Source organism: Lipophrys pholis, assembly GCF_963383615.2.
Source record: "Lipophrys pholis genome assembly, chromosome: 15".
Taxonomy (NCBI): domain Eukaryota; kingdom Metazoa; phylum Chordata; class Actinopteri; order Blenniiformes; family Blenniidae; genus Lipophrys; species Lipophrys pholis.
In genome coordinates this window covers 13,930,223-14,470,976 of record NC_137642.1, presented here as the reverse complement: position 1 = coordinate 14,470,976, position 540,754 = coordinate 13,930,223, and the positions used below count along the sequence as shown (strand labels likewise).

General features: G+C 39.8%; 4 protein-coding genes across 10 annotated transcripts; 3 read left to right on the top strand and 1 right to left on the bottom strand.

Moving 5' to 3' along the window:
* The first annotated feature begins 1,469 nt into the window (after nucleotides 1–1,469).
* Nucleotides 1,470–24,901, top strand: psme4a (proteasome activator subunit 4a). The gene is made up of 47 exons (XM_080481181.1): nucleotides 1,470–2,132; nucleotides 3,265–3,405; nucleotides 3,624–3,740; nucleotides 6,794–6,838; nucleotides 8,087–8,236; nucleotides 9,125–9,188; nucleotides 9,279–9,353; nucleotides 9,887–10,009; nucleotides 10,099–10,191; nucleotides 11,499–11,764; nucleotides 11,922–12,108; nucleotides 12,229–12,318; nucleotides 12,417–12,481; nucleotides 12,718–12,868; nucleotides 13,088–13,186; nucleotides 13,295–13,364; nucleotides 13,476–13,543; nucleotides 13,637–13,852; nucleotides 15,027–15,184; nucleotides 15,342–15,437; nucleotides 15,575–15,630; nucleotides 15,738–15,794; nucleotides 15,880–15,935; nucleotides 16,148–16,246; nucleotides 16,395–16,457; nucleotides 16,539–16,634; nucleotides 16,810–16,941; nucleotides 17,054–17,263; nucleotides 17,512–17,648; nucleotides 17,814–17,867; nucleotides 17,959–18,088; nucleotides 18,203–18,284; nucleotides 18,404–18,557; nucleotides 18,682–18,751; nucleotides 18,837–18,962; nucleotides 19,049–19,201; nucleotides 19,418–19,522; nucleotides 19,617–19,708; nucleotides 19,801–19,932; nucleotides 20,034–20,242; nucleotides 20,365–20,450; nucleotides 20,576–20,704; nucleotides 21,213–21,368; nucleotides 22,931–23,093; nucleotides 23,206–23,339; nucleotides 23,422–23,562; nucleotides 23,759–24,901. Exons 1-46 carry the CDS (start codon nucleotides 1,936–1,938, stop codon nucleotides 23,554–23,556), a joined length of 5,487 nt encoding a protein of 1,828 aa, XP_080337307.1. The 5' UTR covers nucleotides 1,470–1,935; the 3' UTR covers nucleotides 23,557–23,562; nucleotides 23,759–24,901.
* A 1,616-nt stretch (nucleotides 24,902–26,517) lies between these two features.
* Nucleotides 26,518–29,362, top strand: gpr75 (G protein-coupled receptor 75). The gene is made up of 2 exons (XM_080482435.1): nucleotides 26,518–26,795; nucleotides 27,118–29,362. The coding sequence occupies exon 2, from the start codon at nucleotides 27,237–27,239 to the stop codon at nucleotides 28,878–28,880; it is 1,644 nt and encodes a 547-aa protein (XP_080338561.1). The 5' UTR covers nucleotides 26,518–26,795; nucleotides 27,118–27,236; the 3' UTR covers nucleotides 28,881–29,362.
* Nucleotides 29,361–36,738, bottom strand: erlec1 (endoplasmic reticulum lectin 1). Of its 2 annotated transcripts, XR_013936089.1 has the most exons (15): nucleotides 36,428–36,722; nucleotides 36,228–36,332; nucleotides 35,298–35,378; nucleotides 35,079–35,156; nucleotides 34,920–34,983; nucleotides 34,745–34,791; nucleotides 34,437–34,660; nucleotides 34,159–34,300; nucleotides 33,430–33,591; nucleotides 32,880–32,939; nucleotides 32,031–32,155; nucleotides 31,864–31,941; nucleotides 31,673–31,748; nucleotides 30,714–31,223; nucleotides 29,361–30,656 (listed from the first exon to the last, which is right to left on the bottom strand). XR_013936089.1 is itself a non-coding variant. In XM_080482436.1 (14 exons), exons 1-14 carry the CDS (start codon nucleotides 36,566–36,568, stop codon nucleotides 31,152–31,154), a joined length of 1,455 nt encoding a protein of 484 aa, XP_080338562.1. In that variant the 5' UTR covers nucleotides 36,569–36,738; the 3' UTR covers nucleotides 29,361–31,151. The 2 variants fall into 2 exon arrangements, 1 of the variants encoding a protein (XP_080338562.1); XM_080482436.1 differs by having other exon boundaries at nucleotides 29,361–31,223; nucleotides 36,428–36,738.
* A 167,501-nt stretch (nucleotides 36,739–204,239) lies between these two features.
* On the top strand, nucleotides 204,240–446,655 carry LOC308121044 (neurexin-1a-like). Of its 6 annotated transcripts, XM_080482073.1 has the most exons (23): nucleotides 204,240–204,421; nucleotides 205,831–207,191; nucleotides 222,761–222,778; nucleotides 224,046–224,075; nucleotides 225,322–225,369; nucleotides 289,992–290,293; nucleotides 293,187–293,210; nucleotides 294,270–294,431; nucleotides 298,737–299,178; nucleotides 304,407–304,790; nucleotides 311,775–311,978; nucleotides 314,168–314,194; nucleotides 320,304–320,426; nucleotides 321,184–321,565; nucleotides 322,685–322,875; nucleotides 323,615–323,788; nucleotides 327,505–327,624; nucleotides 362,901–363,082; nucleotides 403,033–403,204; nucleotides 409,860–409,949; nucleotides 411,240–411,559; nucleotides 432,420–432,507; nucleotides 444,602–446,655. In XM_080482073.1, exons 2-23 carry the CDS (start codon nucleotides 206,480–206,482, stop codon nucleotides 444,904–444,906), a joined length of 4,500 nt encoding a protein of 1,499 aa, XP_080338199.1. In that variant the 5' UTR covers nucleotides 204,240–204,421; nucleotides 205,831–206,479; the 3' UTR covers nucleotides 444,907–446,655. The 6 variants fall into 6 exon arrangements, with proteins under 6 accessions (XP_080338199.1, XP_080338198.1, XP_080338194.1 ...); XM_080482072.1 differs by lacking the exons at nucleotides 204,240–204,421; nucleotides 205,831–207,191; nucleotides 222,761–222,778; ... (10 more) ...; nucleotides 321,184–321,565; nucleotides 322,685–322,875 and adding an exon at nucleotides 325,004–325,030 and having other exon boundaries at nucleotides 323,748–323,788; nucleotides 432,420–432,498; XM_080482068.1 differs by lacking the exons at nucleotides 204,240–204,421; nucleotides 205,831–207,191; nucleotides 222,761–222,778; ... (12 more) ...; nucleotides 323,615–323,788; nucleotides 327,505–327,624 and adding an exon at nucleotides 344,352–345,428.
* The last annotated feature ends 94,099 nt before the right edge of the window (nucleotides 446,656–540,754 follow it).

Below are 540,754 nucleotides of genomic sequence, written 5' to 3'. Positions count from 1 at the left end.
TAGTGCTGTTGTTGTTGTTGTTGTTGTTGTTGTTGTTGTTGTTGTTGTTGTTGTTGTTGTTGTTGTTGTTGTTGTTGTTGTTGTTGTTCTTCTTCTTCTTCTTCTTCTTCTTCTTCTTCTTCTTCTTCTTCTTCTTCTTCTTCTTCTTCTTCTTCTTGTCTCATCAATTGCTGTGTAATAGGAATAAATGTCCTTTAAAAAATAAATTTTTCCATCTCCACCAAAGGTCATAAAGTCATAGTTATGAAAACGCTGGAGTGCTGTGTCATCGTTACCGGACTTATTAGACAACAGAGTCTGTGTTTATGTATTCGATTCTTTGTCATGGTTTGATAACTCTAAGAGCCCAATGTGGTCTAAGTCATTTGACTGATAATTGTGATTTAGTTTGGGTTTCACAGCATTCATGAAATATTGCATCAAGTGTGGTCAGACTGACTATGACATGTACTTCATCAAACTTGCATTTGCATTTTTATCTCGACTACCAAACTTCCTTCCTTCCTTCCTTCCTTCCTTCCTTCCTTCCTTCATTCATTCATTCATTCATTCATTCATTCATTCATCCATTCATCCATCCATCCATCTATTCATTTGTTTACTCTCTTACTTAAGTACCTACAGAGCCCCAGACGTAACTTCTAAAATAAAACTTTAAATTGTACCCACAAATTAATATTTAGTGTCCATGAAAGACAAATTTGTGGACACAAATTGGTATTTCTTCCTCTCAAATTCATGTGATAAACAAAAACATCACACACTCTGTCAGTCACACCTAAGAGCAAATTCAAATCAATGCACCAACAAGAAGAAATGCTAGAAAAATGCTTTAGGTTGAGATTTAGGTCTAGAAACTGCAACACTGAAATGCCTGAAGCTAATTTTCAATTTGAATACAGACTGTGAAAGTGGGGCCTCACGATCCTTCTGACTTTTTGGGTTTGACACAGGAGGCTTCAGAAAAGTTACCACAGGGACCGGTTAGTTTTACCCTACTGATGGTGTGTTGTTGCAATAGTAATGCTGCTCTGTTTATTAGTATTGCAACAACACATCATCATTTGGGTAAAACTAACCTGTCTCACCACGGTCTAAACCCAGCTCACGGGCTCCGGACCTACCTGTACATTTCTACATGTATTTATTATGCCACTTTACTGTTTCATAAGTGCTTATTGTGTAATATTCTGTGTTGTGGTGTATTTATTTTTAAAAAATTTTATCAAACCTAAACTCTTGTAAACATTTCTGTGAAGCCTCCACAACATACGAAATTGTTTTCTAATGTTTTGGACGTGTAGAAGAAGCCACCGGAGGACCTGGCTCCTAAGTGGATTTCCACTTATCCTGTTTGAATGGTTATAAAAAGCAGGCCGGCCGCCGTGCATGCTGGGACACGTAGTTCCTCCCGCGGCCAGCGGAAGTGACGTCCCGCGTTGTGTCGCTGGTAGCTGGGTGTCGTCCGCAGTCTCCTCCGCTGTAGTTGGATGAATCGGTCGACGTTGACAGTCCTTTGGGTTATGACAGTGCTTTTGTAGTACAGAGCTAACTTTAGCTAGACCGTTAGCAGTATTTTAGGACTGCGTTAGCCCGAAAGACAGGACTACAGTGCCGAGGCGGTTTGAGGGGATAAAGTCGTGTTTGTTTTTTTCCCCCCGTTCGTCTTAATGTGTTTGAAAGATGACGCCGGCCGCGTTTTTGTTACTGTCTGCTAAAGGAAGCTAATTTAACTTTAGCTGGATGGCTAGCTCGCGTGTCATCAACTTGTGTATCTGATAAGTTGGTGTCTTTGTGGGCCAGAAAGGGGCCGGCGGTTCGTCGGAGGCGGCAGTTTAGCCCGGAGCTTTAGCCGAAGCGCGGAGCAACGTGCACCCGGGAAGCGGAGGCGGAGTAGCGCTAGCTCATTGAGGCTAGCCGGCTGGAATCTGGGACATGAAGAGGACACCGTGTGGCACTCTGGATTTTGTTCCTCAGAAAGACATCGTTTACAACAAACTTCTGCCGTACGCGGACAAGCTAGACGACGAGTCCAATGATATTTTGAGTAAAATAAAAGGAAACTTGGGCCGAGCTGTCCAGCTTAGGGAGCTATGGCCCGGCGTCCTGTTTTGGACGAGGAAACTTTCCACGTAAGTCACCACTAATCTTTAGTTTCTCAGCGCAACATTCACAGTGGTTGTTTTACTTCATGACCTCTTTATTTCCCAGTCTCAATGTGCTTCTTCTGCAACATTTACTTTGTGTATTTCAAATCTTTGTTGTTTTATTTAAAGACATATTGATTTTTATAACATTGTCTGATTTTAGTTTATTTTTTTAATGATGTTCTATGACTTCTAAAACACTACAAAGCCATGTATGCCTGTAATCGGAGTAGAAACAAGCCCCCCTGTGTCCCATTAGGCATGGCTTTCATAATCGGAGAGTTTAATACACAACCTGACCCAGCCAGGGCCGAGCAGCTCTGTGGCAGGTCACTGTCATTACTGTTATGTTTGTGTTCCGCTTTTCTATTTGAAGAGCAAGTCAGATGGCAACTCGACGCTTTTGTAACACATTTTCATTTCACAAACCCAAAAGTTAAACACTCAGTTTATGTTCTGTGTTTTTTCTTGTCACTAATTGCTTAACTCATACTCGATGTTGCTTTATAAATGTAGCAACTTAATACTTTTGTGTCTATTTATATTAATATTTGAGATGTCACATTGAAGATACAAAGATCTCTGGTCATATTGACAGTGGATTATTTCTCACGGTGCTGCTTGATTTTGTCGTTTTTTAGCTCTTGTCAGTCTTTGAGGCCGGAGTATTGCTCTCTACAATAGTGCAGGATCAGAGATGGAAGTTCACGTTGGCTTGACCCAGATTCAGTTTATTAGTAGTCTGGCATTCTTGCCAACAATGTGTAGATTTTTTTTTTTATTATTTTTTTAATCTGAGAGTGTAAACATGTCTCAACAGATTTAGTTGTGTCATTTTAACAGTTTTTGACCAAAGTTGTGTTTGGTTAAGTTTGTTATTCTTGTAAAACATACTGAGACTCTTTTTACTTATATAACACATTTTACTACATCATTCATCTCAACGTGCTTTACTCTGTTAGTCACCTTCACTTTTTCACTCGCACACCAACAACAACAGATATTATTTCTCGCCCCACTTCAACACATGTACAGGAATGAGATAGGGAATCAAACAATCTGATCCACCAACTGAAACGAAGGGGAATTATCCATAAATCTTTTTCCTCCTGTCAAGGTACATGAGGCTGTATGGACGGAAATTCAGCAAAGAAGACCATGTGCTCTTCATCAAGTTGCTGTACGAGCTAGTGACGATCCCCAAGCTGGAGATCAGCATGATGCAGGGCCTCGCTCGGCTTCTTATCAACCTCCTCAAGTAAGAATGGGCCTTATCTCCTTCACTTCACAACACATAAGAATGTGCAACAAAGAGATATTTCAGGTCTGCTTTGTTTGTTTGTTTGTTCTCGCTCCAAAAGTTGTTTACTCAGTATAAATGACATGTGTGTTTAAGTTTTTGTTATGCTGGGGTGATTTATCACATGCTAGTATTTGTTTTTGCTGATATGTGTGGATATCTTGTTTTTCCAACAGGAAGCGGGAACTACTTTCAAGGGAGGACCTTGAGTTGCCGTGGAGACCGCTGTATGAGCTACATGACAGGATTCTGTTCTCCAAGACGGAGCATCTGGGTTTGAACTGGTTTCCCAAGTAGGCTTCTTCTCTCTACTCATGCTTCTGATGTATTTAAAGCGTGATCATTATTATTATTTTCACAAAATAACTGATTTAACTACAGATAGTTCTAAAGTATGCCAGTCCTTATTATAGCATTCATATGTGGCTAAACTCCATGCCAGATGGTTGAATCTCATCTAAGAGCGTCTCCTACCACACACGTCGACTATCTGATAGCTGGGTCTGTGTCGACCTTTATCTACAACTTTTCAACCTCCATGTGTCCACTACACACCGCAATTGACCAGCTGTGTGCAGTGAAAAGAATTGGCTTGTCTTTAACTCCTTTTATTCATCACTAAAATATATGTGGCATTCATCATTTGAATATAACTGTTGTTTTCTCTTATAATGTGCTTCATACCCATTTACAATACTATAGCAACTTCGCACTCTGTCCATGTTCTTCACCTAAATGCTGTGTTTCTCGACTATTGAGAAGCCAAATTTGGATGCATTTGAATTTTCTCCAGTTGGACGCATATAATTTTCTTTTAGTGTTTCTTTTCAAGATTCAACAGCTTTGCCTATCTCCAATTCTGTTACAACCATCAGTCATTGTAAGGAAATGGAAACTAAATACAAAAACAATTTTCATTTTCATTCAAATTATGAGACCTTGTCCTGGTTTTCAAAAAATGCTTTAAATATCTATACTTTTGACATTGTGCTTTGACAGCTTCATTTGCAGCCAGTTAAGCCATAATGTTAGTTTTTAGGGGATAAAAACATTGCTTTAGGGGGCTAGAAAGTGAAATGTCACATGTTCTTTTCAGGTTATAAAATTTAGTAGTAAGATTAAATAACATGGTTTTTCAGAATTTGCCCTATCAGGAAGAATGTCTGAACTTTTATAGCAGTTTTCTTTTGGGTCCAAATGATGCCTGCATGGTTTTTGCAGAGAAGATTAAATGTTTGTGTATCTTATGCAACACCCCATACAATCCTCAGTGAAGTTCTTAGCGAGCAGTGCGAGGTGCTCTTTTATGGTGCTATGGGAACATTGTACGTTTATCACGGACTGCCTTGCGAGCGCATCACTTTTTCATCCCAGCTGATGAAAACAAGCTGCTTTGATTGCCAGCTCGCATCTCTCAAAACGACCAAACCATACTCATGCACAAATCAGGAATTCTCTGATTACATTATTGATTGTATAAGTTGCTGCATAGTATGTTCATAATTGGAATGATTGGCACTTTGTCGTGTGCTGAATGTGTTCTTTATGCCTTTGTCTCCTTTTACATTCAGTTCTCCACGGCCTCGTTCATCCTCTAAACTCATAATGCTAAAATTGGTTCAGAGGTGGTAAGGACAATACTTCTTTTTGTGTTTTTTTTCCTTTGAATTCATCTTTTGAGGCACTTGTTTTTTTATTTCCCCCCCTTTTTTAAATATAAATAAACATACATTGCATGTGCAAACCAAGCTGGACACCCCACATGCAGCTTGTGACAGAAAAATAGTCGAGTCTTGATCAATGTTAACATTTCACTCATATTGGAGACTGTCGCACTGCAGCTAACAATTATTTTATTTTTTTGATATTTCTCTTGTCCCTCATATCAACCAAAAGAGGTTTAGAGCAGACTTTTTTGTGGTTTCTTTTTTTATGTCATGTCTTGTGTTTTTCCATCGATATTACATTGCACAGTGGCAGTACAGGAGAACGTATCAGATGCATAAATGTCAGAGTTCCAATATACTGTTTGAATTTCATATTTTTAGCCATAAACCCACTATTGTTGGTATTTACATAAATATTTGCTCCACAGCAGGATTCCCAAATCCCGGGCCTCGAGGGGCCGGTGTCCTGCACGTTTTAGCTCTTCCCAGCCTCAGCACACCTCAATCTGATGTCGACGTCATCGCCAAAGCTCGTAAAAAAAGAAACCAACTGGGAGAAACCTAAAACATGCAGGACGCCGGCCCTCGAGGCCCGGAATTTGGGAACCCTGCTCTACGGTTATCTTGGTTCTTGCCGTTGCTTATGACCCCCTAATTTTGCTTTGAACTTGGCCTCCCCTGCATCTTTAAACAGCATATTTAGGAGTCATCTAAGAGCCTCGGTGCTCGCCACGCCCCCCCCTTTCCCGGAATGTAATGGGATGAACGTGACAGTTCATCTTGACACGGATACAAAGGTCATCTAGTTTTGCCTGGGGTCCCCCCCCCCCGCCCCCCAAGCGGCTGCTCTGCTCATGAAGGGACCCTCGATTTGGCTGGTTCTTATTGCCTTTGGGATTGCATGTGCGTGACCCCGGTCTGTGGCCTGTGTTTTGTGGGCTTACAGTATTATACACTGGGCTTGACCGTTGCAGTCAAATGGAGACAGTTTGGCCGGCAGAGTGTTACCCAATACTCAAGCTATTGTTTTGAGTCACAAATTCATAGTGTGTCAGCTATGTGAGGACTTGAAGGATGTGGAGTAATAAAAAACAGTTGCCGAGTGCGATTGGCAGGTTAGATCCAACCAGGCATGGCTTGAGCTTGCATGCGAACAGACCAGAGGGGGATTTTGAGCAGGGAGGTCCAAAGCTGTGGTTATATTTGTCTCAAGCTTTCAACGCTCTTATGTGACCAAAGTCTTTCACATTTACAGTCTATATGTGAAGATAATCATGTCACTGAGTTTGTGATGTATAAGAAGTCTTATTATTAGGAGGAAAGCCAACACTGCCTCTGACATTTTCAAGCTGTGATATTTTATGTAAGGGTTACGTCATGAATTTGCAAAACAATTTATATTCAAGTGTGTGTGGCACAATAAAATCAGCGACACAAAAATACTGTTATTGATTTCTCCAGGTTATCAGTACAGTTTTATGGCAACTTGGTCTTCTTTAAATCAGTCTGTAAACACTCTTCTTTCACAGTGCTCCACACAGGTGTGTAACTATGTTTCAGGATGCATGCGATCAAAGATGTGTAGGTGAAGGGCTGTTTAACTGTTACTAACGTCAACATTCTAGTGACAGATGATTAACCAAATTATGTTTTTTCTTTTGATTTTTTTGTTTTTTCAGTTCTGTGGAAAGTGTGTTGAAGACACTTGTGAAAAGCTGCAGACCGTAAGTACATGTTATCACATTTGTCTGTATCCATTATAAGCCTGAGAAATCACTTTTATAGTCCATAATAGATTGTTCAACGTGGAAGTCATGATTGTGGATCCATGAGGAAGGCCGTTTGTGTAATCCAGAGGTCATGGTTAAACTGACCCTCTGTTTGAGTGTTCGTCATTAAAAGAAGCCACTATTGGGTCTCAGTGAAGTCATTCATCACCACTGTTTGTGGTCATGAAAATATATTAGGCAGACTCGTCCGCCAGTTTGCACTTAGGCAGATAATCCTATTATCTCATCTAATTCTGTCTTGTGCGGGAGTTCCCTGTTGCTGCGAGTAGGGAGAGTGATTTGTGGTCAGCTGCTGAGACACTTTGGATCAGCACTGAAGCAGAAGGGAAGTCGCCTTGGTTGAACGTATAGGTTTTACACTCACCAAGTGCTCCAGTGGACCTGGAATCCCAGAGGAGGTAGAGTGAACTAAAATAACCTGTAGGGTTTACACAAGCATCTAATGGACTGTGAAAATCCCCCTGTGAGCCTCCGACCCTATTGCAACCATGGCATTTACCCCAACTGCTAAAAGTGTGCCAGGTGTAATCTTCCATTTATGTTGGGACATTAGATGTCCATTCGTCTTTGCTTTTGTGGACATATCTCAATCTATTTTGTCTGTGTGGCCAGTTTTTGTAATCTTTATTGTATAGATGTGATCAGGGATCCAATTTCATATCTGACATAAAAAACTGGCCAAATCTGTGGCTCACACTGCAGTGATTTGCTCTGGTGACCCCTTTAATAAGTACTAGTAGCAGTCACTAAGTAGACACTTAATATTATTCTTTATTTATAGATATTTCTATCAAGCTAAAAATGAAAGGAAAATATTAAACATATTGGCCACACAAACATTGTGAATTAAAACTAGATGAGTTGCAGTTTGCATTATGATTTGTTGTTTACACTGAAGCTTTACCATAAGGTGTGTATTTGTTTGAATGGAGCTGTAATTAGTCCCGTCTGACTGCTTCACTTCGGCATCCGATGGGCATGTACAGGTGTGTGACAAGGTGATCTGTAAATGACCAAAGAGGCTTGTCCATCTTTGCAGCACCCTCTAAGCTGTGCTCTTGGTTGAGATGACTGTAGTATCCATACATATACTCATTTGACCTTAATATTGGTGTAAGCATCTGTTGCTGGCTGGATTTCTAGCATAAAAATCTCACTGCAGCTCTGTTTCTCTAAATGCAGGTACTTCTCAGAGTCGGCTACTCAGGAGATGTTGGATGAGTGGAGGCCGCTGCTTTGTCCCTTCGATGTCACCATGCAGCGAGCCATCAGCTACTTTGAACTCTTTCTGCCAACAACTCTGCCTCCAGAGCTGCATCACAAAGGGTTTAAGTAAGCCACTTTTCATCCTCTCCCAGACAGCAAGGCCTCAGTAACAAAACGGACTGACCTTGTGTCAGTCCAGTACAAAGGTAGAGGGCAACGATACAGACGTCATGAATACCAGTCAAAGTTGGCACGCATGATGGAATAAGTGCTGACATGAATATCCAAGAGGGTGTGACCCGGAGAGAGATTTTGAAACAAGTGGTCGAAAACAGACTGAAGGTCCAGCTCAAGTTTTCTGTTCTCCAGACCTGCTGGATTAAAGAATAAAAAATCTTTCCACTTTTTTGTCTTTATGACCCTACTTTCACTTTTTAATCATAACCCTGAGGTAGAGGTGTGGGGAGTGATTTGTTGGTGATTTGGTCACTCTTTAAAAGTCATTAAGCAATGCAATAGTAGAGCAAAGCTCAAATGCGTCCCTGCCTGGTCACTGTCTATACTTCTAAATAAATATAAATCATATTATCTTCACCATTCATCAGATTTTGGAAATTTATTTTACACGTACAGAACAGTAACTAAATATCACGTTTCAAATGAAATGAGCCTCATTTAAATGTTACACTTTCTTCTGTAAACATAAAACTGATCAAAATTTTGGATACCAGTGTCAGAATTGTCCTCTGATGGTATCCTAAATTCTCATTAAGCATGGTTTATATCTGGAATGTGGCTAAACCAAACCATGAAAAAGCCTTTTGATAGCTGCATGTTTTCCTGGACAGATGTGGAACTCTCACACTCACTAAATACCAAGAATTATGTACAAGCAACCCAAATCTTAATCTTGTACTTTAACACAAAAAAATCCTCTGTGCCTCTCAGTTAAATGTTACGTACTATATGCTGTCTTCTCCTTTCTTTGTAAATATTATAATATTTCTCTCTCAGGTTGTGGTTTGACGAGTTCATCAGTCTATGGATGTCTGTACAAAACCTTCCCAGCTGGGAACTAGTGAGTGCAATTCTGTTATGAATGTTTTGGATATATGGTTGTCAGTATTCCTGCTATCCCTCTCGAACTTGTTTTTTTATGTCTCTGCAGCATCTGGTCAACCTCTTTGCTCGCTTGGCCAATGACAACATTGGTTACATTGACTGGGACCCCTATATTCCTAAGGTTTGTTGCCCTCTTCTTTCAACTTTCCCAAGCTATCATATGGTTCCAAAACCTCTTTCCTTAATGCCTCCCAAATTGCCTTTATTAAAGACTGTGCACCCCACATTTCTGTTTTGCTACAACATTACAGGGACGCCAAATATGTGTGCAGACACCCACACAACCTCAGAGCTGGCAAAGCATTGGGCAGCCAAAGGGGTCATCAGCCCCAGGCCGAGAGCCACTGCATTACACAATCGCTTGTTTGTTTTGAACGTGGTAGCTCGTGCTCCCACATGTTTACATGGCTTATATTTCATGCTATTTACTTCTTGTGTGAGAAACAAGCTATCGTATGTCTTTGTTGAATTGGTTCTCTGCTGCTGAGAGAAAGTGACCTGAACCATATCTGTATTTCCATTGATTGACCCCCTGACATGACTTTATTAAACATACATTAATTTCCCTGTTGACACCAATTATATATCACAGGCTTTTATAACAAACATGTCCCCATCAGAATATTCAAACTTCTGATTTGTTTGTGTTTCAAGATCTTCACAAGGATTTTGAGGAGTCTGAATCTCCCAGTGGGGACCAGTCAGATGATGGTACCACGGTACATCACCAATGCCTACGACATCAGCCACGTGGTGCTTTGGGTGTCATCCCTTCTGGTTAGTTTATTGATCACATTATCTTTTATGTTCATTATTTGAAACCAGGAAAAAAAAATCCATGGTTATGTCTATCTTTATATTTCAAGGGAGGACCCAGCAAGCAAGCTCAAGCTCAGCTCAGCGGCCTTTTCAACAGTATTACATCCTTCTTTCACCCGTCAAACCATGGTCGCTGGTTGGTGAGTCACTGCTTTCTTTTTGAGGACCACTGTACTTCATACACTCAACAATTCAAGATTAAAATGGGGGGGGGGGGATCGTTCATAATAATAGAGACAAATATAAATGTTTTAACGCTTCAATGGTCTAATTTTAAAGCTCAGCAATTTCTCTAGTGTTGAATAATTCTGCCTACATAGATTGAAGTTAAAGGTACGAATACAATTCATCAGAACTGAGTGGGAGTAGTTTGACTCACTCTGATTAACATTCTTGGCAACATAGAGAATTTCCCCTCCCAGCTGTCATCACACATTATTTCGAATGTAACTGAACTTTGCCCGACAAAGTTATCGCTGTGTCATTAAGTCTTTATAGCTGATGGCTGTTTTAAACTCATTGACACACAGACAAAGCAAGTTTTAGGGTCTGTAAAATATTGTCAGCACGGTGTCTTCATTATTACTGGCTGATGATATTTATCTCCTCAAGACATAACTGTAAAGACTTTTTTCCACACGTGTCAACGGTACACAGAGTTTCAAGCTTTTCCAAAATAGGACTCCATGAGTCATGTTATTTGACTGCTTCCAGTGATTATAACTCATTCATCCAGCTTGTTCCCACTGATTCCAGCATCATGTTAACACCGCTAACTGGCGCCGGGAGTCAGCATTTACAACGTCAAGTTCACTGGTCATCATTTTCTAGGTAGCTTTGAGGACCGTGTTAGCCGGCTACGTTTACATCAGTATCAGGTTCTGAAAAAACGGCAGGCCATGTGAGTGAGGTGGTGGCAAGGCTATTAAAAGTCCCTGGCATGCAGGCCACATGCCTTTCTGTTTTGAGGATCCACCTCTGGTAGATATGCAGCATCACCGTGTCCTCATACACAAAGCTTTATTTTTGGTAGCAAGATGAGTTTGTGTGTATCTGAAGCTGTTGCATGGTTACAGGTGAAATGCTCACTTGGTCAGATGCAGTACTCTTACTTGGAAACAGTTTTGCAATCGGTTGAGTAATAAGTGAAGAGGGGTGATGATGAGTGAACATGAACAAGCATCTACAAAGTAAATATGTTGTTTTTCTTATGATCATGCGTCATTCAAATAGTTCAATAAAGTTTACTAAAGTGGATCCAATACAAATAGATACAACTGTGTTTACAGTGTATTGGCTTCTGTTTATGTTTCCATCATGTTATCTGTGTCTGTTGAGGCTCCAACCATCACCCTATAGTTCTCTATTTGTCCAGAGGACGCGTTCCAGCTGTCTGTCACCTCTTCGTCATGTATCGGTCTTTCTGTCCCTTTGTCCTCGTTTCCAGATGAAGCTCATGAAGCTGGTCCAGCGTCTCCCAGCCAGCGTTGTTCGGCGGCTGCACCGGGAGCGCTACAGGAAGCCCACATGGCTGACACCAATACCAGACAGTCACAAGCTCACAGAAGAGGATATCACAGCCTTTGTCGAGAGCATGATGCAGCCAGTACTGCTGGCCATGTTCAGCAAAACGGGGAGCCTGGATGCAGCCCAGGCCCTGCAAAACCTTGCTCTGATGAGGCCCGAGCTGGTCATTCCTCCTGTGCTGGAGAAGTAAGTTTGAGCTGAATCATTCGATTGCCGGATTCAAGCTTAATCTCCAGTTTTCAGTAATCTGAATGCCGGTTGTGAATGATCTGGTTCAGATTAGAGACAAGGTCATGCTTTGAAATAAAGACAATGGCGTGATTGTTCTCTCTGTCTACCACAGAACATACCCTGCTCTGGAGACTCTAACAGAGCCCCACCAGCTCACAGCCACTCTGAGCTGCATGATTGGTGTGGCACGGAGCCTTGTGTCAGGTGGGCAGCGCTTTCCTGAGGGGCCAACTCACATGCTGCCCCTGCTGATGAGGGCACTGCCTGGCGTAGACCCTAATGACTTCAGCAAGTGCATGGTTGGTTTAATTGTTTTCCCATCTTTATATCCTTGCTGGATTCTTAATTGTATTTATGGTGACCCTTTTTGGGGGGGGGACTTGTTGAATCTGGTGTAAACATCCCTTGTTTTCCAACAGATCACATTCCAGTTTATCGCTACGTTTGTGACTCTTGTGCCTTTGGTGGACTGCTCGTCTGCCCTACACGACAGAACTGATTTGACAGAGGTGAAAAGCTATCACTTTTATCAGCAATTCAGATTTCCAATAAACCGGTCAGTTGATTATTCCCAGTCGCGTTTTCAAAATTATTGTTTCACTTTTAGGTGGAAAGAGAAATGTGCTCTGCTTCAGCTGAGTTTGAAGACTTTGTACTGCAGTTCATGGACAGGTGTGTGCAGTTCATTGCAATCATCAGACTAACCAACAATCTGCAGCGTTCAGTCATCTTACTAATAAATGCCTACTTCAAATGAAATGACTGAAAGAAAATGTGTAAATGTTGGTGACAAACTAAATTTTCTATAGCTTATTTTATTTCCTTAGGTTTCTCACTTTTACTGTTTGGTTGAGCTGGGGAACAAATTCTCCTTTTTAACTTTTTATTTTATTTTTTTCCCTCCACAGATGCTTCGCGCTGATCGACAGCAGCACACTGGAGCAAACTCGAGAGGAAACCGAAACCGAGAAAATGACTCATCTGGAGAGTCTTGTTGAACTTGGACTGTCTTCAACCTTCAGCACCATCCTTACACAGTGTTCCTTGGACATTTTCAAGGTGAAGACTTTTCACAAGACTGATAGGGCTTGTGTACTTCCAAGACAGTGAAACTGTTTTCAAAAACATTAGAAACATGTTATGTGAAATCAAACAGTTGGACAATACAATCTAAACAGTATGTAAACCAATGTATTCCCGTGTGTGCGCACATGTATACTGTATATTCTTGATGTAAATGATTGTCTGCATTGATTACATAGTTTGAATGTTTCAAAGGTGGCTCTGCAAAAGGTGTTCAACTTCGCTACGACCAACATCTTCGAGACGCGGGTGTCTGGGAGAATGGTGGCAGACATGTGCAGAGCTTCTGCGAAGGTAAATCTCATCCACACAGGCTGTGTGTGTCCAGGTCAAAGTATATATCAATGTCTTGTAGCATATTTTAGTTCACCGTCGTCACCCTCGCTGTGTTTTTGCTCTCAGTGTCACCCCGCAGAGTCACTCAAGATGTTTGTGCCGCACTGCTGCAATGCCATCAACCAAATTGCTGTCCGTAAGTAATCACACCGGAATAGACACAAAAGACGAGGTTCCCACATGCATGACTCACATTTTTCCCCATGTTCATTCATCATTTGTCTGACGCACTCTTTCTCTAAAACAGATGAAGAAGTGTTGAATGAGGAGGAGCTTGACAAGGAGCTGTTGTGGAATCTCCAGCTGCTTTCTGAGGTCGATCAACTCTCCCAACCCCTGTGACCTTTCGTGTTCCGGATCTTTTATCAATAATTTAATGCCGTAACCCTCTGGCCATGTCTGCTTCAGGTGTCTCGAGTTGATGGTGACAAGATCCTGCCCTATCGCTCCGACCTGGTGCAGATTTTGCAGTTGACTCTCCACCTGAAGTGTAAACAGGGATACACACTGGCGTGCAACTTGCTGCACCATGTCCTTCGCTCCACTGCACTCATCTACCCCACCGAGTACTGCAGTGTGCCCGGAGGCTTCCACCAAGACATCAGTGACTACCTACCCATCAAGGTGGTGACATCGATTGATAGCACATGTCATATTGTCCTCCTTTTTTTTTTTTTTTTTTTGTTCCACTCTGTCGTAATTTGGACTATTGACATTTATACTTTTTTATTGTTGCCAAGCACTTTGGAACAATGTTTAGACAAAGTGTTATATAGATGAAGTTGCTATAAAAGAAATTCTCTTTCAGGTCGATGATACGAAAGACATAAATTCTTGCAGCAAGACATTAACCCTCTAACCACAGAAATCAGGCAGCTACTGATGTTTATTTGGTTCGCCAAAGTCCTTTTGGGAAACAAACCTTTCTTTGCACACCAGTCCCCTTCATTACCCCCTCCCCCCCCTGTTTGCAACAACTTATAAAGAGGGAGACAATGCGATAAGTTCCTTAACTGCTTTTTGCAAACGTATCAAAGTTCTCTGGAACTGGATAAACAAGTGTGGTTGAGCTCAGGATTATTTCACAATAACCCCAGCAAATCCTTATTCCTTTAAAAGAAATAAGTTAAGAACATGAAAAGAACATTGGGTGTTTTCTGATGACTGATTTGAAGGAGAAGAGATGTGAGATCTGGCTTCTGTTGAACAGCTAATTAATCAGAAACAACTCTGTTGCATCCACTGTGATCAAGTTTTTTTTCTAAATGTCTTAATAGTAGAATAAACTATTAATCAGTGAAGGATGTTTGTTTCCCATTAGGACTCCTTGACAAAGGGACGGGTAGTAGACATATTGGTTGGGGGATACTGTGTCCAGCACCACAGATAAAAAGGGATGAATTGCTTTTGATTTCTAAGTTGCCATTAGTTGGGTTGTGCAGAACTCAAACTGTGTGAGAGTCACATTTTAGGTGTCATCTATTGCAAGGATTTATCTCTTAGACAATTCAGTGCCCCAAAAAATGTGTACGTTTGCAATGATTTAGTCTTTATCAAATTATTTGATCAATTGACAATTAAAGTTGAATAACATTTGAATATGCAATCCCATGGTTCGCCTGCAGAAAATCTTTTTTTACTTTTCTAATTTTCAAAATCCATTATAACTTCTGATTCGTGGTAAGATTCCAGGTAACTGGGCCAATATATAATTCACATTTTATCTGTATTTCCACAAGTGAGAGCTAACTAAACCAGGTTGTATAATATCATATTGTTTTCATGTTGTTTGGAACAGGATTGGGGCCGGCCTGGAGACTTGTGGAATTTGGACATCCGTTGGCACGTTCCCAGCGTTGAGGAGATCTCATTTGCTTTTTATTTGCTGGATCTGATCCTCCAGCCCGAGCTGCAGCGCCTTCAGAGATTTGCACAAGGAGATCAGGACATGAGCAGGTGAACAAATTTGAAATGCTCTTCTACTCCGGAGAGAAGTTACAGTCGGACATCTGCCAAAGGCCAATGGCAGGCTGGGCCGATCCTGTTCGTTTTGTTTGAGTCTGTAACATTTGCATGCATGCAATGAATATGTGATTGTTTTTTGTTTTTCCAGAGATGATGTCTTACAGAGCCTCACCATCATTCAGCATTGCCTCCTTGGTGCTGGGAACCTCATGCCTCCCCTGAAAGGAGAGCCCATCCCAAAACTGTGAGCAGCTGCATTCTTATTAGAAAACAAAGAAAAAGAGAGAAAACGTTAATATTCTCTTACACTACATGGCTTATAAACAGGTTGATACGCGAGTTTCTTAGAACTAAAGTTTGACTTGTCTGCTTTTCCTCCAGTGTTCACAGCATGGTGAATCTTGAAGAGACCACCCTCTACACAGGAATGGAATACAGTAAGCTCGCTAAATTGGTTGGATAAAGATAATCAAGCTTCCTATGGTGCTTCTTCAAAGTAAAATGTAGAAACTGTTCATTTACACTAATTTGTCTCCGCCTGTAGATGAGTCCAGAGAAAACTACAGAGATGCTATCTGCCATGTGATGAGAAAGCTGCTGCGTACGTACTCATTCATTTACACCCTGTCACTGTACAGCCGTGCAAGTTCAGTGTGTATTTATCTTATCTCCTTCTCCTTGTGCAGATTATATCCTGGAGAACTCTGAAGATGACACCAAGTCTCTTTTCTCCATCATCAAGGTGTGCAAGCAGTAAAATTCTCAATAAAATCTTTTCCAAAGTTGCTGTGGGGATGTTTACGTTGCAAAATGCTGTGTGGGAAAATGTGTAGGCGCAGGTTATCACGATCTGAAATACAATCACATTTTCCACCTTGAGTCACTCGTACAGTGTTGCCAAGTCGATCTTATCGTCTAACTTTAATCAATATGTTTGTCTGTGGTACTCTTCAGATTATCAGTGATCTTCTGCACTTCAAAGGCTCTCACAAGCATGAGTTTGACTCCCGCTGGAAAAGCTTCAACCTTGTGAAGAAATCAATGGAGAACAGAGTGAGTTTTCATTTTCTTTAGTGCTGATGTTGCCGGAGAGGAGGGTTAAGATAATTCCTCGTCTCCATCAGAGGGTATATTAATCGCATCGGTGACAGTTATTTACCAGCCAGGAGTTTAATGTGTGTTGTGCTTTGTTGTTTCCCAGCTCCATGGCAGGAAGCAGCATATCAGGGCTCTGTTGATAGACCGAGTCATGCTCCAGCATGAGGTAAGACTTGAGTAGAGAAACTACATTTTTCAGGTCCTAATGCGTGTGAATGTTCATTAATTTGTTAAAATATTTTAACAGTTGCGCAAGTTGACAGTGGAAGGATGTCAGTACCGGAGCATTCACCAGGAGCTCATGAGAGATTTGTTGAGGCTTTCTACAAGCACCTACAGTCAGGTGAGTTCTGGAGTGTTATTCGCATTGTTACTGGAACAGCACTAAACATTTGTTTGTTTTGGGATTTTATTTACCATATGGCCTATGATTATCATTCATACTGAGCAAATGAAGAAGACTTTAACACTTAAGATGAAAATAGCATCTAAACTGAGACGGTTCTTTCATCTTCCAGGTACGCAGCAAAGCTCAGAATGTGTTGTTCAGTGCATTGGGAACCTACAATTTCTGCTGCAGAGATCTCATCCCCCACGTCCTGGAGTTTCTCAACCCGGACAACAGCAGCGTCACTCAGCAGCAGTTCAAAGTATGAGGACCGATTTGAACTGAAGAAACTGCTTAACAATTACCACAGTATTATATGTGGATATTCTTTATTATGTAGAGGATCTTCATGAACCATGTCTTTGTGTCTCCAGGGTGCCTTGTACTGTCTCCTGGGGAATCACAATGGAGTGTGCCTGGCAAATCTGCATGACTGGGATTGCATCGCTCTGACGTGGCCTGCCATTGTGCGCTCTGGCCTTAGTTCAGCTATGTCTCTGGAGAAGCCCTCCATTGTGCGGCTCTTCGATGACCTTGCAGACAAAATTCATCGACAGTATGAGACCATCGGCATCGACTTCTCAGTAAGTTTACCACAAATGGCACTTTCCCAAAATGCTTTACAGAACCAAAGCCACTCAAAGCTCAATAACTGACATTTCTTAAAAGGGTTTTGACAAGGGTTTTGAGCTGTATAAATATCAGAAACTAGTATAGAACGGTTAGTTTTCATTAGATAAAACCTTCTGTTGTCAGTACAGGACAGTTCAATCCCAATATGCATGACTGGATAAATTGTCTCTGATACCATGTTTTGTCTTCACATCTTTAGATCCCAGATGAGTGCTGTGCTGTTGCCAAACAACTAATGATTGCTGAAAAGCCTGTTCCAGCGGAGCCGGTTCCATCAGGGGAAGAAGAGGAGGACGGTTCCAAAAGGAAGGAACTGAAGAACTCTGATTCCGTTGAGTAAGTTTGACAGCAAAACAAAGAAATGTCCCCATAGCAGATCCCAGCTTTTCTTTCTTTGAAGACATTACCATAATCATTCTGTTAAGATATGTTGTTTGCTCCACATGCATAATGTAGATTTCTTTCCATGACAGAAGCTGATATTGTTTCACATTTTTGCAGGAAATACAAGCAACTCATTGGTGATCTTCTGGACTTCCTTGGCAACAGGAACTTGTAGGTTGAATTATTTTTCTCCTAATGTGGCACATTCCACAAACTCGTGTTGACATTTATACATGGATGCTTATTTTGTTTGGTATCGCAGGCCTTGGAAGTTTGAACACATTGCCATCGGCTTCATGTCTTTGCTGCTGAGAGATGATCACCAGCTCCCACCTCCTGCTGTGACGTTCTTTGTGAAAAGTCTCAACCATGATTCACTCTATGTCCGAAAGGTGCAGTATACACCCTCACCCACACAAAGCCGTGATTCTCCAGCAGCACGTGCATGTATTCCAGCTTCATCTTTGGACTTTTTTTTTGAAATATATCTTTTTTTTCTCCACTAGGTGGCAATATCTGCCGTGGCAGGGATCATGAAACAAATCAAGAGACAGCATAAGAAAGTCCCTGTCAGCCCATCTGAGCTTTGTAAGCAGCATATGGCTATTGCCTACCGTTTTTAATTTCTATGGGTATTGAAGATTTACAACATGGTCTGTACAGCAATCCTTGAAGTCCCCACAAAAGTCTGTATCCATGTTCGATAGATAAAGAGAAGCAGCCAAGTGGGATTGTAGCAGGGGACCGTCCAGACAACCAGTGGCTCCAGTACAGCAGCAGCAACCTGCCACGCACAAAGCAGGACTGGGACCACTGTGTGTTTGTGGAGAAGACTCACTGGGGCTACTACTGCTGGCCAAGGTTCACACTATACATTTGTATTCAGTTCATCCAGCCACCTTCAGTTTCCATACGCTTGTCTTTCCTGGTACTGCTTGAAAAGTATCTCCACATTGTTCTTCAATCTTTTCCTCTTTGTTTCCAGAAAGTTATTGATGTACGCACCACTGGAAGAGCAACCTAAACAGAACCTGAGCAGAGAGGAGATGACTGAGGTCAATGCTCAACTAAACCAATATAACAGGTGCAGTCATGAAGTTCATGGCTTCTACTAAAATTATTTTAATGCTCTCCAAACAGCGGGAACAGATTATCTTCGACCATTTTTCGGACCCGGTGTTCATCAACCAGTTCATCGAGTTTCTGTCTCTGGAAGACCGCAAGGGGAAGGACAAGTTCAGCCCTCGCAGATTCTGTTTGTTCAAGGTGAGAGTTCCTGACACAAACAAGTGGCTAGAAACCCATTGAAGTAGATAAATTGCGCAACTGGTTTACATTTTCCTGCTGTTTAGGGATTGTTCCGGAACTTCAGTGATGCCTTTCTTCCTCTCATGCGGCCACATATGGAGCGCCTGGTGGCAGACTCTCATGAGAGTAAGCAGCGCTGTGTGGCAGAGATCATCTCTGGGCTGATCAGAGGCTGCAAGCACTGGAGTTACTTGAAGGTACGCCCAGAGTTTGTGTGAATAAAGTTCATTTTGACCCTCTTTTTATTGATTTACTGTTAGGAACCCATAGTCTAACTCACATACACATGTGATATTATCAATCTGAATGCCTGCTTGATCCTGCTGTATGTATTCTGTCATATGAGACATAATAGCGGATTGGTTTTGTTGTGAAATGTTTATCTTCAACTGTGAACGCTTTTGGTTTGGCAGGTGGAAAACCTTTGGCAGCTGTTGTGTCCTATGCTCCGTACGGCCCTGTCAAACATCACAATAGAAACCTATGCCGACTGGGGCACCTGCATCGCTACAGCCTGTGTAAGCCCTTTGTGAATGAATGTTAATCATTGTATTTTACACTTGCGTCACTCATCCTACCCTTCTCATGAGTTTTTGTTTTTGGCTTCCACAGGAAAGCAGAGACCCACGCAAGCTTCACTGGTTGTTTGAGATGTTGATGGAGTCTCCGGTGAATGGAGAGGGGGGCTCTTTTGTCGACGCATGGTGAGTACCAACATAGTGGCCTTAAGTGGATGTTGTTGTCAAAACTAAGGATTTGTTATCATTGTATGTTTTTGTTTCTTTCCCCATCCCAGTCGTCTGTATGTGCTGCAGGGAGGCCTTGCTCAGCAGGAGTGGCGAGTACCAGAGCTCCTCCACAGGCTGCTGCAATACCTGGAGCCCAAACTCACACAGGTCTACAAGAATGTACGAGAACGTATTGGCAGGTACGACCCTTCACAGTGAACCCGAATAAGCCAGTGATGAAACTTTTATTATCCTGCGATTGTCTTATCACCATGTCCTCTCCGATGTGGCGTCTTTTCAGCGTGCTCACGTACATCTTCATGATCGACGTCAGCTTGCCATACACTCAGCCAACCACCTCCCCGCGCATCTCCGACTTCATCGAGCGAATCCTGGTCCAGCTGAAGCCGTTAACAGAGGGCGATGAGGAGATCCAGAACCACGTTGTTGAGGAGAACGAGGTGGGAGAGCAGGACGAGAGGACACAAGCCATCAAGTTACTCAAAACAGGTGAGTGAAGTTTGTGACCATTTGTGATGTTCTATGATGCAAAATAGAGGGAAAAGTTTTGTAAATATCATAAACTTCCAAAATGAAAGTTAACAATGTTTTTATTCTGCCTTCAAACGCAGTGCTGAAGTGGCTCATTGCAAGTGCTGGTCGCTCCTTCTCCACTGCTGTCCCAGAACAGCTCCGTTTGCTTCCCCTGCTCTTCAAGGTGACACAATCCCTTATTTGTTTTATAGCCTTGATCATTTTGGGTTTTTTATTTGTTTTTTCTTCTATCGTTACGATGTCTGCAATAAAATGACCTCCCTGCCCTTTGCCTTGTCTCTGTTCCAGATTGCACCGGTGGAGAATGACGACAGCTACGATGAGCTGAAGAGAGACGCCAAGACCTGCCTCTCTCTGATGTCTCAAGAACTCCTTTATAGTGAACAGATTCCCATGGTCCTCATTGCCCTGCAGGAGGTGAGTCATACAGTGCTGTTGCTGCCGCCGCTGTTTCACTTCTCACCTGCAGCACTCATGACTTTGCCTTTTTACAGATCAGTTTGTAACAGTGGAGAAGTTGTTCACAATCCTTAGATTATTCTTTGACATTGTGTAATCATTCAAGCCATTCAGAAGCTCCTTAGTAGATGAATAAACTACTGTATTTGGGAGAATTCACTAGGCTAGTGATTAAAGAAGTTTTTTTTCCTGTACATGAATATATTTAATGGTACATGGAAAAAAATGCTGATAATATGAAGTGATACCCTGAACTGCTTCCAGCTGTGGACTTCGATAGAGATCCCTAAAGTAGAAGCTATTACAATAAACCTGAATACATTTGAATCCAGAGAACACACTCTTCTTCTCCATCTCCTTCTTCATCTCCTTTTTCTGTCTTCGTCTTCTTCTTCTCCTTTTTCAACACATACTAATGATTTATTGATGTGGGCCAAACTTTTTTTTTTTTGATTGTTTGCTCCAGATTGCTGAAAGCAGCTCCTGGCATGCCCGCTACACGGTGCTAACTTACCTCCAGACGATGGTGTTTTACAACCTGTTCACATTCATGAGTAACCAGGAGTTGGTGACTGATGTTCGGGAGCTGGTCATAAGATTGCTGGAGGACGAGCAGCTCGAGGTACTAAGGACTGTTCAGGCCCAGCTGTTTAACATTGTAATCATTCAGGATGTGAAGATAAGAACATGAGTTAAACTAAAGTACGTCTAGAATCTCTTTGCTCCTGTCGCGCACTAGTTATATAATCATGCCTGAGCTAACTGGTTAGTACATGCTTATTTTTTGCTAGCAGGGGACTCTCGGTGTCTTACAGCTTCACTGTAGTGATTCAGCACTCTCCTCCTGGTCCCCCCCCCCCTCTCCCTCCATTCCTCGAGCTGTTGCTATGGAAACCACAGACTGCAGTAATCTGTTGCTATGGAGATAACGTTCAGATTGAAGGAGGACGAGAGGGAGAGGGATGGAGTAGAGACAAAGAAGTGGGGGATGGAAGTAGCCATTCTTTGTATGGCATCTTAAAGTAACCTCGACCTGATTTCCAGGCCTTTACCTGTATGACACTTCTGTCCTCGTTGGCTTAAAACGCCTGTCCTCCGAGGAGCACTCACACATCTGCTCCGTGAGCATCTTTTCCTCACAATTTCAGTAAGCGAAGCACATAAATATGTGCTACAAAGACCATTTAAGTCACATTACTGTGAAGCCACACACACATTTGCAGCCCACTGCTCACTACTGTTTCCATCCAGGTGGAAAACCCTGCGTGCACACATTACCCAGATACAACAAGAGCTCTTATTAAGGCAGAACAACCTGTCCAGTACTTGTTTGGATTGGGTTTTTTTTTAACTGTGACCGTATTTGTTGTAGCATAGTTTCAGTGTCTTTTACCAATAACTCAATCGAAATCAAGATAATAGTATAAACAATCGGTCTGGTAAATTTTGGTCACTGAAGGTGTACAGCATAAATTTATACATTTTTCCTTCCGTGTTGTGATGGCTCAGCTCAAGCTCAATAAATGTTTACATTTGTCTCAACATGCTGTGAAGGTGGATTCTGCCATTCTTGTTCAAGTTCACCAGTAACTTAAAAAAACTCTCGGATATTTCTTAATTACTGTAAACATAGACTTCTATGTTTTCGCTCTCGTTGTTTGCAGTGTATTATGACTTAAATGTCCTATTTAGATTATCACCTTTTCAGTAATTTATAGGCAGCCAATGCTGTAGATGAGGTTACTTGACTACGTCAGACTACAGAGTGGAGGTAGAAGCTTTTGTCTTGCTCAACTATAATTAATTAATTGTCAGCATATAAATAGGTTTCAATTAGCTGTGCGATGGGGTTTGTTCTCCCTGCCCACCCACTTTTGAACTCCACTCATTCCTTAGGGTTTTTCTTTTTTTTTTGTAAAAGAAAGCTTAATTGCTGATAAATATCAATGGATCTCAATAGCTTTAATTTATCAAAAAATATTCCAGCAGCCCTTCATAATGATCAATGACTAGTGAAAAGAATCTGATTATTTTTTAGTGTGCGTGAGCTTTGCTCTAACTTTTGAGTTGTATCTGTAGACACCCTGCAGTAGTTTCTCACTCAGAACTATCATGTTTTTGGAGATTGATGTGTGGAAATAAAACTCTGCACGGTGTGACCTGACATCATCATTTCGTTTGCAGGTACGAGAAATGGCTGCCACCACGCTGAGTGGCTTCCTCCAGTGCAATTTTTTGTCCATGGACGCTCCCATGCAGGCACACTTTGAGGCACTCTGCAAGACGCGCCTGCCGAAGAAGAAGAAGCGGGAGCTTGGCTCCACAGTGGACACCATACCGTCTGCTGGTAAGGAACCGAGTAGATTAGATGTCAGTGTGGAACCGCTCACAAATATGTAATTACACACGACGTTCAATCACATTTTATTGTGTTCCCATGTGTGTGTGTGTGTGTGTAGACCTGGTGCGTCGCCATGCCGGTGTTCTCGGATTGAGTGCTTGCATTCTCTCCAGCCCCTACGATGTGCCCACCTGGATGCCCCAGCTATTGATGGACCTGAGTGCTCACCTCAATGACACGCAGCCCATAGAGGTTTGTGTAATCACCTCTTTATCACGTCAGAGTGCCGCGCGTTCCACCAAATGGCTACAATTCCCGTCACGTTTCCTTTCAGATGACTGTAAAGAAAACTCTGTCAAACTTCCGCCGGACTCACCATGACAACTGGCAGCAGCATAAGCAGCAGTTCACCGACGACCAACTGCTGGTCCTCACTGACCTGCTGGTCTCTCCCTGTTACTATGCCTAAAACCTGGTAAAGCATTTTTATTTTCTTTACTTTTCATACATGCCGCTGAATTTGATGAAACAGTCAGCTTGACGATCCCTCCCATTATTTTACATCAAACGATACAACCTACAAGGATTTAGAGGTTCAATTAATTCTTGAGCCAAATATTTGAATTGTGTTGAATGGAATCAAATGTTCATTTGTGATTTACAATCTCCAGACTGTACAGACACCAGCCTGCACTGGGACGGGAGACCCTAATGAAAGACGCAGCATCCCCACAGCCCAGCGTGGAAGAGTGACACGCAAAGGAACTACATTGTGACACACAAAAGGATTGTGTAATTTATGTATTTAGTTCATTTGCATTTCTACTATACTTAATATTTAAGGTTCAATCATTGCAGGGATGAATGACCTGCAGTTTGTAACATTATTGTACAGATTTCTTTTTTTTCTCCCTCTTTTGTGGTGTGTGTGTGTGCGCATGTACACAGGTGTGTGTGTGTGTGTCTGTGTGTATGCGTGTGCGTTTATGGGATGCTTGAAGACATCTGCCGGTGTCGCGCACATTTCTCAGGATTATATCCCAAGCATCAGCTCTGAGCCAACCTGATGTCCAGCGAAGGACACACTCTTCACTATCCTCCATAGTGAAGTGTGTGTTTCACGCCACAGTGAAGTGACTGTTGAACATGGTCTCTTTAAGTTTAGGCTCAATCTTGCAACACACAATGTTTGTGTGGCTGTTTGATCTATATATGATTTTGCGTCATTGTATGCATGTATCATAGTATAGCAAATATGCACAAACATATTTATTTATTTACTTTTTTTGAAGCGCTACGTTGATTAATTTTCTTTCTTTTTGTTGTTGTTGTTGTTGTTGTTTACTTAGAAAGAAATGCTGAGATTAAGCGGTGAGCCATTCTTAGCAATGGTTCCTGGTCTCACGAACTTTTTGCAAAGAAAGGGAGAGTGCACGCTCCCCTCTGTTGTGCTGTGTGGTGGGTTTGCTGTGAAAACCTGACCAAAGTTAGATCATCTGTTAGGTGCAAGGAACCTAAAGAAAACAAACGGCCCGTTTAGAATGCTGATATCTTTCCCTGAACATTTCACCCGTTGTCAAAATCCATAAAGATAAAATAGAATCATTTTTGGTTTGCGTTTATGTTTTGCCCTGATAACTTGAAACTGATTTAATCTTTGAAGCATCTAGTACCTCACATGCATATAGTATAGTGCCAAAACTGCAGTGATTTTTTTTTGTTGTTTTTGGTTTCGGTTTTTTTTTTTTTTTTTTTTTTTTTTTTTAGATTTACTGTTTGCTTATTCACAGAAACAATAATAAACTCTTTGTAACAAAAGGTATTTGTGTTTTTTTTTCTGTAATTCATTTCAGAACACGAAGATTTTAAAACAGTATCATATATGGTGGTCATCACTACAGAAAAAAAAACCAGGCAGTGGTGGGATATTTCATGAAATTCAGATTTTCTGGAGGCTCGAACACTCAATCATGCCATGGTGTTTAGAAGTGGGACGCTTGGATCACGGTGAAAACTGCCTGGAACTTCTTATAGTTTTAAAGGTTGAAGAAGCATAACTTTAGAAATGGAACATTTTGTAAATACAAATAATGCCACATTTAAAAAAAAAAAAAAAAAAATTATAATACAGCTTCCTCAAATTATATATTGGAAGGCATTTATCAAATTTTTGGGCCAATGCACCTGCTGAAACTGTATGTATGGTTACTTTGCCTTCTTCAAACATTAATGAGCTCACAGAGACTCATCACTCGTCTTGTTGCCAGGCAACCACGTTGTTGAGCAGCTTCTCCCAAGGACAGCAAAAGAACAGGAATGAAATAAATGTACATCATATGACAATTCACCCCTTCATTCTACTTCGAATTACCGCTTAACCTCAATTGCATGTTTCTTGAACCGCGGATGGAAACCTAAAGTATGCATGCGCAAGGAGATCATGCAAACTCCACTCACTTAAAAGCGAACACCAATATGATGCTTGTGTATTCCACTCTCCTCTGTTGATGTCTAACTATTCCATAAGATTTGTTCATGAAAGAGTTCATCCTCAACAATTATTATGTTTTATCTCAATGTCAAAAATACTGTTGTGTTTTGCTTCTCCAAAATTCCCAATTTTCGTGATGGGGAAGTTCCCAGTTTGACATCAGGGGCCCCATCCGAGTATGCTAATGGGAATGTTTTCACAAAATCCCCACCAACAATTACTACAATCTCAACAAAAAGCCAATTTCAATGAAATTCTGGTGCAAAATACAACTGAAATGCATGAATAACTTCTCCTACAGCTGTTGCGTTGTGCATGTTTTTGGCACATGGGCCAGGACCTTTGACACCCATGACATTTCTTTTTTTTTTTTTTACTTTTTTTTTTTTAATTGCTATTGGCTGTTGGGATTTTCCCATTTCCCAGTTACTTAACTGCAGAATATTCCAGTTCATATTTGGGGTTAATATTCATGTTTCGATTTGGGATTGATCGGGTAACGCTCATTTCTACCTCGACACAGAACGAGATGGACAAATACGCCGCGTTGCCATGGCGACGAGAAAAAGAAGCTGCGGTAATATTTCTGACGTGTCAAAATGGTGCAACGTCCACAATGTCTTTGGGTGAGTTGTATTTTAGAGAAAATCTATAATATCTATATTTTTTTAGGCAGTCTTCCTGGTGTTTTAATATAAATCAGGAGAACCGAGGATGTGGGGTTTTTTTTGTTTGTTTTTTTATTTAAACCGATGGACTATTTGAATGCAGTGGTTAAGCTCATGCCGCGATACGTCGACAGTGACTTCATACTCATTTTTCAGTGCACGTCCACGTCGCTCTTCGGTTAGAGTGGATTTTAACGCCAAGACAGAGAGAGAGAGAGCGAGCGAGAGAGAGAGAGAGTGAGAGAGAGAGAGAGAGAGAGAGAGAGAGAGAGAGAGAGAGAGAGAGAGAGAGAGAGAGAGAGAGAGAGAGAGAGAGAGCGAGAGAAAAAAAAAACTGGAATACGCTTGCACGGATGTGCAGAAACGCTGATATTGTCTGCTGGTGATCGCCAATGGACGGCTCTGATGTGAATGAGCCGCCGTTGAAACACGGATTTTCTTCCCCCTTGGAAGCAGCGCTGCGGTCGCTTACTATCAAAAAATGGGCTGTATCAAATGATGAAGATGATGGTGGTGGTGATGATGATCGGGCACGGTCGATTACTGATGGTATGTTATATTTTGTCACCATTTAATGACTGAAATGGGATATACATGAAGATTTAGAGCGTGCCTGTGCCTGTGCCTGTGTGTGTGTGTGTGTGTGTGTGTGTGTGTGTGTGTGTGTGTGTGTGTGTGTGTGTGTGTGTGTGTGTGTGTATACAATTGGCCAAATGCAGTGGTGCATAGACTATTTCAGCTTGTGTTCAGCATGCAGCAGCTTCTTATCGCCATAGGTTTTATAATTTAAGTTTAATCTTTGTCATCATCAGCCATGAATGCATGAAATGCTCCACAACACGTCTGATAGCTGACTGTGTGTCCTCCGTAGCACTCTACCCAGGTGGAAGCAATGGCGGAGGCAGCGGGTCCAGTGAGCATCGTGTACTTCACCGACGAACAATGCTTAAATTGAAGGCTGTGGGATCCTTATAAAAAGCCAAGAATACAATGAACACCACTGTTACGCCATCAGACCTGGTGGATGTGCCAAGACAGCAGACCCTCAATGGCACCGTAGTCACACAAACTGCTTCAGCGTGGGACGTGATCCACACCGCTACCTTGACCTTTTGCTCTCTCCTTTTGATCTTCATCTTCTGTTTGGGCTCCTATGGCAACCTTGTGGTGTTCCTGTCATTTTTTGAACCGGCATTTCGCAAGTTCCGCACCAACTTTGACTTCATGATCCTCAACCTGTCCTTCTGCGACTTGTTCATCTGCTGCGTGACTGCCCCCATGTTTGCCTTGGTGCTCTTCCTGGATGCAGGAGGAGGTGATGGCGTGTCCAAGAGCTTCTGCTTTGCCTTCCACTTGACCAGCTCGGGCTTCATCATCATGTCCTTGGAGACGGTAGCCGTCATCGCTTTGCACAGGCTGCGCATGGTGTTGGGGCAGCAGCCCAACCGCACGGCCTCCTTCCCCTGCACACTGGCCCTCACCGCCCTGCTGTGGACGTCCAGCTTCACCATGGCTGCTCTCCTCACGATGAGAGCGTATCCACGTAGAGACGGACCCTGTTTGCCCCATTTTGGCCTGGGAAGCGGACAGGCCAGGGTTGTGTTGTACGTCTACCTGGCAGACTTTGCCTTTTGTGTTGCTGTGGTGTTTGTGTCCTACCTGATGATTGCTCAGACACTGAGGAAGAATGCACAAGTGAGAAAGTGTCCCATCATCACTGTAGACGCCACATGCCCTGCGCCCCCACCGCCTCTCATTGTAGCAGGGTTTGAGAACATGCAGTGTGCGGTTCAAGGTCCCTCACTGTACCGCAACCAGACTTACAACAAACTACAGAATGTACAGACACACTCTTATGCCAACAGATCCGGCCAGCCTGTAGCTCCAGGAGCCGCTCAAGGAGCCACTTGCTGTCAGCTGGTCTCCACCGTCAACTTGGCCACAGCCAAAGACTCAAAGGCAGTTGTCACCTGTGTAGTTATAGTGTTTTCTGTGCTACTTTGCTGCTTGCCAATGGGAGTTTCACTGGCACAGGACGTTTTGTCGCCAGAAAGTAGTTTCACACATTACCAGTTTGAACTGTGTGGCTTTGTCCTCATTTTCCTCAAATCTGGGATCAACCCGTTTGTGTATTCGCGGAACAGCGCCGGTCTTCGCCGCCGCGTCCTGTGCTGTATTCAGTGGGCCGCTCTGGGCTTTGTCTGTTGCAAGCAAAAGACTCGCCTCCACGCAATGGGCAAGGGTAGCCTGGAAGTCAATCGGAATAAATCCTCCCATCATGAGACCAACTCAGCCTATGTACTGTCACCCAAGCCCCAGAGGAGGCTGGTAGACCAGGCTTGTGGGCCCAGTCATTCCAGGGATTGTGCGGGAAGTCCGAGAGCCACAGGCGCACGCAAACCTCGCCTTCCAAGTACCTCTACTCCCATTAACACCCGCATTGAGCCCTACTACAGTATATACAACAGCAGCCCCTCTGCAGGTCCCAGCTCCCCCACCAGCCTGCACCCTGTCAGCTCTCAGACTTTTGCCTTCGCCAAATCCTACGTAGCCATGCACTACCACACTCACCAAGACGCACTGCAGGACTTTGAAAGCACCTCAGTGCACCAGATCCCCATTCCCTCGGTGTAACTGAACAGGCGCAGGAATGTTTGGAAAATCTTGCCATGGCTTTGTATCAAATCCAAATTGAAAAAGGACAATTTTACTTGTTTGGAATCCGTATTTAACATTTTGTTCTGTTCTGCAGCTCAAAGACATGTTCAGCGGGAGATTCAAAGAATCAAAATGATAAGCTTTGTACACATTTTCACCTTAATGTGCCCCCCCCATCTTTTGCACGCATGTTCCATTATAAACCAACAGTGTGTCGGTCTTCACTAAAGCCAAAGACCGAGGTTTTAGGTGTCTTTGATTCCTTCTCCTGCCCGGTTGAAGTTGCAAAGCTCTGAAACAGCTTCTGGTCTCAACAGGCTTCTGTGAAACTCAGCCCGAGCCCACACACAAACTATTGTTGATGGCATGTGGCTGCATTTTGATGGACTTTTGCTTCAAGAAAAATGTGTTTGTGAGCCTCATACTCTTTTTAAACACAATAAATGTTTGGCAAGTGCAGGGGATCTCTGCTTTTTAATGTTTTCACCACAACTGTCCCAATTAATGGATCATCAGAAAACTGATTAGCAACATGATACAATCACATTGGATTTAGATGTCACCTTGGTAAATACACTGGCATTTTGATTTTTTAGTGATTCCTCACAAAGGTAGGTTTAGCCGTAACGTAAGGTGCAATGAAGTTTGACAGCGTGAGATGATGGTTCCTTAAACATACTGTAGCCTTCTGGAGGAAATGGGTGGTACACACTATTGCTGTGCTGATGTTAAGAATGTTCAAAAAAAAAAAAAAAATACTAAGAAAGGGTTTCATAAGTGAAGAATATTACATTACACAGAGCATCAGCACCCTCTGGTGGCTGGAAATTGACCAGGCTGAACATTAAGGACTAATTTGTCATGAGCTTCTTGGGGTCAATCAGATTGTCAGGTCACATCTAAAATAACTATACAAAGCTACTTTCAAAAGTAAGCACACCCCAGAGAAATTGCTGTCTTTTCGACGTATTTGGACAATCAGACATCTGAGAGCAGTAGTTAGTATTCATGCTTCAAAGTGAGATTGTCATGTGTTCATAGCCGAGCCAGTCTCCATGCAGGCACGTGACACCACAGTCCAAACATTCATCTAAGATGAATTGGGAACCCTAAATGCCTTGTACGTATGTGTGGATGTTTGTCTTACCCCTCCCTTTTCCCGTGGGATCATCTCCAGTGCTCTGCGTCCCCATCTTGAATAAAGCAGCACAGGAGATGAATGGTGGGAATTTAAGGGCCTACTAATCTGATCATAATTTAATATTTCTTCTGAATCAGGAAAAAAAAAAGTCACCACTTTATTCATATTAAATGGCATAAGCATAAAAAACAGAGCACATATACTTTTATAAACTACAGGGACTCCTCCGTCTCACATTTGTCCAGTGTGACAAGACAACAAACAAGGTTTCATGTGGGGTTTTTTTTCTCTCCATTTATTGCTGTAAATACTTGGTTGTTTTTTTTAAATCCAAGTGATAACAGCAGTGATCTGGATCTCAGTCTGCATCTTCATAACTTAACAGAACATCTAGGTCTGTGGGCTCCTTGGAAAAAGAAGCGCACAGACCTTCTTTGCATCTAATGTACTCAAATGAACTTTTAGCAATCACTTCTGTAGCGATGGCAGAGCACCTGCTAATGCATAAGTTACACTCCCTCATCTGACGCATTACCACAGCACACAATCTTTTCATATCGACAAGTTCAAAGTGGTACAATCACCCCCAACCAACCAAACACACTCACTCACTCACTCACTCACTCACTCACTCACTCACTCACTCACTCACTCACTCACTCACTCACTCACTCACTCACTCAGGCAAACGACAACCCAACTATTGTAGATATTGATGATGGTCAAGATGATTAGAAATCCCCTGATTCAGTACTTATTTCCTTTGCAGTTACTCTACACAGAGAAGCATAGATATGAAGTTCAGGAGATAAATCCCCCAGCCCGTGGTGTGAGGCACCGACTTCACGGTTTGCACTCGAGCCTGTGCCCGCCTGCTGGATCTGGCTGGTGTGGTTTCGCCCGCTGCACAGATCGGTATGCGAGTTTTGGCTGCACTCCGAGGCCAAACAAAGTCCAACCTCAAGATCCAGTGTCCCCCTCAGTTTTGGCGTTTTAGTGCAGCGTTGCGGGGACATCTCCGCTCCTGCATCTGGTCCATGGGCGTCCTTTTTCCTGTCCTTCATGCGTGCTTGCTGTCATATGCTTTCTGGTTTTGTTTTGTTTTTTTAACTGGAGACTGAGAGAAGTCCCTCTTCATCAGCAGTATCAAGTATCCTGCATATGACTGGAGATTCAACCTAGAGGGGGGGAGACACAATCACCCAATCAATACATTTCAATGTAGTGCCAGTCATTGACACAGCAAGTTCAATTAAACACTAGAACTTTTTTGCTTGACTGCACAATAGGGTAGTGCTTCACGGCAAGAATATCCTTGGCTGGGGTCTCTGTCCAGAGTTTGCATGCTCTCCCTTGGGGAGTCGCTTGCTCCCACTGTCCACTAATCCAAGTATTTTTTTAAAAATATCTTCCACACGTGGTTTGAAACCAAAATGTAAGTTTATCACCCGATGTGCCCATCGCATCATTTTCTCTCCAATCAACTGTCCCATCATTGTTTGCGACAGAGCACAGAGGTGTTCACCAGCTTTCTTATATAAAGTAATGAGCTTGTTACAGATGTACCTAAACAGATATCCGTCCTCAGCAAAAGTGGGAGTTAAACATGGCACACCATTAAACTTACCCCAAGCACATACTGACAGGTTTGAGGCTCCAGCATATAGATGGTGACAGCGTGGGGAGACTCTGACTCCTTGCATCTGAATTAGAGAAGAGAGATGATCTGAGTGAATCGGGTAGGGAATGGAGTGGTTTTATCTATCACATGTTGACCCAGGGCAGTCAAAGCGAACCAGAGCGCAATGGTTGACTCACTTGAGCTTGACAATGACCTGTCTGGGCTTCCCTGTCAGGTCACACACATCCCCGTGGCCGTAAAAGTGCGAAACCAACCTTAAAGGTAAATTTAAAAAAAAATAAATAAATCTTTTGTCACATGTTAACTGCAGGCTGGTTAAGGTTCGGAAATCTGGAAGACCTACTTGACTTTCTGCACTCCGTCATCTTTGAGCTGGTAGGATCGAGCCACGTTCTTCTTGGCCCAGTCGATGTGCTCCTCTGCGTTCCAGTTCCCCACCACCACAATGTTCTTTCCTTGTTCTTTGTCCTGGGACACCAAGGAATATTTTCACTACTACAACAGTAAAAAGCATCTAACATTCTTATCTCATTAAAAAAACAAACAACCACCACCACCACCATAAAGCATCAGCGTCCTCGGACCAATGTGTTTATAAATAGTTGTAAGTGCAGATGGAAGAATCAATCGTGTGAAATACGTTCCTAAAAACTGTGTAGATGATCAGTCGTTTGTGATCACATGAACGTTTGGGACAAATAAGGGCCATAATCCTGAGCTGCTTTTATCATCAGAGCCGTCATAATGAAGTGCAGAATAGAGTATAAAAGAGACCGGAGGAGCAGTAAATGCAGAGGAATTCATGAATTTGCTTAAAAAAAAAAAAAAAAAAAAAGCAAAGAAAAAGTGTCTTTCTCCTGTCCTCATTCTTCATGTCTCCTTCGTAAAGCATATCGACACCCGATAAAGTGATTTGTTCGGGAATGTGGAGGACTCCTGGACTCGTCAGAAGCGACTGACATGAGAGACGTTCTGCTGGACTTTGTTGCCATTTGCTCTTCGACACAGGTCATAAAGACTAAAGGCTCCAGCCAAGGTTAGAGTTTAAGTTTTGGTTATATTTTCTGATTTTCATGCTGTTAAACTGCAGTCAATAGCCATTTTTGGATTTATCAATCCTTTTTATATAATGATGAATGATGCTGCCAAATTCTGAAAATCAGCACATTGAGATCTAAATGTTACTTCCTACCTCATGGTACTGATGGACATGTCTTCCATAACAAAATTCATATTTCCACCAGCCGACGCCCTGAAACGCAAAGACGATCGACTTCAATCAATCAACATCTTTTCATGCCGGTTCTTACAACTCGTATAGTTTCACAGAACAACTGATGAACTAATCTAAGGAAACAAAATAAGGAAGGACAAAGAAAGAAAAAAAAAACAAGACAAGAACAGGTTAACCAAAAGTGATTCTAAACATTGAGAGAAAGAGACTGTCTAAAACAAATACACCTTTAAGGGATGATTCATCAAAGTAAAATATTAAAAAGACATGGCAAAGATTTCATTCAAAGCACAATATATTCAGATGAAATATGCCAATATTAAAAACTACACAAAATTTGAATTAATATATAAAAAATAAAAAGCATTCCTAAAAGTAGCTAGTAGGAAACATAAAAGCAATGAGGTAAAAGGAAACAAAAAAGGAAACAAGTTAATTAAAAAATGATCATACGTCACTGAAACGTTTATGAAGCAATGCTTTAGGTCCACAGACAGACATGCCTTACCCCGTGCAGACAATAGGAGCCACTGAGGAACTCCTTTATGAGCTGATCGTCTGTTAACCGAGAGATGTGAGTGGTGCCGACTGTGGCCTGAGCCTGCCCCGCCACGGTCATGGGCTTGTGAGTGGATGTGAAGGCTTCCTCTCGGACGGGTGCCGCTTCCTCCTGTGACGAGTCAAACGAGTAAATGAGCCATTTGTGTCACTGCGACCGTTATCCTTCATCTGGTATTGCTCAGTTCGGGGTTCCTCCAGCCGATGGTCTCTTATCTGTCCTGCCTCACTGCCCCTGTGAAGCTCCTCACTGGCCTTGCTCTTCTCCTCTGGTCTGGCAGCTCCATCCTCACCATCCTTTCCCCTGCATAGCTTTCACTAAACCATGTCCTCCTCCTCTCACTCACTCACTTTCCCTCCAGACTGTCTCTTGAACAAACTATGCTGGTCCATACTGCTCACTCCCTATTAAAACACCCTCAGATAGGTGATCTCCAGGTATTTCAGATCCCTCTGGACGCTCATCTCCATTCAGTCTACTCTGCCTGGTAAAGTCCTCACCCCCTCTCTAACACACCTTCCATGGCTTTGGATGGTTGACCTCAACCACTTAAGATACTTGTTCCTTTGCCATCTCCACTCCATGCATGTTTACTATTTGACCATCCTCCTTCCCATTCCTACTCTTACTGTGTTTTTAGCTCAAGGCTTTTTTTTCTCTCCTCAGCTCACGGCTCACCTCTCGCGTCTCGGTAGATGCACTGAAGGGTGGCTTGAGCTGTTCCTCTTGTTCTTTTTCCAGTTGGGCGAGTCGCTGGGGCCGCAGAGGAGAGCCCGACAGAGCCTGGCAAAAGATGGCGTTCACCGGGGAGGACTTGAACCTGCGGGGGCGACGTAGGAAGCAGTGAGATGCCTCAGTACTTCTGCAGACAGGGAAAAGCCTAAGCTGACAATACACGATGGATATGAACCCTTTCTGAGTTTAAAAGTAGTGTGGCTTCACTTGGACAGATGTACCTGTACTTTGGGTGAGCACAGAGCAAAGGCGTCAACACCACCACTTCGTATTCACAGGTGGTGACCTCGGCGACGGACAAGATCTCGTGCTTGGCCTCAGGGTGGCAGACGTACAGCACGGACGTGGAGCGAGGCTCGTCCTGTTTCAGCACGCAGGGAGTCCCGTTTCCCATCTCCAAGGAGTAGTAAGGAGTCAGCTGACCTTCAATATTCTTAGAGGGCACCTAGACAAGATGGAAAATGTCCCATCAGGCAACTAATGTGAAGACCGTCCACTTAAACTGGCAAAGTTTCATCGTTAAACTCACTTCTGTTTCTGCGGATGGCTTGTCACTTTCTGTTTCTTCCACTTGATCTGAAATGAATTAATTGCTTGCTTCAAAACAACAAATAACTTCATAAAAAAAAAAAAAAAAAAAAAAAAAGATAAATTATTGATTAATATTACTTAATTGTTGTGATTGTGTTCACAAAGCACCTCACCTGTTTCTGCTGAATTACTCTGCTGAGCCAGATTCCCCAGAAAGTATTCTTGGACATTAATTTTCTGAGAAACCAAATATTTTTATTTTTATTTTCAATAAATAGAACCAGTCATTTTTTCAATTTCTGTCATCTGTCTTCTAATCATTCAAAACTAACCTGGCCCGTCTCCTTCTCCTCATGGTACTGTCGTATATGCTTCCCATGGCAGACTTCATAAGTCCAGTATGATTCAATCTGCAATGTGAGCAAAATAAAAGCCGCTTTGGAGTCACTACTCAGTATTTACATGAGCCAAAACTGAAAAATTAAGAAGGTTATTATGGTCCACCGACAGAGCATGAAGTTAAACGGTATGCAGTTTCAGTGAAGTCTCACCCTGTAGGAGCAGCTGCTTCGTTTGAATAGTGGCTCAAGTAGCTCAGAGGGAGTGGGCCCGCTGTAATCCCTCTCATTATCCTGAGATATCAGGAGGGAACAAATAAAAGACAGGGGAGTGAGAAAGTTGAGAAAATACAGGGATATCACATAAAAATATTTTTTATGCCATACTGTGGACAAATATATACAGTTTTGTTGATACACGAGTTTCATTGAGCATATTCTTTTCCCTCAAATTATGGTTTGGCCAACTTGCAATGTCTAAACTTTTAAAATGATACAACAACATACATCTGAAATATGATAGAGATTGAGGGTGGAATCAGTAGTAGTATATGAAGCCATCTTAAAAGTCAATGATGCCATGATCTGGATCGTCAATTCGAACTTTACCTGACAAACACTTCTGTTGTTGTATTTGCCACAAAGGAATGTCTGAAATGATTTACCAGGCAAGGAGCAGGGGTCTAACGTGTCACAAGAGTCACGAAGAAACACAACGTGACCACGGAGACATGCAGACACTGAAAATAACTAGAAACACAACGCAACTAAAAGGATCAGAACAGAGTGACAATGATCGCTGATACAAAAGAGCCACGAAGAGATACAACAGCGCCATCGAGATAAATACAAACAAACAACCAGAGTGACAATACAGAGACAAAATGACTCACAAGAAAAAACAAAAGGACGACTGAGAAAATCTTATCTCAGTGAGACACAAAACAACTACAAAATTTAAATCAAATTGAACCCAAACTGACAGAAAAGATGACAAGGAAAATAGGAAGCACTCAAACAACATGCCAAGTGAAAGTACCAGCCAGATCCTTCTGATACATTTGGAATGGCCAGGGTCACATTTTCTATTAACAATGTAATCGCATGTGCAGTGTGTCAACAGTGACGCCTGCAGCAGCTCACCTCGTCTCCTCCAGTCAGTGAAGGCAGCAGACATTTGTAGTTCTCCTTCTCTGCTGTGGTCATGATCACAAAGTCCTCTTCCCTGTACAGAGCGCCTGTCACTGGCTGCAAACCACAAACACCCGTTACTCTCAATGGAAATGCAACGAAGCAGCGACACACAGGCGACAGGATTAGAATGCAAAGAGAGGTAGAAGCACCATCGTGAATTCAGGTCCAGGCCAGGAGATCTTAAAGGGGATTTCGTCTGTAAAGGAGGGATATCCTCCTCGGTTTGCAGAGACGCCGCCGCAGACGTCCAGCAGCTCCCCGACGAGCAGCAGCAGCAGCCCGGCTGTCATCGCTCCAGCAGCCCGCTCCTCATGGAAGACAAGAGCCTGCTCTCCGCCTCACACCAGCAAGCTGCCGGGGGAGTCCGACGTGCGGGGAAAAGTCCGGCTCCACAGACCTGAAGACGGATGTCAATACAGCACCAGGCGCAGCAGGAAGTGAACTGTTTACATGCCACGTCGTGTTCCGGCTGCGCGCTGAGCTGAAATGACCGCGACCGCCCCCTGGTGGCAAAACGAGGTACTGACACAGCAAACTGCAGGAACTTTCTTCTTTTGGGTTCAAACAAGGACACAAAGTAGAGCAACACTATTTCTTTCTATGCTATGGATTCTTTTTTCAGGTGAATCCAGGAAAAGTTTTATTTATTTATTTTTTTAACCTTGCTGACATGTTTCTGCTGCATCTGCAGCCTTCATCAGAGCATGGACGCTCTCTCGGATTACAATGGCGTCCTCTACCTCATCGGAGCAACCTGCTGCCGCGCAGGTAAGAAATGCTCATTTTAGAAAAGGTACAGTGGAGATTAACCTAAATGTCTGGATAATATCCACTGTTCCCTGTTTATAAGGCAGCTTAATCAGGAAAGGCCCTGAGCTTTCTTTGCTATGCTGTCACACTTACGATCTAGAGGTGAATCAAAATTATATTTAAATTGATTAAATCCTTTCATACACCTATTTTTATTTTGAATGCAGTGTTTCTATTTTTTTTCAGTTCAAGATCAAACTTGAACTTTTATTTTCAAATTTAATTTATTTTCATTCACTTTATTATTTATTTTTTTCAAATTAACAAACCTTTTAGCCTGGATTAAGCTCCATAATTACCAAGCTCCACAAATAATCTACAGACATGCAAATGGGAAGCCAGCTTGGGTACTTACATATTGTCCAAATGTGTAACTATTCTGCCTGTAATTTGATATATATGCATCATATTTGTAAAATTATTCAAACTTTCTTCTAAATCATCAAAATCTCCGCAGAAAGTTTATGGTGAATTATTTCGTGTCAGTCTTTGACTGATGCTCCCCCCCAAAAGTTTTGTCACGTTTGAGCCAAGCGGATTGAAAATTTAGCTGTCCCCCCCCACACACACACTTTTTTCCACGACAACCAAACTTGGAAATGTCTCTGTTTGTTTGTTTAGATGGAGGTTGATGCGTACTGCTGTCCTGTGCATTGTGTTTCAGATTATGATGGCAGCACAAGTTAAAGGATTACTGGTCCTACACACACAGAGAGACATATGTGAGGTATATATACAGAGGTATGTGTTCTTACTCATTAGAGCAGACCCATATTGTTGCTGTGCTGCTTGTTCAGATCGACACTCTTGACTCTTGTTTCTAATCTGCTTATTGTACCTGTATGTGGGGTAAAGATGGGGCCCAAAACCCTCCATTATCCCCACATTTTACATCTGTGACATCCATAGAGATAAATTGAAAATCCAAACAACCCAGGATAAACGGAGGAGGCAATTTGTCAGAAAAATACTGTTCATGCCTCATGCCTGTTCATCATTTCCTCATCTTGCTATTTGCCAAGTGAATACTCACTAAAGTGAATAAACCTACTGAAGACAGAGTATGTGACTTCATTTTCATGTATCGACAATAGTCTTTGGTCACCTTTCAGGCCACATGGAGGAGCAGTACTTAGCACTAAGTTAGATAAAGTGGTCCAGAAGATGGATTGGCGACACTGTTCTCTGCTCCAACTGTTTCTTTAATAAACTGTTAAACAGTGACTGATGGCAACCTGTCATAATGACTGACATCACTTAGAAAGGGATATAATTGGGAAATATTATGGGGTGTATTGAAGAAGCTCCAAAAGCAAATTTTGATACATTTTTTAGTAACAGAAAACTATTTTGACAGTATTTATTTATTTATTTATTTATTTAATGTGATGGTTTGGCAGAAGTCTCAACATCACACAAGATGATCTCTCACTGCCTCCCAGTGGATGCATTTGGGAATGTAAATTCAAGCTGAATGCACAGAGATCATGTCGTAGGATATCTCACCATCATGTTTTATTAGCGCTGAGAGGAGTAAAGTCATAGATCCTGTCAAGAACGTGATTCACTGAGCATCCACGGGTGTCACTTTGGCTGACTTATCTCGAAGCAAACAGCAGATGCGTTTCAGTGGCCTTACCCCCATGACTCTGTTGATTCAGCACTGCTGTGTGCTGAAAGACTATAAATAATTTGAGCCATCAAATGAAGGAAACGGCTCACAGTTAGCGGAGGATTTAAAACGCAGGCCCTGAAAATATGTGGTGTAACATTTCACTGTTGGCCAGGAAATGTGGACAGAGCCTTGGGGCTGGTGATGGGAACATGCAGCGCAGAAGCCGGGGGAGGGCGGGGGGGGGACTGGCATATTTCCACCTGTTGGTGGAGCTGTTGAAGTGGGAATGTCCTGAGAACGAGAGCAGGTTGAAACGGAGATTTTGAAACAAAGAGAGAAAGAGGATTAGGATGGGGAAAGTGTTTTGGAGGAACATGGAATGATACAAGCAAAAGAACACGTCATTGCATCAACCACCTTCTCATACCGCCTCCTTTGCATACATACAGCTCACACCTGTCTCTTATGAGCAGATAGATAGATAGATAGATAGATAGATCAAATGTATCCATAATGAGTATCTTCAAACCAAACAGGAATCGGCATCAGAGAAATGCTTCTCCATGGTGAGTCAAAGGTTCTTTGACATGTCCTCCTCTGTGGATGTTAACAGACTTTTTTCTGGAGCCTGTCTGGTGGGAACTTCTCAGAGGTCGCCACTTTGAAATGAGCATTTTCATTTATTTCACTGTCATCTGAGGGGTGAACTTGATTTGCATAGATCTCTTCCATACACCCTCACCTTATGCATAATTGATACAACTGTCATCTCCCCAACCGTAATAACATCATTCCAAAGGGAGCAGGAAGAAATGAATCCTGGCATTTGAAGGTCTCAAACAAGATTAAGATATCTCCCGAGCTGTCAAATGAAAATGTGTGTCGAAGGTGTCAGGCGTCAGGCGTCAGGCGTCAAACTAATATGGTCCCTTTCGTTAGAGCTTAGTAACGACGCTTAGCAGTAATTTGTGTAAGATATTACAAACTGTTGGGGGGGCTTTTTGTAAATTATGTAGATTTTTTGGGGGGTAAACACGTCTTTATTACGTTTTCTTTTCTTATAATAACCCTAAGTGTTACTGCTCAGCACTCTATAAGACACATGAATGGTTTAATCTGTGTTGAGATCAGCTACAGCCATGAGGGATTTTTCTTACGGTAAAAATCCACTTGTCACATTCCTAAATGCTGACTTTGGGTTCAGCCAAGGTGCTGTAATTGGTTACATTTGGCAAAAGACACAAGTTTGGTTTAACAAAAAATAAAAAATCTTTTCCTCTTGAAAATAATCAATTGGTGATCAGAAAAATCTGCAGACAGTAAAAGCATAAGATGAGTTCACCATTTCATAAAGCTTCAATAAACAGGCAGATGTGTCTGCCAGCGAAATCACCGAATTACCAGGCCACGAGAAATACTTCAGGAAATGTGCTTGGAAAGCCTACACGAGCAGACTCTCCTAATTCTGTTTGTTCGGCGTGGACACAGTTGTCACTCATGCACCTGTTGTCTCTTTGTCAAACTAAAAGCCGTGAGGGAATACTCTTTGAAAAGATGTTGCAAAGAAGCCAAAACAACAATCCAGTGACTCATGAAAGAAATAGATTTATGCGTGCCAGTGGATCGGAGCGCAGCTCTGCACATCCCTGCAGAGAAAGTAATGAGAGAGTATTTTCGTTTGAATGGGTCTGGATGGGATCCAGATACTCACCGAGCCGGTCCTCGCTATATTTGTTTGTAACTGCAGCTCGGCTCCCGCATTCAAATATTAGGAGGAGGTCACTGGAGAGGCGTGATCCCCGAGTCCCTGAACGTACCATGGAGCAATGACCCCACAATTTAAAGCTTTTTATTAGCCAACTGTTGAGGTTATGGCACTTCTGAGATGCCTATATGTGTGTTGATGAGTTGATTTTAATCCTTTGGCGTATAGACTTTGTCTTAATTATTTCTTTGGCTGTTTTATTTTGTGTTTACCACACGGTTTTCCCGCTCTGGGAAAAGCTCCATATGCAGCCTCTCTCAAACTAAAGCGGCACATCCCACCATGACGATTCTCAAAGGTGACTATGGGTGTTTATGTAAATAACAGTTTTCATTGTCTGAGACGTTAAGCTCTTTGCGAGAGTCTTGAGACACCATGCTTGAACACAAAAGTAAGCGAAGCCCCAGAAGTGTCTTTTTTTTTTTTTTTTTTTTGTCAATAAGCAAGCACAGAAAAGTGGGTTAACTACTTGAAAATGCACCCTAAGCAGCATGTGTATAAGCTAGAAGAGCTTAGCGAAGCTGGGGAGACTTTTGAGAGTGGAAGTCATTTAGCGTCTCTTCACAGTCTGACAGCGAACGGCACACATGCTGCAAGGTGAGGAACAGAGCTCTTGACTGACTGGACAAAGAACAGACACCGAGCTACCGTGGTTATTTGATCAATATCGGCACTTCGGCAGATAGAAACGTAGGAAACCGAGTGCGGGATTAGTAAGGAGGCGAGATAACTGTGTGAAAAATCACACGAGATTCCACTGCTGTTCACCCTGCTCTTAGAAACAGAATATACTGTAAGCGCTCAGTTAGTCCGTAATTGCGTTTGGATATATCGTAAAGTGTTCAAATCGTTTGAATAAATCCCGTTGTAGCTTCACTACAATGAATATTTATTTTATTGATTCTTACAAATTGAACACTATTTCCTTCCACATAAGATATATATATATATATATATATATAGGGCATAGAAGCATATTCCTTTTCCCTTCTCCGTTCTTTATTTTGCTTATGAGGACTACAGTATTTATTGCATTGACTAAGTCATTTGTATTCGACTCTGCTCTTGGGCAATTGATGCGAAGATACCCTACACAATCCATCATCATTTGAATGCAGTTGCAAGATTTCATTGGCACCAATTTGGTCTGCAGATGGGTTTAATTGGCTGGGATACGCGAGGAATGATGACTTCTTCCATTTTATGTACGGAGCCACTGTCCACTACTCAGCAAAGGCGTAACGCATTCGCCACACTCGCGCTACTTAATAAAAACAAGTGAGGGTGACGGTTTAATGCGTCAAATTTGCACTTCAGCCCTGCACCAAAAAAATCTAAAAGATCGTGGAAACCAGCTGCAGCATGAAGATATTCCTCAATAATGTAAAACAACAAATTTGCAAAAAGCATTGGCGCATATATTTATTATTGACGTGTCCAAACGTAGTAAAATAAATCCGAAACAGGAGTCCGCTTCTGGGTTTATATCAAGTACGTGAGGCCGCTGTCGTGTGACGATGTTTCTTTCTAATCACTTCTCATCGAGGGAGCGCCAAGTGCACCTGATGGACGCTGCTGTGTTTAACAAACTGCACAGACGTGTATGCGTTCCACACGTAGTTAAAGCATTAGGTGATGATTGCGCATACTTTGGAGAGAATCCTCCTCGATTACACTTAATGTCTACTGCCTCTGCAAATGACCCCCTGCCAAAGTATGTGCATTTCATTTCACATGCAGTCAAGTTATATAGATCACGCCTAAATAAGAAATGAAGGTAAAAGCAGCGCTACCGATATAGAGTTCATAGAGTTGACACTCCTTTTAGCATGGTGCTCATTTTGATAGAAAGTACTCCGATGGAAGAAAAAAAAAAAAAAAAAGGAGTTGGAATGGTGAAGTTCGAAGTTCGTGGCCATCGGCATTGTTTAGGGTTAGAAGACCTCCCTCTGATGGGTTACATCGATTTTAGTTTTTTTGCAGTTTTACCCAGTAGAAGCTGTTTAGTCAGGTGAAACATGCATCTGAGATTTCATTATACATGCATGGGGAAGCTGTTTCAAGGGCTCACAATTGGTATCTGGCCCAGCCAGGGGGGGGGGGCGCTGGAGCACCCACAGTTTTTGCTTTCTAAAAAAACCCAAAAAACAACCCCAGCTATGAACTGCAGCCATGTTTGCAAGTTACTCAGGATTTTCCCTAAGGGGGACCGATTCTCTACAAATCTACCTCGGCAGTTCCACCCTTGAACATTAAAATACAGAAGCTATTGCTCGTCATTTTTGGAGAGAGAGGGGAGGGGGGGGGGGGGGGGGGGGGGGGCAGTGACGCAGCTGCACTTTGATTTTCATTTCATTTGCATCACTTTCATTCAACAACACACCTTCTCCTTTCCAGCCAGTGAAGTTTTTTTTCTCCCCCAAACTTTATTCTCCCGGCCTCGGTTCGCCGACACGGCAAACTACTCGGTAAACAATCTATGGTGTTAACACTTGGATGAAAAAGACATGCTGAAATTATATTGGCAGGTCGGTATCACGCCGCCTCTTTTTCAAATGGCACCAGAAGTCTGACCTTTTCATGATCTCACTGCTGTCAACAGATGACCTTTGTGCACGGCATCACATCGAAAGCAACGTAAGAGTCTTTAGACGAGGCAGGCTTTGGCTTTTAAAAATCTCTCATCAGTGGCAGCATTGTGAGCAGAACACGGTAAAAAAATATAAAATATTTTGCATTACATTAAAACTTCCTTATTTTCCTGCCACCGGATGTTTTTTCAATTCCTGTGAGGTCAAGATTTTAGAGCTTATTTGATGTTTTGAGACGTTTCAGTTTGAATCACAGGAACAGAAAAAAAAAAATAAGGAAGAGACACTTTTACTCACAGTCCAGTCACAGACTGAATCTTTAGAGAATAAAGGAAAATTCAATTTCAACACCCACATAAAATCTGTTAATGTTTTCTTTCAGGACATTCTCACACCTCTTTTTTTTGGGGGGGGGGGGTTGTGAAACTTAGTGAATCAATAAACTTGTGTCCTACTTCTCAGGTTGTGGGTGTAACCTGAGGGAATCGCAGGAGGAGGAGGAGGTGGAGGTGGAGAACAGGCAGCTTGGCTTCCCTGGTGGGTCAAGGTGAGTCTGTTAGCCTGATGGCTTGTTCACTCTGCAGATGTCACCTGGTCATTATCCCGAGGCAGCCATCTGCCAGTTGGTCCAGCCGGGCCTGGCCACTCAGTCTTCTGGGTCCTTTGTGACTGGCAGGATCCATGCTGTTTTCTCTTCCACTCTGACCCGCTACTCCACCTGCCTCCGGTGTCCACAAAGCCCAGGCTGGTCGGAGCCAAAGGGAAGACGGAAGACACACAGAGAGAAACAAAAAAGCAAGCTTTGAACTCCCTGCCAGAACGTAAACTGGGAGAAATTAATGATGCAGCCGCAGTTTTTACCTGGGCTCCCCTCACAGCTGACTGCCTGGCCTCTCAACCCCAGGGCTGCTGGGATGCAGCATGATGCTGCCAAAATAAACTCCAGACTCCTTGATTAGATCACCAACTTCTCTTGCTTGTTTTCTTTCTTTCTTTCTTTTTTTTATTATTATTTATTATTCTTTTATTCTCTGCCTCTTGAAATCATCCATTGAGAGAATCTTCTGACACAACAGCCACTGGAGAGTGTCATTATATTGCAAAGTTAATATAGTCAGGCTTTAAATCTTCTTCAAGTCATTTTGTTAGAAAATTAGAGCTTTACTTTTGGACACACTTAATCATGCCCTCCTTTCAGGTGCTGGGGTTTTCTGTGACTCCTGCTTTAGCGGAGTCATTTTGACTTGATGAGGTTTGAAGTCAGGTGGCTCATTACAGTTGGGTTTAATTTCTGAAGCGAGGGAACAAATCACTTCTGAAAATCACAAAGGAATAAAAGCGACGGTTCGGCATGTGCATATTCACCATGTCATGTTCTCTGTTTCCCAAAGGCCTGGTGACACAGATGAGTGTTCCCATATAAACTTCTTCATTAGGCTGTTTTGACCTGTGACATGTGAGGACAATACTTTATTTTGTTTGGGTTTTTTTTGCACCACTGAACATAATTTAACTTAAGTTAGACCTGTTTTTGTGGACACTTTTCCTCTCTGCTGGTGGTCACAGAAGCAAACAATTAAAATCGACCACTCTTAATTGTACTTTAAAAAAAAATTACTTCTGGTTGAAATGCAAGTTTATCACACTCGGATAAATCATAAGAGACTGAAACGGCACCCATCATCTTAAGCTGAAAGAACAAATTCAGCATCATTCCAAGTGAAAATATCACCGAAGCCACATATTGTCTCCAGCTAGTTGGGAGTTGTCTCAGCCAGTGAGATCCGTGTTTCCTGATATTTATATTTTCTGTTTAGTTGTTTTTAGCTGTATTATGAAATGTGTCTTTTCATCCCATTCGGTAAGAAAAAAAAAAAGGCTTGAAAATGATTTGACCAAATTCAATTTCAGTTAATATGTTCACTCATGTTTCATGTTGATTCTCAGCTCTCAGAACAACTTACAGATGCTGCTAAAAAGTCACAGTGGTGGAGTGTAAGTGGGCTACATCATCATCCTGCGGGGGAAGTTTTTCCTCTTTCAGCGAGTGTCTTTTTGTAGCAACAAACTTTGTTTAGGACGGAAGAAAGTCATGCACTTTTTTTTCTTCTTCTCCTTTCCTGCTGTGTCACACATGCTGATAGTCAGGACTATTTGAGGACACATCCACAGATAACCAATCAGGCAAATGCCATAAACACACTCATTTCTCGCCTGCAAGTAATGTCCAGAATGCTTTCAATCTGTTATCACCGCCACAACTTTCATCATTTTCACTGACCATGAAATGCCATTACATTGTAATACACACACACACACACACACACACACACACACACACACACACACACACACACACACACACACACACACACACACACACACACAGGGCCTATTCATTGATGAAATGCATTTCTCACTCCTTTATCTTTTAACTAAATGCCTCAGTTTGAAGAAAAAAATAAGTGTGACCCGAGCCCTAAAACCATTTCTTAAACCGCTGCGTGCTCTCAAGCTTTTGGACCTCACGCACGGACACCTTCGCTCTTGCATCCTCCCTGATTCCGAATATTTCATCCTTGACCCAGTTTGAACTCGGGACCTGCAATAATGTGCTGGACATGAATGGCTGCGTGGGCAATCTGCTCCTCCTTTCCTTCTGTTGTTGTTTTGGATGCGTTATGCTGTTGTTCTGGTGCAAGGCACACCACAACTTGAGGCTTGGCTCAGTTTCCTGCCCCTGATACAGAAAGGAGAACTATGATAGTGGGAGGCCCAGCCTCTAACCTGCCGGTGCCCCTGGCAGCCCGAACGGGCCAGCTGGTACTGTCAGCAACCCTGACAGATGACCTGCTGCGCAGATACTTTTAGCTCATGATTCACCCATCATTATACAAATGTATAATGTACGACGGAAACAAAGCCTACTCTTCTTGCAAAAGCATTCACAAATTGTATTCTAGCCTGACCAGAGTATGATGAAGCCCCAAGGGAAACTTCAAGGTAGCTTTTAGTATTTTTTATAAAAAATGTTTGTAAGGTAAGAGCGATGCCCACAACAAATTTTAAACTGTGCTGTTTGTGCACAATGGAGCTGAATATAAATAAAGCTGAATGATACTGAGGAACCATTTTAAAAACAATCCGCTCTAATGTTCGGCTACCATCTAATCAGAAATCCACTGCAGGCGAGGGCGAGATACTAAATTCAGAGAATGGCCACAAACAATAGACCGCAATGCAACGCAACCGCATGTCATGCTGGTTCTTTTTTTTATTTTTTATTTTTATTTGCCTGCACTCTTACAGTACGGTCTCAGTTACAATCACCACCCACACAGATAACCTATGGCTGGATGCCATGTCGTCTGTGAACCATTCTGGAGGCTGTGAAAGGGCAAAATGTGAAAAGTAAGAACAATGCAGGTTAGAAGTGAGTGTTTGAACAGAAAGTAGAGAAAAATAGAAAAAAAACAAAAAAAACACTGAGTGTCCGTAAATGCACTAAAATAAGAAGACTAAATTATTTTTGCTTGTTTGTTTGTTTTTGTTTTTGCTTTTTTTTACTTCAGTATTCAAGTTTTCAGGACAAACTAAGCACTTCCTTTGTTTCAAAGGAAAAATATAGGAGGTATTTCATTTGCTTTCTATGGTAATTTTGACATTTTGCCACAACTTTTAAACCCATCAATATTCTGGTTAGATTAAACTTTTGTTCATTTCTTCTGCACCATCGGCCCTAAGCAGTTTTATTCATAATGAATGTGAAATTGCAGTCTATCTTTATAATAAAAAAAATAAATAAAAAAAGAAAACTCACATTTGACACAAAAATGCATCAAGAATGGATAGAAATAATATCAGCTGAAGTAAGATAAAAGTTTCAGTTAAATTCAACTGTATTTATATAGCATCAATGTAATTTCAAGGCACCTTCACAGAGAAAATACAAACAGTTTCAATGGAGCAAACATAAAAAAATATAAACTCCCTTGTTAAGGAAGAAACCTTTGCATAAGCAGGCTTTGCGAGCACGTTCTGCTGTTCCTTTGCTTAGAGGATAGAAGGAGAGAACATGAATTTCTCCCTGTGATTAATAGGACAGGACGGAGACAAAACTTAGCAAGCAAACAAAGAATAAATTCTTTTTATCAGAAGTCAGCTAATTCACTAACTGCAGGAGGCTCGGGATCATTAACTTTTAGTTCCGGAGATCCGAATCTTGTGATCCAGGGAGAGAAGAAAGTGGAGGAAGCCACACTCTTCACACATACAGTACATACTGGCATTAATCACACTGAGGGTGAAATGTGTGAGCGTCATGTAACGCAAGAACTAAAGTATAAGACCTCATGGAAAGTCCTAAGCACACTTTTGTGTCTTGTCATTGTGTGCAGTTGCCTTAAAATGCATTAACATCTGTTGATATGAATGATGTGTTGCCTGTTGAAATGATATGGCATGATCTGACATTTTATTAACAACAAACAGAGACCGACATGTGCACAGATTAAAACCTGCGCTGCATGATTATGAATTTATCAAACTCACACAGAGCAGCTGAATTACACTTTTTGAATACAGCAATTTGAAATTGAAAGCAAATACTTGAAACTGAATGTGACAATTATTGAAATTAGCCAACTTACCCCTCATTTTCTCTATTCACATTCAAATTTATTTAATTCAAGCTGAGCCCTCAGCGCACGAACATCTGGAAGGAACTTTTGTTCCTTGAGTGACTGGAGAACAGCTGCCTCCTCCAACGCCGCCAACAGTGGTCTGACACTCTTCACTTGCAATCCATGTGGCACTGTGCCGCTCTCATTTCCTCGGCTAGTGAACAAGTCTTCTTTACACTTGGTGAAAGGAAGGTAAATTGCATCTTACAGCTGAAACTGTTATGGGTTGGTTATCTTGCATACAAAAAATGTATTGTGCTCCTTGTGTATGTAAGCAATTTGTTCCCACCCCCCCCTTCTTTGGACAGTAAACAGTGCAGAATATAGGCCGACTACACACCACTGCAATGTAATCAGATACATATATATGAAATTAGTAGAATTATGTGATATAGGGTTGACTCATCCTTTTTTTTTTTTTCTTATTCCACTGTATCTTTTTGTCTGTTGTGAGATGCTGAAGCACATGACATGACGATTATACACTCTCACTGTCAGACACAGTCTGACGTCTTGATATCTTGGCCAGATAATGTGAAAGTACAAGTTTTTGTTACGGTGACTAACATCAAGGTAAAACCAAAAAAAGAGGATGAATGGAACCGCTCTCTCCGCAGTGACTGAGGAGTTGATTATTATAATAGACTGCTGACGTCATGCAAAGTGCCTCAAAGGAGACATAATAAGAGACCGAAATATCCGGTTTACGTCTTAATCTGTGTGATTACCTTGGCCCTTGACGTTACTTACCAGAACATCTAAAAACAACCACAAGCAGACAGCGAAGGACAAAGAAATTCATTGGAGGCTAAAGCAGACGACCTCAGGACGAACGCAGCTTGTCAGAGATGAATCACTGAATACTCAACATTGTGAATGATTCTCCAGAGACACTGTATTGTTCAGAATATTGTCTGAAGTCGTATACCCTCATAGGCAGGATGATGAAAGTTCATTCCGATATCCAATACATGCAGCTCCACAACTTCAAGTTATGTTATTATTGAATGACGCCTTTTAGGTTTGACCATTGTACCGTTACACAGTTTCTTTTAGTTAAGACATTGTGTTTGTGCACGATTGGTGAAATATGAAAAAAAAAAAAAAAAGAAGCTCATTTACACGAGGACCTTCACGAGTGCATAGTTAATGATCCATCCATCTTTTACACCGCTTATCTTGTTCAGGGTCGCGGGGGCGCTGGAGCCAATCCCAGCTTGCTATGGGTGGGGGCAGGAAACACCCCCAACAGGTTGCCAGTCCATCACAGGGCAAACACAGAGAGAAAAAACAACTTCACACACTCACATTCACACGGCCTTAAATGCATCCGTTTTGGACTAGAGTACTCAGTAAAAGCCCAATTACAAACAGGGAGAACATGCAAACTCCACAAAGAAAAGGTCCATCCAGTCCAGACCTGAGCCATGGCTACACTCTCTGTAAAGCAAGGGAGCCAACCACGACATTGCACAGCCCAGTGCACAGTGAAACAAGTAAAAAAAAAAAACAGAGCCTAATTAAATCAAGAGCTCTCCATCGTGTCTGGCTTCTGATGTTTTTCAAAGAATAGCATGTAGTAATTATCACATTTCAGATGTCAGTGCGTTGCTAACACTTGCACGTAGTATTCATTTCATGTATTTCGCTCCAATTCCAGCGATCTGGCGCTCTCCCGTTTCTTATTTTAAACGTACATAAAAATGCACATAAACGTCGTATATAAAAAAACATTACTGGTGAATACTTCGCATTGCTGCATTTTTACTTTCAATGGACTGCAGTACCTGTGTTCTTGTGTGACTGTCGTGAAGATCTTAATTTATTGTGTCGTTATCATTGCTGCAACAGCAACAATATGTTTCTGTTTTCTTCTACTTTTCTGTTTTAAGTTCCAACAGAAGCTTTTCCTGAGACCGACACTGAGAAACGTTTTTTTTCAGTCGTGCAGATAACATCCGTAAAGATGTGACTGCAAAACGGTAAATAATAAGTGCGTGCTTCATAACAGTGAAATCACACGACGCTTATTTATTTGGGACTCGGCGATAACATACTGATTCAGGAGTGTAGGAGTAGTTATCTCTGCAGCTCTCTATCCACATGTGAAAATAAAATTCCCTTGAAAACTCAATAAAAGCAAGGATCAATTACAGAATTGTTAAATACACCCAGGAAAAAAAAATATTGAGCTTTCCCCGAGACCTCAAGGAAAGTTTAAGAAATGCTAATTCTACCACGGTTGTACGAAGCTGTGTGTCAATAGCATGACGGCAACTGACAAGAAAATCCTGCACGTGGAAGCTTACGGTAACTTCAAAATTAACTTGTCTCTTGCATATAATTGAGGATATGTGAAGTGAACGCGGTAAATAAAAAAAAATGTATGTCTGCACTAACTTTTCTACTTTTTAAAGCTATAACTATGATCCAAAGTAATCTTTTGTATTATAAGGCTTTGCAGAGGCCTGATAATGACCAGTTCCTTTGAGTCTGAAGTGTTTAATCAGACATTTATGCAATGGACACTCATTACCAAGAGTTGAAGAAAGCCAGACGATATTTCAGTTCGTTTCTCGAACTGCGTATGACTAATTTCTATCAATTATTTTGAGCAAGTTGACCTGGCTGTTTGAAAAGAAACAAAAAAAAAAAAAGTGAAATTCGGCTTAAAATTGTTCAGTTAAAGCAAATTTTCTTTTCATCCTCTTTGAACCAGTCACAAAAGCATTCGGTCCATAGGGGAGGTAGAACAGGCGGAGGTCAACAACAGTGCAGGCAATCACACATGCAACAGTTCCGAGGGGGCAGACAAGAGCAAAACCAGAAACACTTAACTAGATCTGAACCGCAGAGAATAAAGTAGACAAAAGGCTGAAGCACTTGACTCAGGGCAGCAGACGAAGCGACGCAGAGCGCAGTGCTTAAATACAGCAGGGAGTGAGAACTTGACAAGATGCAGGTGGACACGATTAAGGGACGGGAGTGTAAATCAAAATAGATGAGGCTGCTTTCAGCACGCAGGACGGCAGGAGGACATCTGAAACGAGCAAACCAAAACCAGCATGAGAGAAGCACTGAAGACGTGTGCATGAGAGACCCAAAACCTCCCTGAAACATAACAACTCGTCTTCAAAGATTACTTACTTTTGCTCGTATTGTCTTTTGTTTTGGTAATTTGTATGCGACGTGGCTCTCCAGCTCATTTAACTTGAGCTCTCACCATGTCCTCTCTAAGTAATGGTCATTTAATATATTTTTCCTACATGGAGTTCACTTTCGCTTTTGGTATTGCAAGAAGAGAAACCGGTGAGAAAATATTATATTCATGAACTGTCAAATACAACCGGCTCCATTCTGCATGTGTAGGAGCACACACCGTGCCGAGCTTTCAGTAATGGGCACGACATAAAGAGCACATATTGCAATTCCCTTAAGCACGGTGCTTTACAAAGGGCTTTATGAATGAAACCCCCCCACCCCCAACTGACCCACCAGCAAATATAAAGCTCTCTTCTCAATGAAGAATACAAAGCAACAGAAGGGGGACCTTAAAAAAAAAGAAGAGATGCCAGTGAAATTACACCACCCAGAAATGTGGACTTTCTTTATATTGAATTGGGCTTTGACATTAAAGGAACAATAAATAATAAATCTTATTTGAACAGTAGAGTCGATTCTACCAGTCTGGTGCTGCTTGCCCCCGATGCGCCATCTCACTGGAAAATTCCTTTCTTTTATCTGAGCTCTGAGAAATGTTCTCTCCTTGTACCATGTCACATTAATGAATACATTAATACCAGAAGCTTGGAAGTGCTTGCTGGCAGCATTACAGTATTTTACACCGCAAGACTGGTTCTCATAACAAGTGCTGGACATCTGTCACTGCTACTAAAATGTGTTTTTCTTTTCTTTCCTATTAGTGTTTTTTCAGCTGCCACTTTTGTCATTGGCTCTGTATCCTCGCCAAGAGGTTGTCAAACAGTTTGACACACGTGTTCCTGCTTCAACACGCCTAATTCAAAGAAATAGTGATCAAACAGTACTGAATTCAAATGAGGTGTATTGGAGCAGGAAGACAACGACAAGGTCTCCTGCTGGCTCCGGCTTGCAGCACAGATTTTGATATTAGTTGTCGTCGCTGTGAGGGTTGCAGGACTGCAATATCGCTTTACACCACTTGGGGCAGTGATGGATCGTTCAGTTGTTGAACTTGCTCCAATTTATCAGAATTTCTCTTGTGTTTTTTGAGCATTTAATAAAAAGAAATCTAGGGATTTCAGTTTTGTTTTTGTTTTTTTGTTAATATCAACTTGAGCCTTTGTATTTGTTCTTTTAACAACTTCAGTTGTTATATTTGCTCTCCTGTTAAGTGTTGTATGTACAGGTTTACATACACGATATAAAGAAATGTTTTTGAGATCATCACAGTATTGGAGCATTTAATTTCCAAGGTTTTACATTGTTAATCCTCGTGGACTTCACTCAGTTATTGAATACAAATTCGGATCAGTTGAAATAACAGTGTCAATATTTAACTGGGCTTTCGGGCCACTTTGTACTTGGAAAATTGGGCCCCAAGGTCAAAAAGGTTGAGAACCCCTGATCTACATTATCTTAAAGTCAGGAGCACAAAAGCGCAAAATTACAGTCACAAACTCACTTCTGAAATGCTGCTGTATCCAAAAAAGAAAAGCAAAGTCACCACGCAATGAAACACCCAATTGTTTAACTCATATAATGGCGCCCCAGTTTGTGTGGTAGTTTTTTTAATAAAATTTCTCTCACAACATGGCCTACTATTATGCAAGGTCGGCTCACTGAAAACAAAATCAAAGGTGCTAATTAGTGACATATTGAGCTCCCCGGGGTGTGTGACAGTCAAACATGATTTCATAAAACTTGCGGATAAATCGTGACAAACAATTAAGAGTTCAACACGCAGGATATCATAATGTGTACGGAGGTAATGCAGCTTCAAGCAAGGTTCCGATGCAAAGTAAATGCAATATTTGTTTACTTTTCATGATCTAGATAGAGTGATTTGTATATAAGAGAGAAGTCCACCAGCCTACTAAAACCTGCAGAACCCCTTTGGTCAGCTGTGCCTAAAGATTAATGAGGGAACTGGTTGTTGAACTGCACTACCATCCTTACATTTGACAGTCTGAAGGAACAAAACCTCACAATGGCTGACAGCTTACAGAAGAAACTAGACATTCAGAGTTGGTGTGATCAATTTAAAAGTGGTATTCCTCTACCTTGGTCCTTACAGGGTGCACCATAGACAGTCCATCACAGCAGGAAACACAAAGAAACGGACGGTCACAAAAACTCACCATCACACCTCTGAAAATTGATCTCAAATGCTTTTTTTTTGTTTTTCTTCCTGGAGTAAACTTACGTATAAATGCTCACATACACAGAAGTGTGTAAAAACCACCAAATGCTTGTCCGATAATGGGAGGCAGTTGATGGTTCATCGTCTTGTGAAGTGACACGTTAGCACATGGACGGGTGGAGCAGTTTGTAGATGAGACAGAGATCAGACCCCAAGCAGAAGTGACGTGTGCTATTTTATAGTAACATTTTTTTTTTTTAATTAAAGGCTCATACAATCTGTGATCTGTTTTATAACTTTATTATGCGCAACAGGGCAACTAGAATTTTCCAAACTTGTAGGTTTGATTGCACAATGTTGCTGATGACTGAACCAGAGATGAAAACCACAACAATGTGGTCATCCATCCATCCATTTTCTTCCGCTTATCCGGGGCCGGGTCGCGGGGGCAGCAGTCTAAGCAAGGAAGCCCAGACTTCCCTCGCCCCAGACACTTCCTCCAGCTCCTCCGGTGGGACCCCAAGGCGTTCCCAGGCCAGCCGAAAGACATAGTCTCTCCAGCGTGTCCTAGGTCTGCCTCTCCTACCGGAGGGACATGCCCGGAACACCTCCCGAGGGAGGCGTCCATGGGGCATCCGACTTGGACTTGGACAATGTGGTCATTCTCCCTCTTTTTTACCTCCTTGGGAATCTGCTTACAATCTTTTTTTGTTGTTGAAATAATTGCATAATTCTCTGCTGCATTTCTGCTGGTTGGTAGCAGCTGTTGCTCGTGTTGTGTAGTGAGGTAGTGAGTGAAGTTTGACATCTCTGACACTTGTCCTAAAATAATCTCAGGCTGTCTGTGAACCTTTCTCAACATTCAACCTCAGATTTTAATCTGCAATCAAAGATATCATCAGGATTGCTCATCTTTGGTCTAAGTTGGCCACAACAGATTTAAGAAGTTCAGATACACATAATAGATCATTTAAAACAGTACAAAACAGACACGTGCTATGTTTTTATTTTGGTCATGGTCTACATTAGTTTTTTAGTGAATGAGTCCATTCATAGAACTCACATTTTCAAATCAAAATTCAAATCATATTGTTTGTACTAATTATTTTCAGAATAAACTTCGTACAAATCCCCCTATTGGGTACCACTGATTTCATGTAAATGAGCTTCTATGCCTATTGTTGTTTATTTAAATACCCATAGATAAATATTGAAGTATCATTTGTACTCTACAGAGGAGAAAACATGTTATTCTGTGTTCTTCCTACAGAGGAACTGATTCGACGCGTATAATAAGTTGGCTCCTGCTTCACACAAAGACTTCACGATGAAGCTATAACTTTCCCCCCACAAGTTCATTTCAGGACTAAACCTCACTTTGAAAAGTTCTACTTATGTCAAAAACCAATTTTCACATGTAACTGCTTTTCATATCCTCCGAGATACAGCTCGCCTTCAGGAAAACAGAGTGGGATTGAGGAGCGGGGGAAAATATAAATCAGTGTTTCACGGGGAAAAAGGAAAAAACCCACAAGGTCCACAGAGCTGTCTGTTGTGATTGGCCTCTTTAAACAGGCATTATTTGTGTGGTATTTAGACAACGATTCATACATTATTCATCGTTGTTTTTCCTCTATTCATGTCAATTTCAAAGACCATTTGCAGCTTTGTGTTGGCATACACAAAGCTTGATTGCTCCATCTGCTTTAAACTTAGCCTCAGATATAAATAACACAGAGTGAAAAGGGAGGATGTGGTCATGTTAGATAAAACAATCTCTCTTAGTACACAATTTGTGCTGTATGAAAACCTTGCAGATTTCTTTGCCTCTGTCTTTGAGAACATATCTATCCATTTGATGTGCAGTGAACCACGTGGGATGAGAGGCTGCCTTTTCCTGTCAAACTAAATCATTCCTCCATTTAATCTTTATCAAAGAACGCAAAAAAAAAAAAAAGAAGCAGATCGCTGACCAAAATCAGGGGAGCATCTTGTGGGTCTGTATGGTTCAAAGCAGCCTTATCTCCAGAAACTGTATGACTTTCAGTGCTATTAGAGTGTCGTATCGCATAACAGTGTTATAATTCAGATCAGCAGACTAATATTAGGGTTGACAGAAAATAGAAAAAAGAATCCTGGCAGAGGCAGCCTCTCTATTGTTTATCAGCTTTAAGAGAATTATTTACCGATTAAGAGAAACTTTGAGGTCACGTCTTTGAAAACTTTTGTTGCTTAGAGTTTCAAAGATATATTTTATTCACATCTCACTCGAGCGTGATGGTTAACTTTATGGATTCATGATATTAAAAAGAACAAATCCAGCCAATCTCTGCAGCCCAAAAAACTCACATGTTGTATGATTCCTGTTTTGTCAAAGAAAATGGGCAGTATGAAGTTTGGTTCTCAGCACGAAAGCAAGTGAATAACCCACACGATTCTACTTCTGGATGAATAATTGCTTTCACACCTTTCATATGGCAACATTTCTTCTAAATGCTGTGTGCATAATAAAGCGGGCAAGCAGGAACTCAGAATTTCAGTCAAAAAAAAAAAAAAATGTTGACTTCTTGTTGCTGCCGGGCTGCCAATGTGCAAAAAAGCTGCAGAATGACAATTTAAGTGTCTCAAGACAGACTTCATCAGTCAACCTGCTTGAAGAAGCCGTGCGACGACACTGCGGGCAGCGTGACAATGTTTATACTTAACAGAGTCGGTGGCAGCAAAAGTTGTCTGTTTCTCCTAAAAATGTGAAGTGGAAGACTCACCGAGCTGCTGCTGCTTGGGAAAAACCTCTGGTGTTGTGCTTAAAACCTGTCAGGCTCAAAGCCCCAAACACCAACAGCCATTGTCACTCACCGGCATCAGCATGTTGCTGGGTAGAAAATGCGCGCTTGAATGACGGTTTCATAAAGCCGCGAGTCGACAATCCGCTCGCACATCAACAACATGGTCAGAGAGGTCAAAGAATCATGTGAACTTTTGCAATAAATATAATATTTAGACAGTGAAATCACTACCATTGAGTCATATTTCCAAACTAGCCTAAAAACAAAACCACAGATAGTGTTTTTATATCTAAGGTACAATAATTATTAACAAATTACAATATGAACTTGGCAATTGCTAAAAAACAGATGCCTTTCTGTGCGAACATCATAAGTATCATAAATTCCTCATCACTTCTCGAAATAATGTCAGTGAAATTAAGGTGTTAATTCATTTTTTAGTATGTGAAATTACTAGTCGAAGGGAGTGAAGTCACAACTGAATGAAACTGACACATTGCTTGCTTTCAAATGAATACAAACAACAATATTTGCTGCAAAAACAAGTAATCAGACGCAGTCGGTCAGATTGCTGCAAGCATTGCAAAGCCTATTCCTCTTGCCATGTCACAATTTTGTTATCTGAATGTCTATATAGAATATATTTAGACATATGATTCTATTAATTAGAGTTAAGAAACCTTTTTTTTTTTTTTGTTTCATTGTTTCAATTATTTGTGGGCCAGGTTTGAAATGATGAGTAACAATAACCACACTTTGCCTGAGTCACCCGTCATGTTCTCACAGTATTTGCTGGCTGGTGAGTGTTGATGACTCTCATGGTCATAGCCAGTAATGCTTGCCAGCCACATGTTACACTTACGACATCCTGGAGTTTACTTGCGAGCCATCCAAAACTCCCACACATGAATTTTCTCTGGATGCCAGGACCTGCATAAAAGCTCATCTCTAAAAAGGCACAGTGGCTATGTGGACTCGTAACCCCTAATATGCTGTTTGTCCTCGCAAACAGCATATTTTTTTTAAAACACATGACGATTAAAGATTTTCAACCTCTGGGTGGCATCATCATCATTATTTGGGAAGAAAATACAAATATATCCTAGGAAAAACTTGCCGCTGTGTCCTCACCATACCCATCATCCTCTTCAGATCCAAAGCCGGTGTTGTCTTCGGGGCTAACTCGCTTCGTTTACTCAGCAGTCAGGCACAAGTACACAGGAGTCAGCTCGCGATTTAAAGCACTGCAGCATTTATTTGCTTGTAACTACTGCTGACACTGTACATTTAGTGCCACTTTAAGACTCTTTACTCTGCTAGTGGCTACTTTTAACAGTGGTGCAACAACACATTGGCTTTTATTTGCACACAGGTTGAGCAAATGCGCACAGTCATTTCTCGCAGGTCCCAAGCTCCTCTTACCAGACTCTGTTTCTCCCACTTGTATCTCTAGAAAAGTTGTGAACTCTTTAGTTTGCGCGTTCAGTAGGACGGCAGCCGCCCGAGGTCTAAAACCAGCATATAATGCGTGACAATTCTGCAATAATCACACCACTGAGGTTTAAAAAAAACAAAAAACAGCCTGTCACATTTACAAACTGATGTTATTGTACTTTCAGTAAGAGAGGACATCTATTATAACAACTATCAAAAATCTACATAGCCTCATGGAACTCTCATGAATATTTGACAGCAGTTAGTTTCACTCAAATTTGATTGGAGACGTATTCCTACATAAACTTGTCGCTAACAATATTTATAAAGGTGTGTTTTCTAAGGTTCCGCGGGATCATTCGGTTGATATTTGTAGAATGCTAGGATTTGTACAAGTCTTTCGTCCTATATTAGTAAATATCAGCAGCTGCAAACATTTCTGAAAATTTCCGAAGCAGACATCAGATTTGGCACAACAGCACTAACATCATTGTTATTAATGACATTATCTTTGATAAAAGCGAGGATTCATTATGTATCTAACAACAGGGGAAATTGAGCACGTTTCACTGTAGATAAATTACATTTATCTCTAATAGAGTGGCTGTCCTCAGCCCTGGGCTCTATCCCTGTCACTTTCATTCCACAGAATAAGAGGACCGGCTCCTGTGGCTTCATTCACAAACCAATATGAAGAAATAAGTGGAACCTCTCTTCACATTGAGCTGTACTTCGTGTGTAGATATAATAATTCGCTGCTTTCATTGCTAAAGCGCACAAGCAATCTGCACAAGCTCATCTCAGGTTAACAAAAGCATGCAGTTTGTTTAGTTTCTTCTAGGTTGATTTGCTGCTGCTCGGCATGTTTTGCAGCCGTGTGACAGTAGCTCTGAACGCACCCATGTTTTGGCGCCAGCATGTGTTGATTGGTTGTGTTTGACATGAGAGCACCGACAAGAAGTCAAAGAAGACCCGTGTCTGATACAGGAAGGTTTCCGAATTCGTATGTGAACATTTAGAATCCGCTCAGAAGTGCTGTGGCAGCATTCACTGCAGAACTGCAGAAGAACGACAGGAGAAGAAGGAGGATCTGTTCCGCTGGGCTCTGGGAGCAGCAGACCCGATCGATGGCTCTTTGATTGCCTCACACTATAGCTCCTTTTTCTCCTGCCTCAGCCCACTGGGGGGAGGAGAACATGCTTCTTCAAGTGCATCGCAACCATCAGAAATGGCTTTGGTGAGATGTTGGTAGGCTGTTGGTTTAGCCTACTGTTTGCTTTTTTTTTTTTTTTTTGCCACATAACCATTTTCCTCGCTCAGGGAATGACTGGGATCACTCTGCACACGCGAGCACCTAAAACGTAGCTATGGTCTGCCGCTGCCAGGGGAATTCATGTGTCATCTACAGTTGCCACGATTCAGAATGACATTTCTTCCAAAAGATTGCCCCTGAGCAAACATGCCATGTTTGTTTACACATGAATAACCCATCACTCCTCATGTCTGTTCACTGCCTCACCAGAGAGAGTCCAAACTATTGAACATATAGAGTCATGAAGGACAAAATAGACGGGTTATTATTATGGTGTTATTATTTAAAGAAGTAGAAAAAAAGAGCCAAGGCATGGCTGGTCTGAAGAGTATATTTTCCATTCATTCCTTTGAATCATACTCCCACTGGCAGGTATTTCCATGCATCCTTTTAAGGGCCAGCCATGCATAAATGAAAGGATCGCACAGGCACTTTATCACACACAGAAATGGTTGCAAGAATTTCCTGGCATTTACATTTGCACTTGACTCCATCATAACATTTTCCCTCTCATCTCCTCAGACAATATACAATGTTTTTCATTTAATTGTTTTGGCCTCTCAGACTTGCGTTCTTTCACATATTATGAGTTACTGGCTGAAATGCAAATTCCCGGGAGAATGGTGCTTCAGGCGGGGTATTTTACCTTCAGTCTTATTCCTCTCACTCATACCTGTAACCATATTTTTTTTTCTTTCATCTCCGAACAGTGGAGCACCCTCGATTCTCAGTCGCTTTAGCTTCTGCAGTGAGAATGACTCCATCATGCACATGCAGCTCACAAACGAGCGCCACGTGTTACTAACTAACAAATTCTTAGTCATTTAATTATTCCTAATGAATGAGACCAGTGTTGAATTGTGTTTTTGACACCCTGAGCAATTGTGATTCAAATACCAACTGCGTTAGTTGGTTTCTCAAATGTTACCGCTTCCCGTCTGCCTGTGGCACTCTGCCTCAAAAACATGAAGGCAGTGTTTTCTTTGCAAATACACACAACACAAAATGAATTAAAAAAAAAGCATTTTCAAGGGCCAGTTTCAATCATAGATTAATTCAAATAAGTTGTACGGATATATGCATTTTCGTATATGTAACATTTGCCATATTCATGATAATGAAATGGGTTATATGGGAAAACAGTGTGGCTCCTCTGTTTGCTTGGAATGATACAATGGTGTTGTTTTGCTTCTCAACATTTTATTTGTTGACGGCAAGCACATTTTATAAATGATCATCATCCTTATTTGATAACAAATCTTAAGAGCAAAACTTTTAAAGCTCGCAAATTTGAAACTAAATAAGTTGATTACAGTCGGGGTGAATAATCATTACATCTCCAACTTCCTTTTTATACGCTGACTGATTGATAACCTAATGATCACTTTTCATTAGTGGCACCACACAGTCTTACTGAGTAAGTCATTTGATGTGTCCCTGCGGCAAACATTAATAATGATGTGATCATCACTAATGTACAAAAACTGCGTTTGCAAATGAGAACGGAACTGCAAAATACACGCAGGCCAATTAGTTGCGGGAAGGTATCAAAGTATTGCATTCTAGATCAGTACATATCAACACAGGCAACACAAACCAAACATGCCAGTTATATTAGTGGGTCTGTTCTTGCCGACTTACACATGTGTTACCAAACAATACAAAAGCAAGCAGATATAAAAAGAACCAACCTAATGTGTACATTCTCTTTGATCTCACACGAGGTAGTCTTTGAGCTGAGTACTGACTTGTGCCTCCAGGCAGAACAGTTCATCTAAAGAAAGAAAACAAACAAACATGTCAACATTAAATAAAAAAGAAACCAATTCATTCTGTTTGTGGGCATGAAAAGAGCTGCTTTGGATTCGCAGCTTTTGATATACACTACTTTTGCGAGCTAAAAATGCAGTCACTCTTCCCGCCGTTGGTTAGTATGTGCTTATAGGCAATGATGTGTCTCTCTACATTCATGTGAAGCCGCCCGTGGCTGGTTTGTCTCTCAGGTACGAGTGACCCTCGTGCTTTCCTGAAGACCTGCTGTGCCGGGTTCACTGGAGTTGAAAGCCTATCAGATTTAATTGATGGAGACCCTCCAGAATCAATGAGGCTAGGAAAGCAGGACAACCCCTTCTCTTTGGCAAGCCAGGAGGCCATCAGAAAGGGGAGGCGAGACGAGGACTGTGTGTGATGTTCATGCGTGAACCTGGGGCTTTGGAGTAATGGTGTGTGTCTACCCTGGTGCCACGCCACATAAACTTAGGACCTCCTTGTCAGATCCAGACACAGAGCCTACAGCGATGCACAGGAGGAGTCTGCAAAAAATAGACGCAGCAACCGGAATGCTGATCCATTATCACGTGGGTGTCACAATTAGGACACATACAATGTCCGGAAAACTTTAAGATCCAAACACTTTATACCTGACAACATTTTTACCCTAATAATAGTCAATATTATTTATATTAGGATTACAGTTAGTTTTTTTCTTAGATTCAATCTAGTATGGATCATATTGTAAACACACACTTGCAAACTTTGACACAATGTAGTTGACTGTTTTGTAGTGGCATTTATCTTGCAGCAGTCCTAGAAGCACTGGTGAGCAGAGGACCCTCTGACAGTCTCTAAATCGAGCAAATTACAGAGCAAGCACAGTCATCTGCTGGAGGGCCAGCGAGCAGCGCCTGGCAGTATCCTCAGAGCTCCTCGCTTGCTGCAGCGTCAGCACTGTCAATGGACTGAGCCCAGTCCCAACAAGGAGCATCTGGACACCCAGTCACGCCACATCAGAATGATCAACAGCCTGTCTCTTTGACATGTCAGTACTCTAAAATGTTTCAAATCAGGAGTCAATTATTTATCTATTCTTCTAAAACCTTATTTATCTATAATTTAGACACAAATACATCATTTCTTGAATCGCAGTGTTTAGATTGATGCAACTTCCGGCTACTAATCATCAACAACTCGTGGGTTGTGGGTCAGGACAGAAACAGAATCTCTTAAGACAAAGATATGGTTACAAAAATGTGCAGACAGGGCTGGATTTAATCATTTGCCTATTTAATGTAGACGCTCTACAAAGATCAGCACAAAATTAATAGTGATGTTGTGAAAAGATCATCAAAATGACCTGAAACTGGAAATACTGAGAGCTAAAGATAACAATCAGCCAGGATCAAACCTGACTTTCACGTTACAGCGAGCCTTTAAAGTCAAGTGAGCGTTCCTGTAATAAGGAGACAGATGGTGAGACATTGCAGTCCGTTACATTGCATGTTCACAGCTACTTTATAAACATAGCAAATGTTTGTCAGGTTTAACGCAGGGGTAAGAAAATGAATGATAAAAGCACGATGGTGTTAAGGTTGTTATTTTCAGTGAAGACAAGGGAATGTAGTTTATAAATAATACTGTAAAAATAAGTAAAAAATTGCACTGCTGTCAAATATACTATACTATATATATATATATACATTGCAGGAATTGTATGCATTCTGACTGAGTAAGATTGCAGTTTCAAACATGCCTGATTCGATGGTCTGTTTGGATTATGTCGATTAAAAAAATATGTGTTGGTTACTTTTGCAAAACATTTTCCACTCTATGCTGTTATTTATTATTTGCCACAACCGGAAAAAGCCACTTATAGAAAGCTTTATTCAGTGTTATGACTGCTGTTAGATATGAAGTAGCCTGAACATCCGTAGTATATAAGTAAATAAATAATCATTTTAGTGCTCTCAAACAATTACGAGTTTTAATCAGATTAATCACAGGGTTGCTGTGGATTCATTTCAATTAATCATGATGAAATAGCATAAATTTTTTATATATTAATTGCGTTTCATTATGCAGGTGCGAACAGACCAAAGAAAGAAGAGAGTATATATGCACTATATAACAGTTCATGGCAACAAAAAAAAACCAACTCTTTTCTCAAAACAAACGTTCATCCACATCAATGTGGCCCTGTTGCTTGTTTTTCATCCAGCTCCTAAGACAAACTTGTTGACATTGTCCAAGAGGAGAGCGGACAATTTCTTATTTACAATGTTCCTGCAAGTGAGAAGAGTAAGCAGAATCCACGACTAACCTATGCTTCATGTTTATGTGGTTTATTAAAACCGAAGTGCTTTGGTGAAAAGAAAACTCCTTTCTGCAGAGTGTGCATAATACTTTATGTTTGTCGACTGTTCCATCGCGGGGATTTTTTTGTACTCAAATTTCCAATTGAGAGGGCCATCGTGCTGTTTAGTGTCTTCCATACCCAGTCGGTTTCAGGGATCTCTGCCCTGCAGATGGGTTAATTGTGTTAAAACTTTTAATCAGATTGATCATGATGATGGATTAATCCGTGTCAATGCGATCATTTTCACAGCCCGGGTTCCTTCATCACGTATTGTGAGAGGATGCCTAAGATACTAACACACTTTTAAATTCGGGTGCCATCTGTTGCTTGCTGAGCACAACAAGTAAACTCTATGCGTGACAGCTACAATTACCATACCACGAGCCGGGGGCTGAGGTTGAGTGTGTATAATCACCTGTCGGTTGCATCGCCGGTACAACAGCCACGAGGAGCTCTGGGATATTTTAAGCCACCTGACTGCTAGCATATAGCATCTTTTAGCTCAGTCAAAGGCAACGCAAGAAATAAAGCTGAAACTCACATAGCAATCAGGAATAAATCAGCCGTATTTCTTCAGCCTCTCCACGAGGCCTTTCAGTTTCTGTATCCGATCAGCACCAATCATGCATCCGGTGGCAAAGCATGATTCCACCGAGCTATTTGTGGCACATCAATTCCAAGGCAGCTTAAGCTGTGCCATGAATGTACTTTTAATTTTTAGTGCGTCTCCATAATCAGATTTATGTGTTGCTCAAACAGTATCAGCTGTTATTCTAAGACAATCTCAAATGAATGTTTCTGCATGTCATGAATCCCATTTACATAAAACTGAAATGTCTGAAAACCTTCCCCCGACCTCGCTGTCGCCTCTCTGAGTGGGTAGACAAATATACCCAACCTCTGCATTGCCAGCGGTGCTCCTGAGGTTGAGCTTAATGTATAAAGATGGGGGATGTAGAGAGCATGTAGGATGAGACTTTCCTGAGCTGCACTGGGCACATAAATAAGGGAGCAGCACAAAGCCATCCCCCAGGACTGCTGTCAGTTGGCATCTTAACACGCTGGATACTAATGAGAAACAATGCTGCATCACGCACCTTATGCAACATGCAAAATCCAGATGGGTCTGCTCTTACGGTCTTACAGTATGCTGTGGCATTTCACCAACGTGCAATTTATTAACTGAACACATTTAAGAGTGTTTTGAGAGGTGTGTCATTTCCACTCACTGGATACACAAACAAAGAGTCACATGGGAACGTTATCACAGGCAACTTTAAATCAGCCGCGCCGTGTCTCAAGGCCAGAAGTCAATTGCCCAAACAAACTTTACGAGATAAATTCAAAATTAAATGATATAAATAAGAAGTTATGTTATCAAGACAGAAATGAGTAGAGTTCAATAATTGCTCCAGAGCATTTTTCATTCTGCCGCTGTCTTGTCACAAATCATTATACTCCGAGGCAGCCGAGTCCTCAGTAACAGATAATTTTACTTTAGGAGAAACTTTACATCCAATTAAATGCACAATTAAGACTCCAGCTTTGTAGTTATAAAGTGCTGAAGGGATATTAAATATAGATAAGCAATCAAAAAACTCCATTTGTGATTCACAAACTGAGTTGAATTAAGTGGCCATATAATGAAAATAAAGCTTAGTGACGCATTCACAGATTGTAGATTGATGCCAAAAAAAAGACAGCTCTGCACATGAAAGGTTTTATTGTTGGTTTTTAAGTTAATAAAGAGCGGAGGCTCTGAACATTATTGACTGAAATTTATAACAATATAAGCCATTTTATGTGACATCCCATGAATGAATAAATATACATGATTTATTATAACACAATGTTAGTACTATGAAATATGATAGAGACACACAATGGATTTTCAATTGTCAATTCAAGCATTTTGTTTGGTCAGATTTATAGTATCTTGTCTATTCTAATAAAAAAAATAGGGTGTTTTCCCACCAAAATGTTAGTACTGACTAGAAGTCAACAATGGAGACAGGGGGAATCCGGCTTTAAGTGGCTCTGTTCTGCATTGTTTTGGCAAAATGGGCTTTTGCAGGAACAGGACAAAATGCTGTCTGCAAGCTCAGTCTAGGTCTGTCTAATGCAATGATTTTAGCGTGGCCTATCTTTTTGGATCAAGGCTTCAGGAGCAGGCGAGAACGCTCAGCAAACATGACTGTGTTGGTTCAGTCACCAGCAGCCAGGCTCACAATAAGAAATACGGCGGACGCTTAAATACAGCAGTTTTACCACAATCAGCATTTCATGTTATTTCATTTCGTCTGTACATGTGCTGCACATTAGACACAAGCACATTCACTTTTTCTCCCTCAGGGCACAAATGAAAGTGACCAAACGGTAATGATGTGATGGTCCTGAATGCAAAGAGCAACTGTAAACAACAGCAAATCAAGATGAATTCAATCTGAATGGAAGGGCTTGGCTTAATGCAATTAGCATAACCTTAATGTGTGCTGTGGAAGAACTCTCAAGGGGCCTGAATGTGTTATTGTATTTTGTTATTTGAGTCTTGGAAATTCCCCTGTGACGCACAGGCGATGGAAGAGCAATAACTGTCTTTCACAGCTTTAGATCAGTGGAGCTCTTACGTGCGAGGTGGCTGTGGCAGAGGGGGTTTAATGATGAGAGGGAGGGAGGAATTCTTAAAGGTCTGTCCAGACGGCGATGAAATAAAGCTCAGACTTTAAAGAGGAATATGCGGTTCACTTTGGGTTAGTGGTGGCCGAGACCTCAGCCAAACAGTCACAAATTATTCAAGAAAGTTATTTAATCGAAGACCAACTGGATATCAACTTGATTGTTATATAAAGCAGATGCTATTTGCTGACATGAACAATATGTGTTCTGTACTCTTGTATTTATTTCATGTGGATGCTCATGATTGTAGTTTAATATAGAGTGTATTCCATCACTGTATTTTGTTAGGGTAAACTCTTCTGATTATTGACGTTCCTGCCAATTAAACCCTTCAGACATTTAACACTCAAAGCAAAGAGAATTTCACTTTGTTTATATTTAAGTAGATTAAGAACAGTTGGATCTTCAACAACCAGATAACAACTAACCCCTGCTGAAGCATGAGACACTTCGCTCCGTGCAGCATTCTGCCAGTTATCGCTCTGCATGCCCGATGGTATTTTCATATTTGATTCCTTCCTGAACCCTTGACCTTCGCATACCTTGTGAAATCATTGTCGTGATGAGCTGTGTTATCTTTTCAGACCTGGTGGGATCACAGCTTGAGTGTGGCTGGCATCGCGAGCAGCGTCACTCTATACAGGTTCATTTAAATAGGACCGAGTGATTACATGAGACTTTTTTTTTTTTTTCATGTCACTTCCTACATGCAAGCTTTCTTAACTTATTCGTATAGGAAGTGGTTTGAATTCTGAGCAAAGATTTTCACTGTGTTGACTTTGTTTCACTGACGTTTTAAAACGTGATTGCTGAGCACACTAAGTGGAAAAAAAAGCAAAGGCTGGCTTTCTGGAGTTGTGTGCATTGCTTGAAATTAAAACGATTATCGCTCGCAGCTATTTCCCACCACCTTTATGGAAAGTTGCAAAGTGGAGCTGGATCAGTTTGCTGACTTGCGTTGCTCAAAAGCGATTGTGTTAGTGCGAGCACTCAGGAGAGTGGCTGTGGAGCTCTAAAATTGTCTTTTTTTTGGGATACAAACTTGTGCACCACTCACCTTTATGTCTTCAAAGTGTGGTGACACGGGGAGATGGAGCCCGTGGCAAAGACCAGCTTTAGCAAGGAGAGTTGCTTCAGTGTGGGCTGCAGAGAGCAACCATCGAGGCAACGTGTGTGGTGATGCGTAATAAAGACATGTCAGAAAAAATAAGCAGCGCATGCGATCGCCAGATTCTGACACTGACGCTCGTTTGCTAATGAAATATAAAAGAGTATTTGTTTTTGCAGATCATAGATGCAGCCGAGGCAATTCAATGAGGAATTTAGCATTAAATAATACAACCTATTAAAAATGGAGAGGTTGTATTTCTTTATAATGATTTCTTGCCACTAGGACAGCACAGTAAGCCAGTGGTTGGAGTTGTTGCTTCACAGGAATAATCCTGTTGAAAATAGGGCCAATATGTGTGGCGTTTGCATGTTCTTCCTCTGCCTGCTTTCCCTTTTCTCGTCAAAATGTGGGCATGTCTCGTCGGCCTGTGATTGACTGGCGTTCTTGCCAGCTTCTAAACTCAGTCTACATGAAAGATGTGTAGAGAATAGATCAATGGATATTCGTTGGGACTGATTTTGCTGACTCACAACTTCTCTTTTCTTTGTAGGATATGTTCAAAGGACTGTGTTGAAGGAGACGCAAGGGAGACGTGAGTACGCATTCTCTTTTGAAAGGAATTGTACTTTTCATGCCTAAAACTGGTTAAAACCTTTCTAATATGTACTACTGGTTAGTATCGCTTCAGCCGGCATTAAAACATTGTAATATAGCTTGAAGAATGTGAGAAAAAATCGGACATTAATGTGCTGTTTCAATACCTGCTTGTATGTTTGACTCAGATCAAATAATTCACTTAAATGTATTTGGTTGTTTTATACTGTTTACTAGTTTTGTACCACTGCCAATATATATTTTTCTTATTTTCCAAACTTTTTCAGTGGATTTTAATATGAAAATGATTATTTTATAACTGCAGTGTCCCACTCCTTTGGCTTCAGATGGAATTTCAAGCCCACTGGAAATCGAGTTCATGTAGCACATTACGGCACAGACAATCTTTGAATGTATTTAAAAACTGTGTTAAACTACAGGAGTGTGAATGATTTTAATTACTCAGTTTCAGTTCATTACACATTCATTTATTCATGTTGTCAATGTCTTTACCTGGTAATTACTTTACTTGTTAATAAGGGTCATGCAGAAATGTTCCTGGGGAACCTGCCAGTCTCTGCAACACTCTTACTGGCATAAACTTTGAGGCGTTCAACGATGTACATAGTATCCTACCATATGGTGAGACATATCTTTAGATCAAAATAAAATCAAAAATAAATCAAGGGAATTTAGTCACTCTTGAACTGTTGCAAGTCTGTAGATGGTCAATAAAAAATGTATATCATTACGACAGCCTACCAGGAATTCAACCCTTTTGTCAGACATCAAGGACATTTCAAACCACTAACGATGACGGGACTCTTCCTGATCAGAAGGCAGAATGCACCACCCAGGACGGTGAGATGTGACACCCGTCACCGCCAATGCAAGAGCACTGCCAGTCGCTGACTGGTTGTAAGTTGCGGTCTTTGAGAAGCGGAGAGCTGAGCCACCATGTTCTGGAGGGCTTTGATCAGCCTGCATCCCCGGACAGTCAGATGAACAGGCACTGAGGCAGAACAGGGCCTTTGAAGATCTCAATCATCTGTTACTGATAAGGTTATTATGTTGTTGCTCTTTGCCTTCAAGGCCGTAATCAAATGTGACAGAGACTGCCCTGCTGCTGCTCCCACGGGGAGGCAATGAGGTGTACAGCAGCGAGATTTTGACAGGGGAGGCTGAAGGGTGGTGACGCCCAATGAATTATTAGATGTTTTCATTTTGGTCGCAAAAAAAAAACCTGGCAACCCACTGCAGCGCTGGCAACCAAATTGTGCTCATGTCTGCAGGCAGAATCTAGCTGGGCGTCAAATGGATACAATGCAGTCTCAGTGATACATGACATACATGGCAGCAGAGTATCTCATTCCCAGCGGTTGTGTGAAGGAAATTAACATATTTCTGTGTGTAATATGAAATATTGTACCTCTGCTGTGCTCCAGGCTGTTTTGAAGGTTTATACTAGCTGATACACACGTCTTGACACTAAATGCCGAGCAAACACAATCTTCTGAATTCACCTGTGGCATTCCTCATCAAACCATCAAAACCTGGACCGCTAAACCCAAATGAATACCTTTCCTTCAGGAAAATCAAAGCTTTTCAAAGAGGGCTTTTATTTTGAAACGACAGCCTGAATAAACCATGAAGTGCTCTTAATGAATACGCTGCATATGAGGAGGGTGAGTTTCTCTTCGCTGCCTTTTAATGTGTTATTAGTTGTCTCTCAAATAAGGTCTTATGCATAATTCTCTCTGCTGCCTCTGTATGTAAACATGAATCAGAATCAAACAAAATCAGTCAGATTCCTACAAATTGCAGTTCGTATCGCTCTGATTCCACACTGCTGTGAGTTGAATGTTTAGCAATTACATAAACATGGAAAAAAAAAAAAAAAAGAAATCCCTTGATGAAAATATGAAAAATGTGTCTGAAAGTTTTGCATTGTTTCAGTTGGATGTTGAGGCAGCTTGCATAATGCCAGGCTCATTTCCCGTTCAGCACAACAGTTTTATACAAAAAAGCAAATCAGCCTGTCTTACATCACAATGAGCTGCAGAGAAATCAAGAGGAGAATAACAAGCAAGAGGGAAACTTCAGGAAAAAAAAAAAAAAAAAAAGCACCAGTTTTCTCTCTAATCTTCTCCATCACACAACTAAAATCCAATGGATTAGGCCCTGCACCCCTGAGCTCACTATCACAGTGGAGGACTATTGGTGCATGAAACATCTCTTATCACCTTCATTTCGTTTCTGCTATTCATGCCAAGCATTCTTGCCAGGCTCTTTAAAATGGATGCTTTACAGCTCAGTGTTTTATGAGCAAGGTAGCAATATTTGCTTTTGCAATTAGTACCAGGAAAAAAAAAAAGAAAAACGTGAAGCAAAAGAATGGCCTTCGGTTCTTCATTGTGAAAAGAATAAAGAATAGTAGTCAGTAAACAATACTCTTAGTCTAAAGACAGACAAACACAAGTTTGGGAAATGGGTGTGAAGCCAAACGGGGCAGAGCTGAAGGTCACCAATCCATCATGCGCTTGTTAAATTACTAAAATGGAAATCAAAGAACAATAAAACAGGCAATCAATAGCGACTGAAGCTCGGGGATCAGACCCACTCCTTTGACGGGGATTATCAGCCAAGCTTGCTGGCTTTTAAATGGCAAGCAAGGCAGAGAGCTTTGCCAGCAAGGCAACTAGCCACAGCTATTTCACGCACATTTCTCTCCCCTCTTGTCTCACTGTTCCTTCAGGCAATGACCTTTGCAGTAATATTTCAATAGACATGCTGTTAATGGACAGGGCTGACATATAAGTATGCGTTACGGAGTTTGACATAAGGGATTATATAACAACACGGTCATTGGCGGTGTGTTCGGGGAGAAAAGTGGCCGTGTCTGTGTCAGATTCTGGTCTCAAGGCAGTTGTTTGCTCCTTTGATTAGATGATTAGCGGTATTTAAATAATGACATCCCAATCAAGCCACCAGTGTGTTAAAATAGTGAACAAAGCAGAGCTCAGTCCAGTAATAAAGGATTTGTTAAAAAGTACTTTCTGATTGTTTTCCATTTATGACCTCATTGAATGAAATTGCAGCATCCAGCTGGAAACCGTATTTCCATTATTTTCTGAGCTGTACTGCACAGTTATATGAGCATACAATCCCTAAAATGAATAAAAACTATATTGTACATGGAGCACATTGGTTTTATGAGTCGTTCATATATGAAAACAATTTCAACAAACTTGCCAAATTAGCTGTCATCACGATGAAAGAGTGACTGCCCACACTTTTTATTTAATCATTAAATTGTGTTTTTTCATTTGCATTCTTCAGCTAAATGTGGCTGATTCAGGTTAATCCTTCATTTCAATGCATCATATTAGAAAGCGTTACCCTTCAGAGCTTTACATGAGTTATCCAATTCATCAACACCTGAGCTCTGCACCTATACGTAATGGTACATCAATAGCAATAATAATAGTTAATTGTTTGCAGGAGTTATAATCTCATGTTGCTTTGGCTGAACAAGCAGCTTAGATAAGCATTTGAATACCGAGGAAGGTCCAAACATCCCTCCTGATTACTGCAAATGCACAGTTCATTCCTCTGCGATTAGATTTACATTGCAAATATCAGTAATAAAAACAATTATCATACGCTCATGAATTTTTATATTTTAATTTGGATTTATGGAGCAATCTAGCTATTAATAAAAATAGCAGCATGTGCAAGGCAGTAATCAGGAATGTTGTAGTCACATTGGCACATTTAAAATATTATAAGAATAATCTGAACCTCTTTGAAACGGCACACTTCCACAGTTATCACACCTTCAAATTAATAATCTGTCCTCTGTGCTTTGGCAGCAATCATTAGAACCTCCTCAGCTCGTGACAGATATAACCTTTAAACCTGCGACATTTCATCCTGGCTTCATTCACAGGCCTTCAAACAGTCATTTTCTCTAAACTGCTCTTGAAAGGGTGCTTGGTGAGAAAAGTTGGGGGTGGTTTGATGAATCGGACACAAGCTTAAGTAAAGTTATCTTTTTACTCCATCTGTGATTCTTTTTTTCTAATTCAAACCTTGTGATTTTGATGTCTTAACATACATGACTTCCAATTGCACAAAACAGCGTCTTGTATCTCTGTACGACAGCATCAGACACATTGGAACAGAGTCTGAGAAGAGGTTGGTCATTCAGAATGTGCTGTATGTACTCTAATGAATAGTTGCTTGTCTGAATAACTGCCCAAATCCCCCAAATTCCTGGAATTAATAAAAAAACAAAACAGAACAAAACAAGACCGAGTTGGAACCCACCGAACCATCATTGTAACATGATTTCTACAAAGAGAATTGAAAAAATAAAAATCAGCGTAAAATTACTTTCAAGTAAATCTGAGTGGTCTATTTTATTAATTACCCTCGACTAACTCATTTCTGATGCTTCCGTCAAAAGTGTCTGGTCAACAGGTCCTCAACATTCAAGTGAGGCTGCAACATTTTGGGTTTGCATTCAGTTTGATTACCGAAAACATGGAGCCTTAATTGCACTCATTGTTATGCGCTGTCACTTCACTAGCCAACGTGCTGCTGAATATCAATGAACTGCTGATAAATCATGTCTTTGCTCAACAAGAGAAGCGGAGAGAAAGGCAATTTCCCAATGTTGCTCCAAGGACGCACAAATCTGAAGTCTAACGTGTGCTAAATGGTTGTTACGTTGAGAAGAGGTAAAAAAAACAAAAAAACAAAAAAAACAAATCAATGTTACAAATGGATTTGTAACAATTCTGTCTGTAGAGAAATGTCACATTTCGCCGCAGATTACTACTATGAGACAGATGCATCCAATTTATTACATTTTTGTGGCACAGCAAGTTCATGCAACAGAATAGGAACATACTATTTTCTTTGAGAAAGATTCAGAAGATTGGAATAAAGTAGTCTGTATACAGTATGTACAGAGGTGGAATAGGCTTTAAGTGGGTTCACAATAAGAAAGTTCATGAGACAACAATGTCCAGGCAGTGCAGAGATAGGCAATTTACTCATGAAAGGTAATGTTGTTAGGGATTATAGGATATACTGTTTGGCTATTGCGGTTAGAAGTGTATATATTAAGAGTGTTGACCCTTTACCTGCGATTCAAAAAGGAACAAAACTTTATGATTTTGAGATTAGTCTTTAACAGGATATACTCCAACAAACTAAACCTGAAGTACTTGTAGTGACAGAATAATACTGCATAAATTACATCCTTTATGCATCAACCGTTTTGCTCTTTTACTACTTTATAAGGTGCTATGTTATAGTGTTGCACATTCAACCTCCTTCTGGATTTCAACTATTTTCATGGTTGAAATTATGCAAAAGTACAATTTCTTTCTATGGTCTTGGACAGTTTCTGTGGATGTTCCTTGAGGTTGCTTGCAGCACTGATAACCTCCAACAATTAGGGCAACCAGTGGGCAGAGAAGTGAACCGGGGGCTAAAAGTCCAGTGGATACACGCTGCCTCTCCAAAAGCTTTCTGAAGGCAAATCAGATTAGCATATCAACATCCCTCCTTGAGGCCTTGAACATAATCCTGTTAAGTTCTAGTGGGCTGACTGTGAAAATACATTTGTTCACCAAGATGTTACCAAGCAAAATAAACGAACACAGTCAAACATACATTTGCTGTGATCAACACTTTTATTAACTATGCATACTTGGTGGGGGGATACTTGTTCTTAATAGTTAAGCTTCAACTTTGCTTGTGCATTCATAGCTTTACCTCGGCGGTATATAAACACCTGAAAACAAAATATTGTCAGTCATTTCCTTTGAAATGAGGAAGCAGCGTGGCGTTGACTCTGTCGGAATATATCAGGGATAATGCAGAGCGTCAGAGAAGCAGCCAGGTCTTTGGGCCAATGGTCCATGAGCTGTTTAATGAGGACAAGGGGATTCTTCCTCCATAGCTCAAAGGGCCATATGGCTTACAGCAGCTGCTCGCTATGACTGCTGATCACATGTGGCGCTCACAGCTCGGGGCAATCATAACTATAGCACTTTATGGAAGCTATACAATTAAGTGTTTAGAAAATATGCAAACCACTCACATTTAAAAGTCTGAAACTTTGCAATGGAGCAGCTTGTTGTCTCTTTGCTGCAGCATGCTTTTGCACCATCGCATTTTTGAATCTCGTCTAATGCTCTATTAAGTTTTTTTTTTTTTATTTATTTTTTTAGTAATGGACACACTAAAGCTGACATTACAGGATGTAACGTGGAACAGCGTCCTCTATTATTGCAGTCACATAAAATCTTACTGACAATCTTACTGGCTGTCTTTGTGCTTCTTCATGATGGGCTTGCAGCAAATAAAGGGTCGTTATTGACATGAAAAGTGAGGTCTAATAAGACAGTGGTAATTAACACATTGTGTTTAGCCACATCAACACAGCTGGAGAGCTGCTTCTGCTTTATACACAGTGCATTAATTAAATCAGTGTTCTTAAAATAAGTGGATTAAAAAGGATTCTCTGAAGTGCTTTCAAGCAACTCTGACAACATTTCAATTAAGGGACTTCTCAAAAAGTAACACCTTAGGGTTTCAATTAAATCCTCTGCAATTAAACACTGTTATTCCCACAGATTTACAACCTGTAAATAAGTGATGAAATGTGATGGTTCAGTTTTCTCATGCAGTTCAGGGATTTCCACAGAGTCTTCACCTACTTGTTTTGTCACAGCACAGTTTAGAGTGCCTGTCATTTCCACCAAATTTCATTTGATCTTTCTTTGTGTGACAGGGGAGCAGTTGTTAACAGTTGTAACTGCGCTGTAGTACTATTGAGATTGATGTATTCATTTTTAATTTTTTTTTTTTTTCTGAAGACGTCTTTTTTGGGAGGGGGGGGGGGGGGGGGGGGGGGGGTTGGCTCCACCAGGGCCTGAAATCAAAAGGCACATGCTGTACCGAATCAAGAAGGCTATCATATATCTTCACATTACTTGGCGAGATCCAGCCTTTGCAACACATACACAAAGCGGGGCCGTCTGCTCTACAGAATGAGAATGTCATGGCTCACAAAGACCAAAGTGCCCCCATTTTCATCAGCCAGCTGTGGAATTGTAAGATATGAAATGAGCGCCCCCTTCCCTCTTGCATCAATATAGTGCAATTACGGACTACAGAGAAATTGCTCATGCAACTAGGCAATCCATACTTCTGTCACTTGCCACATCAGTGACACAATAGGCAAAGCCAGACACCAGGTAACGCATTGTGTCTTTGTTGAGGCGGAGTGTAAAGATTTGCTCTGTAAACAGCATGACCGACCGGCGGTCTTTGACTATATATTAACAACCAGGAACGCGAGACTCGCCACTATGAAACACATATCAGTTCTATGTTGGAATCAAATCGTAAAAGGATAAAAAAGGAAACTAATGAACACAGCAACGGACGCGTCACTTTTCGTGGCTCCTCAGAAATCATACACCAGAGTGTAATGAAGTCAACGCCTGATCAAAAACTTGGAGCGATGTGAAATGGAGCAGAACTAAGCATCTGGAAACAGCAACGAATAGTTCCCTCAAGGTGCACCGTGGAACCACCGGAGAGAGGGACACGTTTGAATGATATCTCCCCGGAAAAGTAACTGTGATTAATGTCTGCTATTTAAGTATCTGTTTGTTTTTTCAAGAGGACACCAAAGCGATTATGCAATGATTTACCAGAGACGACTATTTTCATTTGTTTCTCTTCTCCAGTTTTGAAGACGAGTTTATGAAGGGTTTCTTTATTGTCTTTAATTCTCCGGCTTCCACGAAGCCAGTGGATAATTCATAAATTCTAATTTGCTGCGCTATTTCGTACGCAGGGTTCATTGAGTGTGCTATCTGAACAAATTAGCATTGACGTGGGAAACCCGTTGCCTTCGACGTGAATCGTGATGGTTGAAAGTTGTAGATGGTTTTTGATTTATCTTGACCTGGACAAGGGGTCACTCTAGTCTCCAATCTAGTCAATCTTCTCTTCCAGGATCTGTCAAAGAAAAGTATTTTCCTCACATGGCATCTTTAAAGCGTTAACTTTTCAAGTGAATACATTGAAATAACTTTTATCAGCATTTTCTGTCAAAAATCTAAAATAATGTATGTTACTTGAGCAAAGTTTAATTTATCATATGGCTTTCATTATTGATGAAAGATGATAAAAAAACACAAACGTCTTATTTGTCCGTGACATTCAACAGAGGTGTTTGCATGCCCTATTTATTTCCGTCCCCTATGATATCCCCATGGTGGGTTTTGTTTGCAGGAACTCCACCTCCAACAGCACATGACTGTTTGTTGTACTCCCTTCAGTGTCCCGTATTATTTTCTCTTGTCCTTGGTACTTTCACTGAATGTGCTCTGAGAGCCCCTCTGCATAGATTTAAATAAATGATGATGCTTAAAAAGGAACAGGAGTTGAAACTGTTAAACAAAACTAAAGTTATACCGATATATCCGGATGTGAAGATTATAAAAATGTCGGAAATTTGCGACACAAATCAAGAGTATGAATGTTTTTCTTTGCATTGAATAAAGCCTAATATTTACCTGTTTGTAACCCACTGAAACAAATTGCTGTATAGTAAGTAAATATTTCTAACTTTGCAATGGTTACCAAGTAAAAATGCTGATGAACAAGTTTACATTTACATTTTAATGTAGCTGACACGTGAAACATATTGGGTTTATTATATTTCTGCATCGTCTGGACAAGCCCGCTAAAGTCAAGCAGAACCTCCAAAAGGCTGAGAGTAATTTGGAAAACACCGTCATATTGTTTAAACAGCATCTGTGGATAGAGTGAGAGTGAGAGGGTGAGAGAAACTGTAAGAGGTATAAGAAATGTCATTTCCTATCAGGGAGTAATCTTTCTCTATAGATTTATGTGAAAGTAGCTCGGCTGCACTGTCGGCCCAGGGCAGTCTCCCCGACCTGAAGGATACACTCTTTAGAGAAATCCACGTAAGTCGAGTCCAAATGCAGTAATTTAAAAAAAAAATGAAATAGAAAAAAGTAAGAAAACATCAACAACCCAGAAAAAGTAAAGTGTAGCACATATTTTGTGAACAGTATTCGACATTCATGCCTCATGAGCTTAATCCTCAAATAGTGAATGATCATTTGTGATCTGTTAACTGTATCAGCAGTCCGCACTTCAATACCCTCCCTGTTTTGATCGTTACGGAGGTAGAGGTCATGAATGTGATCGATAGAAGTGATGACAGATTTCTGGCAAAAGCTCTTTTCTTTCTTGGACTCAACATAAAATTGCTATTTATCTTTCCTGATGCAATACTTCAGGGATGGGCAGTGTTCATTTTTGGTGTTGTTGCTTGCAAACATCAGTAACATACATATGCAGTTAGTACCTGATTGTACTTATTCAAACCATCTCAACACATCATGTGATATTTACTGGCGTGGACATGATGAGATTTTGATCCAAGTGAAAGGTAGACAGCGTCCACTTAATCTGAATAGTTGAGCTTGGCGATATAATTTCATTTTAAATTTAAGACTTGGAGCAAAACCTTAAAACTGCCATCAAATCTGCTTCTGTGAGAGTGAAGCCACTTCACTCAGAAGAAGAAACCTCAATGCGTGCCTCTGCTCTCTGCTCTTGACCAAGTGTAGATTTGCTCAAATAAGAAATACGTCTTCTTACCAAAAACAGTGAAAATGACATATTTCAAGCCCACGCTCAGTTGACTGGACGCGAGCTGACGTCTTTTACTTGTGAAACTGCAACTGATTGTCTTGTTTGAATTTGTTGTAAACCGGTTTTCATCTTTGTCCCTGTGGTTAGTTTCTCCACTTTTCAATTGGAGGCCATTTAGGGCAGAGAAAAGGAGCCACAGCAGCAGTGGATGTTCGTCCTTTCTGCGGTGACCACTGCATTTTTACTCTGTCAAGCCTACAGAGAGACTTATGGAGGGAAAGTGAAGGTGATGGATGTTGCTCTCCAAAGTATTATCTTGCAAAGTTTTAGGCTGCTGCTGCATTTTTCACATGGTAATTTTCCTCTCTGATAAGTGAGAGTGCAGAGGAAGGAAAGTGACTTTGCCCACTCAGTCCTGATTTCTCCTCAGAACCCAGATTTTTTTTCTTTCTCTTAAGCAACTAAAAGCAAAAGGCGGTGACAGAATCTCTGTGTAATGAAAATTTTGTCGATACCGGAGAAAACACTTTGTGAACTAGATTGCATTGACAGCTCAACTGTGACCCATTCACCACCACCACATTCTCCCCTATTCACAGAATATTCACCAGTGGATGAAATGTTGTTTTTGTCTTTTGGCTATTTATTTTTACAGAATCTATGTAGTTTTCACATTTGTGAATAGATCAGTCAAAACTTTTCAATGACCTGGTTTGTCATCTAACTGAAGGCCACTCAAATCAGTTTTCTATAGAAAACAGAAGTGTTTGATTTTTGCCCTGTAAAGTTAATTAAACAAATATTTTGGGAGTTCACGTCCTATATTTCATCCCTCCCAAGCATCCCCTCTCTCTGTGCTATCATTTGTGGATCTGCTGTGTGGCGTTGCCATGAAGCCAGCAGGTGCCAGGTCTGATCTTCAGGGAAAAGGGAAGATCTTAGTTTGTGGCGGAGGCAGTCACTCAGTGGCTGCTCTCTCGAAGCCCTTGAACATTCCCTCTTTGTACGGTTCATCTCCTGCCTCTGGAGGATCCTTTGAGGACTGTCCTTACCCACATTTTGATATGCTACCAGTGGGACGCTGAATCACACACTCTCCCCGTAGCTTTCTTTGTGCTTCATCTCTGCATGTTTCAGACTAAGCGTGTACACCGCCACGTGACGTGCACTTGAAATTACAGTGTTAATTTTTTTTGTTAAGCCAATAAATTGCAGCACAGTTATGTGGAGTCGACACGATAGCAATAAAACTCTTTTTTTTTTTTCCTCATAATTGCAACCATTAAAATCGCAGTATTTCCACATGGATGGGAATATTCCAGTTGGGATTGAGTTCTTCTAATACCTCGGTTTGTGTTTGTGTCGTTTAAATCTGATCCTTGTTTTGAGAGATCCGATTTTGCCAGTGTACTCAGAAAGAAGCCTGAATACTGTTGTATGGACACACTTCATGCCAGGTTCTTACAGGGTCTACTTACCGGTACATGCACAGGCCTCCTATCTTCAATGCAAATGTTGAAGAACTGGCATTCATAGCTTTTATTCCCAGAGTTATTGATGCATATGAAAGGAAGAAATACATCCAGAATATATTAGTTACTTAAACTATGTAGATTATATCACTATAATTTCAGCGGGTGTCTTGGGACGTCTTTATTTACTTAATATCCTCTTTTGAGTCTCTTCTTAAAACTCATGTCATTGCAAAAAAGTGCTATAGTCATAAAACTTATGGCTGTTTAAGATTGTGTGTTTCAAAACCTGCACACAATCAACTTCCCCTCCAAAAAAAGAACCACTTTTCATTTACACTAACATTAATTAACTAATTATCTTTAAGCAGCCTCAAGCATTCAGACAAGCCAGTGTGGTTTAGGCAGCTACCCGCCGACAAATTCATGTGGTTACATGAAGAAAAATTGGGTGAACGGGTCAGCAAGTACCAATATTGTGCCGCTCCTGTATCATAGAATAGCAGCAGACTCATCTCCTCCGTGTCAACATTAGTAGAGGGATTCTCTCCTCCTTCACTGATACATTGTAAGATATTAATTAGAAAGTCTGGCCTAATTTGGAAGAGGTCAGCATTGAAACAACCCCTTCATTAGTGGAGAAAACTAAGCACAGAACGAGACAGCTCCTTCCTTTTCTCTCCTCCCCTGTCTGTCTTCCATCTTTTAATTACGATGCTGATGGACATAAGGGAATTTCAGTTTGCCTGAAGCGCACTGTTTTTTTTCTCAGGCAAACCGCGATTTGACTTGTTTTGAATTGCTGATTTGAAGATAGCTTAAGTGTCACATCAACAGCGTTCAACACATCGCTGATCTCATCTCTGATCGCCGATCATCGCAGAGCTGGTTTAATGCTGTCCCTTCTGGCAAACATGTTACCATTCAGTGGTCACGGCGCCGTGTTTGCAACTACAAATGACTGACAAGCTTAACTAAGCCGAGCACGACTCCTATAGCTGGGAGCCGCTCACATATCTGTGCGTGTCAGAGCCGTATAAATGGGGAGGTGATATGGGAAGCCTCTGCTGCCTGTCTCGTCGGAGGAGGCTGTGAAAGACACCAACTGGCACTGCATAACTGTGTTGGTGCACTGGCTTGGCTGCAAAAGCTAGTGTTTCCTTTTTGTTGCTCTTCTCAAGTCTTGCTCATCAGTCGAGCAGCCGCACTTTCTGTGTGCCCCCATGGCTGTCAGGCAGTGATTGGACATTATGTTTGACCCAGGATTTGTTTATTTTATTCTGAAATGGTGCATGAGGCAGAGCTTTTGATGGAGAAGATGAAAAGGCAAACTGAGGTTTATATGTAGCTTTGTCTAGGGATTCCTTTGAAAATGAGCGTCATAATTTTGGAAAATGTACTTTTGTGTTTTTACATCCCGGAATGAAAAAAAAATTTAAATAAATAAATCACATATTCATTGTAGTCTGATGTTTGGGCTTTGAGTATAAAGGTGGTGCAAATATCTTGGATTAACATAGCTTCCAAGTAATGCTGGGAGAACTTTCCCTGAGACAAACTCTCTTTTACATTTTCCTTAGTTTGAAAGTTAAACAAATGAGATATGATGTGTTCACTAATGAGCTTGAGTGGTGCCTGTGGGCAAAAGTTTCTGCAAAACCATGCTGATTTTACTTAGCTAAGCCAATTGCCTCCAAGCTTTTTTTTACTCTGTACTTACAGAAATGGGGCGGTTTGCACTGCATGCAAAGATGAGACTTATGTGTCCATCTTTACAAAAGGTCAGAGAGACATCAGAGCTCATATTGACACAGAATAATATAAATATTATATTGAAATCGTTTTTACTGGACTGACCACTTTTTATTTTTACATTGCTTCTCATCTCAAAATGTGGAGGAAAAAAAAGGAAGAACTGTTCAATGTCTGTTTCCAGTTGTCCTGCTAAATTATACTAAGTGACGTAGCTTTTAGGTTGGGGACAGGAGAGTAAAAATCATTTTCCTGATCAGTCCTTCAAGAGCAATATTCATTTCCAAGAAAGATACAAATTTCTTTTTTCCTCCAGATCTTCTCATTATCATCTGAATAGGAGCAGGCGATGCGAGGCAGAGAGAGTGAACTGCTTAGAATAGTTTAAATTTGACTTGAAGAAGGTCTGCTGTGACATCAGTGTCTGGCAGCTGCAAAAAACAGAAATGCCTCCATAAATCTGGGCAAATGCCAGAAGAGGAGCAGAATATGAGGCCATAACACAAGCCCGTCAGTGCATTTAAGTGTTAATTATTCATTTTTCTTCCCTCATAAATTTTAACTGCAAGCTTTTGTGATTAAAACAAAATATCTCCTCGAGAATATCCTTTGGGAACTGGCATCCTTTAAGCCCTTTAAAGAATTGTGAATAATGATGGTGCTCTCATAAAAACGATCCCTGGAGGATCCCGTCTATTTTTTACTCTCCGCTACCCATCTCTGATGAGCTGTTGTGTTTAAGTGAAATCCATTTGTGCCCAGAAAGAGCGAACAAACAATCGCTGGGTGTGTGAAATACACAGCTGAACTGCATGTGGCCATAAAATATCCTATAGCCGCTGGGAGCTTTAATTGCCTAATGATCAAGTTAGTGTACATTATCAGGGCTCTATCAGGTGGAGGTGTATAGACAGCAATTTCCCTCTAATTCGTTTATAGGATGGTTAATTTGATGGCTATTCAAAGACAGCAATAATCCACTTATCCTTCACACTGCTAATCTCCAACAAATAACCCTCCTCCCGTTTCTTTCCACTATGCACGTATGCACACACACACACACACACACGCAGGCAGGCAGGCACACACACACACACACACACACACACACACACACACACACACACACACACACACACACACACACAGACTCAAATCACATTTTCTTTTACAAGATTCATTGACTGTATAAATCTCAATAAAATATATTTATTTATTTATTACAATTTTTTTTCCTTCACAGACAAACACCTAAATGCTTGTTCACAAATGGGAAAAGTGTCTCTCTCTGTCCGTCGGCAGCTGCCACTAGATGTCACAATATTAACACCCGGCAATGCCAACTCACTCAGCACCAAAATACCCCAGTCCTGAATCCTCACTGTTGTAATTTAAATGCTGCTTAAGGTTAAAACACCGCCGATCTTTGGCTCGCTTTTCTGGGGATATACCTCCCACTGTTTCCTTTGTCTGCCTTCCTCTTGAGCCAGCAAGACTGAGCTTTACATGCTTGACACAACCTGTGCAGAGCTGAACAAAAACATGCAGAGTCCAGAAAAGAAAAAAGGACATATCTTCGAGCTATTGTTAAAATGTATTGATGATATTTGCAGGAGAACTAAAACGATGTTTGGACACGCAGATATTTATACATTCAAGCCTTGTCCCAGCTTTATTTTCAGAATGAAGATTTTCTGTCAGTTGTCCGGGTTTGGCTTTGATGAACAATACCTGTCAGTGAAACATGTTGCTGTCATTCTGATTCGGACAAAAAGCTGCTGATTCCTGACTGAAGCAGGCCGCCATTAATTAAAACTATTCCATGGAAGATCATCTGTGGACTGAGTCTGCTTGTGATGTATGAACCCGAGTATATAGAGAGAAGGATTCCTCTCCTGTCCATATGGATTTGAGTGGCGCCTATCCTACACTGAATCCCGTGTGGACATTATGACTTCTTAGAACTTGGCCACATTTCCATAACTTTTATTTCCTGCGCTTGTGCCTGGGTTTGTTCTGACCCCGCGCTTCCTATGGGATCTTTTGATTATTCGTACACTGAGACCTGAATGCAAAAGCAGTTTCTTTTGATTGAGAGGCTACATGGAGCGATATAGGAGCCAACATGGACAGTTCCAAGGTCCTTTTTCCAGGAAGATGTTAATGCAACCTCCTTTGCCTTTTCAGGAAATAAACCAAAGGTGACAGCTCTGATGGAAGGACTGCTGCATGAGGGGAATCTCAAATAATTCAGATGGTTCCATGTATACAGTAAAACCTGGAGTTTGAGGGCTGCACAGAACCGAGAGCCGTTCACATAGGTGAATGTATGTGTGAGGACACATGCATACATTTGTGAGTTGAGCAGAATGCATGATGTGCCGCTTGTGTTACGGTGAGCGTTCAGTCTTTCGCAGCCAAATGTCTGTAATCTAATTCCACGTTTTGATTTCCACCGTTGACGCGTCAGTCGGGGAAAAAGCGACCACGCTGTTGCTGCAAGCCCGAGGGACAATACAAGATTTCTTCACATCAAACTTTAATGTAATGTAGATAGCTGTAATTTGATTTATCAAAATGTTGAACTTGGTTTCATGTTTCGTCTTTGTTTTTATTGGTGTTTTGTCTCTGTCTATTCAGACAGTGATGAAGGAAATATTTTCATTATTTTGCACACACAACCCCACCCCCCCACCCCCCAAAAATAACTCAACAAAAACAAAAAACCAACAATAAACAACAACCGAGCTTGCAACTCCCAAGTTTCTGAATGAAATGAAATAAAACGTAAGTGGAAATCAAAGAACAATCCTGGCTCAGGAGTAAAACAAACAAAAAAAAAAAGAAACAAACACATGCTTTGGCTCCCTTGTGCATCTTTTGTTGTGACATGTATATTTATCTCACATTTAAATGCAGTACTCTTGCACGAGATTCATACAATGTGCACAATTTGTCTGCATTAAAGCGTTTGCTGGGGTCTGTAGAAGCCCGCAGTTACAACCCAGACATACAGTTGGATTTTTGTTTTTTATAACATAACATAAAACATAGCAATATACTCGCCTTTACTTTAACACATTTTAGAGTTCACTTAGCAACTCCCTCTAATTTTAATGTCTGTATTAGTAATGGAAAAGTATTCTCCATGATATAGCATTTTAAATGGACCTGACCGAATAGTAAATGAACCACATCCATCTTCGTGACACTGCGTTGCAGGGTACTTTCCTCCAACATCATCTCCAGATGACCTTGCTATTTAAAGTTTTTGGTTGATGCACTGTCTCATACCTGGAGGAAGGGTTCATTTAAACACCGCTAATCCTCCAAGAGGCCCAATTAGGAACAATAAAAAAAGGCTCATGCGTCTGTATTATGTTGATACAAAAACAGAATGGAGTGAAAGCATTAAAAAGCCATTTATAGACCCCTTTTCTCTCTCTCGTGGATTCACAGCTGCATCCTTCCTGGGCTTATTGGACGTTCAAAGATAAAGGGTATAGTGAACAAAGATTGATTAGTTTAAGGAAATTTGAACGAGTTTTTCAGCGGTTACCTTATTAAATTCCTTCACGTTATTCACTTTTCACCCTTTTTCTCTTCTGGTGCATGTATCTTTTTCAAGCAACCACTTCTCTTTCTATAGCCCTTTCATCCCATTGCACCTGAACATAACAGAACACTCCCTTTTGCTGTGGGATTCTGTGAAACGCAGATTATTTTCGTCATCTTTGTGACCACACCTCCGGTGTTAAAAAAAAAAAAAAAGGTCTCAGCATGCTCACTTAATCAGATTTTGAAGAGTCATGTGCACAAGGTTTTTCTATTCTGCCCCCCCCCCCCCCCAGAAGATGTTCACAATAGTCAACAATGGCCTGATCTCATTTACTCATCATCTGCAGAAGAGCAAATATTAAACATATGATTATTTTTAAGTATAGCGCATTTATTTTCAGTCACTTGTATCTTTTAAGTGATTACAATGGTATGGACATTTAAATACTGTTTATGTTCTTTTTTTCTTGAAAGGCTACAAAGGTAGGTCTTTGAAATATTTATACAATGTACCAACAATTTGCGCCAATTTCTCTCTCTCGCTCTCTCTCTGTTTTTCTCTCTCACTCTCTCTCTCTCTCTCTCTCTCTCTCTCTGTCCTATCTTTCCCCCTTTGACAAAATTAAGGTGTTCTATCAGTTTGGCGCTGCTATCTTAAAAGGACACAGACTGCAGTGTATGTCAAGAACAGAGGGAGTTGCTGAGGTTCATTACTGAATCCAATTATTTTCCAGAAGCCCAAAACAACCTGAATGTTGTTGATAGATACATATATATATAAATATATATATACCACATAAATATTCATGTCCTTAATAAGCAATATCCCCCTTCAGGAAATAGCAAATTATGAGATATCCAGTCAAATTCTTAAAAGGCCTCAAAATGTTTTTCTATCGCTTACCAACAAAGTAACAGGTTTCCACAAGAGACTCTTGTCCTGAAGGGACATAAACTGATATATTTCCCCAGCTGCTATACTTTGAAAGACCTTGTTTTGGTTTGGTTTGGTATCAAATTGAAAGAAGCCTCAAAGACACAGCTGTAAATAGTAGACGTTGAACGGCAATTCTTTCTTACAGATAGTTTGGTGCACACAGACTTATATAAGTAGTGCCTTCACAGATGCGTTGAATTTAAAATATACACGTTTCAGTCCTTGCGGTATCCCAAAACTTTTGCAGCAGTCCATACAAATGACCTAAAAAGTTCCGAAATTTGAATCTACAATACATTCTGCGTGTGTTGCCGATCTACTAAAAGATTTCATGCGCAGAACTGGGTGCAAACGGTCTAAGCTGATCTCCTGATGCAACACATTCAGTATCGCATATGACTGATGTACAAAACAACACACGCCATTTAGTGCATTTCCCTTCATGTATAAAAGAATATTGGGTGTGTCACCAGAATCATGCATACGACTGTGAGGAGTTTATGCTTTGTTCATGAGTTCTTCATTTGTCTGTCAGCTTTTGAAAAGGTGATGAGAAGAGAAGCTATTGTTTTATTTCTATTCTATTTTATTGCGATGACAGTCAATCCCTCAGCTGTCTCGCCACAATTTTAGTTTGCTGACTTTATTATGAGATACTTTCTGTGTTGTACCTCATATTTTGAGGCCCAATCATCTCCCATTGTGCGTTTCTATTTTTTCTTTGTTCTTTTTGCCAACAACACTTCCAGCTCCACATTATTTGTGGTGGATTGGGTGCAGCGCTTCATCCAATCACCCTTTGGCCAAAGAAAGCAAGTGAACACTGACACTATACCTCCCACAGCACATTCACATGTGAAAAAAGTCTAAAGCACAAAAAAACCCTCTGATTTGATACTCCTGTTTGCACGTGATGTTGCTCTAGTTAAAGTGGTATCGAAGATGGACGCGTTTGTGAATAGAAGATATTAATGTTAATGCTTGTTCAAATATATAGGCAATGCAAACTGTTCTTGTACGAGGAAGAAGCATTTAATTTGAAATATCTGGTCGAGTCTATGTCTGGCTCATGTCATATAGTTTTTAAGCTATTAATTATCCAAAATATAAAGGAAAAAAAATGATGTTGGGAAAAGGCATGACTGAATATCAGGGTTTTTTTCCTACCCCTTAAAGCTCACTTTATTGTTTTCTTGACAAAAAAATGCCAATTTTTCCACATGCTCTGATTCAGAGGAGAGAGTGCACGGGGAATATGAACAATATCTTGAATACCGGAGAATTGTTCTCAGTTTAAGAAGGAATGTATTTTACAGAATATGGAAATACAGGTCAGGACACTGAGTGAGATATGCTTCAGTAGGACACAGATACCCACAACAGGGCCTGAACCCTCACTGTTTATGATTCCACATAAAGCTCCAACTGTCAATGTTTACATTCAAGTTTCGAATTAATTACCAGAAAGACAGCTTCACATTGAAAATGTGAACTTAGAGCTTGACGTAGATTAAGGTTTTAAGGACATTTTAGTTTAGTTCTGAAGAGTGGAAACCAATTACGTTAGAATAAGTGATTGTCCCCAGTAAATCACACACTCAAATCACTTCAATGTGGTAGTAAAACTCTAAAATACCAACGGAAAGCGAATCATTTTGCTCTGAAAATTACAAAAATGGAAATATCTTTAAAGAGGATCAGTCTGTGGACCAAGAAACTTCCCAGTTATCTAATATTTCTTATGAGGCAGTTGAATCTAACCCTGCATTGGAAACTCAGATAATATAAACAAAGGCATATTACATTCTCTTGATGGTACAGGTTTGGTATTGTCCACTGTCAATTCTGTTTGATGGTATCGGACACTACATCTCCATATTCACTGCAGTCCCGTGTTCATGCACACTTGTTTGAGTGACCCTGTCCTGAACTCAGAAGGAAGCATATGGTCTGACCCTCAATTATGCATGACTAGAACTTTCTTTTTTTAAAGCGGTTGAGCACAGTGTGTTATTTCCGTATAAAGTGACCTCTTTGGCAGTGGAAGCATTTGATAAAGATCAGGATGACTTTGGCCTCCACATGCGAGAAACCTCGATTCAACCCTCCCGCACTCTGATGTTTCACTTTGACCCCGTCATGTAAATTACTTTTGCTACGGAATGTTTTTCAAGCTAAGTGTCACTATTTTTTTTGAAATATTTAATACATGAAAAGCTGGTTTAAATTTGTCTTTTTGAAGATTTGCAGATGAAGAGTATCCTGGCGTCTTTTGAAATTCTGCTGTAATGTCAAGGGAATCCGTGGCAGACTCGCGCAACTCAGGATTTGAAAAGAATACATTGGAAAGCATGAGCAATCCACAGGGCAAATGCTTTAAGATATACCAGAGTGCAGGAGGAAGATGCAGCGGAGAGCTCTATAATTAGCGTGCTGAGCAATACCTGGCTGGATGTCAAGCATGTAGAAGATGAAGAAGTCAAGATCCAAGTCAGGTATATTCATATAAAACAACAACAAATGCGGTTCAATATCACTGTTGGCTTTTCAGCCCTGCATCAGCAAGAGTTTCCATTCTAAGGAAAGAAGTCAAAGAGGAGAAAAAAAACACACAAAAAAAAAACCTGCCAACAAACATAATTATACAAGGAAATGTGAGAAGTTAGGAGCGAGGCAAATCGTAGACAGATGCTCCCTCAGTGGACAGCTGGTTTGCCGAAGGAGTAGGTGGATAAATAGCTGTCACAAAACATAAAGTGAAGCAAAATACCAAAGACTCGTTTGGAACCACAGGACATTAGTAACGTCTGAATATCGACTTCCACTTCCACTCATCATAAGTTTGTAAATATCACCAGACTCCACGATGCTTCGTAGTTTCACACGTGGCACTTCCTCTCAGCTTCGCAACAGCTCTTCTTTGAAGCGAAGTTAACTCACGAAACTCGAGCTGCACCGTTTCATCAAACAGAAATGATCGTGAAATGACTTCAGGCACATTCCCACAAAATGTAGACAGATAAATTCCCCTACAAAAAAAGAGAGAAAGAACCAAAAAAAAACAAACACTCAAACTAGTGAAGTGGTGTTAAGTCTCGATATGAATTGAAGCAGCAATACAAATTCCGAGGTTAGTTCTGGTCCATCACAGCTTTGCTAAAATGAAAAACATTGTTTTCAGGTTGTTTTCACATCCAGCATTATCTTTTCCTGTAGCCAAAAAACACTTGAAATCAAATAAATCTCGGCAGCACAAATGCTTTATTTTCAGAAGTCTGCTGGATCTTCAATTTTAATTCCCAGTACATCTAAACACGTCTGGTTGCCAGCTGTTTACATATTCAACAATGCACAATGATTCGAACTCAACCACTCTGCAAAACATCAGCCAGCCATGAATTAATTAAGCTTTTCTGCTCTGATAAGTACCAGCCAAGAAGAGAGGGTGCTGCACTGGGTCTAACAAGAGAGTGTGATCGTTAACTCTTTGCTGAAGGCATCTTCACTCATTGTGTCGGCCCTCTCAGGAGTGCTTGAACTGGCAAAAATATGTCTGATCACGGAGCATTTAGTTGTAACTTTCAGGTTAATGTTGGTGAACTGAAAATATAAAGGACGTCGATAAGAAAAAACTGGATTTAATTCTAAGAATTCATCCTTGTAATTGTTTTCTTTTCTTTTTTCGTCAATGTCTGTTGTTTGGAGGACAACCTCAATGTCATATCAAGTTTTCTTATGCATGGATTAATTCCTGACAAAAGTTCATTTTATGTCAAATGACTCTTGGAACCGCAAACATATTATTCATAGAATAGCTTGAATGAAATTCATGAACAAGTTGAGATTTGTAGATCTAACCGTTAACGAAATCACAATCTGCAGGCATGAAAACATTATTCTTTCATATCGCAGATTTACACAGAATTTCTCTTTAAACCTATATTTTTTTATTTCCACATTGCTTTTGTTTACCCCAGCAGTTGCCACCGCCAGAGATGGTCAAATGAGGGCAAGCATGGAAACTTCTTAATTGATTCGTGACGCTTGACATTCAGCCCATGAGTAGAAACACTTGTTTTTTGTCAAAACAAAATTGTCTCCAGTAAGCCAACCTTACTGACCCAAAACAAAACAGAATTTGATTTAAGATCAAAATGGATCTCATAAGGTCCTGCAGATCCACGTGCACGAAACAAAATCAAAGCTATCGATAGACAGAAATCTGAAGAGTTTCTTTATCATGCGCGATTTGGGTTTGACATTCTCATATCAGACAAAGCGTTGTGCTTCTTTTCTGATCACTCGGCAGATTCCAGGGTGGGAACCCCTGCTTGAGCCACTTTGATACCCAGGGACAATCCATTATAAAGACATGTGACTATGGCTCAAGTAATTATCAGGTTGTATCGTTGAACCAAGCGTTTATTGTGCAAAAATGATGCGAAACTGAGCACTTTAATGCCATCAGCCTTTTTTTGCTGTTACACATAGTGATTCCTGAGGCTGTATGCTTTTGTTAGAATGCTGTGATCCCTGTGAACATAATGCATTCAAAAGGGTGTTGGTATCAATGCATACGCTTCGTATATGTGTGTGTGTGTGTGTGTGTGTGTGTGTGTGTGTGTGTGTGTGTGTGTGTGTGTGTGTGTGTGTGTGTGTGTGTGTGTGTGTGTGTGTGTGTGTGTTATGTGCCCGTGTGTGTGTGTGTGTGTGTGTTGGTGGGGTTACAACTCAAACAGAAGCCACTTTAATCTCTGTCCTTGAGAGTAATCTTGCCTGTGTGCAAAATGGCTCACTTTATCAACTCTGTGGCAGCTTGCCCCGCTCGGAGTCTGGAGGCAGCAGAGGCAGCAGCAGTGATGCTTTCCTCCTGACAGCTCAAGAAAGAGCAACCAGACGATCACCTTCTCAGGAGGCTCGCTGTGCGTTGGAGAAGGACAAGGAAAAAACTATTTACAATTTACTACTGCTAATCTAAGTCTTATCCATCACATGAATGACCCTTTATAGTAGAAATTTGTCTAAAGCCAGTCAAGGTTACTTGTTGTGTTTGTGCGATTGATGAGTTTTGGAGGGAAGTTAGAGCCTGAATCTCAGAGGTTTCATATTGATCTTTATTCTGCCTTCCTGCACTCTGCCTGCATCACACAGGAGGAGCTCTAAACATCAGAACAATAAAAACCGTTATATACCTGCCCTAACAGGGTGTATGTTGTATTATAAGTTGTGAAACGTTAAAACTCAGTGTGCTGGTGAGAGTTTGACGAGCTGAGTCATACCACAAGCATGTCGGTCTGCTTGATATCAAACCACAGCTGACAGATGGTGGGCATAGTTTAGTCGTCACGATGACGACAATGAAAGGACAAAGAAAGAAGAGAAAGACAAAGTCAGAATCCTTCTAAAGATCAAGATTTACTCGTTTAAACTGGAGGAATACAAAAACGGCTCCATGGTTTCCTGACAGGTGCAAACACATCCTGGTTGACATGTTGATCTTTTCATTTCCTCTCCACAAAGTACTGTGATGCTATACCGCCGACGTTCATTTCTGTCCGATATCAAATAAAACCAAAGCTGGTATCACTGATATGATATGATACGGATTCAGTTTGTTCCCAGATGTTTGCTGTTCGCAGGTTGTTTCAAATTCCATGATATGACACACGCCATGTTCTCTTCCACATATTTCAAAAATAACGTTTTCAGAGCCAAACGTGATTTTTATATGACTTATCGTCAGCATGCATTGCATCTCTTGCTTGATGGTCTTACTGCGACCTGACTTTGCGTTCAGAGTGGAAGAAGAGAGAGGAAGTATTTCCGACCAGTCTGTAAATAAGTGTGAACCCTGCAAATCACATAGTAACTTTCTTTTGGGAGGAAAATCGATCCATACAAGCACAGCTCCATAAACAAAGTATATGACTAACAAGCTGAAATTATATCAATAATCTTGAAATATTGCTGTTAATATGTACATCATCTAAAATATATGGATATTAAGGGAACTTTTGTTTACATTTCCATTGTATTTATGTATTTGGAGATTTGCCTGTTAAAGTGAAAATACTTATTGATACTCAAACAGCAATCAATCCTTAAATATTCAGATTTCTTTTTTGGGGTTTTGCGCCTCATGTTTCATAATGCCAAGGTGTTATTCTCCCTGCCTGTGTTCAGTCTCTTTTTGCTCCACCCTGACGCCCTCCTCTGTGCTCCTCCTCCTCCTCCTCCCCTGGTTATCCTTTATGTTGTCAGCTGTGTCTCGTTGTTGTGTGTATATAGATGCCCTCTCCAGGTTTGTGTTTTGCCACTTCTTCAGCCTTGTCCCTCATCTCATCTCATCTCATCTCATCTCATCTCATGATTTGATCTGGTTTGATTTTTGTTTCCTTTTGGGAAGAAGTTCTGTTTTTGGATTTCCTGTTCAATTGTTCACGTAGCGCTTTTTTTCCACACTCAAAGACACTTTACATTGCAAAAACAAATGTTACCACATGAAAGGGATAAGATCGGAATTTGATTCAATTCAACTGTGAGAATCCTGATTAATATACCGTCCCTTTCAACATTTATTGAAACGAGGTCGACTGCAAGGTCCAATCACATCTCCATTCAATTAGTGGAGCGAAAGATTTTTCATGTTGTTTGAGGCATGTCACCGTTTAATTGCTTCCTGTGAAAAATAGTTTTACATTTGCTTCAACAATTTGTGAAAAAAAAAGAAGAAAAATTTACTGCAGATCAACAAAATGCCACAGGACAAAAAATGTTTTTACTCATCCTGACCTCAGCCCGATGCCGTTTTAAATCTGTAATTGTTTCAGTATATTTGACAATTTTCCACACTTTCTGTCACAGCAGTTAATGTCTTTTTTCTAGTTCCATATTTCCCTGCATGTTTTCAGTGGTGGGAAATCAGTTTTGCTTTAGTTTATTGGTAGAGGTATTTATAAAATGACCCAATTCTTCCAGGTTCTCTAGTTTCTTTAAGACGCAGATATTTGAAATCTACATAATGGCATGGGTGGGCCTTTAAACGTAGAGACTGCATATGGTCCATTTTGTTTGCAGCTCAAGATAGTCATTAGCCTTCTCTGTGTCTTACACTGCAAGGCTAAATTGGGTTAAGGAAAACACACACACACACACACACACACACACACACACACACACACACACACACACACACACACACACACACACACACACACACACACACACACACACACACACACACACACACACGCACACGCACACACACGCAAGCCGGTTGAAAAAACAGTGGAGACCAGCTTTTAAATCAGGTCATTACCAAGGCCGAGTGTGTGTGAGATGTGCCTTTGGAGCAGATTGCACTATGCTGGCCTGTATCCCATAACGACCACCTTCCAAAGGCTGCGGTCAAGAGCTCAGCACGGACACCCCTGTGGTCACCTTTCATAACCCCCTTTTTGAGGTTAAAAGAGGGTTTGATCAAGGGATCCGCCACCTCCCCAACCTCCGGTCAAACACAGACCCTGTGCTTCTTCATGTCCTGCGTTCCCAGTGGGTACTTTTTGAAGACTGATCCCAATTACACGGCACTGAAGCTGCACGGATGGTACGTAGCTCTGTATAGGATCTGAAGACCTTTTGCATGTTCTGCACCCTGCTGTGATTACATCATTATTTAAATGAAAGAAGGCATTTAAATGTGAAGCAATATTATACCAACCCTATGATTTATCCATGAAGGAATGCTGGAGCTACAGGAAAAGAAAAAAAGTGAAAATGAATCGTATTCAAATGATCAATCTTGTGCAAGTTTGTTTTTTTTCTTCCTCAAATGTATTGGTGTAATATTGAGTGAGCGTTAATAACATGTTACAATAAATAAATGTCACGGTGAATCCTGATTCCATTTAAAGAACAAACAGGTTTCAGACACAATCAGGCTGACATTCATCTGGTGTTTATTTAGCTGAAGCTATTTGTGGGTTTCCAGTCGGTGTTTTGTAGCCGCTGGGAAATGGTGGAGGAACAATCAGGGGACCGTTCCAGGCTCGAACATCTGTTGTGAACAAATCAGTCACTATCACTGCTGCACACTATTTACAATAGCTGTGTTCCTCCTGCAGTGCAGAGTGGGTGTGTTAGCGCTCATCAACTGTTAGATTTATACGTGAACGGTGGTTTTAAAAAAAAAGATAGTAAAACATCTCTCTACTTTAACTGTTATAATTGTCTGCACCGTCTCTATATTTGTTGCTGATGCAGTAAATATAAACTTGATGTAGCTTTTATTTCTGACTGACTGTTGGTTACAAAAAAAATGAATAAAATAAAAAGTCGAAGAATATCAGGCAGAATCGCGAGGTGGGCTTTTGGTGGGCTTTCTGGGCATATTGCGCCTAAGCACCGAGTTTAAAAAGCATTACGAGCTTAATGACTGACTCATTTCCCAAGTCGTCGTCAAGCCAAGCAGCAAAGAGCTCCCACAATCTTCCCACTCCTCTTTATGTCGCGCGTGATTCGCACTCTACTGGTGGAGCTGATTGTCCCATTCAGCTACAAAAAAAAAATAAAAAATTCAGATCACAGCGGGTTATTGGAGATGCATTTCCAATTTCCAGCACATTGACTGTGGTGTGATAATAGCAGACGTCTTGTTTAGCCTCTTCATACTTAGAAAACCGGTGAACCAAAGATCTCGGCTATGCGGAAGCCGAATGCTCGCGGAAACGACGCTGATGTGATTTGTACCCTTTATGCCGTGGACTATCTAACACAAGCAGAAGTAATTGGAACGTTCAATTAACTGTGATTAAAGGTCAGGATAATGTACCAGCATCGCAGTAACATGCCGTGTCATCTAGTGGATAATTTAGCCTTTAAACTATACGTTTTTCTTGTTCGCAATTGATAGTGCGATGGTCAGTTAATTGATTCCCCGCAGAAGTGCTCATCTTTCCCGTGAATAAAGCGGAGCTGCCACTTTGAGTTTATGGCCATAACATCTCGCTATGAATTGGGGGAAAGAAAAAAAGAAAAAGGTTTACAGCCAAACCAACTCAGACAACCAGCACAGCCGCCAGCTCCGAGGCTTGCCTCTCACCTAGGCAGGACATCACACAGGAACCACGTGTGTCACATTGACTTACCACCGACGAGGCAAGATTCACAAAGGAAGAGCTAAAGAAGAGAGTCACTGAACAAGAATGAGAGACACACAAATCAATAGGATGACACGGTGCCAAACAAACGGTTTTCACTGTGCAGCTGTGCAGTGGAGCGTAGAGGAGGTTGATGTAGGCTGTAAAAAGGACATACAACAACCGGGGTATGTGTGAGAGGCACTCTCTTGAGTTTATAGTGTCTTTAGAAGGCATGCTTTCATGTTTACATCACACTTAATATTGTACTCCTGAATCCTGATGAACTTTTTTTTTATTTATTTATTTATTTATTTATTTTTAATGTCTTTAAAACCATTTCCCTTAGAGCTTTGTATAAAACCTCACGTACAATTTACTGAGTAGGGGAAAATTATGTCAGGATAAAAAAAAAATCCACCTCACCTCCACCTCCTTCTGTGGCGAGTTTGAGCCTCGGGGGAGACGATCATTAGGAAAATGGGAGAGTGGGTGCAGGACAGTGAGAGATGGATCACTCCGCGAGGCATGGCAGACAGAGCCACAGTGAAGGTAGTAAACTCATCTCTAACAGAGAGTGCTGCAGTTATTGGTCCACTCCCCCCTACTAACCATGATTAATAGAGAATTTGTTAAAACAGCGAAGTCCTGCAAAGAGTTTAAGGCAAGATTTATCATTGCATCACCTGCTTGTTTTTTTCTTCTATGGCGGTACGAAATTACTAATATTTTTGTTCTGATAGTTTAGATATTTTTGAAGCAACGTGTCTGCAAACAGTAAGTTCAATTTATATCAATAGTTTATTCACTAGAACGACCACAACTTCAAACAATCACGGTCATTACTGCATGTGCTGTCCCTTTATATTACAAGCATGGATACAGTTAATGGACTGTTATTTTTTTGGGGGGGGCATATAAGTCTTCACCAGAGCAAGGATTTCTTTGAGAAAATACAAAGGAAAATTGCATCCTTGGTACCCTCTCTGGAGGTGATATAATCGTTCATGCTGTGCGTACAAATCTATTACAAGTACTGACAAGAATTGTAATGCAAATCCAATGTGTGAGTTATGCACTATGTAAACATTTTTACATGCATTCACTGTGCATAATGTGATTATTCAGTGTCGTCGGATATCGGAGTGCAATATCAGAGTGATATGAAAGGTTGCTGAGAGGCATGTGAATGTTCATATGCATCTGATTCACAAGGGTTAAGGCTTGTCAGCCTGTCCTTGGCATAGAATATCAGTGCTGTATAAGAGTAGCTGATGGCCCCTACAGCTACAATATATCATAATCGAAATGCGAAAAAAAAGGCACAGCAGACATTATTGTGGCTTTGTGGAAAACAGGAAATTGAAGGTGGGATCCCTATAATGTTCTGTCTGCAAGCTACACGATAACTTTAACCGTTTAATATGTATAGTCAAAGAACATTATCTCATAACATGTTGTTTTTCAATGAGGCGCCTGTATGAGGTACGCTTTGTTATTTGAAATAATTTCCACTTTGCATTGACATATCTATATCGTAGCATCAGCAGGATAAATCATCTCACTCCTTGAACATTGAATCTATAAAAGTACACTATTACTACCGTTTTTCTCTGCGGTAGATTCCATTTAGATATATTTCCAAATTATACCTCTTTTTATCTATGAAATTACGAGTGTGAAGAATATGGGACTACCTGTTACTTCAATTTTTAACCGTCTGCCTTTTTTTTCCCATCACCACATCTGGACTCATGAAAGGGAGAAAGCTATCATTAACTTGAAATCCCTTCCTTCATATGGTTTAAGATAAATGCAGCTTGTGTGTGGGAGCGACTGAATGACACAACAGATGCTGAAAGAAATGCAGCAGAAAAAGCCTCGTAAAGGGAGTCGAGAATTCACCAAGCAAAACTCCCCAGCTTCTGATATTTGTATTTAATGTATTGGATATACGTAAACCTATATAACACCTTTTGGAGCTGCGAAGTTGAATTCTCCTCCAGCAGCTTGATTGTAAGGAACAAACCTTTTGCCAGGCTCTGTGCAGAACTTAAAGGTGAAACATTCATCTCATGCAGGAGTGTTGTCTCAAGAACACACACACACACACACACACACACACACACACACACACGATGCATGCAGGGCAGTGGCCCCTCTGGACCAGGATTTCACATTTCTGCAAACAGCTGGGAGGGACAAGGGTCTGGTTGGAGGCTGCATCGTGCTTTATTGCTTTGCACTTTTGCTTCACAGCGAGAGATCCCCATTTCGATTGGAGTCTTGGGGGTTTGTCCCCTGGAAGTTGTTTGTTTCTATGGGTACCTTGGTTCTTCCCTCACAGTTCAAAGACGTGCGTGTCGGTGGCTGAAATGAGAGGCTGTAGTTGTGTGCGTCTCCGTTTGCCTTGTGGTGTTGTGACGGCCTTCTGCAGGGTGCTCTCCTTTCACCCATCGTCAGCTGGGATCGGCTCCAGTCTCTGTGACCCTCATTGATCAAAAACTAAAAGATGGACAAAGATGGAGAAATGTCTGATTCTCTTGTCAACGCATCTGTAGGTCTACTGACAAGAGCGCCTTACAAACTTCCCACGAACGACTCAATGAAAAAGATTCTCACCTTTTGCATTGTAATAAAGGCTGATTCAGTTTTCATTGCGTGGCGCCGACACCACCATCTCCACCATCTCCACATCTGTGGCCTCAAGGTGCATAAGAGAGCATATCTAAGAGCAGACTTTTATTCGCGCTGCCTCACCCTGACAGCCCACACTGGCAAGCGCTAATGCTGAAGCCTTGACGTGAACCAGTACTGACTGAATTGACGGGTGTGCGAGCAGCAGGGTGTAGAAGAAACGTTCCTCCGTGTCAACAGCTAAATCCCTAAACTCACACGGCTTTCAGCCCCACGAGCTCCCTCCGTTGGGTCGTCGTTTTGGGGTGCAATGGCCAAAACCACAGTCCCTAAACTAAAACGTGAATGATAGTGAAACTCACTTCTTGCTGAAGAGCTTCTTTACTTCTTCAATAGACTTCTTCATTTACCAGCCTGAGTTAACGGTTCGCTTTTACAAGAGTTCTTTCCCAGGTAGCCTTGTTAGTCATATTTGGAAGCTTTAACCGTGCGTGGGCGAAGTGTTTGAATTTCCTCAAAAACAAACAAAAATAAAATGCACCTGACACACTGCCTGTGTATGAGCAGAAAACGTGTTTCTGTGTATTTCAGTTACACCCTTTTTAACTAACAACAACACGTTCAGTATTTAATACGGCACAGACCAGAATAGAGTTTAGAAAAACTCCGTTTCAAAGAACTTTTTATTTTTTTTTTTTTTTTGGGACGAGTGAAACTCAAGTGACTAACAAACACCTTACAATATTTTTTAGGAGATTTTAACAGCATTTAATTTTATCACATTATATTCAGTTTTACATATTTGATTGATTGATTGATGAGCAGTTGCTTTACATTCTATTATTATTTTCAGTCTACTTAAGAGATTAGCTATTACTTTACACTCTTTATTGTTCATCTGTTGTTAATTAAAATTTTCATCAACACCTCCTACTAGATGTTGTATTTCTGTCTTCTCTGGCTCCTACAAATTACACATTTTGGTGTAACTATAAATGAATTGTTTTGTGAGGAAGGGACGGCTGGAAGGTTTTTGGTGTTTTGTCTCTTTGTTGTAAAGCTCATGCAGTACAACTGAAAAGTGCTTTATAAATGAAAGCTTCAGTTTGAACCAGAATCATTGAGAATTACCAGTTGAGAAGATCAGCGATCAATTATTCAGGATGCACAGTTGCTTTTTTAAAAATTTTTTATCCTTGCTTGTTGACTTGAATACCAACGTCGGGCAGCAAGAGTTGAGTTCACTGACTCCTCAGTGTGTGAAAAAGTTGCCTTACATTCATACTGTGGAGTGGCACCTTACTTTCCTCACTTTGTTTGCTATTTTGTGCTTCTTATTACAAATATCGAGTTTATATCGTGGGTGGAAGAAATTCACGTTTATCATATATTACAGAGAAATTATACACAACACCCACAGACAGTCGCCCACATACTTCTTAACAAATACATTCTGAACTGGTTTTTACTTTCCTTTGAGAAAATAAGAACAAGCAAAATAGCTATCATTACACTACAATTTATGGAATTATTGAAATGATCACGTCTCTAAGCTTCTTGAATGTTATTATTAGCCCCAGCTTTTGGCAACCTTACTTTAGATTTTACCACAAGGATTTTTTTTTTTCTCAGGAGTCAGTATTCCAACGTCCAAACTCCACCCTCTGGCATGGATGTAGAAATCTCCAGTTGCAGTAAGTTTTCTTGCATGGATGCCATCTCCGCTTGCCTTTGAGGGCATGCCAAATTTTATTTTGAATTCAGGGGAGCTTTAGGAGCCTTTGGGAAACCTTGGCCTCTCACTCCTGAGAGAGTGAGGGAAAGATAGGAGGTAATCAGCGTGTCCCACTGCATTCCAAACTTTCACCTCGCTTCGTTTCCTCGTGCACTTTATTGTTTACCAACAGGAGTGATCCATCAAAGCCTGGGGAAGATGGCACACTGGAGAGAGCAATGCCAATCTCGTACATCCATGCAAAACGTGTCAGCTTGGTGTGGAATGTAATGGAAAATGGTGGCCTGCAGAATATAAAAGAAGGAAGAGAGAATCATCGATTTCACTTGCTTTCTAAAAAATAGGCATACGATCTGAAACACAAGATAGGCTGACATAAACACACATTTTAAGCGCATTACTTCTACGCTAAACAGTGATCGACAGTAATAGAGTCACCATTGATTGTTATGTATAAAATGCATATTTTACACACATGAAATCAAATGAACAACCAATAGTAGCTTATTCTAGTTTTTCATTTATTTATCCTTTTGGGACCTACCTGAGAAATATTTTTACATTCTTTTCTTTTTTAACTGATTAGATTAGCCCCTTTCGCACCTCAAACACAGATAGATCTAACAAAACACTGAACAACAACAAAACATTGAATTAGATTTTAGCTTCCTCTTCTTTTTTTTTCTTCTTTTTTTGCCATACCACAAGGTTGTCAGTGTTACACATTTCATAAATTAGCTGATTTCCTTATAAACTATACATTTCATTTATCGAGTGCTTATCCGTTGATTCAAGAGTTGGTTTACAGTGTTAATAACATTCACACACCAATAGCGGCGGCTGCCTTGCAAGTTGCTCAACTCGTCTATTGGGAGCCATTTGGAGTTCAGTATCTTGTTCAAGGGCACCTGAACACACGGCTGGGGTAAATTAGGAATTGAACTTGCAACCTTGCGATTGAAAGATGACCTGCTTTACCAACTCAGGTTGTACTGAATGAGTACATTGACCAGGGTCTTGACTTCAGAGCTTCCTCTTTCGCATGTCCTTGTTTAAAGAGCTTAATTAAGAATCACAATTTTAATATATATATATATATATATATATATATATATATATATATATATTTATATAATTTTTTTAATTATTATTATTTATTTATTTTTGGGGTAAAAATGGTCAGCCCTGCACTGCTGTGTGTTGACTTTTCCTTTTTGTGTCCACCTCCTCAATCTGAATGTTTTGTATTTTTGCTATCCTAGAAACTGCTCACCACACAACCAGTCTGTACTGATTTTGTCAAAATGTAATATTTATTGTCTGTGCAGAACGTGCACTACTCTAAACGTACTGGGGTGTTCTACCGATTTGAAAACAATCCCCACTGTGCACTTTTTGGCTGTATTTAACGGTGCAAAGTGGATAAATCATTGTCCAAGTAGGCTACACAAATACGTACGTATGTGTGTTGTTGGTGACTCATAAGTGATAGAGAGGACAGATGGATGGCTGAATAGATATAAGTGAGGGACCGCAGGTGTGTGTTTGAGTGTCCATCTGTCTCTCTGCATTGCTTCCATGAGTTCCTGGTTTTGGCTATAGTTACTTCTGCATTTGTTTTTTGTTTTGTGACTTTTGTAATTATATCATTTACTAAAGGTTGCCCTTGTTTACCTGTGTCTACATTGCTGATCCTCCTTCCCACCAGTATGACAGAAACAAGATCTGCCATTAGCTGCTGTGATTTCATGCAAGTGAGCCTTGTTACTTCAGATCTTCAAATGTGTATTACAATCCTTGAGGTAAGCATTCATCTTTTGAAAGTATGCGATTGCCCTTCATAGTATTTGCGTAACGTATCCGGCTGATCAATTTAATGTTCATTTACTTCTGGCTTTAAAAACCACAAATTGGTTCTTCTTGATATCACATATTGCAAATAATATGCACCCCTACTACAAAGTACAGTAAAAAGAAGCATAAGCATGTTCATGGTGGCCACTTCTTCTCTGTGTTGAAATGCTTGTTTTACCCTTCGCTGATGTTTCTTAGTGTGTGACCATCAGCTCCTTGTCCTTTGGGATTTGATTGCCTGGTAGCACTGATTTGTCTGTCAAACCCTTTAAGGAATAAGTTTGTATACCGCAACTGTTCCCTGCTGGGATAATTCCAACTCAGTGTCATGTGATTTACTATCGCTATTTATATGTACGTATTGTAATATAAACTTTTGTACATTTATAACCTTCAGAGATGCATTTAATTTACTAGATTACAATGCATTCTGAATTTGAAATATAAAAATAATACAAATTCATATCAAGTTTAATCAGATGAATTTATTAAGTTGGTAAACATTTGTATCATATCTACAAGATTTGAATGTTTAATTGTACCTTTTCTGTGTTGTAACGCTTCACTTCAAATAAAAATATTGATAATGATTTAAAAGAAAAACAACAGATCCCATGGAGGTTTCCCTTTATGGAATACAGTAATCCTCTTCTCATTGAGGCAACAGTGAAATAATTTTCTGTTTGTTCCAGGCTCAAGTAAGATCATAAAAGTGCAGTGCTCAATAAAGTTTGTTGTAATAGATGCTTTGGGTAGAACTTCCAACTTGACAGCTGGAGACCGTACGCGCTCTGTCAAAATTGACTCGAAGTCACTAGAAATGCATGTGCGTACCACTTGATTAAGGTGCAACAGTAAAAGAAACCGGGATTTTTCTGGTTGTTTATGAAAGACGTCCACACGTTTTGGTGTGCAACAACTTTAAAGTGCACGTATTGAAACAGCCGTTGCACTTATTTCTGAGAAAAAAACAAACCCTTGTAGAGCAAGTGTGAAAAAAAGACCTTGAGCCATGGAAGTCGAACTTATTGATTCAAGGAAAATAAACATGTATCTCAGTCCAATTATTCAATCGACTCCTCGTGCCTGTTTGTGTTCTTTCAACACACCTTGCACGCTGAACTCTCTGAGCAGAAGGAAACTGAAGCTCATTAGCACAGATGATCTGTAATTGATGTCTGGAACGATACCAAAACATTAGTTAATATTCCAAATCTTGCGCTCTGTAGCAGAACCAACAGACGCAGGGGCACAAACAAATATGTCTCCTCTGATGTTTCGGAAGTCTGGGGAATACAGTTCAGCAGCAGGCTGATCGGAGATTGACAGTAAGAACGAGAGAGGTGGTGTTTACTCGTACAGCCAAAGTCAGAAAATCACACTTCTACTTTTAAGTCGATGATCGGTAGTAGGTCGTGCCTTGTGGACGTGGGAGGAATCTTCTCTGGAGCTAAATCATGTCCCCCAAAATTTCCTGCTAATTATCTGTCTGTCCTAACTCACTCATGCACCTGTCACTGTCTCACCCCTCCCACAAAACACGCAGTGGGGCATCTGCTGTACCCTCGCCTCCCTCGGAATCTACGTCAAAATCATTCACACATTTTGTCTGACTGGCTCGTCACATTTGCTGTCTTATGTTGTCTCAACATATTTACTCGTGGCTGGGGTCAGTGATGCAGTGTAATCTTTGAGATGGTTAAAATTAACGAACATATGGCCGCTACATCATTTAGGAAGTGCGTGTGAAATGCAGGTTCAGTGAAAGGTTAGCAATCCAAACCTGTCCTCCACAAAATTTCGGAAAACTGAGATTTTTATTTATTTATTTATTGGCCAGATGGACTTCAGGCTTTAATTAGACACATTTGGCATAAAGTCCTTTGAGTTAATGCTGTAGTTCTCAGATCTGAAAGCAAAACAAAGACCCAGGTTACAATAAGTCAAAACGATGCTGTGAAGGATGAATTTCTCTTTAATGTCCTTTTTCTTTTTTTTTTTAAATCATTCCTCATTCCTCCCATCACCTCTGATAGTGAGCTTTGATCAAACACAGAGTAATACAACAGACGCACAATCTACACATGTACAGAGTACAAAGTTTCACAACAATCTCCTAATTGTTTCATAGTTTGACCTAAGATAAACACATACATGGACAACATAATGACAGGCTCGATGCTCTGAAGGCACATAAACACTGTGAGATTTTGACCTGTTGCAGACTAAAGGTGATCACTTGTGACAAAATGTTGTGGTCATGGTGTACAATGAGAGGGGTTCACAAATGGCTGAATTCATTGATTATCTTCTGACAGGATCAGAAATTGCAGCTTGGAGTTATGATGACTTCAAATCAATCAATAATCAACAGCATTAAATGACATGACAATCAGCACAACACTAAACTAAAGTTTGCAGAGTCACGTGAAAGTAAAATACTGGACCTTGATTACAAACAGGATATTAATTTAATGTACCTTGTAGCGTTTGTCACCACATGGTTGTTGACTATGTGCAAACTCACTGTTGTACCCAACCTCATGTTGCTCACTTATGATTGCTATAATAATATTGTCATTGAAGCCTTTAGTTTTGTCTTACATAATTTAACAAAGCTGCGGATTCATGATTTCATATTGATTGCTTTTGACAGTATCCTATGCATCTATCCAATAAAGTCGAAGAACTAAAACTTAGCAAGGCCTTCAAACTCACAATACACGAATTAAGGAAAAAGGTTTGGGGATAAAAAAAAAAGAAAGAAAATCATCCATTTTAATGGAATCCCACACCATGGTTTGAAACCAAAAGTTTGATTAATGACTAATGCAAGAAGAGAAAGCAGTGGATTTTGGAGATGTGTGTGTGATACTTGCAGGAGTCGGACAGAGCAGGGGGCCATCAGAACAGAGCTGGGGGCATTGCCCCAGGCTGACGAGGGGTATCTCTGACCGACTCCTCTGTCCTCTTTCATCTCTTTCCCTCTGCAACCAGGCCCACTGCTGTCCTCCCCTTTGCCATCTGGGTGAGGCTCTGATAAGAACATCTCTTTGGGGAGGTGCCCGTTGAATCTCTTGTAATGGCTTCATTAATGGCGTGAAAGAATCCAACTCTTTTGTAATGAAGTAATTTAGAAAAAAATAAATGTGTTTTGGGTTTTAGTCGTGAGCGCACACTCAGACTCATAAGAGTAATTCATGTTTTAATGGATACGCGGCAACAAAAGAGAGTGTCCTTTCCAATTAGAAATGCCCAGTCCCACACCAAGGAAGTAAGAGATGTAAAGACAATCTGTCTAATATCCTCACCACTTGTTTGCTGCAAGCTGATATTACAGCTGAAAGTTTATTTTAAACATCTAATTGACAACTATATATTGATATAGCAGTCAATCAAGCTGCTGAAATTTAAACAAAAAAACCCTGTTGGCTTAACCTTAGAAATCACAAAAAAGTAACTTAAAGCTCTAAAATTACTTCACAGGAGGGCAGGTACGGCCTCAGACTGTTCAGCTGACAGTTCAACTGTCAGGGAGAATCAGCCAGTGTCCAACTGTAAACCATTTACTCTGGTTCCTGTCATGGACGTGACAACCCTGCATTTGGCTCGCGTGGTGTTTGTGGAATTGGTGGAGGAGATGGAGATGCAAGAGCAATTTATTCTCTGAGCTGATGCATTTGTTTTCCTTTTCCGCACTTAGTGTGTGTGCACACTTTCGTGTGTGCGTGCACGCGCTTGCACATGCAGTGTGCAGTTGTGTCTGCGTCTGTATATCATGGCACGTGGACACTATCTACAGCTCTTGTTTGATTTTTCCTGGAACATACAGTAAGTAAAAGAAACACATTAACACACGCTGCACTCTTTATGAGCAGAGAGCTACATGTAAGCTGGAATGTAATGGGAAAATGTTCAATAATTGATTCAGAATTCATTTCCATGAAGTCTGTGTGTTTACCATGTTCGGGGGCCACTGTGTGCAAACTCAGGCCATTCAATGTTCTGTAATACTGACTTTACATTAATATTTTCATGACTGTCGCCCACCTCGTCGTATAGTGGTACACTTCACCCTGGTTTGATTCAGGTCCAGGTGAGATTAAATGTATATTTCATTATCCTAGTCAGTTATGCTATACAGTGATAGAGTTGCCAGCATCTTTGTTTTAAAGTGATGCAGTTCGAGGTTTGGACCTGCCAGTGTTCACATGTTCAAATTCACAATGTAAGTAGCATTGTTGTGGATAATATTAAAGATAAGTTACAAATAATACATTTAAAAAGAGTTACCAACATGCCATTTTTACATGCCAGCGTGAGTGCAAAAACAAAATCATTTTTAAACAACTAATGCTGCAGCTCGGGGTGTTTAAATGTGCATCTATATAAGCCCTTACATCTTTGCAGAGTGTGGCGTGCATCTCTTCCAATATCAGTCGGTAGAAGTTAAAACTCCGTGTGGGAAAGACTAAGCTAAAGCTAGTATGTATAATGGATGGATGGAAACCAATGATAGACGACAGATCTTCTCCAGCACATTTTATTTGAACAGTAAAATGTTACTTCAGTTTATTTGAAAGTTACAGGGTGATTAAGGGGCCACACGGTGGTGCAGTGATTAGTGCTCTCACCTCATCATAAGAATAGCTCAGTTCAGCTCAGTTGGAGCCTTTCTGTGTGGAGTTTTCAGGCTCTCCCATTGTGTTTACAGTTTTCCTCTAAATTCTTTTTTTTTTTTTTTCAAGAATTTGAGTTTTGCTGATGGATGGATGGATGGATGGATGGATAACAGGGTCAACTTCAGCATTCGATTGTCTACCAATGCATGTATGCCAGTCCAGTGATCTTACTCAGAGGTACAGGGTGTTCAGCTTGCTAAAGAACAGAACACAAGGCAGAAATCTTATAAAATGAATAAAAAGAAAAAGAAAGTGGCGGCTGAGTAGCCCCGGTTGAGCATTAACGCACAAGACAGAAACCCTCCCACCACTTATCTTGATTGGTGCGAGCCTGCTTCTAACAGCAGCCTGGATCTGTTAATAAATATGGTCTCTTTGTGAAAGTTAGTTTAGTTTCTATATTTCCTAAACAACTTTTAATTCACTTACACTGTACTTAAAGGTCTATAAAGCCCTCAGTGTTAATCTGAAGTGAATCTAACCACCTATAACTGAAAGCTATAATTTTGCTCATTGCCACTTCATTTGAAGTCCAATACTCTCAATTCCAGAGTCTAAACAACAGTGAGTCACTTTATTATTTCCCTCTGACTCTACTGTATATTGATCTAGTTGGCAAGAGTTGGGTTTTCATTGCCTGCGTCCATGCTATTTGTGAATGTACTGTTCATTGGAGACCTTTCCTCCCATATGTAAACAGGGTTTATTGTCTGTGGCATAAGAGAAATAACAGGTGAGTCTGTGTATGAAAGGGTATATGTTGACAGTAATGCATGCGTGAACCAAACAGCTGGTCTTAGGACCACACAACTTTAAAGCGTCAGACAGAAGAAAGATATCACACTCTGCATATCAAATAAAATAAAAATCAATCGTCTTTGCTTCGCGACACGTCACAGCAGAAGGAGGAATTACAATCTCTGATTGTATCCTGCCATACCTGCATAGTATTATAGTACTGGAGCTGTTTAGATAATGTACAGTAGCATTTAGGACACTTTCGTCTTATCTTTCCATTCACTGATTATTGATAAGGCCGCACACTTTCCATTGTGTGTGTCTATTGTGTACTGTGTGGAGCACAGCTTGTTCACGTGATATTACTGCACTGCTGTTCTTTCATGCTGTGAGATGAACAGACAGGCTGACCTTTCAGTCACTCTGCTGTTGGGAGCCTGCAGAGCTCTGCCATGGTGCACGGCAAACCTTTTGTGTAGGAGACAGCTGAATAGCAATGAAATAGCAGTATTCTACTCACTCCCCACAATCAGAGAAACCGAGGGTTTCTATGCCATTAAAATTGAATTAATGTCATATAAACATGACCTGCCTCACAAATGTCTTCACATTAAACAAGCTCAATGGGTAAAAAAAAACAAAACAAACAACTGAGCAATACACGTGGAAAGCAGGAAGCAGAAAATGAGTTCATTTGCATGTTCATAGAGGACGGACAATGTTGTGAAACCATCTTGTGACACCTGCTAAGAGAGTTCCTCTTCACACAGTTACATTGGAACACATAATGGAGCTTGCCACTGCTCACTGTAGAAGTATGAGAGTATTTAAAAAAAGAAAAGAAAAAAGAATGAACTGCAGCATACTGGCATTATATTCTGTGCTCTCCTTAAAGCATGTGCAACAATGTGAGTCGATTGTTGAAAGCATTAAGATGCGCGGGAGAAAGTCAAGTGATGGAGAATGTCAGTGTTGTTTGGACATGAGGGGTTGTTGCATAATCAAATCAAATAAAACATTTATTGAAGTAAACAATTCAAATTGAATTATTACCTGTAACAATTTAGTAATCTATGATTTTATATAATTTAGGTTGTTGTGTGTGTTGCACACGGTCACATCACGGTCACAAATAATTGCAGATAATATTAAATCGGAACAGCAACACAATTGCCTTAATCTTCTAACAATATACCAAAGTGCTGCTTTTCAGAGGAACTGACTGACCTGTGGATAGCTTTTGTATGTTAGACTATAAATATATATATATATATGAAGTGACAGATTTTACACTATTACATTGAAGAAATTTTCAATTTTCTTTCCAGAAAGAGGTTTTTTTTTGCGTTTCTGAACAGACGAGGCATTCATTTTCATAATTTCTTTGTTCCAGTGAATTGAAAGTTATTTATGTTTGACTGGTTGTTGAAGAAAAATTAATTCAGGGATAAGAAAGCATGTTGAATAAACTTTGAATGTGTCTCTTTGGTTATGGAGGGACATCAAGTTGTTATATATTATAATTTGTATTCATCATATACAGAAGAGGCATACTTTGAACTATCATACACGTTTGAATGTACTCTCAGTATCAACTAGGTTTTTGAAAATCAATATATGGTCACCCATGTGAATGTTTTTTTTTTTGTTTGTTTGTCTTATTAAACTTTGTCAGTATCTTGTTGCTGCTCAATCAATCTGAAATGATACTCTACAACAGCATGGTGTGTTATTTGTAAATCAAACACAGTATGTACTGTACTACACAGAACTCTAGCATTTCTTCTTATGGGATTTGCACACATAATTTCCTGCTCTTTATATATTTGTTATGCGCAAAAAATAATCATAGCTCAGTCTCGCTTTTGTGCAGTTTGGTAGGTAATGGCTTTGTTACAGCATGTCTGATATCTACACTATCATGTACGTGCACAGCATGTCTGACAAACAATGGCAGTGACAAAACAAGCATGGCCAATCTTTTGGAGTCTGAATTAATTCACTATTATCATGGTTTAATCATGTTTTATGCTACATCATTAGTAAATCGTGCCTTGTATTCATAACTCATTTCACGTCTTGGGCACCGCTGAGGTCCAAATATCTTTTTCTTTTTTTCCACTCTATAACAGCAGATCAGAGCTGCGGAGGCTTTAATAGGCGGTGGCCCATAAACAGAACGGTTTCTCTGGATCTCTCACCAGGTATAAGTCTGATTCTCATTGGTTTAAAGCCTCCTTGTTCAGCTGGCAGAATCATCCAACATCTAGTCAGCATCAGGTAGTGGACAACCTCTCTGATAGTGTAACATACTCGTACAAAACGTAGGTAATTATTTTCTGTCTTTGTAATGTCTTTTTTTCTTTCCCTGAAATGAACACACTACATTGTGCTTTTCAAGTCGTCTTTACCTTAAGAGGGAGTAACTTGGCAATAAATCATCATTATATGAAATCTAACTATTGACGTAGTAGGTGAGTTGGCTAAACTTCTTCTTAGTTAAATGCAAATATAAATTTAGTGATGATAGATTTTAAAGTATCTATTTTGATAAGTCCAAGATCAGTAGTTAGTCAAACTCAAAGTGATCCAAACCTCATCTGCAGTGTGTTTTTTTTATGAAAGGAATAAACTGTTTCATAAACCCAGGAAAGTGTCCCTCAGAACACACAAACAGAACGTGCAATCTATTTGCACTAATGTGCAATTTTGCAAACTTTATACAGGATCTTGACATACTGTCCTTTGTTTTGTATGTTGAAAGCATGTCATTGGGTCACTATTTGTTTTTTTACATTCTTACAGTAAATTCATCAAACATTTTTCCCGGTGCTTTACTGATGCAAAATGGCAAAACACAATAGTGTTTATATTATCAATCGCTTTTACTAATTCTAGAAGTCCTGCACTTATCTCGAGGTGGAGCACAACTCATCAACTCTTCTATGATTTTAACCAAATTGGAAGAAATTTGAAGTCATAGAAATATTTTACTCATCACGAAGGATTAATCAGCTCTCTCTCAGTTACTTATAAAAACAGATGTTTATCTTAGATTTTGTTTCAAGTGTAAATAATTCACTTTGGCTCAACACTTGTTTAAAACAACTACTTCTTATTGCCGAACGTTACCTGGATTTTACTCCTATTTTTGATTTGATTTGGCATGTGTGCCAAACCTTATAAAACCGCCTGCAACAAACATTTGCAGAAATTTGATCATAAAACATTAAGAGAATTTTGTGATACAAAAAAATTAAAAATAAAAAAATAAACCGGGAAACCGGACGAAACCAACACGCATAAGTAGAGAACATGCAATCTCCACACAAAAAGGCCCTCTATTTGAACCCACAGCCTTCTTGCTGTGAGGCCAGAGCGCTAACTTCTGCCCCACTGTGCGGTAGTTGTGCATGCAGTATTTTTGTGTGATTTGAATAAATGACTTTGCCTTGTGAAATTATATTGCTTATCCTTATGACCATGAAATGCTCAGTATAGTATACAATAAACGTCAGTGCGACAGCACCAATATTTAGCACAGTGAGACTTCAGTATGGTAAAAACTCAAATCAAAACAGTGATTTGTGCAGTTTTCACAGACATTTTGATTCTGGAACAGCAGCTACATGTTTACAATACATTTAGCTTTTTACTTCGGTACCTTTGCCCAGTAGCCTGACCCACACACTGCTTTTAACCATGAACTGCAGTTATTGTTTTGGGTTAATTACTACCTTTTGCAGACATGCCAGACTTGTGATGTATTTTGACAACAGTAGTGACGTTCGTACTTACAAAGAATGCCAAGACTGCTTCAGAAAATGTGCCAGAAAAAAACATAATTCACTCAAAGCATTTAAAAAAAAAATTTTTTAACTTCAGAGCCGCAATGTCAGAGCTAACAGCTAATGTGTGTGCCTGTCTCCTCCTGACAGATCCACCTCACACTATGCTTCTGGGAGGACAGGTAATGCACAATGATTCGTTCAAGGAAGATCCTGCACCTGCTAGTTGTCTGCATGTTATAGTTGGTTAATATTTCTAAATTAAATTCATGTGCAAATGGCAAAGAGAAAAAGAAGAGAGCAGAGACGAATTGCAAACATGCAGGTATACGCATCATCTACTTTTTAGACTTACATAAATTATATGAACTCACTTTCCAGCTACCAATGACAAGCTCCTTTGGTAATCAGCATGTCTCCAAGCCTCACATTAACACTGAACAGACGCACAGACACACTGTATGCTCTTATTTCTTTCTTTTGTCTGTTGTGTGCACTGACCCTTTAAAAGTAACCGACTCATGCTGAGATGAATTTCCAGATTACATGATGTACATCTGTAGTCTTATTACTTGACTGCTGGCTCTTGAGACTCCATATGGGAATTTCTGCAGACAGTAGCTTTGACACTAGAGTGGGGCCAAATGAGAAAAGGCTGCACTAATAGCAGCCCTTCATCCATTTCCATGTACAGTGCTCTTTCAAGGTCGTATAGAAAGGCATAAGAACAGCGATAGGCTGCTTATCTGCTCCTCGGGCTAGACTGGATATCGCCATTAATCAACCAGTATTAGTTACTGAGGCAATGCTCCCAGTGAACGGGGAAGTCAAGGTTTGTTTTTTCATGTAAACATATGCACATACATTTGAGCTTTTCATACATTTCAAGGTCTTGATATGGAGTCTGGGCGCTAAAGAAAAAATGTGGAAAGATGCACCACATCCAGGAAGGATGTTTCATTAAAGTAAACCTTCGTATACTAGATGACAGGACCTCTGGATCATCAGCGAGTGTGCTTGCGTGCATGTCTGCAGAAACGAATCAGAGAATGTGGTCTGCGCAGGGTAAGGGTATGAATACAGACGTAAGTGTCTAATGCTTTTTCCTGCACTGTGGTCTGTTATCAAAAGGAGAAGTAAGGTGTGTATACAGTATATACCTCATGTGGATGCATCTTCAGATACCTGCTGCAGGTTCCGAGTTCTTGTGCGCCATTTGGAACAAGATAAATGATGAACTGCGGAAGTTAGGTACATTCATCGACAACACAATTGCTACTCTACCCTATCTCCTCTGCTCTCTCTGTCACTGTCTCAAGGTGTAATGTACTGTAAAATGGAGCTTGCTTCACTAAGCCCCCTTTATTAGTTTTTCTTTTTATAGGGTGCAGTTTGTACAAATAATTTCCTGGTCTCCATATGTCTGCTATGGGCCAAAAACTCCTGGCCTAAATTAGCACTTGTGCAATAAGGCAGAGCTCTATTACAGCATGCCTGATATCTATCATGTACCTGCAGATGAATGAGCAAAATAAAATACAAATCTGAAAAAGGTTGCAGTGACCAAAAAAGTATGGTAACCCTTTGAGAGTTCCTAATTTTCTGAAATAATTATTATTATATTACTTTGCCCTGCAGCCCTGAACAGGATATAAGCTGTATAGTAGATGGATGGATATTATAATTATTATTATAGTCTAATCATTTTTTACAGATTATCAGTTGTATCACCAAACTCAATGTGCACATGGTATAGTAACACCATTACTTTGTGATCCATAACTGATTAGACCTATTTTTGCCTTTAAAGTTGTCAAAATATCTGTAGTTTTTCAAAAAATCTGCAAAACATTTAGTCGGAAGTTGACGTGAACACATGAACACGAGAAAAAAAAAAAAAAGCTTCTAGTCAGCTTCGGGCATTTGACAGCTGGAAAACATTTTTTCTTTTGCTCTTAGTGACAAGCTCTTTTTGTAATTCCTTGTTATTTTTATTTATTTATTTATTTAAACTTTTTTTTTTTTTATAAACATATGTTTATTGCTTTTTATGTTAACAATGTATAAAATGTAACAAAACCATATAACAACCCCATCTCTAATAGACCATATGGCCGTGCTTGAAATGCAAATAAGAGAAAAACAAAACCAACAAACAAAAAACTTAATAAATGAAATAAAACAATATATATAAGCATACATACATTTGCTGCTATAAGATATTCCAAGGTTGAGAAGATATAAACAATTAAACTGGTGACGCGCAGAATTTACAGTGTTCAACATGAAATAGACAAATAAAGAAATAAATAGATGACTAACATTTTCTCACACTGACAAATTTGTATGTGTCGGCTTCCTTTAATCAGCCTCATAATTCCAACACTTCCATAATATAACCATTGTTGAGAAAATCCCAAAATATCTCCCAATTAGTTTTATTTTTACCTTTAGAGAAAGTAACCTAAGCAATTAATCAAAATGAGTTGATAGAAGGTTTGTCTAACTCTTGGAGTGAGTTTGTTGAGTTTCTTTGCAATGCAAATTCACATGTTAAGTCGTGTGAGATCTTTTTTTATCAGAAAGAAATAGAAAGCATTGTCAGGCTGTATGGACCAATGACCCTAAGGCAAAACCAGTTGCAAACTTAAATATTTATTTAAGATGATGTCTACCAGAATAGGAATTCCTGAGAAAACTGAGGGGACATAAAAACAACATGGGAATACAGGAGAAGAAACACAGACAAACCAACAAGACACTGGGAGGCGGGGCTGACGGGACGCAGGTGGACACACTTGAGGATTTTTCAGGCAGGGAACACACGGGGGTGGAGTCAAACAACACAGGAAATAAGGGAAGTGGACATGCAGAAGAACCAACACACCAGACATACTGTATTAGTAAGGGATGGAACAACACAGAAACATAAATCCCGGGGCCACAACAATCACACTTTATCAAATTCCTTGGTGAAATGACTTCTCTCCATTTAAAACACCCGATTCACAGATAACCTTAACTGCCCATGGTAGGAGTAATGTGCTGCCATCAACCCTGGGGAGCCGAGTGGAGACCTCTCAGTTGTGGGATTCAAACTACAAACCCTCGAACATCAGCGTGCTTCCCTGACCTCCAGGCCACTACGTCCACAGGTACGTAAGTAAGGTTAAGCTCACCCCAGGAGATACTTTGTGTTCAAACTGAATCGAAAATCTTTTTGTGACTCTGACCTCCTCTGTCACTGAGAACGTACGTTTTCTTTCCTACACAGTAAATATGCATATGATGCCCGTATCAACAAGAAACTGAGAATTCTATGCCTCTGACGGCATAAAAAATATTGTCTGTTCATAATTGGAGGGATTTTTAAGCAACATCACCTGAGGTCTGTGGTATTGAATATCAACATATTAGCAAAATGGAGCCATGCTGATATACAAGCAGTGCTCTCTCGAGCGATATTGCTGACAAATGACAGCTACAATAATGCCATTGATTAGTTGACAGTAATGAAAATAAGAATTAGGATTAATCATCTTAATGACCTATGTTGTCTCTGTTGACACAGATAGTTTTGCCACTAAACCAATTCAGCTGGCCCCCTACAGCTTTTGTTTGCAGACTTCATTCCTGTGGTGTACCTCAGAATATGATTTTGTGAAACATTATCTCCCATGCTCACATTTATGGGCAGTAATACTCCACCATGTATGATAACTTCCTCCAGCAACATCGTACCACATTTCATTTTGATTTCCATTTGTGGTTGTGGGGGCTCAGTGCTCAATTCACTCCATAATGAATGCCTGCAACCATGAACATGGAAGCAATACCATTTCCAGCTGAGTGATGTCATGTAAACAGGCCTTAATGCATGGAAGACCCTCTTTTGAATACTCCTGTTTACATGTAATGTCCCTCATGGTGTCATTTTTAGTTGAAACCACAGTCTTAATTGCCTGATCATGCAATTCACCAAGTAAGTCAGGCCCAAAGTGATTAGTGCCAACACAAGAGTTTCTTTGTTTGTTTACTTTTACATTTTTAAAGGTCCCCTTCCTTTCATTGGCATTTCGATTCGATATGCAACTATAGAATAACACACCAATGCCATTAGTATTAAATTAGCAAATCAGTCTCTTATTGGTTATTAATGCCAATCAAAACAACACTGAGGCCGACTGATGCAGCTGACAAGTGTCTCAGTTCTGTTCTGTCTTATCCAATCAGAGTCTTCTGTGGCAACTAACTGTTGTATAATATACTGCATTTTAAGACAAATGTGTAATACAGGTTTTACCGAACGGTCCATTTGCCTTTCTGTGTCATTGTAACTGATCTCCCCTACTACCCAGAAGCTGGCCCTTAAAAGAACATCAGCAGCCAGCTGCTAGTTGTTGAGAGGCCATCCACTGTATTATGGATGAGGTGGATTTGGCATTCCCCTGCTGTACTGAGGTCCTTCACTGCGAAGTCATCCTGAAGATGTGCTTTCGGCATGGTGCATCTGGGCTTGCTCCAAGCCGCTTTGATCACATCTTCACAATGACAGTCTTGTGTGATCCTGCTTGAAGCTGACAGTGCAAAGCTTAGGCTTGTGTGTGGCTACAGGGAAAAAGGCCATGAGAGAAGATGAAGTTTGAATGAGGGCGGATTAGTGCAATGGATAGTACAACTGAGGGACATTCAAATGGAGAGTGGATGCGATCTTGAATTATGTATGTAAGATGTTTGCATGCGTCACAAGTGCTGGAGCTCCTCTGCACCATTACCAATGAGATGCAGAATGACATCAACACAGTATGCTCAACCAAGAAAATATTATTTTTTTTATAACGTTCAGAAAGCAATTGTGTTCATTTGTGCATGTGACATATGCTCAGACATATGATCCTGCAGAAAACACAGAAACACAGTGCAGAAGCTAAAAGAGCTGAGGATGCTACACTGTCCTTGGACGTCCTTCAGGGATGTCATGGTCATGCCTTAATGGAGTGGATGTGTCCCTGTAAAAGCTTTCACTCCATAGAGGCAGAGTGGGCTTCATAAACAGTCCGTGCAGTGCTGTCACTGTTCTGTCAATGGCACTGAAGAAAATGCTCACTTTCAATTTAGGTGGAAACTTTTTATAGGGAGGCTCTCAAATTCGGAAGATTTATAAGCCAACGGCTAGTCCTCTCCGACACTTTGTGTGTCAAAACAGAACTGAAGGCTGCGTCCTCCTCCTTTGCTGAAATATCACTGAAGCTGGCGGACGACTTCATTTAAAAGGTCTGCTGGGTAGTTTCCACTGCGAGCGTTTCCACAATTACCCCGTGTTTCACTTTGATTGGAAACGACCTTGTTCTCTTTAAAGCCTTTTGTCCTTGTCAAATGATGTGTTGCCTCTTAGCTCACTCTATGGAAAAACAAGAGGCTCTGCATCTGGGCCGATCTTCTGCAGCGAGGCAGGGGCCGCCTAATCTGGTCCAGCAGACACATGATGGGCTTAGTGCCCCTTTGTTTACTAAGCTCATTTACCATCCAGAGGAAAGAGAGTATATGAAGTAGGTTTAAAGCCTTTCATCTTTAACAAGACACTCGAGCAGTCAGGAATATTTATGGTATTTAGGATAACCCCAATCATCTGCAATTAATGCTTGGAGTCGGGAGGCTTTCAACAATATCAAGATTTCCATCCATCCGGTTAAACCATCCACTGCAACAAAGCAGCAGCTGAGGAAATAGTACAACTGTGGACTGTTTTGATCTCCTGCTTGCAACTGAGGGGTCTGAAGCAACTGTGAGAGTCTAAAATCCACAGCATCTAATGGTAGCAAAGCAGTTGGTGGTATTGGACGAGGGGTTCCTGTTGTCATGAGAACACAGAGCAGGGCGGGCTGGAGATGAAGAAGCTGCCTGGCTTCATTAGATGAAATAGCAGGAGGGTTTTATGTGGATATAACAAAGATTAATTGGATCCTAGTGATCGACACAGAATCTGACAATGTCATGCAGAGTTATGAGCCTGGCTCAGCAGCTAGAGCTGCAGTGACTGCTCACTTTAAACAAAACATGTTACTCCACTGACGGTCTCATGCAACCTACAGGTTTGTGCTGAAATAATAGTGCAGTACAAAAAAAAAGTTTTGAAATAATTAAGTTTTATGATACTTATTCAGTTCAGAGATTGGCAGTTTTGATCATTTTGTGGGTTGGAGAACTTTCATCCCCACCAAAATCCATCTACCAAAAGGACAGGACAATTATGGCAGCTTACTTAATGGGAAGGTCTATTCGGATTTCTTATGAATTGTAATGAACGAGCATGCCTTGAATATTTTGTTACCTAGAAAAATAAATCCAGTAATACAATAATTTAGAGTAAACCATCATCCTACCGAAACCTGTGAAAAAGTCTGTGTGTGTCTGTGTGTCTGTGTGTGTGTCACCAGTTGGCTGACGTTGGCCGCAGCAGCAGTAAAAATCTGGGGCTCGGGGAAATAACTTTACCCAGCATGAGTTTTCACTTTTGATTTTTGAGAGGAAATCATGGTGGGAACAAATAACTAGAAGGTAAATGACTATGAATGAAGTAAAACACACAGTTTTGGAACTGATTTTATTATCCGTTTAGTAAAGACAAATCAAAATTGTAATATTAGCTATAACTTTCCAGATATTTCAGATCAGAAGCATCTAATGAGCAAAATAATTTTTTTCTCTTTGAATCTCAACAGCTGTTAGACATTATTTCTTATGAGGTGAGAATCATTTACCAGTCCAGCATTGAACCAAAAATCACTATTTGGCAGGAGGTGTGATATGAGAGACGGGGGTGGGCTCACAGTTTGAAAACCAAAGTTTCAGACTGGGAAGCACACAAAGGTCATTTCCCTGACTCAGCTAAGCGATTCCTTCCTTATGATGGAACTGGTGAATATCTGAAAGCTTTTCAATATATTTTAATAATCCATGTTCATATATGCTGTTATAGCATATCCTGGCCACTGTTTCGGTTTAAGGCGAATATAAACCCACATGCTCGACAAACTGTCAACTGTCACTTTCATCACATCATATTGCCGAGCCTGTGGGTCCATACACAGTCAATCTCCTTTGCAAAAGAGTGAAAGAGTTACACTCTTGCCATGTCACATTTGCTAATGCCTCTGGTGTCTCTAAGTATTACTGCGCCTCCAATAGAAACCATCTCATTACATTTCAAGATATTGCAAGATGCCCCGCCTGTACAAAGCTGGGCTCTTAAACGCCCTGGCTGCTGAATTTTCAAACCCCCTTGATAACAATAATCTAAAGAGACTACGGCCACTGGAGCAAATAAACAATTAACCTCCGCAGTCAACCACAAGCCCATACACTCCCATCTGCTCTCAAATTGCTATCAAACACACTCACCTTTAGACCTGAGCCCCCCCCCCCCTTTTTTTTGTCTCTGTCAAGTCCAACCTCAGACAAATTCTGTGAATGAATAAATCGCTGCCTCTTTATTTGCTGCACTTGTAAACCTTTTCAGTTAAAAGTGTCTTTTCAAATAGTGAGACTCATCATTAATATCCCAGGTACAGTTGAAGTCTTGTCCATAGCAATGCAACATTTTTTCAAAGTTTCATTACCTATGAATAAAGCCTGAATGCGTTTAATGTTGGCCTTAGGGTCTGCTTGAGCTGCATGATATGTCTGTTTTCAACCATTGTGTGTGAGAATAATAACTATCATGACGGGGAACAATTTTAGTAAGTGCTATGAAATCCTACATGACACTTTTACTTGCATAGCTCCGCCACTCATCACACAAATGCATTGCCAAGACGTTTTCTAACAAAATAAAAGTCGAACCCAGATATCCGTAGTTTTCGTGTGGAGTTCATAGCATGCACAAATGGGTACAAACATTTTTGTTTTTCTCTGAGGCTGTATTCCAAAGGCTGGTAATTGTGTACTTTCTCTCAATAACATTAACGTTGGTTATGCCCTGAATGAAATATGCAAATGCTGAATGAGCTTGAAAGTACAAAGTGGATCAATTGGGCAACATTTGAGCTTTTAAGACGATGACGCTTGAACACTGTGGTGACGAGTTCTTGGACACAATGTATTTTTTTTGTTGTTGTATGCATTTCTTTTACATAATTGAAACGGATATGGAGGTTACCTTTATAGTCACATGTTGGCAATTGTTCTGTAGATGAAGCACATTTTTAGCCTCGGAGTCCTAAAGTGCTTTATTCTTCTTACTTTATGGGTGATCAAGCTGCAATGCACGGTGCTCACCCTCCATCGGGGCCACTTGGCCTTCATAGTTTTGTCTAAAGCTCTTTAGATGTGTAAAAAAAAAAAGAATCAAACATCCAATCAAAACACACAGACCAACAAACATTTCAGGACAAAATACAGATCAATTTTGCTCAAGCGCAAATGGTACATCGGTGCAATTTTTCATCCTTTTAAGACAATCAGCATATTTATATGCACAACTTAGTTGAGCTACAGTTCAAGCTCAAGTGAGAACTTATTGGTTATATGCACTCTTAACTGACGAGTCAATTTTGGTGGACCTACGACATCGAAGCTGGTGACAACAGTTAATATCGAGCTCACATTTTAGCAACCAAAAGGCACAATAATGAATAATTTTTACAGTCAGCAGACGGTGTCTTCTGTTTGGGTTACTGTTTTTTTTAACATGCTGTTTGAGATCTGTCTCTTGATTTACAGTCCCACTGCTCTGTATACATGAACAAATGGATCCACTTTCAATCTCATAGTCCGAGCGTCCAACTTTGAAAAGTTTGATCTCAGCTGAGTTAACATGTTCACATGTACTTTTGAATTGTTTCTTTGTACTTTGTGGTCAGAATTTCCCCGGAGTCTCCTTCATGCCCTGCAGCCTGACACTCCTGGGATGCAATGTTTAGAAATCCGAAATGAAAAATTCCTTGAGAAGAGGCTTCTTTGAGACTTCAACCTCAAACTGGAGTGTCAAAGTGTCATTACATTCAATTCACTCAAATCCGTATATTGAAATAGTGTGATCATATAATTCCTGAATAAATTCTCCGGAAGTGTGGAGAACATTTTGCTTCACTTTGATAGCCGCAAAAGTAAGTCGGAGAGTAAAGTGCACAGAAAATATTTGCCTGGGTGAAATATAACGCAGGCAAACTCAGACTTCCCTTTCACTTTTCATCAGTTCCATTTTCACATAATAAATTCTTATATGTCTGGAAAGGAAATAAGTTCTGTGACTTCTAATGACTTGTATGCTCTCCATTTGATTTCAGCTTACCAACTGACAGAGTTATTAATGCTGAAATTCACAGAGGGCACTGCTGCTGCACAATCTCTTTAGGGGGCCCTGATGAAGAATCCAGAGGCAATACTGTTTTGAAATATATGAACCGTAATTATATCAACATTTGAATAAGTTATCTATCACACTCAGATCAGCGGAAAACATTCACCCCCTCAGCATATCTCGGATGTGTTTTACCACTTTATACATTAACTTAATGGTGCATTAAGAATCAATATGTTACATATTCTCTTTGGAGACACATGGCCAATCCATAGATTTACTTAATTATTGGAGGTGAGATAGTCTGGCTTCATTATGAACAAGTCATTATATAACAATTAATGCAGCAGCAAAGCAGTAGGTTCCCATTTTCATTGCATCTAATATATTAGTTTAAAAAAAAAAAAGAGAAAGAAATGTGATTTTTCCTTTTTTTTTTTTCTTTCCCCTCAAATATTTTGCAATTGTTGTATATTGAATTAGATTTCTAATTTGAATTTTAAACACAAGTGATGTATTTCAACAGAAGTGTTTCTAAACATTGCCTGAAGCACGACTGATGAATATCCAAATGAGCGGTATTGGTTATAAAGACTGTGAACCTCGCAGTTAGAACTGCAGTGGCATTAGCTCCGGGGGTCTTCCGACGAGTTTTGTTGCAATGTGCAGAAATAGACCGACTTTATAATCTTCACTCTGTCTTAGATAGCGAGCACAATATTAATATACTTATTTAAACATACTGTGAGCAGTTCTTGTCATTGGAGTGCTTTGAAAATGCCAGTTGTATGTGCATCTTCCTCCCCAGCTTGGTCGCATAATTTCCCACAGTCACTCAGGGAAGAAGACAAGGTGTAATCACCGCTAAATGCATTGTTTGAGAGATCAGCATCATGGTGAATTTTTGAACTGATGGGAGCTTCAGCATGTTCTTCAAGTGGTAGCACAGCTGTTTGATCTACACAGCAATAGAAAACAGATGCAGTCCCAATTAAGCTTTTATGGGAATTTTGAAAACTGCTAAAAAAATTTTTTCGAAATCTTTAGCAGGTAAATTCCTAAGTTGGCCTTATATCCATACAGTTTACAATGCATGTTCTCTATAAGTACGGCACAATCAGGCTGGAAGATACTGACTGCTGATACACTCTGTCGGAGGAGACGGCATGAATATTTCATTCAGCTATGTCTTACATGTAGATGTCGTGCTTGTCAGTGTTCATCCAAATAATAGTGAAAGTGACTCCGTTTCACTTCAATTCAAACAGCGGATCGTTAACAGCGATGCGGTTTATTTTGCAGTGAGTGGTACCCGTGCCCGGCAGCAGGAAATTCTATGTTGACAAAGTGTGAGGAGCTGCTGCAACAGTAGGGCAGGGAGGAAATTTCTTTGTGCCAGCTGCCAGGGTAATTAGTTCCTCGTTGAATTATGCATCAGCAGAAGCGTCAAGCAGTGTTAGAATCAGGCAGGTATACAGAGAGACCAGATAGAGGAGAGGTGTCACACAATGCTCATAAAACGTTGCATACCGCCAGAAAATCCTTTTATATTAGAAGGCCTGCTTATAAGATCAGCAGTAAAGCGGCACAGCGATAGATTAGGTTATATGAGAGAAAAGACAAACTACATGGCAGTTTATAAATATGGGAACAGGCGAGATTAAGTGGGTTCTTGTGGTCAAAAGTGCCTTTAAAACTACTGTTTCTACCTCAATGTAAACAGTGGTGACAGCAGCCCGTATCGCTATTATTGCTCTCGTTAAGCTCTACATGGAAACTGATTTTTGTGTTTCAGTGGAAACATCACTGTCTTTATACTTCCATGAATTGGAACATCAAGCACCTGAAGAAGCCACTTGGAATTAATATACAGGTCAAATACCAAGTAGAAGAGTGCAGTGCTTTTTTTTTTTTAGGGAGAGGAAGCAGGAAATTAAGGATAATGGCATCGGCAGGAAGTAGAACTAATGTTGATATTAAAAAGGAGGCACTACTGGAGGCAGCATTGCAGGTGGTGGTAGTCTGTGAGGCTGTTCAACACCTGAAGGTCACACAGCTACTGTTGGATAACTTATTTTCCTATTCGCTTCTAATCTATACACTTGCCCTGCAGTTACTGCTCCATTGGTCCAAATCCATAAGCCTCCATTAGACAGAAAAATACAGTTGAAAGGAATGCAGAGCATGGGCAGATATATGTGTGTGTGTGTGTATACAGTATATATAAGCATTTTTAACATTGAACAAAATGTTCTCTAAATCTGATTCAATACAGCCCATGCCAAAGGTAATAAACCCAATAGAGTCCAGTATAAGGAATAACGCTATCCGAGGTATCATGTCACTGGAATTCAGCCATTTCTGGCAGAAACATGTCACTGACTTCTAATATCAAATTACACTAAGTTACAATGCCTTAAGGTTCTGGGGGCTTGTTTCTTTTCTTGTACATGAAACCGTCAGTTTGCCTGCTACCTTTACCTTTACTGCTATGGCAGTAATCTAAACTGGTAGCAGGTAAACATGTTGGTACATACAACATGTTTCTCCCAAGGATTCCATTGCATTCTGCATCACTACATAAACGTGCACACAGCACTTGTGTAACTTCAGCTTGACTTATTCAAGTAATAATTTGTAGTTATTTGCACATTGACCATAACAGCTACTTTATGTGCTATTCCAATCAAAACCAAGCCTGTTGTCACTAAAAACACATTGTCATACTGTCCTACACATGTACTTTGTTGGAATCTTGATGCATTCATAAATGTGAGCTGAAAAGCAATCTATCTCATATATAATCACTAGATTATTCATCCTAAGTGGAATAATGGAATATTCACATATGCACAAGGACATTACTTAAGGTAGACTAAAATAAGAATACTATACTACTACTATAGATAATTAATGCAATATAATATATATGTTATAGATAAGTGAAATGTTAAAAACACACTATGATAATGAATACAAATTCAATGAAACATTCAAAACTCAAATCTGTTTCACATGTGGCTGATCAATCACAACAATGAGAACCGAACAAGCAGCTTCCAACCTAAAAGCCACTTTTAATGAGATTGAACCCATCGCCAGGTGAGACGGTGTTACAACAGACCTTTGAAGCAGAAAAGGGTTGAAAAGGGTAAAACTGTCTTTTTTTTTTTACTATCAATATTTTGTGCATTCTTTGGTGTAATGTTTTATTGATTATTAAAAGTGACAGGTTCTGTTAATGAAAGTCTTTTTGTCATTGATAGCCGCTGGCAGGCAGCCAGAGTGGTGATGTTACACCATGGGGAAAGAAGAGACCAAGTAAACAACCCATCTCAGGGGTGTATAGTGTTGTTGTTTCTTTTTGTGGCGTTAGGACCACAGCAGCGTCTTACCAGAACCACAGCAGCATTTGCATGTGCTACGGATAATTAGTGATCCGGTTTTGCAAAGTGATGTTAGCAGGGCATTGTTTTTTTCCCCCCGAGTGAGTATGTGCTTGGTCAATCGTTCAACAAAATAAACACTTTGACGTGCATGTCACTTTGTTGAACGATTGACCAAAGTGACATGCACGTCAAAGTGTTTATTTTGGAGAACAAGGCATGATCAGACCTTAATATCAAAACTGAAAATCACAGTAAAGTAGAGGAGAAACAGAGAAACGGCTAATATGCAGTCTGTGGTGAGCGCACACTCTTAATTTGTATTCTTTGATTGAGGAAAAAAAACAAGTTTAAAAGAATAAATCGCCTCGTTGTGCTACTGGAGTTATATTCTCAGGGGGTCATGTCCTGTCAAAACCTCTCTGCTGACTGTCAGAAACTAAGCTATGGCTCTCTGAACATGCTGCTGTGTAAGTGTCAGTCACCTTGGGCTGGGCTGCCTTAGAAATCACAGAAGTGTGAATACGAGGAGTCTCCCCTTTGGCACAGAGCACAGATGGCACCACATTAGAGCCTGCTTTTTCACATTTTCAGTTTTCCTCTTTTTTTTTTTTTTCTTCCACCCCCTCTTTGTGAAATGACCAGTGAGTGTTTGAGGCTTCAAATTAACTTATTCATATCTCTTAAGGTTTCAAGTTAACCCAAACATAGGGCCAATTACTCAGTGTAAGATCCACTTAGTCTTATCAGATGCTCCTGCTTGCTATACTATAGTACCAGGATCTTTTTGCTGCCCAGAAACGTGTCTGCTGAAGTGGAGAGGAGTGATTGAACGGGATAACCTCAAAACTCAAGGACTGGGACTGCTATTAGCTACAATATTCTCTGAGGAGAGGCATTTCAGTCACTGTCTGCTGAGTTTTTTTTTTTCCTCAAAGCCAATAAACAGATGCTGAAACGTGCAGGGAAAGCATCCAATGAGTAATACATAACAAATAGTGAATCGGGTACTCTGCACAAAAAGAAATGAATATGTCTGTAAAGAAAAACTGGAGGAGCAGGAGGCACACCCCTCCTCTTTGTTTGCTCCCAGTGGGTCATGCTTGTTGATCTAAGACGAACCGGGTTTCAGTTTAGAATAAGTATATTCATGATTCCATTTCCATGCATGCCTCCAATTTGAGCACATTAAATATTTAAAGTATCCGTCCAGGGTTTGAAAATGTTGTGTGTCAGTAAGACTGAGCATTTGAACTCTAGCCCAGGCTTGCCCAAGAGTCAATACCGAGGCACTTTTCCTGCTGTTACACGGCAGCTCTGGAATAACACACAGGACGAGTATGTTCCCTCATACATTAGCTTGTGATTGCGCTGCACCCAGGAGCTGGTTTGTGAGGTGTGTGGTTTGTTTTCTGATTGGAACCTATCTCCATCCCTCTTTTATGCTCATGGACTCATCAGTTTCACAATCTCAATAGCTTTCTCCGGAAAGTCACCATTTCGGGAAATTAAACACGATTTACAATTTCATTATAGCATTTATTTCTCTCACGGTATTCAAACATCAGAGGTAGCAAGCAAGTATTTTTAATCTGTAACTACTTAAGTCGATGTTTCATTATCTGTTTTAATTTTGAACACTTTTGTACTTTGACTCCCTGCATTTGAATGCAAATACCTTGACTTTCTTCTCTATTTTTTATTTGTTTATTTTTAACTGCTGTGGTGCGTCTTTGAACGTTTACAGATTTAGAGTTACAATTAAAGGATTTGCTCGAATGAAAAAAAACAGACGCAAACTTGATGAACCTCATTAGATTACTGAGCGCACTGAGGATTGCGCCAGACATGTGCAAAATACCACAAACACTACCCATTTAGCGCGTTTACTTTCATGAATATGGAATATTTACTGTGTGTTCCAGATTGTGCAAAATACTGGGAGGATTTTATGCTAATGGGTTAATTAACGACTGTGAACAATTGCTTATGAATGCATCTGTTTTTAACCCATTTGAAAATTAGGTGCAAACCAGCTCCTCCTTCACCAGAGATGCGGCTGTTATTATTTTCTCTGCTGGTTCATCTCAACTTTTATTCACAAAGCTTGTCGGATAGTTTTGCTGTTGTACCGGGATGCAATGATATTTCCCACATGTTTTCACTCTTCAATTCTTTTTAGAGCTTGATTTATGTTTATATAACGCTCTTATATGCTGATTATTTCCTTTTCCACCAACACGCCCATCTGCATGGTATGTCATTTGATTTAAATTTAACATGCTTTGTACAGGATATTTGTAAATTGTGTGCTTTATATAAAGTCCAGTCTTTCTTTGGAAAAATGCTTTAAAAAATGATGAATCATGATCTGTATCATTATATCCACACTGACAAATATAGTATTACAATAATAGTTTTAATGTGTACATCACTGATCAAGATGGCTTAAAAAAATATATATTTTTTTCTCTTTTAGTTTTGAGTACAGCTCCAAATATTTCTTACTTACTTTTAGTTAAGAAGTTGAATCTCTGCATTGACCTGAGTCTTTTTTTTTTTTTTTAAAACACATATCTGAACTTTTCCGCCTCTGCAAACCAGAAACATGTAGTTAACCTTCAGTATTTTAACAGTCAAAACCTGCCAGTGCTACAACATGAGTCAATATCTGCAATATTATAGGAGATTCAAGCTTTTTTTTTTTTTTTTTTTTTTAATCTGTGATTAAATGTCAGTGAATGTGCATGGCAAATAACATTACAGTTTCAGACCTTCATATTGCAAGTCTATGTTGACTCATAAGGGATGAATCAATGATTGGTGTCACTATGAACAAGTGTTAGTCGGCAATATAAAGACCTAACCTAACTGCTGAGTCATAGAGCTTCTATTCAGTATGAATTATGTTTGTAAGTTCAATAATGATATATAATTTTCTGCGCTTCCTAACTCGATACATTACACGTTTAAAAGATGCTCACCATTTGATAATGTCCCTAAACGGCCGTAGAGTGTGTACAGCGAGTTCCTGCTTAAATACACTTGAAATTGGATCTTCTTCGAGTAGTGAACCATGTAAGACGGTGAATATGTAACTTTAAACTTTGTAAGGTGCCAGTGGGTGCAGAGTTTGCAGAATGTGGACTGACTGCCAGCAACTGCTGCCATCAGTTACAGCCGCACCATTACTTAGGTAATGTGTTTCAGGTCAGCTCTTCAGCCGGGGTTGCTGTGCTGCGTGGAGTGAGTTCAGTGAGGTGAGCGTAATGTAGTTGATACCACTACGGTTTGGTGGTGATAACTCACCTCGAGGTTGCGATACTGTCTTGACATTTGAAATGGATCATTTTTACGAGGCAGATCCAACACGGGGATCACAATGTGTGCTCAGTCTTTGTGGTCAGACGTGAGATGGAAAATGGATGATACACTTAACATATGGTAATGTAAGCAAGATCATCTGTCTCTCCTGTTTCGGCTTCTCGGTGTTACGCTTCACTGCGCTTTTCTGCCCGTCAGTACTGAAAAATATTCGTTTTTTTACCACTATTTTAACAAACGTCTTTCGCCATTGCTTTTCTTGTTTCCTGGAATATCTGCAGAATTTCAGAATGAGTGCTGCTGAAATAAATGTTATTTTCATCATTTAGGATTATAGCTGTATCTATCATTGCTATCGTCAATCCTTTGAGCATGTATGTTTATGTGTGAAAATTTCCATATTAAAGGTGCCCGGCCCTCTACATGTACTGTATCTATACAATTGTGCATCTGTGTGAATGGGAAAAAAAAATGATTCAACTGAAACAATCTGGAAAGTAGACTGTTAGTATGTAATTCATCAATACCATAAGACATTCTGTCCCCTCAATATTACATTTATATTCTGCCTTGTGCATTTGAGCTTAACTGATTCATTTTGTCTCCACAGTTCCATATTATAACAGGGCGCCGCAGGAGTAACCTTTGGCAGCTATCGACCGCAATGGAGGTCTTTGCAATTTAGCAGGCGTGTAAACCAGATTACCTGATCATTTAGTCTTCATTGGACAGGCGGTCTGGCTTCTACCGTGTGCTCCTGTAGAGATCTCATTCTGTAAGTGTTAGTGCTGGGACGAGGTCCCAGAAAGACCTGAACGCCAGTGTTAATCTCAGCCTGGGCCTACAGCCCATCACTGGGGTCTGTAATCTAGCTGGGGTGATGTTGTTATCTTTAGTGGAGAGTACTCAGCCGTGGCTCTTGGCCTCTGCCTGCCGAGCCACAGTAGGCTTCCTCACACAGCTTTCTCCTTAGTTTTTCTTTTTATTGTTTTCAAGTTACTGCATCTCCTTTATTTTCCTCTAATACAGTCTGCTATTTATTTTTTTTTTCTTAATTCATAGCCTTTACCTTCTCTCCATAGAGACATCCAATTTAATCCTGAACTTTCATTTAAAACAATTGAGCTCCCTGTTGGGGCAAGAAGATGAGCGGGATCTAAACTAAGAAATAATTTGGTAAAGACATTTTGGTTTTTTTAGGATAAAACTCTTGTTTCCATTGGCATAATTTGCTTCATTTCAAACTTTAGTCAGCGAGTTCAGAGATTTGGGGAAACTAATGATGCCAATCCTCACTCAGCCATCTCTGTGACTGAATATAGACCCAAAGGTCAAACGGATGTTACACTTTTAGTCTTTTTCACCTTTCTCATCAGACAAGGGATTCTCCATCATCAGCGAAGAGCCATTAAGGTGTCTCTTGCTTAATGGACTTGTCGGGAATCCATAGACAGGCTGAAGATAAATGGTAAATACTAAAAATGAAGATGGTTAGGTGTGGGAGGATGGTGCAGGAGGGTTGGGGGCTGTCCTGAGTCCACATTGATTCAGCTGTCAAATAGTGGAGTCTAATCTCCTTTCGAACAACAAATTACTTCCACATCATCACTTCCATCAAAACAATAGTGAGAGCATATGAGATTGGCATATGCTGCAGTCTTATTATAAAGTGTCTCAATGCACAGAGTGCCTGCTTAACCTGTTGTGGGGACTCAAGGCCAGTCAATTGATGTTTGGCCAGGTTCATGAATGAACAAGAGAGCAGAACAGTTGCTCGGTTGCTAGTTGCTCAGCATGAGTCGTTCCTCTCCCCTATCATATTGGATCAGATAAACCACTTCCCTGCAAATATGAGAATCTGTTTCTGTTTCTTGTGAAATGAATTAATGATTTATTTGCAGTATACCCTGCGGTGCTGTGAAAAATCTTTAATGCTCTCTTCTTTATTTATAGGGACACAGAAAAACAACTACAAGAATGTGTTTGATGTGCTGAGAGAGGGCAGCCGATACTTCTTAAGACATTGTTGGTCATCTGTGTAGTCTACTGAAGTAGAGAAATCAATGCTGCATACTATTGCAGTAAAATTCCAGATTTGCTCTATAAGATTAAGAAAAGTAATAATGGTTCAGGCGAAACATGGATCAGCACACTCGCTGAAAGCACCCAAAGAGAACAAACAAAACTCTTTCCGGGAACGAAAAGCCTGTGCTTTCAATCCCACCGCATAGTTTGGGGTGTGCACAAGAAAGCCTCAGGTTAAGAACCAATTTTTTCATCAAAAATTATTTTACAACTAAATTGATTGTAAATTGAATGGGAATTATTAACATTATCAAGTAGGTTTAGTGCAAAAGACGTGTAACTGGTCCAGCAGCTTTAGACTATATAAAAAGACTCCAAACTGTAAAGAGTCATCTTCTTCCACTAAAATGTATTGATTTTGATTAGATTTTTTTTTTATGAGGTAAATGAATACATAAGTAATACAATGCAATTTGACCAAAAGGCTTTAATGATAATTATAATATTAATAATACAATTTAATATTATTATTGTCAACAATGCACTGGAGTAAAGTAAGACCATGCTCATTGTTTTAAATGCCAGCTCCTCTGGACTCGCTCCAAGGGAAACGTTTTCTGCCCGAGGGTCCTTCTTCTCATTCAGCAAGTTACTATTTTGCAGGATCAAAAACATATTCGACTGAGCCACTCTATTATTATCCCATTTGAGGTATTATAAAACTTGCAGCGTGTTTTTCACCTCCTGGGCTTTTTGTTGTCGAGTCTCATTTTTATTGTCATGCTTCATTCTTTGTTATATACCTTCTGGTTAGCCTCTTTGTTAACGTTGTCTTTATTTTGTTGATGTAATGCGCCATTTTCTTTGATTCTCATAGGGCAGTTGTTCGGAAATGATTATGTATGTATGTATGTATGTATGTTATACTGTGTTGTCGATATACAGTGAACTCAAAGCAGTATGATGATCCAAGTAAAAGCAAATTTGTTCTTTCTGGCAATTTAGTCATAAATAGGGTGTATTCTTTCTCCTACTGTTTGTATCTGGGAACTCAGCAGCATTAGTATACATAGCGGCACAACTCCAGTCTGCTCCGTCTGCACACAGCACACTACGATGCATTTCAACAGGCTTTTCAATCTCATCTCTATTCAACTTTAACTGATCTCCATTGAGACATTGCCACTCTGTATTCACATTTGATCATCTCAAAATTCATTACACCCTTTTGCAACAGATCAAATATATAAGATATAAAAGCACAAGAAGCAAGCCTACACTGGAAGACAATTCACCACTGTCTACAAGTAACATGTCAGAACTGCTTTGCCACCACATGGTACAACAGACATCTAACTCGTCCTAATTAATATAATTGCACAACACAAAACAACCTGCTATATCTTACAAACCTGCCCTGACAAGGTAAAAAAGAAAAACTGTGGGTTGTTTAATATGATGTGAAATATCTGCAGTCTTGAAACCTGCTAGTGAGCACCTTTTTGGTATCATTTCGATAAACTGTCTTATCCTGTTTGTTTTATTGTCTGTTTTTATAAAAGCTCCCCCTTTGAGTAAGTATAGTGTAATTTCTTGATCACGTTTGCAACATAATTTGCGAGTTTGCCAAATTTGGTCTAGTAGTAATTAGCTTTTCTTCCAACACTGTAAATAAATGGTTTTCTTTCTGTACTTTATTCCATGTCACATGATTATTGCTGTAATTAAGTTTAAATCGAGCTTGCAGAGGCATAATATTGAGAGCTGTGTAACACAGTTCAGGTAGAAGAATAACAACCAGAAGAAAATAGCAGAACGTTCCACGATAGTTCAAAAGCTCGTCAGACTATTAGAATAGTAGGTTGTTTTTGTTTCTGCCTTTATCCAACCGTTTAATGTCGGGTCAACATCCGTGTGCCACATCCCCATTACCTGCAGCTCCAGATCCAGCTTCTCCAGTCACTGGAGGCACTGTGTCTTCACATTCATGCCAGCCACCAGTTTCCAGCCATATCCTGTCTGCCTGTGGTATTGTTGCCATGAACCACAGGCATATGGAGAGGTCATATCATATTTTGCGCGACGTTGCAAAGGGAATTTGTAGAGTTTTTGACGAGTTTCAAAGTTGACAGATGACTTAATGCTAAAAGACGTGCAGGTTTAACAATGGCACCTTATCCTATTTAAATACCCACAAAAGCAGCAGCAAAAAAAACCTTTGTGCTCTTTCGTAGGCAGCTATGCCCAAAGTTTTGTTAAATTCAGCAGAAAAACTTCATGAGGTGCAGAGATGTTATACAGAGACTTTTCCCCTCATATCTGACATCATGTAATAATTTCCAGCCTCATTGTAAATGCTTTTTTGGCCCTTTGGCACTTGGAAAAAATACAAGATGATCTTTTTTTTTGCTTTAGGTACATTTTCAGCTGTCCGGTTCAAATGGCCAAAAGCTAAGACCAATCGATTACACAGTTTCTGTATGCCTTGTGATAAAACTTCATGCACTGGAAACCTCTGCATCTCATATACTTACATACTGTGCGTGTGTACATGTACGTATCAGAATAGACTGTGACTTTTGATAGGAGTTGCTATACCCTCCCATTAAAATGTATCCCTGCATCCAGTTTTAAAGAGCCTTAACACACAAGTTGCTTATTGTACATTGTGTCAACCTGGGAGAGTAATGCTTTGACTAGACGAGATCTGCCAATGGATAAACAGAAGCTGGATGCTAATGTACTGACATAGATTTGCGTTTCTTCTACTTAAGTAAAGCGTTGTGCTTTAATCAACACAGTCCCTGCAGGTCCTAAAATGCAAACAAAAGTGGGGCCACACTCGTAGGTTTTCCTTTAGATTTGTTCTTGATCGTGACAAATGGAACTAGAGGATGCACATGCAAATTGTGTAGGTGGATGCAGCCTGCAATGTGCAACTTTTGAAATGGAATATCCTTGTAATTGAAAACATAAGTTATAGCCTCTCTTGCACTGCCTGGATCCCGAGAAGCAGTTCAATTCAAAGAATCGCTCTGTGGGCGATGGGGACATGGCTTTCGAATGTTCTGACTGTTCCAATCTAGCAGATTAATGAGTCATCCAGGCCTATGCCAACCCAGCCCCAGGGAAAAGAGGACACATGATGCTCCGTATCAATAAAACGGACCTTTCTCCATCATTCCACTGATGAAGTGAAATGGTCTGGGGACGGCTGTTTGGAAAAGAGCAAATTTATATCTGAGGTTAACTCGGGATCTTTAAGCATAGTTTGTAGTGGTTTCCCACAAGTCACTAACTGATACACGGTTTCCATTTAAGCAGGCAGTGCAGAGTATAACATAATAAATCTTAACCAAAGCTGTTTTAGATATTATTGAAAGGGAGAAATGACCAATGATGCACCATCAATTGAACTGCTACGAAACAAGAGTCAAAAGTATATCTAGTAATTGCTATTGTCAATGAAATAATGACTTTAACCACGAGTAAAATATATCACATAAAAACGTTCATTTTGCACTTATATTTAAGTTTCCTGCAGTTCTAATGAACCATTTTTCTGGAGGCCCACTGGAGACTGGATGATGATTGTTTTACAGCTTCAGTACCTTCCGTTTTTATTCATTGTTTAAAATCAGATCGTTTTCTCAAATAATATACATTCCAGGGGGAGATTTTCAGTTTTTCCGAGGAAGTGAGGTCAAGAACCTCTGTTGTGACTGCTGCCTGTTATGCTTATATTGTTTCTACAGGGAACAGTCAGGCCTCACTGCCATCTCTTTTTAGACCATATGCTGCACTTTATAATCTCATTTGGTTTTTAGTGACATATGGCAGTATCTGGATAGCTTCATGTGGCATAAAGAGAATGAAACATGTCATAACATTATTGATTTTGACTTGAAACTTGCTATCTCTCTGTATACATCACTGGGAGCAAATTTAATTGTGAAAAGTATCCGAATGAACTAACAGTGTTCTTATGAATGTAATGAATATAACTCATTTAAAATATTGACCGCACTGAAATCTGTATATTACATGAGTGTCACTACTGTTGGCAGGATTGGGATCGTTATTACAAACCTCCATATTTCAGACATTGTGCACATCTGTTTGGAATGTTATTAGTGCCAAACACACATGGGGAATTTGAAATGGCTCAAAGTCAAATTTTTAAAGTGTGTTTTTGCTCCACAGTTGTTTATTTTCAAAATAATGCATCATTTGTTGCCTCTAAGCACGGAGTTGTAGCAGCACTTTTTAATGACCTGAGTTTGAGCAGAGGGGTTTGAGAATGTCTTTTTAACTGTGACAGACTGAGCCGTAGGGACACAAAACACCCATTTCTCCAAAGAACTTCAGGTTTGAATTTACTTTTTTCTTTCCAAGTGTGCCACCATGCAACGTATGCAAACAGATAGTGAAGAACAACGTTGTATTCCCAGAACAGCTGAACCAAACACTAAACTTTGAAATAAACAGCTTTTTAAAGATTGTAACAGGCATGATGGCATCCATGCAAATCTTCCATTTTCCAAGCATGGACAGAGATGTGCATTCTACTGCAGTGTCGGGTAAACTGCCTGATTCAGTTGGGTTCAGTTGATCTATTCCAATATGTGCTTAATGCAAGAAGAGGTTTGGGAGGGCTCGGGACCCTCCGAGCGTACTATTGGCCAATCACAGGTGCAGTAACACAAAAGGACAGATATAAACCTACAGATAATTTGGAGTCAACAATCAGCTTAAAATACATGGAAGCCAAAGAGGAACATGAAAATTCAAGAAAAAGGATGCTCATTGGCAATTGTGCTCACCACTGTGGCTCAGATGGTAGAGCAGGTCATTTTCCAATCCCAAGGAGGGCTGTTTGATGACCATCTCAGCCTTTTCAGGTTTGTAGGTGTCCTTGTATGTGAATTGGTGATTGTGATCACTAAAATCAGTCTGTAAAAGAAAAAAAAAAACCTCATATACAATTAAAATTGTATTTGCTATTTACTGTAGAAGCACTGGCGAGTAATCCAGGGTGTAGGCTACCCTCTCTTTATGCAATGTGAGCTGGGATGGGCTCCAGAAGATTGGTTGTTTTCTGTTTTGTAATAGGAAAGAAGATGAATCCTTTCAAACTTAATAACGAGACTTACTGTGTCTTGTCTGCTTTGACCAGTTTGAAGTGGAAGTGAGGAGAGAAAAGAAAAACATAGACACACAAAGAATGACCACTGGGAATGTCAGCTCAACATTTGGTAGAAATGACGATGCAGGAGGGTAGGGTGGAGAGAATAAAGCATAGTTTAACAGAAAAGTGACACAAAGGTAAGTCATGTGCAACAGTGCCACGTAGCCGCATGGATGGTGAGAGAGAACAGACGTGCACAACATGGGAGGTGCCCTAGTAGAGTAGACTTATAGTGATGCACCTAAGGGAGGGCTCAGGGTCACCCGAGCAAGCCCGAACTGTAAGCTTTATCAAAAAAACCGAAAGCTCTGAGCCTAATCTTAAAAGTACAGAGGGTGTCTGCCTCTCAAACCCAAGCTGGGAGTTGGCACCACAGGAGAGGAGACACACAGCTAAAGGCTCTGCCTCTCATTTTTCTTTTGGAGACTCAACCAACCTCAACTAAATCTGCGCTCTGAGAGCAATGTGTTCAGTTGGGATGATATGCTACTAAAGGATTTGAAGAAGCATGCTTGTAAAGAGGTTTGTATGTAAGGTGAAAGCTCTTGGATTCTTTTTTTTTGGTTTTATAGTTAGCAGATAGAAAAAATGAGGCCAAATTTAGATAAACCTGATCTTCTAAACTAATTTCTGTCTCTACTTTGGACATGGTAAAAAAATCTATTAATTTCAACCATCATGTTCATGTCACTTAACACAGCGGAATTTTGCCAGCCCCAATTAACTCACTGTGAGCCTGATGAAAAATCTGCAGATGCACCAGTGTACATTTATCCAAATGTGCAGCTGGAGTTCTCATGTGGCAACAAAAGTTGGCGCTTTCTGTTTCTGCTCAAGAACGCTTCATCAATGGAGGCATCCTGTTTGCACAGCTCACCATGGTGCTGCTGGGAAATTTGCATCTCCTACAGAGAAGAGAGGGTTCAGACTCTGGCAATGCTGTGCCAGCAGCCTTTCATAATGTCACAAAGCTTAGTTCAAGGTCCGGAAACCACTCTCCATTCTGGAGGCTGTATCTGAAGTTGTGGGAATGTTTCGTCTCCAGCTGTTTCTCTGACTGACTTTTCATTTCATACAGCGTCAGCTTCAGATACTTGGGGTAATTGTAGGAAGAGAAACATTGAACCCTGATAGATCACAACTTCATGTATAGGAATGACATATAGAGTATGGTGTGGTTTAACAGTTGACGTATTTACATAACACAAAATGTCATACATCATCCAGTAAAACAAAAAGTCACATCAATTTTATTTTTCCTAAGTTTATATTACATTTGGTTAGGGATAGTTTCTGATTTCAATTTTTGTAGCGCTTGTCTGAGGCTTTTTAGAACAAGAAATAAAATACTAACCTTGAGTGAGCAATATGCTTTTTTTAGAGTAGGTGTGTCGATCCTCGGTCATCGAGGGCCCCTGTCCTGCATGTTTTAGCTCTCTCCCAGTTGCAACACACCTGATTGCAATGAGAGGCTTGTTATTGGGCTTTTTCACAACCTTGGTGATGACATCATCATAGAATTAAAACATGCAGGACAGGGGCTCTCGAGGACCAGGATTGGACACCCCTGTTTTAGCGGCATGAACTCTGTACAGTGACTAGCCTGTTTTTTCTACCATTCCTGAGATGTACATCCACATTGTAATAAATAAGAGAGCCTTCTTTCATATATATATATATATATATATATATATATATATATCTGTCATGGGAGCTCAGCCTTATACCCAAGGACACTAGTAAATGTGCTAATAGAGATGGGGATGGAAACATACGCCATGGGTTTGAAGGACAACCTGCTCAACTGCTGTGCACAAAGGTCACTGGGCTCATATGAGTCAACTCCAAGTATTTTTTTGTGCTACCAAATACACTATCCACAATGTACCACATCATTGTTGATAAATCCTGTACATTTCCACTGAATGCTAAAGTTCTCTATCTATCAACCATTTGACACTTTACTTTGTCTTCTTTCAAGAAGAGAAAGTAAACTGATTTAAAGGTGAAAATAGTCCAGGTGGAACATTTATAAATGTTTTGTCACATATGAAAATGTACATTAGAAATTAACATCCAATTAAAATGTTGAGTGCTATGAGATCCCTCAGTGATACTTAAGCTAAAATTAATAAAATATGTATATAAATTATTGATAAGGATACAAAGTGTTATTGCAGCTTGTATATACATTCAATAGATTCTTTTTTTCACAGTACATGATGTCTTATAGCTTGTGCATAAAAAAAAAGCTCACTGCATAATAAACACAGTTGCAGATAATATCTGGCACGCTCTATACAAGAGAGATGCTGTCACATGAATGCAGCGTTATTCAATGTACTCTTCATGCATTCCTACCCGAGTTGTAACCAGCAGCCAGGCTCTGGAGTGTCTTTAATAGAAATTCTGAAACAACTGTCGGTGTCATCTTTTATCAATGTGAAGGAACTCATTTTACTGAACAGGGGGGAAAAAAAAGCAATTATGATGCTTAATTGAAACTGGCAGTGAATTAGAATGGGAGTAGGTGGTGTCAAATGGTCTTCGCACTCTGATGAGGGGGAGAATACCTGACTGTGTTATCGAACTTAAATCAGAGTACCAGTGAACTCATGCTGATATCACAGTGTCGATGCTAGTTTTGCCTTTGCAATGAGTATTGCACTGAATTTTTTTTTTTTCATGCACTACAAAAATATGCAGATGTCAATTCTTCTCTATTGGCATTAATGAAGCCGACAAGAGCATAATGTTGTGCAAGTCGATATCGTTTGTTAATTCTCACTGAATAGTCAACGCAGTGAAAGTCTTGAGCTGTGTTTATGCTGGAATGAGTGAATACAATAGCAAGTGAATGCGGTCAAAACGGTTTTCTCACCGAGAACTCCTGTTAATAAGAAGCAGTGTGGAAGAACATAAATCAAGGACATGAGGTTGTTGGTGTGTGCGCAATAGGCATAGTCAGGGTGTACGAACGTGGATATTAAGCTGAGACTTTAACAATGGAAAACTTCATACATTCACTCTGTACTGTCGCTGCAACAACAGATTGATTTGTTGAATTAAACGCGCCACAGGCAGGAGAAATGGATTTAGACACCAATGACAGCTTTTCCTGTTCTGCTACTATACAGAGAAAGTATGAACCAAAAAAAAATAAAAACTGTGTAAACACTATACCAACCATCACCCACAGTGGTGACTGTTCTTGTGATCTTGTGCTGAATAATGGTATTTTAGGGAGTGTCTGGTTGTCAGTTGGTGGGGCGGTGAGATCTCTGATGTTTCACCAGTTCATGCTCCGGTGCTCCGTGTGACTGACAGCTCTGATGTGTCCACTGACAGACAACACTGCTCAAGGGTAAGCAAAGCAGGGACTCCCGTTCTCTGAAATCACCGCAGTCCTTCCAGTTTCACCAGGAAAAGATCTGACTGCAAATGTAACGAGCAAGGGAAATTTTAGCCCCAAAAAATAAATAAATAAAAATATTGATGTTATTTTGCACAAACATTTTATAAGCAACATGAAAAACTCAATGTTTGACTCTCGTGTATGTTTCAGTGTGGAATTTGAATGCTAGTTTATAGGTATTAAGCAATTATTTGATCTGTTTAGTTTCTCCTTTGATATCCTGTGATATCTTTGGATGTAAGCGGTGAGTACTCTGGAGTGGCGATGTGTAGCATTTTGTGTCGATCACTCGACGTCAGTGCTGTCATGCCACTTCATGGGACAGGACTGATAGCAGCTTGCGTATGCCAAAACAAATAAACATGGGCTGTCATGGCGAAGCTGCTGAGGGAACTTCCGATGGCCTTACTCATGTTTCACGGAGTTCATGTCATTCATTGTACATGCTGGAAACATCTCATCGGAGCCATTCCAAAATGAGCTTATTTTCATTCAAATCATTGTAAGACCCACACACGTGAAATATTTAAACCATATGTTTGTTTGTTTTTTAAGCCATTACTTAGCGGGTGCTAATACAGCTAAAAGGCAGATGACTAAATAAAATCAAGCATGGTTTAAGCCAGCGACCTTTGGAAAATGAAATATTCTCACTACTTAAAAGTGGAAACAAAAGTTCTCAACATTTCGGGAGAGTACATTTGAATGTGTTCTGAGTAAGAGATAAGAAGAAAGAAGACAAATGTAGGTAAGCTTTATTATTATTGACAATTAATTGTATCTCTGCATTATTGCATTGGATTGTCATGTCACTATTATCATCGTGGTCATGTGGCCGGCGCTCCCACCCCGTAGCTGTCTTGTCAGGCTGCCATTCTACCTACACCATGTCAATATTTGACATGGTTCATGGTAGTTTATTTTGATTCAAATTTTTCTTACAGAACCTACACTTCAAATGCTGGTGTAGTTTTTACATATGCATATCAGTATATCATACTGCGATCTCGAAGTATACAAGGTTGTTTTGCGTGTAGTATTTGTTACCAAACACAGTACCAGAAGAAAGATATCCACACCATCTTAAACTAATGACCTCTGTCATGTTTCGATCCAAATGACGTCCAGATCTTTACGATGAGTTGTTGTTTTATCACCGTAGTGTAACGGCTCATGTCAAGAATATGACCTAGGTTGTTTTCTGTTGCCAAAATCTCAAGACAGTTTTGTTCTATATTCATTAATTTATTTTTGTTCAGTTTGTGGAACACTTAGGCCATGAGGATGAGGATATTTACAGCTTTTGTGAATGTTTCTGTTAATCTACAAAATAATCACGCTAATAGCACTAAAATTGAGCTCAGCGTGTCCAAATAATCCTGGAAATCCTTGTTGCTCTTGGCCTGAAGTAGGATGTGTTACTTGAGTGTTGTGGTCCTCCAAAAGATTTAGTGCATCTTTTTGTGTGGTTTCTCAAGCGGCACGCTTTCTGTTTTGTCAGTTAAATTACCTATTACATTCAGGATACCCGACTAAACGCAACAGTTCCATGAAGTGAATTTAGTAGCATTAAATGAGATGGAAAACGGCTTCTCTTATCTCCCGGCTGACCTTAAAAGGCCTTGTTGTGTCAATGAACTTGGCTCCAAATCCATTTCTCAGGTAATTCCACAGCTGCTTAGGAAAAGACTCGTTTGTGAGCGGAAGTATTTTGGTAATCTTTTATGTTCAGTTGTGAAGCTATCAGAAATAAAAGAAGAAAAAACTTTCAAAGTTCATTTTAAACCCCTTTTATCTTTGAGATAAGAAAGGTCAGGGCTATGTGCCGGATCATATTACTTTGTAAATACGTGCTGCGGTGTTGAATCTGAGACTCGGATCTGTTTGCATGTCTGCATTAAGCTTTGGGAGAAAGGTTTGAGCTACAGGAGGTGAATTTTGAGCGGATCTGCCCAGCAATGCTTGTAAATACACTTCGGCTCTATTGCCCTGTCAACTTACTGATTTCTCATCGTAGATATTTTTTGAAAAGGAAAAGCCTGTTTTCAATACTGCCTTAAAGAATTGCATTACAATGTAATATGACATTCCCAGTACAGTATATGACGCCAGTAATACATGTAATGCCACTAAAGGGCCGGACAGGAGGGCTTATGGTCCATAACAGCACAATGAAGTGATTCAATTAGAACCTTAAAATAAATTGAATCTGGGCTTTATTGGCTCAAATAGTCAGGTAGACATCCCAGACAAAGCCTTTGATAGTCTTTGCTTGAAGTAGTGCTGAGTGGGTTTCTTTCGGCGGCAGTACACATCTTGCAGGATATTATCAAAGAATCCAATATAGCTTTATTTAGAGAAAAAAACAATTTTTGGCTTTTTTGCTTAAATGAAGCAAGATTTTGAGATTTGTTTCCAAAGGTGATGAATGATTGTTGATTATTGTGCATTGATCCTGCATTATTCATCCCAAAACGCATACGTAGGATTAGGTAAAACACTTGGTATTTGTCTATACTTGTGTCATCTCTGCAGAACTGATTGCAAGTCCTCAAAGTGCACTATATATTGAGTGACTAAAGTTAGATGTGTAAACTGAAAAGAAACAAAATGCAACTAACAATTGGGCAATAATGTCAATGTCAGTTAAATAGTATTTTCATTGTTAAATGTGATTGTGATATATTCTCTCACTTCCCTGTTTTCTGTCCTCAAGTTTGAACAAAACTAACTGATAGCAAAATTTATATTTTCTGGGATTGGAGCAACATTATCCTCTTAGTCATGGTATCTGTCATGTTTACCGATGATTATTATGTTATAATTTGCAAAAGAAATTCATCTTTTTGTATATAAATGTATGTGAATACCAGGTGGGTTTTATTTCAGACATTGTCACAAATATTACTACATTTTAACACAATACACTTATACTGGTTTCCAACAGTCTTCGGTGACCTGCTCACTTGAAGTGCTTGCTCACAAACTCTGTCTTCTATGATGATTCACGAAGCAAAGACCATGAAAAAAAGACAAGAGAAAGCAAGGACAATCGAATCATTAGATAAGAGTCACTGTATATGTCTGTGTGTGAAAACCAGGCAAAATCATGGCACTCAGCAGAAACAGCGAGGGACTTGCTGTGACAAAGTGTATGATGAATATATAAAGGGAAAGCAATGGCTGTGAGGTGGGCGTTAAGGTCGCCTGTTAAACTGCAGTGGATGAATTGGTCTTTAGTCTGGATTTCAGTTGATGGTGTTGAGAAGAGGAACTCTGTGTCCAGGGATTTTCTTTTCAATATTTGGACTGATGAGCAGTCCCACACTTTCTGAGACCAGGGTATGTTATAGCTGAGGAAAACTATGTTGGGAACAATGCCATGTAATGCCTTGGATGTGAGATGTATTATGTGCCATCAGTTGTGTATACAAGAGAGCCACTGGAGAGAGACTGAGACTGGGATAATGTATTGATGTTCGCATGAAAAGAACTTCATGTTGCTTTGTTTGTTGATTCTGGTGGAAACAAAGCTGCACATTCTTCAGGCTGGTAAAAGACAAATGTCTTATCCTGGAGTTATTTTTGTAGTGAGAACATGCCTGACAACAAAATAGGTCTGGTGTGGAATTAAAGAAACAACAAGTTTTGGATAATACATGAAAAGAAGTGAAGGAAAAACAACTCAGGTTTTTTTTTCCTCCATCGGTATGGCAGTTTTCTATTGCTGTAGATACATTTAGTAAAAGTTATTTATTTCAACTCTTAATTATTTTCAGTGATGTCACAACAAGACCCAAAGGCTATTATTTTTTGTTATTTATGTTAAGAAAAACATCAAACATGAGACTTCATCAAAACACACACACACACACACACACACACACACACACACACACACACACACACACACACACACACACACACACACACACACCCTTATTTATTTGAATTGGTTTAGTTTGAGCAGTATTATTACAACAACTCATCTTCTATAGGGTAAAACTAACATGTCTTGGTCTAGCGAAGCTATTCGAAATTAAACTCCAAAGAAGCTTTATTATTCCACCCCAAAAATGCAGGGGACAGACTCTGTTCTTGCTATTTGATAGAAGGTCAGAATATTTGTCACATTTGAGCAGATCCACTGATTATTGCCTTATAATTGTCTACTGGTAGTTGCTATTATTCTGCGTTGTACATGTAGTTATTGAAGCTGCACTTTCATAGTGACCATTTAAACTTATATGATTGATTTTACCTGCATGTATTTGTGTAATTTATAAATAAGAAAATAATGTATGTTTCCCGTGGGCTCACCACCTGCAGGAAGGTTCTTAAATGGTGCATTGTGATCTGGGTGACGGTGCTCAGACTGTCACCCCCGCGACCTGGAAACGGATAAGCGGAAGAAAATGAATGAATGAATGAATGAATGTATGTTTATTGCTGTTTTGACAAGTAGGATGTATTAACTGGACTCTGGTACATGTTGCTTTTCTGTGGTGTCAACACAGTCATTCATGTGAGGTGTGTAGGTCATTGTAATTAATATTGGTCATTGTAATTATTATGTTGCTCACATGCCTTCATGTGACAGCTTTAAATGAGATATCATTTACAACCAAGGACTCTCACTTTACTGCCTGACCATGAAGTAGGAAAAAAAACAAAAAAAACAGCAAGCGGCAGTGAGTTCTATATTGGAGACTTCCCCTCAGGGACCACAGTGTATTAAAAAATTAAATACAGATGATGGACAGGAGAGTCTCTTCATACTGGCAGAGAAGAAAAGCAGTCTGATGAAGGAAAAAAAAGCCTTAGCCTAGTTATCAGTGCAGTGCATTTTTCTTTGTTTACTGCTGGAATATGAAATACAAATAACCGTTGCCAAATAATCAGGGATTTTTTCCAGTTAATTTTAGAGAGCAAATAATGGTTTTAAATATAACTGACGGACCTTCAGGATGTATAGACTGTAAGAATGCTGACCCTGTATTCTGCCACTTGGAAGCATTTGCACCGACAACTTTAGGCTTGCCACCTTTTGTCAATAACATTTCAAAACATACATACATTGTAAAATATTCAGTTATACAGAGTCTTGTTCTTGAATTTCACATAAAATCTTGACCTTACTTGAAAAGCTTTAATAGCCACCAAAGATTCCCAAGTATTTTTAAACAACAAATTTTTGGATCAGTGAAGTGCTGTTCTGTTAGTCTTCTGAAAGCCCATTTTCATGCATTAAAAATCTAAAAAAAAATAAAAATAAAATAAATAGATGGAGAAGACAGCAACTCCCAGGAGCAAACTGCCTGACGATCTCTTTGTTGTTCGAAATTGACGTTCATTTGAATTTGCACCGTCTCTTCTCCAGTGTAGTGAATCAGAGTCAAGTGCGTCGTTTGCCTTCACATATAAATAATGCAAGCTGCTTCAGTGCGAGAAGTCAATAATATACAATCACTCCAGTCCATCTATTATAGGCACAATTAAATGCTTGTATATAACTTGTTTGCTCTGCGCTGGTGGATATTCATTGTACGATTTGAAGGATTTTTATTCCTCTGGGTGTGACATCAAAGATAGTGGATAGACCGATTCATATGCTCATTGTACAGGATAAATTATAACTTATTGATCTTTATAAGATCATAAATGGAGGTAAATGATACAGCTTTATGTCAATGGATTCGACAAAGTGTCATAGGATTTATTTTGCGTCATAGAAATGATCCGATATGCATTTCTCTTTCTTTTTTTTGTTTCCCTACCCGGGGTTGTGGGTTCATGCTGAGGATTTGTAACAACTGATATTTGACATGACTTTTAATACATTTAGCTCCACATCATTCAGCAAAATTGTGCAAAGACAGCCATTTCATTTATGAGAACTTGAATGGTGCCAAGTTTGAGTTCTTTTCCTATTTTATATCATAGCTGGTACTACAGAGCATGCATGTTTTTTCTCAGTGGAACGCAGTTGACTCATGTAATGCACAAAGACGCCATCAAAGCTTGTTTGGTTGGGATTCAAAGGGATAGACAGACCCCTCTGGGAAGCAAAGTCATGTGGGAGAAAAGTTAGGCAGCGCCTTTGAAGCCCGAGTAAATGAGGCGCTTTCGCTCACGAGGGGAGTGGAGGAGAGAGTGAGCGGGAAGATGCTTGTGAAGCAGACAGACATACCTGCAGATGGATCGTTTTACAGCAAGGACAAGTGCCACATTACTTCAACAGCCACTAGATCCAACAACTCGTGTAGACTCGGAGGTCCTGAAGTATATGAGATGAATTGTGTAACAACGGCAGGTTGACGGAGTAGTGACTGAATTTTTCTCATGTTCTTTTTTTTTCTTCCACTTGACACTGAATCAGCGGCAAATGAAACTGAAACTTAAACTTCAAATAAAGTAAAAGATAAGTCAGATCCTAAAGTCTGCCGTATGCAATCCCTGCAACGATATTAACAAGTGGGCTTCTTTCTCCAGCACCTTTGAATTGCGACTCGAAACAGGACCCAACAGTTGTAATGTATTACTTTGGTACTCTAGACGCAATATTTGTCTTCGGGGCTGTCTCAGACTTTTGTAAATTGGCACAGTTGAACACCATGGTGCCCAACGGACAACTCCAATTGCGACCAGGCAAGCTGCTTCTCCACAACAATAAGAATATCGTTGCGCTTGCAAACTCCAATTACAGACCGCGCTCCCATGAGGGGATTTATCTTTCTAATTGACTGACACTTATATTTTCTCTCGTCGCTCTGTTGAAATGTACCAACCTTTGTCATCTCATTACTCTTTCACACAATCTGGGAGTCGTTCGACACCCGATACAATATCCACTTGGCACTTGTATTGTATTGTCTGCCTGAGGAGCTCATGGAGAGAGTAAATCTCCAAAGCTTCTGCTCAAACTAAAAGGTTTGTCAAGGTAGAAGGATAAAACTTGCATAAAGATCACTTGTGATGCAGAATATTTATACAACGATTGCATATGTAATTTGTATAATACAGTCCATCTCTCTCACTCTCTCTTTTTTGAAGGTCTAGAAATTCTCCCTGGAGTCGGTTGGCTGGTCGAAGCAGGATGAGTCGTTTGCAGAGGTGAGCCTTGCCGCGATAGTGAGAGTCTCTTGGTTGTGTCTATGAGCGAGACAGTTTCAGCTCACTTGCTCCTCGAAGCAGCGAGTGTTGGCTTTGAGTATTCGCAATGCATGAACGACACACAACCCACTCAGCTGTCACTGAGTACCTGGCGTACAGACCGGGGAAGAAAACTGCAGTCCATGCTGTCATTGTGTAGTGAAGTGCGAGACCATTGATTTTTATTCCGATCACACGCTATATGAAAACAAAGCTCGAATCACAGACACTAATGCTTTGTTCAAAAGCTCGGTGTGCTCAGGAAATGGAGCGTACGGGTTATTTTGAATTATATCTATGAAACATAGATCAGCATTCTTGTCGCAGAGCTGAGACTTCATTTCAAAATGGTGGCTCGTTGGCTCTCAAAAATACACATTTTGGTACAACAGAGACAGGCTAGGTAGGCTGATGAACATATGTTGTTGCTGTTTAAATATTTGAGGCTTTTTCCTTGGAGACTATTTATGAGTATTGTGTGAATACAAGACAATTTAGGTGTTATTCTGTGATTCAATGAATTGCAACTTTTCTGGTATTGTAAATGTGCTCTGTTTGCCAGTATTTACTAGAATCTAGTTTGCTTTAACCTTCTATATGTCCACACATGAGTGTGTTTGTAATTTGCCCCCCCCAGGCCAGAACAGGGCCAAAAGTTTGAACCTGAAAAAAATACGATCTGAAAGTGGAGAAAAAATAAGATCCTAATCTGAAAACATTAAACCTGCAACTGACAAAATGACACCTACATTTAAAAGAATATATTTAAGAGTGAAAAATGAAAATAAAGGATTCTATCAAAAGAATTCCAGAGCTGAATCAGCGTTTTTAATTTTGCAAAATCGAAGATCAAACCACGAACGTTCAGTTTCAAAATATATTTTTTTTTTCAATCACATTTATTTTTTTCATACGAACAAACGTTTTGACCTGGATCTAGCTCTGTAGAATCCACACTTTTCTCCCTTCAAATGAGAAGGCACAGAACACCATGCTGGCCTAAATATCTGAGTCTATAAGTAATTAACATGATGATTTTGTATTAATTCAGGAGCTGTATCTGTTGAAGGACAGGGCCGAATCAGTCTGCTGGGTTCCCTGCTGGGCAAAGTAAACAAAGAGGGATGGTTTACGGGGCATTTCGGGCTTCACTGTTGCTTTATAAAGCGGAGCGCCGGTCTCCTGGCAACCTTGTTGTCAGTCTTGTTATACAGTGGAGAGCCGGAGGCACTTGTTGTGCTTTTCTTTTCGGTGACAGTTCCGCTCGAAGGGAATGACGTATTTCCTTCAACATATTACAGATGTTTAGGTTATTTACAATTTAGTTGGAATTTGATTGAGTTAAAAGCCAATAAAGCCAATTCCAGGAGTTTTCTTTTCCTGTGAATCATATCCATACAGGCGTGTTGTAGAATGTAAAACGAGACTCGTCGTCTGCATTAACCCTTGCCTAGAGAACCGTTGGGGTCAAGGGCCTTGCTCACATTGGTAACCTGTCAGTTGTGGGATTTAAACATGCAAACTTCTGATCCCAAGTCTGGTTCTTTTATCTTTGGGCCACCACAGAGCTGGAACCCTGCCCCTTGAATTAAAGTCTAATACCCTTTCGCACTAACTCACAAGTCCCAAACACCCAAATTAGCACCTTTTCACCCTCTTACTCACCCTAGACTTATTGCTGTATTCATTATATATTCTATTTGTCATTTATTTCTGTTTGATTGTAAAAGTGTCACCAAAATATCACTGTAGATATACAACAAATAAAACTTTTGTATCCCTATCTTATCACATGAGCCTTAAAATAATTTGAAATGGGACGTGGCTTAAGTTAGTAGAACGTCTCAAACTGGGTGAACTTTGTTTCTACACAAGCCTGAAAAGATCCAGACTTTTCATCTGAGAATGATATTTAATGACACTATCCTTTTTTTTCCCTGGAACATAATCCAAAATAATTAATCCAAAAACACCCTCTGGTATCACTTTCCTCGACATTTACAAATACCACCACTATTTACTCTCAAGCAGCCCTGTATCTATGTCGCAATAAATGTTCTGTATGTTCTTTACATACTTACTTTGATGGGTTTTTTTTTGTTTTTTTTCCTGTGGGACTAATTACTAGGTTATTTTCCCCTCATATTACCCTCCAAGATGAGTTGTCTTCTTCCTAATCTTCTGCCTTGTGACATTCACTGTAATTAATTCCAGTTGAGCCTTCTATTTCTGGCTGGGCTGTCTCTTAACGAAAGCGGGAGGGTGCTGCTTTATCACCTCTTGCTGCTAACACCTCAGGTTTCGGAGGCAGTGCAAGAAGAGAACACCAAAGTCTTTGAAGGAGGTGATTCCTGCTAAAAATCCACCAGTCCAAGGCCACATTTGCATCACTGCAGTCAGGAATGGGGTTTTTCACTCGGGCGAATAAGCTTCCACACTAAAAGAACTGAAAGAGACGCTGTCTGTGCTCCACAGCCAAAACATATTTGGTCTGCTCATGCCCATTGATGCTGATACTTGAACAGAGATTTGCACTGAGCTCTCCAATTCACAGCTGCACTCGGTGAAATACAGGAAAAACAGAAGCCAGAAATCTGTGCATACAAGTGGAGGAGAAAAAAAAAATAAAATAAAAATCCGACTTGTTTGAGAAGCCAAATTGCAAAATCCAATTGTAATAATTTATAAATAATTGCAACTGCTTTTCAATTTGCACATGCAATTATCACTTTTACATATAAGATGTGCAGCTGCAGCATTCATGAAACCAGGAATCTCTACGACAAGTGGAAACAAACAACCGAAAGGGAGTAATCAAATGGTTAACATCTGAATGTTTAGTGCTATAAACACGTATAGGTGCAATTAACTAAAAATATTACACTAAAAAATGAGGCAGGGGGAGAAATGAAGGACAAATGAGAAAAAGAGATGGAGGGCAGAGGAAGAACATCAAGCTATCTGCAACTCTGAGCAGTAATTTACTTGAGAGACGACAGGAAAGATACAAGCAGAAGTCCCAGACTGATAGCTTCTGGTTATGAGGGGAGTGGAACATCAGTTATCTGGTGGCTAAGTGACAGAGCGTGTTGATTGTACACAACACAGCCACAACTCTTCAAAGAGGAAAGCCGGGTCTTAAATCAAAGAAAATTCCTGTCGTTTTTCTTTTGCCCTCCTCGACAATCTATTTCTCCTTAATATTTCTTCACACACCCGCGCCCTTCCAGTGCATGTTGGCTTGTTCCACTCTTTATAAATGATCCGACTAAAACTTCAGCCAGCCCCAGTGCTCCATGCATTTTTGAGATCAACAAAAAAAAAAGCATGTTTATCAGGTGACATTCAGTTCTGGCCACTATCGAGCCACCGAATGATGGCAGAATAGCTCCAGTCGTCTACCACAAGGGCAAATCTAGTGCATCGGCTGCACACAATATTCACTTTTTGACTTGTGTACATAAACTTTCTGTCCTTTTGGATAAAACAGACTTTGCAAGACTTTTTTTTTTTTTTTTTTTCTGACAACACTTGACACAAGCAACTGAGCTGTGATATCAAACAAAAGCCAGTGTTACCCCAACAGCTACATCGCAGCAGGCAGCAGCTCCCACAGCTGAAAGCTTGAATTGGGCTGTCAGTGCAGACTTGAAGGAGTAGCGCTGGGCCTCAAGCAGCAATTATCAGACTGGCAGCTGCTGATAACTGCCACCAGACAAAACAGGACCGTGAAATATTACCCCTCACCGCTCAACTTTTTTCATTTTCACATCCTCCACTCCACAACACCTTCACAGCGGCTCCAGCTGAAGACCGACTGCATGTGCTCGCCCAGGTATCTCTTCTCAGTGATGTCACCGTGTTAAAACTGCTCTCAGCCGAGAATGTTGGAAATACTGCAATTTCATTCCAGATCAGTAACACTCGCTTAATATTAAAGAAAAATGAAACCTACCAAACACATTACAATTGTGTGTTCCTCATTACCAATATCTGTATTTTTGTAACGTCAAAGTGTGTGCATGGCCACATCACATCCAATTTCATGCAGTATGGTTGCCTAGTATACACAGATAGACCTACACAGAATACCTACACTATCACCAATACTGTGTAGGTCAGAGGTATCTTTTTTGATTTTAATTTGGGGAATCATAAAGCCTAATTTATATTGGCTGGGCCAGACCAGTACAATAATAGCCTAATAACCAGGGTGCAATTTGCTAGGAGGGATGTGTGGGACATGAACCCCTTTTGCTCCCACGTCCAAACTCTGAGTAGTTTATTTACTGCAGGATAGGATCATAATTGATCTGCATAGCAACTAAAACTACTTTGCCAGAAGATTGAAAGATAAACTTCCAAAAATACTTAACATTCCATTTATAACATACAATTTTACTAAAAGCTGAAGTAATAACGAAGTTGTAAATCTATGTGTTTTAATAACGCATGTATTATTTCTAGACTGTACTAATTGCTGTTTAATCTGTTGGCCTTTCATTTTTACCTCAAGCTTTAGTGGACAGATGAGTTTAGTGGAAAAAGGTCTACATTTAGTTATTTTCCTCCTGCTTTACCCGCCCAAAACTTTAGTTGGATTTTAAAGATCATTAAACGATCAGATCTCAAGACACTTAGTCTTCTCTCTGCAGCTTGTTTTTTTTCTTTTTGAATTTAGTGGCATCCAAAACGAATGACGTGGCTATGTGCTAGACTTGAATCTGTAAACCTGCTCCCAGACCGGAAATCCTCTCGTGTTGGCAATAGTCACGCACTTCTCAAGGCACACGGCTTCTGCAGTCTTCAGCATGTCTGTTTTTACAAACTCACCCCTCATACTATAGCTGCGACGCTAATGGCACTTCGATAACAATAGGGCAGCTGGCTTCAACTGCTGTTTCCCTGATCTCCGGGCAGGAATCTTATTGTTGTTATCTCTGTTACTCATGCTAAACAGTGCAAGCACCCAAAAAATTATCTCGAAATAAAAGTTACTTTGATAGAATATGACACAGGCTCGGAGCTTTATGAAAGTTGAGATATGTAGTGTGTATAGTTTAAATCCATTTCCTTTGCAAACAACCAAACTATGTAAATAAAATAAAAAAAGTTAATAGAAATTTGATTTACAGATACATAATCAAAGTTTTGTAAGTAAACGTTTGAGTTCAATCCTCCATCCAGAAACCTGTTAAAAGCGTCCCCTTAAAAATGCAAAACGCAAACTTGGCTCACAAACTACTTCAACGGAGAGCTCACATCTTCCCACTGACCTCTGACCAACTCTCTGCTCATTAAAACGTCTTGTTGAGTGCTTATGGTTTGGCTTCATTATACATAGCATGGATTGCAGGTAAATTGGTAGTTGGTCTTTGTTGGTGACATCACATTGTATTATTCCAGTTCATACAAAGATATCGTGCTGTGGAAGCTTTACATAAAAAAAAAAATCCAAAAATCAAAACAACATTTTAGCCATTGTTATTTGTAACAGGTATTCTATGTTTGAAAGTCTCATTGAAAGCTGAAGAACCCGCAAGAGAAAACTTGTCGATGTTAAAGCTAAACCAAGCTCTACAATGATACTTTGACTCTTTTATCCATTATCCATGGATTTGAAGTTAATTGAGCAACACTTTCCCTTATCTTTAATTTAAAATGAATTAAATTTGGAAAAGATGAACTAAAGGATCCGACAAGCTCTCAAGGTGACCCATTCCTCGTTCAGTTGGTGGAAGTGACCTCTCTTTTTCTACACTGTGTGACTTTTGAAGAGTACTACAAAAGAAAGTACTTGCAAGAGGATAGAGGAGGACCAAAGAATCTGTTAAGTATTGAGATTAGATGACATTTTCCTTATTGACATGCAATGTCAAAAATTTTAGATGATTTATAAAATGCGGTGAAAACCAAAATCGGAGCAACGTCTGATTCCTGAGAAGTTTGGGTATTTGGACATACTGTATTTTCTAAGCTGTAATGAATTATGCGTAGCAACATTTCCATTTGTGTTCAATAAATCAAATATATTCCAACTTTTTCCATGTAATCCTAATTGGACCAAACCACAAGTTCCATTTATATTCGATTTGTTCCCCTTCATTGTTGCCTCTACATGAATTCATACCTTTTCACCAGCTTCCTAACTTCATTAGTGTTCATTCCATGTTTGCCTTACACCCATACGTTCGTGTGCCTGCTTCTTTCTGAATCTGTATTCAAACCTGTATCTCGAAGCCTCTCTCGCCGTCGTAAGCCTCTGCCCTTATTCCAGCTATTGAAGTCACTGAACTGATGGTGCCTGTCCTGTGTGTTTACATTTGGCTCCTCTTTCTGTTCCCTGCACTGTAACATATCCCTCAATCCTCCCAGTGGCTCAAAAATAATTATAACGAGACAAAGGCACACAGATGTCGTCTTATTGAGAGATTAGGATCGCCATCACCTCTACGACTTATAACATCATCTTCCTCCCTGGCACCTTCAGCGCATGCTGGGAAAACTAATTACAGAAATACTGTGGATTCTATTTGTTTTTTAATTTGAATTTGATGCTTGCATGACGCTCTTATGATATTTGCAAGATGCTCTCGATGAAGCACCCGGATTGTCTTCTTATTTCTAAGTTGATTCAACAAACAATAGGATAGAGAAATCTATCGTGTTAACCTCAAAATGTGATCCCGTCAGTGAAAAGCAAATAATGTGGGTTATTTATTTATTTATTTTTGTTGCTGTGCTGACGGCTTTTATAGCCTTATGTTCCATTGTGTGTGTGTGTGTGTGTGTGTGTGTGTGTGTGTGTGTGTGTGTGTGTGTGTGTGTGTGTGTGTGTGTGTGTGTGTGTGTGTGTGTGTGTGTGTGTGTGTGTGTGTGTGTGTGTGTGTGTGTGTGTGTGTGTGTGTGTGTGTGTGTGTGTGTGTGTGTGTGTGTGTGTGTGTGTGTGTGTGTGTGTGTGTGTGTGTGTTATAGTTCTATAAACCAACAGGTATATATGGATGTGTATTGAATGCTAGGTTTATATTTATTGAATATTTTGAAGTGTGAACACATTAGCATAGATATAATGTGCGGAGGATGAAATAGAAATATAAAATAAGTTTATATATCTACTCTCTTCTTTTGGTTGTTTAAACTATATGTTTAGTTTCCATATCTTTTATTAGTTTATAGCTTGTTTGCACATTCAAAATAAAATAATTCCAGTTCAAATCATACAGTTTCATTCCTCAGGAATGGAAAGAGTTACGAAATCAGGATTCCAGTTTTATTCACAATAAATTGTTTTTACATCAGTACCAATGAGCGTGCAGAGGACAAATGTTTTTGGTTTATCTAAAAATGCTCCGTCACAGGATCCTGACCTCATTTTTCAGAATTAACATTGTGGGAAGAAGATTTCCCTGCTACTCGGAGTACCAGGGTTACATTAACAATCATTTCTGTGGTAATGATGCTGATGCCTAAAACTCAAAGTGGTTCAAAACATCTTGCCTGGAATAGAAATGTGATCACAATGGGCTGTGGATGTTCACGGGGGGGAAAAAAAAGAAAAGAAATTATGATGATTAAAATGTGTATCTTGAGAAAGGTATCAGATGTTCTGCATGGAGAGAGACAGACTACACAGAGGCACTTAAATAATAATTATTATCATCAGTACCCCTCCGGTGCAGCTGCCGAGGATGTGCAGCTCCTTCCCAGATGAGGTCAGGTCCTCATAATTACTTGTTTCACTTAAATGTACACAGTAGGAGTGCAGTAAAAAGGAATAACAATTACCATACGAGACATTATTAGAGGTGAAGTTTGAGATCTGCGGGGACCAAACTACGCTTTTATTAAATGTGTGAGCCAGTTAAACTAATAATAGAAATCAAAACAACACAGTGATGACGACTGAAAAATAAAAGTCCTCGGCAAACGCTCAGTCAGTATTTCTCTTGTGCAAACAAGTTAAATGGATACATTTCAAAACCTGTTCAAAATCACAGTTTTCGCTGAAAGAGCACAAGCACACTAAGTGAAGTCTGTTCACAATGTGATTTTTAATTTTTCCAAAGTTCTGACTCTTGTATTAACATATACAGCATTTTCTTTTTTTCTTCTCAAAAAAAAAATTGTTTTAAAATGCCCCCAAATGGAAACTTCTGCAACATCTGTTTCATTTAATAAAATAAAATATTCAGTCTGTTCCTCTCACATTAGTCATTTTTATTGCAGTAAAATGTGTTTCTCCAGCAGTCGCACTGACCAGCAATGACATAAAAACTTGTCATAAATGTCAAACAAGTCTGACAAATTCATCCATTTGTTTATATAACAAACCATTAATACACAACATCTGGGTGTCAATACATTATTGTTGGGACGTTTCTACATCATTATTTTCCACTTATCCCTACCAGCGGATCACCTGCTCCGCTACATTTGTCAGCCTCAGTCTGCTCTGCAGAGCTCGTTTGTTGTGCTTGGTCATAAAAACAAAAGTTCCTCTTTCTCATTTTGGAAAAAATTCTCCGATATCTTAACAAAGTAGCTTTGGACAGTCTATTTTTCTAGTCATTGCAGTGGTTGTCTAGTAGAAGAAATAACTTTCTGATTTATTCCGTTTTTGATATTTTAAGGGTTTAATGACATTTAAGTGTTTGCAAATGGATAAATCTTCTAGGTGCTCTTGCAATTAGTTTTTGATTTTTATCTGGTCAAACAGTGATTTTATTTGTATTTTTACGGGGGGATGCTATGGACATGTCTTCCAAATGTTTTTTTTTAACAATATGAATATGGCAGACAAAAGATGCGCAATCAACTAGATGTATATGGTTCAAATCAAATCAAATCAAATCTTACTGAATTGTACAGCGGTGTTCAGTTTCGGCCAAAGATCTCCGCCTGATCACTGTTTGACGACCCCACACGGTTCAGTGTGTCTGCCGCTACAACCGAAGAAATGGTAGATAACGATGAGGCAACAGTCACGTGATGATGAAACCAGTTCCAGGTTAACTGTTGAGCAATCTACTTCAGCTACAGCCTTTCTCTGCTTCTTTTCTTTGCTCCAAGGCACCAGTGGTGTACGCGGAGACGTGGCATGAAAACACTGTTACTCTTTCATGCTGAAGTGTGTTGTAGAGGCCATCAACCTGCAACTTAGTAGAGAATCACTGTTGTGCTGAATCGTGTAAAATCCACGTTGTACAGTGCGGCTGGTAGTGACTTACTGAATATTGTGTCATTTATATATAATTGAGTCATCTTTGGTCAATTAGTCATGATCAGTTACGATGCGTACAAAGGTATTTTTCTGTTTTGGTCTTTCTACCTCATCCATTGATCCATCTATCGATCCTTCCATCTTTTGTTCACTTTATTTGATACTGAGATGATCCATTAGCCAAGAACATTGCCTGTCATCGCTAAACTTTCTTTTTCAGTTCAAGTCAATATCGACTCTCCACATTTTGGCCCAAAAACAATACACAGTTGGTAAATAGTTCATTTACTTTTTCTTCATTAGTTTTGTTTACTGATTATGTCTGCATCAACTACTAAAAGAGTTGTTTTCTTTGCTGAAGCACACGCAGGCACATTAGAGCTTATCACTTTGACTAGTGTATAACGTTCAAACCAGAAATCTACCAGAAGTGACACAAAGCATATAAGATCCAATCAGTACATTCAGCTAAAAAGAAAAAAAAAAGTATCCTTACAAAAATCACATCTAATTACCTGCTCAACCTTCAGTATCCATCACCTAGCAATGTATACTTTGTTTCCTTGACTGTAATTTGGTCCAGAGGGGGAAGAATGTACGTCAAATTATAAGTACTTGCATTACGAAAGAGAAACCACTTTGTGCTGAACTTGGACACTGAAAAGATGAATTGTGCTTTGGTGGTTAATCTGTGCGTGTGCATCTGTATGAAACCATCAGTCTACAAACATATTGATGTTCGGTTTTAAGGAGAGCATCAGTACGTCTTTTTTCAGCGATTATACCAACACCGAGACATTCATTTATGGTGGTAGATTTACCCCTTTGTCTTGAAGTTTAGTGTACGATGCACAAGGAGAGTCCAATACTCTTCAAACCGAGTTTTACTCCTTTTTATCAGAAAACCTTTTGTTTCAGTCAGACAGGCATGACTTATTCTGATAAATTCAGGGAAGATGAAACTACTCAGAAAGACCATTTTCTGTTTTATGCTTATATTTTTCAAAAGTTGTTCAAACTAATGGTTAAGACTTGAGAGACCAATGGCACTGATGTTGACTGAACGAAGCTCTTCTCGCCATGGTTTTATACGGAATGTTTACATTTGCATATGCACCATACACACAATATAACTGTTTCTGTTACATTTAGTTTTACTCTGTTGATACACCAGAGTAACCATTTGCAAAGATTGACCATCATTGAACTTGTCTCAGTGTTTTGTCACAGATATTATATCTTTTTTAATTTTGAGGCAAAAGGAAAACAGAATCTTTTCAGTACTTGATATAATTCATGTTACATGAAAGCAGTAAAACGAATGCTGTAAAACTGTAATGACAACTGATAATAAATGTGTAATTATGGATACATAAAGTCCTCAACCACTCAAAAGTACTGAAGTACAACAATGAAATATTCATACTTGTTCATTTCCTTTCCTACGACACTGAGAAAGACGCTTAATTTAGTTTATGATTTTTGTATTTTCAGTGTAATCTAATGTGTTGCCGTGATTTTATAGGCTTCTGCTGTTTGAAGTGGAACATGCGAGTATGTGACTTTATTAAGCACAACGTCATGGCCCCCGGGCCTCGAAATGACCAATTGGCAAATAGATTCTCCCGACAGTTTTCGTAAACACTGAATGACGTTTGTTGTGATTGGACGGTTTTTGGACAAACACCTCCTCAACTGAGCTGTGATGTAAACAGCGATACAACAATGCGAAAGGTTTTTACTCCTGTGCAGTGTATTCAAATATTTTCAGGGATGTTTGAAATGAGTTTTAACATTTAACGCTTTAACACAAAATGTATTACCCTACTGTTTAAAGCTTCATCGTTTGCACGGGTGTTGATGAAGTGATAATGGAAGAAAAGAAATTAAAGGTGAACCTGCTTTTGTTTTGTTTTTTAAGTCTAGAAATGAAGACATGCATTGACAGAGCAAAAATGTGTTGTTGTTTTTTGTTTTTTTATTGTAATATATTGTAAGTAAACGAAAACTCAGTATGATCTTTGGAAGCAAAACCATTAAAACAGCATGGGTCCCATTTTTTCCCCTAATTCTCGCATAACTTTCTCAATTTAAAAGGCAGACAGAACAGTGCGAGACAATAAAAGCCGAGCCCACTCACTGAGAGTCATTGAAGACTTACCAATAAAACCACAGCATTTCTTAGAATTAGTAATACTTAAAGTGACAACACGACAGCAGCTCCTATGTTGAACCGTAATAAAACATAATCACTGAATGCTCTGTCAAGCTAAAATGGGTGCCATGAAAGTAACCAGAAAGCAGTTTGCAAGGTGTGCTACATCAGCGCACAGGTCTTTCACTAATTCTAACAAACAACGTTTCGACATGCTGAGAAGAGACCGAAAAAAAAGCAGCTGATTTTCTTTCTCCACTTGTCACACGAATGTAGATGAGTTCAATGTGAAACGGTGCTCACAAGACGCATCCTTTCATGTGCTGGAGCTTTTTGGTAGCGTTAGCCATTTGCATGTCATCCGATGCAGGTTGTGTTTGGTAAACAAACCTCAAAAACATCAGGTAAACAAACCAATTTAACAGCATGGTATAACTCGGTGAGCTTCAAACTGCGTGGTGGGCAACACGGGAGAGCTTGGAGGGAAATGCAGCAGCAAAAAAAGAAAAAAAAAAAGAAAAAAGGCAGGGAGATCAGGGTAATGCCTTTTCCCAGCATGATTTAGTTTTTCTTTCCTTTTCAGTGTTTTTGATTAAAAGTAATGTGTAGGGTACAACTACTGAAAACATTATTCAAATATGAAAACTCACATGTTTGAGCTGCTCTGTGAAGCAGTTTCTCATCTTCCTACGCTATGAAAAGAAAAAAAAAAAATCTAAACATTTTGGTATAAATCTTTAACAAGAGAATCTCAGTCCTTTATAAATTGAAAGACAGAAATAGGCTCCTACGGCAGCTCAAAGACTATAGACCTCCGATCATGGTATATTTTCCAACCTTAAAGTTAAGTAATAACCAGCTGTCAGATTTTTTTATTTTATTTTGCTGAGAATAAATGTCTCTGAGCCATGTCCATGTCTGGTGCAACATCAATCTTCTGCCACAGCAGTGATAATAGCAGCTTAAGAAAATATACTTGCTAAGTGTAAGAGTGAGGCGAGGCTGCTTGAAAACCTACACGGGCCCTCTTTAATTAATTCCACTGCAACCCTTAGTGCTCACAAGACCGAAATCAAAAATGAACTTTATTGTGCAGATTTTCCGTTTATGTTCCATTCCGAGTGTAGTTGTTATTCATACTGTGTAAAAAGGTTCTCATGCAGTTCATTAAATCTCTGCAGCCATGTGAAGGCAGCAGGACATACTTGTTTATAAATCAGCTGCTTCTTATTTGAAAAGTGTCACGCCACAAAGCAACGCCTTTACGAATGGCCAGCTGTGATGTTTAAGCAGAATGACTTTAACCCTAACCAATGGTGCGACACAATAACCACGGACACGTTCATGAATCAGTTTTATGCAAGCCTCTCGTTTCACATTTAGGTGTAACACAGGTCATGTTGACTCTTTTCAAACATCCTATTTCAGCCGTTGGTAATTAATTTTCCCCGATAGAGCCACAAGGAAAAAAACTATTAATTAAAACAAAGCATAAAGTGTTCTTTATGAATAAATATGTTGTTAAAAAGCAATAAGTTACATGTTTTATAGGATTTATTCATCAATTTCTTGTGTATTATGACTCGGCTTGCACAGCGAAGTCAGGTAAAGCATAAACCAGAGACCTTGCACAACACTAAGCAGTTTAATGCATCAAGTATACACATTTTCACTTGATCGATGTTTTTCATGGACTCCTTGTGTGCCGGTCAGGGGTAGACAAAGGGCCATAAGAGATCTGCCCTGCTCTTGTGTTTCTGTGTTACATTTTACTAAACACTGTAACCAGTTAAGATGTAAACAGCTTCAAGCAAATATGGGCATAGTCCGCGTCACTGGTGCATCTTTATTATACAGTTCATTCATACACTGAATGTTTCTTACCTACAGATAGTTCATAGTTCAGTACACTCAGAAAAATAACAGTCATAATGAAATAGTCACAATATTTCATTTGTATAAAAACACTGATTGAGTGTGCAGATGGTGGTTAAAAAAAAAAAATTTAAAATCAGTTTCATTATTTGATCAGTGAACAAGTAGCACTTCTCAAGTATTTAAACATCTGAGAATTAATCAATGACTTTATTTAATTTGCAGTGCTCATCAACCATTGATTTGTGTTTTAATAAGCATCAAGTCAGGTGAAATCAATTTGAGAATGTCATAATGATTGGGAATACCACGGAGGCGTGATGACTCACAAGTGAAAAGCAGCTAATCCTCTTTTTCTCTTTTCAGTGACGCTGAATGGAGCTCTTTTTTAATTCTATTTTCCGATGACTGACTTGTTTTTATGCTTGTCTCACACTACCTTATCTGTTTTCCTGTTTTTTTTCTTTCTTTTTCTTCTGACACCTCATGCATACACAACCTGAGTGTGTCTAAAGTCTCCTACAGACTGCTCTTTTTGCAGTCTTATAAGATTACTACTTTGTGGACGGTGCAAAATGAATTCATAAACTTGGGTGCAACACTAAGTTTCACTGCATAATGTCCCTTTCCTATGAATCAGCGCTGCCAACTTTGACGTACTGCAGCATGCAAGAAAATTGAAATTGTATGAGGAGAAAAAAGCTTTGTGAAATTCAGGATTTCACCTCCTTGGGAATCTCTCAACTATTGTTTTGGTGCAGCTCTGGTGTCACTTTGATTTATTTTTTCATTATTTCCAGATACATTTCTATTGGTAGTTAGTAGCTGTAAATGTTTGAAGCAGTAGTTTCTGGCTGTCCGTTGTCCCCTGACTGTAAAGCCCCTCTCACTCTATGATAAGAGACCACAGATCAACCCACAGTCAAAAATGAGACCTTCATGCTTGTCTTGTTTGAGACAGCCAAGACTGTCTGAGTGTGTGGTGATCTAAGGTAATCATGCAATACGACCACCTGGTTCTGGTAAAGGTCAAAGAGTTTATTGTATCTTTACATTCTCCATTTTAGAAAAAAAAACAAAAAGCAGATCTGAAGCATTTCACCTCAGCTTACACACTATCTATTAATTCCAACAAAACCTAACTGGGATAAAAAATAAAAAATAAAACACTAAATAAATCCAAGTTGCACATACAAGCAACACAAATTTACTAAAGTGGCAATTGCCTCAGACAAAATTGAAACCGCAAGCACAATTACAAACGCACGAATCACTTCAACTGGAGGCCCGGTGGTGAGCTGATTCCTCAAACTGACAGCCGTCCCCACTGACAGAAGCGTTGCAGTTAAATCGGGCAGCTGATGGATAGACAGTCAGGATTGGTCCAATCAGACGTTGGACAGGTTCAGTCAAGGCAGCGTGTTTCATGACAGCACAGAGACCGCCAGCCAATCCCTGCTTGGAGACAGCTCAGCCAGAGCTGCAAGAATAGAGAGACAGCCAACACAAACATGCACAAGACGTCTGTGTCACCCAGCGAAGCTGCGTACATTTTGTCTTCATTAGTTGATCCCATCAGAGCCTCGGAAGATACGGTGAACACGGTTATGAAATTAAAATCGCTGACATTATTTTCTGCAATGGTTAAAAGGTATTGAATGTTTTGTATGTGTTTTGACACAGTGTGTTTATGAAAAGGTGTTGCCAACGCCAACATGGCTACCCATTTACCATCACTGTGTGTATTAGAGTTGCTTGACACTGGCGCTTTCATAATCTGAGAGTGTATGAAAAGAAATATGCATTTTTACCTTTATTCAATCAAAGAATTTAGATATAATTCTTCTTTGGGTGGCTCTTTTGGTAGAGCGGGTCGTCTGACAATCTGAAGGTCGAAGGTTCAATTCCCTATCTGTCCACATGTTGAAGTGTCCTTGAGCAAGACGCTCAACATCAAACTGCTCCCAATGGATGGATTGAGTGCCGTGCATGGCAGCCACCTACCTCCATTGGTGTAAGAATGTGTGTGTGAAAAGCGCTTGGAAAGTGCTATATAAGCGAAATCCATTTTCACATTGATCTGTGTGAAAGCCACAAACTACCAAATTACCAAGTTTTCACCAGGCACTTCATCCACCAGGATTTAGTTAAGGTGTTACTTTAACACAGAAGACTCATTGTATGTGTCTAGTTTTGGTTCGACATGCCTCCATTTGATGATTTGATCAAGTTGGACAGTTATTTGGAATAAGTTCTGTGGACACCTACTTCAAATATCTTTTTAAATGACCCTTACTTAACCAATTAATAGCTGCTCTTCACTGGCAATAACAGCTTCAGATATTATTCTAAACATTTGGCTCAGTCTAACCAATATCAAACGCTCAATACTCAAAATAATAACATGGACAGTGCATGTAAAAAACCCAAAAACATTTTCTCGTAAAAACTAGAAAACCTTAAGTTACATTGCAGATAATCCCTCTCCTCGTCTTTTGAGAAGGACATTTCATCCACAAGAAGCATAGGAGAATTTCAGTGCTCTTTCCACTGTTGTTTTACTGTAGTTCTTCTCCTGTTTGTGTATACTTTCCTCAGGCAGGTTCCTTTTATTCTCATGTGGCATCATTAACTCAACAGATATCCCTTGTGTAAAGAACAGAGTGGAAGACTGAGTTCAGGCAGGAGAGACAAAGACCTTGCTGTCATTGTCCCTTGAATGCCGACGGGTGAAAGATTTTGAGCATTGTACAGGAGAGTCTTTACAAATGTGAACATTAATGTGCCAATGTAATAGACTGGCGATCTGTCCAAGGTGTACCTGGCTTTCGTCCAGAGTCAGCTGGGATCGGCTCCAGTGCCGATCTCCTAACAAGATTGAAGTATAAATGAGGTTGGCTGAAGATTAAAAAAAAACCTTGATTTGGAAAAGTCAGCAGACGTTAAAGTCAGCTCTGACAAAAAGATCCATTAAGCTTCAATCGTTTGGACCGGTTTGGGTTTTTGGAGAAGTGATTCAGAGCCGACAAAGCAGATCTTTCGGACCTCCTGGTTTCCATGCTGGTGCATGGAACAAAAACCCGAAGAGTATCCTGCTTGAATATATTAAACTATTCATGAACCAGGCAGATTTATGTTTGTGGTGTTATTCATTTAAGAAAACATCAATCCAAAATTGTCCAGCATCTTTTGATGTTAAGACATGTGAGATCAAATTTGGGCTTCAATAAATAGAAAGACAGCACAAAGCTTAAACATTACCTTTGGTCTACGCTGTAATTTCAACTCTTATTTGATTCACTACGATTGTATTGTGTTGCTCGGAGTGGACCAGGCTGCTCTGAATGAATGTGTGTATGAAGGCCTTATAGAAAGGTTGGAGTGATAAACTACTACTTTCTTCCGGCTGTTGTTAGTGTCAGTTTGGAGATCATACTATCGGCATGACAAAATCCATTTAAGAAATTTAGGTATTGTTTAACATGGAAACTTGTATATTGACAGCTCCCTTTGCCCTTCTGTCATAGACTTTTAGTCCCATCAAACCCTAGATGTGTTTGTATGTGCTCATTATCTTCCTGTTGTGTTTCTATTCTTTACCGACAGCCTTCTGTTACTTTATAAATATCCAGTGCGGATCAGCAAATAGAATTTTTCCCAGTGCTTCGTAGAGAGACTGATATGCCTTGGCCTTATTTTCCCTCCTGAGAAGTGGTTTAGGAACCACTTTTCTGAGATTACTTTCAGTCTTCCTTTTCTACAGTAGTTTTGCTGATTGGACTCTTGCGTGCTTCGCGTTCAATTCTATATCTCTTATGAAACAGCATTTCTATCTCTGAGTGAACGGTTTACTTAAAGTGCTTTAGAGTGGTATGTATCGTCGCCTTCAGTCCAGTCCGTGATTTGACGCTAAAAAAGCTCTTCTCTGCTCAGAATAACAATTTCACTTCTGACACTTCCACTTTGTTTCAGTGCCGTTCAGTTCGTATTAGTCACCAAGTGGAAGTTGGCCAGTTGATGCATCACTATAAATATAGCAGATGAACAATAAACTCAAGTATATTCACTTAACCAAAGCGTTATCTCAAGCCAAACTGTGGCATTGTAAGTTTTCAATAAATCACAAGATATTTTTGTTCACAGATTTTGAGATTCACCAGCAATAAAATGCATCGACTTTTCTAATGCTGGTTCGATGCATTTCCATCGGCAACTATTGTGTTGTAGTTTTGCATTCGCACCCAAGCTTATGTAACAACCAATAACATAATAATGGCCATTTTGGCTATTCTGAATGTAATAAAGCCAACAATAGTAATATTTACGACAGCCATGATCGAGGGTGCATTTTATTTATCCTCAATGAATCAATACGATAAGTATCCCTTCAACTATATCTATTTCTGAGAAGCAAGTTGCTCCAAACTTGCAAAATAAGCATTTATTTCCAAGTAAAGCATTCCTATGTATCGCGTAAAAATAATAATAAACAATAAATGAATTATACAACTTCAATCATTTAATAGCTTATTCTCTTATACTCAATATTATTATGATGATGCAAATATATATTATTTTATCATGAATTTGTCTCCATTTGTCTCCATTACCCTTCCAGTAAATGTTAGGAAAAATGAAATAACTCTAACTTTTACCCTCCACAGTTTGTTTCCCACCAGGATTTCTTCTAAAAACGTAAAAGGATTAAATCATACTGGGAAAAAGTGTCTCTCTGACCCTCTGATGCATTCTTACAAAAGCAGGGCTCTACCATCAACAATAAAGCCTTGAGCGCTTTTATACAAAGCACTATCAATGTGTGAATAAATGTTGAGTCATGGGGTGTGAGGACCGCTACGTGGACTTTGTGCTTCATGTCACAGCCATGTCTCCAATGAAAAACAGAGTGAACTGGCTAAAAAAGAAGTCCAAGACTAAAAGTTTCCACTTCAGATCAAAATTTAATGAATAGACAGTAAAATATTAATCCTGTCCCAGATCACAGCCAAATCGGCTTTGAAGTTTGTGTCAGCATAAATTCCTGAGGGGGAAAAGGTGAATGCGTTCAAACATTCTAAACAGTTTTATTTCCGTCAGCGGTGTCTTATTTTGCCATCAGGTAGACAAATATCTCTCTTGAGCTGTTGTATATGAATTATTTAGTCTTTTCATTTTTTTACCTAATTAGGTATGAGTTATTACCTTGCGTAAATGCGTTGATGTTATTACAGCACACACTGCAGTACAGTATGCAGAAATGTCCTGGGATTTTACCCAGTGCAGCTGTCTCGCGTTTTATTCTAGCATTTGGTTTCAACTCCAACTCTCAAGAGCACCTGTACCTCCTCTGTGTTTTGATTTTCTCTTAATTAGCCTTGATCAGTTTCCTCTCTGAAGCTCTGGTTGCATGTTAGCTCTTACAAGCTGTTTATCTTTAAATCTATTTTCAACATCTGTGTGTACCCCCACGTTCTCATGTTGTCTCATTGGATCAATGCAATTCAATGTTGTTTATTCTTTTTTTCTGGCAGTTATTGAGAGTCATCATTTTTGTGAGTCCTGAGGTGGCACTATAGTGAAGTGGTAGACATTTCTGCCTCCGCGCAGCAACAGGGTTTGATCGTGGGCCAATGCCTTTATTTATGGAGTTTGAATGTTCTTCCTGTGCCTTTATTGGTGTCCTGCTGGTACTTTAGCTTCCTGTTGAAATCCGGAGGGGTGATTGTTTGGCTGTTGGTTTGAATGTGAATGTATTGTGTATGTTTGAAAGTAAGTACATCGATACATTAGTACATTTTAAAGTGAATAAATGGATGATGGAGAATCACAAATGAGTCATTATGCCATTTTATTTCAAGGTCTTTTAAATGCATATGCCAATATATCATTAAAGAAATAAGAACTCAAACATGCATATGAAAACATTTATTTACGGAGATGTAGACTTCTTTGTAAAATGCATTAGAATGACATATCTCATCTTGGAAAGAACATACAGTACAGTCAAAAGAAATGGAGTTTACACAATGATGAAAAATATGTGCATTGAATTAATTTAAAAATAGAATAAAATAAAAAGATAAAATATCCAGCAATAAAATATGAATGTAATCATAATAAGAATAATACATTAGATTCCAGTATCAAGTGAGCAGCAATGCATTAATAAAGAGCAGCACTGCTAAAACACATTGGATGTTGTTCTGCTAATGAATTCTCTGAACATACTCAAGGACATCAGAGTTATGAGCTTTAGAAGCAGCTGTAAATTATTCCATGAGAATGGAGCAGCATATCTGACAGACTTTTCAAGCCCAGTATTAATTGATGGAACCTGTGTCTAAAATAAATTTGCAGAATATGCCTGATAATTCCTGAATGTCCAGGCAGAAGAGGATGATAAAATATAAAGGGTTGAGTGAGAAGGAATAGAGAAGAAATATAATTGTATTTATTTATTTTTTTTCTTTCGATTATCATTCTCACAAATGGTTCTCACTCAGTTTGTGGATTACCCCGAAATTGAGATCTTTAAAGGTAAAGTTTTGGAAATGTATTGTTTTGATGCTGTAAAACATGTTCTGTGTTTCAGTGGATTTGCATTTAACAAATGGTTTGCAAGGACTGTCTTGAACATGGTGTGAAGCCAGCTGTAAATGTTGTGTTGTCCTCCCTGCGCGTTTGAGTTTTTCTTTGTATCTTACAACACCAGACTTTTGTTTTCTTCTGAACCTCTCCTGTTTGCCTTTATGAATAGCTCCATAGTGTGATATCACAGAACGGAAGATGACTCCTCAATCCCTGTATGTTTGAGGTTTTGGTGAAACAGTTTTTTTTTCACCATTTGGGTAGCAGACATTTATTATGTATGTCTGTGTCCAAATCCTGAGAAAAGGAAAGACTAATATTTAGATTGCAGGCTGTTCATTGCTTCATCTAAGAAGTAAGTAAATATGCAAAAGTTGATGGTATACTATCTCCACATTTTCAGTTTTCGTGGTGAAAGTGAGCAAACTAGGAGAGTGTCTTATTGTGTTTTTCTTCAACATTTGCAAATCAAATTTTGAGTAGCCCGTAGCAGAGAAAGCCTTCCACTCTCCCTTTGATCTCTGGCCTACTCCTCCTAAGGGCAATACCCACGGTTCAGAACTGTGGATATTCAACACTGTGGTATCAGCATGAATGTAGGTATCACTATCAGATACATGTAAGAAGCTTGGCTTGAAATCACCCAGCCACGGGCTTAAACCTGTTATGGTCTTGGCATAATCATGCGTGTCAAATCCTTTAAACAGATCCTCAGAGAGCGCAGCACTGCTGGTCATGACGGGCTGATTTTAGCCAACCCAAGGTATTCTCATCCAATTTGTCCTTCCACTGTGTACTTCCCAATGATTGGTATCCTTATTAAAGCATTTTACTTCAGTGTTGTTCGGTAGCGTTTGCCAATTCTGCTGCTCAGGACCTATTGCCCTGCATAATTTAGTATTCTCACTGCTCTAACACAACTGACTGCGAGACGGGGTCACCATCAAGCTCTGTAGGGTGGGATAACAAGTTATTCATATGAATCAGGCGTGCAGGGCGGCAGGGCTCCAGGACTGGAGAAACACTAAGGGTATGCTGCTTGAATCTAAAAGGGCTGCTGCGATATTTTATGTATACAAAAGACTGCTTTTGTTACCTTACAGATAACGTTGCCCACACAAGAGAGTGGGCGTTTAATGCGACAGATGGTGAGTGAAATTATATTTCCATATACTGTAGCTTCATTATGGTATTGTAGCTTACATCTTCAGCAGTATTTAAGATGAACCATGAATGGCATGCTCATTTATTTTTTTTGTGACACACTAAATATTTGGCACATGTGGAATCCAAATAATTCTTATGAACAATTTAATGATATTTTTTCTGCAGTTGTCTATTATTCCTAATGTTCAGTTTATGATCTCATTTGTCTACCTCTGACTATAGTTTGTATGTAATTAATTGTTCACAACCATGATACAGCTATATTGATAAATGTAATTCACCATCTTGTTTTATTTGGATGCTTCCAATGGGCTTATTATTCTATGTAACTATGAAACTAGAGGATTCTTTTGTGTCCAGGTCAGTAGAAATAGTAACATCTTGTTTGGTGTAGGCTGAAAAACATTCAGAATATGACACCGTTAAAAAAAAAAAAATAAACAAATGTTACATGTATAAAATGATGGCAGTCTTGTAGTTGACTGATCTTCTGGAGTGTTGGTTTGGATTAAAAGAGTATGACCGACACGAAAAGGTGAAAAGGTGTTGATTTCATTTATGTCCACATCACTCGAAGATAATAATGGATGTCTTTTAATATCCCCACTCCACTTTAGATCTACCATACATCCATGCATGTGTTTTCCTGTTGTCTATTCTCTTTGCACATTTTCTGATCCATTTGCGAGTCGTAACAGTTTTAACCGCATAAACACTACAGGATCAATAAAGATCCTTAAATAAATGACTAAAGAAGCCAAGGCATGATGGAATGCCTTTGCTATATCTGCAACCACGCCTAGAGCTGAACACCAAAGTGGTGGTTAGCAAAGAGACAATTTTTTTCATGTTGGATTGTTTCATAATTACCTGCTACTGTAGAATAATGTGCATCAATATGGGAATATTCAGATAAATGGTGAATATAAAAAAAACTGAAACAGAAAACAAATATCGGGCAATTTTACCCTCGTTATTTGTGATAAAATATTCATTATTTTCATTTACCAATATTATACTTTGATAAAATTTTGCATATTTTACGAAAACACATCGCAGAGGAAGTGGCATTGACCTCAGTGCCAGAAGGAGCCACTGATCAGAAGTGTAATATTTGTGTATGTACTGTATATACAGTGAACGTGTGAATGGCTTTGCCTACTCGTCACAGCAAATTCTCTTCTGAATGACTTGATGGCCTTTCTTCATATCTGGCAAAGATATTCTCGGTCACTCGAAGATGAACTGAAAAGATCTTGCTGGTCAAAGATCGAGGCTGCTCTGCCCTTGGGGGTCATCCCATACTGGTATATTCAACACTGTAGCAAGCTCTCTCACTATGAACACTTATTCTAACTTGGACAGACAAAAATATATGTACAAAGGTCTGTTTTAGTGTTTCATTGCACAATCTAATGCATATGGTTTTTTTCATAAATGCAATTTTCTGTTAGTTATAGTATTGAGCTTATGAGAAGTACTAAGTTCAGTAAACTTACATGTAATAGAATAAACAAGCTAACAACGTGGACATCCATTACACTTTATTTTTAATTCCTTAATCTGCAATATTAACAGTGTGACTTGTGACTAATACTTCTGATTATCTCTTCAGGTGGATCTTCGCCTCTCTAAACTGCTAAGGCGATGTAAGGAAACGTGTCTGCTGACCTTTAGGAATTCACTAAGTGGTCTGGACAGAAGGGATGTATTTGCAGCAATTTCATGTAGCGGACCGCGTCGGGGGAAACGGCAAAGCTTTTTACACATAAAATGTTGCAGGCCATTGGGAATTTAAAGAGAAATGGAGAAACAGGCAGCCAAGAGTGGGGCTTGCTCTCCTCTTTCACCTGAAATGGAAAGAATGAAAGGTCACGCGACATAGGAACAGTTAAATAGCACAGACCACAGAGGACAGTCTTATGAAATGTTGCTCGTTTTCTTTTTCAACAACAGTGTTCAGACACATATAAGAAGTTTTCAGTTTATTTTTGCTCTTTGCTATTGCTCCCATCCTTTTGGTGGGGTTTGTACTCTTGCATGGGCCGGAGTCTGAGTGTACCCCAATCTGTCTGTCTGTCCTGGTCCTTTTCTCTCCTCTGTCCTCTCACTCCAACCGGCCAGCAGAATTACTTTTTCCTATCCACAGTTGCTCATGTGGATTTGTAGGGTTTTTCTCTGTTAAAAGCACCTAGAAATGACTGTGTTGTATTTGGTGCTATATAAATAAATTTGAATTGATTTTGAATTAAACCAGGACTAAACTAGATTTGGAGGATTGGTGGTGTAATATCTCTCCTGTATTGTCCATATTCTGCCCTTTTGCGGAATTATCATTGCAAGGGAAAAGAAGAGAGGCTTTTGACCCGTCTACAAGACTAAACTGAGGGTAGAACAAGAGCAATCAGGAGATTTCTGACATCCACCATAGGTTGACCTGTACTCAGAAAGTTGGTGAAAATCTGACATGTAGTTTTGACATAATCCTTAAAAACCTATAAAATAAAATCCTGCTCCAGAATCCAGATCCGTATCACCTCCAAAAATGTTATGGAATCTTCCATGGCCTAATATCTATCTGGTGAATGTAGCATACTTCCAAGTAAAAATGTATGTCGGATGGAAAAATAAGAAGTGTGATGTTGTTTTGGACATTTCTGTGAGCATCATGAGCATTATGGGATTATTGCCCCCTCCAAGGACAGAATAAAATCATCGGCATATATTTATCCGTTTGTATGTCTGTTAGCAAGATTACGTCAAAACTACTGAACTGTAAAATACGAATAAAAGGCTGGCGCAATGACGACACAACGCATTCAGCTAGTTTCTACATGGGTGCTGCTGATATTTAAAAAAAATAAAAAAATACATTTATATCAGTTATGAGTAACATATTACCAGGACTGTTATGTACCTCAACAGGGACAATATTAACTCTCACAATAAAAGATTATCACCTTATAACTAAACAAAAGCTTGAAAATCAAAATAACCCAAATGTATTCATTCACACGGCTTAGGATGCATCACACATTTATTTGACTTTCATCAATGAAAGTAGTCTCTGGTGCTTTTAATTTAATTTGGTTCCAAAGAAGTGAGTTGGTAGCATTAAAAACATTACACCCTGGACTAGAATAAGAACGCCAGTCACTGATGTACCAGTGTTTTAATTTGTCTTGAACAAATACACACACAAATGAGTACTTGTTTTTAGTCACAGTTGAGTGGTGAAACATCTTTAATCGAATCAATCGGAAACTCTCTTGAAATGTATTTCTTACAGATGAAAAAACTGCTTCAAAACATTCCAAATTATATAGAAAGTGACAAAACAGTGGTGAATGGGATGCTTTCACAAAATACACTCAGTTGTACTCATACATGCCGTGTACCAGTTTCCATTTGTTCAGCTTCATGCTAATCGATACGTATGTAAATACACAAGTAAACATATGGACTTTTTCCAATGCAAACCTTTTTACGCTGTGGAAACAGGGGCACAGATGGCGAGACTGACCAATCAATCAACATCTCTAAGAGACATTCTGTCTTTTCGACTCTCTTGCTGTTCTTTTCACCCATTTCATCCATTTATTCTTCCGTTGCTCTCACCCCACTTGGCTACAAATGGCCGAAAGGCTAAAGAATATTGAAGTGTGGTGACAGATCTGCCAGTATCTCATCTACCCTTGTTTTCCTTTCTGCCTTTATTGACACAACATACAAAAATGGCCTTTTCTCTGCCAGACTCGCCCTCCTCTTTTCTATTTCTCTCCCACTTGCTTTCACTGAGGCCTAATTACATAGTGGACAGAGTAATCGATGCAGGAGAGAGTGAAAGTCCCCAGCAGGCACCGTGAGGACCCTTTTAACTCCTTCCAGTCGACCCTTCTCGTACTTACACTTTCACACTAGTAAGTCAGCTGGACTTTTTGCAGGCATTAGCGCGAGCCCTGCCTATTCCCATAGTGGACTACAAACTGCATGAAGAGAGGAAGTGCATTACACTTAACCCCTGAGCATTGGAAATACACATCTCATGGAAAAAAACAGGTCAGCAGGTGGGGGAAAATTGTGTTTTCGCTGTGTGGTTGACTTCTTGTTGCAGTTTAACACAGAAATTATGATGAGCTGCATTTTATTACTATAGTTAGTTTGTGTGATGCACATTCACACACCCTGTTGTTTTCTCTATCATGATGTTGCTGATCGAGTCGTTCTCTTTTTGTGATTAGACCATGAGAGCCTGATTATATAGACAAGCTTGCCCTGTTATCTGGCAAGTGGCAATATAACTTAATTTTTGTCCCATTTGGTTCTAAACTAAGTATTGTAAATCAATGATTGATTGCATACTGTTGCTCTGCTTAACATTAAAATGGGTGGATGAGCAAGATGATGCTTTTCACTCCACACGACCTGCACTGCAAAGCATATCTTACTTTCACTCAGTGCATGTACTCTAATTGATGCTGTCAGTAGCAAAAATATATATTTTAAAAAGAATAAGAAAAATCATTATTACGATACTTGAACAATATAATAAAAAAAATAGTGTGACAGTTTGTCCATCTTCAAACATTCCAAATATGCCCAGTAAGTCATATTTAAGATATTGTGCAAATAACTCATCAAATTGTAAAGTGGTGATAGTACTTAAACAGTTAAGACAATGAAATGTTTTGGAACTGTGAAACTTTCCTTTAAAAAAAAATTAATTTGCCTTCGACTCCCTGAAGTGAAAATATGAAATTTTCTTGTATTTAGTATGTGTGAGGCATTATAGTCAAATTTACCTGGCACTTGGCGTATAGCAGCTCTAAAGTTATAAACTTGAATCATTCAAAAACTAATTTGCTACTTTGGTATGTCGAGGACATTACTATATCTATATATACTTGATTTGTAATTTGTGCCTGTGATCTTTACAAATGGTAAAGGATCATCCCTGCTGCAGTGCACACACTGCGTTGTGTAACGGCACACTCGTTTTTCATGAACTTGTTGGCTCTTTTGCGCCTTTGTCCTTGTGGTGATTGGATGTTTCTGGCGTCTCTTCAAAAGGCTGCCGCTACCACTGAGTGCATGGAGCTCTATAATCTTTGTTTTACCTTTCCTGTTTTGCAATGATTTTTAATGCATGTGGTGATGCTTTGGGAAACTGTGTGGCCAAAAAAAACAACTAACAAACAAAAAAGGTTGCGTAAAATGTAATGCAAATAACAGATATTTGAGCTCACATGAGGCAGTTTGATGTGTCCTTTTTGAATCTTGCAAGAAAATGTTTCGCAACTCCAAAAACGTATTAGTGACAATTTGATTGAAGATCACACAAAATAGAATAAGTATTTGTTTTTCTGACGGGACTGCACAGTATAATGGTTTCTGTCTGCTGTTACCAGAATGGAACAAAACAACAAGCCTGGCCAGACTAACTTCCAGTATCTCTCTGACACTCCACCCCCTCTCGGGCTCTAGACTCACCCTCCAACCCAGAGGATCGACACTTTTGGCCCAGCACAGAGGATGTCAACAACAATTACATTCTATATCAATAAAAGAGATAACGCTCAATCCATTAAACGCTATACGATTGCTCCCATACGACGGGCATGCTGAGAACTTAAAGGAACTTTCTCAGGTAAATTGGGAGTTGGATAGTGATGGTAAACTTACATTGGATGGACGGATGAATGGATAGATGGGTAGATGGACAAAGAGACATAATGAACAAGTATAAATCACATTTCAGATAAAATGCTAGACAATGGCCTAAGCATGTTATACACAACACATGCGTAGTTGAAACGACTGTGAAAGCAAGAAAGACAAACTATTTTGACTGACTTGCTGGTTAACTCCCAGTGGAAGTGTGAACCAGTTTACCTAAATTCACAGCATATAGCCCGCTGAAGAGAAAAGATGGGTATCCTCAGTCTCCAACAGTTACTCTTTCTTTCTTAGACTCACTTGAATTTGTATTTCAACTTTTTATATTTCCTGTTTAAAAAAAACAAAAAAAACAACAGTTTGGGTGCAACGTCTGGATTGACAAAGAGCACTCAGATTTATGAAACAATAAAGTGTATGTGAAGAGGTCTTTGATAGTACTATTCAGTTTTATGTCTCACAAACCAAGTAATATATCTGTTATTTGAAAGGCATGGCTGTTCTTTCAGAAGGCTCTTGAATCCATTGGCAGACTGGAGCTCCACGGCTCAACCTTGGTTCTACAAGTACACTTCTAATTAACTCAGATTGACCTTTTATTTCAAGACAGGTTTTCAATAACAGCGTTTCGAAGCACGCAACTTTACAAACTGAAATGCAATTTGTTGCGTTCAGGCGGCAAAGATCAGCACAAAAAGGAGAATTTTGTTTTGTCACCGCACAAAGAGCTTGCGGCCTTGAATGTCTCTGGTTGCAGTGAGATCACAATATTTTATATTTTGCTTGTATTTAGTTCTCTGTTTATTGTGGGTAGTAGTTTCCTTTAGTTTATGTGCCACCTCGAAGCAGACAAATATTTTCTGTATGTTTAAGTAAATCAATTAAACCATGCCATCACCATTCATGTTGTTTTACTAGAACATTTCAGTGTGAACAAGAGAGATGTGTGACATCACACAGCTTCGAGAAAGACCAAAGGAAAAATACATAATAAATTCCAAATGTTAAATATTCCTTTTAAGGTTTTTGTGCACTTTATGATTGACTGGAGGATACATAATTGTGGTTCACTGATGTGATGTATGTTACATAGTGTGTGTGTGTGTGTTTGGGGGGTCAGATTTCATTATTTCAGGTTTTGATTCATGCATTGTTTGCTTTAGTTCTAATTTTCTCTTTGGTGACTTTTTAAGGTCACCAAAATATTTATGCAATTTTGTTGGTGACTGTGAATAATGTTGACTCGGCCAAGGCTTTGTTGCTATAGCACTAGACAAAGCACAGCTGACGCTGAAGGTCATTAGCTTGGCAGGTGTTTGGTAATAAACCAAAGTACTGGATGAAGTGAAATGTATGAGTCTGCAGCAGAGGGTTAGTTAGACTGTCTTGTTTATTTAGGATTTTTAGGATTTTAGTCAAAGCACTTAGTTTGCGGTCAAAATATATGTCTTTGACAACCTTTTATAAGGCCTGGGTTGTAATATTGTATCCACATGCCCAATATTTCTCTTTTTGATTCCCATAGGCAATAAAGTGCGATGTACCCAACACCTTAAAAAAAAAAAATCACAAACAGCATTAACCAATTCGACCTACAGCAGCTCATCTATTGCCTGTCTTCAGTTCATTGCTGTGACTTTTCGGAACGCATACACCCTGATCCAGTCGTCTTGCCATCAGAATTTGGCCCTCGTCACACTCGCTTGCTCATTATATTCTTTTACCGCATCGACTTTGAGAACAAAATGTTCACTCACTGCAGAAAGTATCCCACTTAACAGGAGCCAGGATAAAGCGATGATCGGTTTCCTCACCTTTTCTGCCAGCGGTCATAATGTTACTGTCTGATTGGTGTATATGGAGGCATCTGACATGAGCTCCTGGCACTGGACTCTTCAAATCATCTCATCCTTTTTCTCTTCAAATCCCCACAGGTAGTGAACACAGAGGCTTTGAACATCATTTTTTAAAGCCTTACAAGAGCACAAAACTTGTGCTAGCTGTTGCGCCTCTCATGTAAAAGCAAATGATTTAGGTCATCTTAGCACGTTGTAACCGGCCCTAACATGTGGACCCAGCTCCCATGGCACTGGCACAAATATCCCAACCTTTCCTTGCTGACGTTTCTGACGGCCTCGGGAGAGTTATGAATGCTTGGTCAATGACATGTTCTCGTTGAGGCGTATGGCGATTCGGAGGATTCGAGAGAAACTTTAAAACTCTTTAAAGTTTTTGCAATAAAACAAATCCTCAATTCCTAAAACACACCAAAAAAAAAAAAAGACAATCACACACACACCACACAGTAAAATTATAATTCTGGCGATTGTCAGTGTTTAGTGGTGACACATTAATTACACAATGACTCCAAATAATCCCGTTTCTAACAGGTTGCCTCCTTCATTTTACCACCCCCATTTATCAGTGTCCCTTTTGTCTATTTTTAGCGAGAGTGATTCCAGCTCCTCATCGCAGTGAATCATTGCCGATAGTGAACCTCTCCCCTCTCATTTAGCTCCCTCTCTGCCCCATCTTTGTTCCAGCCACGTCTTGAAAGCTGCACACGGGTGTACTGACACTACAGGATGAGAAGGGAGCACAAAGCCGGAGCTAATTAAAGTAGGCAAACTTCAGCAGCCTTGTCTCACTCTCATTGACCTTTATCAAAACACTGGCATTCATGTCGGGCAAATGCTGGCACATTCCTCTGAATGCAGTGTAGGGGAGAGGTAAACAAACACAGCCTTATTAGACTGCACCTCAGACCATCCTATCACCCTGGTAATCTTGTGACACTTGGCACTCACGCACATACTCACACGCATACGCACGCCCACTGGAGATTTTGAGATCTGGATTGATTAATGAAAGCGTGGCAGTCATACCAATAAATTACACGTCACATTTCCTATCACTGGATGCAAACACCTTCAACTAATCTGTTTCGATTTCTTAATCACAGGATATTTATGGGTGGCCTCCTTTCTGTTTGATAAAACTATGTCCTGTATATGTTTATTTTCTGCGTCACATCTCTTCCCTGTCAGTGCACTGTTCACACGAAGAATGGTGCAGCGCTCGCTCACTAAACTGTTGACAGAATGCCGACGTGATGGGTGCATGTTAATTTGCCTCTTTTTGTATCATGCCCCCAAAACAGGAGCCTTCATTTTATAACATCTGCTCCAAGAATGCGATTCTTATTTTTAACTTTAATTTGGACTTGTGAAGTTGGGAAATTAACATTTAACAAATGCTAGTGTGGTTTTGTAGTGTTGTCCGGTATCTGTTTAAAAGCAGTTTAGTTTCTTCTGCATGTAGCATTTTTTGGGGTTGCACAGTAGAGTAGCGGTTAGCGCGCTCAGTTTGAGGTTAATTGCTGATCTAAAATTATCTGTGTGTGTGTGTGTGTGTGTGTGTGTGTGTGTGTGTGTGTGTGTGTGTGTGTGTGTGTGTGTGTGTGTGTGTGTGTGTGTGTGTGTGTGTGTGTGTGTGTGTGTGTGTGTGTGTGTGTGTGTGTGTGTGTGTGTGTGTGTGTGTGTGTGTGTGTGTGTGTGTGTTGAACTGGCAAGCACATACCCTGCTTTCTCCCACGGTGAGCTGGGCTTGGCTATGTGCCTCGCAATAGATGGATGTTACCTATGGCAAACCTATGACACAGGCACAATAATAATTTCCACACGCCAATACAAGTCCCACTCAGCTTTATGCACTTTTGACCTCAGTATAAACACCCAATAAAAATCACTCTGGTCCTTCTTAATGGTTTTGATATGTAGTTTAAGAAAATTGTTGTGAGGTCATTGGAGTCGAGCAAAACCTCCACTGGCAACTATACCAGAGTTGTCTTTTAACTCGACTGTGTTCTATGTTTCTACATAGAATTTGAAATTTGGTTAATTATTTGCCTTTATGAAAATAAATTAATGTTGTTTGGAAAAGTAGCTCAGATTTATCAATAATATTACAATTATTACTATATTTTCTGTTGCTTAAAATTTTATAATTGTAGCTTCTTCTGACTTAGCAGCTGCACAGATCTGTTTGTACAGACAAACCGACTCGTCTTGGCAGCGTAGTCAAACCTTTTTTTATTTTGGTTTGTTTTCGTTAAAATGTCTCTGTGGCATTAAGTGACCATAGATGGATGCGGAGTGTGCGCAGTACTGAAGCTGTGAAACTGCCTCCCCTTAATGGCATATAGTGATCAGGAGCGTTCTCAGCCTCACTTGTGCTTTCCCTACTTTGACAAATCAACATGTCTGCTGAAAAGAGCTGATTGCAGCATTTGGAGGAGTAAGAAAAATTTGATACATTTGAATTTCAGAGCAGTTGGGGAAGATAAATGAGCATAGAAATGCAACTGGAATGGCTTTCAAACAACAGAATTGCATCCAGCATTTCCATAAATGTCTGAACGATGATAGCTACAGCAATCTGTGGTTCGACTGAGGTTGTGCTTCGACTCCACTTCTGTTTGTGATTTTCATAGACGGGGTGTCTGGGCATAGCCGAGGTCAAAAAGGCAAAGTGGAGGGAATCTGGAAGGTGGCATCTCTGCTTTGTGAGGCTGATGTTGTCTCTTTGACTCGATCACACAAATGCCCCCAGCAAGCATGGGAAAGGTTTGCAGCTCAGTGTCGAGTCTGAGTCCATGTCTTTTTTTTTTTAATAAGAAAAGAAAGCATGCCGTTTTTAGCATGCCGGGTAGCGTCGGGTCCTGTGTATGAATAAATGGAGGAGGGATTATGAATTTGGTGCTTTGGACTAGTGGCAGGAGTTATACAGTCTTGTGGTGAAAGTGCGACCGAGCTAGGAAGATTATTTATAGTATTGGTTCATTATTATTTTCTGCTGCTATGATTAGAAATATCTGGTCAAAATGTGTTTAGTAAGACTGGATACATGAAACGCAAGTGACTTCCTTTGGCCAGGTACCAGGAGAAATTCTTCAGGACAGGCTGAGGAGTTTGGACATGGCAGAGGTACAAACATTACTTTTTCCCACTGTCTGCTGGCTTTTGGGAAAAGTAATGTACAGGTCTGAAAAGGATGAACCCAGGGTTTCTTTTTGTGAAGTATCACCACAGTATAGCGACGATATTTTGTTAAAATTTCATTTAAATCCTTAAAAACTTAGATCGGGAGCAGCACCATATCATGTATTGAAGGGTATGCAACATGTTGACGTAACACATACAGTGCTGCTATTATGTGTAGTTCTGGTAGAATAGAGAATTAATTACCCCAAGATGATCAATTAAATAAGGGGTTTTAAAAAAAGGTCTTTGTTTGGAACCCTTGTCAAAACATGTTAACTAAGAGCATATTCAACTGTTTTTTCCACACAAAACACACGTGAAGTATTGTAACATGGTGGACATGTTTAAAATTTGCACATCTGTGATGCTCTAAGTGGCGTAACGTTTTACAAACATATACCTTGAATTAGGCAGGTGGGAAGTGCAACATGCTGCATTCTCAGCTTCCCAGTAGTTCCCCTTTAAAAGCATACGGATAAAGTAAAGAGTGCCTTGTTTTGTTTTAATGACGGCATTTCAGGCCGCCGGTATACTTTGATGCACATTTTAAGCATTTTAGACGTTCACAGATGTACTTACCTACTGCAACCATAATGTATGCAAATTAGAATACCACATATATTTCTCTTGGAAAAATTTAACTCAGTGCAACAAAGTGTTGAATATTGCATGACCATGTTGTACTAATGCAATTATCCCTCCATTTTCTACACCCCAACTCCTTTGTGGTATCACAGGGGGAGGCTGGAGTATCCTGCAGTGCAGACCATAAATAAACACAGTCCTATGGGCAATTTAGAATCTCCGATTCACCTGACCTGCATGATTGAACTGCGGGAGGATCCGGGATCACCCAGAGGAAAGGCTGGTAAACACCAGGAACATGCAAATTTCACACAGGAAAGTAGCAGTCAACCCTAGTTGTGTTCAAACCACAGAGCATTCTCGCTGCGAGCCTCACCGCAGAGGAAACATGCCATCGAGATATGATTAATGCTGAAGAAATAGAATTTATGCTGAATTGCCCAGCCTGAATATTAAAATAAACAATAACAACAACAGCGACAGTTAGAGACCCATTACACTTATTTATTTTTCTTTTTTTTTTTTGCTATCATAATGTCATCATTCTAATCCTGATAATTGGACTCATTACCATAAGACTAAGAATTAATGAGCTTAACAGTTTGAAAGAACTGAAGAAGAATATCTAAAAAAAACCAACAAAAACATGAGATAAAGATCTCTGCAGTAGGTGGAGGTCCAGGGATCTTTTCTGTGTTGGTATGACAAACAAAACGCACATCAATATCATGACTCATTCATTGTTTGATTATTCAGTCAACTTACTTGATGGAGAAGTCCCTGGAGGACAGGGGCCCGACAGAAAGAGGCAGAATGCTCTCGTTGGTTCTCGTGGAGTCAAGGCTGCTGAGGGAATAAATTACAGCGTGGCCTTTCACCCGCACCGTCCCTGCAGCACTTTAGCCTCGACGTCACTGTGACCTCGGGCAGCCAGGACCGAAGATGAGCCGTGAGGAAGAGATAACTCACTCTGTCAAAACTCTGTGTCACCAAGTTTGACTCATTCTCTTCCAGTCAAAGCAGAAATACATCCAACTCATCGAGGCAGCCACACTTTTTCTGCCCCTTCGCCGCTGTCTAATCTTTAGCCAGTTTTGTTTGGCTAAAATCCTCGTCGACTACTTTTATTTTTCATCTTCTCCATCTCATCAGTTTCATGAGAATGTGTTGATGGACATGTTAGTTAGCACATCAGCACATTTACAGGCAGACACATTGGGGGCATTTGTATGTGCAGCAGCAATTATTCAGAGTTTGTGTAAAACTATTATGAGTCTGTGAATTTGTTTCACCACAGACGAATAACTGAGACAAATATTGAGGAAAAAGTTTAAAAAAAAAATATATATATATATATAAATCGACAGTATATGAAATTTGACATGAATTCACTCAAGGATTTGTAATCCTCCTTGCTCTTAAAATTTATCAAACCTATTTCAGTCCGGGGGGCCAAATAAATCCTTGTCTGACTTCTAGTGGGCCGGGCCAGTGAAATGACATTGGAATAACCTTTATGCAGTGTCTTTTTTTTTTTTTGTACAAGTAATATTGTTCCCTTTTATATTGAGAGCTCATTTGTTATTACTAACAACTTAATATTTCTGACAACAGTAAGTATATTTTCAACATATCTTTTTTTGATGCCTCCTGGTGGAAAACACACTAAACTTCCCCAAAACTAAGTCCTCCAATTGCAGCCATTTTGCAACCTCTGGCATTTCTGTGTAAATTCACTCACAGTGTGGCTTTGATGAGCAGAATTATTTGCCAAAGAAGTTGCAAGCACGAACTAGATCACAGCGCTATCAGCTCGGGTCTTGTTTCACTGAAACACTTTTCTGGAAAGAAGCCAGTCTTCCAAGGGAATTTAACCCTTTGTAAAGTCACCCTGCAGGCCAGATTGATCCTCTTGCAGGCCCGTTGTAGCTTCAGTAGTGGATTCAGTAGAAGTCCTTTTCGACAGTAGCTATAATCTTTGAGTAAAACTACTCGGATCACTGCGGAGGCAGCTCGAGGAAATTTGTATTTTAAATTTGAAGAAATTATTAGAAAGAGGTCACACTCCTCAGTAAATCCTGACATCTTTCTACGATGCAGAGCAAGCAACAAACAACCTATCAGCTGTTTACCGTGTGCATTTCTTATGCAATAGATCATCAATGTACATTTTCAAACATTATCAGACTGTTGTCTCAGGCTTCCCGTAAAATTTGAAACACTCAACCAATGAACAACTGTGTAATGATTTGAAGTTCAATACATCAGTTCAGTCATGCTTCACTATGTTTGCTATACTTAAAAAGAAACCTGTATGTCACCATATTTTACACCCATAAAATCTGTATAAAGTGTGTAAATTGTTCAGGACGCTGACCTGGGATCTAGACAGGCAGAAAGGCACTGTGGTTTCCAAGAAGAGTAATGTCATTTCTCTACTCTCTAATTGTTTAACAAGTTTATGAAACACTAATCCAGTGGCCTCCCAAAAAAATAATTAAAAAATAAAATAAATATTGTGAGTGCTTTATGTTTTTCATTTTGCACTGCTATATTGCTGTCATTTTCTGTGACTGCTATCCACAGGGTCCTTAGCCTGAGCTGAAGTCGATAACAACCTGAAGTCACAACTATGAATTATTATTCTTATATTCCTGTGGCCTGTCAACAGTATGTAACTGTCTCAAACATCATCGTTCTAATGCAAGTGAGACCTGCTAAGTGTAACTATTTTTATTTGAATCTGAAACCTTTTGTTGCACAAAATTACAGTGAAGTCAGTTGTGGATATCTTTATGGAGAGATCGAATGCTACTTTCTCACATCAATTCTATACTGTAAAGCCTGGAAACGGGGAAGCTTTTAGGCAGGCTTTTAGACAGAGACAGCATCTCTCTGTGTCTCACATCAAGTTGACAGGAACTCAATAACTCCATGGTCTCATTAAGTGTTGTTAATTTACCCGTTGTTACATGTCTGGAGCATATCTGCAGTGAAAAGCCTTTCAGCAAACCGAGTCTGCAGCACAATCTGCAGCAACACCAGCAGTTATTGTTCATGCAGCACCTCACTCTGGTGCCCAATGCTTCACAATTCTTATTCAGAGAGAGACCTTCTCGCTGCTACTGCGCCTCCCATTCCCTTTGCTTTGCCGCTCACCCAAAAAAAAAGAAAAAAAGAGAGGAAATCAATGAAACCAACGATCAATAGGACTCCTCCATTGCCAAGGCCATCTGCTCCTTCTTTAAAAAGATTATGTAAAGTTCAATAGAGAAAATAGCAACAGTCAGACATCAATCCTTCCATTACATGTCCACCAAGAGTGTACAAATGTAAAGCTGATACTAAATACCAAATATTTAGCTTGATGCCACAACCCATTCAACATTTACAGAAATGCCACTCTTTTCATAGTGAAGTTACTTTTAAAACATCTTCTGCTGAAGGATTCATTTAAACCCTTTGACAATTGTTGGCAGGGGCTTAAACTTTGGTAGCTTTACTGTTTTTGTGATAAGAAAGCCAAATGTACAAAACTACACAAATAGTTTCAACTTGTACTAAATGTAGGGGTGGGGGTGGGTGGGGTCGGGGGGCATCTGGAGCTCATCTTCCTTTATGATCTATTGTAATTTATGTGACGAAGCAGCTGTAGTTGAATGTAAGCTCTGATTGGAGAGACTCTGGACACAATGGTTGTTTTTGTTTTCCATTTGTTTTTTTTACGTAACTCGTGACGTAGATTATTTGGTCGGAGTTGAATATAATATTCCGGTTTGTGAAAGCCTTTTGTCTTCACAAGGACACAAACAGCAGTATTTTGATAAAACATAGTTTGTGAGATCACACCATTTTCAACCAACCTCCTCTATTCACACTGTGTCACACTTACGCACACCAGACTTCCCTCATTGTTCCCGTCACCATTCGTATGATCACCCGAGGTTGGAATCAATCTACTGTGTATACAGATATTTTTAACATCTTTTTAGAATCTGCCGCTCCGTCTCTCATCACGACGGCAGGCTGGTCTGATTGTACACCCTCAGAGAATATTTGTTTGACAACCATAGACTGCACAGTACATAAACATGACATGATTTTGCTTAAGGTTAATTAAGTATTTTCTTTCTCAGTGACCAATATATCACCATATAGTATCTTTAACACATCATCTCTGTGTTGTTGTTCAACCTTCATGGGTCAAAACCCTACCTTTTTTTTCTAGTATATCACATACTTTTTTTTTTTTTTTTTGTATCTCCATTGCAACCATTTGTAACTGTTATCTCGATTATATGATGAGAGATGTTCTGTCACAAGTGACTTTTTATTCAGAATGAGAGAGATGAAAGGAGAAAGATTTAATTGATAACATTTAAGAATAAATCACATCATTGGCCCAAGTAAGCACAAATCCCAAACAGGCTGTATGATATTGAAAGGCTATTGACTGACATGACAAACCAAAACGTATTATGCTGTAATCGCATCCATTCATCCATCAGTGACAACTCCACTGGGTGTAATGCTGGGATACCTTTAATTTATTAGTGCTTCATCCAGAAATAATCTTCTGGTACTACCACAGCAGACTGTTTGTATCCTCTCTCATTTCACCAATTATACACCCTTAATCTGTCCCCTTGTATGGAATTAAAAATTTGAACTATAGGCAACTCTTTACATGTGCGGTGCTCCCACTGTTTTAAAACGAAGTAGGACACTTACGTTAGAAGATGCTATCGTCATATCTTTTATTTATTTATTTTTTTTTAAGACCTATTTAGCAGCCATATGTTAGCTTAGCCTGCAGTTAGGGCCAGAAACAATGGGGAGAAACAACGAGCCTGATTCGGTCCAGAGCCACCTCCCAGCTCCTCTAAAGCTCATTGAGCTAAACTAGTTTTTGGCTCCAACTCCCCAACAGATGTGACAGTGGTGTCAATCTTGTCAACCGGGCAGGAATTCACATGGAAATGTTCCCAACACGCCAAACTAATTTCTTTCAGTTTACAGAATTTACCTCCATTGCTTGTCCATCTGTCAGCTCATTCGGAAATGGGCAATTCTCAAAACTGAGTCTGACATTTTTAAGTGGGAGTAACCCTTTTGTTTGCATTCAGGTCACACTGAAGATGAGCAGTGATTACTGATGCTCGGATACTAAGCAACGGGCTTCGTCTGTCATGTCCCTTCCATGTGATGTCAGTGCTTTCAGAAGTTATCGATCATGTATGACATTAAGTTTCTTTGTTTTTTCATCTAGTCTGAATAAAGTAGGGCTTATGTATATAATTAAGAGGTATTTTAACACAAATTATACATGAAGACATAGATTTGGGCTAACATTATCTGATTTACATGAAGCAGCACTTTAAAGTGCCCCTATCCTGAATCAGCAAATCGGCATGGACACAGTCAACCCCCCCCAATAATTACATTCTCTTACACAAAGCTCGTAGGGCAGCATTTGTGATCCGAAGAGACCCCGCGTAATTTTCTTCTGCTTTCATCCCGCAAGGGACTGACTACTTCCTGTGTCTCCTCAGACGAGCTGTATGAAGATATGGCTACAGGTGATTGATTGAATAATCCGCTCTCGCCCTTATCTCCACCTGCTTCATCGCTTCATCCAGCCTGCAGAGCAAATCTCCATGTCTCTTCATACTAAAAGATGGGTTACAGGTGAAAACATCACTTCCAAGTCTATCTCCAAACTTCTCTCTTGCTCACGCCGTGTTTTCTCAAGCGCTTCAGTGAATACACACACACACACACACACACACACACACACACAGGTTTGTCCGTGCTGAGAGTGGCCCGCCTTGGCTATTATATTGTTGGATAGTTCCTCTCTTTTATTATTAGCTTTTTGTGAAATGTCACTGTTTCCATTAAAATATTCCATTAGCATACTCTTCTAAATGTTCCAGTATGAAGCCCAGCAGGTTTTTTTATTGATAAATCAGGGTCACATTATAGGATTACATTTTTTTTTTCCAGCTGCTGGCCTTTTCTTTACCATTATGTGTCCTTATGCACAGGGCTGTTTTTTTTGTTTTTTTTATTCTCATTACAGATATCGAGGGCAGACAGTACAAATCAATGTTTGACTCTTCACTTTAACCTTGGCATGTCATTAGTGTCTGCACATTAAAGCCAAGCCTGACTTCAGCTAATTTGACTAAATGAGGATATTTCCCAGCTGAGATAGAAAGATGGAGAGCACAGACGCCATGACATTTGTACAAATGTCTACGGATTCATTGTAAAACACTTGTATCACACTATATATATAAGACACTGCTAAAAAGAAATCATGTCTGAACATCTCCTTACTTCAGGCGTCACAAGCAGATACAAGTTTATTCGTCAAGATGAGGTACATTAGAGACGGCCTAACTTTTGTTTGTCCATGTGTAGTTCCTACACAACACCTCCTCTAACACATGACAAAGCTTTGGATCGTTGACTAAACTTTGAAATTCCGTGGAACTACATGAACGCCACACAACTTTGTGTCTTTTTGATGCAATGCTGTCTCTTTTCCCAAGATATGTACATATTTCTTTGAATCGCTTGCAGACATTGCATAATTTGTGACCGTCTGTAGACACTGTACTTACTTCTGAGAGTTCCTGTCTCTTTAAAAGGCTGTTTTTATACGCAGCCATGTCACTGACCTGTTGCTGAAAAAAAAAAAGAAAGAAAGAAAGAAAATGCTACCGCAGCCGTCTTTTTATTGGGACCTCTAACTTCTTCCATCTTTTTACTGATCCAGTGTCAAATGTGAAATGAGAAAATATTTTTTCGTGAAACAATTTCCTTTTCAGCATCTGATAGGTTGTCTATATTTAATAGCGAATGAAATGCAGGTCAGTTACAAACTAACTGCCTCCAGTTTCATGGACTTTTAGAAAGCATACATCGCTTTTGCAATCAAGGCGGCTGTTGGGGTCGTCATGATGCAGCTAAAATCAAACCACAAGCCACCAATAGAAACAAGCATAGCAGCAGCAGCAGCAGCAGCAGCAGCTGCAGCTACCACCACCACCACCACCACCACCACCACCACCACCACCGAAAACGTCGCGCGATGGTGAGTCAGTGGGTTTTACAATCGCTTCAAAAAGACTTGTTTTGTATATTTTCAATTGAGAATCCGTTTTTATGTTTTCAAACATGGAGTTCCTCGTCTTTGACCACAGCTTCCTTCTTCCATTGCTCTTATCATTGCTTTGACTACAAGAGGTCAGTTTTTTTTAAGAAATGTATATAATCACTAAACGGTTTCTGTTGGCGATCTACCACCGATGACCATCAAAAAGCGGAAGCTGATTATACATCTTTCACACAGCCTGTTGGAATATTCCATCATTGGTTGATTTGGTCTGCATGTTTGCTTTGGATTGAAAACATTTCTCATATTTTTGCCCAATCCAGTGTGGTTACCTGCAAAACCTACTGCTACTGGAAAACACTAAAACCTTTAAGTGTTCGAAAGTACACATGATGCCATCGTACAACCACATCCGATATCATCACTTTGGTCCCGCAGGTGAAATGATGATAATGATTATATGATTATACAGTAAATAAATAAATAATTATGGTAGTACTAAATGCATTGGTGTCGTTTACATAATAAAGGTTTTTCTCTTCAATCAACAACTGGAAAATATAATCAGCAGGCTTGTATATTTTGCCAATTCGGGAACTTGTACTTTTCTAACTTAGTGTTTTAATCCACTGTAGAAAAATATATTCGATATAAGTAGCCTGACCGGGAGGGATTTTCACTCCCACACTTCAGCTCGCTCGCATATCTTATCACCAAACATAATTGGATACCATACTTCATTTCAATGTTTCTTATGTTTATTTGTAGTGGGGATTTTTTTGTTTTGTTTGTTTAAATACATACCCATCGCTGATCCGTCTCTATTCGATTTGTGCCTCGATTCTGAATCCAGTCGGGCTGCCAATTGTTCTTATTGTTATTCTGTGTGGAGATATTCTTTATGCCACCTCCGGATCTGTTCATCACATGGGTGAGCTCCTCCAGCCTGCTGCCTGGCAGACACTCATTACTGCCAGAGCAAGTCTTGATCAGAATAATGGGAAATTAAATATTTTAAGAGGAAGGATACCCACTCTTTAAAGTCCTAATCAATTTTATAGATATTGTCAGAGAATTAAATGAGAGATGTAAAATTAGCATTTTCCCTCTTTATCACCGAAAGCCCCTTTTCCTGCAGCCACATTCTAAATACTGGGTCACAAATAGAGAGGCAATGAGTATTTCAAATGTAAATGTCCCCATTAAAGTAATAGATTTTCCCCTGAAGTAGACTGTGGTGGATTTAAACTCGGCAAATTCAAGCAGAGGATATCCTCCATGCACTGAACTCTAAAGCAAAAAAAAATATGCAAGTCGAGTCAGAAATCATATCTACTATCAGGAAAATATCTGCCATCTGGACCGCTCACTGGCTGTGCGTCAAAGCTGAGCTGGTGTTGTTTCCAGGTGTCATTGTCTACAGCAGTATTAGGAGTGTCCATGTTCTCATATACTTGAGAATGACCTGTCAAGGAATGACAGAGTGTGTATGAACCCAGTTTCCATATAAAAATGAAAAATAAGAGACAAACCTCGGGCTTTTAGCCACTCTGAAAGGATTTGGTGAATTGCAGGGCAGCAAGCAAAGATAAACGTGTGTACTTGCCATGAACAGAGAGAGCTGTGATATGTGTAGCCTGATTGGCCTAAATGCTTATTTGTGCTATGGCTCTGACTGCAGAGCGTGTATGAGAGCATCTCACGGCTGTGCCTTTATGGCACTGAATCTAGACCAGAATTACCTGCGTCACACACATTTCAAAGACATTCGAACCATTAAATCTGCACTGAAAAAATAAATAAATCAACATTGTGTTGAATGCTCACATCAAACATTAATGTTAGAAGGTGGACTATATGAAGCAATGCTGCTCATATTGCATGAACATTTATGGTCAGATGTGTGTTTTAAGTTTGTTTTGTTTTTTTCTTCAGAAACTGTTAGGATCACACCAGCCTCTCCCTCACCTCCCCCACCACTGCCAGATAGGGTGGCAAAAACGAGGAGTGAAAGAAGAGAGTGCCAGTGAATAACTGAAAATAAATGAATGAATAATCATTTAATTGAGAATGCTGTGGAGGATTGTTGATATTACTGTGAATAATGACCAGGAAAATGAGACAGTGTGCCAAACTGGGGTACACGAGTTGGTGAACATGATACTGTTATCATTGAAATGCTCAGCTCCAGTCTTTTCAATCCACAATGGGGAACAAGGGAGCACTGGATGACTGAATATGGGACTCAACGGGCCGTGTGGAAGAATATTTTTGTTTTCTTATCTGAACCTCTTAATTTTTCTCTGTGAATTGTCTGATTCTCTTCTTCTTAAAGTGCCACACGTATACAGTGGGATATAGAACCGAAGTGAAGGCAGAACAGTCCAGCACTTACACTCTGGTGTGTGTGTGAATGTGTGTGTGTGTGTGTGTTGAGCGCCACTGTTTTGGCCAGAGCAGAATACAACCTGATATTATGTTTTCTGAAACAAACATGGAGAAGACAATGCATGCATGCTTGCCCTTGTCTCTGTAAAAATCCCAGTATACGCCTCTGCATCACTGACTCCCTCACACATATAAAATTCACCGTTGCTGTGGGCACTGATGCATCACCATACCATGACAGATGCTGGATTTGCATGTTTTGGTCGAGAGATGTTTCCTTCCTCTCTGGCTGAAATGAGGACACTTTTAACAACAACACACATGTGCACTCTTTTATTTTTCCACATATCATCTTTGTATAGGATTCGCCTCACAGGCTCGTAGTTATAAAACAGATCGCTGAAGTTTTAACGAGGTTCCATCGTGGAATTTTGTAACTAAGATTTACTTTGATTTGAGGTGATCCATCTTTCCATCATCCTGGCATTTATGGGTCTGTGTCAGAGTGACTGATTAATGGTGCTGCTTTCCCACCTTTTATTTGAACCCCTAATTCAGTCACGAGCATAATCAATTTACAAATACTGCAACAAACGGTCAGGTTCAACCAGACTCCTGCCTCACATAAAATATGAAATACTATCTTTCATTTGAAAGTTGGCTTTCTAGCAATTCACACCATAAACTCCAGAAAGACATAGTACCTCTTCCTGTCTGAGGATATTGTTGAACGCAACAAATTCTCTTTAGCATTTACGACCCACTTAGGAATTGTTCTGTTCATGCCTGTGGTTCCTGCTCAATGCTCTGCAATGAGCAACATATTTTACCCTTAACTGCTAGTATGCCTGGTGAATGTGTGTGAGTGTGGTTCCCAGGCTAAATATATTCTCTTACTCATCTACCTATCATGTTGTGTGTGTGACATGTGGAGCAGTGGGGATGAAACAACCCCGGTGGATAAACTGATAAATAATAGCCGGGGTTTCTCAGCTCATTTCCTTTGATTGACTCAAGCTCACACTTAAAAGGAAATGAACCTGGGCAGGAGTGACAAGCCTATTCAGTGTAATGCATTGTGGTCTTCCTAAAGCTTCAGATTTGTGCTTGCTGTCTGGAAAAGCCACCATCCTCTGCCATGGGAGTGGTTAATGAAGTGTGTTCCTGGGCCCTGGCTGGCAGTTTGACGAAACCACAGAATGGGGCAATCCTCTTTCCCTCCTCAGAAGAAAAGACAGGGGAGTGAGATGGCTGTGAATCGGCTGATTTTTCTTCCTGTCAGAGACTGACACATGGGAAGCAACCAGCCTTTACCTTGCAGCTGTTAAACATTTTTAATTGTGGATACTTCTTATGCTTGGAATGCAAGTAAGCTCTGAAATATGAAATTGCTTCCCACTGTAATCACTGAAGCAAATTACTGTGCCACTCCAATTTCAGAAGTATACATCTCATGTTTTAGCCACTTGACTCCTTCCCTAAAAAAAAAAGCTGTTCTGAAACATCTCGAGAGAATTCACAGTAGGAATACATTATCTAGCTTTGGTTGAGCCGTCATGTTAGGAACACAAAAGCATTTCCATGTTGTTTAGATATTTCCAAATGAGTGCTCAAGAAACCTCATCTCTCCCGTGGCATACTTAGGAGGCTATAAATGCCTACCATGGTGTCTATATGCTCTGCATTAGCTGATGTTTTATTGATGTATCTTGAACAGACCAAAAAAAAAAAAAATGAAGTCTTTTTGCTAATGCATGAGTGCATTGAGGCATGTAAAAGTAATTTCTGCATTCATCCAGGAGAGAAAAGAATTTAGGCTGATAAGAAACAATCCTACTGGCCCAAGGGTGACAAAGTCTGTTTACCTTCAAATAGCTTGTGACAAAACAGTTCAGCTGACCTTGTGTTAACAAAATTGGAGCACTTAGCTTTATCTTTATCCTTTGTTATGCTTCTGGTACTGGATGAGGCGGTCTGATGTTTCTTTTTTTTTTTTGCAATTAAAAGTGTGTGTGTGTGTGTGTGTGTGTGTGTGTGTGTGTGTGTGTGTGTGTGTGTGTGTGTGTGTGTGTGTGTGTGTGTGTGTGTGTGTGTGTGTGTGTGTGTGTGTGTGTGTGTGTGTGTGTGTGTGTGTGTGTGTGTGTGTGTGTGTGTGTGTGTGTGTGTGTGTGTGTGTGTGTGTGTGTGCATCAGGATGCTGCTCAACGGTAATGTCATTATGACCACATTCACACTGGCTAGAAAACACACAATAAGGCTTCCTGTAGTACATGCATAATTGAATCGGTACTGCTTAACAAGTCTCATAAATATAGCCTCAATCCAATTTAGAACTTGCAAGTACATCATCAACTTTATACTTAACAGGTAAACATTGTAAGGCGTTATTCAAGCAGCATAGTCCACTTTAAAAGAAAAAAAAAATACACATTAGTTCCAGTGGGGGCAGTTTTAAGATCGTACTGACAACCTGAGCACAACCTGAGAAGTGAATCTGCTCAGATCACCTGCATATGTAACCCTTTTCTGCACACTGAGCACGAACATTTCTCATATTCCATGTCTAGTATATCATGAAACAATCAAACCAGTCAATTAAGTAATTGCTGAACATGATCAGGGGGGAATTTAAAGAGGGTGTGAGTGTCATTTGCAAAAGGGACCATCTTTTCAAACAGATTTTCATTAATCTGAATTAAACTGATATAAACTGCAAATAAACCACATCTTAGTGTGCATAAAGGTGTAAATAATCACTACGTTTTTATTGCTTTTTTATTTTATGGTTTGTTCTGATAGTCTTTGTAATTTGTTGCCTTAAAGCAACGTTGTCTGATAGATATTTCTTATTAGGAGTGATTTTGTGAAATTCTCTTTGCAGGAATAATCACTTAGTTGCATGTATGATATTTGCATTTAAGTTTTGGAATATGTGTTTCTATTTCTGTGTTTATTAAAAAAAAAAACAACAACATACATTTGAAAAGCTACAGAATGGATTCAAGACTTTTTTAATGGAAGGGAATGGAAGGATTGCACCCCATTAGAACGTGTGAGCACATTGAGTTAAACAATAGTGGTAGAGTGGACTCCAGAACAACGTTTCTGATGTTATGTGCAACAGGGATATTCTTGCGATGAAGACGACTGCTTTCTCAGCAGGGTCTCATGTTCTCTGGATGGACTGTTTTCTTTTGAAGAAGGTAATTATGCAAGTGAAAAATGGTGGTTGTACAATCTGCCATCATGTGTAACCAATGTCCAATTTTGTTGCTCTCAGCTGGCCATATGGCTCATGCAGTTTGCATCTTGGTCACATGTGATGCTCCATTTTGCTGTAATAGACCATGAACTAACAGCATGAGACCTCAGCAGTCATGACCGTGACCCAAAGCATCAGAGAGAGTGTACATTTCGAAATATGAAAATAAAGGGATTTCACGATGATGCGCAAGTTAACGAAACAACAATATTCATTGGAGTTACTGCTTTTGAGACATGGTTTACATTATATGACTTCCTTTATGCAGTGTGTGAGTGAAACAAATACAACTGTTATAACAAAACTCAATGCAATGATCCTGGAAAAACTCAAACGGGGCATTCAAAGCGGTGAAATGTAGTCCTTCTTATATAAGCACTTGTAATGACCCACTCTACTGCAGTCGTTCCTCGTGTGCTTCCTGGTAGCCATCAACCTCTTTTCTTGGGTTTGACAGTAGCCCAAGCTGATACAAACACTCTGCTGCCCTGTAGTGTCAACCCTTATCATACACAGCCACGCTGCAGCGGGTAATTAACCTCTTAATGCAGAGAGGACAGTCAATTATCCCCTGAAGGAACTCTGGAACAAAAGCTTAAACACTTTTCAACAAGCTTTTCTCCCAGTTTGAAACACAACAGAAAATATAGACATTATTATCCTGTTGAGATGTAGAATTATTTAGGAATAGCAAACAATTTAATATAAGCAAAATTAATTAATACTACTTAATTCTTAACACATTTGCATTTTATACAGCAGAGATAGTCATTAAAGTCAGCATATAGCCTCCCATCTTGAGACATGAAAGCACTTTTAACCAGAATATGATGAATGTGACTTTTCCCAGCTCAACAACAAGAGGAGGAAGTGTCAGATAGTGACCTCTGTTTATCATTAACAAATACTGGCATTGAAGCAAGCCACAAAGATCTACTCCTCCATCTTCTCCTTGCAAAAGACTCAGGATATCAGATGTAAAAACCAAATCAAGTAATGTTTCCACACAAAAGAAAACAATTCCCAGAGCTCCCAGAGCTACTGATAGTGACTCTCCTGACTGGATATTGTTTATATAAATGTTTGTATAAGACACACACCTGTTACAACGATCTAGCCGCTTCAATTACTCAGTCAATTATTAGGCTACAGGCAAAGTCTATACACGGTAACACGCCACATAATAAGGAATATAAGATTGCAGTGTTTAGGAAATGTGTTTTTTATCCGACCAACATCACCATCCATTTGATCTCAATTTATAAACAGAACAAAATAACCAACGAGGAATTAAACTGTCATCTCTGAGAGCCAAACTGCAAAGTTATGGAGGCTCAACACTCACCTTCCATCGATGGGCCGAAGACTCAAAGTTACATACAATATTATTCATCACTTAGTTTAACTGAATGTTCTTCCGAGTAATACTGCTGTAAATGTCATGTCCTGCTGCTCCCAGTCGCCTGCATTTACAATTAACTCCTCATGTGCATATTATCTTGGACTTAGTTTTCTTATTCCCGCTCGTTGTTATGCTGTGGCCCTAAACTGTCTTTACTTGTCTGTTTGATCTTGATCATGTTAACGTCAAATGTGTTTTTTTTTTCTTCTTTCTTTTCTTTGCTGATGTTAATATATAGCCTTGAAGCAAACGTGGAATTACTTAAAAAAAACAGCCCCAAAAAAATTTTGCAACAAATAATGGACTTCATTGTGCATTGTCTTTTTTTGAATCATGCTTTGTCCTTATTTTTCAAAGCCCAGATTTTTCTTTTCTTGTTCCTTTCTTCAGATCAGGAAAATCATAGAATTGTTTGTGAACATTTGTACCATTGACTCATCTTTTGGTACATTTTGGTACTGCCACTGAGTGGAAAAAAAAAAAGAATCTCTAAACCATGGAGAGATCAGTCATCTCCCACATAGCTGATACAGGAAACACACAGGCTACTCACACACTACTAAGGATAGTTTGCTTTCAGGTGAAATTCATCAAAAGTGTAAAAGGTTCATGTTACAGTGACATTGGATAATGAAAGTAGGGCATTTAAGTAGAAGTATGCAATGGTGATTTCCTCACCTTATGGGAAGAAAAGCAAACAACAATACTGGGTATGCCACAACAAAAGAAACTGTTAATGTCTAAATAACTTGTCACGTGCCCTTTAGCATCAATTACCGCTTGACAATATCTCATGCTGTTTTTGCGTCGACTTATTGTCTGCTGAGGCAGGGCATCCCGCTCTTAATGAAGTGTGGCCCTCGGGTCATGGAGGTTCTGGGGTACAGTGTTACGAGCCTCTGCACGCTGACTCAGCTGATCCCAGCTGATCCCAGAAGATTTCTATACCATGTAGGTCTGAAGAAAGTGCAGGCGACTATGTATGAGATACCTCAGTCGTCAGTAGCTGTTGTCTAATGATGCCACCTCAATAAGCTGGAGCATTGTTGTCCATGAAGAAGAAATTAGACCTCATTAGGCCCCCAATGACTGGATTAGTAATGTCCTTCAGATAGTCTGGGCTTGTCACTGCACCTTCCACAAGGTGTAGTGCAGTTCTGTATTGACTAGACACCTGCCCACACTGTGACACCACCACCACCAACCAAATGCTCATCTGGGGACGACAGTGGCTGATGCATTGTGCTCTCCTTGACATCTCCAACATCATTGGCGGCCATCATCTGTGCTTGGCGTGAATGGACTTTCATCAGAGAACAACACTGAGGCCCTCTGGTTCCTTCTCCAGCTCATGCAAGACGATGGTGCCCGTGTCTGGCGTGGTCAGGTTATCTTACAGGTCATCTAGGACCAGACCACATTGACGTAAACAGTTTCTAATGGTCTGATGAGATACATGGGGCCTCTAACCTCGCTTAAATGGGCCTGGACTCGAGTGGCATTCATCATCTGGTTCCTCGGCACACTGTTCACAATGAAGCGGTGACCAAAGGGCACCTATGCCTTTCTGCGACTCTTCCAGTTTCTCTGTATCTCTATTCAACCTGCTGATGACACTCTGAGCTCAGGGACCACTTCCTTCTGAGAACATCCTGTCCTCAAACATTGGACAGCTGGACATGTGCGTTCAGTAATTTAGAGACGGGCACATTAATTTCACCTGTAAAGATCATAGTGCATTTTAGGCTCATCCTGACATTTCAACAGTTGCCCACATCAGGCTTTCACAGTTAATGATAAATGATTTCTTTATTGGAACAAAACATGTGGTTTACATCTAATTTTGCACATTTGCAGAATCAAAAATGTTTTACCAGTGCTTTTTAAAAAAAAAAAAAAAAAAAAAAAGAAACTCTAAGTGTGCGGGGTCCACCCAACAACCTTCCCAAACTGGGAACAACGATGGCGTAGTCGTCAGCTGTGTTTGTTGTTTTTTCAATTTATTTTTCAGGCCTCTCCAAAACAGTGAATCATAATATTTACAAAGTGCAAATAAAAAGAGAAATACCCAAATGTGAAAATAATCAAAGCAAAGAAAACTCTATATACAAATCTGTACAGGTTATATACGTAAGGGTTCTTCCTCAACTTCAGGATATACCAATAAAGCTCCACAGATCATTACCGGTCCCCACCTCTAACCAGAGTCCAACTCCCCCATCAGGCCCAGCGCGGCCTGTTTTATCCGTTTAGCCCCTCCCACTGGGCGTAACCTTTCGCGGACAAAGTTCATTAGTTTATTCTTAAACCCAAATTCTAACACATAAATAAACAAATTTTCCATAATTTATCTTTCCAGAATTAACTACAAATTTCCACGTACTGACAGGATTATGCCCTCCCACAATAACCCCTCAGTACACACGGCAAGAAGTTTGAAAGAAAATAAATAATAATCTTGTTCACGTGACTGTGAAACCTTCCGGGCCCAAACCATTTAACCCAACTGGTGGCATGGCCCGGGTTCGCCAGTCACCCTGCAGGCGCGTCACTGCCGGCTGCCCTCCGTTACTCTGGAAGGCGAGTGAAGGTGTGTGTGTGGGTGAATGTATGCGTGATGTGTAGGCAACGAGTGTGCACCCTCGTCTGCCTACAGCACGGAAGAATGTCCATGGACCCGGGAAAACAGCTTCTGGAGTTGATCTCCACCATAACATTGACAGCGCCGTGTGCGCGCGCGTCCCCAGCGCCGGCACTCTCCGGCCAGCGGAGAGAGGAAAGGCGCACCGCTCCGGGCATGACGGTGCATTCAAGAGTGCTCCGTCACAATAAGCATTGGGGTTTTTTTGAGGGTTTTTTTATTGTGTATTTTTTACAAACAGTACCCCCATTGTATTACTGCAGAAGTTCTTACTGCCTTTTATGATCCAATGAGATTCATTATTCAGCATTCCATTCGAAAGCTGACTTGAGTGGTTATGATTTTTGGATGCATCTGGAGTTTTCTTCTTACATTTTTTCATCCTGACTTAACATTAAGAGAGAATATATGAAGGATTTGAAGCATTGTCTGTTCTTATTCACCGTTTTTAGTCGCACGTATAAAAGCAAACAGACTCGCAAACCAGACAATCAAGATAATTGTGATGTGTTACAACTTTAGCAAAAGAAGAAGACATTGCATTATTGAAATTGCTTGAAATGTCATTTGCTGGAAGGCTGGCATTAGTACATTCCCTTATCAATTTTCTGTTTCATGCTCTCGGGTTCCCTGTTTGAGAATCTCGATATCTAGGGTCAACTCATAGTTCACTTGTGTGAATTTAAGGAATTCCCCTCCTGTATTAATAAAGTATTTCAATTCCATTCTACTATAGTCCATCATTAATGCAACCTACAACACAAAAAAACCCCCAAAAAACGATGTCTGTGTGAGATCTATAAGTCACTTCTGTTACATCTATACATTTGCTTCCAGGGAACAATGTGACATAAACTATGTTGAGGTTAAAAGGACCAAGTTTATTAAAATATTCTGTGTCCATGTGCTGGTGAAGCTGGACCTGCAGTAACCTGGAGAAATTCCAAGGATGTACTTCATCCTGTGTTGGGGGGAATGACTCCATATTTTTTCAGAACATAACAAATCACTTTTAGCACACCGAGGGAAGAAATCATCCCAGATTAGACTTGACTTTGGACAATCAATTGGGAGAAAATAGTACCCCGAATGGTAGTATACAGTTTGCATGCATTGCCACTGGAGCTTTTATTAGCTCAGAATTTGCCCAATGAATCACCCGCCGCCATTTATACATTCATTTAATTTCGCCAAAGATTTATTTCTTGTCCTAGAATGCAGTGCCATGTACACTCAGACGGCGTGTGCTGCTCTTGCACGATGCATTTCAACAACTCTCTGCTGAAAAACTACTTGATCCAACTGTTTAATGAAGTGAACGACAAGAAATCTTTCAGCACAAGAACAATAGAGCTCACTGACAATTAATCACTTATTCTGAGTGTGTCTTCCTGGTCGCCTCCTTATCACTGCACTCCAGTCAAACCACTGCCATGGAGCTATATTTGAATCAATTTGACAGCCAGCTCGCTTTCCAGTGCCATATGTTCTGATTCATTTCAATTCTATTCATATGCTGCCAATCATACCATAGCTATCCCACCCCACCCCCCACCCCACCCCAAAAATGGAGAGAGAACACACAGAATCCCACAAGAAGATCCAGAAGAAACCGGAAAAGAAAACTGCATATCCCCATCAACAGACCTTTAAATGTCAAAATCAATTTCCACAGAATAAGTAAGACACTATGTAAAGATATTTGTTTTATTATAACTATTCCCAATATCCAGTACCTCATGTAAAGATTTGCTTATATTTTCCATACAGTATTCTTCATTTGTTGAAACTGTCAAATATATATATATAACTGTGTTCCAACAAATGATGATATTCTGTAATGTTACAAAGTGGCTCAAGGTAAGTGACATCAAACAAGGTCATGGAACAATTGTGCTGAAATTGCAGAACATTTATTAGAAATGAACTTAAGAACATAGCAATGGTATGTATAAACCAGTAATGACATAGTGAACAGTATCGGATAGATGTGCGTCATGTAAGGTCCTATGATTTATGCCATGTGGATGAGATCGAAACACAAAAACAAGATTCACTTCTTGGCCAGTTTTCTCTTTCAGGGAGACCACAGCTGCCTTCAGTATAGTAAGAGAAGAAGAATTATTGCTCCGGCATTGGGATCATACCTGACAATTCCCTTGCAAATCCATATACACGATGACATTTGCAATATGCTTTCAACTTATTAAGGCCATTACAATTCAGTTCAATTATCTCTATTCAGCTCCAGCTCAGTGAGGCTTTGCTGGCATGAAAGTTGTAAAAACGTTAAAATACAGTTCCTTCCAAGCTTTGGCAAGTTCTCAGCAAGAGCAATATAATGCAAATACATTCACATCATACAGTTCATCACATATTAACTGTGTGTTTGGTCTATATTATTGATGTCATGTATAATTGTATTTATGAAGGCACAGATGTCTAAATGATCAATTCTTCGGCACTCCGTGAGATATTAATGCATCTTATGCAGTAAGAGCTGACATGTGTTCACCAAATCGTACACACACTAAAGAAATACACTATTTTATTTCAATCCACGACTTGTATGTTTTTTGACATGACCATGATGACAAAGCTGAAGATCGTATTGCATGATAAACTCATCGTCAGGTGTGAAAATATGACCAGACTTAGAACAAAAATGATGTAACTGAACTCTGCCTACTTGATCATTTTATTTCCTTCAACAAACACCCGGAGAGTTGGACAAAGTTTGGCCAGTACGTCCTTGTCTCCGATTTTTGCAATTTTTGGGGAAAGTTGAACCTGTATTCAGTGTAAGAAGTGTTTTTTATTGGAAAAAGCACTGACAATTCCTAAAGATAAGGCAAAGAAGCTGCCACAAAATGCTGGGATTACTATTTGTGATCAGTAGGTGTGTCAACATTCTCATCTTATCAGGCCATTTCACACCAGCTTGCACTCCAATGAATATTATTCCACATTATCATACGCTTTCCAGATACCGGCCAATGATACGGCTCCTCCTTTAAAACTTCTTTTGCTATGCACACGGCTCTCATGAACTAAGTTCAGCTGTTGTGTAAGACTCCCTGTTCAATAAAGTATGAAATACATTTAGAAAGCATGTCGACAGAGATGCTACACATGTGAGACTTTGATAAAGTCTTGTAAAGGTCAGAGCAACATCACCTAATGCTGAGTTAATGAAAAGCAAATAATGCATTTTGGATTTGGATTTTCAGACTGAATATTAAAACATAATTCCGTCTTGACTTCTGTGTAATTAATTTTTCAACGGCTGCACTTGATGGAACAAGATATTAAATTTAAAAAAAAAATAAGGATGTTGCATGCTTTGGTGAGAAGTAATGCCCAATTGCTGATACAACCAAGGTCAAGGTTTGCCTGAACACCGTTGAGGATTTTTATTGAGATCCATTATTCATCAGAAATGAGAAAAGGAATCATACACATGTGGTATGTAAACAGATTTGTGCATGTTTATGCACATATAGTTATGACAGTCCTCATGGCAACAAAGGCAGACGATCTCATGAATAGTGCAGATAAGAGTGGATGAAGACCTGGGAGAGGAAAACGGATCTTTCATTTTTCATGAGTGTGGGGGTATTGGGCTGCCTGAGATGATCTCTTGTGATCTACGGCCTAGATTTTTCAGAGGGGATTTCAGAAAATGTCCGGAGCCGCCAGACCCCGTGGCCTTGCCGATTGAGTAACAGGAATACAAGAGTAAGACTGTCTTCAGGATTCACAACAGATACATATCAGGGTTAAGGGAACAAACCACATGCGGCTCGGAACACGACTGATCTGAATCCCGGTATGCGGAGAAGCGTCTAGAGTGATCTAAACTCATTTCTTATGGTCTCATTCAATCCAAGGTTGGAGGAGAGATATTTGATACCAGTCTTGATGCATTCATGTAAGCTGTAAGCTTTACTAAGCTACTAAATTGCCTTTGCACCTTCCCAAAACAATTTAGGGGGCCTTTTTTTATTGTGTTGTATTTTGGATATTATGTTTTTCATTTTTTAATATTTCAGGAAAAAAAAAAAAATAATGTAATCTGGCATGGGTATGTCATGGTTAGCACTCTTGAACAAGGTAATATATGCGGTCATGTCAATGGAGATTTCAAATTTTTTTTTAAAGGTAGAGCGGGAAATGTCCATTTTTGTAAAAACCCAGGTACTTGTAAACGTGGCCTCAGTGCTGACAGTATAATTGATAGATATCCACTGACAAATAAATGATTTTGATGCAAATTTACAACAAATGCTAGGTAAGAAACAAACTTCTATTGTTGCTATAATATCTTCTTGTCAGCTATTTTTTTTTTTACTTGATTGGAAAATGTTTAGTCATTGTCCGCAACCTACAAAGAGCAACCTGCCTATGTATAAAAGTGCAGCTTTTTTCAGTGCATGCTTTTGATGATTCACAAGATAAACAACCAAAGGAAGGTGAGTAAAAAGGTCCATTTTTACTAATGACAGGGCATCAGTGTCATAGTGGTTACTGCTTTTACCTCACAGTCCAAATATCCCTTGCTGAAGATATTTGAGAGGCCTTTCTGTGTGATTGGGTTTTCTCTGGGTTCTCCTGGAATCCCCAAAACATGGTTTTGAGTTTTACTGGTCACCCTGAAGTGTCCACAGGTGTGAATGTGAGTGCATGTTGGCGCCGAATAGTTTAAAGTGCTATACACTGAGACATCAATACATCTTGCGATCATAATTTATGCTTTCAGTTGCATGGTTTTATTGGGTAGAGACAATCCATAAACAGATTATTAGAACAAACATGTTTGTTTAGACAATTTTATATTGTGGCAATGTTTTACTTTTCCACTGTAAACTGTATAAAAATTATATTTTATTATGAAAAAATATATAATAAGGTACAACAACAAGAAAACCCTGGAGATCGAAAATTAATTGATTTAGTAATCCCTGGATCTTGTGTCAATAAGAAGTGAGGCAATTTGTTCCAGGCTGTTTGGCCCCGGCTCTGAAAACTAGGTTTTAATCAGATTTTTAGCATGTTAATGCTTTTCTCATGCATCTTCAGCAGGGTCATTATGTAAGAGTCAATACAATCAGTAAGCCCATTCAAGCTGGACATGTGACCTGCTCTCTGCAGTCCACACTCCTACGTTTCATTAATTCCTCTGAAATTAAATTCAGAGTAGCAGTCTCCTTTTCTCTCTCTCCTAATCTAATAACTGTAATGATACAGATTTCTAAATTCAATCAGTTTTAATCTAGGGGATACAGATGCTCTCAATAGGAAGAGAAAAACGGTCCCAGCTGGTGAGTGGTGAAACGCTTGTGGGGGGAAAAAAAAGCCTACTTTATAGAGATGAAGCCTCATATGTGGTGGACATATTTACCGAAAAGCAATTTGTGCCTGTTTTGTAAATGCGTTCCTTTCCCATTGTATCTTCTCTGTTATGGGTCCAGATTGTTGACATGCCATGAGCAATGGCACATGTACTTGAGGTAAAAGACACAAAAGAGAAGCCATAGAGAGAATGTGCACAATCTAAAAAGTTGAAACACTTCAATATTTTCCTAATTATTTTTTGACTTATTAAATCAGACTGTAACAAATTGCACCTTGGGCACAAACTGATCTGACTCCTCATAGAAAGCTCAGATGTTCCTTGTGATTGTAAAGGTGTATCCATTCTCATCCTTTTATATAATGGGGAGCGAGCACACATGACTCCTACAGACAAGAGGTCTAATAGCCTGTGTAGGTGTCTCCATCAAAATGAGGAAAAATTACTGGTTTGATCACAGTAGGATTTTAAATGTAATATGATTGTCTGTTCTTCTAGAAATGAAGCTATAAGGCTACCAGTGGAGATAAACTGGCAGTGAAAGTAAATCAAATCAAATGCGAGTGGAAGGTACCATAGATTTCCAAACTGCTTAAGGAATTGATTTTACTGTAAGGATAGTGTTTTTAATCTTATCACGTTACACTTGACCACTGAGTCAAGTAATATACCCATGGATGTAATATGTAATATAAGCTTATTGTACCTACCCTAGAAAACCACAGAAACCCAAGTGCAATGAAATTGAGGCCTCAAAATAGATGCACGTCTAAAAAAAAAAGTATCTGACATCAATCATCTAGTGGTTTGAGTATTTTTGGTCAATTGAATGGTCTATGTCAGGGATGCACCGATACCGATACCAGTATCGGGTATCGGTTCGATACCAGACATGTGTACTCGTACTCATAAAACTGCCACCAATACCACTTTACGGCAGCGCATGGTTTATGGCACTTCACTGCAGAGTGCAGGCGGCCAGTGAGGAGCGCACAGCTTGCTCACAGCTCTGTTCCATGGAGCGTACCCCCCACCCCGGGCGGCCCGCCACTTTTAAATGAATGTAGAGGAAACCCTGCGGTTTCTGACAAAGTTTTATTGAAAGCACTTTTGTTAAATGTTAGCTCTTAGTTTATGACAAAGTGTTAACCCTTCCTGCTCTGGTCTCCAGTTAACTCCCTTGCCTCACAGCCGGTGGAAAGCAGGACATGGAACTCAGTTTCTGAGATGAACACTTGTTGCATTTATTGGCCACTTACTTTTATGTGCAGCTTCTTGCTAGATCGCTCAGCATATGCACACTTTGTGTGTGTGTGTGTGTGTGTGTGTGTGTGTCATATTGGGTTGTTGTATGTCTTTATTTTCACTTTCAGCAATAATTGAATGCGTTGTCATGGTTTCTGGTTTATCAGGCTGCAAATCAGCCTGATGACATGCTGCTGCGCCTCTGCCTGACTGACCCACCTGCAGCCAATTCTCCAACCACACCCCTCTGCCACGACCTCTTCTCCACAAGGAAATTAGCTTGTAATCTTTAGCTTCATGTGCTTTGGTGGAAAAGGAGAAGAAAACCAACTATCTTATGCACTGTAAAAAAAAATATCTGCACAAATTTTACTCTGAGAAAAAAACGTCCAACTGTCGTACATTTATAATCGTAGGGTTTAAAAAAAAAAATAAAAAATTTATTAATTCATTAATTAAGTTGAGTCCATTAGTGTGTGAGCGGCACCAGCCTCTTATTTTTCCTCACTTCGTCTTCATCTTCTGGAAAACTTTCATCCAGAAGAAAACTAATGTCATTTTAAGCATTGCCAAGAGTAAACATATAGTTCCTTAAATCAGAAAGGTGCGAGATGAATTACCTTTGGACAGAATTTGCTTAACATGAATCTGTGGTCTTATGGGGAGTCCATTCACATCTGGTTATGCTCAGAAAACTGCATTGACTCTCATTTCTATCTTGAGAGTCAGATAAATATCCTCCGCAACTCAGATCAATGAAGACAGTAATGTGCTGTACAGATAAATACACAGCTGATGATGTTTATACTCTTTGAATGTTAGAAGTAAGTGCTGCTGTATATAATAGGTTAAAGTGTCTTTTTAGTGGATTTTAATGTTGTCAGGCCAACGGAAAGAAAATAGTCAGTTGTCTTCACTCCAATAGGCATTATGTCCCATAAAACAGCCTGTAATCAATATTGGAGATAATATACACTGATCAGCCATAACAGGCCAACGAAATAACACCGATTTGCTTTTCATCCTAACGTGTGTGACTTGTTGGGATATATTTGGCTGCGATTAAAGATGCTGTCCTCAACATTGATGTTGAGGACATATGGTTTTACCAGGAAAAAAGGTAAAACCATATGCAAATGATGAATATCTGGTCCAACATGACAGTTGGATACATGTTTAGATGCTCTTGGGCACATCATAAGTGATAGTACCAGGGTTCATTGGGTGTTTCGGGCATTTCAACTTGAGACACCCCCGTCTGCGGCACTCCTCCACCAGCTCGGTATATTTCTCCCTCTTTCACTGGTGGGCTTCTTCGATTCTCTCTTCCAAGGGCACTGTCCAAACATCTCTAAAACTTCAAGTCCGTAAGAGTCCGTGTCTGTCAAAAGTTCTACAGAAGAATTCTGATTCATACCTAATTACTGTAGACCTTTCATGTTTCATGAAAACGGCATCCCCTTAAAAGAGTGGTCTGTTTTACCATGATCATAAAAAAGGTTGTTCAGGAATAATTTCAGAGCGATAAAGAGTGTGAGGCATTGTGTTGTCTTCTAAACTCCTAATCAATCCAATTAAGCATCATTCTGAGCATCAATTCATTGAGGCCTTGGTGCCAGATAGCACACTGGGGCATCGGAGGTCTGATGGAGTCAGACCTAATGGGTCAAGGCTGTTTTAACAATAAAAAGGTCCATTTACAGAAAATTGGACTGGTGGTCATAATATTATGGCTGATCTGTTTAATTGAGGAAATATTCGTGTCAGGAGGCAGGCTGAAGTGGATGAGACTGAATCCATAATTGTCCCCCACATGACTGAAGAGTCAGGGCATTGGTAGCACTTTTCAAAACCTATTTGAGTCACCTGGGTGCTGTAAGAAAAGCAACAGCAGGTTGAAAAGAATGAGAGATTGAATAGAATGACAAGAAATAGTCAACCTATGAGTAATTTCCTTGTTACACAGTTGTTCATGTAAAACATTTACCATTACACTAACCCCCCCCCCCCCCCCCCCCACCTTCTGTCTTAGAATGATAGATTACTAATGAATGAACAAAAAAAGCTTCCCTATCTTATCCTGGGTTGAACCCACCAAGCGGAGACCTCTATTAATCTTGAATGTACTATCTCCCTGTTCTCCTCAATCTGTCATCATGGTGACACAAGCAATGCAGTAACCTCAAAACTTTTTCTTTTTTTCTTTTTGTGAACACTTGGTCTGCAGTATGTAATCCTTTCAAAGGCTGTCCTGTTTGTTTTCTCTGTTGAAAGTGATGAATCGGACATTCACTGGCTGCAGTGGAATTAATCCCTTTTAATGGGATATGATATCATTTGCTTAAATATATGAATTGAACATGAATAATTTTCACTCCTTGGATGAATAGAATACAATAGAATAGAAATAATTTATTAATTGGGAAATTCGTTTAAAATACTGACCAAACAGGAAGAAAACAAATCCATGTCAATAGGGCTTGACTGAAACTACTGCAAGTGTAAGTCCACTCATGTCTGGACACTTTGCAGCCACCTTAATATTTATATAATACATGTTACAAGTAGAAATCAAAAGTGTCTCATCTAAATTCCTCTATCATACCGTAAAGCGACGGGGAAATATCCTTTAAATAAAAAAATATAGCTGTGATATTTTCAGATGAAATGTACCTCAACAACAATGCAATTTTCTCACCTTCCTTGCTTTTTCTCTTTGCTTTCTTTTGTGGAAGATTGCCGGTCCCATGAAACACACGAGGCAGCTTCTCATTGCTGAGTTGAAAGACTGATTGCTCCACAATTGCGCCAGACATGAGCCTTAAATTCTGATGCGGGGTTCTGACTTGTGTGAATGAAACACGCAGCTGGCATGCTTAGCTGCACACTTGCTTTAATGATGGGCGCTTGCAATCTTTGTCAACTGGCTTAATGTCCGCTGTCATCACATGGGTGTGCGAAACATATTCATTTAACTTTGTCTCCTCTGTTTTCTTGGCCGGTGTGCTATAGTACAAACCCTTGTACTTTCAATTGCTTACACATTTTAAACGTTCTCTTCCCTGGTCTCAAACTTTTAGGACAATGATTCATATTACAGTGAAAGGATGGAGGCGACTGGCAGGACTATCATCGATTCTGACTGCAGAAGTTGGTGTCCACGTATTTCCATGGTGGCAAACATTATTACGATAACAACAGTTATGTGTGATGGTGAAGCAGTGGTTGATTAACGCTCTTGCTCACAGCGAGAAGGTCATAGGTTGAAATACAGGCCTTTCTGTGTGGAGAGAAACACATGCGTGCGTGTGTGGGTTTCCTCTGGGTAACACAGGCTTCCTGGCACAGTCCAAAAGCGTATGATGATAATTGGTGGCTAAATTGCCTTTAGGTGTGAGATATATTGGTAAAGATGTTTTAGTTATTTTTTTTAACTTTTGTATTTTTATATTTCAGCGCATTTGCTTGATTTCACTTAATGTGGTGGTATACTCCCCGTGCTACAGGAGGGTGTCTGGAGTGAATGCATCTTCGGTCTGACTCCTCCCAAACTCTCCAATCAATTTAGTGCACCTGTAGGCTTTTGTTCTGCACTTCCTGCCTCATGCTTTGTCCCCGCGGTGGCTGCACCTGCTGGTTTGCAGCATGTATGTGCCAAAATTGTACTTTTTTTTCCCCCCCGTTTTACAATTCTAGCCGTCTTGTTTAGCTAAATGTGATCCATCAGCGACATGGCCATATTACAATCCGATGCCAATTCTAATCTACCATAATGCTGCAGCCAGTAAAAAGGTAAAGCAGTACATTTAGTCTACTTTTACTAGTATCTGTGTTTTTACTGAAGTGATCTGCCACACTTTTCCAAGCGATGACGAATGGGAATGTTAGAGTGAGTTTGAAAATGTGATCAACGTGCAGAATGTATTAGCATTAGTTAGCACTATTTAGGGTCACAGAAAGAGAAGCTGGGTCATAGAGTGACTGGTCAGCACAACCTTCATTGAATAGAAAGAAGCAAAAAAAAAAAAAAAAAACCTTGGACACCCTATCAACACATTCAGCATGGCACAAGAACTGCCGTGTGCTATATTTAATCCAAGCAAGGCTGTGTGTGAGTCTATACACGTTGCTGTGAAAGAAATTTAATGGAGCTGCAGAAGCTGGAAGTGTGTGAAAAAGCAAACGCTGCCTTTACAACATGATGTGACTATTAAAGTTACTGTCCACCCATTAACATAACAACTTTGGGAAGTTAATTGCTTTCAGAGATGTAATTTGAAGAAGCTGCTAATTTTGTTATTTTTTGTTCCCCATACTTGACAGTTAAACTTTAATCTGAAGACATATTTGTGGGAAAAGAATTATTGTTTATAGTTGGACATGGAACGTGGGGAAAATGCATGTTGAACTCCTGCAGCATGTAAAGTATATGGAGTGCTACATAATATGAGGTACTCATCTGCTCATTTTAGTTATGTCATAACTAGCAGTTGGAAGAGTACCTCAAATATATGATCGTGAACAACTACTATTGCATTGCTCCATACAGGTATTTTATGATGACATTCCATTGCATTGTTTGAGCAAACATTTGATTTAGTTCACTAATAAAATATGGAATCATCGTTCTCAAACAATGGAGTACATAACAATGATATCATGTAAACGTTCACTCTCACTCATTGGTTAGAAAAATGTAGATCAAAACTGGCTTGAATGGCGAGATAATGATATATCAGTTAGCACCCGTGAGTCACAGGGATGTAAATTGACTCCGGGCTCGGGGGCGTTCCTGTGCAGAGTTTGCATGTTTTTACCTGTGAATGTTTTCTTCAGACATGTTTAAGTTCGACTGGTGAATTTAGGTGGGAATGTGGATTTAAGTCGAAGGTTTAGCTCTGTGCAGAGTGAGCTGGGCTGTGCCTTTAAGTTGGATAGAATTATCCTTCCGGGACACCATAGTGTCAAATATCCTTCAATATTTATTTCAGGGGGCTGAAGACATAACACTTAGAATTGTACATGTATATGTTGGGACAAATTAGTCAGCAACTGGTCTCAAATATTTTGTTTTGGGAATATGAGAGGAAACTGGAGTAGCTGGGAATACTCTCTTTTGCTCAATTCAACTCAATCTCATAATAACAACCGTATTGGAAATCAACCAAAGATATATAACGACTTCACACACACACACACACACACACACACACACACACACACACACACACACACACACACACACACACACACACACACACACACACACACACACACACACACACACACACACCACAATAAAATCGATTTTTAAGTGGATGATTTACTCTGCTGCATGGAGAAGCTGTTAGTTTGTTTTAAAGATGTTTCTCCCCTCCACTGAGAACCATCTCTCGCCGCTTCCGAGCCTCCTCCGGTGCAATCAATGGATCAATCACGTTGTTTTACAAGCCTTATCTTCCAAAGTTGGCCGTGCCATAAATGTCGGTGGATGGATGCTTGTGCAGGCAGAGGCGCTGTCCAAGGTGCTGCATCAGCCCCTCCCCGCAGACATCACGGGGAGACACGTGACGCGCTCTGTCTGTGGCTCCTGACAGTCGCTGGATAAGCTCAACAGGGAAACCAGATTGCACCTTCTCCTCCACAAAGATAACTGGATTTCCAGCCCGTGCCGCGTACTGACTCCCATCTTATGCTTTAATTTTCTTTTTAGTTCCTTTTTCTTTTTTTTTTTCTTATTGCTGGAAACACATCGGCTGGACACAGAATTTAAGGTAATTAATTTAAACGCAGAGAGTGTGAGATTTTTTATTGGTGGAGTTAGAGTTAAAGTGGACCCATCTCTCTATCTCTCTGTGTGTGTGTGTGTGTGTCTCTTTCTGACTGATTCACTTGAAAGCAGATCTTGATGTGAAGGTTTTTACCAAAGAGGATTTGATGCAAACAGACTGAAAATACGCACAGTGGCGCTTCACGGGAGCTCAGCCTGCAACACTTTGCATTGGAATCGCTGTTTTCTCTCCTCTTGCGCCAACTATTTAGGGTCCCGTAGAAGTAAAAGGTGTTCGCGCAAAGGTTAAAGAAACAACAAACAAACAAAAAGCGTCTTGTCTTTCTAAGGTATTTAATGCATAAAATATCGCACTTTGACTGGTGTACGTGGTTTCTCGCTGTCATGCAGGATAAGATGTGAAGGTATGGGGCATGCATGCCATTGATAAGGCGATTGCGAAAAACACTTCGCAGCTTATTGGGAAAGATGCGCGAAACGGTCAATTCAGTGTAGGATTATCCACTCAGTAATTTGTAATGCCCATTTAAACGCATCCCAGTTGGCATGCCATCAGTTTATATGGAGCATTATTCTGTCTGCGTAAAGTGCAGCGCTAAAGTAAACCCGATCCGGTGTCCGCGCCGCGGCACGCTCTCTTTCTCTCTTTTTGTTAAAATAATTTCGGAGATTGATCACAGCGTTTTCTTCCTGTATTTCAGTCTTTTTGCATGTTTTTTTCCCACCCTCCTTCTTGGCTGTGTCGTGGTCCCAAGTGGAAAAAATGTGAGAAAGAAGCGTAATCTTTTGGGGTTTGAGACTCGGCGGCAGCCCGCCTGGCTCGTCTTACACAAACCAACCATTGTGAATCAAATGACGCACTTTTTCTCATGTTAGGTCTTTATGAGGGGACTGACCGTCACTGCGTGTGCGATAATGTGGTGGAGGAAGTTATGACAAGTGAGCAAAACTAATTATACTGAATAGAAATACAGCTGATCAGCGATGGTCGTGTGATTTATTTATTTATTTTTTTAATTAATAATTTTTTATTTTTTTTTACACTGTCTATTGGTCGTGATAAATCATGTCAGCGTTTACATGAAAATTTGCAATGTGCATGGTGTTGTTATACTACTTGTACTAGGAATTACTGTATTTCAAGGGAGTGCTGGTATATCACATCATGTCTGGATACTGCTGTTTGCTTCCTGGAGAGCCCCAGTGATCTTAATATCATTATATGGTTTGCATTTGTTCTAACAAAGTCCTCTCTATAAATAACAATTTGATGAGTTTAGTCCTTCTTTTGCCTTGATCGTTGTAATAACTCATATCTTTTGGCCAAAGTGGATTTCGAAATGGATATGGTGAAAACAGTGATGCTTTATTAATTTTTCTTTTCTTTTGCAGAGTGCTCTGAGACCGGGGGGGACTGCCTTGACAGACAGAGTGCTTCTTTTGCTGAGCTTATCAGCCAACGTGGCTCCATATGGCATTTTTTTTTCTCTTTGCTACAGAGGATGCAGGGTGAAAAGCCCTGAGCAAGGCTTCCAGTCACCCGCTAAGGAATGTTGGCATGAACATGAAGATTAAAGCTGCCATTTCAACTCAAGTGAAACCGTGCACACACTAACTGGCACCAGAAGGGACTGTTCCATAATTACATAAATTAGACCGAGTGTGCCCAGTGGATATTCGAATCTCTGTCACTTTGCTCTAAATAGCCATGGCAGAGAGGACCTTTAAACAGTTCAAATTGTTTTGGCGGGAACAGTGAGAGGTTTGGCCAGTGGCCTGTTCGGTGTGAGGTAATGGTGGCTGCCCTAGGAAGTAAGTGTAGGCCAAGCCCACTGATATGCAAATGTGTCATAGCATTTAATGTTTTGTCTTACGATGCCTCAGGTCACACTTGTGAGTCCATGTAGACAGTCAGTTACATGCCAGTCTACTCTTTCACTGTCCACCCAACATACTATTTGCTTAAGCAGAGGTTCTTGTGAGTAAACTCGGCTTGATAAATCCCACCGACAATCAGAAATCAAAGAATTGTGATCCCACAATGGTTTTACAAAAGCCACATGGTGCCCATATCTTATGGGTTGGGCTGCTCGTTTGCTGCTTTGTAGAAATAGGCACTTGTCTAGAATTTACAGGTGCTGAGGGGCAGTGGGCCCGGTTTCCTGTGTGGAATGCATGTTGCGAAAGCGAAATGAGCTTCAACATGAAAACAAAGAGTTCACACGGGCTGCTAGTTTACTTTGACGATGAGGGATTTTGTGACTTTTTAGAACTTCTCATACTGAATGGGAAACTCAGCCTTCGCTTCTCGATCTTCTGTGCCGAGCCTGCCACCGTCGTGTCCGACACGGCGGTCAACGACAGCCAGTGGCACACAGTCACGATGAGGAGAAACTTTAAGAACACAACCCTGATGGTGGACAATGAGATAAAGTGGGTGGAAGTGAAGTCAAAAAGACGGGATATGACTGTTTTCAGCCATTTGTTTGTTGGTGGAATACCACCGGAATTACGATCCGTGGCATTAAAATTGACGTCGACTGCGGTCAAGGATCAGCTGCCTTTCACTGGATGGATAAGTGATGTAAAGGTCAACAACACGGAGTCTGTAATGATCAACGGAGACGGAGTCTTAAAGGACCTCTGTGGTACAGCCAACATGTGCTTAAATGGAGGAGTCTGCAGTTTAATTAACGGCGAGCCAACGTGTGACTGCTCTCAGACAGGCTACCAGGGAAAGGACTGCAGTGAAGGTAAGACGTGGTTTCAGTTTGAATCATACATTCGGTACAACCGGCCCTCAGTGGCCTCGTCAGGCAAAAATAAATAGATTCTCACAAATTCCAGTGCCCTATTTTAATTACCATCTGTCCTTAAATTATGCATTCCCTTCCTCTATTTGGCTAACACCACATGTTTGTTTTAGTCTTTTGATGTGTGCAATTGATCTGCAATCCAGTTGTTTGCAAAAAGTGAGTCTCCTACAAGGCCTCATTAGCAAAACATGCTGGTATTCTCCATCCCCCAAAGGTGTCTTCCATTCTTATCAAATAGGTCTGTGGGGATTGGTTGACCTATGAAACATTTCCAATGGCTTACCTCAACTGAAAGAGCAGGAGTAATCATCTCTGAGTCAGGTGGCGTAAACACGAGTGACTTCATTACCTTCGTGTGGGATGAAAAAAAAAAAAGTGTCAAAGGGAATATTATCGTGAACGGAAGAGAACCCAGATATTAACTGTGTGAGGCTTTTGTGTCAGTTACCAGTGATAACCAGTGATTATACATTAATACTTTAAGCTGGTCATCAAGCAGATCCCCACTGTAAGCGTGCAGAATTATGATCTATTATTGTCTCATAATTGTATTAAGAATTAAAACAAGCAAATAAAATAAATTGTAGCTCTGGCACACCTGACGTGAACTACAACCGATTCTAATTAACAGCTCGACCTGCTAAAAAAAAAAAAAATGGGTTGTGTAATGAAGAACAAGAAACAATACAAAATGAACCTTTTAATTGTTTGACAATATCACTCTGCCATCACCCAATCACGCAATCTCAATATCAGTGTCTCTTTAAGGAGTGGTTGTGAGAAAGATTTGTATTCATAGTATTCGGTGCATTGCCTCTTACAGATTTGCTGTAGTGGGGAACAGTGGGTTTGTTGATCAGGAGACGGGGAGGATGGGTTTGAGCGTGTACATATTATTTTTTTATTCATGCTTATTCAAGTACTCATGGATTTGAAGGCTTATTTCAGCTTGTAGGTCAATGTTTGCCATATCTTATTTACATTAAATTTCATGAGGTTATGTGCCTTTATTCAAGCACATCAATCTTTTATTTACAATAAGCTCGTTTTGCCCGCACCGGAGACCATATGATGGCAGCATGAGATATCCCTATGTAATTGCAATTTTTTTAATTGAGGCAAATGTGAAACGGCACTAATTAAAATGTTTCCTACGTACGCCGTTGTGTGGAGTAGGTTATGAGTTTTTCGTTTGCTTCATTCAGGTCTGTTGGTGGTGCTAATACAGCAGGAGGAAGCACTGGGGCCTTTTACCATCTTTATGCTCCGACACCATGACTGATTGTTGTTGGAGCTCACTAACAGGCTTTCAGTGTTAGGCAGCTTTAAGTATTTGTTTATTTAAACTACTTCACATTGCTGAAAAATGGCAGGCTGTTCTGTCTCACTGAATCTACCCGCCATGAATAAATGTGGAAAACTGTGGCCATGAATCGTTTGGACGTGCCACCCAAATTGTTTATTTTTCTTACTTGTTCTGGCCATGAAAAGAATTCTCTCAGTCGAACGTTTATTTATTACTGTACATGGCTTTTGGGAACATTTAGGTCACGTGTGTTTTTGAAATGAGGCAACAACAACTGTCTTTTTCTAAAAGAGGTCTTCATGTTTTCAAGATTTATTTACAATCTACAAAGGACGAACTTTTCAGTGTGAATAATTAAGGCCAAAAACAGTAAGATGAAGTCAACCCATTTGAAGGATGCTCATTAAATCCTCTCTCAGAATGTAGAGATATATTTTTCATGATATGCAGATTGAAGCCAAGACAGGATCATTATAAAAAAAAAAAAAAAAAGCCCTGATCAAATTATATAAAATGCATGAACATTGATTAGTGTCTCATGCTAAAACAAATAACCACATGTAATGTTTAACTAACACTGAAATATATTGAGGGGGGGGTCTAAAGGTTGCTTGTAAGTGTGTCCTCACGTTGGATAAGAAGTTAGATTTTAAACTGTAAATATTTCACAACCCTTCCTAATTTTAACTGTGCTGCAGTGACAGTGACAAAGCAGGGTGTCCTGAGATGTCCTGAGTGTAGAAGTTGTTTTGGGGTTGTGAGATGGTGAGTGATATCCTTCGTCCGGCAATTATGCAAAATATGCAAAGAGGCATTTAGTTACATTATGACAATCGGCTTTTAGTTTTTTTTTTTTGAGAAAGCACCTTTGATCAATTCTAATATAAAAAGTTGTTCAGAGTCGATCTTGTAAAAGCAGCACTGATAGACTTGATGCAGGTGTGATAAACAAACGAAAACATGAATTGAGATAAAACTGTTCCTGACAAACCAACGGAACAGGCAACTTGTTTGGCATCCAAACAGTTGATCCGCCCTCTCTCAATGTTTACTCCATTGACATTAAATTTGGGCATTGATCCACTTAACCTAATACAGAACGCAAAACAACACACAGAAGTAAGTTAAAAGTCCAATCGCTGGGAAGTTTGACATTAACTCCCTTTTGGATTACCATTTCTGTATACAAGTAATTGTCAACTGTGTTGGCACTGTGAACTTTAAGACTAATGTAGCTCCCAGTGAACAGCATGTTACTTCTTAAAGTTCACATCTTAAATAAAGAAATGATGGAGACAAGCTCAAATCCAAAAATGTACACATCCATTCTCAGTGCGTCACAGATTGCTGCTTCCCTGTCTTGGGAAACCATGAAAATAATTTTCAAAAAGCATCAATTCATTGAGGTTTGTGTCGTAAAAAAGGGTAGAATTTTAAATTCTATAAGATCTTGCCTGATTCTAAGTAAACCTCTGTCAGTACGTGCTGAAGTCTGTTACATCTACTAGTATTTATGCCTTGAAGCACCTCTGCAGTCCCTGGTAAACTTGACAGAGCAACCTGTAGTAAGTAAGAAGCATTTTAGAAATGATGCTCAACACAATTATCTGTGCCGACCTCAGAAATAAATTTGATCATTTCAATTAAATTACAAGGTACAAAGTCTACCTTGTACAAGGTCAGGATGACATCAGATATTTTGGAGGGTGCAGAGGCCAGTTTTTAAAAGTAAGATGATATGAATACTTTTTTTTTTTGTAATCAATTTTTCTCCATTATAAGCTGAGACAAAGCGAGCAACTGCAGAAGTAAAAGTTGTGTGTAGAAAATGTAATGGAACCAAAAATTTAAAAAAAAATCAATTAAGGCTAGTTTTCAAGTCTGGACACCACTCAAATACATGTATTAATCTCACTCACTGTTAAGTGTTTGAAAATAGAAATTTATTAAAAAAACATCTCTCCATTCCTCCGAGTACATGTTGGACAGGTGAGACAGACACTCCCACAGGAAATTTGGAGTTAAAAATTAGGTGAATTTTTTACGACTTTGGGAGGAAAACTTGAGACACAATCAATGCATGCAAAGAAGTAACTATGTAAACTCCACGTCTACGAGCCAGGGCTCAAACCTGGGATGTTTGTGTCGTGAGGCAAGAGTACTAACCACGGCACGGCCGTTCAAGCCCACTGCAGAAACAAAGTAATTTCCATCTTCTCTCACCTTCTGTAAATGAACTTAATGCCCGTGCATGGAAGGACTCAGCTGTAAAGTACATTGAAGTTTAAAAGGTACTCGTCCATTAAATAATTCAAAAGCTGTTGTATTACTTTGATCAGATGAAAGGATTATAGGATTTGCCACCAGACCTGTCAACTCTCCTCTGTCCAACCACAAGCTTGCACATTTGATGACCTCTGACACACACACACACACACACACACACACACACACACACACACACACACACACACACACACACACACACACACACACACACACACACACACACACACGGACACAAATCCTCTTGATCGGTTAAAACAATTATTTAAATGCACTGTTCTATGGTCAGCGAGTTCCAAGAATCTGTCCTTTTGTTTCTCATTAGACAAATAACATAGCTGCATTGCATAGCTCCATATTTTATTCTGATAAAATGGAGCGATGTTGTTTAGTTCATCGTACATTAGCCGACCATAAATCATTCCAGGTTAAAAAAATAAAAAATAAAATAGAAATAAAGTAGGTCAGAACCCAACTAAGACTACACGGCGTTTTAGTTGTCATGTTGCATATTATGTAACTCAAAGGCTTAACTCACATTGCCTAAATACACGTTACCTGTGCTTCCATGGCACTTTTAATTTTAGTATTTTAATAGCTGATAGCGTAGCTTCGAGGGCCTCGTGAAGATATAGTTAGACGCCTCTGAAACTAGCATCCGGTGTGGAACAAACAGGCACCTTGATTCGGCTGCTATAGACTGCTAATGTGTGATAACGCTGTATCAAAAGTGACTGTAGCCTACAGTACGTGGAATTATGTCACATGGTTTGTTTTCATATTTGAATCACTCGTTGTGGAAACGATAGACCACCGAAGACAGCGTCACAGCAGATCTGTGCCTTTTGAGAGAAATAATATAAAATACTGCAAGTTGCACAACTTTGAAGTGTATTACTCTTTTCTTAATATATTTCGGTACTACTAGTTTTTTTTTCACACTGATTATCTTCCCATATCTCAACTGCAACAGCCTCATTTTTAGTTGTGTGTTACAACATCTTGTTTTTTAACCTACCTTGAGATTATTCAGCATAAGCTCTTGGAGAACAATTTGCAAGTTTTGCAAGTTTGTTTATTGCTAACAAGAGTTTCTTTCTGGGTGCTTCGGAATAATTTGTGACTCGTACTGCAGTCTTAATGTAATTACTTGTTTTGCTACTTTGCTTAGCCTGATTGAACCAGTGAATGATAGGTCGATATGTAAAGTTGTTTTCAAAGACTTGTTTATTCGCTCATTCAGCACACGAGAAGCAGCAGTAAAGATCAGTTAGACGTTTCTCGGAGGAATATCAGAAGAGTTTTCACCCCTTTTTAACTGCATTAAAATGCCTAAAATTAGATGTTTATTGGATAACAAGGGTACAATTTGCAAGTGAGATGGGGCTTGGTTACATACACCGAACTCGATGTTCAGTTATTATTAGACCGGACAAAACACATGACAAAATGGTATTTTATAATCGAAGCAGAGCTGCAAACGGTCAAGCATTGAAAGTAAAACCATTATCTCAAAGATCACACTTATCACACACTTATTCTGAAACTCAGTAGGGCATGTTGGTTTATGTTAGATCTACTGAAAATAGGTTTTGTTGGTATCAGCTTGTAGGATCCAAAGGCACTAAAAAGCATTGGGGTGCTTTGTATTTAGAAGTTCTAACTATGAAAGCAGATGACAGGTGAGTCATTCCTTATGTACAGTATAGGCCTGCAACTGCCGTACCTGTTTAACTCTTGGATCTGCAATATAACTTACACCATTCCAATTTGTTTTCACACGTTTACATTATAGCAATTTATAAAAATCTGTATACAAATATTGTTAAATTCCACTTATTTCCTTGCTTGTGGATTCCCCGTAGATGAATGTTTGTGTTGGTTTGACGGTGAACTGAAAGTGCATAGTGTAAGACGTGAGCAGTAGATCTCAGTGTAAGGAAATGACATCACAAAACAATGTGAGAGTTTTTTTTTTCAGAATAGCAGTGAGAGATGGCTGCTTCCTGGTATTAGATAATATTTTGGCAAACGACGTGGCACTTGCATGACTGCTCAGGCTTAAGTATCACAGCAGATTTACAAAACAGCTTCTGAACTGTTTGTTTTTCATGAAGAAGCGAGTCAATTCAATGTGCATTTTCAGTTTGCTCCAAACGCACTGGCCTTGTGCCTTGATTCTGTACTGTCCATTCTGAGCCAAGTTTTGTCCCCAAGGAAGATTCCTCTGAACACACTGAAGGCAAACAATGGAGTAAGAACAGTACATATGGTAATGTTGGGCAGCTGAACAACTCGTTATCAAAATAAAAATGTTAAATTAAAACTCATTGCTCTCATGAACTTTAGAAATACTCAAACGTCGGCCGTTTGTAGATTATTGTCGTAAACCTGACCCTCGGTCGCTCACAGTGGGAAAGTTTGGCGAAACAAATGTCCACAATTGTCTCATTGAGACCTGCGTGAAGACTGTTGTGAATTAAAACTCCTAATTCAAGTAGAAAAAGTTAACTTGTTACTTGTTCCAGGTGAACTGAATAGTGCTCTTCTTGTCAAAGCAGCTGGTGTTTCAACACAAGTGTGTAAGTTAGGTTGCACAATATTTGTCTGTTTCAAATCCCCACCTATTCTGCCATTATTTCATATTTGCGGGGGAGAACTATGAGTAATTGCACAATTTATTTAAACACCTTCCCAGTTAATCTTTTAGGTTTATTTTCATTTAATACATTTATATTTTACATGAAAATTGGAATGGAACTCAATATGCTCTAATGCTGTGGGAGGATGCTGAGGATGCTGCACCACCCCATCTATTACTACTAAAACTACACTGAAATAACGTGTCATTAGCTTTAAGGTATTGACGGTGGCATGGAACAATATGTGTTACGCCTGAGAGTGGAGGCAGTTGTTTCTACCTTATCCTCAAGCAGCTCAGGCAGCAGAGGCAGGAAGGAAGTATGTTTCATGTGATTTAGGTCAACAATTCATGTCCAATTTGTCCAATTTCAATGCGTTAGAGATAAAAACAAATTAAGCTTAACAGATCCGTTTGAGTGTGTACATTACATGTTTTATCTTTAAACATTTTCTAAGCGCTCAGGCAACATGTTAAAATCTTGTTTGAATTGGAATTTCATGAATTTCATTGTAGAATATAGCAGTTCAATTACCAATACTAATTGAAATAATTAATAATTTACCATTAATATTCTGCATTCATCAGCAGCTAATGGACAGAGGATATGAAAGAATAGTTTCCTGCAAAGCTCCAAGTTCAGGATGTAATAATTTTTTAATTACTTTACTAAAACTACTTTACAGTTACTTTAATTTAGGGTCCACTATAACATACACTGTGGAGAATTCCTTAATAGTTTGAACAGGCAAATAATTGTTAAATGCCAAATAACCTATAAATAAAATAAAAACCTCCCAAAACTCTGCCCCCCAAAAAAGACTCGATTGGTAACCCCAATTAAAAAGGTAAAAACAGCAACACAAAAAAAAACACATTTTATTTTGTTTGTTCATCATCATCAATCGACATCAAATCGATCTTGATCAGAGGAATTACTAACAGCTTTTTTTTTTTTTTTTTTAACAAACACTACTCTAAAGTCAACATGTAATACATTTTCAACAAATCTTGCAGCGCCACAAAACTGAAATTTAAAAAAAAAAAAAAAGTCTCAGCTGTAAAACCAGCAGATCCATTATTTTGATCATGCAGATTACAAGAAATTCCTTTTTTCCCCCACTGTCAGACTTGGAGAGCTGATTACAATTTGTAGAATATGTACAGGCAGCATAATTGAATCATTTTAGAAAAATGAGCACAGGAATGTTTCAACAGATATATAAAGACTCTTTATGTTGGTCAAACAGATTTAACCAGTGTTACAAGGTGAAACAGGATTGTGTTTTGCTTGAACATAAAAAATCGGTTAACTTATGTGCCATATTGACTTTATATCTCTTTTTAACCTTCTGATGTCTGTCATCTTTAAAGCGGGCATGAACCACTCGACCACTGGAGGTCTCTTACTGACATAATAACTGATGGAGCACTCGCTCTCAAGAGCTCTCTTAGTGTGGAGCCTCTGCCTATCAAGCTCAGACTGACCAATTCTGTGTCGACCTTTAAAGTCGTGTACTGATACTATTTTTCTGAAAGGATTTGAATATCACTAAGATGTACTTCAGATTTTTTTTTTTACTTATGATCTTACCTGATCATAACTTCTATATGCTACTGCTTTTCCTCTAAAGAACAGAATTACATAACTTTTTTTTTTTTTTTTTTTTTTTACTTAAATGTATTTTATATCACTTGCATACATTGCATTGTGATTTTAACTAAAAGCCCCTTTTTTTTTTCTTTTTTTTTTATAAACCACACCACGCTTGGTGTACACATTTTCAGCATTTATTTAGAGACGGGCTTCTTTGCCTCTAGGCACCTTCTGCATATCCTCGAGATGCAAAGGGGCTCTAACATGGCAGGGAGTGAATGGGTTGTTTATAGGTATGGATCAATGTGAACCCTCAATTTGAATATGCGATATTCACTGGCTTTCATCACGTTCACATATATGAATACTAAGCATGTGAAGTGTACAGAAAAGATGGATTCCTAATTTAAATGATCTCTCCCCCCCCCCCCACCCCCTTTCAGGCATGTCTGTCATTGTGTAAGCGCGAGCTATGTGATCGTACTGTATCTCGAAAAGTGTCATTCTGTCTGGAGGCCTCCTACAGCTTTGCTCAGACAAAAGCAGATTAATAGTATACTGCTGTCTCTGAGTCCAAAGACAGATATTGGGATCAAAAGATTAGAGGGATTTTCCCGGAGGATTTCTGCGTTGTTTAAATACATTTGCTCCTGACTGTCAAAGGGTGTTTGTGAAATTCTTTGACACCAAACTCCTCCTTTAACGGGATTCATCCCACAGCACAAATAAACACATCGGGAAAATCCATGTCACACACACACACACACACACACACACACACACACACACACACACACACACACACACACACACACACACACACTGCACTGAGTCATACAGCGCGTCTCATTGGAGTGTGTTAAGTTGGCATATGAAGCTCATGTCATAATTCATTGATTGAATCCGATTCAATTAAATTCTTTAAAAAATAAATACATGTCACAGGTATAGTTGAACTAAATGAACATTATTTTGCGTTATCACTGTGCGTTTTATTTGTAATCTGTACGGTTTGATCTCAGAATGATGCTCGTCTGAGGCAAAACTCTTAATTCCAGCCTCCCGTTGATATTTTCACTTTGAACACAAGTTACCTTTGATGCTGCAGCTTGGGTATCATCGTTCGTGAAAGTCGGCTGAGATATTTAAAAAAAACAAGTGGAAAATGCACTGCCATAATTTGAAAGCTGTCCCGGTAATGACGAGTTAGATTTCAGAAGCAGTTTCTCTCAAGTTTGTAGAGAGGAACTGGACCACAGTTCAGTCACAGTTCACCTTCAATTGTTCAACGCGGAAAGAAAAAAGTGAAAGAAGCTATACGATGTGTAAATCCAATAAATAGCTGATTAAAGGAGAAATTTGGTCGATAAGCATAATTTTCTCTAACTCTCTTTCTGTGTTTTTGTCGCATATAGTAAACTCGTATGCAGTCTAATGTCAGCTTAGCTGTAAGTGCTCAGCGTGCTTTATCATCAATATTAGTTTCTTATTTCTACTTTAGCAGAAAAGCCACTTTTCTAAAGGGGATTTGTCACACGTCAGCAGTGAGGGCAGCCTGAACGAGTTTCCTTAAGTGACTGCTGCACATATTTAGCCAGAAAAGGTGCTTTGTGAACATTAGCACGTAGTTCTCCAACCTGAAGCTTTGAGCTCCTCTACAATAATTGTAAATATGCTGAATCCATGCTTCCAAACCTGCAGTTTACATTGACTTCCTCCATTCCACTGGCAGACCTAAGACCTCTGCATCACAAAAAAGATTGACTCCACATCTGTAATACTATCCTCGAAACCCTCAATCCAGGGATTAAGGTTATTAGAACTTCTATATAAGCTGCTATGATTATCCCGTTGGATCATTTCAACCCGCAAGATGTAAAAGAATGGAGAGGTCTTCGGCACATCTGCTCCCGCAATCCTCCCTGTTTGGTCTGCCTCTTTGGAAAACGTGTGGCTCATACTATATTGTCTGCACGCCATCGGTTCTAAGAAGCTCATCTTAGCTGCATAATGAGATTAATTAACTCACAATTAATCAAGCTTCTTTAATTAGTGAAAATGAAAATATACTTTCTACTACCAGCGCGTGTGTGTGACATTTTATTAATCACCTTAAATAGCTGACGATTAGGAAATTTACTTGGACGATAAGATTGTTTTCATCAATGATATAGCAGCTTTTTGTCTTAGCTTAGCACAAATCGCTAGCTCTCTCTCCGCTCAACTCTAAAGTTTACAGTTTTATTTATCTACAAATAAAACACTTAAGTTCATGTTAATAGTGTCCGGACATAAAATCATTTTGCTGGAAAAGTCTTTGTAATGATTTTGCACTTTTAAAAAGGAAAACAAAAAAACAAAAAAAGGGTATTGTCTTGAAAGTGGATATGTGACACTGCTGACCAGCTCAGCTGCGGTGATACGAATTAGCCGAGGTAGAAATATCCAGAGCTCTGGGAGTTATCGGGTTCCCTCACGGTGGCCGGCTGCTCGACCCCGTTTCCTCTCTGGAACTCTTTCACTGCTGCTTGACGAGGATAATGGAGGAGACGGCGAGTTGTGTAATGCCACTCACAGTCCTCCGGTAGAAAGAAGCATTCGCTTTAGGCTTGTGATACTAAAAGATGAGCCCTCACTTACAGTCATTACTCTTGATTCAGCCCAAATTGTAATTTAACAACAAATCGATCCTCTGGTAGCTTTGACCTTTTCTGCAAGGCTTTTACATTTTCCCCTAAAGTGCTCGTGTGACAAGGGATTTCAGAGCAGCCTTCCTGCTACAATTCCTCCAATCTGCAACTGTGCAAAGGGCTTCCAGTCAATCGTCTGTTCCTGTTCGTTGACTCATTGTAACGTCACCAGTGCCCCTCGATTAATAACAACTTAAGACACATTTAAGATGCATAATTTTTGCGATTTGTATAGGAAATGCACTGAGGCATTTGACTAAATTTGCACATTCAATGGACTTGTCATGTGCGGCAAAAAAAAAGAAGCAGTTTTGTCAGTTTTTCTTGTGATCTTGAGACGTCTGAAGGCAAAAAATTGCATCAGTGCCACTTAAATTTCACGCCTTATTAACTTGTTAAAAGAAAGCCTGGATTGCACATGTAGAATTTGGACTGCGGGGCTTTAGGTGGGGTGTCCACACGGTGTATTTTCTAGGACCTGCGTGGTTTCCCTGAGATGTCAGCAGGGCTTCCAAAGAGGTTCTTGGATGCTTTATCATGTTTTCAACTTGAATACCATAAATCAAATGTACTGCTTGCTTATCAAGAGGTCACTGCCCTTCATGGTGCTCAAATTAGATCTTCATAAAACACAACCCCCTTCACCAGCGGTGAATGATTTCCCAGCGCTTTAATTCTCCCTCTTCTCGTTGATCGAGCAGTCAGTTGGAGAAACACGCTTGCACTTTGCTAATGTCACATTACGGACGCTGTGCAATGTTTTCAAGCAGCCATGTCCTTCGGCCATTTAAAGCTGTCAGCTTGCAAGTTCTGTGCGGCACCGCTGACGGGGGTGTCCAAATATGCACATGGAATTTTTTTTTAGCAATGAGACTTTAAGTTTCAGGTTTTGCACAATGAAAGTGTGCGGCTGACCTACTTTCTCAGAGCAATTCTGGCTCCAAAAGAAATGACTTCACTTTGCTACGATTTAAAATGGATTTGAACTGCTTTGGTTACGCAAGTGCACCTCCTTTAATAATTCATAATGTTGAACATCATTTTACTTGGAAAGGTGTTTAAATTACACTGATAGCGGTTTACATTCTGCCGTTATTTACGCAACCATGTCGCATCCCAAACTGACCGGTTGCAAAAAAAACGTGTTCCATAAATATCGTCTCCATGAAATATGGACGCAAAGAGATTTCAGGGACATATTTTTTTTTTCTTAAATATCAAATTTGCAGGAAATGATTTTCTTATAAAGGGTGTGGTTGCAAAATAATCCAGAAACACAGGCCAGGAGGGTTTAATATTGTGACACGCAGGTGAAGGTTCTGTGTGTGCAGATGGGTGGGCAGCTTTACAAATAGTGAATGATGAGCCGGTAAAAGCAGAAGGAAGGCCATGAAACATGATACAATCACATAAAGCAGCGTCTGCCCTTGACATTAGGAGTGTAAAAACAAAAGGTTGATTCGGACCGACAGGAACTCTGAAAATTGTCAAATGGGAGAGAAAAATGAATTATATCTAGTGCAGGATGTTGTGGCTAGTGAATGTGACACGTGCTCATTTATGTGAAATGTAGCGTCACACAGATTGCCTGCCGTGCTCTTTGCCATGTCTCTTCAGCCAACTGCATTCAGACACGCTGGAGGACCGACGTGTGTCTGAATGACATTTTGTCCAGCTGGCTGATGGTTGCTTGTGGATTGTGTAATAGTGGACTGAGCACAGCCAGTTTTCTTTTTCTTTCTTTCTTTCTCTTTCTTTCTTTCTTTCTTTCTTTCTTTCTTTCTTTCTTTCTTTCTTTCTTTCTTTCTTTCTTTCTTTCTTTCTTTCTCTCTTTCTCTCTTTCTCTCTTTCTCTCTTTCTTTCTTTCTGCGGTCTGTCACTTTGGCTTTAATCTGTTGCCACAGTCGAGATTTTACAATCAAAGTCTCCAGACTGTGTTCAAGTGTCAAAATTATGCGAGCAGGAATCCAGATAGAATTGGTTTATAGATTTACTCTCCACTTTTTTCTTTTTTAAAAAGATTGTTATTATCATGACTGTTTTGCCTGTCTCGCACCAGATGTTTCGTTCCGTGAGGCATCGGCTTGCATTGCAATGTAATATTTTCCATGAGCAAGTCACCATGCGCATGATCAACGGCATAAGACCATCAGAGTCGCAGATCGTCTGATAGGCAGTTGAGTGCATTTTGGTGTAGTGTTACCAGCACAATAGCACTGGGATCACTTTGTCAAGGGGATTAAATGGATTTACGTCTCTGGATTAGAATGTAACCAGCTGGGTACATTTGTGAAAGAAAGTGTGTGTGTGTGTGTGTGTGTGTTTGTGTTTGTTTGTGTGCGTGTGTGTGTGTGAGGAGGGGGGGGGGGGGGGGGGGACTTGTTTTAATGGTTGCTGTCAGGTGATACGGCTGTTAAAGGAAAGCTTCTTTTCTTCTGAACACATCCGAGATAAAACCTCATTTAGCGCTGAAGATTTCTTAAATTTTGATTCACGATTTGCATCCACTGCTGGACACAATCTGCAGAAATGGTTGTACTTTAATCCTTCATCAAATTACATTCAGGGAACGGCTAGATTTCTGTGTTTCAACGTATCACAATTAGAAATGTGTCCCTCCAGGTTTTTGTCGTTCTCTCCTCCCGTTGAGGTTTAAAGCCATGTGTGAGGGGTAAAGCAGTCAGATTGGCTTTAATAAAAGGGAAATTTGATACTGCACTCTTCTCAAGCCGCATGAATAATGACTGTTCTTTTAAATCAGTTTCAAATTGGTTTTGATCACCAATGATTAGAGGAAGGGAATTACAATAATACAGTGTTAATTACGTAATAACCTTACACACACCCTAAACAAACTTTTTAAAATAGTACTCCACAGATGACTCTGGATTCAAATTTAGTACAGTGGGGATTGCAATCACCATCACCTCAGTGAAGTGAGTTAATTAGTAGAACGAATCGGTCTCCGTCAGTGTTTTTGGGGTCGTGACATCGGCAAACGTTCCCGTTTCTTTCTCTTTTCTCATGTGGTCACTTTTCTCTTTGCGACTGCCAGCTTCATGCTTGCCATGTCAGAATGCTTTTTCAGCAGTGTGCTTCTCATCATCAAGCTCAACTTTTTGTGAACAAAGTGCATCGTTGTGTATTTCTTTATTTTTTGACAGCAGAATCTTATTCATCTAAATATTCCCATTGCTTCCAGTCGGGAAAATACGACTCACATGTGCACACATCTCATTCAAATCTAAACCGAGTGGACCCAAATCAGTCTAACTCACATGCACATATACCATATGTGTGTGTATGTGCAAGTGTTCAATCCTGAAAACGTGGATAAATGAGGCACTGCTGTGTTTTACAATATGGATTATAATCTCATTCAAACTGCCATGAGAAATGGTTTTGGAAGCAAAATTAGATCTCACTAAATTGGACAAAATTTACGACTCTATGTCGACCAACAATGGTGAAATGTTCAATTGTCTTATGATTTGTTCACAAAGTGATGATTTGGATTGATATTGTGCATGGTGTCTTTGATTCGGAAGGGGAACCAGAGGTGATGGTAAGTTTTGGGTCAAAAAAACGGCGCATAAATTCGGGGCAAGAAAGCAATTTAAAGAGGTAGGAGTTTATTTTGCAGTGGATACTGAGCTTCTGTACCCTTCTGATTGCATGGTTACTGTAACTGGATCCCTGCAGGTCATCTTTGTGTATGTGGATATCAGTTGGACATTGCATGCTACCGTGTTCATGATTTGATATCATTAGTGATGAAATTTATATATTCTCATTGTTTTTTCTTTTCTTTTTTCCTTTTACCAGTTCAGACTATTTTGTGTTTGATGTCGACTGTGAGAGAAATTCAATCATAAGCATTCAATAATGGGCAGAACTGATAACTGACGATATTTTTTTTTCCTCCCCCCCCCTTTCATAGGCAGTGTATTGTCCCTTTAACTTCCCCACTTGATTCTTTTTTTTGCATGTTCTGTGACTTTTTTGTTCACTCTTTCAATCCAGTTGATTTTCTCACTGGCGGCATGATGTTCACCTTACCCGTTTGCTTTTACTTCACCCACATGTCCTTCTGTCCTCTTTGTCTCCATTAAAAGACTGACGGATTTCACATGGCCGTTTACTCACCTCCCCTAAAGTCACTCCAATGGCCAAAATTTTTATGTTGAAGGCACGTCATTTGGGAGGCAGTCTCCCTTTGCATTTCCAACCGGTGCTCACTGGTCATCCGTTTGCTACCTTGACCAAATCACTTGAATAGATTTCAAGCAACACAAGACCCTCACTGCTCACTCTGAAACCTTAGAGGATTTTGCTTAATCCCAGCCGGCTCTATTTATTTAGGTAATTTTTCTCTTGCAATGCGTTTCATCACACGGAGCAGCTTTTTTTATTCACATAAAAAAAACAACGCTGTACATAGATTCTATTAAGTTCCTTGAAATAAATGTATGTTGCTGCCTAAAGTTTGTCCATCACGTTTAGAAAAATAAATAAATAAATAAATAAATAGATAAAAGATTTAATGAGGCTAACGGAGCAGCACAAGCCAGCCCAGGCCTCAAGATGTTGTGCTTTTTTTATCCCCTTGTCATGTCCTGCCTCTGATCAATACTGGTTCTTAAATCATCTAACTGTGATGCCAGTTTCATCTGCCGCCAACAAAGACTGGCTTCAAACTATCTAATTCGTCAAGGTTATTTCAGATATTTAGAAGGGCTCATTCTGTCACAGCTCTGTCCTGTATTCCAGGTCAGTGCGTGACTGAGGAAAAAAATAAATAAATTGTGTGTGGGGGGGAGGCGGGGGGCACAAATCAGCCTTTGTTCCTCAGGGGGGGTTACAATAGGTCACTTGCATGAGATGTTTAATGCCTTGCATGGTTACGACATGCAATGGCCAGTACCAGTCTGCATGCTGCTTAATGAATATCTCCCTCTCTTTCTCTTTGCCTGTTTGTGCTTCCAGAAGACAACCAAACTGAAGGTGGGTGTTTTTAATCACTGGTTTTGAATTGCCACTTTTCATTTTTTATTTTTTTTTTTTTATGAACACACGTTGTCATGACTTTTGTTATTTTTGCAAGTACTTGAACATTTTATAATGCTGGTGTTTGTCGATCTTTACCGGAGTGGTAAGTTTTGGGTGTTTTTCAAATCATGGTTCATAAGCCAAAAAGCATTCAGTTCCTTTAAGGGGCCTGTGGAAGTTGAAATTGCGTAAAATAAGCATAATCATTATATCTTTACAATGAAAACACTGCACACTGGTTATGGTTATACTAAATATAAAGCATTATATGGTAAATGTATATATTTTGTGAAGAATTGTCTTGATAGGTTAGTAATACCAACATGCCCGATAATTTTGAAACAGTGATAACATTCAGCAAACACAAGCAAGAATCACACGATTATCCAAGTTTTTGTTTCATGAATTATGAGAGGAATAAAAAAGGGATATCATTAGTAAAGTACATTGATTTTGAATTCATTGGATGCAGAGTTTTGGCTTATCTCACTGCTCAGTCAATTTCACTGTTTATAAGTGGAACCTCCCACTGATTTTGTCAATGGAAAGTGTTTTGCGATTTTGTTTGAATATGTGATGTCTTCCTTGGTAAGTATATCATCACAAAGTAAAGAATCACGAACTTGAAACAAGGCAAGAGCTTTTCTGCTCACTTTGTTGTAGGGTTTCATGATCCCTGCAACATTTTGTGGTTGAAATTATATGTTTGAAGTATGTAATTAGTGCATGAACTCACTCATTTCAATGGTGGGTTTGTGTCATAGATGAACTGCACCATATTAGCAGTGTTGCCTATCTCAGTTAATATCTGTGACGAAGGTAATGTATTACCAGAGGATCTTCCTCTTCTTTTCCTCCGATACAACAATAGCTGAGAGATCACGTTGGATGCCAACATAGTCTATGTTTGCATACCGGGATTACTCGTTAAGTGTGGTAGGTGAAGTGATTATCCCAGAGGAAAAGGTGGAGCTGAACTTATTTCTGAATGGTGTCTAGTAAGTGGCAGATGATGCATTGCAACCTGCACTGGTTGACAAAATGCTCATCTTGCTAACCCTGTTCGTGCACCCTCCGCTCCCTGTCCCACTTTCCGCCCAGAATCCCAACCCTCCTTGAGTAACACGGACATCTACTGGGAAAGAGATGCCTGCGTGTCTGTGTCACACAGCTTCCCATGATCCCTTGTTCTCTGCTGACTGTGCTCTTGTTTTCCTTCAAGGTCTGGCACACCTGATGATGGGCGACCAAGGTATGAGTTCCTTTCCTTCTTCCTGTCATTCCTCCATTGTCCCTCCTGCTCCCATTGTGCTCAGAAACGTGTTTGCCTCGAATTCCTTTGCAACGCTCAGGCTTGAAGCTTCAGATATGGGCTGTCAGTTCACTTATTTTGAATGACCTGGGTTGATTTTTGTGTTCCGGCCGTGGTATTTCTTTCTCATGACCCTTTTTTTCAAGCTCATTCGGCTTTTCGCTCCATGTTCCGCTGCGTACATGCCCCGCGCTTCTTTTAATTATTCACATCTACTGTACTTTCTTCTGTTTACCGGTGATGTGGTTCAAGCCAAGGGACGCTTGCATTAACATTATTGGAGCGCTATGCATTGCGTTGGCTAACGGCTTACTGAATTTTTTTAAATAATCCTCACCGGTCCCGACATCTGTAATGCACGTTGCAATCGGCTGCGCATATGTACTGACCGCGCTATCTTCATCTCTCCATTTGTGCCGTACTGCATATCATTATCACACGGCAGAGTAAAATACTGTGCAGACATGGAGTAAAACTCTTCTTTTACCACTTTAATTGCGATTACACATTTCAACTCCAGTATTTGCACATATTTGTAGTCATCAAGCCTTTTATTTTCCCTCCAGACCTCTGTCTCTTTCCTACTTGACCATGGCACTTATTTGTGTCTCCTCTCCTTCTGTTCTCCCTCTTCTGTCTGGAATCCGCTTTCTTCATGGAACATTTCATCAAATCTCATAGGTAAAAGTAAAGGTACAACCCTTTCAATTCTCTGAACTCATCAAACTATGACAGCAGTGTTTGTGTCATTATATACTCATGCTTAATGATGTATGGATAGGGTCATTGGCATTTTATTTCAATGTGTTTTCAACTGTGACTGAAAGCTTTTGGAAGGTAGGTGCTGCTTTTGCTTTGCACTCACAAGATGAAGCTGTGTCACCTGTGTCTTTTCTGCTCGATGCATGAGAATCACAAGCGACTCACATGGGCATATGAACACAATAGTTGCTGTCCTAGTTCCAGTACACCACTACCACCACCACCACCTCCACCTCCTCCACCACCTAGGGGTAACTACACTTTGATTTTTTTGTTTTGTTTTGCGTTCAAACCATGGGTTTTGGGGTTGCGGGTGAGGCTTGATCATAGTGTTGTGGGCCTCCCATCCTGGCTGTGATCCTCACCTCTTCTCTCTGTGGGGTAAGTCGACTTCTCATGTTTCCCATTTGACTCTCCTCCTCAGGGCAGAGAGGGGAAACTTGGCTTGTAAGGTCCCTACTGAGCATTCAAGGTAAAACTTTGATTTCTTTTTCTTTTCTTTTCTTTTCTTCTATTTGTAGTTGGTTACTGAAGTTAAACAACATTAAGCGAGTTCTTGTTAGCCTATAATAATGTGATATACTTGAATGTCAATGTGCGCGAATAATTATATTTGACAATACTAAATTATGAAATGATTATGAACACAGTGACATTCAAGCATTCCTTTTTTTTTTTTAAACATAGATATTTGCCTTGATCTTGCTTTATACTTTCTTTCAGACTTAACGTGTCAATTAGTCTGGCCAAACTTCTCCAGACGAAATTTAAAGTTTATTATTTTTTTTATTCATGTACAGACAAAGGTAAACTAATGTTGTATGTTAAATGATATCTCATGTCATGTGCTTGTGAAGCATCAACTGAACAGGTAAGTCTTCAAAACTGAACTGTGGTTGCAGAGAAGTTGTTACTGTGTTTTTTATTACATCGTAAAATTTATTCTGCTGCCAGTTGCAGAAAGCTTACACAAGTTTCCTGAATCTCACACACGCACACACAAACACACACACACACACACACACACGCACACGCATGGTTAAAAAATATTGCCCACTGTAAAATGCAGAAATTATTTTTCCTTCTTCCAAGGTAAGTGTCATTTCCGTTGTCCTACTCATGTGTGTATTTAGGTGGCATTTTATTGCATACATACAATGACATACTGCTTATGTAATATCACTGTGAAGTTTAATTTGCAGTCATCACAATATGCTGAAATCTGAGTCTAATGGGCCATTTCTCTCTAAAAAATGATGTAAAAGTTAGTTTTTTTTTATTGAATTATGCTTAATAACAATGGTACTCTCCACTTGTTTAAAATCTAAAATCATATATGCAAACTAAATTGTCTACATTGGTTGCAGTGGCTGTTAATACACGAGGCATTTGCTCTGCTCTGGATTAGATTTCTGTTGTTGAATTACTTAACGTCTTACATCGATGTGAAACAGTCTTGATGAGACTGGTGTATTCACCCTATCCTGAAAGCCTTCACCACCAGTGGACTGGAGCAAACGCGCAGCTTGGATGTGGCAGAAGGAAAGCCACAGGGAGAGCTTGAGATAATGCTGATGAAGCACAAATCTGCCATACATGGTACACTGATTCTAATTTGGGCCATGGTCAGTTGTCCCACGTGCGGTACAGCGTGAAACCCAGTCTATTCAGTTATGTACTGCGGTTCAAACGCATATCCCCACATGAGTATTCAATCCAGGAGCGGGGACAGTGCTTGCACTCATTGTCAGCTTTCGGCTCGTGAGAATAATGTGTATTTATGTTCGTGATCCCTGGGCGGGCTCCTCGTGTGTCACGTTAACCACTTGTTCAGCTCATCCTTGGTTTCATGGCGAGTCTTTAGGGGACTTCCTGTGTATCTGTGCTGCTTTCTGATGCTGAACCGACACTGCATTTCTAAAGCTTTGTTTCCATCCTGCTCTAGAGAACAGGCCATACAGTTGGATAAGTCATAATACCACTGGCACACAAATCACGAGGGTATTTAATTGCTGTCATCACAATAAACTGCCATGTGCAGCTTAACAGGGGCTGCAGGCTGTGCAGACAGGCTTACAGGTACGACTGGGCTTTTTCTAAATTAGTGTACTTCCTAATGTAATTGCTTTCACTTTCTAAAGATGGAAATTGTCCCTTTTTATCATTCGGTGCACTTTCCCAGGGATTTCTGCAAAGTGGACAGGCGAATCCCATTGCTACTTGTTTGTACACGATGTGCTATATTTTGAGAGTCAATTTGAATGGATGCTTGAAATGCACTATCCAGACTTTCTCATTTGACATCACAGATAGCTGACACACTAGAGCCTTTAAAGTGTCGCAGATTATTAAAGATGACGGACGTCTTGAGTTACTTTGGACTCGTTTTGTGCTCGCTGCGCATGAGCTGATAAAGAATTAGAATTCAAATTATTAAACGTGACAATTTCACAGCCGCGGTAGGAGTTAGGAGGGTGTGAATATTAGTCATGTCCTCACACGTGAAACTTGGCTGTTAGTTGTGGGTGTTAACAGTAAAGATGTATACCGTTATCATGCGGAACAATTTCTGTGTTTGTTAACGCTGCATTGTCTCCTACGAACATCTGATCAACGTGAGCAAAACAAGTACATTTTAAGCGCGTCCTCCAAATATTTTGGCTTTAAGGCACATAAATAGATGAAAAACTGGTATATCAAGTCAGAACTGAGAATTGACATAAAAGCCAAATGAAAGAAGCAACTTTGATTCAGCTCTCGTGGCTGATCTACTCCAATACATCTGGCCCTGAAGAAAAAAAAAAAACATCTTGTCAGGGGACTGCGAGTGGAAACTCTCGACAGCTAAATCTGGTATAAAGCGTCTTTTCTTTAAAATTAAAAAAAGTTTTCTGTATATGGTCCCTGAAAAATAAACTAATAAACTTAAGGTGGTGAGGCTGTGTGTGTGCCTGTTCTTTAAAAACATGGTAACGGATGGTGTTTAATCTAGTCCAGCTCAGTGAGTAAGTGCTATAGAAACTGGTTTATGTCGGTGACTAACAAAGAACAAGCTTCACTTGAAGTACAGCATGTGGGTATGTGTCACCCATTTATTTCAATAAAAGCACAGCGAGATGCTTCACACACCAACATTGTGCACAGTTTGACGATCTCTGTAACCGCAAGTGTTATAATAAAACATTAATTTGAAGAGTTCCAACACTTAATACTTCAATGCACGCAGTGTGAATAACAAAGTGTATAAAAAGGAAAAAAATAAATAAAATGCTTTACAGATCAGTAGCAAATTAAGGGAAAACCAACACAAGGTGTATTAATGAAGTGCTGCTTCATTGCTCCTTGGCATTTATTCTCTCAGTCCATGGGACTGAACAGTTGGGATAAGCACTGTCCATCCAAAAGTTGGTATTTGTGAGGTTTTCAGAGAGTCCCACCAAAATCACAATTCAAATCAGGTTCACGTGAAGCCATGCTGTTGCGAAGGCACACGATTTACATAATGTTCATGCGAATTTCTCATACCAGAGAAGAGTTAGAGGTGCACATTCTTTGAAACAGTTTTAAGAAAAAGTTTAGGATGTGTCATTGTTTGTAACACTAAGCCTACTGGTTTAATTGCAAACGTTTTGATTTCCTCTTGGCCTTTAAATCACTTGCGACCATTGGTTGTTCATGTCTAAACCCCTGTCCATATTTTGCTCAAATCATTTTTAGCTGCATTTTGTAAATGCATAACTATTAAATAAAATAGCAATTGGGTCTCCTTCTGTTTTTCACTTGTGAATAGCCTATAAACTAGTTTTAGAAACCTTAGCATCCCATATGCAGTGTATTTACACCTGAAACAGGAGTTGTATTTGGGGCGGACTAAAATGTAACTTGTTAAAAAATCTTCACTTGATCCCTGTTCACGTCTACTTTCCCTCTGGTCTGAAGATGCCGCAGTAAAGGGTGGCGCTTCCACAACGGCTGAACTTAAAAAGTTTCCTTTAGTTTTCCTCCTGAAGCTCATCAAACCATATTTTCCCTTTCTGAACCGTCGCTTCCCATTTTGTTTGAGGTAGAATGCTCTTTAATATATTCTATACTACGTTTTTTTTGTTGTTTTGTTTTGTTTTTCCAACGCTAAGTGATTGATGTTGTGTTTGCTTATCGGACATAATATCAATGACTCATTGAATGTTGGTTTGGCTCCAGTTTACCTGTGTTTGTTGAAATTGCACCTTGTTTGATTTTATGTGATATACTCACCGAACCATCCACTATTCATATCTCACTGGGCTACATGAGTATTTTTATCCCAATTTTGTATATGAGGTGGTTGACGTGCACCCTGCAGCAAATGCTTTCGCACGATGCTCATAGCAGAGTTTGACTGGAGGCAAAATAGTCAACAACAACAAAAGCTCTTCCACCCCTTCATGTCGGCCTTCGGGCCAAATAGTTGAGCTCCAAAACTCAACTGAAACAACTTAAACGTAGCTGGTCTGAAAACTTGGTTGGAAAAAAAAATAATAATAATTTGTAGTGAAATATGTGCAAAGTCATATTAAAAAACTGAAATGAAAAAAATCCATTCAAGTGAAACATTCCTGTCCATTTGATTTCATCTTCAGCCACCTGGATTTTAAAACATTGACTTCCATTTGAATTGTTATTCTTGTTTAATAAGTAATCACTGGGTGCTTTACTGGCTTATTGGTCTTGGCAGTATAAGGAGGAGCAGCAGATGCAGTGCCAGAGTCATTTTGATTGTTTGGAGTATTTTGGTTTGGTTCTTACGCGGTACAGCGGGTATATGTGTATCTGTAAACGTTTCGTTTTACAGTAAGTAAAAGGGTTTGTTGAAGAACTGCTGACAATTACTCACTGACAAGCAACAGAAGGAATTGTAGCATTATTACTGTAACAGATTATTATTTCAGGTTTTGACAATCGTGTACTTTAGTGTCTCCATATGATGTTGGAACCATGGGGAGAAAAAAAATAAAGTATATGCTTTCACTTAGTGTCATTTCCAGTGATGGCTGTGATACCCTTTGAACATCTATAGCAGCTGTGCAATGAAAGAGCAACACGTATGTCTAAACACCATGGAGAGCAATGTCATAATGCAACTTGTCAAGTGTTTTCTGCCTCCTTTATCTGACAAATAGCATGATGCCATGTGGTGTGTGTCAAATCAACAACAGATGTTGCCTTTGTAGCTTCACATGAAGCCTGTCGGTGAAATACTTTCACCTCTGCTTACTCCCCCTGGATTAGTTACTCAGCTTTGACTCAAAACTTGAGGCGCAAGTGTGCGAGCAGATTGTTGAATAGGTCGCTGACCTCAATGGAAAATACTACATTCATATATGTGCCTCATTAAGAAACAGATTCCCTTTAGAAGGGGAAAAGACAAAGCTTTTTTTCTTACTGAATGCACTGATTTATACTTCCCCTGGAGGCCAGACTACAATAAGTGGCATTAAGCACTTTGACAATGTGAAACATCCCTTTGAGAAGATGACAGAATTTGTCTAAATCTCAGCAAGACATCCTGGATGGTCTTGGCATGTACGGCTATCTAAGAGCCTGACGGAAACTAATGTGGCATAAAAATCAATGCAAAGATATAGAAAGATTAATGCCGGGTGCCTCCCAAAGGGAGAACCTGCGAATTGAAAGATAAACAGAGTATAGTCTGTGATTAAAGTAGATTATGTAATTATCTTGCGAAACAGCAATACATCACATTGAAAATGTGGGAAAGTAATTAAATGTATGTTCTAATGTCATGCAAATAAAATGCAATACCATAATAACAGTTTCTACAAATGGCAACACGCTTTGGATTTCGATACAGCAAATCCAGTATTTCCCCTAAATGTAGTGCTTGATGTGAGTGTGAGTGTAGAAATAAATACATTACTCATCAGTGAGAGGTGACAGCTTTAATATGTACTTTTCTATTTCAGTGTTTAACATTTTTCTGGTGTAGTCAAACTGCTCTTGAAATAATTCATCGAAAATAACAAGAACAACAATTATCTTCATGACATTCACTCTTTTTAATGTTCTCAGTCAAATCTATAATTTTCACGTTGTTGCATTTGCGTTTTAAGCTAATATTTGTTTGACTTCCCTCAATAACAAAGCCCCTCCTTTATCACAACAGGCAATACATTGGACAAAGGTTTTTCAATATTTTTTCAAATCCTTGTAGACAGTTCTAACGACACCAGATAATACCGATGTTAAATTTGCATTACTAAGATTACTGTAGCTGTGAGCACGCAACATGTCTCCTTTCACAAAGAATTAAACTGTTGCAGGAAAGATAATGTGGCTGCTTGGGATGGGCATTGAGTCAAGAGAACGACACTGAAAAAGAAATCTGTCAAAACAAATTTCTCACATATAATTACTCATGTTTCCTCAAAACAATAATGTGAAAAATATGATTAATGCAAGAGGGGGAGGGATTGTCAAATGAATAAACTGTTGTCACAATAAATAATTCGTAGGACATGACAGGATATCATAATTATACGGCATGAGCAGGTGATAAACACATTTTATTCAGTCCTGACAACAGCTTATAGAATATAGATGTGATTACTGTCACTGCTACACAATGTTAAATATAGATCGGAATAGAAATGTCCTTGGTTGTAGTTTACCATCTCTCACAGTTTTATCATGAAAACTATCAGGAGAGTAAAAGGGAGCTCAGAGCATCTTTACATTTTAACCTCCTGCTGAGATTCACAGATACTCAAATCAATGTTATTTTATTTAAATAATGTATATAAAAAAAAGACCTTTAGTGGCCTATCCCATCATCATCATATAAAGACTCTGATCAGGAAATATAGCCCATTATAATACAGATCCCATTGACAAATACATGCCCAACCCATATGCTCACACATGTAAATTGAAAAGCGGAGGTGCAACCAACAGCACTAATGAGCGAACGGTAATGTCGAAGAGATGAAGGTTGAACACAATGAAGATACCTACTTTTGTCACATACATTTGTTTCCATTTAGGCATGCTGCTCCGTTCAGATAGTCACTATAAACATAAAAAAATCAGCCAACATATATTTTTACCGTGTGCCTGTGGACAATAACATTCATTATCTCGCTATATTTACTTTATCATTACAGAACTACAAAACCCAATATGTCTGTTCCTCTATAGTTTAGCATCTTTCTGAATATGCATCTCATTGGCCTGTAAACTCCACAACAGGCTCACATCTCATCACACCATGCAAACATAGACAATTATTAGTTACTTTCTTCCTAAGATTTTCTTTTTTTTTTATGAATATTCAGATGCCTGAAAGGGTTAAAACAAGCCCCCATTTTACATTCTCATCTTGCCCTTTCATGATAATCAACCTGTGACCTCAGAATTATTATGGGATCTCATTTGTTAGGAACGGACTAAAGAGAGAAGCCGATGGCTCTCTAAACAAAGCCTTAATACCTTCATGTCATTAGATTTGCACATAAATCATAAGAAAAATGAATATAACTAAATCTCACGGATGATGAAAATATATAAGGAATACAGCACATCTAAAAAAAAAAAAACATGCTTTTTTTAACATGTCTTAAAATTGTTTGTTTCAGTGTCTTAACACTGAAACAATTTTGTTTGTTTGAAACTGTATCGAGTCAATCGAATAAGAAACTGGGCAATTTGTTTTCTTGTTGGACTCCCAATACATGAGTGGAGCAATACCAATGAGCTTTCAACCACACTAAAGTCTCCTCACTACTTATTACATACTAATTTACTTGTTTCATGCCTGTGCTGCTTTACCTGTTCTCTATAACACCATCAGCATTTGTTACAACCAAGATAATTGCGCCTGATGGGTCACAGAAGCAGTTTTCACTGCAACTGAGATGGAGAAACAGACTCCTCAGCTGTACAAAAGGGGGGAAAAAAAAGGCCTGTAATTGCCTGGAGTGAGATTTGTGTATCTTGACATGGCAGATTGGCAAGCCGGCACTAAGGCTCCACAGATTAGTACATTACCACAGATTCTGCTCCTGAGGGGGAGACAGGAGACACAGAGACAGAGTGAAGGACTTAAAGCAGACAGGGAGAAGCGTTTAAAGAATGAGCAGAAGGAGATGGGCAGAAAAAGCGAGAGGGGGTACTACGTGGAAAGAGGAAGCGCGATAAAGTGGGATCATAAAACGGAGGCACGCAATTATGATAGACACAGAGGGAAAGTATAGCGATGAACAGAATAATAAAACACTCAAAACTGTTGCCCCCAAGTTACGCGAGTGTTTTCTTCCCGCAGAAAATTTGCTTTCTTTGTTTGGAGCAAACATTTATTTTTTCTCACATCAGACCTGCTTGCCTGCTTTTCTGATAGACATGTTTTTCCTCTTCGCACCAGTCTCGGCCTCATCACCAGCATCCTCAATCAAATAAGCAGTAACGTGTCCTCACATCACTGAACTGTCAGCATCGTGAGGCTGGAGGTGGGTTTTAACAGCTTGTTTGTCTTTTGCGGATCATCAATGGTAACAAAATGTAACGGCAGATTTCGGATTGATAGCACCGGCGCCTTATTTCCCAAAGAATATTTATTATAAGAAAATGACAGGCATATAATTTTCACCCTACCTAAAGAAAGGGTGAGTGGGAATGTAGAATAAAAAGGCTGGATCAATATGAACAAGGCTCATCTGGCTCCCCAGGTAGAGTGGAAGGAGATCTGCTCCAGATCAATATAGCTGGTCGATGCCAGTGAGAGACTGCAGTGATGAAAAACTCCATTTCTTGGCCCGCAGATGGAAGGGGATGAATCGTAGCAGAAAATAGATTAAAGGTAGATACCTATACTTCAGCTGTAGACTGTGAAATGCATCCCTTTGCATGTGTGTTTGTTCAGTTACAGTTGAGCTTTTAGATCATGGATTATGGCCCTTTTACTGGCCAATGGAGCGACGCCAAGTTGTTATGATGTACCGTGTAGGGCTGGAAATCACATTCATCATTGCAGTGGGTATTGTGAAATGAGATCTTAAAGAATGTGCACGGCGCATGTTTATAGAGCGACGTATGGCACTGTAGTGCTGCTTTGTGTTAGTGATTTATGAGTGCATGCTGGTGGCTCCACTACCTTCAAAGACCTTGTTACCCCCCGCCATCTTTAAGGGTTTATTCATCTTCTCTCATTTCATTCTAAGACTGCATCGTGCTTCCTTCCAGACATGTTGATGAAAATAGATCCACTGTGACCAATTTGTATGGAATCAGTCGCACTCCATTGTACATTTATTTGTACTCTCAATATGGGCGGTATTGTCCTTTTTAAATGTGGCTTTCCAGTTAAATGCCCGTGGACAGAAAAAACAGATGCAATGAGATGAATGAAATTACAAATGAAACATATCCACGTCAAAACCACACTGAACTTGAATGCGTGTAACAGTAGTTACAGTCATCTGCATCCATTAGCTGATGTATTTGTCATGGGTACCAAGCAGTCTACGCAATATTCTTGGGAATTTTTTTATTTATTTATTTATTTATTTTAACTGTGGCACAGTTACTGGAATTTCTCTCAGACATTTAATCATTATTTGCATAACTGCAGTCAACAACAGCTCCACCTTTTTCCACAGACAATAATTATTTCATTTCCACCCATCTATGTCGGTGTCTTATATGCAACAGATAATTCAGCACCACTAATGTAATTTATGACTTGGAAATAATTTGATTTGCCATTGCTACCAAATTTCCTACCAAAATATATTTACATCATCCGGGGGGAAAAAAACTACTTTACAATTCAGTTGTTAAGAAGAAAGACGTGTACCCTGGTGAATTTAAGCCAGCACTGGACACAACTGTATTTTTCGGTTCTCTATTCCAGACAAAATAATTGTAGTTGGCTGAAGCAGTAGATAAGAAAACTATTTAAAATGTACTGGTTTAGCAGTGAATGGTTCAACCATGCAGTGTCTACAATGATGTGTTTCCAGCAGAGGCCATATGTCAATGAATAAATGATCCTCTAAGGGCAAAACCTCTGAATATGGTATGATAGAGCGATATTTGTGAAATATTCAAATCAAATGGATTAAACTACTGAATCACAAAAATGTTCTTAAAAAAAGATAAATGGCTCAAACAGATGACTACATCTAAAATGTCTACCTTTCTAAATTCAAAGTAAGAAACCTCATAAAAATCAACCTAAGGTAGTTTTTCTATAGATAACCTAGATTCTATAGAAGCACAGCTGAATATGCAAGTTGAGGAGCCGAATGACTTCTTGTATCTCTTCTTCTTGGAAGCCTTGGAAATATATTTTCCAGTTCGATATAGATATAAAAACGTTAGTGATTATTCAATAGTGTAATAAGTAGTAGTTTAATGATTACTATGCAAATTAACTGCATTGACATGCTATTTTTACATTACAGATACTAATTCAAAAAATTATATTTAGTATTTAGAATTTTCTTTGTATGCATGTTATTTTCTAGAATTCAGCACAATACATCCTGATGTATTCACAAGATATTGTCGCGATCTTAAATTTTAATCATGATCCAGCCGTTTGTCACCGATATTGACCCTCTCCATACGTTTAATTACACAAGTACAGCAGCAGGGCGACAACAATAAATTCCAAGAGTAAATTTAACTTTAATCAGGACTGTATTTCTTATTGCATCAATCCCTGATTTATTCTTTTCTTTTTTACCAACCCAACCCAAAAGTGGATGCCGTCTCAGTGATGCATGGCGAGGAAATGGCAGGGCCCCCTGTGGGAAATTGAATAGTCCATTTCCAATGGACTGTGCCCTGGAAAATCCATGGGGGTCAGTGGCAATTTGTCTCAGGAGGTCCACACTGAGAGTCATTACGCTCAAGACCAACATGTCCATAGGGATGGAGCCATTCTTTAGTGAGACACTTTTTGAAATATATACACACACGCACACGATATTTCCCCTTTGTTTGTCATTTTAAAAATAAATAAGAGGACCCCCCCCGCCCCCACACCCCGCCCAATTCTACACTCCCAAGCCCCCCACTCAGAGCGAATCGTGCAGGTTGGAAGCCGCACAACACAATGATGAGCGCACTTTTCACTATCATGGTGCAGCAGCGTCTCGTTAACCTTTGTTTTTAAGTAGCTCATCTTTGTTGAGCAAATTGCTCATGTCTCTCATTTAATTATACGTAAAATGCCGTATCTACACTTCACCGTGGCGCAGATTACAAGTGTCATGAATTTTAATGGGACAAATGTGCTGCCATCAATCACTATAGTGTGGGCACGCTATAATGATGCGCCTTCCTACCTGTTTCAGCAGGTAGGAAGACACTATAAGCTAATATTAAGTGGCAGACAAAGCCGAGATCATTTTCTGCCATGTCGGTCAATTTACATTCAATCTTGGTGTTTAATGACATGTGCCTGTTGTATTATATTGAGGATTATATTATTACAGTAGGTGTTTAGAGTAGCTTGCTGTTTTTAGTATTTACAATGATTTAAATATGAGGGCAGCATGAGTGATCAGAGGCAGCTCCATCTCAAGTTTGCTCGGAGAAACTAGGGCTCCACAGCAACATTGAACAAGTGAAAATGGATAACTTTCATTTTGTTTTTCGCGCATCTATTTGCACGACAACTCGGAGCCACTGAAACGCAACTTTTTTTTTTTTTTAATACAATTTGTCTCTGTGTAAAACTGTAACTTTTCTCAAATGTGAATAGTTCTTCTGCACATGTGCACATACAGGAGAGGGATACTAACAACACTGGCAGCCTCCAAAGTGTCAATTTGCTCCTGGGACTTGGTAGTTTTATAGGTGAGAGTCACCCGTAATAGAAACTTCATCATCTGTCCATCTGAATGTCTGAGTGCTTGGCATTCATAGCGGTTACAGTGTATTGTTCTCTGTGCGCAGATGTGTGGTTTCATTACAAAAACAAACAGCAGCGCCAACTCCAGGTTCAATGTGAAAACTACATTGTTTCTGCCATTTCAGACATCATTTTGCTTTGGATACCAACATTCTTCTGAAACTAAACTCCGTCATACCTTTTTGTTCGGTGTTGGTGAATTCTTAGCTGGTAAGATTCCCCAGTTTTTAGAAGTTGCGTTTTAAAATACAAATCACACCAGCTCTTCTATTGTGTGTTTTCTTTACATCCTTTTTGTGCAATGACGATGATATTGCTGTGAAGTGACCTGGACACAGGAGTAGCCTTTTTCTCCTATTTTCGCCCCAAACTTTGATCCAGGAAATTTCTTCACAAATGTAAATGTTGTCTAAACCAGTTCGGGTGTGGGAGACCGTCTGTCTCCATGTGATGCACGATCTGTTGGGACCTCCTGTGGTTTCCCCGGGTTCAGCCCCCCCGATGAGTATAAAACTGGCAGAGAAGATGGATGGATGGATTAATGGATAGTGAATAAATGAAGTGCTTTACTTTACCTCAACATAATCATTATTTGGATGGCGGTCATTAGGCTGCAATTAATACTTATTGGTAATAAGTAAAGCAATAAAAGTCAATAAAGCCGGTATTTTCCTTGAGATCTGCAAGAGTGGATATTTTTGTCTGACCATCATATCGAAAGTGTTTGAAGAAGTCTTTTAAATAATCATTTATTTCTTCATCGAGGGCACTAACATGCTAAAACTAAAACAAGCCAGCCGGGCACTGGTTGCTTGTCTATCAGAGACTCAGAAAGCTGTTGCCCCCCCCAGAGGATTTATAATTTATGTGGTTAATTGGTAACATTCATTTCTTGTTAGTCTGTTACTTCTAATGATCTAAGTGATTGTTGATCCATTTTTACTAGATTAATAACAGAACAAAATATGTTTTGTTTTTTCATATTTCTCTGTTAAACAGAAGAGTACCTCTGTTTGCTAATTTGTCAAGTATTTTTGGACGAAAATGTTGAGCTTGCATGAAAGAAGTCCCCACAATAAATGGAGTGTCAGTCAATATTTACCGAAGCTGCACTAACGCAGTGTGACGTGATTATTCTCAAATTAAATCTACCCGCGACATCATTGTATATTTCCCTGGTGCTCTTCTAAAGAAATGTTTTTCACCTTGGCAGAGTGAATTCATCTGCCTCGGTGTTATTCATTTGCCCTCCTCTCTCATTTCCTGTCTCACCGTTTTTTTTTTTCTATGTTCCGCGGATTCAAATCACATGTGCTTTGCCCACACATCCTCGGAGACAGACAGTGGAAGATTGCATGACCACACTTGATCCATAGCAGCTGTATCATTGAGTTTCTAGTTATCGGAGCATTTCTGTTTGGCTTGCGGATGAGCGGCACCTCAGAACAGCCTCAATGTGGCAGCTCTATTCTTTTTGATTCCGATGCTGTTCGAGAGCAGAGGAGCTGTGGATACCTTGCAGACGTTTTAGTCAGTGTAGCTCCTAGCTCCAGTTCATTTTATTTATTTTTTTTACATTCCACATTAAGCTTTAGACCTTTCACATTAAACAAGCATGAAAACGTGTCCAAAATATTTTCCCAGTACTGGTTAGTATTGCTGCATGATATGTGAACATGCTGTAATGTTGAGTGTCATGATAATGATTTCCTTTGCGATAAATACAAATCCTTCGATTGATACGATTAATCTTGTCATATTTGTTCTTCCAAATATTGGTGCTCTGTCTCTTGCCTCTAATTTCCACGGGCCATGACTGGAATAGCTTTTTTTAAGTCGTTTTTTCATTCTTTCAATACATGCGCATTAGAAGTTCCCACCAGCAGGATTTTCTGAGCAGATCTGCTCGTTGATTTTGTTTTTGTTGGTCACATTTCCACGATTTTTGTGCTCCCGACTTCATCCTGGAGTAATGAAGTAAAAGTCCATCGTTTTTAAACACATGCTAAGATGGATCTTCTCTACACAAGCTGCTGTAGCTTCCGTGGCTAATTTACATGTGTCGATGTAGCCATGTTTCAGACGGAAACAAAGCCACAGCCACTGTAACTTAGTAGTTAACCACAAGTTCTGCTTTTTTCCAGATTTTCCTAACTCGTGTATTTTACCATTGCAACCTTTACCAAGCGTTCTACACACACTTTGTAACGTCAGCCACTCGCATTAATGGGTGGGCACCTAGTTTCAGCTCCGCATGCCTAATCTGATTGGTCAATTGCGCATTTACAGAGTTTGAAAAAAATAGGTATAAACGGTCAGTCAATCCATTAAGCATTTTGTGCATGTCATTGCAATAATGGTGAATTTGCGATGTACTGTGCAGCCCTTGTACGCAGTACTCCAACCCCACAGTGAGAATATCCCTGTTCGATTCCCTCTGCTTGCATGGTGGTTACTCCATGTAATCTGACGCCTTCCATAGATTTATGCGTGCCATTGTCTCTCTGTGTTGGCTACGTGATGGACTGGCAATAGACTGGTGGATTCCGAATTCACCCACGTTGACCTCAAGTTGGATGTTAAGTTGGATATTAAAAGCACAAATAAGTGCTTGGATGCAGCCACACAAAGAAAAACAGAGAATGACTTAACATTGCTGCAATGACTATTCATTTTGATGGCAAAAAAGTTTGAAAGTTACAGCCCTCGGGGTGAATAATTTCACAGTTTCCTTCACAAAAAGCTTTAGCAGTCAGCCCTCTTCATGAGACTTGTCGTTCTATTCACATTAACTAATGCAGTCAGTTCAGTGGAGAATTCACATAGAGCACATTGTTGGTTGAAGACATACTCTGTTTTGGTTTGTGACCCCAAAAAATCCCTAAAAACACGACGTAACTTGCCTCATAGTGAGAATGTCACTGGTTCCAGTCCATATTTTAAAGCCTGTGTTTCTGTGGGAAGGTTCTCCTTGTATTCGTGTTGGTTTTTGCTGTATATTTTCTGCGACAGTTCCCCTAAAAAAAATTAATTAGCCATGCATTAAAGGTTGATTGGTTAATGGAGGTTAATAGAGGTGACTTTAAATTGGCCGTATGTGCCATTATGTATGTGTGTGTGTGTCTTTGCCCTGTGATAGACTGGTGACCTGGGTGTACTCTGCCTGAACCCATAATCAGCTGGGATCGGCTACTGCCACCAAGCCCTCGCTGAGTTGAATAAAGTGGGATATAATATGTTCTGATGGACAGATGCATGTATTGCCCCTTCTGTATTTCAGGATGCGGTTCTCAAATTTATTGGATACGTTACGTATGAATGAAAAAAATTAGTTATTCTGGCCCTTTGATAGAAGTTCTGATGCCTTGTAATACTAATGTGATACAAACATTCTGATTACCGTGTTGGTTAAATAGACACCTGAAGGAATATGACAGGATCTTTCACTTACAATGTGTGGTTATTTCTTTTGGAGTCTGAATAGTCCATGTTTCTTTCTGAGCTCCATAAGTGTGTTATGTACATGCTTTTGAGAAATCCCTCACAACAATTTAACTACACGAGGAAAGATAATTTTTTTAAGCAGAGCCATGTCGTTCTCTCGCTTCTCGTGTCTCAGTGCATCGCAACAAAAAGACAAGGTAACCATTCGCAACTAAGAGGTAATATTTTTCAGATCTATTTTTACGATCTGACCAATTACTGTCAGCATGCAAGAGAATAGATGCACTCTGATGTCAGTCTTACAATGAATGCACCAAGCGTGTGACTGATTTCACACATGGGCTCTATGTTTCTAGAGACCCATTGTCTATTTTTTTCTTCATGTGAATTCAAAATGATTTGCCAAATTTGTAATGAAGCAGCAGCATTTCATTTGACTACTCAAGCCATTTCCCAGGATTAAAAGGTAGGTGTTGTCTTTAAACTAGAGGCTTTTGTTATTTTTAGTGCTTGATACTCTTTGCCAGTGGTGATGAATGACATTATGAAGTGTAAATATATTGCTTTCAGAGGGCCCTGAACAGGCCATAATTCCCTGTCTCTGAGCTCAGGTGAAGGTCACCGAGGAACTGTCAAAAGCTACATGTTCCCGGGAACGTGCTACCACAGCAGCAAGGCTCCCAAGAATTAAAGTGGCTGTCTGAATGAAGCCAAGCAGGATCATTAATTTTCATTTTTGTTCACAGTCAGCTGTTATTTATCCTTGGCCTTTATAGTTTTGAGCTTGTGGGACCGGGCCAGATTTTCCTCTAAGTCAGTGGGTACATAATTTAGACTCAGTATAGCAATACAGCTAGCCTTTAATTTTACCCTGAAAAGTAAAACAGCACTTTGGATCAACCTCGGCTACTGAGATTAGCCAGGAACAAGCAGGGCTAATCATTGCAATTCTATTATTCCAGGTAACGGCCCAATCTCTGATGGGCCGATTTTGTGTGACAAACACTTAATTTGATGTGAGTGCAGCAGATTGTACACTGATGTTTATCATATTTGTTCTATTATGGGTGAAATCATTATCCTTTAGCTCTGCTCGAAAGGCTTTTGGCATTGCTGAGAAGTGTATAGTGCTTGGCAAGAGCTGCAGCCAGCGCCTGTTGGTTTCACTGCAGTTATTTATTTATCTCTGATATCAAAGCTAGAGTCGACAAGATTTAACTTAAAAATAGATCGTATCAAGCAGCATCACATAGTGAGGGTATGTTGGTGGGGCATCCGATTTATTGTAACTGAGATCACACTCTGATGTTTCCTATCAGCTAAAATTAAAATTTTGTCTTTGAGGATGGTCACCTCGCCCACAGGAAATTAAAAATCAAAGCTTGATACGGAGTTGTCTCCCGAACAACAGTAAGGAAATATAGAAAATACATAAATTTAAAAAAAAACATCACTCTGATCATTTCAGTTTGTCTCTTTGTTATTCAAGTGTTATCAGTTTAGATTCACTCCCTGGAATGAGACATCTACATAATTGTCTCCGTGTTATTTTAAACAATCATTTAACCACTCATTACGTTGCTCAGACTTTAGAGCAAGTAAACACAGCAAGGCAGATCTTGTGAAAGGAAAAAAAAAATAATGAAGTAAAATGAATGTGATACAAAGCTTCTGGAAACATGTCCAAATGCCATGATAGCTTTAAGTGTTGTGACTCAGGTTATGTACGTATATATTGCACCTACTGTATGCTGTATCAAACATTTGATCAATAAATGAACATGATAAAGTCACAAACAAGCACAGAGGGAGGTGTTATTTTCAATTATGCATGAATGCTCTATGCTGCCCTAGTTTTCAACAAACTGAGTCAAATTGTATACAACTTTGTGGTGTTAGATACACGAACGTAGCAGTAGTAAATTAAAGCTCATTTGGACGTGTGTGTGTGTTTGTGTGTGTGTGTGTGTGTGTGTGTGTGTGTGTGTGTGTGTGTGTGTGTGTGTGTGTGTGTGTGTGTGTGTGTGTGTGTGTCTTACCTATAAGTTAGATCCATATCCCATCGGATTCATGCAAATATTGGGACACAGGAGTGCGACTCTCCTGCTGTGAATTGTTTTATTTGCAAAAAAAAGTTGCCTCCATGACTTATTAAGAGCATTCAGCATGTATTTGAAAACATGAACTCTCAATGCTTCGCCCAGTCATAGATTTTCATAGTTTTATTATGTTTTAAGTGAAATCATCCATCAAGTGAAATGGTGCAAAGGGCAAACATATGATCAGAATAATCTACGTTAATCTTTAGCGTAACAATTTAATGTATAATTTTAATGTGATTGTCATCCGTTTAAACAAAATGTTAGCATTGCAAAACAACATCTCGGTACATTAACATTAGGTCTTCGGACAAAAAGTCGAAAAGCTGGTGAACAAAAATTTACAACACAGTCACATAGGATCTGGTTGCTTCAACAGTGGCTGCCTTCAGGAAGGCAGACATCAAAGCCCATATTAAAAATATATACTTCCATAATATTGTCCTTGATTGTCAGTATCTTCCTTCTAAGAAAACAATGTATGCAACATTTAACGGTGCTAGAGCGGCATTTGCTGTTAAGGTGTAATTTAGAGGCTCTGTCAGTGACCAAAATAGGCCTGCAGATAAGAGCTGAGGGTGCCTTGCACATCATTAAGTGTGAAATATAACAACATGCCCCTGAGCTGCCTACTGTTCCCCTGGAGAGACTCTGGAGAGACAGCTAGATAGGGCTCTGCACAATTATTGCTCAGAGAGCCACAGACCTACCTTGCTCACATTGCTTCATTTTGAAGCTGCTCTTGATGCGGAGTATTGCAGCACACCACTACATGAAATACTAGATAACAAAGGTGGAGAATACTTCCAGTGACATTCCTTCTCTAGTCCAGTACGGCTGTGATAAAGCTGCTGCTCGTCTAATTGGGTTTCTGTTGCCTTATAACAGCCCGCTTGCCCACATAGTACTTCATCCCCCCATTGTTTATCTGACAAAAGAAAATTGCGCTGATTTTAATCAACTTGGCTTGACACAAAGGCACATTTGAATTATGGTATACAGTCCCAGTTTATTTCCCTACAATATACATGCGTAGCTACACTGATGGTGTTTGAGGCTCCGAGCACTTTCCCAAACATGGGTGACCTACAATTCAGCAATGTCTGAAAGCATCCCGTGTCAACACAACGTTATAGTGGCTGCTTCTGCTCTGCTAACATGCGTCTCACACTATGTCTCCACTATAGACACACTGTGAACTTCTCATTATCCAGATATGGCAATGCATGAGCCTATAGTGTAACTGGAGGCAGATTATGACTGAAATTATTTCAAAGTACTCCCTGGAAAGAGCGAAAACATTACATTATCCGGAAACACGCAGCTCTAGAAAATTGAAATTGGAGCCTGTTCTCTGAAAGGCAGTATGTTGTAGTCCTCTGGCTCATTTTCTTGTTGCTCTTTTGTTTAGGTGGAAACTCAGACCGCTTTCACTGGGAATCAGCATGCTGAGTTAGGACCCGCAGTATGTTTGTCTTGGTCCTGTTGTCATTTTGTCAGCTTTTAGGCATAATCAAATTCTACCTCAGTGAGTCATTTCATTGCATGTTTGGAACAGAGGATTAATTACCAGTGCTTTAACACAGCAGCAACCGATCCAAAGAGCAGTTTTAATCCATCACACATACGAAGATTCATCAGTTCCCTGTCATTATACGTGAAACAAATTTTCATACGCTTTGACACACAAACCAGCCGTACTATATCCTGTTTCACAGGACCACGCAGTTCACAAAGAAATCAGATACATTTAATAAAGTCCATGCATGTTTACGTTGGTATTTTCCCATGTCTTTCATATCCCTCTGACGGCTGAATCCCAAGGATCCAGAGATGAGTCGGGAAGTAGTCTCCTAACACTGTGGTTTTTCAGACTGCTGACAAGCTGTTCTCTGGCTATTAAATCCATTTCTCACTGTCAGTGATGCTGAAGTAGGTTATATTTGAATGAGGAGATGTTGGGGCTCCTGCCGCTCTGGGACCTATATATACACTTTATGCAGTGGCGCCTCCATTGTCCATCATATCTCGGCTGATGCATAGTGGCATGATCATGGTGGGAGGTTAAAAATTCAATTGCGCATAAAATTGTCACGTTTGGTAAATTTGCTGCACAATGTCTTGGTTTGTGGTCAAAAACTTTGGAATTCTTGCATGGTGATGTGAATATTTTTACATGTATTTCATTGGATGTAAAAAAAAAAAAAGTATAAACTTGAAAGAGGCAGTTCACTGAAAAGGATAGCTGGCCGGTGGCCACTCTACAGGCCAGCATTAGTGACTGAGAGCCATGCAGTGGAACAGAAAGCTGACTGACATGGCCTGTTTTGGGCTGCAGACCAGCAAAGCTGCCTTGTTGATCTGGAGCTTCAAGAGGTTTTATTCTGAATGTGAATGTCAAAACATTCGGGACATCCTGCAAAACTGGTCCTCCGTTCCCTGATTCTCCACCTGAGCCGTGAGACATGACTTTCAGTGGCAGATTAGATTCAATCAACCTTGTGTTGTGTTGAACTTTGTCATTTTCTTGTACACACACTGGCAATTTACTGAACGGGCACATATGCTAGACAAAATAGGCCTTCTCAAGGTCCAGTTGCTGGCTTTTTCAGAGGCTCTCTATAATATGACAAGGTGTTTTGAAATGACTTTGCTTGGTTGGCATGGAGATGCACCTGCTACTATTCAAGCTTTGTCTCTTTCATCATTTAATCTGCAGCGTTTGAGTAAACTCAGTGTTTATTGGCATTGAGAGAACGCAGAACTTCATTCTTGATCTGGGAAAGAGAAGTCTGCCAAAAACAACTACGAGTCGAGGTACACTCACAAGTTCCTTTTTTTGATTGATTAATTAATTAATTAACTAATTTGATTCAGTAATATCACCCTCAAAGACATGGTGCTACGTTGCTATTTGAATATTTCTTTACATAACTCATGCAAGGTTGCACATTGTGGGAAGTATTTTTTTTTCTGTTGAAGACAGACACCTATACCTTGAACCCTGTCACTCCAAACAAACCCATACACCAATTGAAAACGTGTTTTATAGCAGCAGGGTCAAACATAAGGTCCCACAAGCCAAAAACTGGTCAGTCAGAGAGTGAAAAGTAGACTGCAGGTAGACACTGCACAGTGTAAAAATCCCCAACAAAGAAATCCAATGCAGTCGAACACAATTAAATCAACTGCTAATTTGGAAGATGTCCTCTGTGTGTCACACAATTAAAAAATCTGCCAGCAGCCATTTTGAGATAAAAGTTACAATACGATCAAATTCCTCCTTTGAGAGAGGTAATTGTAATTCCAGAAGACACAGTTCCATCCATCAGTCCACTATACTGCTTAAGTCTTTGCAAGGTCGTGGGTTGCTCGTGAGGTAGATTTTTTATTTTTATTTTTTTAAATATGGAGTTACTAAAATCTGTAGATTATACCTTTATTTTAATAATTTTGCCTAATTCAGATGAAACATGGGTTTTCAAACATAATGCAACACAAAATCCATCCAGTAACCTTACAGAGCAATAGGAGAGCCAACAATGAGCTCTCAATACCAAAATGATTATGAACTTTATCTTGAGTCTTATTTGAGAAACAAATGGTCCTGTCATTAAGAACACACCATCTATAATTCTTTTTCCCCTTTTCCCTTTTTTTTTTTTTTTTTTTTTACAAACAGTTATTCTGCCTAGGCTGGCCTTGGTGCCAGAAGATAAATAAGGGGAATTAATTTGTGTCAGGATGACAGGAAAGCACTGCTCTGTTTGGCAGGGAAAACAGAGCAGACAGGGTTATTAATGACTCGACGTGTGGACTGCAAGGACCACAGTCGCTCAAAAGGAGGTCAGGAGAGGGGGAGGCGAGCCGGAGGAACGGAAACAGGGTGCTAACGCAAGAATAAAGGGAATATTCAGTAAAGTGGCAGATGAACTGAGGGAACTAGTCTGTGGGATGGTAGAACACCCAACACTCCTGAGTGCACCGTGCGCGCCCTAGTTTGTAACGTCACCAGGCGTGCACCAATGGCTGCCGTGTGATGGAGTCATGTAAATAATGGACTCTCCACTGTCTGAGTTGGGAGGTGTGTGGAGGAAGCAGTCAGGTCTGGGTGGCTGTGGCCCAGCCACACTTTAGTTTTCAATCCTATTGCCGTGGACAGACCTTTTTTCTTTTTTCTTTTTAAAGCCTCTGAAACTTTTTTCTAATCAGAGTTCAGTACCAGCCTATAATTGTCATGTCATTTGAAACATTAATTGGCAATTAGATTCCAGCACTGCTCTCTGAATTCTTTAATTGGTCATTTGAATGAACAATTCATGACTTCGCTGTCTCTTGATTTAAAGCTTTCTGTTACATGAATACAGTAGTTTTATGTGCAAAGTTAAAATTGCAGGTCACAGGTGGCTTGACTCTTTTTTGCAGCAAACATTTCTACAAAAAAAAGGTCAGGGCATCATGGGGGCTAACATTTGGAAGCAACCCCTCCTCATGAAGATCTATTATTGATTAAGTCTCACTGGGTGAGGCCAGATTAATGACTGGTTGGTAAAAAAAAAAAAAAAAGAATAAAAATTTTTCCAAATTGATATTTGAAAAGTTCAATAATGTTTGAATGTTTTAAAAAGCCACTCAGTTCAGTGAGCTCCTCAGAAGTCAGAAGATTTTTGTATTTTAAGAAGTGTTTGGTCATTGTGAATTCATTGGAATGGTCAAAACTTTTAGAATGGTTTTAACAAGACAGAAATTTAACACTAAAAATGAAAAATATATTCACACTGACACAACATGATTGGAATTCTTACAAACAATCCATTGCAATTCACTTTTAAGGTCCATTTTAATGTAAGTTTTCAGTCTAAAAGTTTTAGTTTTTCTCTCTGCATTCCAAGCTTATTTTCACTCTGAAACTGTCCAATGGTTTATATATGGATGCAATTTCTTAATGTGACCCTACTATGTAAATAGCTTGTGCAAGCATGTGACAGCCAGTGACTAATTGTTTTTAATATATCATATGTCATGTTTTATTGGTTTTCAATGAGCGCTGAAATTAGCAGCGACCTAGTTTTTGTTAGGATAAGGCTGCAGATTATTATACATCTCTGATAAAGAGCCTTTAAAATCAGGACACTAGGCTATGGCATATTTTCCATTATAGAATAGGGAAGTGTTTGGTGAACGCACACACACACACCTATCAATACTATTAATGCAATTACCTTGTCACCTTGCTGTACTCCACATAATCTTTTAAAACATTACATGTTCATTGCAAGTTCATGAATAAAGTAGTGTTGCGTGACTCACATGTGGTACAGTATGCAAAAATAGCTCCTTATTTAAAGAACAAATATTCACTGTATAATTCACAGATCTCACTCCTGACAAGGACATTCTTGCATATTTAAAAGCAGAAACCACCATCGTATGCTAATCGACCCATATGGTGCTGCAGTATAACATTGTCCGTGCACGGGCGTTTGTTCTGCTGATTACTGTAAATCTTTAACAATGAGTCAACCTCGGCATCAGGCAGCATCCTGGTTTGCTCCTCTGGCTGACTAGCTCCACGTCCACAAGTTAGCTGGTCATTTCTGTCATATAACTCAAACACTACATCTCTAAATATATATTTTTTTTTTTGCCTTGCTTTATTCTAAAAACAAATCTATTTTATAGATTGGACAAAATAATGTTTTGAATACTTTAATGCTTTGTATAAAAGCGGATACCTCGGTGTGGTTGCTGAGCCAGCTGACGTAAACAAGCATTTGTTCCTTCTGTAGATAGACAGAAAACTTCACTATAGCTGAAATAAAAACAACTATATGTATATATATATATATATTTTTTTTTTTTTTTCAAAAGAACTACACAATATCAAAGACAAAACCTATTTTTGCAGGAACAATAGACATCCTCCAAGGATGTTAGCACTGACCCAGGCTGTGAGGTAAACACGACTTCAAGTATGCATATCAGGAGAAACATAACGAGGGTCTGTTAGTAGAAATTGTATTGAGCAAAAGTGGCACACTGATTATGGTTTAAGGGGTATAAACCCCCAATTTTATCTCAGCTGAGCTTTACCAGGAAGATTACTGATCAGCTTCTGATAACAACTCAACTCTATGTTTAACCTGAACAAGCTGACATTTCCAATAAATAAAAATGTGCAGTTTGGATACAATGCCATTTATAATAAGCTTTGCAAAGACAATGTCTTGCAATTTCAGATTGTATTTCTTATAATCTCTTGATTTTGTGTTTCATTTGACAAATCTACTGAAGGATGTGGAATCCGGTCCACCACCATGTTTTTCTCCAGAGTATTGTCTCCAATAGCTGGACACAGCCTCCGGGCGCAGGACTACTCCTCCAACATGCATATTTTCACAAATGCCGTTATATCTTTACACATAGATTTAACTATATTAATCTTTTGAAATCCAACTGGAGTTTTATGATCTCATTAACACATTTTATATTTATCATGCAAAACTACAATAGAGCAGAAATAGTGAAATCAGCTGAACAGTCATATTCAGCTTTGATTTGAAAACTATTGTCAGTAGCACATGAAATAAAACATGAATATCTATCATATGACTAAAACACACTGTTGTTTCTATATTCACAGGCTTCATGCAGGTTGATTGTGTGACGCTGTCAGTCAAATGATTTTTTTTTTTTTTCATTTCATTACACATGAAACAGACAAGCTGGTGTGCGTGTGTATATAGTGACAGGTGAAGATAAGCTCTCAGTCTGTCACTGATTAATCCTGCCATTCTCACATTAAGTACTATAAGTGTGGAAAAACCTCTTTGCTAATTGCACATGGCAGCGCGTGATGTGATTTTTACAACATAAAGGTCAAGCACACTCTTCACATTGGCCTGTTCATGCGGGTAGTTGCTTGACAGGAGCATCATCACCGCATCTTCAGCCGTTTCGGCCACAGAATACAAAGTAGTTCAAAAAACTTGGCTGACCTCACACACATCTGGTACGTATGCGCGTGCTGGAAACTTACTCTGTTGCAGCCTTACAAATTGTCTCGCAAGATAAGCTTAGGAGGGAATTCAGAATGATGTCACCAGCACTGACATCTCTCGAGACTTTGTTTTTTCTGGTAGAGAAATATTGCTATTAAATATGTGGAAGGGACCGGTTGCCTCTGTTTGTGTGTGCAAGACAGTCTGACAGGAGAGACACAGTTTACATACCCAAGATTGCAGGGGTCTCGACAAACATGTGATTATTCCTCGGTAATTAGCTAGTTGGCATCCCTGTGGTAAAAACAAGGGTGGTAATTATGAGGAGGAGGTCTTGGGACTGCTGTCTGCTTTGTTCAAAAGACGCAACACACCGGGGGATAAGACAATGAGATGGGAGCAGGAGGGCACAGGGGAGGAGAGGTGGCATGTGCTGAATGTGTCCATGCTGTCATAGATGACAAAACAGGCTGATAATTGCAAAGCAAGGAGACTAAAAACATGGTTTACAGCTTCTGTGATGTGGAAGTAAGTGCATTATTGAGTGTACAACATGGAGAGTGGCATTCATAAGTAATTTAAAAAATAGAATTTTGGTTGTATGGGGCAGATGGATAAACTGTGGAGAATGTCAACTAAAGATAGACTTATCAAAATTTCTTGGAATTTATCACTGTTGGAGTTTTGTGTCCTTGTCGGCCTGTGAGTCTCTCTTGCCGCGTGTAGCTCACACACAGGATTTAAGTCTCACGGTGTTCGCCTGCCCGTGTGGAGCATGGATGTCCTGTCAAAGTCAGAGGGCCAGGGGGTCACTGGGGGCAGATGAAGATCCATCACAGGCTTGACTAGTGCTGGCTGGACCACAAGGCCACCCCGGGACCCACAAGGCCCCATTTGCTGCAGTTGCTTGGCAACCCTCGTTGTAATTAGTCCTGAGATGTAGCGCCTCAAGTCAGATACCCAGCCATCCCTGCTAGGTCAGACCGCAGTAGGAACAGAGCCACACCTACACAGGCTCCAGATACTCAAGTGAGTTCGTATTAGAGCACTAAGCACACTGTCAGCACATGAGCACAGGAAACAATCCCCTCTTAACGGCTCTACGGCTAATTTCCTTTGACTCGCTAACTTCAGTTGTAGCTTTGCTACCCTGTGAATTGCAAATTGGGGAAAAAAAAAAAAAAAAAAAAAAGGTTTTCTCAAGCACAGAGAAACAAAACAAAAACATTACTTGTCCTAATTACGCAAACATTTCATTTAGTACTTTGATCCAATATAAGATATAGTAATTAAATGTATGTCATTGATGTTGTGTTTCTGCAGTGATGAACTGTTGAACTGGAATTAGTTATATTGAGTTGCCTTTAATGTTTTAGTGACTTCATTTTTAAACACATTACATTAGAAGAATATTAGCAACGTATTTAAATGTATAATGCATGGCGGTGCAACAGTGTTGATCTCTACAGTTTTTCGATGAGCAATGAGCCTAAAGCATATTTATTATTGACAATATCAATAAAAAACTAAATCGATGACAGAGCTATCACACCGAGTAACTTTGCCATAGGCAGGAGTAGATACCAAAGTGGCCCCTACGAGTAAGTATGCTGGTTATGTCTGCTGATGTTACAGAAGTGCGGCCCATATGAAGTCACAGTGAAGACTAAGTGTAGGATGAAATATTGCTTTAACCATGAAATGTGACAAATGAGGTACTGAGGAAGCTAAAGGCCACTTTTGGCAGCCTGGATGAGAATGACCCACGCGGCGGTGGCTGGGAAGGGAAATGGGAGGGCTTAAATAAAGACAAATTGCTATTTCCATATTGTGTTGAGATTGCATTTACTGGAGGAACAGAGTAACAGTTCAGTCTCCAGAGATTATCAATAAATCATGCTGCACATACATTGGAGTGATGGGACTTCTTTGTGCAGGACGCAGGAACTATGGAGATGGAGAGGAGGGAGGAGACTTAATAGATATTGGATGATTGAAATGCAAGCAAGCACCACTCAATGGCTGCTTTGTAGAAGTATAGTGTACACGCTGTATGCACTCACATTGCATCTTCCTGTTTTGTTTTTTTTTGGGGGGGGGAGGTTGTCACAATGACTGGCAGTCCTTTAGATTTTAATGAAGTATAAAAAAAGATGCACATGAGAATGATTATTTTTGAATTAATAAAAAAAAAAAAAAAAAAATCTAGTTAGCTTATGAGAGCCTATTTTGGCCGAGTAAGTGATGCACATTGCTTTAGGTTTCAAAGAAGGGAGACAGTTTTTTGTATACTTCTCAATCATTTTGCGATACAAAACTCTCAGTCATCTCTCTTTAAGAGTTCCACTACCTTCTTTAATGCGTGTATTCTAAGTACAAGGTTATACAGATACGATTTGAGCCATCTGAGGTACAGTAATTGAATGTAACACTGTCAGAGAAGTATTGTCACTGCTCATTCTTATTACTAGGGAGAAGCTTAACAAAATATAATTATTTTTTTTTTGTTCTCCATTATGTTACCAATTACATTTATTCGTTATCTTGACATAAAATTTTAAGGCTGTGTTCTTTTTTTTTTTTTAAACTATGTTAAGCATTTATTGAGCACTCATTGCAAGATCTCATCTGAATATTTAGGAGAATCTAAAAATATTTTCACTTTCTAAAGACGGTGAGTATACGAATCTCTATATTTCATTTTTAGTTAATTAAGTCATTTTAAAAAATGGCAGATTTCTTTCACTTGATTTATCTAAGCTGTTCTATATTTCTATGGTGTACCACTGTCCCACAGCACAACTGCAAAATCATACCTAATCTTCAAAAAATGTTGCAAACATTGTTACTTGTTCTATTTATACCAGCAAATACCAGGAGCTGTTGCACTGACGAGGAAGATCTCGCTGTCTTGCACAGGTTTTTTTTTTATTTATTATCCTATATATATTTTGTAAAAGATAATTATATAGTTACATCCCCAATAAAAGGTTGATGAGGCAAATGTGTGTGTTTGTCTTTACCTGAAATTAGCTGCCAAAAGAATCTGGGAACAAAGTGGATTGTGGGTAATCATACTGTGTAGACACATTAACACAAATTGCATTGTTCACAAGCATAATGTATTGATTTTTTTACCTAAACCAGATTAGACTAAGGTTAAAGTACTGTACATTTGCACTAAAGTAAGCAAACATTGTGCCAAGAAAACATCATTCAAGTCACACAGATATTAAATGCATTGAGGCGTATTCTGATTTATTTATTTTGTTCCTGTTTCCCTCGATGGATAAGTCATTGACTGTGGCTTGTTTGGTAGTAATTCACAACCTGCGACCCATATTGGTGACCCATAAAACCTTAGCAAAGTATCAGGAGGTCAATCCTGGCTCAATAAATTCTAAGACCAAACATCAGCATCCTCAGATCGGGCTGCAATAAAAAAAAGGCACAGCTTATAAACCAGGCCTCGTGGGACGGAAACATTCTCTCCCCACTGGTGTTTGAACTATCACTTTAAAATCTGCCTGCTGTTGTCTTCTGCCATTCATATATTTTGTGAGCACATCGGTCTATTTTTAAATGCATAAATAAATAAATACAGTCAGCTTGCAGTGAATAAACTGCAGTTTTATAATTTTCTGGTACACTTGCATAGCAAATATGTGTCTGTTTGTAATCATGACGTGACTCTTATCACTGTGAAATGATTTCACAAAACCCATTAGCTCCAGATTAATTTAACAAAGAGGTCTTCCGATTGACTCTGGAGTGTTGTCGATTTTACAGTACATTAGACTGTTTTGTGGCCTCGTGACTTCGCACCCAGGCGTTAATGTCACGAGATACTTTCTATTTTTATCTGTTTAAAGAGACATAAAACAGACTCGCCACAATGTCCATGAGTACTGGGCTCTGTGTGACATGAATACTGTGACCCACATCTATTCGGAAGTGTTGCCAGATCCCACTGGGGAGTTTTGACATTTCCCAATGTTTTCTTCTTTTCTTTTTTTTTTCTCCCCATGAAGCCATGCTCTTGACAGCTCTGCCCACACACACACGCACACACACACACACACACACACACACACACACACACACACACACACACACACACACACACACACACACACACACACACACACACACACACACACACACACACACACACACACACACACACACACACACACATTCCCACTTTCCGACAGCCACCATCCACTGTTGTCCTCGTGAAGTAGTGGTTGGACCTGCAAACAGTGACAATGAGCTCTCCATACACAGTAGATTTATGAGGGCCAAGCCTTAATAAAGGGTGACCCTGGGTGCTGCACCTGCCGTTAAGTGCCATGTCTTCATAATTTAGAGCCGGGACGAGCTGGGCATGCTCCCAATGCTCCGCAATTCAGTGTTTTACATTTTCATTTATATACGGTGTCTGTTTGGTTTGATCGATTGTCAATTAAAGATTCAAGGGTCAGAAATGCCTTCAATTCATTATTGAGACAAAGGTTATGATGCGCAGCATGAACTGTTGGTTGATTTGCAGGTTAAATCAATATGCTAATTTCAAAGCAATGACAAAGTTGGTACTGCTGTAAATAAATAGAAGATATGTATTTTCACTATCTTATAATGCCAATGCCAAGCAGGAAAGTGTGTAATTGTGCGACACGTTTTATGAGAGGATTATCCTTTCGTTTCCTTTGAGCTCTCCTCTATCCCTTTGTCAGTTTCCCCCCACTAATGACATACATGGTTTATCCATGTCATTTGAACCTGGGAGTATGTCCTGTAATTCAGTGTCCCGATTGGATTCGCTGTTTGTTTCCTGTGGTCCCCTTTGTCTGTGCCTCCCTGGTGGCTTGCCTGCTTTCACAAAGGCAGCAGCGTGGCTCCTGTCCCAACGTGGTCCCCCGAGGAACTTCATCTAATGAGCTACATACTGTATCTTTTGTGAAGTTGGTGCATTTACCTTGAGATAGGAGTTCTCCTCTCCATGCTCAGTACGGGCCTGAAGGCTACACTGAATATGGAAATCCACGTTACTGCTGCATAACGTCATCACTCTACTGCTGCAGTGTATTACCATCAAGTATCATTCTGGAGGTAGGCTATATGTATCGTGACATGTGGCATATTTGTCTCCATCAGGTTAGATGATGACACTTGTTAATCCGGCTGAACTCCCCACTAAAGTTTTCACACACAATTATACTTGTGGCAAATCATATTTCAGATTTGTTTTTGCACTGGTATTATCCATCGTCTGTACAGCTGTATTCGACAAAGAGTTGCTGGGGGGGGGCGAGAGCTGGTCCACAGTTGACAGTGTCAACGGTGGCATGCACAGGGAGAACGTTCAAGCTCCACACAGGAAAAAAAAGCCCTTGAGTTTTGATATTTGAACAGAGGTGAGAGGTGAGGCTCTCGTGGGTGGAATACATTTTTAAATTCTATTCTTTTCTATATTGGTTATTTCATGTTCACTGTGATGATTTGGGATTTGTAAAATACAAACTAAATGAATATTATTTACAGCACTAGCTCTCAATCCCATAGAGATCAGTTACCTTTTGTCATTTTGGAGTGTTTTTTTTTGTTGTTGGTTTTTTTCCCCCGAGTGAGAAACTCTTATCTGTGCTGTACTAAAACCCTCCCCAGGGTGGTCACCAACTAATATTCTTACTTGGGTTTAGTCTGGGATAAAGACTTCCAGTCTCAGGCTCTTTGGGTGACCACAGGTACACAAAAACAGGGCACTATCGCTCTGCAAGCTCAGCCGATAAATAGGGGAAACCATTGTAGTGAAGCTTTTAGCCGGCATCCTGGGGAGTCCCGCAGCCAATGACATTTCTAAATGGACAAACAGAGCAGTCAGGGAGACAGGAGCACTTACTCCACAGAGACACTTTGATTCCTTTTTGTTACTTTGGCTTTGTTCACTAAATGCTTTTTTCTTCACGAGCAACAGCAACCACAAAAAAAATTAAAAAAAATAAAAATAAATCCTTCTTTAATCTTGCACAGGATGCTTTTATGCATTTCTAACGGGAAATATTGAAAGTGTATTCACTATTATCGCCCCAACACTGCTATTACCTGGATGTTATTCAATTTATTTTGTTGCATTTTAATTTCTGCCATGTTTTTGAAAAGCTGTTTTTGAAAAGCTGGGAAACTTGTAGTGCATAGTACATAAGTGTGGCAAACAAATTTGGGAAATGCTCAAACATTCCACACTTGTTTTTCGACACATTATATCGTCGTATTCCACAGGTTGTCATTGTTTCAGTTGAGTATACACAACAGCTTTGTTGACCTTTGGACACCGCTGTGGTTTAGTTGGTAGAGTGTGTCGTCTTCCTATTCAAAGATTGGTGGATTGATCTCCGATCTCACTCTGTCTATTTGTTAAAGTGTCTTTGAGCAAGACCACAAGTTGCTCTTAGTGGTGTGCGAACACCTTGCACGGCATCCGTCGCCTCTGGTGTGTTGTGTGTGACGTGTATGCTAATGCTAAAGTCAATTTAGCATCATGGGTTGATTGTCAGCTTAGAATCTGCATTCTGATAGAATATCAATGAGGAACTGGTGTTCACTGACTAATCTGCAAGAATTTTCCAATTGAATCCACCGTGGCAAAAAGCTTTAACAAGCAAAGAAAAGAAATCCAACCACTTGAGGCATCTGCATTAGCTGGACTGTATATAGACTAATATACAAACAAATGAGCCAAATAAATTCTGCAAACCATCTCTTTATATTCCACAACGTTATTGTCGCACCCTGGTGCATAAGTTAGTTTTCATCGAGACGTAAACAGATGTCAGGAACAGCCTGCCCAGGTTTTTGCAATTTCACTTTATCCAACCCCAAATTGCATTTTTGTAATTTTGAATTTCAGACGGCTGTCCCAATTGCCCTCGCTTAAGCTCAGTAAAATCTTTCCAATTCTCTTTTAACACTCGATGCCAAACAGTGGTTTAAGACAACGGTATAATCTGGCAGCTGCCTTTTTTTTTTTGCTTTGCCTTCATCAACTGACTTTGCAGAGCTGTGTGAATTCCATAAATATTTCTTAGTTCAACTGTTTTTTTTCTCGTTTGAAAGCCTCACAATCAAAGACGGCTCAGCAAGGGTTGTTTGTTTGGTTCTGTTTATAAAACAACATGTTGAAATGTCAATGAGGAGAGAACTGCGAGTCAACTATTGTTAGTCTTTCAAAAAGTTTCCCATCAAATTTTAATTCATGAAGTTTCCAGTCCAAACCTGATGTGGTGTTATTTTGTTGTCTGGCGGAAATTGAAGGCATGGTTTCTGTGGTAAACCCCATGTGTAGAATAATCACTGCGTTTGGATTTGATTCACCTTTCAATTACTTCATGATTTCATACTCATTGGACAGACATCTGGTTGCACATGCGTTTGTGTGTTTTTTCCACATTCGTGGCGTAGATTCAGATTTGCGGTTAGCGACTTGAGTCTACCGCGGGACATCTCTGTATTCTGAGCCATGTCTGCACTGATGACATCTTTTTGATTATTTATGATGTTTATCCTCCCTCTTGTACACTTCCTGTACCAATGAATCGCAGGGAAAAAATATCTGGACAATTATGGGAAATGAACCAGCAAAGTAATAATCTGCTTATGAATAATGAATCTACTTAATGGTCTGAAGTATTGCTGGATGTATACTGGATGACTGGAAATGTAAATTGATGGAAACCGACACAATAGAATTTACTTGAAACACTTATATGTGCACATTTCAGAGGGTGCAGATTGGAACAACAGCTCTGATATTCTTGTTTAGCTGTGTATGTGTTCTTTAAGCATTTATTTCACGTGTTTAGGGACGTGTTTCTCAAACTGCAATAATGCGTTGGCTGTTTCCAGAGCCAAAAAGCCTCTCAGAGACTTAGAGGCTGCTTCTTATTGCAAGGAGCTTTCAAGCTGATTGAGAATGTTGACTTTTTCAAATGAAGTAATCATTACCTACTAATGGCCAGAGCTCATGCCGTTTAATTAGCATGAAACTGCACTGCTACTTTAGATATTAAAGAGGGAGGATTGATGCTGCGGAAGAAGGTGAACCTGCCATGTTTGACTGTCTGGCTGTTTGCCATGTGGATCGCTGAATAATGCACAGCCAAACCCTGACTGTGTTAGTGAAACACCAGACAGGATCTGCACGAGCACACTCTGCCCTGAATAAAATATAGCTGCTACCTTCTCCATGGAAGGTGAGTGGATTTTTAAGAGAAGGCAATAATTAAAACTCGCTTTTGGGACATTGTTTGTGTTTGTGACTGCCAGCAGACAGCGAGCTCTTTCCTTTTCTTTTCTTTTTTTTTCTACGCTTAAATGAACTGTCTTATTCTGTAATACTGGAGTCTGCCTCCACATCCCGGATTGATGGTGATTGGCCTGAGTAGCCGCCTTGCATGCATGACTACCTCACAGAGTTTGAGTTCCTGATTGATCCAAGATGTTGACAGACAGTGCTGTCAGTGTTTGATTTGACTGCTGTTATCTGTAATGTAGCTAAAGCTCTCAATGGGCTGACAAGATTAGAATGCATTACTGTCAGAAAGCAGGGTGCCCCGGGGCTGCACCAGGCTCGTTGAGTGTTAATGACTCAGACTATGCCTCACCAGTACGGAGTATGTGCTGACAATCCACTTAGTCACTTGCATCCCAATCAGCTTGCAAATGACAGGTTATTTAACTTCATTCATATATACACAGTATTGGAAAGATTGAAGATATCGACTACGGTGTAGCAGATTTATTAAGTCATTTAAAGGTCAAGTAATAGATTCTTTTTGATTTAGGACCAAATGTAGATCTCTTAAGTAAGACTGAGGCTATTAATCAAGGCTGGCCACCAGAATCTAAATGTGAGGTTAAGTTGGTCTTTGTTCAGTAAAGTTGAGGACAATATGGCTGCTATCTGTAGCTGAAGATATGATGCTTTACCTGTCATTTTCACGGCTATAGATGATTAGCATCTGTGTAATCATTCATGATGTTGTCGTTCATACATACACAGTAGTTTCAGGTTAGTAGTGTAAGGTCGGTTTCAGTCCTTGAAACCTTGAAGGTAATATTCAGAAGCAAAATATCCTTTCTCTTTATGGAAAGAGGTTGGGACAGCATGTGGACCAATATTTTTGGTCAACAAAAGAACACAGACATAGAATAGAACAAATGTCAGAATGTAAAAGTAACACATTTTACAAAATGATGGGAAGTATTTGCTCACTCAAAATTTGGTGCTCATAAAAAACAACAAAAAAATAAAAACAACTTTTGTGACAGCCCACTGAATAAAAGATTTAGTTTTTTTTTTTTTTTTTTAGAGTGGCACTGTTTCATCAGACGTAAACGAATTACAGGATGAATTAAGATAAATGTTTTATTGAAGTTTTAATGATTTTCAAGATCCCAACATCAACCATAGCCTACCCTACAGGGTGTTATCAAATATTTAAAGAATTGTATTGATAGCCGCAACAGGGCTTAGAAAAACTGTCAGAAACCATTATTTGTCAGCACAGTTCACAATATCCAAACGCAAGTTAATGCTGCTTCATGCAAAGAAGCCATATGTGACAATAATTCAAAAAACTACTAATCAGGTCTTATTGACAAAGGAGGAGAGTCATTATGTTTGTTTTTTGTTCAGAGGTCTGCCTGTTTGTTTGTATGGGGTTGCATTAGTGTCACTATCAATGCTGAAAATTCTAGGAAGGTTTTAGAAGAGCTGTTCTCAACCATTTCCATGAGATGAAGGCTTTGCAAATGCCATTGATTGATTTTTGTTTTTTTCACTTTCAACAAAAGAACAAAATGTGAAATCGTCACATAATGTTTTATTACCAGTTTTCCTCATTATTCCAATCTTTGGGGATATATATATATATTTTTTTTGTTGTGTGTAATTTCTTGCCTCGCTTTATATTTATACTTTATTTTTACATGCGTGGCATTAGAGGATAAATGTCCAAGCAGCTGCTTTGGATTGGGCTGAGAACTCCAATAGAAAGCTGCTGAGAGGTCCATGAGGATCATCTGATGGGGAATTGGATCATTAGGGCTCAGGCCTTTAATAAGTGCACTGGGGAATATTAATATCCACTTAATACTCTGTGGCAGGGACTGCACATCTAATAGGGTGAGCAGTAAATCTTGCTGCTCATATGCAAGGCAGGTAAAGATCAACGTACCCTCAGATCGTGGTTGCCTTCTTAAAAATGTCAGCCTTTTTTGACTCCAGTGACTGACAGCTTGTTTCTCACCTTTTTTTGCCATTGACTCTCGCAGACATGCGTTGTGTTTTAAAAGCTCTCTGTTGGTAACCTCCTGTGTACGAGAAATCCAATACAGTGGACGTTGCTTAGCGTTTTTCATTGACATTCACTTTGCACGTAACAGTTTTCTTTTTTTTCTATTCTCTTTTTTGTTGCTGGTCTCGCCAGAATGGTCACGAGGAGCTGTTTGCGTGCAGCTGCTTTAGTTGCATTTTCTTGCGGCGTTGCACAGACTCTAGATGTTGCTCAGTTGACTTGTGCGCTCCCTGAAAATGATCACCTCATTAAGATATGTGTGGTCATGACTTTAAGCGTAACACATATGTCTACAGTTGCCATAGAGACGAGGCTTCGTCTATGGCTGACCCAAATTAAGTTGCCAATTACAGTGTGTGGGATGGACCGGCATCGCATCTCCAGGGCGAGATCAGTCTGGAGGAGACCATAGGAAGGATCAGTTCTATTAAACAACAAAGCCTGTCAAACGATGAAACTGTATTTCAATACAATCCATACATCATCCTGTTTACGCAGGAACGAAAACAAACGCTTCAAACAATTTGCCCCAGAGATCATTTATTTATATTCACTAATGCAAACCATGTCACACAGAAGCTGTTAGGAAAACCTCAAAAATATGCACCTATCTTGTACGCAGCTTTATCAAACTGGGGGTCATCAATGGGCTGCAACTGATCTCAGCTGTCTGTAGACAGACGGACAGTTCATGTTTGTGTACTTTGGGAGGAAACCAGAGGTTTCGGGGAAAATCAAGGCATGACTGTGGAGAGCATGTAAACTATAGACAAAGAGACACCATACTCTACTATACTTCATTTCCTACAAATGTGTGGTGGATCACCAGTGTTTCCTCTTGGCTACATTATGTATTCAGTCATTTAGATCTCATTAAGGGATATTGATCATTATTTGACTATTGACTTGTCTGTGAGGCACTGTGTGTAAAGATTCCCTCTGGTTTGGATGACAATACCTCTTATAAAATATTAATTTTAATAATCAAACACACAGAATAAGTTGGCTTTTATGTTTAATGTAAATAAACAGCGTTAATGTAATACAAAACAATTAAAACTACCTGAAGCACTTAGCAGCTGTTTACTGAACAGATTCATCGTATTTTTCAGGATGAAAAAGAAAAACGGGGTTTTGAAATTGATTTCTATTCCCATTTACCTTGAATGCTGATGTTACTGTACATACTGTGTTTAAAAACATTAATTACCTCAAATAAAAACCTTAACATTTAAACAAATGGCTTACGTTATGAATCTTGTTTGCAAGCTGTGCCTCAGATTAATCGAGCAAAGAAGATTATTCCCTGATATGTTATCATTATGCTTCTAACATTTATTGCATCATCCAAGAAGATTAGAACTAAAAGTACATTTGTTAAATGAGTTTGCGCAACATTTTGTCTATAATATTAACTCACCGATGTGTACTCTGTTCAAAGCGACATTGTACTGTCATAAAAAAAAAATATATATATATATATATATATATATATTTTTTTTTTTTTGGGCACTTGTACAATAATGATTCTTTTTTAAATGGAATGTTATTTTACACTTTGTTCTCTAGTTTTCCCGAATTCAGCATTTTTTTTTTCTTTGTCGCCAAGGGGTTTGTTCTTTTAGCTGACTTAGAAAACTACATTTATATTTTTAGATTGTGTTATCATTTGATCACAAAACCAACAATTTTATTGTTAATCTGACATGTGTTGAATGACATGTGATTTGGATGCCTGCCGAAGATTCAATGCAGTTAAATTACAACAGAAATTTCAAATAATGCAAATTTAGTGCAGATTTTTATTACTCTTACTCCACCAGAGCAGTAAAGTTTATTTGGGGAAAAGCTGGATTTTAGATTTTTTTTTTACAGGTGTCAGTGATGTCACAGTTGTTGTTTTTTTCCCCACCTTCTCTCAGTGTCCTTTATTTTTAGCTGAAAGTTGTAGTGTATGTGAATTCAGATTTATTTTACTGCTTCTCACCGCAGCCTCGGTGCCGTGGCGCTCGCTGTGAGTACATTAATGTTTTGGTTGCTGTTGTTCTCCTAAGTCTATAAAACTCAAAAGAAAATTTAAATGAAAGAATCAGCACATTTCACCTGTGTGCGGCTATAAACCTTTATAGTTTTATGCAACGAAATTCTCGCCCCACACTGTGTAATGCTCAACATTAAATTGATGCGGCCTCGTGTGCAGTATTTCAGGGCTTCCCACTGTGAGTGCTTCCACAGTCAGAGTCATCCCATAAGTGCAGTCAGGCCAAAGCTGGAGTAGATAATAGTAAATACTGTATAGAGTTGGGGAAAACCCCTGTTGCTTTTGTAAGGCCCGCAAACTCACCTTGAAGCAAGAGGAAATGCACTCCACGCTGAACTCTGAGAGAGGGAGGGAAGTGGGCTGCGGATGCCATGAGACTACGGTAAAATAAAATCAACGAGACAAGAATTGGCATGGAGTGGAAGATGGGCGTGTTAAAGTTGAGAATCAACATTTTTCTCTCTGTCACGGGCTGAAGTGGAAAGGATATATTTTGCATACTTCAAAATAACTTTAGATTATCCTCTACAACAACATTTTTATCTCTCAGGTTTATAGACAAGGTCACGCAACTGCGGTAGAAAAACAAGATCATCGAGGCAAAATTGTTTACAGCCACTGATGTAACCCTGGAATGGTCTGCCCCCGGGCCAGTGTTTATGTGCATGAAAAGATGTACTGCGCACTGTGTTACAACATATAAATGGCTTTTTCCCAGCAGGCAGCGGAAATTTGCCGAATGAGTGGTGCCATGTTCAGTATTTTCACATATTTGTTGGATGTTGCATAATAGATCGGATCCTTTGTTGCAGGGTTGGATGAATAATTGTTTGTTTTTCCTCCCGATAGCTGTAATTGATAAGTTCTAAGTGTCTTCACAATCCCTAGGATAAATTCCTGATCATTTTACGGTCGCTTGATGCAGAAATCCTCCCGATAATATACTTATTTTAACACCAACCAGCAGAATGGAACAAGTCAATTGTATGACGAATATAAATGTGAAACACTCATGTCTATACTGCAAATGAGAGCAGGAAAAGACAAGCATTGGACGTTTTTCAGGTTAATGCTAGATATGCATGCACGCATGTGCTCGCGTGACATAAGAGACTTGTCAGTGTGAGAGAACAGCTGCTGAAATACACACAGTTATGTACCAAATGAAGGTGACATTAGCCCTGCAGGGCAGGAGCAGGTGTCTGAGGAATGAATACGAGATAGTCTCTTACTCCTCTGGAGACAGATGTGAGCTGGAATAGAATTTCTCAGGTCTCAAAGCGTTGCGGCTCCTTGCTTTTTACGGATAAAATTACTATGCATTCTTGAAAACTGCCAAGTGCATAATTACTTTGCCCCCTTGTCCGGGTGTACATTTATTTTTACCTCAGCGGGACCTTTAGCCCATTTGAATAGCGGCTCAGTTATCTTGATAGACAGCAGCAGCGTGTGATGTGATCATGAACTGTTCACTCCAGACCCTGTTTGCTCGTCTCTGAAAACAGAGTGGAGCATCACACTGAGCAAACAGTCACTGCAGCTTCTTTCGGCCCTGCAGTCTGCGGTGGAGATAGCAGAGGCCAAACAGTTTGATCAGAGCGTTTAACAAAGAGGAGAACCTGCTTTAATGAATGCTGATGTCTGATGAATCATTCAAGGGTAAGAGGAACGGACTTTTGGTGACTTTATATCAGACTAGTTAGTTTTTTTTGTTAGTTTGAACATTTTAAAACCAAAATCATACTTGATTTATTAAATCATAATTAAAGCTGGTTTAATCTTTGAGATTATATTTCAGCAGTTCGGTATTGTATCTGGCAACCGTACTAACAGCCACTCAGAGTTCTACCCTTTAATTGGCAGGTGACATACTGACAGTAATCTCTTGTGTTTTACAGTGAAACGCGCATTCAACCGGCGGTGTCAAAAGTATTTTGGTTCAGGGGCCTCGTGGATCCCATTCAGGCCCGACCAGTAAAAATATCCTACAAGGACCATCTGTACAAGTTCACATTTAATTACCTTTTTCTTTTATTTATTTATTTATTTTTCACAAAATCTGTCATGAACAACATTTACCACTAAGATTTTCCTCACATTTATCTTTGCAGAAATCTCATGGCCAGAGGAGCAAACAGGCTCTTGCCAACTAATTCTCATAGTATGAATATGAGGCAAGGCTAGCTTTCATTGCAGCGGCTTTCACTGCAGAGGGCTATTTAATCTAAGCTTACTTCAGTCGACCGGTTAGTGCTATTTACATTTTCCTCAATCCACAGTGGGGAGAAAAAATTAAATAAATAAAAAATTCAGTTACTTTAGCTGAAGAAAGATTGCATTGACGATCATCCCTGAAATATTTCAACTCTGTAAAGTCATTTGGAAAAGCCAGATTGGAACCCCTGGTTTGCCGGAATCCACCCGCAAGCCAGGTGTTTGACACCCTTGCTTTGAATAGTGACAAAAACATATTTGAAGTTAAACTAAAACATCAAGTGTTGTGAGAATATCCTCAGTTTGACCTCAGTATGGCATTTTGAGACTTCATATTCCTTGAGTGACTCAATGATTGACTATAGATGCGAAAGTGTGTGTGTGTGTGTGTGTGTGTGTGTGTGTGTGTGTGTGTGTGTGTGTGTGTGTGTGTGTGTGTGTGTGTGTGTGTGTGTGTGTGTGTGTGTGTGTGTGTGTGTGTGTGTGTGACTGTCTCTGGGTTTGCTGTTTGATGGACTGGTGACTGGCTCCAGCCCCCTTACAACCCCATGTTTGATAAAGCAGTGTGAAAAATTGATGGAATATTCTTTTTTTTGCCCACCACCTTGTGACCTTATAGGTCTCGTATCAAGTGGGGTGACTTCATTTGATGTCTCGACAGGCTTAACTTTTAGCTGCCACATACAGTGAATTCACATAACAATCGGAGAACAAAGTCGGACCAGTTCTGACAAAGCTTTGCAAAAAAAACGTAACACGGGTCTGCCAGTGCTACTTGGTAAATGCTCATTCTTGGAATCCTGCCTCTCCAGTAGTTTCTGGGAGGGGGATACTCAATTGTCACGGCTGCAATATAGAATTACAGCAGCTAAAATTGTAGCTCTTTAGATAATACACTGTAATTTTATAGAATATGTTCTAATCCTGCAATTATGTCATGCTAGAGACATTGAAGTGATTATGATTTATAGATCAGATTCTATTGCAGCACAACACATGTCAACATATATGCCTACAATGATTGATTTGTAGTGGATAAAGTTACATGCATCACCTTTTTTTTTTTTTTTCTCGACCGGAGGAGCTTTGCCAGGACAAGTGTGCTGACATATTGTAAAGAGGACCATAGCAGATTTTGATCTTTTTAGTTCCACGGGTAAATGACGGCAGGACTGTTCTAATTCCAGGTACGCTGTTCAGGTGTCTTGTGTTTTCATGCAGCCGGGCTCTTTCCTTTTGCCCACTGGCCTACTGAGTCACATGGTATGGCACTCGTTGGTGGGGTCTTGTCTCCTCCACCCTGAGGAGCCAAGTCAGATTGATGTACCAGTCACCTAAAGACGCATTGTGATCAGAGCAGCCAACTGTCCACCCTGACTATGGAGGCCTTCACCACAGGGGTGATGCACATTCTTTCTCACACACACACACATCAATAGACACGGACTTAAATAGCAAAGGTGATGCAGCAGTCACACGAGCCTTGTCACGGGGCTTCAGTATGTTTGTGCCCCCAGCTAGGTTTCCTGATGTTAAGCCACTCATTAAGCTCAAACCCATTCCCCTTGAACACAGCATGCTCCCAGCCATATTTTTTAATTAGTTTATTTAGCCTTCTTTATGACTCAAGGATGAAAATGCCTTCCTCTAGCAGTTGACTATTCTCTTGCTTAACTCAGCAGGGGTTTCAAGTGTAGCAGGATTTCAAATGACAAGACAAAGGTGATTCAGAAATTCAGATGCGCAGCGTCGCTGATGGTGAGGCTGAACGGATCCGGTTGTTCAGGGAAAAATGTGTCAAAATACATCTGAAAAAAAGGGGCAAGGATGACGCACAGTTCCTCATGGCAAATGAAAGATCCAATATAGGACATCATACTTCAGAAACACCAATGAGCTTGAAGGTCCTCTGTGTATGTTAAAGCACAACATTGTTAACCTAATACTTTTCTTTGTATCTGCTGGGGACACATTATTGTAATAGCACAGCTATTTTTCTTTCGTTATCCTCCAATGGGCAGTGGATATTTCAATGGGCATCCTTAAGGTCAAATCGTTTGAGATAAAGTTCATGTTTTAACGTGTACATTTTGAATGTTATTCTTTTTTATCCAGCTCAGTTGGCTGACTATGAGTAAACATGCATTATCAATTATGCATTATCAGTTACTTGCAATTTAGAATCGGGGAAGAAATCGGAGTAAACAGAAAAAAAAAAAACATACGCAAGGAGAAACATGCAAACTAAGTTCCCTGATATATTCTCGCTGTGGGACCAGAGCTTAACCGCGACAGCACAGCAATGTTGCATCCATTTTTAAAACTGGTATTTGGCTTATCATTGTTTACTCATTCTAGCGACATTATTATTCCTGTTCTATCTTACAGAGGACATTGTGCACTTTGGGGAATTGGAGACTGGAGACATTATACCTGTCAATACTGTGCATGTCTACCACTGACATTACCAAGAGTGACACACGTTCTTTGCATAGACTTAATGAACTGATTGATTAGGTCCTGCAGTCTATTGTCTCTCTTCCTGGTGGGCTCAATGAGTTGTGCACTTTCAGATGTCTGCCAGCATCCTGCATCCCAATAGGTAGTTCTCCATCCTCCCTGCTCATTTAGTCTTTTGATTATTATTATTGTTTTATTCTTTTATTTTTCTGAAAGCTTTCTAGTCTCACCAGTCCAGGACCTGCTCACGTGAATATTCCACATTGTTAGTGCTGTCTCCCTTAGACCACACCTCCCTGGTCTTACAATTTGTTTGATTTTGAGTAAATCTTGATATTTCACAATGGGTGCTGTTTGCTACATTAAAGTCATTCTAAATAATTAATGTTTATGATAAGTTTTCCTTTTTTCCCTTTTCTACATTCATTGATTTAAAAAAAAATGTTATATCGTAAACAGTATTCATCAGTAAAACAAACTGAATTGGAATTCATTTATTAATGTAGCTACATTTATTTCTGACTAGAAAAATGTCTTAACACTTTTTTTTTTTTTTTTGCAACAACCCATCATCAGTAGGATAAAACTAACCTCTCTCACAACAGTCTAGTCGCAGCTCACGTTCACTATTAGTGGCTGAATGAATAAACGCTCGGTGAATTGTGCATCACAATGATAGGAAGACTCAACATCGAAGGATCAAGCAGTGACGTTGGCTCGTCCTATCATTGTGAAGCGCACCAAAGAAGTGTGCTGCATTCGTGAAAAGTCCTGAATTTGTTTGTGTGTCCTCGTCTCTGGACACGAGAATGAAATACACAGCCTCCTGCATAGCACTGAGAGTCTCTTAACAACTCCACAGAAGAGGTCATGTATTTTATTTTTTGTTCACTGTGTCATTTACCTGAAAGGCCTTGTGTGACACAACGACAGGGCTCCATTACACATGACCAGTCACAACCTTTTCCGAGTGGAATGTGCACACTGGAAAACAACACGGCAGTTGAATGGGATGGAAACAAGTGTCACATACTTCATTTTCGGTGACTAGTCTTCACTGGCATCATATTCAATTGTGTCAAGGTTCTATTTCAATTTTTCATGCCACCATGTTCCAATTTCAATGATATTTTTCATGAAATTATAAATTGTCCCGTGCTGTTTTTTTTTCTTTTAATTTCTTTTTTTCTGTTCAGATTTTAGTGCATAACCCAACCTTTTTATAATTGTTAGTCAGAAAAAAAATGTTTTTTTTTAGTTTCTTTTTATTCATACCATCTCACTTTCTAATGAAATGAAATGCTGATACCACTATTGTCACATACAAAAACCCCATGGCGGTGTAATGGCGAGGACTTTCAACTTACAGTGAGAGTTTATTTGGTTTGTCTCAGGCTTGGGACCTTTCTTTGTGGACTTTGCATGTTCTTCCTCTGCGTTGTGGGCTCCCTCCCACAGTCCACAGTGTACATTAGATAAAGAAGGTATATAAGACGGATGTATACTGGGCACATACTCGTGTGGTTTACGAGGAGCATTGATTAAAGATAATGCTGAACTATCGGATGCCTTGTTGATGCAGCCAAGTGATCCAAATGAAAATTTGACGGGAACAAATGTGATTTATCAGATGTGCAGACGGTTGAGCTGCTGGTTGTTGGAGCTCTTTGCATGCTGCTTGTAACAGGGAGTGAAAGTACGGACCGGTCGGGGGCGTGCTCTCGGTGAGTAGGTGTGTGCATCTCCCTCTCCTCCCGCCAACTCCTGTCAGCAACATGCTGAGACGACACTTTCTCCTCACAGACCGAGGGATTGAAGGGATACAGAGAGCAAATCAGCTCCCTACCTCAGCTGGCGAGGGTTCATCCACCTGTCCATCACCCTCGTCTCACAAGTGATCTGCCTTTATTTATTCATAAATCCCACTCTCTCTTTATTCATTGCAACCATTTTGTTTCACAAGGTCTTTGTTGGGGCTCAGATGTGAGGCCACACACATGCACAGACAAAGGGGCTTTTAAGCTCCGGTATACAGAATTGCATCTCAGCCGTGGCATTTGTTGAAATTACTGAACGTGCTAAGGAAGCAATGTGATGCGGACTGACACTATGAGAGGAAATTGGCAAATAAAGGCCTAAAAGGATTCTCCCCGAGTTTGACCGGTATTAAAGTGCTTCCTATCATTATTCAGCAGAGAGGAAAACAGCATGCTGATGTCAAAGCCTTGTTTATGGACTTCCATCAAATTTATGGCTTCATTTACTATCTACAATTGAGGTCTGTGAAAAGCTATAAGGGCGCATGACCAGACAGAATAGTTTCCTCTTTCCAAATCAGAACATGGTCTATAAAAATGAACTGCCTATACACAGCAGTATAAAGAAGTCAATTACATTATCATACAAAGATATAGGTTGCACTAAAATGTTTCTCTTTGGTTTAGTATGCCTGCCACATTATATTTCATTATTATTATTATTATCATTATTATTATTATTTTTCTTTTACAGTTCCCAGGCGGATTTACTGTATAAACACAACAGCTGTATTTCACTCCGATGAGGTGTCGCAGTGTATGATGTACTGCTATTAGATAGCCACTGGTTGCAAGCCATGGCACATTGTTTTACAGTTCAATTTCACCCCGTCAGCAGCCCATTGATATCACAGCTGTTTGTTTTAGCCATGAGAAGGATCCTCGGCCTTGCATGACATGAGGGTATATTTCCTCAGCCTATCATCCAGAAATCCCTGGCCCCGTCCGATGATGTCAGCAAGCAGTTTGAGATGTGATACTCTCAGAACTATGATACTTAACCAGTTGGGTGGCTGCCTGTGCTGCCTGTTCTTGGCTTGTATTACTGTGTTTGCCTGCATCCATCCTGTCTTTTTTTATTATTTTTTTAGTTTTTTTATATAGTTGCTGGCCTGCTTTCCTCTGTTTCAACCCAATTCACTACCCTGACAGAGAGCTGCATGTTACACGGCTGCTGAGCTGGGCCTGCATGCTAAGCTGGGAGGGGATGGAGGGAGCCGAGGCCAAGGCTCACACAGGTGACCTTGGAACTGAAGGCGCAGAAAGTATTCACATGGATGGAATGAGACCAAAAGAATAGAATAGAGACATCCTTCACATTTTTATTAGCTCCGTAGAGTATTGCCATTTACATTACACTGACCGATAAGCGCTGACTTTTAAACACTTTTGTCGTGAAGCAGAGCTGTACCTCATTTTAAGTATTTCACATTACTCTCTGCTGCAATTTCCCTTTTGTTCTTCTGCCGACTCACTAGTGACCTAGCCACTGCTGTGAGTAATGAAGTTCCTCCTCCTGGCACAACATCATAGACTGCATCTCCTTTTGCAGAGCCTAGAGAAAAAGCTTGGGAACCCACTACCTTGTATGAATAAATTCTCTGTCAACAACATTAATCTACGCTGTAATTGGCCACCACTGCCACAGAAGCCCATATTTTATGAGCAGGCTTACAATAGAAAGATTGACTCACTAAAGCGGCACATTTAGTGGTGTAATCTAATGCGTGGTTGTGTAAATAAGCAGTTGGGGGAGACGCACAAAAACACACAGCAAAGACCACCAGACACTCCGCTTGGCTAAATGCAGTCTTTTTCAAAACTTGTTTTCTGTTTCTAATCATTGTAATAATTGTGTACCTGGTGTTACAATTATATTTAATTTCAAATCATTTTTTACACCAATAATAATGTATTTTCATGTCACTCTCATAGAGAAAGAAATCTACTTGAAACTGGATGTAGTATTCACATTGGAGTCACGCGATAGCAATATGTTTCATGTATCAGAAGGGCTTTACGTTTACTGAGAGACTGTCACAGTTTAGTATGATCGCTATCAGAAATCCTGCTGGAAACTTCCATTACTTCCATATCAATATATATTTTTTTGTATGGATAATTTATAGTACTTCAAGCTTTATACATGTAGCTACACTGGCTCCCTCCAAATAGTAATTTAATGCCCGACAGAAATATATGCCTATACGTACAATGCCTGTTCAAAGAAAACATGGCAATTGAATTTTCAGTCAGAGACACACTCAATGTGCTGCAATGCACTTTAAATTATCTTTCTCTCCTGAAAATAAAAAAAAAATTGAATATCCACCTGAAAGCCTCTCCTGGAACTCTCTTAGAACACGTTGTTTGAGCAAGGCTGTAAATGTTAATTTCAGGGGAGTGGTTTTCAGTCACGGGGGCATGTCGGTGGACCCCTCCAAAAAAATATTTTCTTAAGTTGGCCAAAATACATTGTAGAGGTTCTCCTTTTTTTTTTCTTTTTTTTTTTTTTAAAGAAATGAATCAAGATAATGGGAAACCACATTTCCAGGCTGTCAACTCTGCAGCTGTATTTATGGCTTTAGAGCCATTAGACATTGGTTTGGTGTCACTCCTGGCTGACAGACTGCCACCCTGGGGTCACATGAGAGGGACAGTCTTAGTGGCCAAAAAAAAAAAAAAAGATCTGCAAAGAGACAACAGCGAAAGCAGGATTTCCACAAATGACTTAGTGCCTCTAGCGTTGTACCTCCTGGTTCCCTGCAAAGCTGCTTGCCTTTTTTAATCTCAGTAAGCGTTGTAGTAAATGAGGGCAGACGTCAGTGTGGATTGCCCCTCTAACAGTGCATAGCTGATAGCTGCTGGTGTGGGTCATTTGGATGTGAAGCCATGCCCTTCATCATGCCTGAGTGCCAACCCATCATGCCCCTCTGTGATTACTGCTGCTGCAGTTTGCCTCAGGTTAATGGAGGGAGACAGTTGTCACCCCCCCCCCCCCCCCATGTTTGTCATTGTCTGCAAAGCACAGTACTTTCTTTTTTGTGCTCTCATTCAAATTGCAGGATTGGTTCAGGTTCAATCCAAGAGCAAAAAAGTTTTCCTGTTGAAAAATGCTGGTGTTTGCTCTCATCACGTCTGAGAGTTCACTGGAAATTGAACAATTTGCTGACCAAACATATGGAAGACAATGTGAGTCTTTGTATTTTCCCCTCAGAGCAGGTTATTTTACTGAACAAATATTTCTAATATTTAGGAAGAGTTTAATATATATTTATGTTTTTTAACTGTGCATTGTGCTTTTTTGAAAGTTTACTAGAAGTAGCAGGACTACATAAAATGGAGAGTAGTGTAGTTTTGGGTTTCCAAATCAATTGTACGGTAGTCCATTTGGATTTTTGGCTTACGAACACTGTAGTATCAGGAATAAATGCCTTTGTATGCTCTGCAATAAAAAGACACATTTTAGAGGTGTCTGGTAAACCTGGTGCAGGATTGAAGACACAGGTATTTCCCTGCTTAACAGCACAAAGAGGCCGAAGTTGAAGCTTATAGACTGTGAATATTCACCTTAGAGACACCAGATGGTTGCAAACGCCACATGAATGCTGATATAGCTCATCAGTTCTGCGACTATTCCAGTTAACGTGTTTGCCACATCAACAGACCTGTATCCTCATCAACATGCTGCATTTGTCTATTGCTCATTCTTTAGAAAATGTGTATTTTGATCACTACTCTGCATTCACATTGTATATACCATTACGGACATAGGGTTCTCATCTATTCCTTGACCGTGTTTTGATGAGCTGACAGTGTTTTTTTTCCTGTTAATGACTGAAATGATCAATAAACACTGAAATGATCGAACTCTTCTCAGATAATTTAGATGATGAATGTAAAATAATTCTTCCTTAAATGAGAGAAGTTTGAGTTTTGCCATTAATCATCCTCTACACTTGCTCTACTGTGACTCCGACGCAGTCAGTGTACACTTGATGCACAACCTTATTGACATCCGAAGTCAGTAAATAGCTACGAGCATTGATTAATGGCCTTTGTATATCATCCATCTCTGCTAAGGCCCCATTGTGAGAAGATCAATAGAGTTTTAAACATGCATCACTCATATACAATAACTATCAACCAGTTCAGTTAAAGGGACAAAACAACAAATCTATCACCATGCCAAGTAATGCTTCTCCTGGTTTGTTTTCGCCACTCTACTTTTGAATTTATTTTTTTCCCCCTTGCTGTTTGACTTTCTTTGGTTTTAGTCGACCCGAGGCTGGTTTCCCTTCAGCCAGTTTTAGGTCTGCCAACCCTAAGGACTTCAAGCATTCCAAATTTACAGTCCAGCAATACAGTGCCAGGCAGCATCCAGGGGTTAATGTGCTGTGATGGCTTTGGGTGCATGGCGTCGGCATGGCTGAGTGAACATCACGTTAAAGCACAGTGAAGCTAAACCCTGCCTCTCCGATGCACGGGCCACAGATTGGCCTTCTCGCATGAGAACACAAAAGAGATACATTTTTGAGTAAACAACACAAAAGATGGGCAGGAAGATAAGCTACTGTTATTTTGGTAGTCAGGATCACCACCAAGCTCTGCAACTGCAGTACCTGAGCAGGGTGAACTAATTTCTTTTCCCAGGGTAGTCGGTGAAAGTCGCTGGACAGTGAATTTGCCACAGGGTGGTGGGTGTTGGCTGGCAGGAATCCTCCAGCAACAGAACTCAGCATTTGATCCCTGTGGCTCGACTCCATCTGCCTATATGCTGACCGTGTTAGTGGACCACTGCCACTGCCTCATCATGACCCAGCACTGTCTCCACTACGACAGTAGAAGATTCTTTCTACTTTGCTTGATTAATATATATTCTATTAAACACATGGTGTGCCATCCATAAAAACATAGGGTGGGTTTAAGCTGTTCAAACATATGATGCAGCAGATCGGAGTGACGATCTCACTGTGTCATTGTTTAAGAAATATCTCGATTAAGTTGGACAGTTTCTTGCCTCGTCCTGCACATGGGAAACCTGGAATGCTTGGGTAACCACATAGGCACCTGATTCACAGCGTCTTCATCATACTATTTAACTGTAGCAGCATTTCCAGCTGTTGGATGTGTAAATTTGGAAAGAACTGCATGTTATGACAGTCATTCCTGTGCAAAAGTTCTCCACCGACTAAAGCTGTTAAGCAATGCTCTATGCTGGGGGTATGCAACCTTCTGCATCCGTCCTGTTACAAACGGTGACGTGCCACGCTGATAGCCTTAATGAGCAGCGCCGTGTGCTCCCAGCCATCCCATAATGAAATTTGCTCAAGGCGGAACAGACCGGAGAGGCTTGGCAGAACATTGAGGCATATGGCGGAAACAGCCGTGATTTCCATGGCAGGTGGCTGCATACTGCAGATAGGTAAAAGGCTCAGTCACCCAGAGCTATGGCCCTGATTAAAAGCACTGGAGAAAAAATAAATAAATAAAAAATCCACAAAAGTAGTGCAAACACATTCTTTTCATTCCTGATTCTTTTTGTTTTGAATCACCCAGCATTAATGAGGTATTGCAGTTCAGAAGAGCAGGTAAATAATAGGGAAAAATGTGATCTTTTCATTTAGAAGAAAAGTAAAATAGTTCATACAACTTTAGCTTTTAAGCCTCCCGACCCACCAGCACAGAGGATGGATAGACGCATGGATGGAGCATTGTGGAGCATTTGATTGCTATGTGTGGACCACAGCGGTGGAGTTGTAGTTGAAGCGAGGGAGTATCACAGCTTAAATGGGTTGGCTAATATGATTAACAGTTTTTACTGGCCCTGTCCCTCGTTTCCCAAAGGAAGCTTCGGGAAGCCCTTGCTTGGGCCTTGTTATGGCTGTTTCACCAGTCTCTGGAGCACACTTGAAACAGCAACTCTACTCTTTTAAATGAATTTGGAAATTTCCAGACTTACTGTAGAAATCGAGTCATTTTCTCATGAGAAGCAGAGGAGAGCCTTTTTCTGCAAGGTGTACTCTGTTATATTTATATTTGTTACAGTAGATGGAATAGAGTGGAATTGGGTTATAAATGTACAAAATCATAAACTGCTGAAACAAGGAAATCCCATTAAGCGTGAATTCTCTTCCAGGATAACACCGGATCGGAGTACCAAGCAGACAAGTTAAATGGAAAACACACATGCACAGACTGATGTGGAGTATTGCTGTGAATTGAAGCAAATGGCCGTTTTTGTTTGGAACAATTCCTGCGGAGCACCCCTCCATCTTCGCACACCAAATTACACACATTACTCCCTAATGTTTCGAATCAGTGCTTTGATAATAGAGATCATGGAAATGTTTCCTGTGAATCTCGACCGCACCAACTAAAATAGAGTTGATGTATCCAAACCCTCATTGCGGAGTGAAATTATTCTACTATTATACTCAAAATTCAATATAATCAGAATAAGAAGTACGTTATTAATCCCTGGGAGAAATTCTTTGAATATAAAATAATTACAGTTAAAGAATTTCCAACATGGCAATTTTATTTGAAAGCAGACAAGAGATATCAGAAGGAATATGACGTGTAGCTTAGTCATTGAACTTATTTCTTCAACATAAAAACTAACCATGACTCATCACACTTTATCATTATTATATTAAGGAGCCCTACAACTTTTGTCCATTGAGCTTTAATCTGTTTTATCCAGTGAGTATCCAGATTCCTTTGAAGAATTACTACTGAAATGTCTTGGATGCAGTATATTTAATTATTAATAAATTGAATCAAACAGTGGACTCTATTACACCTCATGTATGGTCTTCTTTAGTTTTCCATCATTTTTATTGGCTTTCAAATGTATACATAAGTAATAAGCAATGAGTAAAAAGTAGAATAGAACTATAAGAATTCTAATAAGAACATAATTTCCTTGCTCAATGGAGCTATATACGTATACATATGATTATAGATGTTAAAAGTACAGAGGCAAGATATTACATTTTTGAAAATACGAACAATAACTGAACTTGATTTCCTGTTCAACCCAGGGGGTGAGTCAAATTGGGCTATGAAACACATGTGTATATGAGTCACTCTGATGGATGTGAACCCCCCACTGATCAATTCATAGGGCTGACAGGATTGACAGTGACCAGAGAAAAGAGCTGTAAGCCAGTCGATACTTCTCAGGGTATTGCAGTATTGTCATGACTGCTCTTGCCGATGACATGCATTTATTCCTGTGGCTGTTCCAGGTCCTGGTAGATTGCAAAACAGAAGGGCTATGTAGACATAAGCCACCCAAATCTATTTGTCACCGCTTTGAAGGCTCGGATGGGCAGAATGCAGGTTCATCTTTTTTTTCTGACTCTCTTTCTTTTGCTTTTTTCACTCCTGATAAAGGCTGATCTTTATCAAGCTTGCGTAGCCTTGACTCCTGTCACCGTAACTGGCTACACTCTCCTTCATCACTCAGCCCCGTTGACAGCGGAGTGGCAGCTGGACAACCCATTATGAAATGACCTTGGTCTAGTGTCAGTGGGGCCATAGTGCTGCTGAAACAGTAACACCCCAAAGTGAGTAATTTTCCCTCCATAGGTCAGCAACTTTGCCGGTGGACAATCGCCCCCTGTAGATGAAGGTAGGGAGGGAGTGCTGCCACTAGCAATTGTTTACAATGATGGAAAGTAGAGAGAGCGGCGGCCATACGAGACAAACCTCAGCGAACAAACTGTCGCAAGCACAGCGGCGTCAATGTAATTAGAACAATGGACTCATTTGATTAAGCAAACGCGAAAACCGCGGAATAGATTAACAATAATACAATTGCTTTTTTCTTTACAATCCCTTGCAGGGCTGTTTAATTAGTCTATATATTTATTTATCCTCTTACCAGCCGGGGTTTCATTAAAGCCTCCACAATGCTATTTGTTTGTTGGCTGAGTAGTAAAGAGGGGCCATGATTCCCTATCACCTGTTAAGTGGAAACAATGTGCTGTGGCTTTTATTTTTACTGGAGTGATTTAGCCAATGAAGTGGTGCAGGGGTCGTATGAATGCGTCCACCTCTGTGCCAGGTGTTTCCTTTTTACCTGGGTTTCATTTTTGCTGTCTTCCAGTGTTTGGTTCACTGAGCACATTTGCAGCCACTGGGTTGTTTGCCGCTAAAGAAGCCTCATTGTGACCTCACTCAGAGCCGTGAGGCTGTATTTGGGACACACGGCAAAAAATGGGTTGTCTTTTCCTGCTCAGTGCGTTTCCGGCATAATTCGTCCTGCAGAGGAAATTGCACTGAATACCTTCATGATAATTGGAATTGTCCCGGTGCATACACTGCACAGGAAGCAAACCTCGTATATGTTTCTGAAGGTTATGTCGGGGATGTCTCCAAGAAGAAAAAGCCAGCTTCATGTGACTACCAGAGCCTACAAGGAAACAGTGTTTTATAAAAATCTAACAGTAATTGTTGAAACTGACATTCTTCGACCTAAAAATCCACATGAATGTTTTGTTTGTGACCTTGCCCAGCAGCTGAATGAGGTGATGCTGGGATTCTGTCAGGCTTCACTGTCCTGCAGCGATTTGTTCATTGGAGCACATTTTTAAACAGCCAATGATGCTGCTCAATGTGCTGTGTCCTGTGCTTTTACCACAGGGGAGTTAGCACACATAGACTATTAGTGAGCCTCTATCAAGTGACCACTAAAAACAAATCGCACTACAAAATGAAACCAAAACACAAACATCTCTAGCGACAGGGCTTTTTTTTTTCTTCTTTCTTTTTCTTGTGTTAGTTCAAGAGAAAAAAAAGGAGAATTGATGTTGCAAGAAGATTGGGTTTTGATTCAGGATACATTTATCCCGAGTTCCCCTCACTGCACCTTAAAGGAGTGGACATGACAGACAGGCCTCTTCGCCAGTGTCAGACTATGAAAGGCATGAATGAGCAACCTGATCTCATTGAGTTGACTCTAGGAACCCAGAGAACAAAAGTAAATACTGTTTGCCGCTGGTAGACACAATGATGGGAAGTTGCTACTACAGAGATATGAAGGTAAATTGCTTTTGCTTCAAGGCATTGGTGGTTGATTTTTTCTTCTTTACAGGAAAAAATGAGAGTAATTTCACTTTTTTTTTTTTTTTCCTTTGGGAAAAAAAAAACTAAAAACAATTATCCGAACTGTCAATTATAATAGCCTGAATATATTGCTTATCTCTTGTATATGCCACAGTTTTGGAGCAAATATCAGCAAAAATTGTTTTCAACTTGATTTTTACTGCTGCTTTAGTGATTTTCATGACAAGGTGAATAGATAATGGAATAGTGTCAGAACAAGATGTGGTCATTACTGAAAGGCAGACATGTCATTCTGAGTTAGAAAACTCTCTAATTTTCTGGGAAATTAAGATTATGCAAGTGACCCAGACGATGACTTTCCATATTACATCCTTTTATTATTTTTGGAAAGTCATACAATATACCAGTATGTTTTAGTTTTTTTTCCCAACAAGATTGATTTGGCAGCTCTGCTCATATCAGGTTTTAAGTGCAGCTGGCAAATGAACTATCTTTGTATATGCAGAAAAAGAGAAATATGATTTCCATCAGATTATTTATATCAAAAAACAAAACTAGGTGAAATAACGTAAACAAATATGATAAGAATATTCAAATGGACTATAATCACACTCTAATGCCTTGCTTATGTGATAATCGGTCCATCCAAGGACATACCCGAGCTTTGTGGCGTAATACTAATGTTGATGTGTGCATTGCCCGGGCAATAAGGGATGAGCAGTGAGGATAAGGATAAGAAAATGTCTCCGCTGATGTGTCTGGGTGTCTGCTCGCTATCAAGGATTCATGGTGTGTCAGACGGAAAGTGGATCTCGGTGGTGAGAGCTGGGAGGACAAGAGCAGCTCTGTACAGAAATCACCCGGAGACACTCTGGCAATATGTAATTAGCACATGAATTATTTCAGTGCAATGACATGCTTCAACGCCTCTTGACTTTGCTCTTGTCTGTGGAACGTCTTCATGTATACGGGCCAAATTAGACATCTGCCAAATGCCGGTCCTCTACAGTCAGACACTTCTTTCTCTGCTCCGGTAATCAAAAGTGGACATAACCTGCGCTGCTCTATCGCAGCATAGACGTTTGGTGTATGCCATCAACCTTGACAAGGTTACATCCAAATTGAGCAGCTTGTTAAGATGCTTATAGCAAAGATTTACTGCTGCAAGCACATTACAAACATGATCCATTCAGATAGAAAAGCTGCAATCAAACATTACTACACACCTGTCTGTGTCCTCTAATTTTGGACAGCAAATGAGCAGGCATTATCAGGTACCATACAAATATATGATTAATGCTTTCATTACATTTCTTAAGCGAGAGTTGATGTTTGTATTTTTTTTTTCCCCTGGTCATTAAGTTAAATGAAGTGGAAACTATACATGAATATCAAAAATGCTTCTGGTTTGATGAGGATATTGATCCCTCCATCACTCCAAAGCTTACATTATTATCCTCTGGATTTACGCTGTAGAAATGGGATTGGGCTTTGCAGATTAGTATTCAGCACATTGCGCTCCTTCTTCAATGTAATGCTGTTGTGATTCTGTAATGGGCCGAGAGCAAATGAGAGCCTTGCAGCTGGGAGTGTGATGTTTAGTATGTGTGTTCAGAGAGTGTTTGCTTGACTGCATGAGTATTCACATTACATTCGTCTGTCTGTGACTGTTTTTTTTTTTTGTTTTTTTTCTCCCTGCTCACATTTTAATGTCCTGTTAGATTTAGTTGCCTCTTGTTGGGTCTTGCTGCTTCCAAACATGAAGGACTGTTTCTTGGACATTTTTACACGTTCCTCCTCTCTGATAAAAAGAGGTTCCTGTATTTCGTCTAGAGATTCACTAGACGATATACAGTCTCTGTCGCCAGCACCATTAAGTCCTCAAGATGCTTTTGGGGGAGTTATTTGTTAAACCCACTCCACATAAATGTTCTCATTGGAGTGAGTGGTGTATCAAAAGATGAAGTTTAATAGTCCAGCTGTCATCTATAAATGTCTATTCATTTTTATCCCAGGCATATATTTGATCTGGAGGATATCCTGGAGCTTTAAATAGGAAGCCTTCCCCACTTCCCCAGCAAACTCTGTTGAAGCTCTTTGAGCCTTTTCATCAGTTCATCTGCAGTCAATGTACTTGCATATCCTCATTTATCCTTATTTTGTTGGAAAATCTATTTCTGGGATACCATGATTTATTGGGACACGGCACGTTCTGCATAATTCTGTTTTCAATGCAATTTCAAATCTTAATGGCCTCGTGTGGAGACAATAAGATGTTACTGTGGTCAGTCGTAAACCAAAATAAATCTATTCACCTGCTCTGTCTGACTTTGTGCGGCGAGGAATTTGCCGTTTGTGGTCTGGGATTTGCAAGAGTCAGTCTTGTTATTTGAAATTTAATTCCATGTGTGTCGAAGGTATTGAAGAAGGAAAATATTCTTTGTGGTGTGACTGCTGCTGTACGGGTTTCATTGTCTATTGTGTTTGTTTTCATGCTTACATGAATGTGTGCAGAGACATTATCAAAGTTGTGCCATGAGAGAGGATGAGATGGCATTGTGTCCTTGGTGGAAGCTAATCCCCGAGAAATGTTGCCCACACACCTGTGTGAAACACGGCCAATTAGAGTGAATAGACAGATTTTGGGTGATCTGGCTGACACACAACAAAAGAACTGCTTGAGCTTTTCCTAGTGCTACATTTTATTAGATTGTCTGATACCCACTTGTGCGTTAATTTCTTTTTAACATTGTGCTTTCTCCTTCCTTTTCACACATTTTGCGTGACATTATTATCCCTTTTAAGAGTGCCGTGCTTGTAAAGATACTAGTTATAAATACAAGGAAGTAGCTTTGACCTCCATTTAAGCTTCATGCCAGCAGTTGCCATAAACAACACAATGTTTTCTGTAAGGAACAGTTGGGCGAGCTCATAATTAGCTTTGAGCGCCCCTCATTGGAAAAATGGAATGGAAATCAGTGTAAAGTTATCCATCTATTTACCCAACAGAGATTCAGGAACAGCTTGGACCAGCCCACTCTATCTGTGTGAAATTGTACTGTGTAATGTTAAGCACAAATAATTGTATTGCAATTGTATTGCATTGTGGATATTTCATAAGAGAAAGAAAAATACAAAGAGCCGAGAAAAAAAAAAATCAAATAATTGCCAGGTAGCACACAGCTACAAAGCCACAGAGGATATTTATATACCCTTTAGAGATAGATAAGCATTATTGTGGTTTAAATGTCGAGAAATTACTGTTTTCAACATGTGCACTGTGAATTTGGACAAGCAAGAATTGAATGTCTGGTGCCTTAAGTGGATTTTCTCATCAATATGTCTATAACTATGCAATAGTATAGCTCAGCTGCTCAGTCACGCCTGTAAATTGTAATTTATCAGCAATGTTATCACCTAACTACGAGCCTCCAAATATGTTTTTAACCTAAATGCAATTGTTGAATCGGTTAAAATCTAAATTATTTCACACCATGTTGGTGCTTTTACATGGGCATAAAATGCAAAGATGAGCTTGCAAATCTAATATATTAACTACACGTTGGACATTTGGAATATTTTGATACTCAAACAGAACTATTCGAGGCTTCAGTTTCTTTTCGATGGATAAACATTAAATCAAAACCAAGATTTGTGTAATATTCCATCTGTCCTCTATACTGCATTATCTGGAACTTGAGCTGATCCCAACTGACTGTGGGAGAAGGCCGAGTAGACCTTATATAAAGATCACCAGTCCAGCACATTCACAACTATAACTAGTCTCAAATGTTTGCTTTTGGACTATGGAACGGACCTGCAGCACTCAGAGAAAACCCACGCAGTCACAGGGAAAACATAAAAATTCAACAGTGAACGGCTCAGTCCAGATTCAAACCCACAACCTTCTCACAACCCCAGGCCATGGTGTCTTTCAAAAACTTAGGAAGCTTGCACACTCTTTAGCAACATATTAGCACATAAACATAAGCACCTTGATTGACTCTGAGCTGGGAGCCACGTGTTCTAATAAGTGGCTAATTGATGCCTGCTTCCACCCTTAATGACAAGCTGAGTGGCAAAGTCAATTATGAGTGAATTTGCTATGGACAAAGGGTTTCTGCAGACCGACGCCAGGGAAGGAAGAGTCTCTGGGCACAGCAAGATATCTTTCATACTCTGAATTTAAATGACACTTTACGTTAAGAAAGCGCACAGTATGGTGTCTGGCAGGACTTAATATGCGTAAGCTCACACACTTCCAGTGCAAACTGACTGTCGCTTAAATGCTTGTATACGGTATAGTGAGCTAATTGAGGCTCTTTGTCCTATGACTCCCGACCTGTCAGGACCATCGGTAATAAAACCAAAATCGTATTTTCTTGCGGGCAATAAAATATATATAAAAGGAAAAAGGGAGCAACTCGGATGAGTAGACTTTGTCTGCCTACCTTGCAAGTGGAGAGCAGTTTGAAATATTTTATTAAGTCTGTTGAATACTGTGATAATCATGTAATAAAATGTGTTCTTGGAGAATGCAGCACTTCACAAACTCTTCTCTCTGTCATAACGTAAGAGGCTTAGGCTGGCTTCATGACGCTAACTTCCTATCATTTTAATAGGCTGCCAGACGCTAACTTCTGTATCACTTTAATAGGCTGCCAATCAAACCGGGAAACAGCAAGTGAATGGGAGCGGACTGAAATCCCGCGTCAGTCACTGAGCTTTCCCTCAGACGATTAAGTAACGTTGGTCCACGTGTTTGTATGGCTTGGGTCTCCAAGTTTATTTACGACATACCTAGACTTAAAAAAGTCCACAGGTACTTCTTTGGAAGTGCACGCTACTTTTCCTCCCTAAACTGTGAACTTCCTTTGAACCCGAAACAACTGCACATTGCACAACAAGCTGTTTGTTTTTTACTTCAGGTTGTTACAGAGAGCCGGAGAACAGTATCTGTAGTGTTGGAAAGGTGGGGGTGTGTGAGATTCCTGACAAGATAACAGGCATATGGACTTCTCATGTTACTGTCACAGTCAATGCTGGATTGTCATGAGGAAGATGAAACCACGAGAGATGAGCAACATAATTACTGTGTTTGTTAGTGTGAGTAATGCCGCTCACACTTTCTCCACAGCTCCTTAAAGCTGTTGCTGCTTGCTGTGTCGCCCTGCTTTCTGTCTCAGTCAGGGAATGAAAACATCCATGAATTCGTCAGGAATAACAATTTATATCTTCTCATTTTTATTGCATGTGAGAAATCATTCTAGCCACCAGATATATATTTGCATGCCAAGATCAAACCTATAAAATGACTTCCTTGTTTTGTTTTTCTTTGCAATGTTCCCATTGTGAAATGAATAGTTCACAAAATTTCTAAAACTTCCAAACTATGATAATTCCCCCTCCAAATGTATTACAATATTGTTATTCTGAGTTATTCTTGTCTGGTGCTCAAACATTTCTTCCTGATATACCACCAGTCACTCTGAAAGGAATCCATTTGGCTCATTTGTAAAGCGAGGGAGGGGATTTTACAATTTATTAGATGGATGGATTTCAGACTTGTAATGGCAAATATGAAAAAACATTTAAATTCTGGCATCTTTTGTAATAGAAAATGATAAAAACAAACATGAGGTTTTTTCTTGTCTCGATGTTAGATTAATCAATGCGGATATGTAGTGCCACATTATGTAAGACAGATAGAGATATTATGTCTCCAGATAATTGCAATAGTGGCAATGCTCTAACGTTTGCCACTCGGATCAGCCATGTGGGATACTCATTAATTCACTTTCTGTATTGCTTTTGGGCTTAGATCTGTGCAGCACTGGAATCGATCCCAGCTGACAGAGGGCGATCCTGGACAGGTTGCCTGTCCATCACAGAATAAAACGCAGACAATCACACAGATATTTGTTTTGAATAAGTCTTTTGATTTTGATTTTCAAAAGCGAACGGTGTAATTGTTCAAATTACATACAAAATATTTTGTAGAACAGTATACCAAATCCAACCCCAGACTCTCCCACCCCCATCGGGCTATTACTTTGAGAAAAAAAATACAACACACATACAAAATGTATATAGTATATACATGCATAAAACAGAAACTACATCAATTTACCCACATTTCTAAGTATATACATATAAATACACACACACGCACAGACACACTAACCTAACCCTTTTTTCACATTTCAAACTATTGTATTTATTTATTTATTCATATTTTTTTTCCAGTTTTAGATGGGACTGGTACATGATTTCCTTTATCCACGTGACATGGGAAGGAGGTTTAGTATATTTCCAGTTAAACAATATAAGACGACAAGCGAGTACACAGGTGAAGGCAACAGCTTCCCGCCAATTGTTTAAATCAGAGGATTTGGTTCAACCACTGTCTTGTAGACCTCGCCGAGAGAGTTAATGACGTTCTCCCAAAAATGGGTGAAAACTAGGGCACGTTGAAAACAGATGAATTAGTGTGGCTGATGCTGATTTACATTTCTTACAAGTGGGATCAAAGTTTTTTTTTTGCCAATTTAGCTTTGGTAAAGGGAAGATGATGTACAATTTCAAATTGTATAAACTTGTGCCTTCTACAAGGAGATGAAGAATGTACTTGATTAAAAGTTGCAGTCCAGGTTTTGCATGACAGCGCTGTGCCTAAATCCTTGCTCGGCCACGCATAGATCTGTATGGCAAAGCAGAATATTGAGTAACTGGTATGTCATCATTGATGTGTCCCTTGGCCCCGAAAAATCAATTTCTGAATGTTATATGCCCAATAGTAGACCATTAGATCAGGCATTGCCATTCCTCCGTCATTTTTATCCCTCTCGAGAAACAGTTTGCTGATGCAGTCGTTGTTCCATATAAATTTGGTGAGGATTTGATCGATCGAGATATTGACCAATATATTGCGAAAGATGTGCAACAATTTAAGAACAATGTTCATTATAAATTAAGTTAATACAACCTGCCATAGATGGAGGAAGAACACGCAATTGTTCCAAATTTTGTTTACATCTATTTATTATTGGTGCAAGATCGTATTTGAGAAAACGTGTAAAGGAGCTGGGTACCGTAATGCCAGGGTATTTAAATTATGAATTAGCTTGTTTATAAAGGAATGTGAAGGAGTGTAGTTTTTTTTTTTTTTTGGCTGCAGATTTACTGGAAATGATTCACTCTTTTTCTTGATCAGTCTGTAGCCAGGCATCCTTCCAAAGTTGTCCGGTTGGGACAGAAATAAATGGTATTGATGACGTGGGGTTGCTGACAAACCACAGGAGGTCATACGCATATAATGAAAGTCATACGCTTACATATTCACAACTTCGGGCAACTTGAAAGGCACTAATTATAATTATAGCACCCAGAGAGAACATGCAAAAAGGGGGTAATCTTGCTTCTTTGGTGCCATTATAAGACTTAAGGTATCATCACACTTGATGTTTTATGATCATTTAGCTCTGCCTTCAAACAAGTTAGTTATAACTCACGCAAACATTCATGTCAATGTAGGATTTTAAACATCATTGAAAAAGTTGAATTTGTAATTCAAAACTTTATCACAGTTTACTAGGGAAGCGTATGTTAGATGGTGCCATGCTTTAATTCATTCACTTTTTGCATGATTTTTCACAAACACAATTAGGTCAATAACTTCACAGATTAGAATAATGGCTCCTAAATTTGAAGAATCCCCTGATGTTCATTTTTAGGTAATTTCTCTCACATCCTGCCAACTCTGTTTCAGACTTGTGTGTCATGATTTGATGTTGACACACAGTGAGTCCCCCTGGGTGCATGTTAATTAAAAAAAAAAAAAAAAAAGTAGAAGAAAAAAAAAAAACACAGAGTAGCAGATGCCAGATTAGTGTCACAGCGAAGTGACTGATGAGGAGCCTCCTGGTTGCCCAGTCACATGCTGGCACTGTTGTACATATGACGCTCTCCAGCTTGTAGCCCCTTGGTGCGTCATTATGAATCAGAGGGTTGATTGTACATACTCAGCTTCAATTAGGGTTAAATGATACTGTGGAGGCATTTATTCTGCCTCCACTGTTTTGTTTTTCACAGTTTATTTATTTAATTATTTTTCATGGTGATGTACACCTTGCTCTTTGTGGGACTTTTTGTGCAGCACCATACCTCTTTGACGCTTTGTGACAGTAATTGCATTTGAGTGGCGAATAATTCTATTACGTCCATCAGTATGGATAGTTAGTTCTGCACCACAGCCGCAAATGCGACGTGACCACAGAGGATCAGATTCTAGAATGGCACAAAGAGTCAGACGGTGTTGCCTCACAGTTTATTTATAGATAGTATTAATGTGTGTAATAGATTGTTTATTTTGTCTTTAAAAAGTTCAGGAAACAAGGCGCATATCGTTTAAAATGTGTTTGCAGAAAATAGATTCATCAATTTGTGAATCTTAAAATGTATTCTAAAGTGTGAGTCGGTGATGGCACAGATACTCTGTTGTTCAGAAAGTGTTGTTTGAATGACGCACGACAACAGACGTTGACAAGTTTTTACCTGTGTCTATTTCCGGCCTTTTCCTGGGAGCTACACTTTCACTCTGTTCGTGTCTTTTTCTGTCGTTTTTGTGCTGAAAAAACACAAAAAGGAGCTGGCTCTTATCCATGTTCTCATTCGGTGTCATGACTCAAGGGCATTAAGGTGCCGCCAGCCAGCTGTAGTTTGACTGACTGTAGATCATGGGACAGCCCAGAGAGACAAACCAGGACATGCCCAAATACCCAGAAGAACACAATGACAAAATAGTACTCCTCTTCAAGATCAAGTAGCTTCTTTTTTTTTTTTTTTTTACCTGCTGCAAACGGAAATGTGTGAGTGGCACATCGGCTGCTAAATATTAACACTGCAGGTTGTTATGCTTGGTCTGATCCTGTGCCTCAAGAAGGCGATAACTCAGATGTGCACACTCCTTTAGTTTCATTACTGGGACTTGTCTTTTAAGGTGAAAGTATTTAACACCTTTTCTGATCTGATTCCTGATCCTACATTAAGTGTGTTCAACTTTGCGTGCGTCTTGCGGGAGATGTACTGAGCCACAGTGTGAACAAACGGGGCCATTCGGTTCACACAGGAACGATCTGCTTTAAACTATATCATTTGTGTCTGTTTGCTTGCCTTTGCCATGGAATAATTGATGGCGCGCTGAGCCCCCATAAACACTTAATAAAATGTGATACTTATGTAGTTGAATGTGTCGGAGGAGGAACTTGAGAAAAAAGGGGGGGGGTGATGATCTCTCACAAAGTCAAAGTTGTGTAAAATAACAGGAACAATAGAGAAAATTAAGAAATTACAATAATAACAAAATCCAAAAAATAATATTTATGGTGAGCCAGCACAGGAAATGACTCTAACCAATAAAACATCCTTCTCTCTGCTAAAGGTGGAGCTTTTTGATAACTCCTTTTCAAACGTGCTAAAAACGGATGCCGTCAGAAACAACAATATTTTCAGATGTTGTATATTGGATTATATATTAATTCATTAACATAGAATCCTCCCAGTATTGGTGCAGCTTTGCCCAGTGAACCATGTATATTAAAACAAGTCTGCAAAATAAATAGTGTGTCTTATTTCCCATAACAAGATGAGCTTCCGTGCGTGTGAAGCAATATCACATTTATATGCGCAACCTTTCTGTAAATAAAGTACACAAAGTAAAGGGGAGACTTTATTGTAAGTATTATTTCTTTTCAAGCATAACTCGAGAGGATAGTTGCTTAAAAAAAAACAACCCTCTAGTGGGTGGAGGTTTAGTAGTCAGTGTTTAACATGATCCTGATTTAAAATATGTCACGCATGTTCAGCCACATGTCATGGATTACATCAGCCGAGCTGTCTGTGACTTGTTATGACATTTTTTTATTTTTTTATTAGAGGAGGCTGCCACTCACTGTTATATATAATGTGGGCAGAACAGATGAGATGTTTTACTGTCAACACACTATAAAGCTAATGCCTTCAAGCTGTGTATTTTCATGCTGTTTCCAATTGTAGTGTTCATTGTCGAATCACATATTCATCACAAGCGGAGGCTGAATATATCATCAATAAGGCTGGGCGATGTATAGATATTATGGGAAATTGTAATCTGTAGCTATGGTGAAATATTTGATAATGTCTCTAACGTCATCAAATAGTTCACTGTGTTCTGTTTTACAAGGTTCGATGAGAAGCAAAATGTGTGTTGTCACACTCAAAGACTCCATTGCCATCACGTCTATGACTTGATGTATGAAAAAAAAAACTTGATCTATACCGCCATATGGCTTTGCACTGATCAGCACTACTTACAAAAGAACTGTGTATCTCTTATAGCTCAGTGATGTATCACTATTGTTGTATTGTGAAAGAAACCCATTAAATGGTGCACCATTGTTCTTTTTAAACATACCAGAAAATACACATCTAATATAACTCTGATTTTAGTGAGAACTTGTGCCAACAATCTCTTATTTGGCCTTCTCGGTAACCACCACCATGTAGTATTTGCTGCAGGCTGAAAAGGTTTGTCTGTTCGCTGGTCTGGTTTTCGCTGGCGTAGCGGAACTTTCTTTCGCAGAAAGACCGATGAAAATATTGTCATTGGCCATAAGAATACCTTAAAACTGAAAATGAAAAATAATGCCAAAGCATAGTATTTTTAAGATATAAAACTTTTTGGGTGAGGTTTGTTCAGTTATGTAAATTGTACAGGTGAGCATTATCGATGTGGATTTCTTTTCTTAGTGGGAGCTACATCACTGTTTTGAAGCAGAAGCCCCATGGGGTGTGTAATCCCACCCCTTAGCGCTGGAATTCCCTCTGGCTGGAGCCCTAAAAGTTGTAAATTCCTACCAATACCCCTGCTGTACACACACAATTCACTCTCTGATGGTAAGGAGAATTAGCTTTGACTTGGCTGCGCGGAGATGTGTGGAGAAAGATGAGATTGACCCCAAACTATTGGCTCTATTTGTTATGCGGTCACTGAGCTTGTGGAGCAGAGATGGGTGGATTTAGCGAGGAGGGGAGAGTTCTCTCATTTTCACTGATAGGGGGTTCAGACATAGAGGGGATGGCCACAGAGTGGATGAGATTCAGTCAGCTTCAATTATGGGTCCTTGTACTTTTCCCAGAGGTGCACTATAGTGCCTTTAAGGGGAAATCAATGAGGTGACAAATTGTTGTGGACAGCAACCCTTCTATTTCTTACGTTGTTGCATGTCTGGTTGATAGTCTTAGCATGTGTGTGTGTGTGTGTGTGGGTGTGTGTGTGGGTGTGTGTGTGTGTGTTTTTGTCTGTTTGGCAAGCTTATATGAATGTGAAGCCCCATTTATGATAATTAAATGCTTTGGTCTGTTTGTGTTTTGGTGGTTTGTTTTCTGCCCGTGGCTTTAATGGCTTGTTATCTTCTAAACCTGTTTTTAAATGCTTTCTAATGGGTGTTCACATGCATCATCCACTGACATTCAGTGCAGCTTTGTTGTGTTTTTATCTGATGATGACAGGGTTACAGTTTTTTTCCCAGGTTGTTCCATATCTGACATTTCCAGTTGGCTCATGAACAATAAATAGCTCAAGTGCATTGTGAAACATATGCAGTTGAATTAATATATTAGTTTTAGGAAAGCATATGAATGTCATAGGGAAGTTTTCTGCATGAACAATTGATATCTGTGATGGTCAGTGGTAATTCTGAGCATTGTAATAGCTGAATATTATTCTATTAACAACTGACACATCTTACTGGATGGTAGTCAAATATTTTCCAATCACCAGGAATCATTCATTGAACTCTCATAAGCCAGTGTTGAGTTATAAACATACGTGTTTAAAACATATATTTAATGTTGCTGTTGGTTCAGAATAGGAAACTAGATTATTTTGAATTTCAGCCTCCAACGCTATACGTATATCATTCTTTGAACATTGTTGATACTCAGAGCTATACAATTTGCTCCAGATAGCAAATATGCACAAGTAAAAAAATAAATCTTCATTAAGTTTGTGTAGCCTGTGGTCTCTGGTAGTGGGACAATTGACTTGTTTTCCTCTTTTCTCTTCCTATAATTTTACTACTCCAGTGCTGTTCTACTGTGGCTTTGTGCGGTCATCCACGTGAGGTGTTTGTGGAGGCTTTTGTACCTGCAGACAATAAACCCGTTTATGTAACTGAGTTAGACAGTAGGGTGTGTTTTATGTAACGTGGTTGTGTGATGCCTTCACATCATATTGTTTTGTACGTGTGTAACATTTGCTGACTCTCTTAAGCAGCGGCAATGAAAGTATGCAAATGTTACATACTATTTTGTGTACAAATGACATAAAACAGGGACAAAAACAGCTTTGGATGAAGAAACCGTATCGTCAACAACATGCAGTTGCATTATCTGAGTACAAGAGTATCATGAAGCAGAATATATTGAGGCTCCTGCAATAATATACATAGCACCATGGCTGTTGGTAAATATTCTTGTGTGCATTCCTTTTCATGTCAGCCCTTTAATTTTGCTGTGCTCGTTATTAATCCGTTTCCTGACATTCTTTCTGATTTTTCCTGACAGCTTCCCAACAGGCACCCAAGAGGCCGTGACATTAATGCAACACGTTTCTCTTTCTCTTGTCTCCGCAGGAAAAGAAGAGTATGTTGCAACCTTCAAAGGATCGGAGTTCTTCTGCTACGACTTGTCCTTGAACCCGATTCAAAGCAGCAGTGATGAAATCACATTGTCATTCAAAACCCTACAGAGGAATGGACTGATGCTGCACACCGGCAAATCAGCTGATTACGTCAACCTGGCACTGAAAAATGGGGCTGTCTCACTCGTCATTAATTTGGGGTCTGGAGCCTTTGAAGCTCTTGTGGAGCCAGTCAATGGGAAATTTAATGACAATGATTGGCATGATGTCAAAGTAACAAGGAATCTACGTCAGGTAACAGTACAGAGGGTGATGCAGAGACTCAGTAAATGAATAAAAAGTGCACTTAAATCATTACCATCATACAATACATTATTTTTCCCAGACATTACAATCGGATTGCTAAATTCAATCACGGTGGTTTACGGTGGAGACTAAAACAGAACCACAGCGGAGCAGGGACATCTAGATTTCAATCAAGACCTCTATTAAGTTAGTGTTTAAAGGAGAATACAAAGACAGAGCTTTAAAAAAAAAAAAAAAGCTTTCAAAAGATTCAGGCTCACCCAGATAGACAATTAATGAATGTTGTGATTTTGCTCGGATATTATCAGGTATATTTTCCAAAAAAACAAACAGCATGTCAGTCTTCTGCGACCCGTTAGTGCAGCTACTGAGTAGTTGACAAAAATGTGGGGAAATTAGTTAACAGGCTTTCACTTTAAAAGCAGTCAAAGCAGACCAGAACATTCAAAGACATTTTACTCATTGTAATTTCCACTTTGGGAGCGCTCTTAAAAAAAAAAAAAAAAAATCACTTTATGTTCTTGTAAAGATGAGAGCCTCTTATAAGACTCGTATGGGCTCTCTAATCTCACCTTGAAGACTTCTAATAACTCCTAGAAGACAGCATAGTGACAGAGGGTCACCACAAGACACACTTGTTATGTAGGACTCTTCTGTTGAAATCCCATCCAGCAGCTTGCGCCACTTCCAATACTTTAACATTGATAGGTTGGTCCATTTAGGATATACCTGTGGCACTGTCATCCTGTGTAAATCCTACCTGTAAATGGTAGGACTGTCCAGGTATTCATCCAGTTCAACTGGTTTTTGATGGATTTCCATCCAAACTTGATGACGAGAGAGGTGAAAAAAGAGCCATTAGCAAATGTGCAAACTGCCTCCCGGGAAAAGGCTTCACTCTCTTCCACACAGAGGTCAGTGAATATTTTTGTTCCTACAAACAAATTAATGCCTCTGAGTTGCTTTGGGGCAACTCGTACTAAATGGGGTCAGGACTCTGCTGCAGCTCCAATTGAGGCAGACCGTACTTGCACATGACTGCACATCCAGCCTGTTGGACCCTGGACAATCTGAAGAGAGATGCGGTTTATAGAAGCATGTTTTTAGTAGATTCCAACTATGAAAGCCTCCTCTTTATTAGTATAGTTAAAAAAAACTAAAAACAAAACCCTGAAAAATGGGACATTGTTGGTTATTATTGGGACATTATTTGTTAGTAAGTCGTAACACGGCATAACAGACAATCAAAGAAAATGAAAGATAATCCACCAACAAACTTGAAATCAGAAGTATAGTAACATTTTCTGTATTATTTATTGATTTAAAACCAAACTACATCGAGACTTAAAACTTGCTTTGTGTTGACTTAGTCAATGGAAAGTCTCACGTCTTGAAACATCTTGTGGACCAACCAGTTGGTAACCTGCTCGAGTGGCGTCGCATCCGATGGGGTCGTGAGTGCTGTCGTAGTCTGATGTGCACACAAAAGATGACCAGGCCAGTGTTCGTTCACTTCTCTTCCCAGCCTTCAGAGACTTAGACAAATTAAATGTGAAGTAGTTTAGGTGCGAGGACATTCCTAATCTATTGAGACGTCTCCCCACAGGTCAGGTGGGTTGTTGCCGTAGCACCCAAATGGCCTCAGTGCATGAAGCCGTGTTCTCTAGTCATTCAAAGAAAAATACAACTTCGGCTGCAAAATATATTTCTGGGGTGTACGTGACTGAGGGTGGAGTTTGATGCAGAGAACTAACACATTTACAACAATGAATAAATTCTCAGTCAGGGTGTTCATGGTGTCAGGTTTATGTTTAGTGACTTCTTATAAGACCAGATGCCTTTTCATCAGCAGTCTAAAGATCCTGTCAGACATTTGAGCCTGAAGATGTGTTATCTGAGGTTAATTTAAGAATCATAGTAACATATTAATATAAGCACATGTTTTTAAGAGTTGATAGTCACATTAGGCCGACATAAAAAATCTGGATTTGTTCCTGCTCATTTGGTGGGAAATGTTTTTCTTCACCTCGGTACCAAAGCTGCTTCTTTTGCATAATCAGCTAATTGATTATTGGCAAACCAAAGGATTTGGCCAGCTCGAACTTTCACTGCATTCAAAGTGTGAAAGAGAACCATGCATATTGAGTGCATGCTCTGCGGGGGAATCAAAATTGCCATCCTCCTCATTTCGTGGGAGGGTGTTTTTTTTTCCTTTGTCTCATTACAGTAAAGTGATCCTAAAGTTCATCAATAAGACCAAACAGAGGTAAAGTATTGTATGAGTGTTGGAAAGTCTGGATTGGTCTCAGACCTAAAACCAAGTTAAAAAGACGTCAAACACAACTACCAGTAAACTACAATAATAATATCAATAAAGTGATAATAATGTAGTAATAGGTAAAACAATAAAGCTTCAAAATGACTGATTGTAGGCTTTTACAAAAGGGTCGACTGATGTGCTTTAGGCATTCTCTCATACGAACCATCTGATGTCTATTGATCATAACGTTTTTTGAGAACTTTCGTAAGAAGACTTTACGTCACACAGTGGTCTGGTCACATACAGAAAATGGTGCAAAAATGCCAGGAGGAACTCAGGGATTCAATGGTGGAGCTCTAGCACTTCTGATAGAGCATCATTGGTTATTGACTTGGTCTGCTTTTTTCTTGTTAAAACTTATTTTGCCCTTTTTTCTCTATGTTACTAACATGCTTTGAAAACGAACTAACATCATTCATGGAATGTGTCATTCTACTAACCAGTATGGTTTTTTACCCTTTAACAATGTACTAACAGTATTGACCATCATATATTATTTGAGTAACAATCGTTATTCTGTTCACAGTTTTTAATTTCCTTTCTCCCCCCTTTTCCACAAAGCACTCAGGCATTGGACACGCTATGGTAAACAAACTACATTGTTCGGTAGATATCATTCTAATTGTTTCTTAGTTTGGGTTTGCCGTGTGTTTCTTTTCTTTCTTTTTTTTTTTAACTGTAGACGTCATTTACAAAAAAAGGGAAATTGCGGTTGGTACTCTTCTGCTTACTTTTCGAATCCTTTTTTAATTTCTTGGGCCACTCATTGGTTTCACCTTCTTTATTTCACTTGTTTCCTGTCCACTTCTGTTTGATTCACCTTTTTTAGGAGCATCATTTCGAGCCTTTTGCATCAAGCTGTGGTTAATATTGAGGATCCTCTCCTGTCTGGCTGGTCTGATGCTCTGTAGCTCAGCCAGTTGTATCCCCATTCACTTTGCATGGCATGCACTTTGACTTTCGTCGTAGACAGTTGAGCTGTGTTTTTTTGTTTTTTTTCTGGTGCTTTCTTATTTCTTGTTGTGGTTTTCTGTCGTGTCCATGATCTTCCGCATGCATCCGACACTACTGTAAGTAGTGTCGAAATACTGATTCTGATGCCAATACAGAACTTAGGATATTTTCTTTTTGTGAGTTTTATAAACAAAAAGAAAAGATAAATGCATGCATGTTGTTTTGTTTCCTTCTCTAATTCAGTGTCCTGTATTAGAAGGTGATTGTGCTTTCCATAGCATGTGCTCCCTTTCTAACCTACTGGCACGTTCTGATTTCTTTTGTAGAAATGCTGGACGTACTAATATAAAATAACAGTAAAACTAACCAAAATAACATTTTACTAACACCATTTTTGTGTCTGCTAAAGTACTTTTAAGTTGCAGTAGGAGTGATACTAACACTATTGTATGGGCTGTCTACTAACTTCCTAACTAGAATAGATGGCTTGCAGTCCTCCAACTAATCCAACTGGACAAAATAATAATAAAAAAAAACAAGAAAAAAGATTTCAAAACAGACATGAAAATGGGTTTTGGAATAATAGCTGTTGGGAAGTCTTTCATAGACAGCACGAAAGACAGGCAGTAGCATTTCAGTATATAGGCTGTCTGAGTATAGCGTGTTCTTTCCTTGTGCTTTTTTGTCTAGGTTACAATATCCGTGGATGGGATTCTGACCACCACAGGATATACACAAGAAGACTACACCATGCTAGGCTCTGACGACTTTTTCTATGTTGGAGGGAGTCCTAGCACAGCCGACCTGCCTGGATCTCCAGTTAGCAACAACTTCATGGGCTGCCTCAAGGAGGTAAACACCACTTGTGTGAACTCTGAAGCTGGTGGGAGTACAGGATATGACTAGCTTCACCTCAGGACTCCACAACAGGCCCTTCCACCCACACGCTGACCCTGTCTCATCCGTAACACGTTGCTTTAGTTTGTTTCTCCTGTTTTCCTCACACACTCTGACACAAACTTTTTCTGACACATATTTTGCCTCTGCTGCCCCCTCGGTGCACAAACAGTGTCATGCACACACGGACACACACATACACACGCACGCACACTCAGATGACTGGTGTACCACACACTCACACGTATAAAGCTCTGTCTTGGAATGGAATTTACCGCAGACTTCATACAGCTCTGTCAGGTGCACTTCAAAGAGGAGCTGTGATCCTGAGATCAGGGAGTTGAATTTTCATGAGCAGTGAGGTAACCGACACACTTAACACCTCACTATTGTAGGGGTGTATGCTGCAGCGGACCGATATTATCTTACAGCACCAATCTATTGACTAACCTTATCACCGTTTGATGTCAGCAGTCAATGTGTTTACACAAATCTAACTTCAAAGTGCAAGAGATGTAGTGCTGGAGGTTTAGGCTTCCCCTTCAAAGTTTAGAGCACAAGAAGATACTGAAGGTTCATCACTTAGACACATCTGCTTTTTGGATGACGTCTTGAATTCAGCAGAATTAAGTTATAATGGCAATAAGGCAGAATAAAGTTAAATAAGTCATATTAAATAGAAATATATGCAAGCCTATGGTGGTGACTGATATAAACATATGTCTACTTGACAAAGTGTTACAGAATGATCTGTTTAGTTATCTTACTGTCAAAAGCTATTTCTCCCAACGATTTCCTCAACCTGCTCCCATTGCTTTCCCTTTGGTGTCCTACATAGTGAATCTTACCTCCAGCGTGGAGCTGTCGTCCTTACTGAACTTCTTGGAGAGGTCTGAGGCAGCTCTGTTTAATGAGCACACAGGGCGTGGACCACATGTCTACATGCCATGTACAGCTCATTAAAGGTCTGGTTATTAAGGGGACTGTCTTTGTTAACTACATGTCTCTGGGGTGCGGCAGATGTGCTGACAACTGGAACGGAATCGGTGGGCTCTGAATGTGGTCATCCACCCCACTGAGCTACTTTTTCTGCTCTTGGCCAAGCCTAACCACGGCGGCTTGTTTCACTATGACTGTATATCAGTGCGTTCGACTGCTGAAACAGTTTAAGGTGCAGAGCGGTGATGACTCCCAGAAGAGACTCGACAGAACATTTTTCCACTTTTATCTGCATGAGGTCATTTTATGTTTCTTCTTTTGTTTCATCACACAAATGCAGATGCCAATATCACATGAAACAAGAGGCTGACCCTCTTTAATTTACTCATTTATGTGTGATATTTTCAGCGTATCGAGCAGCTCTAACCTCATCCAGCTTGTTCATGTGAACAAAAGCCCTGCTCTCATGTCATTTTTTTTTTATAGCATACGTGCCGTGTTTCAGCAGTATGTGCTCTTGGCCGTGATTGATAACGTGTCCCCAAGTGGTGTGTTGTAGTGCAGTATTAGTGTGCAGATTGCTGTCTGAGTTGCCACGCCTGCCTGTTGGTTATGATGGCAAAACAAACGATGGTGCAGCAATAGCTCAGTTGTCACAGTCCCCAAATTGATGACAAATTAGTGCAGCACTACTAGTGCAGCACCGGTCGTAGCTCAGACTAAAGTTCCTTTGACTCCGAAAGGTGCCCTTTGTCTTGACTATGAAAAAAAGGATTTCAGTTCATTGACTGTATCTGTTGCAGTTTTGTGTGCATGATTCAAGTCCAGCAGGCAGAGACACACTCGTTTATTCTTTTTCTCCTTTTGGCACTTTTTACATTCTTTATTCAAAAGTAGAGATGATTGCCAAATTGTATATATTTTTTTTCCTTCTCCGTGTTATCTAAAATGTCACATTGTCCTCTCTGTTATGCTGAAGAATCTTTGCACTGTAGATTTTGTTTTACGATACAGATACAATTGTGGAGGTAAAAGAGCTTGACATTATCGTTTTCTTTGCAGTTAAAAACAGTCTGATACAGTGAATCACTGAGTATTTACAAGAAAGTAAAGCCTGAGCCTTACTTAATTCAACTTCACTGCCATGAGCCACATCTACCTGAGCAGTTACCCACGGTAGATCAGACTCAGCGATAACCATAATGCTCCATGCAAATGCAATCCCCTCGGAGGTGTCCCCATTTTCAGGTGAATGCTTGGCATGACAGCCGATGAAGAAAATGTGGATGGAGTTTTCCACAGCTGCAACTCATTTGAATTAGCTTGACAAAAGGCAACTTCGACATGTACAGTATATATATCGCTGCCACTCTTTTGTTATGTAAATTCATTCGCAGGCGGTAACCTTAAAGAGGCTATCCATCAGCTGATAACCGTGTTTAACAGTGGCAACAGAAGAGCGTGGAAGAGACCGTTGGCTATGCCCGTGTCCCTTGGGAGTTGTTAAATATTAGTGTCTCCTTTATTACGCAGCCTGCCACACTATTGATATCTTTGTTTAAAGTTGTTGTGCCCTTATGATATTTGTCTCGGAAAGTAATCTACACGTCAAATGTGTCTGTGTGTCGACGACACGAATGAAATGGCCACACGGTCGAAAAATGTTGACATTTACTAAAATGTTAACTAGTTTCTCATATGGAAATGACTTATAAGAATTATGCAGCGTGATATGTTTTGTTGCAGCTGCTGTACTAGACACCCTTTCATTATCAAGATTTGATGATGACATGGCAATAGTGTGGCTTTCTCAAATTGTTTTGGAGACTGTTGTCGATTACAGTAGCACTCCTGTTTGATTGCTGCACAGTGACTCAGTAGAGATATAGTCAGATCAATATTTTGGGGGTTTATTCTTGGGAGGCCCTTCTTGATGTATTGAACCGGATGCAGTATATGGTTGTTATGTTGCCTCTTTATAACTGAAAAAGAAAAAAAAAAAAAAAGCAGCTCAAGTTGTGACTAATGAATATGATGGCAGCAAATGATAATGGGCATGCTGTTGAATTGGTTAGTGCTTGTGTACTTGTTTTTCTGGTAATCCCCCCCCCCCCCCCCCCACACACACACACACACACACACCCCACACATTTTTATTTAAAGTTGGCAACCTCGTAGATATTGATTCACATTGCACCCTTCTCCGACTCTCTCAACATAGTCTCACATCTATTTTTGATTGAATGTTGTACTTCTTAATATTTTTCACATTATCCAATATTATTGACTTTTGAGATCCAAAGGCTCTTCTCATGCAAGTTTAACACTTTCAATTTGAAATACTGGGTGATTCTCTGTAAGTCAGTAACTGTTACTCTACAGTAGAAAGCTTGTTTTATCATTTTAAAAAAAATTAATAAAAAAGTTTTACCCTCCACTTTTTCCTTTCTTCTTATTTCGGGAAAAAAATAATGCAGAGAAAAGTCATTGATCCCTGTAACTTTTTCTGCTACGCTGTCCCGGATTTCCCCGAGGGAGGCCCATCCCACACCTTGAAAACCACTGCTCTGCACTGCATCTCCAAAGGCACAGCGCTCACCTGCGCTCTTGATTTCGTTAAACCCTTTCATAACAAACCATGTCTGGTTTCACCGACAATACATTCTCAAAAGTGTTTGTGAATAAGTGCTTCACTTTATATATATATATATATATATACGTATATTTTTTATTTGACCAGTGTTCAGAATTATATACAGAAAAGTGAATGCTACATAAAATGTCAGCTCATGCATTTTTAGCCTTATTTTAAATAGCCATGTCCCTCATCTACCCACTTCCATTCTAATCACATGCTCCAACTTTGGCATTTTACACCACACCTGCAATCAAGGCACGAGTTGAGATTTCGCGCTCTTCCTCTCACTTTTCACGGGGAACCTCAGGAGACGCTACATGACAGAACTCTCTTCCAAAACTATTATCACGTTTTGAATTTTGATTCAAGCTGTTTCTTTCTTTCGTTGATACATGTGCTAAAATTGAAAAAAGAAAAAGAAAAACGTGCAAAAACTTACACTTCTCTGAGACGCACTTGGGGATTGAAGACATCGCAGGTGGATTTCAGTGACATTTGGTGCCAAGCAAAATTACAGTGTGACAAAGATGACTGAAGGTTGAGAAATATAAACTCTTCCTAAGACACACTGTCTCAATGGTGAAATGTCACATGGACAAATATAGTTCAATGCATACGGCAAATTGGCCTGTTTTCAATGATGCTGAAATACGCTGAACCTTCTCTGTCTTCTCCTAATCTAGGTTGTGTACAAAAACAACGATGTGAGACTTGAGCTGTCCAGGCTCGCCAAGCAGGGTGATCCCAAGATGAAGGTCCACGGCACTGTGGCCTTTAAGTGTGAGAACGTGGCAACCCTGGACCCCATCACGTTTGAGACACCTGAGTCTTTTATTGTCCTGAACAAGTGGAATGCCAAGAAGACGGGCTCCATCTCCTTTGACTTTCGCACCACGGAGCCCAATGGGCTTCTCCTTTTCAGCCACGGCAAGCCCAAGCAGCAACCGAAGGACTCTAAGAGTCCCCAAACCCTCAAGGTGGACTTTTTTGCCATAGAGATGCTGGATGGCCATCTCTACTTGCTGCTGGACATGGGCTCAGGAACTACAAAGACCAGGGCTGTCAACAAGAAGGTCAATGATGGCGAGTGGTACCATGTTGACTTCCAGCGAGATGGAAGATCAGGTAAATTTTCATCAAACTCCACAGTTTTAAAGAACATACATGAAATACATCTTGCTATATGTTTGATGAGAATGAGAGCTCAGTAAACAGAATCTCAGCAAACAAAGGAAACATTGTCAACTTGACAAGCATACAGCATATGTACGTGCTTTATTTAGTCGCTGCATCTTTGCCTCCTAAGACAACTGTGTACGTAAATGTTTGCATGTCTGTTCACTGGCTTAAACGCATCCCTGCATATAATGCAACATCCAGCACAAACCTAAAGTAGCAGAGCTGCTGTGCACCGTCTGGATGAATTATTTAACTGCAACAAAAGTGCTACTGTGGGGTCACGGTGATATTTTCGGTGACAGAAAATATCCATTACCATCCCTGGGCTGATACTATGTCACCATTGAAACTTAAATATTTCCTTGCAGTGGGTGCTTATTGTGAATATTTCTTCACATTTAATGTAAAAAGGTTTGGATAGCAGTGGCCTATCTTCAGATAGTGGCCATATGTCATGATTCCTGACACATATTACCATAAAATACCCCCCACCCCCCACCCCCCCCCATGCAATGTGTCCTCCAAGCCCCGGGTTACCCTGCTGTGGTCTCTGTTGATTTGCTTATCTAAGCAGCAATTTGTTAGTGTGAGCTTAGAGCCATGGCCTTGCAATGTCATGCTGCAAATTAGATATACTCCTCGACCATGTTTTCCACTCCATATCAAGAGGTGGAAATTACATTAACGGTTTCATTACACCCCAAAGCCATGGTGGGTTGCGGCATAATATTGAGTTAGATACAATGTTAAAATGTAACTCTTTAACTCTCCTTCATTCAACTATGTTAGTTGTTCATTTATTTATTATTTTAAAATTTTGGGAAGTGATTCAAACATTGTTCAGCACAATGGTGACGGAATATGCCCATACACACCTACGTATATACAGATCTCAGTGGCTTTTACTGATCTCAGTAGAACAGAAAAACGGTGGTTAACTTCTCAATTCACCATTAATCCTCAATATCCAGTTACGGTGGAGTAAACTCTAAGGAACACTGTCTTTCCAAATTAGATTGTGTTCAGTGTTTGTTAAGCTGAGTCCTATCATCCACGCTAACCACTTATATACAGTACACACACACACACAGACGCACACACACACACACACACGGAGCTCACTCTATTCACTGTTCTCTCTGTCTGTCTACCCTGCCTACGTTTCCATGGAAACAGGAGGTGGTCTCTCCCAGGACAGAGACAGTTACTGCACAGTGCTGTGCTGAGCTGTGCACTAATGACATTTCAGAATAACTTTTCCTCATTTCCTCGAGTCTAAGACATCAACACTTACATGCTGAGTGTAAAAGGAACATCAAAAGGTCTCCTCAATGTGACGACACACCATGTGAGAAGAGTAGCAAAATACCTAAAACGACTAGTGTACTTGTACTTACACAGCACCTAGATTTTGCATTGCCATTATCCAATTTAACATTACTGTTTTATATCTACTATATTCCCAGGTTTGTGCCCGTGATACAGTGTTTCTAACAGTAAATACATGCATATCAAGGGTTCTATAAATGGTACAAAACGTATGGCCTTATAGACAGGCATTGACTTTTTGTAGTTTCTTTGTATTAAATAGGCCTCATGTGGTTTCCATTCCCGGAAGAAACATGTAACTTTAATGGGGCATTAAATAGCTGTTTTGTGCAAATAGACGAATAGAAACAAACAAAAAACTAAAACTTTGAACAGTAGCTTCACTTGCGATTTTTTTTAATTAAAATGTTTTCCTATGAATTATTGACACAGTGACGTCTGGATAAAAAGCTGACCTGGGAGTCTAAATGAACTTAGCAAATCCCTGACAATATATTATGCAGCTTTAAAAGTCCACACATGGAGGTCGATATGAGTCCAGCATGACATAACGCGAGCCTTCCTCATGCAGGCTACTCTACACTCCAGTGGCCTTTTGTTACACTTTTAATATTTGATAGAATTAAGTTAATTTTAAAACATCAGAAAAGAGTTCAGTAGTCCCTTGAGAGCGCGAGTCACGGAACATATGGCACTTTCAGCTTTTCATGCGTGTGTCAGATGTTTTATTAATACACGCTACCAAGCACATAACTCTTTAGCAAAAAAGCACAACACAACAGCCAGATGTAATTATCTGCAGCCTGGTTCTCCTTGTGCAACACTTCCTACACCCATGACAATGGCGTATAATGATCCCTGCCCTATTTAGTTTAGCGGCCACTTCCTGCAGGAAGCAAGCCTTCAAATGGAGTCTCGCTCTCAGACAGCATCTTCTAACCTCAATGCATTAGAGACACTAAAAAACACTCTGCTTTTAAGTGAGGGCTTCTGGGCCGGGAGTGCTCTGGGTCACTCATCAGAGACATTACACGGACATGGCTGCGCTGTAGCCCCACTTCCTGCTTGGGCTCCTACTTCACATACATGCACGCACATGAAATAAACAGACACACACTCACACACACACACACACACACACACAGCGTGTTCACTATCCTCACAGCCGACTCACAAGCTTCTCTCTCTACAGAGAATCCAATCACATAGAGAGATTTGGCCGTATCGCCCTAACTGGATTGTAGTAATCCCCTGTCTAACATGTTTTGGGGATGTGTGAGTGGGGTTAGAGGACATCATGCCAAGTTGAGCCTGCCTGCTGATGCAGAAAGTGTGAGAGAGATCTGAGCTGTCGTTTGGACCCCCCCTGGCTTCAGGTTTGATGATGGAGTACCACTTACAGGTCAGCCTGTAAAGGAAAGAGAGTGAGAGGACAGAAATGTGGACAGTGTGGTTCGACGTTGCAATGTAAATTTTCATCATCGTTTATTGCCTGCGTTGTAATTTTGCAGAACTCTCCGACACTTGCTCTTCAGAACGCTTACTTTCTGCTGTGTTCCCTCAATCTGCTCTCTTATCTTTCATCGTACCCCCTCCCTCATCTTCTTTCCAGACATTTTTATCTCCATGTTTCCATCTTGTTCTGTTTCTCCTCCTCTTTTATGCACAGTAGCATTTTCAGAGACGTATCCTCTTCCCCCTTTTGGCTATGAATAATGTTCTAAATATACGCAGTCCTACAATGTGTGTATATGTGTTATGCTCCCATGCTGAAAGCATGGTGATGGCACATGTCCCCGATGGATTGTTCATTGCATTCTGACTTAACATAGCCTGTGTTTGCAGATCGTCTTACAGGACTTTGACAAATCAGCAAAGCAGGCCGAGCTTTGCTGACGTACTCCTCTTATCTCCTACTTGCATCAATCTAGACCGACATGCTTTCTGTAAACTAACAACATCTTTGTTCTGTGTCTACGGTGGTAATAACATTTAAGGATAGATACAGATTTAAATAGGTCATTAGCCCGATGGTTATTGCACCACTCTTTACTCCATGTCATTCAGAAAGTAATGGTAAAAACCCCTGCTAAGCTTCCTTTTGTTATGGGGTGGGATCAGAGTTGGAATCCTTCTCTTATAGTTCACACTGACCACGATTTTCATTCTTCAGTCGGGCACCTGCTCTGCTTTGTGAAAAGTTTCCCTGCTAATGAGTTTGATGTAGTGAGCTCGTTAGCTCTAACCTGAAGGGAGCTGTTCTGGCTGCGTGACGGGTGGCCCATGCCAAGTGTGCAAAGCTTGGAAGTCTCAACAGCTGTGGCTGGAGAGAGCAGGGGCAGTGGGTGTCGGCAGGGAAGTGCTAGAACAGATGCCTGGGGCCAAGACCCTGAGAAAAGAGCTGGAACATGTTAGTGGGACCAGGTTAATCATTGTGCACTCGGTCCTTAGCTGTCTCTTTTGCATGCACATCTGCAAGAAGGCTGTCTCACCTTGGCCATAAAAACACACATAAGCAACGTTCTAATTAGCACAACGCATGGTTTTTAACATTTTCTGTCTTGTGACAACCTATTTTTAGAACTGAAAAGCTAAAAATACAACACGTAGAAAAAAAAAGCTTCTTTTTTTGATAATTAATAATGATATGTGCATTCATGCATGCTAATGGTAGCTGTAATGAAATGTGAAAGGCCCCATTTAATGTCTAATGTGTCTCTAAAATGTGCCAGGCAGCTCTGTTGAAAATTCATATGTTGCTTAAGGGTGGTTTCCCAACACAAACACTTTGACTAGAAAAGTAACTTAAAAGCTATGGTCGTCTCCCACATACAAGCAGTTCGGACTCTGTCGTTCAGTTTGCGGCAATCAGCCAATGACGCCTTCATATCTGCTACGCTATGGCACATACATCTGCCACTCAAAATGCAAATGGTGACTTTATGGCAATTTTATTTTTGAGCATCCTTAGCTGCGATTTCCCGCCGCTCTCCCCAAGCAGTGGTCTGCGCGGATCCTCGGCAGCGCGGTATATAGATTACTGGACGGGGATGCGGGCGCTGGAGGCAGCCGCCATTAATTAAAGTCCACAATGGCTCCTGCACTGAGAGTAACAGATCCATATACAAATTAATCACCCGGTCAGAGTCCCACAGTAAGGCCTTCCTTTTCAACAGCTTTACAGTCCAGTCATGTCCACTGTTGTTTACCGTGCTCCAGATCGAGAATTAAACCTGAATGAGAGTGATAAATCATGGTGGGGAAACACACAAACTCTCATTGCAGGTTTATGTGTTGGCGAAGCAAACAGGAGAGAAGAGGCAAAAAAAATAAAAAATACAGCTTGCAGTCGGTTAATCAAGTTCAAAAAGATGGCCGCAATGTTTGGTTGTTTTTTTAGGAAAGGGGGTGGCTAAAATGATAGAGAGGCCAACGATTTTTTTTCCCCCCTCTCCCTTTTCTGTTTTATGACCGCTGCTATATAGATAAAGGAGATTTATAAAGGGAAATCCAAGGAAAATGGAGAGGATACTCTTCAGGATCTCAGATTAGGCCACTAATAGACTAGCTGCCCCGTGATTAATGTGTCTTATCAACAGTCATCAGTCATTCTAAATGAAGAAAATCCTGACCCTGCCCAGATGGATAACACTAATTAGGCTACTATCTTCATCAAACCGTTTTAAATCAGTGTTTGTTACATGTGTGTCTGCAGGGCATTTACTGTTTTTATAACTTATAATCCAAATTCTCATAATTTGTCAGTCTGCTTGAAAACCTCATAAAAAGCCAAGATTTAAAAAAAACAAAAAACTTATCCAGCTGTCTCTTATTTTCTTTTTTAGGTACCATCTCTATCAATACTCTCCGTACTGCCTACACAGCCCCTGGAGAAAGTGAAATCCTCGACTTGGATGACAATCTCTACCTCGGGGGTTTGCCAGAGAACAAAATGGGACTGGTGTTCCCCACCGAGGTGTGGACAGCATTGCTCAACTATGGCTACGTGGGCTGCATCCGAGATCTGTTTATTGACGGGCAGAGTAAGGATGTCCGACGCCTGGCGGAGGTCCAGAAAGCTGCTGGGGTCAAGCCCTCGTGCTCTAAAGAGCCTCCCAAACAGTGCTTGAGCAACCCCTGCCAAAACAACGGAATCTGTAGAGAGGGCTGGAACCGCTACGTGTGCGACTGCTCCGGGACTGGATACCTGGGTCGCTCCTGTGAAAGAGGTACAGCTTTTATTTATATAATTCTTTTTGGTGTCATTTTATCCGCCCATCGGTTTGGACGCTCGTGATTTCCATCCGGAAGGTATCATCTTTGTAGACGATGTCACGCTGAGAAGCGACTTCCTCCCCATTTGGCATTGTCTTTTTGAGCGAGGCATGAAATCACATTAGATGTGTATATAATTGACTTCAAAGTCAAGCAGAAAAAGTCTAATTTTAATTATATCCACAATAGACACAGTATTCTTAGTCTGGAAGGAACCTTGTTTCAAGTTCCAGTCGAACAGCATCAACAGACAAAAGCCTGCAGGTGAGCTTTTTATCTCAGCTGACGGTTGAACATCAGCGGCTCTCAGACAGAAGACTGAAAGTAATGTAAGGCGGGAACCAAAGTGTGCTTGTGGAGGGAGACAGCCACAGAGAGGCAAACAGAATGATTCAGGATACAAAGGGCTAATGTTAGACGATGCTGAGTGGCAGGTGACTGATGCACCACTGGGACACCGTTGGTCACGTCCACCATGCACACTAGCCTGTAAATTGGCTGTCTTCTGCTAACCATTTGCCTCATCAAACCACTCGGTCATGACCGGAGCTGGAGCAGAATACTTATCCGTCTCTCCTCCAGAGAAGAAAAATAGAAGTGAGTGTCACACTGTGAGATCTCAGCGCTCCCGTTTCCTGGCCGAAGTAGAACTCCTCATGACTCTGCTGTAATTTATTACACAGGAATCGACGATTTTACCTTTGCTTTTGTTAGATTTACCAGAACACCATCTTCTATCTACAGTCTGTTGTGGCATTGTGTCTGTCTTTTTAAAGAGTCATATTCCGTGGGGGTTTTGTCTGTTTGGATTCCATCATTACAAATCCAGTAACCTCCTGGTAAAACAAGCAACAGACCTCTATGTGTTTAATATGCCTGCGCAGCGTAGAAACTGCAGGGCTCCATATTCCTGCCTGTTCAAATTGTTGCCATATTACCAGAAGTGCTCTTTGACTTTTCATAATGAATACTGCTTCGATGAAGAAAACAACCAGCAGCATGTGTTTGGATTCACAATCATTTGTTTATGATGTGATTTGCTGTCAGCCAACTATTCGGAAATTCAAAAATGAACATTATTTATATAATCAAGCTGAGGGAATTATTACGTTCATTTTTTGTAAAGAGTGCAGCATGTGCTTGTATTCGTCGTGCTAGATTGGAGTGTCATTAAATTCATCAGATGATAAAACTTTATTCAACCGTATTTCAATTCAGCCATTACATGAGTGGCTTAATGATACGCTTATTTTGTGTTTCTGAATTATTATCTGAGTATATCATCCAACGTAGATATTCAATGTATGTAAAGTGATATGACTTTGTATTGGATAACACACACGCGCACTCGCTCTTTGTTATTTTTAAGTGGTAAATCTTTCAGCATGGTTAAGAAAGGACTTTCAGTTTCTTCATCATTAAATCTCAACTCAGCTACAACATCAAATGAACAAGAACAGTTAACATATGCATAATCGGGTCAAATGTCATGAAGTCCCAAGCATGTGACGCTGATAACATCTGTAGTTGAACAGCAGCAGAAGTAGGTCCTCTCGTCTGGAAGAAAAAAAAACTTCAACTCCACTTGGAGTGCAACACATCCCACGCAGTTACATGTGTCAGCTCTACATGTGCTTGTGCAGTTCCTACAGTCTGAAGTTGTTCACCTCTTGAGACAGCGATGCCTAAAGATCTTGTCATCAGGATTTAGAAAATGTTTGTTTGAGACGGTAAAGATGTTACTGGATCCTGATGGAAATCTGCTGAGTCAGATCGCAACAAAATGGAAACACATACATATGGCCCCAAGGGGAGTTTGCATTGGATCTTTGTTTCCTTGAATATGATTTGGTTCAACGTATTACAAGTATGAATGCTGGCATGCAGCTAATGCTAACAGCAGACAATTAATATTTAATTTGAGAAAAAGCACAAGACAATGCAGAAAAGAAATCTGTCTCTGGTGAATTTGTCAGTTGGGCATGTCTTTATGCTGCTCTGATTTTCCACACACACTTCCACGCTGCCTAATGAGTTGACAGGAATTAGGGCACAGAGCATGGGGGAGGTGGAGTGGGCAAGGGATACAGTTCATTTCTCTTCAAGAAGATAATTACTCCGGTGAGTTCCCTCGGATTCAGAACGATAAGATCTATCCTGACTTTCATCTGAAAACGAAAACAAAATACGCTGGCCTGCTTTTGAAACGGCTGCATGGTAAACGCTGACGTAGCAGAGATATCAGCCACTATGTTTCCGAGTGGAGTGTTCCCTCCGATCGCTGGAGCGTCTTCTGGCGTCTCGAGTCTTCAGTCCAACTCCCTTCTTTTCTGGCTGTCGCCGCTCTTGTATATGAGACTGGCGTTAGCGACAGTGCGAGTGGGAGCAGTGGTACAGAGGATGGGTGCTGGCGTGCTGCCAGCTGTTTTGATGGCTCCAGATTGCCTCTGCACTGGTAGGATGAAGCAGGCACCAGCAGGCTGAGGAGCTGTCAAAAGAATTACCCCAGCCCTCACTTATTCATGCATGGTGTACCACCCGGTGGCAAAATCCAGCTACTGCATATGGCAGAGGAGGAGGAGGAGGGCAACAATGAGTGGAAGGAAGCGGAGGAGGAGCTTCGGAAGAGATCCGCTGAGCTATTCGCCCTATTTTGAGACATTTTAATTAAGCAGACAAAGCAATTTCCCCCTTTTGCATCCCAAATGTCTTCCCCTTCATTGTTCCTCCAGTTGCTAATTAGCCCAAATATTAGTCTTGCAGTTTGAGGATGAAACTGCCTCCCAGATGGTGAAGTAGGTGCGCAGCAGCACATACAGATATTCCCTAATGAGATATGACATGCTGGATTCCAACACTGACAGCACCTGCGCTTCTTCACATGAACGGGACCTGGAGATGAATGTATGCTTACACATATCTGCCATAACATGCAGTCAGCATAGAAATCGATACGCATGTTCTCTGTATATCACTGTAAGTCACATGTGCTCCTGCAGTACGGTGTAGAGTGTGTGGCTTTAATACATCATGCACAACAATATTAGTACAGCTTATAAAACAAACAAAAAAACAACTCATTGTTTTTGTGCATTTATTGCTTTTCAGAGCATGAAGCCATTTGCCATCGCTCCGCAGCAAAAGCCAAGAGGTGCAGAATGTTATTGCATAATTGTGAAATGCCCTTAAAGGGGAATGTGGCAGACTTTTAGCATTAAAACGCATTTTAGCCATGCCCTTTGACGGCGCACTGTGTTAGTCACCATTCAACACACTTGAGTGTAGTGGCAAATTAGAGAGAACTGGTTGTCCCATGGCCTCGAGCAATGTACACAGATGCGTAGAAAATGAGTTGAAAAACATGGAAAATGTGACAGTATGAGTACTGTGGGTTGGCTTTCTGGTAATGCAAGTGCTTGAGAGGCGTATCCCTGAATTCTCACATCATATCTGCGATTTAGGGCTTTTGATTTTTAATATGATGATAAAACTGCCGACTGACCTTTAAAAATAATTCAAATGAATATACTAATAGTCTACAGAACTTTAAACATGCATGCCCGCTCAATCTTTTTTTGCACTGACCTGACCGCACAAGCTGAAGTTGCATATTCCACCTCTCTGAGCTGATCTATTTCCTATCTCTGCTCTCATTCCATTGCTCTAATGAAGTTACCATGATGTGGTCACAGAGCAGCAGATGTGGAGTCGGTCCATGATGCTGGTGCTTCTTTCTAGAAAGAGAAAAAAAAAAATGTTTCTCGGTCTCGAGAAATCCAGTCAGCTGGCAGGTTGTTTTCACACTTTTAATAGCCAGTGAGTCTATTTCTTGGATTGAGTATAGTAAGATTGTCAAAGAAGGCTGCAGTGAAGAAGACATGAGCTGCATTGAATTATTTATGATATCTCTATTTATGATTTCTTCCTGTTTATTATGGGTGTCGAACATACATTTTCCAAAAAGCCCCCGACAGTTGTTTTCCAGCACTTTTTGGATTTGGTTCAGCCTGGTGCCCGGATACTGTAGGACATGACAATCCTGTGACATGCAGCTGACAGCTTTCCCTTCCTGAATAGCCATTTGTCCTTGGGGGAGAATGAAGGGAACTGTTTGCCCCTAATCCTCCTGCATTGGTAGTACAACCTTATGTATTCTGTGAAAGTGCTGCCACCTCATTCGAATCACTGCTTTTTTTTTTTTCTTCTGCTTCTCCTTTTTATCAAAATCCTAAAAACTATGAAGCAATGCACTTCACAAACTGAAAAAAGGATGCTTGTTTTAGTTCGGGTAGACTCCACCTCTCCTCTGACAGCCTCCTGTTGGCTTGGCACAGACAATCCTCTCAATTTATTTTGATATTAAACATGGGATTGCCATTAAAAATGACTGGATACCGAGAATTGGATTTTTGACAGGTGCTCACTTTGCATTAGGTAATGATTCCCTCACATGTCATTCTCTATATTCTCATAACCCTATTCTGAAGCTTTCTTGTTTATGGCGATGTAGACAGCGTATTGAACGAATCTCAGCATAAGTGACATCTTGGATGAAAAACAATATTCAATCCACTTTATCCTCTTGATTCAGTATGGAAACAAAATGACTGGTTGTGTTAATAGATTGTTATTTACTTCTAAGGGATATTGCATGGAGCACTCCACACAACAATTTGCATCCTTCAAAGTAGGCATTTGACCTAAATGCATGGTTAAATATGTGCAGCCTGCAATTATCAGACAAAGCTGTCAAATAAGAATTTTTGTTTTTCAATTATGAATACATGCATTTGATTTTTCTGTTTTGCTTTTTTTGCTTTTATTTTTTTTAGCTTGAACATTGTTTTCCAAGTATCATTTATTTCAATTCAAATACAACACAGTCATTTCTAGGCACTATAATTGTTTTTGTTTTGTACTACTGCCCTTTAAAAAATGTCAAATGTGTTACACAATGTTTGGCAGTAATAATCTTTATGTCCCACATGACTAGTCAGAAGACATCCCTGAAGACCAGGCCGTTCATCTGTCTTCTCCCTATATGATATGACGTGTAATGACAGAGAATGAGTCCGATACTTGCCAAAGCTATCCAACCTTATTAGACTATGGTCAGATTTAAGACCACGCTGACAACTTTTTTCAAGTATTAGGAGCTCAAACAGTTCCTCCATCATTCATGGCATCCGCTAACAGTTTACAAATGCAGCTCTTTGCTTTAGCTGCCTGGCAGGAAGCAGACAGTTTAGCAGTGAGAACTCGTTTGTCACACGCCCCTGTCATCTGCGGCATACCCCAGGAGGGCATGGAGAAATTGGATTTGGGTGAGGAATGTGACGGAGACATCCCAGGGGATGGATGTGACATTGGCTCTGTGTGACGAGGAAGTGGTGATGAGGTGGTGTGTGTACATTGGTACCCTATCGCCCCACTACTCTTCATCTCCCATCCCGCCGACTCGCCTTCTCCCCCGTCTAAGCGCCGCAGCTGCAGTAATGGCTCTGTTATTGGGTTATGGTTTAGTTACACTACCGGAAATGCTGTAACAACCTCCTGCCAGCGTTAAACAATCTCGCCAGCGTTTCTCCAGATGGGTTCTTAAAGCGTTGAGTAAATGCAGTCACCCTGAGCAGAAGCTCAATATTCAAGGTCCACAGACTATTACAATTCTGTCACTGTTTGTTTAATTTTTTCCTTCACTCAATACCGGTTTGTCCTTTTGTCATTTGCCCCCAATGTACTGCGGATACAAAACCCTGCAATGCAAGGAAGCCACTTCTTTTAGGAAAACAATTGGCGCTATGACAGTGCTACAGTGCTGGATTTCCATTTTTACCATTGCTATGTGTTTTATGTGTTTGTCATGGCATGTTCCTGCCCCCCTGACGCCCCCCCCCCCCCCAAAAGAAAACAAACTGTTGGAGCATGTACTTGCCTTCATACTCCATGTTTTTCCTCATGGAATCCACCACCTAATTTGGCAGTGAGAGGACAGCACTGAGAGTTTTGGAGGGAGTTTGTGAAGCTGTCAGCTGTACTGCACAGTGTAACATGATGCCAGACTTGTGACAAGTCTTTACACACTGCTTTCGGGTGACGTACAGTATCCGGCGACGTGCCATGTAGCAGTCACTTGCTCTTGCAGTTTTGATTCACCCTACTGCCTTTGTGTTGTGTTTGTAATGCTCGTAATCTCATTGTAGGAATAATCAACAGTCCGCCTGACTCGGTGTTAGCTGTCTGTAAAAAGCAGTTTTCTTTAAAAAAATTTTTTAAAATAAAATACCTACCATGAGACAATATCCCTGTTTTTTTTGAGATGCTGACTTTACTGTCTTTACTCCACTGCTACTCCATCCACATCAGCAACACTGTAGTCAAATTTATTGACGACATCAACTTAGTAGGCCTGCTTCAGCCTTCAGCATTTGAAAAGATATAAGGAAATGATGCAAGACCATTTCTCTCTGTTTACACGGTCAGGATGTTCCCATCTGATCTGTCCTCATTTGGACAGACGTCTCCAATTAGGTGAAGAATGTTCGGAATAGCTGAGACCAGCCCACCGTATTCTTTCCCAGATTTAATAATCCGCCCGCTATAAGAGAGCCTCCTGACCTGCTGCACTGTTTGGTTCTCCTGATGTTCAGTGGAGAACAGGATGCACCGGCTGCAGGCGGTGAGGGTGGCAGAGGATAGTGTAAAGACCCAACCCACATTATAAACAGACCGGTACCCCACTTCATTCACAAAAATGTTTTCTATTGTCTATATGTCATCCATTCCATTTAATTTTGTTCATATTGAAAGTCCCAGCACAGAATTATCTCCTAATGAATGACAGGATGTCATTTTAAGCTCTTTTGACACCCTTAGTCACTGGTATTGTCCATTTTACTGATCACTTATCAAGTTTGTTCTCCTCATTCTTTTTGCAGAGGCGACTGTCCTCAGCTACGATGGCAGTAAGTTTATGAAGGTCCAGCTGCCAGTGGTGATGCACACGGAAGCCGAGGACGTGTCTTTGCGATTCCGCTCCCAGCGGGCCTATGGCATCCTGATCGCCACCACATCCCGCGACTCGGCGGACACCCTGCGTCTGGAGTTGGAAAGCGGCCGCGTTCGTCTGACTGTCAATTTAGGTAACGCCTCGGATGTACGCGGGCTGCGGCACAGTTAAATTAAGCCTGATAACACTTTGCATAACCATACACAAAGGCCCCTTCTCCCACATACACAGACACATTGCACTTGATATTTCTTTTTTTTTTTTTTTTTTTTCAAACATAATTTGAATAGAAGGAGATAGCGTAAAGACTTTCAATGACATGAGTCTGCGGCTCTTTGCTCACTGCCAGTTGAGCACACTGCTATCGTTGCCCAGCAGGGAATGCTTGCTGCCCACACCATCAACAACCTCAGGTCCACAGCTCTAAAGAGAATTGTGCTCACAGCGCGCCCACTGCTGTACTCTTTCCTTTAAAACGCTTCCAGTTTTCACTTATCAAATGAAGGTAATATTTCTTATTTATTGTATTGCCATTTCTTTTGGTTGAAGGTTACGCAACACAGCCCTTATTTATGATTTGTGGCCAATCATTACTCTCCACATGTTGCTTTAATTATTTTATTCACCTGTGCACTTTAATCACCGTGGGAGGACTGCATGATTGAATATAAACCTACACCTGGTTTTTTTAAATGAGGGCAGAAAAAGACAAGCTTCCCCTCTGCCTACAGCAAAAACTGCAAAGTGAGGACTAAATGAAAGACACACTGGCATTCTTATGTGTAGATTTGTGTTTTGTTTTTTGTTTTTTTTCCCAAGGAAAGAATCCAATGATGCCTGTGAAAGTTTGATATCTCTCAAACAGAGAAATGTTGCACAAATGATAGCCATCTATTTCTCCTTTCCACTGACTAAACAGAAATGAGCTCCCTAAGCGGAGCCGTTTAGCAGTGCATGCAAAGTAGACAGTTACTGTCTGCTGTCCACCAAAAAGGACGCGCGCGCGTGTGCCGCCACAGAAGGCAACAGCGCCACACAATGACGGGGGCTGACAATTTAAATCACTGCAACTACAAAGAGAAGCCCTGTGATGGAGGCATGGAAGCACCAAACTGTTTTCTTTTAAATTACCTTTGGCACATTGAAGAGTTTCATTTATTTATTTATTTTCTGTATCTTGTATCAGCCCCCCGAAAGCTATTTCCCCTCGCCCCATCCTTTGAATAAGCAGAGCATTCCCTGTAAGGGCAGGCGAGTGCTGGTCTCTGGCTGTTTGCGACCACTTTTCTGCTGTGGTTGACAACACATGACAAGCAGGGCCAAATGGGAAGGGGGGGTGGGGGTTCGATCTGGGTCACCTTTCTCAGCTCGTGACACAAACTCAGCCTTAGGGTTCCGAGAGGTAAAGTAAGATTCAGAAATGTTTCCAGTTGAGCCAGTTATTGGTGTTTGGAACAAAAAAAACAACAACATGCAAAACAACAAACAAGAGCTAAATTAAATTTTTCTGTGTCACTACATGATTGATGTTTCGTTATGGATCGCAATAACTAATTATACTGAGAAGATTTTCCCTGTTCAGATCGGCAGTGATAAGAATAAAGTAAACATGAAATATATATTTGCTAGAAGCTTGTTTGTAAAAATGTTGCACCGCTGGATTCACACTAGTGCATATCAATAGCTCATGAAATGTTGTGAACAGAATACAAATTTTAATACACTGTTTTTGAAAAACACTTCAAATATCTATTGTCCCTACTGGTCATGGGATGGATCCTACTCCGTCTTCACAAGTGATCTTTACTGAGGTATTATCTTGCTTTAGAGAGTCTAGCACCATACAGAGGAGGAAAAGCATCATGTCAATAAGTTGGTGTCATTTCCCCAAGGTAGAATGACGAATACAGTAATTAGGCAGAGATAAGCAGAAGGGAGACAATAGAAATACTTTCCAATTGGCCCTGTTTGACCCTGACCAAAATCTGATGCTCTCAGAATGAAGCTGTCATTTTCAAAACAAAAATGTTTTTTTTTTTTTTTTTTTTAAAGGGCTGCATAAAAAAACACATTAAAGCTCAGCTCTTCTGATTCTCTATTCTGCATTGCTGCCCCATGTATTCCAATAAACTGCTCCTCTGGCACAACTTCACTGCAGCGCTGTTACCAGCTCCCTGCAGCTGGAGGCCATGGGTGAGAGCATCAGAGGACGGACAGTGTCCGTGTGTGTGTCCCCAGAGGGGTGGACTGTTTGCTTTAATGATGTCTGCAGCTGTAACGTTGAAAGATGAATTTATCTCTCATCTATTCTTCCCCATCTAGATTGTATCAGGATTAACTGTACCTCCAGTAAGTTACTGTTCACCTTTCTTCTTCTTGATCTCTTTTTTCTTCTCTAACTCTATCTGCTCTTTTTCAGTCTCTCAAATTGTTTTTTATTTATTTTTTTTTTTTGTTCATAGACACGTTTACAGCTACTGTTTTTTCTTATTATGTTACGTGAAGTTGTTAGAATGCCCTTCAGCAATTGTGAAGGGCTCTTATTCTGTGGTCCGGAATAAACGTGACTTATCCCGGTCATTGGCATCATGTCATCATACCTAATTTTAAAAGGTATGGGACTATGAGAAAGTCCTGCTGGTGTCCAGGAGAATAATGAGGAAACGGAGGGAGGCTGGGATTAATTACAAATTCAAACGTGGCAGTCAGCTGTGATTCTACAAACTGGTTTCTTTCTAATTAATGAACCTTTTTACTCGTGAATTCAGGCCGATAAAAAGCGCACGTTACGTTAAAGGCCGGTATTTCAGACATGCATGATTTCTCCAACGCCTCTTTGCTTTCTTTCTTTCTTCTTTTTTTTTCTTGGAGGGGGGGGGGGCTTTGTTTTCTTTCTTCTTCGGTGTTTCACGCCAGTTGTAAATTGATGAGGCCATTCAAAGCACAGAGGAAATACAGAGTGCGATTTTATTATTCTCATTAACCTGCCTCACAGAGCAGAAAGAAAGGGATGAAAAGGGAGGGAGAGAGAATAGATCTCGTGTGGTGGGATTCGCACTGGGTGTACGTGTGTGTTTGGGTATGCGTTTGAACAAAGAGGTTACATTGCAATATTTTGGGAGGTAAATATCCTTGACATTTATTATTCAGGAACAGTGATGAATTAGTAATTACCTCTCTGGAGTCATAGTACATGAGCCCTTTTCCTGTTTAGTGACACTGAAGTGACAGACAATCACAGTATCACGGTAAATAGCAGCAGGATTTAGAAAGTTTAAGCTCTGCATCACGGAGCCAGACTGTGCCCCATATGAGGACAAACTGTTCTCTGAAAACACGTGTGTTGGATTTCTTTGTGTGTGAAGTGTTACAGTAGTTGAAGGTCACCGCCTGATGAGAAGTAGAGACTTACACAACAAAACGCCCCCACGCAGAATCCCATGATGTGACCTCTAGACATGCCTCCGTGCGCCAGCTCTTCTTAACACCTTTCTAAATGCTAAATAGCATTGTTCATGCTTCTTGGATTGCATCAATTGTTTGTGTATGCAAATAAAAAAAAAAAAGAAGCTTTAAGCTCTAATTCCCCCATTCTAAAAAGGTCATTCATGGTCTATGAGAAGATTATGCAGGCACAATCATCCGTGGTAGTTATATACTCTGATTGCTTTGTTTGTGTGGTTATTAATACCACAAATATTATTTCAATAAGTCATCCAATTATTTCACGTTAACAGACAGAAGCAGAAGTGCTGGAATAGATGCTGTGTAAGATTCTTGGCAGAATTAACGTGTTCAGTCACTCATCAGAGCTTGTGGAGTGCAAAGCTTGAGTGTCTTCACTTAATGTTTTGAAAACTGTGCAAACTGTCGAAATCGCATCCAAAAGGTGTTAAAACATGGTTCAAGGGACAAAAATAGCCCACAAGAGGGTCCATTCCAGCCCAATGGATGAAATTACAAAGTGTAAAAATTACAAATAAAGATTAAATTCGGCTTTTCAATAAATTCTCTTTCAGACTTATTCAATGGGTGTCCCACAGTTTGAGTGAAAACAACACTGAGACCTGAGATGATGGAAGGTTCGTTATAAAACATGATTAAATTTTGAAATTAGTTATGTTCATTGTGAAAATGTAGTCTTTTTACTTAAACCTCTTTGCAGGCAAAGAAAGGGGAAATCAAATCAAGCTGTATATCTTGAAACAAAAAGAAGTTTGACATGTGTGGGCTAAATTCTATTCCACCTTAATTCCTCCAATCTCCCAAAATTGAGCTTTATATTGCTTTTTGCCACATGTGTGGGATCAACTAATGTTTCACAAGATATTGGCATACACTCCAGACAATTTACTCCCAGTGTACTTCAGAGATAAATACTTTGTGAGAAATAATAATATACTAAAGGCAAAGGTAGCGGTTGAACAAAACAGAGAACAAGTCTGAAAAACAGCAGGTCTTCCTTTAATAGCTCCAGACCTAATTGTGTCATGAGAAACTGTTTAATCGAAGTCCTTGGAAGGAACTGTGTTAAGCCACTGCATTCCCACTTATGAAGAGTTAGCGTTTAATTCTTTTTTTTTTTTTTTTTGTTCCTCCTAAGGTTGTTATTTTTGTCCTTTTTTTTTTCTTTTTTCTTTTTTTTTCTTTCCCTCTGTTAATTAATGTGTCTTGTCAGGCGCCGCAGCTCCGGTCAGCTTGGTGGATGAAGAATTTCAGCACCAACTCAAAGAACACATCACTGTCAATTAGGGACCTCAGTTCCCTGGGGCTGCCCAGAGCTGTCTGAAGAAAACACTGCCACTTCGACTTAAACACTGTTAACAGGCACTGAGTGACAACAAACTGAACATGTGAACTAAAAATATCTTGTGACAGATTGGCTTTTTTTTTTTTTTTTGTCCACATTTCTGCTCTTCTATTATTTAACTTGAAATAATGCTAGATAATTCTTTACAGTGTAGCCAGGGTGTGCTGATAAAGGCACGTCTTACTGAGCTGTATTATGTTGTTGTTGTTTTTTTCTCTTTTGTAATTGATCATGTCCAATTATCGCTTATTTATGACATATTTAGTTTTAAGAAATGAGTCATGAGGGAGGAAGTCAAATTCATTCCACCTTGTCAGCAAACAAAGGGATTTGTTTCCTTTTGTCCCTGAGGAATCACCATTTGATGAGAAGAATGTGTCAAACGGTCTCGTTGCAAATTTCAGATTCCGAGTTAAATATGTAGGCATTTATTTAAAGCAGTCATTTCAAACATGATTGTATTAACTCTGGTTCAGTACAGTTCATGATCTGGAAATAAATAAAAAAAAAAAAGAAAATGAAGAAATTATAATCAGGCTGAACTATTTTTAAAAAATACAATCTGAAATGTCATCCTTTTTTTTTTCTGTATTTACTATGCAAGTCAACAAAATAATACATTTAACCTAACAAAATACCCATTAAAAGCCATAGCAAGCCTCTTTATGTAGACCGGTAGTCGTTTCCAATCATTAAAGCTGGCTAACAAGGGAATGTTTATATCACAAGTTGCGTCTTTTTTTTTTTAGGCACCTGAGTAGTCTTGATAGTTCAAATGAAACCTGGCAGTTTTGTTAAACAAACGTGTTGGAAGAGCCAAATACTGAAGCTTAACTTTACAGTTCATCTGATGTCCATTATGCTGCAGGGTCTTTAGTCATTTCAAAAAGAAGATCAAATATAGGCTCAATGCACTTTGTAACAAACACTTACTTTATTTGAAGGACATAGTACAACATTTATTACATATTATAGACGTTCCTGTCGTGTGAACATGCAGTTACCGCGGCATGATTGTAGTTATTGTTGAAAATACAAGTTACCAGTGTGTTGGCTTTTTGACTGAGCCATGTTGAAAAAAAATCTTTCATGATTGAAATAAACAGAAATGTAAATACTCTTAAAGAGCAGAGAAAGGGCTAATACAGAGTTAGTCTTATTTTGATCCCAATGTTGGTGGTTTGATTCCCCCATGTCACTTGGGTCCACATGCTGAATTGTCCTTGAGCCCCGAATCGCCCCCAGTAGAGGTCGGGCACCTTGTGTGGCAGCAGCAGAAACACGAGTGAGTCTGAATGTGAATAAACGTGCAAAGCACTTTGGAAATGCCCCTTATGAAGAAGTCAATTTACCATTCAGTAATTTAACTTTTACTTGTTCAGACTTCCTCAGACTCTTTTGGATTAGCGAAGTAGTGGTTTGACTTGTAGGCTGCCAAGCGGTGTCACCCTGTGAGGCTTTCCTTACCATGATGCTGAAACTGGCTTTGATGTCTGTGTTGACAGTAATCCAGCCCGCTGTCCTGCTGCTTGGTCAGTGAGTGTCCCCCCCCCCCCCCCCCCCCACCTGTGTGAGTCACAGCATTGCTGCATTCTGCACCAGTATCTGACCTGTCACTCTGGATGCTCTGACTTGATTGGCTGGATAATGATATCTTCTCGTGTTGCCCTGTGCCACAGTGTGCTTTTTTTTTTTTTTATTCCCTTGGGCTTATGGTCCACTAAAGCACGGAGAGATTCCCGTTGATCCAGCGCAGCAGATAGATCACCATCAGTGAGGGCACTAGAGTGCGGGCCTCTGCAGACGGTGGACTAAAGCTGGTGTTTTGGACCACAGGCTGAGCTACAGGCACAAAGCCAGGCACCTACAGTTGTGAATGCTGTGCAGGAATGTGCCTCTTGATACGATTGACCTCTTTCCAGCCCTCCCCTTTCTTTTCTCCTTGGAGAGCATCGAGGACAGTGTGATGGAAGAGAAAGATCAAGCAGTCTTTCAAGTCCAACTCCATCCCATTATTTCATATCTCTCCTCCTTAATCCCACACCAATCGTCTGGTTTCAGTCCTGCCCCAGTGTTTAGTGCTTACAAAGCAGAACTGTGCCTCCGAGATTGAGTGTATCCTGGTACTTCGGCACCCTCAGATTTGCATACACATTCTTCGGAAGCTTTGAAGATTGCAGAAAAGCAGGAAATAAATAACCATAAACGGGTTCAGGCAAATGAACCTGGCACCCATCTGAAATGTTCTCCACAGTGGCAAAGGTATCCAGAGCCTGGGGATTTTAATACTGTCACAGTGGCACGTCCTCATTGGCCTGTTTGGTTATGTGTGCCTCGCAGGGAAACATCAGAGCTATAGAGCAATTCAAAGATGCTCTTAGACCCAGGCTGTATGAAAAAGTAATGTGCTGCCCCACTTGGACCAGTGTTGGAATTCCCTAATGGAGAAAATGTATCCTGGAGAGATTTTCATTTTCTGCTTGTGAGATCACAGAGATTTTTGGGTATGATTTCTCTGATTTATTTGTGACGCTGAACCTCTCCCAGAGGTTTTTTTTGGCACAGGGAATCTGTGACATCTCCATTTATGGCCTTTGAGCGGTGACACACTATCCAATATTAATACGCTGACTTCAGTATTAAATGAAGCAACCATTAAGCAATGCTATTAATATGTGAACACTGTTCAATTCACGGGGTGATTTGACATAACTTACGGACTTAATGAAAGCACATCATTCTTAAAAAGATGAATTTGTACACTTTCAGCTACCAGATGTTCTTTTTTTTTTTTTTGTCTATCAAAGAGGACCAATTCATTCATTTTCAATTTCCAGATAAAGTCACACTCTGTATTTCTAATTTCTTTGTATGACTGGAATTTCAGAGGAAATGGCCCATTTGCTTTGCCGTAAATGTTTTACTTTTGAATTTTTTTCTTCTTCTTCTCTCTTCGCGAGTATAGTGGCTCCACCACCTTCTGTATGCCTCAGAATTTCTCTCTGCATCACTATTTCATTTCATCTGGCGAATACGTGAGAAATCAAATAGTGCATTGCACTGTCGTAGACAAACAAGATGGAGCGTGATGCTGGAGTTGTTCGGCGCCTGCTTCAGACGCCTGCTTCTGGAAGTTATTTGCTGCCACCAAGTGGCATGATGGAAAAAGAAAACAGTATAATTCAAAGGAAATACCAGCAGCTACAGTGAAAATTACATTTGCATTGGTTTCTTCAGTTAAAGATATACTCTTACCAAAAATTTCTTTTACATTGTTTGATAATGAGAAACCAACATCTTGATTATTGCCTCCCTCCTCAAGGTGTAAGGAAATTGCTGTTCAGGGAGACTTTAGAAATCTGGTGCCCTATCTTAATGGTGCGATCAGGACCACAAATGCACGTCAGAATAATGTGTTTTTATGGACCATTTACTGTGTTTACCCTATTGTCTTCTGCGTCTGTCCTATTTCTCCCATTCACTGTATCTTTTTTGATCTCCTGCCTTTCTGGGTCTGCTTTTATCTGCTTTTCCAGCCTCTCTTTGGTGTGTGTGTGTGTGTTTGTGTGAGTGCGTGTGTGTGTGTGTGTGCGTGTGCGTGTGCGTGCGCAAGCATGCGTGTTAACCGTTGTTTGGACTGTTCTGCAGGCAAAGGTCCAGAGACAATTTTTGCGGGTCAGAATCTGAACGATAATGAGTGGCACACCGTGCGTGTGTTCAGGAGGGGCAAGAGTTTGAAACTGACCGTAGATGATATTCCGCCCGTGGAAGGTACTTCTTCGTCGCTTATTTGATGGAACATTTAGTTTTTCTTGTAAATGAATTAACAGTTGTTTAGCTCAGGAAGTTGCAGTTTTCATTAGTGAACAAAGAATAGATTCAAAACAATTGTCCTCTATACAAGTGCACTATGCAGTGTTTGTTATTCAAAATATATAATTGAAAGCTAATTACATAAAACAACAATCATGTTGCCATCCTTTTGGTGAGTTGTAAAACAAACGCTTATTAATACTCACAAGAAAACTAACTGGGTACTACAATAACTGACTACTGCCATCTATAGGTCAGTTGCTACATTTTACTTTAGTTAAATGTTACATATTGTACCTTTAAGCAGCATAATCTTTACGCAAACTTATTGCATTGATGTTGAATATATATTACTTCTGGAGAATAAGTCTCATTGACGTTGTTAAAACAAATTGTGTAGTCCATTAAACAATAATATAAAATGCAAAAGCAAATTTGGGTCGCTTTCTACCTCAGCATCGAGAAAAATGTAAAGTTGCATGTACTATATACTTTGTTCATGTGAATTTATGTTTGGAATGCTAATTCTTACTTTCTGCATTAGACGACATTAACCTGATTTATATTTGATTACATTGATGATGGTTAATAGAAATTGCTCTATGAAGACTGATGGGTTGATTTCTTGTTAAAACAATGTCCCTTTAACTGTCGTATTCAATAACAATATATGAGTAATAAAAATGTCTCTTCGTTCCCCCTCCACCCATCAAAGGTCAAATGGCAGGTGACCACACCCAGCTGGAGTTCCATAACATTGAGACGGGCATTGTGACGGAGAAGCGCTACATGTCCATGGTGCCCTCCAACTTCATTGGCCACCTCCAGAGCCTATCCTTCAATGGCATGGCCTACATAGACCTCTGTAAAAATGGTGACATTGATTACTGTGAACTCAACGCCATGATTGGCTTCAAGAACATCATTGCCGACCCCGTCACCTTCAAGTCGCGCTCCAGCTATGTGACTCTCACCACCCTGCAGGCCTACTACTCCATGCACCTTTTCTTTCAGTTCAAAACCACCTCCTCCGACGGCCTCATCCTGTTTAACAGCGGGGATGGGAATGACTTCATCGTGGTGGAGCTGGTCAAAGGGTGAGTAGACACGTCCTTGTCACGCTCGCGTATGAGTGCGGCAGCTTTCAGGGAGCTTCCTCCTATTGGACTCCAGTAGATCCGGCGGCATTCACTTGTGTCACTGTGGCGGAGCTTGTTAGACTTTAAAGTGACAAACACAACATGCTTTGGTGTTTTTTTTCCATAGATGTGACGCTTCTCTTGCTTTGCTCAGAGTTTGCGATATACCAAGGAGCTAGTGCTGCGGCATATGTCCGTGAAAACACATGTCTCACGCTGAAGTCGAGCTTGGTCTCCGTGGAACTTAGGATTTTGTTGTTTATGTTTTCCCCCGTGAAGCTGTCGCTGTTACACAAGTCTCCTCTACAAACGTCACATTTGTAGTGCAGCCCTACCTGCCAGCAGGTATCAAGTCCAGCAAATAAAAAAGGCGGAGAGCTTTTAAACTCTGGTGAATTACTTATAAACCGGCGTCGGAGGTGTTTATTTATGTCAGAATTTCCATATAAATGGATTATGGGTTTAATAATACAGCTCGTCGTACATATGACAGTTTCCCAGACAGAGTGTATTTCTTGACGGGTTTTTTTCATGCCATTACTGTGGGACTTCCGATTCTTCTCTTATCACTTCCATGCCAGAATATTTACTGAGAGAGCTGTCGGCTATGACTGTTCTTTTTAATCTTCATGAAAAGGACAGAAAATAACTAACATGGAAGAGAATCAAGCACAGAAGGGCACAGTTCTTATTGCTGAAATGCAGCTATAGAATAACCCTCTTTTAAGTAAATGCCCGAAGTCAAGGTTTTTCAATGTGCTAAACATTAAAGTCATACATTTTAATTAAAATGAGCACGCAAATGAGAAATTTCCTGTTAAGCAAATAATTTAAGGCCAATTTGTTCTGCATAGCTCCAAGCCCTTTGTTAATTCTGCTACGTACCAATTATTTGTTTTTCCAGACTGCTGCACCTTCTGATACTGGTCTCTCTTTACATTTCTGAACATGCTGCAGCACACAAATAACACTCGCATGTGAAGTCTCACCCCACTTTTCAGATGTTAGTTCTTTTATTTGTGCGCGTACGTTATTTGGTCCTGTCCATTTACGATGTTAAAAAATTTCTGCTTCCAGTTACCTGCACTATGTGTCTGACCTGGGGAATGGAGCCCACTTGATCAAAGGGAACTCAAACAAACCCCTGAATGACAACCACTGGCACAATGTCATAATCTCCAGAGACACCAACAGCCTCCACACAGTGAAGATTGATACCAAGATCACCACACAGACAACCACAGGAGCCAAAAACCTGGACCTGAAGGGTGCGTTGTGTGTGTGTGTGTGTGTGTGTGTGTGTGTGTGTGTGTGTGTGTGTGTGTGTGTGTGTGTGTGTGTGTGTGTGTGTGTGTGTGTGTATTTATATATATATATAACTTATGCCATGTTGTAGGATTTTAATTGAGACAGCAGCGGTCTAGAAGTGAGTCGCAAAGTCTGTGATTGAAAGGTTGCACTAGCAGGATAAACCCTGCAGGGTTGGAGTGAGAAAAACAACAATGATTGGCCCTTACTCATTCTCGGCTCCTTGGTACCCTTGAGCAAAGGTTTAGCTGCGCTCATCTGTTTGGCAGTCACGTCCAACAAAGTGCGTCTGCAGCAGTGAGTTCACCATTTGTCTGGCAGAATGGACTTCAAATTAGTTAACCGAAAACATTGTCGGTTAAGTCCACTTAAGCTTTTTTTATTATTATTATTAAAAAGAGCGCTGTGATTGTTCTTCTTGGCAATTAAAATGTGATTTAAAAAAATGTTGCCGCTCGTAAAGCATGTAACAAAATGGTCAATAATCACCCTCATGTACTCCTAGACTTGCTTTCAATACTTCTTCAGCTGTTGTTATTATCTGATGGATTAACTGTATTACAAAAACAATGGTGTCCAAAAGTATGTGTATTGGACTTTCCAGAAAATCCTATTTATTGACTGAACAGTGCTGATTATGTAAGCTCTAATATGTCCACCAGGGGTCAGTATTGTCACGTTTCACATATCTCTCTGTAGGTAACCTTTATGTCGGTGGAGTGGCCAAAGAGATGTACAAGGAGCTGCCCAAATTGGTGCATGCCAAGGAGGGTTTTCAAGGTTGTCTGGCATCAGTGGATCTGAACGGGCGGCTCCCAGACTTGATGTCTGATGCTCTGGACTGTGTGGGACAGATAGAAAGAGGATGTGAAGGTAAGTGGTCTCCCAGTTCCACGCCGGATGTCACTCATCCGTTTATGTCTGTGGTAGTTTGGGGGAGAAAAAAGAATAAATTAACGCTCTTGAATGAATTTTGACAGAGATCACAAAAAAGTTTTTAATTTTTGTTAAGTTTTTTTATTTTTATTTGATGCACTTCATCTTCAGAGAACTCTGACGAGGGGCCACTGCAGCGTCATGCAATGCTGCTCAAGTTTCCCAGACGCGCGCACACACACACACACACACACACACACCCTCTGAAGCACGCCCACCGAGACACCCACACTGGCAACCTGTGGCTCATAATTTAACATCTATAAAGTATGTTAGTATTCTGTTAGAATGCGTCAAACTCTCTCACTCCTCCACAGGCAATCATTTCTGTTTCACTTGGCCACAATCTGATTATTCTCTCTGCCATATTTGTACTGCCAGTGTTATTTCCCATTTTATCCCCATTCTGTTTTGCTCTATGCATGCTTGCTGGATCTGAGAGTTTGCCAGAAGCAATCCTTTTGAATAATGTATGAAGCCTTTGTTGCATGCATGAATATCATTTGCCCAGTCTAATGTGTGCACCATATCCACAGACAATATTTGATTTATTTTTTTCAGCGTCATTCACTTAGTTTAATTTTCACAATTCATTCTCTCTCGTTTTCTATTGAATGGGCAACTTGTGATCTTTTCGTGTTACAACATTGCAAATGTAATCAATTTCAATGCCCTGTGCAGGTCTGTCAAACGTAGTGTTTTCATTTTGTGTGGCGCAGACCCTGCGAGTGCTCTCAATGGAAACAATAAATCATTTATTGAATTGTGATGATAGGGTCACTTAGCAGCGTACGGAGATGATAATGGTGGATGAATAAGACAAGGATTTTATCATATTCTTGCAAATCTTACTGAGCCAATTGAACAGAGAATATCTAGCACGTCTCTCGTCATGACGGCAATCATTGGGTTTCACTTTATATTATTGATGCAATTTTCAGAGTAGCCGCTGTTGGAGTTCAGCTTATCCCGGTCTTCATTAAACTACCTGATACTTGTCCTATTACTTTTCATTTCTGAGGACAACCCACCCTCCCTCTGTCTCTCCTGCTTCAACAGTCTGTGTTTCTCTTCCATCTCTGATGTCGTTGTGCTTTCACTAACAGCTGGTATACTTTGCCTTTTCCTTTCCTATTATTTTGCTGACAAAAGTTGCATTGATGAAAGCTGACTTGCAAGGTAGATAGCTTTGTCTGTTTGATACAGAGTCTGATATCCTTCCCTTAGTTTGCATCTGCAATACCTCTGCCCTCCCCCCCCTCCTCCCACAGTCTCTTCCCTCACAGTTTCCACATGTCCCTGAATTTGATGACTGCCTATTTGCCACCCACCCACCTGCCATAAGGAACGGGACTCATAGGAATACAAGCATCATTCTCATCTTGTATCACTATCTATGGGGCTCTTATTCTGATTTGTACTCACATAGTATGTGTTGTTATTGTCGAACTTTGTTTTTCGTGCTTTTAACTTCTTTATTCTCTTGTCCACATAATGCATACGTAGAAGTTTTTTTTTTTGTTTGTTTTTTTTGCATGCCTCCTGATAGTCTTTACAACATTTCACCTGCATGGATTTTATGTCAAAATCGTGGTTTTAACTCTTTTTTTTTTTTTTGTCTTTCACGTTACAATCAAGGCTGTAGAAGCAACTTGCTTACCGGCTGCCAAAATCCTGTTATCTCTGTTAATTTATTCAAGTAGGAAATATAACAACAGCAGCCTTGTGCCTAGTATAGTAACTGGTTGAAAGTGTACCTGAGCAAATACGTCAGTGAACACACTGTTAAATCACATCATTACGTGAATTTCTAAGACTCCAATTTTTTTGCATTTAAAACATTGATTTAAGATATAAATATTTGATCTACGTTTTGAGTTTTTCATGAACTTTGTAAAAAGAGGCTTAAACTCTCATGGTTCTTACTTTTCAATTCTTTTAAATAAACTGTGTTTAACTATGTTTCTGCTGTCAGGCAGTGATGGCATCTAAGCTTCAGACGAAAGTGAAAATGGGTGTTCAAAATGTCTTAAAACCACTGACTAAAAGAATATTATCAATATGAGTTCAGATATATGTAACATGACCACACAAAGAAGCTTAAAGTGAGCAGTGGGCACTAATATTGGTGCAATATGTTTCAGTGATGATCAGTTAAGTCAATATTCAGCAGGTAATCCATGAGAGAAAGTAATCTCTCATCAAATCTGCTAAAACATTACAGTTTAAAGTGATACTACAACTCCAGGTACTGCAGAGGCCAGTGTACCTGTTGATTCGAAACTCTCATTTTCACCTAATTTAATCAAACTTTTCCCAACATCTATAAAGTGTTAAACAAATCTATGAATTCACTTTATTCATGTCTAATATGTTTGTTGTCACAACGTATTTCATTAATGATGCGAGATATTTGGCATCATATACAACAATTATTTAGCACAGGAGAATTTGTATGCCATGCAGTTCAGCAATAACGCAGTTATTCAGCCCTGAGTGGGCAACGGCAATTATTTCAACTGCCAGTTACCATAGCTACTATTGAGTCTGTGCAGCACTTACTGTGGCTACATGTTATTGCATAAAAAAAAAAAAAAAAATAGATTTTCTTTTCGATGTTGAACAGCTGAGCTGCAACTTTTAAAACATCACTAGTAAAAAAAACAACTGTCAACTATGTGATGATAATTATCTAAACATGTTTACTATGTAGTTTAGCTAAGAGAAGTACTTCCCCCAGAAATTGTTTTAGTTTAGTCTTCCAGCAAATGATCATTAAACCCTTAAACTTCAAAGTAATATCCATCCATACTAACCCTTTTCATTCCACTAACATTTCTCCATTAACTCAACTAACTCACACTAGCAGATGAAATGCAGAAAATAGAATCAGGCGAGCTGGTTTCTTATTGCATAATGGTGCAGACTGACCGCCAGACAGACAAACCGACTGACCGACTGGGACAGGGTGGAACAATGGAAATAATCAATGCACATGCCAGACAAATAAACACTGACGAGATGGACTATTATTTAAAAAGCACACGGGGAAACTCAAATCGGTACTGGCTGTGTTCACGTCTGGTAATATAATGCATTTTTGATGATCAGACTGTGTTTACGCAGTGCTCAATAGAGGTGTGCCAGACATGCTGATAATAGATTTTAATCTGATCTTACAAGCTATCTTTAAAAGAAATAATCAGCCACATGATAATAAAATGGTCCAGAACAGTGTGTTAAGTACATATACTGCAGACATAGTCTAATATATTTTAACTATTGAAAGGTTACCTGAGATCACAGCATCTTGTAATATATAGTAAATACAGTGTCATTGTTCATATTTAGTATTTTGTTATACTTTAATGTAAAAACCTTCAGTTGCACAATATTTTGAAATATAATTGTACATTTCTGATTTGGAATTGAAAACATTTATATTGACTAGAAATCTGTGAAGCATACACGTAAAGCATATCTAAATGCACAGCTTGCCTTGTATAGCTGTTTTGGGTATGCTTCTCATTGCGAAGAATATTGTCTGTACGTCAAACATTGCGTTTAATTTCACCTCAGAGTCAATCTTCAGATCATGTTGCCTTTTATTATAAATGTCTGCTTACCACACTGGTATTTGTCCAAATATGCAGGCCCAAGCACAACATGCCAAGAAGACTCATGTGCCAACCAGGGTGTGTGTCTCCAGCAGTGGGAGGGCTTCAGCTGTGACTGCAGTATGACGACATTCGGAGGACCACTGTGCAATGACGGTAAGATTCCCCCTCCCGTTTACCCCCCCCCCCCCCCCCCCCAAAAAAAAATTTTTTTTTTTATTCCTTTACTCTTCATTCAAATCACTGAACAAACCGCGTCTCGCACACATCATACAGCGTTTGATTTGTCATTCGATCCGTCTGCTTCGGCGATGGAAATTCTGCCACGAACATCTTTTTATCGTGTGTTTCCAGGCTGTGTATTCAAAATAATATTATTTTCTGTCTGTGAACTTATTTGTTTGTTACCTAAGGACAGAATCTGTTGAGAGTGTGGCGTGGTTGCTTTGTCAACTCTCTGAATGGACGAACTGCGCCAAGTTACTGTTCGCTGTACTATCGTCTGACTTTTCTGTAACTTGGTCTGTTAGCATGGACGTTGACATCTTTAATCGCTCAGGTGCTTTGTTTCACTATATCACTCACAGATATGGGGTTGTTGATTGAACTTGCCTGTCAGGAAAAAAATACATAAATAAATAAAAAAAAATGGCACACTTTAATGAAGGCTCATTAAAATTTGAGTCCTGTACCACTAGGGGGAGCAGCACACAGGGTGATCTGTTAAATAAAAGATCAACAAAGTCAAACAAGCAAACAAATAAATCACATTAACCAAAGCAGGCTCTTAATATTTATTGCAATCCTTCCCAAATGCGTTCATACATTAACGTCGCTTTGAGTGATACAATTACAACGCGCACAGACACACACCTACACAGTGGAACTTTTTGTAACCACATGAAGCAGCTTAAAAGTTATGTGGTATTAATCTCCCTTAAAGAGAGTTAAATGAGCATTTTGCTTGATGGACTGTGTGCTCATTAATGTTAAACTTTGGAGAGAACTACTATAAAGTCCGCCCCACCTTTGGTAAATAGTCTTCTTCCTTATGCAAAACATGCATCGGGGATTTTTTGTTTGGTCATTATTTTCTTCTGCAGCGGTTCACACAGTGAGGGGTGAATGGGCAAAGTGCTGAACAGCATTAAGGAGAGCGGGAGAAAGTAGGCACTCTGGAGATGACACAAAAGCAGAATAGAGAGCACCGTAACAGTTAATGCATTCTGTGTCTCTTCCACCAGCTTGATAAGACCCCCATCTTTTGTTATCAACCAGAAGTTTTAATAGATTCTTGTGCAGCCTCAGACCCCGGATGTATCTGCAGCCGATGATAACGCTAAAAGGATTCTTCTGTCCGTGTCATCTGAGCTTGAGTGTAGCCTGTCCTAAATGCGATCCTTGTCTGCTTCTTCCATCCTGCCTTTTATTTCTCAGGTCATGTTTGAATCAATTACACCGGGGGCATATTTTTGTGGCAAAACTTCCCTTGAACCTTTCTTGTGTATTAAAAGGGGGAAGGAATGTAGTTTGGAAGTTGTTGTTTTTTTTTTGTTTTTTTTTTTACTTTCCCTTCTATCATACATATTCATACTTTCAGACTCATAGAGCTCATTGACAGCGTTGGGAGCAGAAAGGCTCACAGGGCATGTTATGCATATATTATATCCCAGCAAAAGTGCTCTACCTGCTGAGTCTAGTTACTGTAGCTAGTCTCATTATTCCTGTTGACCTGACAAAACAATAGGCGAGATCAATGTGTGGGCCCAAGGGAGGCGGTATGTAACAAAAAAAAAACCATACTTTCAAAGAAATCTCTTTCACTACAGATGAACTGAACTAGTTCTCAAAACAGTGATGCAAGACAGTCTGACTCTGCCAAGGAAAATCTGTGAGGAAGAAAAATGGAGCTGAAGATAGCTGGGTTTTATCTGTGTTGATGGATTGTCATGGGGATGGGGGGGGGGGGGCAGTGGGTAAAAGAACAAGTGCAGCATCTCCAAAGGAAATACCACTTTTTACCAGATATATTTGCATAAGCTGAAATGGAGGCAATTTAGCGCAGAGCAATGGGTCTCACAGAAAGCAACTCGCATAGAGAGCTCAATGCATTTTCACATATTTCTCCAGTGGATAGTCTTGGCACCTTGCCATATCACAAGGAGAAGAAAAAAAAATATATAAAAAATCCATCCAAAAGCTCCCTGGCCCCAAAACATTGAGCCAGGATGAATTGTACAGCTGCCCATAAGGAAAACTACATTATGTACACTGCGAGCATGTCAGTGTTTAGTTTTGTAGATTCAAATGCAAAAATATGCTTCACAACAGCAGACGGGAGTGACCTAGATAATATTAAGTCGATGGATTTTCTACCCATGAGCGTGTCCGTATAACGACCCTCACAGTAAAACTAGTACATTTTCTAATTAACAATAGAAAAACATACTGTGATTGTAACAGTATTTGAGCTCGTTCACCTAAAGATGAATTACTGCAGTAGACTTAGTATGCGCTATGAGTGTTTCTCACATAGCAGCGATTCATTACTTTACTGGATAGACTATGAGACCTTTGGCCAAAATTTGGATTTGAATTAAGTTTTTTGTCCCATTTTGAGAGTTTTTAAGAGCCAAGTAGCCAAATAGATATAACTATACCATTCCAAAGGTCGTTTCTAGAACATCAGCTGCGAGTGTGTTGTTGTTTTTCTGTTTGTGTGAGACAATCCCAATGTGCGTTATTTGGAATTTGGAAGAGCCGAGTTCACAGTGAGCGGAGTTATCAGCATTTAACAGGAAAACAAAATAGCAAATGTCAAAAAACATACAGTTGATTGATTCCAATTTTATAGCATAACAACATTATTGCATTTTGGTTCAGGAGGGTTTATAGTCCAGGTTTATCTGTTTTGTAGAGGATCTTCTATTGAATAATATTTTCCTCTTCACTACATGGTTAGGGTTTCTCTGTGGTGACAGTTAGTCAATACATGCATTTATATTTATTGTCATGAAAAACCATAAACATATGTGATATATGTACTTTGTTACAATGTCTTGTATAGATGATCGAATATTTATATAGTCAACTCAGACACAGCCCAAAAACTCGCAACTAACTTTATATTTCTACGGATATAATGGAGCGTCAGAGATTTATTTTTTCCTTCTTTCCTGATAAGTGAAATCATAAGACATATTTTTGATGTCTTTATTTACCCAAGTCCCCACAGCTGAATATTTTCAGTTCACTTCAGGACTACGGTTTACATTTTCGGTTCAGTGTGAGATAAAATACTATCTATCTAGGCGTTTAAATCCTTTTCATAGTACTGCAGGTGTATTTCCACCGCAGCTCTTTACTTTGAATTTTCAGAATATTCCACCATTCCTTAACGTTGCCTTGGGTTTGTTGTGATAAAAGTACCTGAAGTTGACAACAAAAAAGGGCTGAAGCTTTCATTTCAGAACGATTTGCAAGATCATGATCTCTGTTAGTGTATTTTTAGAAGCAATTATTACTACTGGATACCTGCAGTCACTGTAAATTAACAAAAAAAAAAAACAGTAGATAAAAGAAGCTGTGAGCCAGCAAGAATCAGATTCCTCTCACATAATTGTATAACGACCTGTGATGTGTGTGAATTGTATTTTGAAGACAAAATATTTGAATGGCAGCTGGAGCACTTTGTAGTTGGTGACTCTCGCAAAATAGTATTCTCATATAATCTTGCAGTAGTATTAACTTATTGAATTTTTACCACTGGCATTTTAAAGTGTTCCTTTTTTTACTTCAGAGCCTGACCTATAGCGTGTGTCTGTGTGTGTGTGTGTGTGTGTGTGTGTGTGTGTGTGTGTGTGTGTGTGTATGCGTGTAAGGAACTAAAACCCCTGTCTAGACCTCCTGAGGGAGTTTCCCTGCAGTGGTCAAGCATCTGAGGGTAATGTATAGAGACAAACAGAATGGTGTTTATTGTTGATCTGAAGTGGGTCGCACAGAGGCTACAGCAAGGGCTACGCCTGGTCTTCACGCAATTTTTGCCTCGCTTCATTGCAACCGTGTCTTATAGCCAAAGCTATTAGTGCCATGTCAATATTGTATCAACAATGGTGGCTGTGCTGGTCTAGTCTCCATTGTCTCTGCCCAAGGGGCAAAGACAACCCCTCTCACTTGATTTGTAATGTGTCCAAGTCAGTGCTCAGTCTTCTGTCTTTGTACCTTGAGAATAGTCTGTCTGGGCCCCAGGCTCAGTAGCTATTATGTGATTTCCAGGAGACATGAGTCTGATTTTGCTTAAGCGCTTGCAGAAATGAAACCATCTTTTTTTTCTTTTCCTTTTTGCTGTGCAGCTTCTTCTCATGTTGTGTAAATATTCTCTAACACTGGACTGGGTGGGTTTATCTTACAATTGTACTGTAAGTATCAATACATCAGTTCACATTATGCCGTGATCCCCAAGTGTCTGGATTTGTTTTGCCAAGAAAAGCAAGTGGAATTCCTATGAGTGATTTCTTTATACACGTTGGCCTTTTTTTTTTTTTTTTTTTTTTTTTAAATGTTACTGTAATTTTAGTTTTCTTTAAAGTGGGGCACTTGTGTGTCAGAACAATTGTGTCATTAAAGCAAAGAGAGGCGCACATGCAGAAGAGGCATTTAGGAAGTACTCCAGACCGTTTTGTCCCATTTCTCTGCCGTGACGTGCAAGGACTGGACCACTTAGTTTGGTTTCGATCAATACAAGGGGACACCCAGTCCAGTAGTGAGGCCGAGGGGATACGAGGCGCTCGAGTAAACAGCCTGCTGTCACATCGAAGTAATGTTATCATTGCCCTGTGTGTGGCCCTCTTTTAATGTAGCTCAGTGAAACAAATCTATGGGTTTAAAAATATTTGGGCTCTGTGTGTATTGAATGCTTGGCCTAGCTTTGAGCAGCCACGGTGCCCTCAGATATAAGAGCAGCATCCTTAAGTGCTTGTGTGTATTCGCTTCAGTAGTCATTTCTTCAAATGGGCACGCATGCTTGCAAGAAGTATAGCACTTGCAAGCTACACCGATCTGCTGTGAGGTAACAGAAGGTTTTTTTGTTTTTTTTTTAATGTACAATCATGTAGTCATTTAATGTTTCTCAGCAATTAATTTTTATTTAAAACAAAAAATAAACATTGTGAGGCACATTTCAGCAACAATACATTTCAAAGTGCTGTTGGTGTTTTTTTTGGCGGACACTGAAGCTGAGGTCAACTGAATAGCAACATATAAAAAAAAACATTTGTTTGCATTGCAAAATATCATAAAACAATATTGCCGCTCTGCCTCCTTTCCTATTTTTTTCTTGTTTTACCAATAAAACTAAACATTGGAGGGGTTGACTGAATAGAAAAAAAGCTGCAGTGTTATGTCTTTCCAAGTTTCAGTTGAAAACATAAAATCAAGCTTGATATTATGGATTAAAAAAGTTTTTCCTGCTTGAGACCGAATGTTGAAATGAGCGAGATCTACTGTTCCATACCTGTTACCATCACTGTTACTTGAATTGCAGTTTGGCTCACAAGATGATATTAAATTAGATAAGTTCTCAGACTCTGACCAGTATTTTCTTTCTCTTTGCCGTTTAGATGCTCTTTTTTCTATAATCAATCATAACTGGGATGGTCGAAAAAGTTCCTGGTCACACAATACAAACTGTGGCTGTACACTAAAGTACCACATTGTGCTCACTTCAACCGGTCTTAATGGTAATGCTGTTACTCTAGATTTTTTTTAATAGTTACCCAGTCCCATAAAAAGACCACAGCCAGCAACATATTGATCCCACTAGGAAGTGTTGTGTGTGCACCACAGCTTCCATTGTCGTACAAAAACCTATTAAAACCCAACCACAGACAAAACGCATGGGCTCATTAAATGAACATGGGCAATGCAGTTCATCATTGTAGTCAATCCCATACACATGCTGTACTCAGTAGAGCACTGGATGTGTGTGACTGCACAGCTGAAAATGCAGTAATGGCCACTACTAAACATTTTATTAGCTGCATATTTCTCTGTTGAACGACGCTCGTCTTCAGTCTGTGGAGCGGCTAAATTCAGCTGAATGTCAGAATGGTGAAAATCTGGGATTTAAAAGGAGTCAAGTTATTTAAATATAATAAATATGGAACCACAACTATGACACTTTATGGATATATTTATCCACCGAAAACAAATCTTATTAAAGCATTATTTATAGTATCTTCTGTGACGTCTACATCCGTTTTCACATTTAATAAACCGCATACATCGCCCGCAGCTGTATTGGAGGATGTAGATGGGCTACATGCACACGTAATACTCCATAACTACTTCTTTTTCCCCAGATAGACACTGAGCTGATCTCCTCTATGTTATAATTACAGCTCAGTGACTTTGAGTTGCTAAACTTTTCAACAATTCTATTGCAGTTATTCCTTAATCGTCCACCTCCAGCTCACCATGAGTGGTCAATCTGCCCCAATTATCCTTAGCAGTCTTCTATGCTGATTGAGTATCTGAATGTAAATGGGTTTCTGTGCCAGGAAGCAGTGGCCATATGTGGCTAAAGGGTGTTGTCATGGAAACCAGGTCTGTCTTCCTCCCAGCCTGGATGCTGTAACATGTCTGTAACTTTTGTTTTGGAGCAGTGAGAACCCCGTAGGAAACGGAGCACAGTAACTAATAGCCTTTAGTTAGCGTGGTAGAATTTTGAATCCACACGACGTTCAGCGTTTACACACATGTAGGTCACTTGAGTGATGGTGAACTAGAACGCAGCTGTGAGCACGCCTGCCATTTGCCTATTATTGTGATGTGGCTTCATGCTGGCACAGTGGCGACACTCTAGAAGGAGCGGAAGTGTCTGACAGATGTCGTATTGCTTCATAAAGCCATGCCGCTGCTCATATAGCGTGACAGAGTTGTAGTTTGTACCCATCAGCACAAACTCTGTTGTGGAGAATGCCTCGTGTGCGTCTTAATTTTATATCAGTTCTTAAGTGTTATTTTTGTGCCACCGAGCAGTATGTGGTCAGATCAGAGTTGAGTGCAAGCATTTTGCACATTAGCTTGTCTTCAGTGTAATCTCTTCTCCAATCAGAATCTCATCTGGATCTCATTGCAGTGCAGTGGTGAGAATCTAATCCTTGAGGTGTTTTTTATTAATTGGTAGCCCAGAGGGGCATGTTGACAGGAAATAAGAAGCTGTTGTTTTTTTTTGTTTGTTTTTTTTTAACAACACAATACTAATTAAAGTGTTGATGCAGAGTATCAGCTAAACTATCCTGCTGGGTGATACACTGACACTCTGAATATTCCCTTCTCTCATAAACTCAGACTATCGAACATGACACCCGGGAGAAATGTGCTACCAAGCTTAAATATCCTTGATAAAAGAAACAAACAATACTTGCTTCAACTTAACTTTAACAAAAAAAAAAAAAAAAAAAACTTTTGATGGCTCCCGTTGACGTTTCGTGAATTATTTCAGAGTCTGAAAACATTTGTTTTAAGCGAAAAAGAAGATTAATTCTAGAAATTGCAAGCAGTAAACGTTAGAGGCTGAGGGACATTATTATTTTAAGATGTAAAATGTCACAGTAGGATCAACACTGTTCAAAAGATTCAAGCTCAAACCCATCCTAAGTCCTTTCTATATAAAATCTGCATGTTCTTCCTGTGCTTGTTTTGGTTTTCCAAGTTACTCCAGCTTTCTGTCATGAACAGCATAAACTGTGTATAGATTAGTATTGACTATAGGTGTGGGCGACTCCACTTCAAATCTTGTAGATGTCAGGATAGCATAAAAACTAGACATAAACTAAAAGACCTCGACGGTCTTGATGGGAGATGGGGTTACTTGCTGTTGCAATTACTGTAAAAAGAGAGTGGATGAATACACAAATATTTTCTATTATTGTTCCGGTATGTATTCCAACGCTGAAGAAACTCCAAATCCAATATTCAAGCCTCATACTCAAAAGCAGATCAGGAGGGATTCAGTACAGATTTAGTATATCTCAGTAGTTAGACAAATTAAATGAGCGAAAGCTTTCGTGCACTATATCTAGTGTTTGATGTGCATAAGTTTGATAGGAATTGTCTGCGGTGAGTAGAGTTCATGGCATCAACCATTCAGTCGATCAGACAGTGATAATTATCGTGTCTGCTCTCTGGTATCACTGAGTTCAGTTTGTCTGTCTTTCTGTCTGTATGTATGTTTTCACTGTGAACCGATTCTATTTCTGTACTCTGTTTCAGCCTTGTTCACTGTTTTACTCTCTTTTCATCTGTTGTTGATGAACTGCCCTGATGGAACGACAGATATTGTATCTTTTCCATGCTGTTGTCTCGTTTGACGAAGTTGAAAACAAGTCTTGATACGCAGTATGTAGTTATGCTATATACATAAGTGGAGAGATAGATTAAAATCCTCTCAATGAAAGATTTCAATCATAATGAAAATGTAAGATCTATAAGGAGAAAGAAACGAAGAAAAAGAAATGCTCATACAGCTGAAAACTCTGCTTCAATGCAGAAAGAATTTCCACTTTATTGCTCTCCATTCCTGATTACAGGCCATCTACCATCCCTGCAGTATAGCTATAAGAGCCCCAAGAACTTGTAAAATGCTGTCACATTGGAAATAGGAAATGAACCAACTTGTCTCAAGAGGTTCTATCCAGCCAGTCTCTGTAGCAAACAAACAACTATTTAGTATGTCTGAGCAGAGCTGTGTGCTCCAAGAAATACTAACAATATGCACTAAAGCCTGAGACAATGCAAATGCTCCACTCGCTCTCTGGGAGGGGGGGTCAATAGAACTTAGCCATTCGAATTGTCCTTGAACTCGACTAACTTCTGAAGATCATGTGCATGGGGCAGATTTTATGTGTGGCACTAATCAAATCCCATCTTATCTGCAGACAGCACACACACACACACACACACACACACACACACACACACACACACACACACACACACACACACACACACACACACACACACACACACACACACACACACACATCAGTCATTGCCTCAGCCAAAGAGAGTAGCAGTAATAGAGCCGTCTTTACTCAATGGGTTCGAGAAGAAACCTGCTTACTGGGCTTGACATATATTTTGGACAGGACATACGACGTCTCAGCGCTGGGACGGAGACAGTGTACTAATGGCCGCCCGAGCACAGTTAATAACAAAAGCCTTTCCGCAAAACACTATATTAAACCTTAAGTAGCTGTAGAGGACCACGGCAGACGGGTCACCACTGTTCATCCACCAGCCGGGCCTTTAAAGCTCAACCGGTTGCAAACATGCAAGTCACATAATCCAGGAAAGAAGCAACTGAAACACACCATCGTAAGGAATATGCTCATTCTTTGATTTTGTAAAGGTGGGAGGAAATACAATGAACAATTAAATTTTTTACTGACATGCTTTTTACAAGTAAGCGACATAATCCGAGCTTGCATGTTCTCTCTCCGTCACCATTTTATCTATATGCTCCACTTTCCTCCCAAAGTCTAAAGACTTTCTTGTTATCTTAACCGGCGCGTCTAAATTAAGCACAGGTGTATCATTTTGTCTGTGTTCGCCCTGTGGTGGACCGTTAAGTTTTCCAATTGGCAGTTTTGTTCCTGTTGTTGGCTGGGCGAGGCTCCGGTTCCCCTCTGAGTTTCATTCTTACTCTGAAGGAAAGCAGGCAGAGAAGATGGACTGATGGATGCCCAGACATTGCGTGCTTTGCTTGAGGCACTTGGCCATTCATAAACCACATCCTTACTTTGACTTGAATGGCTCTACATACCCTGGAGGAATCAGCATGGCTTTGTCTCAGACCCTGGTGCAGTCATGTGATGTTTATCACCATGACGAACACAGACTTTATATTTTGTACTGAAAGACTAGATGAAATTGAATGGCGCGTTACAATTTCTTAGTTCGCCGAAAAATCTTTACAATTTCATTGCAAGACAGCACAGTTAATGTGGCCATGTAACAGCAGCGTAAACTGTCAAATTTGATCAGAATAAGAAATGAAAGAAAAAAAAAACGTTGCAACCTGCCACAGCAGCTGCCTTGTTCCAAATGTCCAGTAGTTGAAGTGGGCATACTGCTTTGTGTGCTCACTGCTGGCTTTTCGCTCATCAAACGTATTATTCATTTAGAGCTTTCCTCAGCTTGGTTTCTTTTGTTGGAGTTGCACTGTGGTGGCTTTCACGGCTTCACATGAAGTTTTAACTCGGCAGCACGATATTTCTTCAGTCGGCACATCTCGCTTCTTCAACACAACGGCTTTGAGTGGAGAGCTTGCTGAAAAATCTGCATTATGAGCCGCGAGAGACCAAGGAGCCTCTTATTATTATTATTTTTTTTCGATTCCTGTTTCGTCCATTTGTTTTTATTGATTGAAAAAAAAAAAAAAATGAAGATAGGACTGAAAAATACACTGTGGTAGAAGCTTGAAGTGTGTTCGACCTTGGATGTCATGTGATTGAAGTACAATGAAGTTTAAAGAGCACTTTGAATGAAGGGTGCTAGAAAAGGACAGCAAGGCATTGCAGTGCTCTTCAGTTAAACTTTGTGTAGAAAGCCTATGTTTTTAATGCACAGTTTTATGCAAACAAATTATTACTTGACTCCCGGCACTAGCTTTGAGTGTGTTTGTATGGACAAAAAACGATATTTTCTATGTCATGCTGTCTAAACCAAGTCAAAATTAGAGCAACTGTATCTCTACAAAGAAAATGTAGAACTGTTTCCTTTAAGTCTACTTTAAAAGGAATAATTCAGTGGATTTATTCATGAAAAGGGAAGCAGCTGTTGAAAAAAAAAGTGTTGGCAGTTTGTTTAGACGTACATTCATAATCAGGAAAAGAACATTCTTGTCAGACTAATATCTCTCGTTGTTCCAGTTAGCTGGTGAAGAGAACAGCGTTTTAATTAACAAAGCTGTGGACTCCTGTAAAGAAACAGTCTGTCCTTGACCTGCTCAGGATGAAGCGCTCTGAGAAGGGGAACTGATCTACTTGGGAAAGATTTTAGGAAAGACGGACAGACAGAGACACGCAAGGTGCCCTGGTGGCCCACTGCATCTTGGGAACTGTCAGGGGAGATCGAGAGAAAGCCCAAAGAAAGCTGCCGACCTGTGACCCCCTCGCTCTCTCACTGACAGTTAGGATTTGGTTTTTGCATTCTGAGACACATCATCGACATCAAGCACACACGCTCGCATGCACGCACACACAAACGCAGGCCTGCACAGTGACACATTCATAACTCATGCATGCAACCGTTTTTCTGCACTCATGTACAAGGATTTTTGAATGTTATTCCCTCTGCGCTAGATCTTAATGTGTATTTAAATAGGTTTATGGAAATTAATATTGCCATTGTGACATCATTTGTGCATTAGGAGGGGAAAGAAAATGCCAGTTGGTCACATCAGTCATATTCCAAAGCGTCCCTTGCCGGCAGAATCCAGTGAGTGAAAAGTGCAAAAGGAGCCTATTGGCTACACAATCAGCTCAATGTGCAATGCAAACAAAATTCCATCTGTTTATCTCCTATATATGTTTGGGTCTGCTCCAGCCATGTAAAAAAAGCCTTGATATACGCTGTGTGTACATGCATGTGTGCATGTTAATAATGTTTTGTTTGGGGGGGGGGTTTGTACAGAAGGGGGGAAAAACACTGTCATTATTTGGTTATAGCTGTGCCACAGTGTATTTATGATGATGAATTGCAGTGCAGAGCGATTTCTGCATTATGTTGAACGAGCCCGAGCAATATGCATACTTTTACAACACATTACCGTGCCACTTGCTGAAAAGCCTTCATGTCTAAATAAAAGTGCTGCAGTACGTAAATACTGAAAAAGAAAGAAGAAAAGAGAAAGGAGCAGAGTAGCTTCCATTATTAATACTATCATAAAATTATAGGCTTTTTAAAAAAAAAAAAAAAAATTTTTTTTTTATAAATGGCTATTCTTTTGGTAGCTCCATTAAATCTGTTAGAAAGCCTGAGTCAATTGAAGCAGAATTAGTGTTGGGATGAACGAGGATGATGTGGAGTTTTGTTTCTTTTTTTTCTTTTTTTTTCTATTTTTTTTTGCTCTAAGTGAAAATGAAGTCATTCCATTACTGCACCATGCACTGCCATTTGCAGATTTGATTTTACAACACTAAATGTGCATTATTTCCTATTAGTGGGCTGTTTTATCAGCTTGAGGGCTGTTATTTATGTTGCTTTCACAGCTTGCATAATGAGCAGTGTTTGCAACACAAATCTCTTAGCGGTGCACGACGACTGCTGTGCTTCACATAAACTCTGACAATTGCAGATTTTTACTTTTTTTTCTTTATCTTACATGAACATATGATCTACTTCTTCCATTTTTAACATGATAACTTCATGTGATAGTTCATTCATTGTGAAATCGCATTCTTTGTTGCTCATCTGCTGGAAGGAAATGCTGAACCCGGAAATAATGAGCAGCTTGATGCTTGCTTGATCTGCAGATGTCAAACTTGGTTACAAGAGCTGACAAACTATAATAATCTGACTAACAGGCACCTTGCTGTAGCATCCTCTGTTAACACAAACAGCATTGACACTCTGGCCTACCGCTGTTCTGAACCACTGTACAGCTTGTGTGTTTGTATTGAGTGCTGGCTCCATATATCTATCTGCTCTTATCATGTCACATCTCGGGATGACTAAGACAGCGCTGTGGTTCTATTTCCATGCACTTGCACGCATTAGCATCAGTGCATTGTGTGCTCGGCCGTCTCTCGCTCTGTACTCTTTGTGATGCTTGTTTGGATAAGCAATGTTTGAGATTCCCTCAAACCTTTCTATGATATTAAGACCTTGGTTATAATATTCTATAGTCTGTTTATTGGGAACGTTAGTGCTGAATACCTGTCTTTGTGTCGCTAGAGTGTCGTAGAGCTGCTACATGACATGTTTGCTTGTGTGCATCAAACAAGAAATCTGAATTTCTCCAGTCACAGTTGGTTGTTTGTTCATTCAGCACTGCCATATATTATTTTGAAAGATTGAACAATTATTACCAAAGTGCAAACCTGAAGAGGTTCAATCTTTAGTAGTTTTTTTAATCATATAATATGATTGTCTATGTGCATTGGAAGCAAAAAGATACCGTTGCATCTCAGTCACTGTTCGTATCAGGGTTTTTTTTTGAATGCGGGCAAACACTGTCTCCATGTTCAACACAGGTTTATTCTTAGTGAACTGTATACAGACAAAGTCTAAAGTGCAAAGTGCAGATGTAGTTCTATTTTTAAGCTTAAGCTTAGAGTAAGTCTCATTGTGACATTATTTGGAATAGTAACCAAACCACTATAAAATACATATTTTTAAGCTGTGGTGTTTTTACTTTCAGAATTGACATAGTTATAGATGTAATTAATATCAGTACATTTCAAATATATGTGTTGGGATAATATTGATATGTGATCATTTTTATCACATAAACTGTATTAGTTACATCTCTTCTCACAACACTGTGTTTTTTGTTTTTGTTTCTCCCTGCCAGTGTACAGTATACTCTAGGGATACAGCCCTCCAAATGCTCCCTTTCATAGGGACCCATATGGTGTTGAGTCTAACACAGATGTGTCTCTCCAGCACACAACCGGTATACCTGGTTTGTGCATGACTTAACCTGCATGCTTCATTTGTTGCAAGCCAGCAGTTGTACCTAATACAACAGCATGCACCTGCTGAGGAAATATTTTCTAATTATTTTATTTATATATATATATATATATTGCAGACAGTAAATGTAAAAGTGGCTCTGGAGGAGAAACACTGTTGTCAAAGTAGCTCTAAGTATCTGTTCCTCTCTAATGGTCTCTCCATGTGTGATAAAGTGACGCCTGATGGCTCTTCAACTGATTTAAAGGCCTTGCTCCGGTTGGGTCAGGTACTCTTAGACCACCCATCTGCTGCTCTCTCTGCAGTTTCCCTCCAGCCCTCCAAATATCAGCTCATCAGCTCATCGCACTGTGGTTGCAGCCTTAAGTGACTAACAGAGGCCGTCTCTTGTCCTTTTATAGGTTTTTTTTTTAGGTTTTTTTTCTCTCCAAGGGATTAGTACGTTCAAGACAAATCTCTTCTCCTCTCGGTGATCACTTCGCAGTGGTGGGGAGGAATAGTCAGCCACACTCTCCAAAAAGAGTTTTTACCTTCTTTTTTTTCCTTTGTACTTGTCAGATGTGGCATGACTCCACACGCATTAATGAGAAACAAAAAAGCTAGAGTATAGAGGAAAATGTGCTTAAAGTATCACATGCAGCAAACAATGGTATCCTTTGGGTCCTAAATAAAAACAAATACGAGGCATTTTTGACTTTATCAAGAAGACATATGACAAATAAATGAGCAAAAACAAGCACATTTTGCTTGTGGTAATTAGTTTAAGTCACAATCTCAGGTGTTTGCTTTTGTGCAGGCAGCAGGAATTGAGTTGGGAGTGAGTTCCCTGAAGCTATAAGCATGGCTTCGGTCTTTCAGGCTTCTCATACTTTAGTCATCCAATTTGTGAAGAAAAAAAGACAGATGCAAAGGACACCCTCCTGAAGCTTAATGCTATTCTAGTTGAGGGGATCTTATAGGATTTGATTAGAACCACAGCTCGTGTGCAGATTGAAACTCACCACACATGATTGCATTTTTATATCCGTTAGTATTCAAAAATACTTTTCCGAAGCTAGATATGTCAGACAAAAGCTGCAGGATTTTTTCATGAACCGACACACCTTTAATGCAGTTTCGAGTTTTACCACTTGGGGGCGCACATGAACAAGTAAGTAATGATAACCCTTGATAAAAGTCTCACCTCACTGCTGATGTCATTAACTTGAGGTGTTGCAATACTAAAGGCCCATTTTCTCAGGCTTAAGAAAACTCTGACAGTATTACATCTTCATTTACCCCAATATATATTTATGAGTCTACTACTTATTTTGTTCCACTGTGAAAGTTTGCATTTAAGGACATATTAAGTCAGGTCGTTGTCCTTGGCAAGCAGCTCTGATATATTGCCTATTAGATGTAATTATGCAGATTGCACTGCTGATAATTATAAAAGTGTAAACAGATTCAGCAGGAACATTCCTTTTCACCATTGCAAATGAGAACTGAACAGTGGTTCCGTGCTGCTGACTTCTTAGCACCAGGTGGCTGCACCCAGTTATTGAGATTCCACAAGGTGAGTACAGCACCATTGCCTGATGTGTGCAGCATCTGTTTTGCGCTTTAGCTATTTTTCCTTCTTTTACTGCCATGTATGAGCAGAATACCAGTTACAACGGAGAAAATAGGAAGTATCCTCATCTGTCCTTGTGCCAGATGGCAGATTATAGTCATTTAACTGGTTATGTTCATCTTATAACAATAAAATGTCTGTCCTGATCAGTTCCTACATTCAAATTCAAATTGCCGCAGCCAAATGCTTATGACAGATCCTTGTTTGCACATGTCCTGAAAATGCATCATTTCAAATGTTTATCGTTAATGTTCATTCAATTGTATTGTGTTCTCCTTAAGGCTTCTTGCCTTGTCTGGATGTGAACAGTCAACTGAAAAAAGAAATGAAGAACATATTATCCTCTATGTCACGCTGGCTAAGTTGGCTTTCTTTGGGCATGAAATGCTTGTGTATTCCCTGTAAACCGTAAAGATCAGCTCAGCGGTGCTTAAAGGTTTTTTTTTTTTCTTTGCTTCTTCTTCTTCTTCTTCTTCTTTTTCTTCTTCTTCTTCAGCTTAGAACACAGTGTTTTTTTGGGGTGGGGGAAATGAGGAGTGGGGGTGTCGAAGAGCCAGGCATGCAAACAGAAAAACAGAAGCAGGCACACTGCAGCTGAGCCTTGCACTCTCCAGTCCTGAACTCTGAACACTGAGCACACTTCCCAGCTGAACCAGATTGTGTTTATCAGCAATGCTTTTATGTCCACATGTTCCCTACATTCCTGTAACCCCGCTGCACGACTGAGTCTGCAATCAGCCATTCCTCTCTTGTGAGAAATGGTCTTTTGTTAGCAGACTTGCTCCGATTCCGAACCCCTTTCTGTGGACAGTGTCCAACTGGGAGGCTCCGGCACTGTGTGTGCATGCGTGCACGTGCAAGGTTGCATAAGTGTGTTTGTATGTTGTGAGAGAGAAGTAAAGAAAAAAAGGGGAAAGAGTTGCTCACATTTTATGAGCTGCAGCCTCATCATTTGTAACACCCTGCCAATGGCAGTCTACAGGGTCCAGAAGGTTTTGAAACTATGGGAAGCACTTTTCTTAGCCAATGGAGAGACACAAATTAGATTGGGCGGTGTGACTCAACTTTTTATTTATATATATCTACAGGACTATTATCACATAAGTTCTCTGAAATTACAGTCGGTAAAAGAAAAGCAAGTGAGGACAATAAATGAGAGCGACTGAAAGAAGAGGATGAATACTAAGAGATAACAGTAGAAACAGGAATGAATCCAGGCTATCCCGCAGTGCCGTTTGCTTCTCTGCCCTTTCTTTTTTTGCCACTGAAGGATGTCCACACAGAAAAGTGGATAGAAAAAGGGCTGAACTGGGAGAGTGGAGCGAGCCTGTGAAAGGAATCAGGGCTGGGGGACATAGCTTCAATTCCTGCTTTTCTGCCTAAATAGGCTCTTCCTCTGCAATGCACTCAGGCTCCAGTGATTCGCTATGTGAATGCTGCCCATTTGCATAGCCACTCTCCCTCCCGCGTCCTGGCTGGCTGTTGAGGCGCTCCCCCCCTCCCTCCCTCCCTCCCTCCCTCCCTCAGTCCTCCTCCTCCTCCCTCTCCTCCCTCTCCTCCTCCTCTCTCCCTTCTTCCTCTTGCGCACATCTTCTGGAACGGCGCTGCCGATGCTGCCTGTGTGCGAGTGTGTGTTCCTGCCCAGGGCTGCTCTCCCAGGTGCTGTCGCTCCTATCGCTCGGTCTCACTGAGAGCAGATATCTCTAGATGGGGAACGGGCGTGCTACTTGGCAGAACTTACAGGTGCAACCGCGCAGTCTACCGCGCACTGCTGCAGCTGTCCGATCCATGCAAATGATGCCGGGATTTAACTATGGTCCCGTTCCTCTGGGCATCCTTTGAGACCACTGGAGGAGGAAAAGGAGGGAAACTCAGAATGCCTGTCTTGGTTTTTGAAGAAATTCACTTTGCACAGATGCTACTAACCTTTTTCTAAGAAGGCATTCCTCTTCTCCTAACAAGTCATCTTTTGGAATATTGGCAGATTTTGGGGGAGAAAAAAAAAGATGTTTCTAATTTGGTGAAGACTTTACAAAGGATCAAGAGACAGAGAAAAAGGAAACTACAAGAATTGCATCAAGCTCTGATTTTCTGTTTGCGGTTGCCCTGATTTCTTGAGTGAATGTTTTTAGTAGTTTTTGTATGATTTATGATACTTTTCTACCTACCGGAGTGCTGCTTTGGATTTAATAACCCAGAGGACAGCAAGAGGCTCTTTCCTCAGCAACCGACATTTTGTGTGGTGTCCCTTTTGGTTTTTTGTTTTTTTTTAATTCTTTTTCTTTCCCTGTGGATCTGTGTGTTTCTCTGGCTGCACTGAGATTTGGCAAGGTGAGAAGTTATGGGGCTGTAACGCTGACAAAAGTTCCATCTTAATCTGAAGCCTCATCCGGCCACTCCGGGAAGATGTTTAGGGGCTGGAGGACACAGTTTGTTCCTTTGAGGCCCGTAGCAGAGACCCTAAACCGGAATTCAGCTTCTCTCAGCCATCTGGCCTTGTGGATCATTGCCCTGGGTTTTGTGGCAGGTTCAGACCCAGGTGCTGTGGAGAGCCTCCATCAAATTCACCTCTCCCATGGAAACAAGCGACACCATATTGTGCCTATTGCTATCCACAGATCACCTGCATCTCTAAGAGCAGGGCACAGTAAGTATTTCTTTATATTCCCAATATTGCCTATTGTGTGTGCATTAACTTCCTGAGCAGCAGTGCATTTAGTTGTGACACCTGGTCTTTCGTCCATCTTTTCTCGCTTCTGATTCAAGCCTTCACTCATTTGTTTCACTTTGACCCTAAAAATGACTGACGTTAGACATACTGCTCTTTCAGTCCGGGTGTAGTTTAGACCCACCCCCTTTTTTCTGTCTCAGCAAAGTGCCCTCCATGTGTGAGATTAGCCATATCCCTATCTCCAGATGCTCCGCTGTGTCCAGATTAGACAGGATTAGAACATTGTGGTGTTGCAAGTTGCCCCTGGGTGTTGTGGGATAGACAAAGATGTGCTGCCTCCAGCTCTGCGGGGTGTTGATCTGCTTCTGGCCCCTGCCCAGCTTGATGAGGCCCTTTTACCCCCATGCAGCACGAAAGTTCAGGACACATGCTCATGGAGTGAAAGGAGGAATGAAAAAAAAAAAGGACAGTCTATGACAAGATATCAATATTAATGTTGGACTGCAGGATAATTTCTTTCTACACGGCTTGTGCAATAATGATGTGACAAATATAGCAGTTTGTTTGTTGGTTTCTTTTACTTTTGGTGTCTGAATTCATTCTGTGGGTTTTACACACAGAACACATTTCTGGTAGTGATGTTTGTTATAGATGCATTTGGTCAGCAATGTCTAAATAATATATATATATATTTTTTTGGTTATCTTACTGCACAGGCATTTTAGAGTGACGTAATCAGTAGTGGTGTAACACTGACGTAATGCTAAGGTATCCTGGTTCTCACTTAGTAGACAGTGTTTAACAATGTATGACAAATCTCCTCTGTGACTAACCGAATACTCTAGACATGAAACTTTCATAGTACAAAGCTTCAATTTGTAAGGAACGACTTTGTCACAGAGTGATGCCGGTATTTTTAAACATGTTTTTTTTATTGGACACTGGGAAACGAGGCAGAGTCCCGGATCACTGCGCATAGCTAGACCTGTGCAAACAAGGGAGTCAGTGCTCCTCAGTGATGATGAGGGAGATGGGAGCTTTGCCGGCCTACTGAGACAACAACAGAGGCAATTAGGCCACTCTGCCGTGACCCGTCTGGAGCAGACAAAACTCAGCTTTCCCCCCAAGGACCTGGGTGGCATGTGGGGCTCCAGGCAGATTCCTTGGCTCAATATTCGTAGTTGTTTCTGGCTTCTTGTTTTCTCTGTGATCACATGTATGTACGTGCAAGAGGCCAAAGAAAGTGCTTTCTCACTAACATGACAGAATGTTTGGTTGATCAGTACAGAGGGCGCATAAATGCAAACTGGGAGGCGTGCTTGTACAACATGGCACGTGTCTCCAGGACAAAGCCTGCTGTTGTGGAGCCCCGGTGCTGTTGCTGTAACTATGTCACAATCGGTTTGATTTTCACAGGTCTTTCTCTTCACATGGGGTGTCTGTTCACTGCAGCAATTAAACATCTGAAGCGCCACTTTTTCCTGACGACTTTATGGATTCAGGCCTTGTAGCCTGTCAAGTCTGTTTGTTTTTATATTTCTGATGTTAAAACAACACAAAATGGCCTAATTCTTTTGAAGGAGTTTGTCTTTATCATTATTTATGTGCCTCCATCATTTTCCCTCTGAGCTTTTGTTGTCACAGTTGGTGTTAAAATCAAATCCTGTTTCCAGTACCAATGGAACTATATGTGTCTTTCACTATTGTCACAGTGCATTTAACATGGTCTCAAATGATCAGACAAAAGTTAATAGATTGCTGACACTTAGTTCTATATGCAAATTGCCCCTTTCTCTCTCATCAAAATGCACCTTTTTCACTTCTTATGGAGATGCATTTAGTTATTTCTGGCCCTCTCTTGAAAGGCAATTCATCTATTGCGCTCAAGCATTCTCATGATATTACTGCATAATTCCTCGTAAGTGATTTCACAGGAAAGTGCACACTACTCGATACGGCATGTATTGGCATACTATAAGAGAAAACAACCTTTGTTTTCTTTGTATTGAACTTGAGCATCTGTCATTGATTTATGTAGAAAGAAGAAGAAAATTACCATGGTCAGGATGTATGAAATTGAGTTGGAGTGTGATGCATTGTTTGTTTAGGGCTCGCAGTAATGAGGTTCAGACAGTATCAAGTCTGAGTAGCAGACGTATCATTCATCATGGATAGACTCCCAGAGGTGAGAGTGTTCTTTCCCAGGGCTGGATATGGTGCTCGATATACTGCCTAACTAGGTTATCATATTTTCATTTGTACCTGATGTCCTCATTCATTGAAAGAGGATAGATGAAATTATTTGATTAAGAAGAAAGAAAAAATGTATTTTTCAATTTAAACCATGCATCCATAGTTGATGAGAATATTGACTTTCTTGGCATTCCTGTAGATTTTCCACTAAGTTCTATTGACAAACACAAAAGGTACGAATGGTTCAGTTTAATGAGGTCTGAGCTATATGTACACTCCCTATCACATTCTTGCTCGATTACTCCGCCTTGTGTTTGTGTATATACAGTGTAAGCATGTCATACTCTCAGACTCAAAGCCCATGTGTTTTTATACAGGACAGGCCAGCTTCTACATGCATGGCGAGTATGCAATATCCTTATCATGCCTGAGGCTAGACCCCACACAACACCTGCCACGTCAACAACTGCGCATATCCTTTTTGTATCTCAAAACTCTGCAGCTTGATCAAAGTCTGTGAAGCAATTTAAGTGATTAGAATCAATTTGAGCGTTCTCCAGCTTCAGAGCTAATGGTTGAACAGATTAGGGACCATCGCTTGCGATTGCTGTTGCCGCTGTACGGAACAGATGAGGAAAGGGAGAACTGCAGGAAAGCTATACAATGAACATCGATGAGGCAAGCAAAGACAGAAAAAAGAAAGGGGGGAAATGAAGGAGATTAAGGAGAGAGCGGTTGTTCTCCAGTGTCGGCTTGCTGCCGGTGTGTTGTGGGCTTGTATAATATAATTACTCCCATGTCTCTGAGCTGATGTCATTCTGCGATAGTGTGAGGATGACAGTATCTTTGCTTCTGTGAGGCAGCAGAGATGATAGCTGCCCTGATAAGGATCTGAGTACATGTTCCTCTGCTCTAGAGGGAGCATAGGCAGTTATTGACCCATGATAGCGAGACGGTAGATTGCAGTCATTTCATTCTCTTCTTCCTCTGAGAACACAAACACCCTCTTTTTATTGGTGTGTGCTTTAGGTCTTTAACCTACTTGCATCCTGTGCTGGTTGCTTGGTCTTGCTCTGTATTCCTCCCTGTTTTGTTTTTTTTTATTTCCTTCTCTCTGCACTTCATCTCTTCTCGACCACGATGCCTAACCTACCCCCAGCGCCCTGGCTGGTCTGCTGAACCCATCCAAGCAGACAGAGTGGGCAGCATTTTTGCGCCTGCAGTGGTCTGTGTGGTTTCAGTGGTGACCAGGCTATGCTTGGCATGAATGGAAATGAGACCTGACTGTGCGTGCAGTGGGCAGCGAGAGGTTGGCTGAGTAATGTGTCCAGTTTCGGATTAGAGACTTGGAAGATATAGATGGAAAGAAAATAAAGAAACCCTCCGTTGACTCTAGGGGATGTCTGCAGCCCTCACTTCCATAGGTCCTGGATGAGTTTGAGTCAGGGGGCTCTTCACCCACAGGGCCCTTAGTGATTCATCATAAACACCAACTTTATTTTTCTTCTCACATCTCTCTATTTCATCTATCTTTTCTCTCTGTTTACACCCCTGGCTTTGTTAGATGCAGATTCAATGATTATTTCTCCAGCCAGTAGTGAGTGCTATGGATAATCTGTGATTAATGAAGCTCATTGTTTTGTACAGAACAGGAAGTAACTCAACTGCAGAATAGCAGCATAAACATCATCAGTCTGCAACATTGATTTCGTACATGCACAACTGGCAAAGACACAATTAATAATGGCATAATACCACTGTGAGATATGCAGAGAGAACGTGCAACCTTCATCTGCATAGCCCAGTTTGGACTTTAGTTTGGGATGTTTGCTAAGCACTGTGCAGCTCCGCTAGTGATGCCTCTGATAGAAGTCAGAGGAAGATGTTATATAAAATATTTCATCACAAATGTGGGATGTGTGAAATTGAATTGTTTCTACATTATCTGTAAAATTGTTGCAGTTTACCTTTGGATCTATTACAACGGCCACATCTAAATCATGAAGCGTGGAGGAGTGTTGCAGCTGTGTTGCAGGTCAGAGTGTTAAAGATGCTAATGAAAACAGCTTAAATAGTTCTCCACAGTCCATTTTGATTGACTCCGTAAATGCCTCTTCATTTCCTCAGGAGAGAGGGCACATAAAAGAAAAAATAATGAATATAATAAATTGAAATAAATAAATGGGAGATCAAGAATGCAAAAGCCCACTTCGTCTTTTTTTTAATCTAATCTGAATTGAGTTCACTCACCCCAGAGAAGCTTCATTCTCTGTCATCATAATGAAGCAGTGGGAGCTTTTTCTGTGCCAGTCAAGCCTGGACATGCACACACTCATGCACATTACCTCAGAACTGCACACAAGCTGGCTGCATACACAAAGAGCAACACTCAAACCCAATCGCCTTTCATCTCCTCAGTCACTTTGAACTATTGTCACCAAGTGTGAATGTGGTTCGTTGATGTAGCTATACTAATGTGCATATGAAAAGAAGAAAAAAAAAAATTTCGATAATGTAACGGACTAGAAGAATTTTGAAAATCCGTCATAAAGAAAAGTGCACCCTTGAAAGCTCCCAAAAAATATCCAGAATGTACAGTAGTACAGTGACAGCTCCTGTAATAATGGACTGATTGATTCAAGGAAAGATTGGAGGAGTTAAAAAAAAAAAAAAAAAAAAAAAAAACAGCACATGGAGGATAGAATCGTTTAACCTTTGCAACCTGCTAACACCAACCACAAGGGAAACTGCAATGGATGAGTTTCTTGCAGAAGCCGGAAATGTATGATTACCATTGATCATCCTATCGATATTGAACCTTTACTTAAATTTCACTTGGCTGTTTTAGAATAACAAAACTCTATCTCTCCATTTCCTCCTTCGGCGTGGGTGTCTTGATTGACAGCGCTGTAATTATCCCGAGTTTATTCACAAATCATTATCTCACAACTTCAATATCGTGTATATTGGCTTAATGGTTGTCTTAAGTAAAGGTTTTAAAAAAAAAATAATAATAAATGACTGGCCTTGGTCACAATAGGTGGGCCTCTGAATGACCCAGGCATGTCATAACAATTCTTTCTTTATTCTTTTTTTTTTTTTTGCAATTTACAATTGCTCACCTGCAGCAGAGTGACAACAGAAAGAAAGCTGCCCCCTAATCCACTCTAATAGGATTGTGTGGGATTTCACCTTCCTCATTGCTCCTTCCATCTCTTAGAGCCTCAGGCCTGCTGGCAAGGGCTGATAAAAACACGCCTGCCTAACACCTAAGTGCAAGCTAATATTAGCATATATTTCGCAACAGAGTGTAGAAACACAATGCATACCCACGCACATTTTTTTTTTTTTCTCTCTCTTTGTACATTTATTTGTTGGTAGATACGTGGCGTCGGTGTAAGATAGAGGGGCAGTACGGGTCTCGTGTGGTGCTTCTGCATCGCTTGTTGATAAGGCTGTGTGTAAATTGCAAAGGCAGTCGCTCGGGTGCACGAGGAAACTCCCTCTTGCCTACCTCGGCACATCGTCACATGTATGTTTATTTATGCTGATAAGTTTCTCTTGATCTTCTCTCGATCTGCTTTACTGTATGGAGTGATTTCCATAAGATATTCAGCTAATTATATAACATCTCACCACTTAGCCGGTTTACTTACAAAGCGAGGCCACTCAGTAATAAGCAAACCAGATGTTTAATCCCACAATTAAGGCCAAGGCGTGCTCGTTGTCCCCTGGGGATGGCTTGGAGGAACAATAAAAAAAGCAAGCCATTGTCTTATAGGGATGACTTGAAAATTAAGCAATTTAATGAAAAGGTTAACTGCATTTTTGTTTGGCAAGCTCTGATATATTTTAATTCAACAGATGTTGTGTTGCATCTGAAATGCTTTTGTCCATCTTTACACCAACACTGTATTGATTACCCAGATGTGTTTAACACTGTATTCTTCAAAGTGATATTTATTTCCCACTTTTATAAGGCATGGACATTGCTTGGAGCTAAATAGCGGCTCAATAAATTAGACAATTCATTCTTTGGCTTATGTGTTAAAAAATTGAAAGGAAAAAAAAAATAAAATAAAAAATAACTCCACATGTACCACCAGCATGGTGTTATTAAGCAGGTACAGCACATGCTGAAGGGTGCTAATGTTGGATTATATTCAGTGTCGCTTGGTAGCTTAGTCTGTTCTGAAAGCACAGTCTGTGTGAGAGCAGTATTTGTGCTGATGCAGTTTGGGCTGCATACGGTGATGGGCAGCCAGCGTTGTCTCTGGTCTCAGATCAGAGCTTTGGCCTCGGTGCCTGTTTTTTCTGCCTCACTTCTACTGTGTAATTATACCCCACACTTGTCTTTTTCAGTAATTAGAATTGCAGTCATACTCCACATCTGTTGGCTCCTTAATAGAGAAGACAACAGCTTCTAGAGGCCATTTGGAATCTGTGATGTTCGGCGCATCACACAGACACACTCAAACTGAATAAATGCACTGATGTCTGATGGCTCAAAATCAGTCAAACAGGCTTTTAACTGCAAAAAATTAAAAAGTGGATTCTCCCACTGATGCTTGATTTTCTTTAAGTCTAACTTTGATTTGTCTTCTGGCTGGCGCTCAAATGAAACACTGTATGCAGAAAAAAAAAAAAAGAAATAAAAATCTAATCACCAAATTGCTGGCAAACAAAATGGCTGACCCCAAATGAGAGAAAGGGAGCATTGTGTCAGAGGAGCAAATGAGGCAAGTGATGATGAGAGAGTAAATTAGAAGCTGTCGATACTGTGAGACACTTCTATCAGAGCCAAGGCTGTTGGCGGGGGAGGCAGATATGCAGCTGGTCAGGGTAACAAAGGGCCCGTTTGGTGTATTGCTCCATTAAGACACTGGGTCTTGTCAGCTCTGCCTGGATGGACCATTCTGCTCCACAAGGCAGAGGCTCATGTATCATCCAGGACTTAGGGGAAGTGAGTGTGGCGGAGGAGGGGGCATGAGGGTGTGAGTGACACTGGTCGAGTGAGCATTCATGGCATAATGTTACCCGCCCAGAGGGTAAAACTTTGCCTCGACCATGAATTGATGGTTTCCTGCAATGAAGAACACGGCTGGCTGGTATGGTTACCCCGGGGCCGCCTCATGATGAGGTGAAGTCTTATCTCTTCAGAGCGGTGTAAAGATAAAATATGGTGAAGGGCTGCGACAGGATGATGCATTGATTTAAAATTTATTGAAAACTGCATAAACGCCCCCGCCGACTCAATGATTGAAGTCCATCTCATGACAATAATGTGTTGTTTGCATGTCAGAGGTGCGTTTGATCAGTCATGTCAGCGTTTCTGTTTAAGAAGGGGGACATGTATTGAATCATAAAATATTTCTAGCACACCTTATTGCATTGTGCATGGATAACCTTTAACTAATCTATACTTGACATGACTAACTGAGGACTTGGTGCCCCAAAGATGGAGAAAAAGTCTTACCACCATTTTTAGGTTTCCATTAAAAATACCTTTATTAAAATCTGGCTTCAACACTATAAAACTCATATTCCAGTGATATCACTTCAAGTGTGATGAAATATGATAGTAAGTTATGTTTTTATTTATTTTGTTTTTATTCTATATTTGTAAAATGCATTCATTTGTCTTGTGAATTACCTGGAGCTTATGCAATAACATTTCCTTTCATTCTCTGTACGCAGCTGTGCATATCTGAATGACAGTACAGTTCAATACAGCATATGTTGCGATGGCAATTAGATCACAGACTTGAATGTAGAGCCAAAGCTTATTATTGGCTCATTAGAAGTGGCATCTTAATGACAATGAGAAGCGGGAATATAGCCTTTAGATCTGCCTTCACGTTGATGACTCAAATCTAGTTGATTTTGCAGACATTTATTTTCCTCTGCACATATTTAGTTAAATATGTTATATATGTCCCTCACTGTCTTTCTTTGTTCATTTCTTCGTATACCATGTTGTGGTCATTTGGTAGCAGTTCAGGTCCGACTTAACTTCATTAGATTGTGTTTCCGCTATAATTTCAGGCCTTGAGTCTTATAGGCTATTCTATGAAAATGATGACCAATCATAAGGGTAAGCGGCACTGCCCCACTTTTAGTCCCCACTTAATTTAATTACATCAAATTAGCAGAGAGAGAGAGAGAGAGAGAGAGAGAGATTAATTCTTTGCAGCTTATGGAGGCAGGTTGGACACTGTCAGCTGTCCTATGTGGAATTGGTGCTTTGGGATTGTCTTCATTAGAAGGAGCTTACGGCTCATAGGTCACTGGATATTGTTAAAACAATACCGTGGAAATGGGCTAATTAGAATATATGCCTAGTCAAGCCCGAACGCTAAGGGTGACTGCACGAGGACTTCAAATTCCTCCTGTTTTTGATGTATTTTGGAAAAAAAAAAGCAAGACAATTATGAAGCTTATAGTTATATATTCATCAGCCGCGCTGAACCTGCAGCTTAATGGAATTCTCAGTGAAAGAAATAGTTCAAAATATCCATATAAGTTTTGTGAAACTAGTTAAGTCGAATATTACAACTTCAGCAGTGTCTCACTTTTGTGTCACTTCGGCAAGAGCTGTTGCAATTACTATAATTATGTATTACTAATGGCTGTTAAGTCATTATTCGTAGGGAGGAAAATATATAGTCTATTGGACTGAAACAAATTTTACAGTTATGATGGTTACAATTGTTTTTATATCTGATTTCTCAGCCTTTCACAAAGATTAATCCATGGGGGTTTCCAACTAATTTAAACTTAGTTTTAAGAGTTAACTATCACTTTGTTTATTAAAGTCATTCGTTCATATGACTCAGTTTTTGATATTTCATGTTTAAACATGTTAACCAGGTTATGTAAGAAATAGAAAAATAAAAAAAGAAGTATAAAGCTTTTCTTGAAGATTTAATAGAAATCCATAAATAATAGTTATGACTATTTCAGACTGTATTGTAATGTTGAGCATAGCTCCTGACAGCCATTAGCAATATAAATTTTTGGTGTGAAAAACATATGGGTAATGTAATTGTTCTACATTATAACAACCTGATACATAGAATTCTTTCATTTCACTAATTTGATCTGTCATTTGATTAAGTTTTATCAACATTTGTTCTTAAACTTGAATTTAATATTTATCAAAATGGTTTAAAATGTGAAAAAACAGTTTACCTACATCTGCAACTGTCAGTACTGTTTCAGTCTATTATATTCACCACAACTGACCAACACTGATGCCTTTAAACAGTATAGTAACATATGCTGTGTGAGCATAGGAGTATATATTAGTCCTCTATACCAGAGTAGGAGTAGTAGATAAAAATGAATCCAGTATTGACCAAAGAGAAAGATTAGTCTCTGAGCAATGAACTGTAAAAGTTTATATCGACTGCGCTGCACATATGCCAATACGGACAGAATTATTAAGCCAACACAAAATAAGCAGGCAGTCTAAACCCGGGGTTGATTTAGCACCAATGTCCATTCTGCTTTCTGCTGACTGCAAAGAGAAGAGCTTCGTCTTCTGATAAAGACTAAAAGAAGGATTTATCACGTAAAATAAGGGGGGGAAAGAAGATAGAGGGAAATGTGAAAGTAAAAAAGAAAAAAACCTGGGGATTCTGCAGTATTTTATGTTGTGAACAAATTCCATTGGTGCTGCAGTTGAAGACTGAGTGGCACAATTACTCCGCTTCCTTTCACCGCTAACACGGTAAATGACTTGGTTCTGCGCTGTGGCAGCATGAAAGGGATGTCTGAAATGAATGAGATGCTCACATAATGCTGTATGTTAATGTTATGTAACGGGGGAAATCCCTCATAATGTACATCGTGTTTTGATTGAAGCGGTTGCATCAAATGTTGCTCTTGCCGTCATTACGCTGGTGTGTTGTACAGGATTGTTCCAGCTTCAACCTGTGATGAAACCTTTTCTCATGCCCGCTGGTTCTGCTCTGACTGTCGATCCCATTATGAGGGAGGCATTTGTTTGTGCTGAGAGAGGATTAAGACAAGTCAACAATCCATAGTCTTTTTAGACTCCCAAAGGGCTGCTCACACACCACCGAAGGTAGAGAATAGCTTTTGTTTTTTTTTGTTTTTCCAGGATCAGCACTTGGGAGGAAGGTTTGAATTATTGAGGGGGAAAAAAAAACTAACTCACAATGCTGCAATAAAACAAGGACGTCTCAGAGAAGATGTGAGATCTGCATAGAAGGTAGCCACAATAATTATATATTGTTTTTCCTATACTGTCCAGCTGAATTTCCTCCATTTGTTTGCTCCAGGCACAACGCAAGGCTGTCCTGTAACTCCAAAAAAAACCAGCGTCGCTGCTGTTATTTATTTTAACTTATCATGCCGACATACTCAGGCTGACCATCCAAGGAGGGAAGCAGTTCATCATCGAAGCTGCGTCCGATCCAAACGTTTGTGCCAATATTATCTGTTTGTTTTGTTTATTTAATTTAATTTCTCAATTTTCTTAATTTCTCGACATTAACATAATTGCAAAAATAACGAATACCTTTTTTAAAATTAGAATCACCCATTTTTCTTTATTTAGGCAAGACCAACCAAAACAGCCCATGCACCGAAAATATACCAGTTAACAATAAAAAGAATAATGTTTTTTATTTTAAACATCCATCGTTTACTACAGCCCCCCCCCCCTCAACATACTCGCAGAAGTCACCCTCAAATGGTGAATCTTTCCCCCAATGAAAACTGAACCTTAAATGACATTACATGGACCATCGGTCAAAAATAAGTCCGAGGCTTTTCAGTGGCGGTAGAAGGTCAACATTACCGTGATGCTTTTCAGAAATGGACCATGGACCAAAGAAATAATCATTGGTACAATTTTTATTTCACGAATTCCCATTAAAACCCTCCAATTTCTCATGTTGACTTTTTTCTTTGTAGTTTATTTTTTTTACTGCATTTAATGATTTGAAGTAAAAAAACAAAAAAAAACATGTCAGATAAAAGTAGTGAAGACCGCTTTAGGTCATGACCACATGCACCACAGTGCTCATGTAGCTCTCCTGACAATAGAGCAAGTTTCTTTATTGGAAGATGATATTGTTGGTTGAAGCAGCGTGGCCACAGAGCTCCAGCTAACTCGACAGTGCAAAAGATATGTCCCAGTGCAAAAAGTGCTGATTTTTCTCACGCAAAATTCTGTTACTAAATTTAATTAGCAAAGGAGAACAGATATTATGGCACCATGCTGCTGGTGTGAAAATGAAATTAATGGTTCAGTGACATTAGCTGAAATTGAAACCAGCATCCGTTTCTGGAGACAGTGTGTCTTTCTAGCAGCGTGTTGTTTTTTTTTATTTTATTAATCATAGTACAGCCACATGTGGATATACATGTAGTGAAAGTGTTGAAGTACATTTTTTTTTTCCCCCTGCTTGAGGGACTTACATCAAAGTTGAATTGGCCTACATATCCAGAAAAGGACTCGGTGACGTCATGACTGTGATCCGTACCTGCACACTCGACTCCATAAAGTGGATGTAAATGTGCACCGCGCTGCGCGTCATGCTGCGATGGACTCGGGAGGTGAGGGGACAAGCAGCAACAAACTCTTAATGTTGTGGCTCCTACTTTAGAGCTGTAAAGTTCACAGCACGTCGCCAGAACACCAAACAGGCACAGACAAGAAAAACCTTGACAGAAATGTCACCCCGCCAACACAAAAGCCCCAACATGCGCCGGGAGAAAATTGCGTGCGCTCGGCGTTGAGGACAATCCAGAGAGGCATCCTCGGGTTTACGGAAAAGATGCTTTATTTTCACATCAGCAGCAAAAGTGAACAACGCAGATTTTTTTTTTTTTTTATGAAACAACTAGGTCTCATATGAAGTGACAAAAAAAAAATTTCACATTATAAGTCACTATTAGGTCACATGCAATATATTTTTGTGAATTATCTTGTAATGGTTGAAGAAGGAAAACTAGTTTTCCCTGATCAATTATACCAAAATGATGGCAGATAGCAAACACAATTAAAACAATTGTGAATCAACAAACCCCATGTGGATCTAACATTGTTTAAATTATTGTTTTCTGTGTGGATAGAAATTAAGCAACAGTTTCAACTATTATTACTTGCACTCATGAAAAAAAAAATAAAAATTTGTTTAGCTGCTGAGTTTATCATCACTGCCCGTTTTGATGACTTCCAAAATAAATGTTCTTGACTGCAAAATGCACAGCGGCATATAAAGGCATAGTGAAATTTGTTAAAAGAAAAGTCAGCCAGGATTGTTAATAAGTAGCTTCTCCACCAACACCGAGGTAATGAATGTGGAAGGTCCTTGGCAACAGTGGAGAGTTCCTTCAAACTGTGTTTATTTATACTCTAGGAATAACGGCAAGATCGGCCAACAGGAGAACATCAGCCGAAGCAAATGATCCAGCGTCTTTATAAACGGTCAAATCTTTGTCTGGGAAGGCCGCCAATAATGTAATAATGGACGATAATGTAGTATGAGCCAATAATGTAATAATTTTGCAATCTAATAAAGCCCATAATTTAATTGTGTAAAATGATATTTGATCTATTATTGTAGTTACATTCTGCTAGTAATCTAATCAGTTATTATATTGTTGAAGTAGCAATATAAGAAATATTTTCAAAATGGAATGACTGCAGCCAATAATGTGATAATACATAAATAGGACTGCATTTCTTGGAAAGAAACACTTGTTTGCTGATTTAGTGCTGTTTACTTATCAAAAATAACAATAGTGGATGGGATAGTCATCAAAAGTAATCTAAAACACAGTTTTAAACTCATTTATGGTTGTAAAAGATATTGTATTATGTTTTTGGCTATATTACATAGAGAATGGCCAAAATGATTATTGGAAGCCACTGTGTTACTGGTGATTATTTAAGTCAAAAGCAATTAGACAAACTTACGTTGTTGTCTCTGGCTCTAAATAGCTGCTAAACATAATATCCTATATGGAAAAAACAATTTACTAGTTGGTGTCTTCACACTTTCTCCCATAAATTGATAGATATAAATGCTTTTGCATCATTATTTTAAATGATGTAGGGGTTAATGCAGCTGTCCACTGTGCTCTCCGATCGCTGCCAAGTTGGAACATGTGCGAGAGACAGTTATTTAAGCATTCACATGTTTTTTTTTTTCTTCACATAACCTCCCTGTGTTTGAGCATGGTGACTCACAATTTTCCCTCATGCCACTAAATCTTCAGAAGCATTGATCGGAGTTACCGCCTTTACCAGATACCGATAGTGTTTGATTGGACAATGGCGTCCTCATAAATCGCGGTAATGATTTCTCAGAAAACTGAAATGGTAATCCAATAGGAATCATTAAGCTTGTTTTAATTGTACACCTCCCCGGAGGATGTACAGACCAAAGATAAACCCGATTTATGCTATCTTTAGTGCAATTTGTTTAAGGTTGTACAACAGGAATGTATTTATTTTGTTTAAATACTTGTTTCTTTTCCTCACAAACAAGCAAGAGTACTTCATGAGGCTCTTTTTCACTGTGAAGGTGAACCACTAACTGTTAAATTTAGAGCGCGTATTAAATGCATTACTTTGTAACTCTTTCCAAGACGTTCCTTGAAATAATATTAATAATAATAATTTTAAAAAAAGAATCAAAAAGGTCCTCTATATGTTGCTTCGCGTTGAATCTATTTTTATACAGCAATCATAACGGGAATCTGCAGTAGCAAATAGAGAGAAACCTGCTAGGAATCCTGTGCAGATCTATAATGTCACCTCTCCTTTTCATGTTTCCATCACAACTATGTAATTATGATTGGATTCCTCCCCAGTTTCTCGGCAGAGGTGGTAATACGAGGAGTGTTATGATGGCCGCGGTGGACGGTAGAGGAAAGACAGTCTGCAATCCCGACCTCAGCGGAGCATTCTAGTCAAACGCGCTGCCTGGTTTGTGTATCCTTCTCCTCCCACAGCTGCTACACTGAGGCACCGGGCCAGGCCGCTCGCTCCTGCTCACACCTGTCTGCCACTTGATATGACACTGCATCATTTACTAAAACACACAGTATGTAGGCCTGCCTGCCATGCTGCATCATGGCTGCAGAAACATAGCGAGACCTTGTAAAGTTAATACCAAGAGGGCTCTAACACAGAGGCCATGCTTGCTATTCTACTGTCTACTATCCCACACACACCTCTCTGGCCAAATGCAGGAGAACTCCTGGGATGGTGCTACATTTTTAATGAAAGCAGAGTGTTTGATCTGCCAATGTTTATCTTCTTTGATGTTAACTGACACAGCAGAGAGCAGCCGGCTCCCAATGTAGTCCAACATGACGACAGATTAATTCATTATCTTCTAACAGGGCAGACTTGCGGTTGAGGAGTTCATCCTGGAGGTTCGATCTCGCCTTGAATAGGATTGTTCAAACACGTTGCGTCTCGGTTTCTGTTGTGCGACCCCCTCTGGGGAAAGGCACATGAATGCAAGCGATGCATACACATAGGAACAAGGAGCAAGAACATTTTAATTAGGTTCTGTTCCTCTAAGCACTTTGTGTCGCCGACCCCCTCATTGTACCTCTACTTTGTCCTTTATTTTGTTTGCATTTTATTATCAGACTGAAGGTGAATAGGGAATAAAGTGGACCGCTTGTCAAATTAAAGAGTCAACATATACAGGCGGATATTTCCAGGACACCACTGTATCTAGTGACTTACAACAGATCTATATCAACCCCGCTGTCCCAAGAGAGTACACAAATTACAAATATGGAACCAGTGCATAATTACTCCCCGGCATTGGGGTTACACGTGCCTGCTAAATTCTATGCAACGCACATCTGTGTAGGTGTGCATTAGCCATGTTCCTCCATGTATCTTAATCCTTAACAGTCCCTTAAGGAGTTTTTCCACTAGTGTGTATGGATTTTACACAGCTTTCACCACATATTGGCAACCCTGTTATCTACAGTCACTGCATCTGTTTTGCAAACATTTGATGGTTTATCTTTGTTGACCTTTAATGTCTTGAGTGTGTTGCTGTCTATCTACCTCGCTGAAAAAGAAAAAGAAACGCTAATGAGATGAGTTGTATTTTCTCATTTTTTGGAGGTCACCAACAATAAATAAGCTGTCAGCAGGATGAAGTGGGTGTCAAATCATAAGAAAAGACTGAGGGGGAATGTATGCTTGGGGGTCCAGTGAGTTCCACCATGAACATGATTTAAAAGCACTTAATTATCATAAGCTGGAGCACGGAGCAAGTGTTAGGTGGCTCGGGGCAAACCCGGAGACAGTGACAACAGTCCGGCACAGGCGACATGAATTAGAAATTGGACTGTGACGGGGGCCAACAACAGATATGCATTAGTGAAACAAGAAGAGTTTGCAGTGGTAGCCGCCAGACTTCATGAAAAAGAAATGATGCCTGCCTCGCGAATATATTACACATAATGTCTTTTCCTTTATAGAAGTCATCAAGCTTCATAACGCTTTATCCATTAGGAGAACAGAAATGCTTACAGTGTTGTATCATTACATTTTACAAATGCGGGTTATGCTTTATGAAAACAATAAATCCCACCATAGATCTGGATGTCCTGGCCTCATTTGTTAATCACATTACTGGTTAATTAATGAGGCAATTCTTTGCAGCGAATGCCCGACTGTGTGTGTGTATTGACTCACACGTGGGGATGGCATTGGACATGGACATTGGGAGTAAAGTGGTGTGACACACCTTCCTCGCTACGCTGTGAGGAAGTGCCGGAGGGAAGAAAAAAACATATACGTATATATATTTATATATGCAGAATTTATCGATAGTTTTATATCCCCGTGCACCGGTTTACAAGAAAATATTGGAATTACAGCCAGAATGATTTATAATCTATTGTTCAGGCTGAGGCTGTTTAACTCCCTGCCACTATGAATATTAACACGCGCTCTCTCTTTCTTGAACTCGCTCTCCCTCTGCCTCTCCTTCTCGCTCACACTCACATGTAAATGCATAACACACCACCACTGCTCTTTGTCTAATTTTTCATGAAGATAGCTGTTTCTATGCTAATATGACAACTGCATTCATATGCAGCCATTCTGGCAGCCATTTATTTTCAAATCTCGCACTCATTCGTTCACAATTGTGCACACATGTACACACTTTGTGTCACCGGCATATTTTTCTTGTGTCCCGGCAAACAAGGTATTAATACATTATTGTAATCTGAGAACACGAGAAACGGCAGTGAATGTAAGCGTGGGGAGACTTCCTTGGGTATTATAACTCTTCATTATCGTAGAAGAACGACTCTTTACCAAATATTGTTTGATTTGGTGACAGGCAGACTGCTGCGTGGCACTTTCTCAGCAGTAGAAATCTCCCTCTCATTTCCCACTGCAGGTCGTGTTCAGATCTTTCATTTAACAAAGTAATGTCCATGCATTTCCATTCGTCCAGATGGGAGGCATCTCGATGCTCACTGAATCAGGCCGACTGGACTTGGTCATCTGTCTTGGAAGACAGCCAAGTCTTGTGAACAGCGTGAACTGATGAAACCATTTGGATAAGGGGCGAAACGTCTCCCGAGACATATGACCGGGTCCAGTTGACCTGATTCTATTTGCATTGTGACAACAAAGTAATACGGCAAGACTGGAAACGGCTGCTTTGGAGGTCACAAGAAGGCCTTCACTATACCAGTCCGTCCATGTTGGTGCAGGCCGCATCCGCCTTTAAGGCTGCTCATGAAGTGCAAAAAACGTAGAAAGGTGCCCGTTCCGCACGCTGGGTACCTCTCACCACCAGGTACACAACGACAAATTCACCAGTTTTCACTTGTTTTCCTGTCCTCTGGAGGTGACGCAGTCAGCGGCAGTAAAGCTGAATAACTGTGCAGCATTATGAGGAAAGCGGCCCCAGTACCTGCCTCCCTCATTTTCACAGAATTTTCTCCTACTCATGAATTGACACGAGTGTACTTAAACTCTCAGACGGTGCTGAGAGCTGTTCAAGAGTGATATGTTGCTCAGTGCTTTGCAAACTCATTACTCAGCACAATAAAACGCTTCAGACCGACGGTGCTCTCCGTACACATGGCACTGATGCCGACTTTGCTGCCTTAATAATGCTTCTGTGTTGACAGGTGATTTATGCCCGTTTCATGTTTCTAAGCGAGAGTACACTTTTATCATCTGCTTGTTGTTCTCCCTCTTCTTTTCCTTTCCTCTAGCGGGAACAACATACATATTTGGGCGAGATGGTGGACTGATAACATACACGTGGCCGCCAAACGACCGTCCCAGCACGAGGGCAGACCGACTAGCCATTGGCTTCAGCACGCACCTTAAGGATGCTGTCCTGGTGAGGGTGGACAGCTCCTCTGGTCTCGGAGACTTCTTGAAGCTCCACATTGTAAGTGAAGAACATGTTATTACATTATTTCAAGTGTTGCAAAGCAAATATCTCCTGCAATGTAACCCCCCTCAACATAATTTCTCAGTTCGCGTCCAACATCGCTTAGATGATGAAGGCGCACATTTCTGTCTCATTTGGAGAGTTTTGTTTATGTTACAGTGTCTTTTTTTGACACAGAAAGGCTCATTTGTGAAAGTAGGTAACGGGAACAGTCACCAGGTGCAGTTTGAAGCCCAGTGCAGGTGTCATTGTTGTTTCGAAATCAGTGCAGTTGTGTCCTTCCGGTCCAGTGGTCATGCCGTTGAAACATTAACTACACTGTGTCCAAAATAGTGGTGCATTAGTGTCATTTTGCTATCCTGAGGCAGCTGCTGTTACACTGACTGACTGCTATGTGACATTGTACAGGTAGTATGCAACATTTGTTCAATCTGCTTGTCATAACCCCCCCCCCAAAAAAAAAAAAAAGATTTCAATGGCTCCGTTTACTCCCGAGTGTCTGGTTGTTGCTCATACACTAAAGATGTTCATTTAAATATCTAAGATAAGGAAAGTTTAACCGCTTTAATGGTTATGGCGAATGTGTTTGATACTGTTACCATTAAAGAAAAGCGGAGGCATGATTAAATAAGTGAAGCGTGTGTGTGACAAACACTGTGTTAATGTGTACCGACAAGGAAGAGCCCGGGCTTCCTCACCTACGCTTGTCTGTGTGTTATGGATGTTATGTGTGTGCAACAGGAAGAGGAGGGAAATGATGCATTAATAAGGGCTGGTTCCATACAGTGCATCTCTGACCTGGACATAATTCTGCTGGCTGCCACATGACCTTCCTCCTGCTGGCACCCACTTACTGACAACAACACTGATGCTGGCCAGGAGCATGTAGGAATACACACACACACGCACACACACAAACACAGCTACAGACCGGAGCACATACAAACATGAAATTGGTCTTGAAGTTTGCCTCAACCCCCCAACTGCCCACTCACTGAGATTCACACATACAGTAAGCACACAGTGACATAAGCAGGCTTGTCCTGAGGACACAGAGCAACTGTGATGTTGTTCTCATAAGACACCTCCGTACTTGCTCAGTGTTGGAAGTGCTTTATTTTTTTGGTCTTTTTTTTTTTTTTGTACCACATTTGCCTCAGGGCTAAGTGAGTTTTAGCCCCTAGTTTAAATTCAGGTGTAGGTGGCCTATTTAAAAGGATACAACCTATTCCACACAGACCATTTGTCACTAAATGCCACAGAGGGACACAACAAGATGTTCAAAAGAACATAAATTGGAATATGGTTGTAAAATGACAGATGTGCTCACTCAGATGTGAGAATGCTCCACTGCAGTCTGGGCATCATTCCACAGGCTTGAAAAACACCTGAACGGGGATAAAACACTGGACGTTTCCATCATACACTCTTTATATGTGCACAATGAAAAAAAAAAAGTGTGCATATGATTTGATTCCATAGATATGGTGGTGTCTGTAATGAAATGGGGTAACAGAGCTTTACTAAGCACCACCCTCACCCTCCTACTGAAAATTAGCTTTTACATTTTGCGCGTGCGTTCACCGATCCCGCACACATTTCCAATTGCATTTAAATCTCACGTAGCTGATTATTATTTGTGATAGCTGGTGAAGGTGAATTGCATGAGATGGTCCAGCTGGTGCTTTGCTGCATTTCATGTTGTGTGTGTGCTCCTTCCTGTACATTACAGCGTCCCTCCTTTTAGTGCCAAAGCCAAGAACGCAAGGAGGCGTTTTCTGAGGAAATACAAAGGTCATTTCTAAGTGGTAACACAAGCAAATGCTCTCAGCCTGTATGCCAGGTTTTAGATCCACTGTGTGCAAGTGATGAATGTAAGAGGTTAGAGACCTGAGCTTCACAGACAAGAGAGGTGAGAGAACGGAGTCTCGCATAGTGGAACAAGACAGAGAGAGATCATGTAGCTACAACAGATGCACTCGCGGCGTCGTTGATGAAACGTGGAGCATTCCATTGACATTTTGCAGGCCGGAAATGTTGATAAGGCACGTTCTTACAGCGGGGGCAGTGGGTTGTGAGAATCCCCCTCACCCCTCGCATCAGCAGTCTCCGTGAATGTTTCCACTTATTTATTTATTTCTGCACATTAATCTGGGAGCTTTGGGAAATGTTGTATTTCATTAAAAAAAAAAAAAGAAAAGAAAAGAAAAAAATGTGTGGAGCTGCGAGAAGGAGGAGAGACACACGAAAATGAGCAAAAAAAGTCATGCTCTTGGGTTTTGTTCCTCTCGTTGTTTACGACAAGCGACAAAACTGTTAAATGCATAAACAGCTTGCACTGCTGGTGCGGAGCCTTCTGACTTTTCTTTTAACAGGTTTGCGAAACGATTCTATAAAATAATGTTTCCTAAAAGTCATTTTAACCATATTTTGGCAGGTTTGTTATGTTTTTGCATAATATAATTGACAGTGGGATTTAATTATTACAACCTTGAGGATGACATTTTCATGAACCTGGAATACTTTGTGATGCAAACCTTTTAGAGTTGTGTCCATGCCCTCGTGTCCTCATTCATTAAAAGGTCTGTTTTAGGGCACTCAATCAAATGAGCTGTGCAAAATTGCCACTTTGATGCATTTCTTGTGCAAGTTTAGCTGTACTCAGGGTGTCATTGAAAAACAGTCTGTACTCTTATTGCATGGTGCTATTAGTTTACTTCATGGCCTAATTTTATGCAATAGTGTCTTTGTAGTTTGTTAGTTTTCCTTGCTTTTCAAAATATGCTATTTTCTGAACTGTCTGCAATTAAAAAAAAAAAATAAAATGTTGATTTCTGTTATTGAATATGCATAGGTGAGTTCTGGAATTGGAGGAGTGCATTTCTCAAACAATTTATAATAAGTCTCATTCCCAATGGCATTCCCCTCATTCATTTCACTTTCCTCTGCTCTGAGTAGAAATGTCTTAGGAGGAGCGTATCTTCAGCTGTTTGAGATGGGATTAGACCAGATTTCAGTATTTACCCCCCCACTCCTGCTCCATCCTCTACATCCCTCTCCCCCCTAATCTCCTGCTCCCATTTCATGATGACAGGAAACCCAGCGGGGCTTGAAGGACGCCATCTCAGCTCACATTCTCAAGAGGGAATTTTCAGAGTAATATGTGGAGACTATGATTTAAATGCACCTCAAAGGAGTTGTGATCCTTCCCCCGCCTCTCCTTTCCATCGCAGATAAAGACAATGACTGTGAAGTCAGCGAACCATCAAATGTATGACAATCACTTTCCTCAGGCTCATTACTGTAGAGCACATGGAAGGACTAGATTCATAATAATGTTCCCACCGTTTCTCCAATTATGGTGATTTTCCACAATCCCCCTCACTTGTTCTAAGGTGAAGCATATTCATGAGGCAACTCCAACCAGTATCCCATGAAAATGTAAAACTTGTGACTGCTCTGGCAAGGAATCTATCTACAGTATATAATTAATTACGCTGTAGCGGAAATTCAAATCCAGGAAACGATTCACAATGACAGTATGCAAAACAAGGAATTATGGATGTAATGATCCTTGGTGGGTCTATGCAGCAGGGGTAATCCATACAGACGAGGACGTGGTACAAAGTTTACAAGCTGATGGTGTGTGCTGCCATCTCATTTAAACATGTCGATGTTAATACGGTTATATGTGTCACTTGTGTAAAATTCTGCAGCTGATTTTTGAAGTCAAGGTGGATTTTTTGTTTTACATTCCTATTTTATCCCCAACAGTGAAAGTATCACTTATCTCTCTGCACAAACAAGGACGGAATTCTGTTATTGGAAATCCATCTGTATATTTTTAGGAGGTCATTTACCCAGTGAAATGAAGGCTTTGCAGTTGTTTTCCTCCTTTTTTTGTTGTCAGCGAGCAGTGGTGACACTGACTGTCGGAGGCTCTCCCCAGTCTCAGGTTGGGCCCCCAGGGGCCCACTGAGCTTGTTTTGTGCAGGCACTCAATCTCTGCGTGGGAGTTGGGGACTATTTGAAGCACTTTCTTCCTTCCCTTGTTCTAATTGCATGCATCCCTTAAAAAAATACAAGCAATGAAGGCACTCTAGCTAAGCAAACAACACTGTGAAGTTAATATATTCCATAGAGCAGAGAGGATGGTGGAGAAATAATGACTTCTCTTGTGGAGCATTGCTCCCCTCGGTCCTCCTTTAGCCGACTACCAGAAAGGGGGCTCTCCTTCTGATGGAAGACACCTTTAATTGCAGTTTCAACTCCAGCTCTCTACCCTATTAATCATGTAAAATGACTCGAGAAGAGAGAGACTACCTGGTCCACTGTCTGAGTATTGCAATTTTCAAGAACGAAAATGTCAACCTTTATGTGTTTTTGCAGTTCAACCTATGTGTTGGGCACTGCTTATTCACAATCCCGTGTTTCATTAAGTGAACACGGTGCAATCTGACTTGACGCCACAGGTGAGATCGTTACCGAGGAGAGGTGCTGCAGGTCTCGGGAGAGAACCAATGTCACGCTATCCCCAGTACTCCTATTAAAACACCTGCTCAGGGAAAGGATCTTATTCTCATATACTTCTTATGTTAGGGTCTCAGACCCAGTAATTACCTCTTATGTGAGCCCTGCAGAGAGATCGAAAAGACTTGCATGCAATACCCACAGGATTAGCCAATAGATGGCTTACGTGTGTTGCTTAGCTCAGGTTCATCTGTGAATTATTTGTAAATGTCCAGAGGCCCTGGATGGCAAGCATCGTTGGTGTAGCTAACGGTATATGCAGGTATACAGAGAATACCCATTTATTTTTCAGTCAGCATTGCGTACATCCACTTCCAATTCCCCCTGGATGCACCACTCATCAGTATCTGCGAGCCAGATTGCCCTTTTTTTCCCCCTCGGATGATGAAGCCATGACCCACCCCACTCTGCCTCTAATTGGCTAGTACTCGCTGCATTTAGTGATTTGATTGGTTAATGTCTATGTTTGCTGTTCAGCATGAGGGCTGATGAGCCAATCAAAGGCAGAGGAGGGTGGGTCATTACAAAGTATTGCTAACTGCTAAATGATACAGAAATTATGTGACGCTGAACAAATATTATGGATCAATTTTCACTGAATAGAGTACTTTTGCATGCCACCATTTATAAAGAATGCCACTTTGGCAAAAATTGAGTACGCCCACTTCTCCAGGGACCACTACACCACTGGCAAACATTATTGTTTGACTGAAACTGGAAACGTTGAAGAAATGTCCCGTCCAAACGTGGCAGTTTTACTTACGCGTGGGCATACAATATGAGCTTAATTCCACTTACAGCTGGACGATATTGTCATGTTGTGCCATCTTGGTTCAGAAATCTGCTTTCCATCACCATTACTTGAATTCTTGTTGCCATGGTAACTACCCTAGTAAAGGCCTGGATAAGTGTCATGATAATGATATGCAATTTAAGCTGATTTGAAGTTATCAACAGCGTATTATATCTGAGTTAAATTTATATTATTGGATCTTTATTCTCCTTGCTCAGGGATTAATCATGCTTAAAATCAGCAAAAAATCTAAATAAATGAAGCAGTTTTTTAAATCCAGGACAGTTTTGGAGATGAGTAGTTTCAGACTTGACGGTTCAATGAATCACAGTTCATGCACACACTGCAAATTTATATGAAATATGTGAAAGTTCAACAAACAAAGTTATGAGTAAGTGTATAAGTTATAAGTGAAAGTGTCCAAGCATGGATTTGTTCCCCCACATTATTCATCATTTAACTGATGCACCCCAATGAACAAAGGGTATGAGTAAACACATCCATCTCGCAACTCATTTGACTTCCCATAGTTTGTGCTGACACAAGTCACTCTCACTGCTTCAATCTCCCTGTCTCACTGGGACATTGTCTTAAGACAGCAGGAGCTGTGAACCCTCTCCACTTTCATCAAAATGGTCTAAAAGCACCGGAGCATGTAATCTGAGAATTTTCAGTAAAATACAATAGACAGCAGGGGGGAAACATTTTATGTTCCCTCTGTTCAGGCACATTCTTTTTCTTACGTTCTATCAAGTCTTGCACTTTTGCAGAATTGCAATGAATTACCCCGACACTTCCCAAGTCTTCAAAGGAAGACCACTAGTAATCATGTCTGCAGTTGGGTCAGAGGTTGATGTGGAATGATAATCCACTTCTTTTCTAGCGAGCATTGACATATTATATTCACATTTGGTTGCTTTTTCCTCTTTGTGAGCATTTTCTTCTCATGTGTATCTGTCACTAGACCCAGAACTGAAATGAGCTAGTCAGTAGTTTGGCAGTTTTTGCAGTATTCTGTGTGGCAAAGTAATGATAATGGTTCTGTAATGGTGAGTTAATTGCTGACTATGATGAGAACACAGCACAGAAAGGATGGGGGAGCTTTGCTGACCTCATTTAGTCCTGGACTGTTGATTCAGAGGAAGAAAGGACAGCAACAGTGACAGGTTTATGCCCATATGCCTGTGCTCCTCGGATGGTTAACATATAGAATTTAAGCCATAATGGTTTAAGTGGAGATGAATGGTGTTCATGGTGCTGGTAAATATAGCATTGATTTTATGTCAACAGTGACCAATTGTGGCAAAAGCCTGCACATGGGAGTGAATCCTTTAGTCGTAGACGGGACAAGTGCTCGGCTCGGATGATGTACCTGACCTCAAAGAATCAAATCTCATCATCTCCATATTGAGAAGGGACAGCGCCAGAATCACCATTACTCATCTTTCAATTCCAATCATTTCTCAATTTGTTCAAGCTCTTTGCCACTACAAAGCCAAGTGGTCCATGAAGAGGAATGAGTGTGTGCGGAGGAGAGCGAGGGGAAGATATGTGTGTATGTGTATTTGAGAGGGCAGGACAATAATGTGTCTTCACTTTTATTAGTGTAACAAATCACAGTGAGTACAGCTTGTCATTCTCAAAGCTGTACATCAATACGTTATGGGCTTGCCTCATGCAGAGCCATATTGCCATGGCTAACATGGGGTAAATTTGATTTCACCGTTAATGTTACACTGTCGGGCAGGTTCGCTTTTTGTCATGTTTGCCATCTTTTAGTTTGTTTGTTATTAAAATTCGATGGATGCATTTTTGCATCATCCCTGACGTTCCCATGCGGGCACATTGCCCGTCAACCGTTCAGCCTGTTTTGCCCCTCATCTCACCGTCACATCTCATCCATCCTTCAGTTGTGCAGTTTAGATTGAAGTTTAGATGGTAAACGTCAGTTGTCAGCAATCTAGATTGTGCAGCAGAAAGATTTTGCGTGTGTTTGTGTGCTTTTGGGGCCGGAGCGTAGCAGTATGGAGTCACCATAGTTGACTCTTGACACAGCTGCCCCAGGCCTTAGGGTGGTATAAAAATAGTCTCACTCCTTCTCCTTCCATTACAGTGAGCACAACTACAGCATCTCACTACCATCCCATATGGGGCTTATTTTCCGTTAAATCATTATCACTTTGAACATTCTTATTTGCCTCATTGCAACAAACGACTGACACAATTGCATCCTACCAACAATGGGAATAAAGCATAAACATGCGTTTGTCAATTGTTGTCACAATAGTTTTATGAAAGTGATCACTTTGTTGTGTGCCTTTGCTTGCACCAAATTAAGTTTCTCCAAGGATGTACTTCTTCAGTTTTGAAGTTTTGACTCAACATAGATGGGCGTTAGTTATTTGGACTCGTTTCAAATAATCTCATTACTGTGACCCTAACTACAGTTTCAGTGGAAGGCAAGTATCATTGTGTATTAGAAAATAGGGAAAAAAAACTTATGAAAAGAGAGAGAGAGTGCGATGTCTGTCGATAACCAGAATTTGTGCATAAGTTTGACATTCAGTCGAACTTATGCATCAAGTAACCTACAGTGTGTAGCTGGACTGTAGCTTAATGTGTTTTTCCTTAAAGGTATTTTGTGTCTTGTGCATTTGTTCTATAGATATGATTGTGTCATGGTTATGGCAATTTAGACACATTCCTATTTTATATTGGTATTGTTACTGATGCTGATCACAGAAATGGACAATAATGATGAAAGCTGCTCACACTAGGACAGAGTCGGGGTTTGTCATTACTTTGTGAAAATGCCCCTTAAAACAAAAATAAAGTGAAGATTTCAATTCTCTATTAGAATTAACTTTACATACTGTAACTTAATGTGTTCAAGGGTGAAACTCCTTAACAGATTTAGATCTATCTCTGTCAAGGAAACAGTGTCCCAGGTTGCTTTTCATCTGATCCTTTCATAATTGTTACTGGTTCTCTGTTGTTGATGAGTTACACAGTACAAGGGACTGCATGGAATATTTAAAAGATGACTTTCCTTGTTCTGGTCAACTTGATTGCCTTTTTCACTGCTGCGCTGCTCTCATCTCCAGCCCCGAGTGCTTCTCAAACTAGTATGTAACCCACACACAGATATAATACACATAGCCGTGCTGTTTTTAATTACGTGCTGCAGTGGAAACATTTCATAGCATGCCAGACGAGGAGAATTGGTGCACACTGCTGGCTTTCTACCTTGGAAAACTTCAGCCCTGATTTATTGCATCTCTCGTTCGTTTTTTATTTTTGTAACTCACTTGTATTTCGCCGAGAAAACTCTCAGGTCGCACGTTCCAGGAAAAAGGCTGTGATGTACTTTTTTTTTTTTTTCATGGTTTCCCTTCACCAATAGATCGCACATTCTCATAAAACATTAAGTGTAAATGAGCACCAGGAAGTGAAAGAGATTGAGAGGGTAGACATATTGTGCGGACATATGGAAATCAGCACAAGTGAAACCAATCCTGAATGGGCCTGGTGAGGTGGAGAACTGTATCCGCTTTAAAGATGTCTCAGATTCTGAGTGAGCAACCACACTGTCAGCAGAAACATTCATCTTCCCCTTGTCCACCGTTTTCATTTATGAATAATGGATTAAGTGGCTCTTCTAATATCCTACTCGTCAATATTACAAAGGATGGACTGAGAAATGAAGAGATTTTACCTCCAATTAGAGGCTGAGCTGAAGCTGAGCAACACTTGACATTCAAGGTATCGCAAGACTGATGTGTATTTTTTATTTATTTTTTGTATTGTGTGTCCTCCTGGGGCAGACTGTTTGGCCAATACCTTGTCTTTCAGTTAAAAGGACGGCGCATTGCAGCCAGAAGTCTGAACTGAGCCCCTGGTTATAGAGAGTTTATTCCACAGCCTCATCAAAGGCGCAGAGGCTTTGTCTGGGAGAGAGGACTCGTGTGCATTGGAATATCTCTCTGCTAATAGAAGAGCTGTGCAGTGAAGTTCAGCCGCGCTGCCTTTGCAAGAGCAAACAATCCATGACGTGTCAGCAGCCTACATGTGCAGCAGAGCTCACACGGGGAGATCAAACAGACAGGCACATGTTGTTGTTCCTTTGTCCTCCTCCATCCCCCAGGTAAGCAGATGAGGTGAGGAGGACACGCCTGGATCTGTGGCCTCATTCTGCTGAGTTTATCAGCCGTGCAGCATGCCTTATCTCAGGAGAGGAGAGAGATGTTTCAGGGAGAGGGCTTGAGTTTTGTTTATGTTGCAGTAAATGTTGCGCCTTAGAAGAGGTGTTAAACTTTACGGCTCATTCTGTGGCTCTTCCAAGCAGTTGGTATGACTGATGATTTGGTTTGCTTTTCCCCGAAGGGCGAAGAAAACACCTTGACAACAGTAATTAAAAGTGCATGTGAGGCCTAATTCGTTTTCTTCTCTTCGTCTCCTCCCTTCACTTGGCCTAATAAATCAGTTATGCTTGAAGTAGCTGCTTCCCCTTAACTCTTTAATTCACTAGTGCATTCTGTGAAATAGCCATGTGTCTGACAAGGAGCTGCTATAAAAAATGTTGAAAATTGTTGTGGGAATTGTATGTCTCTGCTGGATCCAGACTGCTTAACACTTGAAGTCAAAGTTTTAATCTGCCTTGAGCACTGGAACATATTAATGTCCTATCAGGTATAAAGCCCCCATGTAACATTTGAAGAATATACTGCTTTGGTGTATATATTCTTTCCACTTATTATTTTGTGGCTCTTAAACACTTTCACAGAAAGTGAAAAAGGTGATGTGTATGAAATGAAGAACATTCAATTGGCCTGATACGACGAAAGCATGTTTAGTGTAGGTGCCAATGAGATAAAACTCAATGGGCTGAAAATGTCTTCCAAGTATTGTTTCAATGTTCAAATCTTCAAAAAAAAAAAAAAGGCTGGTTAGTAATCAATCCCTTTTGTTACGATGCCCACTTGTTCGTCCATGTAGGCATTTCGAAAGCAATTACAGGCCAGAATGCTGCTGTTATTTTTATGAAAACTAACTGCTATTGAGTGCCAGTGTCGCCCACCACGCTTCTTTAGTCGAAGGCAGCACAAATCGATGGCCAGCTAGTCATCCAGTCTGTGTGTGTTTGTTTTATTTTAATCCATAAACATCCACTCAATAAAATCACAAACCTTGGTTGCCGCAGCCATTATTATGATATTTGCAAGCTGGAAGTAATTGTATAATCATTACCACTTCATGAAATCTTAATATGTGCTGTAGATTAGAGACAAGTAATGGCATTGGGCAGGAACTCATGACTCCATCACTATTTAACAGATGGCTGTGAAACGTTGTTTTTTTTGTTTTTTTTAAATTCCATGTACACTCCCTTGCTGCTCTTTTCATTGTTTACAGTCTATTGTTATGTCTGGAATGCCATCAAACCATCCATCCGTCTTCTATACTTTACTATATCTAACAGATGGCTACTGGCAGTGGCGGGTTTGCATCCTGGACAGGTTTTCAGTCTATAACAGAGCAGACACAGAGAGAAACACAATCACATCCACTCACATACTAACCAACAAGCAGTTTAGAGTCAAAATTAACATGCTTTTGGATTTTGGGAAGAAACTGGAGTACCTGGATAAAACACATACATCCAGAGAGAGAGAGAGAGAGAGAGAGCATGCACAACTCCACACAGACTTGAGCCCTAACCCAGGGCTAAATGTTCAATTGAAGTATTTCACTTGTCAGTATTGACAGTAGTTTACAGTTTGACTTGCATTGCTCCCGATACAGGTTCACAAAGATGGTGATTAGTAACAGTCCAATTGAATGCATCACTTTCATTTTAAGACATACAAGACAGTGTATTTACAAGTGTCAGAGGTTGAGGATTAACATTTTATGACGGTGAAAGCTGGCACAAACTTTGATATCTCTTGGCCTCGGTGGAGATTTTTTCCAAAACATCCCGCGTAGAGGAGAATTCAGTGTCAAATGAGCTAGGCAGCAGTGAACTACTCACCCACAAGGCTTTATCAGCCTGTCCTATTATTTCACCTCAAAGAACCACAAAGGCCTTATCTCACACACATCGCCTTGATAAGGCCTGCTGCCACAAACAAAAATAAAAGACAAAAAGGAGGGTGTGCAAGAACAAAATAACAAAGCAGAACAGCAGTCCTCCAATGTAGAGGCCTTTATTAGCTTTCTCTGCAAGATGACTGATAAAAATCCCAAAACAATGAAGGCGGAAAAGACGGAAGATAAGTTGGAGGAATGTGAATGGATAGAACTGAAAAGATAAAGAATAAGGAGTGTGTAAGGACCCAAACATTTCATTAAAGGGAAACCTGATGTCTGCTCAGGGGGATAAAGAGGATATGATGAAATGGAGGAGGTGGTGGGAAAAAAGTTTCAAAAGGGAACTTGAGTGTGCGCTTCACAGTGAGTCCGGTTAGATTCTGAGAAACTAATTATCAGGTAATAACAAAAACAAAAAAAAAGGGTTAAATTGTAAACCCTTCTTTTTTTTAAGATGAGTAAGTCTGTGCAGTGTCTCATGTTTTGAGATTTGCAGCCTGCTGATCCTCCAACATGACTTTCTTGTTAGACTTAATTAAAAAAGGATATATCACAATCACCAGTATGACTGAGAAGAACAATTCAATAGAAGTATCACGTTTGACCCGATCCATCTTTGCTCCCTCAGCGCTCTGCTCCTCTAGGCGGAGTAGCACACCAGCCCAGACGCAGAGATTCACACAGTTCTAATGCAGGCATTTATCATCACCTGGCAGTAGTACTGGCCACCCTGGCCTGATCACTCCCCAGGTAGAACCAGAGCACCGGAAGAATGCTGAGTCAGGAATGACTAGAGATCGGATCAGTAAGCCAGCATATGGCACAAGCTCTGTTGGGCCAATTATTTATTATTACAGATTGGCTCGTTTTGATTCACACCATAAAATCGTGAACAATCATGAAAGACTTTACAACACTGTAATATCCAGTCAGTTATAGCCTGTATCTTCTAATGAGATATTGAAAGTTCTGCAAAGGCGTGCCATTAAAATAACCTACAAGTAAAGACTGGCATGTCTTCACGTTTCAGAACGAATTGACCTAATGATGTGACATTTCCAGAAAATTCTTACCTGTAATGCCTGCTGTCTGAATATCTGCAAAAAAATAATGCCACACTATACTTTAAGATTTTTGTTTCCTTTCAAAAAAAGATTTAATCATGAAATGTATCTGACTCAGCTGGCTCTACATGACAATTTCAACAGAAATCACAAATTGGTCTTGACTGAAAGTTATAACAGAAAGGCACCATGAACGTACATTTGTACCACGTTTCCTGGTTTGCCTTTAAATGCCGACCTGATGCAGACATTTTGAAAACTGGGACAAGGTCCGCTTCACAAGACAAAACCTGCTCGTGCAGCTTTGCAGCGACGGAGAAACATTCAGTCCAAAGAGATTGTACTCTGGCGCTGTATTTTCGCAGTGCAAACACCAGTGTTGTGTCAAAACCTGTTTACACCATGAGCTTGAGGAGAGACACACACTCGATAAACGCAACACTTCATTTTGGCCTTTCATCAAGTTAAGCCACAGAATAAACCAGACAGCGACGGTCTTTTGCAGCCGAACACGGGACGCTGTCGAAGGCCCACTTTGTTATCAAGAGTGTCAAAACGTGAGTCGGTCATACCCAAATCATTTCCTGAATCCCCCGCAAGGTAATTGATTTGTCGGTGATTTAAGAGCAAATTTAATTCGTTCCTTGTTACACGTACAACCAAAGTGAGCACTGTTAAAATAAACCTTGGATGTATATGAGGTAGCTGAATTGACAATATTGGCCAGCTACAAATATATTGCCCAACGGCTCTGTGCGCCATACATTTTCAATACACACTGAGAAATCAGAGTAATTGTTGGCTCTGAAGGACAGCTCCCCTGGCAGTGTGGAGATGCATGTATAGTGTGCACATGTGTGTTTGTGTGTGTGTGTGTGTGTGTGTGTGTGTGTGTGTGTGTGTGTGTGTGTGTGTGTGTGTGTGTGTGTGTGTGTGTGTGTGTGTGTGTGTGTGTGTGTGTGTGTGTGTGTGTGTGTGTGTGTGTGTGTGTGTGTGTGTGTGTGTCCCTGAGTGTGAATTGTTCAATAAACTCATCACAGGCCTCATAAAGAAAGGTGACATTTACAGCAAAACACAAAGGTCAAGGAGTGGGGCCTGATGAGATCCTGATGGAGGAAAGGCGGTTTTCCCACAGCCACCTCAAGAATTGAAGAGCAGAAGAGATAAAAATGGGAAGAGGTTAATCAAAAGATAGCATAAGACGCTATGTCAAAACTATAATCTCACCTCATGGTAAATATGTTCATGATTGATAAGATGTTTAATACATGATACAGATAGGATTCAGTGGTTTAGTGACCACTTACAATAATGATTTATGATCCATCCACATTGTAGTTGATAGGGCCAATGTGGACAGACAGTCTGATAATGTAGACCTAATTAAAACTCCCAGAGTGGGACCAAAGCGTATGTCTCTGCCGACCCACACACACCGTGAACAGACATGTCCTCATTAACACCAACAATGTCACCAGGCCTGGTCAACAAGCAGTCTTCAACTCTGCGGTCGAGAGTGAAGAGTGTCCCCGCCCTTTGTCTTTCCCGGCGCTGTAGAATTTTCCAGATTTCTAAATCCGCGACATGACTGTTAACGTGGGCTGCGTTCAGAGAAAAAAATTAATGAAGACAGTAACATAGAGAGCAGGGAGCCATCGGGCTTCAGTCTTTGAAAGAACCTCACTTCTGTGTATGGGGACTGAAAGTGCTGCCAGATTGGCAGGTGGAACCTTATGGGCCTCTCATACCTTTGATGAAACGCTGAAACTGGCGAGGAAGCGCTGACAGACAAGCTCCCTTTGGCCAAGTTCTGTCTTTTTTTCTGTTTCTCTGTTGTCTGCCTTTGTCAGATCTGTGAATTCTTCTGTTTGTCTCTGTAAAAATGAGAGACTGAGAGTAATGGAGTGGTGGAGAGAGAGAGCGTGAGGCCATGTGTGTCTATGTGCTGGCTCTTGTGTGTTCTGGGTGAGCAGTCATCTGATGAACTGCTTCGATGGAGACTGGAACTCGTCCCAGCCAGCGAGATCCTGCTGATGTTGTGCTGGTTAACAATGCTTTCCCCCCAGCACCACAACTCACAGAGCAGCAGTAAGAGGTTGGCAGACCCTAATGGAAACGTCATCCTCCAGATAAAAGATGGTCAAGCGCTGATGAGAGGGGGAGTTATAGGAGGCGTATAATAAAAACACCATTTCCAATTGGTTCTGAAGCCAATTTAAGCACGCTGAATGAAGACAGATGCTGTCATGGATGAACTGCAAGGCCGGGAGTCACTCATAGCTGTTCAACTGTTTGTCAGGCAGAGGGACCTCTCTGTGCATTTCTCTGTCACCTTGAATGGTACAGAAAGTAACTCAAATATAAATCTAGATTTGGAGAAGAAAAAAAAAAACATAGGCGTGCACTCTCATTCTATTTTTCTCAAAAGTTTTCCCTCAAACTCAGCTTTGACGCTGCAGTCATGCTGTGAATGTTTTCTGATGGATGTCGTGCTTAGAGAAAATAATACAGTCGCTTGGTGATGTTTTTTGGTTGTTTTTTTTCTGAGCCAGGTGGCACCACTTACTGTGAGAGTTAGCGATAATTGGTGGAAAATGCGACCAGTGCTCAGAATTACAGAATTTAGCTGTAAATAGAAAAATGATTTTATTGCATCAGCTTCGCTGATTCCTGTGCCTGGGTCCTGAACACAGTGGGTTAATTGCGTGGCCATTATGGGAAAGCTGAACCTTTAACAAATACCATTTCTAAAAACTCTGACTGTGAGGATCATTTTGCTACCGCTGAAAACCCAGAAAGAACTGAGAAATAGTATGATGCACTGTACAAAAGAGATTTTAGGATGAATAAACATGATACTAACGTCAACAGAGGAACAGATTTACAATGAATTGAGACACAGAATACAATTGTAGCATGAAGTACAACAACTGCTCGAAGGTGCTTAGAAACCTCCACATGTTTGACGCATTGTGTAAAAGCATATTACCAGCATTACCATTGGTACCATTCAGAAAATCAGCCGCTATACAGTGCCCCAGATTTTAAAATCACCCGTTCTACAGTTCTAACTGTGTCAGCCCACAAGGAGCCAGAGGAAGAGGCTGATATCACGTCAGAGCGGGTCCTGTCAAACCTCCACATTATAATAATGTCTGACATCCGACACAAGATAGAGGAATGATTACAGTAATGCAAGCTGTATAAACAACCATTATGCTTCATTTCTGTGTGACCAATATAATCATATTTATTGTGTAAGTGCTACCAAAGGGAATATGATGTGGACGAGCATGTTTAAGAAGCCGTGTGTTTTTATATTCTATATCTCATATTACTGGTCAGCCCACATGCACTCGATGATGTTGTGCGCGTAGTTATGCCATGTATGCATTTGCGTATTTATTGCTTTGAGTACATTGCATAAGTGAGATTCTCTCAAGTGTGCACGACAGGACAGAAAGCGCTTGTGAAAGCGGCGTCTTCGACGGTTGTGAAACGAGTTTTGAAGTTTTTCACAAAAAGATGTTTATCGCCCTGTTGACTCAGACACTTACGTTATCTGAAAGGATTAAACAAGTGTTGCCGCGTTGTGCTCCTGTGTTGTGGAAAAGTGAAATGCATATCATGTTTCACTAACATGCAAAAGCATTTAACATTCATCATGTCCGCTGGTGTTTGAACAAACTGTGCCGAGGTGGGTGCTCAATCTTCAGATAAATTGTGAAATCGTCCTCCTTCGCATGCCCTTTCATCCTTTCAGTGTTTCTGCCTCCAGAATCTCCTCTACATTTCAGACATGACGTGACATGTCCCCCTTTCAAACCAGAATTGGCTGTAAGTTTCCTTTTATCTTGGATTCAGATCTCTATTTCTCATATTTATGGAATCCGTTTGATAGTTATTATCATCCTGTCAAGCAGATTGAGTTTGTCAGACAGATGAGAGACAGGAGGCCAGGAGACAGTTCTGCAGGGAGGCAGCGGAGGGGCCTTATAGTTTCAAAGGCTAAAACGTGTACAAGTCTCAACACAGACCAAAATGCAATCATTTTCATCCCCCCCTTCCTTGTTGCACGTCTTCGTTTCACTTTCTCCACTGGAACGAACAACATTATGTGATAACTGCATTACTTTTTCTTTTCCATCCTTGCCGCTACAGTATCTGTCTTTATCTCTTTCTGGAACTATTAGAGGATTAATCAGGCTGTCTTGGCTCTTCTTCGCCGCACATTGCTGATATGGCTCTTCCTTCGTAGAAGGATGGTGGGTGGGTTGCAGCCATTAGAACATGGTAGCACTTTGATCTCCTGGGCGGATTTACAAAATTTCACTTTGAGTTGCTTGTTGAAGGTTAAAGTCATAGACGAGTGAAAGAGAAAGCTGTTATGTGCTGTTTTCTTTTTATAGGCAGTTCTATACAGTAAGTGAGGCCAGGGAGATGCTTCTGTTTTCTGCGGAGGAAATTTCTCGGGGTAATGCTTGTAAACGTCCAGGTGCTGAGAAGCTTAAGTGTAATACGAGTCTGTTGTCCAGCTTTCAAGGAATTTTTAGACCAGTAGTGTCAAATATATACAAAATTAGCCCTCCTAATATGTCTATGGGATGTAAAAATATTTTTAAAAAGACAGTAACTATAATTTTCCAATTGAAGTAACAGGTATTCCTGTTTGATCTGTTTCTCTTTTGGGGTTGGCACATAACACATTATTGAGAACTTAACCCAGAACTAAGTAGCTGAAATGAAAGGTAGTCACTTTTATTAGTAAAGCCGCACAAGCATAAAAGACTTTTTGAGGGTGATTCATGAAAACAAAATGGCTGCTATTCCTATTCTTATTCGTTCAAAAGGATGGTTTTACAAAGACACCTTGCTGAGTAAAGTAGAATAAAATCAAGAAAAATATAAGACGAGGCAGATCTGAAAGTCCATGGTACAGACAATAATAATAATGTGGAGGAGGTCTGACAAATGGAGGATTAAAGTTTTGAAAGACTTTGAAAGTGTAAAGCCAAATTTTAAAATCATTGTGGTCTTTATTGTAAAGCCAATGAGGCTACAAGAGGATGAATGTGATGTGACTGACAGATGATGCTATGGTGATGATACACGCAGTAGAGTTCCGGACCAATAGGAGCGTGTGATTAAGCTTATTGAGGAGAGCGAATTGAAGGGACTTGCAGTAATCCAGGTGGGATTAGATGAGGCTGTAGTGGGGAGTGAGGGAAGTGTGAGCGAACGGGATTGATTGTTCAGAATCAGGTGATATCGCAGAAGTGTACAAGACAACGTCAACACTTGAGATTTCTGAAAAGGTCAAGACATAAAAGTTGAGGAAAAGGATGGTGCAGATGCACTATGAGCCTATCGAGAAGAGCTCAGTTTTATCACTGTTGAGTTTGAGGAACTTGAATGAGTACCATGATTTGATCTTATGTGTTCCAATGAGTTGGACACTCCTGCTTTAGGCGTCCTTTCTGTGGGACAAATAAATTCATGTATGCCACCCAGGCTGTCAATGTAATGGTTGCACATGCCATAGATCTTTTGTAAGTGTCACCCTGCTACAAACACCTTGCTACGTCAACTCATGTTAATTAGGGGCTGCAATAATGACTTGTAGTGACTTATTGTTTTAATTAAACAATTTTACAGCTTCAACAAATAAGATCTGTGTTTATGGGCTGGATGAGGGGCAGTCGGCAAGGAATCATTTACCGTCTGTTTTCCCCTTCTAGCCTAAGAGAGGGTGAATCAATGTGCAACCACTGAAAAGAGAAAATTAAATCCAATTTCCATTACCATGATAAAGTGATTACATCATGTCAGAAAGTGCCTATAGCAAAGTATGGAAATCCAAGCACATCCATGTGCCCCCAGTACCCAATGACAGCGATGCATTTCTCTGTAAAAAATCAAATGTACCGCACACATGCTTGCCTCTTTCTCCCTTCCTTGTACGCACACACAAATGCCCGTCCACATACACACAGAGAAGCCAAAAGTCTATTGAGCCATCACATGGATTAATGTTTGGTAGAGTGAGTTTGGATTTACTCTTGCTATAACAAGGATCCAGCATTTTCCTTCTACTTGGATATCCACCGTTCGCAGCCACGTTACACTTGGGTGGCTCTGCTAATAAAAGCATTTTATTATACTTGCATGCAGGAGGCCTTGCACGACCATCGCGTTTTACTATTCATATAGCGCTATTTCCAGATTCCATGCTCATTTTAGCTCTGACCCCTCTGTCAGGACAGGGCAGCTTTTCCTCTACGAACACATCAATACAATCTTCGCTGTGTGCTTTAGATGAGCTCACAAAGACATTTACCGTATATGTGCCCAAAATACCAATAGTGGTGTTGATGCTCGTAATTTCTAAAGAAAGTCAATTTGAAATGTCAGCAGTAAGAACACTGCACTGTACGACATTGTGGTGGTGATTGTAATGGTATGACATTTAAAATCTCTACGAAACCTAAATTTTGAGACGTGACTCCTGAAGATCCTTTAAAATGTATCAATAATACATTAACTCAATAATTTTCTAATGGACAAAAGTAATAAAAAAAAAAATTAATTCTCTCCAGAGAAGATGATCATTTTTGTCATTACAATACAGCAATTTGGAAATCCCTCATATGCACTTTATCATGAATAGACATAATTCATTGTAAAAAAAAATAGATAATTTCTAATTGCTTCTGGGAAAACAACTCATTCCTTTGACCAGCACTGAGGAGCAATTTGTGACTGCACATTGAATACTTTCTCGCACATTCAATATCACAGAAGAGAGGACAACAATGAAAGTGTTTGTTTGAAAAAAAATGACACAATATTGCATTGTAGCAAAACAGCGTTACTGTTATTTCATGTTTGCGTGGTGCAAACAGTTGAGAGAGAGGTATTATATCAGAAACCACCACGGATCATTAAACACAAAAATGTTGCCGGTGTACATCATTGTAGTTAGCCTATCGAAACCTCTTTGGTGACTACATCAACCCCTGCCTCATCCTCCTTGTGTTTGTGTCTCTGGAACAGCTGGATGAAATGTCTTATGCTCCATTGCCAAATGTCACAAGTGGTCCATCCTTCTGGGGAAATAAATTGGCTCTCTCTTAAGCAGTGAGTAGTCGACAGGAGCCACAACATATGGCGGGAGTAGGACAAGTGAAGGCGACAGTTTCCTCCCCGTTTTGGCTTTTCTCATTATGATCTGGACAGCACCTTGATGATGAATGTGTCCCCATGTAGATTTCTGTTTGTGGATAAGAGAACTGCAGGTAACTCATGCATCTTTAATGAGAAGCAGAGCATAATCCTTGACATGTTTTGTTTCTCTTCCTTCGCTGCGCAATGTCATTTACCTGAGACCTGATAACTGGGGCATTTCATTTGGGACAAACATTTGAAGTTTGTTATGTTGCAGCACTTTGTTAGGCAGACCCCCTTTTTTCCTCAGAACAAAACATTTTGCTAAACCCAATGCTATCGCGGTACCAATGAGAAAACCACCGAAGGTTACCACACTCACACACATATGGATAACATGCAAACTCCACACAGCAACGCTAATCATTGTGAACTCAGTATTATTGTCCTCATATTCACTGGTAAACTGGCCCCTATGAAGATGTAGGTGAATGACCTTAGATATATTATTAAAAAAATAAAAACCTTACCCTTTATTGTTTCTAGTTAGCTTGTTAACAACTTATAGATATGTTTTTTTTTATTATCAATTCCATTCATTACATATCAGTTGTGCAATCAAGAAAATTCCCCACAGTCATTTTTTCTTCTCACCATTATCACATTTTACATCAGGCACGAGATATGTGGTTGTCTCTCTTTAGGTTTGCAATGCTGAATAATTCAGTGCCTTAGCTAAAAACAGTAAACACAACAACAGCACATGATTTGCTGCAAATGTTCTCATCTCATGTGGTGCGAAGTGAATGCTATATCTTAGGCTGTGTCCATTTTCTTCTCTCTATAAACTTCACAACGCACCCTCACTGCTTTTCAGCCTCCTCCATCCATTTGTGTCGCTCCATTCTGTCTCAGGCTCCCCCATCAAAGCCTTTCATGCCAATATGGCCCTTGCACCATCACCTTCCTCTCAGGACGCCGATTCGACCCATCCTATACACGCTTTCCACTTTTGCTTTTTCTCAGCACACAGTGCAACCGTGGTTAGAAAGCTCTACTAAAGTCACCACAATGTTATTAGGTTCAAGGGCATATTCTTTTTTTCTATATGGTGGGGAGGACTGTGACCAGTGAAATCGTACTTTTTTTGTCGGTCTTAGGTTGTGTTTACTGTCCATGGAATGAAATGAAAGGGGGAAAATTCTTCATACCAACTATTTTTGTCAAGTGATGCTTGTGCTTTTGAATACCATGAAATAGCACATCAGTGCATTGTGCAGTGATTTGGCATGGTCTGGGATTCGTCATGAAAAAGTGAGTTGGGCACAGAGCTCTTGTCTGCTCTGACGTCAACATTGGATTTGCATGTCAATGAAAACTATGATGAGACAATTACTTGAATCTGATTAAATGCAATTTGTTTCAATTTTGAAAGCTTCTGCTTTTGTATGTTTCTAAGAGTGGGTGTGTTCAATAGTGTTTGGCTTCACTGTAATGTTTTGGGAAATCAGAGATTATCTTATGGTAAAACTGAGGGTTGTGAAGCAGGACTCTTTTTCGATGGATCCTTTGATTTTATGCATTTTTCTTCAATATGCATGGCGCTAATGGTCTAAATGACACACTATATGTATTGACTTCCTGGAATGTCTTACGTGTTCAGTGTCTTTTTTTCATTCAGTCATAGTGTACATTACACAACCCGAGGATTATAGATTTTTGGATCGAGATTGGAGCACAGAAATTTCAGAAATGATCGCATAGCCGCGTTCAATACAACAATTTACATTTTAAAGGACAAGAATAGTTGCTACTTATTTAGTCTTTGTCTTTCCTGTCTTGAGAAGCTTCCCTTCAATCTGTTTTCCATGTTCAGCATATTTGGTGCAGGAGGCCACAGCAGGGCTTCACGCATTGTGCAGATTACACCTCCATAACAACACTTTACCTAGCAAGGAACTAAAAGCCTGGTCAGACTGATAGATATACGTTCATTTACTCAGCTTTCCATGGTGTTAAAACTGTATACTTGTGTGCGAGTAACAGGATACGCCTGTGTATGTGTGCTTACGAGCATCAGGGGGTAACTTGGCAGAGAGTGGCGCTGTATAGAAATAGAAAGAAATAGACTGATGGCGATGGGAAAGATGTATGCTTGGCTGGAGAAGTTAATAAAATTGAAGCTGTGTTATGATGAATAAGGAAGGGGCCATAAAAGAGAATGTATGTAGTGAATCTCCCTGGCGAGCATTGCTGAACAGCCTGGTGAGCACACCCAGGGGAAGGCTTTTTAATCTGCAGCCCTCCCCAGCACTCTGCACTGCACGGAGAAATGGGTGCACTCTCAGCTTGAGCGTCGATTACACAAAGATATGGAAACCATGAGCTGGACATGGATATAAAATAAAAGACATACAGCCGAGGTGAAAAAGAAGACAGCATTGTGAAGGTGAAATGAATGTGAAGTGGTTAGGAGACATGCTGCCATACAAACTCAACATTTTCTTTTAGCAGTATTAAATGACCATATGGTAATGTTCATTATTGTCGTACAAGGGTAGTCAGTTTTTGCCCCTCACTGTGAGACACATATATTACGCTCCCTTGCAGTAATATAACACGGTTTTGGGAACAAACACCTGTTTTGTAAGAAAGACACACATCAGCAGTGCTTTACCAACAAATATCCAAAAGGAGGCTCGGTTCAGGAGGTTCACTGTATCACATGCGATACTGTATGTACAGCTGTTATGACGATAAAGCACTCATTATAAGAAGAAAGAACTAAGCACTGGCTATAGAATGCAAAAAAAGCATTACAATAAGTGTTGCAAGCATGAAAAAAAAAAAAAAAAAACAAGAAGCTGAAAACATTATCCAACAATTCTGTTTCCATCTCTCTAATTGCTCAATTATAGCGACTATATCACACATAACCTTGCATCATCTCGAGAAAATAACTAAAGCAGATACAATTTCAGATTGCACCATTTCAATCACAAAATTCATGTTGTTTATGAAGGATCCTGCGAAACATGCATTGCACATGAACGCTTTGAGATTGTACTTGTATTTATTGGCACTAAGACTAAAGGAAACATTTACAGTTTACTTTATTTACAGGTTATTACGGCAAGTACTCTAATTTGTTGGCAAAGCCCAATCGAGATCTAGTGCAGCTACATCTGGCCCCTGAACTAAAATAACTTTAACACCCCTGCTCTTGCACGCAAGATGTTTATTTGTTTCCTCTCTGCATACAGTGAGCAGCTTAAAATCCCACAAATCCCGTGTGTTGTTTCCAGCCTGACAAATATGGCTGTTTGTTAGTCGTTATGTGTTTGAATGACAATATGTCTGAGTTGTTTCCTCTTGCTAGAAACTGAGGCCAGTGAAAAGCAGAACGAATGGCGGGGTCTTTGTGAGTGCAGCCGTGGCAGCTGTTCATTTTTCGCCTGAGTTGCTTTCAGAGAAGCCAGTTACCTTGCTGATGATAAATGCCTCTGTACGCTGAGCTGTCTCAGAAATGCAGCAGTCTTTAAACTCTGACAGCCGGCACAGCCTCAGCCCCGCAACCTCAGGCCTTCAACCTCGGCCTGTCCTTCAGGGCAACAAATCGATGGCCGTCTTCACTCACTCTGGCCAGTGGATACTTTCGGCCACATCTGCAAACACTACTGAGGATTTTCTTTTGTCTTTTTTTTTTTTTTTTTTTTTTTTTTATAATCTTTGCATACACATATACATAAAACAAAACATCACTTGGTGATATGAGAGGTAATCCTCAGCTGCCTTGACAGGTGACGCCTCCATGACATTATCGTGTCCCAGTAACCATCACCATGGTGCCGTTTAGCTGGGAGAAATCCTGATGGGTCGTGATAGGGGAGGCTTTGGAATGACTTTGATTGCTATCTGTGTGTGGACAACCAGGCGTGTGGCAACGATGTAATCTCTGATGGAGTGATGAGGCCAACTTACACCTTCAACCCAGCCCGCTCCCTTCGGACCACCCCCCCTGTCGTTTCCCTTAATACCCAGAATTCCTTTTCTCTTTCGCCTCCATCTAAGTCCACCTACGCTATACTTTTCCACCTTCTCGCCACGCTGTAATCGAGTTTTTCATCTTTCCACCCTCCCTTTGATGTGCCTTTCTCTTTGACTCTAATACACTCCTCTCGTTCACTCCAGCTGCTCCTTCTTGCTTTTTCCTCAACATCTCCTCCTCACCATCACCAGCCAGTGATGGGCGAGAACCTTTGGCACTGTCTGATGTCCTGTCATCAAAACTAGACCGTCTCAGCTGAACTCACCTCGATGTGGTGGTAACGACCACGGGAATTGCTGCGGTATCACTGAAATGAATAATACAAAAAATAAATAAATACATGAATGCATAGCCGATGAAAGCTGCGGTATTTTTCAGAGTGAGGTGCAAGCTAATAATCTTTATTCCTTTACAAACTGAAGGAATCTGCAGAATGTGCTGTATTTTACCTTGCTCACATTGATTTTGTTGTATGTATATAACCTCTTCAACCGTTATACATTTAGACGCATAAATCATTTTCATTTAATTTGCTTTCATATGAAATTCTTAAATGTTTACAGAGTTGGAAGTTTAACTACCCTAGCCAATTCAGTGCCACAGGGGGGCTGTATCTAATTCTAGTAACATCCACACCTATGGGCAATTTAGAGTACCCACATAACCCGTACGTCATACAAAATACAAAGTACAAAGAGAAAACATTGTCACTGAGAGGCGAAAGCATGAACCACTATATCAAAATGCAGCTCTGGAAGTTTAATATCATATATTGTCAACATAGTCAAAACTTTCAGTCTCTTTTTACTCAAAAAGAAGCCTGAGAGACAAAAACACTCAACTACAGTAAAATCAGTTTTATATTCTTTACAAAATATCTAGTTTTCAGTTTCTTGACTTGAACTTGGTGGAAAAATGTATACCAGTTATACCATGCTTAAATGATCAGCTCATCCACCTACATTACACAATAAACATGTTTTAGATATACAATATACAATATGTGCCACTACTGCTTCTAGTATTCACCTCAGTTAAAATCCAGGTTTATGCATGTGACACATTGCTCATTTTATATCTTTGTCAGTGCAAGAAAAAAACAAAAACCTCCTCACCTGTCAAAGTATTGTGTCATACAATGTTAGAAGAGTCTATTTAATGAGAGGAACTGGAGGGAGAAAAAATGCTAATCCAAGCCTGCTTGTGACCTTGTACGTTTGCATTTGCATTTATCAGAGTACACCCTTGTGCTAACACTGTTGCTCCAGAGTTGCCTAGGTCATTTATTTGAGCAGATGAATTATGGAAGAAGACAGATAATAATGTAGTGCTGAGGGAGCTATTCGGAATGCGTTCTTTCGGTACCTGTGAGGGTAAACTAAAGGTCCATACACGGCAGTGAAGTAAATCTATTAGTGGTACTACTTCCCGCATAATTACAGTTTTTTGGTTTTTTTTTCCTGTTCTTCAAAAGAGACCATCCAAAGTTTCTGTCATATGTGCATCACATGTGTATTCCTCTCTGTTTTTTTAAGTTCCGCATAGCTTGGAGGTATAGACTGTCAAGGAAAGGATAAGAAACATGGAAAATGAGATTGAAAATGGGAAAGGGGACTTGAGTAGGAGGCAAAACTCAGGAAAAAGCAAAGCGAGGAGTGGAAGAAATAGGACACAGTGAAAATCGAAGCAAAGTGATACAGCAAAGCGCAGGGAGAAGAGTAAGAGCCTCGGGCTGAGCGGCACCAGCCCAAGTATCATAGTCAATTAACATCCCAGCCCAGCACTAATTCTCAGTCTATTTCAGACCATTAATTATGTGCACCATCAGTTCCAGCTCACTTGGCCTGACACAAGTCTTCATCACATTGCCTTGGCCCCCACGGATCATGTTTTACTAGAGAAATAGCTGCAGTTTACATATTCATGATGAAATAGAGATGAAAATTGTTGGGATCAAGGCCTCACTTGAGACTCTCAATTGAAAAAAGAAGTAATGATTTCACAAGACTGTCTATGGAGGAGCTTTGAACCTACCTCTACATTATCAGGGATGTTTAGATGTAGGGTGTAATAACTGCTTTATATACTTAATGTCTTGTTTTGCTCACATCAGCGGGGTACTAGTTGTCGTTGCTGACATGTGTGGGTGATACTTTGAGGTTAGAGCTCAGGTAGCATTTTATTGAGTCTGCTCTTTTTTAAAGGCAGTTTAGCATGAAAAAAATTTAAAGGGTTATAGGAAAATCATCTTTCTTCCAAATGCTGGCCACAACTTCCAAGGAGGCTGAATGAAACGAGCTCAGTCTTCTATTTGACAGGCTTTAAGGTGCACTTTAGTGACACTCAATTTCCTTGTTCTAATTTCACCGCCGATAAGAGAGGCTCCTTTATGGGCCATAACAGGCAGCCCAAAAAAATCCACCACGGTCCAGAAAACAGGCCACCATTTTGTAATAACATTAGAACAAATGCAGAGTTTTAAATAGAAAATAACTGTCTGCATAATAGCCCCGTTAGTCAGTGTTTGAGTTTACATTTCTGAAGGGCTGAGATAGTCCAGTGTGCGGTCGGTATCTTGGAATTCAATTACCGAAGAAAACAAAAAGGAGTTGACACAAAACCAGTGGCCTGGTGACATCGACACATTAGAAGGTTCTAAATAATCACAAAAATAAACAACAGCTCTCAGAGTATTGTACACTTTCCTCCCATCAATTTCTTGCCTGCCTTAATCAATTTTCATTCATTTGAACAAATGTAATTGACTTTCTCGCAGTGCAACAATTAAAATTTGTCAATACTGCGTCTACTTAACCATTCAATCATGGCTCAGTGCAGAGCTACAAGGCCCATACTCTCTAAAGATAATCAATTGATGGATATCAAATGACCAGCATGGCCTGTGAGGAGATGAATGTTTTAGTGGCATTAACAGCCAGATCCCAAGAGAGCACGTCGGCCATCCAGCACCGTCGTATTGCCTGCAGTAGCTATTTAAGAATTAGATACATTTACAGGGACACAAAACAACAGTTTAAAGAGGCGGCGGATCATTTCAAAGGCTCCTCTTTGCTGTTCTGTTTGTATGTTGTACTGTGTGGATATACAAGGAAGAGAGGGGAAAGCTGCATCAAAGCAGAGCAAACAAAGATGAAAGTGCCTGGTCAGTGCCACAGAGATGACAAACATCTAAATATTTGTCACTTGGTTTCTTCTTGTCGTCACCTTCTCGATGGGCTGTCGGCACCACTGCCACCGTGCTTTTAGGCTGAGTTTTGCTCCGCACCATTTATCCCCGCACAGGTGCTCCTTATTGTGCACAAAGCAAATGACAAGTGAGAGTAATTGTATGCAGTCCTGGAATTGAGTGGTCCAAATGAGGTGTTTTCTTGCCTCTTTAAATCCTTACAAAAAAACAAAACAAAAAAAAAACTGAATTACAGTTGTATCATCTCATTGTTGATTGAGATGATTGAGATGGTTTTAATTCAATGCTGATTGCCATGGGATTGTGCTAATTGGGAGGAAGGAGTCAAAGAGGAAACTCACTGAAACTTAAATTTTCTGAAAATGTGTCAGGAAAGGACTCAGTCTGCTTATAATCACACGCTCCTGGCCAGGCTTGTCACCTTGCTCCGTGGCCCTAACAGGCATTTTCTTCGACACCATAATGTCAGTCTGCCATAGGACAGCGTGAAGGGGGGATACATTTTAAATCCTTGCCATGTGTACCGAGGAAGCTGGCAGGTGTTGACAGTTCTTCACTCAGACTGTGAAAACAAGAAACCGTCTCAAGTGAGTCTGACTGGCTTGTATTATATATATATATATATATATATATATATATATATATATATATATTAAGTCAACCTGAATTCAACCTTAAAATACATGTTGCATTTTCTCATGTTTCCCTAAAAACTCAAAAGTTTGTAAGACATATGTGTTTGGAAACTTAGTTGAAATTTAGTGATTGCTGAGAAATATCCGTATCTAAAAGCTTGTTAAAAGTGTTTGTGGATATGGTGATTTAACGACTGCAGCAAGTCATTAACTTAAGCTAGAATAACTTTTGTGGACTCTTAACTGAGGAAAAAAAACAATTGCTGTCTTTAGCGATCGCTCGGCTGTAAATTACATATCAGTACAGGGCAGCAAGAAAGCACATGAAAGACACAACCACTAAGAAGCTATATTTTCTGTAATGCTCCGGGTGTTATTGTTGGCTAACAATCTTCTGCGATATATCGGAGCATCCATCAGCAGAACGATACTGGCCCCGTTTTGCTCACAAATAGCTGCTGGACCTGCGGATAAAGACAATGATCCCATATCTCTTTAGGGGGCTCTGTGGAAGCGGCAGACTCCCTTGTGTTTCAAAAAGATATGGCCAGCGGCGGAAAGGCATTTGAGGACTGTCTGAGGAACACGAGACAAAACGGCTATTCAGTAAATATCCCATTTGGTGCAGGAATCACACATTTCCACGGTTATCCCCCCATGATAATTTCACTGTGTCTTCTTTGCGGTTTGTATCATGTCTTTTTGCTTGTTTGTTTGTTTCAAGTAGGACAACATTGCCCCCTTTTTAGCTGACTCGTGCTGTTTAATGATTCTTTCATTGTGTCCAAATAGCATAAATAGAAGACGAGCGGTCAAAATTATAGATTTTCATTCTTATTTTCTCATTGTCCTTTTTTCCCCGTAATTTTCCTTTTTCGAAAGATTTTTTCCGTCAGGGATACTCTTTTGCCATCAATTTATATCGTATCCATTGCGTGCTTCAGCTTTGATTGATTAGGGTACATGATTAGATCTCAACCCCTCTGTTTTGTTGAAGGGGATCGGCTTTCGAGCAAACACAGAGTCTTGATTTTGTATCACAAATACAGAAACGGTATCCATTTCTCTCACAACTGCCCCACAACGTGAAACCCACCCATCTCTCAGCTGCTCTTATGAAAAGAAGACTTTACAAAAGTGTCAGGGATTAGAATTTTTATGAAAATACTGTGAAAGCAACTATATTCTTCCTTTATCTTGAGGTATCTAGGACACAGTTCCATTCCTCTGAGGTTTGAATAAAATGTAGTCCTTGTCATAACTTAACATTTCCTCTTCTCGATATTTTAATGTGAATCTCTTGTACCACGAACTTGCCTGTGCGCCGCGGCGGAGAATCTACATGAGCAATGTAAGCCCTAAAAAATGAAGAAGTCACTGGACATTAATAAGTGAGAGAGCACCGAGCGACTCTTCTTTATCGGGTAGCACTGGAATCAAAGAGAAACCGCTAAGTTTGAGGGGAAAGAAGTGGCACAATAATACACGGGCCTGATGGGGAATAATGTGGAAGAAGTTGAAAAAAGTCATCCATGAAATTGCTTGTTGCATCCTTTAAAACCTCTTGATTGATGGTGGCAATTTTAAAGCCTGGCACTTCCCCAGTGGTGTAGAAGTATTAGAAGCAAGTACTCCAAGGCTCTTGAAAAGGAAAAATGACCCCTAAAACTCTTCAACCCAGTTAAACACCGGCTACAAGCATTATAGATATATTACTAGTCTGATCTCACTAGACTGTTGATTGTTGTTTTCTTATTCTGGTTTTCATCATCTCATACATACCAAGTGTTCCTTTTTGCTCTGAGCAGGGAAGTTGTTCAGTTGGGGACAACAAGTGGAAGTAACACTCTTTCTTTTGGGTTAAATTCAGAGCTAAGCTCAATTTTGTGTTTTGACTGAGTTCACGTTGTTTTTAATCACGGCTCCATTTGTTGTGTCTCATTATTACTATAACAGGCTTCGCAACATCTAACCTCCACAGTTGTACCGCAAGTAACCCATGATAAACTAAAATAGATGACGTGCAATTATTTGAATATATTACAATAGTATACTAATAATAAATGTTCATGGGTTCCAGGCTGCTAAAGACTAATTTGAGCTGGACATGTAACAGACAACAGAGGTATTTTCTCTTTAGTTTCTGGGGCCAAATGTACAATAGCTTTAAATTTGCCAGGAATATTGTTGTGCTGAAGACAGTTGGACGACATCCACGGGTACAAATCCAACAACACAATAGCCTTATGTAAGACGTCCTATAGTCAAACATTTCTTTGTATTTTTACTTTGACTGGATTCGGAAAAAAATAAATCTGACTTATTTTTCCAATTTGTCCAATTACAGGAATCGGTACAGAAGGATCTCATCAAATGCTTTTGATGAGATAAAATGTGTGTACTGTATATGTGAATTATGATGTAATTGGCTGATATCGCTTTTTTTTGTTGGTAGTGGTTGTAAGGAAGTGAAAACACAGATACAATAAATATTCTTTTTATTGTCACAACCTATTATCAAGGGAATTAGTTGTCATATTAGTACATTTGGAGTCCATTTAAGGATGGACCTTTTGCAGTTACTTGTGGTTAAAAGTGAGTGTGTCAAGGTTCAGTGGTGTAAACTGTTAAAATCACCACATGAGACAGCTTTTGCAAGAAGTAATTTTTCCCCAATAGCTGTTTAGAATCAGAACATAATTGCCCAAGGGACAAGAGGAGCAGCACATTAAAAAGAGTGAGAAAAAGAAATGACATTATGCACAGATTTTATACAGTGCGAGGCCTGCTGCCAGGAACAGTGTGAGGAGTTGCTGCAGAGGTAGAGGCAGCATTGTACATATGAAACAGCAGGTATATTAAGGCACCAAATTAAAACAGCAGGACGATCTGCAGAATGTGCAGATTGGTAACGTTGCACAATGCAAAGTAAAGGTAAAGGTGAGGACGAAAGGAAAATGTGACTCGATTTCCATCTCGACTAATGTGAGGAAAAGTTCAAGTAGATCATTCACATGTAAAGGAATTTGTCCATTTTCACTTAAAGTTGTTCTTCTGTTGGCTAGTCACTAGTTGTGCAACAATTTATTATAATTTGTAGATTTGTAATGGGATAATGAATCGGTTACAATTTTACAATAATTACAGAGACGGGTTTTTAAGTAAAAGGGAGAAAATAAACAGAGAGTAGAGGTCGGCTAGACTTTTACAGGAGGTCAAAAGAAAGGGAGGAAAATACTTGACCGGTTGAAAATTAAGAGTAATTCTAACTTGGATTTGTCACTCTGAGAGAAATCTGACTTGCTGTTTTGGATCTTTGTAATGCAGTTTTCACACACTGTTCAAGCTGTGATCATATCATTTTATGTTCTGTCATATTCTAAAGGGATGCAAACAACTAATTGGGATTTATTCCAGGTTGCATTGAATATGTCAGTGTTTTAAAGTTGACTGAAATACATTTGCACCGCCTGGGATTGAAAATGAACAAGCGCCTGTACTGCTTGTGTGATGAATAGACGGTGTAAGAGATGAAAAAAACAGGAGGTGCAAAGATTTGTTTGGAATTTTAAAGTATTCATTCCAAATGATCAAATCCGAATGTTGCCATTTTTCCACATTCGACTTCCCTCATGTGTGCACATGGCATTGCTATGGCATCTAACTACATCATAATAATAATGCATAGGTTTTATATATCGCTTTTCAGGACACTGAAAGATGCTTTACATTGCATTATTCATTCACTCCATACTCAATGGTGGTAAACGTATGCAGCCACAGTTGCCCTAGGGCAGACTGACGGAAGCGATGCTGCCAAACTGCACCATCCGCCACTCCAACCACCACCTCCCTCACTGCATTCACCCAGGCTTCCTGGTGTACCCTCGCGGTCCCCCATCCAGGTAGAGACCAGGCCCTTCCTCGCTCAGCTTTCGAGATCTGACGGGATCGGGCATTAACAAGAACTACAGACTGCAGTGGATATTTTCTCTATTGTGCGTTACAGTTGGTGTATGGGAATATCTCTCCATGTTGAGACTGCCAACAGATTTCATCAGCTGTAGCCACTAACATCAGAAATAATATTCTTTTTTTTACTTTTTTTTTTTATGCGTCCAACATTAGTTGAAGTGTTTGGCAAATGTGTCTTGCGTGAAGCTGCACTACCAGAAAACCATCCAAAAATAATCAGATTTATTTTGAGATTTTGTTTCTCTGCTTTTCTAAGCAATGGAGAGATGATAGAGGTGACATTGAATGGATTTTTCTTATATTCAAATGAGAAAATTTGAGAAGGAAAACATCTCTCTTTACAAGCTTTAATTTCTTTTCCTGCCGTGATGACAAACCAGGTTTATATTAATTGCTACCACTTTGTTTACCCATTCATATTAGCCACAATTCTCTACATTTTATAAATCAAGTAAATTGTGACAAGTGTTTGAACATCTTTCACCCCACGACTTCACATCTGTTCCTGATGAGCACGGTATTGTTCCCCTGGTTACATCTCTGTATCTGCATACTGACAGCCAGGTTATTTTAGCCCACCAGGATGCCACATATGCTGTATTCTGGTTGTATTAGTATTACTCAGGGTTTGCATATCAAACCCAGCCCAAAGTGTAGCCATGAGAAAACTGAGAACCATTTAGAGTTTTATGGCACTTTATAGTCAGAGTGAATGTCTGCTCTCTAGGAAAATAGTCCTTGGTTGCACCCTGTTATGCTATATTGTGCCATTTTTACAAGTTTATGGCCTCAAATCTACAGATAAATCTTATTTTGTCAGTCAAAATGACACGTGTACGCGGTTATAAATTCAGTGACACATCAGGTGCCCAAATCATTATGCAGTTACAAATTGCAAACACAATGCCATAATTATGGAGATGTGACATAATTTAGCTGAACTGAATTGAAATCGTGTTTCTGGATTACTGAGAGTAAAATGTGTGCGACACCTTTTATGAGATTCGCCAACCTGTCACACAATTAGAAGAGGGGGTTATACAGTGAGAAAACGCGCAGCAGAACCGATCTTGAAAGAACAAGACATCAGAGCACAACTGTGTGAAATGATTTCATTATTTCATATCATTATTACACAAAGCTCGGTTCAGTGAAAACACTTTTGCTGAACGGGAGTTAAACGCACAGACGCAAATGACAAATTTGCTCACAAATCAGACTTTTAAATCGCATTGTTATCCACCCATTGTTTGTACAGCTTTATCCAGGGTCGCAGTACACTGGAGGAAATCTCAGCTCACTCCGAGTGAAGCCAGGATACGTCCTGGACTCGTCATAGTTCAAACACCAGAATGAGACAGTTACACGCACTCACTATCATCTGTTGGCAATTTGAGGTCATTAGTTAACCTCGCATGCATGCTGTTGAACTGCCGGAGTCAATTGAAGTACCTGGAGGATCCAAATCTCAAGAGATGCAGGTATTATACGTACTGTGAGTAAAATGTGTGATTTGCATAGTAGAATACAAACGTACACCTTCTGATCTATGTGTCGTTCTCTCCTGGAGGGTCAAATTAAAAGTGCATCACAAACAACATCACATTTTACATAAAAGATAGTGTTCAAAAGCTTTGTATTTTCATTGAATTAATTTAAATTTTACATTCTACTCATTGCTTTATTTATTTGATGTCCTCCCTGCTTTACCCACAAACCACACCGCTGTTTAGATAAATGTGTTTAATATGCAGGGCTTCAAATAGAAACTTGAAACTATCTGGGTAGACACAACAAACTATTTGTCAGGGTCTTTGTTGTGTTCAGTGTCTGGAAGTTTTTGTGGCCTAAGGGTCATTCACAGCATATGTTTCCTGCCATCAGGCCTATGTCTGGAGTGCTGCATGAGGGCCTTTTTCTTTTTCTATTTCTTTCTAAGGTGATTGCACCGTCCCCATTCTACTCAAATACACCCGTGATTATGTTTGATCTCATTCCGTGAGAAAAGCTTGCAGGATAAAATTGTACAGATGAAGTGAGCTGGACTCTGACTATGCTCAGTGGGGACACAGGAAGTCCTGATGGAGAGGACAAGGCTGAAGGTCGACTCACCCCGACTGAACGCCAGCTGTCACGAGTGGACAGACAGGAGAATCACCTGAAACCTGAATTGATTTCTTTAGGAGAGAGAGAACGAAATTTCAGATATCTTTTGACCTCTCTTGATGGAATATGTCACGGGCAGGCCAAAGAGGGAGCTGGGAAAGTCTGCAGACAGATAGCAAATGTCACTTCAGGAAAAGACAAGTGGTGACTTTTGAAAAGAGTTACCAAGCAGCACCTATTACCGCCACTACTGTCACTTCTCGCTGAATGTAAAATTCCAGACGCGACGTCTGATGATTAAAAAGTATATTCTGGGGGCTTTTATCTGACTTAGGGGTTTATGTATATTTTACTGGCGCATTCTACAAAAGCAGTGTAAAATGGACTGTGCCTTCACATTGTACAATAGTGTCACTTTATTTTCTTAATGGCCTCGTTCAAACAACTGCTGCAAAGATTTGATGATTTATAAACTCAGGGTTTCGTGGCGCTCTCCCGCAGAAATCCACTTGATAGTCTCCTAGCAATGGAAATAATTTCAAGCCAACTTCACAGATAATTAGGCACTTTAGCTGGCAGACTTGATTTTGAAATAAGCAGCGCTCCCAGCAAATGCACTTATACCTCACCAGGCTAGAAATGATTGGAGATGGGGGTGAGTTGAAACGGGGGAACTAAAGCTTGAGGTACAACCTTGCTTCATGATTTCCAACATATTCTAGCTTATGACTAAAATAAAGTTGAAAACCCATTAATATAGGCAGAAATAGGAAACGTAGAAAGTGTACCTCGGGTTGATAATAAAAAAAAAACAACCACATTAATAATGTCTTTTCTTGACACAATTTTATTTATAAAAGCTGTGTTGTTATAAATCTGCTGCCTACTGTTCTGACTGAGAGTCCTTGTAGGCTGGAAGTGCACTGGTTCCTTTATTAATTATGGTGTAGGCAGGGCAGCATCTTGGCGAAATGACATGTGGCCTCACCGCATTGTCAAGGCAATTATGCATGCAGGTGATATACACAAAATAAATTTAACGTAAATGCATCACATTCATTTCAAACACTCTGCCCAAGGCAAGAAGTCCCAATGTAAACAGCAAAGTTAGACATCGTGACCCTCGTGGCTCAACGGATCATAAATCTGATGAGTAGAGTTTGATTAGTATTCTGTATTTCTGAATCAAATGTCCATGTTTCATTGTTTTATGGGTTCATTGCTCAGCTGTGTGTAGCAATGAGATCACAAAACACTTGTAGTTACCGCATTCTTTTGCTATTTTTGGATGTTAAGATGTTGGCAAGGACTGACGGCGTGAGTCATCCTCTTAATAATAACAACATGTGCAAAACCGAAATAAACAGAGGAACACATTGCAGTGTTAGAGGGAGGTCAGTCTCACAGTATGCAGTACTTTAGATTACAGTAATACATTTGTTTTGCTTTTAACACTACCCTATAATATTCTAAAAAGTGAGGAGGCAGCAGGTTCAACATTACGTCGATGTTTTGCAAAATACTGTTTGAAAGAAGAGTGAACACAGTGATGGCCAAAGGTCCTGCAATGCCAAAAACCTTGAGTGTTAAACTGGGCGCACTGTAGTTAGTTGTCATTGTCGGCAAAAGCACAAACGTGGCTTAAACATTACACATTGTGCCATAACATAGTTTGAAACCAGGTAAAAGTACTTATATAGCACCATTCAGGCACAAAGGCATTTACAGTGCAGAAACACCTGCTTTTAAAATACCCTCCTGTAAGCCGATACATACATGAGAAAAGTGTTGACATGTCACAAGTCAATTTTTAGCTTTTTCTGCCACTGTAATCATATAAGTGCAAAATGAAATTAAATATGGGGCCCCACCAGTTTCAAGCCCATAGAGACAATTGGCCTGCCACAGTTCATAACGTCGTTAAATTGTGTGGGATATTAAGAAGTTAATGTATCATATGGTGCTTCTCGGAGGCTAAAATTAAATTTTCTTCCGCTCTACAGCCATCCTTTTATATGGCCTCCAGAATTAACCGCACAATTAAAAAAAAAACGTCTCTGTGATTACATAAACACATGTTTGTATGTCTTTATATTTATGGATCCATAATTTCAGGTGTGTCGTTATGGCATACTGCATGGTATGTCCACCACATGGTGCATGGAACTAAAATCCTTTTTCATTCTCCTGATTATTCCGTTACATCTGTAATTTCATTAACCAAGCTTTGCAAAAAAAAATAAAAAAACGGCGGGGAAGAAGACTGCTGGAGGTAATTAAAAGATAAGGTTAACAGTACAGTCGCCCTGCCTTTGCCTTGCTTCATTAAGACATTTAGCTTCTACAGTAGGAGCGTAATATTTTCCTTTTACATGCGCTCGCTCTTCTCGCACGCTCAACACAGTAAAGACATGACTGGTGTGCGGTCCCACCTATCATCAGACCCCCCTCGCAGACATGTGCACTGGGGGGGGGGGGGGGGGGGGATGTGTTGCAGTCTGATGGTGTCAGACTGGTGAGGTATAAAATGCGACGGGTGCACAATGGTTGTCAACATGAATGACTCACAAACAAGCCAAACATTAGGACAGCCTCCACCGCGGTGTTCTTTTTCGCCGAGATTTGAGAGGAGGCCCGACACCATATCAAATACCACTTCTCACTTCCTTTCTTTTTCACATTGTATTTACGTGGGCTGGGACAATAAGCCTGCTTCAGTGAACCATTAGAAACGTCAGCGGATCATCCTGACTTGCTGTGCCTCAGTTTTTCGCTTGGTTTGTTTTTAAGCCTTGGGCAGGCTGTGAGCAACATGCTCACTATCTTTTAAGTAAAACATTAAAGTATCATGTATTTATTGATTCATTCATTATTCATGGTAACACGCTTACCGGGGTTATGGTAAGTTTTTTTTTGTTTTTTCTCTAAGTTAAGTCATTAAGGGAAGTTAAATTGAATGACTTGAAGCATTTAACACATACTTGCTCAAACATTGACTGACTTTGAAAAACAAAATCATGCTACTCAGTGCTTCTAATAATTTAAGGAAAACACTCGGCCTGCAGAGGCTGTTTTGCTGCTTTATAGCGAGGGAAACAAGTATCTCTGCGCTTGTATAATGAGCGCAGATGGGGATTTTTAACGAGAAACTGACACCCTGAGTATTGCTGCAGCTACTCCACCCTCCAGCTGCATGGATGAGGAGCATAAAAAAGAACAGATTAGAGGAGAATGGTGGATCAACTTCATCAGTTAATTAAACTCTATTGCAGCTTCATGAGCAATTAATCAAGGCAGCGTGCGGAGTGTCAGGCAGGGCCGAGTTCTTCGGGTGCGGTATGATTGCGATGTACAGCATGTTCCCGGGGGTTTTTTCTTTTTTTTTTTTCTTTTTTTTTTGTGTGGGAGGGGGGCAGCACTTACCAAGTGAGCAGCCCTAAAATGGTACAGGGTGTAATGGGCTGGGTTTATATAAGCAGCTATCAATCACTCTCTGACATAAGCCTGCACCCCCATTAAAGCTCCCGGATTAGGCTCTTCTCACTGCTAAACTAACTGGAAGAAAAAAAAAAATTCAAGTCAATCAAATTTCAAGAAATGTTGAAGTATATTGGATTATTATTTATAAAGCACAATATTGGTGTTTAAAGCCGATGCCAGCCCAGCGCAGACGCCAGTGGCAACATAATTCAAACTTACCATTTTATTCTGGGAGACACATGAGCTGTAAAGATGCCAAAAAATATATATTTTATTTTCGTCAATTTGAAGATTCAGTCGTCGCCTTTAATCTAATTACTTGAATCTGATATTGTGGTCTGTCCTTTGTCTGTTGCACTCTTTCTTCTACCTCTTCATCATTTCCAAGACTACAAAGTCGGCTTTTTCTATGCTATGGAAATTTGAGTTGGCAGTTTGTGACTAAATGCAGTAAATTTATTAACAAGACCATGGGGAACATTAAAAGTCAATTGAAGGAGGCTATTAAAAGCAGGATTTTAATTGGGTTGGTCCCTCCACTGAAGTTTTTTTTTTTTTTTTTTTTTTTTTTTTTCCCTCCTGTCTCTCTTTTTCCAAGAGCAGTGGCACTAAAAAAGTTCTGAATTAATGCATTCACTGTGTGCAAGTCCTTGATAGAAAGTTCCCTTTTGAAATAACAGATGCTTGTTTTATGTTGAATTTTACTTCATAATGACGAAGTTAAGAGGCAACTGTGTGAAAATCAACCATATATGAGGTCTGGTGGTGGCATATGCTTGTTCAAGATGATGTCTTCCTGTGCCTATACAGAGGAGTTGTTGTCTTCGTGCAGGGCTGTATTATTCGTTTGAATTAAACACAGATTGCAGTTATTTACAATATACGTGTTTACAGATCATCGATTTGTCTGTTCAGTTCCGAAAACCACACATAAGTCGTTGTTGATTTCCAGTTGCTGTGTCGGCCTGCAAGCAGTCAGTAAATTGTCTAAGTGCTGTAGCTTTAATAGATGAGATTATATAATCTGTTGAAATTACATTGCAGAGCATACACTTGTCCTAGTTTTGGTAATGTGGTGTGACACATTACAAATGGTTTTAATTGCACTTTAGCTTCTGGCTCTTGAGACATACTCGACTCATTCTGCACTTTAAGGGATCTCTGTGTGTGTGTGTGTGTGTGTGTGTGTGTGTGTGTGTGTGTGTGTGTGTGTGTGTGTGTGTGTGTGTGTGTGTGTGTGTGTGTGTGTGTGTGTGTGTGTGTGTGTGTGTGTGTGTGTGTGTGTGTGTGTGTGTGTGTGTGTGTTTAGTGGGGTCTTTGAAAAAGATTTAATTTGTGCATATGGGAAAAAGAGAGAGCGAGAAAGGGAGAGGAGATGGAGATGCAGTGTAGTATTGGCTGTGCTGACTGGATAATGACATGCAGAGCGCTACGCTGCTACAGTAGGTTGAGTTTTCAACCAGATGCTCCTTTCTCTGCAGCTCATAAGCGGAGAGGAAGAGGTGCTACACCAGCATACACTCTCATCTTAGCTGGATTAAACAGACTCGGGGACTTTGCACATGAACTGTTAAAACATTTTTTTTCTTAAGACTAGATAGGCATCCTTTGAATTTTTGATTAAGTTGAATTCAAACTTTCTTTGACACAGCTTGTACGTCTTTATGCTATTTGCTTAATAATAGCACCTTTTTAATACAACCGAAAGATTCACACTTAATTTTATATATTTCTTTATTTATTCATTTATTTGTTTGTTTGTTTAACTATCTACTTATTTAGTTATTTTTTTAGGCCACAGCCGCATCAAGCCACATTCAAAATCAACACATATGTTGAGTCGATCTGGCTGCCAAAGCACTAATCTGTACAGTAATCTGCCTTATGGTCAATCCAGCAGGCCTTGCGGTACAACAAACACTTGTAAGTAGCCTCACACACTGTATGAGCCATAAGCAGGCCTGGATGAAAGCGTAGGTTGTTGTACTTGACACTCACTGGGGGGACGGACGTACACACCGAAAGACTCATCTCACCGCACTTAAATGAAAACACTCCATGGGTGACAGGATGAGTAATTTACTTGTTTTATGTCATCATTGTGATGCAAAATGATTGCAATTCCTGTGTTTTTTCATTCTAATAAATTCTGCAGACAGTGGTAACAAGCACCACACATCAATTTCATCTTCACCTCTGATCAAACTATAATTATATGCTTAAAATGGGCTCTGGGCCCTTAAAGTAATGGCCCTGCACCTCCTTTCAGCAGGGCAGTGACCCACTTAGCATTCAATTATAGCTTTTCTAGTAGGTCGTTGATGCAGTTTTGTCATCATCTAATGATTACCTTCCACACTCCAAGTTGAATGATTTGCCTTTACGTAGTTTTAAAAGTAATTGTCCTCCCATATGTCAACAATTGCTGTATGTGAATGAACAACGTTGTACATTTGTAACAAAACCTTTAAAGTGAACATAAATGTGTTGCATTTGAGTACTGGGAGTAAACAGTAGTTTGTTAAACTGAATGGCGCAAAAAAACACCTTTGTTCAAGAAAGACCCAATCAACAGTTGTAACTGTCATTTGTAGCTATTTTAGCTTTATGTTGTTTGATTTTTGTTTCACACATATGCAGACTCAAATGAGGAGCGCACGTAATACTAGAGTCGGTGGCGATGAAAAGCACTAACTCACCGTCCATCCACATAAAGAAAAAAATATATGGCTCTCCTCCCACTTGTCCTCAATATGTATTTATTTTTTCATAGTTCAATGGAAGCACTGTGCGTTGTAAAAAAAAAATGCTTGATGACTGAAACCGTTGGCTTTCTGTGCTCTTCTCGTTTCAGGAAAAAGGAAACATTGCTGTTGTATTTAATGTCGGAACAGACGACATTAACATTGAGGAGACATCTAAGTTTGTAAATGACGGAAAGTACCATATAGTGAAGTTTACGAGGAGTGGGGGTAATGCCACTCTGCAGGTGGATGACCTGCCTGTCATTGAGCGTTACCCCACAGGTGAGTCACCCACTTTGGTTTTATACATCAGCCCCTGCTTGGAAGCAATACAGTGATAATATGATGCTGATTACTATAAAGAACCGTGTCTGTTAGGATGTTTTTACCTTGACTTGGCATGTATTTTAAATGCTTTCTATACATTGTTTTCCAGCTATTGTTACAAATAATACCAGTGTTGCTGAGTTTTGGTTTTTTTTTTGTGATTCTCTGATACTTTAATCTGGTATTGCTATTTTGTTAAAGTACCAAGCACTATGTAAATGTACAGCACATCCTCATCGTATGAAATAGAAACTGCACAACGTCACCACGTGTTTGTAAAACAAACTTCTTAAATGTGTAATTATTCCACTTAGAAATTCCTATTCACACTAACCCAAATAAATCAGTTGTCTACAGAAGAATTACAACCTTTATAGTGCCAATTAATTGTGTGTCATTCCAATATTTATTCCTTTACCAATACAGTAGATTGATTGAATCAAGGAGGTGGCGCAGACAAAGCTGTAATAACACAATTGGAATGAACCTGTCCCCGACTCATAATTAAATGGCAGATGATCGACTTCATCGCAGCTTCAAGTTTGAACAAAAACATGGATTTTTATATTAATCACTTTCACAGCATCGGCCACAATTATTCCCAAACAAAAATGGAGCTGGATTAATTTTCTTAGTCATGAGTGTTTGTAATCATTTCGTTTGTGTAACACTTTGCATAAACACAGTTTACATGACAGTCGAAGATGAATTTACTAATTATCACCGCTTGTAATGAGTATTTAGTAACTGGGAAATCAAAGTCATGTAAGTTCTAACACATGACATTGCAACACCGGGTTGTACCGGCACTGGAATTTATACACAGTTGCTTGTATTTTTTCGTTCGGTTTAAAAACAAACCTTGAATTTTCTGTCATGAAACTTGAAGTGAAAAGTTTAAGGTTAAAGTCCTTGAATGACCAAGAGCTCTGCAACACTGGTATACTTCTGTATGATGTCGAAATGTGGAAATGTCAGTACTATGAATTTAAAGGCTTCTACTTGTGAAATTGTCAACTTGTTGAACTGTTTCAAAGCTTTGGCAAAAGCTATAGAGGATTAAAGCGGAGTGACAACGAGTCTCGGGCAAACATGAGGGCAGCAGCGGAGGAAATACTTCAGCGGCAAGTCGAAAACATTTGTCAGATTGTGAGTCTGCATGAAATGAGTGGACCACTGAACAAACACGTAAACGAGGGAGTAAACACGAAACCAATCGAACCTGTCTCTCCCTTTTTGCATAATGTTTGGTGACCTTTTTAAGCTGTGACCTCCGCGTTCATCCAAATGAAAGGGGGGTTTTATGACGGGGACTCGATCATCACTGCTCGCCCTCGGGTGGCAAAGGAAAAACTAATGGCTTCTGACATGTTGTGGACAAGGCCGAGCACAGAGCGGGGTAAAATGCCTGCGTGCTGCATCTCAATCTCCAACCAGCAAACACCCGCAGTCCCGAACAACATGTGATGATACATGCAAATGTGCCGTCCGAGTTGGGTAAAAGGAACTTATGGCTGTTTTGCGAAATTCAATGGTGAGGATGATGGCTTACTTCAAATTCTAATCCTGCAGTGTGAAACATGTCCTCGGCTAGGAAATGAATCGCCCGATAAAGCATTATTACCAGGTTCCTGTCTTACAGGTGCTTGTTAAAGTTAATCGTTTGTAGGCTTATGTCATATCCAGTCATAAAAATACAGCAGTGCTCCTAATTTATTTTGGGCTGTTACTCTGTTGGGGCACTGGCTCAGCAGGTGGGGCGGCTAAATCCCCAATCCCCAGTCTATATGGCGAAGTGTTCTTGGGCAAGACACTGAACCCCAAATTGCATTGAGTGGAATGTGCTGAAGGAGTGAAAATTTGAGAAAAACTTTTTTGTAATGTCTTATTTACTTGTGCAGTGTTTTGTAATCCGGTAAAATGGCTCTGCCATCATTCCTGACTTTTAATTATGTGCAGGGTTGTTTTGAATTATAGATTTAGTTGAAATATATGTACAACAATGTGAGTTAACAGCGGTGCCGCGCTGTCATTATAATGCTGTATGTTCACCTCCATGGCAAATTCTAACCTTGAAACTCAATATACAGTTATATTAAAACCTTTTGGACACAATCAATCAACACAACACATTTTTTTCAAGGTTGCACAAGAGAGCTGGAAAACAAGCCTAGTAACAATATTTTGACTAAAAGGAGTGTAATTTCAATGTTGTTAAATGATTCACATATTTATTGTTATTAATATAATTTGGAAGAAGAAATAGTGATACCAACAGTAGTAGAATAGTCCCAAGATTTCACTTTTTTGACATCAATGAAACACAAAACACAGTTCCCCGTTTCTCCGGCCGTGTCCTTTGCGAGGGTTGTCATCATTTAAAGTTTCCATTGTTTGAAAATAATATAAATAAGTCAATGTGAGTGCTGAGTTATGAGTGCAGCGGGGGAAAGTGACCCATCTCATCCCCACCAATCATGCATCAGCAACAGTGCCAAGTCCAGCTACCTTATTAGGCTCGTAGCGGACTAATTACATCTAATCACAATTACTGTGCAGTTCCTCCCCTCACCCCCAGCACACAAAGCCATTATTCTCTCAGCTCGCCTGTAGTTTGATTAGTATCCATGTATGCCTCTAACACATTCATAATAGCAGCCCTCAGCCACTCTTAGGCCACTCACAGATCAGCAGTGATTATAATAAGAGTAGACAGCAAAGATAAAAATGATGGCTGCCGAGTGAGGAAGACAGAGAGGAGGAGTTTCTACGGGAGGGAACGATCATTCTCAAAGCAAGGGAATAATTGCTTCACCAGAGCCTCTATTGCTGCCCTTGTAATCTCATTAAAAAGTCTCGTACTGCATACTTGTGGGCCATTAAAAGTATTTAGCGCTTTTATTAGAATATGAGATGCAAAGCACACGCGTCGCTAGCTTTTTTTGCGTCGTAGTTTGGTGCTTTTTTTCCTTTATTCTTGCCCTGCTTTCATTAAGCGCCACAGACACACACACACACACACACACACACACACACACACAAGGCTGGGCAGCAACAAAAAAATCAGGCCCTTCTCCCGAGTCTTGGCCATGGAAGTAATACCATCACAATGATGCTGCCAGGCCCTGAGGGTACAGTGCAGTATTCTATCGGAGCACCCAATGAACACGCGCAGCACACAAAGATAATGGAGAAGTCCCTGCCCTTATTTTTTTTTTTTTTACTGTTATCAGAGCGTGGTGCACTTATAGGGCTCTCTGTCTTTCACTCCACTCTTCAGTTCTCTGGCCCCTCTTTTCCTGTCCTTTTTACCTCTATATGTCGCCGCCCATGGCCCCATGTTGATCTCGCCCTCTGTCCTGTTTCTTCCTTCTTGCGGTGTAGAGGCTGATTTGTGGGATACAGAAGGAGGAGGGTTACCTTGATCCGTCAAAGATCCATCCTGTCTGCTTTCTTTCCCCCCTCTGTTCAGCCTATTCAGCCTATTGAGCGAGCAGTCATAACTGAAGGTGCTTAAAAAAAAAATAAAAAAAAGGGTGCAATGGCCAGTTCTGCAGCATGAGCAGGAAAAAAAAGAAAACACAATCATAAAAAAAATAATAGTGAGATTTGTTTAGTTTCCTCCTTTTTCAGTCTCACCGCTCCATAAACAGAGGAAGCATTTGCATATTTGTTCATTTAATGTGGCGAGCATCCTCGGACCAGTAATGAGATAAAGCTGCTACCTTATCTGACCACTTTATTAACAAAAAAAGAAAACAAGTGAGTGAGGGCAATGTGGGTCGGTTGGGACAGCTCAGCTGAATCGCTGCTGTCTGGCGGTGGAGATAAGCCAGGCTGTCCCACACCAAAACCGAATCACCACTCGGCAGCACTCACAGGCGCCTCTCGCAGGCGGAATGAATAGGCTCCGCTACAGCATGAAAGCCCAGGGGATAGCATTGTTTAACACTCTAGTGTCCCGCTGAGGGGATCAATACACGATCAGATCTTGATTATATCCACACTTAATTAACCTCAGCAGAAAGGATAGACTGAGTGCCGTACAGCGTGCAAGCCAACAGATGCACTGCGACTGTCTTTGAAAATTGAGCATGATTGTGCACAAAAGTGAGGGATTTTCCTCACCGTGGCGTGCTCCGTGTGGGGATATACATTTGTATTTCTACATTTGTGTGCCAGACATTCCTTTTTTGTCTTTTTTTATCATTGCGTAAACATTTTACTTGTGAACAAATACTTAAGCTGTAATTTAATTTAAAAAAAAACGTTTAAAAAACACAACATGCGAAACATAACATGTTGCATACGACTGTCACCCAAACGGAGCCAGCATTCACAACCGCGTACATATATCAAGAACTGAGGGAACATGTCGCTCTCATGAGGGTGTATGAGTCTTTTTCAGTATAAGCTCCAATGTCCTTGCTGTCCTCTCAACAGCTGTAGGCTAACTGCTCTCCAGAGCCCAGTTTGATGCTGACCTCTCTTTAGATGAGGTGTCACAGTAGCAGGAAATGGGGAGGTGACAGAACTAACACCCCATGACTGACAAATGGAGGTGACAGGAATTAACAAAGTCCATCAATGTTCTGATAAAACAGCAGTGGCGAGTTAGTGCATGATGGAACAAAAACTCCTCATGAAGAATATGGACAGACATAATGACATCATTTTTTGGACACTGATTTTGTGATGTATTGCCTTGATAACTATTATCTTACAATAATGGTAAATGGAGTTCACTGATATAACAAAGCGCAAAGTGCTCTACAATGTGTGTCACATTCACACACACACATTCACACACCAACAGAGGCGGTTGGTTGCCTGGCAAGGCAGCTCAGTCCATCCACTGGGAGCAGTTTGGAGTTCAGTGTCTTGCTCAAAAGCTTATAAATCATGCGTTCTTTGATCATCGACTTTATGTGTCTGATTACAGGTTATGTATTTACCTTTATGCACTTTACTTGTCGAGTAACATGTTAACTACTGCAGTACACTGGTTCTTTAGGAACTCAGCAAAAAGTGAGAATAGTATTATTGTGAAGAATTAGAATAAGTTTCAAAAGAAATGGATTTTGAGACCCGGAGTTAATATTCCATGTCATTGCATCCGAAGTAACATGACTGACGGGTACAGGATATCGATTGATAAAACATAGGACATTTCGTCAAATCAGTGTCCAGTATACTGTATGACAACTGGGCCTGGTTGGGAATTGCTGCTTCCTCAGTAAACCAATCAAATCAAATTACATACTATATGTGACTTTGTCGTAATGCTGGAATCTATCTCTTTGCATCAATGGTGAGGGAGAAGTGCTCCACTAAATCTCCTTGCCCGTCCATTGTGCTCAAACGTAATCGACTGCAGCCAAATTCCATGAGGTGTAGAGACTAGCCCTAAAGCCTGACCCTCTACAGTAATTCAAGCAGGCACCTTTAAAAAATGTCTTCATATGCGTCTTCTTATCTCTCAGACCTTTCATCAGACAAACTGTGCATCTTTTACAAGGTTAACCCTGTGTCTGTGCGATCCTTTCCTGTCGGAAGCTTTTCTGGGCCGAATCATTGTTAGCCACCGGATCTTTTATCTGCCAGAACTGAATTAATATAGTTGATGGGACAAACATTGTCAATCTGCCGGAAGAATGGAGCTGACGGAATTCAATCTCAGCAGACAATACCAAGGGGGAAAGCACTCACAGACAGTGCCACTTTTCTGAAAGTCTTGTGTTCTGGAGAGGTTATTGGCCTTGACAAAAGGGTGATGCAGAGTTTGCCAAAGAGTGCCTCCAATCTTGGAGTGGAGTTTTTTCCATAGTTGTTCTTTCTCCTCTCACCTATTGGCTAATTTCTGGATACCTTTGGTAAACCACAATTCTATCGACTCTTGATGCCCACAAAGTGTATACTGTACCCCACATCGTGACTCATGACGTATCCTTCTTTAAGACTCGTAGCTCTTGTCAAAGCTGTGTTATCAAAAGGTTTGATTGTGAATGTACCTATTTTGACACTATGTTCTGACTTCTCTCTGACTAGATGCTCTTTTCGTGATACTGTATACTGTGTTTATGGTTAAATGGAAACTAGATGACCATATTTTGTCAATTAGGTTTTTGATAAATGGGGGTGGGCTTTTGTAATACGTTGAAGTTAAATTGTTTTATTATTTAACCCATAAAAGGTTGATTTAGTGATAAATTAGATAGTTCTCCCTTGTGATAACTAGTTTAAAAGCCAGTTAAAAAGATTTAGGGGGGAAATGAGTAATGGGATGGACATATTTGGGGTGAAGATTGTGTAATTTATGTATAAATTTGGGATTTTGGTTTACACAGCTCTATTAACATATGATTAACATAGATAAATCAGTTACATGCTAGTTCACTTATTTTCGATTAACATAGGCCTAATTTGTTGGCTAAAATAAAATAAAATGAGTAAAGATTGTTCAAATAATGTTTCGGTAAATCTTGTTTTTTAAAATATTTTTTTAAATTTAAAAGCTTTGTGCAGTTGTACAGCTCCAGCAATAAGTATGAATATTTAACCTTTGACCTTACAGATTGTAACCAATGAAATGTCTCTTTAAACTTTAAAGGCAACATTGATAACGAACGCCTGGCGATTGCTAGACAGCGAATCCCATACCGACTTGGTCGAGTAGTTGACGAATGGCTACTCGACAAAGGTAAAATCACTGATTAAAATTTCAAATAAAATAATTTGATCATAACCGAATTGTAACAAGATTTTGTAAATAATAAACTTAAATAATAAATGTTCAGTAAACCTTTAAAATAAAATGAGTATGAACAGTTAAATTTAGTTTTTAGTGTTTTATACTTTTTATAATGTATTTATTTTTTATGAGTGTCAGTTACTATAATACGTGTTTATTGTCAACTTATGGTTAAAGGGACTGTAAATATGAACATAAATATATTTAATGGAGTAATGTCAGCATTGTTAAAATGTTCATAAATTATTATAGCATTTTGCTGTAAACATAAATGATACATTTAAAAGATCAGACTGGAAAAGTGTGTTATTTGAAACACTTTTCAATTCAGTGCATATGCACGTAATGTTATTTGATATTTTCTGATTAAACTGCTCGCAGTGATAAATAGTTTGCAATATGAATTGGCATCAGAATTTTGAGTCCCTTTAACAGACTTTGTAAATATGTATAGGGCTTTAGATCAATGAACTGTAATATAAAACAAACTGAGTGCATGCTTTGTTTTTTTGTTTATTGTTCAGTAACTAATTCATATTTTTCATGTAAAATGTGAAATTAGCCCCCCGTCATTGTTATGTTCTGGTGTTAATTTCTGTTCTGCATTTTGATAATGATGTCATGAAAAGTTTACTTTAATTGTTTTTCATGTGCCCAACCATATCTTCTTAAAGTTTAATTTCTCATTTGATTTGCTTGCTGCTGCTTAAAGGACGAATAGTTACAAAGAAGCACTGAGAGAAATATTGAAATGTATCTGTGAAATATTGGAGAAAAAAAAATTGCTATATCTATATCATCCATATAGATATAGATATATATATCTATATATCTATATCTATATATATATCTATATCTATCTCTCATTGGATATATATATATATATATATATATATATATATATATATATATATTCTCGTTTTAATCTCTATTCTCTTCATTATTTTAGATTAGAGCGTTTGCTGTTGTTGTTTTAGCAAAGCTGCATTGACTTTCTAAATTGCGTGGTTTTTTTTATTTTACATGCTTTTTTTCCCCCTCCTTTTCTTTTCGTAGGCATCACTCATGATTATAACTGCAATAAATTACCAGGGTTTGCCTCTACAGCCCGTAATTTATTGGTCTCATTAGCCAGTGGGCAAATAATCTGTCTTTCTGTCCTTTTTTTGTTTTCCTGTTCAGTTAAATTTGCCGAGTCTACAATTCAACATTCTCGTATATAACATTGTTTTCCCACAGGGCGACAACTTACGATCTTCAACAGCCAAACCACTATACAGATTGGGGGCTGGGAGCGAGATCGGAGTCGATCCTTTCAGGGCCAGCTTTCGGGCCTCTACTATAATGGCCTGAAGGTGTTCAACATGGCTGCAGAGGGGGATCCCAATATAAGGATCCAGGGCAGCGTGCGACTTGTGGGGGACTCACCCTCCTCAATCACACCGCAGTCCAGTACCACAGCCAACCGCTCAGAAACATCCACATCCATCATGGAGATCACCACCACCACAGCGTCCAGCAGGAGAGTCAAGCAGACGACACCACGAGAACCCCAGCAGGTAAGATCATCTCAAAGGGATTTTTTTTTTTTTTTTTTTTTATGTCATTCCTATTATTATTGTCTTGGCTTGATCTATATTGTGAGGCATTCAAAGCACAACCTGGGGTTAAAGACATCCTGGTTTTGATGATTATTATGATCTTTTGTGAAGAAGGCATGCTTTACTTACATCAGGTCTGCATTCTCTTTAAGTCCTCTGACCTAAAAACGGCTCGAAAAAAAACAGGGTTCTTTCACTATGGGGAGCCGTACCCCAGACACTGTTGAGAATTTCTCCTGTTTGTAATCAGATACGGCACCATGAGGTGTCTGCGTGTGTGTGTGTGTGTGTGTGTTAGTGATAACCATCACAGAGGTCCTCCATCATCTTTATCTGTTGCGCTTGAACGCTGCAGCATCTGCAGGAGCATATTACTTCTCAAATGTCACAATGTGTGACTAAACAATGCAACACAAAATGTGTGTCCTATCCAATAAAATGCCCATCATGCTGTTAGTTCATACGCGCTGCCAAGGAGAGACGGGTTTTTAAATTAAAATCTTTGCAAAACATCACCAACTGTGAATTCAAAAAATGTATTCTGAGTTTTATTTTTCAGATTTGAAGCGACCGTATTTGCTTTGAATCCCTACTGCCGTCGCTTTAACCTGCTCAATTATAGATGGAAAGGTCAATGACTCATCCTGTGAGTCAAAGTTTGTGTTGACTCATTGTGGTCACTATCAGAAGTGTAATTTAACTGTATTGTGGCGCGACAACATCAGAATAATCAAGCGACCTTAATTGGCTTCACGTGTTTTCAAACACATTACATTAAAACGGAAGATCCATGTGATTCACATCTACCCAGTGATAGTGTGAATAAGGCGTCATTATCACTAAGGGGCTTGGATTTATTTTGATTCTTTGGTAGTAGAAATGTCTTAAAATTTGAGATGAGTGAGATGAGTTTCTTCTAGTCATTTTTTGGGGGGTATTTCTTAAATATCATAAATAGTTTAGAAGTTATGGTTAAAGAAAAATGAAAGTAAATACAAGAATTAAAATGTATTAAAGAACAATATAATTAGTATTCGGTTCAGAAGTAAGACCAAATAAGAGGTAAACACGCCGCCTTATATGAAGACTTAGACATTCACACGTGTAGAGGGAGAGCATGTGTGATTTTAAAATGAGTACATTCCTATAAATGTGTGAGTTTGTTGCACAGAAAGAGTATTTTGAATTAATGACACTCTAAAATGACCCTTTAATCAGTGTTTAATCAGCTTTCACAAATATAGTTTAAAATCATTCTGGATTTAACTTGTTTGGACTTAATCGGATTTGGTAAAGGCAGATTAAAGCATCTCAAGGAGGGGGTGGGATCAGCTTCATATTAGAATACATACACACAATCAAAATCTGATGATTTTTATTCCTTTCTGACAGATTACCTAACTTTGTCAGCGTTTCAGTTTTGTTGTGACAACAATACACACCCCATTCAGTCTGAAACATTTCAGCCTCTTTACTTTTACATCAGAGCTTATACTCCTAAAAAAGGAAGCTTTAAAATCATCTTAAATGTAGATGCATCTAGGCAACCAAATTTCAGCTTTAGTTTCAAGCATTTTTTTTTTTTAAATTAAAAGATGAACCATATTGAAAGAAAATATCAAATTATCCTTTCAGTTCGTTCAACCCACATCCAGGGTGCAGAAATGACAAACTCCCATAAAGAAATCGGAGCCCTGCTGTCAACTAAGCAGCCATGAAGACTCCACGTTACTGGCTGTCCTCCTAAGTCTGTCTGAACCAAAACTATGATAACAGTTTGTGAAAGGCTCTGCACAGGCTGACAGATATTGCAATCATAAATATTGATCCTGCGGAATAGCTTTTGCTCGGACCAAGCGTGGCTCCTTGAACCATGGCACGAGCATGTAATCCAGGTGAAATATTAGATAATAGACTATAATTAGACTCAGCAACGTGCAGTGTTCTAAATTACCACCGAGGAACCAAGAGACTGGAGGAAAGGAACAGGTTTGATTAGATGAATGCTTGCCTCTTCGTCTCAAGAGAAGAAAAAAAACAAGCTATAAATGATTATGACCATGGAGGACAATATGGAGATGGGCGTTATGAGAAAGAAATGTGTATCTTGTACCATCGCATGACTTTATGAGCGTTATAGAAACGAGATGAATGTTCTGATCAGCAACAAGTTGACCTGTAGCGACCATCTATAAGGTTACTGTTTTTGATGTAAGCAGTTTGTCCAAACTTGATGATACTTAAGGTTTCTTTGTTCCTTCGGTTTAGTATACCGTCAGTCAGGCTTTAGAGGTATTAAGTGGCGATAACTTTTCTTTCTAATTTGACAGAGACATGTTTTCTTCTGTTAACCTGTGTTGCAAGCTCATCTTGCAGCACAGCAAAGTGACATACAAAAGATTGGAAAAAAAGGAGAATAGCCAAGGCCAACAGTGTGGTTGGAGTTTTATTTTACGCATTCATACTGGGGAGAAAAAAAAAAAAAGGTCACGGGATTAAAGCTTTGCTTGGTGATGTAGGTGGAGAGATGAATGAGGCATGCAAAAATGTGTGCGGAGGGAGATGTCATCGTGCTCACTCTGATTCAACGTGACGACCTTCCCATGGTGAGCTGGAGCGGCAGGACATTTCTGTTGCGGGACGCTACACTTAGAAAGACATCATGTCTGGTCTCGGTAAAAAAGAGACGATGCATTCACTGCCCTTTCTCCTGAATAGTCAGCGTTTTAATCATTGTCCAGCTGTTCCATCTCCCCTCTAATGCCGAATGCAGCTCGCTGAATGCTTTTATATCCTGAGAGCCTTATTACTGGGACGCATACATTTTTAGTATCGGTGGTCCCGGTGGAAATAAAATGGCTAACACAGGCAGCAGCAGTTTGGGGCTATGACCACTGCAGCTTAAAATGGTTCTTTGGAAAATGTTAACTGTTCTGTCATAGCAGGGAAGTGGATCCAAGATCATTTCAATAAATAGTCGCCTCTCATTACACAAAAATCAATCAGTCAGACTCACTTTTCATGCAGGTTGGGACAGTTTAGGGGACTTAAAAAGGGATTAGAAAATATGAAACAATGCGAAAATGCATTTAAAAAGTATACATAGAGTAATTGGTAAAACTGAGGGAAAGAGAGGTAGATTAGTGATGCCTTTATGAACGCAACTGCAAAAAAAAAATGTATTAACATACAAGATAACAATAAAACCTTTTTCTAAAATGAATTTAACTAAATTAAAAACACATACAATACTTGGATAGTATATAATAATAAATTGGATTTCACATCTACATGCAGAATTGTGAAGTTGTAGGGGCTATAACACTTAGTGTCAAAGAAAATAGCCATTAAATCTCTTGAAACCCCTCAACGCTTAGAGTCAGGGAAGCAAAATATTTATGTAGAAAGAGACACATTCAGATCCTTATTCTGTGTTTAAATAATGCGTAAGTGGCTAAAACTATTTTTATGAGCATAATTGAATGTGTCCTCCACTGAATGTGTACTAAATGAAGACAAAATCAGGTTTTTATTAATGTAAGAATGGTAAATGACACAGTGCATGATTTAGTAACGTTGATTATTATTTTACTATTATAGCCTCTTATCAATGATCAATCCTGATACATGTTTCCAATAAAGAAATGAAAAACAAACGATGTGTGGCCAACATAGGCAGACTTACTGTCCACAAAATCCCACTACAATGTAATCGTTCATTGACACTGGTTGTACAGTTTGAGGCGGTGTCTATTTGCATTGGCTCAGTTATTTCCAAGGGTAAAGTCATTGGCTAATCATCATTACAGTAATGATCTTCTTCTGTGTGCCGTCTCAGGTGTGCCATCAGAAAGTTCTCTAAATGCTTGAGTGGGGTTATATTGTTATTGAATACTGTGGGCCTTCTCTTATGGGTAACATTATATTAATGTCATTCTTCTCAAGCCACTGGGTGTCCACTCATGCTTTATTAACAAGAATATTATCATCTTGGCGCACTGGCACAATGAGGAAAGACGTGCACCATGGGGGAAAAAAATGATGAGTCACAATTGTTGTTTTAATCATAATTTGAATAATACATTTGCTTCAGAGAATAATAAGTTCACTTCAAGACCTTAAGTCCACACAGTAATAATCGCAGTAAATGACAACAGAACCTTGTGTTGGTGTTATTGTTGTTTAAACACATCTTCAAAGTTTTGTGAGGCTCAAAAGTTTGGTGGGTTTTGTTTCAGCCGTGGCTTTTGCTTTGCGGTGAGCTTCCTGCCCCAGTGCGGGGGAAGTAGCTTATTGTACAGACTGGATTGTCATTTCCTAATGAAGTGTCTGCTCCGCACGGCAGTGCCTGGTCACTTCCAATTAAATGATAATTCACTTGTGTGTGCGTTCACAAACAGTAGACCACCTACCCACACTCAGATACACTCCAAGAAATTGTACTCATATCTCTAGTAGGATCTGGACTATTCCCTCCTCAGTCTCATGTACTTATTCTCACAGATAGTAAGTTCGTCCCCTTGTTGCTCTTAAAAAGTCAAATTCTGTGATTATGAGAGGGAAATCTGGAATACAACACATGGTGTCAGATTGGTGAGAAAAATAGAGGGAAAAGACTGTTAAAAAATACATTTGGAGTACGTACATTCTGAATGATTTGATAACACCTGCTGCAAAAGTGTAACTTTTGGATTCGAACGTCATGTTTCCGAAGGTGTTGTGTGTTGTGAAGGAAATGTCGAATCGTAAAAAGGAAAGATATTAGATGAAACTTAATCACAACCATATACAGTTAAAGAGATAGAGCCCTATGTGGTTGTTCACCCTCCCTGTGAGGGGAAAAAGACAAATGTCTGCTATCTCGAGGAGCCATTGAGAGCTTTTGACAGTGATGGATCCTCACCTGCACCGCTCCGTATTATCAACCCTGGCCAGTACACATACAGTGTATAAATCTCACAAACCTTCTCAGTATGTGTCTGCCAGCCACCAATCACTGTGGTTGTCTGCAGAAACATCCTCTCCAGTTTATGCACTCCAGCCACAAGGACAGCGTGCGCCCCAAGAAAACATTCTACAACAGTGTTTTATGTCTTTGGCGTTGTCTTGGGAATACATTAGTATGTAGACGACATACTTTTGATATGTGTTCTGCAGTGGGTCTTAATTCGGTGGCAATTAGGACTCACATTTCAACTCTGGTGTTAATAACCCTTTTCTGCCTTTTTATATTTATAACACTCCAAATTAATTGTCAGTCGTGTTTCATAATTGAATAAATAAGTGATTTATCCAACCTTGCAAACACACTCAAGCAATAGTTCAACACAGCTTGTTTTAAGTGTTTAACAACATTCCGTCAATTGTTTTTATTGGTTTTCGATGTGATTAGTGTAGAGTTGTTGTGGTTTTTTTCTTTCTGTGCATGGATCAAAAATGTAAATCTACCATAAACCATGCCAAAGATACTACATATATTAACCATAAATGCCAGTATAAATACCAGCTCGCCCATCTGTCTGAAGTTAAATCTTTTCTCCGAACAAGTCAAAACAAAGGAACTCTTAAAAGAAAGAGTCCAGAGGATCACTGGAGTTATTAAAATGTCCGCTCCAGAGACCTTGAATATCAAATGTAAGACAGTCCTTGCTCAAATGTGACAGTTATTTTTCACCTCTTTTGACATTTCATTCTTTCCATGTTCCTTTCATAACCTTTCTAAATGGTACAGTTTCCCCTTTTATAGCTTGTTGCTTGTGAAAAATCAAGAAATGCAGATTATGGCCTGCCCCGGGGAGAGCAAATGGTCACTGTGTCACATCACTGCCACAGAATAGCCAATTGCCCCCACTACTTCTGATTAACCCTGAGTTCTGGTGGGTGTAATGGCCATTCGGGGGAAGTGAGGGACATTCAAAACACATTGTGTCGGCCATTTCATCTGTACTCACAGCACATAGGTCATCTCAAGCTGGACTGGCTTGTAGTGGTTCTGTTTGTCCCGGTCCCTGCAACAAAGGTCAGAAACCTGACCTGTCTGTAATTCCCAGGGATAATCAAAGATTTGACATGCTGCATTGCCACACCTTCAGTGCAGTGCTTGGGTACCTTCCAGCCTGTTTCTGTTGACTCCTACAAACACTCTGTAAGAAAATTTGTGTCTCAATAATCTGTGAAAAACCTTCTCTAACTTAGCACTCAATAACTGCTCATTCTGCAGTCTCTTTTCCTGCATAATCACCCATGCAGTGTCTCTCTCTCTTCATTCGTCTGGTACTACCTTTAGGCATTGCTGCGATAGCTCCGATACTGTCGGGATTATTGTTTTACAAATTGGGGCTGCAATAAGCCTTTGCAGCCTCGATGTATTACTAATCCTGCATGTTCCCCGATTCAAACCTGGGTGTTATCTTGTGTGAGTGTTTTCTTAGTGTGAGTAGAGTTTTTTTTTTTGGTCATTTGTTTGCTTTATAATAACTCTGTTAAATTCTATAGGTACTGTATATACTCTTTTTTTTTTTTCAAGTACAATCTAAAAATTGTAACAATAATGATCCTGAACTCCTGTGTGTATGGATCCAAACTAAATAGGTTGTCGAAGACTTTGTAGTATTCCGTCAGTTATTACTAAGTGGAATAAAGTTGCTCAGTTTTGAGTTTGATAGGACCAAAAATACTGCAACCAAACGAAATGTCTCACAGTGCTAATAAGAATACAAATCCTTGCATTTTGGCTTCGCAAATTATTTGTGCCATCTGTTTCCCATATAAAATAACTGTAACCTAAATCTAGGATCACCTCCAAATTTTAAATTGGGCAACCTGCTGTTGAAAACAGAGTTGTACTGCATTGGTCCGGATATAAGAACTTTTTCTTTCTTGGAAATAGATTTGAAATATGAAATATGGGGTCCTATCCAAGCTCATAAATTCAGCTCCTGGCGTTATGCTGAGTCTTGCATAACACAGAAACTGGATGTGATCCGCAGACACCTGACTCAGTATATCAAATGCGTGGTCAATGGTCAACATGGTGATCAAATCGACGAGATGACATTCCTGGTACAGGTGCTGGATTTTGTTGTAAATAAGATCAAAACCTTGAAAATGCCACAAGTCAAATGCCGTGCATAGCAGAGCGGTATTCGTCATAGTGCACAGGAAACATAAATAGCAGCAGTGGGTACGGCTTGTGTTGTGTTTGTTTATGTGATTTATTTTTTTAAATGGCTTTCATGAGTGAATGTCTTTAGAGAACCTGACGGAGTGTGCGGTAGCGTGCAACTTTTTCAAGCCAGGATGTTTCAGTTTGGCGATGAATGATTGCAGACCAGTCAAATGCAAAGTCTGCCTTGCTGGTTTGCAACAGATGTAGGGATGATACTGAGGTGCATCTACATCCTATTAGAATAAATTTGCCATGAATAAATGGAAGCACATTTTAAAACAAGAACAAACTGTCACTTTCCTATATGAATAATTCCTATCACCATTCCAGCCGTCTAATTTGCATTTCTTTCAGTAACTAATAAACAAACTGAGTTTATTTTCTTTACGATACATTAAAACATTATCACATAGATATATATCAAAAATCCAGTGAAATGTCCTTTTCAGGGCTGTTTGAACATACTTTGTTTATTTTGTGTAACTTTTGGAGGATTTAATCGGAACCTGTTTTGTTGCATTATTATTGCTGGACTGGGTGAGGATAAATGGGAAATTACTGATTTGTAAAATGATTACACTCCCCCTTTTAGTTGCCTTTTCATATTTGTATTAGGAATTGCTTGTCACATTGCTAACCAAGTGGAACCGTTTCCTTCCACTCATCGGGAGGCAGATCTTATTGTAACATGAGAATCAGCCATTTTGCACTCCTGGCACATTCTACCTCTGTTCACTCACCAATTAAAAACCAGATCCATGCTATGAAAACTGAAAAATTACTGGAGTACTAAAAGAGGGCAGAGAAAAATCAGCAAGGGTTCAGCCATGTTAGATGACTATTATTTAATTTGAAGATATTAAAACAAATGGTCTCAGACTTAGCAACATGCTGCAGTGTTTGGTTTGAGTGTCAGTGCCCTGTAAGCTTGAGGGGCCCTTTAATTATTCAGAGAAAGAAAACATCTTCAGGATAAGATTTCCCCCGCAATGCAGATATATGGGATTGACCATCATGCTAGTGATATACTCTCTCTCGGCTTAAGAAGAAAAGAGAAAACAAGATCAAACATATTTCTTCGCTGACAGGTGTGCTATTGATTTTTCACGTTCATACTGTATATATATATATATATATATATATATATATATATATCAGTAACATGCCTCGAGCATCAGGATTGGGTAGGCAGTGTCATCAATGTCAACATCAACAATAGTTACGTGATAGGTAGCATCATCAAATGAAACTGTGCTTTTCCCTTCATACCCACTGCAACCATCAAAGGCTTTTATTTTGACACAACAAGCAGGAATACCATGGCAGGACAACAAGACACACAAAAAAAAAAACCTCTTCACTCCTGGTTGCCAACTTCCAAATCCTAAACTTAACTAAAATAGATCAACAAACTAACTACACGGCCTAAGCAACAAAAACACAACACAATCATTACCAACACTAACAAGCATAATATAGCCCCAAATAAAGACATTTGACACACCGCCAACCCAACTCCCATAAAGCGATCAGCTCCGTGACGCTACAATATGTTTCGGCTAGCAAGTGTTAATCTAACAAAATCAAGATCGTAAAACACCATTAAAAAAACCTAAACAGTTATTCAATAGCAGTCTCCATACTCTCCCAACAAGATATATCTCATGACATGGCAGCGCATCCGTTGTTTATTTTGGAAACAGAGAAAATGAAAACAACTCGGACTGCAGAGCTGTCTGCGGTGCTGAAATCACTATTGCGGTGCGTCTGCACCCCAAATTTACATGAAAGTACGAACAATTTTCTGACCTTTCCTTTGCTAAAGGTCTGGTAGGTCAGGTGTTGGTCTCTCGTCTTTTAAAAGCTGCTGTTCTTCCTGAAAAGAAAGTTGTGAAAATGTCTTTATCGTCTCTAGCGCTATCATCCTGCCTGTTAACCCACCAACTAGCCGGAGAGCGTAGCAGGGCTGTATCATTTCAGGAATGCACTGTGAACGTACGTATAGCATTTAGCACAGCGCGGTTACGTCCAAAGTCAGCGTGGCGATCTGCCTTTTTACATAAATGATTTTCATATTGGGGAACTGACTGTGCATGCGCAAACATCCATACACTGGATATGACTGGCAAAAGCAGAGCAGCAGTATACCTTCGGGAGAAGGTGTGGCCTTCAGGGGGGGTTGGCCTTCAGGAGAGGGTGTGGCCTTCAGGAGAGGGTGTGGCCCTCAGGAGGGGGTGTGGCCTTCAGGAGAGGGTGTGGCCTTCACAGTAAGACAGCAGGAGTGAGTGACTTGTGCAGCCTCTCTGCCATACCAGGAACTAGCGGTGTTGAGTCATTTGGGCTATGAAAAGCACAAAATGCTGACACTTTCAAACCTATAGGTACTGTAAGCTACCGGAAATTGAAAAATTTATTAGAATTAATTATATTATAATTAAAACAAATAATCAAAATGAATATTTCAATCATTTCAATTCAGCCTTGAGTAGGCACTGCCTACCCTGACTGCATGTCAATGATATATATATACATAATAGAATTTTATTTTATTTTATTTTATTTTTTTAACTCACGACTTACCAAAGCTGTACAAACTGGATTCACAGCAGATAATTCTGCAGCTACACGTTGCACAGCAACAATCATTTCCTGAGTTTAAACGAGTTTTGTTGTTGGATGCCTTTCCGCATAGCTTGTCCCGCTGACCTCCTTAGCTCCTGGTTCCGGAAGTGACGTGTCAGTTTTGGGGCTTTTTTGGGGTGGGGGGGGGTGGTCCTGTTGTGTGTTGCCCCAGATCTGGTCACGGTTTTGGCCCACTCGGTACAAACAGATGGCAAAGGAGAAAACACTGAAGACCTATGGTGGCCTCAAGCCCCACGACACTGACTCCCAGGGACAGACCAAATCCATCATTTTAGTGTTACTGGGGGCTATTATGGAAACTGCCCTTCAACATTATGTTATGGACATACAGTCCACCTTGGTAGGGGTGAAAACAAACATGCCAGTGAGTGTCAACATGTGTTCACTTGATTTAATGAATGACTGCATCTTTCATAAGCTGACAGCAGAGACAAGCTTGTCTGCAGCAGGTGGACGTTCAGGACAAGACAGTATGCCTCGTCTTCCTGTGGTGACTTTGTATTTTCTTGTTTTAAAGTTTGAAGCCAAGTTCATCAATGTAACAGCCATTATTAAAGGAGACAACAAAGAAGCATATTTGCTTTTGCAGGTTTTTGCACTACTGGCAGCCTCTCAGAGGACTACAGCTTGTCCTACTAAATCTGTTTGGATGACAAGAATAAAACCTACGCACTGTGAATGTTATTTTACAAAGTGTCGTTTTTTTGTGTGGGGGAGAAACCAACACTGACAGCTTTACAGCTCATTTTAAATACCATATCATTCCCTCTCAGGACAGTTGCCGTTGTGATTTGTAGCAAATGAATCTACCCCTCCACTGACTGTTAAACACGATACAGTCCGTCCCCACAGCAAGTGCCCACATTTGCAGGGTTGTGCAATCACCTGGTTTATACTTCACATTCATGGACATGAGCTGTGTGCCAACTGCTCAGTGAGCTGTGCTGAGCCCTCTAAAAAATGTTTTAACAACATTTACTTCAGAAGCTGATAGAGGGTGTGAGACACAAACTTGCTTGTGCATCCAAAAGCAACTCTATTAATGAATGCTACAAGCAGTGGGACTCACATGTGACATTTTAACACTTGCCACTAAAGTAATGCATCCACTCTCGTATCCTCAGATGAGCAAATGATTTCACAGCAACTGAGGTTAAAGTTGTGCGGTGCACATATCAAGAGATGGCTGCTTCTATTCAAGTAGCAGCCATCTTGACACCACATCAAATATACTATACAGGCAAGCTTAGGGATGGAAGGATAATATGAAGTAATATCATTACCAGATTAGATTAAGCTAACACAAATTCCAGGTGGTGCAGAAATGAAATAACATCTGCGAGCGAGCCAGCTCTTAGTTTGTTGCAGAGAAAGTAACGGAAAAGTAGCTTTGGGAAATAAATCAATTTATCTAAAGGAATTCGTTGACATTTTCAGGAAATACTCTTGGTTGTTTGCAGAGATTTAGATGCTGCTTTTTACTGCAATAAACACAAACCAACAAAAAGCAGGTGGTTAGTTTAGCATAACACAATAGAGAAAAGTATAACCTTCCCTGTGTTATGTACTGTAAAAGTAGCTTTTCTTTTTCTTCAGTCATTTTAAAGGACAAGTCATCACACTCAATAAAAGTAACCACTTTGAATATTATGTGTTTGAAATAGTGACTTTATGCTCAAATAAAAGTGGTTGTGAATACCATTAAAAAATGTAAAACTAAGCACAGCATGAGATAAAGTGCTCATATCAAATAAGAAGCATTTTACTTTATGTGACTGCTTATTTAATTTTATGTACGTTGTTTATGCTCACTTCAATGCTACAAAAAAGAAAAGGAACAGTTGTTTATATAGGAGGTGTTTATTTTATTGGTGTTAAAGTTGTGTTGTTTATGTCTGCACACAAAAAATTGATTTTAAAAGAAATGAGTTGGGATTCCACAAGGTTAAGTGGTGGATTATGTGTCTGCTTGATTTATTTATTTTTTTATCAGAGATTGAGTTTGTTCAGTTAAATGTTCAAAACGAATCTGCTTCTACATTTGATGTTTATGTTGTAACCTTTTGGACAGATTTAACTGAAACAAAAAAAAGAAAAATGCAGTATCATATGTAGTAGTCTTAAGAGCACATCCAGCCATTAAGTTCAGTCGTGAACCCTTCAAAGGCAATGAGATGGATCACTGATATAAAATCAGTTTTACTTGATCCTGTCAATTGGGACCAACTTTAGCTGCCGGTTATTCATTCTTATTATTTATATCCTGATTTTCAGATTCTTTTTTTATTTCTCTTGGCTGTCTGAAACGATTGCTCGTTGTTTTGTCGCAATTTTTATGAATGACAAGTCCCAACTTGCAGGAAGGGGATCTGATTATGATGATTCTACGTGGGAGCTACAGGCGACCTGGTCCGCTGCTGTAGGGCAAAGCAGCTCTTCCTCTTTCCTTGTCTCATGTTTTTGCAAACGTTACACATGGGAATTAAGCCTCAGTCCATTCATCTCAGCAATGATGGCATCTATATTAGGATGACAAATTTGTTCCTGTCACCTCATGAGGGACTGGGACTGCATGTCAAGACGCAGGTAAAGTCAGTGAGACAGTGATTTGTGACCAGGCTGCATATCTCTTCCTCTTCTGTGCTCCCTTTCTCAAAACACACACAGCCACAAGCTTAGATTCGTCATCTATTTTTAGATTTCCAGGCAAGGGGACATGAAAATGAAGAATTACGTAGTCTCTTTGGCTTGAACCAAACTATTTCTCCAAAATGACAAGTGTTTGTATGTTAGCATTTAGATAGAAAGCTCCATGATCACAAGCAATTCTCTGGTAATTGTTATGCTCCCCGTGTCCCTCAGCTTATTCTTAGTGTATGATATTCCTTCTGGGCAGTTCTTTGCTCTCAGGCCAGATTACCACCAAGGCAAGCTACAGACATGCACAGAGCTCCAGATTCGATTTCAGATAACAGAAATATCAGGGCATCCAGAGGGGAAAATGCTTCAATGCTGACAGATCTCATTTATCTGAGAAGTGTGAAGGCAAGGATAAGGGGCAGGGACAAAGTCAGCCATGTAATATACTTCTATGGAGCAGTGTTTATGCACAGGCAAGAGAGAGAGATGAAATGAGAGAACATGAGGAGGGGAAGCGTAGGAGGTAGATGGAAGCAGATAGTGTCTTATGAATATCATATTAAGATTTTATCATTTAGAGCATGTAGCTAACAGAAGGCATCCAGCCTTCTCCTGTGTAATCTGCTAGACGCTGTATACTACATGGCAGCCGCTCAATATGCACTCCCCTTGCACCGTGAGGCGAATACAGCCACTTATCCATACTGTGTGCACATTATTTATGTATCCCTCGCAATAAATAATATGTCACGCTCAATTAGAAATCAAAATATCAACTGTTCATCATACATCGCACAGAATGACTTGAGCTGCCAAAGAGTATGATTTAGGCACCAGTCACACATGGTTCACGGTGAGTCAGAAACTGACTGATGCTGATAGTGTGACGCAGACACTGACTGGGAAACGGACTGTGTGTTTCCTCCCTCGCAGCCAGACAACTTTCTTGGTTAATTCTGTGTCGCCGTCACAATATACCGTCTTGAATCTGCATTAAGGCCACGCAGATGCCTGTTCCAGGAAAATAAGCCGAACATGAGTCCTGAGGGGGACGTGAGGAACATCTACAAAGCGTTGCCTTGAAGGAGCCGCATTAGAAGGAGTCCTCAGAAAGCAGTGTTCTCGGGCTCCCGAGAGGGAGCACGTTTAATGAGGGCACAGGCATCTGTACATTTTAAAGTAGTTCTTCAATTACCTCATATCTACATCTTGTACACTCCACCTATACACTCCTACATTAGCCCCGACCTGTCCCCGTGTATCACTCTCTGAAATACATCCTTTCATTTCATGTCACAAAAGCTTTTGAGGACCAAACTAGCAATTGACCTGTCACTGCTCTCTCTCTCCACGGAAAGTGAAATCGAGTTGATTCATTTCCTTTGCTTTCTCAACAGTGACTATCTTATTACCAGCGACCTTTACACAGTAAGTGATAATGTAACGTCCATGTACACTTAACCCTTTATCGGACAAGTGAACATATTTTGTAAAATGTTCATCTTTGTATAATCACTTCTGATCTAACAATGGTAACTTGAAGGGAATGCTACAGTATAGTTAAAAATGGTTCTGCTATTTATTGAAATATATGTGCTCTAATTATTGTATCTGCATAAGCAGGTTTCTTCTGTGCTTGCTGTGCATGTATCAGGTGTATGAAGCTCCCTCCCAGCGCCTTGTTAGACTGTCCGGGGTACGGTGACTTCAGCCTTGAGAAAGATGCATGGCAAGCCGGAAACATGTCGGTACCTGGGGAAGAGACGGAATGCCTCCGACCATTCTTTTTTTAATGACACTCTGATACTCGGCCTGAGGTCCAGTTGCAGCAACAGCTGCCTCATTTTATAAAAAGCAAAGCCCTTCTCCCAAAAGGGACAGTGTCTCATAACTGAGCAAGTGAAAACAGCTGTCCACCACGGTCGCGTTTACACTGCTGCGTGCACAAACAAGCAAAAAGAGAGAGAAGTACTGTACATACCAATTATTCTGAGTTAATTGCCTTTGAGAAATGTCACAATCATTTTGCATGAATTCTCAGGCACTCTGAAGATCACACTACCTACAGACGGTTCCTCTGCTCATATCCAGAGCAGTACAATACCTCTTGTGACAGTTATGGTTAGGGAGAAGAAGAAAAACCATCATTTGATTCAGTGATTTTCCTGTTTAGAGAATAGCTTTGTTTATCCAAAGATTAAGAGGATGTATTAAGGTTTCAAAGCTCATCTTACCCAATTACCTTTCCAAATAAATAGTGTTTAGTATTTATCGTCTTCATTTAGTGAGAAGTCCTCTGTGTATCAACAGGTCAAGCTGTGTGGTATGGAGACGACTCATCTGTTCTGCTTATGCTGTTAATTGCAATATCTTTTGATGCAGACCTTGTTGTTATGTATTGTTATGAGTGCCATTATAGCCATTTACAGCATTTCAGCTGCATCTCAACAATTGTTTTTCTGGCAGAAATAATTGTGAATTATTCCCTCTTCTGCATATTTTTTTAGGGCTCATTTTTTTTTGAATGATGGCTGTGATGCTGCCTGTTTGAACGCTTTGGTGATCCGTTTGTAGAAAATGCCAGAATCTAATTGGAAATCCTCTTCGTTGAGGATACAGTGGAGATTATCAAAATTTTTACTCAGTGCTGTTGTTCCCTATTGTTCATCATGCCCCTCTCAGTTACAGTGGCAATCTGTTGTGTCACCATGAAGCCTTGCATCAGTGCATCTGTTAACTAACTGCTAAAGGAAACAGCCTGGCAAATTTTGGATTATTTTGAATTCGATAAGTATGTTATACACAGTGTGTATCATATATACATCTCTACATCTGTGTTTCCCACACAGCGAGCTGTGACAGCGATAACGCCATCCCCATTGTCTCTCAGCTTTACAAGTCAGAATCTGTGTGAGGCCATAACGTTGACAGCTTGGCAGGCCAGCAGCAGGAAGAGTGTGGGCGAAGGCCAGGCAATACACTGAGCCGAACTCGCAGTCTGAGAGGCCCACACGCCTTCATTATTCAGTTGGAATCTATTGAGCATCTGGGACTAAATTATTCATCAACATCGACCTAGTTCCAGGGTGCTAAGTTAGATACTTGGATGTCGTCAGGCGTTCTGATAAGAGCTGCAGCTGCAGGGTGATAGCTGCCATGGGTAAATAGAGACTATGTGCTCAGATCATAAAAAGTGCTGGCCACCATTTCATTGTTATAGGCTGTAGTTTTGTATAACAGAGCCTTTAAGGTGAGATGAGCCCAGTGTAAGAGAAAGGAGGTATATTCTTCAGCCTGTGTCTCACTATGAGCCATCCCTATCTGCTGTCCCTCCGCCTCTCTCCTTCCCTCTCATTCCTTCTCTCTCTTTTTACGGGTTCACTAATGATGTGTTGTTGCAAGACTGAAACTTAGGACAACAAACTCCTCCCAATTAGTTTGTGCACATTGCAACTCTGGTCATATGCGGACCCAAGCTGGCCACTTTCAGTGTAAATAAGTGCCAGCATGATAAACAATGGAACACACTGAAGCATATGAACACACACTCACACACATACACACACACACTCATATATATATATATATATATATATATATATATATATATATATATATATATATATATATATATATATATGAGTATATATATATATATATATATATATATATGATGACAAAATGTGCAGTAATTTAAATTCTAAAACATTTATTTTTACCAGAGAATAACAAATTTGAACACTTCAAGGGTCTTAAAAAATTCATCGTCATTACCACAGGGCCAAATTATGACTCAGCACATTTACCACAAGGATTGGAGAGAATTATGGCAGCTAATTTAATAAAAGAAGGAGTAATTGTATACATTTTAACCAACAATAATGCCTTTGCTTTTTTTTCACCTTGAAACAAGGAACAGGGCCCACCAAGCCACCATTTGCTTGTGCTTGATTTAGAGTAAAAGTTCAAAGTTGCACTCAAGCCAGATATAATGAAATGTACGATAGACAGATGTTTCACATAATATTTTCTTTTAAATGGCCTTAATAAAAAGCGTCTCAATGCAGTCTATCGCTGCTGTCTGTAATTTCTTCCTTGCGAGGTCTTTGCTTAGTGTTGTCAGCCCCTGGGAAACAGTTATTTACTGGGGTACTTACATCTGATGGATCGTATACTATATGGGCATTAAGGAACAGACGTAGCTGAACAAAAATTGGTCTAAGTCATGAAGCTCCATCTGCAGGTGTGCATGCAGTTTGAAAAACAGCAAGGCTTGTTTTGTGAAAAGATTATGTGTTGGCAGCCCTCTTCTCTGTGATTATTCAATCCACCCCAGATTTTTCTTGTTGATAGTGGCAAACCGTTTATGGCATTCTGAAGAAATATTCGGATTTACAACAAATCTTAACGGGTGACAAAAGCATGGACACTGAGTAGAGAACTGTTGTTATTTGCTTCTGCAAAATAGCTTACTTTGGATAAAATAGAGGGCTTACAGGAGAAAAGCAAAAAAAAAAAAAAAAAAACAGAAAGGCAAAAGAAAACAGCAAGCATCCTCAGTGGAATACATTACCAGGACAGCAGAGGCACGCTTCAGATAAACCCTTCAGATGCCTTCAGTGTCCTCCTGACTTTCAGCCCGTCTCCAAAGAGACATGTTGTGTGCCAGAGAGCATTCATCAAATTAGACCAGAGAGAAAACAATGTGAAAACCCACGGCTCTCCATAGAGACAAGCCAACAGGTTATCACAGAGAAGGTGTCTCTTGCACTCGAGCACCAGCGCAGTAGCACACAGCATCCTCCCCGATGAGCAGCCCTCCCCTTCCTCACTCCCTTCCTCACTCCCTTCCTCGCTCCCTTCCTGCCGCCACAGGGCAGGATTAAGAGGGGAAACATGCATTCAGGGGAGAGATGTACAAATGTAGTGCATTATGGTAACACCAGCCCCTCCATATAGTAGTTATTAGTGAGTGGCATTGGCCACAGACGTGCAGGGGAGTGTTTGTGGGGAAAAGATAAGTGTTTTGTGGCGTTGTAGATAACCTGGTGTCCAGCAAAATTAGACTGCTGACTCAGCTATTGTGAGCACATTGCCGAGCACGGCTCAGCCTGGACATCTCATTAAGAAGGACCATTATCAATCCTTAGAGATTGAAAACCAGCATGACAGTGCTAAAGAAAGCACCAGGGCTACTTCGGCTGAGTCAGGTTGGAATTTCCTGGTCTACATCCTCTTTGATGGTTCAATCACTGCATGAGCCAAGGTCAGTCAATAAATAGCTTTACTTCTTTAAAATGTTTACTGAGATTTATTTGTCTATGCGCTCTTCTGGCCACTTCTGGAATAGTTTCTGTACTTAGAAACTACCAACATTGCCAGAGACATTTTACAAACTCTACAAACCCATTTTCTCTCTTCAGAATTTCTTGTTTTTGTTTTTTTTTTTCACATTTCACTTTCTCTGTGTGTTTCATACGCCCAGCTGTCTCCCCAGATTTCCTCAGCACATCTCATAGGAGCGCACTCTCTGCTGCTCTGAGCAGAAGCAGATAAATGAGCTGTGCGGTAGGTTCACTGTGGTTTCAGCACTTTACCGCTAGATTAATGATGCTTTGCAAGCTTCAAGCTTTTGCTTTTAGCATTTTGGAACTGCCTTCATAAAATAAACTACAGGTACATCTTGTTTATACATCTATCTACTGGGGCATCTTTCCTGTGGGCATAACGTTTTCGCATCAGTAAACTTGCCTCTTCTATGCTAATGAACATTCCTCAAAGCTTACAGTATTTTGGAAAGTTACCAGAAAAAAAGATGCTATTTAGATGGGGTCACCAACTGTAATATTCTGCAATGTCAAAATGATCGCATGAATATCAAGTGTTATTCAGGACATCTCTAGAAACCCCCCCCCCAAAAAAAAACAATCTCTCAAGATTTCAATATCCTTCTCTGGCATCTCAACCAAGATACCTGTCAGTTTTCATCACAGTGACTCAATTACATGGTAAGCCCCTCACATAGCCCACATTGAATTGGCACGGGTGAAAAAGAAGCCAAGTGTTGGTGGAGGACACCATGAATTGGTAAATTTTATTGGATTTCAGCCAGGTCATGACCACATCAGAATGTCGACCTACACACTAATCCTGCATGGCAGACAGATACCCAGTAACCTGTGAATTCATTTCAGTGTTGATTTGGAGGCTTACAACCAGTACCCACACAAGATGCATTTATCATTGTAGCAAAAGGTTCATACTTTGATAAGAACAAAGAAGAGCCAAACTCCTGCTAGATGTCCTCCAAGCTGTCCTTGGAGGACGAAATGATGATGACATTATTTTGTGCTGTGATGAGTTGTTTTCAAGGATCCATCGACGTAACACATTTTTGCTTGCAAAACAGTAATCGGTATATCCGGTGGCATTTTCATTGGTAACACATTTTCATTCTCAAACAGAACAAAAGAATGAGATATGTCCCGGCAAAGTCCGGTGACAGGTCATGAAAGACTGACCTTTGTCTTTAACTACAAAATCAAAAGTTACCTTGTGAAAAAATAAACACGCGTCCTCATATAGTGTTGAATTTATATGTGGCAATAGGGTTTATGGAGACAAACTGTAGCTTTCTGGCTCTGAATGACAAGATACAAACATAGAAATATGAACGGGCATACACCTCCGGTTAGGTTATTCTGTGGGGAGTTAACCTACATCTAGTACACCCACATCACATTGCTTCCTCTTCTCCGTGTGCAAATCAATCTGAAGGACAGAGTTGGAGAGAGAGAGAGAGAGAGAAGTGAGGCATGTGAGAGGTAAGAAAAAGGAGAGAATGAGAGTGGTAAGGTGGGAAGAAGAGAGCTGTGCTATTGATTCCTTGATTCCCGTACCTCTGCCAGTGAGTGCAGAGTGTCAAGATCTCCCGCCAGGAAAAACAAATCACAAGGCTGAAGTGATGGATGTGGCACTCTAGGATCCGGCGGTTTTGCCATCTGGATGGCCGACACTGTATATCAGCCTCATGCACAGCAAATTAAATTTACATTTGGACGGCTTCCCTAGGCCTCACCCGGCACAGATGTACCAAAAACAGTCCTCCACCACAACTCCCTTAATGGGTTTGATCAATCATTTCCAGGTCTATTATGGAAAGATGATGCTGGTTCATGTTCAGAATGTCAGAATGACGTTACAGTCGCAATAAAATCACATTATGCGCGGCCAAATGGATGTTGAGCAAAATAACATCACCTTTAATTTCTTTAAGATGAGTCAATACTAATGCAACTTGCAGATGCATTTTTGATACACAGTCAAACATTAGTGAAAGAAAAACACAAATTGAATAAAAGCCGTGTCCCATCTTGATGGATTCCCCAAACCCTGTTTGTTTTTGTGCTCGTCACACACGCATGTCCCAGGAATTGAATCTAATTAAGTGCACGTAAATATTTAAAGCTATCGGTACAGGAAGGCTGAGCAGGGTGCAAGGCTAAATATATAGCAGCAGGTTATTCTGCTTCAACAGCACTTTATAAACGAAAATGTAACTTGGCTCTGAAGAAGCTGCTATGCTTAAATGAAATGACCTTTAATGCAGAGCTGATCAAATGGCCTGAAGCAAGACTATAAAAGAACATTGCTGGGTAATGTTTTACAGTTTCCTTTTTTCTGGTCTTTTGTTTGCCCTTTCCCATTTTCCAAGATGTTAAAATGGATCATGTTTGGCAGGTGAGGAGGTTCTTTGATAGCAGACTAAAATAGACTTGGTAATAGAGTCGATGTGGCAGCAGAATAATGAAGAACGAGTGTGTGTGCCGTGGATTTGGTTTGTTTTGAATGCTTTTTTTTTGACAAAGGGATACTGAATCATGTTGAACAGAAGAAGAAAAATATTGATTTCAACCTCTGCTGCGGTGCTCCTTGTTTTCTCATCTCCCCTTTTAAGCTTTCATGGCTGCTTGTCCTGTGAATGTCAGAGGTGTTGTGTGATTGCTCTTAACAGTCCTTTGAAGAGCCATGCAAAGACACACACTGCAACCCAAAATGACCATGTGAGCTGACAACTAATCCTAAGCCTCTACTGTCCCATCAGATCTCATTTTTAGAGTGTATAGCCTAAAAAAGCAGTGCTGCAGCTGCTCCAGTACCAGGCAGTGTGTGACTGTGTTGACAGATGAATCCAGCAGCCTAACAGTGGAGCTGTCTGGATTCACATCTCATCTGCCCTGCTCCTCTTAACCTTAGCCTCTGGAAAGCGCCACTATTGGTAGTTTTGAGTGGGAGTCATCTTACCCCATTCACGGAGCTAAGTATTTCATGCCCTCACCACTCCACTATGTGCCCCTCTCTTTTCAGACAACCGACGACTTGCTGGTGGCATCGGCCGAGTGTCCAAGCGATGATGAGGACATTGATCCCTGTGAGCCGAGCTCAGGTGGGTTAGGTTAGTCATCTCTTTTTTTATTCTACTTCTCTCTGGGTGTGTCAGTGTGGCTTTGTGTGTCATCGTCCACCTACACCAAGACACTCTAGGCTTACACACGCTGTTTAAATGAGCAGATTGGATTTTTAGTCAAAGCTCGAACACTTCTCGGAGGCAGAGCATTTCTTTGGCCACTGCTGGCTGCATGATACAGCAAGCTGCTGGCTATCCATTATGTTAGTCTGGGGAGCTTCTTCTTTTGAATGATTTTAGTGGCTCTTGCCTGACAGTGTGCAGCAATGTAATATGTAAATGTGGTTGAAAAGGAAGTGAAACTTTTATTAAAAAAAAACAAAAAAAAAACACAGTTCTTAAATAACATTCAGTGAGTTATGTTACTGCCAACAAATTAATCATGATTTATTATATTATGAATTAGTAGAGCTGTTGACATCTTGCAGACTTGGACAAATATATCATATTTCCTCTTTAGATAGAAGTACATATATTTGGTAGAAGTAGAAAAGTGAAAAGGCCTTATTTAGTCGACAAAGATCATCATTCCTTATGTTGTATCGTCATTTTCATTTTCATTTTCTAGATGTGGCTGAGTCAGATGCATTAAATGTTTTTCACAGATTGTTAATTGGTACCTTTTCCTTTATAAACCGGTATGAATCAATAACTATTTATGATTTGAATATAGTATACAGTTTATCAACTCCATTGTTCAGTTGGGTGGAGATGTGGGGTTTTTGTTGAACAATAGAAAAGATAATATTAATTTAAATGTTTTTAATACATGAAAATAACCCATGTTTAACTAGCGTCCACTTACTCTTCACTTATGATGGTTAGTATAAATTGATCTAAATCTAAATCTAATGATGAAGTTTATCTCAGTCATGAAACTGCTGCCAAAAGAAATTATCTGTATCCAATAAAATAAGTCTATTTAGCTCCCAAAACAGGATAATTAGATTATTTTTTAAATCTAAGTACAAACTGAAATACAGGAACAGTTTCTTTCTTTATTTAGTCATTAGTTTAGTTTATTACTAGACCGTTCCTGTGGTGAGCTAAGTGACCCTTCCTTTCCTAATTTTTCATCTAAGCTAACTTGATTAGCTTTTTGATTCCGAGCAAGACTCATATTTCATATAATAGTCCCTCTGCTTCCCCAGCAAACTTTAAATGTTTTCATTTAATTGTATCTTCTAAAAATTAAATGTTGAAATTCGAAACTACAAAAGGTGTTTTGCATGCGCCAAAGCAGCTGTTATGACTTTGATTTAATTGTGCTCCTATTTGTCTTCATCAGCCCGTGGCATATGTTAATTTAGGAACAGGGGAGTTCCTCAAAACGACAGAAAAGCACACAGTTGTAATTATCAGACCCACATGATTCCAACACAAGATATCGAAGAAGGTTAACCCCGGAAGTAATGTTTGACTGCTATTTCTTTATGCGTGCACAGAGGGTCCCCACTGATGTTAATTAAAATTTACAGCAGGCAGTGGAAGTTCATCCTGGGTTTTTTTTTCAAGGTGTTCACAATATCTGCACCCAACATCCCTTGGACTGTATGATTGAGGCCCATATCAGGTGTCTTTCCCTCATAAAACAAATTTCTTCCGCACTTGTAGTTGTATTCAAGGACTCTGATAAATTTGAAATGAAAATAACCACTTATTGTTTCCCCCACAGTGTTTAAAAATACTGCTTCTCTGCTTCACTTTGACAAATTGGGATTATAAATCTGTTTGTTCCTTACAATGCCGCCAAACTTTTAATCTCTTACCTTGCCACACATGGAGGGCAATTAAGTCTCACCCTAGCATCCAGCTATGAATAGAAGGATTTTCAAATGCAGTCTGAAGCGATGAGAAGCACAGAGAACAATTAAGTCCAGACCTAAGGCCCCCTGCTCCATCTAAATGTGCTATCGATCAGTGTGCGGTCATAAAACCTGCTCTAAATTAATGTCTACCCCACAGCAAAGACTATCAACTTTCTAGTCTGTCTCTCTTCCTGTTCCTCTTGGCCTTTCACTAGCAAGATTAGCTTTTGCCACACACACACTTTTTCCCATAGCGCTCACACTCAACATTACAGTAATATTCCCATTGGGCAGCATCTCAATAGGTACTTCCAATGTACATCTGCTGCCTCTGACAAATACCACACACAGGAGATTGGTCCGCATACTTATTAACACCAGCAGCTTGCATTATGATATTTTTTGACAAGGACATCTGCCAAAACATCAGTCGCGAACTGTATGATGCTCAGGGACGCACACTCCCAGTGCAGAGTATCCCTCTCCTTCTGTGATCACTGAAGGGGATTTGACACCAGAGCTGCGGGCTCCCAGGGTGGCAGCTGTCTAACACCGTATCCTGATTAATATCTACATTCGGAACGATTCACACGCTCTGCCAAGCACTGAACACATCTCAGACAGGCTTCCTGCACATAAAGAACTGGATCCGCTCCCTCTGATAAAGCACGACTTTCTCATATTACTGGTCTGCAAACCCCTTTTAATGACAGACGTGATATATTATTTTTCATGCAACACCTTGACAGCTTGATCCGTCTGGCATCTCAAAGGCAGAGGCTAAATGCATACACTTTTGATGTATCTCTCTCTCCGACTCTGTCAACCTTGCACTCGGGCTTCACGGTACATGTATGAATACAGTAGGAAAATGTTGGTGCTTAAGTGATCCCATGAGGTGAGCTTTGAAACAGACTTACGTGTGCTATCTGTGGTCCAAGGTCAGCTCTAGATCACCCCGTATGTCACTGGAGTCTTGTCCCACAGCAGTCTCCGTCATTCAGTGAATGGTATGAATCAGGTAAACTTACTTATTGCTGAGCTTTATTACTCTTGCTCCCGGAAACCATGGAAAGCCAGTGGTACCAGCAGAGCTTATCACCCAGCAGGACCAGCGATTAGATCACACTGTAGTAAATTGAATCCCCCCCCCCACCCCCGGTTTAGAAAGCCACAGAGGAGCACACAAGCCCATGACGCTGTACCACATCTGATTTGTAAAAAGAGAATGGTTGGGGAGTGCACAGGTAGTCAGCAGCCGGTCTCTGACAGCTGCACATAACTGAATGTCACTGCAACCACGGTTACAGGCGCATATACTCACACACACACACACACACACACACACACACACACACACACACACACACACACACACACACACACACACACACACACACACACACACACACACACACACACACACACACACACACACACACACACACACACACAGATCGTTGTAATCCTTGTTGTGAATGTGTTCAACAGACCTGAGTACACCAAAGGCTTTAGCTGACATGTAATCTCACCTTCTAAGACCATAAAAATACCAAGAAGTATGCAAATAGTCTGCATAATGACTAAAGGTATCACCACCCGCTAAGCTGTGGTGATTCAAATACGATGTGAATTGTGACATTTTGCCTCAACAAGTCCTGCAATTTGTTTGTGCAGGGCCAATCATTTGAAGAAAACATTGCTTTGGACTTGGTTAGGTGAAAATAGCCCAGCGAACAGTCTGTCAAGATCACGCCTGCACCTGATTTTCCAGTGCCAGCCATGATTTTCATGGTGAACGTTAATGGAAAAGGTTGCCGGCCAGCAGCATGGGGTCACATCTAGCTTGATGTTCCCTGCCTACATGTTCCATTACGCTGGTATCAGGCAGGCGATGGACAGAGGGCAGATGCCACATTTTGACCCATAACCATCATTGCTGGGTTATTTCCTGCTAGCTGTCTTTTTCTCTTGAGGTAGCCTTTCATGATTGGTCAGATTAGTTACAGTCTGGCCACCAAACTGATGAACATTTTCAGACTTCTGCTCATAAAAGTCTTGAATTGTTTTTCAGAATTGTGGCGCTCAAATGCTCAAATTTGTTCTATATATATATTCCATTAATGTCTTTTCTTACAATTAACTCAAACAGGATATGGTGCACTTTATTGTATCATTGTCTTCTTTTAATTCAAGGATGATTCCATCCTCTTTTGAGATTTGTTCTTGTTCTTAAGCACAAGGTGTACAGTAGTAAAGTTATGCATGCTAGCATAGTGAAGCTGGATGTTTATCTTTTACATGTTTGTACCTTTATCCTTCTTCCATTCCACCTTCATTAATAATGCACAGGCAGTCATGTGAAATGTGATTTTTATGAGCGAAATAGGCTTCCTAACAAATATGAATTCATACCAGCAGCCTCGGCGAAAGACTGTGTGTACGCACCGCTTCCATATTTCACAAATAATCTGCCAGTGCCTTTATTCTCCACTGCAGTAGTCCCTTTCTGTGGATTGCCCAGGGGCAGGTTAAGGTTAATCATCTCTACTTCCTTCTTTTCTCCATGTTCTCTCATCTTTTTTCCCCCCAACCTAACGCATTCTGCCGTCACATTAGCAGCTACTAATGTGTCTGACATTTGTTTTAATAGATTTAATTTATGGGTGGGGAAACAATACAAAGAGTAAACCAATAAATCAAACGACAAATGAATACTCTCTTTAACCCGATGGCAATGCACCCAGCCAGGAGGGGGAGAGAATTAGAGTAAATTATTGTTTTAAAAGTAGTTGTGAGATTAATGAAACATTAAGAGCACTGTGCTGGCTTAAGAGGTCACTGCCCACATTTAATAGGTTATTCAATCATACCCAGCTGGAACTGTGCGTTCATTTGCTGTCTTTGCTCAACACAGTGTCATGCACCTTACATGCAAAACAGACCGCTACAAGCGGAGATGATTTTACCAATGGCATGATGAAGAATGTGATCCATACTCGCACCACTAAACACAGATGACCTTCAAGCATCATTTACACTCTTCTGTTGATGCATTGCTGTGATTATGTGTCATATATTTGAAAATGTATAGAGACAATCTGATGGAATCCGGCCATTTTTGTTTTTCTGCACTCTTTCACTGAGGATTATGTTACCCAAGTCTTCTTTCTACATCCTATTTTAAATGAAGTGTGTTCTTGGAGAAAACGGGATTTCACACTTTCTGTCAGTCTTTCTTTTTACTGATCCCACCACATTTATATTTTCAATTATTTTTATTTTTCCACCACACATCTTTTTGGGTGTGCTGACATTGATGCTAACACAATGTGTCTGTTTATAAGTCTAAGTAGAGCATGAAAGACTTTGCATACCCGAGAAAACGGAAAGCTGCCCGGCCAAAGGTCACTCATGGTGATAATATAAGTGACTAAGGCCTCGGAAATATCATGCAATAGTTCTTTGTTGTCCCATCACTGAAACGTTTCATCTGCACACCTGCTGTTTCTTTCTTTGAATCAGAAAATGATATATTTATCATATCTTTATCATTACTAGCAGGATAAATACTCATCAGTTACAGAAAAAAACAATAACTTTTAAAGGATTAAAAACGTTTGCATTAATGTTATTTCTTCTGAATTGTAAGCCGTGCTGATGTTTTTGAAATGGAATATTTTCAGTCAGCATTAAAATTTTGCTATTGCCATAATCAAACCAACAACTTATTATAAGTCAATGAATACTGGAGCTTGATACTGATTGTCTTTCTGCAGCAGAGAGATACTCATTTTTGGTTTATATCTTTCAAGAAAATATATTGCTGTCAACCCACTGTATACGTCACAAAAATGACCCTAAGAACTTGTTAACTTGGACGTTTCTGGAAGAAAGTAAGATGAACTCTGGACTTGTGGTCTTCAAACTGAGTGAGCCCGGTTCTCTTCTTTCATCTTTTTTTCCAGTGGATTGCCTCTGGGCCAAAGTTTAAACTGTACCATACCTTTTACTGGGCTTAATCAAACACCTTTGATAATAATTCCCACTTCATTTCATGCTCGCTCAGCTCTCAGTTCATCATCCACCATCAGCATGAGCAGAACCACTCCAGACTCACACATGCTTGCTGTCATGAGGCACACTGCCAGCATGTCACAAGTACACCATGGCTTGCATCACTTCTTGAGGACACTCGGATAATTAGAGAGGGAAGAGGGATTTGATAAATGTTTTGGCTCTGCTGTGGTTGATACAGTGACCTGTCTCCAGACTGATCCCCTTCTGTATGACGGCTCTGACAGTTTGTGATTATGTTGGGATATGTGAAGCAAGAAGATGGTATAATACTAATCTGGCTGCATAACAGCAATGTGTCACTGAGCATGCCAAGTGAGCCAAGGTTCCTCCAAAGGCAACCTACACACACACCTTCTTAAGCGCTCAGATATGTGAAGCACTATTCATGTTTATTATCTGTTTGAAGTGGCGGGGTAGCAAGTTCATACTCTTTTCATGACCTTATTACTAAAAATACCCTCAACTTTCCAATGATTCAAGCAGATATAAAATCCCAGTGATGTCAATACCCTTCCATTTACAAAAGGCCTAATCCACTCCTAAGCTACACAGCTCTCTTGACCCATTAGCACCAACGCTTAATGAAAGGTTGGGCCCAATCTGTCCATTCGATATATCTTGAGTAGCCCTGGTTGCTTCATTACCTCTCAACAAGCCTCGCACACACCTGCAGTAACCTCTCATCCCGCCTGATCCCCCCCCCCCCCCCCCACCTGCCTCTTCTCTGTGTATTCCTCCATCCATGGCTCCCATCAACCTGCTCACCCTGTTACAAATTACTAAACAAATGAACCCTCTCGATGGAGACAAATGAGGAAAAATAGTCTTTGAAGAGGACCATTTATTCAAATCCCGTCTGACGGCGCGGAATCTCTGATCCCATTTCTCTCCTTGAGAGCGTGAGGCAAGAACGAAGTCAGGCAAGAAGAAGGAGAATCACATCAGGCATTTCACAGGCTTTTAAACGACATGTTCCATTGCACCAGTGGTAATATCTTTGAGAGGCACGCTCATGTATCCACACTGAGCAGCTGAAAGTAGGCGAAAAGATCCTCAAAAATCAAACTACTTTCAGTGGTCAGTGTCTTTGTGTCACTTACTTCCTGTTTGTATGATCAGTGTAGTTCTTAGTAAGGCTCTTTATTTTTTATTCGGTGACATACAGTATATGTGCTTGTCATCTATAAAATCTTTGTCATTGTTCATCGTTTTTTCGTATCGTCTTGAATAAATGCGCATAAAAGAAAATTATTTCTAAGTAAATGACTGAAACATTAATGACTGTCCTTGTGAATAAAGCAGCAAGGAATCCATAATGGTCTGGATGTGATACTGTAATTTAACTCTCGCTCGGGGGGGAGATAAAGGAGAAGGTTATTCTTGCAGCTTTTACACAACTGTCATCCTTCAAAAGTTAACCCCTCCTGAGTTTACCTCTATCATTTCACAAGTGCACCCCTGCTATGCTGGCATGAGGCACGGTGCCACTTTAAGGTCATTTTCCCCATGTCTAATTTTACCCTTGGGTACGCTCGAGTAGAGCGTATAAGAGGAGCCATCATTTTAAACACTTGTTTCAGGCGCTATTTCTTTTTCAGTTTATGTGCATTCATTCAGAGGTGATGGAGTGCTGATGAACAGACAGGCAGATGCATTTTGACAGAGGTCCTTATGAGCCATTCTCCAAGGCCTTGTGTCAGGTGCATTACTTTGCCTGATCCAAACTGGAGGAAAAGCGGGGGCCCGGTGTACTGCCATTCGCGGGGGGGGGGGGGGGGGGGCAAATGAGCTGCATCGTCAAGTGTATCATGTATCCTGGTAGACTGTCAGGTGGCTGCATGATAGAAACTGCTGTGACTAAATGAGAACTAACGAGCTGTAATGAGTGCTAATAATTAGAGGCGAGACCTAGTTATGTCAGTGCAGTGCTAAATGCATTGCTAATTCTAATGGTGGTGGTCACCATTCAGATTTCATTGTCAAGATATTAAATCTCGACGTTTACTTATATCTTCCGGTAAATGTGGAATTAAATCAATTTTAATACAGACTGTGGTCAGTTGATGGAGGCTTTCTTTTATGGATGGAGCTCCAGTGTGAACAAGCCTGTAGGGAGCCAATCAACAGTTCCAGGCAACAGGAAATAACAAAGCCCAGAGCTGGATGTGTTAGATCGCAAGAGAAAGAATAGTGCACCATGGTACTTTTATTACATGGCTCGCTTCTGATATCGCTGGCTGACATGCTCCGCCTGCTTAACTCCTCCAACACTGTCGCCTCACTGCAGAAGTCTGCCAAGGTCTTGTATAAAACCCTCAAGTGCCCCCAAGAGCTTCAGCCTCCATCAACCTGCTACGTTATCTACGCTTTCAACTTTTTGACCCCGAACAAAGGATACATAGCAAATATGAAAGTAACTCACCGTTACTGCCCATACAATGCCTTGCTTGGGACGAGCCGTGTCAACCAGTGGCTTTTGCCCACAAGGCAGGGGCATTCTTCACACCTGTCTGCAAGGATAAGTGGGCTTGTCACAAGCAGAGCTAATCTGTTGCAACGCTCAGTCACACTCAATCCCCCAGTGGTCGTCTCCGCTTGTCCTTGAATGTTTGCTGGCATTCAAAGCATACTTAGGCCCCTGATCAGTCTAACCATGGTGGAAAACATGTCAATGAACAGTTGTAGCATCTCCCGCCTCTCCTGACAGACAGCTTTGAGAACTTTTGCCCCTTGCAGTTTACACTTTTGAATCTCGCATGAGCAGAACTGCCTAAAATAGACGAGTGTTTTGTGTGTGAATCATTAGATAATATTACATCATTTGAAGTGATGTCTGCCCGAACGTTAGGCTGTCACTCAAGGAGAAAAATGAACGTAATCAAGGGAGTTCTTTATCTTCAAAGCCATCAAATATGAGTGAGACAGGAGAGATGGAGAGAACAATGATAGGAGCAACCGGAGACAGAAGCTGTATTATAACGTGGACAGCATTGAGAATATGAAGTGGCTGAGCTGATGTGCAATCACTCACCTATTTCCTGGTGAAAGTATTCAAAAACATGGCATAACAATAGGAATAGTGCAGACCCTTTTAATTCAGCTTGTCCTTCAAAACAAACAATAAAACAAAACAAAAAAAATATATTTAGAATAAGAATTACCCTCTTTATACATGCTCACAGAACATAACCCTTCATAAAATAAGGAGGACAAGAGACAATGTGATTTTGATAAACATCAGATGCAGCAAAATTCTGTTTTCCATTTGTTTCTTTTGTGTTGAAGAAACTGAATTCTTGCAAATAAGGAGACAGTTCCTCGTGTGGAAATACTACTCAACCAGACAAGATCAAAAATTTAAATAATGAAGAGACAATGTTGTGCTTTATGTTCTATTGTAAAAATTTATTTTGGAAGCTGATTTAAAATCAAAGCCAAGGAATGCAATTATTTTTTGAAACACTCAAAAAGTAGGACAATAAAAGTGGGACAAGTGGGATAGCACGTTCACGTTGAATTTCCACTAAATATCAAATACTTATTTTGCTATTTTGGTTAAAAAAAAATAAATAAATTAAATTACCAGTGATCACAAAACCTATATTTAAATAATATTCAGATAAACATTTTAGTTCGTCATTGGTTGATGAGTTGACATCACCTGCTTCATGATGGTCTCTCACTCATCAAGAAACTTTTGTTGCTGTGTGGTGCAAGAATATGGATATGGAACAAAATGCATCTGTTGGCAGAAAAGTCCTGATTGTAGAGAAATGAGAGTCACAGCAGACTTCAGATTTACTGAGAGTTCTGCTCCAGATATTGAGAGAATAAATGCTGAATTTTACCCCTTTGTTTTGCGTAGACCCCGGGAGAGTCAGTGAGGAGACCGTTTTAGTCCTGAGAGGTCTGCACGTCAAAAATGCACTGTTATCTCAAAGCAGGAGTGTCAAACTAAGGGCCTGAGGGCCACTTCTAGGCCAGCACCTGCATACATTTCACCCACAATTAATGAAAAAAAAAAAGAGTAACGTAAGTCATGTTCGGTTTGGTTTTATTTGTTTGAATACAATTAAAAGATTGAATGCAGCAGCAGGAGAAGAACAAGTTGCCATTGAAGGAAAAGCAGAAGATGTTCTGTATAGGTTATTGTTAATTAAGAAAACAAAATGAGCCCAATTGTTTAGTTCGTATAACACTGGTCTGCAAATTTGCAACTATTGTTTGCAGTTTTGTGTTATTATACAATATCTAAAACAAAAGATCACATTTTGAGAAATAAAAGTGCTTTTGTTTTTTCCCCACTCACAGTGACCCTCCATTGACCTGACCATGCCAGCAGTGGCTCCCACATCAGCTGGACCTTAAGACCCCCGTTTTAAAGGGTCCAGTCACTTTTGTAAAGATGTGAGAATTGGGTTAATCCACTTTATAGTCAGTAAAAACCTCTACCAGTGTGTCACTTTAAATCCTCCGCAGGTGATTGACTTTGTCGAGAGATTTGTTCAAACGTTTGGAAGACGTTTTCCTTCTCTAATAATCTGCATCCATCCATCTGACCATCTCCTACACCACGTTATCCCTCTCTTATCCCAACTTTTGAAGAAACATTGAAACTTCCCAAAGGAAGGCCTTCAAGCCAACCTGGACTTCAACTGAGGACACTTTCTTCTATGAGTGCTACCCATTGCAACACGATTCTGCATTACTCTTCGAAACTTTGTGGGCTTTTACCATCCTAATAAAGACGTTAGCATTCATAAGAACTATGTTAAGAAAATGCCATTTCGCGGAATTAAGTTAAAAACACTTGTATTCAAGTGTCATTTTCGTGACTACTAGGTGGCGACAGATATATCCATAGGAGTGTTTTAGCACAAGAAATTAAGCCCAACAACAAAGGCTAATGTTGAATCACTCGCTAAATAACTGTCCAGTCAGCACACAATAATTCATTCAGTCCTCCATCTCTACATAGCTATTTATAACAACATATAAAATGTTGTTGCATTGTGCCGTGCAAATTCACGTCGACGTAACTCAGATCTCAACCCAGTTGTAAATCCCTCTAATTCTATTCTTTCTTTTAAATTATTTTTTGCTCCATTCCAGTGAAGCCAGAGTGCTTTCATTTCCAAAATGTTAGTGTTGAGTGTTTGGATTTCACAAATGCAACAAAGAGGGCTTAAGCAGAAATGATGACTGCTACAAAAACACACAGAGAGATGTGCCAGGAGGAGTGAATAATACCGAGGTGGAGGCTGTGGGGTGGGGGGTGGGGGGGTTGACGTGTTTTCGGAATACACTCGATTGAATGGCACCATTTCTGAACAGAAGTGGGCACAGCCTTTGGCGAAATCTGCTGAGTCAAATGAAGAATTGTTTCTCTCTGAAAGATTTATTTTCAGAGACTATGTGGTACAGTCACGCTGTTTGGAATTTGTAGTGAACATTGGAGATGACACACACTCATTCATGACTGGGCTGCGAAACATATAATGAGCTTGCTGCTCCGTCAAACATTTGCACGTTGGTCGTCTTGTCTCGTCAGCTTTGCGTCTGCATTTAGAAAATCTTGCTTACCTACAGCACAGTTGTTTGCTCCTCTATTTGCGGACGTGTAGGGCGCTGCAATGCAGTATAAGGCACCAGAATAATGCAGTATAGGGAATTATGATGATGACTAGTTCATCAGACACGTATGATGATAAGTCTGCCGAAACATCCAACGCTGAACCTTTTCTAAGCGCTACGGGAATCTCTGTGTTACATTTCAATATAGTATCTCGAGTCATAAAGAATTTATTTTTCACTGGCAAAGCATGTAAAATTCCATCTTTGAGTTTTATTGTAAAAATATTCACCTGGGCTTGTTCTGTCTTAACAGCAACTGTCACATTGAGTGTTTTAGCTGTCACTTCAATAGTTATTGTTAAAAGCTTAGAGTTTTAGATTCTCACCATTATAATAAATCGCTGAAGTTGAAACTGAACAATTGTGAGTAGGAACATCCTATGCTTACCGCCTCTGCCTATATATAAATAATTTTCAACATTTTTGAGATATGACACCTCACAGTATCGTTTATTCATTTGACCATAAACGTTTTTGTAGTAATATGTCCATAAATATAAATAGATTGAGTGCTTTGTTCATTTGTGGTAAGTTTATACCTGTTCTGCTTTGCGTTGCAGCCAATCCCACCGGCGCTGGACCGAAGGGCTATCCGGACACGTCGGAGGTCTTCAGGGAATCCAGCAGCACGACAGGGATGGTGGTCGGCATCGTGGCAGCGGCTGCACTATGTATCCTCATCCTCCTTTACGCCATGTACAAATACCGGAACAGAGACGAGGGCTCGTATCACGTAGACGAAAGTCGCAACTACATCAGCAACTCGGCACAATCCAACGGGACTGTCGTCAAAGAAAAACCAGTCAACACCGCGAAGACCTCAAGCAAGAACAAGAAAAACAAGGACAAGGAGTACTACGTCTGAGCACCACAAACTTTGGTCTTTGCTGGACCGACTGAAACATTTATCAAAAAGACAAATCAGGACATGAAGATGTGTACAGTATAATAACAAAGATGAACATTATTTAGTCTTTTTTTTTTTTTTTTTTTTCCTATAAGACAATGCTCTGGAAAATGAATCAAAAATGAGAAAAATAAACTTTCAAGCTTGCAAAGGCAGAAAAGATGTACTATCCACAGAGCGACTGTTTGAAAATTTGCTCTGGCAAACAGTTAAAAATGAATAAAAATACATATCTCACATGTCAAGAAAATAACATTAATCCATCTGTGACTTGTCCATTGGTCGGCATCAGGCGGCTGAACTCCCTTGCTTCTGTTGAGCGGCGGAGCACAGATGCACTTTGCAAATGGAGATTCAGCGTTACAAACTCGACATTTTCCACTTACATCGCCTCTGCTTGTGTTGTTGAGACTTTTTTTCTAACAACGGTAACACAATGCATAAACAGTACACACGCCAAACGTCGTACCGAGGATGAAGAGAGGAAGAAAAAAAAAGAAAAAAAAAAGTGAGACGTCAGCCGATCCAGAGAGGAAAAAAAATACCCAGATGGATGTCAGCCAAAGTACTCACCCGAGAGGCAGAGACAGCCGGCAAAGACTAATACCTGGCTGGCCAAGCCGCAGCAGTGCAAAGATGAACAAAGGATAGTGGTTCTCTTAAAAGACTATGATTTAGAGGAATATGTCAATTGTGCCAGTAAGACATCTGGAGGCCTTCGTTTTCGCTTTGTATGAACTCAAAGGAGAACGTTTCCTCGGAGCCCTGGGAAGGTCTCAGTCATGACTATTCGGGAGCCATGCACGCAAAATTATCTTATTACAGTACATATGTTTATATACAGTACAACCACATCTATATGTGCTTTCTGGACTGTGACTAAGTGGTGTTTTATAGCCTGTTGTATAGATGATGCAAACTATAACTGCTCCTCAGCCATTTTGGAATAAAACAACAAAAAAAAAGGACAAAAAGAAGACATAAGTGTTATTAAATGTTGCTAGACATAGAAGATTTTATGAGGACATCTGCATTTTCTTTTTTTTCAGTTGGAAAATAATTTGAATCTTCCCTGTTTTTACATGTGTTCCTATATAGTTTTTTATACAAACGCCAACCTGAGATAGTCGATCCCCGACCAGTAATAGCCAAACCGATCCCGAAAAACTGCACAAGGCTTTAAGGGCTGACAGGCACAACCTTACAAACCTGTGCGGCTCTCTTTTAAGGATACTGGTAGAATCACTGCCTTCCTCCTCAATCCAGACGTAAATGAGCGAGAATGAGGACCAAGAATATGAGCAATGACGATGATGAACGATGACAATGATTAAGATAAGTTAACTCGCTGTGGTTGTTTTTCCAAGTGGTAATATAAGGTTGTCAAAATGTGTGCTTGGGCTGACACAAAACCCCAAGGAGAAAAGCTCAAATAAGTCTCCATTTCAACTGTTCCGTGTTTGTTCTGTCATTCTGTCAGTCAATTCTGCTTTCCAGAGACCTGTACTTGGAATGAGTATGAGGAAAAATGACCATGAACTATAAATGATGATTATAAATTCTCTTCGTTTGCTCCTTCATCTTTAATTTCCTTTCCAAATGTTTCCTGTTGAATTGTTTTCTCTTACACTCCCAGAAAGAAAATATCAAAACACTACTTTTGAGACATCAAATGAATAAAATATTGCCTAAGTGAACTTACATCAGTGTATCAAAAAAAAAAAGAAAGAAAGAAAGAAAAGAAAACGTATCGCAGCCCGCAGCAGGTGGTAAGTTTTTTTCGTTTTGTTACCAAGCACCTTTTACGTCATTAAAAAAACAGCTTGGTGTTGGACTCAGACTTGTGAGTAGACTTGTTTTTCTTTTTGAAGATTTAAGAATACTTCTTGTCATGGTACAGACTTTGGTGACAATCCAATGATTCAACTACTTTGGATTGTCTGGAATATGATATCTAATAAGTAAGGATATATCACAAAGTGGAATCAATTCACACAAAAAGACATCGTTCGGCATATATACTATTTATATATAAACTCTACCATCATGCAGAAATAAATGAGTCTGTTTCAGTTCAGAGTATACTCTGGTAACAGCTTTAACTTCATAAATCTAGTGTAACGTGTTCTGAAGAGTTGAATTTGTCTTTCTGGAAAGTTTTCTGCAGGCAGCCGGTGTGACGATGGTTCATGAGTGTGAATTTACTACTGTCAGTGTGATTTTAATGATGAGTCTTCAAAACATCTCTCCAACCATTATTCAAGCGGAAACCTTTGCTATCTATACACAACAACAACTTTTATTCAGAATTTTGGGGCCACAAATGTAACACTAAAGTCGAGCGTTCACATGAACGTAACCGTTGTGCCTCAATACCAAGTCAGTGACACTTTTAACCTCCGCTGCTTCAGACTGCTGCTTGAGACAATCTGTCTTGAACTCATGACATTTCCCCATTGGGGTTATCTTCTCCAAACACAGCGGCATGTAAATGAGGCTAGTGTCAAATTACAGATACTTTCTTTATATTTGTGGCAACAACGTAACATTAAAATGTGATGTTAAGCTTTCATTTAAATGGAACCAATGTGTGTCATTGGACAGTTAGAGGTTCAATAGAAAGACGTGAGGAGAAAATTCAGCAAACAAGCACCTTATCATAGCTTTCCTGGTGGTGAAGCTGACGTCAAATTACTAGGTACTTGATACCGTATGAAGAGTCTTTCCAGAAGCAGCTAAATCTAAGCTAAAAGATGTGATCTGAAGCTTCGCTTCGGTTCCCGGCTACAAATAAAACCTCTGGAAATGAGGTTGTTGAAAGTCTTGCGAATGCAAATCCTCGCTTCGGTTTTGGTTTGTTTGCTCATTTGTTTGAATGATTTGTTCATCTGTCACTCTCTGACTTTAGGTGACACATGTAAACAGTGCATCCATTCTCCCATTGTCAGATTTATGGTAAGTGCTCATTACATCACTCCAAATGATGTGACAGCTTCACCCTTGAGGATCTTGAAAAATGTGTATCTATTAAGTTTAGAGCATGTTGGAACAAAAAGCTTTCCGCTTTCTGACATATCTGACATTATCTTTACAGAGCTGACAGATGTTTAGACATCATGTCTGTCTCATCGTAGAGAAGCCAGATCCACCTTTCAAGACAGAGAGCCAACTCACTTGTCCTGCTAAATTCACTTTGAGCAACGAGCTCCAAGCTCATGTCAGATTAGATTTACACCTCACATCGGAAAAACACTTTTGTAAGATTCTGACCAACAATCAGATTCATCATTCAACACATTTGTACGAGAGAGAAAAAAACTAAACAGCATTTTAACAAGTGTCACTTCTTGGTTTTCACGTACAAATTTACATCCCACTTAATACTTTCTTTTTTGGATTTTCAGACTGTACGAGACTGAAAGCACAAATGTGTGACAGACCGAGTTGGAAGTCACGTCTCCTTGTGAGCGTCCATCTCTCACTATCACAGCTCTTCATTAGCTTCTCAACACAGTTCTCTAATGTGATAATGTGCAATGTGTGACATGGTCCTGATTTCAAAGTGGAACATTCTCATCTCGGCTAGCGGAGACATGCTTGAAGACAACACAAAGGTAAAAATAGCACAGAGTTGGCCAACCTTAGAGCGATTATGGTGCTGCATGTGAAAAGACGGAACACAGGGCAGGACGTCCAGTTCAAAGTCCCTGAGGGTGTTTTAAAACCATCCGAATTTCAAAATATGCACAACTTCATGAGCGATTTGAAATACAGTCGTTGGTTATTATTTCAAAGTTGAAGAGTTTGAAAAACGATCGCTGCTGAAGACCTGGTGGATGTGGTTTGATCAGACATCACTGACAGATTCAAGTGTTGCTATTTTCTGATTGGATTAATGTTGCATCTGACCTCACCTTCATCAGGTCTGTGGAAAGAGTGCAGCCAAAAACAACAACAGATACCTTAGATGTAAAAAAAACTAAACAAACACCTGAACTCTGTGTGTGTGTGTGTGTGTGTGTGTGTGTGTGTGTGTGTGTGTGTGTGTGTGTGTGTGTGTGTGTGTGTGTGTGTGTGTGTATGTGTGTGTGTGTGTGTGTGTGTGTGTGTGTGTGTGTGTGTGTGTGTGTGTGTGTGTGTGTGTGTCCTTTTGCTAATACAACTCCATAATTCCCAAATTTGACATATTGCTTAGAATATGAAATTAACCAAAAAAACATGTAACATAATTGATGTGTAAGCTCTCCAGAATTTAGTATTTGCTCTCGGAGCAATAATTTGAGGTCAAAGTGACAAAGGTGCTAAGCTACAGGACATAATCAGTCATCATCGCCAAGTGAAAATATGATTACATACATATCAGGTTTCTTCTGCGCTGAATTGAAGGTGACTTCATTTAAGCTTAGTGGACTGTTCACACCTTGTTGTCACTTGAGCGGTAACACAAACTGTGACATGTAGTCAACACCCCATTCAAAGAAGTATAAGTCTGAATTGTTGTGTGATATATCACGAGGGAAAATGTCAGTCCAACACAACCCGATTTCCCAACACAGCATGTATTCGACATGTGATTGTTTTCCGTTTGTTTGTTTTTCCTATTTTGTTGTGTTTGCTTGGTCTTTGTTAATTGTTCATTTTACGTCTGTTGTTTTGTCCTTTTCTCTGGTCCAATCAGAAATGCATGTGGGAATACTTTGTTATCCATGCTGCTCGATACTCGGTCCACTTGTTTCACGCAAAATCGGCATTCTTAAGATTTGATCTTGACTTTAGGATAAAATGTTAACATGTTTTAGAACTGTAAGTAAAATACATTTTGTTAAAGACAAATTAAAATGATTTTAAATAAATACTGTTAGGATGGTTGTATTATACGGACAAAATCAAGTGGCTGCTAACAATTAAACTTTTATTGGTAAATCCTTCAGGAAGTCTGATATCAGCAAACTTTGTTATTTAGCGTGTGATGTGACAGTTTATTGTGTGAGTTTAATTTTTAATGCATCAGAGTTGGCAGCCCTGCTTTACTTTTAATTTGAAATGCAATTGTCTGATGACGAAGCTTTAATCACAGTGGGAAAGAGAATGTTTGATACCGTGCTATCTGGACGTGAAACATTAGGATATTGTTTTGGGTCACGTAAGGTTTATTAAACGTCCTTTCACAATTATTGCACAATGTAAGTATTTCACGCCAAGACCCCCTTATGAAACATTTAATTACTTGAGTCGTAGTTCTGCCTTCATCCAGTTGGAGCATCATCACCTTTTGTTGATCGGCCACAGTGTCATCCGTCCCTAAAACCTCCGGGGGCACTGTTTTCACTTTCTATGGTTCTGATCTGTGACACCGAAGTGCTTAGCTTTGTTTGTCTCTGTTGACTCATGCTCAGTTGAACTACAAGTAAGCATGGATGTTTAGTGAATTCAGAAAGTGTCTCTGATCTCACTGGGGGTCTTCATTGGCAACATCTGGAGCATCTGGTCCCTCCTCTGCCTGAGCGTTGATAGTGTTGTGAACCCGTTTTACTCTCAGCATTCTTTTTCCTCCATTCTGGAGTCCTGAGCTTGAAAATATATTTTTGAGGGATGAATTCATTCAGTCATCACGTTGGAGGTTTTTTTGGTAGTACTTTTTATCTAATGAGATCATCATCTACTGTCGGGATTGCAATGACGCTTTGTTTAGGCATTTCATTACTTTGGAGATAAATGACAATATCATGATTCATGAGCCCCTGATGTAGTTACTTACTAAATTAGCTTGACATGACACGCACAGACATGGATGTAGACACAAAGGCTACATCCAGGATTACTTCCTTAATCACAAATCTATCAGAATCAGAGAATCACAATTAGAAAACCTTATTGTCATTGCCATAAAACAACAAAACTTTGTCGGTTACAATCAGACTTCTTGGTACAGCAAACAAATAGGAGGGGATGGGGGGGGGGGGGGGGGGGGGGTTGATGGAGGCTGCAGCTTCAGGAGAAACGTTGTTCCTTAACTTGTTGGTCCAGGTTTATATATTGCAAAACCGCTTTCCTGATTGGAGCGGGGCAAACAAGCTGAATTACTGTTATAACAACACATCATCAACAGGGTAAAATTAACCTGTCTCACGACGGTCTCATCCCAGATCACGCTCCCTATTAGTGGGTGAACAATCCGACGCTTGCTGAATAATGCTTCACAATAGGAAGAGCCGACATCGAAGGATCAAAAAGCGACGTCGCTATGAATGCTTGGCCGCTACAAGCCAGTTATACCTGTGGTAACCTTTCTAAAACCTCCTGTTCAAAAACCCAAAAAGTCAGAAGGATCATGAGGCCCCACTTTCACAGTCTGTATTGCTCATTATGTATATTAACTCAATGCAATACACACACATGTATCATCACCACCTAACACCATGAATGTCAAATCCATAAAATGTTGGTTATTGCATTGTGGTAACCATTCATAGAGGAGAGAGAGAGAGAGAGGGAAAGAGAAGGAATATCAGTCTATCATTAAATTAACAAAGGAATTACAAAATCTGATCAAGCCTCATTTTTACACGATTTTTTCGTGCATATCTGTGTTGTATCCACACCATTGCTTGGGAAATTGTCCAGTCCATTCACAGTCTTTTCATTTTTGTTGCACAGTCCATCTTCAACACAACAAAACTACAGTTTGTAAGACAGCCTGTTTCAAGGCCGAGCCGATCATGCGTAATGTATGTTCTGCCTCTGGGATGTTCAGGCAGGAGCATCACTCGCTGTTTGCCGGAAGGAATATCAAATAAAATGAAGAGCGTTCACACGTTTGAGGAGCAATTTAAGGCTCAGGCAATTTTTCCTCAGTCAGGGTAAATGTTGAAAATTAAAAGCGCCACGTAGTGTCTGCATAAGAAAAAGAAAAAAAACAGGTTTTGTTTACATTACAAGCACAATCTCCCCAAGAGGTATTGTGTGGATCCTGAAGGCCTGACCAACAGGCAAAATGCATTTCCAAACCTATAAAATATTAATAAAGACTCTTCTCTGCTTTAAACTCTGTTGTTGTTTGTAGTAACCTTAAGCCCCCTTTGTTTTTTTTTGTTTGTTTTATTTACTCTTCATGAATGTTGACTTGTCTCAGACCAGAAATACTCACATTGTGCAGAAGTGACTGTGCTGGATGTTTGTCCTCATATGATTGTGTTACAGTTCCTTAATTGCATTATTTTAATGTTGTTCTCCAAAATTTGCTCTCGGTGGTTCAAATGTACATTCTCATTCTCTTCTCGTCGCCAGGAACTCACTCGTTCCCCGCTCCTCATGGGACACATTGTATACACTACATCCAAACACAGGGGATAATGAAATAACAATAACAAGCTCACAGCTTCATTTCAGCGGGTGGAATTTATGCCAGTAGATGAAAAACTCATGGGGTGGGGAAGTATTTTTAGCCACATGCTTATCTTTATCTTCCATTCTTCCTCCCATGCATCTCTCACTCTCACACACAATGTCTTTGTCCCCGTCTTCTGTATTCATCTTATGCCATTTCCCTTCTCACTCGGGCTCTTTGCTTCTATCTCAGCTGGTTATACCAGACGTCCCTTTAATTCGACACACTAATGTAATTCGCTTTCTCTATAATCATCCATTTTCCCCTTTTCATGCCCTCTCCCCGAACTTGTGGATTCTATTTCACTGCAGTACACCAGGCTACATCGGTTTGCATTTCATTTAGTCCTTATTTGTTTAGAAGCCCCGTGCTGCCCCGCTATGAATCAACATAGAGGCAACTGTCGCTGACCAAGTCAAATAAGATATAATCACCAGTGGATCATAATGCTCACGATCAAATAAGACCGAGTCATGACAAAGGTTTTCAGGATTACGCAGTAATGCAAATAGTACTGAAAAAGTCTTACTAAGTACTGTTAGATATATCACTTCTATGAATGTACTCAATCAAGTTAAAGTACTTAAAAAAAAAAAAAATTATTCAAAGACTTCATCTCACGTATTTTTTGCCAAATTTAAATGTATTTGTCCAAATTTGCCTGCAATATTTATGTTCAAACAGACTATAGGAACTTGTTTCGCAAACAGATGTATATATAAAGTGAAAATTCAGGCACAAAAAAATTCACTAGTTGTGACTTTAAAAGGCCTTTTAAAACAAGCAAAGTGGACGATATGAGTAAATGTGCATACCTTAAAAAGAGGTATGCCTACTTTAAAACAAGAACCGTTTATTGTATTACTGTATTAACACCACGTCAGGTCTTATAACATTACACATGCATACATCTCGCGCACATTGAAAACCAAAAATTGCATGTAATAATGCTAATAATGATTAGATCGAACTGACAGTAGTTAAATAACATTAATCATTGCTAAAACTGTATTTGGCAGTTCAGCATGACATGTGACACCAGGGTTTTCAATTGTGCATTTTCTTAATAACCATGCCTTTTACAAAAAATAGGAATCCAAGATAAGCCGTCGCCGCGACACTTTGAGAGTAGGTGCCAAACATGTACACCTCACGTAGGCAGCGTGGCGGCATACAGAGCTACCGAGCCCCCACTGTGTTCAAGGCCTTCGTATCTACTCGGGACTGACTGGCGCAGTGACTGAAAGGCACGTCCCAACGTAACCTCAGAGAAACTTCGAATCAGTATCGCATGAGTCTGGAGAATAAAAACTGGAGATCAGAGAAGCATAGCATTTATATAAGATACAAACATTTACTCCCAAAATATACGCGTTTCACTCATACTAACAAAAGTTTGCCAACAGATTTCCCAGCCGTGATACAGTTTAATAATACTAAATAGCGAGATTAATATCTTCAAAGCCACTCCAATTATCTGAGATTGTAACACAAACAGGTCTGCGTGCTGTCTCCTCTAACAATACAGTGCAGAGGACCAGAAGTCAGAAGAGAAGGCAAGGTGAACCAAGGCAACTTTATTTCTATAACGCATTTCAGCAACAAGACTTTTCAAAAACCCTTTAAGTTAACAATCATGAAGAGAGTTGCAGAATATTAACATTAGGAAAATAAATGAAAACAAGTAAAGACGAATACATAAAAAGCCTATTAAAGTTTAATAAATCAAAACAGAATAACAATATGAGATAAAAGGTTAATGGAATCTGAAAGAGTAAAAGTTCATTACAGCATAAAGGGAATATTTGTTTAGTGAAAAGCAGCACGAAACAGGAAGGTCATCAACAAGGTTAAAAAAAAACAACTTTGTTCCAAGTATTTGATGCATAAAAAATAAAAGCAGCATTTACATGCTCAGTTCTGACTCGACAAACAGAAAACAAGATTGATTCAGACAATCTGGTAGGTTTGAATGTTGATAACATAAGAGAATATTAGAAATAAACATAAACCGTTTAGAGCTTGTAGACCAGTGATAGTACAGTATTTTTTGAAACAATTATTTGAGGTTTGAGAAAAGATCTGGGAACTAGGCTGTTGACGTCTATTTTTTTCATGTCGATGGGAAACCTAAGCAGGTCCAGGACGGTACCTCGGGGAACTTCACATGCAATTTTGTTAAGCACAGAGATGTAATTGTTAAGGAAGACAAAAAAGTCCCTATCGTTTATATAGGGTTTAATAATGTGTCCCGATGTACTGTAAAAGGTAAAGACATTTTTAGATTTTACTTCTGCTTTACATTTACTACCTTCATTACACATATCATCAGATACTTTCTATTATATTGTAATTTCAGTCAATGAAGAACATGGAGAATGAGCCAGACTGAGGCAGTGGTATTAATTTGTGAGTGGCATAAGCAGAGACAAAGTTACATACGCAGTTACATAAGTAGTGTTGGAAATCCATCCATCCACATCAAAGGAGAAATCACAGGCTTTTTTCATATTATCCTGTGTTTCCTTCTTGATAGAGCCAACAACAAAACCCTCAACACACAAAAGCTAATGAGAGCACAAGTGAAACACTGTGACTCTAAATTCTTGGCAATCTCCCACTCCGTCCTGTCAGCGCAGCGTCTCTGGCGGGGGGGTTAGGGTTGCAGCTCCAGGCCAAACCCGGCAGTCGAGAGCCCGCCCTCAGGAGAGAGAGTCAACATGGCAAGGGCACCAAACACATTCAGGATGCATAGGTGCCATTTATCATGGTTGACAACTGCACCTCTCAGTGCCATTTGGGTTTATTACCGGTACATTTCTCCCCACATAATGATGTTTTCCTTAGCACTTGTCCTCTGAGACTGGCTTCAATGAAAAACTGCAGTGGAAACATCAAGGTGACAGTTTTTTCCCCCTCTTTTTCTCTTTCATATGAAGTTTGCTTCGTGTGACTTCTGAGGACATGAAAATAAAACAAAGAAGAAGAGGAGTTTTTCCCACTTTTGACAACAAGTTTGTGAACATTCAGAACCCGAGGATTTAGGCCCCCTATCAGCTACCATGCAGCAGGTACTTAATGCCTGTGCTCATTGGTGTTTACAACAAGAAACAAAATCCTTTCCAGGTAACAGCGCGACAAGGCCGAGGTTTTCCCCAGATGGGTACAAATTCAAAAATGTAATTTTGATCTACTGCAATAGCTTCGGATAAATTATTTTGCACAAGCGACAGAGCACTTTGAAATAAATGAAAGCATGAAAAGCAACACCCATTGTAATGATGTTTTCTAATTTCGAGTGGAACTATCGTAACGACGCTCACTGTATATCTGCTCCTTCCTCTATTCCACTCAGATAGCATGTCTGTCTAAAAAAATACATTTTCTGTTTTCTGTTAAAAGTTTTGGGAGTATTTGCTCTTGACTGAGTAAAACTCATTAATGAGTCAACAGACGTCACAATATTTACCTGAGGTCTTAAATCTTAAATCCATCACAAAATTTTGTTGTTGTTTTTTTGTTTGTTTTTTGTTCCTGAATGTGGCAGCAGCTGCTGACATGATTACTCGTCTTGAGAGAAAAGACTTTTGTGTGGTTTGGGCGGGGAAATGTTTGCCTTTGGATCAAATTTTTGAATATTTGTGTTCTAAAGGACCTATAGCAATTTTGTTGGAACAAAAAAATATATTTTTCAAAGAGAAAACATGTTTGCCATTCTAACTATTTTGAATGGAGCTTTATCTACATAGAACCTGTGCCAACATTGAAATTTTATGGCACTGAATATCTTACATGGTGATAGTGGAAATGGAAAAGAAAACTTCTTAAACCAGAATAAAAACCTCCAACTCATGCGGACAGCAGCTTTCTCTATAGACTGGGAGAGGTTATAGGGGATAATAGGAGCAACATGGATTGGACAGTGACAGAAACCTGCAAAAACAATTGACATCAGCAAGCCATTAGATCCAACGATCAATCTAACGTGGGTAGGAAGTATAGACTGCACAGATCATCAGTTCTATGGCCAGAGATACCACAGGAAGGTACATAGATGACAGAGACAAACAAATTAGTAATAACATGTACAGGGAGAGAAGAAACGAATAGAGAGTCAAACAAGATTATCAGTCTACACAAGGCAAAATTATAGGTAAGGCAAGGCAAGGCAAGGCAAGGCAAGGCAAATTTATTTATAGAGTACCATTCAAACAATTGACAGTGCTTTACAAAGAAATAAAAAAAAAATACAGAAAAGCTTTGCAAAGACATAAGAAATATATTAATACAAAAAAATACATTAAAGCTTTAAAAGAAATGAAAGAAATACATTAAAACAAATAATGAAGCTTTACTAGGAGCATAAATTAGCCAGAGGACTATCAGGACTTGAACCTCCTGTGCTGTGACGTTTAGTCTTTCTGGGACTCCAGTCAAAGCAGAAGAACAGACGTCTCTGCTCCCATTCTTTCGTAGGGGTACAAGGAAAATAAAACCCCATAATTAATACTTGGAATTTAGTTTCTTTCGTTAAGTACAAAGAGTGAAACTGCCGAAAAGTAAATTAAAAAGAAAGTAATTAAACTGCACCATGAGTTAGCTCTTTTTTTTAATAAATGTGTTCATAAATACTGCCTCTAAAAGCTGCCTTGACTGTTACGATACCACACCCCCGCATCACTTGTAAAGATTTGGAAAACAAATTAAGTAAAAAAAAAAAATTTTCGTTGTTGATCTTTTATTCAAACTAGTTGAATCATTCAGAGAAACACAAAAATCATCAACATCTTTCTGATTTTCACTCAGCTTCACATTCGATGACAAAAATAGAAACTTCACAAAATGACAGATGAAACGCTCCCAGCGATCACCTCTACCTTAACCACTTGTATCCTTCTTTTTTTTTTCTTCTTTTTTTCAAACCATTGTCATAAATCATTAACGACAGCCTCAAGCTGCTCTAAAGGTTGGCCTCCAAGAGTGGAGAAAATTTGATGTTGATGACATGCATAATGCAGACATATTGAATAAAATGACTGGATTTCTGTTGATGGGCAAGTGGTCGGAATGCACCATGTAAACCAAAAGGTTTTTAGTCAATATTGTTTTTGTATAGACATTCCCACTGAATGAAATTGAGAGATTTTTATTTTTATGTTAATTGTGTCACTTTTCGCGGATTCCTGATGGATCCAGACGCTGCATCTCTCGAAAGCAGAACAGGAGTTACCTTGACAGGGTCATGTGACGCTTCCTTAAAACACAGCGGAAATCTTCCGTGATTTGAAGCTGGCAGAATATTTTCTGAAGTTCCGTGAGAATTTTTGGGCTCCGGCAAGAAAAGGAGCAGCACAGGTCATGATGCAAATACACTGATTCCCATATCTATTGTCTTATCTGATGAGCATGTGCACTTTATCTTTGTCAGCCGAGTCCTAATCATAGCCTGAGAGGAAGGATCTCATTAGCACAAGCCACATTCCCTTTCCCTGTGAGATGAGGCCGATCATTATCTTTGTTGTGCTGATGGTGATGGTGATGACGATGAAGATGAGGAGCAACTGATTGATTTGCGCCAGCGGGTATGATCTTTGTTCTCAGAATTAAATATGTTCTTTTAAATGAAATTTATTTTCTGCTTCTGGGATCCATCATAATGCTGAAATCAATATTTAATATCCTTGGATCAATGCTACGTGGGGTTTTTATTTTGCATCTGGTCTGTCAGTATTCCACAGTAATAATGTGCAAGAGTAAAAAAAAAGAAAAATTTAGAAAAGTACCAATACTGTGAATATATTGAGCAGGAATTGTTTAAGGTTACATTGGACTTTTTATTTGATATCACTTGTGCATGAGGGACTGTGCTGTTGTTTTGAAACAACTCAAAAGTACTGTATTGTAGCATCATGCAATGAATGGAGGCCTGAGACGTCGCATTAGAACTCAGAACTCAGAATGTATCAACGTCTATCAAAATACAACCAACACAGCGGGGTGTGATCAGCTTCCACACCCATCTCGATCATGGTGTTATAAGAATTATCACATAACCTGCTCTGATCAGGGTAATAACACAGAACAGGGTGACCAATTAATACCAGAAACACAAAAAATGCAGATATAATTATAATTAACACAAAGAAAAAGTCCTGGGAAATGCCATCCCGTGAGTCCATGCACTTTCCCACCTGACATCGCCACTGGCATCCTAAAGCCGCCTCTGCAGGTTTGATGACTTTATGTATTGTCTCATCCGACCACTTCTTAAACCTCAGATTTTAAGAAAGCATTCGTTTAAATCATGAGAAAATACATTTATTGAAAAAAAGGTTCTTCTTTTCTTTCTGAATTGACTCTATTTGACTTGAGCACATTCATTGTTACGGTAATTTCAGTAGCACAACGGATCCGTTAAATTGCCTATGGTGACTTCATATTGTTCTTACACTTATAATTAAAAATTAGGAACGTCGTTCTAATAAAGATGGGCGCTGCTCACATGTTCTCTCAGGATGATGTTAACATCGTTGATGAAACAAGGGAGGTGCTCAGCCAAAACTAACGTATTCAACTCAGTCCAGTACTTCACATTTTACTCTCTCACTTGTAGGAGTCCCGCAGGGACATTGCAAAACTCACAGATCAAAATGTCGTGCATAAATGAGGCACTTGAACTGGTTCAGTGGTTTCAGCAGAGAGCGTCGGGGAGGCACAGCATATTTTTCAAGAAGCCCTGCACGAGTTAATCTGGTGATATACTTCATAAAGTGAACACTGAAAAAAAGGATGCTGCTCATTTAGAAACATAGATCCTATATGTGATCTAGACGTAATACAATTAATTCATTGGGCTATATCATCTTGATTAAGACTAAAACAAAGAAAAAAGTAGATTATACTGTCATGATGCAACCACATTAAGAAGGAAAACTGAGCATTGCTCTTTATCACAGAAATGACACAGGATTGTAATCCATAGTTAATGTCCTATGTGATGCTGGTCAGTTTAAAAGAGCTGGAGAGAAAAAAGAGACGGTGGTGGGGGTGTGTGGCTGATCAGTAACATTCCCACAAGTTCAAATGAAATATAAGCCCTCGCTTCCGAGGGTTTTGTTGTCCAAGACAAGGTCGCAATTTATTATTCATCTTTTGATGAAAGTGTTTTCTTGCGGTTGTTGCCTTTGTAATTGAGTCATCACTGCTTGAAAACATAACGGCAGGGCCATTTTTCTATCCAAGGTTTAATAGGCCGCTCCGCTACGCTCTCCTCTGTCTTTAAAATAAGCAGCACCGAGAGCAGACGTACTGTCAACATTGCACTGAGTCACCATAATTATAACAAGGTCTCTCCGTTCACAAGTACAGCCTCATGTGACTGCAGTCATCTTTGCCTCAGTCAGCTGCACAATATGTACAGAAGCACGGCTCAGTGAATGGCCCACTGACTCTTTCACGTGTGTGATCTGCAGAGGGGAGCTGTTTCCTGGGAGCAAGCACCCATCCCATTGATTTTCCACCTCCACAGTCCATCCATAATTTAAGCACATATTTGATTGGAAAGTAAAACACATGATTCGATTGTTTGAAAAAAGACACTGATAATCTACCAGTTGGAGAGTTGTAGAGGCTGACATGTTCCAGAATAGTTTCATTTGAGTTATCTGAGAGCGAGACAATTTTTACCTTCCTACCAAGTGGGAAAAAGGGGGTCCATGACCTTTTGTCCATTAAGTAGGTAGATGGCTTTACTTTCTAGGGAGTTGGTGGTGTTTTCCACCGCAGATCTATAAATTCACCCTATTAGCATTCAAGGCCTGCATGCAGCTTTATATTGGCTACATAAGTAACTGCGTCTCTCAAGCGATTGAGTCAAGCCTGTTCGCAGAATCAGAAAAAAGAACATTTGATACAATAGGCAGTGATATTATGCCTAGAAAAAAATAAGTATATGTGACTGAAATATCATGACGGTTCCTGAGCATAGTGCCAGGTATGTAGAGGTTAATGTCAATGGTTTTAGACACACAGTAAATATCTACCAACTTTTTGTCAGCATTGTTCAACCTACCATACATGACCATTGCATCATTAAAAGCTGTGGAGTTAATTTAGTATTTATTGCTAATCTAATAATTGCACACTACCACTGCAATGCTATTAAAATTGGCTCCCATTAATAGGTTAATTTAAATAAAGCATGATCAGCTTCATTAGCATTTTTAGAATATTATTGGAGTGGTCCTAAGACCCATATGCAGAGCTATATATAAGTGATTTATTTACCATGGGGAACTGGGTTACATCAGTCAGTTGAAAGTCAATTCTGAAGTCCCTGAAGAGGAATATTTTTAAACTACTGACAATTGAAAAACAAAAATGCAAAAATATTTTGATGTTGGCATCGGTAGGACTTATTCAATTCAGAATTAACAACAATACTTTGGTAAAATAGTAACTGATAAACTCCAACAGTTTGATCCGTGACCATGACCGCAACAAAGCAGCTCTGCACATCTGATACAATTTTTTTTAATGAATGGTTTTGACAAGTAGTGATAATGTTTAGTAATGTTTTTCCACACTTTTTTGGGGGGGATATATCAAAAGATTACAGATCACTAGAACAGTCTCTGCTCATAAGATTTTGGCAAAACCCAGAAAAACTATGGATTGTAACATGTGTGTCTTGTTTTCTAATGATGAGATGAAATATTACAGAGTGAAAAGAATATAAACTGTCAGTAAATGCAATGTAACATCTTATGAATGTGTACCATATGTACACGCACATTGAAGGGAAGTCCGAATGAAAAATCAAGGGCAGGAAAGTGCGAGCAACAGCTTGTAAAAATAAGTATAAAGGAAGAAAGAAAAAGCTGCTGAACACATGCCAAGCTGACAGTTAAAAAAATAAATAAAAAAAAGTGTGAAACCAGAGAAGCTTTATTTTGTCATAGTTTCTGTTTCTTCCAGTCAGAGGGTGGCTTTATGGATACTGGTTACATTAGCTTCGGGCTATGAGCTGTTTCATCGCAGACAGCCCATCAAGATGAGTGACAGGCGTGGGGGCGGGAACTTGACCAGCTGAGGAGGAGGAGGCCAGAACTAACAATACATTTTCTACCTCAAAGTTAAAACTTGAATATTGCAGATTTAACTTGGAAACTGCCGTCACAGAAAATATATCTTCCATCTCGTGGAGTCTCAGAATAGAAAAAGTGATTTTTATGTGTGATATTTATTTATTTAATATGTCTTTAAACGTTATCAATCTCCTTGGGGAAATTCCTTTTTTTTTCTAAAATGACCCCTCCTACAATGGCGTGAACTGCCACATCTCCAGAGGAGCTGATGGCGGTCAAGTGCCTTACAGTGGTGACCAGTCCACTGTGGGAATTTAACCTGCAACTTTCTGACTCCAAATCTGTTTTTCTAAACTGTGCCTGTTCAGTTTGTAAATGCTTTACAGCACAACATCTACAAACATCAGCTGCATTTATCTCAGTAGGAAGCAGTGATTAGACTACAGTAATGAACCATGTCACTCCCAATCTATACATGGGACGAGCCCTTAAACTGGCTAATAACTTGAAGGCAATCCAGAGGAAGTCAGTTGCTTATTCTCTCAATGATCAGTATTTTTGTCATGTCACAAGAGAGAAGTTATTTGAAGAAGAGGCCAGTCGGTTTCTTTCTATACTAGTTTTTTTTTTTTAGATCAATACCTTTGCACCAAATTTTGTAAGAGTTGTTATTGATCCATAACCTCCTCCTCCTCCTCCTCCTCCTCCTGCACTCCGGAGTTGGCTTCTCTTGCTGAGAGCACACTATACCTTCGTTTCTAGCTCAAGGACATTTTTTTTATTTTAAATTTTTTGTTCCCCTGTTCTACAGTATGGAAGTCACATCCACCGCACAAAGACATCACTGTGACACATCTTTATGATATGTACATAAGGTTTTTAGTTGTTGAGGTTATTTGTGTTGGTTCGGAACAACGGGGCGCAGAATCGGATATTGTCTGATAGGCTGCCAGAGAACGCCGGAGGTCAGCTGAGAGTTGTTTTGTAACAATCCTCTTACGTTCTCCTGTGAAACGTTTGTATTCACGTGGCACCACGACCAAAAGGAGACTCCACGGATCATCTCTTTCTTTTTTATATCATCACTTGATCTGGATGACACCTTATTGGCCTCACGGCCTCACCTTTGTACTCGGGGAGATCAACGAGGCGCCTCTGATGTTGACCTACAGAGGTGGGTAACTGCTGAGGAGCAACAATAAATTGCCTCCTGTGTGCAGCTCTAACTTGTTTATATCTGTTGAGCCTTTGGTGCTGTTTGGGGACAAGACGGCAGTGAGCGCGTGTGCATTTGTGTGCCGCTGGGGTAGGGGTATTGGGGTCACTGTGCAATTTAAGCGTCGCCAACTGAAGCGAGGGAAAAAAAAAAAAAAGCAAGAGAAAACAAGATGAAGACACTAAGTGCAGTGTCAGCATTTTCCTACCACTGCGATTTAAATGTTTGCTAAAACAGGAGACCAGAGAATGTCAACAACTCTGACAACTGTTCAGCTGACGGATTCACAAGAGAAAGGTATAAAAGGAACGGAGGTAGAGCCCACCGTCTTATGCCGCACAACGGCTCTGTCACATTAACAGTACGGCAAGGTCCATAATGTAATGGAGTGCTGTGTTTGCAAAAAGGACACTGTAGCACTTGCTTATTGCTCCTCATCATAGTGGTGCATTGCTGAGCAATTAAAAAGCCATCAACTGACTCCCAACTAATTACCAACTGTGTCATCTAACCTTGTTGTTGATATTAAATAAAGTGCTTGTCTGTAAAATGAGGTGAACAGAGCAGAAGCATATTCTCAATATCCTTTATAGCAAAAACTGGACCAGGACCATATGCTGCTCTCTATTACGGAGCAGATTAATGTTTGAACAATAGCAAAGGGAAATGAGCATGTTTTTCCCCCACAGATATTAAAATGTTGTTCTCGGTGTGCTGCAGCAGTAATGGAGGGTGTGTTGGACGGAAATGCAGTGAGTCACTGATGCATTGATCAGGTCAGACAGTGCATGAATAAATTATGACGGGACCAAGGCTCAGTCACTTCATACACATTATGAATATAGAACACAGATATTCTGTTTTCCCTTCATGTAGGCTTTAGTATAGCCAATTATTATTTCAACTGCAGGGATAAAAAGCTGCAATTAAATGCACAGAATTTCCCCACTTTGTTATACAATACTGAAGCTGTTATCCAAACTCTTACACTGCTCTGATCCCTGGAGTCACTGGTCACAGTTTGAATAAGGAAAGTCAGAAAAGGTTTTTTTTTTTTCAATATTAGAATTTAATAAAGGATCATAAAAAAACAAGCTAGTCACTTAAACTCTGTGATCCTTCGAAGAATAGAGAGTAGAGTTATCATGAATTTCTTTAATGCATTGATGGCAGAAGTGGAATGGAAGGGTTATGTGAATATTGTTCAAATTTGGTGCTTTCATGACCTGATAAGATTAGACGGTTGAAAAGAAGAAAAGCAATTGGTGGGTGAGTATTACATTTATTCATTCGAGTCATACTCATATTTGCGACAGATTCTTTTACCACTTTAATACGGTTATGCATGCGGGGGAATGGAGTTGATCCTGGATGACTGTGGGTGAAGGAAGGATTTACCCTTGACTGATCACCAGACCGTCACAAACAAACAGACACAGGCCCACTTTCACATTCATAATTATGGGAAATTTAGTGTCACCAGTTAAGCTTCAACGTATGTTATTGCAGTGTTTGTGGAAACTGAAGAAAAAAACATGCCTTCATAGGCAAGACATCCAAATGCCACAGGGAATGGTTCATATCCAGACTCATCCTGAGGATGTTCTCGCCTGAGGCGAGAGCGCGAACCGCTACTCTACTGTAGTGCTCTTCATCTCTATGTCACCACTGCTGTACGACGGAAACAACAAAAATGCTAAAAACGATGTTGTTTTAATGTGGGCGCCGTATGAAATACAACCATTCACAAATGCACACAGAGAACAGTATACTGTAAACATGCAAATGCCTTTAAACCATCGTTGTTTTGGCTCATTAAGGATGAAAGAGATGTGCAGTATGTGATCCATGTGACGATGGTGTAGCAAACTTTACAGAAGAAGCGCTGTTAAAGACTGAGCAGCATAAACAGCACCTTGATTCATTTATTGTTATTGTCGAAACTCTCGCACGTGAACTATTGAACTAAGAACTATTTACTACGACTGCAGTGTGCACGCACAGTATTGTGTTTCAGAGTTTTTTCTGTGTTCACACTGAGACAGAAATACAAGAAATTCAAGAAATCCTGTTTTTAGTGACTCCGTGTGCCGTTGTCGTGTAAACTGACTCCGAAAACGTTTTCCATTCTCACTTGAAAAACGGTAGAGTGTAAACGGGGCACCGAGGCTCTCCACGAGCTTGTTTACTGAGGTAGATTTCTACACACCTTAATGTTCTTATCTCACTAGGGATAAGACATATCGGTGCCCTTTATTGGAATTGTGTTATTGTATATGAATCTTTTATTTTCACTTCCCCTCGCCTTAAACACAATATTCTATAACCTCCACCTCTGAGAAGGTGATTTAAAATTATGATGAAAGACTGTAACTGATACTTACTTTCTATATCAATTTTGTTACATTTACTAAAAGAAATTCCCCCTTCTGATGAGACAGTAATATTCCTCTTTGTGTCGCCGCCTTTCAAAGCCCCAGTGCTCTTATCAGAGGCAGAGTGCTGATGGAGCAGCTGGGCTGCTCGCTGCTGTTGGGCAGTAGAATTAGTTTGGTTCCACTGAATAATGAAGTAGAGTGTGTACCCAGTGTTCCAATTAAAACCCCTGGTCATTCATCTATCTAATTGATACAATGCCTTCCAGTATAATTTTGTCCCAAATGTACCATTCCAGTCTGAGTTCTCTGCTCTACGAGCCTCTGCTGAGCACAACGGCTCTTTGCCAAACTTGCATGGGACACCTTCTCACCGCACTCTCTTAAATAACCACGCGCAAGCATATGTGCACAGGAGGCAAACACACAGAGAGACACGCAGGTAATTCACAGAGTCTGGTGCCATTATCATCTTAGACACTAGACACATAAAAATGTCAAGACGAAAAGGGGTAAAATTGACTGTTCACTTAACACTTCCCTGAATAGCCATTGTCCAATTATGGCTCCGCAACTGCAACTCGGCTCAGCGGGCCGCCTGCAGACCTTAGTGTGCAAAACACACGGGCCAATGGAAACACTCATGTTTGGTATTTCACTTGCTTTTGATCTCTTTAAAAGACTGAAAACATGAGAATCGTTGAATGAGTCAGTGGTGTTAATTTACTCAGACAAAGCTGGAAGTAGCAGAATGCCGCCTCACAGGCTTCATGTTGGAAGGTAGTTAAGCTCGTCGACCAAATAGCTACCTTACATTATCTTGTAGGTCAACAGGCAGAGCTGGCACACCACAAAGTATGGTGCAATGAAGAATGGTAAAGTACAACAATAAGTATTTGTTTACAGTGAAAACACCTCTGTTCAATACCAGTAAACCTTAGTCTTCAGGAATGGTTCATATCATTATAAATTATTAAAGTGCTCTACCATCAAGATTTGACTGTATATTTCGAGAACTGTTACACTTTTACACGTTTACCTTAAAGTTCCATCTAAATTGAAAGCATTGGTGTGGCTCAGGCGAAAAACGGCTTTCCAACAAGAGCCTTTTATGAAAAGCCACAACCAAACAGAGTTATGGGTCGGCTCGAACTAAAGATACAGTGAAATACTTTAAGGCAATAACATCAGCTTACTGACAACAGGTTTCTCTCCCAAAAGTTCAACATTTTACAGGACTAACGTATTTTCCGTCCAATATCAAAACTGTACTTTTAGCTATGAAATAAAATCCCTTCAGTATCTATAAGCGCATGCCATGTATTACACACATAAAATGATAAAAGTGAGCAAACGTTGTGACAAACTGTAACAAACAAGCGAGGGGAATTTGACAATAGAGAGCAACTCCACTGAATTCGACATCTGTGACTGGGAGAATTAGTATTGAAATCATGACATGGCTGAAAGTGAAGCAGATCATACTGTTATCTGGAGCAGATTAAGAGTAGCAACATATTTCATTTCCATAGTTTTATTTAGGGATAATATTTTCAACTGAAATAACAGAATCAACCTGTAAACTGTAATTCGAATTATAATAAGCATTTGTACTTTTTGAGTCATTTTTGGAATGAATTCTGTCCTCCTTTTTGTTATATTTACATTCACATGGACTTAATTTAAGGATATCTTCACTGCATCAGTTCAGGCCAAATCTATTTCTGGAAAAAAAATGTCACATCTCCTGAGGACCTCGCTGTCTATTAGACTAAAACTGTTTTAAACAATATAACCTGATAAAGCCTCCAAGTCAATTCTCGTGCGGCAAGAATTCAAGCGTGCAGTTATGTTGGAACAAACACAATTTTACATGTATAGTGATATTACTTTATATTACAAACTAAACACATATTGTTGCCCCCCTCTGTACTCTTTTTTTTTTTTTTTTAGGCTCTTCAGCTGCAAACATCAGAAACACAATAGATTCATTGTTTATCACTTCATTATTCAAGAAATCGACTCCAGCCCCACACACGCTAGACTGACAGCGGTTTAAGGAAGAATGAGAACATGTATATGAACAAACAGGTCAGGTCAGTTCAGGTCTGGTCAGACAACATTATTCATCCCACAAGAGGCAATTCATTTTAAATTCCTGCATGCATTCAGTCAATAAATAAATATTCAATAACTGAATCATCAATCGGTCAAAGAAACAATAATGCAGTGGACATAGGGAGATGTCAGAACAGCAAGAATATATCAGATACGATAAAATACAAGGATACAGCACATCAGATAAAACAAAGGGCAGTATGAAAACTGTAAAATAGTAAGAATAGTTTGAAAAACAACAAAATCAATGAATGTTGTCCTTTAAAGAAGTTATTTAAAGATAATGCAATGTAATGATAATGATAATGTAATGTAATCATTTAAAATGTCATTTAAAATAAGCTGAATGAGGTGAATGGGTCAACAGTCAGGGCTGAGTACCACCCTGTGGTGTGCCAGTGTTCAGGGTGAGTGTGTTCAGGCCCATTATGACCCTCATAAGATCTTTAATAATCAAACACACTACCGACGCCCAGATCACCCAGTTTCTCTAAAAGTTTAATTTGGATGTCTGAGTCAATGGGCTTCACTTCAGTTAATAAATCTAATGTGTTCTAGGCAAACATGAGATGGAAGTTTTCACTTTAATTTAAGTGACATTGAAGGCCCGTTGTCTCAAAAAACAATAAAAAACAAGAAATCATATGAAACGACACGTCAGAGCTAAATGCTCATACAAGGCCAATGAAGTGACGACTGGAGGCTGAAGATCAGTGAAGCATTACAGGGAGACATGCATTAAGTATACACAAATAATTTGACACGGCATGAGCATAAAGCTGTTTTATTAGCTGTCTAGGTTGTGTTTCTTTTATTCATTAATGAATAGGAAGAGGGCATTACATGTTTGATGTAGCACATAACAGCTCAGTGTATACAGTGTATCGATCAAGACAAAATGCAGAAACTAAACATTACCTAGTGCCGAGCCTTCTGCTCTCACAGTGCCATGAAATGAAAATAGTGACACATTTACAGCAACATGATGACAAGCCTGATGCTCCCCCGGAGCTAGAAAATCTAAAAATATTACCAAGTATACAGGCAAAAATATGCATCGGGCAGGTTCTATGTGGAAATATTCTGTAGAGTCAAACATGCGCTCTGTACAGTTTGCTGTAAAGCTATAATGTGTGTTTTATGAGTTACATGCCTGACATGTTGATTATGTACCCTTCATAACGTGTAATTTAGGGATAAGAAGATGGTTGAGTGCGTACGAGGCAGCGGGGTGGGTCAACAGGTTGACACGTTAAGTGATGTTTTGTGTCAAATCTATAATCAAGCATCCAGGATTCGTTTAGTTCCTTCCTAACTTCATTTGGCTCATATTTATGTTTGTTTCATGTTGTTTTTCTTGTTCATAGATTAAATAGAACTTTTTAGTTTTTTTTTTTTTACAATAAATAAAGAGTAAATGTAACCGCAGCATTTTAAAAGTGTGTTCTCCTGCACCAGGTGGCACATCAACTGAGCGCGTCCATGCAGTGCATAACTTTGGTAAGAGCACGCATCTAAAGTTGAGCTTGATTCTTAAATTAGATCTAATATATTTTTCTTTGCGAGCTGAGATATGTGATAATGTGGTTATGATGGATAATAGTGTCAGAGTGAGGTGTTTTTTTTTAATGCCAGTTTGACTGAGAAAATTAAAATGTCATGGCTGAAATAGTGAAAGATTTCCCCTCGTGTCGATGCAAATGAAGCCAGAAATGACAGAAAGTCTTGAGGTCTAACTGGTACTGATTGTCATCAAGATGTCAACATTGTGGATAACTGGATTTACGTGCACTAAAACACTTTTTTTTTTTTTTTGGAGGGGGGGGGGGGGGTTCTTGCTGCAACATTAAAAACTCGCTTTCTATGAAATATGGTGTTCTTGTTTATGAGAAGCAACATTGTAACGTTAATATTATGTATGACACACTTTATGTGAAATGATAAAGCAAAAAAAAAAAGTGCATGAAATGGCAGCTGTTAGGCATTAGGAACCTATTTATGGCAAACCTTCCAGCTCCAGAAGGACTTATTTGCATCTACGTTTTCTCTCCCGACTGAAATCTGTCTTACAGCCATAATGAAGGGCCTGCTGCATGAGCTCTAATAGATGAATTAGCACACACCTTGCTTAACCTGGCAGCATAATGTCGCTTTGTGCAGTATCTAGAGTACTTGTTCCACCTTTTAAACAATATAATGAGATGCAAGAACTGTAATAATGCAATTACCTGTCTGAGACAGCATTGCCTTTTATAGCTTGAAAATTGTGCAGAAAAACCATTCCAGCAGGCTGAAATGTCATCACAGAGACTTAATTATTGTCCCCAAGAGACTCTCTGTGTCTGTTTCCTCAGAAAAGGAGCAACAAGAGGTGCATTTGCTTCTGCACTGCACATTCATAGGAGTAAGTGTTTGTGGAAAAAAGTGTCACTGTGAGTCCATGGCTGATGAGGCTGATCTTCAGGAGTGAACTGGGGACAAATTTCAGGCCGGGAAGCCATGTAGAGGAAGGCGGGGTTTCCTTTTGTATGGGGTGCCCACAGTTTTAACCGCATTAGGCATCTAGTAATCTTGCCATGTAGCCCATAATCATTAAAGCAGTTGCCAGCCCACCAGGAAACAAACAGTTCTACCAATGGCCACATTGCACTGTAGGATCTTGTACCAATGTGATGAACAGCTTGAAATAAAACAACTAAAGTATATCTTCATCTTTGCTGTGATGCCATGTTTCACAGGTTCAATAACAACCAAATCTAGACCAGTGTTGGCAAAAGCCCGTTGCATCCTTTGCCGCCCAATTTCCGCAGCCTTCAGTGTAGATGTTGTTGTGTAGAGGTACAGTAAAGAAAGTAGCTATTGAAACAGATAAAGCCACTATATGTTGTTCAATTCTGAGTCGCAATGTTGTGTTATGTTGTTCTATCTGTGGAAAAACAGAAAATAGTAGTATCTATATGAATTTAGATTTTTCTTTTCTCACTACCCGAGGCCATTATCCAGGCTGCTATGAATGAGCTGTATGATTGACCCCCCTGCCCTGTATTGTCCATTCCAGTCTATTCGTGACCTTGAAAACTGTCAGAAAAACATTTCCTTTAATTCAAAAAACAGAAAAAAGAAAAAACTGCAGTTTTTAACATTTTCACTCAGAAACACACTTTAAACATGAAGGGGTCATATTATGCAAAATTCATTTTCTAATTTTCGAATGGTTTTCCAATAGTAAGATGCATCCCAAGACCTGGAATGACGCCCCAGAAGAGAAGAAAGTCGGTTCTCTCTCTCCCTGGCTTGTTTCATTTTGTTACAAAGTGTGTTGCTCCAACGAGCCAATGAGAAATCAGACCATACATAGTGTCATCGGGGGTTTAGCCAATTAGGCAGCTTTGCTCTGGCACATGGCACCATGAGAGGAAGTCCTTCCTCCTCTTCCCAATATGGGCATGTGAGGGTGGAGACAGTCCAGCTCACAGAGACACAGCAGATTTTGAATGCAGCTCACATGATCGAATATTGTAATGGCTGCAAAGCAAGGAAAAGCTGGATTACTGGCAATAAATTTTAAATATACAACATTTTTGGACCAACGAGAACCATGTTAAAGTGTTGAAAAGTTGTATAATAGGAGATTTCAAAGACTGAGACCCGAGCCGAGAGATCAAGGATCTGTGTGTGCTTGTGAACGAGCATTAGCATCAAAGCCACTGTCAGTTTGACTTTGTGAAAACATGAAGACTGACGGCTGCAGATATTGTGTGCCCTGAGAAGTGAAAGGCCGATTGAATGTTTAGATTAAGTTTTTAGCCTGATTTGCCAAATGACACACAAAGTCAAATGTGTTACATTTTTGGAGGCGATTCATTTGAAAGACTAAATACAAGCAACAAATTGAGCTTTTGGGTTTGGATAGGTCACCTAATTTTAAACCAGAAGGCTTTGTGAAAATGGTAAAATATTGAAATTGCACAATTTCTCCTTAAAATATTGCTAAATAAATTTAAAGAAAATTGCATTTACATTTACAATTTGAAGGTGCTGTCATGTCACCCATGGAATTTGTTAATGATATACATGCATTGGAATAAAAAAACTATTGAGCATTTCTCAATTGGAACAAGTGGTATTACATGTATATTTAAGCCCATATAGATAAAAAAAAAAAAACTAAATTAAATATATATTTTGGAATTTTGGCATTTTATGATCATTTGCATTACATTAGAAAGTTCTCAATACCTGTGCCAATATGCTATGTGTCTTTATGAGGTTACCTAAAAACAAAGGGGGCTCTTATCACAGATGAGGAGGCCTATCGGTGATGATATCAGCTCAGTGACAAAAGCTTTTATTGAGAAATGTGGTGCATCGATGCTCAATGAAAAATGTTTGATCTAAAAGTGATAAAGAGCTCATGCAGGTGTTGACTAAACTTTCTGTGTTAGATTAAAGTTTGAGTTTTCATGAAAGGTGAGCGGTTGTATTCAAGTGGTCAAGGAGACACACTTGTGCGCATCAGTCAAACTCATTCATTTCTAATTATTTGCTCAGCCAGTATCAGTCAGGGCAGCGGATTTAAAACATCAGTTTAAATTTGAGGGCAAGGATTGATGTGCAGGCACGTGAATAAAAACATCAGTTTGACAGTAACATCTGTCAGTGACCTCAGGCTCTGCCACATTTTGCCTACAGACACCTCCTGGTAAGATGCCTATGCTTAATTCCATTGTACAAATACTCCAATGTGCTCAATTACCCTTGATCCATCTAATCTCTTTCATCATTCAAATGTCACTGTATTATAAACAATGCTCATGTTGACGTGCACTCATGAATCACTTGTAGCCAGAGGTGGCCTAAAAGCTAACATGCTGCTTTGGGGTGAGGTAGACGCTCATCCATAATTTCCCAGCATGCAGGGTGAGGATGTGAGCAACAGAGGCTGCTTCTGCTAAAATGCCCCACGCTACAGGGGGCACATGTTTACTGACAGCCCCACAGAGGCTGCGAACAATCACCTGCAAGCACACGTTCCTTTAGGGGCCATGCTGTTACATTAATGCATGGGGCTTCATCTCATTATTCATAGCTGCTTGACTCCAGGGGGAAACTGTTGGGATGGAGCCACTACTGTAGCAAATGGATACTGGGTCATCTTTAGCATTCCAGGTGGTACGAAGCCAAAGGGAACATGGCCCGCAGAGAGAGAGAGTGCTGTAGCTTTGTGTCATGCAAAATGGAGAGCATGTTTAAATATAGCCCAAAATGTACTGATTACAATATAATGAATATGCTGAGGTTTAATGTGCTTACCTTGTCCGCTCGCCTTTATTTGGACAGAAAAGAAGAAGCCGTGAGAAAGAAACACACGTCGGCAAAAATAATAAGAATAAAAACAAAATTAAGAAAAAGTTTTGAGAAAAATCAACAACGAAATTAATGTTAGGATCAGAACCATTCAAATCACAAAGCAGGTCAGTAAGTCTTTAAAAGGAACAGGAACCACTCAGAAGCCAGGCAGCTAATAAACAGTGCTGGTCGAGTCTCATAGTGTTTTTGTAATGATCTTTTGCTGTCAGCTCTTCCTATAATTATGAAGCCGAATTGGTTTGTTTGCCCTCTAACGAGGAACGTGAGCTGGGTTCAGACCATAAAAACGCAGGTTAGTTTTCATACATTAATGACCTGTTGTGGCGAAAGTAATTGCATTAGTATTCTGATGAAACATTGCAGCTTATTTCATAGTTTTCTGTGACAAGTAAAGGGTTTAGAGTTTAAAACATCAATTTCCAACTCCGGCTATGTTTTATCATTCACTGGTGGTGGTGCGCGTGTGCATGCGTATGCCTGTGTTCATCACACAGACTGATGTGGGCGGGTGCTTGAAGTTTTTCTCTGTACTGCTCTCTCAGATCTCTCATCCTGAAGTCAATTTGTTTGTTGACTGGTTCGGGTTTGGCTCGAACAAGCTCAATGGATTTCCAGGTTAAAATGCCCTAAACTACTCGTTCCAGTCCTTTTTCTTTTTTCTTTTTTTCCCCTTGGATCCGCTCTAGATTGGGTGTAGGACAGCCTGTGGACACTGTCCGATCTCTGAATTAGCAACACACTACAGTGAAGCCAAATGCATACACATATCCACTCTAGATTGTAAAAAGTGTCTTTTCTTTGACATATGCAAATGTTATTTTGAAGAGACAAAGCCGGCGAACTCTGGCAACCTCCACAAGGGGGGGGGGGGGGGTCCCATCAAGGGGTGAAATTATACAAGAGTGCCTGTCAAAGATGTCAAATTATCAGACAGAGCAGAAATTATTGAAGATGTTTTAGACTCACCCATACAGTTTTTAGTATTATTGCGATGGCGCTGAAAGGAAGGTCTCTTGAGAAAAATTGCTGTAAAATCTAATATCACACCGACAGCTTGGTGGAGGTGAAAACAAGTCGGCACATCTGCAGTGTGGTTTGGGGTGATTTTCTACTTGACGTGGCTGCGTTCAGGCTTCAAAAAACCGCACGGCTGATAAATACTTGTTCGGATCATTCTGGTGGTACAGTCTTCAGTTGGTCCCAGATCTTTTTTGTTCGACAATTCAAAAATCAAACCTCCTATTTTTCCTAAGGGAAACTTTGTGGGTGGCCAACAATTAGACAATTCTACTTGCAGCACACTCTGAAAACTCATCTCAGCTTTATCTTCCACAAGAGACCATGAGGATTAAATAAGTAAATAAATCCAAATCATGAGCTGGCTGCTTGCTCAACCATAATGTCTCTTAATGTCTCATTATCCTTTTTTGTACAGGCACATATAGTAGCCTGTAGATGTAAAGCAGTGCGGTTATTTAAAGACACATTGGTCAGCAGGGCTGTCCCAGCACATAGCGTTCTGCGGGGCACCAAAAGTAAAGGATAGAGTAAGGAGTTAATTACTTTTGCTTTAAAGAACGAAGTTGTAAAGTTGAGTAATTGCTGTTAAATAACCTTCTCAGTGCAGCTAATAAATGTTGGCTCCCTGAAATCACACGCGCACACACACGCGCGCACACACACACACACACACTACTTGTGACACTGATCAAACGCTGCATCCTCTTGTGTGTCCTAAAAGAGTTTGCAATGCGTAACATCAAAGTAGGAATTCTGCCTATGGAAGTGATCCTGGAAACACACGCAGAAAGAATCAGGCCGAATATACAATGTGCATGCCTTGTAACCGCAGCTCCGTTGATATCATATGAGTGGATAGAAGAGTTCAAAGGAAGGCTGCGTCCGATCGATGGTGCAGCTTTCAGGGTATTATGTTAGCCCTCACAGCTGGCGTCAACAAGTTAAAGCAAGAAAGGAGCGGCCTGTCGCTTCTCGCGCTTCTCACATAGAGTTGGTTGTTCGTGGCTCGTTTTAACCTGCTTCATCTTTTCTCAGAGTAATTTTTCTTTAATCTGAGGTGATCACATGGTGTCAGTACAGCCTAATTAGATTCACAGCAGCCTGTGTGGTGGAGACTGTTGTTATTCTCAACACAGAGGAGATTGAGCCTTAAGCGCAATGTGCCAACACAGAGGTACGTTTGCTTCTTTGTGGTGCAATGTAAAATATTCATAACTTATACACAGTTCTTTTGGGCTCGGCAAAAGGGAAGGCATAACAAGAGCATAACAGACTCCAGCTTCCTGAAAAGATGGTGTGAAATAGAAAAGTGACGACTCATGCTGAAGTGATATTTCTCAATCACAGCAGTGCACGAGTGGAAAATTTCAAGAACTGATTAAATCGGTCTCTGAACTATGAAAAAAGAAAAAACAAAAATGACGCACACAAAGTACATGTTGGAGGCCGTCTGCTTGCGGCAGAAAACAAACGTGTTGAATGTGATTATCTTCTTTAAAACACGTGTCAGTTGTGAAAACGTCCGTTTGACAAATACTCTGTTTTCTAATCCATCCATCCATCCATCCATCCATCCATCCATCCATCCATCCATCCATCCATCCATCCATCTTCAGGGTAGTTGCAACTAGCAACAGCAAATGAACTATACATTCTGGACAGACCATCAGTTTATCACAGACCAATGTAAAGTCACCAATTACCCTCAAATGCATGTTTTCCTACTATGGCAATATACACACACACACACACACACACACACACACACACACACACACACACACACACACATACAGACTCACACACAGGGAGAAAGGAATTGAACAGCCATTTGTATTTAGGGAGGACATTTTGTTGTGGTTTTTTTGTGTCTTTTCTTCCCATATGTATCCCCTATAGTTTGTTTTGCTGTTGTTTTGTATTACTTGAAGGATAAGCACAAGGAAGCAAATATGGCTGCTCTTACAAGATGTTACAAATGCTGTGTTTTCCTACTTCACAAAGAAACACTCAAGGACACACAGCGCTTACATGCAGGGAAGGAAATCCCAATGCAGCTTCAAGGGAGAACCTTCTGACAGGTTTACTGAAAGACCTGGATGTGAGCCCAAGGGTTCGTAAGAACTGTTTAATACGCGATTGTTGAGAGAGAACGAATTAATTCTTTGACGCAGAGTTAGTTTGGAAGCCAAGAAAAGTCGCACCCTTGGAGATAAGAAGAGAGCTATGTTGCAGTTGCATCAAGATAATTATTTTTATCTGTCTCAGTCATCTTCTTTTTAATTTTTATTTTTTTTTACCTGTGGACACAATCCATTTAAGAGGTGAACTCTCTCATACTCTTGATGGCATCAAAGTTAAAGTCCGGGATAATGGTAAAGCTCGGCTCAAAGTGCATCTCCTCCATGAAACATTCTGCACTTTCATCTGCCTTTTGTGCCGTGGCCCCATCTTTAATAGTGTCGGTATTCTGCCTGTAGCCATGTGGATTTAAAAAAGCTTTAAAGGCCATTTAAATACAGGTGTACTTTTCAAAACCCCAAAGCAATTAAGGGCAAAAGAGCAGTGCATATATTTACTTCTTTTTTTTTTTTCTTTTTCTAAAGAAAACGCTTAACACATATAATTGGCCCTGTGAAGGTTGGCTTCTTAACTATGCAATGGTTATATTAATGAGTGCCATCACAGGAGAATCACAGCGAGAGGTGTAACAAAAAAAAAAAGAAAAAAGCCTCCAGCAATCTGTTCGCCTGCTTCCTGATATCTCTGATCGGGGTATGAGGCTAAATATGGTTCTCCTTTCTTCATCCGAAAACGTCTACACCTTAGAAATGATTTTAAACATGTCACACGCTATTCTTCTTCACAGAGAATGAAGCCGATACTTCATGAGCCACAATGAAAGCAGGTATAAATTACAACTGGAAAGATTGGTACCATGTACAATCTGAAACATTTGATGTTGACACATGGTGCAGTGTTTTTATGATGTGCTACTACTGTGGTACAAAAACTCATTTCAGATGAAACACGTTACATATGTCCACTTTAAAATGACGCAAAATGACTCTGATTACTTGGGATTTATGTTTATATCCAATATATGTTTTTTTTTAAAGAATCTTTCACTTTTCAGAAAGAAAAAAAAATATATAAAAAATAATATTACAATATATGGAACAGCTGTATAATTTTCTTCCCACTCTTGCAAGCATTCTCTTTTTGGTCTGACGACTTCTTACAAAAGAGCAGCGGGGCTCAATGTCATGTTTCAGGGTGTCTGAGGTGTTAGCGGTTTGACCGCAGGGACATTTTCTTTCCTTTTGAACTCTTCAGATCATTTCATTTAAATAATTGCTTCCAAAGCCCCAAGAGGAGAAAGCTCGGCAGGCGGAAAAAAGTGGAAAGAAAGTCCCCCCCCCCCCCCCCCCCCCCCCCCCCCCCAAAAAAAAATAAAAGCAAATGTTTGCAGTTAAACTATTTTTGCTTATACGACGATAACATAGAAATTCAGTTTAGACATAGTCCTGCATCCAGCATTGTTGTTCAGGATGCAGTTTGTCAAGACACCACAGATGGGGACGTTCTTGATGAGAAACAAACAGTTGAATCAATGAATCGATTGCAGGACCATATATGATAACCTATTACCTCTCACTAGAGTGACTTGTTTGTGGATCGCCACAGCTGTTTTTGTTATTAATTATTATTCACTATGATGAAGCCAACATGTGCCACTCCTGCTAAAAGTGCAGCACATGATCTGAGAGTAAATGATATGGCTTCCATGCTCATCGTGTGCGATTTGGTAGCCCTGCTTCATTGGGATTACAAATACATTAATTTGATGTTTTTTTCCATTAGCAGATGTGAAGAAATTGAGATAGATTTCAACCCCCCCCCCACCCACCTCGACTCACCCCTTCCGTCATTAAATGATAACTGCTGAAGGAGGTGTATGTAGAGCGGAGGGAGGTGAGATTCCTCTTGCCACCCCCAGAAAAATTGTTTCTCAGTAATGCAGATCAGCAAAAACAGAACTTAATAGGATTGATTTCAATATATGTGAATGAGTGAATGATTACAATTGTGACAAAAATAACAGCGACTCCAAGTAGATTTTTTCTGCTGTTTTCAGGTTCTGTTCCACCTCTTACTTGCTGTAAACCATTTTCTTCGGGCCTTGAATCACTCAAAAAGATTAAACGAGTCAGGGTCGTGTCTTCACTTGATTTGGGACAAATCCAAAAGGACAACAGATTCAACGAGGGGTTGAGCAGAAGACTGTTATTTTATAACACACTTCACCACAGATATGGATACGTTACACATTTTAGTTTTATAGATGTCAGCTTCAAGGAAGGTGCAGCACGCAAGGACATCAGTCAGCGAACAATCATTTCAGCCTAAGATGTAGAAAGTGAGACGGCCCGGCCTGATCGATACTACATTTCCTGTGCACGGGGACTCAACAAATATCCCCAAAGGACTGCGGAGGGACAGCTGTACCCGGGATTGATACAGCGCAGCTGCTCCGTCAACGCATGCAGCGTCACAACTCTGTAAAAATCTACTGACACATCTGCCGAAGTTATTTTGTTCTGTATAATACTGTCTGAGTAAAGGCTGGGAAACATGAACACTAGTAACTGAGCTTCCTCAGTGTCTTTCAGACATGAATACTGCTGTGACTCCCCTGCAAGAGCAGGTACTCTGTGGTGCTTTAATCCACTTCCAGTGTGGAAAGACTCATGAAAAGGCTGGTAATGGCTTTGGCTTTGTTTGTTAGCTATTTGAAAAAATAAACTACCCTTCGAGAAGGAAGAAAGCATCATCAACCAGTGAGCTGAGCTTCAGTCTATTTTTTTTTTTTTTCATAGAATTTTCATAAAAATAGGAGGGCAAGATTAATGTCTATTCAAAAAGGAAGAAACATGTGCTTTAAAAATGGATATATATCGGATACAAAGAAAAGAGGCTATCAAATATTCAGGTGTGATAATCTTCCAGGAAGCTGTTGAAATTACATCTTCCAATTTATCTGTCTCTTTCTTCACATTTAGTGTGATATTAAGTGTCACAATTGTTAATCAGGTCACGTTTTCCCTTTTCCTGCTCTGCTGGTTACAAAAGAAATGTGATCCAATATCTGAAAATGCGATTTAATGAACCTTTTCTGTGCTCAGTCCAGAAGACTGGGATGTAGATTACTGTAATGAATAAGAAGATAGAGCTTACTCGGAGAGAGTGTCACCGAAATGCAGATGATGGCTCGAGAGCTGTTAGTGTGAGTTTAATTTATCACGGTCTATTACGGCATGTACAAGCTCTCATGATCAAGGCAATGACCCGTTTTTCCAAACAACTGCACAGCATGTGGTTCGAACACACTGTGGGAGTGAAAATGTATTGGGCTTGATTCATCAAGCAGTGGAGAAAATCCTACACTGAGCTCTGCTGTAATAACATACAAACCACAATCTGATCAGTCACTGCATGATTTAGGTTCTGCTCGATTTTTCTTTTTCTCTTCTGCTAACGATTTTACACAAACTGCAGGCGTAGATATTATTTTAAAATCAAAAGACATTTATTTATGAATGATTCAGAGAAAGGGCAATAATTAGGTGCTATCAAATGCACGCGTCTTTTTTCTGGGATATGATTATAGAAACATTCTGCTTGCACCTCTTGTCATTGTCCTTTTGTTTTTAATGGGGATTATTGTTGATGGAAGGTTTTCTTTGTGTGGGAGATATCAGTCTCTGCGATCTCGTGCTCGAGTCTCTGCAGTCTATTCTGTGAAGAGCCGAATTTCATCTTCTCACCTTGCAGGCTATAAACAGTGTCATTTTAGTCATCGGTGGCGCCTCTGTCAAATTTCTCCGGCTTCAACGCCTTCAAGTCTTTATGGAGTCACAGTTATTTCATGCGCGATAGCAGCCATTGTCTCCAGGTTCAATTTCTTCTTCCATTTCGTGTCCACTTGCTGAATGTTTTGTAAAAAAAAACAATATGTCGTCGCGCTTCAGGTTTTGTCGTCAGATTTCGCAGGAAGCATCCAAGATATTTCTCCTACCGTCCTATGTAAATCAGATTTCTCAAAATTAATATAATTATCTGTGTTAAGAGGCGAATTTGGATGTCTGCCTTCTCGACACACTTAAATATTTTGTACCCAAGATTTGTACAATTAGGAGCGCAGGTGGAGCTGGAGCACCACTTGTAAACGCGCAGTGACACACAAACCTACTTGCTTACAGAATTAGGCACGCACGCAGATACTACCGGCAGTAAGAAAAGCACCTGTAGGCAGCAGTTCATGAGATGTGTCTAAATCAAATCTTACTTTCCTTTCTGATTATGACTCTCTATACAGTGTTTACAGTGAAGCACAGTTTGTAAATGCTGCATGTGATGTCACATGTATAAAACCAACAACACAGTGAAAAACTGTAACTGAAAGAAATGGCCAACAGTGAATAGTAAAGCCAATCAAAGTATATATAAATAGGCCCACGTGAAGTAAAAATGTTCACACTTCATTCAAGAAGGAGAAGTGAGCTTTGTCATGCCAGACAACACACAGTGTAAAAACCACAGGTGGTGCCGCCCTCACACACACACACACACACACACACACACACACACACACACACACACACACACACACACACACACACACACACACACACACACACACACACACAACACACACAACACAGGCTGCTCATTTGTTTGTACACACACACACACACACGTGTGACATTTCAAAGCAACACAGTGATTGCTGATGATTCTGGAATTGTTGGAGGCCAACAATGACAAATGACACCATGTAGCTCCACTCACCTGAGCCTCACGCCGTGTGTCACCCGGTTCTGCGAGTCCCCCTCCGATTCGCCCTACATCACCAATAACCACTCTGCTCATTTGCCCGCATTGAATAAGATGACAAAGCATGATTCATTCAGTCTCTATTGTCTCATCACACTTCAGAGGGAGTTTCGTATTTTTAAACTTTGAAACTTCACACCCAACAGTAAGTCACACTTGCACTGGCAAAGACGATTGTGTTAATATTTCTGTTCAATAAAGCGTTACACTCAAGTCAATATATTTCCAGGTTTGGCAATAACAGTAATTGTGACAGTAAAATAATGTATTTATGTGTATACATTTAGAGTGAAATAAGAAATAAACCAGTGATGCACCGGAAGAAACAAAAATTTGGCATTATTGATGAATATTGTTTTTTATTTAACAACTTTTGTTTTTTTTGCTAAACTTTTCAGATGAACTGTTATTTATTAAAATAATTATTGTTTTTAAGTTTTTAGATCAGTTGAATCTTTTTTGTTTTGTTTTTTTCATGAGCTCGTCCTATCAAGCGCTCTCCATGGTCCTGAATTCAGAGCTGCATTTTACAGCACTGTTTTAGTCAATGAATTTATTGTTTTTATATATATATATATATATAAAACGCATTCATGTTTTCGAAAGCTGAATCCATTATCATTGAAAAAGAAAAACTCGTTCTGCAAGAAAACTTTAAAGTTCAAGAGTATTATTTCGGTGAAAAAGTCAAAGTAAATCTCCTGATTTGATTTAATTCACTGACTTGTATTATATAAAGAGTGCCATTTCATTACCAAGAGTACATTTGCACATAAGGATGTTGCATCCATTATTTTTCTACACGATCCCTCTACTAACTTGTAATTGTTACTCCATCTGGCCTCATGTTGGTCATGGTGTACTGCATGGCTGCAGGCACACCATGGAGAGGGTGAGTGTTCATTACAGGCAAAACACAAACAGACAGACAATCACACGCCTTCACAATCATATCCGGCTGAAATTTCAGAACGTTCAACCAACCGAAAGAGCATGTTTTTGGACTGTGACAGGCCACCCGAGTACCAGGGAAAAGCCCATGCACACACAAAATAAACGTGCTAACTCGAAAATAAAAGGTTCCAAAGTTTGACCTGGAACCTGCGACGGTGTCGCTGTGAGATAAGAGTGCTATCACCACTTCACCACCATGCAACTGGAGCACATCACAGCTTGATATGTTCTCTGGTCAGATGTTGCATCATTCGAGCATTGACTGAAAGACGTTTGTTTTGTCTGTTCTTCTTTGGATTATTTTTTTTTTTTTGTATCTTTCGAATATTACGCTGTGAAACAAGTGGAATATAAAGTATAGATTGTTTTTAACTAAAGGCATTGGGGTTAAATCAAAATTGACCGTTAAATAGGAATACTTAAAAGAAATCATTTTTAAATTATCCTTACAGAAAATTGCATATTATTGGCTAATGTCTTAAATCCACCAGGATTTTTTGAACTTATGTGTAAATGTGTATTTTGTGGGAAAATTGGTAATGCCAAAATGTTGCTCTTCAACCAAAGGATGTTTTTTGTGGATTAGGATGCAATTTATATGCAAGTGAAGTTGGCAGCAGGCCCCAGATGCTTCTGCTATGAATAGCCCACGTAGTGTAAATTAAATCAGAATTAAACCTTAATTTTACACTACAGCACAAATCAATAGCCTCCTCCTCAGGGCCTCCAGCATTTAAGTAAGATTTTTTTTTCTTTTCCTCCTCATATTATGTGCTTCCTGTGCCGAAAAAGGAAAGACAAATTATTTTAGAGCCCCAATTATAAAACGGAAGGCAATAGAGAAAATAGACATCAAAGTCGATCTTAAAGCAGCACATTCTAAAACTGTTTACTCAAATTATCTCATAAAAATCTTTCTCATTTCATGTCATCCCTAATCTGATGGTTTTTTTTTCATTGATGGCATGATGGTAAATACCCTGGATTGATGTCAAGAAAAAATTCTGTCACTGGCAAATAGCCGCGTTCGTATCAGCATCTGGGAAACCCACAGACTGTGGAACTTTCACAGAAGCTGCTATATGTGAGGTTCTTTCTCCCCAATGTAGTGCAAACAATTTTAACCTTAGTCAAATTGTGGGGAAGAACAGGACCTTGTGTTTTATCAAGGAATTATACTTAAATGTCCCTACTTAGGGTTTTTTTTTAATCCATAAATGGAATCCGTTGAAGTGATGGCTCGTCATTAAATGTTTGCCAACGATTTCAGAGCAAGAGTAGTCAAGCAAGCAATTTTAGTCAAGCAAGACTATTTGCTTGACTAACATTTTTTTGTGTGTAGAGCAGAGTGTACATCCAGGCGCTTGTCTGAACGGTGGTTGATCCATGCAATGTCTCATCAGCTTCACAACTATTTCTGGTTGGCTCTGCAAAAAGGTTGCTGCCACTCACGCTTAACACCGTTTCCACTATTTGCCTTTTTCACCTGACGTATCCTCACAATTGCGGGAATATTAGCTGAATGCCCACACGAGCTGCGACAAAAGGGCGGGCTATTATTAAAAGTGGCAATAGCCTGGCAACCTTTTCAAGTAAGCAGAGTCAGAGTGTTCACAGTACAGACATATAATTTCAATCAGACAGGCTTGTATTTTTATGTTACATGACTCATTCTGATTGGTTTAAATGTATTTGCATAATGCAAGGCAGCAAAGCCTGCAGGGCTCTTTGCTGTGGGAAGAACAGAAACAACAGAAAGTAATATGAGAGGGAGCTAAAATGGCTCATTGCAAGAGTCATGAAATTATATGTTAAAACACTGTTGATGGCAAAATGAAAATGAATAAAGTTTACAGATGAAATGATGCTGTCTGTGCTGTATTCGCAACTCTGGTGAAAATGCTTCATGAGATTTATTTCTTCTTTCCAAGGAGAAACATGACAGGATAACGCAGGATAGAAGATGAATGTACAGAGTATCAGCACTCCTGCAAGACACACCTGTACAGCTCGCCAGTCCATCACAGGGCAAATAACCAGAGACACAGACACAATTCCACTTAGGGACAATTTCGGGTCACAGATTAACCTCACATGCATGTTTTAGGACTGTGTGAGGAACCCGGACCTTCTTTCTGTGAGGTGAGGGTGCTAACCACTGCGCCACTGTGCGGCCACTGAGTGCTGATACTGTTAGTCATTAATATTGAGCAATGCAATGTCAAAATATAATATCATAAATTTCATTGGTGGTCTCAACGGGAGTATTTTTTAATGACCCCTGGCTTTTAAGCTCTAATTAAAATGAAAAACTTCCTTCATTATGATTTAGATTTTGGCTTCTAGCTTCCAAACAACCAAATAGGATCTTTTTGATCCGAAGTTAACAACTAAAATGCTAATGCAGGAACACTGTAATAGCCTGTAATGACCTTGTAATAACCTCTGGCACGAGTCCCCATCAAGTAATTTACTTTTCTGCTGTGTAATGAGCACTCTGATCTATATGGGGCCATGATTTGAGCTACTGATGTGAACTCTGAATAACAAATGGATTCTTTTATAATGTATTCACTTATTCGTTTAACAGTTTCTTACATTATTTATACATTGTAAATGGCTGGGCTGAGTTTAGCTAGAACTATGCATTATCAATGATTAGTGCAAAGAGTTTTAATTAGTTTGTATTTCAGATTAAAAGCTGTGCAGTTTTTATTTTAGCTGAAAATTATTTTTATGTCTGAAAGATGACTGCCAAGAAAATGTTGAATTAAAAATGCCAAGGTAATGTGACAATTAAAAAGAAAGAGTTTTACTATTACAGCCTACCTTGTAGATTACAGACAAAATATTTCTCCCGAGGATTTATTTCTTTTTTTTAATTAAAGAGAGACAGCTCTATGAATAATGGTACACAGGGAACTGAAAATTGGTAAATGACAGTTACTAGTTACTTTCGATAAAAACGGTTTGGTTCCTTCATTAGTTACAGTAAATAAAAAGCAGGTTTTAACCTTTTGCATCACTTTTTGTGGTCTTTTTTAGTTAATTTCTTTTTTTTGGGTGCATATAGCTCAATATTGTGTTCATGCTGTCATACATTAGCTGGGCTGTCAGCACTGTTTGGGCCAGCCTATTTATCCAATCATTATATTCAACAGAATTTTATAGGTCAGAGGAAGATGCTCTAATCAGGATAGTTCTGTGGTTCCTGAAATAAAAACCTCATTAACAAAACAGATGAGGTGGGAAGCAGATGACTCTCATTGTAAGTTTGTGTTTATCTGAGACTGCTAATAGATTGCAGGCATGGCTGACACAGTTTAATGGTGGTTCCATTCACATTTGATGTGGTACTCTTCCAGTAAACAGGAATTTAGTAAAATAGTAACAAATAAAACACCAAAGGAAAGAGTACACTCGGTGAACAGGACGGAGGCAACGGCTTTCTCGAGCGCCAACTGTTTTCACATATGACAAAAATAAAAGTAACTGAGCGCGACTAATTATGTTCACTACAGTCCAAAGCTTGAAAACCTATTGACATTAAAGACTCACATATAGATTATAGTTATCCTCTGTCTCGGTGGTTGACTGCGTCCTCGTTTGTGCATTGAAACCAACATGGTATTGCTATGTCTTTGGATTTATGTGTTTCTGCAGACCTTTGACCTAGAGACCCATGCATCAGCAGCTCCACAGTCATGAGAATACAGCGTGGACAGTTCCAGCAAGGTCAGGGTTTTTTTTTTCAAGCTATTGCTCATTCAGCAGATCAACACCAGTGACCAAATAAAATGAAAAGTCAAGGACTGCTAAATCCAATCACTGGATGCCAAACGGACTATAGAAGTCTCGGCACGGAAGGACTTTATGATTTGGAACCAATTGAGTTGGTATTGATGTTGTAAAACAAGGTGGATTGCTCACATATATTCTGCATCAGGCCTTCGTGATTAAGCTGAGCGATTCAGTCGTACAGCAGCACTAGTTTGTGATTACCACATCAGGAATAGAGATCCGGTTTCATACACAAACGTGCCGGGATAGGATTTCACACAAAGGGGTTCATGAGATCCCACATAACAACTATCTTGATCAGAGCAACAATTCTTTGGCTTGAAATTGATATTAACGTACCAGGAGAGTACATTAAAAAAAACAAAAACAAATGTGCGTTTCAGTGTGTAAAAGTAGCCGGAGAGGGAATGATTTTGAGATAGGCATAAAAGCAAATGTAGGGGAAACGTGGCTATAAAGATGATCTTCTGTCAAAAAAAATGAAATCTTTGTGCTCAGAAGCGTGTTCCCCTGCCAACAGCCAGTTTGAGTTGCCTGGTTACCCTCTGCGGCGTGAAAAGTTAGAAGTGTGCAACGGTCTTTGTAAACTGTTTCGCAGTGTCTGTGGTGACTTGACGGCTGATTTATTCTTGTCTGACACTCTCATAGTTCTGGACATCACTGCATTTTTAAAATTTGGGTCAGTCAATATTTTCACTGCACCAAGTGTTCCCACCAGTCAACCCTTAAACATTTCACTGTCGGAGACCCTGTTGCTTGTGTTTTTGTTATAAAGTGGAAAATCGCTTATTTCAGTCTGAACTGTAAAATAGTAAAAACACATATTCTGCCATTTTGCTTATCGAATGAAATGCAACATTGATACAGATTTTATTCCCAAAAAATCGTATGTATGAATATACAACAACGACTCCCACATTAAACAAACCAACAGGACTGCTTTTTTTTTTACATGTGTCTCTAAGCGAATGAGGTACAAGTTACCCTGTAACTACCCTGTTGCTACCTCGTAAAAAAAACTCATATGTACCACACAGATATTAAATCTTCTCCAATTAGCTTGTTTCTTATCGCTGCCTGAGCTCCTGGAAGCACCCCATAGTGATCCCACAATTTTGCGGTAAATACCCTGCAATTAGCCAACAGATACCCTGCAGTTACATAAGAACTCTGTATGTTACTCCTAATTTGCCCATAAGCACCCTGCGGTCGCCCCATAAGTAACACACAGTTCCATAGAGATCATAGTGGAGGCACTAGCAGGAGCCGTCCGAGGCGGTAGCGGAGCAGAGAATACGGAACACAGCTCTCTACCTGCACATAAAGGAGTCTTCCATCTGTCCATCCATCTTTTATACGGCTTTATCTGAGAAAGGGTCACAGGGTCATACAGTCAATCCCAGTTGAGTACGGGCAAAGGCAAGTATGAACCTGACAGGTCTCAGTCCATCACAGGGCAAACACAAAGAGACGGACAGTACAATAACTCACATATATATGCAATTAAGGGTCACAAATGAGCCCGAAATATAACTTTTTGTACTGTTGGAGGAAACCAGGATCTCTGGGTATTACACGCACGTAGAGAACATGCAAAACCACACAGACTTTATTTGGCTTATGCTGTTAGATAGAATATATCATATGTTTGTAAAATGAAGATTTTCATTCAAGCACAAAACCAGGGAATCACCAGACCTACACATCTGTCACATATTGCAGATTATTAGTGATGGGCCATTCATGTTTGATATTTAGTTAGAATTTGACAGCAAACAGATATATGATACTGGCTAAATAATATATCTAATCAGGCGTTCACTGTGTTAATATCAATATTTAACAAATTATGTCAAATGTAACAGCCTGTGGCTATCAGTGTCCAATGCCATTCTTCATTCTGTAAAATTATATTTTTATTGGTGTCTGTATGATGTAATACGTTATCATGAAGTTATGCCTTTCATTGTAAATTATTATTTAGTGTTTTGTGTTATTGAATGAAATAAGAAGGAAAATCAAACAGTGATTCCTGGAATAAAATATCTGAAGCAAACTTTTTATTTGAGAAATATATCATTCTCATTGATGTTTTTTGGTAGATATTTCTTGAGATATTTCACATCAGTTACGTCTTAAAATGTCAAGAATAATTAGTTATTAATCTTTGACTTTGACTGTTTTACGTGTGAGCATTGATAGATTCTTTCAAAAAGATTCATTTTGAATTAGGAGCTCAGTTTGTGATCAGAGTGAGGAGATAAATGTGCATTATGACCGGCCTTTACTGAGTATTTTTTATCTGTTATTCCTCCCCAAAAAAACCCAGAATCATCTTTTCCATATTTTTTAAGTTTCTGATGCTGAGTGACTATCACATTTTAAAGGTCAAGGTAGCAAAGGACTACACCGCTGTCCAGGTGAGGATGTATTGGACACGACACGGACCGGACCCTCCCAGACTGCAACTTCTACTCTCACAGAAATGGTTTGCATGAATAAAATCATTTGCAAACTTCTGCGCCCTTTGCCTTTATGCTCCACTTTGACATTGTCTGAATTCTCCAGGGAGGATAACTGGCAGAGAGTGCGAGCCTGGCAGTATTGCAGATGAATTGTTGCCTCGAGTGGGAGGACGCGGAGCACAACCAGACTGTGAGGAGGTGATCTCCGACTTACAAAGGCAGTGGTATGAGATGTTCCTTTTAAAAGTTGAGAGTGCTAAAGAGGGTGGACCTTAAAAATCCTGAACAAGCGGAGAGAGCCGGTTGCACAAACCGTCATCGAGGATATATAAAGTGTCAATATACAGACGAGAGGTAGGATCAAGACTAAAACCGTACAATGTCTTCCAGTGTGGAAGAAAAAGCAATTTTGATGACGAACAAGCAGATTTCTTTGTTGTTTGCTGTTTCTGTATTAACCCCCACACGTGATCATGTTTAAGAAATTGAAAAAGACAGAAAAGACTTAAATTCCATTGGGAAATAATTACAATATATAATTACAGTTGAAGAGAAAGCGCTGCATTTCTGTCATAATGGAGGGACAGATGTCCTTGGCAAATATTTTACAGGAGGAACGTGTTTGAAACTAAAACTTTCCGAGTTCATTTAATGCGCTCACGAGAACTAATTACATTCCTTCGTGATTATAACGTTTACAAATCACAATCTATCCTTGATGGGCAGCAATTTTTTGCACACTGCTGTAACAAACCGCAAAACCTCTCAACACCTGCAACTGCTAATTCCTTTCTGCTTTTTTCAGCCCACGATGCAAGATACAAAATAATGTATTTTTTGCCTCAGTGATCACAACAAAAACTCGACATGCATAGGGTACAGTAACACAGGCACACCTGTATAACACAATGGCTCGGCTGTAAACATCGCCTGCGTGAGGCTTATAAAGTCCAATTTGTGTTGAGAATGTCACAGTAGCACTGACAAATTAAACCCCAGGCTTCGGGAAGGTGGTACTTATTGCAGGGAAATTGTGTGGGGCTGTAATATGCTGCACAGGTGTTCATGGCTGCATCGCCTTCCTGCGTGTGAGCATAGAAACATCTTCATTATACAGGTTTGCTTCCAGGACGGAGACCCGCATGATATCACAAAAAAGAAGTGTGAAAATAAGGTCTTACAGGATATACATTTTCATGTTATCGGTCTGAACCAGACATTTCATTTAAACAATGATTGCACTCTTTTGTTACCTCGGCTTCATTCATGTGGCTACCTCATTGTCTCTAGGTGTTCTTTATACAGAGGAGGCATTCATAAGTCAAATTAATATTGCCACTCGGTACTCATCACTCATAATGAGAAAATAATCAAGCAATTATATTTGTAATAGCCTGCGCTGATTTCCAATTTATGTACATGAGCATTCTTCCTCAGGTTTAAGTCACTTTCGGCGAGAATCCATCAGTAGATCAGATAGAACGCATTTTGACCCGACATTTCATTTCTGTTTTAATTTTTTTTTTCTTGACATTTTCAAATAACAGGGAGGGAAGAAAGGTTACAACACTTTTTTGGTTGCTGCTGTTTTCCGAATTAGTCCTAACAGTGTGCACATGAAGTAGGAAGTAATTAAATACAAACGTACGTATATACATATTTGTATGTTTTTGTGATACGTTACTGTATTTCAGTATATTTTTTATTTATCTTTTGTTGGGTACTTCACCATACATATCTTTATTATGTATGATCATGTTTTCTCTGGGTAAACTGGTTTCTACAGTCCAAAAACATCAATTTAAAGCTAAATTGACCCTAAATCGCCTGCAGTGGTTTTCTCGTCAGTTCTGTGATGATATATACACAGTGTATACTGTATACTATATTCACTTTCTAATATTTACTTGAATAAAAGAGTGTAGTATCTATACTCACACAAGGATCTGTAATTTTACCACCTAATTAAAGAAAATGAGTACTTTGTTCATCTGACATTGTATTTGATGGTTGTCACCACTGGAAAACTTGAACAGATAACATGATTACTTTACGTGTCCATATTTTTCCATTCAAATATCATTCATAAGTCAGACACCAGTTCAGATAATATCATATAATCCCTTGTGATGCCCCCACTGACAGCGTCATTGGTATCCCACAGCAGCCACTATAGTTATCATTGTTGAGATTTCTCATATTTCCTTTTTGTCAAACATCGTACTATACTTTAAATATATAGTTACTTGTATGTGTGTATGTATGGATGGATGCATGGATGGTTTGTAATACTTTTTGAAAAAGAAAGTATTCCAATGGATGATGGAATGTTTGAGTGCAAAAAAGTTGCATATTGAATTTTCTACAATATATAAATTAACAATGAAAATGCGTCCTAATTTTCAAAAAGTCTGTAGTTTACAAAATATCCAATGTTACGCCATGTTTCATCCATCATGTGATTTCTGCATAGTTAAAATCATATAAATCATGCACAAATATTTAGTTGATGTACTTTATATGTTCACTCCGTAGTCAGCCTGTCAGTAAATCATCTGTACTTTCTACTCCTTACATTCTCAAAACACAGCCTGTTTTTTTTTTTTTTTTTTTCACCTCATCTGATGCTGAATGGGTATCAGAGCTCTAACAACACAAAAGAACAGTCACAGCAGAGAGAAGGAGTCAAGTGCAGTGAGCGTGGAGTAAGTCTGGAACACGGAGGAGGCCACCAGGATGAATTTCATGTGCTTCCATTGAAAGCTCCTGTTTGGCTGTGAAATGTTCAGGCATTCTGTTTACTTTTATAGTGGATCTTCATAGGAGGCTTTCATTTTGTAAGTAGTTTGTTTGTATTTTCCCTTGAGCAGCTCTGTCGGCGTTTCACTTGTGGTTGATCCTTGATCATGGTGGATCCTGAGACCTGAAAGTTTTTATTTAGCACCTGTTTTATGTTGGATGTCCTTCTTCATAGCAACCTGCTCAGTTTGGGGGGGAGAAGGGCCGCGCTCAGGTATTGTTATCTTTTTGCCCTTTCGCCTTTGGAGGGCATAAATTAATGTTTAATTTCCAAATACAAAAGAAAAAAATATGCTTGAGCACATAAAACTAGTGCCAGTGTCCCTTTTCAAAAATAACACCCAATGCTCATAGGAATATTCATTTATAAGGTTATTATTTCAAACAAAGCATGTCACTGAAATTCCCAAAGAAATACATTCAGTTTAGTGATTTCTGCTACTATAATTTGTGATCTTTTATTTAGATCGGTTGAATGTTTTTCATGACGCTTTATTCAAAATAAATGCCAAATCAAGGTGTTCATTCACACTTAAATATTTAAATAACCTTTACTCACAATCTAGGATTGAAATTTTCCATTTCCAAGTATTCCGACCAGTGCCATTTGAAGCACATTATGTGAGTACTGCTGCTTCCTCTGAATCTGATAGAAATGATGATTGTTATTGGGATCTCCGTGGTTGTCCATCCTTTTGTTGTTATAGTAGTGCAGTACACAGAGTGGACACAACCCCAAACTTCAACTCCTATACCATCTGGCTGTCAGGGCGCTAAATGCTTCACTTGCTCTCTCACTCTGTCTGTCTGCAGTTTCATGCTGCTTCTGTAGCAGACAACAAATTCATGTTTTTCACTGCAAAATGCTTCCCGCTGTTTGGAAACGACGCTGATGAGAGCAATAACACAAACTCTGCAGAGACTACTTTACGCGACTGTTCACATAAACGAGTTGAGAGATATTAATTGTTGCGGTGGCACGTCCAAAAAAATATGCAGGTGTTTTCTTTTTGTTCTGTGTTTTCAACATATTTGTGGTCCAGTGGCAAACTGTAGATTGTCTCCTGTGGGAATGATCTACTTCCGCATTGTTTTAGGATTATAGTATGACGGCAATAATGCATGGCAATACTTTGAACCGCACTTTACTTGAGTCTGATACTTCAACAATTCTTGGATGAATACACTGAGAAAACTTTTTTCAAAAGAGTCAAGAATAAGCTGCTGTTGCGAGTCAAGCAGCCTTCCTGGGAGGGAGGACTGACGAACAGTGAGAGGTGGTGTCAAGCCCACAGAGATTTAAAAAAGAAGTATATGCTGCAACAAATATGACTCTCTGCAGGTTTTTTTTTCTTTTTCTTTTTTTTTTTTTCTTGAATTCCTGACTGACTGAAGAACATACATCATAGAGCGTGTTAGTGTGTGCGGGTGTTGCTTGATTCTCCTCTCAGACCTCTCTGCAGTTGTTTGTTGGACAGTTTCATGATTCAGAGTGGAGTATCAAGATGCAGAAATGTACCAAACAGGCTTTTTTCTGTGGAGAACTTTGTTTGCTTCATTTGCATTTTTATTTCAAGCCGCTGGATATTGCTCGTCAGGGATCTGTGGCAGCGGCTGAAATGTACGCACATTCATACAACGGCAAAAGCACTGCTACAACCTCATGTCAAGGAGTCTGAAAGGCTTTGCTGGACAAACACAAAAATGAGAGAGTCAATATTTTATCAAATGAGCTCCAGTTTAAAATATCTGGTGCGTGCTTGTTAGTGAGGCAGCACAATGGGCGCTTGAGTTGACTCACATGGGAAACAAGAAATAAAAAGAAAAATAGAAAGAAGAAGAATCTCATTTTGTACTTTTCAACTTCAAGAACCCAATTTAAGTTTTGTGTAGTGGGGAAAGTAGCATCCAGAAAATCACATCCAAGCACACCCACAACCCATGATTATCCTTTGAAGGAATCATTTTTATCTATATGGGTCCATTTGTAGAGAAACCGTGTTATGACCAACAGAAAATGAGCAGGCTCAGTAGATACGCTCAAAATTTCCCTTCACATGACAGAAACAATGTATTTGTTGGCTGTAAATGGTTCTCTCGACTATTAGGAGAGGTTTCATTTATACTGCCTGTGGTGGTTGCACAAGGCCCAGATATGCTTAATGATGTGGCCACACCGCACTCACGCTGTGAGTTTTAAAGCCGTATCCGAGAAGAAAATTGGGGTTTTAGGTATAAGTCATGTCCTCCTTCACGCCTTTGTTCCTGACCAGGGCGACAGACAGAGAATGCCACAGCCACTAAATGGAGCATGACTTCTGACAGGGCAAGAAGGGGTGAAAGGAGACCTCAGGGCGGGGGGGGGGGGGGGGGGGGGGCTGTGGGTGGAAGCCTGGCAAGATTGAATCCATTGAAATTGGGTTAAGGTACTATGAAGTGTCCTCTGCACAAGTCATGTGCTCTGAGATGCCAAATATGCAAAGAATCTATTTAGAAATGTTGTTTTGGATGTTGGCGGTGACAAAGACTTGAGGGAGCAATGACAAAAAGGAGCAGACCCACCCTCCCCTCCATCCCACCCCCTCTTCTCTGAACCTCAGATTGTCACATATAGAGACGACCACTACTCAGCCTGATCTCTGATTAAAAAACAAAAATGGAAAGATAAAGAGACAAGGGATCAATTTGTGACTCCAGCCTGAATGTCAATGGTTTCTTTCTAAAGGGCTTCAGGAAAATGTTCTGTCAGCTGCGCGTTTACATTTAGTTTCTCCATTCCTCCGTGAGCTCACAGTGGAAATGAAAGGTGCACTTGAAAAGCAAGATTGATGCTTTACTAGCTGCTGTACTCCCACATGCTGACCTGATTTTCTTTTTTTCTTTTTACCTGACATTTAGATGAAGTGGGTGTCTATTATAATCGCACATGTATGTATTACACTCCACATACAGCAGCACAGAAAAGTATGTAGACACTTTGTCCTATTTCTGTGAATGAAGAATAACCGGAAAAAGAAATGGCCATAAGCTGCCAATACGATTCCAAGAGTCTTTCCGTGCAAAGTTTACATGTCCTCCCACTGAATGAGTTTTCTCAGAGTACTCCAGTTAACAGAAACAACTTTAATCAAGGGGTTCAGATCATGTCAGCACATTGGGTCTGTGTTTCTTTATAAAACTGCACCTGGAGATAACAGCTCTTTTGAGGTCATTCCACAACGTATTGATTAGATTTTCAGGTCGGACCGCAAATATTTTCTCACTGCATCCCTCAACTTTTGCTGAGCTTCGGCTGGCGGACAGCCACGCTGACATTGTCTCTGATGGTCATCACTTCTCAGAGCTGCTTCAAGAGTACAGGGCATGAACGGGATACTTCTCACGTGTAATTTGACTGGAGTTTTGAACCACGCCGTTGGCACTGAGCAATATTGTACAACATGCCTTGTGGGCTATTGGGTGCGTATGGGCGTGGCTTTGGTTACCTCTGGTCTGTAAAGCAGTTTGATGTCGGAATGTCTTCTTTTTTCATTTTGTAATGATGCCTAAAAAAGGATTCACCTACTTGTCATGCGTTTTTGTATGATAAACACAGATAAACCAGCTTGTTTGTGTGTTTATTGCATCAGGCTGTGAGTACCTCATGCTCCCTGCTCACCTGAAATCTTACAGCCTCAAGGCTGCATTTCTGCTGTGATAATACTGTTGCAGAGTAAAAAACTTTCAGAATGACAACTCCCCGCTTCCTTTTCTGGATTGTGTTTGTAAAAACTACATTGGGTAGCACTGCCTGTGGTTGTTAGATTGTGAACGTTCCTAAATCCAATAAAGAGCAAGACTCAGCTGCTAATCCACAAACTCAAAGAGCATCTCAGCTTGGGAATAATCCACGGTGCAAGTTTGCTAACTTGTGATGTAATAAACTTTGCAGTTCATTAGCTGAGCATTTGAAAAAGGGCAAAACCTGAAGTAGTTACCTGGGCATTGTTGCAGCTTATTTGGCTAGCGGTGTATGTTTGAGATGGAATGTGGTGAGATGCAAGTAGTTTGTTTTTCTTAAGTAAAGTTTACAATGCATATTTATATTTTTTTGTACTTTTCTTATAAATGTAGTTTCCTATTGTATATATTTGTATTTCACTCCTGACGTTTTCCCAGCACGTGTGGTTCTTCAAAGTTACTTCTCTTCATAGGAAACACTAATATTTAGCATTGTTAAAGTGCACATATATAACACACATGCATGCAGACAAATATTTCTAGACTCACATGCAAATGTGAAATTAATTTCAGATTGAAAAAAACAAGACCAAACAGGCCTGACACTGTTTTATGACATGCAAGCATATGTAAATGTCAGTTTATATACATATAAAAGTTTATAGATGAAGAAAAGTAAAATATATATTTTTTAAATTAATAAATTAATTCGGAATAATGCAAAAATCTAGGCGAAACATCAATAGAAGAAGATTGGGTCGTACAAATAGACAAACATTTAGGCTTACAGATAAGAAATTCCAAGTGTGCATTTAAAAATATTACCTTTATCAGCCTGCTTCAGCGCCTCTGGATTCTGTGGTTTGAAGCATTTTATTGCATGAATTCACAGGCTTTGGTAATCTTGGGGAAATGCATTGTGCTCTGTCATAAAATCTAAACTGAGTTCACATAAACAAAGAAGATAATAATACATAGAAAAGATGATGCATTTATGTATCCATCAATGTGTTTTTATGAATGGTGGATATAAAAAAGAACAAAACACAATATAATGATAACTGCATCACGGACTGTGTTGACCTTGACAGGGAGAGCTCACGCTCACATAGCTGAGGGTGGACTACCAAATATTTACAACTGATTAGAGGTAAATTCTGAGACATGGCAAGACATTTCCTGACCATGTCACAGAATATGACTTTTTATTTGTATAAGTAACCATAACCTTAACCCTTGTTATAGTACTGAACTATAACATCTAATGATGTTTCTACACCACAGGTAGTTTGACCTTGCAGTGTGTTCATGTGTAGCTGTGGTATAAAATGAAAGTGATAAAGCTTTTATGTTTTGATACAGTTTTCACTGTTTAATTGTTTCCTTTTGTTGTATTAAAATCCAGGAACCCAAAAGGTTAGGTGTGAAAAACATAATTGTTTTGATAAGTTATTATACAACTAATAGTTCACCGGACTGGATTTGTATCGCTCCATTTTTCTACAACAAGCCAAATGCCCCAATGTATAATTCTAAAGTGAAATTAGGACACACGTAATTGCTCTACCAGAACACAAAGCAATAAAGTATTTATTTGCTCTCTGCCTGTTCCGTTAGATTAGAAAAGTTTTGGCTGGTGCTGATGCTGAGTAGCACAAAACTCAGACTTCTAAAATACTTTTGCGAGGCTGTGCTTCTGTTATTACGCTGTAATTTTCCCTGATTGATGGCTTAGAAGTGTATCATTGACTGGTGATTGGAGGGCTGACAATTGCAGGCTAGGCTGACCACAGTGGGTCAGACTGCTGAAAGAAACAAAATCAAATATTCTCAAACAGCCAAGTGGAAGTCTGATTAAAGGGAATTGGCAAACAGGTTTATAGTTGGGTGTCGAATTGCCAGTGTTGGTGGTTTACATGGTCCTGTACACACTTTACATTGTGTACTTTACAGAATTCCTATAGTGCTCATCAGAGGAAAACAAGCTCTGCTGATTTTGCTAACGCTGCTCATCATAATCTGCGAGTGTTTACAGAGGACAGAGGGGGAAAGCCTCATCTTGGGACTTCATTAAGTGCCACTATAACGAGGCATCTCCCAGATAAAGCGTTTCTGTGATAAATCTATTTACCAAATGTGAAATTCATTTATCAGAATGATGCTTCCATGTGAACGAACATAGATAACGTTAATATTGTAAATAAGATAAGCCTAATATAATTCATTGTGTATTCAGTTTCATACTATCAGTCTGTTTTGGAAGCTGTGGCATGACCTTGAAAATAAGAGGCGACGCACAAAACAGGACTGTGGAGGCTAAATCAGAACAACACAGTGCAAACATGCGTTCAGTATGAATGAAGGTGAAGAAGCTCGTGCGGGTGTCCACCTGAAGCGCACTGTTTTGATTATGATGACAACGAATTCCATGAAATCTTAATTTTATTTTATTTTTTTGAAAGAGCTCCTCCATGTATGCTCTGAAAGAGACGCTCTTGGCATTTATGCCACACATAAATTTGATTTGTAGCCACTGTTGGTATGAAATTGCACAGTTCCGAAAAAAATGTAATTCCTCCACGAATGATACTGAATGTAAGTTTTGCACCATTAAGCAGCTTCCAATATCTGTTGGCTCACTTTCGCTCAGCACAATGGTACCAAAACGATCTGCTGGGAATCAGCGCGATCACACAGATTGCATGACACGACTGCAAGAAAACACCCGGTGAATGAAATCTTCGCCAGGTCATGTCAGCTTTCCGCTCCTATTTTGTCTATACGTAAATGTGGGTTATTACATTTTAATGGGGAGAAAATTAGTAAAGGTGCAATGGCAGATCAATTTTAAACCCTGAGGTAAACAACCTTTTTTTGGTTGAAATTACAGTCTTTCATGTAGCATATAAGCCTGATGAGCAATTGCAGAACTCCACTTAGCGTTGGAGGCTTCATGAATCGTCACTGTGGCCTCAGCTTGAGCTGCACACCAGAGATCGCTGCCCTCCTAATCCCAAGTCAGTTTAGCACCGAGGGGTTTACAGTGCGTGACAAAGAATTTCTTGTTTTATTTTTTTTTCTTTATTTTAATGAATAAGCACAAACCAATACAGCATTGATCTGGGCTTGTATTGCCAGTTTATCTCAAGTGAAAAAAAAAAACCACTATTGCCGCAATGATTGCTCTCTGAACCATAAAGGTTCAGAGAAGCCTCATCTCCGAGTCCATTTAAAGTCACAGTGGAAAATGCAGGAAATCACTGACTGAAGCAAAAGCAGATCAAAGAGTCTGCTGGCAAATAGTGGGAAGTCGAGGCTCAAAAACCAACACTTGTTGTAATAACTTGCCAGATGACAATAGTTGTGTAATCCTGAAACAATGAATCATTTTAATATTATGGTTGCTGTTTTATTTTTCCTTTAACAGTGTAACACAATGAAATGCAGGAAGGCGAGTGCCTTTGCTCCATCAATCATCAACTCTCAAACTTCTGACTGAAGACCACAGTCGACACTAATATCAGTTACCTTAACCCATAATTTTCATAAACAACATTTCTTTGGACATTGAAAATCAGCAAAATCAAGAATCCAGCTTTAAAGCACAGTATACTAGGGTCACTTGATAGCTATTCTTATTTAATAGCTTACATCCAGAGTATGTTTTGGTGAGAGAGCTATCTGCTCCATGGAAGCATGAAATGCACAATGTGGTCCAACAACAGTAGGTCTGCCAAATTAAAATCAAATCTAAACAAAATATCCTTCTTTTTTTTATGAATGAGATGCGGTTCTGTGTCTTTGTTTAGTAATGACATATGCATGTTTACATTTTCAAAGCTACAATTCACCTGTTTGTCCACGCGTGTGGTGCTCAGCCTCCAATAAATATGCCAGGTTCAGTAAAAATGTGTAATGTTTGGTATTTGGAGAAACATTTTTACATATTGAGGATATCAAGAACAGACGCAGATCTCTATTCTTAGCTTGAATGGTGATTTTATCAACAAGATGCAGACAGATGCCATATTGTATCTCAAATTCCCAACGATGTAGTGCAGGTACAACAGTCTACACTCACTAGGAACATGGATTTGATTGTCAGATCTACAATCATAAGACTAATAAAAATACTAGTCCTGTTGGTTTGTTTGTGTTTTTTATTAAATTCTTTGTTTTGTTGTTGTACCCACATGTTCAAAATAAACTAACCAAATAAAAAAAGACATTATGCAAGAGAAAGAAAGCAGTCCAGCAGACTTGTGGGAGTCCAGGGATAAGTCTTGGTCAAAAGTAACTCCCAGGTTCATTACAGTGAGACTGGAGGTCAAAGTAATATCCTGCAATGTGGCTTTATGTTGAGATAATTTATCCCTGAGATGTTTTTGGCCAAATCTAATAATTTCTGTTTTATCTGAGTTCAGAAGCAGAAAGTTATGGCTCATCCAGGCTGTTGTGTCTTTAGGAGAAGTGTCTAGTTTAACAAGTTGATCAGTGTCATCTGGTTTCATAGATCAATAGATTCATGTATCTGTGGGTATGGAAGTCAATGAAGTGTTTCTCAATAATATTTTCTGCAGGAAGCATGTATACTGTGAAAACTACAGATCCTACCACAGAACCCTGTGGAACTCCATTATTAACTTTAGTATGATCTGAGGAGTCATCATTAACATGAAAAAGTGGAATCTGTCTGACACATATGATTAAAAACAGTTTAATCTAATAATATGCTCCAGTATCTGTAGTAGGACATTATCATCAGTAGTATCTGATGCAGCACTGAGGTTGAACAGGACAAGAACAGAATGTGTTATCTGTGGCCATGAGATCTCATTAGTAGCTTTGACCAGGGCTGTTTCTGTGATGATCTCTAAATTCCAAATGAAAAGACTCAATAATAACTGTCTGCATAAATATTCACATAGCTGACCTCAAACAACTCTTTCCACATTTATACGTACAAAAACCTTCCACCAGGGTACAAAGAGGAGTAAAGCCAAAGCATCTGACATATGTGACTTTCCATAGGGCATCAACCTTATACCTTTTTTTATAAAGAGTGTCCTTGAGGGAAACATTTCTTGCTATTTGCGTTTTCACTTAGCTGATAATATTCATTCTCAGGGCTGAGTTGCACACATTCCTGTTTTCTGAATGGTTTTGAGCTACACATCGAATGGTACTTCAAACAGGTGAGCCAGCGTTCACGTCCTGCTAATTGACAGAACTTCACTTGAAAGACCAATAAAAAATTTAATAATTTAACATTTTCCTAAAGGAAATGAAGATAGTAATTTTAATGGTTGTTTTGATGTTACAAGCCTCCTTCTTTTGAATACTTCATCGATGACACACTTACTGTCATATTTTATCAACACCGTGAAATACTTTCTCAGGTACTCTTTTTCTATCACCACCAACCCCTGAGGGAAAGAAATCACATTTAGCAACCAAATGCTCTCTTGTCTTCAGCAGCAACCATTAACAGCTTATTATCTGAACAGTACAAAGTGTACAATAGAGTGTAAGAAAAATATTGTAGTGTATTTACCACTGTGCATTGCTCTTCTTAACACATTGTGATTTTCATCTATTTTCCGAAATGAAATAATTTATAATTATTGTTGCATACAGGAAAGTTTTTGGGGTGGTCAAAATATTTGTGTATGGATGTAAAAAGTGATGGAGCCCCGTTAGAGCCTGACATGTAACAATGACCTAAAATGTAACAACCACCCGAATTGTTATAAAATATAATGTAATGAAACCCATAATGTAATAACTGGTCAATATTGTAACAAAAGGACTGACCCTGAAATGTAATAAAAAAAAATTAATAAAACCCAAAATGCAACAACTGGTCAATAATGTAACAAGACGCTGAGCCCAAAAATTTAAATATTACATTATGGGGGAGGCAAAATATTTTTCCCCTAATATTGTAATAATTTTATTACATGATATTGTGAAAGCGGTTTATGGTTTGGACTTAAACTTGAACTGCTTCAATTTGAATAACACTGAAAAAATGAGTTCTTAAAGTTTGGACTATTTGTTTATACGTATATCTATATACAATTGATGGTATTCCTGTATGATTGCTGTTGCCCGAGTCATTTATAGTCTTCTGTTTTCATTAATCTGTAATCTATTTCTTCAATAATCAGAGCACAATCATGTATAACATTAAACATATAAAGATCACATTTACATTATTGGCCAGTTATTACATTTTGGGTTTTATTACATTATATTGTATAACAATTTGGGTCGTGTCCCCCGGCTAGCTCAGTTGGTAGCGCATGAGACTCACAATCTCAGGGTAGCGGGTTCGTGTCCCACGCCGGGCGCCACCTTCCCGTGGTGCTCACCACCTGCAGGAAGGTTCTTAAATGGTGCGATGCGATCTGGGTGACAGTGCTCAGACTGTCACCCCCACGAAACGGATAAGTGGAAGAAAATGAATGAATTTGGGTCGTTGTCACATTTTGGGTCATCGCTCTAACAAGCCCCCGGAAGATATTTCATTAACATCTTTCTGTCCATTTTCTGCTCTCTTTCTTTGTCCAGCTTTTATCTGTCTTTCCCCTTCTCTTTTTGTTCCCACAACAGTTTCCCCCCACTGCGTTGATAACAACCTCCGCAAAATAGCCCATAGAAAACACCATCGTCCTTGATCCGAGATTGCAACATCTTCTCTCTTCAAAGGCATTGCTTCCTTTCTGGGAGACTTGGTTACCAAACAAGAGGTAGAGATTACAGGGTGCTTTATTGATTCATTGACAAGCTTAGTCAGTCCAATCTTGTCTGAACTTGTGGAGGTGGAGCCAGACACTCCATGAGGATGCAAGCTACTCTCACTGTTCCTGTTTAGACGAATGCCCACAGGTGTCCCTTGTGTTTTATAATAAATTAATCGGTTTACACATTATTAGAAATAATCTTCTCCGTTAGATATTGGAGAAGAAAAACAAGTGCTGAAGTCAGTCAGAGCTTTTAGTAATGTATTATGTAAATACGGTTCAAAAGCACACTTGCGATGATGGTCCTTGATAAATGGTGAATTAACAGTCACATGTTAGACGCAACAGTTATTCATAATTAATTACGTTCACCCATCACTTAAACTGTAATCTTGCAGAGATGGCAGCGCTGTCCACATTCTTTGCAGTAGTAAAGCTAAAGTAAACATTGTCATCTTTAAGTAAAAGTAAAGTTAAAAAAAAACTAATACTGATTTTAAAATACAAGATATACAGATACTAAATCAACAACGCCATCTAAACTTGCGCACATATGTGATGTTGGCCGCACAGACCTAAAGAAGCTGATGTGAAAACATGACACACTGAGGCTCTCATTGGACAAACCTGCAAAATAACACCCAGTGTCAATTTAGTGAGTTTGCCCTCATGAATATGGAAAATCGGGTGTGTCTTCCAGATTGCACAAAACACTGGGAGGAGTATAGGGTAATAGATTGATGTACAACATGCAATGTGATACAATACAGCTGGAAACGTTTATTGTGTTAATGACAGCTTCTGTTTTAACGCATATGAAATGTGGCGCCTACTGGCTCAGCCTTTAGCAGCGGTGTTATTGTATTGGGGGGTCACGTGAGAGTCAATTTACACAGCTTCCTCGCCGCTGCTATATCGATATTCTCTGTGTTGCGCCTGAAATATTGGGACCACACAGTGGAGCAGTGGTTGACACTCTCGTTTCACAGCGATAACTTCCTGGGTTGAATCACCAGCCTGTGTGGAGTTTGGATGTTCTCTCTGTGCATGCATGAACTCCAGTTTCCTCACATAATCCAAGAACGTGCATGAACAAAGACTTACTACTGCTTAAAGCAGAATGTTGTAACTTAAACGGCACGTAAGCAAACATATTTTGTCTTTTGACTTTTTGTGTGTGATGTCATTTATTGTGTTGTAGCAGGTTGTCATTTTGCATGTTTTATGCAATATCTTTGTCAAATCAACCCATACATCTTTTAAAAGAAGACAACATACAGGTGTTTGAGGACTAAAAATTTAAGTTATAAAGAAAAATTATCCAAATTAATAAATTAATTAGCAATTATATAAAATACATTTACCTGGAAAATTTAAGGAGGAACTTATTATACTCATTATTTCATTTCCATCACTGCTAAGCATATTTGTGAGCTATTTTCCCAGTAATTCTAAAAGTCATATTTGAGAAGAGTATATAGATCCACTACCGGTAGTGCAATTACAAATACATGCAAAATATTTTCCACACAGTATTAAAACATTATACACTGCTTCTTCACACAATCTTTACTTACAGCTCCATCAAACATGCTCTCTCAAGCTTGAAAGCTGACAACACATTCAAATGAGGTGATAAATTCACTGTAGTCATTCTGTCAAATCCACAGCTGGACTCGATACATTTTTTAAAATAATTTTCTTTTGACTTGCATCATTTAATCTTTTTATCACAGTGTTTTTCATATGTAGAAGGGGAATAGATAACAACGCTACTGACCTGTGCATGTAAGCTTGGACGCTTCACACCACACCAATAGAGACATTTTCCCCACTGTCTTTTTGTTCCTCTTTTTTTTGTGTGTGGTAAGAGCAGGAAAGTTTGCTGGGTGTGTTTTCTATTTCAAGACCACCTTCACTCACCTCCACTCAGTAACTCTCCTGAGAGCTGCCTGGTGAAGTCAGTCTGCAACTGCAACAAGAGTGGAGGCTCACATCACCCATGAGTTTTTACGGCAAGAGAATACTGTCAACAATAATGATATTAAATGTGGATCAGGTTGCCATCTAATTTCGTCACCTGATGATATTCATGTTACCTGTTCTGTCAATGGCGTTTGGGGTCAAATGTGGAAAAGCACAAAAATCAAACTCAGTTTTGAATCCATACAATTAATTCAAGGTTGAATACCAGACTTCTTAATATATTTCACATTATAGGATATTCTTGTTAAAAGCTGTTGGAACTCAAGGACAATTAGAAGCAGAACTGTTTTCATGCTAGTTGGAGATTTTTTATTTAAAATCTGATTGGTCTTTATATATAGTTTATAGGGATATATTCCCTCACTAAGTTTATTTTACATTACATTTTCATGACGTATTTAGGTCATCTAATAGTTTTATCTTCCAGTAATTCTTTCATCTGATTTGAAAAAAAAAGGCCCCTGATGTACAGATTTCTCCTGCTCCGTTGCTTCCAGTGAAGCTCTCTGTGCCCACAAGTGGAGGCCACACTTTCAGGACCACTCGAAATGTGAAAAACTCATCATAGTTACACTTCAATAAATCAACTGAATTTGAAAATTGCTCTTTAGTGTACTTCTCAAATCACTGGAAAATACAAATAAAAAGAGACTATAAAATGTGCTTTAGCTTAAAGCATCCATAAAAATAAGCATACTTAAAATACATGTTGAAGTCACTTCAGCTCAACGTGGTCAAGCTGCAGCAGGTTAAACTAATGATTAATTGTCAAAATGAAGACCTGGATCTTCATGTATTCTCATGTTCTTTTTTTTTCTAAAATGTTTATCAAGTCCAGAGTCTCACTCAAGTGAAGGGCTGTGAAATATTTTCTGTATCATAACTTGACAAGTGTTAAAGACTCAGCACACAGGCGAGACAGGGAAATGGCCCTCATCCTTGACGGGTAGGAAATGTGTTGATTTCTGTTGTAACATACCTGAGTTACCCTGGGACTCCGACTTGTTCCATATAAATTCAGTACAAATAGCTCGAGAGATGGGAGTGCAAAGGACACAAACAGTGATGTCCCACTTCAGCTCATTAGGACTTACAGCTTCCATTCGAAAGACTATACTAGTCACAGTGATAAAAGAAGGAAAAAAAAAAAAAAACACCATTATGACACCTTTTTTATATAGTAGGTGTTTTACTGAAAGTATTTCTCCAAAGACTTTGAATTACATGTAACAGACAGGTGGTACATCAGCACAAGTACTCCTCTTTCTCCTCTACACCCTGCTCCTATCTGTGAAGGCATCTTATAGCTCTCTGGGGTAAGACGCATAAAACCTACCCTACAAAGTCTCGGTTGAAATTTCAAGTGACTAAAAAGTGATGACGCATAAACAGAACATGTTCGTAAAACGCCGTTTGCACCACCTGTGCCTTGTTATTTATTCCTAATCACAGCGACACTCCTGTCAGTGCAAGATACCAGCAGCCGAGGATACCGTGATAGCGCCGCAATTATAATGTGTCACTTCTGTTTGACAGTAAATAAATGAATGACTATCTACTGTCTCGTCCCCTCCCTGTTCAGGTGGGCTTCAATCTGTTTCCATCACTTATTAAAACCGAAAGCCGTCCAGAATCAGTCGGATCATCAGCCATGTTTCTCAACAAAACAACACCGAACGTGTTTGCATATATTCCAATGAATGTGTTGTAACAGGATGGTTAATGGGAAACTCTTTAGTTTAATCTTGTGCTATTCTTCCCTCTGTAAAAAGAAACGCGATCGCGGTGACGTCAGGCCCCGCCAAGCCAGAAGCGTCCGGAGCACATCTCCAAAAAGTCTGCTGAGCGTCTCTGAAACTTCCCCTCTTGATATAAAATGGTGTTTTGCAAATTAGCACAACTTCCAAGCTGAAACCTGATTAAAAGGCATTTCCCAGCTATAAAAGATTAAATGACTAAAATCATATGAAAATATCAACAGATCAAAAGGAGCGTTTTGGTTTGATGAAGGCTAAAACTGTCAGTTGTGGATGAGCCAATGGAGAAGGAAGAAAGTGTAACTCTTGCCAAAAAAAAACTCCAGCTAAAAGACATTTCTCAAAGGGTAACTATCAGATATTTTTAGAAGGCACAAGCTTCAAGTCTATACATCTTTCAAGAGAGAGGGAGGAAGAAAAAAAAAACACTAAATTAGATGAAAGATTCTCTAATGCATAACAGGTTTAAGCAAGATGATGTCTTCCTCTGAATTTGCTTGTAGCACTTTGTAGAGAATTATTCTCTAGTTGTGCTGATAGAAATGTAAAACGACACATATACAAATTATTTTGCCCTTGCTAAATGGTTATATTTTACATCTCATTCCAAAGAACCCTCTTTTCCGTGTTGAACCTACGGTAAAATGAGGATTTCTTTTATCGTCTGTCATGTCTTTGTTGTGGCACACATTTTGCCAGCTTGCTTTGTATTACTGTTTGGTTACCAAATGTCACCCCCACTGTCAAAACAAAGGACTTTTCTATTGCTGCTTGGATTATATGATGGCAATATGATTGTGATGTTGTGACAGGGCACATCAAAGGAAAGCAGAATTAATAAATATTTGATAGCTTTTTTTTTTCACCTTAACCGTTTGACTTGTATGGTTACACATTTAGAGCACAACACCTATTTGTTGCTTTGTAATGACGCATCGTTAATCCTCATCCTGTCTTTTCTAACCATTCTAACCTTTTTAACCTTTGAAATGAAGCAATAGTGTGTCCTGAGCTCCACACAATGATTAGTACACAAGTCGTCAGTCATAGTACTGAACTAAATGCTAATATGCCAGCGGTTACACACTGGTGATGTTTAATACAATCAACAAGCGGTTTGCTTTTAATGTGTCAAACAATATGGACTGTCAGTGCTTCTCTGCTGTGAGCAGAATAAATATAAACTAGAAATTACTTCTATTCATTAGCAGCAATACCAACTCCGTTCGATTAGCTCATGGCCACACTAATCTAATCGGCTATCTGATATCTAATAATCCTAATCTGGATCAATCTTATATAGAAGATATAGATGGATGGATGGATGGATGGATGGATGGATGGATGGATGGATGGATGGATGGATGGATGGATGGATGGATGGATGGATGGATGCCACATAGTTTGTTTCTGTCTGTGCCTATAATGCTGTTGTAGTTTGTATTTGTTCCTTGTCATTGAATTAATTTTCATCTCATTCTGGTCATTTTGTAGCTCCCTCTGGGATGTATAATTATTTGAGTCTGATCCACAATCTGTTTCCGGGAACCTTTTCTTGTTTGTATTGGTAAATTTATGAGGGGGGCTTAGGATAGATCCTTCAGAAACTCCCTGGCAGGTTAGTGTTGAAATCACCTGGTAAATGTAACTGTCCATTCACAATGGCTCTTCTTTTAATTTGTTTGCTGGTAATCCCATATATTTTCTTTTATGGTGTTTTTTGTCATGTATTTTTGAAAGATTAACTCCTTCAAGATCCCCAAATCAATCAATGAGTGAAAGAAAATTCTCCCTCTCACTTTCTCCAGGTGTCATTGGCTGTATTATTTAACAAACCCAACCTAATCAGCGGTGCATAAGCGGTGAAGTAAATATAAACTATTCCTATAGGGGTTGCATTTCGCTGGGGAGATAGGAATAGATAATATTTCCTATGCATCATGATTAAAGCTACATTACTAATGTATGTCTTCATTAAATCTATATTACAGTCAGGTCTCCTTTGCATTAGTCTAAATATCTTTCTGTTCTTCCAAAAAGATTAATTATGAACAGTTATGAACAATAAGGCATGTCCTTACTGTTGTCTCGAAGGTGACAAACAGACTTGTGGACACTGCAGCATTGAATTGTCTTTGTTGGTGACCATGTTGCCCCACTTGTATCCCCCAAAAAATCATTTTAACCATGAGTTAGTTTGAAGTCATTTCATTTCCGTGCCGAAGACAGCTGACTCTATCTATCACAGAAACTAAGTTGCTGCAGAACCCCAGAGAAGATATTAGCCCGTGAAAGCAGGAACATCTGTATCTCATCTTTTCATCTTATGTGCTGATGCAACCGTTTTACTAATCTGCTTACATTGGAGAAAAACAACTCTGATTGTGGAGGCTTGCTTGATATTTACACGGAAGCACCGCTGTGGTAAACTTTCTTTCAGGTTTTCCTTTTCCCACTTGAACTCTTTGAACCATCCAAGCACATTAGATGTCAAACTAGTGAAAGTGCGCTGTGTTAATACAGACACCATTCTTCATGAGTTATTGGTTTTGAAATCCCTTTATGCTTGTGTTGGCTAATCACAATCCCTTTTGGCCTTGGCAGGGTTCAGCAACTACAAAACACATATAGGGAAGGAACAAGGCAATAAGGTGTGACACGGTGTGACTTTGTTGTTGATAAAATTATACTTTAACCTACTGGACCTTCAGCAACTTTTAAATCTTTTAACTGAACTCTGCACATGTGTTTACATGAGGACTTGGCAAGAGATGGCGGGCAAGAACTGGAGCGTCGTGGCAACACGATTCCTTGTTTTATGTGTCAGGCTTGCAGGTTCTCTGTTTTTGTTTTTGTTTAGTTTTTTTATTACAATTCAAGCACATATCTGTCAAGTTATCAGTTACTGTAATCCATGAGTGTGAGTGACTCTCTCTGTCTGAGCCTAGCAATAGAACGGTGACCTCTCCAGGTTGAACAGTAGTCAAAAGATTTGTCCAAAATCTCAGCTTGTATCCACATTCACATACTCATGTCAATATTGACTACTTGATAAGATATTCTTTAAAGCCTCTACCCCATCCACTGTCACACAAATGCCTCCATGTGCACAGAACAGAAAAAATTGCATGTTATGTCCAAGCAACCTTTTTCTGATCGTGCATTTCCTCCCCGCCCAGCAGAATAACGGTTTGAGCCTTCCATTGTCCTGTCCACGGTGTTTTTCTGTCTGTCTGTCAAGGAGACAACTTCCCTCCTTGAGACTCTGTCATTGGTAATTATGGCCTGAGATAAACTCTGCTGGAACAGCTGGAGCCAGTCTCCAACATACAGTGCTGAGGTCAAGCTCTAAAGGACACGCAACAGAAATGAGCCACTTGAGGAAAACACCCATAACAGTAAAGTTGAGTGTTGATGTGCCAGGTTTTTTTTTTTTTCCCCCATTAGGGTTTTAATTTTGCTTTGTGCCATTCTTTATAACTTAAACTTTGATGAACGTTACTTTTTATTGCCGTACCTTCTGCTCATCTGTCCCTCAACATCTCTATTAGCTCTGTTGTGGAATTTTTATGAAGCTTTAGGTGAACAACTGTAATCAGTTTTATGCCAGTGTCTGATATGAAATATATGTTGGCTCAGGGCTGAGTGGAGGACTGTAGTTTACAATGCCGGCCAGCATGACACTTAGCATTGGGAGCCATAACTCTGCCTACAGCTGACAGATGAATTGAGCCTGTTGTAAATAATAAGAAGCACAAGAAGACCTTGGACGACCCTGAACTAATTTAGCATCTCTTCAACTGAATTTAAATTGGAACGTAATCCACGACTGCTTTTTTCAAATCTCAAGAATATGCTCTTAGAGCTGTTGCTGCAGTCGAGGGCTGAAGCACAGTGTGCAACTTATTGGTCACTGCTGCGCTGCCCACTTTGCACAGTAGGAACAAAGAGAGAAACAAAATACTCCATCACAGATTTTGATTCATTGGGGGGACTCTCGGTAGCATTAAATATTTATGGGATGAGGCCTTCTTCCAATAACTACAAAAACATCTCTGTCATCAATCTTTGTCATTTATCAGACGAGTGCTCACTTTCACTTTGGAGAAATGAGGAACTTGGGCATATAGATTTCAATCTGAAATCAGTGGGAGAGAAGTAGAAATCAATAACGGGATTTGTTTCGTGCACCATTTAGAATAAAGAGTGAGAGGCACCAGCCAGACGTCCAGTAGAACAAGAGACGGAAGCAAAGTACAAAAATAATCTGTCTCCTTCTGTTTATGTGATTCTGTCCCCTTCGTTTCAGCATGCTCACTAAACAGAATATGACCATTTCCTCTGGGATATATATTGGATGAAACAAGCTATTCATTTAGTTTTGATCCAACAAGCATACCAGCAGTGACGGTGCTGTGTTACATCTGCGTTTTTTTAAAAAACAGAGGCTTTCAGTCTAATGAACATTTTGAAAAATAATCAGCTAAATGTGATATAATCTCCTAAGAGAAGAGACATGTAAGAATAACAAGCATGAAATTCACTTGCTTACTATACTAAAGTCTAAATGGTAGGTGGGTTAATGAAAACTAACATCAGCTAGTTTCTGCTGGCCGTGTGTCACCTGAACCTACAAATTAAACTGTGACTTCATGCTGATCAATTCAGAGAGTTGCTGTAAAAAGAGCAGTCCTTAGTATTTAATGGATCCAGAACAATGTGATATAATAATTAAAAAGCTCAGACCTACAACACAGAGCAGGCTACACAGAGAGATAGACATTTACACAAATAGCCAGTTTATATTCTCCACAATCACTAATATGTACATTTTGGAAAAACAAAAAAAAAACATTTGTGCTCACAAAGTGCAAATGCAAATGCAAACTCCATAAAGAAATACACAGGCCCATATTTCAATCAGGACCTTCTTGTTGTGAGGCAACACACTGTTTGAACCTGACCGTATCATTGCCTGAAACCACCTCCACAGTTCAGTGACTTGCTCCAGATTTGTGCTGTGTAAGCTATTCTGGCTGCTACCTGGATTCACCTTGTAGTCGCACATCAAGAACAGATGGTGTCTTTTGTATTCCGCTCATGTCCATATTCAAATGAGGGTAAATAACCAAGGAAAATGATGTGCCAACATGAGGAAACATCACAAATAGGTTGCAGGGATTCACAAAAACACTTGCCCTACCCAAAATAAAACATGGTGGCACGAAACACGAAGAGTGTTGTGTATTAATTTCACTCCTATGGGGGCTGATCAGTGTAACGTTTTAATCTTATTTTGTTTCATCCTCGAGATGCATGAGAGTGTTTCTGCTGTCACAAGCAGTGTCAGCCTTTGATGCCTGGCGATACGAAAAAAAACAGTGACATGTAATGGGGTTGCGGTGGTATTATTATGCAAAGCAGGTGGGTCAAAGTCGGGTAAGAGTGGCAGAGAAAGCATTTCTGAGCGTTCAGATGGTCCATGGGGGTATGGCGAGAGGACATTTGATGTTAGCATCCCCAGCCACCTGCTGCCTGCCGTGAAGCGAAGAGTCCAGCGAATCCCTCCCCTAATGAAATTTGACGTACTGGTGATGACAGGTGCCATGACAGCACTCTGCCACGATACAGTGGAAAGCAAGTGGGAGACGTAAATTCCTATAAGTTACCACACCTGGGCACCGCTATTCGGCCGCTCCAAGGTGACGGAGAGTGCGTGATGGAAGCACTGGTGATTTCTAAGTCGACAGGTGATACATCATTCAGTGGTGGGTCCATGGAGGTATATTCTCAGCAGAATAATGACAGGTGTGATGACAGTCGCACATCTGAATAATCGTGTGGCATTAATGTATGAATGTTGAGTAGACCTTGACCCGATGTAGTTTCTATCTGGTAGATTGAGATTAAAATTCTCCTCTCGACAACAGAGGAGAAGAAATTTCGGCGTGCTGCTGTGTGTGTTGATTCATCCATAAATGTGGGGATGATGTAAATGGTGTGTCTGTTTTTACTCTTTTATTTTAACGGCGTTGTCAAATCAGCCCTAATTATTTCACAGTTGGGAGTCAGACTTTGTGAATCAGCACTCTTTTCATGCTCACGTGCAAACCATAAGTCTTGTACAGGAATTGTCACAGGTAGAAACTCGAAGGTGTGAAATATTTTACATTACATTTGAAGTTGGTTTTCTTTTTATGTTGTTAATATTGACGGCTCAATATGAATAGTCAGGGTTATTGGGGGGCTGCACACATTATTATTATTATTATTATTATTATTATTAGTGACTTAAGTGTTATACTTCTGGTCGAGGCTTGTTGTGATGCTGTTGTTGAGTCTCTGTGAAAAAAAGGAGCTGGTGGTAGTTCTCACTAGGACTAGCTCCAGAAAGTCAGCGTCTGTGTTTGTCTATAATTAACAAAGTAAAATGATAAAAGCATTTTCCAGTTTCAGGATTCCCAACAAGCTTTACATGATCAGTCACGTTCACCCATTGGAACACACTCTCTCATACACACTCACACAGTCTGCCACTCAAGGTGCATGCACATTGTAGGAGCCAAATGTGATATATTGGATTGTGTACAAATGTTTGACCTGTGTGGGTGTGTCACTGACGTCATGCGCATATAGACTGGGGCAATGAAGGAAGAGACAGGTGTTGACCCCGGAAGGGCACACAGGTTTTTGACCGCTCTGGTGGAGTTTATCGGAATTGGCTTGTGTTTTGTGCTCTGTTGAATTGACCTTTGAGGTAATATAACTTGCACTAAAATAAAGAGATTTTCTGTATCTTACCGGATCGTTGGACTCAATTGATGGACACAAAGCAAAAAGGTAAACAATAGCCGCCTAGCGCGTCAGACCCACCTACCGAGGCAACAGCTCACCAGCCCAGTATTAGGTGGCTGGTATACACATTATTAAGAGTAGCTTGGGGTTACTCCCAATGTCGTCCAATAGCGTCTTGTCTAAAGACTCTTCAACACACGGACCAAGCTGAGAGACCAAACTGCTAACCTTGCTATTGTAAAGCTACCAACTGATGATGTGAATAATAATAATAATAATAATAATAATAATAATAATAATAATAATAATAATAATAATAATAATAATAATAATAATAATAATAATAATAATAATAATAATAATAATACTGAAAACATTTTGCATGGCTGCATCCTACATGCAGTTCGCTTTCCAGCTTTGCATTTCTCAGAATGTCGACAATGGATGTGAAGAAGACAAAGTCAGCATTATTCTCCCAAGTTTTTGTGGTTTAGAAAAACTTGTCAGCAGGGGATAGCTGTCAAACATTCATAGGAATATCCATGTTTGATCTTTTGGTGTTTGCTTTTACTTGTATTTTCATCTAGGTCAATGCATGCAAAGCGGATTTTGACTGGAGACTTCTAAATGTACTCTACGGTTTGATGACCTCAACAACTACTATGAAATTGCTAGGCAGTGAAGGTTTTCATTGTGCGACAAAACTGTTTGAAAAGTGCTATACAGATGTTGCATTTACTAGAAGCAGAGCAAACAGTCCAGTCGTTCATGAAATGAAAGATGATGAACACAGAAGTGGGATCAAAACTGGACAGTCCTCAAAGACTTGGGAGATTGGTGAGGTTCCTGTGATTCCTGCTTTGTTGTGATCAAATGAAAGTGAGCCATTTGCTCACCAGTTAGACCCCTGTTGATGCCTGAGACTCCCAGAATAAAGGAGGTTCACCCCCACAGAAGCAAATGAAAGATAAAACCCAGACTATCAAATTGATCCTTAATACTGCATATGAAAAAAAGAGTCACACAGCTAAAAGATGAATATAATGATAAGCTTTGTGAAGAAAAAGTCTCAGTGCTCATATGTTGATCATCTTTCGTATGCTGCTGGTTAAATCTAGATTGGTCTTAATCTAGATCATGCGGGTAAAGATGTGTATGTGTATACATTCATGGGAAATAAAGGGTCAAAGGGACCACAAATCACCTTTAAAACAGGTACATCAGGCTTACCATTTGATGTTCCTGCAAACGATGACTTTTAATGGATTTTCCAATCGGATGTCTTAAAAATTTAGAGGCATGTGGAAGTTTGCTGATCCCTGTGAACTTGGACAGAAAATTTGAGTTACGATCAGGACAGACGTGATGAACACCCAAAACAGGCTCCCAGCTGTTGAAGCCACATATGTGAGCAAAGGTGGTTAATGAGGTGGTAGACTGGGCCGGTAAACAGCAGGAGACTGTCTGGGGCAAAATTTGGATAATCATTTCAAATGGTTTTGCACACACAGAAACTTTCACTCTGAATTATCATAAATACAGCCACTGGGCCCCAACATACTTTAAACCACCATATTAGAAATGTATTTCTATCACATCAGATTACAGTAGGTACAGATAAGATTCTGGTGCACATGTCCTGTGGGCCAACCATACAGAAGCTTTTCGGAAGTCTTTCATCATTTGAAGTGAGTTGACCAACTTTAATCGGCATGACAGAGAAGCTCTCTTGTTACACTGTAATGTCATAATGTAGCCATGAGCTGAACAGATGCTCAGCTCACACTGCAGCACTCTGGGGTTGCACTCGTGAGAAGGAAAGGTTTCATACCATTATTAATACTGTACTTCAATTAAACATCATGCATACTAAGTATGGACCAATCAGCAGTGACAGCCTTCCGTAATATGCGAACATGAGAGACAAGCGAGAGAATGGAACTGGGCCAACTCTGGCATACGATATCAGTTATTGTATTATCGTAATTTTATGCTAGCATATGTAACATAAAATCCTTTTTTTTTATGACTCATAGGTTTCGTTATCTGAAACTAAAGTGGGCATCACTTGGACGTTTCTTCACATAACATTTTTTCATTTCAGTACCATAATGTAAGACCATTCTGTTACAGTTTTTGCCATAGAAGAAAATGTGAAAATGCAAGAATGATGAATACATTTTGCTTACTTGAATTGCCATTGTTAACATTAAAAACACTTGATTGTGCATATGAAATCTTTTTGTTTTCCTTCTACCAAGCATGCTTAATGTTCACCGAGTGTGTTGCAGGTGTTTTCCTTCTTCTTGCAATGGATAGAAAATATCTGCTTCAGGCAGCTCTGGTCTTGTGGACAGTTTCAATTTAATCTATAGCACCTCTCCGTTGTTGATTGTATTACTAATGACTTTTCATAGCATCGTTTGTTGATTTTGTACCGTGAATCTATTATCCATATACTTTGTTATTTCTGCGAATCGAGATCTAATGTTATAACACCTCAAAAAGCATTTTTAACCTTTATCAAACGTTTCCTAATATTACCGGTGGAAAGCAACAGCCATTTTGCAATGCAGAGGTTATTTGTTTCCATTTGTGCAGCTGTTTTTTTTTTTTTCAGAAAATACCGACTTATTTTTAGAAAGTTTCAAGTGCTTGCGCAAAATTATGATTCTGTTCCTGCAAAATGTAATAACCACATATTTTAGCCTGTGGATCAGCCACTTTGTTCATCTTGCTACGTGATGCCACTGTGCTTTCATTGGCCTCCATGGCTCTTTGGGCTGAGCTTCTCTTGGTTCCTGTGGCTTTTGGTGACGATTACTCTACCCGACTCTGAGCTTTCTTCATAATCCCGCTTGTGAAGCCGAAAGTAGCACTCCAGCTCCTGGTAAGACTCGTTGAAGAGAGCTGTTGAATCCCACCCGAATGTGCTGGTTCATCTTCCATACCCATCACACTGCTGAGTTCAACTGGTATTGTCCTTTCCAAGGCCTACTTGTTTCACCGATCCTCTCCATATGTTACAGACAAAGTGAAGCTTAGGTCCTCAAGGTACTTCATTCAAGTGGGTATCCTTTGCAGTTTGTCTCTACTTCATTTGCTGTAACTTTGGAAGACATCCATTTAATTTATGGAACTCAGACTACTGAAGCATCGCATTAGCCTTGGATACACTTTAAAATATCAATTGATTTATCCCCCACATCCGCAGAGATTGTCAAATGGCCATTATAAACAGGGTGAGTGACTCCAGGGGGAAAATTATTTCATGCAAGCACCAGACATTTGCTTTCAGACGCGCTATACAAAGCGCAGTCCTGTATTGTAAGTGGTAATCTAAGGTGAGCTTCTTTCACCGTTGAACCTTGTATACAGTTTATATCGCACTTGGCAGGTTAGGGCTGTTCAGAAGACTTTGGGAACTCCCTCCAGACAGACTCCAGATTAAAGTAAGAATAAGGTTTCTTTTAGGGCAACGCTGTTCTCATCAGAAATATCAGGTCCTGTTCGACACTGAGGATACTTTTTATGACTTTTTCTGTATGCAGACAGATGCTATACTGTAAATAGAGTCATTGATTCATCTTAAGAGGCATAAACCTTGGCAGAGTACTTTATATAAGATGAGCTACATACAAGAACAGCATATTGAAAAGGTTACTGGATATATGATCAAAAACAAATATGTAAATATATTATATATATATATATATATATATATATATATATATATATATATATATATATATATATATATATATATATATATATATATATATATATATATATATATATATATATATATATATATATATATATAATGTAAATAAATAAAAAATAAGAAATTGACTTGTGCCAGCTCATGCATGTAGATGCCAACAAGGAATTGTAAAGAAAAGGTTGAACACAACTGTTCAACTGTATCTTTCATTGGTATATGCCTAATGGTTAAAAAAACAACAACACACAAACAAACAAGCAATACTTAGATACATAGTGTTTTTATGAAGCAACATCCCTTTTCAAACATCGAGTTAATGCAAACTGAAATGATGCTTCTGTATGAATTATTACATAGGAATAATATGTTTATTACTGAACACCTCCTTCAAACTTTTTTAATTGAGTTGTCTGAATAAATGGCACGCTCACTGCAAGTCTTTTTTCTTTTTTTTTCTTTGATGGTGTGAGAAATGGCAGTAAAATACAGGCAGCTTCATTTGTGATTCTAGCAGGCACAGAAGATCAATGGCACTTCTCAAACGTCTGTCCCTTGATTTGTATTCCACCATGGAAATGCTGAAGAGTAAAACCGTTCTTTCCCATTTTAACACTGTTTTCACTCCAGCTGCAGAAATTGCTTCATCCATAATACATCAACTTTTAGTTATTTATTCATTACAACTGTTAGCATCATTACAGATACATACTTTTCATGCACTCCTCAGTCTCCATTCCCCTTTTCTATGCCATTGCTCAATGTTATATGCTGGCTTGATCTTCACTTTTCACATCGTCCACGCAACGTTGACGCATCTATTTCAATTTAGGCATCAAGTTTTCCCCGTGAAGGACAATGTGTTGGCAGCGTGCAGTTTTCTTCACTGGAAAAAGTGTAATAAACATGATAATAACTTAGTAAAGTTGCTGGATGTACTCAGGTTAGTTAGCGCTAAGCTTGACAGCGGTTCAAGCAGAATTACTTGAACAACTACTGTGTGAGATGGACTGCCTTAAAAGCTGATGCCGACAGCCATCTTTCTCAAAGCTCAGTTTCTCCTGACTGTCCTTCAGCATCACTAACGTGTCAAACACTCGCTCTGTGACGTGTTTGAATGTACTCGCTAAACTGCTACAGGACTTAGCACAGAAATGGCAGCCGACTCACCAGGAATAGATGTTAGTATCTCTGCGGACCATTGATATGTTGAATATCTGCTTCATCAATCTCACTGGGAGGAATGAATGCGAGCCCCCCTGAGAGGGAACCATGGTTAGAATAGTAAAAAATACGGCCCATCAGGGCACTAGTAGATCAGTCATGTCAAATCAATCAGAGCAGGCAACAGTCAGGCAATGTAGGACTTTGATGGCACAGAGGGCTCAGCAGGCATATTCAGTTCCTGCACTAGATTCAGTCAGACTCCACCACCATCATGGCCACAGCAATCACAACAGGAAAAATGATATTGAGACTGCAGCTTGCAGCAGAAGTTGAAATTCAAATATGTATGTATCAATTTACTAAAATTCCAGCCAGGGGTGGCGCAGAGGTTACAGAAAGGAGCTCGTGTTAAGAGGATTGGAGGTCCACAGATTCAAATCCTACTGCCAACAGGCGACCACTGGAGGTAGCATGGCCCCTGGACCCCCCCAGCAAATCCCCTGCATCAGCCCACTGCAACTAGTTAAGATTAACTATGAACCGGATTAGTTGAATGGAGAGAAAAAAAGGGGGGATCAATACAGTATCTCATTATTATATGAGATACCATCATGAGACGATTTCCTTGATTGGGGAATAACATGTATAATGATAGTAGAATGTTAGAATAGGGTAAAAAGAATTGAAGAGGGAACATCCAATATTAAGAGGCATTATTTTAAATCAAAAAAAAAAAAAATCTGTGACTTCCGGCCTTTAGGAACCTTCATAATAACAAATCTGGGCCTCAATAGAACAAGTTTGGACATCTTTGGTTGTATGAACTCGACTTACTTGTGTTTCTGTCACAAGTCCAGCAGATAATCTCACAAAAAGCTTTTAATGCTTTTTTCAAAACGAAGCAACTTTCCCTAAACCTCATCAAATAGTTCCACTCTAACTCAGAAAGCCTGTTCACAAATATGAATGATGTGTTCTTTATTGTTACTGTGAAGATTAGTGCCGGAACACTGCTCGCTGATACAATGACAAAATGCTATGAAGCATATTTTCACGAGATCCAAGCGATTGAGAAACTGGCTAAAAACCTACAGTGTCAACATTTTTTTTATCGACTGGCTGTTAAATGGTACCCAGAAAATGTAAAAGATAAACTTTAATGACCCTCTGACTTCCATCACGCACAAATGTCTGTTCTTTAGTGAAACGTCTCATCAGCTATTGGGCAGGTTTGCCCCCCTCCCAAGAAAAGAAAAAAAAAAAAACCTGCCACACACAATTATGTGTATTACTTCAAGAATCCACTGGATTTAATCCAACGCTATCAAATTATAGTTCACCTGCAAATCCAGCAGCATTTAAATGGTTAGAGCATTATATTTGCTAAACATCAGCGTTTTAGCAATGTCATCATAAAGATGCTGACGGTGCATGTGAGTGTATTTACTTCAGGTTGAGGCTCACAGTGTTAGGTCACACTCAGCAGCTGGTCAAGGACAGGTCGGGTCCTTTAAAGCTCTAAGCAGCTTAAATACCTCGTCATTTCCAAGAACCTAAAAAAAGAAAACTAAAATATTAGAAATAGTTTTTGATTAAAGAAAGAACATAGACAACAATATCAGACACTGAAAGGAAAACATCTTATAATGTCACGACAGCCAATTGCCCCTTTATGATGAGGGCACGTAATACTAAAAATGATCAGAAGGGACATGTTTACGAAACACTACCGTACTTGTGAGAAAACAGTCTTTAAACATCTATGAGGCCCTGCATCTTGTTTTAATTTGCATTTTTGACATTTCCCCAGCCCTTTTGGTCATTGGAGTAGTACTTTGAATTGTGCAAATTCATATAACTGGGGAGGTATTGGCTGTTTATTTCAATTTTCATCTCAGGTTTCAGGTTTTTTCCACCCATCCACCCATCCATCAGTGCAACCCAAGTTAGTAACAGTGACACATCATTTTGCAATTCTTATCTGCTCAATTCGAGTGATTAAAAGAGTTTTTCAACGCAACGAATGAATAATCTCTCCTCTACTTGCCTCGCTCAGACACGTTTTTATTGGCACAGAACTTGTTGAGAGAACCATATGCCACTTTTTCACGTACTTCCTGTGCATCTGAATCACTTATCAAGCCGTGGATGGGAAAGTCACACTTTTACAGAGTACACAAATAATGGGAGAGTAGACCACTGAGATCAACAGTCAGAGTTCCCCTCTATACTTCAAACCTCTCGCAACTACAACTGACACACGCCAGCTTCCAAACCGTCGGTGTCAGAGAAAAGTTTTGTTTATCTTTTATTTTTATTTTAAAATCATCGCAAATCCAAGCTTCCAGGTCCTTCTGCTTTTGCAAGCTTTTCGCAAGATAACTTCATGTGTACAGGCGACACAGACCTGCAGACCCGTATGTTATTGCAATGATTGAAAAACATATACTTGCTTGTAAAGGCCGCATTAAAGTATTGTTTATGCTGCTGTGTCACACTTGCACATGGGGTCCTGAAAATGTACCCACCGGGATACTGACCAAAGAAGCGAGGGTCTTTTATTACTTCTGCTTCTTCTCCTCTAGTTACTGGTGCGACGGTGAAAGAAAGACTTTCTCACTCCTCACGTACCGCAAAGTGACTCCACATCTGCAATCACAATATCTACTAAATCATACCCCTTTGCACAAATACCTCCCTGCTGCTTCTAATAGGCGTTCATCACAACAACAAAAGAGGTATGTAAATTATCTTTCCCGAGTTATTTCTTTTCCTCGAACTCTCCTCACAGGACTGTAATCAGAGGAAATGGCAGGTTTGTAATTTCAGTTATCAAATTAGAGCTGCCTTCTTGTAAATTCCTCCCGATATGAGCTTCGGATGTGAAAGTTAATACCAGGTATCTCTCAAGAAGGGAGGTACTTCTGTTCATTAAAAAAAAAAAAGAAGTATTTTCCTGTTTCCTCCAGGTCATAAATTCATGATATTATTCATCATTAATTGTGCAGCTGATGCTTGAAGGTGACTCTTTATGAGCTCAAACTGGGGAGTGCCTCTTCAGTAGCTGTCAGAGCTCCTCCGACAAGGAGACACCCCTCCTCCAAGTCCAACACTTTGTGTTTGTATTCACCCCTTTTGACTGCCAGGCTGAGCAAATATTTTATTTCGACAATTTCCCAATTCTCCCAGCCACAATAGCAAGCTGTTATTGCAGCAGGAATTTTGCTGCTACAAGCAATTATGGCTAAAGGGACCCACAAGCCAGGCTTAGAGAACTATTGTTGGAAGCATCAATCCCTTCAAGAATATGAGATTTAATGCCTGAGAGGTGAGACTTTGCATTCCTCTCCACTGAGATGAAGCTTTGTCCGGTGCATTTGTTTGTGGCTGAGGTATTGTATTTGCTGTCATGACCATTTCATCCCCAGCCAGTCTCATATAAACTGTTCCAAATATAAAATGTGCAGCCACATATTCCATTATTACATTGTCCCATATATTATCAGCATTGATTATTCTTATATTTTTCAGACACATGTGTATAAAGAACAATGCTAGATTGCTGCCTCTATTTATTTCATTTGCTGTGTCATTAAAAGTTCAACCAGGCAACCTAAATGGCAAATGCTCCACTGTGAGGTCCTTTGTGCATCCTATGCAGGATAATGAATGCTTTGTGCTCTCACAGGAATTCACGTTGTTTATGTCAGCATCCATGCCACTATAGTGGCAATTACTTTGACCATATAGAATAACGTCTCAGTCCATTAGGAAACTTCTCAGTCAGTTAGGTTTATGTATAATTACTTGGAATAACACAACTAGAGACAGAAAAGGTATTTGTCACCTTCTGGATACTTAGTGAAACATCATGACTGGTGAGATCTTTGTCCTTTCTGTTTAAACTGAAAAAATGCCCTCATCAAATGATAATTCCATATTTTCTTTCCCATGCTGGATGTATCATCTGCTCGAGGAAGCCCTGAAAGATGATAAAATGCTGTTTGTGACCCTCGAGGCCCTGCAGCCAACACGAGAGTGTGGCATAGCTCTGGCCGTGGCCTTTGCAATTCCTACCATTAGTCTTCATCTTTACACCACATGTGGATTGGGGTTAAGGTTACTGCATTTGTTTTGAACCCTGCTGTGGCAACGTCCCAGAAGTATTTGTGTTGCAGTGTCCCATTGTTTGAGTACTTTTGAAAAACCTTGAATTTTTAACACCTCGGTATTCGGGAGCGAACCTTGATGAGATGGACCTCATCTGGACTCGCAGGCGCGGTGCACTTTCAAGTCATAGATACAAGGACACACTGCTGCCTCAGAACTTAGGAGAGGAGACTCAGCGCATGCAGAAATAATGCAGACCCTTGGCGTCTGTCAGTGTTTTATCATAGCTGATATTCAGCCATTTGTGTTGAGTTGATCGGGAAATATATGGTATTCACAGTGTTGGCTGAAACATAGGATTTATTAATAACATAATGATACATTAAAAGACACTTCAGCTTTGTGATTTAACAAGAATGGGTGGCTGTTCTTTATTGTTTGAATGTACATATTGCTGTTTTTGTGATGACTGTAATGACTGTTATTGTGTTGAAAATATCATATCCAGCCATATGCATCATACATATTACATCGGTTGTCTTTAAAATGCTAATTTACTAGACCATTATATTATGTATGCTGGAATGTTTACTGTTATAGTATGTAAAATATTCTTCATTTTGTGTTCCCAATTAAACAGATTCCTGTGTTATCTGGATTGACTCAGGATATGAAGACAAGTCTTACTCTAAAATCAAACTAGGCAAGGCAAATGCAATTCAAGGAGATTTATAGAACTTGAAAACACACACAAATACAAATTAAAGGAACATTTTCTATTACTTTTGACATCTGTATCAGCAACGGTGAGATGCTGTTAATGTTAACCTGTTTCTTTGATTTAATGTTATCGAATTAATCTAAATGTATTGAGCAAGAGAGTTTGTTTTGGTTGCTAAGTTACTCATCATATTCTCAATAGCAGGCATTTTATTCATTTATGTTCAAACTATCTATTATGAAATCACACTCCTGTGTCAGATAAACACGTAAATGCAAATTACATCATAGTAAACGAATATAGATATGAAGCAGGATATGTTTTCTGTTGAAAGGACAAACTTGCAGATTGAGAGGTGCGAGTGTTAATTCAAACTGTGCATGTACGCAATGGGTACTTCGGTATTTCAAAAGCAGCAATGTTAGCTACATGGTGTACAGTATATTGTGATACAACATACATGTACGAACATTCCAAAACACTATTAAATCAGATCACCCAATCTTTCACTTCCGCCAAAAGTAATGATTTGCCAATGTTGTACAGGTAGACACACGGCACATAAATCATGTGCATCTTGAATTCTATTCTGGCAAGTGGTGGTGGTGGTGGTGTTTATTTACATCTTACATGTTTTATTTGTTAGTGTTGCATTATTAATGTTGCCTTCTGTCATGTTTTCACTGACACACAACAAGCCTGTGTTGCATAATGAAAGTCAATGAGAAGGTTGTTTACTTTTGTTGTTGATGATTACTATTTAGCTCTTTAACGCAATGTAATCCGACAGTTACATTTATTTAAAACTATAATATTACAGATTTTACTTATTTATTTTATTTTTTATCTTTTTTTCCATTAAAAGTACACAAGTGCTTAATTTGACTTCAGGAATAACGGTACATGTCTGTAAATAGTTGAAAAGCTTTGCAATTTTGACATGAAAAAAACACAAATTCTCGATGCAATTAAATACGTACAAAAATCTATCTGGAACATCCGCGTGTCCACGTTCTCGACCACTTTATCCAAGTTAGAGAAGCTGCAGGAGCTTATCCCAAATGACTGTAAGCAATAGACAGAGCAAACGCGAGACAGGTCACCACTCCAACACAGAGAGAAACGCACTTACATTCACTAATGAGGACATTTCAGAGGCACTAATTCACCTTAACTGCATATTTTAGAGCTGTAAGAGGAAAACAGAGCCTCCAGAGTAAAACCCATGCCCGAACAGAAAGTTAACCCTTTAATAAAACCAGTGGAGCACTTCATATAGAGGCATTAAGACCTACAAATTATTCTCCGCCACATGAAGCCTCCACCCTCAGAAATAATAACCCTCAAAATAAAAGTTGATGAGGTTTTATTACACAGATTCTTCTCCTCCATATTACTCGCTCAGTGTAGCTGTGCGTCATCAAAAGATCCAGATGTAGAACCATTCAAGTACAATAACATTGTAGTTTAATAAAGTTTATGGGCAAATTCATTACGGATCCCGCCGTATACTGGAAAAGTATGTGCGCGCATGTGCATGTGTAATAGTTTAAAGGTGGCATCATGAAGACATGGAATTCTCCACTGTTGTGGCTCAGTAGCTTTGACAGTGAGTAATAAAGTTCTACTGTTATTAATGAATCCTCCACGGTGGATCTTCTCGCTCTGACTCTTCACACATATAATCAAATGTCTCACCAAAATTAAACAGTCTTCTCAAACGCCGTTCTCACATTCATTGCAGGCAGAACACTGAAGTGCCGATAGATACGACTTTCATAGTCTCAAATTAAAATCACCAAAGCTGCAAGAGTGCATGAAAGGGTGATTTCTGTTCCTTAATATCCATTGTTTGTGACTATTTGAGGTCATGCATATTTATAAGAGTGAAAGCTTCCAAGTAATGAGAAAGCCTGGCATTTATCTTGTTACTGTTATTTGCAACAAATACCAATCCTGCCGCATATAGGCACTGGTGGTCCATCGCATTTTAATTTAAACCAGACAAATAGGCTTGATATACAAAATAATCTTGATACAGTAAACAACTTTGTAAAGCAAGAATGTATTGTAACATGTGGCTTTCGGCAGGGATTCTTTCAGTTTCGCTTGAAACTAGCTTTATATGGAGAAGGACTTAGATTTATGTTTTATGTTAAAACTAAAAGTTTTAAAATACTAAAAGTATTCAAGCATAAAAGTCAATCTTTTTCTGGTGGATGTGGGTGTCATATGTCCACATGTTTGCACATCTGAACATGTGACAATTGTTCTTACTATGTTGGCCAGGCAACTCATCATCAGTGACAGACATAGACCATGATTGAACTTTTATCATCATCTTGAGACAGGAACAAATTATTTCCTAAATTTAGAAAGAAAGAAAACCTGCCTGGACATTAAAAAAACAACAACATTTAAATGCATCGAGTTCTGCATGGACAGGCTTCAGATGCATTGAATACAATGATGTGTCTGCAGCATGAGATGAAAAATGTCAGAGTGAAAAAAGCAACACTTGTAATTGGAAGTGGTCAAAGCTTCATTGTGAAATACCAAGCTCCCACAGCTTCATTATTATTTATTGTTTACCACTCTGTCCCTCCAAGTGTGGCAGACAAGAATACAAATGACAGTTTTCATCAGAATCCAAATACGACACAAATCTATAGTACACCGGTGTAGCAGACTGGAATCGCGGTGAAAATGTTTGTTGTCTTCTCGCAACACCGATTGTTTCAGAATATGTGGACGTGTGATCCAATACAGCTGTGACACCCGAAGAACAACTAGAAGTTTGTTCTCACTGCAGCTCTTGCTGCTCCATTATGATTCAAATGTGACCGTCATCAGACTCCGGTGTTTTTCAAGAGCAAAGGCCGAAAAAGTGGGATTGTCTTAAATAGAAGGGTCAAATGTTGTGGTTCCATGTCGGCAACAAGAGGAACATACTGGATGTGAACACCTGACTGAACAAGCCAAGCGCCGGGTGCACAGTGATCATACTGGAAAGTGTAATCGTATATATATATTGTTGTTTAAAAAAGCTATTAAAACCTGTAATACGAGCAACAAGGCAGCACACCTGTGTGAGGAACAATAAACCTGCCTGAAATCACCCGTTTAAAAATGTTACAAAATTGCTGTTGTCATTATCTGTACGTTAGAAAATGCAAGTACTTCATAAAAGGTGATTTTGCCTGTAAGACCTTTTATTTTCCCAAATATGAAGCTTAAATAAGAAGGGGTGATGTCATAGCTGGAAAAATGTTAAATATTTATGTTATACAATGTGAGTCTGCGTATTAATTTGGAACTCGCAGCTGACAAAACTGTGACTGACAAAATAAAACAAGATTAAGAACATTTTAATGATGAACTTTTGAGGAGGCGCTAGCTTTTCACGGGAGGTTTGTGTCGATGTAGAGTTTCATCCTGTGAGTTGCAGAGCCGGTCTCATTTCAATGATGCAAAAGTATGAAATGATGACATGATCATTCAGGCTGAGGTCGCCATGAAATATATCAGACATGAATCCCATTTGAAATCGCATATTAAAGGGGCTTCGGTCGGATCTTCGCTGTCCTGATCAGCCACACGCAAAGAAACTCAAATCATTTTTTCCTGCTGACTGAATGCATAGAATCCTACACAGTCCACAAGCTTTTTCAAGGTAGTCTTATCATCGATGCAAATTATGAATAACGTTTCCATTACGTTTGCTTTTTATACACCGTTTTTGTTATGGATTAAACTATTTATTGTCTTGCTTTTAGTCTTTGGTTTTAAAGATCTCTAAAGAAATCCATAGGTCCTTTAACATTTAACTGTAATGTGTTGCCAAGAAATACTTAATAATTTTGTATTTATTGACTGATTTGATAAGGATAAAGCAGGGATATATTAATTGGAAAATGTCAAGGTCAAGATTACAGAAGATATTAGTAGTATTATTGTGCATAATATAAAAGTAAATAATCCATCATGTACTGGGAGTAATAATACAATGTAAAGTCTAGTAAATGTGTAAAATATTACCTGTTATTATGATTAAAGTTGTTGAAATTATCTCACTGCGGGTATCAGTATACTTGATCAACATTCTATTGATAATGACAGCAGGATATTATTGAATAGGACTCTATGTATGACCGTTTTTCACTAATTCATAAGACAACCAATAAAATGCCACAGTTAAGTCAAAGAAATTTCCATTCGAAAACATTTAAGCCTATTAAATGATACAGCATGTCCGGTTGAAATGAGCTGCTTGGTATCCCTTCATTGTTTTCACTGGAGACTGTCAGGGTTGACAGGAGCCAGTTTTCTCCTCCTCTTCAAGTGATTGATCAAGAAACGTCTACGACAGCTTGATGGGAGCTTGAGTGATGAGCATCCCTGACTGTATCCCACCTGTCTGGGTGAAATGAATTGTCCATCCCATCAAAGATCACCTTTGATCTTCCTAGTGGAGATAGTGGAGAGGCACAAGCACAGAGCTCGGCTGAAAAAGCAGCAAATAATTTTTCAACTGTGGAAAAAAAAACCTATCAGACTCCTACACCCTGTCTCCAGTCAATATTCTATGGGATTGCTCACTCTTCCAAACCATTTCTCACGTGGAGTTTATGTGATATGGTTTAAAGATATTTTTTTGGAGATCCTAATTGAACACCTTGGCAGGATTTCTGTGTGACTGACTGCAGCTGTAATCAAACCACTTTGCCTCCACAAGTAAACACAGCTACGTGCCGAATTGTCATATTTTGAATCAATCAATGGCGAGCGTCACTTCTTCATGAGCTAATGTCTGAAACGTGTGAGCACACACCTTTAGATGTGTAATCTGTTATGGGAATTTGTAGTGGATAAGATGTAGTCGGCAGACTTCTGTGTGTTTATTCGAAAGACAAATGGTTCTTGTTGCCGAAACTCTTTCGCTCTCGCTGCTTGATAGCAGCAAACGCAGGGAGCAGGATGAGGCTGGATGGCTGCATCGCCATGCACACAGTGGTGTTTGGGCGGCCTGTAGATATGGCTCTGCTGGAAAGGGAGACAGGGATGCAGTAGGGTGGCGTCACAGTTAAACAATCAAGAACCTCTGCATTGATTGTGGTTCAATTCCCAGCAATCTGTGGTGTAGAACAATAGACATGGTGGGAGGCCAGCGAGAGACGATGTCCTGGTCACTGTGATCACCTCATACTGGGTTGACTCTCGCTCCTACCGGGTGGCTTCTCTCTCCCGGTGAGAGTTTCTGTGGTGGCAGCTCAGTCCAATAAACACACTTCACACAGACATGAATGAAATAGTGAGGCAAAGTGTTGCCTCGGAGTAAAAGAAGAGCGTGACATTCTCGTATCTGACTGCAAGTCCGGCTCCCTGCACATCTCTGCTGCAGTAATCTGTCAGCATAACATCACACAGGGTGACGGGGCACAGCAAGAATGGGTGACCAATGCTCTTTTTGTTCGGCAGAGACTTTTTTTTTTATTCGGTGGCTCAAATGAATGGCAATATTTTTGTTACCTGTAGCCAGTCACTGACGATAACTCAAACTGAGCCTCAAATAAACCTGAGTCAACCTGCTTTTATTTCCCTTATTTCTGAACGTCCTCCACAAACGCACACACACATGCGCACGCGCACGCGCGCACACACACACACACACACACACACACACACACACACACACACACACACACACACACACGTACAGTTTATTTTTACCATACCCTAATTAGGAGCTAATGGAAAGTGTCACCATGTTAATATTAGCTCCCTCAAATATTAAAACTAAGTCACTTTGCAGAGACGTATTCCATCTCGTTTTGCACGGTAAAAACAGACACGAGTATTAGTTCATTCAGCAGGTCATTATCTATCCTTTTAGATACCTTTAGATTATCTATATGCTCGATGTTTAAAAATTTGAACTGTAGAATTGAATTTGTTTAACCACTTAGAAAACTACGACGAGCAGAGGTGATGTGAGCAGGTACTACCAGCACGCTTCTGTCTGAGAACCAGACAATCAGTCATAAACATGACATTTCATATAACAAAGTTTGCGCCGTGCTTCAGACATGCACTGAATTTAATGGATGAATTTTCTTGTCTAATTGACTCTTTTCTTTGCGTAGTGCGGTATGTGTGTTGCCTTTATGACTCAAGAAAAATATAAATAAACTCAAATTGTGTTTATTGTGAATGTAGAATATAAATGTGCATCACTGTAACCTTTTCTCTTTGAATTGGTCTCTACCCACTCACTTATCGTTATATAAAATACAAATTTCCTGTAGTTATGCGGAGAGTGAAGGTGACATTAGTTGTCTAAACCACTCCTTTCTTTACATATCACAATATTTCTTGTGCTTAATTAAACTCCTTCAAACTGTTGTAATTCTTTTCATTATGCATAACTTTCAGCATATGTATGACTGACATATCTGTGAAATGTATGGAATAATTTAATGTATGCAAAATAAATTGAAAAAGGATACATCATCTGTAAACTAACCAACCAACCAACCAACCAACCCCATCCTCAAATAGCATATCGTCTATATGTTTAGACTCTAAACTTTAGAGGTCAAATGTTCACAACACGTTGTATAATGCAATCAAAGCATTTTGACACAGATATTTAGTGTTGAGCATATTTTGAGAGGCTCGGGGTTGGCATATTATGAGATCAACTTTTTTTGCAGCTTTGTGTTTCCCATAACGCTTTTCAGTGACTTCTAATATAGTCAATTCACCTGAACGTTCTGAATCCAGCTGGGTTTTATGTGCATGTGGGAGGAGAGGGCAATATTCATGATTGATGACTTCCCAGGCAAAGAAAAAAATGGTCTAAAACTGAAAAATCTCACATGTCTTTTGTCTTTGTGGCATTGCAGCGCAGACTACTAAGACAATTGTTGGTGGGGAAAAAAAGGATTTCATGTCATTGTGGCTTTCAGTGGCTTGCTTCTTATGTGATTATTCAATTGCAGCATGTCAGTGAAAAAAGGAGAACGGAGAAGATGTGTCTTGGATTTATTTGTTTTATTTTCCTCCAAAATTATATCTACATCTGAAATCTGATACTTTATTCCATTTCATATCCACAACTGATGTAATGCCATCTATATTTTGGGGAACTTTTCTTAAACGCATGAAAGCGCTGGCTGTGGCACAGACCAAAGTCGACCACATCTGCCACATTGATCTAATGAGTTTACCCGGCGCACCGCTCTGTCGCTAATAACAAACTCCCCGGTGTAATGAGGCCACAGCGAGGGATCGACCTCCATGGCTGCACTTAAGGCCCTGTTCTCTCCCGTCTTTATATTGGTAGTAGTAACAAACAAGAATATGAAGTGCTGTCGGATTAACAGCCCAATAGTAGATGCTGCAGTTACACAGATATCCTCTTTCATTTGCACGCTGGGCTCCTTGTTTACCTTGTTCAGCTCCTGCAGATAACTGCAATTTACTGCAGTAATTCTGACCAATAAGTTTGAATTCTAAAGAAAACACATAGTTTACATGTGATTTTAAAGATCAATTAGTTTGTCCTTGAAAACATCACATACTGTAAGAAATGCACACATTACATGTAGATGTATTTCTTATTATGTACCTACAACGGTTTTATCTGTGTCTGTAGAGGCTTTTGAATATTATTTTATTCTCCTCTTTGGCAGCAGAGAGGGAATCTTGGCTTTATTTCTCACCACGGCAGCTTGTGTCTTCATATTTGTTTCAATAACTCCTTTTAAGTACCTGCTGCTACATGTTATTTCCCCCCTCATTATAAGCGAATTACTGCTCCCTCTTTGTTTTGTATGAAACACTGAACTTAATGTAAATCAGCAAACAGCCTGGGGCCCTTACCCACTTGAGCCAGAGACTGCCTCCCTGTCAATCACATATAATTGGATCAACACCTGAAAAGACGCAATTTATGAATCATTTCATGGAAAAGAGCTAAATGAAAGTGACACAAGCACCGTCGGGCACGCCACGATGTCTGTTTTCAAGCATGTACACACACAATCATAAGGAAAAAGGAACGAGGCGTCCCATACATAAATGTACTGTTCTATGGTCGTTACCTTTTATTACTCAACCAAGAAATCCTTTAATGGTCTCAAAATATGAAATGACTTCAATCATGCACTAGTTTAAACCAGTGTAAAACTGCTTTCACAACTAGAAAAATACATATTTCAAAGCGGTTTACGTCTTGAAATTTAGGCCATTCGTTATCTATAACTGCCTCGTCCAGGTTAAGTTCCAAGGACGTTGGAGTGAAGACAACTCGACCACAAAACTGTAACCCCTGGCAACTCGGCCACGACTCCTTTTTTCAGCATTATTGATTTGAAGGACTGGATTTCAAAGTATATTTGACACATTTGGAAGGATTAAGTATATTTAACACAAAAACATAAGTAGTGGCTGATTTTTGCTGGAGGCAGCTGCCCAGAGCGCAGAGCGCAGAGCGTGGACCGTTGCAGTTTTGTGGACAAGTTGTCCGTGGACGAGTTGTCCCACAGTCGGACGCTGGAGGTGATTCTGGCCAAACCTGCCTGACCCGGATAACTCATCAGTTCATAACAAGGGTCAAATAAAGAGAAACCGCCCATTCACACACATTAACACCTCCAGCCAATTTAGGAAAAACATTTAACTTATAACAAGAATTGATGATGGATTGTGGAGGCAGGCAAAAGAAGAACATGCCCAACTAAGCGACTCACACTTACTGTGAGGCGTAAACATGTTACCTTCACAAACAACTTCACACTGAGAACTCACGGCGAATTTAAAGATTGTTTTTGTCTACCTTCAGTTCAAGTGGGTGAAATGATGCAACAACATGTAAGTGAGTTTTATTCTTTCTTGCAATTGAATTAAGATTATGCAGAATGTACCTGAACGCCCCCAACCCCCCCCCAAAGAAAACCAGCTTGTAGCCTGAAATTTGTGTTGCTGTTATTCATGTTTCTTACTTGTTCCTGTCTTTTGACTTCTGAAGATATTTATTTCCACTGTTTAAATTGAATTTTAGAAATGGGGAAGGGGTATCAAAAACAAAAAACAACAACAATCAGAAGCAGGATTTAAGGTCCAGAGTAACTAATACATATTTCAGTAAAGAGTTAATCCAATAAAAGTAAGGATGTAATACAGACAAAATAAAATGTAGGCCCGTCAAGATTGTTACAGGTGCGTCTACTGCTCAAACTATTGTTTTGACAAATAAAAGTATCTGACCAGGCTCCATCAACGAATGCATCTTGTTACCTGTGGTCAGTTCTTAAAAATGACTTCTTTTTTTTTTTTTTTTTGCTGTGAAAAATGTGAAGATTTTATATTAAAATGTACTAGTTGACATGAAGCGGTGAGCACTCTGAGTAAAAATTTATCATTTCACTTTCGATGTGCGAAAGCTCTGCTTTACTTGAATTTCACAAGAAATTTATTTAATGTGTATTGTTTGATGTGCTGTTGGCCCTGTAGCTTTAATCAACATGTCCACCTGTTGTTAAGAATAATTCCGCACCATGGGGGTTGCTCAAGCCAGACAGTGGCTGTATCCCCACGGCGAGATGCATCCTGCATATAATAAATCACTGTAACATAAGTTGCCACAGCTTCCCTTTGCGGGGGAGGCACCACTGTTTATAACCAGGGGCTATACGTGCCCCCAATCAGAGTTCTGGAGCTATAAAGAAAATGCAGGCAGACATGTAATTTAAAGAATAGTGTTTCCTCAGATAATCGGTCAGAGAAAGCCGAGTTCCATCAGCTGCACTTCACACACCTCAATCCTCAATTCTTATTTGCCATTGTTCAAAAGTGCATTACTTGAGTAAACGTCCGGATAAAGTGCTGATAACAGACTTAAATCTTCATGTGTCAACACAAGAAGGACGGCTTTTGTGTCGCTGCTGGTGAATCACCCCATTGAAACAGTTTGCTGGCAACTGTAAAATACATTTGAGAAATATGGAGTTTCTGTGAGGCACACTCACGAGGAGAAACTGACAAGAGTATTGTGTCATGTGAAGCTGTTTTATTGAATTCTATATTAAATTAATGGAGGGAAACGATAACACGGCACAAGCTAAATTTGAAATTACCCCTGCAGTGCAACTTAAACAAAAGAGAATTACACCCCGCTGTTCCCTCGTCAGGCATCTTCACAGCCGCGGTGTATGTAAATCCTGGAAGTGAAGCACTGTCTGTCATATCTGTCAAAACACGGTTCTGTAGAGACTTCGTCCAGTGTGGGCATAAAAAAACACACCCGCTACTGGAGCTTTGTTATTGTCATCTGCTGTAAATACACCGAAACATGTAAAATGGGGCCAGGCATTTATTCATCAATCAGCTGTAACAAGTCCATCAGCCACAGCCGTCACAATATATTTACTTTACTACAGAGTGTTGCATCAGCAAATATGGGAAGTGTTGCTGCCCCGACTCTCAAAGCACAATTGTGCCATCGCTGTAATGCTTTAAAGGTGCAGTAAAAAACAGAGCCAGATGCTAACCTGTTTTTAGGTACAGCCAGAACCATACATCTTCCTGAACCACATCAAGGAGGCATATTCTACCCGTAGCTTTCATTCCTCCAGGTCTATTTTTAAGTGAAGAGTTTCCATGGTAACCTGAGTTGCAGGTATTGCTTGTTGAAAGTGGTTTTTGAGGTCTAGCCACGGAGTTGGAATTGAATAAAATGAGAATGAACCAGAAACAACAACCGTACCTCCAATCTGTCATTTTAGCCGCACAGTCCTTGAGGATGTGAAAGAGGAAACGTTTGATCTGGTGATCTGTAGAAGATCTGCGGTAAGAGGAGGTGAGCATCCCAAACTATTGGTTGATAGATGCCAGAGGAGATTTGGCAGCTCTTTGTGAGTTGGATCGCTTTGTCTCAGCTCTGCTCCAATGTTTACCTTTAGGGCCTTTTTTTTTTTTTTTTCTTCCATAGCTGGCTACAACGTTAATAATGATGTGCACAAATGACTTCACAGTCATAATTTGAAGGGCATTACAAATTAGCCAAGACACGCGGGGAAAATTAATAAGTACGTTGTGTTTGAGGGGTGGAAACAGTAGAAAGATTGATATTGAACCACTGAAGTGCGGAGCAGCCAGTCTTTCTTCTTCAAAGCCTTCAGGATGAAAGAAATGATGACTTAGCTGTCAAACATATTTCATAACTGGTGTGACAACGCTGAAAAATTGGTCAGGAGAGAAGACAACAGCGATGATTTTAAAGATGGTCAGTCTCTCCAACGACAGAAAGGTAATGTGAAAGCTTACACTGTCTATGCACAATATATACCAACAAACGACTTTAGATTTAGCAACTAACTCTAATCATGAATGAACTGATTATTAACTGTTAATGATAAAAGTCTGAACAATGACCGCTTTTTTTACAAGACGTTCCTCTGATGGGGACTCTGAGCGGCACAGCTGGTGACTACTTAATAGTTTTTTCTTACCTGCCTTCATGAGAAGCGACATCTGGTGCTAATTGGTGCAAAGGTATGAATAGAATAGTGTCTTGGTAACACACCTAATAGCAAAGAAACAAATGAATGAGTCATGCAATATCTCAGTGTTGAACATGAGAAATTATTGAAAAAAAGTGGCATACATTGTTCTTCACAGATCCTTGTGTATTTGTAGAATATTGAGCCCATAAAGATCCAGATTAGCTTCAAAGCCTTAATCTTGCACTATGGAGATTGCATGTTCTCCCTGTGTCTTTGTGAGTTTTCTATACTGTTTAAGGGTGTAATGGTTTTAGAGTGAACTGGAAAATCAGGTCCCGTCGACAATGGTGCTTGTTCTACCACTCCACCTCCCTCTCTAGCTCTCTCTCTCTATCTCGATCTCTCGCTACCTCTCTTTCACCCCCCCCCCCCCCCCCCCCGTCAGCAAAAGGCACCTAGAAATGACTGTGTTGTATTTGCTGCAATATAAATAAAGTTGAATTGAACTGACTTGCCCATGTAAGTAGATGGGCAATAACAACAATGGCGGCCTCCAGAGTGTCATGACTCCCACTCCATATTCTCTTGGGACTTAGTCGTTCCAGAGTTTGGAGTGACCTGTAATAGCAATCCAACCTCGTCGTCTGTCCTTACGAATGTCCGTGTTCTTGTGGGAATGTGTGTGTGGTTTCATTACAAAACAAACCTACAATGCCATATTGTGGTCTGGCACTCTAACTATCATTTTCAGTGTTTCTGCTGTTTCCGTGTAAATGGACATAGTTTTCAAAACCTTGCCGAGTAAGTGCAAAACATTTTGGAAAGAAAAATGCAAAACATCAAGGAAATGCAATAAATGGAAGTGTACTAATTAAAGGATTTTACTTTGTCAGGTCCTTCTGGTGTTATTGAAATTATAATCTGTTAAATTTAAGTTTGATCAATATGTCTAATGTTTCATTTTGTCTTCTTTGAGTTCAGGTCTTTCAATAAGATAAACATTAGTTTTAAACTTTAAATAAAAAAAAATTTCCACGTTTGCCGTGGAGGTAAATGTGTGGTGAGGATGATCATGAGCTTCTCCGTATTGAAGCCATAATGAAATAGCAACCTGACCAAGGTCACTACAAGAAAAATATTAGCTAATTCAATACCTCCTTTCTATCTACTCTATGATCCTCGAGGCAGTGTTTTGTGTAGGGTGAATACTGTGTATTTGCAAAGAAGCAAACATGAGTAGCTCTTATTCAGCAGGCAGAAAAGCCTTTGTGTCAACAATCATTTAGATTTTTTTAGATTCTTCATTGGTAAGATATGAATGTAAAAAATGCACCTTTGAAAATCACATATAGTTAAATAACAATTTCTAAATAGACCAACAATAGAAAAGGTCTGCACTTCCAGTTTATCTCTTTTATTTCAAATGATTGCAAAGACCAACTTCCAAACTATAGGGATATCTAACTGTGAAAAACATTGTCCATTGATGTTGACAACAGTCCAAACTTTGTCGTGAAATGTCAGACATTCTGTCGTCTGTTTATTTCTTTCCCCCCGCTCCTCAAAAGCACTCACCGTTAAGCTCAGTTATACTCTTTATACTCTACACATGCACATAGTCACAAGGGCCGGTAGAATGCCAATCTCTATATTCTTTAAGGACCACATGTCCATGAACGCATTGTTGTATCCAGCAGAAGTGCAAAAGCAGAACCACCTGCCTGCACTTCTCCGGGCTGCATAATATGCAATACAACTGCTTTTCAGTCGGTGTGAATTCATCGCTGTGGCTGTAAAACCGCCCTGATGTCAGATATCTGAGCTGCTTTGGCAATGAATCGAAATGAAATGGATTTGAAAACAACAACAAGTATGAAACAAATGCTGCTTTCATAACTGTGGTTTGCTGCATATTTGTCCTTCAAAATGTCCAACACAGTATAAAGCTTAATCTTCACAGTTAACTTTCCAACTCTAAAGTGGCTTTTACTGGAGAGCTGCAGTCATGCTTCTCTTTGACAGGAAGTCAGAGGATTGAAAGTGACCCTTTAACATTGTTTAGAGCACCAACACAGCCAGGGAAGAAAAAAAAAATGTTTTCCTGCCACAATACAATAAAAAGGAGAAAATGGAGGACTTGACATAGAGGTACTGGCATTTACAACCATGAATACATTTGGTCCATGTCTACACAGGCGGACTTGGCAGACAGTCAAGGGAATCTTTAAAAAATGAACTGTGAAACGAAATGGTACACAAGTCTGTTTGGTCTTCAAACACTGCAGACTATTCAAAGAGAAGCATTAAGTCCTAAATGAAGGAGCTTAGTTTTCAAATTGTTATTTCTATTTACAAAAATTAGATCTGTAATCCCCCCCCCCCCCAAAAACAAATATGGCCACAAAGAACATAGTATTAATCCATCATCTATACTGTTTTATTCAGTTAAGAGTTGGAGCACGAATCCCAGCTGAATTGGCTGAATGAATGGCAATGACAGGTCACCTGTTCATCACAAGGCAACCCAGAGACACAGACAAAACTAAAAGACAAACCCCAACTGTAAATAGCCACCAACCCAGAACTGAAACCAGGGGCTTTTAACTTATCATAAAAATGTAATATAATAGCTGACCATAGCCGCGATCCATGAAATATAGCTAAAATACTCAAACTATGAAAAATGCTATAAAACAAACTAATATATAATCAGAAACAAACGCATGCATACAAACTTATTGGCTGCATTTACTGTGATTATTACATTGAATAAAAAATGGTTTTAAGCCTGTTAGTTCTTGCTTTGATTAAGAATCAAGGAAATTATAGACGACATCCCTTCATCGTCTTCATCAGAACTGGCACTGTGTGCTCCATGTAGTTTCCGCTATGATTGCTCCTGGTTTGGATGTATTTGTCCTGTTCTGCTCTGTGGTGTTGGCTCAGCTTCGGGTTTGGAACTTAATAAGAAAAAGCGCAGAGAGAAAACGGATCAGGGTGACTTCCGAAAGCTCCGCTGCTCCTGTGAAGGCGTTTCACTGCAAAGCCGGCAGCCACAGAGGAGACATAAGCAGTTCATCTCTGGAACTATAAATTCATGCTGCAGTTTGGATCGGTCCTGTAACAGAACATTTTAGTGTACTTGTAGTAATTATCAACATAAAAGCCAGGGGGATTTTCACTCAGCACTGACACAGATGTTTTGCTTGCTGTCTGTGGAAGCCATGTCAAAAAAATGTGTGTATGTATATATATATATATATACACACACATTATCATATTATGCAACACAACGTGTAGTCACTTCTTTTGCCGAGTCTTTCCAGACTGTTTAGATAATCTAAGCTGCTTCCTTTTTATTTTTCTGTATTCTCCAGAAAGCCAGTGTACCTTTTTTCCGCCGCACGATATATTTAGTCAAAGAGCATTATGACTCACAGCTATTGTTCAGCTTTGCTGCGCCTCTTGTGTTGCTAATCTGGCGAGTTGTGACTGTCCTGTGATTGTCCTACTGCAGGGACTCCAGGTATAGATTTATAAGGTTTTGTTCTACTCCTAATAATCTTATCTTCCCTCTTCTTTTCCCTGCTTGTCTCCCCCACTCCCTACCAACTCCACAAAGTCGCGGGAGTATTAATCAAAAGAACTGTGTCTCTCCATTCCCTCCTAATAAGTAGAGACTGAATGCATGGCTGCCTCCATCACAAATAGCAATGAGACCTTAGACTCCATTACCACGGGTTTGTTAATTCATGAAGTGGGTTTTCTTCGTGCCCCCCTTCTCTCAGAGGTCTCCGCTTAAGCCCTCTTTTCTTATTCTGCTTGATTCTTGGGATATTTTATACCCTCGCACTTTCACTCCTCTCACTTCATTGTCACATTTGAGGCAGAAGAACATTGTTTCATTGGGAAGAGCCTCCCGTTCAAACCATGTTCTACTTTATAATTCATCAACTTACAAGAAACAAGTTATTTCTGGACATGCAGGAATAACAGAGGAGCCGTCCTGACACGTTGAGAGCCTTCTACCTGCTAATGGATTTACCTAAATGGCATGAGGAACAAGACCGACATTATTCAGAAACATTTGGTCCCTGAAACCTCTTGTTCTTTTTTGACTATCCCCCTTCTTTAATACATTACTCTCCCTTTTATCTGAAGAAATGGGAGTACTTAAAAGCGTGCACAGTGTTCCTGCTTGGTGTGGATGCAATGGCTCTCCGTTTGTCTAAACTTTATTTGACTGTTTAATATGTTGTTTTTTTCTCCTCCTGACAACTAAGCTATGGAGTTTGGACAAAATAATAATCGCGGATGTTTTGATGAATATTGAAATCATAATTATTCCTCATTTTCCAAATCTTGGTTTTGCGACACCTCATCAAAGTGCAAGTCTGCTTTCTTCAAAATTAAATCAAATTCAATAAATATGGTTGCTGTTCACGAGCCTGAGTCTACTCGGTGAAAGTGAAAACTTACATGACACAAAATAAGGCGTTAACAAATCTGTGCTTTCATGGATGGCAATCACAAAGAACAACCTTCAGTATGACATTCATAAAAATGGTACAGACAAGTTAACTGTTCTGCAGGTTAAAAGGGGATAAAAAAGGGTAAAATTTTCTGATTTGAAAATGAAATATAAACCTGTTTTTCACTCTAAATTAGAGTATGATCAAAAATGATTCACCATCAGCAGCCTCTATGTATTTTCAGTTAATCTTGACCACCAAAATTATGACGATGACTACAACTTAATTAAAAGTGCAGGCCTACTCTTGACAGTGAGATTCATTGTTACTATGGGAATACACATTAGCAATAGAATATTTAAAAACTTTCAATTATAACTACGCAGAGCACAAAACAAATTGAAGTAAAAGGCTTGTTTTTAGAAAAGACAAGACAAGAAATACCTAATTAATCCCAGAAGAAACTTTTTTTAAGCATTGTATACATTTTTAAGGGATGTGTGGTACAATTTTGTGAATAAACAACATTTCCATTTAACATTATCGTAAAAGTCTCAATAAGAATGTGGTGTGAAATTTGCTCGTCCATCTGGGTCATATTGAACGTGCTTGAAAATATCATCAATGTTCTCACCTTTTCCAAAATGTCAAGCTGCGGTATTACAATTTGTTTTTAACATTTCAACTCTTTTTAAATATGTATCTTGAAAATATGACAACACAACTGCAGACTAAATGCAATGTTTTTCATATCATTGTGGTGGTATTTTCACTGGGAGCTTATTATCTATGTAAAGCGAGTGAAATCGCACAAGAAATTACCTCTTTGAACACACTTAGGATTTTCTACCGGGATTCAGAACTTCTGAAGTATAGTTTAATGATTTTTGGTCTGAACTTGCATTCAGACTTCAAAAGAGCTTCAGTCGAACACCTGAGTGTGTGAGGAAACACACTCCGATTTCATTTTCTTGCTTCACATTTTTTTTGTTGCTCACCAGATCACGACAGGCACACTTTCTTGAGTGGACTGCATTCAAGTACATACAATGAATATAAAGCAGAATACAACAACTCTACATACAACTACCACAACCATAGTATTTAGCATGAAACTGAACTGCACTATACCTGGAAAAGAGCTTAGAATTAATGTCATTGTTTTCTGATAATAGAATGTGTACTTAACTTTTAGCAGAAAGAAATCCATACTGCCTGCAAGTATGTTCTATTTAACAAATTTTTGATCTCGTCCTTCTTCATTGTTCTGTTGGGATCGCTTCACTCACTCAAAGGTGCGTCCCAGAGTGCACACGTTCCCGTAGAAAAGTTCACTATATACACAAAATACACACAATAAACAATGCTAACCAAACAAACATACAAAGAAAATCACTGGACGCTGTTGAAGATCGAGATTGTAACATTAAAACTCCAGAGGAAATGTCTGTTGAAAGCGGTCGGTCCTTTAGTTGGTTATTAAAAGCACCAGAATAAGGCTTCATGGTTGTGATGGTTGTGTGGAGTCAATTCCTGGTTTGGCTTTTCTCTGTGGAGTTTGCATGTTCTGCCTGTGCATGTAAAGATTTTTGGCCACCGGCTGACTCTGTGTTAAATCAGTGTGTGGTTGTTTCTGTGACGTACTGCCGACTGGTGGTCTGAGGCCAAGCCATGCGACATTGTCACTGACTCTCCACCCCTAATTTGGACAAAACGGTACATAAGATGGATGGGAATACCAGAAAAGGTGGTCAGTCAGATCACTCTGAGAAGGCAGAGTGCATTTACCAGGTCGTAAAAGTTAAAAACTTCCTCCATTCCACCTGTGATAATTACAGCCACCACAAGGGGTTAAAATAAGTACAAATATAGGCCAATTTTAGGGCCCTTTAACAATCACCCGCTGTTGTTTCTTGGGTGAGCATGGGTTGTAATTCTGCCATGTCAGTGAGCCGCATAGAGGGCAGGTATAGCTTGTTAATTTACTTGGGGCTGTTAAACCGGCTGCTCACAGAACAATAATATTTTCTACTTACAACCTGTGGCCATTGAGCCCGAGCCTTCCTGCTGTCACTGCCATAGACTGAGAGCCCCCAGTAATATTTGCAGAGCTCATTTGCACTCTGTGTGGCACATGAAATTGCCATTCACTGCAATCTTGCAAGCTCTCAACGGCCTCACATCGACAGTGCTTGTTAAAACTGCACCATGAATAAGTCCTGGGATAGAGAGACACACGCCTCAGGGGAGTCCAAGATGGCTAACAAGCACATTAGGTATGGCAACTATGTAGTGCACATTGTTTACACCCACACTCCAAGCACACATGCATATTGGCACGCAGCCGCATGGGCCTAAAACTGAAACGTTGAGGGAATTGAACAGGATTGTGGACAACAGTGAGTAAAATTAGCTTATTAAGCAAAACACTTAAAGTGGGTTGCAGCCTCAAAGTTAGTGATCGCGCATTGCACAACAAAAAAAAAATCACATATTGGGGTAATGATTGTAAAGTGGGTTTGAGGCAGCAATTAGCTGTCAGCCATTGCGGTGAGGGCTGTTTGTCTTGTCTGATGGTCTATAGCAAAAGAAAATCCCGCTTGCAGAGATTCCTCTCCCCACCTCTTTCCCTCTGTTCTCTTTCTTTGCACACTGGTGCATTGCCAGAAAATCTGATTTTTCACATGGGCAACTTTTCTCCTACTGAGAGATTATTCCAATAAAAAATAAACAGACTTCCCCCGCAAGGCATGATCACAGGCCAAATGATCCACTCAGAGACTGTAGCTTTAAAAATGAATAATGCATATGTTCACAGTTAAATTGTATCTATGGCACAAAGGGGGTGGGGGGTGGGGGGTGGGGTGGGATTTTGTCTTTTAGCCAATCTGAAAAGTGTTCGCTCATTCAGACATTTATTAACTCATGTTATATCTCCAGTGCTTGAAAAAAAAGGAAAAAAAAACAACAACCCTGAAGCAGAGGAGATGGAATATGTATGCCTCCTGAGCCATGCAAGGCTCTGAGTTTCTGACCTGCTGCACTTATCTTTGCATTGGATCTTAGTTAAAATTGTATTATTCTTAATATGTTTGCCTATTGCGGGGTGAGTGTGTGAAAAGCAATATTGAACAAGCAGTATAATATCAGTGTGACGTCGATAAAAATAACTGAAAATATGTCAAAATCAACCCCTGTGAGAAGATTTTAATGGACACACACGAGCTACAAAGCGGCCAAAAATAAATTGGAAGATTATTTTTCATCCCTGACTCCTGGATCCTGATGTTTTTAATTAGTGTCTGTGCTCCAAGATATTGTACTTGCAACTTGAGTCCTCCCCGTAGGAATTTTATTCATCAACATCTGCCCTGACTCCAGAATTAATTTAATAAACTGCTAAATTATCAACAAGCGAGTTATAGTATCTTACAATAAAACCCCAGGAGATTATGTAGTTTTGTACTCAAAAGACATTCACAAATTCCTTACGCCTGCAAAGGATCCTTTCAAGTTACAGCATTTAGGTTAGAAAAAAAAAAATGGGAGTGGAGGTAAAACTTTGCTGATTATCTACAATGTTTCATCAATTAGCCACGTCCCCATACTCTCTTAA

Coding starts and splice junctions, on each gene's coding strand:
- psme4a (XM_080481181.1), top strand. CDS start 1,936: ATGAAGAGGACACCGTGTGGCACTCTGGATTTTGTTCCTCAGAAAGAC. Junction 15,185..15,341: donor GGAGATCAGGACATGAGCAG/GTGAACAAATTT, acceptor TTGTTTTTCCAG/AGATGATGTCTTACAGAGCC. Junction 18,089..18,202: donor ATTCACTCTATGTCCGAAAG/GTGCAGTATACA, acceptor TTTCTCCACTAG/GTGGCAATATCTGCCGTGGC.
- gpr75 (XM_080482435.1), top strand. CDS start 27,237: ATGAACACCACTGTTACGCCATCAGACCTGGTGGATGTGCCAAGACAG.
- erlec1 (XM_080482436.1), bottom strand. CDS start 36,568: ATGACAGCCGGGCTGCTGCTGCTGCTCGTCGGGGAGCTGCTGGACGTC. Junction 34,301..34,436: donor TGTGCTCACCCAAAGTACAG/GTACATCTGTCC, acceptor TCGCCCCCGCAG/GTTCAAGTCCTCCCCGGTGA. Junction 32,940..33,429: donor GCTCCTATTGTCTGCACGGG/GTAAGGCATGTC, acceptor TTTGCGTTTCAG/GGCGTCGGCTGGTGGAAATA.
- LOC308121044 (XM_080482073.1), top strand. CDS start 206,480: ATGGTTTTACAAAAGCCACATGGTGCCCATATCTTATGGGTTGGGCTG. Junction 322,876..323,614: donor CAAAAACCTGGACCTGAAGG/GTGCGTTGTGTG, acceptor ATCTCTCTGTAG/GTAACCTTTATGTCGGTGGA. Junction 403,205..409,859: donor CATTGAGCGTTACCCCACAG/GTGAGTCACCCA, acceptor TAAACTTTAAAG/GCAACATTGATAACGAACGC.